At 37.2% G+C, this 576,716-nt stretch overlaps 1 protein-coding gene, 2 long non-coding RNA genes, 2 other non-coding genes and 1 pseudogene across 5 annotated transcripts; 2 read left to right on the top strand and 4 right to left on the bottom strand.

Annotated features, from left to right (window-relative positions):
* Positions 1-142,573: 142,573 nt before the first annotated feature.
* On the bottom strand, positions 142,574-554,970 carry TMTC2 (transmembrane O-mannosyltransferase targeting cadherins 2). Its single transcript, XM_078449640.2, has 12 exons — positions 553,901-554,970; positions 399,355-399,925; positions 361,170-361,998; positions 337,924-338,038; positions 295,922-296,007; positions 295,263-295,447; positions 294,117-294,195; positions 269,134-269,255; positions 230,003-230,084; positions 211,255-211,369; positions 198,137-198,200; positions 142,574-145,238 (listed from the first exon to the last, which is right to left on the bottom strand). Exons 1-12 carry the CDS (start codon positions 553,981-553,983, stop codon positions 145,059-145,061), a joined length of 2,511 nt encoding a protein of 836 aa, XP_078305766.2. The 5' UTR covers positions 553,984-554,970; the 3' UTR covers positions 142,574-145,058.
* LOC144616884 (transcription factor BTF3 pseudogene) lies at positions 155,917-157,066 on the bottom strand (annotated as a pseudogene).
* On the bottom strand, positions 239,503-239,605 carry LOC132660456 (U6 spliceosomal RNA). Its single transcript, XR_009601804.1, has one exon. It is a non-coding gene; the product is annotated as a U6 spliceosomal RNA (small nuclear RNA).
* On the bottom strand, positions 342,264-342,409 carry LOC132675494 (U12 minor spliceosomal RNA). Its single transcript, XR_009608784.3, has one exon. It is a non-coding gene; the product is annotated as a U12 minor spliceosomal RNA (small nuclear RNA).
* LOC132694012 (uncharacterized) lies at positions 526,450-529,811 on the top strand. The gene is made up of 3 exons (XR_009617114.3): positions 526,450-526,745; positions 528,216-528,404; positions 529,489-529,811. It is a non-coding gene; the product is annotated as an uncharacterized LOC132694012 (long non-coding RNA).
* Positions 554,284-555,803, top strand: LOC144616885 (uncharacterized). The gene is made up of 2 exons (XR_014137965.1): positions 554,284-554,366; positions 554,874-555,803. It is a non-coding gene; the product is annotated as an uncharacterized LOC144616885 (long non-coding RNA).
* The last annotated feature ends 20,913 nt before the right edge of the window (positions 555,804-576,716 follow it).

Here is a 576,716-nt window from a genome sequence, read left to right as displayed (position 1 = left end):
ATGGTTCATGGGTTTGAGCCTTGCATTGGGCTCTGTGTGGACAGCTCAGAGCCTGGAGGAGCCTACTTCGGATTCTGTGTCTCCCTCTCTCTTCCCTCCCCCACTTGCTCGCACTCTCTCTCTCTCAAAAGTAAATGAACATTAAAAAACAACAGATTATACTTTACCATCTCGTAAAATGTGCTTTTGCTCAGAGACCTCCCTTCCCTGGAGTGGTTTCTTGCTCTTCTCTTGCAGCATCTCTTGAGCTTTCCTCCATTTCCATGCTTCAGTCACTGTTATAATCTATGTTCTCAATGCTCTGTGTCTAGATTAAGACAACAACCTCCCAGATGATATTCTTGCTATTCTCCTCTCCCCTAGTTGTCTGCTGGAGCATGTTTGTAACAGTTTATGAGAGCAGTTTATTAAACTTTCAGGAGTTGTGCCACCTGTTTTTTAAAAAAGCAATTATTAAAAATCAAAATCAGTAAAACCTTGGATTGTGAGTAACTTGTTCTGTGAGTATTCTGCAAGACAAGTAAATATTATTTCTAAAAATTTTTAACTTGATAAACAAGCAATGCTTTGCAAAACAAGTAATATGTGATACCAAAGGTCACATGATCACAACTGTGCCAATGGTTCTTGAAGTTCACTTTGATATACAAGTGCTTTGGATTACAAGCACGTTTCTGGAATGAATTATGCTCAGAAACCAAGGTTTTACTGTAAATAAACTTACATAAACTTAAATTATTTTTTTTATATTTTTTATTTATTTATGGAGAGGGAGAGTAGGGGAGGGGCAGAAAGAGAGGGAAGAAGAGGATCCCAAGCAGGCTCTACACTGCCAGTGCAGAGCCCAACATGGGGCTAGAACTCGTAAACCATGAGACCATGACCTGAGCCAAAACCAAGAGTTAGATGCTCAACCAACTGAATCACCAAGCACCCCTACATAAATTATTTTTAAAATAAAGGTAATAAGTATCCATCCTCCTGCTTTGTTACCTTTTACTATTTCTTATGGTCTTGAGTTTATTTACAACTGTTGTTGTATCTATAAAGTGGAAATAAATATAATGAAAGACAAATGCATATCTCTAACAATTCTGCATTAAATAATGTCTGATTTCAACTATGATGGGACTATTTGCACAACAGAAACTGGAAAATGCTAGAAATCACCGCTTTGGTTTTTAGAGAGCAAGTTATTAAAGATGTGCCAACATGTCATTGCCATTGCACAGTAACACAACAGTCTCCTTTGCCTGGCCTCTTTCTTGGGGAAGAACCCATGATTGGATATGGGTGCTGAATCCATCAGGGTTCTCTAGAGAAACAGAACCAACAGTATATACATAGATATATATAAATATAAATATATAAATATATATACATATGCATATATATTTATAGAGAGAGAGAGAGATTTATCATAAGAATTGCCTCACATGATAATGGAATCAAGAAGTCTCAAGAAATAACATCTGTAAGAAAGAGAACCAAGAAAGCCAGTGATGCAACTCATTCTAGGTTGGAAGGCCTGAGAACAGGCAAGACAATGGTAAAAATCCCAATCCAAGTCCAAAGAGCACTGGTGTCCAAGGTCAGGAGAAGACGGACGTCCCAGCCTAAGCAAAGAAAGTGAATTCACCCTTCTATTTTCTGCTCTATTCAGGCCCTCAACAGATTGGATAAGGTCCATCTGCCTTAAGGAGGGCAATTTCTTTACTCAGTCTACTGATTCAAATGCTAATCTCTTTTGGAAATACCCTCACAGACACATCTAGAAATAATGTTTGGCCAGCTGGCTGGGTATCCCTTAGCTGAGGCAAGGTGACATATAAAATTAATCCTCACAGGTGCAGTTGGCCAATCAGAGAAGACCTGAAAGTCCAATACTGACAGAGAGAATATCTCTGGTCTATAACTGTGGTTGCAGGTAAGATACCAAAACAGAGACAAGAGGCAAGATGGAATAGAAGAAGGTTGTTAAGTCTGAGAACAAGATCCAGTCAAGACGGCCTGAAACAGCTAAGCTCAATAATTTGGAAGGTGAGTTTTCTTAGCTCAAGTGGTGACTCGATCTCATCTAAACTGTCATAGAGAAGATGAGAAAAGAGAAGATGTGTTTATTGGACAGAGGATATACCACTTAGAACATCCAGGCCTTATGACAGAAAAATCAGGAAGTCTGTGCAGTTAGCTGCAAAGCAAGTTAAAGACCTTCTTGGCTGCCTTATACTGCACAAATTTTTCTTGATGTTATGAAAATTCTCCAGGAATCTTCCCCCCCCCCCCCCCGCTCCTATAGTTAACTTTAAACAAAATCAAGAAGATAGCTTATAAGTTGTGACTACAATTTAAATTAGAGGAAATACTTTGTGGCTCTCTCTTGAAGTGTGATCAGTGATATGAATTGGAAAATTCCCATTCAATAGTATGCTTCCATCTCTTTGATGTTCACTGTATAATTTCTCTGTCTCAAATGCAAGATGGTTAGGACTTTCATCTTTCCTCTTTCCTCATTATTTGTGATTCATAGTTTTGAGTGGAAAGTATTTTTAGCAGAACTTTATAGAAGAACTTTCTATATTGAATCATAATTCTTTTTTTTTAATTTTTTTTAATGTTTATTTATTTTTGAGACAGAGAGAGACAGAGCATGAATGGGGGAGGGTCAGAGAGAGGGAGACACAGAATCCGAAACAGGCTCCAGGCTCTGAGCTATCAGCACAGAGCCCGACGCGGGGCTCGAACTCACGGACCGTGAGATCATGACCTGAGCCCAAGTCAGCCACCCAACCAACTGAGCCACCCAGGCGCCCCTTGAATCATAATTCTAGTCATTTGATAGTAATTTTATTATCCAAGAGAATTTCAATAATTCTGAATTGTTATTATATTTTGTACGTAATATCACACTAAATTTTTCTAAATAAAATTGCTTGCCTAAAAACTATGAAGACCAAGTTTGTAATTATTCTATAATACTTTGATAAATTGCATCATCAGGAAAGGTAACAGTTATATTAAATGTTTTACTAAAAAGTTTTCATAGTGTTATTATTAGCTACCGTACCTGTCCTTTATTCTTTATAATTTCTAAAGTCTAATGTAAGCTATAGTATTAATCATATATCAAAGTTTTAAACTCTGCATCTGTGTTTTTTCCAAATTTCAAGACTTATGCCCTAAAATCAATTCCTTCTTCCAACTGACTATTGCACAGAGAATGAATTCTCCATAAGTAAAGAGAATGCAGAAGTGGAAACAATTTGTAGCTAAACAGTTGGAGTTCATGAAACAAGAAAAAATTGTTTTCTAATTATTCAAATTTGTTATAGTGAACATGCGTCAAAAAAAGGGATTAAAATGCGAGCGCTAAAAATAATGAATTATGGTTATTTAGATAACTACATTTATGGTGATTAAAGGATTAGCACTAAACTGATGGCCTGGTAGCAACCAGAAAACAAGGTGGTAGCAGATCTCTTTCTGCATTTCTTCTAAAATCTCAGCACCATTTCTTATTTGTTTCAAGAGTTATAGAAGCCAACTTTTTATCTCCATCCACACCCACTTTAAATCCGTCTTTCACATTTTCTTTAATGAGAACTTGATCTTGATGTTAGTAAGTCTAACATCATAGGGTCAATTTCCACTGAAGTTTGTTTACATTTATGGCTAGAAGACCCCCAAGTTCGCTGGACCCAGCCATCAGGCCACAGGCATCTCAAAACTTACACAGACAACCCAGCAAGAGAGTGGAAGTGAATAAATCAACATCTACACACCTGTAATCTTAAAAAAAAAAAAGACACAAAAACATGTGATTTTTTGATAACAGTCCAGTAGCAACATAGAGTACTATGCAAATACAAAGTACAGCATAGCAAATGGGTAAAAATAACCTGGATGTGAAACCTTACATAGGCAACTTATACCTTTATGATTTTGAATAAGTGACTCAAACACACTGGTCTTGTTTTAAAATGGGCATACCTTCCAGGAACGGAAATTGTGTACTTTAACTTATACAACATGTAGAAATATTCACTTAAAAAATTTTTTTTCTTAATGTTCATTTTTCTTTTTGAGAGAGAGAAACAGTATGAGCAGGGGAGGGGCAGAGAGAGAGGGAGACACAGAATCCAAAGCAGGCTCCAGGCTCTGAGCTTTCGGCACAGAGCCCGATGCGGGGCTCAAACTCACAGACTGTGAGATCATGACCTGAGCTGAAGTCAGATGCTTAACCGACTGAGCCACCCAGGCATCCCAGAAATATCCGCTTTTACTAATTAATGTTAATTCACACAAACTCTATACATCTGTCTTATTTCATCCCACAGAAGTTCTCCACAAATGCTACCCTAACTGGAATAAGCCTTTGCCTTTACTTCAGGCATTTCACTAATAATTGCATATCCTCACTAGTCTATATTAAATTAGAAAATAGAAGACCTTTGTCAGACCTTTAAGGCAGGGATCACTTCCACCTAATGAAGGTGGTAAGGAATAGTGGAAAGAATACTGGACTAAATATTCTGAAGACAATGAATTTAGCTGACCTGGATAGTACTTCATTAGCTGATTGAATAATTCTTCCATTTCAGCAAATAATTTTCTGCATCCAATAGGGACCAGGGTGCTGGGGATACAATGAGGAGAAAGAAAGAAATATTCCTGGCTTTTCTCCCAGCTCAGAGTCGAATGAAAGTAACAGAAGGTTAAACAATTACATTATTTCTTATAAAGGTAAAATAAAACTTCCATGAGAAATGAGAAAAAAAAGCAATGACAGTCAAATGTGATATGATAAACTAAACAGGGGTCATGGTGGGAATGCATAGCAGGGACGCTCAAGAATGTCCAGGATGGGCTGCAAAGAAAACTCCACCCAGGAAGATTTTCTGCCATCCTCCCCCTAACTCACCACGTTCAGCTCCATAGGTCTTCTTCCCATCCCTTGATCACTCGGCCTTTCCTTTGTTAAAATATTCTTCTTCCAGTTCTTCGAGTAACTGGCTCCTGTTCATCACTCCGATCTCAGTTCATGTCTACTCTTCAGAGTTAACATTCTGAATTCACATCTTAAGCAGTCATGAACCCATCACCCTGTCTCATTGTCACCATCAGTGAATAAGGGACGGAAATGATCGTCACGTAGGATAGGTTTAACTAGATATCCTCCATTTCTGATAGTAGGACAGAAGCTCCAGGGAGGCAGAAGCCCCTGTTTAATTTCATCACTGTTGAATGATCAGCACTGAGTACACTGTGTGTGAATAATAACTATTTGTTTAACAGATGAATGAATCTGCCTTGATTATCTCACAGAATGTTTAGAGAATCCAATAAGCAGCAACAAGAGCAAAAGCCCTGACCTTTACATATTATTTTTTAGACTACGGAATAATTTTATATATATCATCGCATTTGAATCTCCTGTGGATTCTATGAAAGAAGGCTGGCATGACTGAGGAAGCAAAAGCTTATGGACGTCAAGTGACTTCCTCTGAGTCTCAAAGACGATATGCAAATAGTAGCAAAGCTAAAATGAAAATACAGATCTTCAGTGAACAACTTGACTTTTTCACTATGCCCCATGGGAATGTGAACATTTTGTATATGTTTGGCAATGGTAGACCTGTACAGTGAAGAATTCTAAATAGACCCCAAATTCGAAAGTCCCCATCCAGCTCTTAACTCAGTCTGACTGGCAAGTGATTCCTAGATGTTAATGAATTCACACACTTGGTTCCCTTCCCCCCATGCAACGTGATTACATTCTGACAGGAGTAACTTATTTACCACAGAAATGTTCTTTAAAGTGAATGAAGAGAAAAAGTAATTATTCATTAGCTATCAGTCTGCACAATTATGTATCTGCTTGTTACGTGTCAGATGCCTGGATGAGACTTGGCAGAGAAACACGGAATTGAATGGAGAACGGAAAGAGCAATGTTCTTTATAAATAACGTGTGAAGATAAGAGCTTACAGCAAGGCAAACTGATGAAAGAAGAATGCATATTTTTATGTGAAGAGAAGGTCTTCCTCTGAACTGGTCTTAATTACAAGTAGCATTTGGGATAAATTAATTAATATGCACTCTACCAATTCTTAGGGATACTCAATTTGTAGCCATTTGGAGATCTAAAAATATAATTCACCTTCATTTTCTGAAAAGTGATGCAAACTTGTGACTACTGAGCTTTTTTTCTACCTGAGTACAAATCTTCCTCCTGTGAAGATTAGCAACTGGGGAGGGGAAGAAGGAAGGGAGACTGGCAACTCCATCTTTTAATCCATTATTCACTCAGGACAGGGATAAACCCTTACATAGAGAATATAAAACCTCTTTTATGGGCAAAAAAAAAAAAAAAAGCCCTATCTAACTGAACTAGATTAGTGATACTAGGAAAAACATTTTCTCGGAATCACTGGAAGAAAATGTTCTTCCTGGAGTCAGTGAAAAGTCAGACAATTAGGGTGATCACAGCAGAAGCATGTGCAATAATATGTAACATAAATGGAAAGTGGTTAAATGTATATACCTGAATCCAAACTTGGAAATGTGCGTGTTTTTAATATTCTTCAAGACTGGCTTATAGCATTCTCATTATGCTTTATGAACATCTCAGGAGTTAACCAATATTTGTCTTACTAAATGTGAAATTATAATACAATATTTATTTATCTAATTCCGTTGATTATCAAAATATAGGAAGGGGGCAATTACTCAATAACCATTTAGAAACATTGTTTCCAGTGTGAAATAAACTTTATCAGTAAAATATGTTGGAATTGGTTCATAAGTATACAGTAATGCATAAAATATTTTTGATGTCACTATGTCTTCAAAATTATTTAAATACAGTATACTTTTAATAAAGTTTCAATGAGCCTTTATAGGAAACATACAATATCCCTGTTATTGTCCTTAGGGTACAAAGGATACAAAGATTAAAAACATGTTGAAGCTGTTCTCAAACACAAAGTTTAAGCATACCTACAATACACACAAAGTTGTACCCCACCCCAAAAATATAATCCTGGTGAAAAAAGTTTTACCTGGTGAATTTAAGAAAAAAAAATGCCATTTTATTTTTATTTTTGAGGGAAGGAGAGGGAAAGGAGAGAGAAAGAGAGACAGAGCAAGGGAGGGGCAGAGAGAGAGGGAGAGAGAATCTTAAGCAAACTCTACATTTGAGCCCGATGTCGGGGCTCAATCCCAAGACCATGAGATCATGACCTGAAATCAAGACTTGGATGCTTAACCGACTGAGCCACCCAGGTACTTCCAAAATATCTCATTTTAAAACAAATGTAATCTAATAATTCCAAAATTTCCTTGAGATATTTATTTTCTGGCTAAAGTTGCCCAGCATAATTATCTTCAACAATAAATATAATTTTCCTAAACATATGCTGATCTATCTAAAGGAAGCTACATAGGTAAGAACGCAGAGTAAAGCCAGTGTTTATATATCTGCAGGCATTTCAAATGTCTTCTCTAATATTGTATACTATTACCTCTGTTTCATATTTCTTCAGGTTTGGAGTAAATATATTTATTAAAATATAAGACTTTTCCAGAGGAAGAATATTAAACCATTATCATCTCTTAATAAACTAGGGTAGATTAGTTAAGCAAAGGAAGGGCACTTAAAGAACATTTTCCACTTTCTAATTCTATCACCATTTAGGTTCTTATCCAAATGTCTTAAGATTCTGATAAAGGATCAAAATTCCAAATTGCTTTTTAGAAATTTCCAAAGTGCTTTTTATAAAGGTTGATCTAAAATTTATCTCACCTTCCAAAGAATGAAGGTGACTAAATAATACTTAAAATTTACAAACACACACACACACTTACATCTACATTTTTATGTATGCATATACACATACATATATGTACATATATATACATGCATAACTGTACACACACACACCAAGCTTTTAAGAGAGAATAGGAAACCTGAAATCCTATACATGAGACAGATACTAAAGATCACTCTCTTGAAGTCATACAATTACCATGATTGAGACTGAATTTTGAGTGCACTTCCATATTTATTTCCTCATTCTTTTTTAAAATTTTTTTAATGTTTATTTATTTTTGAGGGACAGAGATACAGAGTGTGAGCCAGCAAAGGACAGAGAGAGGGGGAGACACAGAATCTGAAGCAGGCTCCAGGCTCTGAACTTACAGCACAGCGCCCAGCACAGGTCTCAAACTCATGAACCGTAGATCATGACCTGAGACAAAGTCGGATGCTTAACCAACTGAGCCACTCAGGTGCCCCTGTTTCCTCATTCTTAAAGGATACTGTGTATTATGTAATTCTCATTATCTTTAAAAAATTTAATGATATTGAATTCTAAAATAAATGTGTTTTATGAATCCTTATATGAGTAACATTTCATACCTAATAGACCATGTCTATTGACAAGTTTTATAGCATATTCAGGTATATTTCTTTATAGTGTTGTTTTATGTATCAATTCTCAATGAGACCTAAATATACAACATTAAATAGAGTTCAGGGAAGATATTACTTCAAGAAGATAAGCTAATTAACTTTTGGTTGATACATTTCAGGGTTTTGTTGTTGTTGCTGTTGTTGTTGTTGTTGTTATTGTTGTTGTTTTTAGTTTGCAAGGAATGTAGAATATACAGTCCCTAATACTAGATGTGGGAAAACTGGCAACTACTGTCCCATGAATCATCTACGTTCAGGATTTGTCTGGTCAGTATTTAAAATTGAAAAACTTCACGTATCAGTAGGGATTTAGAAATGCTCTTGAGATGGAAGATTCTATCCCATTAGGCCTATATACACCTGCATGACCACCATCAGCTGAGATGAGTAGAGACTGCATCATTTAGATATTACTTGGAGCTGTTTCTTTCACCTGTCATCTGGTCCCCTTCACTCATTTCAGTTACCTGCCTGGACCTCATTCTGAGAGGATAAAATGGCTCGCATTTCAGACTTTCTCTCTCAGACTAAAGTTATAGAAGAAAGAGTATGAACTCAATGGCTATACTGTGCTCAAGAAGCATTTCAGAATACACTGATAGCCCCAAACATACTAGTTTTATACATTTGTTTAACATTTTGGTTGGAGGTAAAGAAATGTTCTTAAATTCATGGAATCATCATAAACTATTATAAGACCTGTCTTTTACCATCTCTGAATGTGTTGTATACACACATAAAAACAAATCAAAACATGCTATGAAAATAAAATGGTAATTGCTTGTGAGTGGGCAGGGAAAAAAATTTCCTTCACAGTACTCTTAATTCATGAGATCATTCCTCGAGTATATTTCAGAAAAGTCCAATTTACTCATTTTTTAGAAAACAATGAATAAAAAATTCTGCTGATGGGATGTCAAAATTGGAATTTTCACACTTCTCAAAATTTAATGTATTTAACATAAATTTTTTTGTGTTGTGTTAAATGGAGCAAATATGTTTCCTTCCACCCTTGCTTGCTAATTTCTTAGAAGGTATATCTGCAAGATTCAAATTCCAATTTGATTGTTACAAAGCACAGTTTTAGAGATGGCACAGGAACTTTAAAGTGCTTGTAGTAATTTGGCTACTTTAAAATTACAACCGGGGCACCTGGGTGGCTCAGTCGGTTAAGCGTCCGACTTCAGCTCAGGTCATGATCTCACGGTTTGTGAGTTTGAGCCCTGCGTGGGGCTCTGTGCTGACAGCTCAGAGCCTGGGGCCTGCTTCGGATTCTGTGTCTCCTTCTCTCTCTCTGCCCCTCCCCTACTTGTGCTCTGTCTCTCTCTATCAAAAATAAATAAATGTAAAAAAAATAAAAAATAAATTTTTAAATTACAACAGCATTTCCGTAGAGTTAAAATCTCTCCTGGCTTCTTTAACTGCGCAGAAATTCCAAGAGGGAGCCATGCCACATTTCCCCTTACTTCTCAGAGTGTTAATACTTTTTGTTTAAAGGGTTTACACAGGATACTCTAATAAAAAAAAAAAGGAAAAAAAAAGAACTTTTGTGATTAGCTCAGAAAACGTCTTTAAAAAACACATTTCCAGAAAGTTTTCAGTCCTCCAGCAAACGTTGATACTGAAAACTTGGCAGATGTCTAATTATTATTGCAGTTTTTCAAATAGACTTTTTATGACTCACCAAGACTATGAAATCAGTTCCATTAAAAGACCTCTCCTATATTGTTATGTCAGAATATCCTGATTTATATGCTATCTTCTGAGACTCGTTGTGTTCAATCTGCCTTTGCTGCAAACATGGCAATACATCTTGTTCTCATAACTCGCTCCTGCTCCCCCTTTTATTCCTTCCTCCATCCACTCATCAGAGCCTCTGTGGCAATAAATATCCATTGTTCCCTTTAAGAGGTAGATAGAATAACCATATTTCCAGGAACTCCCAGAATAGCTAATGTCACCACAGTCCATTTGTAATAAATGGATACTTAGTTTTTTTGACATTGTAAGGCCAAGTGCAATGTGTGATGGACTTTATTCAAAGATTCAATTAAGGGGCGCCTGGGTGGCGCAGTCGGTTAAGCGTCCGACTTCAGCCAGGTCACGATCTCGCGGTCCGTGAGTTCGAGCCCCGCGTCAGGCTCTGGGCTGATGGCTCGGAGCCTGGAGCCTGTTTCCGATTCTGTGTCTCCCTCTCTCTCTGCCCCTCCCCCGTTCATGCTCTGTCTCTCTCTCTGTCCCAAAAATAAATAAAAAACGTTGAAAAAAAATTAAAAAAAAAAAAAAAGATTCAATTAAAATATCTAATGAAATTATCCATCTGCAATTCTCAGTTCAGCAATTACTCACTTCTCTCCTCAGCACTGTTCTCTGAAAGAATATGCATGCTTTTCAAAATAAAACTTAATGCCATTTAAATCCTCTCAAAATGCACAAAATAATTGTTAGGGTTACAAATGAATTGTAGAGCTGAGCTTGAATTTTCCTTCAAATATTTTATAATCAAATGGAAAAACTAAAAATTTCTGCATAAGGAAATTGAGAATCATAAATCCAGCTGCCTTGATAAAGTCATATACTATCTTATAAATATCAACAGAAAACTGCTAAATTATCCTAAAGTAGTATTGAATCAAAACCACCACATAGGATCAGATGGTCCTATCGGACTTACAAGAATCAGTGATCTTTTTTTTTTTTTTTAATTTTTTTTTTTAACGTTTATTTATTTTTGAGACAGAGAGAGACAAAGCATGAACGGGGGAGGGGCAGAGAGAGAGAGGGAGACACAGAATCGGAAGCAGGCTCCAGGCTCTGAGCCATCATCCCAGAGCCCGACGCGGGGCTCGAACTCACGGACCGCGAGATCGTGACCTGAGCCGAAGTCGGACGCTCAACCGACTGAGCCACCCAGGCGCCCCAAGAATCAGTGATCTTATCCCATATGGAATAATATAAAAGTGCTCAGAAGGAGCAGAGAAAGGTTTAGGACATTGAAAGCATTTTCTCAGGCCCTTTGTCCTGCATCAGATGTTTTATTTTGGCCCAGAAAAGGTGTGGTCTCTAAGTGAGTTTCTTGAGGTTCTTCACACAACGAGGGGTGTTTCACTTAGCTTTCAGTTATGAAACATCTTCATTTTATACCCCAAAGAACTACATGGCTTATACGGCATTCTCCAGGGATCCATGCCTTCTAAATTCTGGACTTGATTTCCCATAGGTAATTCTTTGCCCAGGGAAATCCTGCAGAAGGTATTTCAGATATAAAGTCCCTTCTTCCAAGCAAACATCATTGGTCGGTTTATCCAGAGAGGCAGCAGACCAAACAGACCACATTGCCTGACACCTTTTTGTTCCCTGGGGAAAGGAAGTGAATGGATAGCAGCCCAACTACCTTCCTGTTGTTCTTCCGGGGACCCGGCCACATATTGCAGAGACCCCAAGTATCCAAAATTAAATGACTCCTTAAACATTCCCATCTCAACCTTGGGAAGATTTAAAATCACAGACTTTAAAATCACAGGATCAGATAAATTATGATGGCACAAATGTAGAGTTTCAAATGTCTATAGTCCAGATCCACATATTATATTGCAAAGTATCGCTAAATTTATATGTGTGTGTGTGTGTGTATAGCAAGACATACACATATTTCCTATAATAAATTTTATTGTCCAAAGATGAAGTTGCTTTTATTATCTAGTTTTGTATTCAACAAGTGGATTTAAGTACAGATTGCCTGAAAGTGTATAAGCCTGTATACCTATCACAAAGAACCCAGATAAGTGTCTTGCCTTCATTAAGCTTATAATTTAAAATGGCATGACTATAAATAGTGTACATGGTGGGAAGGGAATTCTGACAGGGAAGGCCTGAATGCTATTGGAAACCCATACCAATAATGCCTAACCCAGATTTAGTACTTAAGGAAAAGTATCCCAGGGGGGTGCCTGGGTGGCTCAGTGGGTTAAGCGTTGGACTTCGGTTCAGGTCATGATCTCACAGTTGGTGGGTTCGGGGCCCACATCCAGCTCTGTGCTGACAGCTCAGAGCCTGGAGCCTGCTTCAGAAATCAGAAAGCATGTCTCCGTTTCTCTCTGCCCTTTCCCCACTCACATTTTGTCTCTGTCTCTCTCTCTCAAAAATAAATAAACATTAAAAAAAATTGTCTTAAAGTATCACAAGGAAAAACTGATCTACACAATTTATAAAAGAAAGTCGAAAAAGGGACACCTGAGTGGCTCAGTTGGTTGAGTATCTGACTCTTGATTTCTGCTCAGGTCATTATCTGATGGTTCGTGGGATCAAGCCCCAGGTCTGGCTTGGGCTGACAGCATGGAGCCTGCTTCAGATTCTCTCTTTCTCCTTCTCTGTCTGCCCCTCTCCCACTGTCACATGTGCACTCTCTCTCAAAATAAACTTAAAAAAATAAATAAAAAAGAAAGTCAAAGAATGTTGGAGAAATGTATGTTGAATATCAAGAAAACAATGGATGGAAAGCCCAGAGCTCATAGAAATATGATGTGTTCAAGAAATGGAAAGCACTTAATCTGCCACAAGGCAAGGCTAGAGAACTGAGCAAAGGCTTGATCGGGGTGTTTTGTAAATTCTGTTAATTTGAGCTTTAGTAAAAAACAATGGTTGCCACTGAAGAATGTTAAGCAGAAGCATGATACGATCAGGGATGCCTTTTGAGAGGATATGATCCAGGAAATGTGATGGGCAACATTAAAGGTTGAGAAACAAATGAGGATACTGTTGCAGGAATCCAGGTGAGAGATGGTAGTAGCTTGAGTCAGTCACAGCTATGGTGAAAAACTGACTGATTTAAAGATTCGTAAGAGACAACCACCCAGGACATGGAGATTGAATGGTTATGAGGGATGAAAAGGAGGAAAATCAAGAATAATACCGGAGTTTATGGTTGGGAATTGAGTAAAGGATTTGCTATTGGCTAAGGTAGAAAACACAAAGAGAATTGCAGAGAAAAATGAGTGTATCTGTTTTGCTGTGTGTTAAATTTTAGGAGTTGGACAGAATAACATGTGGTATCCTACAGGAAGTTGGATGAGTATATGAGTATATCTGATGCTAATGAGAAGTATCTGGTTGGAATTATTTATTTGGAAATCATTAGCATATAGTTGGGAATTAGAGTCATGAAGTTGGATGCAGTTTTCAGGGGAATTCCGAACGCCCCCTCTCCATCAAGAGAGAAGAAAATGGAAGATAAAATTGCATTTCAAGTGGGAGAAGAACATGTAAGGACACTGGGTGAGAGCAAAAAAAGAAAGAAGCAAACCAAGCTAGTGTGGTGTCATGGCAGTCTAGAGAATACACTGTTTCATGAAAGGCATACTCAACAGTAGTAAACGATGCCAAAAGAGACTAAGAACTATTCACTGCATTTTGTATAGCAGAGGTGGTAACTTTGACAATAGAAATATTAATGAAACTGTGGGACAGAAATCAGAAAGCATTAAAAGAGAAATGCTTTAGGAGGTTAACAAGCTAAGAAGGTAACTAGACAACTCTTGTGAAATTTGCATGCAACGAGAGAAATAAGGAGGTGATTGGAGGTAGACAGTAGGTCAAAGGATAATGTTATTTTGCTTTGTTTATTTACTTTTAGAAAAAGAGAGATAGTCATGTATATATATAGATTAATACAAAGGGAAGAGAAGCAGAGGGAGGAAAGGAAAAAGAGAGGGAGCAATCTATAGAACATGGTTCCTAGGACAAGTGGAAGGACTAGTCTCGGAAAGGAGTGAAAATCAGAAAAGTTAAGCATGTTTGTCATTTCAGTGGTGGAGAAGAGAAAATTGCAATTCTTACATCATCCTATTCTCATTAAAGTACGATATCTAGCTATCACCAAAATTGAAGGAGGAGATGGAGGGTCAGAGGTGTCAGGAAGATGGAGGTTTGAAATCATATTTTATAAAAATTAAGGAAAAGACTGCTGACTTGAGAAAAAAAAATAAACAAAAATGTTTGGAAACATTGTTAAGTAACCCATTGATGGGATTAAGGAGTTAAGGGATTATTAACTTCAAGAATGAGTCATTTCCTGTTGGAATATTCCTTCTTGGCACCATGAAAAGTTTCATTATCATATTTAAAAATCTTACATTGAAACAGACCATTCCAATCACTTATATAGCTCAGGATTTGTTATAAAGTAAATGGTGAGTTACAGTGTACCAGAACCATTCCTTAGAATTCTCCTGCCTCTACAGGATAAGTGGCCTCTCACCAGCTCAAAAGATCAGTCATAATCCTATTAGAAATATGGAGACAATTAGGGATGCGTGGGTGGCTCAGTTGGTTGAGTGTCCAACTCTTGGTTTTGGCTCAGGTCATGATCTCACAGTTCAAGAGCTTGAGCCCTGCATTGGGCTTTGCGCTAACCGCACAGAGCCTGCTTGAGATTCAGTGTCTCCTTCTCTCTGCCTCTCCCTTGCTTGTGCTCTCTCTCTCTCTCTCAAAATAAATAAATTATGGAGACAATTATTTACCTTCACAAATTCCTAATATTTACTATGATGCTCTCCACTTTGCTCTGTGCTTTTTATCTGTTTTTCACCCAAAAGCTTAGAAATATATAAACTCTTAATTATCAAATGGTTAGAGTTAAATACAGATCTTGACTTCAAAATGCCTGAGTTCAAACCCAAGTTCTGCCACTGAACAGTGGGTGATTTAAGCACCCACTGACCTCCTCAGTTGCTGACCTCCTCAGAACCTCATGCTTTCATTTGTCAAATGGGAAGAATAATCTCCCAGGGGAATGTGAGGATTTAATACATTGGAGGGTCTTAAATCGACACTTAATACATAGTAAGCTCTCAGTAAATGTAAATTATTATTATTATTTTGTTGTATCTGGGGGATAGGACAGGGGTTTATGTTACAGGCTGTGGCTGCTCTTCTCTGTAAACTCTTCTTCAGGGAATATATTTTAATTTGGGGTACAGTTAGATCCAGCCAAAGTTCCACATTGTAATATTAGAGTCTGTCCCACTAGTTTAAAAGGCTAAGGCTTTTCAAAAAATCTGGTTACTAAGAGAACCAAAAGGAAAAGTCCCGGAAAGTAGAGAGAGAAAAAATTAAATTGTTTTATTCCCATCCCATTTTTAAAATTAGATCCACTGCCTATCTTTTTCTGGAACCACTGTACTTGGGCCAGAGACTATTTTCAGGGCTGGGTTAAATAGCAAGCAGACCTTACTGCCTATAAAGCCTGGCAGACCTGGTAATGACTTACAGAAGGAGACCATGGTGCCTACTTGTCTGAATAATTTTAAGGACTTGGCAGATAATTCTTGAGGACTTTTTAATTGTAGCTCTCAGAAAGCTAGAAGACAGGGTAACGACCTTTGAAGCTCTCTTTCATTCTTGACTCTATGAGAGCAAATTCTTAGTTTACCTTGGTATGATATATTTTATATATAACGTGAATATGATTCATTCTAATTGGACAGAGCATTACTGCCAAGGATGGTCATCTTCTTTATAAGGAAGTGGCCCTGCTGTTGTTTAAATTAGCCTTTCATGCAACCACTAACTCAAGTCTAGTGATGATTCAAGCCAGAAACAGTCATTTTATTTATATGATGTCTTGCATAGAGGGCAGGCTAGTAAAAGAAAAACAAATCTGGAATGGACAATGAATTAAATCAAAGCTGCTTTGTACTTGGGATGTACCGCAGTAGAGTACATTAGAGTCTATCTACAGAGGTTTATAATGACTCTGCCAATATTAATTATTCACCATGCCGCTTACCTATTTTCAAGGAACCCAGGCTAATGCCAGTAAATGTAATTCTCAGAGTAATACCTTCCAGCTGAATGATACAGAGCACAGCTTTTGCTGTCACGTTACTAGCTGAAAAGAGCATTTTCAGGGCAATATTTCAGTGGGCAGAATAAGTTCAGACAGTTCAAAAGTTCATAATAAACATACTTCATAACTCCATCCGAAATGGTGAAGGAAGGCTTAGTTAGGTAAATACTTATGTCTGATTCCATTGGGATGGCCCAATATGCACAGTGGATTAAATATAGTTAGCCTCTGTCTACTTTAAGCTTTCTTCTCTTGCTTTATTCCTATAAATGATTTCACTGACTGAAACTGCATTTTATATCAGGTGTAAAATAGACTGACTTGTTGGTTGGGTTGGCAAAAACAGGTTGCCACTTACTGATGGGAAACCAAAAGCCTGTTTTCATGAATGAAGTCATAAGTGATTTTGTTTGATGGGAAGGAGTCAGTTTGAAAATACTATTAAAAAATACACTGGTTTTTTTGATGGATGTTAATAACAGCATGAGAAAAAGTCTCTTCCTCATAATGTTACATTGCTTTATTCTATCCTCAGGATCTGGCCTTTCAAAATGTGATACATTTGCCAAAGCAGTGGAAAGGACTTGTACCAAAGAGAAATGCCATGACAGTCTTGTCTTTGTTCATTCAGTGAAATACTGCATGCATTAACTATATGAATATGTCTTTGGATTTGGCATTTTTACAGTGGAAATAATAATAATAATGCTTTGTTTTCCTAAAGCCTTTTTCTTTACAACTAGCCATATTCAGGAGAGCTCTAAAATATAAGTGTAATGATTTTGTTTTTAAACATCTAAGCAAATGACTCTCTCCAGTTAACTTATTTTTGAAAACTTTATAACTCCTTGGCTCCTTAAAATATCTTGCCATTTCTCTGTACGGTTCGAGTGGCTGGATGAAAATGTAAATGAAATTCATATTACATTTCCTGCAGATGGACTCTCACTCATCCTAACTGTATTACCTAATCATCAGGGAGATTCGATTCTTTGAGTCAGATTTGATTAAAACTGTAGAGAAGTCACTCCCAACAAAAACGAAAAACCATTTCCATGTAAAATGTATCCTTGAGCTTACCATAGATATTAAACATGATATTCTGGCATTATTCTGGCATATGTTGGAAAGGCGTGTTAAAGTAAGACTGTATCTAAAAGTTAATGGTAGAGGATGGGGCGCCTGGGTGGCTTAGTTACTTAAGTGTCCAACTTCAGCTCAGGTCACAATCTCACAGTTCATGAGTTCAAGCCCCACATCAGGCTCTGTGCTAACAGCTGGGAGCCTGGAGCCTACTTCTGATTCTGTGTCTCCTTCTCTCTCTGCCTGCCTCTCTCCCCTGCTCACTCGCTCTCTCTCCCTCTCTCTTCCTCAAAAATAAACAAACACATTTTTTTAATAAAATAAAAGCCAATGGTAGAGGAAATAGGAGTTAATAAACTAAAAGGAACTCTTAAAGATAATTTAAAGTGCTTTTTTCATAAGATGGAAAAAATAAGCACTTTCAGGAGGAATATTAATGATATTTGAGTTTATTTCACAGAAAGAGATAATCTGATAATCATAACAAACTTTAAAAATACTACAATGAATCACTAAGGTCTATTATTAATTTTAAAATTTTGGAACAATGGAAATAATCACACCGTCAAAAGTTTTTTAGTATTAAAGTCTGTGCTGAATGTAGATGTAGGAAATGTAGTATGCATTGGAATCGTTTTCTATGATTTTTTAAGATCAGCTTGCCCATTTAATAAATGCTCCAATATGAAGTAAAAAGACCTACTTGATAATTGAATAGGCAATGGCAGCGATATGAGTACTCAACGCTGCAATTGTCCAGACTTTGATAGTCTAAAAATATGAACATTTTGAAAACTCATGTTTTTCAAGTGTATGCAAATGGCTAAAAAGTTATGTAGACTAGAATGAGGAATCAGTCCATATTGTAGGATTTGTGAAAATAATCACATGAGTTAAAATATTTGACTGTGACTAATTTGAAACCTCCTACACTGACACTCCAGGTCAAAGCTATGATCAGGCAAGTGTTTCCAAATTACCATTGTATTTGACCCCAAATGTATTTTCCTGATCTTCTTTCCTAAGCTAACACACTGTGACTTACCAAGGCTTAGAGACATGATGAATATACACAAGCAAGACTGATCCCTGAGAGCCAACCAGGAAACATTTATCTTCAAGATTCTTTAATATGGCCAAGATTAAAAACATTTGTGACACAGTTAAAACCCTGTCAGTCACAACCAGAGAGGTAGAAAGAGGAAGAGGGCACCTCGCCAGCAATCACAGGAAGATGCTGTAATGTTCCCTTTTCTTCCTGTTCTGTTCCTCTTTTCATCCCACCTGCCCCCATCCTCAGCTCCTGCCTCATTCAATACATAGAACCCTACTTGCTCTTGTACATGCAGGCATGGGTTAATGTAAATCGCTCAGACTAAAGACCCACAAAACAACATGCTTGAGTCCACTCTCCACAAGGATCAGAAGTTAGCAAGTTGTGTTGTTTTCAGGTAAAAAAACAAACAAACAAACAAACAAACAAAAAAAAACGCTTTTTTCATATGTGTTTTCATATGTGGACTTGTGATTCAAGTCCACTGGCAATGAGATATAGGCATTAAATGCTTTGCAAAAAAAGTTTTTTTTGAGATAACCAGTCAGGACAAATAAAAACTTAATACTTATTAAGTGCTTTATGTTATCTTTGAACATTGGTAGTGAAAGGGAAAAAAATGCATACCACTCCCAAACAATACCATATTGTCTTTAGTTTGCTAATAACTCAGGTATTGGCTCTAGCAGAGGAGGTGAATTAATGGAATTAACTGATAATTACATTAATATTTAATACTATTTAAATACTTAAATTTTCTTTAATTTATTTTAGAGAGAGAGATTGAGAGAGTGAATGGCAGAGAGGGAAAGAGAGAGGGAAGGAGGGAGGGAGAGGGAGAGAGGCAGAAAGAGAGAAAGAGAGAGAAAGAGAGAGAGACAGAGAGAGAGAGAGAGAGAGAGAGAGAGAGAGAGAGAGAATCTTAAGCAGGCTCCACACTCACTGAGGAGCCCAACTCAGGGCTCAATCCCATGGCACTAGGATCATGACCTGAACTGAAATCAAGAGTTGGATGCTCAACTGACTGAGCCACCCAGACACCCCAAATTTCTTTAGGCTATTTCCTGCATGTTATCCAGGTATTATGGATTATTAGCAAATAAATGTGTGCATCAATTAAAGGCATAGCACTATATTAAACACAACATAGAATACAGGGAAGTAGATCATACATTCCACACCTGCAAGTTTTCATCTTCTTAGGGAAACAAAATACGTCCATGGGGAAAGTAAAATAGTAATTATATATCAATAATGATGAATATAAACATTATTTCTTATCTTACCTGTATACAAATATGAAACATTAATACTATGTAGATACTATGATAGATGTTAACATTATACACAGAGGGAAAAAAACATTATACACATAGGAGATTTAAAATGTAAAATAAAAATGTGAGGACTTGTGTCATTTGTTCCAAACAAATTATAAAATTTAACAGGTAACTCAATTTTCTGAGAAGGGATGTACACATTTTCTGTCTCTTACTATTGTTCAAGTATTATAATGTTATTAATATACTACATATATGCATATTTATATCTGAAAAGGCCATTAGATGACTCAAAGTATTTCTGGGTTTGGGGGGTTTTTGTTTTGTTTTGTTTTTCACATCCAGCATGAAGCCCAGCCTGGGCTTGAACTCACGAACCTGAGTTCAAGACCTGATCTGAGATCAAGAGTAGGATGCTTAACTGACTAAGTCACCCAGGGCCCCGAAGGTATTTCTCTTAATGTAGTAATATTTACTTGAGGGGTTCCCAGTAAAAATTAGAAAAAAAAAAAAACAAGAGAGAGATCTTTCTTTAATTTTCCAGTTAATTCATTTACAGGTTTTTTCTTTTCCCCCCTCATCTACCAAATACACATAAAATTCTTAATTTTTTTTAATTGGAGCTACTTCTGGGCTTAAGCCTTAGAGTATACTATTGCTGATTTACTGATGCTCAGATCCAACACACAACCTCTGTTTTCTCCAACTACTTTTTCTCCAACTGATGTGTATAGAGCTCCTTTCCTGGAATCACATTTTTAACAATCCTGCCCGAATTCTGAGTGCCAAATTGCCTTTCCTTGAAGAATGTCTGAGGTCTGTATATGTAAGATAAGATAGTGGAAGATGACATAGTCTATGCAGTTTGTCTACAGAAATCTTCACCAAATGATCAATGACCACCTCTAATAGAAATATGGTTTCAATTCTCCCTTTGACAGATAGTCTAGCCTACACTCCCAAGAGATATGTTTTCCCTGTCAACCTTTTTTAAAAAAGTGTATGTGCTGGTATTTGGGGCCAATTTAACAACTGTATTACCCTGTTGGTGTTATTCCGAAGTACCACATCTGCTTTCATACAGTTTGTGTTTTTCCTATAAGTGATATATATAGTCTTATACTAGAAAGAATTTTCAACTCAGATTTCAATGTGGTCATTGCAAATCGGGAAGGAAAACATTAGAAGAATTCAGTGTGCCTTCTTTCACTCCTAAAAACTGCTATGTATCAACAGTCATGCAGATAATTTAGTGTAAGTTGGTTAATTGTTTCAAGAGAATATAATGGTCCTATCTTTAACTATGACAGAATTCAATAAAAAAGATTTAAGGTCATCTGTTATGCTGTCATAAATCACTCCTCTCCTACTGTCTCTCAGACCACAGCACTCAAGTATTCAATCTGACAATCAAACTAGCTAAACCAAGAATCAGGTCCTGCTTTAACAGGATTCCAGAAATGTTATTGCCCTAGGACAGAGGATTCTGGTTATGAAAAATCTTCAGGTTATTGTTGCTGTCTTTATGGCTATTTATCTTGCTTTATACCTCAGCACCTGCACGTCACTCGTATCTGTCTGGAATTGTGATTTCTCTTCCACTTCCCAGCTGTCTAGACTTAGAATCCTCTCCTTACTCTATTTCTTGATAGTCACTTCTCTCTTACCTGGGAAGAGTTCAAAACTGGAATTGTATTTTTAGAAATCAAAGTTAAGGATATGATTTGCACCATTCTCACTCATTATCAGATATAGCACAGTTTCATTGAGGGAAGGTATCTAATTTAAGGGAGCAACGAGGTGGCTTGCTATTAAGTTGTTTTTTTTTTTTTTCAGTTGTTTATTTGTTTCTGTGCATGTTAAGAGTAGATGACCAACAGGATGGATATAATAAATGTAATAAAATGGCTGAATTAACTATACTAGTGTTGACATGAAAAGAAAGATTATCATTCTTCATATAAGTGATATAATCAATTGCTGTTTATTCAATAGCAGTTAAATCTTCCATAATATTCCTACCTAATCATTCAACTTCTCTCAGATCATCTTCTTGTTCTCAATTGTTCATGCCTCAATGATTACAGAGATAGTAGTCAATATACTACACCAGTGGTTTCTCAAGTCTAGCTGTACAAGAGTCACCTGATAAGGTTTCTTAAAAATTGTCAAATGGTTAGAACCCACATCAAATCAGCTAAATCAGAATTTCTGTGGGAAAAATATAGCTACTGATACTTTTAAAAGTTCCCTGGGTTTGACAACTGGTACTCTACCCAATAGACAGCTCTTGCAGCATATAGGACATACCCTCAACGGAGTTGTCTCTCTGAAAACAGTTTTGAAAAAATGTCCATGGGACACCTGGGTGGCTCAGTGGGTTAAGTGTCCAACTCTTGATTTGGGCTCAGGTCATGAGCTCACAGTTGGTCAGATTGAGCCCTGGGTGAAGCTCTATACTGACAGTGTGGAACCTGCTTGGGATTTTCTCTTTCCCTCTCTCTATGCCCACCCACCCCCTGCGCTCCCTCTTGCTCACTCTTGCTCTCTCTCTCTCTCTCTCTCTCTCAAAATAGACATCACAAAAAGAAAATGTCAGTTATCACTGAGAAATAATCTGGATGAATTTGTTGAAGCATGAACTCTGGAGTCAAAAGAAATATGCATTCAATTTTGGGTCTCCTGCTTTCTAGATATGTAACCAAGAGCAAGTAACTTAATTTCTGAGAGTTAATTGTATAGAGGTGTTGGAAGAATTAAATGAGATAATGCAGGTAGACTCAGCAAAGCACCCATCAGAAGGCATCAGCCAGCAAATTAGAGATGGTGTAATGTCTATACTGTGAGGTAAGAAATAGATGTAGTAGAAGGAAGATCCCAGTGATGACTGTTGGGTGAATGGGAAGCTTAGTATGGATCACAAAGTATGTGGCAAAATTTTATATAAATAAGTTTAACTGTAGCTGTGTCTACATAGATTGATTGATCAATAGGCTAACAATAGTGGCAAGTTAAAGCACCTGCTAAATTGCTATTTTAACAGAATTTACCTCTCAATGTCAAGGCTTTCTATATTGACTATGAAGCATATTTTTCCATGATTTTAACCAAGATATTTAAATTTCACTCTTGTACAAGGATAGAATTTTGGCCAAATGTTATCGGAAGGGTGACCAGCCATCCCAGTTTCCCTGGGACTAAAAGGTTTCCTAAAACAGAGGACTTCCAGTGCTAAAACCACAATTATCCCAGGCAAACTGGGATTGTTGGTACTCTAGATGCTTATAATCACACTACTGTCTCCTTATTTTAATCCAGTTTTTTCTATATAAAGTACCCATTATCCAGATCAGCTCCATCCAGATCCTGGCTATGTATCCTACAGCTGAGCCACACATGTTTTCTTTTTTATTATTTTATTTTATTTTATTTTATTTTATTTTATTTTATTTTATTTTTTAATGTTTATTTTTGAGAAAGAGAGAGAGAGAGCACAAGCAGGGGTGAGGGGCAGAGAAAGAGGTAGACACAGAATCTGAAGCAGGCTCCAGGCTCTGGGCTGTCAGCACAGAGCCCACGGTGGGGCTGGAACTCACCAACTGCAAGATCATGACCTGAGCCAAAGTCGGACACTTAACTGACTGAGCTACCCAGGTGCCTCACATTTGTTTTCTGATTTCTTCAGCTGCATTTTTGAAACTTGTAAAGATTCTGCCCATGGTTCTTCCTTTTCTAAGTGAAGCTGAATTAATTTTTGTCACTTGCAACTAAGACTCTTATTAAGATAGCCAAATCAACAAGGAGAATTCTTAACACTATACTTATTATGCATTATCTAATCTTTTCCCTTTGACTGCAAGTATGTTTTATGAGGCAGTGATGTCAAAGGGGGTCTCTGCACATAGTAGGTGCTCTAAAAGCAGCTTTTTGGTGACTAAATCAATTTTCTCATTCAGGAAACTTGATACTCACCAGCCAGTGCAGGAACAGGTCTGTGAAACATCTTCGTCATGGCAGGAGGGAAAATCAGGAGCAGAGATGCTGGAAAACAGCCGGAGAAACTCATTATGTATTTAAAACCTAGCTTCTTTTAAAATAAGAACCAGAATTTGAAGACTTAGAAATGGCCATGGAAAAACTGAAAATGTAATGCCCCTGTAAGTAAAAAGTGGTGTATTTCCAGGTGTTAGAAAGATTACAGGAATGAATAATAACTGAGACAATCAAAGAAGCAAGCTTTTCAAGTTGTGGTTCTTTCATTAGTTAGAACACCCACTACCTATGCCATCTACCTCCCCAGAGTATTATCTAATCATAAATTCCTGCAGAAATACACTTAGCCATCATTTGTTATTTTTTACCATGGAAGATATTGCCTGCCCCTTAGCAGTGCTCTATCTTTTTCAGACTTATTTGTTCTCAGACTATTTGTTTTTTGCAATGTTATGGTTCAATGTCTAATCAAGGTTTGTGTTTGTCAGGTCACTTTTATTTTTAAGCTCAACCTTTCCAAAGAAGAATGTCAGGACATTTCCACTTTTAACTTCTTTCAAGGCTCACAAACTATTGGGAGTTTCTGGATTCTTTTCTCCTTTAGTGAGTTTATTTTTAATTTGCTCATATTGTTTCAATTAAAAATGCTTACACTTTTTTTTAAAAATTGGACAGTACATCTCTTAGTAGTTAGCCAGAAGAAATCAAGAAATCCATGATTCATTCCTTTCCCCAGTGAAGACTGTAAAACAGTGTAAACAGCAAATGTAGAGTTCAAAGATGCTACTATTGCCATGAGAGAAGAATGTTAGATTTTAAGGGACAAGGCAGCAGATATGAAAACTAAAAATATATTCTGTATTTTATTAATGAGACATCACAAAATTAATCCAATCCAACTGCTATAATACCCTAATAAATTATCATGCATTCATCCTGGTTTTAAAATAATCTGCAGAGCTACTATTTTACTCATTCAAAATTATTACTCTCCTCTCTTCCCTCATTATTTCCTTCCTTCCTTAACGATTTAAAGAGCCACTGGATAGCCCCGATCAAGGAAGGAGAAAGGCCTGACAGGGGTTGAGGTCAGGGAGGCTTCCAAGTGGGATAACAGGACACTGGGATTGGGAAATTGAACAAAGAAGCAAACAGAGATTTTCACAGAAAAAGAAAGAAGTTATATATAGGAAAAGGGGAAAACCTAGATAATATAGATACATATGCACTACCTCTGGACATTAAGAAGCTCTGGGAGCAGTGATACCCCACTAGCAATCAGCATATGCATCAGTGAGATTTACCAGGGCTCCTTGCATTAAAAGCTAGTTCCAGGACTAGGGCATGAACATTACAGAATAAGCCTAAAATGCGTTAATCCATAAATTAAGGAAATGCACAAAAAATGATGTAACCATGTTGGACATACACAGAAGTTTGCTTGAAGGGGGTCCCCAGTGGCCAAAATTGAGACAAGTTAGTGTCAGGAGACTTAATGATATATCCTATCGAATAAAATGAAATCTACACATATGCATTAAAACAATTAGCAAAGTGTTCCATATAGTAAAAACGACAACTTATAAACGTAGAAGAAATGATAGAATTTGAACATTACCATTTGTCAACTGCAATCATAGTAATTAATTCAGGCAAGAAACATCAACAAAACTAGCGAGTGAAAGTGGAATGAAGAATGGGAAATTTACGTTGTGTAAAGTATCCCCTCGCAGAATACACATTAATTATAAAAGAGAAAAGAACAGCTTTACAGTGAAGAAATCTGGAAGATATCATCGTATTTAAGTGATCAAACACTACCAATGAAGGGACAAAAACAACCCAAAGTGCCATTTGATGGAATACAGTGAAAAGGGCACAAAATTCCTACTATGACATTAATAGACTGAATCTAAAAAGGAAACACCAGACAATGCTAACTCCTCCAAAAGAGTTGACCTGTAATTTTAAATGACTTATGGTCATGAAGGTCAAAGAAAGGCTGAGGAAAATTCCAAATATAAGAGGACTAAAGAGACATGACAACCACATTTAACATATGAAACTAAAGACACTATTGTAACAGGTAGTGAAACTGCTTTATGAATAAACATTTTTGGGAGTTTTCTGTACTATTCTTAGAACTTTTCTCTAAGTTTAAAAAAATTTCCAAAAGAAGAGGCTCCAACTTCACATTTTGCACACAAGGAAGTCGCAAAGGGGAAATGCCTGCCCACGTCAAAAAGCCATATAGCATCTGCTTATGCACTGCAAATCCAAATTACCATTCCAGCATTTTTCCACTCTTCCCTCTGCCCTCAAATAGAAAAACTAAAATCAACTCATATGCTCAGGGGCTTTGTTTTCTACCCTGCTGGGTCCAAGTGCCTACACTTGTGGCAGGCTCCTATTTGGGGCTCAAAACTACACGTTGGATTAGGGAATTGCATCATACGGTACAGAAATACTGCATCAGGGAGTATTTTGTCTTTAAGCTATACTATTAATGCTTCAACTTTCATTTCAAAATTGGTATTTCTGATTATACTCAAACAATAAAGAGAAATGCTCTGCTGCTCTCAGTCCAGGCAACCTCTGAAAACTAAAAAAAAAAAAAAAAAAAAAAAAAAAAAAAAAAATTCCAGTGTTTTACAGGAAGCAGAAGTAGATCGTGTAAACAGCAAAATGGATTACTGAGTCTTCTCCATCCTCATTCCCACCTCTAAAGACTGTGCCAATCCATTCATGTACTCAATAAATGTCACTCTTTGCCCTTTACAATCCACAGTGACCTCCAAGAGTGAGTCTAGACAGGTTAGTTTTCTTATTTCTTCACGGAGAACAATATCTAACAATCATAGCAACTTATAAATGCTTTATGCTAACTCTTATATAACTGCAAAACCAAAACAAACTCATAAATTAAGCATTGAAAAGACTGCATAACCATTAAAATTCAGTTAATAACATCGTTTAGTGTCATAGATCATGTTATATTCCTGACACTATATCACCAATTTTGAATTTTAAAATAGAAAGGTGTATTTATGAGTTTAATTGGTTGCCTGTCAACTTGATTCTTTAATTTGGGGCAAGAGAGGCCATTTATCCAAAATACAAATGCTGCTTAATGAAAATTTTTCTGATGAGTATGATTGACGATGGTAATTTACTGCTTCATTCATTCATCTAACAAATATTTATTGAGTGTCAGTCACGGTTTTAGGTAATGAAACTATCGCAAAAAAAGTACATACAGAAACAGAATGTGATAAAGCAGCTGAATATGGTACTATTACAGGGTCTTTTTGGGTCCTCCATGCTTATAGCACTCACTTTTATCAAACTTACTGCAGAAGCCTTATTAACGCAGTGTTTCATTAAGTCAGTTGAGCTCCATTTGGGGGGGATTCTATTTTAAGCACAAAAATAAATCCTTGCTTATCATTATAGTCAAATTTGGACTTGGTGTATATATGACATAAAGTATGGATGTAGCGTATTCATACTTTAAGTTCAAGTATCTGACACAAAGCTTAACAGATTATTGAGAATACTTATTTTTTTATTCTTTTATTCATTTTTTTAAGACAGAGCACAAGTGGGAGGGAGAGAGAGGGAGACACAGAATCCAAAGCAGGTTCCAGGCTCCAAGCTGTCAGCACAGAGCCCAACACAGGCCCAAACTCAGGAACTGTGAAATCATGACCTGAGCCAAAGTCAGATGCTCAACCAACCAAGCCATCCAGGTGCCCCGCTAATATTTATTGAATTAAGTAATGAAGGAATGAACAAATAGATTCTGTGTCTCTCCAAGAACTCTAATTTCTTAATTAGACTAGTATATTTAACCAAACTGAAAAGCTGTCATCATATGGCTATTTTTGTTAACATTTGCACATATAAGTGAGGAATCACATTGCTATGTGGCTACTATTCTTGTGACTTTTGAGACATTTTTAAGGATACAGGAAATCTCAAAGTGTTACTAATTTACTTGGAATTAAAAGGGATTTGTCACTGGATGGGGCCACTAATTTTAAAAGATTCTTTCCATGATTTACCCAAGTTGACTTTTTTATTATTTCTCATTCCTTCCTTTTGATGCCAAAAACCACACACAACTATCAACCCAGAGGGAGCAGAGTGTCCAGAATTAAAGGAGTCATAAAATCTTAACAAAATTTAAATTAAAAAGGAGACAGGGGCACCTTGGTGGCTCAGTCAGTTAAACATCCAACCCTTGATTTCAGCTCAGGTCATGATCACACAGTTCATGGGTTCAAGCGCCACAATGACAGCTGGAGCCCGCTTGGGATTCTTTCTCTCCCTCTCTGCCCCTCCCTTGCTCACTCTCTCTCTCTCTCTCAAAATAAATAAACTTAAAAAAAGGAGACAATAACTGATGATATTTTAAAGCCTAAAATAAACGATTGCCTAGTTTAAAGAGAAACATTATTTCAAAAGTAGATTATGTGTTTCATATCAGGAAATCAATTATCCATGTATATTAGTCATAAGACAAGTAAAAGACTTTTTTCTATCCTGATAGTTCACTTCATTAAAAAGAGAACAGCTTCCAGAAGAGGTTATGGTTTTGAAAAATAAGAATGGTCTCACTTTAGGGCTCCATCTGATCTCAGACAGAGTAGAACCAATGAAGTGGGTACTTTCCAAAGAATACTAATCAGATTTGTATATAAACAGTGTTGCACTCCAATTTCTGGCAGTTTAGTGACCAAACATGTTACTGGAAGTACTATAAGTTCCTTGGAAGTGTCAGGGTGGGGGCAAGAGGGGATGGGTAGAGGAAGCTTCTCTTCCAGTGGGAATTATAAATGTCCAAGGTGAAGAGATAAAGTTGCACTTTATCTATTCCAATGTGTTTTTGTAAGTATCAACCCCCATAATTCCATCCTGTAAGGGCTCAATTTATGTAGACACTATATTTTGATGATCAAAGCACAGGATTTCTGCCTTCCTCCCTGATGTTGTTACAAGTGGTGAAGTTCGAGTAGGAGGGGAGTCACTTTTCATGGTTTGTTGTACTTAAAATGCCAATATAAACTCCAATGCAAATTTTAGAAATCAAAGTCATGTTATCTTTTCCATTTGTGATATCTACGTGTTAAACCAAGTAATGCTGTAAGTTAGCCTCTTGAGTCACTGAATACTGATTGTGTGTACTGTGTGTGTGTGTGTGTGTGTGTGTGTATGTAATACATTTAATAAAAATGATTTCTTTTCCTCACAGGATCATGGAACCAGACCAGCCCAAATCCGTCACAGGTGCAGAACTAAACCAACAATGGCGGATGGTTGTCTACTTGCTTCCTTTTCTTTTTATTGCTTATTCCCTCTTTAATTTGTACTTTTACAAATGTACTCCTTTTTATTCTTTTTTTTTTTCAGCTTTACTGAGGTAGAATTGACAAAATATTCTATTGGATTCCTACTACAAACATACCCAAGCAATTTCTAGAAGTAGCGAGATTTTACAAATTGTTTCTAAACTACTTTTTGAACAATATATTTACTTATTTCCACAAACACATTTATTAAGCTTCTATTTTGTGTCAGGTATATTCCTATGTGTTCTGCTTCCTCTCCCAAAAACCAGGAAATCAAACAAAATTTATTTTTATTTTCTCATTCCAAGAAACTTCATAACAAATTTTCATCCGATTATAAATTCTAATCAGAAAGTTATGTAAATGTATTATCATGGTTTAGGTCTTAACTACAAAGGAGTTATAGCTCTAATGAACACTTAAAATACTTTGGTAGCATATTGGTGATGTTTAAACTGAAGAACACAAAAATAAAATTATACCAATATTTCCCTTATCAGACTATCTTGTTATTTGACCCATGGCCAGATTATGTAGATATTGTATCTTTTACATATATATTTTTAAAACCCAATCTCTCATTTGCTTAAATTCAGGTTCTCACCTAGATAAGCACAATAGCTACCTAAATAGTTTTCTGACAGCAGCTTCACCATATTTCACACTGGTTCTGCCAGTGTCACTATCACTAAAAAAAAAAAAAAATAAAAAAAAATAAAAATGTTACTTTTATAAAGTGCAAACTCAATCATAACACAGAAGGAAGAAATGGTCATGAGCTAACAATTTTTGAAGCTGAGTAATATATAAATCAGAGTTCATTATAAAATAATCAGGACTTGCATATATGAAATTTTCCAAAAAAGTAATTCCAAAACATCCTTACCACTATGGGATGAGATGGTAACAATTTCATATTACAGACAATGTTTCTCAGATATATATTAATGTTAAAACCTTTTCAAAGAGTCAAACAGAAACAGGTATTTTGTATCCCCATTTAGATTTCTAATGGCATCCTGGTCATTCATATTAGTAAATAAAATTTCAACTTTTCCCTGGAGAAAAATTAATCACTGAAGGGAAAATAAGAATAGGGAAGAACAAGCAAAATCGTAAGTCAAAACAGAGTTTCCATTTTATCTCAGTCCATGTGAGCCTTGAAATGAATTATGTAACCTTTGGGAACAGTCTCCCATGCATCAAATTATAGTTATTATTTATTCCAAACACCATTGAAAATTCTTCCCCCAGTGGCATCATTATACAAGTGCAAGTTGTAGTTAAATAAAACAAAAGTGAAACACAATTTGGTAAAGCAATCTGAGCAAAATCTTGCAATTTGGCACATGTTCAGGAGATGACTAAAAGGTATTAGGAAGAATAAATCAAATTTCTGATAATTTTGCTCAACTAGCACCTACAAGCTCAACCTACAAGAATATATATATATATATATATATATATATATATATATATATATATATATATAAATTAATTTTGACAAACCTTCAATGATCTTTCATTAAGCTGGTTTTGATGACCTTAGAACCTCGTGAGTTTACTGAAGGTAATTAGTAATAATAACAGACTTTAATTTTTGTCTTGCCTTGCACCCAGTACCCCTTCTAGTAATAACATCTTAAATCTTCTTTAAGAAACAATCCCTCCTCAACTTTTAGTACATGAAGTTCAGGTGGGACCAATACTACCCTCTCCTTGATGGAGGTTTGGCCAATCAGGCCAATCAGTGAATTCCACCCCACTGGTTCCAGCAATCACTTCAAGACAACATCTATCCCAAGTCAGACTAAGATTTGTGTAGCAACTGCTGGGAAAAAGAATGTCTCTTTCCACTGAGGTTAATAAGCTCTAAGGATATGCATCTAAGGCTATCGGAAGCTACCCCCATGGAAAAGGTTTGGGAGATCGGAGTGTTGAGAAAGAGCTACATTGAGAATAAATCCAACACAGAGGGAAGCAAAGAGAAGAAGTTAATGATTATATGACTTCACTGAAGTGCCTGAATTTAGCTACTAGACATCCCCGGACTCTCCTATTCTATGGACCAGTGAGCTTCTGAGTTTGGTTTTTGTCCCTTGCTAACAGAGTCCTATCCAATAAATTGTTCCATGGCTTTCTATGTCTTCATTTTCTTATCTCCAAAATTGATATAATAGCAGTAATATTATTGCTGAGAGGAGTTGATGAATTAATACATTTAAGGCCTTATTACAGTACTTGCATATAGTAAGTGCTCAATAATATTACAAATCATCATTACAGTTGTTATTATTCTTCAAATGTTTAAATTTGATCCACAAAACAACAACTAAGCCACTATTTTGTGCCTTCTGTTTTCCCTTAAATCCTCCACCACTTTTACTCCTTTTCTCTCAAATGAAGGCCTGGCCTCATGTTTCACAAGAAAATAGAAGCAGTCAGAAGATAACTTTCTTACTGTCTTAGCACCAAACCTAAAATCTTACCTGCATTTGCATGCTAATATCTATTTTTTATTTTTATTACATTTTTTAATGTTTATTTATTTTTGAGAGAGTGGGGGAAGGGGGCCAGAGAGAGGAGGAGACAGTGGATCAGAAGCAGGCTCCAGGCTCTTAGCTGTCAGCACAGAGCCCAAAACGGGGCTCAAACCCACAAACCATGAATCAGATCATGACCTGAGCTGAAGTCGGACACTTAACTGACTCAGCCACCCAGGCGTCCCTGCATGCTTATATTTAGGCTTCTGTCCTTTATCAATGGATGAATAATCCCTGCTCCTATCCATCTAAGGCCAAACTCTCTGTTTATGCACTGCATTTAGATCCCTTCCTGCATATTCAAGGAATTTGCTCCTATAATTATCCTTCTCCCTCTTCTATCATCAGATTTTCTTTATACTAACATTCCCATCAGTATATAAACTCCAACAGACAGACATCCTGCACTACAGACAGCAACAGGGTTGGAACAACTTACACCAAAGAATGCTATTGATTCTGATGACCTGAGTTGAATCACCACCTGCACACCTTACTAGCTGTGTGATCTTAGTAAGTGTAATATCTCTGTCCTCAAATTTCCACTACAACAGAAATAACAATAGTGTCTCCAACTAGAGTTGTTATGAGTGTTAAATTAGATGTTTATCGAGCATGTAGGAAACTGTATGGCATATTGTACTGATAAATGTATTTATTAAAATAACAGTAATCATGTAATAAATCCTGCTGGCAGTACACTGGCTCCAGCTATTTCTCAACTTGTCTAAAGCACTGTGCTCTGCTTGCATTGTCCTCCCTTTCATATACAGCATGTGCTCTTGAACTCCCAGCCCTCAGGCTTTAGTGTTCACCACGTCACCAACACCATCCTTATCAAGGCCATCAACTCCTCCATGTTTCCAAAGCTAGTGGTGATTTCTGTCTTCATTATACTGTAACTATTAGCAACATTTGAATCAAATGATCTCTCCTTCTTTTTTGAAATATTTTCTTCAGTTAGCCCCTGATATATGCTCTCTTGCTTCTTGCTAACTCAGTGGTTATATCTTCTCAGACTTCTTAACTGGCTTTTCCTCTTTTTTTTTTTTTTTTTTTTTCTTTTTGATCTGTAAACTTTGTAGTACCCTAACAAAACAGACTTCTCTGTCTGCCCTCATTTTCTAGGTGTGCCCATCCACTCTTGTAGCTAAAATACCGTAATAGACTGATAACTTCCAAATACATATCTTCTTCACTGGTCATGCACTAAAATCCAGACTTGTAAATCCAACTTAAAATGGTGAAATTAATATGCTACAATTGACCTCTTAATTTTCTCTAAGCTCCCCACCCTGCTTTTTTTTTTTTTTTTTTTTTTACCATTTTTCTCTATTTTGGCAAAGAGAAGCAATCCCATGTTTCCAGTTTTTCAAGTCAAAAACTTGAAGTCAACCTTGACTGGATCATCCTATCACAACCCATATTCAACCCTCTCATAAATTTTGTTCATTCCATCTGCGAAGTATGTCCATAATATTTTTCTTGAGATTTCCACTGCCACTAATCTACCCCAAATCCCCATCATCTTTTGCCTGAATTATCACCACAGCTTCTTAATTCATCTAACTTTTTCCATCTGTTGAAGTTTGGGTTCTTCAGGAAGCAGACACAGAGATGGAGTTAGGAGTGCAAACAGTGTAGTGGGGCAAGGGTGGGGGAGAAGTAACACCTGTGAAAAGAAAAGCAAGGAAGCAGGACCGGGCAGAGACTGCTGGTGGACAGTGATGCCAACGTGACAGAGTCTGCCAGCCCACCAAAGGGCTCTGAAGAAAAGGTTACCCATTACAGGGGTCCCACACCAGGTAGAAATGGCTGTACGATCACCTTCCTCAGTGATTGGTTGAGGCCATTCTAAGAAAGTGAGGCAACCCATGATGAAGGTAATAATCAGACGTTGTCAGCCAACCACATTCTTCCTCACTGGACAGTGAGTCCCTTCTTGAAGGGGACCAGAGTGGCATAAATCTCCATCTTCCAGAACATCCTAGCTTCTTACCATCTGGTCTTGCTCCTCCATGATGTTACTTTCAGAGTGTTACTTTCAAAATGTGAGTAAGAGGGTCATCTGGGTGGCTCAGTCCATTGAGGGTCTGGCTCTTGATTTCAGCTCAGTCATGGTCTCACAGTTCCTGGGATTGAGCCCTATGTGGGCTCTGCACTGCCAGTGCTGAGCCTGCCTGGGATTCTCTCTCTCTTACTCTCTCTGCTCATCAACTGCTCATGGGCACTTGCTTGTTCTCTCTCTCTCTCTCTCTCTCTCTCTCTCTCTCTCAAATATTTAGAGAGATATAATATTTTAGAGAAAGAGAGAGCAGGGGAGGGGCAGTGAGAGAAGGAGAGAGAGAGAGAGACAGACAGACAGACAGACAGAATCCCAAGCAGGTTCCCCACTGTCAGCGCAGAGCCTGACCCCAGGCTTGAATTCATGAACTATAAGATCGTGATCCAAACCAAAATCAAGAGTCAGATGCTCAACCAACTGAGCCACCCAGGTGCCCCATATTTTTTAAAAGTTAAAAAAAAATAAAATATGAGTCAGAGTATGCCATTCCTCTGTTCAGAAGCCTCCAATAATCTCTCATGTCACTCAACATAAATTCCATAAAATACTAGAAAACTCTTTGCCACCTCTACCCTCATCCTCTGACTTCATTTAACCACTTCTCTTTCATTCACTCCAACTCAGCTCCCTCTCAGGGATATGCTCCACCAGGCCCTTTGCACCTGCTGCTTCTTCCTTCTCAAGCTTCTTTCCCAAGATATCTGCATTCCCTTCTGGTCTTTGCTTTAATGTTAACCTTATTTGTAATATTCTCCTTGACCTTTATATGTCATATGTATATGCCCATACACCTCCACCACCACTTTCTATCCCTAAACCTTATGTTAGTTTTCTACATTCTTATGCTTAATAGAGCATATATTTATTTTTACATGAGCTTCAGGAGAACAGGGACTCTTTTTATTCACTAATACGAATTTACTTCCATTCCTACAGTAGGCATATAATAGACAGTAAATAAATGTTTTGAATGAATTTTCTCCCACTTCCTCCCATACCTTCCAAAAGTCTAGTCTATAGAGCAACAAGAATGATAATTTAAATCAGGTTATTAGAGCTCAAAACCTTCTAATTTCTTCTTGCGTTTGAAATAAAGTCCTAAGTCCTTATGATGCATGATCTGGCCCGTGGCCACTAACATAATTCCCTTGTGCTTTCCCTTTTTCCTTTTCCATGCCAACCACATGAGGTTTTTGCTGCCTTTTGAGCACACCCAGCGTATTTGATACCCTTTCAGTGCCTTTGCCCTTCTTCTTCTCTCAGCTAGAATGCTCCTCCACAGTGGTATTCACATGCCGTCACCCAGGTCTTTGTTGTAACGCTCTATCTTGGGAAGGACCTGTCAGTCCAGCTACCTATAATAGCTATCTTGTGGTCCTCACAACATTTGTTACTACTTAACTTTATTCATACTTGTCACTACTTGATGCCTGCATTTATGTTTATTTGTGCCCTTCTTACTAAAATGTAAGGTACTTGAAGGGAGACTTTTTCTGGTATCGAATGATTTTTTAAAACGGAATGCATCAAACATTTTGTCTTATACACGTCCTCATAACAAACATATACTTGAAAAGTCAGTCCAGTTTTTTGGGTAAGAATTAAAAAAAACAAAACTAGTGTTTTGTGAAAATATAGCATCTAAAATGTTTGGATTTTTTTCTTTTGATAAAATTTCTCTCCACATTAAGAGTTATTAAAATAAGTATTTTATTCTCCCCCCAAAAATAAAGCAAAGAAAAATCAGCTCATAAATTCCACCTTTTTGAAACTTTGCTGTACCTTTTATATTAACCAAAGGAAGTTAATTCTAGATCTCTTGTGACAGAAATTAAATTAACAATCTTTCTTGTGACTCTAATTACCTAACACAATATAACACACTATTTAATTGCTAACGATTTTGAATTCATTTCAGATCTCCAAGACTTTAAAATATTAAAGGTATACGTGCATTCTTTACCCCTCAGATCTCCAGGTGGAAAGACTTTGCTGGAGTAAAATTCCTGGCCTTTATCCTTACACTTTACTTACTTTTCTGCATGGTGGAAAAATCACTCATTCATCTGCTTAGTGAGTTTGGAAAAAGGAGTCCAATGTGATCCTCCATATTTCCCTCATCTTTGTGAGGGGCAACTGTCTACAGAAAGCACATAATCTATGCCCCCCCCCCACCTTGTCCTAAATTTTACAGTCAGGTGCCCAGATGGGAGGTCAGTTGCTTTTTAATAATGCCTATGCCTTTGTAGGTAGGTTAAATTCACACATGAAGTAATAACAGGCATTCTTTGCTACAGGCAAAGCCATATTTTTCCAAATATGATTTCCAGAAGCAATTCTTATGTCTGTTTCTTAGGGGCTTTCAATACAAGCACAGAGAACGTTGTACTATGCCTTGACCTATGAAGATACTAACAACACCATCAATTTTTCCTTTCAATTTGGTAAATGGTATGGCAGTTTGATTTAAAAATATTTGCATGGATCCTTACATTGAACTACCAAGACTTTAAAATATTTAAGTAATTTTCATTTTCTAATCTACTTTTTCTTGCCAGAAAGTTCAAAAGTATTTAAATAAAGTAATAATGAATTTAGAAGATGAGCCAAAGATAGGATTTGGTATCGTAGAGGGTAGCCTCCTTAAATACTTGCTTTCTTTTGTTCTATTATGGGTTGATAGTCTCCATTCAGAAGAGAATAAAGAAAAGCCTTCCCTCCCCTGAAATTCCCAGCTCACCTTGGCTAACCTTGAAGTCACACATCGCTCATATCAAATCAGTGTGATGAATGACACTCAGCCCTGCTGACTCTTACTAGAATTTCAATTAATCATACCTGTTAAATTCCATGATTCTTAGTCCTTTCTTGTCCTGTCTCCTAGAAAATTTGAGATACCTCAATAATGCTTAAAAGCTGAATTTCTCATGGATATTTTCACAGTCATCTCAATAATCCTGCCTACTATTCTCAGAGTAGAAATGTGTCTGGAATTTACTGCCTATTGAAAGAAGAACCCATTCAATAAGCATTAATTGTATAATGAGTAATGTATAACAGGCCTGCAAAAAGGGCAGGGGGGGGAGTTAACTACAGTAAATGACCCTGGTAGCAGACTAATTTGTCAGTAAGAGCTCTAACCACAAACATCAAATTTCAAATGAAAACCTGTAAAAAGACATTGAATACAAAATGAAATAGGGGCACCTGGGTGGCTCAGTTGGTTAAGACTCTGACACTTGGTTTCAGCTCAGGTCATGATCTCATGCTTTGTGGGTTCGAGTCCCACATCAGACTCCAAATCAGATGGTGCAGGGCCTGTTTATGTGTGGTGAAAGTAGAGGATATACATAACGCCTATTTTATTGGTAGCTCTAATTGCAAAAAAATTACTGGAAATGTCCTAATAAAATAGTGTGCACAATGACATACATACTCTTCATCTATAGTAAATGTTCATCTACTTTATGAAAACTATCACAGTTTAATAAGTAACTTTTTTCACAGTTGAAAATGTCTCATCTTTGTGACTGCCCTATACACAAAATATGAATTTTAATTTTTAATGCCTGTTTAAATATTATGACCAGAATATATGGAAGTTTCTAATCATATGAATTACTATCTCATCAAAATAGAAAAATGTGTTGATTGTTTTATAGCCACAAGACAACTAGAAGAATTCATACATTTTATATCATCAGTAGGCTTGCTATCAAATAGTTTTTCTCTAATGAACATATCACAAAAGAGAAGCATAAAAGCTTATAGGATCTTATGTGAATATTTCCTTAATTTAATGTTATAGATGGTATTGACACACTGTATTATAAAATACATTCCCAAATGAGCCAGGTTATTAATAATCAAAGAAAAAAACAACTAATGACAAATTATTAAAGCAGAAATTGAACCCAGAAAGGCCCCATCCAACAGCGAAACAATCACCATAAGTTTATAAAAAGTAGCCACAAATGTTACCCACAATGGGCACCAGTCACTACTTGAGACCATTTCCTTTTCTGTTGGCAGAGGATAAAAATGAGGCTACAAATTAACAAAACATGTTTCTTTATTAAATTTAACTAATGGGACTTTAGGTTTCAGTTTCACCATATTGAGATATATATATTCTAAAATATTTATAAATTTATACAACATATCAATAAAAAAACGTATTTGTGAGAGGTAAGTAACTTCTGCCTTCTTGTCAAGGGCTATGAAGCATACAAAATTTTCCTTTATCGAGATAATTATAAATAACCTGCCAGTGTCACTTTCTACTCCTGGTACAGCTACTGTGAATTATAAGCAATAAACTACTCCATGCTCAGCTATTTACAAAAGGAGGACTTAAAATTTACATGTATTTTTACCTTTTCCCTAACCACCTCAGATATTAGCTCCTCCTGACCTCTCAAGGGTCCTGGAAAGTACATTAAGTGAATATTTTTATTCCGGTGTTAAAGGTTAGGAAACAAACCACCTTATCACTCTCTATATGGGGCCATTTAGTCAAGTGTTTGGGTAAGAAAAATAACACTTCACTGTACATCTAGATTCATTCTAAAAGCAAGGATTCCTATGATTTTGTATTCTGAATTTTTAAAAATATACTTTACCTTAAGGGTCTATAGTTACTTTTTAAAAATTCTAGTATTTTTCTATTTCTGGCCAGATTGACATATCTGGCTCAGATTGCTTCTTTTTATTCTGTGTACCTCCTAATATTTCAGACAGGCATCCCTAAACACCAGTATGTGTGTATATATATATATATATATATATATATATATATATACACACACACATATATATGTACATATATATGTATATACACATATATATATATATACACACATATATATACATATATATGTATATGTATACATGCATATATATACATATATGCATATATATATATATATGTCAGTTTAGGTTTTCTTTCAAAGAGTCACTGCAGCTTTGTAGCCAAGAGACTACTCTGTCCCTTCCTGCCCCTGACCCTTCTATCCCTTATATGTCATAATGCATACTATAATAAGATTTCTTATGTCTTACATTTCTTACTGCCAAGCTGCTTTTCTCCTTGAAAATCACATGCAACAACAAATTTCCACACCATTTCCCTATATATTTTATTTTCTCCCCAAAACACTCCTCCCAGGCCCACCTAAATGCAAACAATAATTCATTAGTTTTAAATTTCTTAACCCATACAGAGGCACAGGTTAATAGTAGAGGAGAAAGAGCACTGAGCAGAGAGCCAGGCCTCCTAGTCTGACCCCTAATTAGCTATGAGACACTTGGCAAGTCACTTAGTGTCTCAGTTTCAGAGGGGATTCCTCCAGATAAACACTAACAGTTCTAGCTCTAACATATTGTGATTGTTCAAAATGAAAAGTAATTGCTTATAGAATACAAGTGTTATTTACTTCTAATATGTAAAAATAAGAATAGACAGCATAGAGACCGTATTAGTAAAAAGTAGGGTGTCATTAACAAAAATATGATCCTCAGATTGAAAGTCTGTTTCTGCTACTCCATTTATCAATTACAAGTTGTCATCACCATTTTATCTAATCTAGAATATAAATCAAGACAAATATCCTAAGTAGTTCTAAACTGATGACCCTAACTGAAAATTTTTAACAAAGCAATATAGATCCTTATTTCCATTTGAAATAAACATCAGATGCCTACTATCTATCTACCTACCTATCTACCTATCATCTATCATTCTCTATATCCACATCATTAATAAATGAAAATTATGCCTTGATTGTTCTTTTACTATACAACAACAACAACAAACCTAGGCAGATATTTTACCCAAATTGGATTTTTGAGCTCTGAAATGTTCTCTGTTTAGCATATACAAAATTCTCTTGGGATGTCCATGTTAGACATCCCCAAAAGTAGACAGATCTTCAGGGCACTTAGGTATATCAAAGGCAGTACATATGAACTACCAATTGAAATAAACCTCTCACACATTCTAAGTCAGAGAAAACAAGATAGTTTCAATTTTGTGAATCAAGTCAAGATTACAAAGGCAGACATCTGAAATTGGGAATAATATGCTACCAAAATCTTTCTCATGTGGGAATTCCTGGTTGCTGCTCAAAAGTTATTAGCAAAAAGATTTTGTACAAACAGTTAATGCCGATTCCTGTAAATAATGGGGAGAAAGCTGGTAATCAAATGTTTACTAATTTCCCAGAAATTATATAGATTTCATGTCTAAACACACTGGTCCTGGTTTAATCTTCACCAATTTTTTTTTTTTTTTTTGCTTCTGGGTATAAAGTGAGACAAATTGTGTTATTGAGATAGAGAATAAAATGCAATGTGTAAATCCACTTATATTTTTATAGAAAATTTTACCAACCCTGAATTTCATCTCATACCAGAAACAAATGTGGAAATGGAGTAGATCAATCTGAAGTTTCTTTGGCGAAATAAGAATATAAGACACTAGAAATGAAAAACAATATAAACATGTCCCTTCAGGATATTTCATCATCTTGACAACACTGGTTGTGGGTTTAAAACCTGTTTAATGGTCTGAGCAAAAACTCAAATACACTCAGAAACTGGGTCAGTTACATTAGAGTTATCTCAAAAATATTCTGAGCAAGGACATAAAAAATCATTTTAATGTAAAACAATAACATCAAAAAATTATGACTATTAGTCAGAATCAGCTAGAGTAAGTTAGATAGATGACAAGCGACCCCAAATCTTCGTGAGTTATGACAACAAGGATTAATTTTCATTCAAGCTTTGTATTTGCCAAGGATTGTTAAGGCTCAGCTGCATGTTGACTTTTTCTGGGATACAGTTCTCTATCTGGAATATTGATGATCTTTGGCAGAGAGAAAAAACAACAACAATGTGGAAAACCACACACAGGCCCTTAAAGTTTCTGCCTGGAACTCAGACAGGTCATTTCCACCCATATTTCTCTGGCTGGAGAAAATCACATGACCACTCCTGTGTTCAGTAGGGCTGGGGTATCCTCCCGCAGGATTCGGACACCATCAATGGTGGGGGGAGGGATCCCTAGAGGAAGAAAAGTTGATCTACAGGCACCTCCTACTTAATGCCCATACACTGTTGTATTATGATGTTGTGTTGAGCTCTACACACGTAAACATATGTTTTCACTGGCCAAAATATATTGTACATCTTCTGAAGTTAACCACTACAAATCAAAAGCCTTTCTACAAGAAAAATGTGACATGCATCCACTGTGCCTATATTTTGTGAACAATATTCCAAACTACCCCAAAATTCCAAACATGTTTTCTCATTTAAACCATGCATAGCTTTTTTCTTTTGTTAAGCAATATCAGCTATACACCAAAGGTATATTTGTTTACTTGCTTGTTTTTAGAACTAGAAAAATACTCAATTTAACATAGCAGAATAAATTGAGCCAAAATGGCTAGGATATTCAGGAGGGAGAAAAAGAAAATAGAAGGATGAAATTAAGTAGCTTTACAGGACACTTAGTAAACTTAGTACACTTAGTAAACACTTAGTAAAAATAGGTTGGTATTGGCGTAGGAAGAGAACAAGAGAAAAAAAAATGAAGATATGCTTGCTCAGTCATACCCATAATTCTGGTTTATTTTCTCTCCAGAGAATTTTGCTTCCTGATGGGAACTTAGATAGAGTGATGCTGTTGAAAGATCATGCAGTTTATGGCAAAGAGCTAACCACACTTCCACACACACTAACCAAGGAAGAAAACGTGTTCCAATTAATATATCGTTAATAAAAAGAAATGCGAAAGAAAGAAAGAAAGAAAGAGAAAGAAAGAAAGAAAGAAAGAAAGAAAGAAAGAAAAAGAAAGAAAGAAAGAAAGAAAGATCAAACTTCCTTCCTGTACTACAGAAAACCTTGGAAATGAAAAATTCTCAAGTTTTGTGCCAGAAGTCCATTGTATCAAAAAAAAATACACTTAGGGGTACCTTGGTGGCTCAGTCAGTTGAGCGTTGGACTTCAGTTCAGGTCATGATTTAACGGTTTGTGAGTTCAAGCCCCACATCAGGCTCTGTGCTGACAGCTCGGAGCCTGGCGCCTGCTTGGATTCTGTGTCTCCCTCTCTCTCTGACCCTCCCCCGGTTGATGCTCTGTCTCTTTCTGTCTCAAAAATAAATAAACATTAAAAAAATTTTTTTTAAATACCCTTAGATATCTAGTTCTGTTTTTGTGACCAATTATTATTGGCTGTGACTGAGCCATTTTAAACATCTGAGGCTGGACAATCATGCCTGCTACCGAGAGTTGCTAACAATAAATGAGACAACATGTAAAAAAGCACTGAGAACAGTACCTGGCAAATATGAACGTTCAGTGTGTTGGTTTGCTTTGGGCATGGTGACTAACGTCCAAAGTAATCCTGATTTTCTAAAATTTGATGTTTCTTATAAATGAATTGGACTATATTGCTTTCAATTTCCTTAGTAAACCAAATCTCAACTCTGATACATCTGAATTTTCTTTGGCACATGAAGTTCATTAGTTTTATAGCAAACAGATTATGGTTGACAGTCTTATAACCCCCCAATTTTTGACTGAGAATATATTCTGCTGAACAAAAATAATAATGCCCCAAACTTGTTTATTCAGCAATATAACTTCAAGAAGCTTTAATAGCCTACCGACTTAAAGTATAAACCTGTTAGGTTTTACTTATGGAATCTGTTATCACAGCTTCTACTTATTACCCTCTCAAGAGTCTGGCAAAGCATTGTACTGTGTGATCATGATTCATCTTCCTTGGTGTGAACAGTTAGTGACAAGATAAAAAATACGAGCTTGAAAAAGAAGCTGAATTTTCAGGGAAAAGTTTAGCCTTGTTAAGCATGCAATTGGCATAATTTCAGATAAAGAACAGAACAGTTCGCTTCTTTGCATAAATAATTTAAGAATCAGCCGCTATGGTAGCAGCCACAGTGAATGTAAATTGCCCCATCTGCAGATTTAAAGTTCCCTGGCATCAATAATAGACTTTTCGACCATACAGATCACTTCCAGGCAACGCTTAGGAAATAAAGTTTCCAAATCAACTATCTCTTGCTTCTCTCAAAGAGTGGTTTTTATTTATTTTTTTTTAATTTTTTTTACGTTTATTCATTTTAGAGACAGAGAGACAGAACACGAATGGGGGAAGGTCAGAGAGAGAGGGAGACACAGAATCCCAAATAGGCTCCAGGCTCTGAGCTGTCTGCACAGAGCCCGATGTGGGGCTCGAACTCACGGACCGCAAGATCGTGACCTGAGCCGAAGTCGGTCGCCCAACCAACTGAGCCACCCAGGCGCCCCTCAAAGAGTGGTTTTTAAACACTTGGTCTAAATGTTCATATCACGAGATCATTTGTTATAGAAAAAGGTAGAGTGGCAGGCAGCAAATGTAAGGGGCCATTGAACGGCTAGTAAACATAAAATCAGATCTGTACAGTTTCAAAAAATCTGTGGCTTATTGGAATATTCCTTCTGGATTTCTGTTTGTTTGTTTTTATCTTTTCTTTTGGATATGAAAGAGTGAAAACTAGCTCTCTAGAAACCGTAAGCTTACAGGGATAGGACGACAAGGCAGGGTGAACACACTCTATGCGAAATTAGTCTATAAACTGGAGTAGTCACACATCTCAAGTGTAGGAGGGAATGGAATAATTTCCTTGAATTTATGAAGTGTTTTTTTCTTTATTCCTTTATGTCCCTGCCATCCTGATAGTAAACAAAGTTCTAAGGTGATAAATTTATTATGATTCACAAACATATGCACACGTGCACACACACGCACTTCTTGTATGATTGAAGGATAGTTCGACCAGAATCTTTACTTTACCCCACCACTGGCAGAGGAGCTCTCCAACATTTTGTGCACTACTGAACTGTACTACATTAAGCTTCTCTGGTCCCTACACGTTAAACAGTGGTATCACTCACCTCTCGGTAGTGACAAGCAAACAACAATCCTACACATGTACAAACAACCCCTCTCCCCAAGGAAGTAGAGCAAATATCACACATAGCAACCAACTCGTTTACTCTCAGACACTGCCTTGAGGAAGACAGTGTGTTGGGAACTTCTTAAATGGTGTTAGCTGTTGTGATAATAGCCACTTGGCTGAGCACTTTATGGACAAGCAGAAACAAGGATCTGTGGCACTCAAACAGGAAAAAGAGAGAGAGAGATTTATGCTTTCCTTGAGCTCACCTCTTCACTAATCCTCTGATTTCTTCTGACTTGAGAAGACGAACTGGGAGTTAGAGAGTTGGATCATTCTTTTCCTCTTCTTCCTAGATCTATTACCTCTCTAATGATTGCCTGAAGTTACCTCCTCTTTGATTTTTTTTTTATTACCAGGAGATAGTTCAGTCACACAAAAGTGTAAGGAAAATATAATGAATTCTCACATACCCACTACCCAGCTTCGAAAACGAAACATTACAGATAAAATGGAAGGCACTATGTCCTCTTCCTCAACACATGCCTCCTGCTTTAGAAGGTGGTAACCACTTGCTTCCCTTTGGTATTTGTCGTTCTCATGATTTATTTTCATTCTCACGTATTTTTAAAAACTTTTATTATGCCTGTGTGGATCTATAATCAATAGCCTCATAAAAATTGTATCACAATATATGTATCCTATTACAACTCCTTTTCCCACTCAACATTGTTTGAGAGAGAAATTTATTGATATATTTATCTCTAGCTATTTTATTTTCAATTACACTGTATTGTATTTTATGGATATGCCACAATAGATATACTCATCCTCCTGATGATGAAATAAATTATCTCTACTTATTTCTACTTAGTCTCTACATAAGCAGACTGTACTAGTGGGCCTTATCTCTCTCTCTCCCTCTCCTTCCCTATTCCACATATATATATATTGCATATTACAATGGCATTCTTAAGTATGTTTTTCCTGAGCACACACCAGGATATCTTGACGTTATATACGTAAAAATGGAAATGCTTGTTTGAAAAGTATATACATCTTTAGCTATGATAAATATTTCCAAATTGCTTGCCAATTGGTTTTTACCAATTTAGACACTTCCATAAATAAGGTAATAAGAATTTGTATCACTCTCTACCTACATAACCACTTCAGGCTTCTAAGTTTTTTTCCAACCTAATATGTGTGAAATGATATGTCAATTTCCTTTCATTTACAATTCCTGATTTTTAAGAGGTTGAGTATTTTTTTTAAATATGTACGACCCTTTTGCGTTTCCTCTTTGGTGAAGTTATTTGTGTCTTTAGCAGAGCCTATTAGGTGGCAGCGAATACCTGACTTCCCTGGCAACAGAGCTATTTGTAGATAGGCCTGTGGCTACCCAAAATAAAGATTTTATTTCCAAGTCTCAAGAGAAATTTAGTGTAGTCATGTGTCAGGTTCCTGGCCAAAGAGATGTAAGCGTAAATGTGGTATGTAATACCACACAGCAAATGCTCACAAAGTAAGGGAATATACCCATCTCTTCTTTTCCCTTCCCAGGGACTTAAATATGGATATGATCCCTGGAGCAGTACTCAACAGCTTGGACATAGGAAGTCACATGTGGAGGATGATAGAGCAACCCAGTAAAAGGACCATGGACTCCCAAACTGAATTATTTACTGATGACCTTAACTGATTATTGTGTCACTCCTTTATGTGAGGGAAAAATAATAATAATTTCTGTTTACTATTTTGAGACGTTCTGGCACTTGTAGCCAAAAGTAATCCTAACTGATAAAATAACCATTGTCTATTTTTCAGGTTGTTCTCAGGTTGTTTTCTTATTTGTTTGTAACAGTTTTTTTTTATGTTTTGCACACAAAACTTTGTTGCCTATTTGTGTATTACAAAAATCTTCTCCTTTGCCTTTTATTTTCATTTTACTTAGAATATCTTTTTATACAACAATCATTTTATTTTATTTTTTTTATATACAACAATCATTTTAATCAGTTAAATTCATCAGTCCCTTCAAGGTTTGATCATATTAAGAAACCCTCCCCTTTCTATTATCATAAAGATTTCCTCAATTACAAAAAAAGTCAGCTATCTTTTTTCCCTAATTCAGGCTTTTAATCTATCTAACTTTATCTTTGTTCTAGAATGAGAAATTGTTTTCTCATATAAACAAGCAATGGTTCCCACATCACTTCTTGAAATATCCTTTTTTTTTCTAACAAATTATTGCAATTTTTCCTGAGCTCAACAGTAGAGCCAATGGCAGAAATTGTATGGCCAAGACTCATAGAAAGTTGTGGTTTTCATATAGCTGAGCATGTCATGATTTAACCTTTATAAACTTCCACTCTTATCTTTCTATTCTAGAATTCTACATGATGATGCTTAGGGATAATTATTAAGGATATTTATGCCTAAAATCAGACATATCTGGGTTTAAATATAAATTCTGAAATTAGTTAATTCATGTTAAACATATTACATAATTCCATAACCCTCAATGCCCTTGTCCAAAATTTGAAGTAATAGCAATTTTATAGTATTTATAATGAGGACTAAATGAGCTAATACATGCAAAACACTTAGTAAATATTTCACAGAATAAGTGCTTAATAATTGGTAGCTGCCATTGTTTTTATGCATCCGGAGAAAAGTATGCAGGGATCTTTTATTTTTCATGAACATGGTTTCAGAGCCTTCCATCTATGCTGGCACACACCCCATTCCCTGTCTTTTTCATTGACCATAACAATTCCTGCTCTAGTATACATTTGAGGTTTTACAAAAAAGACAGAGGATGAAAAATTATATGAAGAAAAATCAGAGGAGAAAGACCCATAATAACAAATATTGCAGTACTAATCACAAGACAGTAGAAGCTACCTTAGAAGAACTTTATAGGCATTGTTCCGCCATTTGGTCTCTGTAAGCTAGTTGCCATTCTATCTAAAGTTAATACATTCCTCAAGACTACATAGAAAGAAAACAGAAGAGAGAGAGAGAGAGAGCTCTAAAACATAGGTCTGACAACAAAATCCTTGTTCTGATCCCTTGTACAATAGTTTAAGACAGGATAGAGGACTGGGAGCCATTCCTACTCTCTCAATAATGAAAGAACTCTATTAAAGAAAAGTACACTCCAGTCTTTATATTCCCTAATGCCCATTTCAACCACTGGCTTTGATTCAACTGCACCATCAGTTCAGTTAGAACAGTAGTCAACTCCAACACTGGACCCTACCAATTACTTTTTATTTAATTTACCAGATTTGTAGCAGACAAAGCTCGAGTGAAAGTAGTACAAAGGGTAGCAAACAGCATTGCGCTTTTGTATCTGGAATCTTCTCACTGTGCTGGAAACAAACAGCCTTACCTTAGTCACAAATGCACACATACGCAACACAAAATAAAATAAAAACAGCTGTGTGATAAATGGCAAGTCACTTAACCTCCCTGAATGTCTGTTTTCTCATAAGCAAAATGAGGATTTGGCAGAATTGTCTCTAAAGCTAGGATTCTGGAATACAAGAATAAAACAAAACAAAACATTTTCCAATGTCCTTGAAGGGAAACCCTGCCAGAGGAGATCGTGAAAAGCTGAAATACTAAAAGGCAATGTGTTTGTCATGCTTTTGGTGAGGTGCAATGAAACACTTTGATGAGTAATAATTACATATTTCATTTAAAGGGGTAAAAATAGGGGCACCTGGCTGGCTCAGTTGGTAGAGCATATAACTCTGGATCTTGGGGTTGTAAGTTCAAGCCCCACATGGGGTGTAGAAGTTACTTAAAAATAAAATCTTTTTTTAAACAAGTATTAAAAATATGGGTTCTTGTATCTTATTTCCTATAGACACTCTCTAAGTAGAGCTTCTCATTTCCTCAGCTCTCTTGGAGCCTGTGGTACTATATGCAAACAGAGGGGAATACACACTAATGTGAACTCCAAAGCTCTCTTCTTTTATTTTGTTTCAGGTCAACATAGTCCTCCACTGGCTGACTTTGTCATTTCAGGAATGAAAAATATAACATCCATTTATATACTCCTTAGAAAGTTTTTATTTTCTCTATATACCGCAAATTACAACGAGATTTCCCACAGGAAAAAAAAAAAAAAAAAAAGACCTTTCAGACCCCAGCAGTGGCTTCAGAGAATGAACACATGAAAAGATAGCTCTGTGCAGTGGTATCCTCTCCAAGGCCCGCAACATGATATATGGCAGGTCACCTTCTTCCTGGCATTTTAGAGTCCCTAGATGCCAATAAGGAGTTAATAATGCTTATCACTGATCCCCTTCAGACAAGGTTAGAAGGCTAACTAGAAAAGTTAATCTAGTGAGCTATCAAAAATATGCTCTGGAGATACAGAGCCTCATACTACTCTTAGAAATAAAATCACACAAAACTCAGCACATATTTCTGGCCACCCCATACTGTATCACATGTATGCCCCCTCCTAGTAGTGACATACAATGTCCATGCACAATTCTCATTGGACTCTCAAAGAGTTCATGCAGTACAGCTGGCTCAACTAGATCAGGAAAAAAAAAAAAAAAAAAAAAAAAGAAGAAGAGTTTGATCATCTATCTATTCTGATTTTTGTAGAGTTGTAAATTGCTGACCTGAACATCAAACCATATGGTATGAAAACTCACCACCTAAGCCGATTCCGGTTAGTGGTTTGAACAGAGTTCAATTAAACTGACATTCTGGCTCCTTGCATCTGTCCTTACCTCCTGAAGGAGACATACCTTCACCTCTGAACAGGTGAAGCCCACAGAAGGGAGGTCAGCCGACTGAAGGAACAGAGTACACTCTGTTATTAAAATTTACCTGGTGTATTAGTCAGGGATTTCCAGAGAAAGAGAACCAGGAGGATGTGTTTATATGTACACAGAGAGATTTATTTTAACGAATTTGTCTTACTTGATTGGTAAAGGCTTCAAGTACAAAATGTGCAAGGTGAGCCAGCAGGCTGGAGACCTGGTTGGGAGCCAGTGCTCTAGTTCAAGTTCTAAGGCTGTCAGTGGCAGAATTCCTTCTCACTCATGAGAGGTCAATCTTCTCTTCTATTAAGAGCATCATCTAGGGGAGCTTGGGTGGCTCAGTTGGTTAAGCGTCCAACTTCGACTCAGATCATGATCTTGTGGTTTGTGAGTTCAAGCCCTGCATAGGGCTCTCTGCTGACAGCTCAGAGCCTGGAGCCTACTTCAGATACCCCTCCCCTGCTCATGCTCTGTCTCTCGATAATAAATAAACGTTAAAAAAATGTTTTTAAAGACCATCATCTAAACAGACGAGGCCCACCCACATTATGGAAAGCAATCTGCTTTACTCAAAGTCCACTGATTTTGATGTTAATCTCATCTACAAAATACTTCACAAAACCATCCAGAATTGATATTTGGGCACTGTGGTTCAGCCAATCTTACACATGAAATTAATCATCACACCTTGTAATTTTGTATTTAGTCTTTTGTTTCATCTGTTACATTGAGGAAGCCAGGGGTGTAAGAGTGACTTTGCTGCCTTGGAGTGTTTAAGTACCCAGTTCTTGGTCCCCAACAAGTGCTCAATAAATGTTTATTACACTGAAATACACTGGGTCTTGACTTCATACATTTTAAGGCTACTGCACAGAAAAAAACCTTAGGATTCTTCTTTGTGCAGTTACTTAGTGAAAGGTAACCATCGCTTATGGCCTGAATTGTGTCTCCCCAAAATTCACATGTCAAAACCTAATATGACTGTATTTGGAGACGGGGCCTTAGAGAGGGAATGAAGTTTGAATGAGTTCCTAAAGGTACAGTTCTAATCTAATCTAATGGCTGTCCTCCTGCGAAGACAGATGGGAGACATCAATGATGCATGCACACAGAGAACAGGACACATAAGGACAAGTGAGAACGCAGCCCTCTGCAAACCAAAGATAAGAGCCTCTCAGGAGAAAACCTGCCAACACCTTCATCTTGAACTTGTAGCCTCCAGAACTGTGAGAAGATAAATTTTGGTTGTTGAAGCCACCCAGAATCTGATATTTGTTGTGGCAGCCCGAGCAGGCTAACACACCCTCTGATACACTGTGCCCTAGAAGTAGGGGCCTATACAAGTGTGGTGAACAAAGTACAGTTGGTTTCACCTGAATAGAGGTGATATGATGTGTGGACTGAACACAAACTGCTGCGAGGTCCCTGTGAGGAAACTAAATGTTTAAAAGAGGTGGACGCACACGATTAACTTCCTTCCCCAAACCTGCAGATACCAGGTAAGCTTTCATTTTCTCAGAGAAATAAATGGCACTAACCCCTTCCGAAAATGCTTTTATTTTTTAAATGTAAACACCTCAGGAGAGTTCCATAAATATCAGTCATTCACTCCACAGTCTAAATTTGTTTTATCTGCTTTCTCAACTGAAATCTAATGAGTAAGAGGAAGAAAAAAATCTGAATCAAAAGATTAGTGGGGTGATTCAGAGGATAATTTCATGTAATCAGAATTCAGAAACAAACTAGGGATTCTAGCCACTTCTTCCAAAATTTACCAAGGTTGGCCTTAGTATCTTTTGCATCTTAGAGACAGGCCAGAGTTAAAGGGCTTCAGAAAAACAGGTTGTTCTGACCCTTACATTTCTGCCTTTCGAAATAAAACCAATAAGAACCTCAATGCTACTGCAACTCCTTTAAGCATTGGGTTTTTTTTTCCTCATTATCCCTCTAGTGTATTGAACTTCTTGATGTCAGCCTCTTTGCTGCCCATAGTATTTTTTTTAATCCTTATTTCCTTTGAGAGAGAGAGCATGGAAGTTGAGGAGTGGGAAAGAGAGAGAGAGAGAGAGAGAGAGAGAGAGAGAGAAAGAGAGGGAGGGAGGGAGAATCCCAAGCAGGCGTTGTGCTACCAGAGCAGAGCCCAATGCGGGCCTCGATCCCACAAACCATGAGATCACAACCTGAGCCAAAATCAACAGACAGATGCTCAACTGACTGAGCCACCCAAGTGTCCACGTCCACAGTATTTTCATCAAAAATTTCTCTTGCACCCCAGCCCTCCTTAGCCACCTAAATCCTGCCATCTTTGAAGATCCAAATGATCAGAAATGTTGGAAAGACTTCCTTGATCAGTTCAACTGAAAATTCTCTTCCCTCTTTAAACTTTTGTCCTTTCCATTCATTTCACACCTAAAATATAAATATAACAGTCATTGCCTTTTCATATTTAGTCCTAATCCACCAATTAGATAATAACTTCTTTTACTCTTTCACATCAAGGAACATTTTGTACGTTTAACTGTAGACCACCTAAAGCATTGACTGAACCTGAAACACACACAGGTCTTCGAGATCTCTGCACTAATTGATCAGTGGGTGAGTGATTAAATAACACTCTATCCTTGCTCCCAAGAGGTTGTGTGTTCTCATAAATTTCATGCTCATAATGATGTTTGGTAGGTGAATATATACTATATGGCATGTCTGGTGTATGAAGAAACAAGGCACCGAAGAATTCTTAAAGGTTGTGAAACTGCCTTTACTTCTTTTGGCTTTTGACTTTATACACAAATTTCTGCCCCCCCAACAGGGACCTGTGTGAAAGGCTAATATTCCCTGGGAACAATCCAATCATTTATTTATAAAATATTTGTTATATTCATATTAGTGCTGTTAACTCTAAAAGATCATGGAGATATAATAGTGTGTGGGTTGGGGGAAGGGGGCAGTGACAAGGATTAGCAGTACAAAACATCTGCCTTCATGGAACTCGCAGTCAAGGGAGATGACAGCCATTAATGAAAAATCGTGCACATGAGGACAATAGCCTTTACCACCACCCATTGCCTTTTCCTCAATCTACTTTTCCATTCACATAATAGCGTCGTCATGGAAATTCTGCAGAGGGACTTGTAGTGATCTATAAGAGCACAAAGCATGGGATTTGGTCAGCATTGTAGGCAGCATCTAAAATGGCCCGTAGTGATGCCTACCTTTTGGTGTTCATGCCCTGATGTGTGAGCTGGATCTAAGGACTTGCATCTAATAAAGAGAAACATCAAAATTAAGTTTAAAAGACTGTGCCTTCTCTTTCTCTTGTGCTTTGTCTGGCTCATTTGCTTTCTTATTTCGGTGAAGCAAGCTGCCATGTTATGAGCAGCCCTGTGACAAGGAATGGAGGGCAGCCTCTGAGTAACAGCAACAGGTGCTCAGTGTGAAGGACTGAATCCCGCAGAAACCATGTGAGCTTTCTTAGAAGCAGATCCTAACCCCAGCTGAGCCTAGAGATGACTACAGACTTGACCCACACCTAGATCACAGCCTTGTGGTATCCTGGGAGCAGGAGGACCCAGCTGGGTTGCACCTCGATTTCTAACCACAGTAACTTGGAGATAATAAATATTTACAATAAAAATACATGTATTTTACCATAGATATTAATATACAGATTTCAGCAGATATGAACTTTCACAGGAAAGTAGTGCGTTGTGGTAAAGATGTGGAGTAAAGAATTCAGGATTCTAGTTCTAGCTCAGACAGGAAACAAGCATATGACCTTGGACGGACAAATAATTATTGCCCATTCATAGCCTGATCTGACTTTGCTCCTTCATAAACTGAAGGGAAGTATTAGTTAACACCTAACATTCCTCCTTGAGATAAAAGTCCCCACTCATATGAAAATTTAAAAGTCGTGCTGATTCATACTCGCAAAGCTGGTTGTGTATTCTGGTTCAGTATAATTTTCTTTTGATTTGGATTCTTTTGTCATGGGTGCTGGGCCAACTCTCTAACTCTATACACTCCAGCATAGCAGCTTTTGTGTGTCTTCTCATCTTCTTCTTTTTGCTTAGTTTCTATATTCACATTGAAATTTCAAACCAACAAATTTTGACAAAGAACCAGCATGCCTTACCACAATTACTTTCAAAAATAGTTCTAAAAATCCACTAATGTACTCTCTAAATCTTACGAACATGGTTTCTATATTCAAAGCATTCATTTTGTCTAAAAACAAAAAATTAGACCTTCAGTTGTATTGCCTCTTAATGAAACAGATAATAGAAACAAAGTGGGGGGATAGCATAATCTACTCACAACAGATGCTTTAACATATTTTTACAATCTTGGTTGGCAGATCTTTTTGTGTTATTTTAGATAAATGAAAACACAACTGAATTATTTTACTAAAATGTCTTATACCAATGGTTTTGAAAGAAGAAAAAGGTTATCTTCTATAGCTGAAGGTAATAATTTAGTTTGATTCAAAAATACCTTAAGAGAAAAATACCTAATCCTTCAGCACACACTCTGCTCCTTTCTATGTGAATGGTGCATATCTGTGTTTCTATTTTTTTTTCCACGCCAAGTACATCAGTTGCAGGATACATGGCGCATAGTTTAACCCTAAGATGTGAACTTATTTGTGAATCTTAGTATATTGTTAGGCTAAGAAATTTTGTATACCCGATTCCCCATTCAGTGTCTGTATACTACAATAGAAGGAACTCTGTGAGAACTCGTTCAGCTCCTTAACTGAGTAGAATGGGGCAAACCAAATATTGATGTTACTATTTCACCATGAAGAAATGAATGTGTCATCAAAATGCCTCCAAGTCTGGATATAAGCCCGGGTCTAAGCAGAAGTATTTGCTCTAAAGCTTCCCTTCCGCTGTGTACACACATCCTTCCCTCTTCAGACGCACAAAGTTTCTGCAGAACTGGTAAAACAGTTCAATATCAAATGTTGTTTTACAAATTTTTATTGAATTGCAATATACAGAAAACCATAAGAAAGCACTTTGGTTCCCAGTTGGTCCCCTTATCAAATCGTCATTAAATTCAGGAAAGAAGGAATGTTGAGAATATTTTACAATATTATACTATACATGTTTTCCTCGTGTTTTGTTTATTATATTAAATATAATGTCAATTTAATGATGGATGAAAATGGTAAAAGTGTAAAAGAACATGATTCTTTTACAAAGGAAGCGCGTAAAAATATAAAAGAACAATTTCGGAGAGAAGACATCTTTGGAATACTTTGTTAGCTTCATTAATTCTCACAAGAATAAGAATTTAAATGGTTTTACTATGCAACATGCTAAAAGTTATTCTTAAATCTGTTATAGAAATTTTAAGAGCATAAACACTCCATTAAATGGACTCAAACATGAAACACTTAGAGCAAACAATATGGGGCTAATCCCTCCCCCAAGCCAAGTAAAAAGTTGAATGGAAGGGCCATACCATCATAACAAGATGGTTGATGCCAGAAACAGATGATATAGTCCATTTGTACATCCTCTCAACCATACATTCATTTATTCACTTACTCAGCCTTTTCTTTATTGAGTAGTGAACTCGGTACCAGGGTCTCAACAGTGAGTAAACCTCATATTTGGTCATAATTAAACTCTAGTGAGAAATATAGTCAAGTAAACCACATCTGACACAGAAGTAATTATAGAGATATTGGAGATATTGGAGAATCTGATAATAATTACAGACTCCCTTTCAAGAAAATGCACATTCAAATTATTCCAAAATTTCGTATACAATTTCAGAGGTTTCCAGGACCCTCAAACATTCACCCACAGACCACTTAAATGTTACCACAGAGTAAGAACATCTGGTTTACAGAGACTAATTTGTATCTGTGGTGTCACTATAGGACAGTAGCACAAAAAGGTTTTCAGTGATATGTGAACATTTTCTGTAGGTATGGTATTCTGTGGATAAATGCCTTGCCATGGCCAGCTCCCTGTGGTGTTAGGGAAGTTTTAAAGGCTCATCATAGTTACCTTGAACTTCAGCAACGTTGACCCTGTGTGTTTATATAACCATCTGTTGACAAATAACTGGCCCAACAAGCAGAAAGATTATTTTTATTTACCTTATTTCTAAACCAAGTCTTCTACTAGAAGGATTAATTATAAATTAGGAAGAAAAGACAGTCAAATAAAATTGGCTATTAAAAAGGATCTTCTTGTGGTAGAAATAAATATTTCAAAGGTATTTCTGGATTCATTCAAAGCTAAACTGAGACCTTTTTTAAATCTCTATGTTTAAGCATATTTAAAGTTGTCGGGGTAGAGGCTATTAATTTAAAAAATATCCAAAGAACACTAAAATAACTTTTCAGTTATCAATTCAAACCTTCCATAAATTTAGTCAATAAAAAAGTATCTTTGCCTTTTTTCCCAAATTAATAAAAAGAATTCCAATTGAAATGCATTTAGGTATACATTTAGCCACTCTTGAAAATTAAGCTAAAGTTTCAGTCTAAAACATTAAGGAATAACTGATTTAAGCAAACATTTCTTTTGGAAGGCAAATGATTAAATGAAGTAGATTTATTTTATAGAATGAGAAATTGTGACCCAGCTTCACAGAAAAGGAACCTAAATCTATAGGAAAAATGATATAGTCCCATACACAAAGTAACCCAACTCTATCAAGCTTGCTGCTTCTACTAGCAAACACTTTTGTTTATATTTTATTCAAATTTGGTTCCATAGGCAAAGCCTTAAAGAAAAAAATAAATCAGGGTGCCTAGCTGGCTCCATTGGTTGAGTGTCTGACTCTTGATTTTGGCTTGGGTCATAATTCCAGGGTCATGAGATTGAACCCCATATCCGCATGAAAATGGAGCCTGCTTGAGATTCTCTCTCTCTTTCTCTCATTCTTTCCCTATTTCCCTCCCTCCCTCCATTCCTCTGCCTTTCTCCCCAGTTTGTGCACTCTCTCTCTCTCTCTCTCAAAATTTAAAAAAAAAAATCAAAACATTATTTCATTTTCACACTATTCATTCAACAATTTATCATTCATTTATCCACCCATCCAATCTAATAAGTATTTACTAAGTTACTTCCATACAGTGTTCAAGAAATGGTAAAGAGACCTGGCTGGAGCAGTGAACTAGGTAGTTGGTGCCAAGACATGAGAGATATAGGCAAAGCATATCCAAAAGGCCTTGTTGGTGTAGAGCAGAGTTCATATTTTCTTACAAACTCAAGGCTAACCTATTCAAATGGATTTTTTAACATGTATTTATTTATTTTGAGAGAGAGAGCGTGCATGTATGTTCACACGTGCAAGGGAGAGGGGCAGAGAGAAAGGGAGGGAGAGAATCCCAAGCACAGGGCTGGCAGCACAGAGCCCAACGTGGGGCTCAGTCCCACAAACTATGAGATCCTGACCTGAGCTGAAATCAAGAGTTGGACACTTAACCAACTGAGCCACTCAGGCACCCCTATTCAAGTCTTTTAAAGAAGGAAGTGATACAAAATGACATATTTTAAATAAATGTACTCTTTTAAATTTGAACCTCCTCTGATTTAGTAAAGCTGCTTTACAAGCTCTACCTACCAAAACATACCTTGAAATTTCCTTTCTCTGGGCTCACAAATTATTTCCATTTGGAAATTCTGATTTTTAACAATGAATCATTTAGTAATATGGAAGTTTAAGGACTGAATATGGCTTGGCTTTAAAAATAATTTAGGAAAAATTTATTTAGAGGTACACTGATATCAGAAGATTTTAAGAACAATCCGGACAGTTAGTTGCCATTACTAGGTGGCTGTGAAAATTCATTTTCCGTGGCTGACTTTAAGGGCCTGTTGAATTGTGGCTATCTCCTAGACTGGCTATAAAGTCATGCACCTTTATTATCTGTATACTGTCTTCCTCCCACTTCTTCTCTAAGGGTCATGGTATTATCTTTCTTTGCCCTGCTGTTCCTTCTTATCTCTTATTACTGAAATCAGCAAATGTTTCATGTAACCAAATTTATCAAGGAATTTCTTTGCACTAAACACTATGAAGGATATTGCAAGAGGTACAAAGAAAAGGAGAGTCTCAGGAAAGAAACAGGGAAAGGAAAAAAAAAATTACAAAATATAGTCTGGGCAAAGGAGTAAACAAGAAGAAATTAAATTAAGTAAAAACAATATTTACTGAGTAGCTACCACTGCCAGTAACTTTATAAGGCAGATGTGCATTTGATGAATACCAAGTATGTGTTACAGCTATTAGCAGCTAACATTACCATACGATTACTAAGCAGCAAGCAGTGTGTATAGTAACTCACGTAATCTTTCTAACAACTATGTAAGTCAAAGAGATGGGAAGTATCATTATCCCATATTGTAAAGGAGAAAACAGGGAACTGGCTCCAGAGGTTGAACACTTCACCTAGACTCTACTCACACTTCTACAAGAATAAAATTAACTTGCAGAACATGTTAAACAAAAACATGAATGTTACATTTTTTAGTAGATTCTGATGTGAGGTCAAGGGCCATGAATTTTTACAAACTCATAAACCACCATCACTACCACCACCATTGTCCATCACTAAACCATCACGCTAACCAAAATTCAATGATTCAGATTCTGATATTAATGACTCTTCAAACACATTTGAAAAACCCTGTGCTGTGATACTCTGTATCCTCCACCACTGTGTTAATTAAATTTCATATGCACATACTCATTTGGAGATACGTAAACATGCATATTCTAATTCTATAGTTCTAACTTGGGCCCTAAGAGCCAACATTTCTAACAAACTTAGAGGTGATACCAATGTGGCCAGTTCAAGAATCTTATTTTCAGTAGCCAGGACCTAGTACAGTACCAGAAAATTTAGGATTAAAATAGGAACTCTAACTCTTTCCCATAAAAAAAATTTATAGTCTCCATCAACATAATGAAAAGGCAACCTACTTTATGGAAGAAAATATTTGCATGTCATATTTCTGAAAATAGGTTAATATTTAAAATATATGAAGTATTCATGCAACTCAATAGTGAAAAAAAATCTGATTTAAAAATGAGCAGAGGACCTTTTTCCAAAGACATTTTTCCAAAGACATACAGATGGCCCACAGAAACATGAAAAGATGCTATTACTAATCATCAAAGAAATGCAAATCAAAACTACAGTGAGGTATCACTTCACACTTGTCAAATGGCTATTATCAAAAAGACAAGTAATACCAAGTGTTGGCAAGGATGTGGAAAAAACAGAACCCTTATGCACTATTGGTAGAAATGTAAATTTGTGCAGCTACTATGGAAAGCATTATGGTGTGGTTCCTCAAACAATCAGAAATAGAATACATGATCTAGTAATTCCACTTCTGGGTATTTATCTGAAGAAAAAGAAAACATTAACTCAAAAAGATACATACACTGAGATGTTCTAGGCAGTATTATTTACAATAGCTGAAATATGGAAACAATTTAAGTGTCCACCAATGGATGAATGGATAAAAATGATACAATGTATATATACAACGGAATATTATTCAGCCATAAAAAAGAATGAAATCTTGCCACTTGCATACCATGAATGGTTCTTGAGGGCATTATACTAAGTGAAATAAGTCAGACAAAGAAAGGCAAAAACTTTATGATCTCACTTTTATATGGAATAAAGTTTAAAAAAAAAAACTAAGCTCATGGATTAAAACAAACAAACAGATTGGTGGTTGCCAGGGAAGGGGCAGGGCTGGGTGAAATCGCTAAAGGAGGTCAAAAGTTAGACACTTCCAGTTATAAAATAAATAAGTCGTGGGATGTAACGTACATCAAGATGACTATAGTTAAATACAGTGTAATGCATATTTGAAACTTGCTGGAAGATTAAATCTTAAAAGTTATCACCACAGGAAAAAAAGTGGAAACTATGTAGGGTGATGGATGTTCACTAAACTTACTGTGGTGATCATTTTGCAATATATACAAATCATTATGTTATATACTTGAAACTAACAGTGTCATATGTCAATTATACCTCAATTAAAAAAAAATTATTGTCTAGAGAAGCAGGTGGAGATATAGCCATATGCTTTGGAAAAATGAGGCATACGAAGGCTTAAGTGAGAGAAAGTTTACTAGAAATAGATACTTTAGCTGAGATTTGAAGGAAACAATATTCAGTTGCATGCTCTTCAGGAATTTACTGCTAATATAAGACATGAGGCAAATACAGAAACTTCTAAAACAAGTAATTTAAGGTAAGTATTTCTATAATACAAATACTTTAGACCTTCAAGGAAAGGGAGATTACTTTTCATTCTCCCTATAAATATCCAATACATTTTTCAATGGTCTTATATCTGTTTACCAAGATGTCTTCCCCAGTGGACAGAATCCCTGAGGAGCAGAAAGCATTATATTCATAGTATCATTAATATCCATCCCTTCGACTCATATATAACACACATTTTATAAACGTATGTTGAATGATCACTGATCACTCCAAACTTTAAGGAGGAGGTAGGTTTGTAGTCTATGCAAATATTCCAAATATAAAGGTGCCTAAGGGACAATATTCCAAAATGGAGAAATAGTGTGAGAGGCCATTACCAATATCTCTCATTTTGAGCACTTGTCAATGTCACAGAATGAGACCAAACTCTTTGTGTTAAGGCACAATAACACAAATGTGTACCAAAGACAACAGCCCCAAACTTTGATGAAAGACCCTAAAAGATCATGCCCGCTGTTTATTTGTAGATGTTGTCACAGACAATAGTATTGTTACTCAGACTATTCAGAAGTCAATCCTTTTCTATCCAAGGCTTCAAATAAAAGTATAAGCCTTGGACTGACATTTTGTTGCAGTCTTTTGAGAGACCATAAAGAAGACCCAGCTAGGCATGATCAGGTTTCTGCCCCTTATAAAGTATGACATAATAATATGTCATATTAAATATGACATAATAAATATGTATTGTTCTAAGCCACTAAGTTTCAGACTAATTTGTTGCACAGCAATAGACAGCTCATACAAATGGTTAATGTGTGTAAAGCACATTTTCTTTCTCCTGAATCTCTCTCCATTTAATCTAATGTGACTGAGTTTCTATTACTTAAAAACAAAAGAGCCATAGCTGAGAAACAGAGAAAGGAGTTATTTCTGCCTAAGCAAACAAAAAGTTTTTTACAAAGAAGAGGATACTTGTGTTGGAATTTATAAACGGGTAGAATTTTACAAGGCCATGAAAACACAAGCACTGCAAACAGAAAAAAGAAAATGATCAAAAGCACACAAGTAGGAAGCTGTTCAACATTTTATTCTTTAAATTATTATTCAGGAGATGATATATGACCCACAGTGACAAGAATGAGGGAGAAGCATCAGGAGAATACACTGAAAGTTTCAGTTTAGAAATAGGATTTGAACAGCTTTGAGACAGGCTAAGGAAATTAAATATGTTTTTTTGATGACAATGAGAAACTGGGCTAACGATTTTGTAATACAAATGGAAAAAAGAGGAGAGATCGGGAAAAGACATTTCTAAAGTAAAATAAGGAGGGCTTGCTGTTGATTTAATGTATTGAGTTAGTAATGGGCTTGGAAGAATCAATGGTGACTAGCAGTCTCCTGTATGCTTGTGTTTTAAAAGTAAGCTGGGACACTTTGAGTTTGAAGTACCCCTTCAATATCCAGGATGCAGAGAGAGATATGTTTTTGCCATGCTAACATGTCAGAGATTAAGTGAAGATAATAAAGTGAGTGAAATTTCAAAGCCAAAAGAGACGAAGAATGATATGGAAACTTGACAGTCACCAACAACTAAAAATGATTCAAAATAGTGTGTTAAGGATGCTGAGAATAAACTACTATGAGAAACAGGAGTAGCAGTTACCTGGGGGAGGTCACCAGCATAAGTTATGTATGTGTCAAAAGTACAAATGTTGAGAAAAAAAAAAAGCATTAGACATTGTAACCAGGGCAGTATTCTTGACCACTGAGAGCAATTTCAAAATAAGGTAAATTCAGACTTCTGTACTGTGACAAATGTCTAAGAGACAGGGGTAGGCAGCAGTGAGAGTGAATTTAATCTTTTTTATGAGGTTCATGATAAATAAAATGAAAGGGAACCTGTAAACAAATAAATGTAGGGGAAGGGGATCTTTTTTCTTCTTTTAAATGTAGTTTATGTAATTTTTTCTTTTAAATTTAGTTTGAAGAGAAGGAATCAATCCAGAGAAATGGAAGATGTTGTAGAAAGAGAGAGTCAGTAATGGGACAAAGCCACAAATGAGATGGGAATGGATGAAAAGATCATTTTCTTACAGGGGAGTGATAGAAGTAATAATTGGTAAAGGCACAGATTTGTTTGGTGGAGCCTGGGAGAAAATCTGAGCGAGACCATTTTATTCCAAAAGATCAAAAGTCATCTTTTGACAGTGAAGGTCTAAGGATGGATTGAAGAACTTAAGAAAAATTATAATGGTTCCTGTAAGAAACAGCAAAAGGAACTGCATAGGGATAAAGTAGCCAAGCAAAAGTGTTTTTAAAATGGATTTTACCAGATTGATTTGCCAGGGTTAGAAGGCTTTGCAGACTTATGGTTTGAAATGAGATAGATTCAAAAGAGCAGATAATTCTGAAACATGAAAACATCAAAGAATCTTAAGAGCCATGTTTTCTTAGGTCCCAAACACCCTCAATTGCAAAGCCCCTCATTAGTTAAATGACAGCTTTAGGAATAAAAGAAATTATAATTGTGTCTGGTGAAATTACTTTATAATCAGATTCATCTAGGTTATAGAAATATGAAAATATATTTGAGGAAATGCATCATCTCTTTAAGAAGACAGGTCTTCTCTTTGAGTCTCTTTATATTCTCACCTTATCCTAATGCTGGGTAGTATCTTCCTAAATTGGTTTTGATACATAAGTTCTTTCTGATCCATAAGTTTTCATTCCAATGAGACAATGTCCTGGTAACTAACAATAAATAGAATGGAAAAGAGATGTCATTTCTCCTATTTTAGAGTGGCAAACAAATGTTTCTAAGGAAGGTTCAGTTTGAACTCTAGTCACTTGAGATTTGTGATCATGTACTTATGACATTAAAAGAAAGTTGATGTTTTTCACAACCCACAGGGAAAAGCTTGACTAAGCAATACTCTAAATGTAATTGCAAGGAAAGCATTTTACCTGAGTGGGCACAAACTATTTCAAAGTACATTAAGTGTAATAATGAATATAAAAACATTTATGCTCTAATTACAAATCCATGACATGTATTCTTAAGACTATTCATAAGGGGTCACTGTTGGGTAATAACTTTGATATCCTAAACTGAGATAGTAAAACAAAGACTTAAAAGTAATAAAACCATTTCCTTACAGTTTTCTGTGATTGAGTCTGCATTTTATTTCAGAGGCTCTTCCCCTGGACTACTGTGCATTAATAACAAGGTGAGTTCTGGGGCACCTAGGTGGCTCAGTCAGTTGAGCATCCAACTCTTGATTTCAGCTCAGGTCATGATCCCAGTGGGGACACAGCCCCACATCAGGCTCTTTGCTGAGTGTGGAGCCTGCTTAAGATTCTTGTTTTCTCCCTCTGTTCCTCTCCCCAGCTTGTGCACTCTCTCTCTCTCTCTCTCTCTAAAAAATAAAATAAAATAATAAAATAAAATAAAATAAAATAAAATAAAATAAAAGGTAAGTTCTTCCTGGACAGCTCAATGCTCTGAAAGATTTCTCCACATACATACACACATACATACATACATACATACATATGTACACACACACACACACACACACACACTCCACTGGCTGAGCCCCTATCCCATCTCTCTATCCTAGTATCCAACCCAAAGACTTTCATATCTGCCAATAATTCTAGTATAGTCTTGTGACCTATACCTAAATCCTGCCTCTCAGTCTTGCCTCATTTGTACTATCTGCCTCAATTTTCTTTTTCAGATTTGTCCCCTCAAAAATATTTTTTAGATCTCACTGGATGTCATAATCTGGGGTCCTCAAGTCAGTCCTGCGGATCTGTCCTACCTACAAAGGAGCTCAGACCAGGCCTCTAGGGCTCACTTAGACTGTGAGCTCCATGAGAATACACACAGTGGTTGATGTGTATGAAAAACTCAATTAATAAACAACTAATTAACAAATAAATCCTCTATGGGCCCAGCAACCAGGGTATCTGCTTGTCCAGGAAGGAAACTCAGACAAGTTCCCCCTTTTCTAGAAAGACTACCTTGTCCCCTGGTACAAATTCAACATTGATTTCTATATCTACAAAACCACACTGCAATTAGATTAGCATGATTTCTGGCCTGCTTAGCTTCTTGCAACTCCAAAACAGATTTAAGGTTTTTGATACCTCATAGTGATTAACAAAATAGCTGAATGCCACTTCCAAGGGACAAGGGCATCATAATCCCTTAAAGACTAGAGTAGTCGGTTAGTCCTTCCGCTTGCCTGACCTGAAAGGTAACTTTGTGGAATATAAACTCTGTCTGCTTTTAGATGTTCATGTCCTGAATCTCCAATTTAAGACCCAATTGAACCCTTTGAAGCTTCTCCAACACAAGTTTCCTGGAATTTTTCAAACAATTCAGTTTAATTTAAGTCAGAATTCTAGTGTCTTCAGTGAACTTTAAAAGAGAGAGAGAGAGAGAAGGAGGTCATATAATTTTAGTGCTCAGACACTGATGCGTGCTGTATTTCAAAGAAAACATCTCTTCTGATGAGCCTGACTAGAAACACCATGATAGTAATCTGTACCTGGAAATGTGGTTAGTGAAATGGAGTTCAACTCAATTTCTTCCCCAAAGAATGTCATCTCCATCTGGAGCCTAGAAATACAAGCTCTTCATGGAGAGTGTCTTTTTAAAGAGCACAACAATCAGGGTAAATGTCATCTTCATTAATCATCCTCTCATATAATAGACTCAACTGTAAAAATTGTATTAAGTCTAATTTCCTGAGGAGATGAGGGGAACTGTGGAGTTTAAGTAACAATCAGACCTAAATGTTAACTAAAGCAGAGCCCTTTCCTCCTGCACTTCAGACCGTGATAGCTTCTGCCATTCTTTTATTTCTCCAGTCTCCCCTCCCTCCACCACACCAAATGGAAGAACGAAAGCAAGGAGAAAACCGGTAATGGCCCTTAAATGAAAAAGCCATTTTTGAGAGAAAAGAGCAGCGTAAATATCCTCTGTTTTATCAAACAGGATTTACTTTTCAGTCTACAGAAGTACTATAAAGATCAATGTAAAAATAATCTATGACCAATTATAACTTGTTTATTCTCTTCTGATGTTAGCAAAAAAAGGAAATATTCTAGTACAAGTGCCTAAAGATATATAGAACTAGATAGAGCTCTTCAATCCATTGACAGGGTTTTCGTGGACAAAAGTACAAATTTTATTTAAGCTAATTCACAGTCCTCTTTAAATAGCAGCAGAACTGTTTATCCATATATTACTGGCTTTTAAGTTCAATGACTAGTTACCAATTGTCTACATAATGTAAAATCAATTGAAATATTAGTGTGGAACAGAAAAATAGATTGAAAACTGAATGAAACAAAGGTGCAATTTACTGCCAAAAACACCAAATACACATATACACACACCCAAGAATACCTACAACAAAAATTCTTATTATAGGGCAAGCAATAAAAATCTGTAAAAGACTCAATAAAATGAATACATACATAAAAGTATATTTTTGTTTTGCAACCTTTTTCTGTAAAAGACTAGATAGTAAATATTTGAGGTTTTGTGGGCAATATACTCTCTCACAACTAGTTAATTCTTCATTGTGGTGTGAAAGCAGCCATACACAGGCACCCAAAATTGTATGGCAAGGTTATAAAAATCTTTACTCATGAAAATAGGTAGCAAGCCACATTTAGCCTGAGGACCATGATTTGCGTATCCTTGATCTACACCCATGCATGGAATCATCAGTCAAGCTAAAATTTGAAGGAATAATTCAGTATACTATGGATAGGACTTATGAACACATACAATATATGTATTTCAACAATGAGGAACAGTTTCCTTTGACATAACTAAACAATAGAATCTGACTTCTACAACTGGAAGTAACCTTAAGAATATCCAAATTATCTAAACAATTAAGAATATGCAAATATCAACTCATTAATTTTACAGTTGAGGAAACTGAAGCCAAGAGCATTCAAATGGAAGGTACCATGTCACACATTTTAGAAGCTATGAATAAATTAATCATGTTTGGAGAAGTTCCTAAGCCAATGGATAATGCTTCTTTTTATAAGGTAACACAATTTTCTGACTAATGTTGCCAGAATATGACTTCATGATAACAGAATGAAATCCTGTCAGTTCAATAAGGTATTACATTGCCATTATAGATTAGAATGCTAAATTTGCAGTAGAAGATGTCTGAAAAATTTTAATTGAGTCAGGTAGTTAAGTTTCCCCTCTGTGGAAAATTTATGTTGGAACAAGACAGGGATGTCCACTCTCACCATTACTATTTATCATAGTACTGGAAGTCTTAGCCTCAGCAATCACACAGCAAAAAGAAATAAAAGGCATCCAAATCGGCAAGAAATAAATCAAATGTTCACTATTTGCAGATGACATGATACTCTATAAAGAAAACCTGAAAGATTCCGCCAAAAAATTGCCAAAAGAAATACATGAATTCAGCAAAGTCACAGGATATAAAAGCAATTACAGAAATCTGTTGCATTTCTATACACCAATGAAGAAGCAAGGAAAAAAAAAAATGAGGTTGAGCCCATTTACGACTGCACCAAAACCATTAAGATACCTAGGAATAAACCTAACCAAAGAGGTAAATGATCTATACTCTGAAAATTATAGGACATTTATGAAAGAAATTGAAGAGAACACAAAAAAATTGAAAAACACTCCATGGTCATGGACTGGAAGAACAAATATTGTTAAAATGTCTATACTACCCAAAACAATCTACACATTTAATGCGATACCTACCAAAATACCATCAGCATCTTTTATAGAGCAAGAATCAACAATCCTAAAATTTGTATGGAACCACAAAAGCCCCCAAATAGCCAAAGCAATCCTGAAAAAGAAAAGCAAAGCTCGAGGCCTCATCTTTCCAAAGATCAAGCTATATTACCAAGCTATAGTCATCAAGGCAGTATGGTACTGGCACAAACACAGACACATAGATCGATGGAACAAAATAGAAAACACAGAAATGGACCCACAATTGTATGGTCAACTAATCTTCGACAAAGCAGGAAAGAATATCCAATGGAAAATGGTCTTTTCAACAAGTGGTATTGGGAAAACTAAACAGCAACATGAACAAGAATGAAACTGGACCACTTTCTCACACCATATACAAAAATAATTTCAAAATGTATGAAAGACCTAAATGTGAGACAGGAACCATCAAAATCGTATGAGAGAACACTGGCAGTAACCTCTTTGACCTCAGCCAGAGAAACTTCTTACTTGACATGTCACCAGAGGCAAGGGAACCAAAAACAAAACTGAACTAATGGGACTTCATCAAGATAAAAATCTACTGCACAGCAAATGAAACAATCAACAAAACTAAAAGGCAGCTTATGGTAGGGGAGAAGATATTTACAAAGGACATATCTAATAAACTGTTAGTATCTGAAACCTATAAGGAACTTATCAAACTCTGCACCCAAAACCAAATAATCCAGTTAAGAAATGGGCAGAAAATATGAATAGACACTTTTCCAAAGAAGACATCCAGATGGCTAACAGACACATGAAAAAATCCTCAACATCACTCATCGTCAGGGAAATACAAATCAAAACCGTTATGAGATACCACCTCACACTTGTCAGAATGGCTAGAATTAACAACTTGGGAAACAACAGATGTTGGCAAGGATGCAGAGAAAGAAGAACCCTCTTACCCTGTTAATGAGAATGCAACGTGGAGCAGCCAATCTGCAAGACAATATGAAAATTCCTCAAAAAGTTAAAAATAGAACTACCCTACAATCCAGCAGTTGTACTATTAGATATTTATCCAAAGGACAGACTTGAAAGGGTACATGCACCCTGATACTCATAGCAGCACTATCAACAATAGCCAAATTATGGAAAGAGTCCAAGTGTCTGTCTACTGATGAATGGATAAAGAAGATGTGGTATATAAATGCAAAGGAATATTACTCAGCCATCAAAAATAATGAAATCTAGGGGTGCCTGGGTGGCTCAGTCTGTTAAGTGTCCGGCTTTGGCTCAGGTCATGATCTCACAGTTTGTGGCTTCGAGCCCCATGCCGGGCTCTGTGCTGACAGCTCGGATCCTGAAGCCTGCTCCAGATTCTGTGTCTTCCTCTCTCTCCCTCTCTGCCCTTCCCTCACTTGCACTCTGTGTCTCTCTTAAAAATAAACATTAACAAAAAATTTTTAAAAAAGAATGAAATCTTGCCATTGTATTATGCTAAGTGAAATAAGTCAATCAGAGAAAAACAAATACCATATAATTTCACTCATGTGGAATTTAGGAAACAAAATAGAAGAACACATGGGAAGGGTGAAAAAAGAGAGAGGGAAGTAAGCCATAAGAGACTTTTAATGATAGAGAACAAACTGAGGATGGGCTAAATGGGTGACGGGTATTAAGGGGGGTAATTGTTATGCTGAGCATTGGGTGTTATATGTAAGTAATGAATTACTAAGGTCTACTTCTGAAACCAATATTACAGTATGTGTTAACTAACTAGAATTTAAATAAAGTTTTGGAAGAAAAAAAAGAAAGTAGCTGCCTATGTATTCTTGGGTTGACAGCTCTGATACCAACATGTATCATCCAAAGTTTTTTTTTTTTTTTTTTAATTTTTAAGTTTATTTATTTTTGGGACAGAGAGAGACAGAGCATGAATGGGGGAGGGTCAGAGAGAGAAGGAGACACAGAATCGGAAACAGGCTCCAGGCTCTGAGCCATCAGCCCAGAGCCCGATGCGGGTCTCGAACTCACGGACCACGAGATCATGACCTGAGCCGAAGTCAGACGCTCAACCGACTGAGCCACCCAGGCGCCCCTCATCCAAAGTTTTAATACAAGTAGAATTAGTACAGGTTTCTAATAGTCACCAATATCAATAAAATACAAAGCTATTACCTATTAACTAACTTCCTATCTTTATTTCTTGGAGTCTTTCAAAATCTTATTTAATCAAAGGAAGAATTTTTTTATTAATTTGTGTTTGTTTGTTCAGAAAATATATATCGAACATCAACTATGTGCCAAACACATATGGTTTTCTGATATCTGCTACAAAACCCAGAAAACTACTTGGGGAGGAAAAACTGCTCTTGTTTCTACAAGAGCTAGGTATTTAGTCCCATGATGCTTTTTTTTCTGTTCTCCAAATTAATGGTTTCCTTCTTTTACCATTTAGCTATGCTTTTACTTAATGGGGACTTCAATTTACGAGTATCTTTAAAACATAGGTGGAAAACTCCACCTCCATGAAATGGTGAAACAAAATGCCTCATAGCGTGAGGACCCTCAGTCCTCAGAAATGTGATCCCCTGATACCCATGTTTCTGGCCTTCAAGCCTCTCATTTTCCTTATCCAATATACTTGCATCTCAGAATTAAGAATCCATAGATACTCATCCCTCAAGACTTCATAAACAAGAGTTCCACAGAGGATACTATGTGATGGCAGGGATGCAGATGCTATAAAGAAACAGAAATGGTGGTAATAAAATTAATATTAAGTGTCTCTCCCTCAGGCACTAGGGTGGTGTCTTTACATACAGTATTTCACGCAACCTGACATCTCGCGGATCCCTTAGAGTAGCTATGATTGTCCTATTTTACAAATGGGAAGTTGAGGTTCAGGGTGAGCTCAGAACTAGATTTAATACAATTCAGTTTGACTCTGAGTCCTCTGCCCCTGGTATTCCATAAGCATAAATAGACCAGGAGAGGTAGGGTAGTAGGGAAGCAAAGCAAAAGAAATACGTATATATATTGTTCCCCCAACCTGTGTCCAATGAGGGCAGGAGCCCAGTTACATTTGCTATCCATAGTACCTAGCTGGGGACATTGTAGCCACTTCCTAGACATTGTTAAATAGATGATACTCCACAAGCACATTCTTCTTTCCACATTTTAAGGGTGACTTTTATGTTTATCATAGACAAAAATCAACAATTAAAATGAATAGAAAGGTTTATATGTGTATGCAGGGTCATACATTTATCACAATAAGAAATGTTGAACATTACAAAAGTAGATCTAAGAAAATATGAGCCTGGGTATTTTTAAACAAATATTTATTTGCCTTGGCTTTGAAATTGTCAAAGAAGAAGGGGCACCAGGGTGGCTCAGTCGGTTAAGTGTCTGACTTCAGCTCAGGCCATGATCTTGCGGTTTGTGAGTTCGAGCCCCGCGTCGGGCTCTGTGCTAACAGCTCGGAGACTGGGACCTGCTTTGGATTCTGTGTCTCCTTCTCTCTGCCCCTCCCCACTTGTGCTCTGTCTCTCTCTATCAAAAATAAATAAATGTAAAAAATTTAAAAAAATTGAAATTGTCAGAGAAGGGTCTTGTATAAATATGCAAAGCAGCAAGGAGAATAAAGACGTTGCTAATTATCTCAGGAGGTTTTATTCTTGGTTAATATCACCAAAATTATGCACTGGTTGGATTTGTAATTTAGATTACCTTTCTGCTTTAGACAGGAACACATTTATTAGTAAAAGGGTACTCATGATTCTCATTCTCATCAAAACTGAACATTCCGTCACCGTGCCACAATGGGGCAAAAACTACATTTTAAAATATACCACTAAAGTTGGATTATATGTATGATCTCATCTCTAGCAGCAAACAGGCTAACAAAAGGTTAACAACAAGTAGAAGTAAAGGAAAGAAAATGACTTCCCTACCCAAATATTCAACTGAGCGGGAGGGTGGAGAATTAGAATATTCTTGATCCTCTGTGAAACAACAGGTGCACAGGCTAGCTTTTTGGCATTCTTCTTGCCTCTTTCTTTGTCTTCTTCATGGGAACTGTTACGGATTCTGTGCAATATATTAAAAAACAAAACAACAAAAACAAAAAGCTTGGAGTTTGGAGATAGGCAATTCTGCTCAATTCAGGCTTTACCACTTAATAGAATTTGACCTGTAGAAAGTCATTTCTCCAAAATGTGAGTTCTTCATCTCCGGATCGGAGCTAGTACTAGTCACAGGCAATGGCGGGGGTGGGGTGGGGCGGGGTGGGATCTGAAATCATGTTTTTAATAAATGTCAAGAATCGGCATAGAGTAGACCCTCCTAAATTGATGGAAGCTACTGCTATTTTTTGTGATTAGCAGTGATAATAGTGGAGGCAATCATAGTAATTAATAGTAGCATTAACAGTAAACCACTTAACCAGTAACATTAGAATGCACTGTCCCTTTACTATGTAAAAAGAGACTTCAGTGGAGCTAACCTAAAACCATGTTCTGGCTCTTCCTCATTCCTATATGTGAAAATGATGATGTCAGAGCCTTGAGTTCATTCTTCTCAGATAATACCGATTCCCTCCGTGTAGCTTACAACTAGTGACTTGATCACAGAATCTGAGATCACTTCTAGTTACTCTGCCCCAAGGGATATGTGGCTCAAACCAGTTCTACTAGTGACATATGGCCTGCTACATGTTCAAACCCACGTAGGGGCACACTCCCCAGCAATTCACTCTTCAGCTAACAGAACTATAGTGATGATGAGCAAAATTTCAAACTGAATTTTAATTCTTAGCTTCTCTTAACATGACTTAATCTTTAAATCTGCAGAAAATTGTGGCAAAATATAAAAATAGAACATTGGTGAACACTATTAAATCTCCCCAATCACTTTAATAACCACTAAAGTCTTGAAAACTGGGAAACGATATGTATACCGTACAATGGAGCCATGTGGGAGGAAAGGTTTTGCTTAGAATTCTACCCTCAAATTCAGAAAGTGATAGAAAGAAAATGGCCAATACACATTACTTGCAGAGGGCATTTTTAACCGTTGGACAGCACATCAGGCAATTTAAGGTTTGTTCCTAACAAGACTGAAAAGCTTGTAAACTCTTATCGGTCCTCTGCTTTTGCAAACCTGTGATGGGCAGTGCTTCCCACTGAATTAGAAGCAGTGTGAACTGATGAATCCATAGCCTCCTCCTTTTTTCTTTATAATTGCTTCTTTCTTTCTGAATTAAACAATCAGTTTGAAGGACCTCAAAGAGGCTTCCCCTCTACTTTTCAATTTGTGTGGTCTGACTTTGACTTTAAGTCATTTGATGCTCTGCAGAACACAGTCCTGATCAGAGACTACAAAAATGACAGCCTGGCTTTGCAATGCTTCTTAAGGCAGCATTTGCTTCCTGTGAAAGGTAAACTGTTCCATTTTACCATCTCCTCTATTCCTCCTTTTAGATGCATTATTTGGCTCTAGGCGTTATTCACTTCTTTGGCTGCTTGATCCCTTGAGGTGAGTGGCTCTCAAGTCAGGACCCCAGATCTTTTTTGTAACAAAACTGGAGTTAGTTTTGCTCCCTAGGGGATATTTGCAAAGCCTTTTTGATCATCGTGAGTAGGGGGTGCTACTGGCATCTAGTGGGGAAAACCCAGAGTGCTCCTTAACATCCCACAATGCTCAGGACAGCCCCCTGCAACAAATTGACCACAAATGTCATCCTACAATGTGCAGGACAGCCCCCTGCAACAAAGAATTGCCTGGCCACAAATGTCAACAGTGCCACTATTGAGAAACCACACAAGGAAGCGAGGAACATCTTAAGCTATTTTTAATAACATTTAGAAACTTAATGAAGTATGTACTTATCTAAGATCACAATGCACAGACTAACCAGAACTTAAATTATCTTTGTTTTCAGTTGAATTCTTAATAAATCGGTGTGGTGTCACTTCTTATTTGATGCTCATGAGAAATTCTGATTGGCAGTTTTATTATAATATTTATTTAATGAGAAATGTGTCATTATTAATAAATATAATTGAGCTAGCAATATTTTTTCAAAAATGGAAGGTCAGTGGAGGACTGGAGAAATGAAAGCCAAACTCACTGCTGATAAGGTTGATAACCAATGACACAGGCTTTAGTTAGTACAAAAGAATATTTAATCTTACATGAAAGATTAGCATTTTTCTGAAAAAGTTAATTTCTAAATTTCTTCCTTTCTTCTATCTTGAATTTCATGATAGTTTCACAAAGCAGCTTGTAACTTGTGGTTTGGTTATCTGTCTTCCTATTCACGTCTTACTGAACTTAGGGGTCTTTGTATGAGACTTTCAAACTTAAAAGCATTTTCCCGGGGCGCCTGGGTGGCTCAGTCGGTTAAGCGTCCAGCTTCGGCTCAGGTCACGATCTCATGGTCTGTGAGTTCGAGCCCCGCGTTGGGCTCTGTGCTGACAGCTCAGAGCCTGGAGCCTGCTTCGGATTCTGTGTCTCCCTCTCTCTCTCTGCTCCTCCCCCATTCATGCTCTGTCTCTCTCTGTCTCAAAAATAAATAAACATTAAAAAAAAAAAGGCATTTTCTCAGTTCTGAATAGGAAAATCATTTTCTTGACCCAACTGTTCTGCTCGCTTACATTTCTCTCCCTTTCACTACAGTTTTCAAGTGGAATGCCTTTTCACTTTCTTTTGATTAGCTCTTTCCTTCTTCCTTCTATGGTTTGATTTTGTTATTTCAGACCCACAGAAACCACTGGGACCTAGGTCAACAACAATCTTTCTCTGATTGTCCACGAGGTGTCTTCCATGTCCACTTGCCTTGATACATAAGGCAGGGAAAGAGCAGCGGGAATAGTAAGGACAGTTGGTGACCCATTTTTAATACTCACACTCACTAAGCATCATTACGCTATTTCTAGGTTAGCGTCTGTGTGTTACCCTTTCTTCCCTACAACCTATGTTCATCTTACTCCTGCTGAGACTTTATTAAGTCTCTTTACTTTGTGTGGATATTTTTGCAAATTCCTGAAATACATTTTTCTTTTGTCATCCTGTCCTCTGGACTATATAAGTGCCCTAGAAGAGCAGAGGGGCTACCTCAACCTGCAAAGAGGATGAAATTCTAGAGGCTTAATTCAGAAGGCCTGAAGTATCACTAGCCTCAGAATCAAAATAAAAGTATCCTTTTGAGTAGATGACAAAATCACATCACAGTCACCGTCAGTATGGTCATTCCTGAAATTTAAAGACCCCGGGTTATAAATTTTCATTAAATCATTTCATAAATTGACTGACTTCAATGTGCCAGGACCTAGCTTGTGGCTAATAAACAGGATCCTCTGTCAAGAGGCTCTCATTGTGTTACAGGAAACCTTTAGATAAGCAAATGATTGCTAATTCAACGTGGCATGTGGCTCACAGATAGAGAAATATATACAGCATAACAGAAGCATAAAGGAACAGAGACCAATTCCTCAGAAGTGGAGAAGGTTGAGAGGAAGGGAAACTGAAATTGGGTCTCAAAATCGTTAAAGTGGTAGTTTATCAAACAAAGGAAAGAGGCATTCATTCCATTTAAACTTTCTTATTTCAAACAAGAATACATTAAACCTGTAAAGCCCTTTTCTTGGCAAACAAAAGAGAAAAAGGCTAGGCTCATAACATCTTCTATTTAAATGTTTCTGTAACGCTATCCCATTCCCTCAATCTCTGTGTAAGATACAATTTACTCCCTAAGTAAAAACTACCAGTGTCTCTGATCTTTCTTCTGCTTTTTCCTTCTGCTCTTTATATTCTTCCCCCTTTCCCCAATTGCTTATTTTCTCGAGACCCTTTCTTGACTACTACTCTTCAATTATCCAGAGACATCTTTCTCCATTTCTAACCACATAACTGATAGTTCAGTAGCAAAATGCCTGATTGGGTACAACTTGATCTCCAGAGCCCTCTTGCCCGGTTGTCAGAAGAAATACATTCAGTTTGGAGAGGCCTATTCTTTAGGCATTAATTCCACTTGCCATTTTTCCTCTAGAAGGTTCTTAGAGAGGAACCAATTTTCCAGCTGGATATTTTCTCTCTGCCTCAACACGTGACTCAGGAAACACTCAGACAGAAGGAAGACACCAAAGTCATAGCTAAGGCAAATTTTCACCCAGAAAATAAGACTTCATGGGAACAGCTCAGCTTAGACTTTGCTTTTATTCTATAAATACATTCAAAAGTCACTTGATCTTCTTTTAAAAGCTTCTAGCTAATCCTTTTGCAGAGTCCCTCTGGTGCTTAAGCAAATGGTTAGCACTAATTGTTTTCCACCTTGGAAAAACAAAAACAAAAAACATTTGCTGTGGGAGAATTAACCAGATCCCCAAAGCAGCCACTTCCTTTCTTATCTTGGACTCCTACCATCTCTAATCCCCATAAGGTCCTGTCCCTGGAGCCCATACACACTGGATATTTTCAGTCTCCCTCCCCAAAATATCATCTGGTTTGGAAATACGTTTGTTAAATGTGTTTTAAAAATAATTATCCCTTACTTTAAATATCATGTGTAGGTGTACACTATGCATAAACACAAATTTAAGTTAAATTAAAATAGCATAATAGCTTATAAGGAAATTAAAAGCATAATCTACCTTAGCCGCACTCTCACTTTATAAAGTAACTAATGTTCAGAAGCTTGAAATAAATATTCAAAATCGTATAAGCTAATTTCAGAATTAGCTTGAGGTAATACCAAGAATTCCTCACTTTCTACTCCAGTGCCTCGTCCACATTACACACTTCACTCTTAACTTGTGGGGTAGGCAGAGTGGTTTTTATTATCATCATTTTGCAGATAGGACAAAAAGAAACAGGAAAGTTGGGAGCTTTGATTCATCTGTAGTGCAGATAAAAATTAAATGAGAAAAAGGTTTTAAAGTATGGTGCTCAGCTTAGAATAAAGTATCAGTAAATGTCATTTTGTTGTTGCCATTGTTGTAGTTGTGTTGGCTGTTATTAACATTCAAATGTTGTAACTATTATGAAAATATGAAATATTTGAAAATCCATTGGGATTGTGATCAAATTATTTCATCCAGCATCTTTTGACCAGGGATTTTTTAAATTTTTTAACATTTATTCATTTTTGCGAGACAGAGCATGAGCCAGGGAGGGGCAGAGAGAGAGGAAGACACAAAATCTGAAGCAGGCTCTAGGCTCTGAGCTCTCAGCACAGAACCCGTCATTGGACTCAAACCCATGAACCGTGAGATCATGACCTGAGCTAAAGTTGGCCCCTTAACCGACTGAGTCACCCACGCGCCCCTACACCAAGGATTTTTATCTTGGGGTCATGAGAATTAGAATTTTGGGAACATTTTTTAGGAGGTTTGCAAATGCCCAGAAATTTGTGGCAAAATTTGTGTGACTGTATGTTCAGAATTTTTTTGTTCTGGGGAGAGAAATAATTTTCATCAATTTTCAAGGTACACCCATGCTATAGAAAGTATTAGTACTTCATTCCTTTTTCTTGCCAAATTATATTATATGGATATAGCATATTTTGTTTATTCATCAGTTGATGAACATTTGGGTTGTACCTACTTTTTGGCTATCATAATATTAATATGAATATTTTCGTCTTGGTATTCTGCGAACATTTGTTTGCAGTGCTCTTTTAAATACCAAAAAGTAGAACTGCTGAGTCAAATGTCTTATGTTTACCTTTCTGAGGATTTGCCTACTTTCCAAAAGCACTACACTATTTTACATTTCCACCAGCAATGTATTAGAGCCCCAATTTGTCTACATCTTCACCAATACTTATTTCCTTTTACATATTTTTAAATTATAATCATTTCAGTGGGTATGAAATGATACTTCATTGTGGTTTTGATATGCATGTCCCTGATGACTAATGATGTAGAGCATTGTTTGATGTTCTTATTGGCCCTTTGCATATCTTCTTTGGGGAAAAAAATGTCTATTCAGATCTGTTGACCATTTGTTTTTTCTTTTGGTTAATAGTAAAAATTCTTCATATATTCTGCATACTAGACCCTTATCAGATATATGATTTGAAAACATTATCTCCAACTCTGTGGGTTGTCTTCTCACTTTCATGATGGAGTCCTTTGAGGCACAAAAGTTTTTAAATTTTACGAAGTCCATTTTTTCAATTGCTTCTACTTTAGCTGCCATACTTAAAAAACTTTACCCAATCCAGGTTATGAAGATTCACTATGTTTTTTTTCTAAAAGTTTTATAGTTTTAAGGCTTACATTTAAATCTTTGCTCTGAGTTTGTCTCCAGTGCAAGGTAGGAATCTATATTATAACATAGTTGAATACCTATGTATTCATTTACCTAAATTATATTTATATCATCACATTTAAGATCCTCCTTTCAAAGGCCTAGTACAATAGCTTTCAATTTTATATAAAGGAAAATGAAAAATATGTAGAACCCCAATTTCTTCAAGAATTATAATTGAATGTTAAAAAAAATCCTAAATGACAGTCACATATGACATGTACATAGTATAACTACACTGAGAGTCATGTCATTAACATTTCATCCAATTTGAACTTATCACCTTTCCAATCACATAATCTTGAACAGTTTACAGAGCAAAATGAAAATCACTCTAAAATAATCAAAATAAAGAAAACAATCCAAACTGGGTATTTTGTTAGCCATATTGTATAAAGTACATCACAAGTATCAATGAAACTTAAACTCTGAACAATTACAGATGATAGAATTGGGGTTTTGTTTTGTTTTTTTGCAAATAGTAATTAAATCCCCAACACACACTGAGTATTGTATGTAAGTCATGAATCACTGAATTCTACTCCTGAAATCAATATTGGAGTGTATGTTAGCTAACTCAAATTTAAATCAAAAAATTTTTAAATCCCCAATACAAGAAAAATAGTATCCCAGAATAAATCAAAGTAAGACACTCAAAGCATCAGCAAAATTTCAACAACTCCCAAAGAGAAGCCATGACTGAACCAAAAAAGAGATAATTATCTTAGTTGTATCTGGATATATATGTAGTTTGAATAATCTCTCTCTAGAATAGAAAAGTCTTGATTCTGGTTTTAAGATTATACAAACGAGATAAGCAAAGCAGCACCACAAAGACAGAATCTGTAAAGAGGAGTAAAGGCACCCATTCGTGTATGCAAAATGATTTATTAGGGTGATGGAAAAAATATTAAAATTTCTACTTATATTTTTAATTAAAAGAATGGTAAAAGTCAATATTTGCTGGTACTTAACTGTCAATATGATTTCACACTGATGATCTTGTTCAGTCTATGTCCAAAAACACAATTCAGATAGTTTTATGTCCTGAAGGATTGCTATCCCAAAGGAAGGGTGGAAGGTTTGACCCTACAGGGTTTGTCACAGTGGGTCTCACCCATTCATTTGCTTTCAACACAGAGGGTATCTCAATGGACAGATAACCAAGGAGGAGATTTATATATTACCCAGTTTTAACTAGACTAATTCTCATTAAATTGGCAAATAACTACAGAATATTTCTGTAAAAACTATGGGTTGACGATACGGGAAGGGGGTAAAACTGAATACAAAAATTGCAGAACAGATTCTTTCCCTATTCTCAAATACAAGCTCCATCAACCATATTGGAAGATCAACAATGGTAATCTTATCAGATTTGATAGTCAGTTGCTCAAAATCTTAAAATTATTTAGAAAGCTTTTGAAGTGTGAATTTTTATATGAGTTACAAGGAACATGTGTATAGAGAACAATTTTAATAATAAATGAAACAATAATTGTTTTCCAAATAAACTATGCTGAGAGAGCATACTAGAGAAAAAAAAATTGGAAATATTTGTGCGTGCAGTTACTAAAATTTATGCATATCAACATTTAAAAATAGAAGCGTATGTCTGTGCACTTTTATCCAAAGGAAAGTTTTTCAATAGTTACATTTGTCTGACATCTAGATTTTGTTTATAAGAATAAATTATTGAATCCCAGAGGAGATGGGAAGAAGATGAATTCCAGCTACAAATTTTTACATAATTGGTGAATGCAATTTAAAAGTTATTATCATGTTGTACTAGCTGTAGCCAGTGAAATTTTTTTTTACATTTTACATGTATTTTTTGCAGCTTTGTTGGGATATAATTGGCATATAACATTCTGTAAGTTTAAGGTGTACAGTGTGATATTTTGATACATGAATATATTGTGAAATGATTACCATAAGGTCAATTAATGCTTCATTTAACATCTCACATAATTACCATTGTGTATATGTGTGTGTGGTGAGAACATTTAAAATCTACTCTCTTAGCAACTTTTTTTCTTGACTGTTCATTTACTTTTGAGAGAGAGGGAGAGAGGGAGAGAGGGAGAGAGGGAGAAAGAGAGGGAGGGAGGGAGAAGGGGCAGAGAGAGAGAGGGAGACACAGAATTTGAAGCAGGCTCTAAGCTCCACACTGTCAGCACAGAGCCTGATGCAGGGCTCGGGCCGAACTCACGAACTGCGAGATCATGACCTGAGCCGAAGTCAGACACTTAACTGACGGGGCCACCCAGGTGTCCCCTCTCTTAGCAACTTTTAAGTGGATAATACAGTATTGTCAACTAATCATGCTGTGCATTAGATCTCCAGCACTTACTCACAACTGGAAGTTTATACCCTATATTCTTCCAGTAGGAAAGCCATTAAAACTAAGAGTCAAACTGAACTCTGAACCTGACTTTTAAGTCACTTTATCAAATTGTATTTAAACCAAGATTTTCAAAAATAACAAAGCATATTCAAATGTATATTCAAATTCAAAATCTTGGAAATTCTATTAATAATTATTTTTGGTGAAAGCAGAAAAGGATGTCAGTACGCTTCATAAAAATAACAAATTATTTGAGTATTATTACTCTATTATTCTTTTAAATTTCCATTATGAAAATTATACACAACACTTTAGTGATTTATTAACAGATAATTTTAGATATGCTGAGAGTATTCTCAAGTTGTTTACTTTTTAGGGTGTATCATCAAAAAAGTTTGGGAGTCCCTGCCTTAGAGAACATTGCATAACATAGGTTTACTACTTTCTGAATGTGCTCTATGGTGCACAATCATCTAATATAACGGAAATAGCCCAGCACTAAGTGACCCAGATTCTAGGCCAATTTTAAAAGCTGTAAAATCCCAGGCAAGTCAACTTACCTCTCTGGGACATTTTTGCCCATCTGTAAAATAAAATGTTTGGACTGACTGTTCTCTAATGACCCCTCCAGTCCTAAAATTCTGGTTCTAAGATGTACTTCCTGTGAGACTGTGTATTTACAGCTGCATAGTTTTTAACCATAATGAAGTAACTCTTCATAGAACGAGTGCCTTTAACAACAAAAGACAATCAGAAAAGCAAAAACTAATTTTGAGAAAATGAATGCAAATGTACATCAGATACCAGATCTCGAGTGAAAATCTGATTGATCATTTTACAAGCATGTTGTCTGCCAAATGCTAGGCACAGTGTTTTGCTTTTGGAGGGACCAGAGGAAGAATATAATGTTCCTGATGTCACAGAGCTCTCAATTACACGCTACATAATACTTGATAAATAAATAACGCCAACACTGGTTGAAAGCTCCTATCATTACTTCTCATTTTACATGTATTTGTTTATTAAATTTCTTTAGTAGAGTTACATCCTCAAATGCAAAGGGAAGGAAATAAAGCAACCTACTTAGATGACCAAAATGAAAATGCATTAGAGGATGTTCTTGCTTCTGGGTGAAATGTAAAACGAGTTTCCTGCATCATTTATCTAGACTCTGTTCCAAAATTTCTGTAACATATACATCATCTTCTAAATTATACCTCTGGTTACAAAGAACTAAGTGTGCAGTTCTTTTGGCTCTATAATGTTTGCAATCTTTCTATTGAGGGTGATCAAGAAGTGGACAGGACTATAAAGTGTCACTCAATAATACAATACATGTACCTAATTTACTATAGTTTGTATTTGTAAACATACTCTAAAGGAACATTCACCCTAAAATGTGCACACCTCCGAGACAGTCTTGGGAAAATAATCTTTTAGTCACATGATGAAATCATTCCCACCATGGAGACTGAGTCTGAAGCCAGTTCTACCCGGCAAAAGCAGATGTACATATAATTGAAAGATAGAGTTAACCTGATATACAATTGTTTAAAAAACAAAACAAAACAAAACACAACCCTGATTCACTGGAATTACTTTATTCACTCATTATTTTGAAAGATAATCTCCACTCTACACTGTGCACTGTTGTAAGCTTTAGGGATTTATTAGTTAACAAGACAAACTCTTATCCTTCAAGAGTTCCCATTCTAGAGAGAGAAGTAAAGTTTATAAATCAAACAAATCAATAATATAATTCTTCATAGTGATGAGTATTCTAAGGAAAAATATAGGAAAGTTTCAGGAGTTAGAATGGTTGTAATAGTACAGTAAGGCATTTTCAATAACATGATAAAGGTAGGAATCTGATGAGGTGTTTGGAAGTTTTAGTTATGAAAAAGATTGAAGAAGTTTGGAATTTCAGTTGTCTCACAGTTCCAGATGATACACAGATCTATGGTCTGACCATGTAATGAGTAGAACATAGCTTACACCTTTTGGAATGGAACAACAAATTCTAATGCAAAGGCACTAATCAGGCAGGCCAGCAACAGGGATATTGAACTTGGGAGAGGGATAAAGAGAAAGATTAAGAGAAGAAGCAAAATTCTTTTTTTTTTTTTTAATTTTTTTTTTCAACGTTTTTTATTTATTTTTTGGGGGACAGAGCATGAACGGGGGAGGGGCAGAGAGAGAGGGAGACACAGAATCGGAAACAGGCTCCAGGCTCCGAGCCATCAGCCCAGAGCCTGACGCGGGGCTCAAACTCACAGACTGCGAGATCGTGACCTGGCTGAAGTCGGAGGCTTAACCGACTGCGCCACGCAGGCGCCCCGCAAAATTCTTGATAAATATGAGTGGGTAATGACCTGAGAAGAGAGCCACAAAAAGTAGGAAAGCATAGTTCAACACTATTAGCCTGGAATAATGAATGGATTTTACTGAGAGAAGGAAGAATAATAATCTCATTAAAATCACTCAAAAAATACCTCAAGAATGCCTAATTGATCTAAAAATACAGTACATCTAAAAAAAAAAACTTGGGCCTATCAGAGAATGAGCAGTATTTAGTTTAACGGCTTCATGGACCAAGTGTCCTCAGTAGACAAAGGAAATTAAGTCAGGAGGAGAAAGTATGTCAGAAACATTCTATGAAGAAATAAAACATTCATGGGAGCAATCACAAAAGCTAAGCCAAAGGTTAGCAATGGAAGAGTGAATCTTGGGACAAAGGAAAGCACAGAACAAAATGAGGATTAAATTTTTTAAGGGAATAGGGTGGGGGTGCCTGGATGGCTCAGTTGGAAGAGCATGTGACTCTTGATCTTGGGGTCATGAGTTTGAGAACCACGTTGGGTGTAGAGATTGCTAAAAACTAAATGTACTTAAAAAACCAAAAGAGAGAATAGGGTAATCAATTCAAATCACCAGATACTAGTAAACACAGTTCTATAGTTATATGATATATAATATAAAACATATTAGGCATATATAATGCCATATATATATATGTAGTTGACCCTTGAATAACACAGGTTTGAACTACAAATTTCCTCTTATCCACAGTACAGTACTGTAAATTTACTTTCCCTTCCTTAGGATTTTCCTGATAACATTTTCTTTTCTCTAGCTACTTTATTGTAAGATTATAGTATATAATACATAAAACATACAAAATATGTGTTAACCCACTGATTTTGTTATCAATAAGTCTTCTGGTCAAACAGCAGGCTATTAGTAGTTAAGTTTTAGGGGAGTAAAAAAGTTATACTAAGATTTTCAACTGCCTGGGGGGTCAGTATCCTTAATCCCCACATTGTTTAAGGGTCAGTTGAATTTTTTTTTCCTTAGGATGTTTAAGAAGGCTTCATTTATTCATTCACTCATTATTTCAAAACTATTTTTGGAGCATCTACCTACCAGTCAAAAGCATAACCAGGAGCAGTCTGTCGAACACAAACACACAAAAACATTTGACAACCTCAGATTACAAAACAACTTTGCTAAAACAATGAAGTATGCATTCATGCCAAAAAAATGAAATCGTTTGAGTTACTTCCCTATTCCAGCTCAGCTCCCTTTATTGCTAGCTGATTGATTTAGTGGCTGAAAGGATTGAAGTGCCCGCATTTATTCACAGAAATATAACTATACAACTTTTACTAAATCCTTAAGATTAGAAGCTTATGCTTATGGTAATATCCCAGGATTGGTATGTGAACTTGTTTTGTTAACCAGTATATTAACTCTAAATCCATTTTTCCATTATTTTTCCTCTGTCATCTTTTAAAAGTTATGAGAGCCTTTTCTAAGTGTCTCAATGGTACAAAAATATAAATGATTGCCCCACAGTCCAGATTAGTCATCCAGTGGCAAAAGCTTTTTAATGTGACACCTTCTATTTCCTGAGTATTAAAAACAAGACAATGGACCCAAAGTGGAGTCACTTATGCTAAGCCCCATATCACCAAACCAGAATTAATTATAATGGTGAGCACTAGTTAAGTAATCTGCCTGGTAGACCCTGTCATCCTCTAAAGGAAAGTGACTTTGACAGAATCAATCTACTTGTTGCCTCCTTGGTCTGACTCCCTTCTGCCTATGAAAGTTTTTCATTTCATACAGCTCCTTGGAGCTCCTTTTTATCATTGAAAAAAGCCAATAAGATCTTTGAAATTTACTCAGTTGAATTTTGTTTTTTGAGATGAATAATTTATTAAGTCTATTATCAAGAAATTTCTATCAAAGTATTCACACTTAATATGTCTTAGTAGTACCAACTCTTCTCATCTCTAGTTTTTAAATTAAACCCACATAATGTGCTGAACCTCTAAAGGTGAAAACCCATTTGCACTCTTAATTGAGAGGAAAAGACAGATCCTTACCACCAAGCTACCTCCCTGAAAATGCTATCAAAATGATCAGGATAAAATCAGTCCTACACTAAGTAAAAAAAAAAAAGAAAAAGAAATGCAGACAACCAAACAATAGAAGAAATAAAATAAATTATTTGATCATTTCAGTCAAGCAACTCAGATTTTCAGCTAATTGATTCATGGGGTGGGGTTGGTGAGGAAGTTGACCTTTCCAGTCACTGTGACCAGAATGTCTTCAAGCACTTAAACTTGTGTTTTATGCTGAAATTGTCCATGCAATGGGGGCAATTGATACTACAACTACTCCACAAGGAAATTTCCAAAGGTCTATTTTTTACAGGGGAAAGAGCGACAGAAAGAGTGGTAGAGAGATCATTTACCACAAGAAATATTTGCCCTATAGTATACTCCAGGTAAATAGCTTCGGTTTAGGGTAACAAAAGATAATTTCCCTTCTCTCTCTCTTCTCATTCACTCAGTTTTCACTGAAAAACTTTATAAGCCACTTCTTTGACGAAACATCTAACAAATACATGAACTCTTCAAGCCCACACCATCTTGTAGGCTATACAGGCTTTGGGGTATTTAAGGAAATTTTACATCTTAAAAGAATTCACTGCTAATTAAACAAACATTTATGCTGCAATCAGGAACAAAGACAGCAGAATGGAAGAAAGACATTTCCTGAGCTTTCTCCCTCCTCACACAGCAGTTTCCACCACTCTGTTAGCAAATATATCATTCTTTTGTTAACTGCAGATAAATTCTTGGTCTCTTCCTTGCTTGTTTTTTTCACCCTTTTATTCTATCTAGAGGGTTTGGTTTGTTTTTCCTGACAGCATTTGAGATTTCTAAGCTACCACAGTGGTGCCAGCCCATACTGTGCACAGTAAGTGAAGAAGAAACAATCTGGCTGTTGTTTTAACACTTTGCAAATAGCAGCTTATTTCTCCTGCTTGATTTTTGCCCCTGGATGTCCGATAGAGAAATATTCAATCCACCAAATAAAAGACAGACTTCCCTTTAATCCTCCTCACATGTAAATTTGGCAATTTGAGAGGAATATTTAAAATTCAAAGGAAAGTTTTGTTTTTCTTAATCATGCATTGGGATTCTCTTACACAATAAGAAATCTGTTACCTTTCTCAAAATTTTTCACTAAATTCTAATCACTCCTTGGAATTTATGCCAACTGCAATAGCAAAGAACAAGTTCTTTTGTTTTCTGTTTAATTTTTTTTAATGCTCATTGTATTTTTGTGAGAGAGAGAGAGAGAGAGAGAAAATGAATGAGCAGGGACTGGGCAGAAAGAGAGGGAGAACCAGAATGTGAAGTAGGATCCAGGCTCTGAGCTGTCCACACAGAGCCCAACTCGAAGCTCAAACCTATGAACCCCAAGATCATGACCTGAGCTGAAGTCAGATGCTTAACCAACTGAGCCACACAGACAACCCCCTCTTTTTTTTTTCTTTTTCTTTTTCAAACGGGCCCAAATGATCAAAAGCCTTTGATCAAATTAATCTACACTGCTAAACTTCTTAGCAAACTGGGGGAGGATAGGAATACCATTTTCACTGTTTGAGTGCAACAAAAGTATCGGCAAGGGTATTTATGAAGCTTGCATTTATACACAAGAGTTTAGTAAGTGCTCAGTAAAATGCTTTTTCTGATGGAAACTACTGATTTTTCTTTAGCAGCAACTCTTACTGAGTATTCTAATTACTGATTTTCAATACTTGGTGTACAAATCAATCACCTGGTCTTATTAAAATAGAGATTTTTGCCCAAATCCTAGAAATTCTGTTTCAGTAATACGTGAGTGAAACTCTTGAACATTCATTTGGCCAGATGAGCTGAACAGAGGTGGCTCGGAAATTAGAATTGATAAACACTCTTGGCTACTCCTAATTGGCTTATAAGCTTACTCTGAGACACACAGTATTATGAAGGGGATTGTGTTCCCTTCCCCAGCCTACCCCCCCCCCCCCAAATTTTATGTTGAAGTCCTAACCCTCAGTGTCGTTGTGTTTTGAAAATGGGGCTTCTAAGGAAATAAGGTTAAATGAGGTCACATGGGTAGGGTCCTGCTACAATAGGGTTAATGTTTTTATAAGAAGAGACACCTTAAAGGGAGCTCTCTCTCCATGTACACACTGAAAAAAGGCCATGTTGGGATATAGCAAGAAAGCAGCCATCTGCAAGCCAGAAGGAATGTCCTCACCAAAAACCAACTCAGCTGGAAACTTAATGTTGGATTTCTTGCCTCCAGGACTGTGAGAAAATAAATTTGTTTTTTAATTTGTTGAACTTTGTGATGGTAGCCCAAACAGATTAATATACACAACTCTCATCAGAAGTTAGTTATTCTGGATCTCTGGAAACCCTCTTTGGCCTCCTTTTCATCACTTCTCTCCCTTTGACAAATTACCAACTTGGACCAGCCTTACTATTTTTTTTTTTATTTTTTTTTAATTTTTTTTTTAACGTTTATTTATTTTTGAGACAGAGAGAGACAGAGCACGAATGGGGGAGGGGCAGAGAGAGAGGGAGACACAGAATCTGAAGCAGGTTCCAGGCTCTGAGCCATCAGCCCAGAGCTCGACGCGGGGCTGGAACTCACGGACCGCGAGATGGTGACCTGAGCTGAAGTCGGAGGCTTAACCGACTGAGCCACCCAGGCGCCCCAGGACCAGCCTTACTATTTTTAATGAACTCATTAACCTAGCTGGCTCCCTGAACACTTTATTTCATCTTGGAATACATGGCACCCAGTATTTTAATACTTTTAATCAAATAACAACACAAAGCTACAGAAAGACACAGTGAAGGTGGTAGAAACTACTCAAATGAATCATTCACTCTCCTTGTAGTCTACTTTTCTTAAGACTCTCAAACTTGATTCATTTGGTATTGGGTTATTATAATATATCAAGCAGAGTTTCTTAACCTGGGATCGATGTATAAATTCTAAGAACCTCCAAATGTTTTTTGACAAAATTTTGGTCACAGAAAAATTTCTCTAGTAAAAGAATCTCAGTGGGATCCACTGATAATATTTGCCTTAAGATATAAAAATCTACCAGCTTGAATTATAGGATGTGTTTTTCCAAGTGCTTAACGTATAAATAAAAGTTTCTTTTGTCAACTTAACCTAGTAAAATAACCCTACAAAAAAAAAGAAAAGAAAAGAAAAGAAAAGAAAAGAAAAGAAAAGAAAAAAAGGCGTCTGTAAAATGTTTAGAAGCTTGGGTCTTAACATGGAAAAGAAAAAAAGTAGAGTAACTGTAATAGACTATTTCAAGTCCTACCACTTCCTTGGATCCTTCCTGACCTCTTCAATGCAAGCATTGTCATCCTGTTCTGAAATCCTCTGCCTTCCTGTCTGTGCTGCCCATTGGTGCTGATACTCTGTACCTAGCTATCTCCAATTTATCTTTGTTTCGCAGACATTCTTTTCCCTTTGTCATAACTATGACTTATGTGATGGAGAATGGAAACCAGGCTGAAATTGCGAATAAAATAAAAACAGCTTTTAAGAGAAAATCAGCACAATGGCCATAGAACAGGATTTCCTTTTTAACACAAATACTAATACATGTTATTTTTTAATTGGACTTACAAGTACTATTTATAAACTGCTGTGTCTTATCCAAGCAACTGTCACGGAAAGACATGAGTGAAATGAGGCAATGTATCTCTCAAATCTATAAGACAGGAAAATGATTCAAGAATGGTCCTATTTAAAAAGCAATAATTACCTTCTAGAACCAAACTGGCAACCATATTGGTGTACATGTCATGAATTTGACGATTTGAGGCTACAATAAGGTAAGCTTAAATTAACAAAGTTTGTAACATCAAATTTTCTTGGTAATTGGAAGAAAAGTGAAGTATTTAAAGGAGGCAATATAGAAAAATAGTTTTTAACAATTGGAAATATCAATTTGTTCATTTGAAGGGATAAAAGACAAGATTACAATAAAAGAGTGGCACAATTTTAGGTCTGCCTTACACGGTACTGTTTCTACTCTACAAAAGATGCCTACGGTGAAGTCTGTGAAATCAGTTCATGAAAACAGAACATTTTGGCTAAAGTACTTTCTCCAAATTGAGACTCTTTTAGAAATGTTATAACAAAAACACAAGAGACTATCAATCACTGAATTAATTACAACTAATTTAGACTTAAAATTCTAAATGGAACTCAATCTGATGTTGCCTCAAGGTTTGCAAAAATTGGCAAAAGTAATTTTAACCCATGTTTTTACAACAGAAAATCATTTGACACTATATGAGAATATATAGCCCTGGTTAATACCCATTGAGCTTAAGCAAAATCAACTATGTCATAGGAATCATTTTCCTGAGGAAAATACAAAACAATTTTTACAAGTAATTAAACATTGCATTTAGATTAGTCTGTGATCTACCACTATGACAACTCACAATGAACAATCTTGAATTGGACCATTTATCTGAATTTTTTTCTTAAAATTTTTTTAAGGTTTTTTTTTTTGTTTTTGTTTTTTTTTTGAGACAGACAGAGAGACAGACAGAGCTTGAGCAGGGGAGGGGCAGACAGAGACGGAGAAACAGAATCTGAAGCAGGCTCCAGGCTCTGTCAGCACTGAACTGGTAAATTGTGAGATCATGACCTGAGCCAAAGTAGGCCACTTGACCAAGTGAGCCACCCAGGAGCCCCCACTTATCTTAATTCTTAAGTCTTCAGGTTTTTTTTTTTTTTCCTAACAAGGGAGCTTTACTGAATTTTTTTTTAAATAATGAGATACTAATACTCTATATTTCAATATTTGATGTCCTTTATATTACCTCATTTTAAATTTTTTTTAAGTTTATTTGAGAGAGAGAGAGAGAGAGAGAGAGAGAGAGAGAGAGAGAGAGAAAAGGAGCGGGGGAGGGGCCGAGAGGAGAGACAGAATCCAAAGCAGGCTGTATGCCATCAGTTCAGAGCCCGATGTGGGGCCCGAACCCACAAACCATGAGATCATGACCTCAGCCAAGATCAAGTGTCAGACACATAACCCACTGAGACACCCAAGCACCTCCATATTACCTCATTTTAATTGGAATGTAAGTGATTATGAATTTATGTTGTGTTATGTAATCAGTTCTTCTTATCCTCAGACTGAACACCCCATAACTTCCTGAAGTAGATCTTAAAAAGAAAAAAAACCAAAAAAGTGATACCAGTCATGGTCTAATTGAAAGCTGGATAAAAGCAACCCTTGGAAACTTGATTCAAACAACTTGGTCTGGGAATAACTTGGCTTTCTCATATAAAATATAAAACTGAGCAAGCTCTAGGGAGCAGGAGCAGCTATCTGGTAGGCCTAACATTTCAGACTCTTTTGAAATGACCAAATCACCCAGTTTCTTCCTCAACATGAAGAAGCACAGTGTAGGGCTATCAATTAGGGTCAATAATCTCTCAAAAGCTGAAGTTGATTTCCATTTTCTGCAATATGTCAGATTAGTTGCCCTCAGAAATCTTGCTGGTACACAATACCTAAGAATAGCGTGCAAAATGTACATTTAAAAAAAAAAAAAAAACTTCTAAAAAATTCACGGATAAGCTGGCAGAAAAATAAGGGAAATTCTCAGAGGCCAGAAATGTCAACAAAGTACAAATCCAGCAAGCCCTGAAGTACTCACACTGGCATCCACAGTTTGATTTTAACTGACCCCAGCACTGATTTAGGGAAGCATTAAGAAAAAAAAAATTCTAAATCTCCTGAAAGTTAGGAAATCGGAATGGAGACCTCCACGTAACTCTGGACACCTGAAAGCCTTTCAACCTGAGTGGATGTGACTGAGAATGTATCATACGTTCATCGTAACGCTTCCTCTTTGTGGACACAGAGGAAGACTCTCCCAGCCTCTCCTGCAGTTTGTTTGGGTCTGTGTGACAGCAGTCTGGCCAGTAGGATGTGGTGGAAATAATGTACTCCATTTCCAGACCTGGCTCTCTAGAGGTAATGTGTTCCACATACTTAAGTTAAAAAATGTGGGAAGTCAGCCCACTCCACATCAGACTTGGCATGAGGAAAATAGCCATCATTTTCTTAAGTCACTGAAATTTGGGGGCTTACTTTTAAATACCTTTAGTCTAATAATTTTGATTATTACAATCATTGTACCAAGAGGGGAAAAAAAGAAACCTAAAAACATCTTGCTCCACAGAGAAAAATAATAGAAACACCTGCCCTCAATAGGTATGGTGGGGGAATACAATAATGCTGGAATTAATACCAATAGGTATGGTGGGGGAAGAAAAGTTCAAGCAAAAAATTAGAGCATCCCCAAATTGTTAGAGCTCCCAGGTACACTGCAGGTGAAACGCAAAATTTCCCCCTGGAAACAAAATTTAAATCTAAGATCACATTTTCTTAAAGATACAATTTTAGGATTATATTACAAATAAAAATATCAAACCACCGAAGGAAAAAAGCCACGTGCATGAGAGAGCAGAAGCAGTAAACTGAAGAAGCAGAAATACAAAAGCTACAAATACTAGAATTATCAGAGAGATTATAAATGTTTATATTAACAAAACATTGTAGAATTGTAATTAAGCATTACCATGATCTCTAAATTTCCCATGCAGATTTGGAAAGAACCAAATATAACTTCTAGAAATTAAAGTGTAACAACTGAATTTAGAAACTCCAGATTAGACACGAAGTAAATTCTGAAGAACAAATGAACTGAAGGAAATGAAATATTTAGAATGAAGCAAAGACATAAAACAAATATGGAAAATATAAAAGTTAAGAAATTTGTAAGCTGGATTCAGATGTTCCAAAGTATGCTTATGAAAGTTGGTAATTAGAAATAGAATCAAACAGAAATTCTTGAAATTTAAAACTCTTTGAATGGAATCGACAGGAGAACTAGTTACATATAACTAAACAGAGAACTAGTAAGATGGTGGGTAGATCAGAAGAAACTATCCCGAATAAAACTTGGGGAAAAAGCAGTGGCTTTTTACAAGAGAGTAAAAGATTTAGAAGATACAGTGAAACAATATAATAAACATTTAACTGGACATCTAGAAAGAGAGCTGAAGAAAAAGACATACAGAATGTTGTACACAATGACAGAGATTTCCAGAATTGATAAAAGACTCTTATTCTAGATTCCAGAAGCTGAATACATCCCAAACACAATAAAAATTAATAATAAGTCAAATAAACAAATAATCTACAATCAGACCCATCCAGAGAAACTTAAGAAATACCAAATACAAAAGCAAATATTAAAAATCCAACAGAACATTTAGAAAGGACTTACATTTAGACCAACAATATATTTCTCAGAAATGGAAGGCAAGAGAGGATTGGATTAAGTCTTCAAGGCAGAGAGAAAAAATAACTTGAAGTGTATACCCAATTAAACCATATTTCGGGAATTGGGATGAATTAAAGATACTTTTATGCAAACATTTAGTAAGAATATTACCACCAACAAATGCTCATTAAAGAAACCTCCAAGGAATGTACTTTAAGAAATCAATTTTAAAAAGCTAGGATGAAAAATGACTTGTGAGGACAGGAAATGGCAAACAACAAATCATTGAAAGTTTGACTTTACCAAACAATAATATTAACAACGTATAATTGATGGAATTAAAAGCCGATGACAAGGGAACTTCTAGAACAGAATAGGTCAGGACAGGAAAGTACTGTTGTTGCAAACTGGACAGAGCCAGATAAATTATAAATATATTTTTATAAAGCATCAGAGAACTTCAGAAGCAACACACTAAAACTCCAGCAAAAAAGAAAAACCCTTTTATGTGAGCAAGGATTTTTATCTTTCTTTCCCCTACGGGTACTTTCTGATTCTGGGTGCTTGCTGAAGAACTGGCTCGATCAGTCAGAGCCCCAGCTTTGGAAAAGAGAACCTACAAATACAGTGAGTGGGTCTGCGGGACTAACGTGACAAACTGGAAACCAGAGGGAAATGCACAACTCCTCTTCTTCACCGAGTATTTGTTACTCCTTGGTGCTTATACAGGAAGCTGGGAAGTTAAGCCAAAAGCTTCCAGAAGCCGAAGTGAAATCGCCAGAAAGTCTTGTAGAAGTGGCCTACCTCAAACATACTGTCTCGCCTTCAGGAAAGTTGCCGTATTTTAAAGCAAGTTGGAGACTGGAGAGCTGGGCTCAGATCTCTGAAACGCAGAGCTGAGTTTTCTGCAGTCTTCCAAATCTGACACATAGATCCACCGATACAGAATCAAACCCCATGCAGGGAGAAGGGAGGCACAGCAAACACGAGCAAGGGGCAAGCAGAAATGAACAGACTTTACTAAAACTGAAACCCAGCCCCAATCTTGATTGATGTCTGATTGGACTCAGGTGCTCCAACTTTCATTCTATTTACCAACAAAGGAAGATGATATCATCTAAAGCCTCTAGAATTATATACAATGTCCAACATGCATTATGAAATTTCTAGAAATGAAGGGATGAGGAAAAATGACCAACCCTCACAAAAAAAGCAGAGGGGAGATGACCCAGGTAGAAGTAACAAACAAGGACTTTCAAACACCTATGGTTAATATGTTTAAAACAATAGAGAAAAAGAGAGACCAAACAGGGCAAACAGTGGAGAGAGAATTAAAATCCGTAAAAGAAAATCAAATCAGCATTCTGTCAATAAAAAAGAAAGCATCTGAAATTAATAAATTAAAAGAGAAGCTGAACAGCAGACTGGGTCCAACTGACAACAGTGAGCCAGGCTAGGCTCTAGTTTTTTTTCTGTGAACTAGTAAATAGGTTTTTAAAAACTGAAGCAAAAAGAAAAACAGTGAGAAAGCACACCCATATAAAAATGAAAAAGATGGTAGGACATTGTCTTTGTTCAGGTATCCAGGCAAACAGATTTTGATGAAAAGATCTGCAGTCCGATTTGTTAGTGGGAGCTCTCAGAAAGTCACTGTCAGGGAGGGAAGCAGGACTGAGCAGTGGGAATAGAACTGACATGCTTGCAAGAGAGGACTTAGTCAATCCTGTAGGAGCCCTGGAGTTGGGACTGGCCTTCAGAGACGTCCCAAATTGAGGCAAAGGAGCTGGGCATTTTTACCTCCATGCTGACCTGTCATTGAATGCAGTTGCCTTTGGGAACAAACATAAACTTGGGCAAAGCAGCTCTCTCTGGCCGACAACCAAGCAAGAACTCAGCTGTGAGTTGTCAGCCGTCAACATTCCTAGCAGCTGGGGAAATAGGTGGGGCATCTGGGTTCACCACAGGCTGGTTCACCGCAGCCTCCACTAAAGCCCACACTTGGTGTGTTTGAATCCACCTGTTTTACATAAGTTCACTCATCTGGGAAAAAACTCCTCCAGGATTCTGGCCTCTTTTTCCATGTAACTTTACAAGGACAAAGTTCTGATGTTCATTGTCTCTCTCCTCTGCTTGTCATTCCAGATTCACCCTTGGCTAGCTCCTCTGCTGAGTTAAGGGGTGTATTGTGGTAGGGTGACACTGGAAGCAATTCTGAGCCTCTGGTCCCTGGTCTTTCCGTGGCCATGGCTGCTCCCTTTATCAACTTACCATAAAAATTGGGCAAAGAATTGTCAAAGGACACAGAACTGGATAATTTGGGTTCTAAACTCACTCTTCTCTATCTTTACTGTTTAACAGAATTTCTGTCTTCTCTTAGGAATAGAGTCAGTTACCCTTGCCAATATAGCGACTCTTTCTCTTGCCAGCTAGACTCTTAGAATGAGAATCACATCAGTGATCAGATGGCAACCATGGAATAAAACTCCACAAGAATCTGACTTTGTTCCCTGATGGAAGCATTCCTTCTCTGGGAACTAGGCTCTGCATACATTTACAGTCCCAGGTTCAGGAAATATCAAATCCCCAAGTGGATAACCAAGAGAGATGGTAAATGAAGCTACTCCTATTTCCAGTCATTGCCTCTGGTTCTTTGCATTCTAACTGAGACAGAACACGTTTTCATGTTTCTAATTAAGATATATGCTGTGTTCTAGAGGATGGTGCCCTTTCTTTGCAGGAAATCATCTCCAAGCAGGCACTTTGGCTGCATCTTTAAAAGCCTATTTCAGGGGTGCCTGGGTGGCTCAATCAGTTAAGCATCCGACTTCAGCTCAGGTCAGGATCTCACAGTTTGTGAGTTCCAGCCCTGCATCGGGCTCTGTGCTGACAGCTCAGGGCCTGGAGCCTGCTTCAGATTCTGTCTCCTTCTCTCTCTGCTCTTCCCCCACTCATGCTCTCTCTTTCCTTCAAAAAATAAATAAAAATTTAAAAAAAAAATGTTTAATTAAAAATTTTTTTTAAATCCATTTCATTGTTCTATCAGGGCAGCAGTTTCTGCATGGTGTGGTAGATGAGAGAACCAGCAGATCCCAAGTCATGTGCGTAGTGCTACAATCCTTTTGCTCTAAAGGGGCTGAACAGCAATTCGCATCTAACTGGAAAGGATATAAAAGATATCAGCCTAAAGTAAGTCTTCAAGGCACAAGGAATTAACAGTTCAGATGATGCTGCTGCATTGTCCCTGCTCCCTTAGTCCATAGTTACAATCTTATAAGATTTCCTTACAATCAATTGGCCATGGCAAAAATACAGAGGCCTAGTGTTCAGAAGGTACTACAAGATATTACAGTAATGGTTTATATTCATATAACAGAATACTATTCAACAATAAAAAATTAAAGAACAATAACTATACGCAAGAGACATCAGCAAGATGATGACATAGGTCATTTCTTATTTCACTTCCTCACATTAGAAGAAAAACTAACAAATATTCAAGAACAAGCAAATCCGCTGAGCAAATCCTAGAATGTGGGGATAAGGCTGAAGCGCCCCCCGCTGCACCACAGATACCAAGACAGACTCCATCCGATGTGAAAAAGATGTTGGCTGTATCACCCCTCTCTCAGGCCAGCACGGCACCACATGATGAAGAGGACTCCCCTGAGCCTTCAGCTACTCCAGGAAAAGAGAACCCAGTAGGGACCACCAGCACCCACATCCCCAGCACTGTGTTTCACTCTGGCTCTGTGCGTGTCACTACTTCCACCTTGCCGCATAGGATTGCAGGGGAATCTGCCAGGCTCCATCATTGGGAAACTGACTGTGATGGAGAACGGGGAGGGGGGGGAGGTTAGCAACAAACAGCACATGAAGTTCGGCAGAAATCCCAACCAGTGGTTTTACTCATCTGCAGAACCAAGTTAGTGGTGGCCTCTGACCAGGGAACTCCACAGAGCGAAGGCCTGCTTGATTCACATACTGTAACGAGGAGTTCTGCCATCCCAAGAGAGTGGTTTGCCCACGCCCAGGCAAGAAGCTGAGTCACTACCCCACCTACTGTGGGGAGTGCCTCCCAGACACATCTGACCAGAGGAGCTGGCAGGAATTCCTGGAAGCTATGTAGCCGAGCAATGCCCAAACCAAGAGATGGGTAGGCAGGGCTGATGGCCCCCAGAGCAGAGCCAGGAGGTTTTGCTGGCATGAAGGGTTCCCGTGCTACACACAGGCTGTGGATTAATTCATGGCCAAGGTTGTGGGTAGACCCTGACTCCTTCTAACTGGAGTCTGTTAGAGTTGCCTGGAGTCGTCACTCCCCTTCCCACCCAGGCAAGGGAGCTGAGACAGCTCCACCCATCCCCTGTGGGTCCCAGCCCCATCTGACCAGAAGGGCTGGCAAGAACATCTGGAAGCTGTGTGGCCCAGAGGAGCTGGAGCTGAGAGAAGGGCGGGAAGGGCCAATAGTTTGCAGAGCACAATCACTCGATCTGTTTGGCCAGAGAACTATTATGTTGTATGCCTTAAACTTATACAGTGTTGTATGTCAATTATGTCTCAATAAAACTGGGGGGAGGGGGGGGACCTATATGCATCAAATAGATTCACCTCCAAAAGTTAATTCAGTGAAATATTATATTACAGAAGACTGTATTTAGTGTTGGCTTCCTTTATAAAAAGATCTAAGAGCAGAAAACTAAAAATTAAAATATGTAGAGAAACATGATAGAAAAGCAAGGAATGATGAATATAAAATCCTGGACTATGGATACCTTTGCATATTTGGGATGGGGAGGGGAGTGGCTGGTAATTCCATCAGAGAAACATAGAGGGCTTCTAAGGAGCTGGTAATGTTATATTTCTTGAACTTGTGATGGGGATAGGAGCATTAATCTCATTACCATCCTTTTTCCTAGTGGCTCTCAATCTGGGCTGCACATTATGCTATCTAAAGAGCTTAAAAAGAAACAAAACATGATGCCCCAGCATCAATTTAATTATCTTCAGATGCTGGGCATCACTATTCGTAAGAGCTAGGTTTGAGAAACATTGCTTTGCAACCTTAACATACTCTTCTGTGCATATTTTATATTTCATAATTTTGTAAACAACCACAGAAACAGGAAATGAACCAATTCTCTACCAGACTTGCTCTGATGTATTGACCCATTTTGCTCAGTGCTTCACATCAGCCAGGTCATGTGTGAATTTATTGGCCTTTAGAGAGAAACCATATAAATGTTCTCATGAGGTAATGACTGTTCCCAGCCCAACTCAGTCAACTCTGTTTGCCCTTTCTCTTTACTTACCACCTCATCTACAGATGAATTCCACCCTGGCCTAGCAAACTTACTGCATCAGCAATATGGGCATTTTTCATTGTGCTGTTTATTCTCTGTTTGTATTTCTCTTTTCTCTCTTCTTGTTGCATTTCCCCTGTCTTTACTCCATCAGGCTCTATCACTTTGGCTTTCTTCTTTCTTTCTTTCCTGACAATGACATTGGGTGCTTTTCTTTCCACTACCTTTCCTTCATGGAAATGTCTAAAAATTCCCAATGAAGGTGACTATTTAGAAAGAAAAGAAGAATTAAAACTCATTATCTAAAGACCTTGTCTTCTCAATTGGTGAAAGAAAAAGAAAAGAAAAAAAAAAACCTTCATGAAATGGAGATATTAACTCTGAAAGCCTGACCATAGGTTTTTCTCTACTTTTATAAATTACTAAAAATTATACAGGAGTGGAATCAATAGTCAAGCTTTTAAATGTCATCTCTTCAGAGTAGTGCTTTAATATCCCATAGAAACAGCATGTCTTAAATATCCCTGAATTCAAATCAAAGATATTAAAATGTGTAGATATGAAAGTATGATCAGCCAGGATGAAACTCAAGGAACTGAGCCCAATCAAATCAATACTAGTTTTATTTTTATCATGTAAGCAAAGACTGAAAATTCAAGCAAATACTACTTTGGGGACATTTAAGACATAAAACATTTCAAGTTCCCATTACTGAATGTGAGATGCTTAAATGTTAATGGTATGCTGAGAATAATTGCAATTTTTCACCAGTACTTTAGAGAATTATACTGGGACATATCAAAGGTTTTTTCTATGCAAGATATTGCAAATTAAGTATTTTTCTAACACCTTTGAAGGGCCACTTTGTCACCATAAGTATTGAGTTAAAAACAGAAAATGGAATATTTTCTGAAATAGTTCTAATTTTTCAGATATTTTTATTTATTTCCAGACTGTAAGCATCTTTAAAAAATAGGAAATATAATAGGTTTATTCAAATATTTATGGCATTTTCCAAAATATTGTTTCAATATAATTGCTAATAGAAACAAAGTTTAGAGATCATAATTTTCCAAAAACAATAGAAGAAAAAGAAAAATATCAGTTACCAAGAAACTAACATTAGAACTATTATGTAAAAGTAGTTAACCTTAGAGGTAAAGACTAATTCATTTAACTATATTTCAAAAGATTCCTAGCTTCCAGATAGGAAACTTGAATAGGCTACAATAGTCCTTTCAGGAAAGAAACTAAAATTAGGCAATTAACCTTTTAATCCACTTAACATTCTAATTCCCTTCATTTCAAAGTTACACAGGCAGCACAAAGATAATTGTTGAAGTTTCAAAGAATGTGAGAGGAACTGTGATGGGGTCTGTGTACGTGTATGTGTGTGCATATATGTGTATAATATAGAGGAATTTTAGGGGTGCCTGGGTGACTCAGTCAGTTAAGTGCCCAACTCTTGGTTTCAGCTCAGTTCATGATCTCACGGTGGTGAGACTGATCCCCATGTTAGATTCCGTGCTAAGCACGAGCCTGCTTGGGATTCTCTCTCTTCCTCTCTTTATGCCCCTTCCCTCCTCAAAATAAATAGTAGACTTAAAAAAATATAGAGGAATTTGATAATAAAAAGTTAAAAAGGCAAAGACTATATGAGGAGATTTTAAAGCACTCTTTTTTTAAAGTTTATTTCTTTATTTTAATAAAGAGAGAAAGTGCAAGTCAGGGAGGGGAGAGAGAGAGAGGGAGAGAGAGAGAATCCCAAGCAGGCTCCATACTGTCAGTGCAGAGCCCATGCATGAACCACGAGATCATGACATGAGCCACACTGGACGCTTAACTGTCTGAGCCACCCAGGTGCCCCTAAGAACACTCTTCTATAAGACTATATTTTTTATGGTGGTCAAATTTGAGGTCGTTATTTTTGTACCCCAATAATTTAAAGTGGTGATATGCATTATATCCTGGATTTTTTTAAAAAAAAATATACATAACACATAGAAAAATAAAAATACTTAATATTTAGCAGAATCTAGTTAAGATATATGTTGAAAGATGACCTAGGGCAGAACTAAAGCACATAGTGTACTCTTGGAAGTGGATGTGAGAAGAAGGTGGATATATCAAATAGGGTCAACAAAGAAGTATCATGATCTTTACGCTTCTATCCAATTGAGGGTATTTGTATTTAGCTTAGGTAGACCTCACACAGGAAGTTTTTGAACTTAAAGACTTTTAAAATACCCAACTGCTCTCCTAATGCAGAGGCTAAGATTAGCTTAAACAACCGGAACATGGGTTATTTCACAGAAGATGACATCCCGAGGAAAGCAGACTCTGGATTGGTTGATTCAGGAACACAATTACATTATTCAAGGATCAGTTTGGGCTTTATTTTCCCTCAGTCTTTCCACACATCCATCCTTGGTGTTATCTTCGTGCTGGTGCTGCTGGTAGAAGAGCTGCACAGCTTCCAGGCTTTGGATCCAGATCCAGCAACATGCCTATGAAGGCACCTCTTCCAGTGGCTCTTTTAAGAATGAGACTATTTTCTTCCAAATCCCCCAGCACTTCTAACATTTCATAGGACAGAATGCTGTTTTTGGGACAATTCACTGACAAGGGGTAATTTAATACCATGTGGCTGAACCATCCATCTGGGATAGACAGATGTTGAAAAGATAACTCCAGCATTCACTATGTGATATTGCTCAGCACATATAACATTCATTATTCTATTTATTTAATATGTATTTCTTAGGTGTCCATTATGTATCAAAAGAGATACAATAGTAAACAATGCAGTCATTGGCTTAGATCTCATGTAACTAACAGTCTAGCTGGAAAGGTAGATGGTTTTAATTTTTTGGAAATAATTGAATAACTAAATATTATTTTTTAATTTTTTTAATTTTTTTTTTTGAGAGAAAGAAAATGAATGCAAGTGGGGGAGGGGCAAAAAGAGAGAGGGAGACAAAGAATCTGAAACAGGCTCCAGGCTCTGAGCTGTCAGGCAGGACAGAGCCTGACGTGGGGTTCAAACTCACAGACCACGAGATCATGACCTGAGCTGAAGTCAGATGCTTAACCAACTGAGCCATCCAGGTGCCCCTGAATAACTACATTAAAAAAAAAAAAAAAACAAACAAAAAAAACAGTGTTGTATGTCCAGTTCTCCCAGCACCATTTGCTAAAGAAACTGTCTTTTCTCCATTGGATACTGCTTTGTCAAAGATTAGTTAGCCATACATTTGTGAGTCCAATTCTGGGTTCTCTGTTCTGTTCCATTGGTCTATGTGTCTGTTTTTGTGCCAATACCATACTGTCTTGATGATTACAGCTTTATAGTAGAGACTAACGTCTGGGATTGTGATGCCTTCCGCTTTGGTTTTATTTTTCAACATACTTTGGCTGTTCAGGGTTTTTGTGGTTCCATACAAATTTTAAGACTTTTCTAGCTTTGAGAAGAATGCCAGTGCAATTTTGATAGGGATTGCATCGAATGTGTATATTTCTTTGGGTCATATTGACATTTTAACAATATTTATTCTCCAATCCATGAGCATGGAACGTTTTTCCATTTCTTTGTGTCTTCTTCAATTTCCTTCATAAGTTTTCTATAGTTTTCAGCATACAGATCTTTTTTCATCTTGGTTAGGTTTATTCCTAGGTATTTTACAGTTCTTGGTGCAGTTGTAAATGGGATCAATGTCTTGATTTCTCTTTCTGTTGCTTCATTATTGGTGTATAGAAATGTAACTGATTTCTGTACATTGATTTTATATCCTGCGACTTTGCTGAATTCATGGATGAGTTCTAGCAGCTTTTGGGTGGAGTCTTTCAGGTTCCATGTAGAGTATCCTATCATCTGTGAAAAGTGAAAGTTTGACTTCTCCTTTGCCAATTTTGATGCCTTTTATTTCATTTTGTTGTCTGATTGCAGTGCTTTCAACAATTGCCAAATTATGGAAACAGCCTAAATGTCCATCAACTGACAAGTGGATAAAGAAGATGTGGTGTATATATACAATGGAATACTACTTGGCAATGAGAAAGAAGGAAATCCTGCCATTTACAGCAACATGGATGGAACTGGAGGGTATTATGCTAAGTGAAACAAGTTAATCAGAGAAAGACATATCGTATATTTTCACTCATATGTGGAACTTGAGAAACTTAACAGAAGACCATGGGGGGAGGGAAGGAGAAAAAATAGTTACAAACAGAGAGGGAGGGAGACAAACCTTAAGAGACTTTTAAATACATAGAACAAACTGAGGGTTGGTGGGGGTGAGGGGGTGGAGGAGAGGGGAAAATGGGTGATGGGCATTGAGGAAAACACTTGTTGGGATGAGCACTGGGTGTTGTAGGTAAGTAATGAATCATGGGAATCTACCCCCAAAACTAAGAGCGCAATGTATACACTATGTTAGCCACTTGACAATAAATTATATTTAAAATAAATAAATAAATAAGAAAAAATAATATTATATCTAGCAAAATACGTGCCTACCATATGAAGAAAACTATAAAACTCTGATAAAAGAAATTTTTAAAAAAACCTAAAAACTGAAGAGTTACTCCATGTCCATGTATAAAAGAGTCATTATTGTCAAGATGTCAGTTCTTCTGATTTTGATCTACACATTCCATGTAATAGCAGTCAAAATCCCAGCAGGTTTTTCTGTAGATATGGACAAACTGATTCTAAAGTTTATATGGAGAAGTAAAAGACTAAGAATAGCCAACACAATATGTACAGAGCAGAAGAAAATATGTACAGAGCAGAACAGAGAAGAGACTGACACTGCATGACTTCAAGACTTACTATAAATCTATAGTAATCAATATAGTGTAGTTCTGTTGAAAGAATAGAGTAATGGGACAGAATAGAAATCCCAAAAATAGGTCCACAGATAGTCAACTCATCTTTGAAAAATGAGCAAAGGCAATACAATGGAGCCAAGATAGTGTCTTCAACAATGGTAGAACAATTGGACATATGCAAAAAAAGAAAAAAAAAAAGGAAGAAAGAAAGAAAAAAAAAAAGAAAAAAATAATTGAGACACAAACATTAATCCTTCACAATTAACTCCAAATGGATCATAGACCTAAACACAAAACATAAAACTTCTAAAAGATAATGTAGGAGAAACTTGTAAAAGGTAATGTAGGAGAAAATCTACATGACCTTATATATGGCTATGACTTTTAGAAAAAACACCAAAGGCATAATCCATGAAAAAAATAATTGCTAAACTAGACTTTATTAAAATTTAAAACTTCTACACTCCAAAAGACACTGTTAAGAGAATAAAAAAACATGCCACAGACAGGGGAAAAAATATTTGCAAAAGACGTATCTGATAAAGGTCTGTTATCCAAAATGTATGAAGAAATTCTTAAAATTCAACAATAAGGAAACCAACATTCTGTCTAAAAAATTGGCCAAAGACTTTAGTCTCACCAAAGAAGATATACAGATGGCAAATAAGCATTTGAAAGGGTGCTTCACATCATAAGTCATCAGGGAAATTCAAATTAAAACAACGAGATGCCACTGCACACCTATTAAAATGGCCAAAATCCAAAACATTGACAACACTAAAAACTGGTAAGGATGTGGAACAATAGGAAATGGAATGCAAAATGCCATTTTAGAAGACAGTTTGGCAATTTCTTACAAAACCAGACATCCTACCATATGATCCAGCAATCATGTTCCTTGGTATTTAGCCAAATGAATTGAAAACTATGTCCACACCAAAACTGGCACACAGATGTTTATAGCAGCTTTATTAATAATTGCTAATACTTGGAAGCAACCGAGATGTCCTTCAGTAGGTGAATAGATAAATAAACTGCAATGCATCTGGACAGTGGAATATTATTCACACTAAAAAGAAATGAGCTATCAAGCCATGAAAATACATGGAGAAGCTTTACATGCATAATTCTAAGTGAAAGACGCCAACCTTAAAAGGCTATATGCTATATGATTTCAACTATATGACATTCTGGAAAAGGTAAAACTATGGGCATAGTAAAAAAGATTAGTAGTTTAAGGGATTAGGGGGAAGAGAGGGATGAATAGTAAGAGCAGAGATTTTCAGGGCAGCAAAACTATTGTTTCTGTATAATACTGTGATGGATACACATCATTATAAGTTTATCAAAACATAAACTATGCACAACACCAAAAGCAAGCCCTAATGTAAACCATGAACTTTGGGTGATTATGATGTGTCAATACAACTTCATATATTGTTATAAATGTACCACTGTTGTTGGAGGTGTTGAAAGTTGGAGAGGCTGTGCATATGTTGGGGCAGGGAGTATACAGGACCTCTATACTCACCATTTAATTTTTCCGTGAACTTAAAACTGCTTTAAAAAATAAAGTCTATTAAAAATACTAATTAAGAAACCTAATTAAGTGCTGGGATAGGAATGTTGGATGTGGGGATGGGGGGACAGTCAGAGAAGTATTCCTTAAGGAAACAGCTTCAGACTGAGATATAAGGTGCTTAAGAATTGCCAGGCTAAGGGCGGTGGGTAACATGGGGTGACAGGGATACAGAGAACTCGTGTATCCCTGGTTTATGCTTATGTTGTCTATCTATATCCATCTTCTCTTTCTTCTCAAGTAGTAGGATGATTGTCTATATTCCAGGGTATTGATTCAGACACAACAACTTGGAGAGGAAGAAGTGAAGACATTTAAAGAAAATTGTCTAGCCCAAATATTTTTAGCTGGACATGTGCACCTAAAATAAAGATTACATTTCCCAGCTTTCTTTGCATCCAGGTATGGCTATCCATGTAAAACTGACACATGGTATGGATACAGAAATGCTATATGGTGCCTCTAGGAATATTAAGAGAGTACATGGACCCTTTGCCTCTTCTGCTTTGTCTTTTTTTCCATCCTGCCCCTAAATCAGAGATGCCACTTAGACAGTGAGGTTGAGGATACACATGGTGGAGCATCAAGGTGGAAGAATCATGGGTCTCGGCAAACATATCCCTAGAATCCTAAGCTTTTATGTAAAAGAGAAATAAACTCTCTTATTTAATCCGGTGTTATTGGGCTTTCCATCACACAGCAGACCTTAATTCCAACTAATTTAATAAGAAATGACTTAAGGAAGAGAAGAATATGGCATACAGCAGGAACTGAAAGGAGACTAATATAGCTGGTGTAAAATAGGCAGGAGACTGGAAAGAGTTTCAAGATGAGGTAGGTGTATCATGTATATAAAGCCCTGTAGACCATGTTTAAAAATATAGCTATGACTCTAGGAGCAATGTGAAGACATTGAAGAGTTTTAAGAACAGGAGGGAAAGGATAAAAAATCATGTTTGAAAATAATTTCTCTAGTGACCATGCTAAGAAAGGATTGCATGGGTGGTGGGATGTCATGAGCCTAGTTAGGAAGCCATTGATGTCGCCCATGAAAATGATTTGTTAGCTTAGACTCAGGAAGTAGGAATAGGGATATAGAGAAATAGGCTGACTTGATGGCTATTTAGAGGATAGAAAGAAAAGCAATGGAAATGGATCAGATATAGAGCACTGGGGAAAATGAAGAATCAGGCATGATGCCTGATTTCTGACTGCAGCTATAGAGAGATTACAGTATGCTAGGTTAGGGAATCCAGAAGGAAGAGTGGCTATGGGAGATGTCAGACACTGTTGAATATGTTGAATTTAACAATCTTTTTAAAGATTCAAGGGGAAATGCTAAGTAACTAATATCAAATTGAATACACTTACAAAGGAGATTCATAAAGGGAAAAATTAATGGGAGCTATAAACCTGGATGGAAGTCGTTGATTAGAGATAGCGAGTGAAGTCACGAAAGAAAACAGTGTGGACCTTAGTTTTTTTAGTCACGGTGACCTAAGAGTCTCCTCATTTCCTCAGTATAGCATAACAGGATGTTTATAAAAATATCACATTCTATATGTCATTTATAATTGTGGTATATTCCTATTCTTAGGTAAACCTTCTAGTGATATATTTCTAAATTTCATTTATTATTTCATTGACCTAAAGCTAAATCATTATCCACAAGAATTTCTGTTATAAATTTCTCTCTAGATATTTTATGAGGTAGACTTTACTTGGCTGCTGAAATCAAGTTTTTGGTGCCCAGGGTGGATAAAACCAGGCAAGCAACCTCCTTTCATAGAACTCTATGTTGCACTTTATAGAAAATATTTTAAAAGATGACAATTATTACTTGCTTCAAAAGTGTTTATAACTAACTCTTTACATAACAATATAATATTTTGACTGTATGAAATATAAATATATATATATATATATATATATAACAGATATTTATTATTTAAGCCCCTATGGTTTTGATTAAAGTAATGTTTAATGATCTTGAAGCATTTGGTGACATTAGAAGTGGTAAATTGGGAAAAGTCTAGGATTGGGAATCAAAAAATTCTGGGATTGAATCCTGGCTTTGTTACTTAATAATTCTAAAACCTTGAGCAATTTACTTAATTTCCCTGAACTAAGTTTCTTATTTTTTTAATATTTATTTATTTTGAGAAAGAGGGAGAGAAGGAGGGAGGGAGGGAGACAGCATGTGCCCGTGAGTGGGGGCAGGGCAGAAAGAGAGGGAGATAGAGAATCCTAAGTAGGCTCTGTGCTGTCAGCTGAGAGCCCGACACAGGGCTCTTTCCCATGAACCATGAGATCATGACCTGAGCCAAAATCAACAGTGGGAGACTTAACTGACTGACCCTTTCAGGCATTCTCTAAATTTCTTATTAATATTTATTCTTATAAATATTGTTACTTATTCAAAGGACTATTGTGACGTATAAATCCAGTATAGTGCATGGTACTTAATAGATGCTTAATAAAAGATGGCTACAATTTTCATTTATTTGTTTCTAAGATAATTTGAAGAGTAAATGTTATATTTTCCACAACATAGCCTAGTTACCCTTAATCTGTTCATGGTGAGTCTCTAAAGTCAGACTAGATTCCAATATCAGCTTAATTAATCACAGAATCTCAGAAGTGGAGGAAAACTTAAGTGTCTTGTGCAGAACTATCTCCTTCAAAATAAACTGTAAACAAATTTAATCTGAAAATAATGTTGTGTGTATTTGTCTAAATATGTAAAATGAATACAAAACAGCCTTAGATAAGCATCAATAAATAAGAAAAGGTCAAAAAAAGTCAAATAATTATTTCACATGAAACTTAAGTGTAGTTTCATGTGAAATATATATTTTTTGTTATTTTAAATGAAAAGCAGTGCACAAATGGTACCAGTATTTATGCTGAAATATTTTTTTTACATATGATAAATGTGGACAAATGTGGAATTTTATATGCAGGACCAATATCCAGTGAAACACATTTCAAAAATACTATAGGGTCCCACAACATTTTAAAACCTGAAACACATCATCTCTCACTGACAGGTAGAATGGGCTTGAATACATTTATTAAAACAAATGATTATATGAAATATTAATCTTACTCTACTTAATTAATATGCTAATAGATTAGCTCCTCACCTTTCCTCTTATACATAAGTTACCCTGAAACCTGCTCATCATTTTTCATTTCTCAAAAATACAAAGAGTATTAATTACTTGCAGCCAAGATGTAGTCTTTTCTTTTTAACTCTCATAATTAAAGTCGTACTCATAGTTCCACCTCTATATTTAAATAAAGTATATATTTAATTCAGACAGAGATAAACAGGAAGTAGATATTAAAATGAGGGATAAAAAGAATTTTGAAATTTAAAATTATAAAATGTAGCATGTTGATTTTTAGCCTTGAAGCTGTTCCTTGCCACAGAGGCTTGCTTTCTTTCTTTCTTTCTTTCTTCTTTATTTACTTATTTATTTAGAGAGAGAGAGATTGAGAGCCAGCAGGGGAGGAGCAGAGAAAGAGAGAGAGAGAATCCCAAGCAAGTTCTGTGCTGTCAGCACAGAGCCTGATGGAGGGCTCGATCTCACCAACCATGAGATTATGACCAGAGCCAAAATCAAGAGTCAGACACTCAACCAACTGAGCCATCCAGGCACCCCAAGAAACTCCTTCTTTAAAGCCACACCTGAATCAGATTTGATAGAACATGTTTGTTTCAAGGAACTTCTTTGAAAAATCCAACTTCAAAAAAAATTTTTTTTCAATACAATGAAATGATAATAGAAAAAAAATGGTTTCATTTTTTTTTGGCCAATGTAAGAGAGAAGAAAGGAAAATTGGTATTGCACATGCTTTGGTACATTTTCTATCTGAACTGTGATATGTTGACAATCATTAGAGGCAGTGCCTTTGACAAGTTAGGTTTAATGCCACTAAAATGTTCAAAGAGGATAGGAAGCAAAGAATACTGCATAATTCTTCTAGTTAGTAAATTGAAATTTAACTCTGGCTGCCTTTTATTGATTGCATGAGATAAGCTAGGGTATGAAATTATGGAGAAAGCCCAGTTCCTTACTTTATATCTAAAAATCAGGCATTGCAATCATGCTACAAATAAAAACATATTGTCTTCCATTTTTCTCTCGTATCAGAATTCAGTTACTAAAATCATGGGTTCATGAGAATCTGAGAAATTATTGCCCAGTTCAGAGGAACATAAACCACCTTTGCTTTATCCCTGAGAAGATTCTCATTTAATAGAAAATTAGTATGTGGCTACTTCAAATGACCACTTCACTGTGAATATTAAAATCCATTTGATTAATGGACATTGATCTTTATGCATATGAAAACCCAAACAGCTGAACCAGGGATATGAATATACAAAATATTTCAATGAAAATTCCACTGTTTTAAAGAAAAACTTGCTTTATATTTGAACAGGCATATTGCTATTTACTAATGGTATTAACAATTAAGTGGCAACAAGCTAGTTTTTAAAATTTTACACATACATATATGTATTTCACTTACTCTGATCACCTCTTCAAGAAAAATTGCCCCAAATTGGCCTTTATTTTATCCTATACTTTTAGAGCTAGAAAGAACATTAGACATCATCTAATTCAACTCTATCTTTTATAATCGATAAAATCGAAGGCAGAGAAAATTGCATATCTTGTCCAGCCTAGAATGCAGGATTCTCAAATATCAGTCCAATTATCCACATCTGCAATTTAGACTGATCTTTTTTCTTTTTTTCTTTTTTTAATCTTGCTATCACTATCATACTTAAGTTACTAGAGAAAGAGAAATACCGGCCAGTTGCTCATACTTACATAAAATCACCACAAGTTTGGGGTCCTGCCCTTGATTTTCAGATTTAAATAGTCAGGGCTTTTAGATCATTCAGGGGTCACCTCTCAGAGGGAGCTTCATTTTTCTCTTAAGCAGCTCCCCCTCAATAGCAAACCCCCGCAAATTACTGTACCCTTTTCCTCCTACTTGTTTTTTTTCAAAGCAATTAGTATGTAGCCTTTATTATTCAAAAGGCTATTCTGAGCATTTTTGTAACAGTCTGTCAGTCCACACATTCACAAGTTTCTCTGGTTAAGAATCTCTAATATAGGGGCGCCTGGGTGGCTTAGTTGGTTGAGCGTCGGACTCTTGGTTTCCACTCAGGTCATGATCTCACAGTCGTGAGATTGAGCCCTGTGTCAGGTTCTGCAGAATGATGCTTACTTGGAATTCTTTCTCCCTCTCTCTCTGTCCCTCCCCAACCTGCTCACGCACACTCTCTCTCTCAAAATAAATAAACTTAAAAAAATCTCTAATATAAAGTATCATAATTATTGTTCTGTAAAACGTTTGTTTAGGTTTTCTTATATGCTTTATCACTTTCTTTGTTCACCATTCCTTTCTGAAGGTCAATGTTCCTCCCGGTGTGTTCCTTAATCTTGAAATACATGCCATAGACATTCCACTACTAAAGATCTCTTATCAATAAAGATTCTACTCCTTGAAAACACCTACATTTCATCTTTTTTTTTTTCTTGAAAAAAATCACTGAGGGGCGCCTGGGTGGCTCAGTCGGTTGGGCGTCTGACTTCAGCTCAGGTCACGATCTCGCGGTCTGTGAGTTCGAGCCCCGCGTCAGGCTCTGGGCTGATGGCTCAGAGCCTGGAGCCTGCTTCCGATTCTGTGTCTCCTTCTCTCTCTGCCCCTCCCCCGTTCATGCTTTGTCTCTCTTTGTCTCAAAAATAAATAAATGTTAACAAAAAAAATTAAAAAAAAAGAAAAAAAATCACTGAGAATATAATTCGAGAATGACAGTTGTAACATTTTGATAATTTTCCCAGATGTCTCGGTTACATTATTGAGAAATTCTTCGTTGTTATTGAGAAATTGCCTGTCCATCTAATTGTAGTTCCCTTATAAGTAATCTCTCTTCCCCCTATTTTTGAGATCTGTTCTTTGTCTCTGGAATTTGACATTTGCACCATGTTGGTTCTAGATGTGGATTTCTTTTATTTATCCTACTAGATATTGAGGTAGGACAGTGCTTCTTGAACCTGGAAGCAGGTGTCTTTCATCATTTTTTATTTTTAAATTTCAGCCATTTATCTCTTTAATTACAGCTCCTCCCATGGCCTCTCTGATCATCTCCTAAAACTTCAATTCATTTTAGGGTGGAATGTCTCTCCATTAAATGTCTCTGTTGCATTTCTCTAATTTCTTCAGATCTATCTCCTGTTTACCACTTCAACATTATTAAATCATCCATTGCCTCTCTGATTTGAGAATGCTCTCACCTCCATACCCCATGTCACTGTTATATATACAAGACTCCAGACACACAATAGACTTACAATTAATGGTTCTCACTATTGGTGACATCTAGGCAATAACATTGCTGATGGGGATGTTACACAGGCCAGTTACAGGAACTATGATAAGTGCGGGGTTGGTTTCCACACAAAAGATTGATGTTCATTTGGTTCCTACCATGGTTTTCAGATCTTTAATTTGATTGAAAACTTGTGCACCTTACTACAACTGAAACATATTAATGGCCTAATGAATATTTGTTAAATAGCTGTATCGATGCTCTGTTGGTATCACACTGTAAATACCACCCGAGGACAGGTGAAGTGGATTGGGTTCTCTTCTATTATTAAGCACTCCTTCAATGAATAATAGTGTGCTGTCCAAGTAGCAGAATTTAGAGTGTTTAATCCTACACTGTTGGCACAATACTTTGGCTGTGTTCCAGTACTTGTGTTCTTCCAGCAAACTTAAAATCAATAATAGGAGGGTTAATTCTGGAATCTTCTCAGTACTGAAACTGAAACTGACTACACTGTAATGACAAAAGTCACCTTTGTGCATTTATTTACTTTTAGAAAACAATGCTTGAGAGTGTGTATTTTACATGTAGAGTGTCTGTAAGGTTTACAACTGTCTTTGCATATGAACAACAGTTTCTCGTAGAGCTGTTCAATTTTTTTCTTGTTTCCACAGAAAATTTGTGCCCCGGGATCATGATATTTTTATTTTTCCCCCTTCATGACACTGTTTAGAATACCAGGGATGTTTGCCATGATAAGAGGATTCCAACAAGGACTTGTCATAGGCAATTGCATGCAATTTGGTTAAGTATGAGGTTGTGGGTGTAGATTTTGTCCTTGACACAGCATCTCTGCTAAATTACTGGCAGTAGTTTGTGGCTGTTCTGGCTGTTCAGGAATATAAAGCCCTGAAATAGATTATACTCTTATTTTTGATGTCTGGAGAACCCACAGGACACAAAGTATACACTTTCTGAATTATTCTTTCCCTTTCAGACCCTTTTCTTGTCTCAAGCGATCTGTTATTTCCTTTCTCATCTCTTTGTTTCTTCTTATCTGTCTTAACTATACTTTCTCCTACACAAGGGAAGACGTTTTCCTCTATGTTTTTTTTTTGTTTGCAATTCCACAAAGAGCAAGTGCTCTAAGATAATATTTTCCAAGAATGACCTAAACTGATTTGAATCAGGTAATTTCATCTCTCTTGTCTTCTTTTATGTGAGGTTTCCATGGATAGTTTCCTCTGGAAATCTCATATATTTTCCTGACGTTATTCTTAACTCCTTTAGTATTAAGATGAATGTCTAATAATAATATAAATAATAATTACAATGTATCTTTTCCCCATTATTTTAACAGAAATTATCTGATTTAAGAAGAACATATGCATATATTTCTTTGAAATTTTAAATACATTGTGTATCTTCCTTTTCTTATTTTGTAACTGGCCTTCTAAAAATATTTGTGTAGCACTTTCCTAAATTCAGAATTAGTGTTCATAATACCTGCTAGACCAGTGCTTATCAAACTTTAATGTACATATGAATCACCTGGGGATCTTGTTAATATACACATTCTGATTCAGGAGGTCTGAGGAGGGCCTGAGATTCTGGATTTTTAACAAGCTCCCAGGGGGTGTCGATGTTATGAGCACGCACTGCTCTTTGAATGGCACAGTACAAGATAATAAGCTACAAAAAAGAAAAGACCTTGCCTACCTGGCTCACCCCTACATCTGTTTTGTCTACTATAGTGTCTATTACATGCATGATTTTCAAAAACAGTGATGAAGATAATAATGAACTCACTGAATCATGTACCCAGGACTGCGAGGGATTCACGGTAGGCACTATTGTTCCCATTTTACAGAAGCTTCAAAAAGTAAAGTGATCTGCCTATGAATACCCAGTAGCAGAAGCATGGTCTGATCTGATTGTTTAGATTCTTATTAATGAGGGATAGTAACTGCTCCATTCCCCATTCTCTGCTTACCTATTTTTCCTCTTGAAGACACCAGAGGTTTCCAGTGATTTTGATGTATGTCGCTCCACATTTGATTTCCACGAGTTGCAGATGACATTGTCTAGGAGGAATCAGTTATCTCTGAAGTGCTTCTATACCCACTCATGTATAACTGCTCTTGTAAAAGCCTGCCTGCATTTTCCCAGAGGCCAGTTGTACCTGTTGCTCTCTGAATGATAAAATTTGGAAATATCATTTAGGAAGGAGAAAGATTTAAGATTCTAATTTACAGCGTTCTTTTAGCATGACCATATTATTCTTCCTAAAAAAAAAATTCACAAAGCACAAAAATTCAAGAATGCAATCCCCTTGTTAAATTTGGAATTGCAAAGACAATGTAATCAGGAAAGAACATGAAGCTGTTCTGTCAAGATTATGATGTAGGGGCTGCTATTAAGCGCTTCTGAAGTGGTGGGAGTAAATCATTTTCAAATGTTAGAAGCCAATTAACTGTAATGAAATATAGTTGAATAACAATTAGTAATTCTATTTCAAAGTATGGTAATGGATAGAAAATAAACTTTCTAAAGAAGAACATTCGTCGTGCAATTCTTTAAAAAACCACTTTAATTGTCAGGTCCCTTTTGAGTCAAGGTGTTCTAAATCATACTTTAGCAGGAATTCTGACAGCTGGGGGAAAATCCACCTGCTGAGTTATTACCTTTTAATTACCCAAATAAAGAACAAAGTAGAAACCATGACAAACTTGAATAGAAAAAAAAAAAACGAATATAAAATTCATAAAGATATTACTCATGCATTGTAAGATCCACTTAACTCTCCCAGGTATATAAGAAGAGAACCACGTTTATTATTTACAATGCCCCTTACCCCTTTTCCATCACTTCCTAAGGAAAATAGATTTCAAGGAAACTCATCTGCTCTGCTGAGTAGAGTGGCAAGTTAAGATAATTTTGGAGAATGCAGGGGAGTTGGGAGTCAAGAAAAGACATAAGTCATTGCTAGATTGTTCCAAATGAGAAAAGGAAGCGCAGCCTCTGAGAGGAAGGGTGGGGCAGCCCGAAGATTGGAGTTGTGGAAACAGACGTGACAGCTGCCAAAGACAGAGAGTAGAGGTAATTAAGATGAATTTTAAGAAAGTTTGACAAGGTGATAGTCTTGTGAGCCCCATTTCCAGCCAGTCTGTGGTTTCTCATCCTGAGCACATTGACACTGGGGCCTAGATAGCTCTTTACTGTGGGACGTTCCAACGCATTTGATGAGTTTAGCAGCAGGTGTTAGCCACTAGAAATAGCATCCCTGCCCGCAAATTGTGACATTGCCAATTGTCTCCCTGAGGGCAAAACCAACCTCACTTGAGAACCTCAGATCTAATCGCAAAACTTTTGATAAAGGTCTACATTAGTTGTCTGTGCTTTTGAGTTAAGTAGGTATTATGTGTGTGGTGTTTTAATTTACATTGGTGTTCTTATTTGTTTGTTTCCTTGAATGTGCAGATTGGTCTCAGTGCAACCTAAAGCAAGAGCAGAGGTTTCCAAGTGAGTCCAGCTATGTTCAGATTAATCCTTGAGGGCTTCTGTCTGGAATATGTGCTCTAAATGCAGGTCCGCTGTAAATAGAGCGGCAAGTTGAATTATCAGCTTAGAACTGAGTCAAAATTACATCCCTGTAATGATTGAGAGGGGCAAGTCAGTGGACATTGAGCTGACAAGAGGTGTGATGACAGACCACATCAAATTTAGAATAAGATCACAGAAAACCCCCCTCAATCACTTTTTCATTTTTCACAGGTGAGAGAGTTAAGGTAGAGTTCAAGACTGGCCATTCCTATTGAAAATACGGATGCACACAGTGCTGGCAAATGTTACTCTAATGAAATAATCCAAGAGAATCTGTGTGTAAACCTAGATGAGAAACTGCATTTTTACCCAATCTCTCCACACATGATGTATCTTAATAAATTATGTTATTTCCCAGTAAAGGAAAAGTAAAAAAAAAAAAAAAAAAAAAAATCAAACATAAACAGATTTGTGCTGGTAAATGCTTTCTAAAGGCAAATGAACAAAACAAAAAGCACTGATTTGCATACATTTGCCGATTTCTGTGGTATAAATACTCCTACTATGGCCAGTTTCGACATTGATGTTTTCACTAGCATGATGTCACTAAAGGCCAGGCTGGGAATAGTTGATCACAAACGGCTCTCCTGAGTCAACAGGTGCAAGCTCCCACACACCACTGAGTATGAAGCAGAAATGTGTGAACTGGTTCAGAGCCTTGGTCTGTTTATCATTCAAAAAAAGATCCCTTGGAGCGAGAAACATCTGGAGGTCATGAGGTATATTATCAAGGAAGTTTTGAACTACCAGGCTCCTTGTTATCTCAAAATCTTTCCCTTTTGGTCTCATATCTATTTTGTAGAATGATTCAGCTACTTTTATCATTGAAATCTCTGATCTGGCTCAGACTAACGACAAAACTTAGGGTGTGGGGAAATACTTATTTTGGTGTATAACATTTATACTTAGCATGTTATACACCTAAAACACTTCAGAGTCATCATTATACTATAAATCTGAGTACTGTATCAGCACATCAAAACTCACAAGTATATGGGTAACAGAGATGACTTAGGAGTTTATAGGATTTGAGTACTATAATTATATGGGACCTGAATGCCCCCAAATCTCTATGTCTATAGAAGAAAATTGCACTTCATTTAAAAGAGCTTAAGATGGAGAGATGTGTGGTTTTTTATATTTATAAGCATATATAAACACTAGAAAGAGATTTGCTCTGAATATTTATACAGAATCAAAAGATTTTTGTATCAAGATTTGGAAGGTTATGTGGGGTGCAGTTTGAAGAATTGGAAATGACTAGAACAAGTCAGAATAAGTGAAGTATAAGCACATTGGCATGATTGACTGCAAAAAGCTTAGGATTCCCCAGAGCCTACATAGCTCTAACAGATTAGTGAAGCAGAACCAAAAAGAAGAGGGAGAAAATCAAAAGGTGTTTACACTGAGGGAAGAAGAAAATTATGCAAAGCACCAGAATAGTGGGCTGATGTAGGCCTGTTTTGACGACCGAAGGTTGACCTTTTGACCACTGAGGTCCCCAGCATCAGGGATCAGTTTCCAACCCAAGCCAAGGGCTCCTCAGAGCCATCTTGGGCTCTCAAATCTGCATTAAATGTGATAAAGTATGATGCAACCAGATCATCATGATCACCCAGGCACTGTCCACCTAGAACCAGACCACAAGGCTGACAGGAAAAAGTTCAAGAAGTAACCCAATATTGCTCAACCTTTGGGAGATGGAAGCTCTCCCAGATTTCATTGCCAGAAAGTAACTCTGAGAAATACCATCTGATCCCCATTGAAGATATAGCTGAAGCTAAGAGCCAATGTGGGCAGTTATTACACACGGTGCCATTGAAATTCTAATACTGATGGATTTGCCTGAATCCCAAGGTCAGTCTATGCCATATAATAAAATCTTTAGAGGTCTCAGTGTTAAGGTAGGGAGTAGTTCGGCCATTTGTCAGAATAAATAGTATACCCCAGCTGAAGGAGGTTTAAGAAGTTTCTTTCACTAAAAAAAAATGATGGAAAAAAATTTTATGTTACATACCTAAAATTAAAAATACATTTTATTGCAACTTAACACACACAGAATTGTAACAAAACTTTTACAAAACAAAACTCATTTAATTTCTGATCTATTCTATTTTGTGCAAAACACTCGCCTTACCCCCACATTGATCCCAGGATCCATTAATGGGCGAATACCTACATTTTTGAAACTGTATTATATAAAACCTCCTGTTTCATGGTCAATTGATCCTAAGGCTAAATATTTCTATGTGATAAAAGATTAGAGATACCCAAAGAGAAAGGAGCAAGAACAAATCAATGTAAATGAGGTATTGTAAAAAATACCTCAAAATTTGAAGAGATTTTCAGCTAATTCAAGCTGGGGTACAGTTCTAGCTATATGGTCATATCATCTACAGATAATAATAACTAAGTCTTTAAAGAAGTAATTAAGGTGAAATAAGGTCTAACCCAATATGACTGGTGTCCTTATAAGAAGAGATTAGAACACAGACATGTATACAGACAGCAAAGACCGTGTGAGGACACAGCGAAAAGGCAACCATCTGCAAGCCAAGGACAGAGGTCTCAGAAGAAGCCAACACCCTGATCTTGGACTTCCAGCATCTAGAACTGTGAGGAATTACATACCTATTATTTAAGTATATCCTTATGGCCAGAAAAATCTAGGCTTGAAAACTGGTCCCAGCAAAAACAAGGTTTGTAAAATTGGCCATGTTACTTAAGCTCTCTAATACCTTGAGTTTTAAAGGATCAATAATAATAATGCCTACTAAAAAGGAGTCATGAGAAAACATGCCTGAAATACTCACAGTAAATTTAGTTATTATTAAAAATTATTAAACTTTCTGAATGCTACAACACATCTCAAATGAATTAAAATATCTCTATCATAAGGTCCAATGAACTTACCCAGTAGAAAAAAACGCAGACAAAGATGCATACCACAAGATAGTGATCACAGTGTGTTATATATTAACATAGAGTAGAAATAATCCAGGTATTTAAAAATAGAGTCATAGTGGAGCGCCTGAGTGGCTCAGTCGTTGAGCGACGGACTTTGGCTCAGGTCATGATCTTGCGGTCCGTGAGTTCGAGCCCTGCGTCGGGCTCTGTGCTGACAGCTCAGAGCCTGGAGCCTGCTTCAGATTCTGTGTCTCCCTCTCTCTCTGCCCCTCCCCCTCTCATGCTCTGTCTCCCTCTGTGTCTGAAATAAGTAAACATTAAAAAAAAATGAAAAGTAGAGTCATAGTAAATTATAATTATAGATAGAATATTTTGTAGTTTTTAAAATGCACTGTAGAGAACGCCTGGTTGGCTCAGTCAGGTAAGCATCCGACTCTGGATTTTGGCTCAGGTCATGATCTCACCTTGCGTGAGCCTGAGCCCTGTGCTGAGCGTGGAGCCTGCTTGGAATTCTCTCACTCCCTTTCTCTCTCTCTCCCCTTCCCCCACCCCTCAAAATAAATAAACATTAAAAAAAGAAAAAGATAAATAAAAAGTACTGTAATATTTATTACACATTGAATGAAACAACAAAAGTTAATATTATAGTATGATCTTAACAAAATAGAACATACTTAGAGAAAAGACGAAAAGGATATAGAGTATGCCAAGATACGAGTTGTGGTTGCCTTTCTCTAAAAGTTAATGGATGGGATTTTTTTCTATTTTTTGTGTCTTCTCTACTCTTCAATATCTATACAGTGAGCATAAACTTCTGTAATTTTAAAATGTTTAAAAGATGTTTATGACTGTACTCTTTCTCTCCTTCTATATATGTAGATATAGAATGCATACAGATACAGATATATTTACCTATCTATCTAATCTCAGGTCTAAAAGGAAACTGAGAGGTGCAAACAAAATTCCCAGTGAAAGTATTGACATGGTTTCTATTTCAACATCTGAAAATATGAGCTCTCCAGAGACAAGCAATACATGTTTAATAATCTTGTTTAAATCCCATAGGAATCAGCTCAGTGAACATACTGAGTGCTTGTTAATAAGTGATTGAATATATGAATATAAGTATGACCATACAAATAAGCAAGTATTTGTGGTATAGATCTGATAAAGCACTATTGTAAAGGATTCTTCGAGCTTGCCTGAGACGGCACGTTAATGCAACAGGGCATGTTTAAAAAAAAAGGATAGATGGTGCAGGCATGATAGAAATTATGCGCTAATAGAAATGAAATTAAAATATTTTCTAAGGCTTTTGTGAGATTTACAAATTAGTTCAACACCGAATGTTGCACACAGATAATGAACTTCTTCAGATGTTGAGCTTCTAAATGGCTGTTTAAAACGGAAACTTATTGTTGAACTTTTCTGTCAGTGTCACATTACCCAGTGATAGCAAAATAAGTAAGTGAAGAAAAATAACATTTGAAATGAACTGCAATTTTTAAAGAGATTGGCACCATTCAGGATATGAATTTTCATATTAAAATGGTAATAGTGACCAACATGTGCTACATTCTTTTAGTTGATAAGCATGTCATTCCAAAGCACGCCCCCCCCTCTCTAAAATAAATATACAGAAAAGAAATAAATGGATCAGGGAAAAATGCATTAAAATCCTCTATAGGTCAGTTAGACTTTCTTTGTTCCATCACCACAGACTTAGTTCATACACTAACAAACATATGCCATTAGGCACAAGAAGAACTAGGTAAAAATATATGATAGGTCTGCACTGAATCATTCTTACCACTGGAAAACAATTTAGAGTTTGAAGCAACCAATGTTTTAAGTAGTAATGATAGATTAAAAGAGGAATTCAGAAGAAATATAAAAATTGTTTCCTCTTGTTTCTGATTCATATCTTACTGCTTAGGCTAGAGTCCTAGATCAATGTCTAAAAAAAATAATAATAATACTGATGTAACAAATATCAAAATTTTGATCCACAATTTCTTGATGAGATGGAGAAAAAGAATCCTTGTATGTTGCAAGTCCAAATGTAAATTAATGGCATTAAATCTCTGTGGCATTAACTATTCAACTTAAAATGGACATAGCTTTTGACATAGTAATGCTATTTCTAAATATTTTGGGTAAAGATATATGTGCATGTGTGAAATTATACACACACAGAAACATCCATGAATATTCAGTACAGCAGTGCTATAATCTGTCCCCACTAATGCAAGATACCCCTTACAAAAGAGACCTCAAAGAGCTCTCTTGTCCCTTCTGCTATGTGAGAACACAAGGATAATTCTACAACCCAGAAGAGGGCCCTCACCCAACCATGCTGACATCCTAATCTTGGACCTCCAGCCTCCTGAACTGTGAGAAATAAATTTCTGTCATTTATAAGCCGCCCCATCTGTGGCATTTTGTGATAGCCACCCAAGTGAACGAAAACAAGCAGTTTTATAATAAAAGATGGAAAACCACTCAATATCAATACAGGATTAGTTAATACAATATTGCAGCCTCCTTCCATAGGATCCTATGCAGTCATATAAAGAACAAGGAACTCTACATTATTAGAGGTATAACATATAGTGAAAAATTATGAAAGCCAAATCTCTAACTTGTATAAATATAATGAACATGTATACTCATCTGGATTCTGTAGAATACCTCTAAAGATATGCAAGAAACTGGTGATACCAGAAATCCCTGGAGAATTATGGAGCAGTGGGGAAGAGAGGTGAGACAGAAATTTCTTTTTCACTGTATATGCTTCTGTAATTTTGACTTCATAATATGTGCACTCAAATCTAAATAATCCTAAGAAGTTAGTGATTATTCTATTTTTATAATACAAAAAAAAAGAATTCTGATCTGTTTTGACAATTCCTATGGCATAGAGTATAAGCATTGCAAGACTGAAGAATAACTTGGAGACCTATTTCACTTCGGGTCAACAAAATTGTATCAGGCACCTAGTATGTGATAGACTCTTACATACCAAGATTGTTGGAGATGTGGTGTATCTTTATAGGAGAGCTATGAATATTCCAGGAAATGAGAATACCACAAGAGAGAGATAGCTCTATATTAACAGAGTCTAAGTAGTCCTCTGTATATCTACTATTGAAAGTATGCTATATTTTATTATTATAAAATGTGAGCTATCCATAGGCATATTTCTTAAGGCTTGTAATTTGCATCACCCACAAATTTTCATTAACACCAAATGGCTATATAAATGAAAAAAATTTATTATCTTGATATCTCCCCTTCTGTTTAATAATTATTTATAAATGTAAGATTTAGCATCATGATGTGATGCTAGATCTTATGTAAAAATAAATAAGATCACAATGTAATAGAAAAGACCAAAAATAAGTAAATTACTTCACACCAAAACTGATGGCAATTTACCAGCATATTAGTACTTAGGTTTTTATGAGTAAAAAGTTAATCAGAAGGAAGGTCATTGTTTATTTTTTTGAGTACAGGAATAAAAGTTGAATGGTATGAAAATTTGTTAGACAGTCATTAAGTGCATTACTAATTAAAACTCTTCCACAACTTGCTATATGTATAACTACTAAAATGGAATTGGACTTGGTACAATTAATAATTTCTCTTTTTATGGTTCTTCATAGATGCATGGTTTTAAAGAATGAAGAATGTAATAATAAACAAATTTCAAATTGTTATTTTAATCATGCCAATCTTTGCATAATTAGTAACAGCCTTAGAGACATTATTAATAAGAAATGTCAAGAAATACCTGTTGCTTTAATTTCCTCAATATTTTCAGGTTGCAAAATATAAAAATGTCATAATAACTGGGATGATTTTTTTGCAAGTGATATTTAATAATTTATGCAATAAGAACCATGATAGAAGCTAAGTAAATGAAACTAACAAATCTCTTGCTCTAACACAGATGCCATTCTAGTGGGTAAGTCAAACAATAAATAAGGGAATAAAAATACGGTCAAGTTCAAAGTTATGGTAACTGATCTGAAGGAAAAAGAGCAGGTGCTAATGAAATACACAAAGAGGTGAGGAAGTGCAATCTATTTAGAGAGTAAATCATCTCTGAGAAAACGATATCAGAATGGAAACCTGAAGAATAATAACTTGACCTAGGCTGAAGCTTTATGTTCAAGAGGGAAAGTGTCATGATGGTACTGGAGATGTAGGAACGGGCAGATCATGCCAGTACTTGGGTTTCACGTGAAATACAACAGGAAGTCAATAGAGGTTCCAGGAATACATGCACCATGATTGAATTCATATTGTAACACAATGCTGTAATTTCCATTTGGGGAATAGGTTGGAATGGGACAAAATTAGCCGTAGGGAGAGCAGCAAGGAGGTCCTTACAGGGGTCCAGGAAAGGTATGATGGTGGACCAGGGTGGTAGCCGTGGGAGTTGAAAGCTCTGAACATAATTTGATCAGTTTGCTGATGGATTAGATGCAAATAATGAAGAAGAGGAAGAAATCAGGCAAGACTCCTAGAGGTCTACTTGAGCATTTCTACTTTGAGCTTTCTACTTGAATGGTGCTGTTATTCCCCTCGCCCCCTCAAAAAATCAGAGGGATTGGTTTTGAGAGCAGAGTAGTCAATTGTGTGAAGTTTGAAGTGCTATAAGATAACCAAATGAAGATTTCACATAGTAAGTTGGATATACTAAGAAGAGAAGATTGAGACGTAAATATTATTGCAGGATCATCTGTACTTATTCCAATAATTGGCTGACATGTCTGTCTTCCCAGCTACAATGAGAACTGCCTGAGGACTGATAAATTCTTTGTTCATCATTGCTCCCCAAATTTCTGATACTCACTACTGAATAAAAATATGTATGAGTGAATGAATACTAAGACCTTAAACCCCAGGCTTGAGCATGCATGTTTTTAATTGTACCATATAAGAATTAATAACCTTAACAATATTAGGCTTTTTTTTAATGCTGCCAAACAGCTGTATCAACTCCTAAAATTGACATTAAGATCTGGAATATATTTTAAAAGTCACCTAATAAAACTCCTCTTTTCACAGGTCAGGAAACTGGGGCTCAGACAAAGACTTACTCAAGGTTATAGTTGTTAGTATCAGAGTTAAAACTAGAACTCAAGTTTTCTCACTCCACAACTGAAGATCATTCTATATCCTTCTGATCAAAATCCAGCAAAAATGGTTCAAGTATTCACAATGCATAGACATAACTTTCACAGAAGATCACAAACACCGTAAATTATAAACTTGCTTATGAAACAAATTCTCAAATGTGGAATACTAACACACCACTTTTTAATTTACTCGTTCAAAGGGCTTCATAAATTAAAGAGAAAAACACCCACATACACACTAAATGACTAAATGTTCTTTGGTTTCCAAGGAATTCTCTCACCAGGCCTTAGAGTAGAGACATTTATGATGGAAGATGAAGTCACTTTTCAAAAGAAAACATTGGTTCTTTTGAATATATGGAAAAGCAAATGTGTGACAATATGCGGCTGAGTCAATCAGACCACAGTAACCATAGTAGAATACTCTTCAGTGTTCTCAGACTTCTGAATACCTATTACATTTTCCCATATTAAAAATATGCCTAAATGACAACAATAAAAATGTGTACAACATAAACATTGCCACACTCTAGAGGCACATTGCAGGTCCCTTATTTCCAGCACAGAGTTGGTGAAACCTTTGTCATAGAGTGTATAATCGTTCCTAAAAAATGGAACTCTTTAGTCTCACATTGCCATTCATAGAGAGCTTTGAAATACTGAATTCTTTCTTCAGGGGCTTAAAAAACACAACAAATTTGGAAGCTCATGAATGCCTACAAAACACTTAGAGATAGCTAAGCTTTAGAATAGCGCCATCATATAGGGTTTTTCGATGATGCTGGAGATAGTTAAAAAAAAATAATGTAGGTTCCCAGAAGCTGACCAAAGCTTTATATGGACCATAAATTCAGCCATGTGTGGCACATCTGGAGGGGTAGTCTGTCTGTGGGAGGAAATGAGAAGACTCTTGTGAAAGAATTAATCCAAAGGGAATAGAGTGTAGATACACAGTGTGGTCCAAGGAGATTAGCACCACCATAAATTCAAAATCTCCAACCTCAACTTGGAACTAAACAGTGACAGAAATTCTATGTTGTTTCCCTACCCAGCCTTTATTCCAATTCTTCCCAACAACTATTGCACACTCTGCTCTCCTAAAACCTCTAAAACCCTCCCCTCTCCTTTTCTTCAGATGTTTTCACCTCCCACCTCAGAGAGATGTTAGACACAATCAAGAAATGAAAACTCTCAACTTCCCACTACCCAAATCAGTAAGCCTATTGACATCCACATACATCTCTCTTCCTCTCCCACTACTTCAGGAGAAATGCAATCCTTCTTCCAATTCATTTAGCAATTAATTCGACAAAAAAATCATTTTTGAATGATTTGGATTTCATCTTCTGAAGTTTGGGGGGAAATTCACCCACTGGTTATCTTCTTTGTCCATCTTCAGCCTCTCCCTTCTCACTGAATTCTTCACAGCAGCAATTTAACATGTTCAAATTTGCCTGATCTTAAAGAAACAAATATATAAAAACAAAACACTTATTCCTTTCTCCCTACCCCCTCCTAGGCCCCTAGCACCTACCTATTATCGTCCTTTCCTTCCCAAACTACTCAAGATGTCTGTACATCTTGTTTGTCTCCATTTCCACTCCTCCATTTAATTGTCAACACACCCTACATGGCTTTTGGCTCAAACATTCTTCTGAAAATGCTCACTTACATATATATGATGTATGTATGTATGCATTTGAAGTATAATTAACATTGAAAATGCTCAATTTTGGATTACCAATGATACCATAGCAAAATCCAACAGATAATTGTCATTCCTTCTCTTGCTCGAAATATTAACAGCATTCAAAACTGATAGCTACAACTTTTTTCTGGAAATAATTTGTTCCCTTGGCCTTCCTCACTCCATAGTCCCTCTTTATTTTCCCCCTATGTCTATGACCTCTCCTTCCCAGCTTCCATGGCAAGCATGACATCATACTGTCCACAGGGCTTAGTCCTAGGCCATACATTTTTCTCATCCCATGTACTCTATTTAATCAACTTCAGCTACTCTTACAAAATTAATTACCTCCCACGGTATATGCCGATGATTCACAAACCATCTTAATTTCCAAATTCCCAATAGACATTTAGACCTATTTTCATACATTCCTGACGTATCTGCTTGGAGAAAGCAACTGAAACTTATTTTTCAAAAAAACTGGTTATCATCTCCAGCCATTCCCAAAGCTGTCACCTCAGTCCTTGTCATCTGTATCAGTAAATAGAAGCACGAGTGACCAAATTATTTAAGCTAGGAACTTGAAAGTCACTCAGTTCCTTCCCATCCCTCACACTGTCATAGCCCAAAACCATATCCTAAAAATTCTACCTTTTAAGTAGCTCTAGATGGGGCACCTGAGTGGCTCAGTCAGTTGAGTGTCCAACTCTTGATTTCAGCTCAGATCATGATCCCAGGTTCGTGTAATCGAGCCCCGCAATGGGCTACATGCTAAGCATAGAGCCTGCTCAAGATTCTCTTTCTCTCCCTCTGCCCCTCTCCCCTGGTCACACACTCTTTCTCTAAAATAAAACCAAACAACAAATAAATACATAGCTCTAGAACTGGTCTACTTTTCTCCCTAATCACAGCTACAGTCATTGTTCAACTATCCTACTATAGTAGATTCCTTTTTTTCATTTTCCTTCAGCAACCCTCAGGTTGTTCTCTATAGTTAAGATGTAATATCTTCCTAACTAGTCTACCCTCTTGATTGCAGTCTCAAAACTATAACCAGACTGAACTTTTAAAATACAATTTCTACTATGTATCTCCCTGATTAGAAGTCTTTAATGGTTTTATATTTTTACTACATATACCTGTTTCCATAAATAATAGATACTATTTTATTTATGTTTTTAAATTTTTCATACATGAAATATATACTATATATTTTTCTGAAACTTGCCTTCTTAACGAAGCATCTCATTTTTTAATGTTATCCTCATCAATTCATAAGCTCTAAGACATTTTTTTCAACTGATGAATAGGATGCCATTGTGTGACTAAACCAGGGTTTCTTTATTCATCCCTCTACTGAGGGCTGCTATGTTAGTACCACTTTTATTTTTTTATTGTGGTGAACACTGCTGTGATTAAGTTTCTTGAAAATGCCTCTTGTGTTTTTGCATGAGAGTTTCTCTAAAACAGATAGCAAGAAGACAAATTGCAGGGTCATGGGGATTATATATCTTGAGTTTCACGAGATACCTCATCATTGCACAAGAATGATATACTCCAACTTTAGGATTGTGGTTATCTGGAAAGAAAGGGAGGGAAAGAGGAGAAAGGATATGGATTTGAGATTTTAGCTGAAATGAAACATTTTATTTCTAAAAAAACAAAGTGAAGTACATGCAAAATAACAGGCTCAGCAGTGACTAAGAGTCATCGAATGGATTGTTTTTACATTATTTTGGACCTTTAGAATATTTCATATTTTTAAATATTTTTAATAAGGCTTTTAATGGTTTCTCATTATCTGGGAACAATGTGCAAGCCTTTTACTGTGATTTACAAGACGCTTCTATCTGGTTTTCATTGGCCTTTCCAGTCTCACTGAAGAGAGTATACCACTCTCGTCTGACCTCCTCAGGTGGGTTTCACTCTCTGGGAGTGTAGGATCCTCACACACCTTCCTTCTATTTGAGGCACCATTATTTTTCCCCAATTTCTCCCACAGCCACTTATTTTATTCCTTCTCATCTCTCAGATCTTAGCCTAGATATTACTTCCTCAGGAATCCTTCCTTGACCTTCTGAGGTTAGTTTTCCCTCATTATACCTTCTCATGGCACTCTCTACTTCCCATTTTGAAACAACTCTTACATTTGTGATTATTTCTTCAACATCTACTTTTAAACAATAATTTACTGAGTCGCTTATTTATTTGTATCTATCATTCCCTGAGCCCCCTTAGGGCAAAAACGATGCCTGTCTTGTTCAAAACTCTATTTCCAGTGCCTAGTACAATGCCTAGCACGTAGATGTTCAATGAAGAGTCACCGGAGAATGAAAGGGTCAGAGAAACATTTGTAAGTAATGCTAGGTAGGGGGTGCTGGATCCTGCAGTCCAGCTCCCAACTCCTAATAGACCTTTGGAGATCTATGGCAAAAGGCATGAAAATTTAAAAAATAATAATAAAATTAGAGTCCCATTACCACAGATCTCTAAAAGACTGAGAGCATAGAGCAGCAAGGCCTTGTGACCCATGGAAGCACATGTGGTCTGAGATGATATTAAGTCAGCTTTATATATCTGGAGTCATAGTTGGTGTAGAATGGAACAGGGACAGGTCACACAATGGTCTAAGCCAGAAGCAGGGCCAACCAGATTTGGAATCAAACACTAGGCTTTTGAGGGGGCAGGAGACATCACCGGAACAATCAGAGAAGTGACCCCAAAGGCAGAATGCCATGTCTTAGTCAGGAGCTCTACGTTTACAAGCCCTTGTGAAAAGGTGTCAATTTATCACAGAGTGGGTAGGGCAGAGTCATAAAAATAAAGTACCATTACTCATATGGCTGCCCTATCATGCAAACACTTGAGTGTTTGGTCACTAGATCACAAAATGAAGACTTGATGAGTAAAATATTGTCACAATTCCATGTGAGGTGGCAAAGCTGGAAATCATAGGTACATGGTATTAGTTGCATCTAGAATGCAGACATGCAAGTTGTGTTTGATATACAAGTAAGGGCAGAGGCAAATAAGGGATCTTCCAATAAGGCAAAAAGAGATCAAGCTTTGTAAACAATCTATGACTTTCTGTAAAAACATCTGGGTTCAACTTTGTCTATACCTTAGCAGTAGCTACAAATGTTCTACATCTTAAGAAAATTACTTATTTATGCTATGTAAATGTGCAGAGCTGAATAAACATGTCTGGAAATATCTCTCCCCCCAAAATTTGATTTTGATAAAATGAGTTATTTTGTCCACATGATCCTAAGTCCCTGAATTGACTGAATTCCCAAATTTTGGCTAGTTGTTCTAGTTATTCTGTTAATTATTTCATTGCCAGAATATCCTTTTTGAATATAAACCTGGCATGGATCATTAAAACATAAGCAGTCTAAAGAGGCAGCTCTTTAAAACTATCATCTTTCTCACTTTTCTTGCTCTTATCCCAGTGTTGTTATGAAACATATTACTTTCCTTTCCTCCTCAGAAATTCCTTGGGGCCCGTATCCTAGACCCCATAATTCACTCCAAAGCTATGTTATTGTCGAGGCAGCGGTTATATTCCCAAGAGTTTCGATAAATAATTCATTGAATGTATTCATTTGCAGAAGATCCACTCAGCTATGAACCTGGTTCTTCTTCAAGACAGAGCAAATATTGCCTCAGAATTGAAGAGCTAGTTCAGCATAGGCCAACTACTGGGAAAGCTAAAGCAGAAAGACAATTTTTAGTATATAAACATTGAAGTAGATTGTAAATTCCTGTTTACCTGCAAATTTATTGCTGTCTGCCAGAGCAGCATCTGCAGCAACAGAGCAGGTTGGCAAAGGAAAAAATCCTCAGACCGGGGAGGGCATTAAAGTTTGTGGGCCCTCTAAGCAGTTACTGTCAGTGCCCCCGGGGAAGAAGCAAAACCTCAGATAACCGTTGCTTCTAGAGAGGAAAGGGAGATAGATGCAGGACCAGTATTTCATCTATTCCCTTCTCTCCGTCTGATGTGCATTCACTTTTTTTGCTGAAAGTCAAAGCAACAATCCCTACCACCTGTCATTTAAATAAGCAAAATGATATTCAATTTAACATTTGTCATGAGAGGAACACCACGTCTTTCAGAAAACACAATGGCCATTTGTGTGGCTGTGGTACACTTCCAGCTTTTTCACTGAGCGCTTGCTTACCTCTTCTTGACACTCCTGTTCATCATCTAAGCTATGGCATTTATGCTCCCTGGTTACCACAGAGATATATGCTACACCAGCAATGTGGTCTCCTGGGTCTGGAGACTTCTGCCTCAGAGTCACTGATGTAGCGTGGGAACCTTTAGAAAGACTAGGATTCCATTTGCCCAGGTTACAATGTCACTAGGACAGGCACTCGAGTGAAAATCTTGCCTCGTTGTTGATGCTAACACAGTGCCTGTCGAAAGTATCTAATCAATCATTCTTTTTCAGTATTCTGTCTTTTCTATTTTGAATATAAGCCACATGAGAGAGGGAACTATATCTTTCTTACTCACTATGTGTCTGGAATATGGTAATGATTTAAGAAGTATTTGTTGAATGAATAAGTGTTTTGTGGATGGATGGATGGATGGATGGATATTAGGTAGATACTTTCTCACAGATGTTAGGGTCTCACAAAGTTCAATATCATTTGAAATGAATGATCCCAATATGGCATTAAGGATATCAGTCCCAGAAAGAGGAAGAAAGTCTTGTTAAACTTCCCTTTGACTCCACTAGGTACAGTTGATGATATAAAAGGAAGGAAGAACATTTAGGAGCTCTGTGTTTATTAAACTCACTAGGACTCCTAATCTGAATATTGTTTTCATTATGTAATCTTAAAATTTTTAATTCTACCAAATTAATATGTAAGCATGTTGCTAGAGATGGAGAACCCTTAGAGTTTTACTGGCATCTTCCCTGCCAATCACATCTCTAAATACAATTACAATAATTAGTGCTTTTAATCAATTTCCAGACCTCTTTGTTCCATAGACCGTAAAGTGCAGTTAAGGAGTTTCATAAGTGAGACTCTTGCAAAGACTCAATATCTTTCACAGTGGTGGGTGTGTGCATAAGGAAAGAGAGGGAGGTCAGTCTTTTATCGGGCTTTCATATTCTGTCAGTGGGGCAGCAACATAATTAGAACTATGTCTTTGAAAATCTAAAGCATAAATTAGTTCTCTCTCAGATGCCTTAGTGCCGCTGCTGCATTAGCTTTGTTGGCATTTAGAGGGAAAAGAAATTCTAAGGCACTTTATTTTCTGTGAATCTGAGGCTACACATAAACACATTTTTTTTTCATTTTTTTGATGAGGAGTCCTGTCAATACTTAAAATGTGACCCTGTGCTATGAAAATAGGTTCCCTGATTGAAGAATGGACATAGGCAGCATTCCCAAGCAGGCGAGGCCAAAAAACTACTTTTCCTCCTCCTCCTCCCCTTCCTTCTCCTCCTCCTCCTCATTATTTTATTATTATTATTATTATTATTATTATGTCACCTTAGTAATACTATTGTAAGGCAACTGGTTCCATGGAAAATGTGTGTGTACCTGCACATATATACAAACACTGCCAGAAAACTGCAGAAACATTGAACATCCATTTAAGGACCAAAGAGGAGAACTGTCAGAGTAATTAATAATACATCTCTCAGGGTTACTGGTACTTGGCAGATTGGCTATTTTCATTTGTTGGGTCTTCCTAAAATTTGTCAGAAGTTATGACAGAGATTCATTCACCTGTACAGAGAGGGAGAAAATAGTTAAGAAACAAAATCTACATTACCACCTGGAAAAAGAAAAACTAGTAGTCTTTTGAAACATGGGAAAGGAAAGAATCTGGACAAGTGGTAGTTTGATGGAACTTGGTGGCTAATTCTCCTAAAAGGAAATAAAGAATTTAAGGAAATGTGAGGCGCACTTTGACCTTCACCACCCTTAGCGTTCCAGTACCCTGAAAAATCTGTTCTCCTAATTTTGATCTTCATCTTCGAGATTGCAACAGCCTCCCAGGACTTTGTTTTATGTATAAAGTTATTATCCTCTTTTGAATTGGGTCTGTTGTAAATGTTCATTATAATCACTGCTGCTTAATTTAGCAGATGGTTGGAACCGAACAATTCTTCTCAGAGGAATTAAATATGGTTATGTCATTTCCCAAGCTGATTTAAAAGAAGTAATCTGAGATCAAGTAATGTTTCATTTTCCGTATTAGTTCAGAATCATTGCCATAGATGTTTTCTTTTCTCCACGTCTATAATTTTGAATATCTGTGATGAACTCGGTTGGTCTTCCATCAGTTTTTAGCTCTTGATGTTTCTCAATAACGAAATAAAAATGAATCAATCATGTACCCAAATCTCATGTTTTACTACATGATTCATCAGGAGCCCCAAAAGGGATTTTCCTATTATATTTGCACAACAATGTTTCTCATCTCTTGTCAGCAAATACAAGGTGGGTAGAAATTATTTCTTACATCAAACTGTTGATACACATTAGTTCCAACTCCCATGAATACTTTGCACTGCTCTCAAGATATCAGTGATCAAATACAATTAGCATGAAAAAAGAGAAGCTTCATCGAAAAAAATTCTCAGAATCTCCTACCTACTCAAATGCCATCTATGTTTTTGTTCCATGGATATTCAATTGGCCAAGGACTGTTTTAGCAGGATCACACATTTTGAAAGATAAGAAACTAAAAAGGGAGCGATCGCTCATAGTTTCAGATCTGTATCTAAGTAACAGGGTCATTTCTTCCCACCCTGGGGCTCTTCCAAAAAAAGGTGGTTTTTCTGAACCAAGACTTCACTATTCATAAGGGCTTATTCTTATATGTAATTCAACCTTCTTGAACTTTCAATTTCTATGCTCTCCCAGCCTCCTACTGTTCCTGTTGATCTTTACTGTGGACACCGTAGGAAGCCAAGGGAGGGTAATACTTGAGGGTATGCATAGATGGTTGATTTAGTCAAGGGAGCTCATTACTATGCCATTATGTTTTGTATATAGAAGCTTTCTTCTGAGGAAGTAAAGGATCTTACTTTCAAACAGGAAGTAAGCTTTGCGATTCCCCAGTGAAACTGGCAAATTATATTAAAACAGACAGACATCTAGAGAGTTTTGGGATTGTAATAGAAAGTAGTTAGGAGACCTTGGTTTGTGTCTGTGAGTCTGCACTTGCTAGCACTTTCGATCTCTCTGCTTTAGTATCCTCCTCACAACCACAAATTATGATCATGAGAATTAATGGAATTGTGTGTGTGCAAAATATATATGTGTGTAAAGTGTATATGTACGGAAGTTCTCAATGAAGGATAAAAGTACTGCTTTCGGACAAGTGGCTTTTAACATTATTGTTGGCAGTAACCTCTCCCCTCTCTGCAGAGAACTTGAGAAGAAGGTGTGATAAGAGGCCATCTGCGGGCATCCTTGGGACTTGCCTAGACTGTTTTCACTACTGCTGCTCCCCACATTGGCACCCCACTGAAGAGATCAAGGAAGAGATGTAAACTCTTTGCTATGCCTGGTCAGCTAAACACCTTGTGTCCCAATCACAAGGAAGGCAAGTACTGCATCGGTTATAAATGGCAGCAAGCCTGGCTGTAATAGGTTTGCAGCTGGCTCCCCAAGAGAAACACACCCTCTCAGCCTGGCAGAGGAGAAACAGTATAAGTTTTAGAGTCAGACAAACTCATTTTCTACTCACAGTATATCTACTTATCTATTAGCAGTTTGAATCCTGGACAGTTTCTCAATCCTTGTAATTCTTGTAATCTTGGTTCCCTCCTGCTAAGTTAGAAAGAGTTGAACTACTTGGCAGAATGATGAAAGAGTCAAGCGAGAAAACAAAGGGAAGCCACTGACACAGTTTTAGTCACTTAGTAGGTCTTCAATAAATGGCGTACCTTGTCTCTATCCCATCCCCAATTCTTCTATTCTTTTGGCAGCATCTAAGACGCTTTCAGGGCCAATCACTACAGACCCTATCTCTCCGCACCAGTACCCCATCCAGCAAACCATCATATGCCCTAGAAAAAGTATTCTGTTTTTCTTCCTATAAACTTCAATGATGTTTATTGGAAGAGTTATCCTTTCATCATAATTTTTTGGGATATAAAGTAGCTTTCTAATTAATTCTTTATTAGAATTATTATCATGTTTTGCAAAGCAGAAAATGGGAGAAAGAGCTGGAGAGCTCTTACGTGCTTTCCTTTTACACTGTAGTAGTTTGGCTTAAGTTTTTGTCTCAAATTTAGTTTCATTTGAAAATAAGGCAAAGCTTTTCATCTGTAGCCCATTCTTTTACAAGGATTTACACTTTTACAGTCCGTTTTGCCGTAGGTTTGTAGTTATTTTACTTTAGTCCCCTAGTGGTTAAACCAAGAATGCAATCAGTTGTGTGATTCAGAGAGAAATTCTTCTAGCAAACACATAAGAGTCACAGTTCTTAACGTGTCACATGATAAATGAGTCCATTCAAAGAATCAGTATTTAGAACCATAGGAGACATTAAAGATGACTTACTTCGACAACTTGTTTTTAAACAGCTCCAATTATAGAACATTTTCAAATGTCATGGAGTGTTCTGTGAAACACATCACATATATGGTTGCAGTTCCACACTATCTCCATTTAACAGATTAAAAAACTGAGGATTTGAAAGGTTTAATTTTCCAAGGTCAAGTGACAGAGAAAGACTTAAGGATTGCTGATTCTTAACTTTGAGTCTTTTCACTTAACAATTTTGTGTCCTTTCATAAGAGAAAAAACTGAGACCAAGGTCTCCTAACTGGTTTGAAGAGGGTGCCAGAGCTGGAATGAGATGTCGGGGCTCCTGAAAACCCCGTCAGTCTTCATTTTGACTTTATTGCCCCTTAAACTCTTCTGAGAAGGGCTTCTGTTATATTTTTTTTCCTAAGGGTTCTCACTCAATATTGAGGAACTAAACAAAAAGATTGGTTTGCAATCTTTTTATTTTGTCTCAATTTTCCATTTGTATTCATGTTTTCTTTTTCATAATTCTCCATTTCAGTTTCCAGTGTATCATTTCCTTTCATTACATACAACCTTCTTAGACATAAATGCTATTGCACACTTAATGGACTACAGTATAGTGTAAAAATAACTTTTATATGCACTAAGAAACCAAAAAATTCATTTGACTCGCTTTATTGCGACATTCACTTTATTGCGACATTGGCTTTACTGTGGTGGTCTGGAACCAAACCCATAATATCTCCAAGCTATGCCTGTAACCCACAAGAAAAATTTTTCTTCCTATTATTGTCACCTTATGCTCTACTGGCCTGGGAGTTTTAGTTCCAGAGAAGGAATGCTTTCACTAGGGGATACAACAATGACTCCATTGAACTGGAAGTTAGGAACAGTGCCCATCCACTTTAAACTCCTCATGCCTCTGAATCAACAAGTAAAGACTGGCTCAAGTGACTGATACTGACCACCAAGGTGAAATTGGACTACTACTCCACAATGGAAGTGAGAAAGAGTATATCTGGAATAGAAGAGATTCCTCAGGGTATCTCTTAGTATTACCATGCCCTGTGATTAAGGTCAATGGAAAAGTATAACAACCCAATCCAGACAGGACTACTAATGATCCATACCCTTCAGGAATGGAGGTTTAGGTCACCCCACTAGGTAAAGAACCAAGACCAGCTGAGGTACTTAATAAAGGCCAAGGGAATGCAGAATGGGTAGTAGGGAAAGGTAGCTATAAATACCAGCTATGATCATGTGACTAGTTACAGAAACAAAGACTGTAATTGTCATGACTATTTACTCCTTATTTTGTTTTGAATATGTTTGTGTGTGTATGTGATATATATGTATACCTACAGACTAAGCAAATATTGCTTTCTTCCTTCTCTTATATGCTTATGTAACATAAGATGCATTGACTTCATATCCCAGAATATAAATATTGTTAATTTACATCATAGTACTTAAATTATGGGATATCAAGGAAAGGAATAGACATCACTCAAGGATTTTACCTTTCTTCTAGGGAAGAGGTTACTGTATTTGTGGTTATTTGCAGAATAGTTGTCATGTTCAGTGGAATTATGATTTGTATTTGGAGATTAAGTATAGTTTAAGGAGATGCATATCAGTGCCAAGTTAACAAAAGGTGGACTTATGATGATCAATTTTACACTTGATCTTAGCCAAAAGGCCGAAAAGCAATTGTGATGATCAATTTCATGTGTCAACTTGACTGGGTCACAGGTGCCCAGACATCTGGCGAAATATCATTCTGAATGTGTCTATGAGGGTGTTTCTGGATGAAATTAACATTTAAATTGGTAAACAGAGTATGCTCCCATGCAAGCAGGCTTCATCCAATCCATTGAAGGACTGAATAAAACAAAAGACTGAGTAAAGGAGAATTTTCTCTCTCTGCCTATCTTTGACCTGGGGCAAAGGTCAGTCTCACTTAGCCCACAATTTATATCATTGGCTTTCCTGGCTCTCCAGCAAATCTTGGGACTATTGGGACTTCTCAGGCTTCATAATTTTGTGAGCCAATTCCTTATAATAGCCCTATCTATCTATCTATCTATCATCTATCTTATCTATCATCTATGCCATTGGCTTTGGTTTTGGTTCTAGTCCTCTGGAGAGTCCTGACTGATCTACCTGCTTAATGTCTAATGACTATTTGTTACTATACAATCATTTGTGAGATAATTTAATTTATGGTCTGATTACATGGTCTTTGAGCATAGGGATAGTAATAATAGCTATGTAACTATTATTGTAATGTAATAATTATAAAACCATCCACAACAATAACAATAATCATATCCAAACTCTGTTTTACAGTTAAAATATTCCAGGCATTTCTTTAAGTACTTTACATGCATTAATTCATGCAATCCATACAATAACACTTTAAGTTAGAAAATATTATGATCCCAGTTTACTAATAAGGAAACTGAGGTACAGAGAAGTTAGTTAATATACTCAAAGTTATATAGTACATGCAATAGTCAGGACTTAAAACCTCGCATGCTGGATCTAGACCTCCACTGTACAAACTGTATCTTACCTCATTATGGTTTGGAATCCCATAATGGAGGACATTAGTTTTCTTCATACCATATTCCCTGCATGCAGTGTATCAGAGAAGCAGCTTGGAAATATGGTGTAAGAAAAGAAGTAGTATCCTGGAACTAGATCTACTGCAGATAAATTCCAGTTCTAACTCAAGCACATAACTATGTGATTTGGGTCAAGGTACTTAACATCTCTGTGTCTCAGGTTTTTCATCTGTGAAATGGGAATGACAACAGGATTTTTTTTTTTAATTTTTTAAAATGTTTATTTTTGAGACAGAGAGAGAGACAGAGTGCAAGTGGGGTAGGGCAGAGAGAGAGAGAAAGACAGAGAATCTGAAGCAGGCTCCAGTCTCCAAGCTGTCAGCAGAGAGCCCCATGTGGGGCTCAAGCTCACGGACCTCAAGGTCATGACCTGAGCTGAAGTCGGACATTCAGGTGCTCCCAAAACAGGATTATTGTCAGGATTAAATAAGCCAATAGTTGTAAAGTGCTTAGAATAGTATCTAGTATTTAGAAAGTACTCAATAAATGCTAGCTTTTGTGATGATGTTAGTTTTACTCATCACTTTATCCCCATCACCCAGAAAAGGGCACAAATTAGGCACTCAGTAAATATCTCCTAAATTAAAGAATTATTTGGGGCACCTGTGTGGCATCCAACTTCAGGTCAGGTCAGGTCATGATCTCGTAGTTTGTGAGTCTGAGCCCCATGTCGGGCTCTGTGCTGATGCCTCAGAGCCTGGAGCCTGCTTCAAATTTGGTCTCCCTCTCTGTCTGCCCCTCCCCCACTCACACTCTGTCTCTCTCTCTCTCTCTCTCTCAACAACGAATAAACATTAAATAATTTTTAAAAAAGGATTATTTGTTGTGTTCCACATTGTATTCTTTCATCTAACAACTGTGCTGCCTACTTTCCTTCTATTCATTTTTTCATCACCTGAGACACTCTGCTAGATGCTAGAATGACAGAGGTCAATGAGACATGGTGTTGTCCTTAAGAAGCCCAGAGCTGAGTACGTAAACTGACATAATACATATATATAAGTGGGGAAAGGCATTCTAACCTAAACAATCCAGGGAAACAAAAGGTAGAATGTGTAACTTAGGTGGAGGGGAGGTGGGTACAGGGAGAAGGGTGCCACTATCAACAGCTGTATAACGAACTTCTGCTGTCAACTGTAATGACAAAGGAAAATAGACTGTTCTCATAATCACGTTCCCAGGTATCAAGATAATGCCACTGGGGAGACTAGTTTGGTAGGATGAGCAACGTCAAGTGACTTTACCTGTGGAGAGATTGGATGGCTACTCACTTGGGCATTTTATAAAAATACCGGGAAGTGCTCTCCAGCTGCCACAAGTCTTCCTATGCAATCAAGACTGACGAGGTTCTACACCTAAGGAAAGAAAGAGAAGGGCATGTCGGTAAGAAAGGCATTTGCTTGCAGGTGACTGAATGCCCAATGAGGACTGCCTTACAGACAAGGGTAATTTTTCTTACATAATGGGAAGTCTGGTAGTAAAGCAGGTATTGGCCTTGATTCAGCTGCTTACAAACTTTATCGGGTACTCAGGGTCCTTTTCTTTTTTGCTAGGGTGCTAGCTTTTACTTTTATATTCATCACCCCATGGTTGCAAGATGGTTCCTCTCACATCCAGATTTCACTTTTATTTTCAAAACCTGAGGGGTGTTAAGATGCCAGCCTTTTATGAAGAGAGCAAAGACGTTCCAGAGTTTTCCCCAGCAGACCTCTGCTTGCATTTCATTGTCACATGGGCACTGCCAGCTGGATTGGAGCCTGGAAAAGCAAGAGACAGGACTATCACAATTGGCTTAGACCAAGGGTCGGCAAACTTTTTCTGTAACAGGCCAGATAGTAAATAGTTTAGGCTTTGCAGGCCATACGGTCTCTGTTGTAATCACTCAATTCTGCCGTTCTAGCATGAAAGCCGCCATAGATAATCCATAAATGATTGAGTGTTGCTCTATTCCAATAACACTTTATTTATGGACACTGAAATTTGATATAACTCTCACATATTATGAAACACTATTCTTCTTTTGATTTGTTTCAACCACTCAAAAATGTACAAACTAATCTCAGTTCCCAGGCCATATAAAAACAGATGGTAGGCCTGATTTGGCCCCCGAGCCCAGAGTTTGCCAATCCCTGGCTGGGACCAAGGACAACCCATCAACTGGATCTGGGCAAAAAGCTATGACAAAGTTCTAATAGTGGTGTTCTAATAGTTATCTCTAAAGAAGAAATGAACACGGGATAGGCAGCTAACAATGCTGCAACTAAGAGTAGGTTTTATTTTCTACATGCATAAGCTTTCGTATAAAGTATTTGGTATACGGCTATAATATTTTACTTCCTTTCTCTTTCTTCCACTTTAATCTACATTTTTTTTTTCTTATTCATAAAGAGCTTTTCTGTGCTCCATTAGAGTAGCTGGTATCCAGACCCTGGGTTTTTAAGTAATTAATATTAGAAAAGTCTTTTGGAGGGTTATCTTTCAATCAATATGGTGTGGATTACTCTCTGTTGCCACACTTTAAGGGTAAGCTGGAGAACTGTAAAATTATGAATTAGAAACTATGTTCAAGTTCCATAAGTGTTTCACAGTTTTCTTCCTGGGCTTCCAGTGGTGAAGGCAATGCAAATGGAACCCCAGCATTGAGAAAGCATATTCTGCTTTGGCTACATTTCATTATACATTCTCCACTTAGAGAGAGAGAAAGAGAGAGAGAGGGAGGGAGGGAGGGAGATTTGTAGCAAGCAAAAAACAGGCTTCCTCTTTATACATTGAATTACAAAGGCAATTTCCTTTATAGCCTACTTACAGGAATCCCTCTTAACATGTTGCCAACAGTATCACAACTTGTTTATTCAAAGGTTATGTGTGAATGAGAGCTTTTTGATATTAATCAAGTAATTTGCTAGCATTGCTGGGAAAAGGAAAATGTTAGCTTTATCCTGAAAAATGAAACAGTCCATTAATCAAGTTCACTCTACTGAAGACAATTATGGGGAGAGCAAGGGCACATAGACCCTTTAGATAAGAAATTCCTAACCTGATGAAACTTTTAATAGAGTTTGGCATAGACGTCTGCACAGAAAGTGACTAACTTTAACCGTCTTACAAATTATATATATCAGGTATTTATGAATTCTAAGTTTACTGTTTATTATTAATTGAAAAAGAATCTTACTGAGTGCGCCAAATTCAAAACCAAAACTTTGGCATACGGACTATTTTGTTGGTGTTCATTTATTATCTCCAGTTAAAGTTAAAAGGTGAAATAGAATACACATGTTCTTAAACATCTGTCTCATTTTTTGGTTCCCTCAGCAGCACGCGCTTTGTAGGTTCAAGACTGGGTTTCCATCAATCAAAATTAAATTCTGCAGTAGGAGGCATTTACAATTATTTGTATAAGTGTAGCTCAATGGGATAAGTTTGTAAGATAAGGGATATGAAAAATAACTCTGTTCTGAGGCAATATGGTGTATAATAAGGTGGGGGGACTTTTTTCTTTGTTCTAGCATGATGAATTGCAAAAGTCCCTTAGTCAAACACCAATAAAGAGTTAAGTTTTATAAGCCAGGCATTATCTGAATTAGTTAATAATATTAAAGCTACTTAGAGAAAAGAGAAAAACATTCTCTTTATTCAATATTTTATAATATTGTCTCTCATTTCCCCAATTCACTTGAGAACTTTTTGTTATTAAAATTTTAAATTTTTAAATTATGTGATGTTAGTCATCAGGGAAGTGCAAATAAATACCACAATGAGATGCCACTTCACATCCACTAGGATGGCTGTAATCAAAAAAGCAGAAAATATCAAGTGCCGGTGAGGATATAAACTGGAATTTGCATACATTACTGGTGGGAATGTAAAAGGCCATGAGAGAAAAGTACAAGCAGGGGGCTCAGAGTCTCAGAACAAGAGAGGTAGGTATTCACAAAACCTGGGGAGCAGCACCAAACACCCCATGGAAGATGGGATGGCTCATCAGGTTGAGCTCAACTGACAGGTGGATTGCAAGAACAAGCTTCCAGAGGCCCAAGATTGTAACAGAAAAAATTAATACCAAGTTCCCAGCACTGACAAACAAAGATAAGGTGGCTGGGAAAAAATGAAATTGTTGTGAGCCCACGTATTCTTATAATTGAATGACCTCTTCTTGTTCTCCAGTCCTTTCCCCATGTAGGGATATAGTTGTAATCCATCTCTAGTTTTGAGTGAAGGCACTTCATATGGAAACACTCCTTCATCCTATCTGATCCCCAAAGACTAAGAATAAGAAAGGGGAGCAGGACACCCTTAGTGTATTATGTCCATATCCATCAATGCCTGTCCAGGGTTTAAACCAAAGTCATAAGATTTGGAGAAAGACCAGTTTTCCTACTGAATGTGACCTTGGGCAAGTCATATGGCTTTCCTGAGCTTTTCTTCCTCATCTGGAGTTTGGATTGGAGGATAATTATGTTTCTCTTGCCTACTTTGTCAGATTGTTTTCAAAAGCTGAATATAAAAAATATGAGGCCTTTTGAAAACTCAAAAATGCTCTGCATACAGAAAATATAATTACAATGAAAATAAGACATTCAGAGTGAAAGGATGATGAAACTCTGTTCATTCAGATTTATAGCTATGAGAAAGGCCCCACTGCCCTGACATTTCAAGAAGCGAGTTGAATGGAGTCGCCACATTGAGACAAAATGTCATCTGGGGAGCAAAAGCCAAAGAAAGGCGATACAACTGGAGTGTTACTGTGGTCACCTTATTTTCATCAGTGCTCAGAATTGGAGTGTGTTGTTCTCTGTACAAAATCTACATTGTTTGATCATTTTAATAATATCACCAAGAGGAAGTACATTTAAAAATAAAATATCTAAAGATCAGTTTGGTAATTCTTTTGATAATTTGGTAATTACCCTGAAAATGGAGGGTAACAAATCTACATGTGTCATATCTTCTCTTTATCTGAGTGGCATTCCATTTGCAGAAGGACAGAAAGTGCCCTATATAAAAGAGTGATTTGATGAATCACAGCAGCTGCTTGATTGTGACAGGCATAGGAGAGTGTGAAAAGAGATTTGCTAAGGTGTTTATAACAGTATCTTAAGAAGTGCCTTCCTTCATCTCCTTTTGATTCCTGCTTGTCTGGATTTAAATCACTCACCCAAGGACAAAAGCTTTGCTCTCACTTTATTTCCTCTGTTAATCAAAACACCTCAAATTATGTCACGTTCCCCATAATGATTTCCTCTTTGGAGGATCAAATGTTTGGACTTAGGTTTAATTGCAGACTTCCCAGCTACCCAGTGAGTGTGTGTGTGTGTGTGTGTGTGTGCCCATGCACACACACGTGTATGACAGAAAGAAGGTGGACAAGGTTGAAAGAGAATCAAATAGATCAGCCAATAATCATAAAGACTTGTAGCAAATATATTTACTGCTGTTATATTGCAATAGAAAAATACATGCTATCCATACTTTACAATGATTCTCTGACCTATAAAGAGCTTTCAGGTAGCTAGTATGCTCCAAAAATCTTTAATGGCACATAGAATGACTCAGGTAAAATAGAGAGGAAAAAAAAAAAAAACTTTCCAATTTCTTCATGAACGATCCCATCTAATACGTCTATGTGTCCTGGAATCTTACACATTATACCTGCTGCAATAGGCAAATGAACTTTGAATCATTTGGACCTGATGCACCATGGTCAGGTCAGAAAAAATAACTGAGCACTGTCATCAGATGACAGGAATGGACCTTTGAAATGGGTTAATCTACCCTAATACTTCTGTGTACCACTTTTACTTAGACCAGCTGTGTTTGGTTAGGTATGCTTCATAAATTTATTCTGAAATGGAGTTAATGTCTTAAACGAGGGACCCAAACTGAATTTTAGTGATATAGGAGTTTCAGGCAGTAATATCTTCCATGTATGCAACCCATAAAGAATCCATGATCAAATCTTTCCTGGCAAGCTTTGTGTCTACCCTCCACTCCAAAGAAGAGATGTTTTTACAAACTCTGGATGGTTGGTATTGGGCCACGAAACATGTAACCTATAGTTCGTACTTCAACATGTTCCCTGCTACATTGGATCCATTGTGAATGTGTAAGTGTAGCTATGTCATTTGCCCCAAACCACAGCTTCCTCATTTGTCAAGTGCAGAGGTCAAGTCAAATCTAATGTTTTCTCTTGCTCTCTGATGTCACTACTAGCATTTCTACGAATATCACTTTATGACCACTTGAGAAATAGCAGCAGACTGACTCATCTTCAACATCATTCACAGAGCAAACTTCTGGAACAAATACAAGTCCAAACAACCATTAGTTCTAGAAACAGAAGTGACAACAAATTAACCAAAAATTTCCTTGACTTACTTTGTAGAAAGAGATAGGCTTTGCTGGTATATTCACATTCTATAAATATCATTGACAGGATAATTGGGAGAGTGATACCTGATGGGATATAATAAAACATAATATTGATGTACTTTTCCATCTCCTATAATACAAAATTATTCAATTAAATTTTAATAGAATGTAGTAACATCTCAATACTTGGTTGTGTAGGACAGATTTCTAAAGATATATTTTGAAACACCATAATTTCGGTGGAATTTCCCAAATTTTCACTATCACAAAGAATACAGGCAAAGGCACATTTACAAAAGAGTAGTCGATTGTAAAGGAAACATAAAATAGCCAAATAGTAAGCAAAACAACATATTTAAAATAAAAAGAATTAAAAAATGAAAACCTATTGAGATTATTAATTATCTCAATGTAATTTAATAAGTTGATGTCTGCAGAATTAAAAAATTAATTATTTTTGTTAGAGTCAATATGGCCATTGTTTGCTAAAAGAGATTATAACAAGGTCCTACATTAAAATTAAAGGTAGTCACTTGTTTCCTGTCTCCATGAATACATACTCATCCTTCTCCTTCCTTACCAATTCTGATTTTCTGGTCACAAATGGCCTTTTACATGATACAAGAGAAGGATCCAGATGAAAGAGGCATTTTAACACTTTGTCAATATTTTTGGTATTTTTGAAAACACATTGCTTGACTTCTCAATACATTTTCAACAACTTCATTATAGTATCTAGCTGCTCAGTGATATTACCAAGAGAAAGTTCTCAGAGGAGTTATTCATTTTGCGTCCTTTAGGATGGAAAAGGAAGACACATGATAGAAATTATTAGAAAAAGGGTCTCTAGAAGTCTTGAGCTATTACTTGGAACATGGAACTCTATTCTCTCCATCTGTCTGGAGAATGTTTGACAGCTTTGTCTTGAATGAGTGCAATTCCTGTCAAATCCAAAGGAGGTAGGAGAAAAATTAAATACATTTTAGATTGGAATAAATAGACAGTTCTAACCTAGACTTCAATTGGTTGAACATTTTTTCAGTGGTTATATTGTAAACCAATCTCTTATTTGTAACACTGTTTTCCCTATAACACAGTGGCTCAATTTTGGCAGATTACTGGGCAGCCCAAAAGGACACAGTCTCAAAAGTGTTCTAATCCAATCCTCCATTTCTATGACAGAAATTTAATTATTTCTAGCAGCAATTATTAGTCAATTCCCCATGTGTCTATCCATTCTCTTGCTCCTTTTAGGATCTCTAGACACTTTTCCTGAACACCATTTCAGATATATCAACTTCTTAGATCCCTATAGGTATTTAATAGTGACCCCATCAAGTCGTCTCACATATTTGTAACTGTTTATTCGACCTAACAATTTTCTTGCTAAACAAAAGCTCTTCTGTCCACTCTTTGGAAGCAGACAACACAATAATACCAGGGAGCAGTTATAAAAACTTGAGGAAATGTTTTGAAAACTTAGAAGAAAACTGTCACAGAAATTTCAAGTGAACGGAAATTTAAATCCCAGCAGTACATCAGGGGGAAAAATACATCTCAAAGCTCTACAGAACAACAACAGCAGAAGGTCAATATGTGGTGACGTGGCCAATGGAATGAAAGCCAACTCAAAGGCCTCTGTGATTACATCGTGCAGGAAGACCACCCAAAATGACATGGCAAGAAGGTTAAAGTCCTGGTCCACATGCATCTTTCTCTACTGCAAAGCTAAGCAGAGCAGAGTAGGTGCAATTGCATTGCTACTTCGACTTTTCTCTCCTCATAGTGCATGGCAGTTCCAATGCTTATGCCGTTTTCTAGCAACACCCATGAGTTGTGAATAGTAGGAAGCAAATTCTATAATATTGAAAATATTTAAATTAAGTGTAAACTCATATTCCAAAGGTACATATGAATGAATTGGAATTACTGTAATAATTAAACTATCCCCAGAAACCCAGTTTCCTCCCTTGTAATAGCAAACATAACGGAGACTGAGATGCATTTCCTTTCTTTGTACTAGAAATGATTACTATGTGAAAACACAGCCCTAAGGTGAGAACATCAAGTGAAAAGAGTTATTGAATTCCCAGTCTCAACTTTTTAGAAAGTGGACTTTCAAAAATATCTAGTTGATAAGGAGCAAATAATAGATGGAATTCTAATTTATAGTGTATTTTACGTTCTACTCAACAGTGTGCCAGGCTGAAGGAACTGTGCCAAAAAAGAAAGACATGGCCCCTGCCCTTACTGGTTTCAAAGCAGAGTGCTTTCAATCTAAGATAAAGCTGTACCTTGATTTAAAAAGAGACTGGGGGCACCTGGGTGGCTCAGTCAGTTAAGCGTCCAACTTTGGCTCAGGTCATGATCTCACAGCTCATGGGTTCGAGCCCCGTGTCGGGCTCTGTGCTGACAGCTTGGAGCCAGGAGCCTGCTCCAGATTCTGCCTCTCTCTCTGTTCCTCCCCTGCTCATGCTCTCTCTCCCTCTCTCAAAAATAAACATTAAAAAAAAAACAAAAACAGAATTATGCAATTACTGCATGTAGCAAGACCACTTAATAATTGAGATTTCAATAGCCTGTCATGTAACTACCACTAACTAGTTTGGGGAGCTTAGTTAAGCCACCTGGTGTGGGGGCACCTTATGTTCTTTAGGTTGGAAGTAAATAGGTCTAACTACATGTTCACTGAAATCCTCTCTGGCTCTCACAGTCTAAATGTTTACATTTTTTTTTTTTTTTCATGTGCTCCCTCTTTGTTTGTTTGGGTTTCTGTAGCAAAATACCAAAGACTAAAGCTTATAAGCAACAGAAACTTCTTTCTTCCAGAGGCTGGAAGTCTGATATTAAGGTGCCAGCTTGGTCACCTGAGGTCCCACTTCTGGGTTGCATGCTGCTCACTGTATTCCCATGGTGAAAGGGGCGAGAGACTTCTTTGGGGCTTCTTTTGTCAGGGTATGAATCCCACTCTTGAGGGATCTACCCTCATGAACTAGTCACTCGCCTGCTCCCCCCACCTCCTAATAACATAGTCTATGAACATACGAATTTTGGGGGGACATCAACATTTAGACCACAGGAATTGCCTTTAATCTTCATGATCATCTTAAGTGTGAGGGGTAGGGAATGTGATTTGTGGAAGATAGAATAGCTAGAAAATGCCAAAGGGGATGAGAAACCTCGTCTCCAGACTTGGGTTCACAGCCTGAGTGCTCACATGACACAAGGCATGTAAGCACAGGACACTACGGGGACAGGCTTGCTGCTTGCTAGCTTTGTGACCTGGACAAGTTAATTTCATACCTCTGAGCTCTGGCTTTTTTATGTAAAGCTGGAATACAACCTTGCACATCCATATGATGTTTAACATAAAGTAAAATCTTTGTAGCTTTTATCCCTAATAAAGGAATTAGGCAATATATAATTATGTTATTATATAATGAGAACTTTAACAAGACTATCAAATTTTCTGTCTAGAACCCAATGCTTTCTTATAACTGATACCTGAATGTGTCGTACTCCTGTCTCTCAACAAAATAGTGTGCTTTCCTCTAGGATCAGGACTCAAGTATCAGGTCTTCTAAATACGGCCATTTTAACCAAATGACCTATGAATGAGTCATGCTTGGGATATTTCCGTTTCTATAGCTCATCAATAAAACAAAAATTGTGCCATCTGTTTTTGGAAGGTGGCAAATCTGGTGTTATAGGGAACCCTTAATATTATCATAACGATTAAAAATTAATGATTATTATTGATTATACATTAGCCATGATATGTCTCTGTTTGACTTTCTATGTCTACTTTCTAAAACTTTTTTCAATTTCTGTTAAAATCCATGAGAATGTTAAGTGCTGTTGCTGTAGAAGATTTAAAAAAGGCTTATACAACATATTTGTTATCAATGCTTTATTGTTGAAAACAAAATTGAAATTCTCTGGCACATAAAACAATTATTTCTACAAAAGGAAAGCCTACAAATCTTGATAATTTATACAAATAACAGTTTCTCAAAAAATAAAACTTTAATTTAGTAAACTTGTCTTGTGCTCTATATTTTTAGCACTGTCTGCAATAATCCACCATAAATCCCTGAGCGGAGACATTTTTTGACCATGTTCTATAGCCCCCCGTCCCACCCTCCCCCCAAGTTGGTCAGTTACTAAGCCCAGCCCTGTAGTGAAAGGTGTCAGGGACATTTTGCTATTAAACATCCATGCATTTTATGACACAGGCCTAATTATTAATGCTACTTGGGGACTGGGTCAACTCGAAGTGCCTCTACTGTGCAATCAGCGAACCTATTAAGAACCAAGTGTCTGAAAGGAAGAATATTAACAACAAAAAGACATAAAATGTTAAGACTAGGAAGTCATCATAGGTCAATAACTATTTAAATAAATAAAACTGTTAGACATTGAGTTTATCTCTATATCCTTATATTAAATTCCTTATTTATTTACTTATTTTTTTTTGCAATTGCCAATGCGTTAAAAGATGAAAAATACACTTCAACCCACACGTTTGGTTTGACCACGGGTTTGCTGTTGTTAAACGTTAAATATCATTCTGAAGACACAGTGATCTAGTTATAATTTAACTTTTTGGCCCTTTGATGAAATGTTTACAAAATAATATACCTATTAGGAGGGCCTTCTTACTAATGCCATCAACAAACCTCTTTCACTACATCTGCCCTTTTTACAAAAACACTAATTCCATAGGAACACTACTTTAAATTCTTTATCCCGCTTTATTCAGATACAGAGTAAAACATATAAAATATGGAGAAAACAAAATACGATGTATTTGCACATCCAGCTTCCTTTTAGTGGGGCTGCTGCCCAATATATATACATGAAAGTTGAAGGAAAGGAGAAAAAAGCTAATTTTCAGTTGCAAAGAACTGACTTAATGAATCAAGTTTTGTTATTTTGCTATGGTAGAATAATAAATAAATAAATATGTAGGGTATTGTATAGCTACTTTCTCTATGAAGTTGATAGTGAACTGTTTTTTTTTTTTTGCAAAGTTAATTTTTAGTAGCAAAGTTTGCAAGTCAAAAAAATGTTCAATAAATGGTTTTCTCTACTTCATTTTTACTTGTGTAATGATCACTGAAGTGGTTACTAATAGGTAAAGGAATAAAATACCAGTTTGCTAGTGAAAAAAATAGTCTAACTGTGAAAAGCACAAGGCAGAAGACCTAAAAACACACAGGCTGATGCTATACTGTAGCTCATTTTTTATGTGTTTTGGGACGAGCAAAATATAAAAGAATAATTCCTTAAAAACTTATTAGCATTGCTGTCTAGGAACCTATCAGAAAGTGATTAGCATTTTATACCAATTCTTTCCAAAATATAACCTCACTGGCAACCATTATTATACACTCCTTTGTTCAGACTTGATTTTTTTAACCATTAACCACATCTGGGAAGCACATAGCAACTTCCCTTTTGTCTAATAGCTGCTGGCTAGTTATTGGAATTAGAACACTTTTAAGCTCTTTTAGATTTAATCCTTATATAAGCATGTGCATTAACCAGGTATAGCTACTTCAAAAGCCTAAGAATTAATACAGTGAATTCTCCTAGGCAGTCTGGGGGGAAATGCTGGTGACATTAAAAATAAAAATTGCCTGCCGGACATGTAAAAGATCTCCCCAACCTCTCCAGCAACACCAGTGTGAAACATGGTTACCTCAGCTCAGAACATTGAAAAGCAAATGCTGTCTAAAAGAAATGAAGACTGTGACATCCAAATAATAAAATGTTATGTGCCCTAGTCGGGAGACAACTATAGACTCTGACAGATCTTGACATACTTTAAAAAAAAATTTTTTTCCCCTAAGTTTCACAAATTGGTAAGCAGGCTGTCCCAAAGAGGGAAGACAGCAGCGTCAGGACAACCGGCCGGCACGCTGGGATTCACACGACACTTTAATCATTCCCTATTAACACTTGATCTTAATAGTTTAGCAGGGCTGAATGGACACTCTGACTTCCTCTCACAGTGTTTAAGGAACAGTATAATTTCTAAATTAGCTTTCAAAAATGAACAAAATTTGTAACTTAGATTCCCTGCCCACCTCCCACCCCAATGCCGTAAGATCCTGTTTTAAGTGCTCTGGTTTAATAATAGTTCTATGGGTAACAATTACATCCTTCAGGAGGTTTCCAATGTTCCCCTTTTTGGTGTTAACGGCTGTGCTAACAGCAGAGTGAATACTCTCAGACGTGGCAGTGACCCCAGTGGCCTCTGCCCCCATCTTGGAAGTCCATACTAGCTCTTGTCGTAGCACTGCTGGGAAGTTCTGTTCACTAACGAAGCCAGCTTTAAAATATGGAGGAGGAGGAGGAGGTACTGCTCTCCTGTGTCAGGTCTTGGATGTCTTTAAGCCTTGCTTTTCCATAATGTTCCACAGTTTGCGGAGATTGGACTGCGTGATGACATCATCTGGCTTGAGCTGCAGTGCCCGCAGGTAGTTGGCCTCGGCCTTTTGGAGACGGCCATTGAGATGGAGGATAGCCCCCAGGTTCATCAAAGCAGCCGGATACTGGAACCAGAGAGGGAGGGAAATGATTAAGAGGCTTGTTTCAAGCTTTCCTTCGTGGAAGACAAAAGTCTTCATCCACTTATGCAAATGATTCCCTTATGTCTGGAGGCATTTTATGGAAGCAATTTAGCAATTTATACAAATAGATCAAGATAACTAGGAATAACAACAACAAAAAGTTTTCAAACAGCTGGTTTACTCTGTGCTTTAAATAGTGCAGGCAGCTACGAAAATATTCTTCTTTAATGAGAAGGCATAGGTTACATATGAAAACCTCGTCGCCTAGTCAGACTGTACTTTTCTAAGGAAACAGTTAAAAGTCATACAATTTCAGATAGAATTGATCTTCTTTTTTCAACTCAATGTCAAGAAATAAAAAAATTAAGTTGGAAAAGTTGACAAATTTACGTCCACCCACTCTTTGTTTCCTCTCCTTAGCAATCTTCCAGGCCATTTATACAAACATTAAGTAAATAAGTAAAAAAATTGTACAATTTTACTGATGTTTTCAGGGTAAAAGCTCTGAAAAAAAACTTCAAATGTAACCACTAACGTCCTTTCCAAATCTAACCCAAGTAGTTTAATGAGACAAAGTTCTTATTTTTAAGTCAAATTTTTAAACTTCTCCTGGTGAATGTTTATTATAAACACAGCAAAGTAAAAACATACCAAAACAGATAAAACGTGGTGCAGAAAAATGCAACCTTTGTCAGAAAAGGTTTTTATTATTTGTTTAAAGGTAGTTGTGAGTCTCAAACACAAAATTTTTTATAGTATGTGATATTTGCAATATAAAGTTATCATATGAAAGGCAAAGTTAAAAAACAAAACAAACAAAACTATGTACCACTAGTTTCAGACAAGGGTCTCTATCCCCAAATTCTGAGATATTGGTTGACAACAACAAAAGTCCTTCCCAAAGGGGAAAAAATTTTTTTTTGCTTGCTATCTACAAATAAAGGCAGTACTGTTCTTGTCTTGTTGCTCGAACTTTCTGGCGAACATACAGCAGCTAATATTTTGGCAGTTACACAAATGCATATTTCAAATATCAGATAAAACTAAATGTGTTTATGCTAAGATTGTGTTTTCATTTTACGGATGGTGTCAACAGAGTAATTGTCCTGGCAACTCTGCGATGCAGTGTAAAATAATTCACAATAATTTTTACAATTTAGTATTTTCACAAAATGCATGCATTTTTTCAGCTGAATTCATGTGACTCCACTCTTTACTGTAAAAACAATTATTTCTGAACCAAAAAGAGTGCTAGGGGCAGGGCTGAATAGCTCAGAATAAACCAACTGGAAAGAGATGATCAGATTTGGACTTTAAGAGGTCTGGGTTTGAATTCTTGCTCAACCACTGACTGTGACCTTGGTGAGGTCCCCTAACATATCTGTGCCCAATTCTTTCATTTATGAAATACTAAAATAACATCAACATTTGTGCATGTTGTCAGAAAGATAAAATGAGACAATTAACAATGTGGTACAGTATGTGTATGTAGTAGACTTGCAAATGTCAAGTTCACTTTTCCTTCTTTTCATCTGCTTGAGGTATACAGCACATGCATGTTTTTAGAAAAACATTTTTATGTTTTTATACATACTTTACAATTTTTATTCCAATGGCCACACTATATGTCTGTGGATATACAGCAAAATTCTCTTAAGTCCTCAACTATAGGGCATTATTTTCAAACTTGTCTACATCCTCTTTTCTCTTCCAAAAATAATGTTGCAAATATAAGCTATTCCTGACCTTCAAAAACCTTTTGGTCAGGATGACGCCATACTTATCAAGAAAAATACAGATGGTCAATTTCTAATTTTAAACCCCAAGCCAAATAAACATAGCTCTAAATTACATGTGCAATGAAGGTCCACACTGGAAACCTAAAACACCACCTACTCTGTCTTCCTAACAGAACTTTGTTATCATTCCACCCATTATTATCTTGAGTCGTTCGATGCATGGATGCATTTCTCAATTCTATTCCCTCACGGAGCTTAGCACAACTATCAATAAACAGCTACTACAGTGACGGCAAAGTGTGTTCACAGCCTGAATTACTAGAGATGCTAAGTAGATAAAATGTTCAGACTTCCGCTATCCTGAGTGGGAAGAGAGGAAATGGAGACGGAGAATCACGGTTGGAGACCATTTCTGGCTAACCAGAAATAGAAGAGGCCCAGCGACAGGGGCTGAGAGAAACCAGATGGCTCAGTGGGATAGTCGTTATTTCTTGAATCACTTTATTATTAAAGTATCTGTGCCTAACTATAATCGCAACTCAAGGGGATTATTAAAAATACTCAAAAGTTACAGAGTCACAATGCCTGAGTGCCAGGCCAGCTCTGCCCCAGAGATGTGTGCACTCGGACAAGTTGACGGAACACTCGAGACTTCAATTTCTTATAGAAATGAATGATAACAACACTTGCTGCATAGAATTGCTGCTAAGGTTACATGAGAATACAACATTATTGTCTTTTTCCTCTTCTTTTCTGTCTCCCTATCATCTCAGAAACAGAAAGCAGAATCTCAGCTTTCTGTTTGAGTGTGCCTTTCTATTGAGTGTGCCTGAGTAACTACTGAATCCAAACCCTGTGGATTTGTGACCTGGCTCTACCTTTACTAGCTTTATAGACTTTCTTAGGTTAAACCAGAAGAGACAGAGGTGAAGACAGGTGGTGAAGTAAACCAAGCCACATAAATAGGCTTTACTATTGCTACTGAACTGCAGCCCAGATTCTTCTGTCCTCAGAGTACTTCAAGTCACTTCTTTCTTTAAAAAGAAAAGTTAATATTAATCTAAAATAACACAATTAGGAAGTGACATCTGTCATCAAAATGAGTTCTGAATGCTAGTTATCATAGTGTTTTTGGAATAACTTTAATTTTGCTTTTCTAAAAAAAAATTTTTAATGTTTACTTATTTTTGAGAGAGAGAGAGAGAGAGAGAGAGAGAGAGAGAGCTGGAGAAGGGACAGATAGAAGGAGACACAGAATCTGTAGCAGGCTCCAGGCTCTGAGCTGTGAGCACAGAGCCTGATGTGGGGCTTGAACCCACAAGCAGGGAAATCATGACCTGAGCCAAAGTCGGACACTTCACTGACTGAGCCACCCAGGTGCCACATGGAATAACTTTAATTTTACATTAGCATGTTACTAGCATGTTTACATTAGCATGTTACCCTAGCATGTTACTCATTAAGCAGAAATAATCAAAAATTGACATTATGGGGTTAAAATGGGATAACAGATCCAACAGAAGTTCACATATACTCTTTATTTGTGTTTTTTTTTTTTTAATGTTTATTTGTTTTTTAGAGAGAGAGAGAGACAGAGAGTGAGCAATGGAGGGGCAGAGAGAGAGGGAGACACAGAATCTGAAGCAGGCTCCAGGTTCTGAGCTGTCAGCATAGAGTCCGACGCGGGCTTGAACCCACGAACCATGAGATCATGACCTGAGCCGAAGTTGGACACACCCTACTGAGCCACCCAGGTGCCCAACTCTATAAACAGTAAAAATCCAAGTAAACTAAAAATGTATATGTTTAAGAACATACTATTTTTAGGCAGCTATAGATTTCTGTGTTTAGATGTAACATATTTTTCTGAATATGTCTATCTCACCAGAGTAAAAAAGAGTTTTTATTTTACAAACCTACAAACTTACATCATTATGCAATGCTTTTAAAACATCACTATAGCCTCTTACTTGAGTTGAGTGGAGACTGAGGAAATTCGCATGTATGCTCAAAAGTGACCTAATCAACAAGTACTTAGGTACAAGCCTTAGGTAACTGCTTAAAAGTGTCAACAGTTACTTTGACATAAACAATTTCATGTGTTTGATAAAAATTTAAGAATAAAACGCGCTATAGACCACTTTCTGTTACATGGTTGTTTTCTCTCTTCAAAGACAAGCCTTCACAGTGCGACTGGGGGTAGCTGACTGGATGCCCAAGGGACTGAGTGCCTATGGGTCTTCTAGCCTTGCCTCTAGTCCAGGAAGTAGCATCAACATCACCTGGGAGCTTGGTAGAAAAGCAGAATTTCAGGTACCAACCAGCGAATCAGAATCTGAATTTTAACGAGATCCCCAGGTGTTTTGCACTCTCATTACAATTTGAGAAGCAGTGTTCTAGAGGTCATTTCCTGATCTTAGATCATATTATTTTACATCTTTTGAGACGAAGTTTCCTAGAGGAGGATGAAGTCCCATACAGAACAAAGAATGTCAGATCAAATGTCTGTCCTCTCATAAAGTGAATTCTTTTGGCCAGGCAATTATTTACAGTAGGAAATGTGCAAATGAAACTTTATTATAAACAGAAGCCATAAATGACCAAATATTATTAGACAGGAGAGGAAAAACCTTTTCATAGCCAAACAGAAGCATGTAGAGGTTTTTAAACAAAATTAAGGACTACCTAGCTATATAACTGAAATCAAAGAAGCTCAGGTGACTGGCTGTCTGATGATACACTGGTGTCCTTGCTCTCTGCCAGCTGTGACTCATGGTTTGGGGAACAGAAACCCAACCACAACTGCTGGTGTCGTCCCTCATGCACATCTTCTTTGATTAAAGACAGCTGATGAAGTTTTCAGCACGTTAACAAAGGCAGTAGCTTGCAACCCAGTAAAATGGGGCTTATGGCTCTGTACAACAAATGACAGACTAGAAAGGAGAACCAGACCTTTCTTGTTTCCTCGAAGAGGACAGACGCTTTACATCAAAGGGGCTAATTGGTTGCCATGCTGAGGCAACAAGTGACATCTTTTTTCAAGTCTCCAGGGAATTACGACTTTATTGTTACTTGACTGTGGCCTTTGGTTATTTCTCCAACACTGGAGGAAGTAAGCAAACTCAAATAATAGGGTGGGGTGGGGTAGAGCAAAGGCAAGATTGCACGGGTCTGATTCTAGACTAACACCTCTGAGGCTCCCAAAGAACTCAGCTGAGCTCACAGGGTATCCTCAGCACACAGGATTAGAAGACAAAGTCATTTTCCTGGTCTTTGCCTATTATGCAGTCTTGGAAAGAGAAAGATATCTACAGAGGAAGAATAGTAAAGCCGTATGAGGATCCAGCATTGGACATTCATGTTTCTATTGAGAACAGGACTAAAATCTAGAACTTTGAACAGAAAATTTGGGTAGAGCCTAGAAAAAGGAAAAGGGTTTGGTTGAAATGGTCTGCTTAGGTGGGAGCTGGAAATCCACACAGTAATTGGGCTTTCTTATCCCATTATTCCCTGTGACCACTTCCTTTTTTGTGAAGGTAAATCAATAGGCAAGAGAAGTTTTGAAAAAGATGAAGACAGAAATATCTGAACTTCTAATTTTACAAATTAATTTTACAAATTTTACAAATTACAAACTTCTAAATTTACAAATTTACAAATTTTACAAATTTTTCCAAAACTTCTAATTTTACAAATATGTTTATTTCCATCCAAAGAATTGCTCAATGTATCCATATAGCTGTATATTTACTGTTGTATGAACTAAAAAACTTTTGAGGAAGAATTTCTGAGGTTAGCCTTATCCAATTATTATTTACTACACTACAATTTGGGGGGATGTTTTCAAGATAACCACATTTAACTTCTCTTCTGAATGTAATTTGCAAACTTAAATGAGTTTACCCAGCCTGAAGTTTTTAAATGGATTCTCACTCTCTTTCAAGTAGTTACAGAATAACTTAACGAAGGCTGCACACTGCCATTCAACTGTATTCAGTTGAAATTGCTTACCCAATTGAATTTAGTGGAGCAGTAACTGCACCATGATGCCTAAAAAATAATGGTTTGGACTTTAAAAAAAACATATTTGTGAAAAAGAGTATTTATGCATAAACTTAAAGGATCTCTATTTATTGTGCCTTGTACATGGCAGATATTCAATAAATAATTACTGAATTAAAGATTATCTGTCAGGATTATGGAAAAAAGTGTACCATGAACCCAGACAAAGTTTGATACCACATCCCCCCCTCTATTCCAACGTTACCCCTCTTCCTTTGTCTTCTTGGCATGCTTCATGGTCAATGCCAAGCTAGAGATCTGAATAAATTATCCTTGATTCCTTGCCTTCCTCCATACACACACATCTACTTGCATCTAGTTGTTAAGTGTTGACAACTTTACCCAATAATCTCCCTTAAATTTGCCTTCTAATTATACTCTGTCCTTTCTCTCTATTTGGTTTAAGCCCTAATCACCCTTTCTTGGATTATTTAAATAAAACTACTTTGAGAAAGAAGAATACGTGAATGGGTAGCTGAATAGATTAACAGGTGATAGATTAAAAGAATGAATGAATGAATATGTGAGGAAAGCCACATGCAGGGTTTTTACTCTAAATATTATAGGTATACAAACAAAACTTTGAGAGGACACAATAGAACTATGTACTTGCCTAACAAGTGAAAATTTATAAAGACAACTGAAACCCCCAAATATCTCACTGTCCTATTCCTGAACTCACCCCCCATTCTCTCAAGAAAACCACTATTCTGAAGTTGGTATTCACCATTCCAATGTCTATTTTCACTTTTATTTTTTGTGTACCCATAATAAATGTATAATCTTATATGTTTATAAGTTTTGATTTTAAAACCACCCATCATGAGATGTCATCCTGCCAAGCACGCACATGAAACTTAGATTTTTTGCTCAACATTTTGTTTTGCAGACTTATCCATGTTGATGGATACAAAGTTTAGTTCTTTTATATCAATTCCATTGAATGAAAACCCATTCTCTTAAGGATGAACTCTGCTTTAGAGGACGGTTGTCATCCATATTCTTGTGAATATCTCTACACATATTTATTGGGAGAGTTTTGAGGATTGGAATTGTTGGAGCAGATGATCTGCAAGTTTGCTAGACATTGTCAAATTTTTCTTCAGTGTGGTTGTATCAAATGCATTAGCCTCAACATGTAACAGGGGCCCCTTTATTCCATATTCTTAATGACAACTGACATTGTCTGACTTTCAGTTTTTGCAAATTGAAAGTTGTAAGACAATAGTTTATTCTGTGTTTGATTTCTTTTTCCTGATTACTACAGAGGCCAATACCATTTTCATAAATTTATTAGCTTTCTCCTTTTTCTTTTTAGTGATCCACCTGTTCCTTAACATTTAGACAGAATCAGTTTTGTAAGGGCTGCCACCCACATGGTGGTGTATGAATGGGAATTCCACAGAGCTCCTACTACCTCAAAACAGCTCCTAAATAGGACTGTCTGGCCTAGTGTTTTCCTGGTCAGAGTCACTTTCCTAAGACGAACAACCAGATGAGCACTGTTTCCAAGATGGACAATCTGTTATGCACAAAATGGCAAGTCTTTTATATAGGTGCACCTTCAACGTGGGTGAGAGGATGGCACAAATCGGGGCAGTAGAGAAGGGCACCAGGTCCACAAAAGTGTCGCACAGCAATGACGGGAATCTTGGACAACTGGATGTGGGAGAGGCTGGCAGCTCCTATTTAGCCCCACACAGAACTGATCTTTCTTTATGGCCTGCTTCTCTTCTTTATCTGCTTTCTGGCTCCCTTCTTAGCTATTCGACTTAGAGAAAACAAGAGAAATTAAAGTGAACAATATGTGTCATATTCTCCCTCTCTTTGTTACCCTCCATTTCTATTGGCACTGTCTGGCGTGGCATCTCATCCATTCCTAAATACTGTCCACCTCTTGTTCTCCCACCTTTGATTCCTGCTCACCCCTATCTATCTCCCACTTGGCCATCTGTCTTTTTTAAAATATAAATGGGGTTTTGAAGGGTCAACCTACAGAACCTACAGGTGCCTACAGAAAAGAATCCAGACTCTTCAGCCTGGTGCTAAAACACAGATTACGACATGGCACCCCAAATAAGCCCTCAATATACATTCTGCATGAGCCATGTGAAACTTCTATTTCTGCCATGTGCAATTTTGAGCATTTATTTTTTTTTTATCAGACTGCTTCTCTGACAAAGCCCTTCTTCCATTTTCTTTTCAACAAACTTCTGCTCATTTTACAAAGGGAGTTTAACAATCCCTTAATCATAGCTTGCTGCTGTATGTTCCCATAGTACTGTCTACATACATTAATTGCAACACTTACCACAATGAATTATATCTACTTGTTATAAGCATCTGCCTTTGCTGGAGAGTGAGACCGACAGTGAATTTATTTTAACTGTCTTTATAGTGCTAGTGCCAGGCTCTGGCATATGAAAGAAATTCTCAATGAATCCTTGCTGAAAGAAGAAAAAAATATATGATTTAGCAGAAAGAGCTGACCTAGAAGAGGTAAATTCTAACTTGATCTCAATGTAACTTAATAAACACTGAGTAGGCACCCATTATAAGTCAAGGTTGCTGTCAGATACTCTAGATAAGTGGTGAACAAGAACAGTATTTTTTTTGGTCTGTATGGGGTTTTAGCCAACTTTAATTGCACATTTGGCATTTCTCACAAACCACTAAAAGGTATACATTCATTATTTCATTGATGTCCCTCAGACTTATGAGGTCAGTGTAACTCTTATTCATGCACTATTCTAAGCATTGCTCTAAACACTAATAGGAGACACTTCACCAAGGGATTCACTGCCTTCAGGGTGTTTATAGTCCAGCGTGTGAATACAAATCTTTCTGCTACAGAGAAGAATCAGACATGTCTGTAAGGGTGAGCTATAGAGGAGAGGGGAGATTACTTCCTTAAGGCTATTAGGCTATTTATTACACAAGATGAATTGTCAGGTTGCTTCAAGACTTTAATTCTTCCAAAGGGAGAATGGCATACAAACTTTTGAAATTGGTGTCACATCAAAATCAACTTGTTACTTTTTAAAAGTATTTTTTGGCAAGCTGAGAGTAGAGCCAACATTGGAGAGAGCCCTAACATAGAAGAGTCTGAATTTCAATTAGTTTGGAGAATAAGATGTCACTAGTGATATCTGTGCTGTTGAACCTTTGAGACCAACTCAAAATGGATAAAAAAAATTATACTAAAAAATTAAATATTGATACAATAAACTAAAATATCTGTTGCAAAGGTCTATGATAAAACAGAAATCCACATGCAATGCGATGGTCTCAGTTTAGAAATGATAGTTCTTTGTAGTCATATTTTGACTATAGTTGTATTTTGAATAAAGTATCTCTGCTAAAATGATTTACCAAGTGTACATACGACGAGGAAAAACAACATAGGGAATCTAGCAATGGCAAGGCACAGCCTGACAGACAATAGAAATGATTTACAGTGATTCTCCATTTCAACACGCTATTTGTGTTTTTGAAACAGCTTTGAATAAAACAAAAGAGGTATAGGTGACAAGCAAGACACAACGCTGTGTTAAGGGAGTAGTTTCAATTTCTCGGTGACACATTTTATCCTGTGTGCTCAGTCCTTCTCTCCTACATCTGTCCCATCCCAGCGGGTGTTGCAAGAATGTTCATTTAACTTTTATGAGGGTGTGACTGACACAATGTGGAGTGCTATTCATTTCGATGGCAATCAAAATGCCAAAATCTGTGGTTAGGGGGATAGCAAACAGTGATCGTAACAGAGTCCTTTCAAAGGTGGTAGTTATTTCTAACAGATTTTAAAGTGCACATACTAAATTAAGAATATGAACTCAGAAATTATTGCGCACTAAAGAAGATCCTATTTCAAAGACAGGTTTTCTTGATACCCTTAATTTCATCACAGCATCTCTCATAGGATCCGAATGGAAAACCTAGATCTCCGGCCACCGCAGTTTCACTCAGAGCTGTTATAAAATGCAATCAATGCGCTGTTTTTCTTGATCTGCGATAAGCACATAGCTCATTATTTGAAGTAAAACTACAAATAAAAGTTCTACATAAGTGAGAAAATATAGGACTTAAAGTGCATGCAAGATTAGAAGAATAAAAATAAGTAGAACTTACTGAAGAATAAGTAGAACATTAAAACACTAAAGTAATGAAATTTAGGAAAGAATCTGCACACAGGCAAAATCATCTCTATCTCTAAAACACCAAGAGCTGTCTTCCCTTACTAATGTAGACAGCTGACACAAAACCTACAGCATTTTCTTTTACTTTTCCTTGAACCAAATTCCTTGTCTGTTTCTAGTCCAAATGTACCCTAAGCAACATAATTCACTCTACACTTTATTCATTTCTGTTTGGTAAGAAGGGGAGGGAAGAACACGCTCATGCTTTCTCCATCATAATTGTGTTGCACAGAAGGATTTCCAGCTGTATGGATTTCCATCCACATGTGTATGTGTGTATGTGTGTATGTGTAGTGTGAAGCGTGAGTTCGAATATATCTAATAAAGTGATGTTTTATTATATATCTAATATTACATATCAGGTATTTTATATCCAATAAAGTGTATTTCAGAGTATGCTGGAAGTTGAGATTTGAGTTGATAACATTTTAGAACTTAATTGTCATGGGAGACAGAAGGAGAGAGAGATTTTTTTTCTTTTTAATATATTTTTTTTCTTTTTGAGGGGCTGGCCCTTTTTGTTCTGTAAAATGATCATCTGAGTTTTTGTTTTTGATTTTTTAAATTATTAATTAATTTAACTTAATTAATTTATTTATTTATTTATTTATTTTTTACTAGGTAATGATCTTCACTAACCTTGTTTCAAACTTTATTCCTGGGCTTCTTCAGCTTAATCAGCTGCAAAGAATGAATTGTGTATAAGCAAAAACTGAAAAGAGCTGCACTGTCCAAGGGGCTTGGGCTTAAAACTATTAAGAGATTTAGATTTTATCAGATCTATGAACAAATTAAAAAGCAGTCTGAATATAAAATAGCAGTTCCCAGTAACTTCTTCAAGTTTTATCCTCTTCAGAAGTTGACCCAATTCAGTTTGCTTCATTCTTAGAAGTTTCATCAAAATTCTCCACAAGGTCTGGAACTTCATCCTCCTCCTCCTCTCTGGTAGTGAGTGGTGCTTTTCTGTCCACAGATTGGGCAGAAATTCACAAGGTTTTCCTAAACTACTCAGACAGGCTGCACCAAGTTGGTTTAAGATACTGGGTAGCATTTCGGTCAGCTGGCTGCCTTGTCTCAGTGAAAGCGTTCACTGCCAGGGATACCTGGACTTGAGGTTTGTTAAAGTGCATCACTGTTCCTTGGTTTATGAACATACTCACTTCTTCAATACCAGAGATACTGTTTACTCTTAACTTCTCTAAAGAGAACCTAAGCCTTTTATCTTCTGCGGTAGCTGTGCTATGGACCACCTTCTTTGGGCGAGCAGTTCCTTTCCCACCAAAGCACACTTGTGCTTGCAGTTTGATGAATTTCTCCTGGTTCATGATAGTTTCTTTCATCTTGTTGGGGTGGAAATGGGACCCCATGGGGGACTAGGGCTGGCACTCAGGGGGTCCCGTGTGGACCAGCTAAGATTAGGTGGCACACATGTGGGGCTTGTCTGAATTTTTAAAAACACAATGCTGCAAGGGGCACCTGGGTGGCTCAGTCGGTTAGGCATCAGACCCTGTGCTGGCAGTGCGGAGCCTGCTTGGGATTCTCTCTCTCTGTCCCTCCCCAGCTTGTGATGTCTCTGTCTCTCTCAAAATAAATAAATAAACTTAAAAAAAAAAAAAAAACAAAACACAGTGTAGCAAGAGCTACCGATATACTATGTTGACAGAATCAAAGTTTCAACTGAAGTAAAGATTTGACAGGTGCCAGGAAAATTTTTTTAATCTGTGTATATATCACTTCTCCAACTGACCTCTATGTTTGCCAATAAATAGGGTGTGATCGGAGGGAGGTCAACTGAGAGATTCTAGTTTGCATACTGGTGAAATGACAGACTTGTTCTTGAATAGGACTTATTGAAAATAATCCTTTTAAAAAAAACCATGGAAATGAGCATGTCACAGACCTCAAAACAGTGGATTAAATGAAATTTAGGTTAGGCATACACACTCTAAGGACGGGTAAGACATTTATTTTTTCCTCTCACGAAACAGATGGAGTGAAGAAGCATGATTCATTCAAGGGTGACACTATCATTTGGATCAATCACATTTCAACATGATATTAGAAGGCAGCAATTGTCCACCCGCAGAACGAACATGAAGAAACGTGTTTCATAATGAGAATTCACCACAGGCTTCATGCACACCGCAAGTGGGAAGTTTTGCTAACACTCTGAGTTAGGATGACCCGATCAAACATAACAAGAAGGAGCAAGCAATTCCTCCAGAAACTAGAAATCTTTCCAGGAACTAAAAATAAAATGTAAACATGGTGCCTGGTGCATAACATTCTATTTGCACTTTTATAGGATGAAGGCTTTGTTGATACACGCTTGGAAAAGTAATGATGCAAGGTCTTCACCCATCATTTCAGAAAACATTCCATCAGGACCCACCAATCACGGGGAAGCCATGCTGTACTCCAAGCCAATACACTTGCCAAAGTGTCACACCTGCTGAAAATGTAAAAATAAACACGGCTTGTGTGTATCTAAACTTATAGCAAATCAAGGGAGGTTTAATGGCAGAACCGCTGCTGCTCACACAGTATAAGCTCACATATTACCCTCAGGATCTCTACATTCAATTGCACACTTTGCCTTTATTTTTGAGATGTTCATACCTGAGATTGCCACATCCAGATAGCATCCATCATCTAATGTAAAGCCTGAACAGTTAGCATATTTCCATACTTTTAAGAAGGTTTTAAAGACTGGCTTGATGACATTTTTCTGCACAATAGCTTCCAAAATTGTATAGGATAGAGATTTTGTATTGGCTTTACCTACTCTACCAATGTTATTACCTCTTCTCCGAGTAACTTCATTTTTGAAAATGCTACACCCTTACTTTCTTACCTCCCTTCTTTGGTCTATCCAGTTAATATAAAACAAGCAAGCAAGCAGATAACAAGCAATCAATAAGGCAATAACACAGACCCAGAGTCCAAATAGTTGGCCTGAGGCAGATACATTGGATACTTATTCACTCATATGCCACAAATAACAACCCAAATGCGACTTAAAAAGGAAGAGGGGATAAAACAGATTATTTTAAACCCAATGATTAATACTCAGACACCAACTCTGATTTCTTTTAGACTCATCTTCAATAATGAGTTAGGGAACCATAATGATTATGTGATATATATCGAATATGTTTATAAAGTCACACAGTAGTACATTTTTACCTCCCCAAAAAACAATTATTGGCAATGCAACAACCTTGAATAGTGATCTGATACTTAGCTACAGAAAAACTTGACTACATATCACCTCTACCTGTGATTCACATTGAACAAGTAAAACAAAAAGGTCTTTGGTAGAAGGCACATCTTTTTAATTCTTTTGTGTAAGAAACCAGAAGCGAGATCTTTTTCTGCTATTACACATTAGTTATTCTTAAAACAAATTATCTTATTAATACTTGACTAATTAAATTGTAGGCCATTTATCTCATAAATGTTTAATGTCCATTACATATAATAATTAAATCCCATTTTAGTATCTTGAAATGGCTTAGAGAAATACAGCTATGCTCTAATGCCTATAATTTAACACTATTATTTACTTCAGTCAACGACAGAATTTCAAGAACTTTGTTCACTTCTTTGGTTCATCCAAAACAAAGTAGGAATGAAATGGTAACTATGAAGTCAATATTCTTAGAATATTAAGTCCACGATGCTATGAAGCATGATCACTTATAGTGGCCATGGAAAAAGCAGCCTCCAGCTGAGAAGCAGGAGGCCATGTGGTTAATCTTGTAGGTCTATTTATCTACAAAACCTGGAGAACAATGAGAGACCAAGAAGCAAGGCCATCCCAAGAAAAGGGGAACTGATGTAGACAGGTATCTCTTAACTAAAGAAATGAGGTTTAGGGAAGATGAAAAAAAATATTTATAACAATGAAATAATAATGAAGAATTTAATAAGAAACTCAAGGATGGAGCCTTTTGCAGTCTGTGAATGGTTAAAATGATATCTCTCTATAATCTTCAAAACTATAATTTCTAAAATAAAATTAAGTTATTCAATTATCTCATCCATTATAGCCAATTTTATTTCTTTGAAAATATAACTTTTTCATTCATTTTATGCATTCATTCAACGTATAATTTTTGAGCACCTATACTGGGAATTCAGCAGTACACAGAACAAGTTAAAAATCCGGGGCTTCATGGTGCTTATATCTTATTTGTAAGACATAGATAATAAACACGAAAATATGAACAAAATATATATTATACTGTGATGCATGAAAAGATAAAAACTACAGCAAAGAAACCATTTAAGGAATGTATGTGAGGAGGGTGGCCAATAAACCACAGCCTGGGAATCATATCCAGCCCAGAGTTAGACCATTTAAAAATGTAGATTTTTAGATGGTTGAAGATACTCAAAAGGAAAGAAATACATCATAGCACATGAAAATTACATAAAATTCAAATGCCAATGTCCATAAATAAAGTTTTATTGGAAAATAGTCACACTTAATCAGGTATATTTTGTCTATGGCCGCCTTCATGCTGCAACAGCATAACTCAATAGTTGTGACAGAGACTTTAGGGCTGCAAAACCTAAAATATTTACTGCCTGGTCCGCTACAACAAAAGTATGCTGAACCCTCACATACGACATTAAATAAGAGGATTTGTAAAGGTCTTAAAATAGCATCTGAGTGAAGAACTGGAGGTGAGGGAGCAAACTGCACAAGGAATGACACGATCTGACATGTTTTGAATGTTGTTTTGAAAGCAGACCAATGAAGGAGGAGTCAACTGCTGTATTACAGATTAGCAGTGATGTTGATGTCTTTGACAAGGATAGTGGCAATGGAGTTGGCTTATGCAACTAGGAAAATGAAGTGATTTGCTGCAATGGGAAAGAAGGTGGAGGAAAAGGTGTGGGAAGAAAATCAGGAGTTCAATTCTGAACTAGTAGCTTGAAGGGTCTGTGTAAGTGCAAATACTAAGTAAATACCAGGTAGATTAGTCTAGAGTTCAAAGAAGAGATCTCAGCTGGAGATTTAAATTTGGGAGTCATCGGTATATCAATGCCATTTAAAGTCATGAGTGAGAATGTGATCTCAGAGAGAGTGAAGATACAGAGAAAAGCGGGTCAAGAAAAAGGAAAAATTTCAAGGTCAAGAGATTGGATGGATGGGAAGGAACAGGCCAGGGGGATGAAGGTTAAGAGGAACCAGAGCTAAGAATCCTGGAAACCGAGGGAAGAAAGTGTTTCCAGGAGGAATGAGTAATCATCTGTGTCAAATGCTACTGATAGGACAAGTAAAATTAGAACTGAGAACAAATGGATTTAATGTTGTTGAGTGTTGTTCTTGTAACTTTGACAAGGGCAGTCTTGGTGACATCATTGGAGAAAAAGCCTGTTTGGAGTAGTTCCAAATGAAAATAGAAAGTTATGCCATAAAGAGAAGGAGGAAAATGGAATGGTAGCTAGAGGCATAAACAGGCTTGAAAGGTTTTTTGTTTTCCAATGTGGGGAGAAATAACATGTTTAAATGTTGATGGAATATTTTGGTAGAAAGGAAAAATCTGTTAATATAAGAAAGACAGTGAAAAAGAGGGAGGAAGGAAGGACTGTAGGACTAATGTCCTTAAATAGTTAAGAAAACAAGCATCTAGGGAAGAAATGAAGAAACTTGTTTGAGCAAGAAGTATAGACAATTTATAATAATTGGGAAAAGGGTGTCCTTTAAAGGCACAGATGCTAATAGATGGTTAGATGTGGTGATGGAAGCTTATGAAAGTTCTGATTACTTCTATATTCTCAATGAAAAAGGATACACGGTTGTCTAGTTGAGTGTGATGATGGGGAAAGAGATGCTGGAAATTTTCTATAAGTGAGTTAAGTATGGTTATCTAGAAAAATATCAGAGAGAATGGACTAGAAAATGATAGTATGACTGCCACCTGGCACTGAGGGCTAACTTGAGGCTAGTGATCCTGAACTTTAAAACAAGTTGTGTTTTGCTCTAGCTATGTTTAGCTTCAAGATACAGACATGGAACAGGCAGAGATGGATGTAGCCAGGTGTTGATAAGACAAAACTAAGCAAAGGAGTCAAGATTATGTGCAATGGAGTGATTATCAATGACTGGTCTTGGAACTTATTTAAATAAGGAGGGATATGAGGTATAATGTGGGCAAGGACACTGAAACACTGGTGATTTCTATGGACTGTAGGTCCCGGGTGTAGCTGAAGAATTTGGTGGTGTTGGTGCCAGAGATGGAGGTGGTAGTCAGGTAGTGAGATGGTTGAATGAAATCATGAAATCTAAACTTCGAGATTCAATGTGGTGATTCAAGTAGTGATTATCTCATGTGGGGAGAGACAAGGGGATGGGATAGGGAAGAAGCACAGAGGTAGATGGAAGTTATTGGCAATGGTTAGTTTTAGAGTTCTATATTGGGTTTACAAGCATACATCTCATTGTTCATTATTATGCATTTTCACTTACATAATATGTTAACATAATCTATGTGTTTAGATATTATACTTGACATTTAAAAAATATATTATAACATCAAGACTCCGCTGGGCTTCCCCATTGGCATGAGTCAAAAAAAGTCCCACACACCCTACGAAAAAGTTCCCTTCTGCCATATATCTTTGGCTGAAATCAAGCGGGGACAGGTGAATAAGATGCCACATCATCCTATGCTCCAACATTAAACACACAAAAATCATCACTGTCATTAGCTTACACCATGTTTATTTAGATTTATATTCATGTTTGCTGTTTTATTTGCTTATCACTCTTTCTTGCATCTGAACTTCTCCTTTTGGAATTTCCATTCTTCCTAAAGTAGATGCTTCAGAGGTTTCTTTAGTAAAAGATTACTGATGGTAATATTTTTCAATTTTTGATTACATAATGTGTCTTTATTTCACCACCATTGTTGAAAAATATTCCTAGCTGCTGAGAGTATTACAGAAATTTTCTTTTAACATCTTAAAGAGATTATTTCATTATCTTGTGTCTTTCAGGGTTATGTTAATTTTATGTGCTCTTGGTCAAATTAGCATTCCTTCAAAGGTACATTTTCTTTTTGGCTCAGGTTACCATCCTGCCTCTGGTTTCCTATAATATACCATGATGAGTCTATGTATAGACTTCGATTTATTTATTCAATTTGGGGTATATTATGCTGTGTATCTTCTAATCAACCAAGGAAATTTGGTATATTCACTATTCTGTTCTCAATGTCTGGGGCTCTGAATAGATATTAGATATTCTCACTGTATACTCTCCAGTTTCTTAACTTCCTTTTCAAATTCCTTATTTTCCTTTTCTATGTGGCGTCCTAGGTAATTTGCTCCCATGTTCCTTCAATTTCACTAATATTCTCAGTTGTGACTAATCTGATATTTAATCTAACCCTTGAGCTTTGAATTCAAGCATTCAAGACCACTCTAGTGTCTATTTCTTATATATTTCATACAAAACTAATCTATATTCTGTTCCTGATATTTCAATACCTGTAGCTTTTAGAGGTCTCAGTATTTGCTTTCTGCTGACTCTCACTCATGGTGGTTAGTTCCCTGGGGTCCTAGTGATTTTTGAGTTTTCTTCAATTCATTAATTGTTTGATCTTAGTCTGGGGAATCCAGAAGTCCTGAATTGGGGATGCTCTTCTCCAGAGAGGATTTGCATCTACAAATAGCCACAGAATTTTACCAACCTAAAACCACCACATTCACCCTTGAGGGTTCTGACTTATTTACAAGCTCTATTTCACCACATCAGTGCAGGCACAAGATTCATTAGCTAGAAGGCAGGGTCGTTATTGAACTCCATGCTCAGGATAACCCTGCATCTACAGGTGACTCACTACTCAGACTCCCAAAGTCCAGTTCAAAGTTTCCCTTTCTCTTTTTTCTTTTCTTTCCTTTTCTTTTCTTCTTTCTTTCTTTCTTTCTTTCTTTCTCTCTTTCTTTTCCTCACCACTATTCCCTCCTTGGAAGAGTGGTTCTTATCTTGCTCTTGAAAGCCCAATACCACTTCATGTGGAAAAATACTATTCCATGCTCTGCCTGAGGAGAGAATTTCTGTGGTCTTCTGTGCTGATAAGAAGTAGAAGTCTTTATAATTATAAAAGTCATTGAAATTTTGACAGTTTTAAGAGTTGGCTTCAAAATTCGAGAGCATATTAATGAAGAGTTGGTCAATAACAATTATGTAGCCTCCATCTGGTATATAACTCCATTCTAAATAATAGGAGAAGGAAAGTGGATCTTGCTCTTAGGATGTTTTCAAATTCAAGGGAAGGGAGGAAGTGGCAAATTCAGATAAACAACACAAGTAAAAGCATACAGAGAGCTACACTTTGACATCCTCCTGGAATGTTACCACTTTGGGCAGGACTCTACTTTGTTTAGCTTACAATTGAGAACCACTACACAATGCACAGTTTATCAAAAGTATGTAGTGCTTTAAAAGAAAAAAAAAAGTATGTAGTGCTTTTCCTATAAAGAACATATCATCATGGGAATAAAAGGCACAACATAGGGAATATAGCCAATGGTATTGTAATAGCATTTTATGGTGACAGATGGTCGCTACACTTGTGGTAAACACAGCATAGTATATAGAGAAGTTTAATTTCTATGTTTTACACCTGAACTAATGTGTCAATGATACTGAAATAAAAACATTTTTTTAAAAAGAACACTTATCACATGCATGACCACTTTGTGTTTTGACACAATCCCTTTCTTATATTTCAAGGAAATTTCAGTTTGATATTATGTTGTCAGCAGAGCAATTCTACATCTTGCCAAGATAAAATCTAATTTCACTTCGACAAAATGAGAACGAATTTGCTTTCCTTCATCTATTCTATCATTAAGCAACAAATTAGAGGGGCAAGCATTGCTTCTGCACAGAACACATATATTTGTTCCTTTCTTTACTTACAGAAAGAGTAAAAAAAATGGCCTACTTCCATGCTGCCAGGACTGAGGTTCACAGGATGGATAAGGGATGCTTGCCCTACTTTTCTTGTTGTCTACCTCAATCAAACTTTTTCTCATGTGGGCACAAATGCACCTACAGGCATCACACTCTAAGGACCTGCAAGTGGCAAAGGTCTACCCAGCTGCAAGGAGCAAATGTCAGTATACATGCTAGTCACTTAGGAATCGCTGTCAACTGCAGGAATATGGAATTATCCTTACAATATTAACTGGTTACCTGCTTTCTATATGTAACCTCCCAAGGGAAATCAGCATTAGCTGATGGTTAACTTGAACATGGCAAATCATTTTCATTCTCAATGCAATTATTTGTTAAATATGTATTATGTACAAAGCCTCTACATCTTCTTTAGTCTTAGTGTCTTAATGGGTCAGAGTCTATCATCATCATCATCATCATCATCATCATCATCTCTCATTATTTATACCACAGGTACTTTACATTTGTTTGCTACTTTCAAATTGTTCAAAGTACATTGTTTACACAGTTTCATTTGATCCTTGCCATTGACCAGAGAAATGTGGATCTTGAAGGATAAAGTAAGTCGTTCAAGGTAACACAGCAAGTATTCAGTACTGCTGGGCCCAAACCCCAATTCTCTCCACTTCATTTTCCCTTCCCTTTCCACTCTACTATTCCAATTTATTATGATGGTGATTGTTTTCATTTTGGTAAACATGGGTAGTAGTTCATAATATTTGTCATAAGCACTTGGGTTGACCTGGTTGACAATATCTTATAACTATAGTTTAAAGGCATAAGGGTAACTGAAAGATGAAAAGAATGACAGATACAGGTATTGACAGATACAGAAAATCTATTTGCACCAACATGAATTTTGTATGCTTTTTCTGAAACACACTAAAAAGTATATGGGTCATAAAATTATTCTCTTTTTCTTAAAAAAAAATTGTTTTTAAGGTTTTTGTTTTGTTTTGTTTTATTTTTTTGTTTGGGTTTTTTGAGGGAGAGAGAGAGAGGGAGGGGCAGAGAGAGAGGGAAACACAATATCTGAAGCAGGTTCCAGGCTCCGAGCTGTCAGCACAGAGCCCAACGTGGGGCTCAAACTCATGAACCATGAGATCATGACCTGAGCCAAAGTCTGACATGTAACCAACTGAGGCACCCAGGTGCCCCAGGTCATAAAATTATTCTTGAGTTAGCTTTTGTTTTTTGCTTCATGTGCTCTGAGAATAAAAGTAAATATCTACTTGAAGAAACATAAAATTTATATCTTTACAATTGGCCCATTGCTCACAAACAGTAGGGTTAAAACTATACTGCTTAGGCATTAAAAAACAAAACAAAACAAAAACAAAAACAAAAACACTGCTGTCCAAGATTACTTAATCACACCAAATATTCTATTGAAGTTTTATCTTTGAATGTAAAATAATGTCACTAGCAATCATGCTAAATCCCTGTTATTTTAATGGGCTTGATTTATAAATTTGCTTTTCATTTATCAAGTCCTGTTGATTTCATAGTCCTATTGACTATCAAGTCAGTGAATATTGATTAAAATGTGATCAATATTATTTTTATTTATTTATTTTTAAAAATGTTTATTTTGAGAGAAAGAGAGAGAGAGAGAGAGTGAGAGCGAGAGAGAGCAGGGGAGGGGTGGAGAGGGAGGGAGAGAGAATCCTAAACAGGCTCCATGCTCAGTGTTGAGCCCAATATGGGGCTTGATCCCATAATCACAAGATCATGACCTGAGCCGATATCAAGAGTCAGATGCTCAAGTGACTGAGCCACCCAGGTGCCCTGATCAATATTATTTTTAGATAGCCACTAAAGTATGAGGGAAACTAAGATTATTAAGTCTGAACAACAATGCTGCTAAAGCAATCCAATAACAAAATAATTGGCTAATCAATTAGAAGCATCTTGAGTGTGCTGGTAGTGACATGCTTACTTTCTGGGAGAAGGTTCCAGAGGTTTCATAAGAGCTACTTCAGGGTTTATTAGGTGTTCGAAATGAAAAGATTATCTTAATTGCAGCCCATTCTTGCTAGCATTTGTTAGTTAAAAAGAATCATTTTCTAAATACGTATAATATAGAATAGCTCCCACATAAGTTATCTAGTTTAGGAAACATTACAATAGGGTTTTTCTCCAAGCTGTTTTATCTACATAATTACATTCTGTTCAAACAGATCATTCTTGCTGACAATAACAGAAAGACCTTAGATTATAAAGGTGTTGATAAATTTATTTCCAAATGAAATGTTTTAGGACAAAGGTATCAAAAACCAAATATATAGTCGGCAAGTGGGAACAGTTCTGGATTAGCAGTGGGAAGACCTGGTCTTTAATCCCTACTTTTGCATTTGCTGCCTGTAGGATTTTGGAAAAATCAGCCAACATTGCCAAGTCAGTTTCCTACATGAAAACCAAAACCAAAACCAAAACCAAAACCAAAACCAAACAAAACACAAACCCCAGGGCAAACAGCTGTCATTTTCCTTACTGGGTATTATGAGGAATAATACAGTAGGTATACAAACCATCTGTAAATTTGTAAAACTCTACAGAAATGTTAGCTATTCTTTTGCAGCATGTTACCCAAAGATGTAAGATTCCAGTGGTAATGTGCAAGCTTTGAGAGGGTACTTCTTCAGCAGAAAAAAAATAAATCCAGGACAAAAAATACATTATTTATAAAGGTAAGGTAAGCTAAAACTGTAAGAAAGTCAATGGTATTTTTTTCTTTTAATTTTGGAATATAAGTTCTATTTTGAATTCTTCAGTTGAAAAAGAACAGTATTAGGCTTTGGAGAATCTCTTAATCTGGCTTACTCTCAAGAGGCATCTGAGGAAACATAAATATCTGTGCATTCAGCATATATACAAATATATTTCTTTCTCCTTCCTAATGCTGGAGGAATTTGGACTCTAGGAAAATGTAAAATATATTAATAGTAGCACAAGGAAATTCCAAACAGCGTATGTATAAATGTTGGCTCTAAATCACAAGTATACACTTAAAATCCAAAGTGAGTAGACTGCATGGATATTGTACACAGTAAGAATTTCATTATAGAAAAAAATTAAATTGCACTCATTTATTTGCCTATGGGGTTGTTTCTATTTAGTTTGGAAAATTTCATTACTGTTATAAATCTTTACCATAAATGCCAGAAAATAACACCTACTGTGTAAGAAAAGAGAATGAAATTAAGCTTTTAATCAAGAAATTAGGAGCTCCCTGGGAAATAGTTGGGAGAGGAGAGTATGTCATATTTCATTCTTTTGCACAGTAAAAAAGTCTGAAAAAAAATATTGGACCCTTATAAAAGGATATTGGCATGAGAATCTGGTGATTATGAAGAAAAATCACTATCTCTCAGCAACAGAAATGGATCCCTCTCTCTTTCAGTATAGCATATTCATTAAAAATGTCATTTAAAAGATATGACATCCTCTAATTTACTCTAAATTCACTAAAAAGATATGACATACTCTAACAAGTTTTCTCAGTGGGCATTTAGGTTGTTTCTACTTTCCTTGCTATTCGAGAAAATATTACAACACACACACACACACACACACATATATATACACACACACACACACACACACACACACACACACACACACACATTTGATATAGATTTTCAAAGATTAATTCATGGGGCCAGGGAGAAGAACAGGGCAGGATGTATTGGTTGAAGATGAATTTCAAAGGAACAAAGGCTAAAGTACATGTAATTTCAGAGTACATTGAGTTCCTGGATGGTGAGTAGTGCTGGAGGTTGGGAGGTAGTAACAGCCAGTGCCTGTAGTACCGTGGTTTTATGCACGGAGACAGGGGATGGGGTATCCTTGCTAAGAGCTCATCTTTTACATATTTGGTTCCTACTAAAACTTTTGTTAGAAAAGTGGTTTTGTTGATAGAAAAAAAATTGTAGGAAAAGATTACCAGCAATGAGAAGTCAAGGCGTATTTATTGAAAGCACTGCATTTAGAAAGATGCAGTTCTTGAGGCAGGTCTGAAAAGTGGATTTGAGGGACTTGAGATCTGAGGCAGAGAAAGTAGTTAGAAACCTGTTAAATTTTTTCAGGCAAAAAATTATGGAACCTAAAATAAGGGAGTGAAAAGAGAGATGAAGAAGAACTATGATAGCAAGCCATTTTTGGTCATTATCTCGCAGGATATAGTGATCTGTTGGTTGAGGGTGAAGAAAAGGAAAGGTGAAGGTAAAACTGAAATTATTAGCTTGGCCAACTTGAGTGGAGGGTAAATATGATAATTAATGTAAGAATCCATGAGGAAGTGATGTTCTGGGATGGATGGATGGATGGTTGGATGGATGGATGGAGTCAGTTATTCTGAATGTTCCATTCTTTTCCATCTCTACCTAGGACTAAACCATCATCCTCTACAGCATGGACTACTTCAAAGGCCAATTAAATCTGTGCTTCCAGCTTGTCCCTATAATTTATCCTCCACACAGTAGTCCCAGACAGCTTTGTAAAATTTAAATACAATTATTTTGTTCTCACACTTAAGTCACCCAAGAGGTTTCCTTCTGTACTTAAAATAGAATTCAAAGTCATCTGTGTCTATCACTATTTATCTGTCCAACCTCAGCTCTTGCCCTTTCTTCTCACTCACATGGTCCCTCCACTTTGGTCTTCCTTCTGCTCCAACCTCATTTCCAACCTGCTTTCAGGCCTTTACACAAGCGGCTTCTCCCTACGTTTTTACATGGCTGGCTCCTTGCTATCTCAGTCCCAATTTCTATCTCATTTTTTAGAGAAACTAAAAAGTGATTATCCAATCTAAAACATGTGTCTTATTTTCTTACAGCTTCTGCTTTATTTTCCTTATAGTGAGCATCATTCAATAATATTTCATATTTTTAAAAATGTTTAATGTTTATTTATTTTTGAAAGAGAGAGAGAGAGAGAGAGAGAGAGAGAGAGAGAGAGAATACCAGTGGGGGAAGGGCAAAGAGAGAGGGGTACAGAGGATCTGAAGCAGGCTCTGAACTGACAGCAGTGAGCCTGAAACAGGGACTTGAACTCATGAACCATGAGATCATGATCTGAGCTGAACTCGGATGCTCCAGTATTTTATATTTTTAAATCCTTTCACTACCAGGAAAAAGAAATCCTTTTTGTAAATAGAGGAGACTTTATTTACCTTGTTTACTGCTAGTTCTTAATACCTACAGCAGTGCTGATAATGAACAGATACTCAGTAAATAGTTGGTAAATGAAAGAATGCATGCTGTGCCTGAATTGCCCCACAGTACACAGTACAACCATGTACAACCATGTACAGATGGGTAGAAAGTAGTTTCGAGCTGTGGGGAAACATAAAGTCGAGGGAAACAGAGGAATAAGGTACAGTTGTACTACAATTGATATCTTATAGGCTCGGCTACCATTCGTGTTTGCATGTGGTGAGTGTGTGTGTGTGTGTGTGTGTGTGTGCGTGTGTGCGTGTGTGCGCGCGTGTGTGTTTGAGAAAGACAATTTTCCCATAATAGTTAGTTATAAATAACTTCATTATATCTTTCCAGGACACATAAGCAAACTGAAACTCATCTGTCCCTAATTTCTCTTTAGACGATGAGTAGCTTGAATGAAACTAGTTAGGTATGTGACTTTGGGCACATATATATTTATTCAGTAACTATTTCTTAAGTGCTCACCATGGACAGACACCATGCTGATGTAATGGTTCAATGTTGAACAAAACAATCATAAACTCTGTCCTCATGGAGCCTACACTTTGTGAGGGAAACGAACAATCAATCACACAAGTGAATAAGTTATCAAGTACAATAAGCACTATAAATACAAAGAAAAGTGTAGGGAGCAAATGTGCTTCAGAGCAAATGAGATCAGAGGGATGAGAGAAATTAACAGATCTTCATCAGTGGGACCTTCATTCAGAAGCAGAAATTCGAAGATGTGAGTTGGGACTAAGCATGGCATGTTCAAGACCTTGACAGAAAACCAGGCTGATGAGTGCTCAGAGAGCAAAGGAAAAAGAAACGTCAGTTGTGACAGCAAACATCCCTCGAAACCAGATTGTGCAGGTCCTCAGGGCTTCTTAAGGACTTTAGTCAATGAAGGAGTCACTACATGGGGTCTTTCGCTGGTAGCCTGTTATCTCTCACACCGGAAAGACCATTGTACTTTGGTGTATGCCAACGAGGAGCTTCCTAACAAACTGTTTCTCTAAAAAATATAAACTGCAAACCCTTTCAGAATATGTAAAATGCATATTTGAAAAATCTGGGAAGTACGTATAAAGTGAATTGAATAAAAGCAACTGGTATCTGTATGGGTTCAAAGGGGTACATCTGTGACATTTGCAAGGTTTTTATCTCACTCACACACGTGCCCATGATGTCAAATTTTTATAACAGTAAGAAGTCATTAGTTCTAACTTCAGATCTAGAGGCAGTCTTCCTCATCTGAGTTTAAAATTCCATTTCTAATATCTAAGGAGAAAGAGCTTGTTAAGCAAATTAATATTGTGAAGTGGGTTTCCTGGAGGCATATTTAACCTACTTGCAAGGCCAACTACTTTATAATGCATGACTTACATGCAAATGGGAAGCTACTAAATATAAATTAGTTTGTTCATTACAATGGTTTAGTAAGGCTTACAAACACATTATCATCGGTTAAGTCACTATGATAAAGTTTTAAAGCTACAACTCTATTAAAAATCATTCATTCCTTATTTCTTTCACTCATTCACTTACTGAATAAACTGGTTCCTTGGGGAGTCATTCCCAGCTCAGGACACAGCAATTTCATCCTTCTGAAAGTTGTTCAGGCCAAAAAACATGGTGTCTTCTTGACTTCTGTCTCTAACACCCTACATCAAATCCATCAGCCAATACTGTAGGCTTTAGCTTAAACACACATGTATACACGGACATACAAAGACACACACACACACACACACACATACATACACAATCATCCCACCTGTTGGAGAATTTCTTGTAGTCATACTTGTAAACTTATCTTCTAACTGACACTAATATGTCAAGTTTGGGAATCACAAAAAGTGATATCTTCCCAAGGACTCTGCGTTTAAAACATCTATCCTATGTGTTCTTTCTGCATTAGAAGATATATTCTATGTGTTCTCCCTCGGTTTTTCAATGACTTCCAAATCTGGATCTCCAGTCCTGAGTCTCCCGTAAGATTATATTTAGTTGCCTATAGGAATCCAGGACAGCCAATAGTCAACTTAAATGCATTATCTTGCATATCAGATACGCTCGTCCTTCATTATTCCCTATTTATTTATTTATTTATTATTTTTTTAATATTTATTTGAGAGAGAGAGAGAGAAACAGAGTGAGAGCAGGGGAGGGGCAGAGAGAGAGGGAGACACAGAATCCGAAGCAGGTTCCAGACTCTGAGCTGTCAGCCCCAATGCAGGGCTCAAACTCACAAACCGTGAGATTGTGACCTGAGCCGAAGTCAGACACTTAACTGATTGAGCCACCTAGGTGCCCCTACTATTTATTTATTTATTTGTTTGTTTGTTTAGTATTTATTATTTTTTATTGAGATACAATTGACACGTAACATTATCTTAGTTTTAGGTGTACAAAATAATGATTCGATATTGTATATATGATGAAATGATCACCACAATAAGTCTAGTTAATGTCCATCAGCACACAGGATTAATTGCAGTTGTATCAGAACTCAGAGATGGTGGTGAGCTATGGGTATCAGTGAGCAATAATGTGGAGCTTGCCAGGAACATGCGGGGACCAGGGTCTCCTCAGTCCCCTAAGGATGAGAAGAAAGGGTGTGTGCTGTGGGGTAGTCTTATCAGAGCCACTCAGACCTCTGGGGTTCTCTTGATGCCCTTTGCTAAACAGAAAAGCCCTTGTTAATGAAACAGGCCCTGTGTGCCTATAGTTCTCACTTGTGGTGCTTTATATACCAACTCATTTATTGGAGCAGAGGCTCACAACAAATGCTCTTCTTTTAAGTTATTTTTGCTTTTAATATTTGTTCATTCATTCATTCATCCATCCATTCATTCATTCACTCATTCATTTTCATGGGAGATGGGCATTGAGGAGGGCGCCTACTGGGATGAGCACTGGGTATTGTATGTAAGGGATGTAGTCCCAAAGCCAAGACTACACTGTATACACATATGTTAGCTAACTTGACAATAAATTATTAAAAAAAATAAGAAGAAGAAGAAATAAAAAACAAGACTCCTTATTTAAACAAGTGCTGGAATCTACTTGGTCACCCAACCTACAAGCACCTCCCTCTTCCTTATTCTCATGGCCCTGTTAAGGAATCATCAAATGCTGCCCATTTGATCTCCTACATATTCCTCAAATATGCCTCTTCTCCCTCCCCTGCTTACAACTGCCCTAGTTTTAAGGAACTTATTAAATTTCTCCTCATTTCCTAGACCTTAATTTACCTCCTCCTTTGTTCAAGGAGGAGCAAGAGGAGCAGGAGAGGAGTTTCCTCTGCAGAGATTTAGTGGGTAAAAGCTTAGCGTAAACCCATCGATCACAATCCCTTGCTACTTTTCTAGACTCTCACAGAAACAAACCCAACAATAAGCTGACAACTTATTTAATACACCGAAAAAGTTTGAAGCAAGAGTTATAAAAATATTTTAGTGCCTTTTCTTCCCTGTTTTATATGATACATTTGGGAATTCACTGGAGGTACTGTTTCATTCACTGAACTTGGCAGTTTCAACTCTCCGGCACAAAGGAAATGGAAATGTCTGGAGATGTCTGAAGGGTTGTGTTTTACTTTCTCTTTCCCTTTTCTTCTTTCATGGTTGAGTTCTGCCACAGTAGAAAATATAAAAATATAATACATAAAATACTACTTACAGACTTGATGACAATAAATTTAGCTGTGCATTTTCTATTTACAAGGATTATCTTCTGTAATGTTTTATTACTCATGATCTTGTGCTATTTCACATTTCTAAGGTAAAATAGACTTCAATAGATGGCCGTGTACACACACACACAGTGAATTAGCACTAGTTACTTACATGCCTCCCAGGAGACAATGTGGGGATCCCCGAAGCTTCAATACTGAACACATCACATCTTTAAAGTGTTGCCACATTACCACCATTAAATTTCAAGTCAGTTTTCAAATATCCATTTGCAAAATCATAGAGGAAGAATACCTTATGCTTTTACTTAACTTTGCCCCTTGTTTATTTTTTGAGACCACGGAATCCCAATTTTTTCTTGTCTCTTTACAGTTGTAGTAAATACAATGTGATGCTAGTTCAGAGATGCCTAATAAGGGACCCATGATAAAAAGGTTCATTTTTTAATATCAAGAACATGGATTTTTTTTTACTTAATTGAACTAAGCAAAATAACCTATTATAAATAGAAACTTGTAAGACAGAATGGAAAGGTAAGAGTAAACAATGAAAATAATGTAAGTAATATGGTGAAGACTGCTGATTGTTCCCCTACTACAATCTGGTTTTTCCTTCTTTCTGGGTACGTAGTTGCCAGCTACATGCAGTATTTCTCACTGTTGCTTGCGGCTAGGTTTGGTCATGTAATTAAGTTCTCACCAACGAAATGTGAGTGGAAAGGATGTGTGTAACTTGCATAAAAGGGTGTCCTTACCCTGAACGTACTTTCTTTTGCTCTCCGTACATTAGGACAGGGGTGTGTGCAGTCAGAAGTGACCATGGGAAAGCGGCTAATGCTCCAAGGAATGGTAGATGAACAGAACGGAAGATGGAGGGCCTTAGACGTGATTTGAGGTCGGGAACAGGTAGGCCTGACTTTTGTGTGGGAGAAATTCTACAAAAATATACCTTCTGGGAGAAGGCAGGGTTATCTCTATAGCATAATGGCAACCATAAAGACAGAGGTTAGAGATGCACTGAGAGAAGAAGCATGGCTCTTGAAGGAACACAAATGTATTTTTCCAAAGAAGGTTCATGATTTCCATTTTTCCTTCCTATCCAAACCAATACATACATGTTAATACTTTTTCTCTCTTACTTGTCCTTTCTTATTTATTTTCTTATTGTCTCTTATTTATTAATCCTTTCATCCCCCTTCCTCCATGTGTATAAATCGGTGGTGTTAAAATATAGTGACAAATCTACACCATGTATTTTCATTAATCGCATTTCCAGATGATATAAACAGGGTGTGTTCTTAATAGTTGTGCAACATCTCTATATGAACTCTACCCTAAAACCTTAAAAAAGTAGATTCCACATGAAGTAAAAATCTAAACTGAAAATTAAAAAAACAAAACAAAATCTTAGTGTGAGAGAGGTCCTCTTAAGCAAGACAGGAAACTCACATGTCATGGTGGAAAACATAGACATCTTGATAAGAAAACTGAGTAAAGAAAAAGGGCAAAAGATGTATAATTGAAAGTTTCATATAAATCTCATAAAGGATTAATTTATAAATATTTAAGATATGTTATCATAGTAGTAGTCAGAAGGATGCGATTTGAAATAACAGTAATTTTTATTTTTCAGGTTGATGATAATATAAAAGGTGGATATTATTCATATCTGGCAATTGTACTGGTGGGAATGTGGATGATAATAACTTTTAATCAAATACTTTTTTAATTTATTTAAAAAAATGTTTTTAATGTTTACTTATTTTTGAGAAAGAGACAGAGCATGAATGGGGGAGGGTCACAGACAGAGGGAGACACAGAAGCTGAAACAGGCTCCAGGCTCTGAGCTGTAGGCACACAGCCCGACGCGGGGCTCGAACTCACAGACTGTGAGATCATGACCTGAGCCGAAGCTGGAGACTCAACCGACTTAGCCACCCAGGCGCCCCAAATAATAAAATACTTTTTAAAAAAGTAGCACTGCACCACTGTTTATAACAGCAGTTAGGAAGAAAAAAAAGAAATATGTAATGTTCATCAACAGGATAAAATTTGACAAAATGATGGTAATACCATGGAGAAATTTGTCTCTTCTGTAAAATGACCTTTGGTCATATTCTAGTACCTTTTAATAAGTTTACTTACAAGCCAAAGAACAGTACCCTGTGCATAGGGTAGTTAAGGAAGGCAATTTGAGGCAAAGCATGATAGGAGAAGAGCAGTGAAGGGAGGTGCTGGGCTTTACATCAGGGAGGGTTTGGACAGAAAAAGGCTTACTATGGTGCCTAAGAAACCACCCAGACACTTCTGTGAACACATGACCATTCTTTGGGCGGAAACCCTGAAATTATGTGAAAGGTTAAGTTCAGTCATATATTAAAGAAAATGTAAGTTTAGTTGGTGATTGTGGTATGTTGAAGTCTAGGGTTAAATCCAAAATGACTGAATGTTTTTGCTGATCTAACAAGCATTTTCATGGAGTCTCAGAATACAAAAGGAAGTCTTGGAGTGCTGGGTGTAAAAGGAATCTGACAAGTGTGCCCTTCATTCAGGAAAGTAATATGATCAGATTTACATGTTAGAAATGTCACTCTGTCAGAATCTAGGAAATGGGTCTAAGAAGGAAGCAGACAACTCATGCAATGGTAGAATCATACTGAGGATGTGTGATCCTCACACATGAGGGCAGTGTTGGCAGAGATAGAGAAAGGGGAGGCAGATTTGAGAAATGAAAGATGGAAATGCCTAGCAAAATGGCAGACTTGGGGCTGCTTTGTCTCTTGCTTCAGAGCCTGGGTAGATGATGGAACCACTCATAAACTCTGGGAAGTCAGAAGAGCAAGTTGATCTTAAAGAACCATCTTAGTGAAACAGGTTAACTTTTTTCAGACATTTGTGATGTGTCAGCTGTATGACTCTTAGTTCATTACAATGGAAACAAAACCTTCGGTATTAAATTACAGCAAATGAGTTTTCTAAAAGGCATGAATATGACACTCTTTCGCAAGATATGTTAGAATAAAGCACTTTAGTGATTATATTTCATTTGATTTCTCCAACTGTCATTGGTTTTTTTTCTTTTCTCCTTCACTCAGCACATGGATTTAAATAATTTCTTCAAGACACAGACTAAATCTAGGAAAGTATATCTATATCTAACCTTCCCCTTCTAATGCTTCTGAAAATTAGTTATTTTTTTTTAATGTTTATTTTTGAGAGAGAGAGAGAGACAGAGAGAGAGGATGAGCAGGGGAGGGGCAGAGAGAGAAAGAATCCCAAGTAGGCTCTACACTGTCAACATAGAGCTCGATGCAGGGCTTGATCCCATGAACTGAACCGCAAGATCATGACCTGAGCTGAAATCAAGAGTCAGAGACTCAACCAACTGAGTTACCCAAGCACCCCTGAAAATTAAGATATCTTAAGGCCACACTTAAAACACCTAAACCATGGTAAAAATCTTATAGTATAGTAGGACTGTGCATAGACTTTTAAACCAAATTATTAAGTATTTGGTGTGAAAAAGAAGCCATAAAAATGCTAAATATGCCTTTAATCTCCATGTCTTCTATCACAACTCAGGAGCCCATGCTGACTATAATCCTAGTGTATATGCATTGAATTCTAGAAAACGTAGGGGGTAGAAAGAATATGAAAAGAAGCACAAGACATAACTCTGTCCTTTTTTTTTTTACACTATCAAGTCAACTCCTTGTTTTGCTTTTATCAAGTGAAAATACATGGCTGAAAACCCCAAGAGTTAGTACTGCCTACTGAAAGGTCATGATTTATAAGAGGTCAGAATTTAGAATTTCGAGGAGCTTCTTGGGCTTACCACCATGTGATACTTCAAAGTGATTTTTGGGATGAGACTAAAGATTTTAAGGATTTAAAATTTAAAAGGTTTTATGGCTTATGTTTTTGTTCTTATACTTCCCACAGAGGCATCATGCTGGCTAAAGAACAGGCGATTACAACTTGTTTGATTTTGTTTCAGAGTGCTTATTGTACCTAAGTGATTACTTAGTTTGGGTAAAAGCACAAAAATATATCTGCTGTATTGTGAATTAGTTGTCTTCTGAAACACCACAGCTAATAGTAATAGTACCATAAAGCTAATAAAAGCAATAATTATAGTGACATTCATTGAGCGCTTACTATGTATCATTCAATTTTTAAAATTAATTTTCATACAAACTCTATGCAATAGATATAGTGAGAAAAATCAAGTTAATTTGTGAAGGTTATACAACATTTAAATGGCTGAACCAGAATAAAAGCAAGAGTTTCATTAAGTTTTACAATATAGGCATACCTCAAAGATATTGTGGGTTCGGTTCCAGACCAGTGCAATAAAGTGAGTATCACAGTAAAATGAGTCAAATGAATTGTTTGGTTTCCCAGTGCATGTAAAGTTCTGTTTATACTATACTGCAGTCTATTAAGTGTGCAATAGCATTACGTCTAAAAACAACACACACACACACACACACACACACACACACACACAATAATGTATATAGCTTAATTAAAAAATACTTTATTGCTAAAAAATGCCTGAGCTTTCAGGAATCATAATCTTTTTGCTGACTGATGAGGGTGGTGGTTGCCAAAGGCTGTAACGACTGGCAATTTCTTAAAAGAAGGCAACAATGAAGTTTGCCGTATCAATTGACTCTTTAACAAATGATTTCTCCATAGTGTGTGATGCTGTTTGATAGCATTTTACCCACAGTGCAACTTCTTGGAATATTTGAGTCAGTCCTCTCACACTGTGCCACTGTTTTATTTATTAAGTTTATTTAATATCCTAAATCTTTGTTTCCATTTCAACAATCTCTACAGCATCTTCTTCAGGAATAGATTCCATCTCAAGAAACTACTTTCTTTGTTCATCTAAGAAGCAACTCCTCATCTATTCAAGTTTTATCATGAGATTGCAGCAATTCAGTTAGGTCTTCAGGCTCCCCTTCTAATTCTAGTTCTCTTGCTTTATGTCCAACACATCTACAGTTACTTCCGCTATGAGTCTCGAACCTCTCAAAGTCATCTAGGAGGGTTGCAATCAATTTTTTCCAAACTTCTATTAATGTTGACATTTTGACCTCTTCCCATGAATCACAATGTTCTGAATGGTATTTAGAATTGCGAATCCTCTCCAGAAAGTTTTTAATGTACTACCCAGATCCATCAGAGGAATCACTTCCATTTCAGATGAAGGCAACTATATAGCCTTATGAAATGTGTTTCCTAAATAAGACTTGAAGGTTGAAATTACTCCTTGATCTGTAGGCTATGGAATGGATGTTGTGTTAGGAGGCATGAAAACAGCATTAATCTCATTGCATATCTCCATCAGAGCTTTTGGGTGACCAAGTGCATTATCAATAAGCAGTAATATTTTAAAATAATTTTTTTTTTCCAAAGCAGATCAACAGTGGGTCTAAAATATTCAATAAACCATGCTGCAAACAGATGTGCTGTCATTCAGGCTTGGTCCATTTATACAGCACAGGCAAAGTAGATTTAGTAGAATTCTTTTTAAACTTTAATGTTTATTTATTTATTTTCAGAGACAGAGAGAGTGAGAGTAAGCAAGGGAGAGGCAGAGAGACAGGAGAGAGAATCCCAAGCAGGCTCTGCACTGTCAGCACAGAGCCTGACCTGGGGCTCGAACTCAGGAAGTGTGCGATTATGACCTGAGCCAAAATCAAGAGTTGAGTGCTCAAATGATTGAGTTACCCAGGCACCCCAGATTTAGCACAATTCTTAATGGCCTCAGGATTTGCATAATGGTCAAACATTGGTTAATACTGAAAGTCATCAACTGCATTAGCCCTTGATGAGAGAGTCAGCCTGTCCTTTGAAGCTTTAACCAGGTATTGCCTTCTCCTCTCCACTTATGAAAGCTCTACATGGCATGGATGTTTCATCTACACAGCAAGTTTGTTACTTAGTGCAGTCACCTTCATCAACTATCTTAGCTAGATTTTCTGAAAAACTTGTTGCAACTTCTACATCAGCGCTTGCTATTTCACCTTACAATTTTGTGACCAGAAGATGGCTTCTTTCCTCAAACCTCAGAAGCTAACCTCTGCCAACATCAAACTTTTCTTCTGTAGCTTCTTCACCTCTCTCAGCCTTCATAGAATTGAAGAGAGTTAGGGTCTTACCCTGGCTTTGGCCTAAGGGAATGTTGTGGCTAGTTTGATATTCTCTCCAGACCACTAGAACTTTCTCCATATCAACAATAAAGCTGCTTTACTTTCTTATCATTTGTGTTCACTGGAGTAGCACCTTTAACATTTTTCAACGACTTTTCCTCTGCATTTACAACTTGGCTAACTCACCAAGAAACCTAGCTTTCAGCCTATCTCAGAGGCTTTCAACAAGCTTCCCAGTATACATAATAGAAATATATATATAATGAGACACATACCACACCACACACACCCTAAACTTAATTTTCGCTTTTGATTTAAAGGGAGAGATGTAGGACTCTTCCTTTCACCTGAACATTAAAGACCACTGTGGGGTTATGCATTAGCCCAATTTCAATATTGTTGTATCTCAGGAAATAGACTTAAGGAGAGGGAAAGACATGGAAGAATGGTCAGTGGAGCAGTCAGAACACATACATTTATTGATTAAATTCACCATCTGATATGGACAGAGTTCGTGGAGTCCCAAAATAGCTTCAATAGTAAAATCAAAGATCACTGACACAGATCACCATTAAAAAAAGTGATAAAGAAAAAGTCTGAAATATTGTGACAATCTCCAAAATGTGACAGAGACATGAACTGAGCAAATGCTGTGGGAAAAATGGCACCAATAGACTTGGTAGATGCAGTGTTGACACAGACTTTCCATGTGTAAAAACCGGTGGAGTGCAAGTAAGTCAAGGGCAATACAATGAGTATGCTTGTATAGTGAAAGCACAAATGAGCAGATGTTTCAGAAGAGTACAAGTTAGGAAGTATACATAAGGAAGCAATCCAAAGCCTGATTATTATCACTTGGATTTTTAAAAATTGAGATGATAATGCTGATGACAGCTAACCTGTATTGTACACATTATGTTTCAGGCACCATTTTAAAGGCTTAAAATTCAATAACTCATTGGATTCTCAAAATGATTTTATGATTTAAGTACTATTAGTGCCCTATGCTACAGAAAAGGAAATTGAAAGAGAGGTTAAACTACAAACCCAAGATTGCATAGTAAGTGGCTTAGATGCAACTGGCTGATGGAACCAAAGCCAATCCAGAACAGAATGGCTTTTAAACTAGTAGGTCCACAATCTTTTTTTTTTTTTAAGTTTATTTATTTTTGAGAGAGAGAGAGAGAGAGAGAGAGAGCGAGCGAGCATGAACGGGGGGTAGGGGTGGGGAGCAGAAAGAGAGGGAAATACAGAATTGAAGTAGGCTTCAAGCTCTGAGCTGTCAGCACAGAGCCTGAAGCAGGGCTCAAACTCACCAACTGAACTGTGAGATCATGACCTGAGCAGAAGTCAGATGCTTAACCTACTGAGCCAACCCAGGTGCCCAAAGTGGTCCACAATCTTACTACACATTAGAATCACCTGGGGAACTTTAAAAACTAGGATGACAAGCTCTATCTTTGACGGATTAAAATCAGAGTATCTGGTAAGACCCAGGTCTCAGTTTTTACAAAAGTCCTCTTGGTGATTCTAATGCAGCTAGGGCTGAGAGACGCTATATTACACAAAGGCAGGACTAGCATTTTTATTTTCAACAAATAACATTTGGGCTCAAGGTCAATGACAGGAGGTAGACTTAAAAACACACACACAATAGTAAATAAAAGAACTATACCACTATTGCCTTTGCTGTGTTAGAAAATTTATTAGCATTGATTGTAAGCAAGAGAATTATAGATAACTTAAAACAAAGAGTCCCAGAGTGGATGTAGAATCTTGGGTTTATTTAATGAATGTCAAAGCCAACTTTCTTATCAGTTTTAATTGGATAGTAAATTCACACTATTGTTTCCAGGAACAGTTCAGGAATACCATGTTAAGGGAGGCCTTGCAGTATCTTTTGTTAATTGAACTCAAACAGATGGTTAATTTCTAAAATGTTAATTTCTTTCTGTGGGTTCTATATTTTCCTGCCACTGTATCTTTTTTCTTTAAGTTCTTAATTTTAACTCCAGTACAGTTAACGTATAGTGTCATATAAGTTTCAGGTGTACAATATAGTGATTCAACAATTCTATACCATGCCACGTTATTTTTGATAGACATAGAAATATTTTCAAGGCATACATACAAAACATTCTTCTCAATTCAAGTAAATACACACCGCTATTTTCCCACTGTTTTATGAATAGGATTTCAAACAAATGAAGTTCCAAAGAGAAGTCTAGGATGTCAAATTGTTTGTAGCGTGATGGAAACTGACCATAACTAAAACGCTATGCTCTTTCAGTGGCAAGTAAAAAGGCTATGAGAAAATGATTAGGCAGATAAAGCCTAATGCTTGGCAAACCTTACCTGTTGGGGGAAATGAGGTCAAATACTAACTCCATTAAGGCATTTTCTCAAAGGCATAGTTTTAAAAAATGTAATCATATTCCTGATCCCCATCCCCTTATTTTAGTTTTCTTCAGTCAGTGGAACTCATGGGGGAACAAATAGCAAATGTAAATTGTGGAGGGGGCTAAGACTGAGTGCTCTTCTCTAGGGATGGGGTGTTAATTCCATGACTCCGTTAAAATAAAAACATTATAACCAAACCCCACATAGGAGGTGCAGGCAACACTCTGGTTCTTGCTTCCTGACCCAACAGACTCCCCACCAGGCTGGCCATCCTAAAGAGTCTGGGAAAAGATACCCTTCCTGGAAAGCATGCATACTAGTTTAGATAATTTGTTATTTTCATCTTTCAAATTATTTCTTGACCACGGTCAGGTTTTTTAAGGTACAGGCTACCTCTCTTTTAGAGACTATGGGTTTTCTCTCTTCTTATGGTTGACACAAAATCATTGATTCACAGGGCTGTGGCTGGTCATATTAGGGCTCTGGCACACTTTCCCTTTCAATATGGGCACCTCCCCTGTTGTTTCTGCTATTTTCTTTTTCACTGGTGCTTTTGTCCTATTGTGGCTACAAACATCGAAACAGTCACCCACAGACAACAGCACAGGGAACTAAATTATAAAATGAAGGTTCCCGCCCCCCCCCTCCATAAAATTGACTAATGGGGAGGAAAACTTTTTAGCTCATTATTCATCTCTTATTTTTTTTTTCATGTACTCTTATGTTCTGCACTGCAATCTTTCTGTCATTTTTTAACAAGAAGTCTTTTATAGGGTAAATTACCTGCTGGGAGGGAGATATGCCCTTTTAGGGGTAAATGTTTTGAAAACCATGGTCAAGATTTCATCAAATTATAAATCATCTTCTACCTTATTATTTTGTTTGTGTTTTTCAGAGTAATAGGAGGCCTGTGAAGTATGCATGCCATCAGGCCAAGCAAAGAAATTTAAGAGTTATGCTGTTCTTCTACATAATAAATAACAAATGTATTTTATTTAGAAATACAGAGCTCTGTAGCAGCTATCCCAAAGGTTTATATATGTTTATTCTATCAGGTTTATTGTCACTTCCACCATGGGCTGAGTCTTACAATCTGAATGTATGAACACTTAATAAGAGACCTTAATAAGATACCTGAGTGATTATGAATTTCATGAGAGTATGAGTTCATTTTAATATTAGAGCTCCCAGTTCACTGTGATCACTGTCCCCTGATTCTCCAGTAGAGGCTGTGAGAACCAAGAGATGCAGGGGAATGCATGTCAGGGACAGGGACAGAAGATTTCAAGGTTCCACATTCATTGACAGTTAAAAATCAACATCATCCTTGAAAACCTCTTAAGAATCACTACAATGGCTCTTAAGCTACCATACAGCCTCTCAATGTGCTCTTGGCAGTCAGTCTTGTTGTGTTTTGGTTTTATTTCCAGCATTGTAAAATTTCACTGTGTTTTGTGCTGAGTAGCCCATGCTGTGGTTGTCTTACATTTAGAGGCCAAGTTTTATTGGGGGAGAGGAGGATGCACACAACATATTTAAAACACCAGAACCACACTCAGTGCCGCAAGACGTCTACAGTATGAAAGGACAGGAAGCCAGCACAGGCTGAGAGGACTAAAGCCTCGTGTGAATTCCTTCACGATACTGACTGAACAGTGACTGTGTTCCAGGCACCACTCTATGTACTGGGGAAAGCACAGTACAGAGAATAAAATCCCTGCCATCGCAGAGCTCATGTTCTAGGGAGTGGAGACAGATAATGCAAATATAGAAGGAAATATATACACTACAAATGATGATAAGCGCCAAGGGAAAATAAAAAAGTACAGCAAGATAAAAGAGGCAGGGCACATTTGGGGTGCAGAAGTGTTTCATATTGGGCAGGAAGGGAAGGCTCACTGATATAAGGTACTATCCGAGCAAGTTTTAGAGTTGGTGCCTGAATAAGCCATGCTACTATCTGGAGGAAAAAAATGACAGCTGGAGGAAAAAGTAAGTATAAATGTCCTGAGGAAGGAGGATGCTTGAGCCTGAGATGGGCAACGCCAATCTGCTCTTTGTCTACATAGCCTGGCAAGTGGAACTGACTGCTTTATTTAAAATTATTCTATGTAAAGAATACATAGATTCCTGTAATGTACATAATTTCCTATGGACAAGGCAGCATTCTAAGTGCTTTATATGTATTGTTAAATTCCAAAAATAAATCCCTGAGGTGGTTATTATTACCTCCATTTACAGAGTGAGTATACGAGGTTAGGGATGTAAGCTAGGTCCTAGATCCTAGATCCCAGGGCCAGAGGCAGTGAAGCCTGATTTAGTATGCATATCATTTGATTCCAGAGACCAAACGACTAAAGCTATATTGCCTACTAGGGCATGTGAATAAGACATGATTCCACTAGGCGTTCCCTGCCATAGACTACTCTTCGGAAACCAGTGAGGTCATTAAGGAATACTATTTATAGCAACACTTAGTAAACAGACAAATCCCATGTGCTATACATGTCTTTATACATACAGGAAGGCAAAAACCAAAGTTTCTTTGTGAAATACCATGCGGAGAATATACAACTTTCTTTCTTTCTTTTTCTTTCTTTCTTTCTTTCTTTCTTTCTTTCTTTCTTTCCTTTCTTTTTCTTTCTTTCTTTCTTTTTTTTTTTTTTATGCTGCCTTATCACGGGCAGACTACAGTTGGTGTCTAAACATTTAGTAAATTTTGGTGCTCTTAATACACATGAAATATATATCATTATTAAGATTTATACTTTTGAAATACAATACATAAAGGCTAAACCATAGCTATTACTAACAACATATTAAAATTCTGAAAACTGATACATGTTTCATTATACCAAGGATCAAGGATCAGTTAGCATTATGCACCATTATGTTTTCAAAACTTTTAGTTCAATATAGGCCTTCAAAACTTGCAATAACAAATTGTCCTTTGATTGTCAAACTTCAGTGATGGTATGTATCATAGTGTTTTGTTAGTATCCCTGCTTTCACCAAGTGACCCTGACTTGTTCTGCGGCGACTGATGGCACCCATCCTCCTGAGCTTTGCTTAGTCCTAGCGTTTTCCAGTATGCACATGTGGTGCTAAAGCATGACATGTTTGAAGAGGCAATAAATTTCCATTAAAGCAGAGTTGAAAATTCAAACGAAGTTTTAAAAAGAATGAGTCATGGGTGTCTGGGTGGCTCAGTAGGTTAAGCGTCCGACTCTCGATTTGGGCTCAGCTGATGATCTCAGTTTGTGAGATCCAGCCCTGTGTCAGGCTCTGTGCTGACAGCATGGAGCCTGCTTGGGATTCTCTCTCCCTGTCTCTAAGCCCCTCCCCTGCACATGCTCTCTCTCTCTTTCTCTCTCAAAATAAATAAATAAACAGTAAGAAAAAAAGAATTGAGTCATAAAATATCTTCATGCTGCACTTCCTACTACGCAAACATCTTCACCATATCCAGCAACTTCAGTTTAGATATATGAGAGAAATACTAAAATTAGTTAAATTAACATTAAGGATGAAAAGATCGATTCTGAATTACTTAATAAAAGTTTTTTGCTGTAATAGTCTATTAATACAACTTTATCAGACAGCTTACAAACCTACAATTGATTTAACATATTTCTAGGTATGTTATTTTTTTTTCTTTTCAAGGACTATTTAAAAAAATATATATATTGCTTTATTGATGTGTAGGGAAATTTTAGATTCCTATGCATTTAAACATTTTGTACTGTATTCAAACATCCTGTACTAGACATGAAATCACAATAAAACCTTAATATATAAACTTTTTCTCAAATATATCTACAGATCATAATAAACATATAGTAGTAGAAATAAAATCAAATCTGATATGATGCACCTCTGTTATTCTACTACCACTCTCATTTCAAAATCAAATTCAGTAATAGCAAAACTTCCCAAGAAACTGCCAGGTAAGTAAGAACCTATTATCCAAAGTGTCTGGCCTTCCAAATATGAAAGCAACATTTCATGAAATCATTCTGCTTGCTTCAGTTTTTCTCAGGGCTTATTAAGAAAAGGAAGTAAATTTTCTTTACGAGAAAATGAGCAGCATATTTACTGTGATTGTATGAGTCAAGGCAGTCAAGGGCAAAGTGATCAATACATTTCAAGCAATACAAAATAGGAATTTGTTTGCTATGTTTCTTGAAGTCCCTAAATGGGCTCTGAACACACAACATGACAAGGTGATTGAGTCCATGTGTTTGTAGGTACTGTTGTATAATCTGTAGAAGATGCAAACTTTCAAGCCTCATAACCTAGATAAACCTCTCATGAAAAAATTAAGGAACAATAAAATGCTAAGCCTACATCTGTTATTATCTCTGAGAGGGCAGGGATCACAACATCTTTGTTTCTCATTATACTCCTGGAGACTATTTTAGAAACTGACTTATAACAGGCACTCTGCTTCTCTACATTTAAAATCTCTACCATGTCACTTCTCCAGTGATTCTCCAACTGGGATCTATAGAGACTGTGAAGTGTGGTGGATATAAGCATATGTTCAAGGGTCTGTGAATTAACCTTAAGAATTTGCCAATTTTGCCAAACAGCATTTCTCCTCAAAATGATTAACATACAAATATTCTAGACAATTTGAATCACCACCTTTTAAATAAGAACTGTCCTCTGATTTCAGTGTCTAGGATTTTATTTGTGATCATTATTGAATTTTTGGTAGGCAATCTTATACAAGAAGCAGAAAGTTAAGAACACAGATTCTGAAGCCAGACTGTCTGGCTTTGTATTCTGGCTCTATGACTAGCCGTGACATACTGGACAAGTTATCCTGCCTTGGTATCCCCATCTGTAAAAATGCAGTAGAACTTAACTTTGAATGTTGTAAGGCTTATATTTCCTATTTTTGAAAAAGACAATTTTCTGGTGTCCAATATTATCATGTTTATTCTTCTACAAGTTATAAAGACAAACTTTCCACTAATTCATAATAGATGTACACTTGGAAATATGGACCTATAAAAGCTGTTTATCAACTTTTAAACTTATCAATATTATTATTCCCCTTAGGTGAATGCTATTTTTTTTTTTTACATTATTAGGTGTGAATTAAAAAAGTTCTTAATTTCCAAACACAGAGAGGCAGTTTATACACATTCAAATGTAAATAATAGGTTTAAAGCAATGATAGGATAGTATAGTGCTTAGGGTATAATTCATCATCTGCTGTCCACAAAAGTTCCCTAGAAACAAGAAATATTGGGAACTACTGTGTCAATCAGCATACCATAAAATAAAATGATAGTGTCATATTATTTAATGAAGAGAAAACTCAGCGTACACACGTCTACAGTAAAGATTTCCAAGACTGACTAAAGTGCTTAATTCTCCTTGGGTAGCAAAATAATTCCATCCTCAAGACCTGTGGAATCTATTGCTCTCAATACAAGCCTAATAATGTTATATTATGCTGAGTGAAATAAGTCAGTCAGAGAAGGACAGATATCGTATGTTTTCACTCATATGTGGATCTTAAGAAACTTAACAGAACACCATGGGAGACGGGAAGAGAAAAAAAATAGTTACAAACAGAGAGAGAGGGAGGCAAACCATAAGAGACTCTTAATAAATACAGAGAACAAACTGAGGGTTGATGGGGGGTAGGGGAGAGGGGAAAATGGGTGATGTGCATTGAGGAGGGCACTTGTTGCGATGAGCACTGGGTGTTGTATGTAAGCAATGAACCACGGGAATCTACCCCAAAAACCAAGAGCACACTTTACACACTGTATGTTAGCCAATTTGACAATCAATTCTATTTAAAAACATGAGATATTAAAGTGGCGACAAGTAACTAATTATAGGTGAGAAGTTATAAATTATTTAAGTATATTTTAGAGAGAGAGAGAGAGAGAGAGAGAGTGAGTACACATGTGTGCATGTGAGCGGGGGAGGGGCAGGGAGAGAGGGGGAGAGAGAGAATCTCTAGCAGGCTCCATGCTGACAGGGAGATCATGACCTGAGCCAAAATCAAGAATCTGATGATTAACTGACTGAGCCACCCAGGTGCCCCAAGAAGTTATAAATTCTTAATATAAATCTCTTTTTCCATCAGAAAATTAAATTAAAATAGATGTCCATGTATTTAGAATTTAAGTAGAGTGACCTACAGAAATGTATGTTAAAAATCCTATGGCCTTTTATTAGTTTCATACTGTTATTTTTCCAAGTAGTTTTTTTTTTAATGTCTGGTATCATTTTAATAATGCAACTAATCATGGATGAAGATGTATCAATGCATATTATGGATTTGGTTACTACTGCAGGTCTGATTTGCTATAGTTTGATGGCATAGTTGTGGTTACAAGTGAAAGCACAGCCAGTGCTGATATCTTGCTATCAGGTAGCTGAATCTTGTTAAGAAAAAGAGAAAAAAAATCATTGGTTTATGGAATTATAGTGGAAAATGCACTATATATATTTAAGAGAAATAATTTGTCTCACAGGAAACTAAGTTATAATATATGTTGAGGATTCTCAGGTGTTTTAGTGGGTTTGTTAGTATTCTTATATAAACAACCAATGAAAATTATACATGGAATCAAGAAATAACCTAGCACAAGAATAGATTCCATAGAGAAGATTCAGCTGTCTCTTTTTCTAATGTTTATTTTGAGAGAGAGAGGGAGAACGAGCGAGCATGAGCAGAAAAGGGGCCGAGGGTGAGAGGGAGAAAGAGAATCCCAAGAAGGCTCCTCTCTCAGTGCAGAGCCCAAAGTGGGCTCGATCTCATGACTGCGAGATCATGACCTGAGCTGAAATCAAGAGCCAGATGCTTAACCTACCCAGGCACCCCTCAGCTTTCTCTTTTTTGATCAAATACTTAAGTAGATAAGGATACACTGCTTTAATTGAGCAATAAGAAAAAAAAAAGAACAGTAGTAGTAATAATGTTTCACATCCATTCTAGAACTTGTTGACATCTGTCATACCACACTTTCAAAAACACGGTTGATTATTTCTGCCTGTAATTTAAGCACTGAATTTGTTTTTTTTTTAGTTATGAATTATTAGAAGTAGCTCATATGTATTATTTGGTAAATCATTCTAACAAATATTTTCAAAATTGCTTCTCTTTAAAATTCAGCATTCCTAAACTGAGCAAGTTACTTTTCAGATGAAACCAATTTAATCACTGAGTGACCATTTCAAACTCCTTCTTGTCATGAGATCTCTAATGACATCACATTTGCCCTCTTTAACTTGCCCTTTACTCTTCAAAGAGAAAATGTGCATACGTTGCAAAGTTGCATTTCTGGGTGTTATTTCAGTGGAGATCATTTAAGAAAGTGAAAACAAAAGTGGAGATGAAAACCAGACAGGAACAATGAGAGTTGGTCAAATACAAATTCCTATTCTCTACAATTTTAATTTTTGATGTAACCACAATGCAGGTTCAGGATAGCTTCTAAAACTCTTAAGTATCACAGTAACCATTTGTTGGCACTTGATATTCAAGGAAATACAGTTGATTATAAGACAAAGACTGAAAAACTGCGTAGCATACACATTTTCCCTCCTCTTAAAGATGTCAATCTTTTCAGCTCTATTCCGGCACTTCTTAGCAAAGATTATGTTACAGCAAGATGTTTAAATAAATTCTACTCAAGTGACAAAGAGAAAATCTTGATTCTGATATTATCCAATGATAGGAAATTTAGCATTTATACAGCTCGGTCTGGGAGAATAATGTTATCCACAATGAAAACATCTCTCCTTGACCAAAACAGACAGGCTCTTCTGAGCCCTCTTTTTGACTAGGCCTCATCCTTGGGCCTTGTCTGAGTCTTGCCTAGCCCAGCAATAGCACAAGTCCTCCTAAATTCATGTAGTGAGAATCTTCCCACCCTTGATACCTGATCAAGTTCTTTATCACCCATGTTTGTTGGCTATAAATCCTGTGTCTTTAGTGTATTTGAGGTGGAACGTGATCTCTCCCTGCCCTCATTGTGATAGTCTTGGCACGAATCAAAGAGTCCTAGTCTTGTTTACCTTTTTAAAAAGTATCAGTAATTTTTTTTCTTGAACAAGGACACAGGACTTTTAGGAGAAATCAATCTACCAATTCACTAATTTTTCAGGATCTGCCCAACTTTTACTTAACTTTAAAGTAAAGTATAATATAATTTTACCTGCAGATATGTAAGACAGGGTTCCGACAGATATCAAGGAGTTAGGAGTAGGGGGAAAATAAGGAAACAAACAAACAAAAAAAAGAGGTGAAATGTTACAGGAACATTATTAGAGGGAGGTAATAAAGATTCATACACATATCTTTTGGTTAATGTTTCAGTTTATATTTAGAAAAACTTAGCCCCATAGGACCAGCCAAGGATCAGAAACATAAATGCCTAAAAGGATAATACAAATGGGGGAAACGAGCTGTTGAAATAACCAAAGGGGATATGAAGAATGTGGTGAGTGGGGTGGGGGAAGGGCACAACCTTCTGATGGTGGTACCTCCTAGCCCACCTAGCTGATACTCCCAGGTAGGAATATGGGCCAGTGTGGTTAGATTAGCTGAGTTTTCTCCCAAAACCCCAGGAATCCAGTTACTCTGGAGGAGAAGGAACTAAATTCAATTTTAGTGTGTGGTCCCACAATTCAAATAATTATAGTTATAAATCCATGCAAAGGAGACCCCCACAAAGAAATGTGAGTAAAAATAAACATGCTTGGAATCAGAGAACATAATTAAGTGGAATTTCCCAAAGGTTTTGATGTTCCTCAACCTAAAGTACTCAGCTGATTTTCTTCATAGCCAAGAGCCACTTAAGTTCCTGCCCATGCCTCACACTTCCCCCCTAGCCCGTCCTTTTCTGGTTGTGATTCTGAAACACACACATAGTGCATATACGCACATTCAAAAAGTAATGACTGTGATGAATAACAATGCCCAAGTATGGAAAACCTGTAAATACATCTTCCGTTAGCCCAACTACGTGACCCAGGTGAAAACTACCCCATACCAACAGTTAATAAACAAGTGGATTGTAACCAACCATCTTTGTCTTCTAAGCATGAAGATTTATATAAGATAATAAACAGAAAAAAAATAGCAACAACTTCAGAAATAGATTTCTTTCTGGTTTATCTAATATACTCAAAATAGAAGTATAAAAAACAAACTACAATGTAAGCAGAGAGAGGTAAATGCACCAAAAACTAGACTTTGTAACTTGTGAAGTGAAAAGAGCTGCACTGTCTAAATAATTTGGGAAGAAGATCTGCAGTGGAAAGGAGTCTGAAGACAGATATGGGCGAGACAAGACTAAAACTGATCCTGGTGTAACTGAAGCTATCAGGGAAGGTGAGCATCTATCTTGCTGAAATTAGACAAGATTTAGATATCTTTTTTCTCCCAATGTGTGCATAAATATACATATCAATGTGATGAAGCCTGTTTATGAACTGAAGCAGAGTAAGTGTTTGTTGACTTAATTGCGTACCTGTGAATAAACAACAGTCTCATTTCGGTGATATCTCTGGGCCCATTTAATAAAACCAGGTAAAATGTGGGGGGAAACTAATGGCAATTTCTCTCTTGATTGAAACCAGTTTATTTTGGATTTGTTAACTTACCTCATTCCATTTTCTAACTATAAATATAGAGATGCAGTTGAAGCTGAAATAACTAGTGAGAGTGGGAAATATATGTGCAATATAAAAACACATTTTACTCATGAAGTCAATCTGGTGATTCTGGGATCCACATATTATTAATGTCTGGAAGTCAAGAGACACATGGTATATAATTTTACCACATCACAGAAGCTTGTGGAAACTTTTGGAAGAGGCCATATGGTTCTTCCTCCATTTACAAGCAGAAATGTGGTTTAACTGCTTCACAAATTATTATTAAAACCCCCACCCCTTTTCCCCCCAACAAAATGACAATCTCAGTACTTTCCTCCCCCCAAAATCCCTTATATGGTCAAATCTGAATCTGTCCTGTTTAACTTAATTTCATGGTCTTTTGTTCTAATTAGGGTGGAAGAATATCTTTTCCATCAATAAACAACTGTAACTCAAAATGTTTTCTATCTCTTCCATCAGTACAGTCCAAACAATTAATTCTTCACCTGCCCCCCCCAATCCCAGCCTTAGTGGTTATTTTTACTGAATAGCCATCTCCTCTTACCCTCCCCTCCTGCCCCACCACGTTTACCATAAAAAGGGTAGTCCAAATTGAAAGTAATACATTGTAGAATATGTTGGCCATCTTATAACACAACTGCAACTCTCTTATGTAGGAAGCTCATTTATTTGAGTTTCATATTTCTCATTTTATCTCTTGACATATAATCATTGCTAAAGAGCCCAAATGGATAACATTGGCTTTGATTTTATAATAATGCTTTGAAATAATTTATGTTCTAGATGCCTAGGAAAAGTATAATGTACGTATGTAATTTTCTACTGGATAATCTGATCCTTGGAACAGATTCCCCTTTAATTCATATATAATAACTGCACATGATAGAACATTTATAAAATATTATACATGTTAGATAAAGAATGAATACAACATCTAGCATAAAAGTTGGAGAGGTTGAATCAAAATGAGAAGTAATCTCCCAGTTATTTGAGAACTTTATTTAAAATTATCACAAAATAAGTGGCTTAATGACATATCTTACAAAACTATTATTCTGTTGGCATTTATCACATATAGATATGTCAGACCTATATCAATTACTACCTACTGTGCATCTCAGCACACCAGCCATCCACAGGTCTTTGACCTCAAATTCTCTTTCCACAGGATCAGCAGACAAGCAAATAACTGATATAAGTAATTTACCACCTAAGCTTATGCTTCCTCTTTTTCTAATTTTTTCCCCCTTTTATATCTTCAGTCTACTTTCTGTTCTTTAGTCCCTGGGGAGAAAATGATCTTTGAGGATCTTTGGTATTTCCTTTTCTCTATCCTGTACTTGGACACATTTTTAATCTCTAATATTTAAACACACACACATCTCAACACCTGCCTTTAATATTTAATAAATATATACTTGACAATTTTTGGTATTTCCCTGTCTCTTTGATTTACCTGCAAACTTACAGAATAATTTTACACTCTCTGTTTCCAATTCTCCATTTCCTTAACACATTACAAACTTCTGCCCACATCACCGTCACAAAACTGTACCAGGTGGCCAATGGCATCTTATTCTCTGATTATCAGTGGACATTCTTAGTCTCTGTTTTCCTTTACCTTTAGCAGCACTGAAAATTGCTCATTAATACTGATTTCTATGTTCTGTCACTGTCTCATGTCTTCCTTATCCTGCATTCCAAATGTAGACATTCCCAGGGATTTGAAATTGTCTCTCTTCTCTACCTTTGTACAGCTTTCCCTCAGTGATCTTAACTACTGCTGTGGCACTATCTCCTTTCTGCAAACAACTCCCACATCTCTAATCCTAACTGGGGCCTTTCCTCCAACTGCCTACTTGATAGGAATGTCCCATGGACAAATATAATATCCTACTTCTTACTCAGAATCTGCTGGGTCCAAACTTAACCTTTTTGTCTTGAAATAAACATACTCCTCCAACTGCCGCAGTTCTGTTCAGGGTATTTCTTTTTCCTTCTTCCAAGTTACCTATATTCGAAATTTTGGAACACTCACTGGGCCAACTAATTTTCCTACTCACATCCCATCAAATAATCTACTTATTTCCCCTGCATATTCTTTTCCATTCCACTATGTTTCTGTACTTTTGGATTATACCTTCTGCTTAAACTATTACAATGACTTTTTTTTATTGGTTTGCCCAAGGTGGCATCTTTCAACTCTACTTTTCCAAATGCAACCCACATTCTTCATTACATCATATAAATGGCCATCCTAACTTATCACTTTCATTATGTCATCCTGTTCAACATACTTCTGGAATACAAACTCCTAATTCTTGGTATGGCATTCAATGCCTTTCATCTGGTTTTATTTTCATTTCCAGTTCTATCTTCCCCTATTCTTCCTCTCTGCCCCCAACCCTGGCCAATATATAAACTATATCTGCTTACTATTCCTTGTGCTTCATTCATTTTCTCAGCTCCATGTCCTTATTCCTGTATATGTCCCTACCTGCCAGAATTCTCTTTTCTCCTCCTCCTTCTAAAATCTTTGCCTATAAACATCCTATCATTTCATGATTATCTAAGTTTCCTACTCGGACTCAGTGCCTTCCAGGGTTCAGCTGAAAGTGATTTCTCTCTCCTGAATACTTTTCTAGCACTACCTTACAGCATTCACAAAGTACGTATTATGCAGCATTATTTACTGCCCTGAATTGTGGGGATATGAATCTAAGTATTCTCTCCTCCATTGCCTCCTCACATGAGATAGTACATTTCTCCAGGTCAGGGTTAATTTTTCATAACTGAAATCCCACTGCACTTGGCATAGAGTCTTTCACAAATCTGGCACTTGATAAAAATAAATAAATTAAATTAATTCAGATGGCAAACAATTACATCCAGAAAAATGAAAGATTTTTAGACAGGATCATTAACAGTTACCTCTTTCTAGCTTCTAGAGTTTGCTAAAAGCCAAGTACAAGTAGGTGACTTTGTATTATGCAAATTCCCCATTCTTCACATTAGAAAAAAAATTAAAAATCCATAAGTTAATGCAGAATTTGGCTTAATTCCCACAGGAGGAACAAAACTATTTCATTTAAATGTTCCCTCTAGTCCTCAAGAGTCAGCATTTTTTAATGTGCATAAGTGAGAGAAGATAAAGAGTGTTGTCTTTTTAAAGTAACCTCGACAGAGAGATCAGTTTTATTTACACAAATGAAAAACTAAGAGTGGAAAAACTTAAAATGGCAATTTTGGTAAAGAGTTTTCCCATTATAAAAATGCTTTAATGTAGTATGACATTTAAGACTAGAGTATTCCCTCCTACCTCCCCCAAAAATCAAATAAATAGAATTAAAAAATTTAATGGTCCCATTTTGGTAATAAAATGTAACTGTATACTTCAGTAAATGACAATATACTGAATACCCCTGTAAAGAGACAATATCATAATCTAACCCTTAAAATTATGTGTGCCCACTAATTTAGACTTTCATTAGTTTAGCATTTGTTCACTGGAATTCTTTGTACATAAAATATCCCAAGAAGTCAGTTGACAGTTTTAAAGCAAATTGCATGAAAAAACATATGGCTTTTGTAGAATAGAAAGGAATAAAGAAATTCATCGTGGGACATACTGAAAAAATGGAATAGTGTTTTATTAAGAGAGAAATACATGCCACAAATAACAATATTGTTAATATGGTGATAGTAAGTGGCAGGACACAAGGTTGCAGCCACATATTTTACTGTGTACAATCATGATCTGACATGAGCATTGCCAACGGTCCCCCACATACAGCTACTGATTGTTATAGTTGGATGTTCTAACAACAGAAGAAAATGCCCTTTGAAAAATAAGATTAGATTACTGTGTAGACAAGAAAAATAGAAAAGACAGTGAAACTACTTAGAGAGAAGGGGAATGGAGGTCTGTTTACTGTGTCCTCTTCCAAGCAGGGAACTGAAATTTATTAAGTTAAAGCACAGAAATAACATAGAATGTTTTCAGGACAAAGAGAATAACAGCTATGATCAAGATAAATGTTCGATGGATGCTTTAATTTGGATCAGATGCTAACCACTAATAAATCACTATATGGACTATTGTTTTAAATAGGTCTCCTTGGTTCAGAACACAAACATATATTACTGCCAATGTCTTTATTTTTTAATCAGTCTTGCCATGGTGGCAACTTACTTACCTAGATTACATACAGAAAACCAAAACACAATTCATAAAACAGATTAGGGAAAGACCACATCTGTTGACCCACAACTGTAACATCATTTACTTATTGTTAAATTTGAACTTCCTACTCTATCCGAATCCATAAAATACTTAATTTATTGCTACCAGATAAAGGAAGTAGAATTTGAATAAATGCATTTTTTTCCGAGGCATGTTTATGAAGAAACTTTTTGGGGTTTCAGAAAAAAATGGCTTTACGTTGGGAGATTAAATATTGATTTTATGATTTGGCTGGCCATTTAAAATAAACAAGCTCATGAGTCTGGCTTAAATCTGGAATGCCTCAGCATCTTTTTCATTTTTTTAGGTCAGGTCAAATAGCTCAGATAGCTCTTTTCTCATTAATCCATTATAATGTGCTGAAGAAGACCATCTGATCAACTACTTAGCAAAAATAAAAGTGATACTCAAGTGACTGATACTCAGTGAGTAAAAGTTGAACTTAACATCACCATTTTTATGTATATTGTGGGCCTTATATTAACCACTGTGAAGAGAACAAAAAAAAAGGTAAGAAAAAAAAAACACCCTTGATTCTCATCTTCAGTTGAAGTTATAATAATTAAAGATTTCATATTCAACCCTTAGAAATGCTATACAGGGGCACCTGGGTGACTCAGTTGGCTAAGCAGCCGACTTCGGCTCAGTCATGATTTCAAGGTTCCAGGAGTTTGAGCCCTGCGGAGCGCTCTGTGCTGACAGCTCAGAGCCTGGAGCCACCTTTGGATTCTGTGTCTCCCTCTCTTTCTCTGCCCCTTCTATGCTCACACTCTATGTCTCAAAAATAAATACACAATAAAAAAATTAAAAAAAAAATAATGCTATAAAAAGAGGCCCATCTCAGGCATTCACAAAGCTATGCCCCCTGCCTATCTCTCCCTGTACCTCCAAACTCCCCTTTTCTTGCTCCGTTTTTTCCTAAAGCACTTAATCACTGTCTGATGCCATATATACTTTACTTGTTTTTCTGCTTCATCTCCTCAGACTAAATTGTAAGCTCCTAACAGACAGGAACTCAGGTCAGTTTTATGCATTGCTGTGTATTCAGTGCCTGGAATAGTGCTTGGCACTAACAGGTACTCAGTAAATATTTACCAAATACATAAATGAGGGAATCATTTTTTTTTTTCGTTTCCTAGACTTTTGGTTTGCATTTCCTAAGATATAACTGCATTTTTTCCAGCAAGCATTCTCTTAGGCACAGAGAGGCCTGGGTTATCATGGGATCCCACTCTCCAGTTATGATACTGAGTGAGCTACTAATTTCTCCAAGATTCAGCAGAACGGGGACCACAGAAGTACCTGTGGGTTGTTGTGAGAAATCAGTGAAGTACTTAACATGATGCCTGACACATAATCAGTGTTTAATAAATTTCAGCTATTATTGTTCTTACCATTACAACTATTGAATTATTTTCTTCTGTTGCAAACAGTTCACTGATTCTTGAAGTACCTCATAATTAATGAAACTGGGGGCACGGACATTGAGGGCTAAGATTGCATGTGGTTATATCTGCTTAAAAAAAAAAAGCTACTCCCCCTGTGGGTAGCGTTCAGGGAACATTAATCCTCCTCTTTTGTGCTCCCACAGGACTGTATATACCTCTGCTTAGGAATTGCCACACTGTGTTTCAACTAGTTGATTATGTTCCGTCTTCTCTGCTACATTATGTAGTCTTTTAGGGAATGAAATCAAATCTCTGTATCCTATCACAAAGCAGGCACTCTATAGTCGTTTGCCCAACGGATGAGTTACTGTATAAAAATGAGACTTATCCCATTATTTGTAGTCACATCACACATGCATTTTCATTACTGTTTCAAAATTAATTTCTCAATAGACAGTCTAGATCTGGAGACTAAGGGGAGAAGGTTTAATGTTGGAGGGTGATGCAGAGCAGGGTGTATGAGAATAAAAGCAACACGCCGGAGGTCAGTGATGTGCGGCGAATAAAAAAAGGCTTAGAAGACAGATATAAAACCAGTGATTTTCTCATAGATGGTTACTCTATTTCAATAGTAATGATCTAATTTATATCCATCCCACTTTATGGAAGTGTGACTACTCAGGGAAAAATTCTAATAAAAACATACTTGATAAAGTTGACAAGCACAGTTATTAGAAATGAGGACCGTGGAATAGGAAATAGGCATGACTCAAGGTTTGAGTGTATGTAAAGATCAAAAAAAGCTTCTGATGTTAGGAAGTCCTTAGGTATTAAACGCCACAGCAAAAATACTTTCAAGGAACTAATTTTAAAGCCAATCAGATGCCAAGTATTTAATAACACTAAGACGTGTATTCAAATGATAAAACTGTATGGTGGTTTATACAAGATAGAAAACAGCAATTTGTACCTCTGCAAAAAGAAAGAGGCTTGAGACCCGCAGATTTGATTGTTGAATTAGCCATTTAGTGGGTATTCGGAATAAGGGACCAGAGAGGAAAAAGCCCAGCATCAGGAGACTTCTTTATCTAAAGCTATCACATGCTGTGAATCTATCCCTTTGAGTAACGTTTCTCATTAGCGAAGTACTTACATTAGGTCTCAGTCTGGCCGCCAGATCATAGTACTTCTCGGCTGCTTCGTTGAGGCTAGCCTGCCTGTTAAAGATTAAAAAAAAAAAAAAAATCAAACTATATCATTTATTTTAAAATTGCAGAGAGGTGAACAGAATCATTACCTTTTTAAAATATTAACTTTTTACAATATTACAATCATACCAATATTAATTTTTTAAAATATTACAATCATACCAATCAAACCTTAAGTTGCTTTAGCAAAAAAAATTGCTTTAGCAATTCAATACATTAAATTGAATGTAGGCAATGTACTTATTGTGTTTAAGGCATTATAAATAGTATTTCAACATAATGTACTCAGTAGGCATTATTAGTTTAAATTTACATATTAGGGATTAGAAGTGTTATTCTTCTTTTCTAATCTAACACAGATAATGTTATAGGGTTGGGAGTCTCCATTTTCAACATGATATCCCAGAAAAATCTTAAGTTTTTAAAATAAAATGTCTGTATCTATCCAGAAATACATTTTGTTTCCAGTTTAGGAGGGGAACCATCCATTGTGTGTAGCCTACAGGAGAAAAAAAAAAAAAAAAGTTCAGATTCTTCCTCTGCTGCCTCTCTGTACCAGGGTGGGCACATGACATAGTCTCAGCTAACTGCATGTTCTTGCTTGGGACTTTCATTTCTGAATGAGAGAAGATGAAAGAATGGCTAGAATTCACTGACAATCGTGGAAGCAATAAGCTATCTCTTGGTCAGACCCCCTCTGTAAACAGTCGCTGTCGCATGTCCTACTTCTTCACATTTCTGGGGCTACCTTGTCTCCTGCTGATTCAAGCTATGTTCTCCAGCCTATAGAGAGTTCTGTAGTTCCCACATCCTTCAAATAGCCAGTTCATCCTGACTAACACTGAATACCAGGAGTGGTGCGGTTGCCTTATACAATAAGATACACTGAATGTTACTGATAAGTTTATGCATTGTCTATTCTTGCAATTCAAAACAGACCCCTAGACTCAGCCAACGGGTTATGAGGAGAAATCAAGTGTCAGAGTCCTGAGGAAGCTCGGCCAATTAGCCATCAACGTAGCATGTTTTTCAATCATGCAACGGTGCTTCAGAAAACCTTCAAAGATGGTAAGTAATAAGAGCTACAAGCTCTTGCTGGTATGTGGTAATCCAGTGACTGTATTTGAAGAGTATAGAGATGCTATAGACAAATGTCAAATTCATCGTCAGATGATGCATATAGCACACCTACAATGTAAACAGTAGTAATCAATGGCTTGGGGTCTGAAGTAAAACTAGAGTAGTCTCTTTTGAAATTGTTCAAAAGCTTCTGACGGAGTACGATGGAATATTACTCAGCTATAAAAAAACAATGAGATCTTGCCATTTGCAATAACATGGATGGACTTAGAGGGTATAATGCCAAATGAAATAAGTCAGAGAGAGAAATATAAATACCATATGATTTCACTCATACATGGAATTTAGAAACAAAGAAAAAAGGCAAAACAACCCCTCACAGACCATTTTTTAAAAATGTTTATTTATTTACGTTGAGAGAGAGAGAGAGAGAGAGAGAGAGAAAGAGTACGAGCAGGGGGAGGGGCAGAGAGAGAAGGAGAGACAGAATCCCAAGCATATTCCACACTGTCAGCGGAGAACTGGATATGGAGCTCAAACTCACGAAACATGAGATCATGACCTGAGCCGAAACCAAGAGAGGGGGACACTTAAACAACTGAGCCACCCAGGCCCCCACCACCACAGACTCAAATACAGAGAACAACAAACTGGTGGTTGCCAGAGGGAAGCTGGGTGGGGGATGGGTGAAATAGATAAGGGGATTAAGAGCACACTTACCCTGAAGGACACTGAGTAATATATAGAAATGTTTAATCATTGTATCCTACACTTGAAGGTAATTAACACTGTATGTTAATTATACTGAATACAAAATAAAGAAATACCCAGACTGGTGGGACTGGGGGTGGGGAAGCTTTTGGGGTGAGAAGATGGCAAAGAGGTCAGGAATAAAGAGCAGAAACAAAAATTAATGCTCTCAATTAGAAAATCACATTCAGATTTTAAAAGAGAAGGCTCAATTAGCCTATAAAATTGAATTTGCACTTTGGTCAAGTGCAAATAAAAACTATAAAGACATACCCCATGCAACCATATAAATTATATGAATAACTGAAGATAACATCTCTCTGGAGACCAGGACATATTTTTCTAATTTTTAAAGGAAAAATAATTAGAAACATTGCTATTTTTAATGGGGTTACAGAGAAAGTAAAAACCCTTGACCTAAGGCTCTACTGGACTCATGACAGTTACAATGTGCTGTTGCAATTTATATTCTCATAAATGTTGAAGTTCAATTTCAATATGTCAAGAAATGTACTTTAGTCTGGTATGAAACAGTAAAAATTTCCTTGCTAGGGTATTTAATGAAGGTTCGCTCCACCAAATTATAGAATCACTTTGGTTCAAATTCATTTGGAAATCTGAACCAGAATTCATTAGGTCATGCCCTGGAAGGGTTTTCTCCAGAGGAAAATAAAAGGCAGGGAGGTAGGAAATTAGTGTAACTTAATACTACAAAGAAGTAAGTTCCTTTGAAGCAAAATCGACCAATACATGTCTAACATGGGAAGTACAGCAACCATTAATATTCATCTTTATGGACATTTAAATTCATCAGGTAGATAAGGAGAAACTGAGGAATTCACTATACAATGTGCCTTTAAAATAACAATGAACACAACTGGAAAAAAAAGGTTTTTTCCCCAAAAGTAGTTGTTAGTTTTTAAAGTCTTCATTGTCTTTAGTAGTTTAATTCCCAAAGGAAATATCTAGTTTAGGAGTCTTAATTTCTTAAGCTATAAGTAAAATTGATGATATTCTAACGAAATAGAAAAAAAATAGAATTTATTAGATTTGTCACATAACTGTGAAAATTAATTTTCACTCTAGGACTGTAGGGGAAAGAGTATGCCAATTCTACCCACCGTGTGTTCACTTATATTCTTGTTTTATTCTCTAGACGAGAGACAAAACTCATGAGGAACTGTCCAGTGTCCACTCTACAGTATATGTTGTATTTCTTACTCACCTCTGCAAGAAACATCATGGGACTGCTTAATAAATCTTAATCGCAAAAATTACTGAATCATTATTCAACATTTGAAACTGAGGAAATTAGCAATCTTCTGCTAGTTGCTCAGGGGATTCTTGAATTGTAAAGAACCTCAACCTCTGAAATGTTAGGACTAACTGCAGAACCCAGGTTGCCAGGACTGCTAGGATAGAACTATTTAAAGAAGCTGATGAATAACTTTTCCTGAATACCTATACCCTTTCTTTCTTCACTGTTTTGTCTCTAGGACAGAAAATTTCTAAATCCTCTATGCATCACTTATAAAATACCAGGAATTGATTATTCCAAGTTCCAACACCACCATGAAGTAACTGCTATTACAATCCCCATTTTACACGTGTAAAATGAAGCTTAGAGAAGCCGATAACTTCCCCAAAGTTATATGGCTGGTAAGTGACTGATCTGGGAGTCATAGATTCTATAGCTAAGTATGTGAACACGGGATCATGCTGATATCTTTGTATACACTGATATGTAGCAGAATGATATGTGATATATTGTTCTGTGGCAGGTGACTACAAAATTTTCTACACCAAATACGAAGAAAGGAAGAAGATATGCTTTTTTGATTATACTGTTTAAAAGACATGATTTAAGTGTAAGAGATGAGATTTGAAAAGGGGAGAATACGGAGGACATTTGCAATTATAGGTTTACTTCCTTCCATCTCTATCTTCCATACTGATAGAAGTGAACTTCACCAGACCAAATGGAGCACATGATAGTTGTAAGAACAGAATGAAATGCACTGTTCTGTTTTGCTTCATATACCTCAAGAAAGGGGAAGAGGAGGAACACAGGGGAAAGGCGAAGAAAGGGGGAATGAGGAAAAGTGAGAACTGTGTTGGATATTCACTTCCCTACCCCCACAATCTCCCATTTTTAGAGAAGGGTCACAACTACATATGGAGGGCAATCAGAAGTTCCCCACGTGTCCAAGTAGAAGACTCAGAAGGTAGGTAAAGAGGAAAAGCAGTGGCTCTCCCAAGAAATCTCCCAGGCCAGATGTACACATCCTTGAGTTTTTAACCACAACAGACTTTATAAAGCCAGAAATGAGATGAGGAGTAATAAAAATCATTCATACCAGGAAGCTACACTGGGTCCAAGTGGGTGACTACCCCCATCTAACATGACACTCCTAAGAATTAACATTAACATAAGAAAAGTGATGTCCCTTATCATCTATGCCAATAATAGATTTATCAGCTGGAGATTCAGATGAGGCTCCTATCTCATTGCCAACTCCTGACAATCATATATGTAGAGCCCTTCCCCTCTTCGATATTATCTGTGGTCCCTCAGGGCCAGGAAAGGTAAGGAAGTAAAAAAAAAAAAAAAAAAAAACAAGCCTAGATGGTATTTGTAAACTGGACTATGAAGTAAACCTTGAATTCCCAAAAACTCACTGGATTGGGCTATCTTTTAAAATTTATTTTTTTGCCATCTGTGAAAAGGTGGGTTCAGAGTGAACACAAAAAGTAATGAAAGTCAGAAACAAATGTCATTATTTGATTACTAAAGAATTCCATTTTGTACATGGGACTATGAAACCTGTATCTGTTAAACAATATAGAAATATATTTCATGTATCTGACTCCCCTCCCTAGTATTATAATAGAAAAGTATCTTTTGGAACACAGGTTTATGGCCCAATATTATTATTTTTATTATTTTTAATTTTTTTTATTTTAGAGAGAGCGAGCGAGCATGTAAGCCGGACAGAGGGGCTGCAGTAGGGGTGGGGAGAGAGAGAGGAAGAGAGAAAAAGAAACTTAAGCATGTTCCACGTTCAGCACAGAGCCGTACGCGGGACTCGATCCCATGACCCTGAGATCATGACCTGAGCCGAAATCAAGTCAGATGCTCAAATGACTGAGCCACCCAGGTGCCCCTATGGCCCAATATTCTTAAAAGAAAAGATATATAAAAAAAATTTGGGAGTCAATTACGTTATGAAATAACAATATACTCTGTGAAATGTTTAAAAGGAATCTGATTAAGAGAATCATTTATAACTGCCTACATTTGTATGTATTCTGTGAGAATTATAAAATTAAAGGTTGCTAAATTCAAAATTACTTCCTTTAAATTATAAAAAAAACTTTAATAACATTTAGAAGACTATGATTATTAGTAGCTGTGCACTGTCAATTTTAAATTAAAAATTACTTAACATGGATAATAACCACTGTTTGACTCATACAAAAGATAATATTTTATTAAAGTCTTGGTGATTATTCTCAAGGATAATTTGAGGAGGAATCATCTCTTCCATCTTCTTTTCTTATCTTTATTTTTATTTATTTATTTATTTATTTTTAATTAAAAAAATTTTTTTTTAACGTTTATTTATTTTTGAGACAGAGAGAGACAGAGCATGAATGGGGGAGGGTCAGAAAGAGGGAGACACAGAATCTGAAACAGGCTCCAGGCTCTGAGCGGTCAAGCACAGAGCCCGACACGGGGCTCGAACTCACGGACCGTGAGATCATGGCCTGAGCCGAAGTCGAACACTTAACCGACTGAGCCACCCAGGCGCCCCTATTTTTATTTATTTTTTGAGAGAGAGAGAAAGCCAGGGAGGGGCAGAGGGTGAGAGAGAGAGAGAGAGAGAGAGAAGAGAGAGAGAGAAATCCCAAGCAAGCTTCACACTGTCAGCACAGAGTCCGATGGCAGGCTCAAAACCACAAACCATGAGATCATGACCTGAGCCAAAACCAAGAGTCGGGCCCTTAACTGACTAAGCTACCCAGGCCCCTCACTCTTTCTCCTTCTAAACTAGAGAACTGTTTGTTCTCACATCATCAAAGTAAAATGAAACAGTAGCTGAGTTTTCCTGGGTTCTTGCCAACAGATAAACTGAAGTGTGACTTAAGTTACTCAAAGCAGCACTAAATTTTAATTGTAATTGATAAGTTGTATAATAGGAATAGAAGTAGAACTGAAGTAAACAAAGACATAAAAGTGTGTGGAAAATCTTAAAAGGGCAAAACCAGAGCCACACATATATACAAACAATGAAGCAGAAAAGATCCTTCTAATAGAACTCCTGGAAGATATTGCTTATAACCATCAAATCACCTTAAATGAAAAGTTCTCTGTCAAGACATCAAAAATAGGCTACATGATCTGTTGACATCCATCTTGGTTCTAAACATAAAAGATGGTGAGGTAAAGCTGACATGTAGCAATAATCAAGGAAAAGGCAAGGCTGATGGTGTAATTTCACAAAAGATTCCTGAATTAGAAACTTCTTGATGCCCCTTGAGAGTCTGAGTTTATTCTTTCATGACCTCAGATCTTTCAGGGCTGCGAAGGACAGGTTAAGCCTATGTCTGAAAACATTATATAACAAAATGTACTGGAGATATTAAAAGGGAGGAAATGTTTATTGGCAATGTCAGTTATAATATGCATATATAGTAAATAACTACTTATGTTCAATTCATAAAGCTTGGGTGGGGAGAAGGAGTTGGGAGGGGTGGAAAGAAGACAGGCAAGATAGAACTTGCTTGCAGGGGTCATCTGAGAACCAATATCGTTAAGTATCACCTAGGACTTGTTAGAAGTGTAAAACCTCAGGCACCATCCAAACATACTAAATCAGAACGTGCATTTTAACAAGATCCCCAGGTGATTCACATGCACATTCATGTTGGAGAGGCACTCGGTTGGAAGATGCAACCTTCAACCTCATCTGCCACTGCCCTTTGCTTTAAAGACCTTACAACCCATTACAACCTAGTTGAAATAAACCCCCTCTGGACCAAAAGTTGGCAGTAAAGTACAATTTATAATTGAAGAATCCAATGACTTTTCAAGGGCTCTTTGGTAATTTTGGAAGTATTAAAGACGAAAGGCCTAAGAGAGCTTTGAAAAAAATATATCTCCAATGTGTGTGTGTGTGTGTGTGTGTGTGTGTGTGTGTACACATTTCCAATCCACTTTGAGAAACAATTTGATTTGGTTCCTTTCTTTCTTAAGAATTTCACTTTAAGGGTGCCTAGATGGTTCAGTCAGTTGAGTGGCTGGCTCTTGATTTCAGCTCAGGTCCTGATAGCACAGTTGGTGGGATTGAGCCCCGTGTCTAGCACTGTGCTGATAGCATAGAGCCTTCCTGAGATTCTCTCTCTCCCCCGCTCTGCCCTTGCCCTGATCATACTCTCTTTCTCTCTCAAGATAAATTAATAAACATTTTTTTTCAATTTTATGTCACTTCTAGTAGAATTTATAAAGAAATTAGTATACTTAAAGTCTCTAATTTTAACATATTTAATTATATAAGATTGTGTCCAGTACAGAAATTTAAAGACAACAATTCTTTTTCAAACACGCCTTCTGCTCGTTAGAAATCAGGGAAGCAATGGGAACCAGCTAGTACAGTGCAGGCCCTTACTACCTTAGGGAGCAGCGACAACCTGGCCCTTAGTCCTGGAAAAAAGAGAAGTTCACACTTCGTGCAGCTTTAAGTGTGTCCTTTGTCAGACACTGTACCAGTCTAAAAAGTTAGTATCTCTTTGAGAGTACAAAGGTGGAGTTCTCCCTCCTATGACTATAACTCTACTTTTCTAAAATTTATCATAAAGAGATAATTTAATAATATTGGAAGGGTCTTACTGTTTAGGACTTGCACATTCGATAACCTGTTACTCTATAAATCCTTTCTCCAACAATAAATTCAAGAATCGCAGCCTCTACATAGTCACCCAGTCATAAAGACATGAGGGAGCTAACCTGACACAGTAAAAACAGTTATACTTGGCCAGAATACACTAAATTTAAATCCCAGCTTTACTTTACCAACTGTGGGAGATATGGGCTCTTTTAAAGCCTCAGTATCTTCGTAAGTCAAATGGGAATATTGTTGTCTACTTCACATATGTGCAATTATAACTAAGAGAGTGACAGATATAAAACACAAAATACAGCACCAGGCAGACAGAACATACTTAAATAAATGCTACCTTTGTTCTTCCCTTACCCTGTTAAGTGGATGAAAAAACAAAAAAATTCCACCAGAGTCCATGAATGCTGTGAATCAGGTAAAGTTTGTTTTTAGTGCCTCTGGACTTCCTCCCAGTATCTCCCAAGTATCTTTGTGCCATCTCTAGCTTTTAGTTCTAGGAGAACACTGAGTAAATTCATTCATACAAAATGCTCCTAATAGAATAACTGATTCAATACTTTCTTCTTACAACTCTCTAGATATAACTCTACTGAGTTCTAGCATTTTAAATTCCTCTGATTATTTTCCTTTGATGATAACCAATCTCCTTTTTAATAACGCTCTCATCTGGAAGCATCCAGTACTTTTCCCATTTTATTTGAAGTACTAAAAATGTCAACACATATGGTTAATATTCATTATGTGAGGCCACTCGACATCTGTGATCACCCTCCCTATAAATGTATTTGGTAATCAGCCACGATGTGGACCCCACCTTCCCAAGAAGGCAGAAGCCAACTGCCTCGTCTTCCAACTCTCTAGTAGCCAAGAGTCCAACCCATGACTCAGGTTTCACCAATCAGATGCAGCTGCAAGAGAAACAAGGTCAGCAATAAGCCTAACGGGGTGGCGGCTGCACCCAGGAGGACCATCTAATGAACGTGGGGCTTGCTCTGCTTGGTTCCTTGTGGGTGATGGTGGTGGAGTTTGGGACTGCAAAAGTTGCTGAGTCCCAGAGAAAGCTAGTTGGTTGGGCATTACTTCTGACTGTGTAGAGTGATCTCAAGCCCAAGAGAGAGCCTGTGGGCTACAGAATACTCTCCTAATAAATTCTGCTTCTGCTTAAACTGGCAAGAGAGAATTCTTCAGTATGCAACTAAAAAGTGTGACCCAGACATGAAGACAAGCTTAGGAGGAGGTCTATTTTCGGCAGTTTTGCTTTCAATACGATGACAGAGGCCTTCATCCTAGCTTGGAAATTTTCTGTTTGTTGATAATGCCTAATGTGTTCTATGCTCGCCTTCAGAAATTTTCTATTTATGTTAACATTTATATATACAAAACCAAATAAAACTGCATATATGTATAAATGCTAAACATGACCACACACACACACATATATGGCATATAACTATACATCATCTTTATATATACACAAATAAGACTATGTATCACATCTATATACATGCCACATATACACTATATATGGTATATATACATACCTGTACCCTACATATAATTATACTAACATATGTGTAATTATGAGTATGTATATAATGTTCTCAATCCACCCTCCAATCTTTTATCCTTTCAGTCACCATTTTGATGCCTTTAGTACTTATGATTTAAGTTCTGAAAAGATACCTGTAACTTCTATTTAAATTATCAGTCTATCAGATGCTGGGGTGGCTCAGTTGGCTAAGCATCTGACTCCTGATCTCAGATCAGGTCATGATCTTACAATTAGTGAGTTCAAGCCCTGCATCAGGCTCTTTGCTGTTATGCAGTATGTAGTATGCAGCCTGCTTGGGATTCTCTCTCTCTCTGCCTCTCTCTCTTGCTCCTCCCCTCCTCACATTCCTGTGCACTCTCATTCTCTCATTCTCTCTCAAAAATAAAAAAAACACTTAGAATATAATAATAAAATAAATTATCAGTCTGACAATTATCCATTACCTCCACTGCAGTTATAACCTCAGAGATCCTATTAACCTCTCAGTAATCTTTTCTAATGTCACACTGTTCCTCTTTCAAACCACCTATTTCATTTTCAAAGATATTTTCTGTGTCAGTTAGGCTAGGTTAGGTGACACTGTGGTAATATAAACACACCTTAAATCTCAGTGAAGTAAGACAACAAAGTTTATTTCTCACTCACTCATTCAGTGCACGTGAGTAGGGAGGTCTGTCCGCCTCTGGTCATTTCAGGATCAATTTCCACAATTTCCAAGTCAGAAAAGCAAAGGGCCTGGACTCTTACAGCTTTGGCTCAAAAGTGACATATTCATATCCACACACATTCAACAACCCAAATAAGATCCATAAAGGTCTTCAACTTGGAAGAAGCAGAAAAGTATAATCCTTTTACGTTTATTGAAGGTGGAAGGCCTACACATTTGGTAAACAGCATTAATTCTTTCATACCACATAATGTTCTTGTGAATCACCTAAATAGCAGGAATTTATAGATAGCCTAAGTGGCTCTTGGGTTTAATGTAAATCTCACTGCTTTCATGAGGGCTCTTTACTTGGATACATCTGATTTGTCATTCTTATCTGAACTGATAATTTGAAATCCTATATTTCAAACTTTCTATGTGCTAATTCTACACAGACAGATCACTATCCACTACTGAGAGTTGAAATGGGTCTGTTTGAAATTTCTCAAATTTCAAGCCTCTGGAAGGTCCCAATAAGATGAAGATTTGTCCCTTGATGGTTAGCTCCAGGACGTTCCCTCTCCCAATCTAGTCTCATCCAGGTGGAATAGCTTTTTTTTTTTTTTTTTTTTTTTTTTTTGGATTTGTGATAAGCCATTTTTCCTCATTAATAGACTCTTTGGGCAATTTCACTGGAATTAGCCAAGGAAAGGTAAGTTAAATTAATGTGTTCAAACCATTCCTTGAACTACAACATTTCCTAAATTGCTGATTTTGGATAGGACGGTAGCCATTAATCCAGTCAACCAAGACAAACCAGGGAGACATCAGCTCTTTCCCTCATACCCTGCCTTATACTCTTTTCCTTCACCAAACCCTGCCAATTTTGTCTCCTAAGTACCTAGCAAAACAACAGAGCTCTGAGGCGAGAATTAATACCAAACTCAATATACAATAATTTGGCATTACCAGAGGAACTGTCACATGTAACATTAAATAAGCAAGATCTTGATAGCTAAGGATTTTGATCATGCTGCTCAAGGCAAAACCAGTAGCCTTTCTTACTCCTTTCAGCAAAGTCCTAAGTGCTCTTGATTAATAAGGGAAAAGGCTGCTATTCAGTTTGCACAGTAAGTACTCAAGAAATAGTTGAATTTGATAAAGGGGAAAAACAGAAAAATGGAGTAAAAACATTCATGGGGACTGCCAACAATTTGGGTAGGCTATAGCCAGGTTGCTGTGTCCATAATTGCAATCAATATTAGGAAGGTGTTGACTGCAACTTAATGAGAAATGCAGACTGCAGAAAGCTAGAAGGAAGGTTCTAAAAAATAAATCCTAAAGATTTCTACATCACCAAGGTATAACAAAAATTTTCCACTGGTTTCTGGCACTATGGTAACTAAGGAAAAGTTATGAGTGATATATTTAACAAGGACGTTATTTTTGTAATGTTCTTATAATGGGTTTCAATTGGTAGACTTTGAATTTCAGGTACTGACTTAATATGTAGCAAAATGCCTTACTGATGAAAGTATCTATTATGATTAAGATGAATTAGCCCGTAGAAAGTTGTGCATATCCATCCTTGCAAATGGTTTATTGTGACTAAAAGCATGGTGTTTTATTCATGAAGAACAAGTTCCTTCCCTATAACAGACCTAAGCTTGTCATGCAAATGGAAGTGTCCTTTAAAAATTATCCTTGCATTGAAGGTTCTTGCAGATTGGCTATAGCTTATTTTATAAATATACCAATAGTTGATTGAATACTGGTTTCTCTTTGTAGATACCAGCTTTAGGAATGCTAAATGTTAAATGTGGAGTGAGTACATTCAACTGAGACCTCACAGTACACTCTTTACTCTCAGACTTTGAATTTATTTAAAACTTATAAAAAGCTAAGTAGGAAGCCAAGTGGTTCTCAAAGGACAATGCAAGGGATACTTGAGGTATTGGAAATAGTCTGTACTTTGACTATGATGATGGATACACAAACCTGTACACGTGTGATAAAAAAAGGCACAGAAATAAACACACACACACACACACACACACACACACACACACACACACACACAGGGATACAAGTATAACTAGAGAAACTCAGTAAGATCAGTGGAGTGTATCAATGTCAATTTCCTGCATTTGATATTATACTATCATTTTATGATATTACCATTGGGGAAACTGGATAAATGGTACAGGGGATCTCTATATTATTTCTTACAACTGTATATAAATCTATAATGATCTCAAAATAAAAACTAAGCAAAACTACTTTTCTTGAAATTCCATGTTTTAAAGCCATCCAAATGTGAAGGAATTCCTTTGGTATTTTTCTTCCCTTTTAAGAGAGTAATCTACATGATTATAAACCTATCCTTAGAACCAAGCACAGAGCCCATAGTGTGAATGTCAGCTAATGAAGCATTTAGATAGAGATTTAATTAAGTGAAATTCAGGTAAGATTGTGGGAGAAGGGTTATTCATATTGCTAATAGAACAAATACAGCTTTTTAAAAAAAACTGCTTTTAAAAAAACTTTTAAAAACTCAAATCATTTGAGTTTCTTAAAAACATACTCCTTTAACCTAAAACACCACTTATGGATGCATTAAACATTCTTTTTATATTCACAACAAAAATTGTTGATCTGCCTTTTAATTGCTTTGCTAATATTATAATTATCCTTTATGATATCTTTCTGAAAATAGAAGTATTAAAAGGTCTACAAAGATATATTGTTTCAGGGCCATTTTGAGACTTTGATAAGCCTTAGGTATATTTGTATTTGACAATCCTCTCCACCACCAAACATAATAAAATAAATTCACATGCCACATTCATGGGAATGGGAAGGGAGTGTGAAGGGAATCACAAGGGAACGTGAATTTCCCTTTTCATGGGAAAAGGGGTCTCAATATTTTTCAGAGTTCTGAATGCTTATATGCCCTACATATACTGTGCACATGGACTTTAATGAATACAATACACCTGACTGATTTTAGCACGGTAAAAAGCACAATTCACTTCAAGAATGTGGAATAAGGCGGTATGACAGGTGAATCAGTATACCTAATTGCCTTCCCAAAGCTACAAAGTTGGTCTTCTAAGGTATAGTAGCAAAACAAACCTGAGCATGTGGGCAGCACTGAAGACCACATCGAACTCTGTGCTGTCCAATTCAGCTGCTTTTTTTGCCATCTCAGCTGCTTCTATGAGGCGAGCTTCTTCCAGAAGAAACTGACCTGTAAAGTATAAAAGCAAGTGAGCTTCAACTTGGAAAATACAAATCTAATCCTGTGAAGCCATTAAAGCTGCTATGGAGGAAAATATAAAAATAGCGGTAAGCATGATTTGAAGCTAAGGTTTATGTATGCTGTACATCTATATCTCTTCACTTGGTTATATTTTATATGCCTTTCCCTTCATTGCAGGACATCCCAATGCACCTGTCTGGTACATTAATAGAGTTGGGTCTTTTCTTGTCCTTAAAAAAAAAAATCCTGTATAGACTATCGAACCAAGAAATAAAATGAATACATTTAAAGATATATTACAAAAAAGAATTAAATTTATTTTAATTATTAGTCCTTTAAAACAGCTACTGTCTCTTATGCATATGTGCAAACAAGGCTATCTATATTGAGATATATTCATTTCTTATATTCAAGCAGCACTACAATTATTGAAGGAACATACAAAAGTCCATTTAGCATTTACTCACTCTTAATTAGATTGATTACTAAACATGGAACAAATATTAACAAGTTCACATTTTTGAGATTACTTTCAGGTTTGCTTTGCAAGGTTAGAATTATTGCAGATAGAGCCATACTATTCTTTGAAACTATACCTCAAGAATTGATATAGGGTACTATCCCAGAAACATATTCTAAGGACAAAAAAAAAAAAAAAAAAGAAGAATTGGGTCCAATTTTAAGGATGTAAATAGGCAAGCAGAGAGAATAGGCTGACTTTTTGATTTTTTGCTTTATAGCTGGAGATATATTAACAGCACAAGTAATGAAGTTTGGCCCTATCTGACAAAGTTTGGCCCTTTCAAAAGAAAACCAAAGCAATGCGTAACAGTCTTCTAACCAAAAGGACTGGTCCTAAGATACAAGAGGACATTTTCTGTTTTAAGAATTTATAATAAGCTACAGATACTGCTTGTATTTAAGCATTTCTAAACTTAAATTGGTAAGAAATGGTAAGTAAAGATAAACCTATGGTTTCAAGCCTACTTATTAAAATGCAGTGACAAAGTCTTAAGACCAGAACTTAGACATCTCTCAGGTATTTCTACTAAAAGTTGTACATTACTCTCTTAGTTTGTCACCTAATACTATGCCTTTCTCATGCCTCAAAATAAACATAATTGTTAGGTCAGAAGATTATTAAGGACACAGATTTATAAATGCATTTGACCCTTGAATACACAGGTTTGAACTACATGGGTCCACTTATATGTAGTTGTGTTTTTGCTTTGTTTTCTGACAAATACAGTACACTACTAGAAATGTATTTTCCCTTCCTTATGATTTCAACTTTTTTTCTCTAGCTTACTCTATTCTAAAAATACAGTATATAATATACATGACATACAAAATAGGTATTAACAGTCTGTGTTATCAGTAAGGTTTCTAGTCAACAGTAGGCTATTAGTAGTTAAGTTTTGGGGGAGTCAAGAGTTATACACAGATTTGCAACTGTGCAGTGATCAGTGCCCCTAACCCCCATGCTGTTCAAGGGCCAACTGCAGTTACATTTATAAATAGAAGAACACATTACTTATGAAATTCGGGTGTATACTAACTATAAATGTGTTGATATGAGGTTCAACTGAAAGTATATGCTGTTTAAAAACAGCAAAATAAGAAGAAGATACTCTATGGCATCCTGAAAAATTAATATCTCATCATTTATGTCTTAGTAGAGGATACCAGGCTAAACCCATTCTTCAGTTACTCTTATTATAGGTGTGTATTTTTTTCCTTTTTCCTTTTTAATGTTTTTTTTAAAATATTTATTTATTTGAGAGAGAGAGAGAGAGACAGACACAGAGACAAAGACAGAGAGAAAGAGAAACATGAGTGGGAAGGAGCAGAGAGAGAGGGACAGAGAGAAAATCCCAAGCAGGCTCCTTGCTGTCAGCACAGAGCCTGACACAGGCCCGATCCTACACACCCTGAGATCACAACCTGAGCAAGATCAAGAGTCAGATGCTTAACCAACTGAGCCACCCAGGCACCCCTTATTATAGGCTTTTCAAATTAACACATAATATTAATTGCCACCTGCCTTCAAAAAATAATGTTTATCCAAGTAAATGTATTAACAAATATGTTAATTACTATGTGATATTTAAACAAAGGATAATGTAGGGATTTATTAATTGTTCTTTTCCCTTTCCAGACAGCTATTAACTCTGAAATGTATTCTGTATTAATAGTTAGGAAAATACAACAATTAACTGAATAATGAAGGTTATTTAGTAAAATTCATTACTCCAGACTATAGAGGGTAAAGAAGATAAGATACACTAGCTCTGGTCCGAAAAGAAAAAAACTATATAAAGGAAACCAAAGAGAAAAAGAGAGAAAAGAGGGGCAAGATACCTACACTATCCACACAGAAACAGAGGACAATGGCAAGAAGCTTATGTGATGCAGATAATGATACTGGTGGTTTAAGAGGTCAGTTTATATGCAAAGCCCCAAGGGCAAAGCCTTTCAAGCTCTGTCAGTGCCAAACACATCTATCTCTATTTATTTTTTTTTCTTTCTTTCTTTCTTTCTTTCTTTCTTTCTTTCTTTCTTTTTTTCACAGTTTTATTTTTTTATTTTTATTTTTTAATATGAAATTTATTGTCAAATTGGTTTTCATACAACACCCAGTGCTCATCCCAACAGGTGCCCTCCTCAATACCCATCACCCACCCTCCCCTCCCTCCTACCCCCCATCAACCCTCAGTTTGTTCTCAGTTTTATGTGGATCCTGAGAAACTGAACAGAAGACCATGGGGGAGGGGAAGGAAAAAAAAAAGTTCGAGAGGGAGGGAGCCAAACATATCTTTAATGTTCAACAACAACAAAAAAGGATAACAACATTAACTAGCTGTATAAAATTAAACACACAATTTTTATCATAATTTTAAAACATTTCTGGGACGCCTGGGTGGCTCAGTCGGTTGAGAGACCGACTTCGGCTCAGGTCACGATCTCATGGTTTGTGAGTTCGAGCCCCGCGTCGGGCTCTGTGCTGACAGCTCAGAGCCTGGAGCCTGCTTCTGATTCTGTGTCTCCCTCTCTCTCTGCCCCTCCCTCACTCATGCTCTGTCTCTCCCTGTCTCAGAAATAAATAAACATTAAAAAAAAAAATTAAAAAAAAACCCAAAACATTTCTTTTCCTTTATGTCAGCTTTGCCATGCAAAATGCAATTTACACACTTTGCAAGGTCCCCAAACCACATGAAACGTGTAATTTTTACTAAACAGTAACAGAAAAAAATCCCCATATGATCATTTTTAACAGCAGAATTCATTCATCATATTAACATTCAGAAAAACAATACCGCAGCATATTAGATATTTGCATAATTCCCCCCTTTCTGTTCTCGACGGACCATATATCTCAATATTCCAGCATTAGTGTTCTGCTATGATAAAGGCATAAAATATTATGCAGTGTGGACCATTTGGTGTCTGTTTTTAAACTGAACTTGAAAATGAGAATCGAGGTTGAAAGTGAATAATTATTCTGTTATCTTATACAATGATTGTTTGTTTGTTTGAAATATAGCCCAAAATTGATGGGGAAAAGAGCAATAAGCATTTTAAATACAGAGAACCAACATAAATAGGGAAATAAAGACACACTAGGTTTCTTCTTCTTCTTTTTTAAAATGTTAAAGTTTATTTATTTAATTTTGAGAGAAAGAGTGTGTGAACAGGGATGGGCAGAAAGAGACTCGATCCCACGAACCATGAGATCAAGCTGAAATCAAGAGTCAGCCACTTAGCTGACTGAGCCACCCAGGTGCCCCTAGCTTTCTTTTTAATAACTATCCAAAAAGCCTATACTGATAAGTCATTGGGGGAATAATGAGGAACAAAATTTGCTCTTACTCCTTCTGGAAGACTTTGCCTCAACTCACTCTTCCAGCAGCTTTATATATTATTGTTCCCACCAGACACTTGCCAACACCTGTTGTCTCTTGGGTTGTTGATTTTAGCCATTCTAAGGTGTGAGGTGGTATCCCATTGAAGTTTTGATTTTCATTTCCATGATAATAAGTGATGTTGAGCATCTTTTCGTTTGTTTCTTGGACATCTGGATATCTTCCTTGGAGAAATGTCTATTCATGTCTTCTGCCCATTTTTAATTGGACTATTTGGTTTTTGGCCTTTGAGTTGTATCAATTTTTTATATATTTTGGACACTAACCCTTTATTGAATATGTCATTTGCAAATATCTTCTCATGTTCAGTAGGTTGCCTTTTAGTTTTGTTGACTGTTTCCTTTGCTGTGCATAAGTTTTTTATTTTGATGTAGTTCCAATAGCTTATTTTTGCTTTTATTTCCCTTGCCTCAGGAGACATATCTAGAAAAACACTGTCTTTTCTAGAGTGTTCTCTGAATCACTGATGTCAGAGAAATTACTGCCCATGGGCTTTTCTAGGATTTTGATGGTTTCAGGTCTTTTACTTGAAGGTCTTAGATCTTTTACCACTTTGAGTTTATTTTTGTGTATGGTGAACGAAAGTGGTCCAGTTTCATTCTTTTGCATGTAGCCGTCCAGTTTTCCCAATGCCATTTGTTGAAGAGACTTTTCCCCATTGTATATTCATTCCTCTAACAAATTCATTCCACAAGGGAGTAATAAATATGACTTTAATTTTTTACTAGTACCTATTGATGCTGCTATTCCACTGTCCATAGTTTGAGAACCAGTGTCTGATAGGAACAACAAAATAAACATTTTGCACCATAATCTAGATGCTCTGTCTGGATTAGTCACCAGTTAGATTGAGGTTTTTTTGGTCGATCAACTACATGTATTCTTCCCTATATTACAAAAAATAATGGCCAGGTTACACATACACGTGTAGATAGAAAGATACATCTATATCAATAAGATATATGCAGTAAATACAAGTTTACAAACTCTTTCAAACTCTTAAAATAAGGAGATTTAAGAATTTTATCCTTCATATGTAGAATAGTTATGAGAAATCACTTCTCTTTCACATATAGTAAACAAACACATCCTTTGTGTTTGATAATTGAGCTGAATTTCAAATACACTATGAAAATCTTAAGTAAAATATATTTTGTTCTTATGTATGTATTGTACTACCATGCTTTATCATTATTTCTTTGGTTTATAATTTGTCTTACCCAAGTTAATTATCATCATCATATTTAATTGTCTTCAATCAAAGGAATAACAAAGGCAAAAACAAGATGAGAAATTACAATGAAAGAAAGTAATCTGAGTAGGGAAATACAGAAAAGGATATTTAAAGAGAAAGCATTCTCTAGAGGTCCAGATACAAAAAGTTGAAGTCTCCCCAGAGGCTAAAAAAGGCAGAGGGAAAAAGCAGTTGACAGTTCTAGATTCAAGTGCTTCTGCATTACAGTTATACCATTTCCTTTCTGGATAATTCTCTAACTGACCCCTTTAAACAACTTGGTAGATTTTTATCAATGTTTCAATAAGACAAACTGGTGAAGATCAAGCCTTCATTAATTCCTGGCTTTAGAAAACTGCCTGAAAGGTAGAAATCCACAATATAAGTTGGCCTTAAGCCTAAGGCTCAAATACTGCTTTGTAAAAATTCTGCAAATAAACTCCCTAGATTAGTTGGGATTGGCATTTTTTACTAAAATATATGAAAAAGTCACTCTTCTGATCAATGTAACTAAATTAAAGAGCTAAAACAATCTGTAATAGGTGTCATGCTAATATAATTCTCTTTGGGAAAAATCATTCGTATGTAGCTTCAAAAAATGTTCAAAGGCAAATGAAAATCTTATTTATAAAATAACACCGTGAACTTAACATTCTCATTAAATAGTTCCCCTTGGCAGAGGACATCAGTTATCTAAATAGATCCAGAATTGTCTGACTTCTACCACTACCACCTTGTCTCAAGCCATCATGTCACTCTGGATTGCAGCAATTACCTCCTGACCAGTCTCCATACTGCTGCCCTTGACCCTAAAGGGTACACAGCAGTCAGAATGATCCTATTAAAACGGGAGTCAAAGACCATCATTCTACAGGTGACTTAGGGAAACGTAATGTCCCTTATCTTGGACTACACTGCCTGATATAGTCAGGAGGGAGTTCCTCCACCCATTCTCTGACCTCATCTCCTTTGTCTCCTTCTACTCTCCCTCTTGGTCACTTATTCAACGTACACTGGCCTCTTGCTGTTTGTCTAACACATTGGAGAAACAAAGACTCCTGCTTCAGAGTCTTTATTTGCCATTCCCTCCACCTAGAGAGCTCTTTCTCCAGATATCAGAGTGACTAACTCTCTTACTTCCTGGCACACTGTGGGGATTTAATAAATACACATTCAATAACAGGAATGAATTACCTATGTCCCTATGTGGCTACTTTTTGTCATCTGCAAGTGTAAGCTACAGTCCGGCCAGCATAGGTCACCAGGCACTTGTCTATTCATATCCTCTCACCTTAAGAGTGATTTTAGGCAGGGCTGCACTAAATGGCCATACATGCTGTGTACTGCAAAATTTCCAAGGATGCTATTCACAGTGAGGTCTCTATGAATATAAGCAACATGGCAGCCCTGGTTTTAGATCTCCGAATTTCTCTTAGAAAATGGCAAATAACCCAGACATCAATTATACCTTCAAAGATATACTAATTCCACAACAGTTCAAACTAATGCAGTTTGACTAAAATCTATTATACCCCATTGTACTTTGGAATAAATTCAGTAGTCTGGGAAAAGAAGAAGAAACAATGGGTTAATGTATCCAATCCAAGAAACATATATTGTGCCTAATACACATAAGGTATGGTGATACTGGCAGTGGAGAAGAGGGAAGATAAATGCAAATTTATCCTTGAAACAGTTCCAATTTAGTAGAGGAAAGAGGAGATTATGGAGATATTTTAAGTGCAAAAGAGATGTAAATTTGAGGAGATGTAAGGTATCACAAGCTAAGTGCATTGTATCTGGATGGTGTAAACACTTGGTTTTTGTTCAACTTATAATCAAAGTTGAATATACACAAAGGGGACAAGTAAGGGTATCACTTGGAATTTTCACAAAGTGGCTATGGTCATATAATTATTAGCCAGATCATGAAAAAGAACATTACCAATATCCAGAAGCATCTAATCTTTTTTTTTTTAATTTTTTTTTTTAACGTTTATTTATTTTTGAGACAGAGAGAGACAGAGCATGAACGGGGGGAGGGTCACAGAGAGAAGGAGACACAGAATCTGAAACAGGCTCCAGGCTCTGAGCTGTCAGCACAGAGCCCGACGCGGGGCTCGAACCCACAGACCGTTAGATCATGACCTGAGCCGAAGTCGGACGCTTAACCAACTGAGCCACCCAGGTGCCCCTAGAAGCATCTAATCTTTTTTTTTTAAGATTCAGCAGATTGAAGCAGGGGAAAACCCTGGAAGATGGTAGATATATTTGGGCTGATTTTGTTGATATCTTATGGCAACAAGCCAGGCAGGTAAAGTGGAACTGTAGCAAGCCCGAAATGTTTCTATTCAGGAAGGTGAGTAACAAACACCTGATAAGATAGCGTAGGGAGTAATGCGATGCTCAGGAGTTAGACTGGCTGTCCAAAGAAGATGCTGCTAACGAGAGGTTTTAATGTATGCTAATTAGACTTGGAAGGATTAAAAATATGGAGGGGAACCTTCCCTTTTGCTTCTCTGAAGGAAGGGTTGCTGAGTGTCTCTTTCTGAGCATCCCTTGCATTTCAGGTATGCTCTTACTTTTTTTTTTTTTTTTAAGTAATCTCTATGCCCAATGTGAGGCTTGAACTCATGACCCCGAGATCAAGAGAGTCACATGCTCTATCAACTAAGCCAGCCAAGTGTCCCTGCTCTTAATCTTTAAAACCAGTCTCTCTCCCCTTCCCTTCTATTAGTTTTGTTGCTTTGTGTTTTTGCGCTCTTGGAAGCCTGATTTAATAACAGCTCTGGTTTATTGAGACAAACCCAACGTGATAAATGTGTGGTGGTTACTGGCCGAGAAAACAGGTGGACCAGCTGAGTGAGGAAAGGGATACCCAGGAGATCAATCTGGAGTGGTCACTTTGAGGTTGGGAGGTCCCCTATTTGTCCCTGTATGAACACGAGACCAAAAATTTGCCCTGAATTGGACAGGTGGCAAGGAAGGTGTCTGGTGCAAAGGAGATTAGAGGAACAGCAGGCCAAGGCTCTGTGCTCAAGTAGAAAGGAGGTCAGGAAGGCTCAGGATGCTTTATTACATTTATTTCTCCCCTGCCTCTTTCCAGAAGGGTTATGAAATGCCAGAGAAATATTGAGGAAGTTATGAAGACTGTCAGATAAAGAGTGAGAAGTAGAAGGAGGCGAGGAAGAGAAGAAGGGAGACTGGGGAGAAAGTAAAAAGATGTCAGAGAAAGAAGGAGTGGGAGGGAGGGAGAAACCTCACAACCCACTATAAGTGTAAAGAATATATATATATTTAATATAAACCAATGCACTGTATGAAGGAAAACAAGCTCACACTGGGCTTTAAACAATCTGAGGAATTTTACCACCTAAAGACGAAGGGAAAGATATAACTAGATGAAGAGTGTGACCTAATCAAAGTATACAGGTGAGTAGTGTCATTTGCTAGACAAGGGAGTTGTAAGGAAAGAAATGCGGTAGACATAAGGTCTCAAACACAGGGGAAGTCAGTAAGGAAGGGAGTGTGCCTCTGAGACTAACTTACGATGGCAATGAGAATGGAGAGGGGTGGCTCCCAGAGCCAAATGCTTATACCCTTTTCCTAGGAAGAGCTCTGAGTCTCCTCATTGCCCTCCAACACCATCTCAATGGACTCTTCTGAGGGGTTCCTTCACAGACGTGTCACTGAGGCACAGAAGAGTTAATGGCAGGGTAGCAAACTTCGGGAACAACTGTCTTCAATTAAGTGAAAGGCAGAACATAAACAAGAATCTCAAAGTGCATTCCATCACCAAATCCAAATAGCTAAGGCTGGAAAACCAGTATCTCTCTTTTTCCTTCTCTGCCTTCCTTGCTCGTTCTCTCACTCTGTTCCCAATTACTTGTTACCTATAATACTCATTCTTCTTGCAAGCAATTATGTCTTTTCTGTTCTTTCTGTCTTCATGTTGATGGATACAGAGTCCTCTTTTTCTTCGTATCTAGATTTTTATTGTCCCCTTTACCTCTGATCTCTGTCTCTTTTTTATATACCTTATCCAAATTTTTTTCTATAGGATTCATTCATTCTCCAAGGTATCGGTATGGGTCCTATTCCATTTTAAAATAATAAATGGTCATTGTGACAACTGAGCACATATGACAGGCTAGTTATTTTACAGAATTGTCAACAAATCCTCACAAGCTGAGGCAGTAGCAATCATCTCTAGATTAAGAAATTGAGGAACAGAGAAGCTAGCAAAAGGTAGACCATGTTGAAGGAGCAATTAACAGAGGGGCTGGGAGAGCCACATTCCAAAATCCATTATGCTCCCCTATCCCTAATCTAAAGCTTAACTCAGTTCTTACCACCTTGCTTTTGTGGCTTCTTGAGTCCCATACAAAGACAGATTCAAAATAATATGCATATATAAATTGTTGCTGTGGTCTGAGTGTTTGTACCTTTACTCTCTCCACCCACAAGTTGATATGTTGAAATCCTGGAGCCTTCATGAATGGGACTAGTCTCTTCATAAAAGAGACCCCGGAGAGTTACCTTGCCCCTTCCATCATGTGAGGGCACAGTGAGAAGGCTGTCACTGAGGAAGTAGGCCTCCCCAGACACTGAATCTGCATACACCATGATCTTGGACTTGCAGCCTCCAGAACTGTGAGAAACAAATTTCTCTTGTTCATAAACCACCCAATTTATGTTGTGCTGTTACAGCAGCTCCAATGAACAGAGGCAGAACTTAACTGTACCTTTTTCTTAACAAAGCATCACCTAGTTACAATTTAAAGCAAAGTGGACTCTATTGCCATGCAAAAAATGGAAGCAGAGATGAGAAAAGGAAAGAGCAAAACTAACTAAAGGCCAATCCGTCCTTCGGCAGTCATCCTTTTACTGCAAAAATACTGACTGACCATCTTTGTTATGTGAGGTACTGCAGCCAGTACGGGAACCTCTGGAGCAAGGCCACTCGGGTTACTTTCATGATTCTTTGATTTTCAGCCACAGTTTCCTCACTTCACAAACAGGAATATCCTTGCTGTGTTATCAGGAAGAGTAAATGAGATCATGTCAGTACCACTGTGTGGGGTGACATCTGGTGCCCTGCCTCCTATCTTTCCTTTTCTTTCCTCTTTACATGAGCTCTTTTCTCTCTCTGTACCTTTCAGGCTCTGTCCCTACCTTGATGACTTCAAGCTGCCCTTCCTTCCTACAGCCTTGAAGTACATGATTATGAGAGCTCCATGCCTGTGTTTCTCCCCCAAGCAGTGCTCCAAAATCTCAGCATTTTGGGTCTTTGTCACCACTGAGGACTCACCAGGCTCACATTTAGTGCATACAGTTGAAAGCGCAAGGCAAACCATAAACATATCCTAGGCTTTAGAGTGAAAGGAGGTTCAAATCCTTGCTCTGCCAACCAGCTAGGCAAAGGGCCTTTAAATGCTGCCACATATACTCCTGATACCTTAAATCCCACAGATGTAAAATAGAGAGGATATGATTTCTGCACAGTGTTAGATTGCTGAAACAACAAAAGGTACATAAAAACACCCAGCATTGGTGCAAAGACATAACTGTTGAACACTGAGCTTCAATAATAGCACTAGCATTAATGAGCACAGATGTGCCCAGCATGACACCAAATACTTTTCTTCGTAGAAATTCTCAAAACCCTGGTGTCAGGTCATACCATATTACTTGAATTGATTTAATCGTTTTAATACTGTGAAACGTCTTAATCCTCATATGTTTTATAACAATAGTATTCTTTTTGTTTTTAGAGTTAATAAGGAAATGTGGTGGGTGCAATGGTCCAAATGTTTGTGCCCTCCCCAAATCCATATTTTGAAAACCTAACACCCAAGGGGATGGGAAAAAAAAAGGGGGGGCGGGAGTGAGACCCAACTTTCAGTGTATTTGATATATATTTCATGTATCAATAAACCTACCAATAGAGCATCTGTGGATGGAAAATATCCCTGTTCATGTCCTCTGTTGACATAGACAGTGTAGTCAGGGTCCCTTGGTTCAAATGCTGCCTCTACTATTAACTGGCACTGAAGTCTTGGGTAATTTATCTTACAGCTTCATGACTTCACTTTCCTCTTCTGTAAAATGGAGACAGTCAAGCAATCTCCCCACCTGGCTTTTGTGGGGATTAAATGAGAATTCCACAAGAATTTCTCAGGACACAAAAGCCCTAAGTAAATGCTTGTGTTATTATTATATTTGATGAATTCATCACAGAAATGTGGTACTTAGTAGAGATTTCAGGCAAGATGCCTTTCTCTTTTTATTCCTATCTCATTTAATTTTTACATCTGAAATTCTACATGTTGAGTTCTGTCAAATAAGTTTTGGAAAATTATTTGTTTACTATAATAATTTTCCTGCTATCTTTTCTACCAACTACCTGAATAATAGTTTAAGACACTTGTTCTTTCACATTTTATCAAGTATATATATCCCTTCATAATAAATGTACTCATTAAAGAAAATATAAATAGAAAATATTAAGCCTGCAAAAAGAAAAAATGGCTGCAAGAGTCCAAAATGCTAAAACATCTACTATTAAAATTGCTTCTTTGGTTTTGTTTGCTTTGCTTTTCCAATGATGTGGTTATTTTTCAAAATTTAATCACTCTTCATTTACAGTAACATAGGCAGTTGTCTGTGTTATATATTCTTTATAAGTTTAACTTACGATATTAAATATTTCATCAAATGGGAATAGCAATAACTTATTTAATCATTTCCCTTTTTCGGGCATTTAGATGCCTTCCTATTTTTGCCTCTAATAAATAGCAATGGTATGGCCCAATTACTACCTTTTGTTAATAAACACAGAAAAAATATTTTCTTAACATATATTATCAAGAGAATTATTGAGAATAAATGCTAGAGTAACAAGGGAATTTATTGCTATTTGAATTTGAATTTCTTTATTTCTAAGGAAATTCTATGTTTACCTATCTTTTAAAATCTGTTATATTTCCTCTTTGGGGAATTATTTGTTCATATCCCTTGGTCTTTATATTCTGTTTCCCTTGTAGTTTTATAGTTTCTCATGTTTTAAGTAGACAGATGTTTTAGCTTATGCTTTTATGGAAATTATTTCTTATCACTTACCTGCTTGTCCTTTTACTGTATTTCTTTTTACATTAATCCTTTAATTTTTCCTTTATTCTTTGCTTATTAGCTTAGAGAATCCCTTCCCTGTTTTTCCCATTTTAGTCATGGTTAGTTTTAATTTCAAAAGGCTTTCAAAAATACGTCACATAAAATACACACCAGGTATGAAGATTAAATAATATTAACCTATTAGACACATTGCAGTAATAACAAATTTAAAATAAAAATTCAGAGGTAAGAAACGAAGTAGTTTGGAATGACATTTAGAAACATCATATTCTAATTATATACCTGTGAACTGTCTGTGCTGTCCTTGGAGCAATAAAGAGACACAAATACTGATATTTTAACAAAATATTTTGGTCTTAAGCATTAAACATAACTGTTATCTCAATGTAATTTTGCAAAGACTCACCAAAAATGTATTTTCATTTTAAATCACGTTAACACCATTATTTCGTTCATTATTTAATTTTTAAAACTACTCTTGGAGTTTCTGAAGTGATTAAAAGTAAAATGTTACAACACATTCAACCTCAGCTAACTGCCACCTACTGACTAGCTTTAATTATGATAATAAAAAGTAACTACACACCTCTTACCAATTCAACTTATCACATATTTTCAACTTCCTCTCTTATAGTGTTCACTGATGAAATATCAAATATAATTTTTTAACAATTTCCACAAGGATCTACTTTTTAAAATGCAATTTAAGGGCATATAAAGTATCCTAGAGACAAACAGACTAGAATTTTAATTGTAGAAAGTTCTGGACTTTTCAAGTTCTTCTCCCACTATGTATGTTGAAAATTTAGGATCCAGAGAGTCACTTGGAAATTCTGAACTTCCATTATTTCAATCAAATGGCATTGAGATCTATTCCTAACTCATAGGAGTTAAGACAAAATAAAAAAAAAAATCTGAATAAATGTAATAAGACATTTTCAGGATTCTAAAATTGATAGTAGAGCCAAATAATAACCTAGATAATTATAGTTTTAAAAATTCTACACTTCTCTTTGGGTTCAAGAGGAAGAATAACAAAATGACTGTTCCTCCACATTAGAAGTGATTTCACAGTTGTCTGGACCAGTCCTTTTCCATTCCCATTGCTTGAATTCTCTCTAACATTCTTAAAAATCTACAGTTGAAAAATCTTCAATGGGCACTCATTTCCTAACCTGGCAGCTCTCCTAAGTTGGATGTTCTTCCTTCTATGGAACCAGAATGTATCTTCGCAGAGTTTCTAGCTATGGTCCAAGTTCTGTCCTTGACCTATTCTCCAGACATACGCTGTGCCTTCTGCCTCAAATATTTTCTCTGCTTTATTATTCTCCAAAGTATCCACTTGTTTCTCCATTTTTTTTTTTTTCTGGTGAACTACTATTCATTCAAATATAGCTTATGTGTCAGCTCATCAGGCACAGTTCTCCTGCACCCCAACCTCCCAAATCGAGGCCCCTTCATTATACTATATCTCCTTTATAAAACCAACTGTAATTATAATTAAATGATTATTTTTACAACGTGTGCCTCCCTCATCGGTTTGCAAGTTCCCTGTTGTCTCCTTACATCTAACTTAGTAAATACTAAGTTGGATTAAGAGGTTCAGGACTCATCACTACATAGCTCAACTCTTGGAATGAACACCTTCACCCAGAGAGAGTAACCGAAATGAAGAAAATGAGGGGAAAGGTGTACGGTCAAGAGGTTGCTGAGAAAAGAAGAAACCATCCAAGGTCAACATAAAAGAGTACTTCTAATAGCATTTATCATACTCTGCTTCCTTTTCACTTTTTATGCTTTTGTCCTTAATATTTAATGAATTTCCATCTACCCAGATGTATACATAGTAGGTATCTCATAATAAATGCATTTTGATTTAATTTGTTTCAATCTACATAAAATTTACTACTAAGCACATAAAGAAAAATTACAATATATCTTTTTGACAAAATGGCTTTTTTAGTAATTTGTAAAAAAAAGACAGAGACAGAGACAGAGACCTCTTGTCTTAACTTTTATTTTTTTGGCAGAAACTTTCCAATGGAGCCATAGGGAAATCCATGGAGAATTCCATGAATTACAGGCCCACATGAGATAGTAAGCCACCAAATCCTCATCTTTGACATTTATAAACTACCTTCCATAAAGCCTTCAGATGATTTGTTTCACATGGACATGGGGTACACTGTAAGTTTGATGACATTATGAATGTAACATTATACTATTACTGACACCATAGTTTGAAACATATTTTCTATACATTCCTTAAAAGTTTTGATGAAAGATTAGTGAGAAATTGAGTATATATTAGCAACAACATGAAATCCTAGCACTGAAACACATTTTGAAAGCCCACATCAACTCTTTCACACTTTACAGATAAGGAATCTTCATCCCAGAGACTACAGGGACCAGAGAGCTCTACATTTTTTTTAAACTTATTTTTATTTATTTGGAGAGCACGTGTGCACATGCACAGGCATTCACATACACGCCCACGAGTAGGGGGAGGAGCAGACAGAGAGGCAGAGAGAGAATCACAAGCAGGCTCCACGCTGTCAGCACAGAGCCCATCACAGGGCTCGATCTCATGGTTTGAGAGATCATAACCTGAGCTGAAATCAAAAGTCAAATGCTTAACCGACTGAATGACTCAGGTGCCCCTCAGAGGGCCCTACATTTGACAAACTTACTGAACCAGTTTTACAAACCTGTCTAGCTTTCTTTGTGGCAAGCCAACCTGAAGCAGAAAAGGCAGTCTGCAATGCAATCCCTTCCCCAAAACACAAAACTAGTGGATTAAAAATGCAAATAACTGAGAATACTTTTAAACATTGCCTTCTAATGGCCATTGCAGCCAATATAAATTCCTGTACTTCACTCTGTCTAGTCCCAACTGCACAGTATTTTCAAAGTCACTTGTATCATTAACAAGCAAATCACAAGCACATAATCACCCAGGAGAATGAATCTCCAATAGAACAAAATTCACCCATGCTGGCATTTTCATGGGCATTTGCAAAAGCATTTTATAAAAAGACACAAAATAACATGTATATTTCATTTAAACATTTATTTTTAAGCTGAGAAAGTATTATTCATTCAATCTGTGGGTATAAATATCCTAAGAATATCCATAACCAGTAAGTTGACGGAGAAATCATAGTATGTACGTTCTCAGTACAGGAAGTAATAAAAATGCTAATGGAACAAACTTTCAGTCCGTTTTGGAATCCATATCCAATTAAAATGGAGACTACCTCTAACTGAGCTCAACTGACATTTATTACACATTACTGTGAGTAGGGCAATATGCTAGATATTGATGGTGCAAAAATGGAAAACAGGGACTCTCCATTCTCAATTATCTTGGAATTTTCTAAAGAAGGTAAGTGTATAATTTCAATATAAATATTAACATTCCCACAACTACTGCCAAGTCCAAACTATCTTCTTTGCCTAAAACATAGCAATAGAGTTCCCCTCCACCTTCCCCTAATCCTGTCTTCTCCTCAGGGTCCCTTCTTTTTCCCTAGGAAGAAAATGCAAACTCCTTAGCTTGCCTCTGGAGCTTGCAAACTCCAGAGCTAAGCCTTGTCCTCCCACCTTCCCATCTGGTTTAATATAATCCAGTCACATTAGCCTTCCTTCTCTACTGTGAACACAAGCTTGCTCTTGCCTACGACTTTGAACTTTGTTACTTGTCTGAAATGCTGTTACCTGGCTCTTCAAAGAGCTGGTTCACACTTATAGATTTCAAATATCACCTCTTCACAAATGTTTTACTTGCCTGCTTGCTTTCAAGAAGCACCCCACTTCCCACCACATCACCTTCTAAAAATGACATCACCCTATTTATTTCCTACATAGCCCTACTCACTTTCTGAAAAAGAAACAGTACCTTCTACCATTAGACACATCTTATACGCATTAAAATTAATATAAATCCTTCCCTAAACATTTTAAGCTAAGTTATGATTTATATGAATTTGGCACTCTAAAATTGCATACAATGATATACTAATCAAAAATATCGACCTACTTACCCACCCGCACATCTGGTTATATGTCTCCCAATGTTGTGAAAGAAATGGAGCATACATAAGAGAAGAAAAGGCACTGGTGGTTATCAAGGGACCCAAAAGTTAGTTTACTTCAACTAACTTAGGCAAGCCAATGCCATTTCTCTAGGCTTCAGTCAACTTATTTGTACAACAGATTATATTAAACAGATTATATTAAACCATTGAAAACAACTTTCCAGTTTTAAAATTCAGTCATTTGAAGTAGATTTCCCTCAAATGAAATGTACATTTTTTTATAACATGAGCACAGTGAGACAGGCGTATCAAGTACTCCGTATGGGCTTTCTGTCCATTTGTAGATTATTTTGCCTTAACTACCACTTTTTGATGCTTCAGCCTGAGTCCTTTTTATTTCCCATTCCAGCGTGGGGAAGAGTACTGAAACGATTTCATCAAATTATATTGAATTATGCAGTCACTCCTCCCATAGAAAATACATGTACTTCTAACAATGTATGTGTGCTAAAATTTTTTAAATAATCCAGGAGTGCTAAGAAGAATCAGTTTTAATACATATATTTACAGATGTGTGTTATCATCACGGTCTTTTATGTAACCTAGACAATAAGGAATTTGTTGCATTTTCTGTTAAAACTAAATCCAAAATCTTCTCATGGGAGAACTACTCCCTACCACCAACACTGAAAACAAAACAAAAAAAAAAATTCAGGAGGATGTAATATAAAAACAATAATAAATTAAAAAGAGAAATAGGTAAAGACAGACAAGTCAGAATAATAAAGGGGCAAACTCTTAAAATGAACACAACAGTGATTTTTTTCCCCTTGCAATTCAAATGAAGCCAATATGAAATGTAAAGGAATTGATTGTGAAATATCTAAAGCATGTAACAAAATTATAGAAATAAGATCAGAAGGTTAAGTAGAATTAGTTTGAGGTAAAGGAAATGCAGAAAGCAAGATAGGGGAAAAAATTCTACTTCAAAAGTTGCAATAAGAAGAGATTCTTTAGCATTCAGGGAAAATAATCATGGACCTACTTTAATGCACAGTAGGGGTACCCAAAATAGTATGCATGAGAAAGTCTAATTTAAAATACTTCATATGAGAAATCCTGTAAAAATAAAATATATTCTGCAGCAAACTTAAATTAGTTGACTGCCAACTTAACATGGCAATAACACTGCATCGTGAAACAAAATCAGGAGTGGTTATGCAATAACCCATGTGGAATTACATGCTGTGTTATGCTGGTAAGATAAAGCATCACGACCCTAAGTTTATAAACATATATACAAAATGTAAATAAGCAAATGGACTTGTGGTTGGTTAAGTGTATCCTCCATTCTATTATTTCCATTTCTCTACACTCAGAGCCTGTCACTGATTTATTTTTACTATTTATAAAATGGAAGAAAGAATTAACTTTAAGAAGAAGGATATTAGGTTTTTTTTCCTCAAGATTTAATCACCACCCATCTTTTCAGCTTACTACTTGATAATAACACATCAAAGCCAAGAGTGGTTAAAAAATCATTTTTTCCCCCAAATGATCAGCAAAAGTGAATGTCTTTCGGTTCCTTGAAAGCCATTCCAACTACAAATCTGGTAGAAATAAGTACATCTTACCCAACACCAAACCAGCTATATACTTCACCTCACTTAACACATGACTCACTCCTAATGATAGAGTGGAGTGTGACAGAGTTGTTATATAAGTCCATTCTGTACTGATTAAGGCAAAGACTGAACTGCATGAGAAAGACATCTTTTATACCATTTATGGTTTATCCTTGACCCAAATCTCAGGTATCTAGAGGCTGGGGTACATTTATATTTTCCAGAAAGCAAGAAAGCAATATTTTGTGGTCAAAATTTAAACCTCTGAAACTTCAAAATGATATACTCAAGGAAGAATATATTATCATTCACAAATATAAGAGAGCTAATATTCTGGTTATATACCATGCATCAGGCAAGGAGCAAGATGCTTTCCTGATGAGACCTTATTTACCCTTCACACTGGACTTGAAAGAAACAACTGTGAAAATGCCTCTCCCCATTGAAGTCCTACGAAAATTATTAATGGAAAATATAATGCATAGCCCTCTATAACATGCCTGCTTTGAATGAAAAACTAGGACTACACCATGAGGCTCAATCTGTAACAATGAAGTCTATGCCCTCTCAAAATGTTCTTTGCCAGCAAATCCTAAATCTCATATCAACATTAACGGTAAATGGGGAGGGGGGGAGGACATGGAAAAAAACTATCAACCACTCACCATAATGCATGTAACAGTTTCCTTTGGTGGGATCCAGCTCAATAGCCTTCAAGAAGAACTTTTCAGCCTCACTCTTACGACCCTTGAAAAACAGAGAAAATGGATGATTCAGCAGTAGATCATGAAGGGTTCTTTACCTCCTGGGCCCAAATGAAGTAAGTAGACTGATGTCTACTTGGTAATCATCACACACACAAAAAAAGTGTTTTGTTTTTAGCTAAACAAGGATGATAAGGAGAATATGCCAAGAGAGAAGACTGAAGTCAGAATCCTGGGAAACACCAAGATGAGAAGAAAAGACAGTGAGAGAGTTGATCAAAGAAATCAGAGAAGAGGCCAGGAAGGCAAGACAAAAAAGTGAAAAAATGGTTTCATGAAAACCAAAAGGATGAGATAATTTTAAGGAATGGTGGAAAACATCATTTTCATTTTCTATTTTATTTTCTTTCGATTTGTTTCCTCTTCAGTTCTTCTTCCTTGTAAAGAATCTTGGGCATTTTAGCTTTTGAGATGATTTTATCCTAATGGCTTACTTTACATATAAAGAAATTAGGTCACAGTTTGTTGCCTCTCAAGCAACTACTGCTTATCTTTGCTGATGTCATTCAGCACTAAAATACTCCTACACCAGGATTTAATCTAAGGGCAACTCTTCTTCCTAGCTATAGTTTTAATTTTAGTAAACATTACCATCATGCCTAGAAGAAAATAAGCAAAAAAACAGGGGGGAAGGCTTATAAGCAATCAACCAACTTTTCATGAAACAATATCCATCCCAGCAGATCCTAAACTATATATTCTTTACCTTCTTATAGCCTCTGAACCAAAATTGCCTACAGAGTAATACAAAGGGGTGGCTCGAGGTAGGAGAAGAGCCCCGAAAAAAACTTTCCTGGACCAAGTCTGTTTTGTCCTGCAAGGTTGGAATGAAGATCCATGCTGACTGAGAATGGCAACAAGCACTGAGAGTAAAGAGAAATGATCTTATCTCCCTGTTCCTTCTAACTTATACACACACTATCTACCACATGAACTTCAGATAATGTTGTTTTCTTTCTTCAGATATATTTTTTAAACCACTATTAGAGAGATACGTCATCTGAAGGTAAAGGTATGTAATTAATCTAATACCCTCCATTCCATTCAACTTTGCTCATTCACCCATTTAAAAAAAAATTGTTCATTTCACTCACTTAAAAAATTCACTGTCGTGGGGCACCTGGGTGGCTCAGTCGGTTGAGCGACCGACTTCGGTTCAGGTCACGATCGCATGGTTTGTGAGTTTGAGCCCCGCCTCAGGCTCTGTGCTGACAGCTTGGAGCCTGCTTTGGATTCTGTGTCTCCGTCTCCCTCTCTCTCTGCCCCTCCCCCACTCATGCTCTGTCTCTCTCTGTCTCAGAAATAAATATATATTAAAATTTTTTTTTTTTTTAAATCACTGTCGCTACATCCTTTATTCACCCATTGCCCTAGCCAGGAGGATGCAGCCTACATACAGCTTCTGCTATAGACAACAGACATCTGACATCTCCATTGCTACTCCAGTCATAACTTCTCTTTAACTCACAACTCTCACCAAATATCTAATAATTGAAAAGTTTATTCCCTGCAATATTTCTCACGACATTTTAACTTCAAAGGAAAAAAAGGAAAGTATAGGCAAAATGCTCCCCACACACAGCATACTTCCACGAAGTAAGTAAGACTTGGCAAGAATCTTACAAAGCTAGGATTCCTTAAAATAATTACATAACTCTAGTGAATCAGGCAGTATAATGTATTAGTTCAGATCATAGATTCTAGGCAGGGAGAACAGCTCCCCCATGTGTGTAGCCATGTGACCCTGAGTAAATTATTTCATCTCTTAGCTGTAATGTTCTCTATTATACGAAGATAGGTGGAGCACAGGGAATTTTTAGGGCCATGAAGCTATTCTGTAAGATACAGTAATAGTGGATACATGTCATTATATATTTGTCAAAACCCACAGAATACATAACATGAAGAGTGAACCCGAATGTAAGCTGTGACTTTAATGATAATGCACCAGTATTTGCTCGTCAATAGTAACAAATGTACAACACTAATGCAACTTGAAAATTGTAGGGTGGTAGGAGGGTAAGGGAGTATATGGGAACTCTGCATGTTTGGCTCAATTTTTTTTTTATGTTTATTTAGTTATTTTGAGAGAGAGAGAGAAGAGGGGAGTGGCAGAGACAGAGAGAGAGAGAGAGAGAGAGAGAGAGAGAGAGAGAGAAGAGGAGAGAGACAGAGAATCCCAAGCAGGCTCAATCCCACGGACAGCAAGATCATGATGAGCTGATATGAAGAGCCAGACGCTTAACTGACTGAGCCACCCAGGGAACCCTCGAATTTTTTTTTTTATCAACTTAAAACTGCTCTAAAAATAAAGTATACTGTTTTAAAAAAGAAGATAACAGTCAAATCTGTTTCATATGATTAGTGAGTTATCTGAGACGATATATATAAAGTTGTTATTATAGTACTTAGGTATAAGTTTGTAATAAATGTTAACTATTTTTTAAATATACATATATACATGAACATATAGTATGCAATACATAGCAGAGTTCTGAATGTCAAAGAATATGTTTATTATATACACAGTCTCAGAAACACAAGGTCAGCCTTTAAATCATTAGAAAATGATGTACTAAGAATTTGAAAAAGATAATAAAAGACACAAAATAAAAACTATCATCAGTAAAGGGTCTGTACAAATGTTATATGCAAAGATACAAAGGATCTGTGAACTTTCTTCCACTTAAGTTTTTCAGGATAGAGAAGAAACTGGCTCATTTATCAATGTCACAGTCAATGGGGTTATAAAATCCTTGTGTGTAGTCCATTGGCAAAAAAATAGTAAGTAGCGTTAAAAACATGCATCAGATCTCAAAGGACAATGGTCTCTAGTTGCTCAGTGGACCAAGTTATTAAAGGCAATGAGTCCCAACATCTCCTAGATGCAAAATAAACACACTGAAGGCCAGAACATTCTTTCTAGGGGGAGTACCAAACCATCATGCAAAAACCTATCTTTCTGCTTTGATCACTATTTATTTAGTCAAGTGCCAAATAATGAGGAAGAAAGTTAAATCCTCATGAGAGTGTATAAAATCAAGAGTCAACCAAATGCAAAAGTCAGCCATACACATACATTACTAGGTCTTGGGAAGAAATCATGGTGCCTTGGAGGGAATATTATGTCGAATCCAATTTATTTCTTTCAACTATTATTGTTTTGGAAGGGTGGCAGTTAAGAAAGTGGGTAAGAAGAAAAAGTTATTTCTCAGCAGGTTTTTCTTGGTGCTTTTAGATTTTGTCAGCATTTTCTATAAGCAAGCATTGTGGAGTAGCCACTGGTTGTACAAACTCCTCACATCAAGCACCATTACTCATTTTGTATATTGGCCAATGTTTGAACACGTGTGGTGGTTCTGAAAACCAAGTAAAAGGGACTGTGGTCAGCTGTGACAAATAAGGGAAATGTGAGTTGAGAGGCTCAGTTTCTACCACCATCTCTGTGACTTGTTTATGTGCTTGTTCCTTTGTTTTTGTTGGTTAAAAATGATTTATGGAAGGCCTACTGTTTGCTTTGCACAGTTCTAAGTAACGGGGGTATAACTGTGAACAACAGAGTGCTTGGCCTCAAGTCTTAGTTTCAAGAGGCACACACTGAATACATAACCCCATCAGCAGGCGGATTAGTCACAGAGCACTGTGGGCAAACAATTTCTCCAATTCTCATTGAAAGCTGGCCCAGAGACAACAAGCCTGGGTTTGAATCTTGCTGGTTCTACTTATTTAACTGTGTGACTTTGAGTATCTTTTGTAACATCTCTTCTTCCTCATTTGGGAAAGTAAATGTAATACCAATCAATTTTGGAGGGTTGCTAAAAAAAAAAATCATAGGTCATATGGAAATAACTAGCTTCAGATCTGACATATAAAGCTCTGACATTCTTTGATTTTTCTTCCTTCTATCGTTTCAAAAGAATTCTTCCTTCCAGTTTCACTGCCATTATCTTGTTCCTAATTACCAAAATTCAAAAATGCTTTTCAGAATTTCACATCATGATAGAAACTAAATTTCACAATTTTTCTATAAAATGCTTCTCATTCCTAACACTCTCCCTACCTCAAATAAAAGCCCCTCTCACCTCACATCTACCATGATACAGATTTCAGATGTCTTGACTCAATGAGCTTCATTTCACCAGATTAATATTCCTTAAATTAAACTGTCTTTGCTCAAAAATACTTTATTTTATTTAATTTTAGAGAGACACAGCAAGAGTGTGGGTGAGGGGCAGAGAGATAGAGAGAACCTTAATAAGCAGGCTCCACGGTCAGCACAAAGCCCAACACTGGGCTTGATCCCATGGTCCTGGGATTATGACCTGAGCTGAAATCACAAGTTGGATGCTCAACCGATTGAGCCACCCAGGAGCTCCTGCTCAAAAATATGTTAATAGCTCCTACTTTCCATTCATTCTATTTAATAATCAGTTTAATGTCCGAAATCTTCCATAATGTAGCTCAAGTCTTCCTAGATAAATTCTTATACCTTATCAGGCCAATTTCCTCACGTCTTCCCTCAATTATTTCTTCCAGTCTATAATGTTGCTTATTTTTTTGCTTGCTCATATGCATTTTATGCTTCAAGACTTGACTGAAGCCTCACTTTTCTATAAAGCTTTCTGTGATGGCTCCAATGGCCAGTAATTTGCTCTTCTTTTAATTATGATGATATGATTATTTTTAAAAGAGTTATTACTACTGTGCTAGTTATACAACTTAAACCCTGGGATACTGGACCAAGTCCTATCATATATAAAGTGGCTGGAAAGTGGACATTTAATTTTTGCAAAATTGTAATTCTAGGTAAGTATTTAGAGTTTGGACATGACCACTCAGTCATACATACAAGTCAGTTAAAACAGCAAAAACCCAGTATATTGAAAAAAAAGAGCAACTGACAATGCAGAAGATTAGGAAGTCAAGGACATAAAGCAGAGCTAACAGAATTCTTGGTAAATATTCTTTCTTATTTTAACATCAGCACTTGGAATAGTCCTAGATTAGGTTAGGCACTTTGGAGTTAGTGCCGGTGCTGAGAAGTAACCAGTTGGACCTTGAGCAGCACGAAGGCTATGGGACCAGGAGAGCGCAAGCAGGATAAAAAGAGAGAACATTTTCCTGGACAAGGGCTGCACCTATATCCCGGAATTAGGGCTTTGGACTGTCAGTATACTTACATTATATTTACATTAGCATATTATTTGTAACATTATACTGAGTATTAACAACATACACACAGATAATATTATCTAAACTCATGGAAAAATCATTCTCAGTCAGGACTAGGCCTTGTCAAGTCCTCTTCTGACTGGCAGCAATAAAATGTATACATGTTAGATAAATATTTAGTAAAGTTTATATAGCCTTTGTGGGATTATATATAGTATGGCATTCATTTTCACCTTATTTTGTTTTCTAATTAAACTGGATGCTACCACCACTGTTTAGAAGCAGGTGCCCACCCAAGAGGATGTACAAGGCAAGCGGCACCTCTTCTGATGGCTGATTAATACTTTTCCCAACTACAAAACATACAAATATGAAAATACATAAATATTTTTATATACATACATACCCTACCCCGAACATTCTTAACTCCCACTTAGAGCATGCAGGAATACTAGTATAAGAGAGAATTATACTATCATGGCTTTAGCTTGAATTATTTTAGTTTAAAAGGAAACCATGCCACAAATTTTGTATATATATTTTTAGTAATAAATTAGCCATTATATCAATATCAACCGCTCCCCATAAAGTGTGTCCTGATCCCTAGCTCAGAACTATTTTACTGAATGATACCAGAAAACATCAAGACTGGGCATTATTGCATTGCATTATAAATATAAATATATATTTAATGTAAAATATATTTAATATATAAAATAGTTTTATAAAATATATTATTTTATATTTAATAAAAAATATATTTAAATATATATAGAAATATATTTATATATGAATATAATCAGTGTTATTAACCTTGTTCTATGAACAAATTATTCCCATAAGACTTCACTTGTCCTTCAATAGTCATCCAAATATATGATAAATATAATAACCAGTCAATAAATTAACAGGCTTTCACTATTGTCGTTATGTAACTTAACAGCTTATAGTTACTCCTTAGTTATTTAGTTCACATGTTCACACATTGTCACTAAAGTACAGAGTTGTGCACAAACCAGTAATTTTTCCATTTCACATCTGGAAACTTAACATGAACTATTGTCTATGAAACCATAAAAACAGTCCCTTAGAACAAGCCCAATTTCAACCAAATATTTATATTGTAACCAGGGACTATCTGTGTCTTCAGTGTTCATAAGAATACCAGTTGGAATAACACAAAAAACAAACCAGACAATTTTCCTCTAGTGTCCCTGTTTCTTCTTGAAAGGCTGCTGTAAGTTCAGTATGGAAGCTTCCTGCAGTTGTGTATCTAGCAGCCATTTCCATACATTTTAGTGTTTACTCTTTGAAGATGTTTGATAATTGTGAATGCTGGTCATTTTTCACAACCAATGAAATTCACATCTTCATTTCACATTCAATTGTCAACCTATATGGACAATACCTAAGAAAGGGAAGTAGCTAAAACAGGCCCAAAAGCTTGTGTAGCTTGGTAAACGTGTTGTTTAAACATGGATGGTGGTTTGATGCGTGCAAAAAGTAACTAAAAAGATACTCTTGAAGGGTTAATTTGTGAAGACCGTCATTTACAAATGGAAAGAGAATTATTTGATGTTCTATTTTAACACCACAGTGTTTATATATGAAGTGTCTTTAGGAAATAAGTGTTTCCTCCTCAAAATACAAAAAAAATCATTTAATAATGACTAGCACTTCAACTAACTTTTACAAATGAAGATGATTTATATCAAACCATTTAATTCTCATATCCCTCCAGGTCATTATATATTATCAACCAGAGCTAACTCTAGTTAGAAGCAAAGTAACAGGACAGGGGACATGGTAACTTTCATGAGGAAATATTTCATCTCCATACTACTATAATATTTCCCCCATCAAAATATCAGACACCTAAAATTTGACCATGACATTTTTTTTAGGGATGGAATAATATTTCTTCTAAAAAGCTTTAAAATACAATAGAATAAGACAGAAAAATGAATGTGGCTGAGTAGCTTACTGATACTACTTTATGTTTTCCCTCCCTAAATTGTCCTCCAAGTCCCCCTTTCTTTAAATTCCAGGCCTTTAGTGACCTCTTTTCCTAAACATCCCAAAGCAGAAGTTGCGTGAATACACTTGGAATATTTTGTATAAGGCCTAAGCTCATTGAAAAATTATGTCAAATGACACTGAGGGAAGCTAGCAGTGACAGGGAGTGCCCCACAATGTTCAGGGGTAGCATATGGAGTGCATGTCAAGAACTCCACAGGGAAGGATGATCTGTGGTTTGCCTAGGCAAGGCTGGATCCCAGAACAAAAACTCCCAAACTGAGCAAACTTCCCTGAAACCAAATCCCAAGTTCTACTGCTGAGCTATCAGACTTCAAGTTAAAGGTATCAACTTAGGCCAACTCGAACAGGGCAGTCTCTTTCCCAGCTTTTTTGAACAGCATTGAGCCTCTCAGATTTACATGAACCTTTGGAAGGGGAAGAGGCCACAGGAACTAGCTGAAATTAAATGGCTGACCAAGTGGGATGAAAGACTGTAATGGACTGAATTTCATTCAAGTAAGATAAAGAAGTGGGTTGTCCACATACAGCTGAGTCTCTAGACTGAAAGTCATATATATTATAGGAATAATAGGCACAAATAAGCAGTTTGCAAATACCAAAAAATAATGGCTAAAATCCCTATAAAAACATGGTCAGCTTACTCAATATTCAATTTACCTAAAAATACAAATTAATGCACTGAGATGTCATTATTCATCTATCAATGAAGTTTCCACAAAATAACAGAATTCAATACTGCTGTGGATTCATAAAAAACAGGTACTCATTTAACACAGAAAAAATTATAAAAATGTGGTAATACCTTCCTTGGGAGCGATATGTAGCAAAAGCTTTTAAATCATAGATACACTTTGGCCAAACAATTCTTTTTTTTTTTTTTTTAATGTTTATTTATTTTGAGAGAGAGAGCAAGAGAGGGGATGAATGCACATGAGTTGGGGAGGGCAGAGAGAATGAGAGGGAGGGAGAGAATCCCAATCAGGCTCCATGCTGTCAGCCCAGCGCCCAAGGCGGGACTTGATCCCACAAACTGAGAAGGTCATGATGTGAACTGAAATCGAGTCAGACACTCAACAGACTGAGCCACCCGGCACCTTTGGCCAAACAATTCTATTTCTAGGCATTGGTTCTAAGAAAATATAAATGCCAAGAAGCAGCTATTCATTTTCATTGCAGTACAGTTTATACAAACTCAATGTCCATCAGCATGGACTTGGTTAAGCAAAGGTCAATGAAATACTATGTAACTATTAAAATAATTTTGCAAAAACTTATGTAAACTATAATAGATCTCCATGACCCATTGCTAAATGAAATAAGCAGGTTGGAAATTGTACTTTATGTCTTAATTACATTTTTTTAAAAGTAGTCTTCATGCCCAGTGCAGAGCCCAATGCGGGGCTTGAACTCATGACCCTGAGATCACGACTTGAGCTGAGATCAAGAGTTGGATGCTTAACTGACTAAGCTACCCAGGCACCCCATCCCTTGGTATTTCAAGACTGAGGGGGAGAGAAGTACATATCTAGAGCAGACTGTTAAAAGGTAGTGCTGTGTTCCTGTCCAACTCAATTGTCTTGAGAACACAGTAGAAATAAGCCTACTAAAAAAGGGTAAGAGATTCAGAGATGTGACATATCACTTCATAGAACTGCCATGAAACAGGTTCTGTTCCAGGTGTTGGTAATCAAGACAAAGTTTCTGCCCTTCTGCAGTTCATATTCTAGTGACGGAATGGATAGTTTTACACATCCGGAGGTGACACTGTCAGTTACTCTTAAGTACTTTGGTGAAAATTAATACAAACTAAGGGAAGAGAACAATATACAAATGGGAGAAAGGTAGAATGATATTTGATAACTTGTTCCAGAAAGACCTTTGTGACATTTGAGAGGTGACCTAAGTAAAGGAATAAGCGAACCATGCAAAGATCTAGGATGTTTAGAGAGTTAGGACTTAAAAAGAAAACCAATATGGCAGTAATGGGGTAATTTCCACCAAGAATCACAGGAAGTGAGTGTGAGAGGCACAAAGGACCAGATTGTGTAGGGCCTAGGAGTCATTTGGAATTAATTTTTCTTTTTTGGTAGTGAAAATCACAGCTTCAATACTGGATACCACATGTTGCTTCGATTCATATCATTTCCTTGGTGTTAACCAGCAAGAGTCGATCTGACTCTGAGAACTTCAAAAAATATGGAACCTTTGCGAATTTGTGTGTAATCCTTACACAGAGTCCATGCTATTCCTTTCTGTATCAGTTCAATTTTAGTGTATGTGATGCTAAAACAAGTGCCAGAATTTCTTTTGATTAGGAAGGAAAACCATGGACGAATTTACATAAAGATACAATGTGATCCAACTTACCTTTTTACAAAATCACTTTACATTTTGGGTGGAAAAGTGTAGGAGGCACAGAAGAGAAAACTGGGAGACTTCTTAGATGGTTAATACTCCGTGAAAAAGATTAGGGTCGGTTAAGAGTCAGACTTTGGCGCAGGTCATATCTCTCAGTTCACGAGTCTGAGCTCACTTTGGGCTGTCTGTGGTCAACACAGAATCCACTTCAGATCCCCTGTCTCCCTCACTCTCTGCCCCTCCCCCACTCGCATGTGAGCATGTGCTCTCTCTCTCTCAAAAATAAATAAACATTAAAAAAAAAAAAGACTAGGGTGAAAGTAGTGGAAGTGATAAGATGTGGTTAGCTCTGGAATCCGTAGAAGATAGATTGGGCATGGGTATAACCTAAAAACAGAAGTCAAAGATTATTCCACATGTGTGACTTCTGGCACCTAAGTGACTGCATGTTGACTTATTCACATGGGAAAGGGTAGGTGTTGTTAGGAAAGTGAATGCACCGTGGAGTAATCAAGTTCTACTAGATTGAGGTGTTAGGGCAAGAGTATGGAGAACTAATTTAGGTAAGACTGGGCAGATAGGAGGCCACAGACCAAGCATTGGCAAGGAGGGGAAAAAAAACACAACACACCAGATATCTGGTACCCTGCATGATAAATAAAGGAAGAAAACCTGCAAGAATGCCAAGAAGGGAGGGAGGGAGGAAGGGAGGGAGGGAGGGAGGGAGGGAAGAAGGAGGAAGAAAAGAAAAAAGACAAAAATGAAAAATAACTTTTAGATTTCAATGCTTTCAATAAAAGAAAAAGTATATATTTTAAAATAACTTTAACTTGCTTTTCATAGATATTTAAAATAATTTAAAAAATTTAAACTATTTGTTGACAGCATTGACATTATGAGTAAAAAGTTAGATTTTAAGGTTCAAATACAAACAGCTGATTTCTGAAATATTATATAACTGAAGGTGTTTAGCTTACTCAGATTTCCTGTTACAAGTTTTCATTTCCTTTCTACATCTGTTCACTTGCATATTTTCCCTTCAAGCTTAAAGAGGTCATCCACACACACTGTAGTAACATTTCAGTGTGAGATAATTAATTTGATAGGATACAGCCACATCTTAAACTCCATCTGGGCAAATTCCTTAGTCTGTTACACTGCCTTGTTATACTAAGCTCAATGTCAAGTTAAAACCCACATATTACCATAATTTGTTCTCCATCTATAATATTGGTTGATGAAAATAATATTCAGATATTTTATTAAAATGTATGATGAAGTTGTGGTGAAGTAAAAATTTTGTTTGAATCAAATTTATAACTACATTACAGATAAATATATCCAAACTATTTACTTTATTTAAAAAAATTTTTAATGTCTATTTATTTTTGAAGGAGAGAGTGACAGAGCATGAGCGGGGCAGAGCAGAGAGAGAGGGAGACACAGGATCCAAAGTAGGCTCCAGGCTCCAAGCTGTCAGCACAGAGCCTGACATGGGGCTCGAACCCACGAACTGGCAGATCATGATCCGAGCCGAAGTTGGATGCGCAACAGACTGAGCCACCCATGCACTCCCAATTTACTTTAAAATGATGTGAACCATTTTAAATATTAAAACTGGCTATTTTTAGACTTTAGAGTAATGTGTGTAGGTTACCTTTAAATCACAAAAATAGAAAAAATGTGTTTAAAATTTTTTTTAGAAAGTATTTCTTTTTAAATTTTTTTGTAAATTTTTTTTATGGTTTATTTATTTTTGAGAGACAGAGAGAGACAGAGTGTGAGCGGGGCAGGGGCAGAGAGAGAGAGAAAGACACAGAATCTGAAGGGGCTCCAGGCTCTGAGCTGTCAGCACAGAGCCCGACGCGGGGCTGGAACTGACAAGCTGTGACATTGTGACCTAAGCCAAAGTCGGACGCTTAACCGACTGAGCCACCCAGTCTCCCCCAAAATTTTTGTTAATGTTTATTCATTTTTGAGAGAGACAAACAGAGAGAGAGAGAGCACAAGCAGGGGAGGGGCGAGAGAGAGAGAGGGAGACACAGAATCTGAAGCAGGTTCCAGGCTCTGAGCTGTCAGCACAGAGCCCAGTGCAGGGCTTGAACCCCCAAACAATGGGAGCATGACCTGAGTTGAAGTCGGGTGCTTAAGCAACTGAGCCACTCAGGCACTTCCAAAAATATCTGTTTTCAATTAAAATAATGAACTTTTAGCAATTCCTTAAATTTATTCATTGATTTTCTTAATTCAACAAATATGTATTGGGTACCTATCATGTACCTATCACTGTGTTAACAATTGTGATGAAAATAGTGAAAAAACATAACCTTTGCCCTTGTGAATCTTCCAAAACAACAGTTGTTATAAGCACGACGAAAAACAAGGGGTGTGGAATATCATTGAGAACAGGTGATTTGACCTAGCCAAATACTCAGAAAAGGTGTTCAAAGGAACATTGCTCCTTTATTGCTCTTTGCTCTAAAAATGTGAAAGAGGTATATGATTAACTAGCTGAAGGGGAGAAAAAGTAGAGACACAGCAAAGGTAAAATCTCTGAGGCAGGAATGCAAAACCACTGTGCAGAGCCTGGATGAGGGAGACAAGGATAAAAGGCGGGTCATGTGAAAAGTAGAGCACACCTGACTGGATAGGTTCCAAGAAGCAATGTGTCATTATCTGTTTTGTAAATATCACTCTGAGGGCAGCATGATTACTGGGTTGGAATTGGAACAGAAGGTATGGAGGCAGATTAGTCCAGGCTTTTAAAAAAGAGTGATGGGGTTGCTAATGGAGATAAAGATTATTGGACTGACATGAGGGATATTTAGATAGTACAGACAAAATTACATGATGAATAGGAGAGAGAGGGAGATGGAGGCAATAACAAGATGACCTCTAGGATCCTGATTGTGAAATCAAAACAAAAACAAAACAAAAAAACCAAAAAACAAAATAACAATAACTTGTAAATAATGGAAGAACATTAGGATAAGGAAATAAGATTAGTTTTGAATGCAGTTGGTTAATAAGGCTGAACCTAAAGGGCTGACTGAAGGTAAGGTAAAACAGTAATTCAAGAAAATAGAAATAGTCAATTATGTCAAATGCTGAAAAATCATCCGCTGGATTTAGTGACACAGAGATTACTGGTAACCTCAGTAAGGTGTGTTTCTGTGAAACAATAGGTCTTGAAGCCAGAAGGAATTGGGGGAAGTGTGAGGGGTGGGGGTAAGGAAGTGGATACCACAATTATAGACAACTCCGTCAATGTCTGGCTGTGAAGGAGAGGGGAAGGGACAATGTCAGCAGAAGGGGAGGAGACAGGCTGAGTGCTCTGAAAAAGAGCATAGAAATCAAACCATAAGTTACAATGAGGCATACAAATTAAGGCCTAAGTTTTTTTCCCTTGGTTTCAAAGTGAAAATCAGAAGGGAAAATAACCCCAATTAATTTTTAGATGTCTTAGATAACTTTCCCATTATGGTCTTGGTCAAATTAAATCTGTCCAGAATTCTTTAAACTGAATCTTTTCCTTCAGGTGCTCTAACAATGATCGATTCCTACTTTTGTTGTGACACTCAACTTAAATATTCTAATTATCATCTCTTCTACTTGTAAACCACTTTAGGAGAATCGTTTGATCAACATTTAGCAAAGGGCCAGATACATAGTAGGTGGTCATAAATGCGTAAAAATGTTAAATGTCTTGGAAAAGCAAACCATAAAAACATTTTCTTTTGAGAGCGAGAGAAAGAGAGAGAGAGAGAAGGGCAGAGAGAGAAAGAGAATTCTAATGTGAGGCTTGGGCTCACCCAATGCAGAACCCGAACTCCTGAACTGTGAGACCATGACCTGAGCCAAAGTTGGATGCTTAACCAACTGATCCACCCAGGTGCCCCTAAAAACACATTTCTCAAATGCATACTCTCATTGAGATTGTTGCTTTAGTCACACAAAGGCGCAGACTCCAAATCTGATCATATGGTGAGGCATGAGTGTGATACCCAAAACGTCACCCCTACTGTCATTATTGTCAACACCTCTATTATACCAGAGGGGGGAAATCACAATTTTTATTAGCATTCTGTGGTCCATAAGATGGCACCAAAAGTTCATAAAAAAATGGTTTCCAGCAGGAAACTACTAGGATGGATAAAGTGGTCAATGTGATTTGATCTCCATGTAGGGAATTCGTGCAACTGGAAAGCCCCTGAATGTTAGCTATTCTCAACCAGTCCAACCAGTCAGCTGCGCTGTTTGTGCAGTGAGTGCTTCTTGTTTGTCATGACCAGTTTCATGAGTTGGCCGGATCACTCCATCCCAAACTATTGAGCAACAGCATGAGAAGCAGCTCTGCGGATGGTCTCCCCCCACCCCCCCAGCAGGCCTTGGCTCACACAGCTGAGTAGACACACTTGCTGCAGAAGCTTAAATCCCATGGGGATGGTTAGGAACGCTGCGCTGTGAGAGTGGAAAGGCAGGAGCCTCAACAACAGCTGCTTTGCAGCTGGGTCACAAAGGAGAGCAAGAAATCCCTCGACACCATAAAAGGTAGTGGATGATGGGAAGGCAATCTCTGTGCCTCCATTTGTCACTGGCAGGGTGCCACTGGCTCTCAAATCCACATGCTCTCACAAGAGGATAAAGCCAGATGTAAATAACTCCCTAATTTTATACTTTTTTTTTTTTGTATAAAGCTTCAGCAGTAGAAGATATAGAGAGTTATTTAATTTATTTAGAGGCAAAATTCCTGGATGATTTAAGTGGGGTGCTGACCAAAACAGGTTCATTTCCTTCTGTTGTCAGTCAGTCAAAGCACCTGGGTTAACAGAGCTCTATTGGTTACAGTTCCCCACTTAAAAAATGAAATTTGACACAGGAATGTAATCATTGGTTAAAAATTCAGATTAAAGGACAGTTAAAATTTTTTTTTTAGTTTATTCATTTTGAGAGAGAGCACAGGGAAGGGGCAGAGAGAGGAAGGGAGGGAAGGAGGGTGGGAGGGGGAGGGTGGGAGGGGGAGGAGGAGGGGGGGAAGGGGGAGGGGGACAGGAAGAAGAAGAGGGAGAGGGAGAGAGAGAAGCCCAAGCAGGATCTGTGCTGTCATGAACCGTGAGATCATGACCTGAGCCAAAACCAAGAGCTGGACGCTTAACCAACTGAGCCACCCAGGTGCCCCAAGAACCACCAAATTCTTAATTCAAGCCATCCTCTTTTGCTTCCACCACTTTTCAATCTATGACAGGGAAGAGGTATTATAGACCGTTCTCCCCCAGAGCCAGTGAGCTGACACTGAGATTGTTGATAGCAGCTGAGACCTTAAATCAACTGTAGTTTATTTTATGCACTAAATCAATGAAAATCAATGGAGTTGGGATAAACGATCCATTTATCTTCGTCTGAGAGTACTTTCAAGGTAAAGATGCCTCTCAAAGGTAGAATATACTAGAAAGATTCCTACACCATCCAGGCCACATGTATATTGGAAGTGTATGCTGTATGAGTAAAGAACTCTGGTTTGCCTGAAACTACCCTGTCTATGCCCACTGTTCCAGAATAAAAATAAAAGCACCCCCCTTCCTGGTTTGGAGAAATATTCTGTAGTTAACCTCATTCTTGGTTACCTCTCACAAGTGTTCACCTAAATTAGAAGAGTCAAACTATGGCTTTTCTAGCACTGCCATGACCCACCAGATGAAACTTCCAGGCTCCATTAGCAGCATCAGTGAGGTCTCACTGTGACCTCAGCTTTCCATCCCTCAACGCACTCCTAACAAAGAGGGCATTAATAAAGATATCCTTCCACAGCACAAGACCATGGGCTATTTGTCAAGCATAATTAAGTTTCCATTCATCTCTGCTTCCCAAAACACATTTTTCAAGTAGTCAGTTGTCTCAGCACATAACAATTCTACTCTTAGAGGTTATACAATAAGAACAGAAACATTACAGAGCGGCTCACTATGTGCCAGGCACCATGCCAAGCACTTTCTGTGTATTGCCAAACTACATCTGAGATACTATTATTATCTGTTTTATAAAATAAGAAACTGAGGCACAGAGAGGTTAAGTACCTTGCCCAAGGTGCAAATGCTACATTTGTCAGGGCTGGGGTTCAAACAGAGACAATATGGCTGCAAAGTTTGTGTCATTATATTATAATCTTGGTCCCGAAGTTTACTACCAAGAATCATGATGCTGCTTAAAGATGAGCTCTACAGAGTAGCCGTCCACCCATCCATCCCTTCCTCATCACGTATTTACAGAGTGCCTACCATATCCCTGGCATTGTGCCAGGCACTGGAAACGTGAAGATAAATGATCACTCCTGCTTTTAGAAACTGAGTAATACCGTGGTGACTCTGGAAGCAGGTCCTCATCAATTGCAAGATAATACTTAAAAGGGCTCTTGTTAGACATATGCTCGGTACATAAGGAGAAAACAGAAACCAAGACATCTATTCTGCCCGCGTGAGTCAGGGGAGGTCTCAGAAAGGAGGTGGCATACTTCAGCTGGCTCACAGATGGAGGGAAGGCTGGCCAGGCACCAAGACAACTATCTGCTCAGTCCAAGTGTTGGTGGCTTAAAAGTTCTCTTTACAAGATCCAAATTAAGAAAATTATTTAGAAAGTCAGCCTAATGGACAATTTTATCCTTACTCTACCATCAAAGGACCTGAAACTTACAAAGGTTAAGTTGACATCAACCAACTCAGAACACATCTGTATGGTAAAATAAAGTTATTCAACAACAAAACTTAGCAAATATCTACTTTCTGGCAGCCTAACGATTCTTGACCAACTCCTGAGTAATAATTTTCTGTGACTTACAAAAAATGACATCACGAAAACAGCATCATTTAGTAAGCAACACTCATTCACTTGAACTTCTAGAGTGTGAAGTAGCCAGAGGTAGTACATATAAGATTACAGGAATCTTTAAGCTAGGTGGAAAGGGGAAAATACACGTGCGCGCGCACACACACACACATACACACGCAGCAAATGGTCAGAGGCTGGCACATTACCAGCAGAACGAGTTTGTATGTATAAATGCGCATGACAAGCATATCGCCGAACTGGCTCATTCCCAAGTCCTAGCAGTCCAGTGTGCTGACACATACACACATGGGTTTTGGCATTATTACAAAATAAAATTCTCTTTCTCTCTTACAGTCAAAGAAAATGTGTAAAATCACAAGAAAATATGGGCCTCTAATAGGAAAACTTGACTACAGAGGTGACACGGAGATGGAAAACAGAACACATGAATTTCTTTGCCTCTGGATAGACAATTTAATAGTAGTTTGGCTCGAGGCTCAATTATCACTGTCAACATCTCAGACCCTCTTGACTTGGGTAGGAAAAATGTGTGATGAAGGCCGCACAGAGCTCATTAAGCATCAACCTCCTGAATTGTCTTCATCACATTCTGAAGGTTAACATTTGAGTTGGCAAGTTTATCTGGAGACCCAAGAGGGACTGATTTGACACACCCCATCCTAAGGGCATTTTTGACAAAGCAACGCAAAGGTATACACGAGGGCAGTGTATTCAGCTTGACACCATTCCTTGTACAACTGCCACACACACAGAGGTGGCTTTGGAAGAAACACACTGACCTACTCAAATGTTCAAAATGGAATACATGTGCACTTTGGGGGTATGAGTGCCTTGTCACGAAAACACAAACATGGTACTTTGAAGAGTTGGGGAAAAATATAAGCTATTTTTATTTTAAAATAAGCATAGATGTGTTATATAATAGGTGCCTGGCTGGCTCAGTTGGTAGAGCATGTGACTTCTGATCTTGGGGTAATGAGTTCAAGCCCCACACTGGGCATGGAGCTTACTTAAAAAGAGAGAGAGAGTGGGGCACCTGGGTGGCTCAGTCGGTTGAGCGGCCGACTTCGGCTCAGGTCATGATCTCGCAGTCCGTGAGTTTGAGCCCCGCGTCGGGCTCTGTGCTGACAGCTCGGAGCCTGCAGCCTGTTTCAGATTCCATGTCTCCCTCTCTCTGACCCTCCCCCGTTCATGCTCTCTCTCTGTCTCAAAAATAAATAAACGTTAAAAAAATTAAAAAAAAAGAGAGAGAGAGAGAGAGAGAGAGAAGCTCTGGCATAGAAAGAAGGATACAGGATACAGGCTTGGAAATCACATAGATCTGAGTGTGAACACCTCAAGAGTAATCCCTGAGTAACTGGGGAGTAACTGGGCTATTTGGATAAGTTGTTTAAAGTGTCCAGAAATTCAGTACCTCGCAGGATTAACAATGATACCTCCTGATAAGGTCTATAACTGAGACAGATCACGCAAAGTTCTTACAACAGTGCATGGTACATAGTAAGTGATCAACACATGTTAGCTATTATGATGTTTGTGTAATACAAACAGCAGTAGCTACTGTTCAATATATTAAAAGGATTAAGTGAACTAAAATCTATTTTAAAAAGCATAGCACAGCAACACATCATAAGCACGCAAAGAAAAACTTGGTTCTCTTCTTAACTAGAACTTTTTTTGGTTCAAAGGTAAGTCATGGAAGTAGATGATTCTTTTCCAAGTATTTTAAATAGTATTCTGGTAACACACCCACATGAAGAACTCTATGATTCAAAATACTGTTATCAACCAAATTGTTCCTTGTTCTGAAATGTCTTAGAATGTCATAGGCAAAATTTACCTTTTGAGTTCAGAGAATTTGAAGAAAAGACAAAACAGGGAGAATACCAAAGCTCAAAACTGAAGTAAAAATAACTTATGACCACTTTTGATAAAACTGGGAAACCCATATAAATACTGGTGACAGTTTAAGACTACATTTCCCCTCATCCAGAAATAAGTATTTTCCAGAAGGTCCACTTTCTCTTTGAAATCCTGGCATGACTTGCCAAGCTCAGGTTGGTATTTGGCATGGTTCAATCTGCTACCAATGTTAGAATAATAATAAGATATTAGGAGAATTATAATTGAATCTTATGATTTCAATATTCAGATACCTGGTATCTGATGGAAGCAAAATTTTAGTTGATCAAAATACAATTCTATTCATACCTGTCCTATTATTTCACACTACTTTTTCAAAGTAAATGGCTATAGATTTCCATGTTAATATTTCATTTTTTTTATGTTTATTTATTTTTGAGACAGAGCATGAGCAGAGGAGAGGCAGAGAGAGGGAGAACAGAATCCAAAGCAGGCTCCAGGCTCTGAGCTGTCAGCACAGAACCCGACATGGGGCTCAAACCTATGAACTGTGAGATCATGATCTGAGCCCAAGTCAGACGCTCAACTGACTGAGCCACCCAGGCACCCCAATATTTCTTTGTTTTTAAAAACAATCAATGAGGGGAACCTGGGTGGCTCAGTCGGTTGAGTGTCCGACTTCGGCTCAGGTCATGATCTTGCAGTTTGTGAGTTCAAGTCCCGCGTTGGGCTCTGTGCTGACAGCTCGGAGCCTGGAGCCTGCTTTGGATTCTGTGTCTCCCTCTCATTCTGCCACTCCCCTGTTCATTCTCTCTCTCTCTCTCTCTCTCTCTCTCTCTCTCTCTCTCTCAAAAATAAATAAACATTAAAAAAAAATTTTAAACAAGCAATGAAATAAGACGTCCTGGATAGGCAATGGATAGGAAAGTAATAGGAAGTACAGAAAATACCCATAGAAGACATTATTTTCAGCAGATAGCTTTGGTCCTGAAGGATAAGCAAGGAATAGAGTAGAAAAGGTAGTTCGGGTTGTTGTTAGACTAACGAGATTAATGATCAAACGAAGTTAGAGGAGCAGGAAAACTATAAACTATGTGCCTATACAAGGGGCACTTACAATAAATCACATTATCTTTAATGTTTTATATGACAGGACATATTTTTTTTTCGGGGATAGTGACTATTTTCAATGTTGGTGGCTTATAAGAATAATACAAATCCATTCATTTTACAGATATTTGGATACCTACAATAACATTTTTAAAAATTCCTCGTGAGGCACCTAGGTGGCTTAGCTGGTTGAACTTCTAAGTTCAGGTCAGGTCACGATCTATTGCATGGTTCATGAGTTCAAGTCCTACATTGGGCTTTGCGCTGACAGTGTGGAGCCTGCTTCAGATTCTCTGTCAGCTTCTCTCTTTGCCCCTCCCCTGCTCACTTTCTCTCTCTCTCTCCTCTCTCTCTCTCAAAAATAAGCAAACATTAAAAAAAAGTTTTAAGCCCTTAGAGTTCTAAATAAAGATTAACTTTTAAAAGTTTTTAAATGTTTAATTATTTTTGAGAGAGAGCACGTGTGCACATGAGAAGATGAGGGGCAGAGAGAGAGGGAGGGGGAGGTTTTACACCGCAAACAGCAGAGAGCCTGACACTCGAACTCTCAAACCATGAGATCATGACCTGAGCCAAAGTTGGATGCTCACCTAGGAGCCCCCTAAATAAAGATTTCTCAAATGTCTTTTAATACAGTAGTTATTTTAATATTTCTTCCAAATTTAGTGAGATTATGTTAATTGGAAGTTATTACTTTCTAAGATCACAAATGAACTTCATGAGGCGCCTGGGTGGCTCAGTCGGTTAAGCCTCGGACTTCAGCTCAGGTCATGATCTCCCAGTTTGTGAGTTCGAGCCTCATGTCGGGCTCTGTGCTGACAGCTCAGAGCCTGGAGCCTGCTTCGGATTCTGTGTCTCCCCCTCACTCTGCCCCTCCTCAGCACTTGTTCTGTCTCTCTCAGTAATAAACATTAAAAAAATTTTTTTTAAATAAATGAACAAACTGAGGGTTACTGGAGGGGTTGTAGGAGGGGGGATGGGCTAAATGGATAAGGAGCACTAAGGGATCTACCCCTGAAATCACTGTTGCACTACATACTAACTAATTTGGATGTATATTTAAAAAAAAAAAATTAAATTAAAAAAAAGAGGAAAAAAAATCAACTTCAGCAAAACTATAACAAAAGCATAAAAAGAAAAGCTTGCTTCTCCTATAATCGCCATTAGTGTAAATTCAATTTAATCACTTTCAGTAGGGAATTGTTCATATTGCTCACCATCCTATCAAACTGATATGTCAAGCTGATTCTTCAAGTAAAATATATAAATATTATGATAATTTCTATAAAAGATAATACTATTCTTGGCTGCCATACATTGTACTTAAAAAAAAAAAAAAGAACAGAGGATTATCTGTATTCTGTTACACCTGTCAGAAGAACACATATTCATTATCATCACTACACTGTTCACGAAATTCTACAAGTTCCCTCTGAAATGAGTGATATATAAGCACTTAGCTGAGATTAGATTTTAAGGCTATCAGAGCAAAATATGTATCCAGAAGATCACATTCCATTATGTTATCAAATGGAACAAAAAGAATTTATTAAATTTTGCATTTTTTCATTCCCATCTTTCAATAATGATCAAGATTTCTATATTCATAGGAATACTGTAGTGTTTTCACTGAGACAAAAGGAAGAAAAATTATTTTATATGACAAAAGATTGTTTTCCATCTATTTGACCCTTTAAATTCACTCTTTAATCCCTTTTTCATGTTGAGGATCTTTGACATTTTTAAGCAACAGAATGAAACAAAAAATATAAATTCTCATACTTTTTACTTACTTTAACCTACTTCAACCATCAAGTTTTTCCTTTATAATTACTTATATAAACCACACTGTTGCCATTTATCCTTTCAAATTTTTATTCTTCCTTCTTTTGCCTTTTCTTCCACCATGCAACAGTGAAAAAACTTATTTATTCAACAGTTATTGCTGTACAAAATCCTCCCTTAGCATCTTAAAAAATAAGAAAGACTGAGCTGATGCCCTAATGTAGCTGTCATTCTAGTGGGGAAGACAGACAAGAAAGTAGTTAACAAGAATAGAAGGTGATGGACCTACTATAATGGGAGCACAGCTAACAGAAGAATTGAGTTGATAGGAAAGGGTCGTAATGTGCAGTCAGTGCTTTGCCCTGACAGAACGTGTGTGTGAACCCTGTTTCAGAGTCATTTTATGTACATTCATTCAATAAGTATTTATTGAATAACCATATGTTAAACACCCAGCCAGTAGAGTAATAAAGAGACAGAGTCCCTACTTTGACTGCCTAAAAAACAAACAAACAAAACAAATAATAGTAATATATCAGTATTTATTAGATATTCATGTACTCATGCAATAAAAACTCTGGAAGAGAAGCACTAAGGCTGTCTGGAAGATTCTATTTTATGAAAGGCAGTGTTAAAGGCGAGACTGGATGGATGGGTAGGACTTTGCCAACTGGAGACAGGAAAAAGATATCCCAGGCTACAGCAGCAGTGTATTTGGGAAAGACAAAGAATGAACATATGTAACACACTTAAGGAGTTATCAGAAGTTTAATATTGTAGGGGTAATGGCTGATGAGGCCGAACAAGAAAGGCAGCAGCCAAATAATAAACAATGTTCTATGTCACACAAAGACATAAAGATTTTACTGAATAAGAGTCATTCTATTGTTCTTTCTGCTAATGGTTACCATTTACTGAGTCCTTATAATATGCATGAGAGTCAGTGTTCTAAATGCTTTTATATATTCATATAGACTCATTTAACTTCTTTTTTTTAAATTTTTTTTGTTTATTTATTTTTGACAGACAGAGAGAGACAGAGCATGAGCTGGGGAGGGGCAGAGAGAGAGGGAGACACAGAATCTGAAGTAGGGTCCAGGCTCTGAGCTGTCAGCACAGAGCCCAACGCGGGGCTCAAACTCACAAACCGCGAGATCGTGGCCTGAGCTGAAGTCGGACGCTTAACTGACTGAGCCACCCAGGTGCCCCATAGACTCATTTAACTTCTGACCAACCTCTCAACAAGGAAATCTTTTTGCTTTCATTATACATATAGGTAGAATGAGATACCAAGAAGTTAAATAACTTGACCAAGATCACAGAACTAGTAAGTGGTAGAATACTCCAGGTGATCCAGAGTCAGTATTCATAGAAGTGCATCCGCTCTAATGTGATGGAGTGGTAACGGAGAAGAGAGGCAAGCTTCATCTTCAAACAAATTTTTCTAAATATCTGTTTCTATAATTTTGAAATATTAAGAAAATATCTACTGAGTATTTGCTACATACAATATACCATAGGAAAACAAAAATATATAACACATCCCATAACAACCTGTGATTCCCAATATACTCACACATAGATATAGATATGGACTCAGAATGAGATAAAGAAACAGAACAGAAACAGAGAGAGTCTTAGCTGAGATCTGCTTATCAGACACAGAAGCCCCTGGAACCATAAACTGGTAGGCACACTTAATTTTGAAGACTTACTGGAGGCTGAGTGTGAACTAGCTTGCAAGTGAGAGATTCCCAAAGGTCACAGTCCTTGATGGGCTCCCAACCTTTCATGGTCTTTAACTCCAGGAACCCGATGCGGTTTGCATACTGAAGAACCAAAAAAGATCCTCTCCTGTGAGGGCAGGGGAAGGAGAGTAATCCTTGTGAAATACACCCAGAGCCTTCTCATTAACAAAAGCCTTCCTGTCCAGAGTGAGAGATTTTACCAGAGCCTTTTCCAAGAGCTGTGGAGGAAGGGCACTCTTCTTATTCATATTCTTCCCCACTTTTCGTTTCATGGAAAATGGTGAAAGGGGAGTAGACACATAAGCAGAGAAACTTGTGAAGGTCATGGGACAGAGACATGGGCCAAATGAAAGACTGAGATTTAATTGAATGATTACATAACACCGCCCCCGCATCTTACCTTACCACCATCACAAAAGGGCTCTAGTACAATAATACTGGATTATGTGTGAAATGCTGCAAGGCACAGAGTCTGTCATAGAAATGGTACTAAAGATAGCCTAACACCAATAGAAAAGATAAAAAAAGCAAGGACCTGAGAAAAATTTAAAGCCTCCAATTCCAACAGCTAAGAAAATACTAAACTATGCTGAACTACTAGCTAGATTAACATAAATCCTCACATTAGAGGCCTATTAATTTGAATTCCCATTACAAATTCAACATGTCTGGCATTCAACAACAACAACAACAAAAAAATGACAAGGCATGCCAAAAGGAAAGAAAAACACAGTCCAAAAAGACAAAGCAAGTGTCAGAACCAGACTCAGATGTTAGAATATGAAACAGATGGAATTGTCAGAAAGGGAACTTAAAATAACTATGATTAATATGTTAACAACTCTAATGGAAAAAGTAGACAACATGCAAGAACCGACGCATAACGTAAGCAAAGAGAAAGAAATTCTAAGAAAGAATTAAAAGGAGATGCTAGAAATCATAACAGAAATGGAGAATACATTTGAGATCAGTCAGCACAGCCAAGGAAAGAATCAATTAGTTCGAGGATAGGTCAACATAAACCTCTGAAACTGAAATGCATCACCGCATGAAAATGGATGAAAAGTATACAAGGACTGTGGGAAAACTTCGAAATATGTAACATATGAGTAACAGCAATATCAAAAGGGGAAGAAAGAGAACAGAGCTGAAGAAATATTTAAAATAATAATGATGGAGAACTTTCCAAAATTAATGACAGACACCAAACCACAGATTCAGAAAACTCAGAGAATACTGAGCAAGATGAATTCCAAAATTAATAAGTGTTGGTACATTATATCTAAACTGTGGAAAACTGAAGACAAAGAGAAAATCTTGAAAGAAGTCAGGGAAGAAAACACACACATAAACACTTTACATATGGAGAAACTAAATTAAGAATTACATTGGCCTTCTCATCAGAAACCATCAAGTAAGAATAGAGTTAAATATTCAAAATGTTGAGAGAAAAAGAAACCACAAACCTAGAATTTTATATTCCGTAAAATTATCCTTATAAAGTGAAGTAGAAATACCTTCTAGGCAAAACCCAAAGGAATTCACATGCTCATCTAAACTGATATAGGAAAAGCATTTCATAAAATTCAATACCCTTTCATGATAAAAATACTCAAAAAACTAGTAAGAAAAAAATACATCAAGATAATGGTCATATGTGAAACATTCATAGCTAACATCACCCTCAACAGTGAAAAACAGAGCTTTTCCTCTAAGATCAGGGAAAAGACAAGGATGCCCACTCTGACCATTTTTATTCAACACAGTAGTTGAATTGGAAGCCTTTGCCAGAACAATTAGGTAAGAAAAATTAAAAACAAAGCAACATCAACAAAAACAAAAAACAAAAACAGGGATCCAAAATGGAAAGAAAAAGGTAAACTATCTGTGTTAGCAAATTACATGATTTTATATGCAGGAAACACTAGACTCCAACAAAAACTGTGAGAACTAACACATTCAGGTAAGTTGCAGGATACAAAATTAACATGCAAAAATCAGGTGTCTTTTATTTTTTTAATTTTTTTTTATTGCTTTTTCATTTTATTTTGAGAGAGAGAGAGAGCATGTGTGAGCACAAGCAGGGGAAGGTCAGAGGGAGAGGGAGCAGGAGAATCTTAAGCAGGCTCCATGCTCGGCACAGAGCCCAAGGTAAGGCTGGATCTCTGACTGAGCGACCCTGGTGCCCCCCCAGGTGTCTTTTTATATGCTAATGATAAATAACCCCAAAATAAAACTAAGAACACAATCCCATTTACAACAGCATCTAAAAGAACACTTAGGAATAAACTTCACCTAGGAAGGAAAAGCCTTGGACACTAAACACTACAAAATATTGGTGAAATTAATTAAAGAAAACAGAAATAAAGGAAAGCCATTTTGTGTCCATGGCTTAGAACACTTAATACTGTTGATCTTATTAAAATGTCCATACTACCTAACACAATCTTCAGATTCAATGCAACCCCAATCAAAACCCAAATGGCATTTTTTTGGGGGGGAGGGGGGCAGGGAGAAAAAAAAAAAACTTCCTAAAATTTATTTGAAATCTCAAAGATCCCCAAATAGGCAACACAATCTTGACATAGACAAACAAAGCTACAGACCTCAGACTTCCTGATTTTAAAATATATTAAAAAGCTACAATAATAAAAACTGTGGGCATGGGCATAAAGATAGGCCTATAGACAGTGGAACAAAAGTGAGAGCCCAGAAATAAACCTGATGTATATGGCCAAAGCTATGCAATTGAAGAAAGGATATTCTCTTCAACAAATGGTGGGGGTGGGGGGAACTGGATATCCATGTGCAAAACAAAGAATTTAGATTCGTACCTTCCACCATATACAAAAATTAACTCAAAATGGATTAAAAACCTAAACATAAGACTTGAAACTATAAAATTTGTAGAATAAAACTTAAGAGAAAAGCTTTATGATAGTGGATTTGGCAATAATTTCTTGGATATGACACCAAAAGAACAGGCAACAAAAGTAAAAATAGACAAACGGGACCATATCAAATTTAAACAACTTCTGTGTGGCTAAAGAAAAAATTAACAAAATGAAAAGGCATCTTATGAAATGGGAGAAAATATCTGCAAACCATATATCTGATAAGGGGATAATATCAAGAATATATAAATAACTCCTCCAAGTCATCAACACCAACAGCCAAAAACAATCTGATTAAAAATGGGCAAAGGACTTGGATAGACTTTGCTCTAAGGAAGGAAAACAAATATCCAACAAGCATATAAAAAGACGCCCAACATCACTAATCATTACAGAAATGCCAATCATAACCTCAGTAAGATGTTACTTCACACCTATTAGGTTGGCCACTATAGAAAAAAAGCAAAACAAAACAAAACAGAAAATAACAAGTGTTAATGAGAATGTAGAGAAGCTGGAAGCCTTGTATACTCTTAGTGGGAATGCAAAATGGTACATACAGCTGCTATGGAAAACAGTTACAGAGGTTCCTCAAAAATAGAATTATCACATGATCCAGCAATCTCACTTGTGGCTTTATATCCAAAAACATTGAAAATAGGATCTTTTTTTTAATGTTTGTTTATTTTTGAGAGAAAGAGAGCAAGCAGTAGAGGGGCAGAAAGAGGGGGACAGAGGATCCAAAGCAGGCTCTGTGCTGATAGCAGTGAGCCCAATGTGAGGCTTGAACTCAGGAACCAGGAGATCATGACCTGAACTGAAGCTGGACACTCAACCAATAGAGCCAATCAGGTGCCCCAGAAACAGGATCTTCAAGTGCTATGTCCACACCCATGTTCATTGCAGCATTACTCGCAGCAGCTACGTGGCGGAAGTAACCTGAGTGACTACTGGAAGATGAATAGAAACCACAGAAAACATGGTATATACACACAATGCAACAGTATCCAGCCTTAAAAAGGAAGGAAATCCTGTCATATGCTACAAAATGGTTGACCGTTGGGGACAATTATGTTTGTGTTTTTTAAAAATTTTTTTTTAACGTTTAATGTTTATGATGGTAATTTTATGTTATGTGTTTTTTTTTAAGATTTTTTTTTCTTGTTTGTTTGTTTATTTATTCATTTAGTGTAAGGGGGAGCATGAGCAGAGGAGGGGCAGAGAGAGGGGGACAGAGGATCTGAAGCAGGCTCTGTGCGGACAGGAGGAAGCCTGATGCAAGGCTCAAACTCACGAACCATAAGATCATAACCGGAGCCAAAGTTGGACACTCAACCAACTGAGCCACTCAGGAGTCCCTGTTATGGGGATTTTTAAACCACAAAAACAATCAAAAAACACACGGTGGAAAAAAAGTAGAGAAGGAAGAAAAAAGAAGCCTCTGACAACAAATAAAAAACTGTAACAAACATGGCTAACATTAATTCAAATATATCAATAATCACTCAAAGTGTGAATGGTCTAGATATACCAATTAAAAAATAGAGACTGAAAGTAAATAATAATAATAATAATAATAATAATAATAATAAAAAGAGCCCAACTATACATTGTCTATAAAAAACCCACTTTAAATATAAAGACTGATAAGTAAAGCAAAGGGACAAATAAAGAAAAAACATACTAACACTAATCAAATAAAGTTCGAATATTACTTTCAGACAAAGAAGACCTCAGAACAAGGAAAATTATTACACGTAAAGAGGGGCCTAATTAGGAGGTCAGGGGATACCAGGATGGAATACAGAATGTGACAGAAGAATCATAATATATGAAAAATACATGAAATAAGCTCATTGAATAGGGTGAGGAACCAAAGTGCTAATCTATGTTAAGTTTGGAAATTATTTAAGTGTATAAAACAGAAGGCAAAAGAAATTATACATAAGAACAGTCCTCTAGGTGTTAAAGCTTTTTCCCATGGCAGTACAGGTGAACAATCCTAAAACAACTATACATGAATAGCAGAGTATGAACAATTAAGAAAATGTATGGTGCATGGTGGAAGCCAGATTTCTCTTTGTTGGAATGTGAAGTTACACATATCTATAATACATATTCTATATATAACTGTATCTGTATTAAAATAAATGCAAGTCCATACTTATGCCTTCACCTCTAATCATAACTCTAGTCTCCTCCTCTTCTTTATTTGTAACTTCCTATTCCAACAAAGAGAAACCTTTGTTCCACCCCTGAGAGAGCCCACATGTAACAGCACCGCAGTAGCAAGCAATAAGTACACCTAAGAATCTAGTTCATGGTTTCTAAACCATTCTCCAATAAAGAGAACGCTCCTTCCAAGGGCTCCTTGGAAAAATGTCTGACTCTCAGACTTCAACAGTAAATATAGAAGATGAACCTGGAGCATGTTTTAGTGACAGAAAATAAGAAAGTTCCCAAAGGTAAAGAGACACACACACCCATACCCACACAATGATGGAGGTATGTCAAGGGGATATATCAGCCTATGAAAGAGCTCCCATTGGTCAAAGCTGGGCAACAGAACTAATCTGAGCAACAAAATAAAGCAATATTGTGTTATAATCCAATGCATAAACTAAATATTTCTGAGTCCACTCTAATATACATAAAATTTTGAATGGATAATTGAGGAGAGGAGACAAATCTCCCATGCAGAAGAATTCCAAATAATTTATGCAGAGATTCTGTCCTCAAGGACAGGGAGCATAGCTCCCCTCTCCTTAAATACAGATCACACACAGTGACTTCCTTTCAAAGACTACAATATTGAAAGAGAAGGGGGAAATATCTTGACACTGGAGCGATATGATAAAAATACCTCAAGCCAGCTTATCAAAGTTAATATAAACAGTGATAAGTCTTTCTGATAATACATAAATAACCTTGACTCGATATGATGAGAAGGACACTTTATCTCTGTGGTCTTCCTCCTCAAAACCAGTAACTCCAGTCTAATAACAAAACATCTGCCAAAGACCCACTGAGGAACATTCTACAAAATGTATGACCATTACTCCTCAAAAACAAGTTAAGACTGAGAAACTTGGTCAGATGGAGCTAAGGAGACAAGGCAACGAAATGAAATGTGGGATCTTGGAATAGCAAAAGAACAGCAAAGAAAAAGTGAACATACCTGAAAAAAATATAAACTTTATTTAATAATCACATATGAATACTGGCTCATTAATCGTGATAAATGTATCATACTAATACACAACGTTAACAGAGAAAGTTGGTTCAAGCGCATACTGGAACTCTCTGTACTAACCTCACAATAATTCTGTAATCTAAAACTATTCTAAAAGTGTTTACTCAAAAATTAATTTCTTAAAAATCTATGTAAAAGCTACAAAATTTTAGCCTTTGGTTTATTTGACTTGAAAATACATAGGTATTTGTTAAAACATTCTCTTTTCCTATATGCTCTGAACAGTTTGTAACAACAGCAAATTCATAAGATAAAAATCTTTTAAAAGACTTGTTATGATTCAAACTGCTAAATAAGAGGATGAGAATATTCCAGGCAAAGAAAAAACTCAAGCAAATTCGTAACTATTGCTTCTGATGGACTACTCTTTAGAGGATATAAGTATAAGCTTTTAGTACAGGTATTACAGGAAAAGACCTTAAAAACTGCCATGATCAATTGCTATTTCTATTTCAGAAATAAAAACAATTAAAAGTAATTTATATCTAGTTGCAAATTAATAAAGTGAATTTCCTCTTTCAAAATAATAGCTGAAATTTAGTGAGCATAAAAACAAAGTTACTTTGTTCTACCTGTATTCTGGAGAGGCCATACACATCCTCATCACATTATAACATTATCAACTGTAGTTCAACTTATTATGGATTTAAATTAATTTAGACAAAGGGCTATTTTTAGAGTAGTCCCAGCCCCAGTATGAATAAACTTTTACTTCCAAAATGCTGACCTTGGTGGCACCTCCATCCTGATTTCTGGAACTTTCTCACTACCTATTGCTGTTTCATCTCAAGACATAAACTAGAACAAACTATGTACTATATAATGTCTTCAGGTTCTATTTCCCAGGGATAAATTTTCCGGGCAGACCATTATATCTGACAACTACACTACCTATTTCTCCATTACCTGACATCATAATACATATAATGCACGGTCCGTGCCCATCTTAAATCCACTGCCACATGGTTAATATCCAACTTACCAAAGGGTCCTATTTATGCATGAATCCTGCATGTTGAGGTCTTCCACCTATAGTATCATTATTACAATGAACATGAATTACAGTGAGCCCTCAAGAATGTACCTTATCTTGTCCCTTTTGACCAAGAGCCTCAATTATACCTCAGAAATGAGAGTGCTGCAATGTTAAGCCTTTGGAAAGAATTATGCTTTCCACTAAGAGAAGAAATAAATTCCTAGGTAGGTAAATCTCAGGTGTTCTGGCTCCAACTCAATGTTCTACCAGGAAAAGGGCAGCAGTCTACTATACTCACACTGTCCTCCCTTTCAGTTGGCCATGCAGTGTTTCCTTGTTCACAACCTAAAACATGAAACTATATACCATGTATGGCATGCCATACATCATATATACCCTATTCAAATTAAAATGTTAAACTTCACTACCACTGTTTCCCTTTTACTTTACATAGATACCTAAATCCATTTCACAATTACCCCTGTTAAAACTCTTTTTTTTTTTAACAATATACAGAGAGATTACCTTTTCACTTCAGAGCTGCATTACAAGAAAACCTAAAAACTGAGTGGAGGTTTGTTTTAAGAATAATTTTTTGTGCATTTGGAAGTTAGACATTTATGCACTTGAGGCACTGTAATATGCAAGTTTTATCATAACAAACAAAGGCTCAAGAGCAATTTAAATAGAACAGCCTTCAGAAAAACCTAGGGGTGGTATAATCCAATAGAGTTTGGACACTGATCTTGATTTAGCCTCTGTGAATGTCAGCTTCCTCATTCTACATAGTGGGTATCCAGATATGGGATTGCATGAGGAAGTATTGGAATAGCATATACAAAATGTCTAGTTCATTGCATGATAACGAGTATCAATAAATATCAATAATTGCAGGACACATTCCTTGAGTGTAATATGGGTAAATATAAGGGAAAATGACAAAAACGATACAGATTTGTGAACATGTTCCTAGTGAGGCTGGCTTGAACCTATTTAGGAGGCTGCAAAAATGAAAACTTTCACATTTGAGAACAGATGTGGCCTCCTTTATATGTGTGTATGTGTGTGAATATATACATCCATATCCAGATGCCATAGAGAGAAGAAAAAGGCAATCTCCTTTTATAAAAGTATTGATTCCACTACTTAGGAGAAAAGACACTTGCTTTTGAAAAATATATGTTGTGTGGACCACCTTTCCTAAAGGTAAATATAGGCTTACACCAAGATATGTTTTTTAACAAGGAAAGATACTCAAATTTTCTATTAGAAAAAGAAATCAAGTGATGAAAATGTAAAACATAAAACAGAAAGAGTTTAACTCACATTAAAATGTTTTCATGCCTTATTACATAAGGGAAGAGAGCGTCAAAGAATAACAAGTTGATAGTCATTAAATAGAATATGTGTAGTATAATACATCAATGGGGCTCATTTAAAAAATTAAAGAACTGTAAAATGGAAGAATACTACCTACCAAGTTATGTGGAATCCCATTCCTATAATAAAAATGAAGGAGTAAGCGAGTAAGATTAAGGTACCTACCTCACTGTCCCTTCTGAAACAAAAGCCATGACAAAAGCCATAAGCATGGTAGCCCATAGCTAAAGTACCTGTCAGTGGCATTATTATGAATTTCTTGAGAATTCATTGAAAGAATTCTCACTGAGACCTTCCTGAGGTGAAGGAAGTGCCCTGCTGGCCGCTGTATCCCCAATGTTTACTATAGAGCATGAAATGAAGTTCAGCCTCAGAAAATGAGTGTTAAATGCAGGTTTTTATAAAGGATTTTTTTAGACTCCTGCAAGAAAGCCAAGCTATATTTAAGGGAAATACCACTTCCACATCTCCATCACTCCAATAATGTGGCATACCAGAGTACCGGGGGATTATGAGGTCTATGCCTGCTGGGTTATTGAAATTGCACTAGATGATAACTATAGACCAAACACAGAAACCAAATCAACAAAATCACAACGAAATGTAAGTTGGTTTAAAAGCAATATAACCTTACTTACCCCTAAATAAAAAGCTGTGTTTTTTTTTTCAAACATAGCAGCATGTATATGTAAATATAAAGCAGCTGGACTTATTTCATGTGACCTATAATGCCTGAGGACTTGACCATTTTAATTTTTAAGATTCCTAAGACAATGTGGCCAATGAAAATCTAACAATGACTTCTACTAACTGACATACAAGAGCAAAATAAAAGCCTAGAATGTTTGGAGATGTCCTGGATTCCTGTGTTAGTCACAATAAGTAATTATAAGATTGATTGTAGATAACAAAATGTGTATCTTGAAGTGAGTGGGTGGTTTCTAAAAAAACAACCAGATTCATTATGCTTCAGAGTAAAAATAATACAATACCTGTATTATTTCCAGAATTCTAAAGCACGTTTCAGTGAAGTAACTTCATATAAAATACTTAGCTGAACCCTGTACTGAATTAAACTTTCTTCTACATTTCATTCAATATCTCGGATGCATGGTACATGTGATATCATGCCTTCTCTTTTCATAGGATAAATTTTGCAACTTGAACATACCCATAATAATCATTCGGTCAGAGTTACAGGGAATTTTTGTCCCCCTCTCCCTCCGGTCTAAACATGGCCGTGCAGTGGCCGTTAATGAAGCACCTGAATGCTAGTTAATATACAAAATGGGAAGAACTTTGCAAAGAGGACCAAATGAAAAAAAATAATCTTGGGTCTAAACAGCAATAATTATTACAAAAGACCCAGGGAAACATACAGCACTGTACTTCTACACAGACTGCATCGACACCACCTTAGCCTGGGGTTGGAACTTTACAATGGAACCTCAAGTACTTTCACAACTGGAGTTTTATGTAGCCCAATTAACTCTGGCTAGACACAGAAGTCTGGCTCAGGGCTTCCATGCAGTAGCCAAAATAAAGGTTTTCTGTATCAAGAATTACTGTCAGTCTCCCATATCCTTCCTTCTCTCTTACTTACCCAAACCTGGAAAATAAGCTAACAGCCAAGGAACTTTTACTACAATTTAAGTCAATATTAATTTTACTGGCTCACAAAAACCGCAAAATATTTGCCTTAAATAAATTGAACAGGACAAAAAGAGAGGAAGACCAAAGAAACATTAAAGTGAGGATGTGCACACAAATAGAGAACACACAGCTTTAGAAACAACTATAAAATCATCTGAAATACCCAAATAATGGAAATGTTATTCCTTCCTTTCCTCTCTTAATGCATGCCCAATTTTAAATTCATGGCATTAGCCCTAGGTAACAAAGTTCAAACAAGGAATAAATCAAAATTTTAAAGAGAGATCGTGTTTAGTATTTTAATTGGACATGACTTTGGTATGAAAGTTCCATATATTTTAAAGAGAATGTCACCCGGGCCCAACTATATTTAAACACAGAGGGTACCAGTGACCCTAAGGCAGAACTATTCCATAGGGTATGCTGGAAAATTTGTATTCTGGTTTTCACGTAGGACCTAAAAGTGCCAATAGCCAAAAACAGAAGTCTTAAGTTCATGACTTATGATGCCTAGTAATAAAAATATATTTAAGGTGATGTCTAAGAATAAGTTATAAAAAGTGGGAGAGATAAAGTACTGACTGACTTTTAGAATATCCAATCAGGTATAACAAGCTAAATTAAACAAAACTTTCACTTTTAAAATTATTTAATACAAAGTGAAAATTAATGATGTTTAATTCAGAAAACCTTAAGGTTGTACCCAATTCTACTATTTAGTAGCTAAGTTTTTCTTGAAGATGTTGCTTAATTCTCTGAAGCTCGGTTATCTCATTTATAAAAAGAAGATAATAATCATTATAAAGCTTCACAAAATAACACGCCAATCACAGGCACTCAAGAGATATACACCTCTCTTGCGCCCACCTCCCCTTCTGGGCTCTTGAAAGATTACATTGTGTCCACCATATAATCGTGCTATTGCTCATTCATTTATTCAGTACATATCATTGGAGTCATAGTGATGCCTATCATGGAGTAGTAAGTTTCGATACGTTTGCTGACTAAATGAAGGGATTAATGAGGAAACAAGGATCAGAGCAGGAAAGCAGAAATATTAAAAAGTCATGCACCCAGGGGTGCCTGGGTGGCCCAGTGGATTGAGCATCCGACTTTGTCTCAGGTCATGATCTCACGGCTCATGAGTTTGAGCCCCGCGTCGGGCTCTGTGCTGACAGCTCAGAGCCTGGAGCTTGCTTAGCATTCTGTATCTCCCTCTCTCTCTCTGCTCCTCTCCCACTCACTTTGTCTCTCTCTCTCTCAAATCTAAATAAAAACATTAAAAAAAAAAAGTCATGCACCCAGCCCTTAAATAACTTAAAAACTGAAATGTACAGGGATAGTTACCAAGATATGAAGAGATCAAAAAGGTGAGTGAAAACTTAGTTCCTCCTCCATGTTTGTAAGGTCAAAAGACCAAGATTTATGTCTGCTCTTTAATCTGGGAGATGTTACTGTAAGAGATACTGAAACCAGTGCTATGAAAATACGAAGAAAGAAAAAAATTAACTGCTTGAAAGACTCAGGAAAGACTTCATATAAGAAGTAATATTTAAGTGGAGAGGCAGAGACAAAGGACATTTTTCAGGGGAACAAAAAAGGACTTGATCTATGGAATTTGTCAAAGCATTCTGGGAAACTCAAAATCACTTTGAACTTTCCTAAATACCACAAATACTACAAATTCTTAAACGTTTGTATGAAAAAACATACTGGTGGTAATAAAACCACCGTAAATAATTTTTTTTCTGATTTCTCTTATAAAAATATAAATCTTATATAAAATCTCACTGTATGGTCTAAGTCTGATTTAGCTGTATGTCATTTTTACATATTTTGCTTGTGGTCAGTTTTGACCAAACAGTAAAAACACCACCCACCTTATTTTTTTCTCTTCTCTTGAGACTGATAGCCAATTCCATTTTATAATATCTTATATTTAAAGCATTCAGAAGTCAAAATGTGTGGCATTTTCCACTTTGCCAACTCCATGTTAAGTCAATGGCATATAACCAGGCTAAAAAAACCTAAATTAGACAAAGACCATCCATTGGGATAAGAAATTTGCCAAATCTCATAATTCAAAAAGAAGCTGTTAAAGATGGTTGTGGGATTTTTGGCACTGTGATTTTAAGCCTTTCCATAATAAGGCTTGTATTTCATCTAATCAGCTAGTCGGAAACTATAAAAATTTTGTTGGTGGGGGGAATTAAAATTTGGATTGTAATACACAAGTCTTTCCTTCCCTTCCATATGTTTCAGTAAATTAAAACTTCTAAATCTTGTTTTTATAAAAAAAATGCCTTCTAAAAAATAAAGCAGCCTGTAAAATCATATTTTTGGTACAGGAAACTTAAAATATACTCATGCTTGAAAAGAAGAAGAAAAAAAGAACACATGGTTTCTATATCCAAAGCAGTGTTACGGTCTAGGTATATTCAGAATTAAGTACATTTGAGCTTTCATCTTTTTTCTCTTTACTAAATGACTTTTTTAAAAAATCGGGCATCTTAAACTTTTTAGGTATTTTTTGAAGGTAATCCTTTATCAATTTAATTAAAGATGTTTCCATCTGAATTCCATAAGAACATCTCAAAGACAGTAGTTGTGGCAAGAGGTATACATGATCTGTTCTCATGAGGAACTGTGTGAATTACCACCCTTAAGAATAGGAAATAAAAAGGTTTTTACAAGGTTAAAAAAAAATTACCAAATGATTAAACTCGACATGTTATGATCCTGTAAACATCAGAAATAGCAAATTATACTCTCCAACTCTGAGGTATGTTCTCCTTTTCCTTTCTCTGTCCTTTCTCCATTGGGCCTTACTATTTCTTTCATAATTTCTTCTTCCACGTTTTTTTTATTTCTTCATCTTTGTTTGTATATGAAAAGATTTCCTTATCTTTATTCTCCATTCCTTCCTTCCTTCTTTGCTTCCTTTTCTTCTCCCTCCTTCCCTCCCTCCCTCCCTTCCTTCCTTCCTTCCTTCTTTTTGCAATCTCTACGCCCATGTGGGGTTCGAACTTATGACCCCGAAATCAATTCCCATGTTCTACTGACTGAGCCAGCCAGGTGCCTGTAGTCTCCTATCCTTTAAATGAAAGTTGTTTGTCCTCATATCTTTAATTTCTAAAAGTTCTTGTTGTTTTATTTTTTTCTTCATTATTTATGTTTTTATAGCATCTTGCTTTTATAAAATGCTATGTTACTATCTCTTTCTAAGGATTTTTTAAAAAAATTTTCTTCTGTTTCCTCCATTTTCCTTCTCCTAATAATTTGCTTCAGTTCCAATCGCTTACATTCAAGGTTTCCTAAATATGAGTGATAGTTTTTGGTTGCCCACTGTTATTCAAAAGTTACTTAATAAAAGCTGAATGGAGTTCCTTAGGCATCAGTGTGCTTCACAGACCGAGAAGATTTACTTTTGTGTATCTGGTTTGGGAGCTAGTCATTTATGGGTGACCTCCAAATGTAGGTATGTGGATTTCTGTTCCCTACAGTGTGCCACTTTCTCCAGGTAAGAATTCTACAATTTCTCAGGGGTGGGACAGGTGTGTGTGTGTGTGTGTGTGTGTGTGTGTGTGTGCATGTGCACACGTGTATGCGTTGCGGTGCTGGACAAGTATTAACTCTGTGTTGCTGGTATTCTGCATGTGGTTGGGGAGGGGTACTAACAATCTGCGTACTTCAATGGAAGATACTGAGTCAATCTTTTCAGTCCTCTGCATTTCACCTTCGACTGTGCAAGCTATTCCTGCTTCATGAACCTGTCTTACTCAGTTGCTCCACTATAAACCTTCTTTTCCTTGCCTTGGAAGTGACTGCCTGGATGCTGGCATTGCGCACTGGGGGAGAGACCTGATGGTTTTAGACACAGTTTAGAACTGATTACCCCATTTAATAAAGGCTCCTTAACACTCTCTTCTATGCCAGCCCCCTCCAAGTCTTGAGTCTCTCTGGGTTTCTTTTTGAGTATGTAAGATTTCTTTTCATTGTTACCCCATCCCAAAGCCTCTTCAGATGTTGGACTCTGTTCTCTTTCTTTCTGTCTCTCTCTTTCTTCCTTTCTTTCCTTCCAATTTTTTTTATATTTATTTATTTTTGAGAGAGACAGAGTGTGAGCAGGGGAAGGGCAGAGAGAGAGAGAGACACAGAATCTGAAACAGGCTCCAGGCTTGGGCTGTCAGCACAGAGCCCGACATAGGGTTCAAACTCACAAACGGTGAGATCGTGACCTGAGTTGAAGTTGGATGCCTAACTCACTGAGACACCCAGCCGCCCCTGGTGGATTCTGTTCTGACAAATCAGTTGTAATACCTCTTTCCACTTTCTGACTTCCAAAAATCATCTTAAATTTCATCTCCCCATTTTGATTGTTCCTGTGAGGTTATTCCTTCTCAATATTTTATTCAGTATTATAAATATTTAGTATAATATTTAGGATTATTATTCTTTGTTTACCCACATGATCACATTTCTTTGTTCACATTCTTTTTGCAACGTAATCAGCAACTCCTTCTAGATTTAATTGTGTTCTTTTGAAGGACATCTTCAGTAATTTCTTCAGCAAGAGTTTCTAGTGGCCTGGTTTTAATTTAATTTCTTGGCCTAGGAATTTCATGACCATGCAAGTAAAGCAAATTCAAAACTCAAAGCCAGACAAAAGGAGGGCGGTAGTAAAAATTCATTCCTTCTCCATCCAAATCCCATGCTGAGATAGACAAACCTTCATGCTGCCTTCTTATAGCAGTATGCAAATTTACTCCAGATTATCCTTTCACAGAGGGTATGAATTTTCCTGCTTCATTTAGGTATCTAATCCCTGGCCATTCACTGGTCCAAAGCTTTGTCTCTTACTCCAGCAAGAATGAAAACAAACAAAAAGCCCTTTCCCTCCAGTTGCCACAACTCCCTCACTTCTCACCCTTAGGAAATTGTCTCACTACTTTTTGAACTCAGCTACGCATTGAGAGTTATCTGCTTTATTAAGGACACCTAGATATATTTTAGTGGGGTATTTTCTGGTACTTAGTCTGCCTGTATCATTTAAGTGTTTAGTCTACCATCTTCTGTAGAAAATAAAATATTATTACTTTTAAATAATTATAAGCTACCTTTCTATGAATTCACTTAGAAATTACTTTCCTGACCATCTGTCCTACGCTTTTCTAGGAGTCATTTATTTTTATTAATATTGAAGAGAGATTAGGTGATATAACTAAAACAACACAGACAATAGGTTGGGATAGGGATCAAAGGTTGGTCCGACTGCCTATTCTTCACTGGATAAGCTCAGAACATTTACTTATCTTGAACAATCCTCTACAGTGTAAAGTAAGACGTCAACATTACTTTGAAACACATGAAATTATGATTTTTATAAATCACAATAGTAGAACTCCAGCCATTTCTTATGCTTCAAACTAACACCACTTTCATGAGAATGTGGCCTCCGAGACTGCTTGTCACATAGTGGGTGGCCAAATGATGGCTCCACTTCTCTTCTGGAATGATTTCCAGTCAGTAGAAATTCCAGGTGACACTAATTCACACACATGCAAAGCATTACATAATGCTAGCTAGTTGGAAAGAATCAGACTGAGTTCTACAGTGTAGCCAATGGGGGGCTAACAGTGGTTTGTAGAACATAATCTTCATACGAATATTGTTATTATGAGAAATCCATTATGTAATCCATATATGGGATTCACCATCTATATTTTTCCATTAAGTTACATCAAAGATCACGACACACCACATTTTAGCTATGGCAAACTCTACAGCCAAGCAAATACATTTGTCTATAGGTTCTATACAGAGTTCTAGCTCAGTGTTACCATCACTACCTCCTAACAGTATGAGTCAATCAGCTAAGAACCAATACCTTAAACTCTACCTCAGTCTGCATGGAGAAAACCAGCTTCTAAAGGGTGAGGAAGGAAGATGTTACTTACTGTTAGAGCCAGCAGTTTCCCATAGGTCAGATGAGCAGGGATGTGGTCAGTCTTGGATCTCAATGATTCCATATACCAATGCTCTGCTTCAGGGAGTTTGCTTAATCGCATGTATGCTTCACCTGGGAAGAAAGTCATAAAGATCAACCTGAGGACACAGCTTTCCAACAATGCAATAGTAGCACATCATCGTATTTATACTCTATGAAACTTCAGATGCTGTGTGGCAAGTACATTCACCCATTATCTCATTGGATTCCCCCAAAGTCACCATAATTTCCATTTCACATATATGAAAACTTGTATATGGAGAAATTAAGTGAAACGGTTAAATTCAAAACTTTAGTAACTAATAAAGCTTTGATTTTTTAACCTAATAACCTCGAACCCATAAGCATACACCCTTTGTCTTTTTCTTTTTCTTAAAGATAAGTTTGTTCTTTCTTATGTACAGTCAATTGTTCTGTTTTATTCACATTCATTTATTCCTTTAGAAATTCAAGCATTTATAGAATAACTACTAAGTAGAGAGAATTATGAGGACTTGGACAAAGAAGTTTAAGGTCCTTCCAAGATTTACAACATTGTTGAGAAAATAAGATCAGTAGAAGGAGTCAAAAACATTTTGGATTAAGTAGTGGTGCTAGATTTTTTTCACAAATTATTTGCATTTTATATTTTAATAAATAAATAAAATTTATGAGTATCACTTGCAAAATTCCGTGAATATATGATAATTATTTAGCACACCCAGTACCATGTATAGAACTAGTATGAAGAGTTTCAGCCATCAGTTATTACTTTCAAGTTAAGCAAATTTTACCTGCCAAAGAGCATTTCACTAACAGCCAATCAAGAGAATGAAAACAAAAAACAAAAACCCCCAAAACTGGAAGTAAAACCAAACGTATATCAGTTCCTTACTTATTACCATCCCCCTCCTTTATTTGCTTACAGTATGGAAGAATTTTTACCTGATGGGAATATTATATTTTAAGCTGATCTGTATATTTAAGTATTATAGTTTTAATCAGCACTGCAAATATAGAAGCTATTCAATTTCTAAGACCAGGTAATAGACTGGTAACTGGAATTATTTTTCAGGCAGACCATTGGAGCTTAACTAATCAGAACTACGATAGCTTTTTCTATTTCAAGGCATAATCAGAGGCTTTTCCTTCCACACTGGCTATACCTCTTTGCTTCAAAGGAAGAACTAGCTTCCTTTTACTTTAATCATATTCCCTTTATATTAGCCCAGTGCTGTCAATACAAATATGTTTGAAGAATTGAATTAAGTCTCCTCACCTTTTGAGTTCCCTTTGCTCAGCTGGTTAGTAAAAAAATACTAGTGACAAATACGTAATATGAACAAAAATGTATACACCACTCACACACGTCTATGTGTTTCTGGTTCTCAGAATAGTTCTTAAACTATACTGTCATAAAAATGATAGTGGAAAATTTTTTCTTTTAATCTAAAACTTAAAATGTGTTTGCATTTAAGAAGAATTTAGTTAGATTAAATAGAATGCTCAGGGGGAATGCAAGAAATACTGAAGCAAAGACCAAAGACTGAAATTAAATAAACAAAATGCTCACCGTTATTAGCAGGAGGATTAGGCATAATTTTTTTAATTTCACATTTCTATAATATTGTATTGTTATAATATCTCTATAAACATGAAACATTGTCAGACAGATTTATTTTTCTTTTTGTCATGTTGAGCTAACAAATGTTTCCCAGGAAAGCAAACAGTAAGTTTTTCTAGGGCAAGTGAACCATTTCTTCATACTAAAATGATACTAGATATGATTTATGTAACAGAAAGAATGTGACGATATCTAAATATTGATAAGTTTAAAGCAATTAATGACAAATTATATCCAAATATCTATATCTAAAGTGGATTCCAAAGACAGTAGAAAACATACACTAACTTCAGAGTTGGAAGAAAAAGATGGGCAAGAATTACAGATTCTGTTTGGAAACAACCTGAACTTCTTTGGGTCTTCAAGGCCTCATAGGTCAGCTTTCAGAAACTGAACCATCATTGCCTTTAATATAACTTCTACTTTTCATTTATATAAAAAAAAATTAACTACTGGGGCATCTGGGTGGCTCAGTCAGTTAAACGTCCAACTCTTGGTATAGTCTCAGGTCATGGTCTTGCAGTATCGTGAGTTTGAGCCCTGCGTCAGGCTCCAGGCTGACAGTGCAAGCCTGCTCGGGATTCTGTCTCTCTCCCTCTCTCTCTGCCCCTCCCCCACTCGTGCTGTCTCTCTCAAAATAAATAAAATTAAAAAAATAAAAAAGTAACTAAAATAAAAAATTCAGCTAATTTGTAGAATAGTAAACAGTGGGTTTTATGTTCAAAATAAAAAGAATGTGAGAGAACCCCAATTCCATAGCAATTTTGAGATGGAGCTCTGTATTGCATTTAAGTTGTCTGCAAATCATTGCACAAAGTGTTCTATTTTTTCAAGTCATAAATCTATTACTAAAAGTTATTTTGCAATGAAATATTAACTTGCTAAATAATTAGTGGCTGGCCCATTTTCTTCAATAATAACTCACAAGTAATTTAATAATTTGAAAACCTTGTGAGATGGAGAAATATAAAAGGGCTACAAGAAATATAATGTAATAATGCATCTTGGCAAGTATATGAAAAATGTAAATGACCAGCCTACTTAGGTACTACTCATTACCACTCAGAAAAACTTCATGCAACCTTTCACTGTATCTCAATAATAACACTGGCAACCATTTGTATTGAATATTTATTATGAATTAGAGTAGCAAGCCATAGAGGGCACATGTTTGACTTATGTACACTTACTCCTCTTATTCCATATCGTTGGGCATGTAGAATGTTTTCTCCCTTAGCCCCCACGATGAGCCTTCACAGATTACCCTCCTTCAACTGCTACCAACTAACTGTTCAGGTTAGGTTTGCAAGATGAAACAGAAGATTTTCCATCTCTTTATTAGTTGCTTTATATATGCATCTCATTTTTTTATTAAGGAATATCTTTACCTAGATTTCACAGATGAGAATACTGAGAAGCAGAGCAGTAAATAAAACACACAAAACCATAAATGAGGAAAGTGGTAAGGCCGCATTTCAAACCCAGGACAACTTGACCTCAAAGCACACCGCTTTGACCTACTGGTAGTGAATAATCACAAACTTTTCAACTCTCCAGCTCAGGTGAAAATTATACTCTTTCTCACTCCTGGAAAATTGTTTTCTAGCTTTCTGATACATTGGCCATCAAGATCATTTCACTTTGCCTGGGGCTATCTACCGAATTAAGGGAATAAGGAAGAACAATAATAATCTATAGTTGACCTTTAAAAATGCTTCTGCTGCATATGTTATTCAGCCCTTACGAGGGGAATATGTATCACACAAGATGCACTTCAGTACTATGGTTAATCTTAACACAAAAACAGCCTATAAAAATGGTAATAAAATCAAGACGTAAAACCTAAAATGCAAGAAAATGATAATGGATGAATTTAAATGTGTTTAAAAAGTGACTCAGTAAAGATGCAGGCAACAAACAATATACAGGCAAGTACTGGATATACCCCTGGCACTGACAACGTAGGAACTTCACATTTCTCATGCCTAATTCATACTAGGAATTAGCATACTCATTTTATGGATGAGGAGGAAGGCTCAGGAATGGAAAGTGACTTGCACAAGTACAGTTAATAATCCTATTCTAAAGTTCGAATGGCTGTAAAGCTCATGCTTTTCTCTACTGCATCGAAATGCCTACCATATAAAGTTTATTATTTATCAAATACTTCCTAATGTCTTAAATATATTATCTTTATACTTGTACATTACGCCTACATTGTAATTAACATCAGTCTCATTGTACAAATGAAGAGACTGTGGCTCACTGAGATTAAGCATCTTGTTCAGTGTTTAAAACCGAGCAAATCCCAGATTCAGGATTCAAATTAGAGTTCTCTCTGGCTCTTTCACCATACATTCTGTTCAAATACTATAAAAAAGTAGTTAGAGAGGGGATAAAATAACGGCAAAAAAAGTGCCAACAGTGGATTCAGTTTTGGGGGAGAATGAGATATATGTAATCCTTTAAGCTTCATTAAAATATTAAAATCATAAAAATTCCATGAAGGAAATGGCTACAAGACAAGAAAATTTTACATTCAATGAGGAAGGAAATGAAATACTTGTTCAGGAATAGGGTGGAGAGGGGAGGGTTAAGTTAAGCCATCTTCTCTGGTACTGTAATTCTTCTTAACTTACAATAATAGAAAAAAATGTTTATAGCACCCAGGAGGAAAGAAGCAATGATGACTGTGTTTCCTTCTCATCTTGCAAAAAAAAAAAAAATGAATAAATAAAATAGAGCCACTTTCATAAGAATGAGAAGATTTGCTGTGATGATGTAGTGGTCAGGTTCATCACCCAGATTTATTTCCGATTCACTCACAGACAAAAGGGATTTGGATGTCTCCAGGCTGGCTTCAAGCAGATATAAACCAGTTTCAGATGTAGAACAAATAGTGTCACTCTTCCTCCCTAAAAAGCCCTGAGTCTAAATAACGCAGGCAAAGGCTAACTCCTTAAAGGAAAGAATGCCGGATTATTGATGATGTAATAGCCCAGATCTCACTGATTCTCATGTTTCAAGTTACTGGACAGCTCTGGCTTGCAGATAAAGAATAGAGTACGTAATGGGACATACTACCCATACTTGCTAGAGTTACCTTTTGTTTCTCCTGCCCTTGCTCGACAGTATATAGCTATGTGAAGATTCATAGCTTCCTTACGTTTTCTTTCCATTTTACTGAGATATAATTAACATATAACCCTGTGTAAGTTTAAGGTGTACAGCATAATGACTTGATTACATATACTGTGAAATGATGGCCACAACGAGTTCAGTTAACATTCATCATCTGACATAGATACATAAATTTTATAAAGAAAAACAATGTTTTATTTTTTTCCCTGTGATAAGAACTTTTAGGATCTGCTTGCTTAGCAACTTTCAAATATGCCATACAGATGCATTAACTGTAGTCATCACGTTGTACATCATATTCCCAGAATTTATGTATCTCATCCTGAAAGTCCGCACCTTTTGACTGCCTTCATCCAATTCTCCCATCTCTGAATTCCCTATTTTAAAAGCTAAAACAAAACAAAACAAAAAACCAACAACTTTGTGACCAGCTTTACCAAAAGTGATCACCCCTTACCCAACTTTTATAATAATTGAATAATTATCAAATGTTTCCTTTTTTTATTCTCGAATACTTTCATACCAATTTAAGTTAAGCAACAGGATAATATGATGACGGTAAACATAAAGGTTAATGAGATATTCTTCATTTTTACCTTCATGGAACTTATAGTCAAGTGACAAATATATTTATGAGTATTTTCCGAAGTTTGATATTTAGATGCACATGACACAAAACTTTTTAATACTTATCCTTTATTTAATCTGTGTTTAAAAATGTAATTTCATATGGGCTCCTGGGTGGCTCAGTAGGTTAAGCATCTGACTCTTGATTTCACCTCAGGTCATGATCTCACAGTTTGTGGGTTCAAGCCCCACACTGGTCTCTGTGTTGACAGCACGGAGTCTGTGTGGGATTCTCTGTTTCCCTCTCTCTCTTTACCCCTGCCCTGCTCGCCCTGTTTCTCTCTCTCAAAATAGATAAACATTAAAACAAAGTGTCATTTCATAGATACCATGGTTTAGAAGGTAGAAAAATACCAAATAAATAATAATACAGACAGTGGCTGTGAGCAAAATCACAACAGAGGAATACAAATGAAGTGTGGAGCACACAGAATTATGCAAACCCAGCTATCATTTGAGGAAAAGTTTTAGAGTTGTTTGTAAAACAAAAACTGCTCCACCATCACACGGGGGAGAAAATCTAGTTTTGTAAAAGGCTCACAGCTTTAAAGAATGGGAACACTCCTATCGGCCGTACGGTCTTTCTAGCAGGCTTCCTGCTGCCAATCCAGTGAAATCATGTCATTGACAATACTCCGAATTTTGGAATACTTTGCCTGAAGACCAGGCATTTAATTCCACACTAATTTCCAAGCTTTCCAAGTTTGAGGACTTGGCTGGTCACCGAGGTGATCATTCCATTTTAGGAAATTATTATTCTCCATGTAAGACATTAGATTTTTGGGGGTGTTTTTGATACTTAATGTTAGGTGTTGGTCACTTTTCTTTCAAGGGGCATTTTACCAATTTTCACATTTATTATGATGATTTCCTTTTTATGTTCTTTAATTATTGCCTTGAGGAATAATTTTGCCACATAATTTTAAAATAAAATAAATGCATTTTAATTAATTAACTGATTAGTTTGGTTGTTTCATTTACCTGTTGAACTTACTTACATTTATGATGTAGCACTGAATTATGACAAGTTATATATATACCAAAACAGTAGCTAGATAGCTGTGTTTCTAATTATTACTTTGCCATTATATAGTTGCATGGTTGTGGACAAGTAAGTTTTTTGACAGGGCCTTAGATTTATCACCTACAAAATGAGGGGCTAAAAATAAATAATTCCATAATTTCCAAAATGATACAGATAATCATTTGTGGATTCACCAATGTCTAGTATTTTATACACAGTCATTTCATAAACCTGTGACAATATCCTAGTTATATAGGAACTACCATATTCATGGATTTTCTAGATGATCTATTTAAGACTAACTACATCAAGATCAAATCTGATTATTCCTTTTTAAAATGTTTAACATTTATATATTATCTAATGATAAACAGTATTCTGCTTATTATAAAGTCTTAAAGATCATAATTTTATTAGATCAAGTAAATTCCATCACTCATGGATAGTGGTAAAATTTTGCTGTTTTTCCATAATTTATTTTAAATAATGAAAACAGGGGCACCTGAGTGGCTCAGACCATGATCTCATGACTCAAAACCTCATGGGTTCGAGCCCTTCATCGGTCTCTATGCTGACAGCTCAGAGCCTGGAGCCTGCTTCAGATTCTGTGTCTCCCTCTCTCTCTGTCCCTCCCCTGCTTGTGCTCTGACTCTGTCTCTGTCTCAAAAATAAATAAACATTAAAAAAAAAGTTAAAAATAAATATATACTGAAAATAAATCAGTTATATAATAAGTAAATTTTCTTGTTACTTTTAAGTATTTGAGTTCCTTCTAGTGTTTTACTATATTAAGCAAAAATACTATTTTTTCTAAAACTAAATTTTCTCATTTAAGATCAATATTCAGCTTTCTGTTTATTCAAATTTCTTTCCCAACTTTTTATGCAGGCACTGCACCTACTTCAGCAATTATCATCTTGTTTTGTAATTATCTTATTTATTTTCATATATCTGTTAATTAGACTACATACATAGCAGTGGAATTCCTGAACTGAAAGGCATTAGCAAATTTAATGTTGAGGATACGGAGAACCAAATTAGCCTACCAAAATACTGTACCAATTTCACTTCCACAAGTACTATATAAGGAGAGTAACTTTTCTAAGCCCTCATCAAACCCAGATTCGAATACATTTTTTAAATGTACATTTGAAAAAAAATGCTATTATTTCAATTTTCCTACTTTAATTCTTAATGAAAATTCATATATTCCTACAAAATTTTTTCACAAATTTTTAACCGTGAATATTTTTTAGTTGCAGGTCATTGCTTGATGGTTTTAAGCCATTTTTCAATTAAGATATTTATCTTTCCTTTATAATATGCAAAAGATGGTCAAACTGTTTTTTCTTGTCAGACTACTTTAACTTTTATATATGCAAATTAAGTTGACTTTTCCTTTGTAGCTTTGTCACTGTCTTTTTTTTTTTTTTTTTTTTTTTTTTAATATATGAAATTTACTGTCAAATTGGTTTCCATACAACACCCAGTGCTCATCCCAAAAGGTGCCCTCCTCAATACCCATCACCCACCCTGCCCTCCCTCCCACCCCCCATCAACCCTCAGTTTGTTCTCAGTTTTTAACAGTCTCTTATGCTTTGGCTCTCTCCCACTCTAACCTCTTTTTTTTTTTTTTTCCTTCCCCTCCCCCATGGGTTTCTGTTACGTTTCTCAGGATCCACATAAGAGTGAAACCATATGGTATCTGTCTTTCTCTGTATGGCTTATTTCACTTAGCATCACACTCTCCAGTTCCATCCATGTTGCTACAAAAGGCCATATTTCATTTTTTCTCATTGCCACGTAGTATTCCATTGTGTATATAAACCACAATTTCTTTATCCATTCATCAGTTGATGGACATTTAGGCTCTTTCCATAATTTGGCTATTGTTGAGAGTGCCGCTATAAACATTGGGGTACAGGTGCCCCTATGCATCAGTACTCCTGTATCCCTTGGATAAATTCCTAGCAGTGCTATTGCTGGGTCATAGGGTAGGTCTATTTTTAATTTTCTGAGGAACCTCCACACTGCTTTCCAGAGCGGCTGCACCAATTTGCATTCCCACCAACAGTGCAAGAGGGTTCCTGTTTCTCCACATCCTCTCCAGCATCTATAGTCTCCTGATTTCTTCATTTTGGCCACTCTGACTGGCGTGAGGTGGTATCTGAGTGTGGTTTTGATTTGTATTTCCCTGATAAGGAGCGACGTTGAACATCTTTTCATGTGCCTGTTGGCCATCCGGATGTCTTCTTTAGAGAAGTGTCTATTCATGTTTTCTGCCCATTTCTTCACTGGGTTATTTGTTTTTCGGGTGTGGAGTTTGATGAGCTCTTTATAGATTCTGGATACTAGCCCTTTGTCCGATGTGTCATTTGCAAATATCTTTTCCCATTCCGTTGGTTGCCTTTTAGTTTTGTTGGTTGTTTCCTTTGCTGTGCAGAAGCTTTTTATCTTCATAAGGTCCCAGTAATTCACTTTTGCTTTTAATTCCCTTGCCTTTGGGGATGTGCCGAGTAAGAGATTGCTGCGGCTGAGGTCAGAGAGGTCTTTTCCTGCTTTCTCCTCTAAGGTTTTGATGGTTTCCTGTCTCACATTCAGGTCCTTTATCCATTTTGAGTTTATTTTTGTGAATGGTGTGAGAAAGTGGTCTAGTTTCAACCTTCTGCATGTTGCTGTCCAGTTCTCCCAGCACCATTTGTTAAAGAGACTGTCTTTTTTCCATTGGATGTTCTTTCCTGCTTTGTCAAAGATGAGTTGGCCATACGTTTGTGGGTCTAGTTCTGGGGTTTCTATTCTATTCCATTGGTCTATGTGTCTGTTTTTATGCCAATACCATGCTGTCTTGATGATGACAGCTTTGTAGTAGAGGCTAAAGTCTGGGATTGTGATGCCTCCTGCTTTGGTCTTCTTCTTCAAAATTACTTTGGCTATTCGGGGCCTTTTGTGGTTCCATATGAATTTTAGGATTGCTTGTTCTAGTTTCGAGAAGAATGCTGGTGCAATTTTGATTGGGATTGCATTGAATGTGTAGATAGCTTTGGGTAGTATTGACATTTTGACAATATTTATTCTTCCAATCCATGAGCAGGGAATGTCTTTCCATTTCTTTATATCTTCTTCAATTACCTGCATAAGCTTTCTATAGTTTTCAGCATACAGATCTTTTACATCTTTGGTTAGATTTATTCCTAGGTATTTTATGCTTCTTGGTGCAATTGTGAATGGGATCAGTTTCTTCATTTGTCTTTCTGTTGCTTCATTGTTAGTGTATAAGAATGCAACTGATTTCTGCACATTGATTTTGTATCCTGCAACTTTGCTGAATTCATGTATCAGTTCTAGCAGACTTTTGGTGGAGTCTATCGGATTTTCCATGTATAATATCATGTCATCTGCAAAAAGCGAAAGCTTGACTTCATCTTTGCCAATTTTGATGCCTTTGATTTCCTTTTGTTGTCTGATTGCTGAGGCTAGAACTTCCAGCACTATGTTAAACAGCAGCGGTGACAGTGGGCATCCCTGTCGTGTTCCTGATCTCAGGGAAAAAGCTCTCAGTTTTTCCCCGTTGAGGATGATGTTAGCTGTGGGCTTTTCATAAATGGCCTTTATGATCTTTAAGTATGTTCCTTCTATCCCGACTTTCTCAAGGGTTTTTATTAAGAAAGGGTGCTGGATTTTGTCAAAGGCCTTTTCTGCATCGATTGACAGGATCATATGGTTCTTCTCTTTTTTTTTGTTAATGTGATGTATCACGTTGATCGATTTGCGAATGTTGAACCAGCCCTGCATCCCAGGAATGAATCCCACTTGATCATGGTGAATAATTCTTTTTATATGCTGTTGAATTCGATTAGCTAGTATCTTATTAAGAATTTTTGCATCCATATTCATCAGGGATATTGGCCTGTAGTTCTCTTTTTTTACTGGGTCTCTGTCTGGTTTAGGAATCAAAGTAATACTGGCTTCATAGAATGAGTCTGGAAGTTTTCCTTCCCTTTCTATTTCTTGGAATAGCTTGAGAAGGATAGGTATTATCTCTGCTTTAAACGTCTGGTAGAACTCCCCTGGGAAGCCATCTGGTCCTGGACTCTTATTTGTTGGGAGATTTTTGATAACCGATTCAATTTCTTCGCTGGTTATGGGTCTGTTCAAGCTTTCTATTTCCTCCTGATTGAGTTTTGGAAGAGTGTGGGTGTTTAGAAATTTGTCCATTTCTTCCAGGTTGTCCAATTTGCTGGCATATAATTTTTCATAGTATTCCCTGATAATTGTTTGTATCTCTGAGGGATTGGTTGTAATCATTCCATTTTCATTCATGATTTTATCTATTTGGGTCATCTCCCTTTTCTTTTTGAGAAGCCTGGCTAGAGGTTTGTCAATTTTGTTTATTTTTTCAAAAAACCAACTCTTGGTTTCGTTGATCTGCTCTACAGTTTTTTTTAGATTCTATATTGTTTATTTCTGCTCTGATCTTTATTATTTCTCTTCTTCTGCTGGGTTTAGGCTGCCTTTGCTGTTCTGCTTCTATTTCCTTTAGGTGTGCTGTTAGATTTTGTATTTGGGATTTTTCTTGTTTCTTGAGATAGGCCTGGATTGCAATGTATTTTCCTCTCAGGACTGCCTTCGCTGCATCCCAAAGCGTTTGGATTGTTGTATTTTCATTTTCGTTTGTTTCCATATATGTTTTAATTTCTTCTCTAATTGCCTGGTTGACCCACTCATTCGTTAGTAGGGTGTTCTTTAACCTCCATGCTTTTGGAGGTTTTCCAGACTTTTTCCTGTGGTTGATTTCAAGCTTCATAGCATTGTGGTCTGAAAGTATGCATGGTATAATTTCAATTCTTGTAAACTTATGAAGGGCTGTTTTGTGACCCAGTATATGATCTATCTTGGAGAATGTTCCATGTGCACTCGAGAAGAAAGTATATTCTGTTGCTTTGGGATGCAGAGTTCTAAATATATCTGTCAAGTCCATCTGATCCAATGTATCATTCAGGGCCCTTGTTTCTTTATTGACTGTGTGTCTAGATGATCTATCCATTTCTGTAAGTGGGGTGTTAAAGTCCCCTGCAATGACCACATTCTTATCAATAAGGTTGCTTATGTTTATGAGTAATTGTTTTATATATCTGGGGGCTCAGGTATTTGGCGCATAGACATTTATAATAGTTAGCTCTTCCTGGTGGATAGACCCTGTGATTATTATATAATGCCCTTCTTCATCTCTTGTTACAGCCTTTAATTTAAAGTCTAGTTTGTCTGATATAAGTATGGCTACTCCAGCTTTCTTTTGGCTTCCAGGAGCATGATAAATAGTTCTCCATCCCCTCACTCTCAATCTAAAGGTGTCCTCAGATCTGAAATGTGTCTCTTGTAGACAGCAAATAGATGGGTCTTGTTTTTTTATCCATTCTGATACCCTATGTCTTTTAGTTGGCGCATTTAATCCCTTTACATTCAGTGTTATTATAGAAAGATATGGGTTTAGAGTCATTGTGATGTCTGTATGTTTTATGCTTGTAGTGATGTCTCTGGTACTTTGTCTCACAGGATCCCCCTTAGGATCTCTTGTAGGGCTGGTTTCGTGGTGACAAATTCCTTCAGTTTTTGTTTGTTTGGGAAGACCTTTATCTCTCCTTCTATTCTAAATGACAGACTTGCTGGATAAAGGATTCTCGGCTGCATATTTTTTCTGTTTAGCACACTGTAGATATCGTGCCAAGCCTTTCTGGCCTGCCAAGTTTCAAAGGAGAGATCAGTCACGAGTCTTATAGGTCTCCCTTTATATGTGAGGGCACGTTTATCCCTTGCTGCTTTCAGAATTTTCTCTTTATCCTTGTATTTTGCCAGTTTCACTATGATATGTCGTGCAGAAGATCGATTCAAGTTACGTCTGAAGGGAGTTCTCTGTGCCTCTTGGATTTCAATGCCTTTTTCCTTCCCCAGTTCAGGGAAGTTCTCAGCTATAATTTGTTCAAGTACCCCTTCAGCACCCTTCCCTCTCTCTTCCTCCTCTGGGATACCAATTATGCGTATATTATTTTTTTTTAGTGTATCACTTAGTTCTCTAATTTTCCCCTCATACTCCTGGATTTTTTTATCTCTCTTTCTTTCAGCTTCCTCTTTCTCCATAACTTTATCTTCTAGTTCACCTATTCTCTCCTCTGCCTCTTCAAGCCGAGCCATCGTGGATTCCATTTTGTTTTGCAATTCGTTTAAAGCGTTTTTCAACTCCTCGTGACTGTTCCTTAGTCCCTCGATCTTTGTGGCAAGAGATTCTCTGCTGTCCTGTATACTGTTTTCAAGCCCAGCGATTAATTTTATGACTATTATTCTAAATTCACTTTCTGTTATATTATTTAAATCCTTTTTGATCAGTTCATTAGCTGTTGTTATTTCCTGGAGATTCTTCTGAGGGGAATTCTTACGTTTGGTCATTTTGGAGAGTCCCTGGCGTGGTGAGGACCTGCAGTGCACTTCCCCTGTGCTGTGGTGTATAACTGGAGTTAGTGGGCGGGGCCGCAGTCCGACCCGATGTCTGCCCCCAGCCCACTGCTGGGGCCACAGTCAGACTGGTGTGTGCCTTCTCTTCCCCTCTCCTAGGGGCGGGATTCACTGTGGGGTGGCGTGTCCCGTCTGGGCTACTTGCACACTGCCAGGCTTGTGTTGCTGGGGATCTGGCGTATTAGCTGGGGTGGGTAGGCAAGGTGCACGGGGGCTGGAGGGGCAGGCTTAGCTCGCTTCTCCTTAGGTGATCCACTTCAGGAGGAGCCCTGTGGCAGCGGGAGGGAGTCAGATCCGCTGCCGGAGGTTTGGCTCCGTAGAAGCACAGAGTTGGGTGTTTGCGCGGAGCGAGCAAGTTCCCTGGCAGGAACTGGTTCCCTTTGGGATTTTGGCTGGGGGATGGGCGGGGGAGATGGCGCTGGCGTGCGCCTTTGTTCCCCGCCAAGCTGAGCTCTGCCGTCCGGGGGCTCAGCAGCTCTCCCTCCCTTTGTCCTCCAGCCTTCCCGCTTTCTGAGCAGAGCTGTTCACTTATGACCTCCCAGACGCTAAGTCGCGCTTGCTGTCGGAACACAGTCCGTCCGGCCCCTCCGCTTTTGCCAGCCAGACTCGGGGGCTCTGCTTGGCCGGCGAGCCGCCCCTCCGCCCCGGCTCCCTCCCGCCAGTCCGTGGAGCGCGCACCGCCTCGCCGCCCTTCCTACCCTCTTCCGTGGGCCTCTAGTCTGCGCTTGACTCCGGAGACTCCCTTCTGCTAATCCTCTGGCGGTTTTCTGGGTTCTTTAGGCAGGTGTAGGTGGAATCTAAGTGATCGGCAGGACGCGCTGTGAGCCCCGCGTCCTCCTACGCCGCCATCTTCCGGACCATCCTTTAATTTTTTTTTTAACATTTATTTATTTTTGAGACAGAGAGAGACAGAGCATGAACGGGGGAGGGGCAGAGAGAGAGGGAGACACAGAATCGGAAGCAGGCTCCAGGTTCTGAGCCATCAGCCCAGAGCCCGACGCGGGGCTCGAACTCACGGACCGTGAGATCCTGACCTGAGCTGAAGTCGGCCGCTTAACTGACTGAGCCACCCAGGCGCCCCTGTCACTGTCTTTTATGCATACAAAAATTCCTTATCATAGGAACATACATTCTCTTCTAATTATATAGTTTCATCATTAAAATGAGCTACTTATTCCATATGAAATACATCTACTAGATGATGTGAGACACGTCTAATTTTATTTTTTCCAAACATCATTTAATCAATTTTTCCTGATTTACCTTTTATAAGAACTCCCTTTCCTCACCAATATTTAATTTCACATTTATTATCTGCATAAAGACATTACAAATTCTGATGTATGTATAGGCTCTTTCCATTCAGTCCTACTGATCTGTTTTTCAGTTCTTATACCAAAACAACACTGCTCTAACTACTGTAGGCCTTTCTAATATTTAATATTTGAGTACGGCATGTCTCACCCATTATTTTTCTCTAAACCTTCTTGGCTCTATTTTCCAGATAAATTTGAAAGTCATTTTGTCAATTTTTTTATAAGATTCTTTCTGCATGTTTATTGCTATTGAAATATAATTTATGATTCAATTTAACAGGGAAATTTTTAGAAAACTGAGTTCCCCTATTCAAGATTAGTACTCAGTTCTCCATGTACTCAAGCCCCTTTCCTCTTTTTTATGTACTTATCTCACCAATACAATACTCCTGATCTCAAAATGGACTGTGAGATGTGTGGAGCCAGGCACAAAACCCTGTATTTTTCTGTCCTCTAACCCAAGTTCAGAAGCCTCTAGCTCCGAAGAGTCTTGATACATATCTGATAACTATTTGATCACAGTACGTATCAACATAGATTTAGATGTTCTATTTTTACCACGTATGTCACTGAAATTTTCAAGTAATTTATTTTTCTAGAATCTACGTTCTGACACAACCATATGATATCAGGAGCCTATTACATCAAGAGTTTAATTTAACTTGCTGTGATTTTAATTCTCTCTTTTTACTTCACTCTGTTGGCATTAACATAGAAACCTTAGGGGGTCTGGCTTTTTACATTTATTTATATCCTAAACTTGCTGTATCTGTAGGCTGTGAATCTCTTATATTTCCATCCTAATCTTTTCCTCAGCCCAATCTGATCCTTGTAAAATAACACAGTCTAGTTGACCTAGATACATTAGTTCTGATTGGAAATGCTCAGTAGCTACTATACAGAGCAGGAAAAGATAAAGAAAAAAAAGTAAAATGATTACAGAAATTAGAAGCTATTTTGTATCTCACAACAGACTTTTTAACAATTCTTGCTGTTAAAAAGTTTCCTTGGTGTGGAGGGTTTAGAAGTAAAATGAAATACAAGTCTTAAATTAAGGAGGGTTATGAAAATGTTCAATATGTTAATATTTCACCAAGTCCTATAGCATCAAACTTAAGAAGAAACCTGTAAGCCTGAAAGGGCAGTTTTAAAACAAAAGGAAGAAATGCAGGGGAAAAAAACCTGAATATGTATCTCATTAAGTAAAAAACTAATCATCAAGAAAGAGTTTAAACCTCAGAGCAAATTCAAAAGGCTCCTAATTTCTAGTGTAAGGTTATATACAGGAAACATCTGATATGCCATCAAAATTTAACTTGGAAAAAAGCCAGGAACCTGTGTCAATATTTCTCTACATGCAACTAGTATCCTGGAGTTGTTCAGGCTAATCAATTCCTTTTATGTTTTCAAGGAAATAAATCACTAAAAATAATTAATCAGTAAATATTGGAGCCAGCCCTTTTAAATGCTCAGAATTTTCCAAAAAAACAGAAATTGAGACTGTGTGTATGTTCACGTGTATGTGGGACGAGGTGATGATTCTCTCCCCCAACGTATACTGTCCTCAAGAGAATTACAATGAAGTAAGTAAAATGGCTTAATATAACTGAAATAATTAGGGAACACTAGAAATATGCAAAGAAGTACTAAATTGGGTTTTAAAAACCAAACTTGACACCAGAGAAAAGAAAAAAGAATAAATGTTATACTAACCTGTAAAGAATTAATGAAAATAATAGTATTCGAAGAAATAAGACTTGAATATTGCAGGAAGATGTCAGAAAGTATAATGAAAGAATTTTCAGTTTTATACATATATTCTTGGGGATATATTTAATATGTATTCCTGGATCATGTAATATGTTTCTATAACATGTAATGAATAATTTAATTTATACTATAATTCTTATATGACTATTACTTGCTAAAACAGACCAGGTATTAAAAAATTAATCCTGTTTTTAATGAATACTTGAAAATAAGATTCTTCAACAGTTCAAACATTCCATGCCCATAATTAACATTTTGGCAAAAATGACTTGCATTCTGGAAGAAAACTTTGCATGTTCTTTTTTAATCCCTTATTCAGTTTGAGTATTACAATAGCTTCTATCAGTGTAGATAAAATTAAAACCAAAAAACCGCTCATTTTGGAAGTTAAATGAGATTTTTATGTAGAAAACTCTTTCCCTACTTATTAGGAAAAACAGGTACAAATACATACACAGCAAAGTATATACAATTAGTAATGTATTCTTTTATTTGTTTTTTTAATTTTATTTATTTTGGAGAGAGAGTAACAGAGCATGTGTTGGCGGGGGGTGGGGTGAAGGGCAGAGGGAGGGGGAGAGAGAGAGACAGAGAGAGAGAGAATCCCTAGCAGACCCCAACGCTGACCCTGGCTCGATCCCATGACCCTGGGATCAGGACCTGAATGAGACAAAACCAAGAGTCAGATGCTCAACCAACTGAGCCACTTGGGCACCCTGTTTATTTCTTTCTTAAGTAATCTCTACACCCAATGTGGGGCTCAAATTCATGACCCTGACATGCGGTCATGAACTCTTATGACTGAGCCAGTCAAGCACCCCAAGTAATGTGTTTAATTTTTACCTTTATCTATATTACTGAACTATTCTAAATGTATGCAATGTATAGTTTCCTTGACATTGATTTTTGAAGTTTTATCCATTAGAACAATATTTTCTTCTTACTCATGATTATATTCATTTCATCTCAATGTTACCAAAATTGACATCTGTTAAGAAGGCAAATTTTGAAATCTTGTTAATTTCGCAGTATCACATAACATTACCTCAATTTTTTCAAGAATAATCCAATCCATATTTACTACTGAGTAAAAGATTCACTTCCTGAATATTGCCCAATAAAAGGGTAAAACATGATTTTTTTCAAGCAGAAAGAGTGAAAGTCTGGAAATCAGCGAACAAGGATATAATTAGGTATTAATTTGAGTATATTCATTTCCTTATAACTCAATTCAAAAATAAACTTTTTGTACTTCAATCTTTTCCTTTACCACTAAACTGGCAAAAGTATGAATTAATGTAACAGGTGGGCTCATGTGGTTTTAATAGCAATGAAATATAATCAACTGTCTCATATCATATTTCCAGGAAAGCAAGTGACATCTAGACCAAGCATGATTCTTAGCAACCCTACTATTGGCATGAAAGTATTCAAACTCCCCATAGGGACCATATATCTTCTGGTCCAGGGTTTAATTGAAACTTTAAACAAAATATATTACCTATTTAATGCAGCTGAACTAGATGCTGGCCTCTGTAGTGTATAGACTAACGCCTGGCAAATGAATGTCTGTAACTATAGTACATAAAGTGGAATTTGTACCAAGAGTGAATGGTAAAAAAGAAGAAATTAAAGCACTGCAGTTTTGTAATGTAAAATGAACCTGGAGGAAAAAAAATTTATAGATTTTCTACATCAATTTATATATTTACTCTTTTTGATATACAGCCAAAATTTCTTGATTTCCCTATCTTGTTGGCTCCATATCTTACAAAGTGAACTTTGAAAATCTCTCAAATTTACATTTCACTTTTCCGGATTGGTAGACTATACACCTAACATGGTCTCCTGGTCTTGTCCATTTTGAAAAAAAATCAAAATACAATAAATAATTTATCTTAAAAATTAGAACTCAATAATCTTTTTGGAGGTACACAGATCAGTGGTTAATCCAATTATATGGTCATACCCATATTTGTAGGGCTGACTCACTAATTTTCAAGAGTGCAGGGGAAGCAATCATTGGAAAATCACCAGAACTCAAAACAGAGGAAGCAGATGGTATAAAAAGCTTAACACTACCAGAGTGTTAATGCTTCCACACTTGAAGGATGTGAAGTTCAAATCTCACACAGTTGAAAACCATCCCTTTCACAGTCGGCATGCTAAATGCCTTGAGCAATCCACTTAAGAACAGCCAGTCATAGAAGAAAACGTTAAGCATGTGAACGATCATGTCAAAAATGTATTCTGAATATCTTGATTCTAAATGTATTCTAAAAGAAGGTGAGGTGTACACACACACACGCTAGAAAAATCCAGCAAAAATAAATGATTCAGCCAAAAAGACCCCAGCCATACAGAAGGCTGAAAGAAAAACAGACTACTTAGAGCCATTTTACTAACTGATTTCAGCATATAATGTACATTACTTCAAGAAGAGTTAGGATAAATTTACAAGAAAGAATTTTTGCATTTTGTTTTCAGGAGGTGTAATTGACATCTTGTGTGTCAGTTTTTACCTAAATAAGAGTAAGGAATCTAAAGACCACTGGTAGCCATTTATGACACTTGACTCTTTTATTCCACAAGCTTCTTTTTTTTTTTAAGTTTATTTATTTATTTTGAGAGAGAGAGAGAGAGTGAGTGAGAGAGAGCATGAGCAGAGGAAGGGCAGAGAGAAAGGAAGAGAGAGAGAGAATCCCAGACAGGCTCTGCACTGTCAGCACAGAGCCCGATGTGGGGCTAGAACCCACAAACTGTGATATCGTGACCTGAGCTGAAACCATGAGTGAGTGAGACACTTAACTGAGCCACCCAGGCAGCCCCACAAGTCTTTCTTAAAAATACAATTCCAAAATTAGGACAAGTTTTTTACTCCAAAAATTACTCTAATAAATTCATTGTGTTTCCTATTCATTGTTTCTTTCTCCATTCTCTCTGACTAGCTCAATGAATTTGAGGAAATCTCTCATAATTAAAGAGCTGAGGTTTTAAAAACAAAACTGAAACTTAAATGAAAAGATTCTTGGGGCGCCTGGGTGCCTTAGTCAGTTGAGCATCCAACTTCAGCTCAGGTCCTGATCTCACCATCCACAGGTTCAAGCCCCATGTCAGGCCCTGTGCTGACAGCTCAGAGCCTGGAGCCTGCTTCAGATTCTGTGTCTCCCTCTCTCTCTGCCCCTCCCCACTCGCATTCTGACTCTTTCTCTCTCTCTCAAAGATAAATGTTAAAAAAATATAAGTAAATAAAAAATCAAACAACAACAATAAAACCCTATGGGGCACCTGGGTGGCTCAGTTGGTTAGGCAGCTGACTCTTGATTTTGGCTCAGGTCATGATCTCAGGTACCTAGGATCAAGCCTCACTTTGGGCTCTCTGCTGAGGGCTTGGAGCCTGCTTGGGATTCTCTCTCTCCCTATCTCTGCCCTTCCAGCACTTGTGTCCACACATTCTCTCTCTCTAAAAATAAATAAACCTAAAAAAAAAAACAACCTAGAAATAATCAGGAATAAGAGAATCAAGATGGTAAGAACAAAATAAAGGCAAATAAGGCAATAAACAGCAACGGATCATTATCATGCAATTCCCCCTGGAAGAAAAATACAATCTCTGCCTCACATAAAAGGCATGTTACCCATTGTAAACACATATTTTTTTAAAGAACAGGAAAATACGAATATGTATGCAAATTGTGACAACTACTGTCACATTAGAAATAAAAAAGAGATTTTTCCTGTTTGGTTGGTTTGATTTCTTTGGTCCAGACAACACAGCACAGCTGACACAGTTATAGACAAAATATTTTTGAGGCTAGAGTAATACAATTTTCCATCTTATTTATAGACATTTACATATTAAGGAAAAGTACTGAAGAGCTCCAGGCTAACTATGAAATCACCTAGAAAGTTCCATGACAGCAGGAATCACAGGGGCTATTTTCATTTCATACTACCACCACCACCTTTGTACCCCCTACCCAGCACTTGTGACTTAAAAAAATTTTTTTTTTTTTTTGGCACACAGAGGTTATTCGAAACACAGTGATTATACACTGCAATAACAAGGAAGTAACTCTAGATTCCCTCTTACTCCAGGCAACACATTATGCCCTTTTGTTCTCAAGATATATTACCAACATGAAATGGCTGAAATTGCTTAAATAATTAACCCAACAATTACTTTGCATGGAGAAAGCCGAGTGATTTTATTTTAAATAGTAAATAGGCTTAAAATGACCTTTGGGATTAGAAGGGCTCAAACTGATAAAAGTAATTGAAAGTTACAGCCTAATATAGTTTTCCATAATCTCTTAGGAATATTCAAAAGCCACCCTTCAGGATACATAATAAAGGAAACAAACAATGATAGAGGAAAAAGGGAAAAATTGAAGGTGGTTAAAAATTATCCTACATTAAAGTTTTTTAATATCCTGCACATTTCATTTTTGCAGGTGTTTTATAACTTTTAGTAAAATAAAGAAGTTTTTAATATATCTTTGGACAAGGAATGAGATACACACATCTATATCTACATTTATATCTACAGATATTTTGCTGGTTTTTAAATAGGTAAATAAAAGCTATCTTGACATAATGTAGAACGTACCAGTTCCAGTAACAGACAAAGGCTACATAGACAAAGGATTTGAATCTAAATCAGGAAACTATCTTTCTGGTTCTAACACAAACTGTAATCCTGAAAAGACCAACTCAACTTTTTGGGTATTAATTTCTACTTTGCAAAATAAAAGAGATTATATATTAGGAGGGATTTTTAAGATAGGCATCTTCCATCTCTAACATTCTATGATCCTAAAATACAACTATATTTGGGGAGAAATTGAGATTCAGTAAAGGCCTACAATAGATGTCAGAATAAAGAAAAATTGTGACTAAGTCTAGGGGGGAAATGTGATATGACAGGAAAGGAAGAAGAAAATCTAACCTAAATATGACAATTTTAATTTAGAGGGTGTACTCTATTAACAGAATTAAGTTAATTGGGCAGTAACTTAGTATGCTGTTTCTCTTTTGGTTAACACAGTTAATGATAAAAGAAGGATTCTGAGTGTGGTTGCCTTCAAGAGGAAAAACAGAAATTGTAGACAGAACAGAACTAAATAGGATAAAATCTTATTATCTATAAGAAAAATCCTACTACAATGAATTAAAACAAAAGAACTGACAGAATACAACCAAAGACTATTGGAGCTTACAGTCCCTCAGAGAGGACAGTGATTACAATAGAAGGTAATATTATGAAACATTTGCTAGGCTAGGCATTTGGTCCAATAGGCTTTACCTTCATGATCTCAGTCAATCCTCAAACTGATGCTACTATTACAGACATCCTATTGATGGGAAAACAAGATTCAAGTAAGTATTTTGCTCAAAGTCACTTAGTAAGTGTCAAAGCCATAGTTTGAGTGGGGGTTATGTGACTTCATACTATGAATACTATACATATGACTATAGTCATACTTCCTCTCAAGAGGAAATTGAAGGCCACAGAAATAGAATCATACAACTGGCCAGGATCAGTTTTAACAGTTATTTTGTGATACGGTCTCTTTATATTTCATATATTCAAACACCTTGCTAATTACAAAAGCCAGCTAGGTGAAAGTTTACTTATTTATCAACTAATATTTAGTATCCATTTTATATCATTGGATGTTGGCTATTCACATAATTTTGGATAGCTTGTTACTCAACAGTTTGTTATTCAATCATCTTGGTCCTATGAAATTCAAGAGAATAATGAAAGTATATTTTAAATAGTTTTTTTTTTAAGTTACCTTATGAACTGTTGCAAAAAATAAATTAACAGTCAGGATAAAACACAGAACAAATTAAGTGGAGAAGCAAATTAATCTAACTTATTTTCTTTTAATACACAAGAGGGAAAAATATTCTCACTTAGTTTTCAGGATAAGTAAACTATTGGCATGTAGCATACAGAATAGAAATTTCTCATAAAATGTTCAAAGCAAGGGGAAAATGAAAAGAATTAGAGTTTTGTTGTTTTGAAAATCAACTGCAATGGATTGAGTTATTAAACTAAAAATAACATACAAATATAGTTGTATTTGTTTTTACATACTCCTTTATTTTAACCTCCAAATAAATGACAAAATAAGATGGAAAAAAAGATAATGTTTGTATGTATAAACACAAGTGCTTGGGGGTAGTGGTTGTGAGAGTGTCAATGAATGAGCCCTGAGAAAAAATGAATACTTACAGGCTAAATGTGGCCAGACATTATAATCCATCACTGATCCCTAAAGGGCACTAATAATATGTAAATGTGTGAATTAGAAAACACATTCAAGGCTGTTGATAAACTTGATAGGATAATCAGCACATGCTGACAGACTAATGAAACTGATGAACTGATAGGGCAGCTTATCTCCTGGGCCATTTTTTCTCTTGTCAAATGGAGGCTAATCAAAATGTATTAGGAGTTAAAGCAAATACTCGGAGGATTTCACCCATTTGATTAGGAGGTGAACTCACCCTGAGAAAATTATAGTTTCGTGAACAATTGAAACTACAAAACCCGCTCAGCTGAAAGACCCTCACCTAAAATTACACAGAAGGCAGCCACCATAATTATGGAAGAAATATGGAATGTTAAATCATATTGGGATTCTCCCATCACAAAGCCTTCTCAGAGTTTGAGCAAAATGACCTCTTTCTATAATGAAAAATAAGACAAAGGACCAAGCAGTAACCCCAGGGACACACTTATCGTTTGCTGCCTGTGTGTGCTCAGCATCTGTGTAACCATATGAGAGACAGATCCCAAGGTAGCAGCTGACTTTTCAATCAAATTTATTTGCATAAAATAATTGAATGAATTTTCTGAAATCACTATAGTGAATACCACACTTCCTATTAGCAATAAAGATGCCATATGCAGTCTGTTGCCAAGGAGCTGAGTCCTTTCCTCATTTAAAGAAAGACATCATATGTGAAAATTCAGGAAAAATGGGAACAAGGGTTCCTGAGCATTAGTGTTAAAAATAAAATCATAAACTAAGGGGGGCCTGGGTGGCTCAGTCAGTGAAGCGTCTCACTCTTGGTTTCGGCTCAGGTCATGATCTTGCAGTTCGCAAGTTAGAGCCCCACATCAGGCTCTGTGCAGACAGTGTGGAGCCTGCTTGGAATTCTCTCTCTCTCCCTCTCTCTCTGACCCTCCCCCGCTCTCTCTCTCTCTCTTTCCCACTCTTTGCCTCTCCTCTCTCAAAATGAATAAACATTAAAAATTTTTTTTAAATAAAAAATAAAATCATGAACTAAAACCACCGTGCCTTCTTGAGAAAGCTAGAGAAAACAATCCTTTTAATATTGATTTTGACATGAATAACCATCCAGCATTAATACAGAAAAGTTAATTCAACTGACAAATCTATACATACTAAGGCACACCCTTTATGGGCACATATACAGGTTAGATACATGTGCTAGGTAGACAGATTGGTGATAACATGCTGGGTAGTAAAAGGCACTGTTCTAATGTACTAAATGTACCCAAAGTACATTTAATGAAGCTAGATTTTTAGCTTTCAGTAATTATACCAAAGAGAAAAAGAAACCACAACTAAAAATATCCCAGTGTCCTTTTTCACCTAATCATGAAATCTCTCCACTGCTGCACAGGCCAACTTGGGGTGGGATCTCCAGAGACATGGGATGAAAACATTGACCCCCTCCAAATTACTATTTTTCTATTTACTGACCTGTGCCTCATTCTATCTCTAAACTATTTCTAATTTTTTTTTTCTCATTTAGAAATTAGAAGAAGTGAGTGTCTTTGCTAGCTATATATTTTCTAGTTTGGGAAGGTTTGGGATTTGTTGTGTGCGCTCAAGCCATACAGCCAGTATCAAATTTCTCAAATCAAGGACTACAGAAGCATAAAATAATCCTAAAGATTATGTAAGTCTCATTTATTTTATATGCCTAGAAATATTAAACAATTTAACCAAGTTTAATGAGAAAGGAAAATCTGAGTTTATGATTTGTGCTTTGGAGAAAAATATGCAATTTAAAGAAAAAAGTAACCTTTTTTCTTCCCTCCTTTATCTGGAAATAGCAAAGTTAATCGGCAGAGTATCTTAAACTGTAGGGATTTTTTTTCTAAGAAGCACATACTGAATACGTAGTTTTCAGTTGTGTCTACTATCAAATAGGTATGGTAACCATTTAAGGAAGTCACAGATCAATCACAGACGATAGCTAGATTATTTTATTAGAAATTCTAGTGCTTGACCTCTTGCACTTTACCCTAAAATAATACTCTGAAAAAAACCTATTTTGATCCAAAACCTTATCAGTGAAAACTATAAAGTTGGTTCAGTTATTCTCATTTTTTATAAGCATTAAAACCATTACTCTCTCTTCCATTCCATGTTTATTTGTAGGAATTTTCTGATTAAGAAAGTAACATGATCAAAAATTATCATGAATTTGATAAGTCATTAAAATATAAATCTTTATTCACCGTTTCAATCTCTAGAGTCTAACTAACACTCACATCCAATGGGTTTGTGAGTCTCTTGCAACAACTATGGTATCTGGCCAATTTGTTAAGAATCACTATGTTAATGTATTTATTTGCTCTTGTTAGAATAAGTGTGCTTTGTCGGGATGTCTGGCTGGCTCAGTCAATAAGAGCATGCGACTCTTGATCTCTAGGTCATGAGTTCGAGCCCCACATTGGGGGTAGACTTTACTTAAAAAAAAAAGAAAAAAGAAAAAAGAAGAAGAAGAAGAAGGGTGTTTTGTGAAAATTTGAATGTATCACACGGCTGTGAATAAGTTTTTTGTGTGTAAGGAGTAATAATCTAATTTACTAGACTTCTGTTTAATAGAAGCACAAATTTTAATTTCTCCACAGGTCTCTGAAATATCAGTTACAATATTAACATTTTACTTACCCATCATGTTGTACAAGCTCTGTGGGGCAAACTGCCTTGGCATTTTCTGAATTGCTTCCTTGTATACACTAAGGGCATCCTAATTTAGGAAACAAAAAAGAGACAAAGTACAGTGATATGCACTACAAATAAAATAATAACATCCTTCCAAAATCAAAACCTTCCACTGCTATTTAGAGGAAAATGATTGAGCTGTCTTTTGGTAGCATAACTACCTTCATTCCATGAATGAAAATATTCAACTGAGTTAGTAGAGATAGGCCATATAAAAATGTAATTTAATGAGAAGTCAATGTTATCAATGCTCTTTCATCTTAAGGTAGGTTCTCCAGTTCACGTAGATTATTCAGTTAAAAAATAGTAAAATTCACATTTGGAAATTACCCATAATCATCTAAAATCTATAGTTACTTCAAGTCAAGCAACCAGGTAGGATCTAAACAAAATAGTGACTAACAAATCTTCTGGCTACTGAGATCCACTGGGTTTATAAAATGCATTTATTTAAAAAGTTGTATCTTCATACTTATACTGCAGTCTTAATACATGGTATAAGAGTATGGATTTGAGAGAGCGAAAGGGAAGGAGGAGTGATAGTAAATGTGAGAGAAGAAACCCAGACAGGCATGCTTCATGGAAAATTAAGGGTACACACACCTCCCAGCTTCCTGTACAATGTCCTGTCTCCATTGCTTTTCCTCTCATCCCAATTAAAAATATAAAATTAATTTTCATCTTAGTCCTATTATAAAAAGAAATAAGTGGGTAGGATTAACATCAAATCCCTTCCTTAATACTCAGAGCACAAGCAATGTATTTTTTTTTTAACATCAAACAGTGGAGATAACAATAACAATGTGTCTTGGAGCATAAAATCAAAGAGAAGACAGGCAAATAAGCTTAAGAAACTATGTTATTTCTCTTTCTAGAGGAGTCACAATTGCTCCGAGAAATTCACAGTAAAGAAATCTTAAGTGTTGTGTAGCAGACATTCTTTTCCAACTGAATTCCACAATGCTTTTAATAAAAACTCATATTAACTTCTTAAATGATCATAGTGTCCCTGCAATGAGATCTTATGGTAGAAAACATGGAGACTAGATCAAGCACAAGGGGGAAGGAAAAAGGCAGAGGTTTTGGCCTGACCTCATAATGTCCCTGTTCATGATAGAGTTTTCCCAGGTTGTACAGACAGCTGGTAACTGAGCTCTTATGTGCATGAGGGTCCTTTAGATTTTCATCAGGGATCTCGGAGCACTTTAGGAACGTGCGTCGGGCTTCTTCTGTCTTTCCTTGGTTCATTAGAATAATACCGGTGTTTAAATATGCAGCTGAGGGAAAAAAAAAGGGAAATACAAACGTGAGAAGATGATGCACTGTGACTACAATAAAGTTATCTTTACTGCCACCCAGTTTCTATGGATTATTTCTGATTTTATAAGAAAACCAAGATAAATACTTAGGGAACAAACATATACGTAAAAATAATGCAATAATGAGTGCAGGTGTCAGTGAAGAAACTATGAATAGTCATTGCCCTCATAGAGCTCAAAATATTTTGAGCTTAAACACGGAGGACTAAAAGTTGTATTCATCTTAATACATTAAAAATGATAAATGGATCTCAAACATGATTCAATTGAGAGAGATCTATTTGTGAGAGAGGCTTATAATCCAACTGGTAAATATTCAGAAATGGAAATAGCATGTTTTTTTTCTCTCTGAGGCTGTAACTCATCAAGATAATTTTCATGGATAAAGAAGGAAAGAAAGATGTGTTTTAGAACAACTTGAATGTTACTTACAAGCCAGCGTAGGCCTGCTTCCGATCGCCAATTTGTAATAATGCAATGCTTCCGCAAACCTGCTGTTCTCCTGTAGAAGTAACCCTCTGCAGGAGGAAAATAGAAATTTGGAGGACTGCATTACTATAGATAAAACCACAAATTTGTATTTTATATTTCAAAAATAAAAATGGTTAGAGGGGCTATACAAATGCTGACCTGGTAGTACAAAAATAAATTCTAAGTAGAAGGAAATGATTCCTCAGGAGAGAAAATACTGGAGAGGTATCAGCTACATTTATGTTGCATTAGAAAGTATTAAGAAGTATTTTCAAAAAGCCCTTTACTCGCAGTGAACTTTTCCCTTTCCAGCAGTTTTCCTCTCCCATTGGAATGACCCACCACCTGGATTTCTTCTTGGAGCATGCACAATTTTTCATCACTTCAGAAAGGAAACTTGTCTAAGGCAACACACACACACACACACACACACACACACACACAAGAACATGAGATGCCTCTCTGACTAGCCATATTACTGGGGAAATATTGGTCCGTGACTGCCTGAGAAACAAAAGGTAATATGGGTCAACAGGAAAAAGAGAGAATTTAATCAGATACTATACAGGAACAGAGAAAAAGACTGAAGGTTACCCACATTGTTATTTCCTTATTTTCTGGATTTGGTTAAATAAGTCTGAATTTCAGAACACTGGGAAAATTTCACTTCGCTGTTGTGAGACACGACATGCTTTTGTCTACAGACCCCTAAACCCCATGGGTCTCCTGCGGAAGCTTCTAAGGCAGTGGCCACATGGATTATATGTCATTCCAGACTCCATCCTCATGACCTAAATGAGAATCAATTATAATCATATCTATAAAAATACAGTGTCAGGGGGTGTCTGGGTGGCTCAGTCGGTTGAGTGTCTGACATCAGCTCAGGTCATGATCTCGTGGTTCATGGGTTCAAGCCCCGCGTCGGGCTCTGTGCTGACAGCTCAGAGCCTGGAGCCTGTATCGGATTCTGTGTCTCCCTCTCCCTCTGCTCCTTCTCCACTTGGGATCTCTCTCTCTCTCTCTCTCTCTTTTTCACTCTCTCTTTCTGTCAAAATGAATAAACAGTTTTAAAAAATTAAAATACAATGTCACGGAATTGGACTAAGTACAAAAAGCTCTCTCAGAAGCTTCTTGGCCTATGCCTTATTCTCTTGTAATCAGCGAGTATCTTACAGGCATTCGGCACCTTTATCGGGCCCGAGTACTGCTGTTATCAACCACAAACTGCAGAGACCTCTTGCAGCTGCTAAGGCCTTTGCAAAATGCGAAGGCTACCGATAAAAACACATCATTTTGTAGAATATTTTTAAAATGTTCAGCTTACTATGTAATGGGAATCACTGAAAAAATATCTGAAGAAGATCATTTCAAACTTAAAGTCTGCTCACTTGTATCATTAGCAAAGATTAACCTTACTATTTCTAATATTTGTTTAAAAGTCATCTGAATAGATCAAACCATTCCAAAGCACATTAACATCACATACATAGATACATAAATGCACATTTCTTTTATTTCTTTTTTATTTTTTTTATTTTTGAGAGAGACAGAGACAGAATGCAAGTGGGTTAGGGGCAGAGAGAGAGGAAGACACAGAATCCAAAGCAGGCTCCAGGCTCTGAGCTGTCAGCACAGAGCCCGATGCAGGGCTCAAACTCACGAGCTGTGAGATCATGACGTGAGCGGAAGTTGGACGCTCAACCGACTGAGCCACGCAGGTGCCCCCATAAATGCACATTTCTATAAAAAGGTTTGAAAATCAGGAGACTATAGATGCTGGAGAGAATGTGGAGAAACGGGAACCCTCTTGCACTGCTGGTGGGAATGCAAACTGGTGCAGCTACTCTGGAAAACAGTGTGGAGGTTCCTCAAAAAATTAAAAATAGAACTACCCTAGGACCCAGCAATAGCACTGCTAGGAATTTACCCAGGGAATACAGGAGTGCTGATGCACAGGGGCACATGTACCCCAATGTTTATAGCAGCACTTTTAACAACAGCCAAATTATGGAAAGAGCCTAAGTGCCCATCAACTGATGAATGGTTAAAGAAGATGTGGTTTATATATACAATGGAATACTACTTGGCAACAATAAAGAATGAAATCGGGCCATGTGCAGCAATGTGGATGGAAATGGAGGGTATTATGCTAAGTGAAATAACTCAGAGACAGATACCATATGTTTTCACTCATATGTCGACCTTGAGAAACTTAACAGAAGACTTCATAGGAGAGGGGAAGGGGGGGATAAAAGTTATAAACAGTGAGGGAGGGAGACTCTTAAATACAGAGAACAAACTGAGGGTTGATAGGGGGGTGGGGGAAAGGAGAAAGTGGGTGATGGGCACTGAGGAGGGCACTTGTTGGGATGAGCACTGGGTGTTGTATGGAAGCCAATGTGACAATAAAGTATATTAAAAATAAAAATAAATAAAAAGGTTTGAGCAACTATTAATTTTTTAATGTTTATTTTTGAGACAGAGGGAGAAAGAGTGTGTGAGCAGGGGAGGGACAGAGAGACAGGGAGACAGAATCCGAAGCAGGCTCCAGGCTCTGAGCTGCCAGCACAAAGCCCTACACGGGGCTTGAACCCACCAACCATAAGATCATGACCTGAGCTGAAGTCAACGCTCAACCGACTTGAGCCACCAGGGGTCACTGAGCAACAATTAATTTGATCAGGAAATTGATATGCTTTGCAGTTGAGTATACTTTTCAGTTGCTAGAAAAAAAGTTTCCTGAAGTATCCAAGAGTTTGAGACAATGTTCAAATGCTTTTATTTATTTATTTTTATTTATTTTTTTTTTTTTTTGAGAGAGAGAGAGAGTGCAAGTACAAGTCGGGGAGGGGCAGAGGGAGAAGGAGGGAGAGAATCTTAAGCAGGCTCCAAGCTCAATGCTGAGCAGGACGAGGGGCTTGATCTCATAACAGTGAGATCATGACCTGAGTCTAAATCGACAGTCAGACACTTAACCAACTGAGCCACCCAGGCACCCCTGTTCAACGGTCTTTAAAAGTAGGTATATACCTAAAACTAATATAACATGGTACATCAACTACACTTCAATTAAAATAAATAATAATTTTAACAAAGGGATGAAATACTCTTTGTAAAGACCTGATTCTCTTTAAAATAAATAAATAAATAAATAAAAAGGATGAAACTGTTAAAGAGAAAGAACATTCACATACTTTTCAAAAAGGAATAATTTTCTTTCTAACTATAATTTTATTGACAAAATGCTGGATTTCCAGTTAATTAAGCTCATATACATAATCTCATTTCAGAAACTTATCTACAACCTTAATTACCTTTATCACTTTCCTTTGAGACTCAGATAACAAGGTCCTACACCTCTGACACAAGGCTGATGGCACCAGAGGATAAATGACTTTCAGGTATTCAATTCTATTTTTTCTACCTTCGTTAGGAATCAAAATGCTTCCAAGAGCCCCTCTTTATCTAAAATCTTCAATATTTTGGTCCACTACAGTTTCCTTTGCTTTAAAATTACAAAAAAAAAAAAAAAAAAAAAAAAAAAGATTATGTGTCTCTTAGCAGAGAGGAAGAAAAACTCCTACAACCTTTATTCATTCCTGCATCCTCCTCTACCTTTTATTGCTCTCCTCCTCCTCCTCCTTTCAGAATGGTCTATAGTGTAAATGTCGAATGACTCAAATCCCATTTAACCCTAAATCCAGTTTAGGTTCTAATTATCAACCCCCAATCCCCTCCAAATAGTGTGCTTATATGAATTGCCCACACAACTGTAGTATTTGTGACTGTGAAACTCCTCTTCCTTCCTGAAACTATTTCCCCCGTTTCCTGGAGACCAGGCTCCCCTAGTTCTCTTGACCTGGTACCATCCTACAGAGAATAAAGAAAAGTGTCTCTTGAAGAACATTCCTACATTACTTTGAATGACTGGTACTTTAAAAGACTTTGTCTTTCTTCTCTTTTCTTCATAAATACTGTCTCCACATGACATCATGCTTACGTGTAGCTCACGTATATACTGACTGTTCTCAATTCTGAAGTAGTGATTGGTCTCCTGACATCCAGATTTATTTTTGACAGCTTACTGAACTACATCAATCTAGGTGCTCGCTGGAATTTCAAAATCAACACATCCAAAACTTGAGAACAGCATCTCCTGCTCAACAATCATAAAAAGATGGGGCGCCTGGGTGGCTCAGTTGGTTAAGCGTCGACTTCAGCTCAGGTCATGATCTCACAATTCATGAGTTAGAGCCCTACGTCTGGTTCTGTGTCGATAGCTCAGAGCCTGGAGCCTGCTTTGGATTCTGTGTCTCCCTCTCTCTCTCTGCCCCTTTCCCATTCACACTCTGTCTCTCTGTCTCTGTCTCTGTCTCTCTCTCTCAAAAATAAATACACGTTAAGAAAAAGAATAACTAAAAAGATAAACACATGAAATAAATAAAAGAAGAAAAATATCTCCTTGGCAATCAGCACTGGCATTCACTACATTTACAAAATCAGAAACCGGGTTATCATTCTTGACTTTTTACTCATACTCACAATTCCATGTTTTATAAAGTCTCCAAAACCCACAAACTCTTATTTTCTAACTCTTTACTCTGTCTCTCAAGGTTTATCTTCATGGCTCTGTTAAAGCCCTCTGTATCTTCACTGTCACCTAAATAACTACAACAGCCCATTAATTAGTCTCCACATAATTACATTTCTGAAGGGCGAATATGCTGTTAGGCCAGACAGAATTAACATGAGGGGACGAGGCACAATGTGCCTAAAGGCCATAAACCTTGCAATCTGATGAATTCAGCCTCCCCAACACTGATGTATTAAATTCCAATCATTTCCCAATTCAAAAAACGTACAGAGGAGAAAATGACACATATCATGATCACTACACCTAGACAACCCTGTCCAGCCTGCTCTATTCTTTGGAGGAACATAGTCCCATGGGGTGCTACAGCAGGCAAATGTCCAGGAATACGTATAATGAATCTGTGAAGTATCATTCCCTACTTTATCTGAATAAAGGTAGCAGAGGAGTGAGTCCAATGGCGTGAGATGGCTATTGTGACTGATTTCTCGTGGCTAAAGATTTTAACTAAGAATCAACTATGCCATAGTGTACATGCTGTAAATGTGAACAAGACAGAGATCCACTCGCCTGTGGATGAATAATCTACTGAGGGAGATAAATAAAATAAATGGTGTGGGAAACTACTCTGCTAGTGCATGGAGGACCAACACTGGTCCAGCTCAGGAGTGGACAGGTGAAGGTTCAGAGTCAAAGGGACACTGGCAGAGGTGTGTAATAGGCAGCACTTAGCCAACAGTAAAAACATGTTATGAGCTCCATGTTGCACAGGAAGAAAAGAGGTTCAGAAAATTTACCAACTAACTCTATGTTTTATGATTAAGAAGAGGGAAAGCCAGGATCTGGAACACAGTTTCTCTGATAATAAATCCCACGTTCTTTCTAGAAGAAAAGAAGAGGAAAGTGAAAAATATTTCAATTCGAAGTGCCTGCATACTAGCTTATGTCGCCTTTTGCCCGAGCACCCTCCAGATTTGGTAAAACACTAACTTGCATCAATGCTCTGAAAAGGAATCTGACAGTTTGGGCAGGTCAGGATGAATTTGGGTTAGTTGTAGCACTGTAACAACCAAGCTTCTATTACTGCTGTTTTCCACAATTACCAAACCTGTTTTTTATTTACTGAAGAGATGACAGAGGAATAGAAACGCTTCACATAGTAATAATTATGGTAATAATAATAACTAAACTTATTTGACACTTACGGTGTGTCAAGCACTTGACAAAATTCACATTTACTTTCAACAATAATCTTACGAGGTAAGCTATTATTACTAGCCCCATTTTACAGAACATGAACTTCAGACAAGAAAAAGTTAAGCAACACACACCAAAGGTCACACAACTACTAAGAAGGATGCTATAGGTGAAGCCCAGCAATCTGATAATAAAGAAGGATCTGTATTGTCATAAAACATTTATACCAAAGGCTTTTCCAGAATTGTTTAAAATTGATGACGTGGTTTGTTTACACACTGATGTCAACAAAATATTCTGGATGCCCTGTATATTAAAAATAAAAACACATTTTAATATACCACCAAGCCAGAATCTAGTGAGAAATAAATTTATTCATATTACATGAAGGTGCTTTACAATCAAGGAAATAGTTCATGCTATACATTAATGTAAAGTTAAAGTCTTTTGAGAAAGAAATTGAAAAAAAAGTTACTGATCTCTGAATGATAAGTGGTTGGGTCACTTTTACATATGTATGGGTGTAGGTGGATATGTTATTTTCTTTTTTTAATTTTAAAAAATTTATTGTTTATTTATTTTTGAGAGACAGAGCTAGAGTAGGGGAGGGGCAGAGAGAGAGAGACACAGAATCTGAAGCAGGCTCCAGACTCTGAGTTATCAGCACAGAGCCCAACGCAGGGCTTAAACCCATGATCCGTGAGATCATGTCTTGGGCTGAAGTTGAGGCTTAACCGACGGAGCCCACCCCCCCCCCCCCAGGAACCGCTATAGTATTTTCTAATAGAAGAAAATATTTTACTTCTCATATTTCTCCCCCAGTGATTTCTCTTTCAGAAAAACAATGAAATTAAGCACTGAGGGAAGAAGAATACAAACTGGGGAAACAGAGAAAATAAATACTGTTTTAGTCAAAGAAAGAAAACACATCTGGATCTATAAAGTAATGTTCACTCTAACAATTAAATTTTAGAAAAACACTTTATTTAACAAAAACAAACAAACAAAAACCCACAAAACAACAAAATGACCTTAAATCTTATTGGCTATTCTTTAAAACAATTTTTTTAATGTTTGTTTATTTTTGAGAGAGAGAGAGAGAGAGAGAGAGAGAGAGAGAGAGACAGTGTGAGTGGGGACGGGGGGTGCAGAGAGAGACACACACACGCGCAGAATCCAAAGCAGGCTCCAGGCTCTGAGCTGTCAGCACAAAGCCCAACGCGGGGCTCAAACCCATGGACTGTGAAATCATGACCTGAGCTAAAGTCGGACGCTTAACCAACTGAGCCACCCAGGCGCCCCTCGGCTATTTTTAATCTTGTTTTGACCATATGGTTTAAGAATTACCACTGAGCATGTAAAATATTCTTTCCCCTGTGAAAGTTTTGTCTAGCTTTATGTCAATCTCCCTAACAACCCTGTCTTTGTCTAAAATCCCATTTTTAAAGAATCACAATAATCTAGACACTTGATAAATGAAAACCAATCAGACCCATGATAACAGTGGATTGGACAGAGTTAAATGCAAACATTAAATGTAAATAGGCATACAAATCCCTAGCTGACTCCAAACATTGACAGAGACAGAAGGGGAACATTTATTTAGCACAGTGTTTTTCAACCAGGGATGACTTTTGTCATATCCCCCCATCTGGCCTGTCCCCCAGGGAACACCGGGCAATAGACATTTATACCGTCATGTCTGGGTTGATTCTACTGGCATCTAGTGGGTAGAGGCCAGGGATGCCACTAAATATGTAAACATGTTAACACAAGACAGCCCCCCAAATCAAAGAATTATCTGGCCCCAAATACAAATAATGCTGAAGTTAAGATATCACATTTTGCATTTCATATGTACTAACTGCAACACATTTCTTCAGAATATTTTCTGAAGAAGACTTTATTAGGCCTCCATGTCCCCTCATTCACATACATGAACTACGCAAAGAATATGGAAAATAAGAAATCAAACTATGGGGATTACATTATTTTTCAATAAAAATCTATCATTTCTACTTTTTTCATTAAAAAAAGGAATTGGAAATGGGATTTTCTAAAAATTAAAAAGAAAAAGCATGCCTGTCCTACCTCTAGCAGTACATCTAAGCAAATAGTCAGTGGCTCTTTGTAATAAGATTGCCCTCTATACATAACTATAGAAACATACAGATCTTCAAGCAAAGCTTTCTTTTGCCTCAGGTTCTAACAGAGGTCTTTCAAAATAGTTGAAATAGTTGGTATTTTTTTTAAGTTTATTTATTTTTGAGAGAGAGAGAGAGAGAGAGAAAGTGTGAGTGAGAGAGGGGCAGAGAGGAAGGGAGTACACAGAATCAAAGCAGACTCCAGACTCCAGCCTCTGAGCTGTCAGCACAAAGCCCAACGTGGGGCTTGAACCCAGGAACAGCGAGATCATGACCCGAGCCTAAATTGGATACTTAACAGACTGAGCCACCCAGGTGCCCCCAAAGTTGGTATTAATAAAGCCCATCAGCAGAAAAACATATACTTTTGAAGAATATATGGGACAGCGAGTAAGCTGATGTTTACACACAAGAATGTGGGTGAAACAGGATGCAGTTTACACAGAGTCATGCACTAAGACAACTTAAAATTAAGATTATATTATGAGGAATATTTCACAGTCAATAGTTTGGCTATTCCCTGGGTAAACAGACTTAGCAATCAGAATAAATCGGATAACTTACTGTTCACAGGCAATGGCTCACAAAATAATTGTAATCCCTACAGCCCAAGTACAGTAGTCCTCCCTTATCCGCGAGTCTGCTTTCCATAGTATCAGTCATCCATGGTCATCTGTGGTTGAAAGACAATCTTCCTTCTGATGAATCATCAGACGGTCCATAGCAGCCTAACACTACCTCACAATGCCTATATCGTTCGCCTCATTTCATCAGGTAGCTATTTCATCATCTCACGTCATCACAAGGAGAGTGAGGAGGGTACCGTAAGATATTTCGAGAGAAAAAGAGAGACCACATTCACATAACTTTTGTTACAGTATCTTGTTATAATTATTGTATTGTATTATTGTTGTTGTTAATTTCTTACTGTGCCTAACTTATAAATTAAACTTTACATAGGGATGTATATATCAGAAAAAATACAGAAATAAGAAATAGGGTCTGGTACTACCCATAGCTTCAGGCATCCCACTGGGGGTCTCGGAACATATCCCTCACAGATAAGTCCCCCATTGGGGCTATTACAATAATAAAATATGTTCATTTTAAATTGAGATATTTATCTGAATTTCATTGCATTCGAGTGTCTTTTAACACATGGCACTTTGAAACTAGGATGCTTTTCTTTAGATAAAATATTATAAAGTTTAGATGTTCAATTTTATTCTGAGGTATTCATACATTGGAAATTTCCCAAATGAAATTAATTAGCACTGGTTTGGAGACATATTTAAACTTTGCATACATCCAAATTTCCTAATAAAATTGACTAATTTAACTAATGACTGTAATAATGACATTTCATATAATTTAACTGTGAAATGGCATTACAGTTGAACTTGTTCTTTTTTTTTTTTTTTTTTCAAGATTTATGCTTAGTTTTAGGCTATGTTTATAATAGGACACTTGGAAAAATAAATCTTTCTAATATCAAACAGAAGTGACAATAGCATGTCACACTCATACACACAAATGCTTCTGAATCTTGCTTGATAAAATAGGTACCAGGCAAAAATTTCAAGTGACTATACCAGCAATAAATGGAATCTATTATTATAAGAGCTACTGACAACTTGCTCAGATGTAATGACAAAAGTGGGGCAGGCAAGCTTTCTCTTTTTTAATGTTTAGGAAATTCCATTGCACTTTTGTCTTTAAGAAAATAATCAAGAGAAATGACAGACTGCAAAAACAAACCTGGTAAATAAAATGAGTAATTACTACTTGAATCAATGGCAGTAATTCCAAGGGTTAGACTGACACAGAGCTTGGAAATTAGGTATCTAATAGGTACGAACCACTGAACATATAAAAAGAACCATGATCAACCAGAAAGCCAGGCTTGGTCATGTGAGTAGGTGCTGTTCAATCTGATGAAAGCACAGCAGTCTGTGTACCTCTTAGGAAAGGTCCCTGGAAAAAGAGAAACCATGTTCTTCCTTATCTTTCCTCTGTCCTGCTGACTGTAAGGTACAAGTCCTCTTCTGAAAACTGTTAGAAAAAACTTAAAGGAGCCCAGGAAACAGCCCTTCATGAAACTCTTCTATGACCTCTTGGGGCTACACATCTCTGGACTTCTTTTTGTAAGATAGCAAATACAATTTTAACTCATTGAAGCTCATGTTATTTTGGGTTTCTTACTATTTGCAAACCAATCTCTTCCCAACTGATAAAATGCCACATGCATCATTTTGTTTTCTATTTGTTTTGTTTTACTTGTTTTTAAACCATGTAAAACCATAAAATATGTAATATCAAGTATGGCTCTGGTAGAGTATTTTAAGGAAAACTTCTAATTATATTTGAATGAATACAAAAAATGAGTTGTCTGGTTTTTAGTGATAACCAGACTAGGCAATTGCCAAGTATAAAAATAGCAATTTATATTTAATTAAAGTTATATAACTTAAGAGAGTAATGGGTGCATGAAATTGGAACTCTTAAATTAAGCTCCTAGACATCAGAGTGGTCAGAGTTATCACTCTTCACTCAAAAAGAGTAATGACATTAGTAACATTTTTTTTAATAAAAGCATTTTAATTAATCTTCTCAATCCCCAAATAACTAGAAAGAAGGAAACTCACAGGAATTATCAAGTGAAATGAAATAGGTAGGATTTTCATCTCATAAAAAAAAAAAAAAAAAAAAAAAAAGATTCAGTGAGATATAACTGATTGAATTTGAGCTCCAAAGGAGATACCATAAAGTTATATTTTCTGGCCTCACACTGCACGTCAATAGCTTTCAGGTCGCCGTAGGATAATAAACCTTGTATCTGAGGACCAAACATATTAATTCTCTCTACTCTTATCTTTTTTTCTCAAATCATATACTCAACTCTCTCTTTCTCCCATTCTATTTTAATTAAACTATTTCAATTTAAGAAGTAAAAATGGCATTTTTACAAAGATGACTTTGGGTATAAAAGCACTAATAAGGAAGTGGATATAAATTGTTCACATTTTTACCTAAAACACATAAACTCAACTTGTGAAAACAATATATAATATGTATGCTACAAAAAGCATCACTTAATTGGATATTTATTTTAAACTATTGCTAAGTTATTATACATGATTATTATATACCATTATGTACTATGGGCAAAACAGAAAAGAGGTCCCTTCTTGAAAAGGTTAAATTCCACTGGAAAGGGTAATGTGCAAGTTGTTTCCTGACTCTGTACTTAAAATGCATGAAAAAGAATGGAAACAGAGATGGAGAAAAAGACACCAGCCATGTGACATGAATTAGACAGATGTGCACACCTGATTCTATTACATAGCTCCCCAAGCTAAATCCTATTTCATCGGATGTCACTTCCAAGTGTCACATAACTGCCAACTAGATTTCAGAAAATACAGTTAAGCTTCCTCTCTGGCATCTTTCTTTTGACACAGACCTGTTTATTTGTTCTAAATTGAATTTTGTTTAACTTTGACAAATAAAGTACCATGCTGACATCTTTTTTCATAAAGAAGATTTTTTTTCCATTCTAACCTGTCAAATGTGGAACAGTAGGCATCCAATCAAATTAATTTTGTTGCTGTTATGTATCAAATGCATTACCAAAAACCTTATCAATAAATATTAGCAGAGAAATGAAGAAGTTGTAGCTTTTTTTTCCTTTTTTCCTTTTAAAATTAGTTTTTGCTTAGGGTCTAAAGAAGGAGAAACATATGTTCACTATGTCTTAAAAATATGTGAGGTCTCAATTAAATGGAGCATTCATTAAAAAGGTACTTCTCCTGAGCAAGAACTGAGACGATGGCATCTTAACAAGTTTTTATGTCCTATGAAAGCCCATTTGTATCTGTGACAGGTCCTGAAAAAGATGCCCCATGATTATTACCTTTCATAATTCTTTCAATGAGCCCATAGAGACATAGTCCCCATTTTACAAAGAGGAGCCCCCAAATCAGAATGGGTACTCAACTTAAAAAAAATCCATGTAGCTAATTTATTGTTGGATCTGGGATTCACATAACTATTAATATATGCCTACTTTGCTTTATAACTGTCTTCTGAATATGTAATTAAGGCTATATTTTCCTCTACATGTCATAAAATAATAATAGGTATGAATATACATCCCTAGTTAAAAAACAGTGTTTAATAGGAATCAAGAAAGAGAATTCATACTGGATGGTTTTATGATAATGTTTTACATATTATTTCTTTTCATCCTTAAAATTAGTAATATAAGATATTACTCTTTTCACTTTAGACCTGTGAAAACATCAGGTTAAATAACTTACCCAAGATAACACAACTAGAAAGGTTCAGAATAAGACTCAAATTCAGAGCTGCTCGGCTTCAAATCCCATTACCCCACATTGGTCCTTGGGAAGAAGTGCCTGTTCTCAGTATAAGCATTAATAATTACCATCTGCTGGCTCATATATCCCGTGCTTCTTCACTGTCTGTATCAACATATTTCTTTCCCCTCTTTCTGTGTTTATATATGTCCATACCAATGGAAAAATATTTTTAATTTTCTTCAAGTGTGGATAAACTAAAGCCTCCTATGCCTATCAGCCTTACCAAGAACAAATATGCTTGTATGATAGCTAATTTCATGTGTCAGCTTCATTGGATCATAGGGTGCCCAGATATCTGGTTAAATGCTATTTCTGAGTACATCTGTGAGAATGTTTCCAGAAGAGATCAACATTTTATTCACAGACTGTATAAAAAAACAGATTACCTTTCCCAGTGTGGGCGGGCATCATCTGATCTGTTAAGGCCTGAACAGAACAAAAAAAGAAAATGGGAAGATTTGTCTCTCTGCCTGAACTGGGGCATTGACCTTCTGCCTTCAGACCTCCTGGTTCTCAAGCCTTCAAATTCAGACTGGTATTTACAAAGGCTCTCAAGGCTCTGAACTACACCACTGTCTCCTTGGATCTCCAGCATGCAAAGAGATAATCCTGGGACTTCTAACCTTCATGATTGCATGAGCCAGCACCTTATAATAAACTTGTTTATTACATACATATACTATTGGTTTTGTTTCTCTGGAGATCCCTGCCTAATACAACTTATAAAGAGGTTTCCTTTAGTTATTCTTATGCTGAGGATCCACTCCTCTTCGTAGACATGTTCATCAGTAAATACAGGTATACCCCCACAGAGGCATAGCCATGAACAGTTAGAAGTAAAATCAATTAACAGCTAACAAATTCTTTAGCTTTAATTATTATATAATTGTATCAAGTTTCCAGGCATTTTATTTATTCCTTGCTGCAGTACAAGGGGATGCCATAACCCAATTTTGCTGATGAGGAATAAGGATCATGCAATTTGACTAAGGCAACCATGGGACCAATAAATGGGAAATTTGAATCTAAGTCTGCTTAATGCCAAAGTTCATGCTAGTAACTATTTCATGATCCTGACTGCATGGTGCAAAGGTGACACAGAGTTAAATTTTTTAAAATGGAAACTTTTCCTTTTCCCACTCCATTCGTACTATTCTATATATTCTATCTATATATTCTGGGATCACAGTCAAGTATCTTTCAAAGATTCTCTCATCCTCCCAGAGAATTTTGTGATTTAAAACAAACAAAATTAAGAACTAAAAAGCACCTAACACAAATTAAAGCACTAACTAGCAATGATTTAACTTTAAACCTATGTACAGGTTTGCTATTTATTCTTTACTATTTACAGGAGCTATACAACATGGATGATTAATTATTATGTAATTTCTTAAAAAAGAAAAATTTATCAGTTGGATGGTATGCAATTACTGTTGGGGGAACCTGTAAGCTGGGTTATGGGCATAGGCCGTACTCCGTAAAAGTCAAAGTATGTAGACTGTTGATCCGTTCATTCATGCATTCATTGAAAATGTATCCCATAGGGCCATTATAGAGATTTAATGACTGGTAGAAAAGAGATAATTTAAAAAGCAGTAACAAAATTGTCTGTAGGGTACTATGATATTGTGTGATATGCTATGGAAGTCCACAGCAAGAAAACTTAATTGAAACTAGTTTGTTCAGGCAGTGGAGGAAAGAAAAATGAACAATTGTGAATTCCACAGGCATCACCACACTCAAAAAAATATCAGCAAATAAAAAAAAAAAAAAAAAAAAAGAAAGAAAGAAAGCAAGCAAGCTTCAGTGCCTGATTCCTTCTATAGATATGGTTATAATTTGGGTTAGAGATGTTCCCATGGGCACACAGTGATTTAGCACAATGTACTCACTTTAAACATAAATGTTCAACAAAGTGGGTGTTTTCTTTGTCCCTTAACAGCAGTGCTCTAACAAAAGTCTGCTGTTGAAGCAATAAATTATGAAAGGGGAAAAGGTATCATGTATCTCACAGACCAGCAGGAATAGGTGTTAGGTCATACAAGCAATTTCTAACTTAAGAACAAGCAAGATGAGTTCCAAAAATAAAAGTCTGAGTTTATTTTTTATTTTTTTTGCTCAGAATAGATTTTGCAACATAAAAACAACTCACAAGCTTATCCTGCAGTACTCAAAAAGTTTGAAAGAAAGCACCAGGTATAACAATGTTCCTAAAACTGCCTTTGCAGGTTTACTTTTGGTGCCAAAAAGGGATATCCTTTCCCCCCAATCAGGGGTCAAAGAGAAGAAAGATCTCTTCATGGCAGTACCCATCATTTCAGACCCCAGTGTGGGAGCAGGAGGCACGCTGGTGTCTAAGGCTGGACACGGAAAAAGAAATGGCAGGGAGCCAGACAACAATGGAATGATGGAAGATTGGGACTAAAGTGCTAAATGAAGAGAAAATTGGTGAATACTTTCAGCAGCACTTGCTTCTCCTTTCTTGTCTTTTCTATTCACTCTACTCTTCTACCCTCATGCTTTATAAAGATAATGGCGCTGGCCCAGAGAAATTTCTCATCTCTGAATGCTTCCCATTACATTTTTTTAAGACCAGTAGCTAGAAATTGGCCAAACTGCATTTGTTTTTCCTTGCTATCAGTGCTTACTGCTTTTGATTACAGTTGCATTATCTTTTCTAAACCCAAATTTTTGGAGACTGGAGTATACATTTTGCACCCCAGATTTGTACCCACCCCTGAATCTGGTCTTTGAAGATTTAGAGAAGTTTTTTAAAGATTTTCACTTCAAACAGGCAAATTTACAGAAAACACACACACATGCACATGCACACACAGACACACACACTCATTAAAACATCAAAAGGATATTCATAAAATATAAATGGTGTTAAAAGTTAGTCTACCTTCAGAATTCAAGACAATTCAGACTATTCTCCTAACCTGTAATTTCTATTCTCTAAGAAAGTACCTGCCTGATATTTTCTGAGTAAGATGTGATTATACTGACCAGGCTGGAATTGGTTTTCCTTTTCTAGATGACTGAGGAGCATTTTCTCACACTGTTCTCATAGTCAGAACAGTAAGATGAGATCACTCCTTCCTCTTGCCTTTCAGCCACCCCCAATCTAGTCATCTCCAACATTAAGAGTCCTTAGGGACAAAGTCAATTTGGGGGCAGTATAATTAAAAGCAATAGAAGAGTAAAGCAAAAAGGGCATCCTTAGGTGCTTTTTGATTCTGCAGAGGTAAGCAGGGACAAAGGAAGAAAGAAAAAGTGGGAAGGAAAGTTTTTTAAATAATCCATGATGCACCTATTCAAAAGAAAACCATAGACCCAAATGTTGTTTAGACCAGATTCCCAAACTGGAGCTTGATACCTTTTAATTGCAGTTTCAGCCTTCCCCAGAAATGCAGTCAATCAGAAATTTTTTAATCAGCACCAATGAGTCAGCCACACAGGCCTTCTCCATCCCCCAAAGAAAGATGAGGTAATCTATATGATAAGATCCCTTTCTTTTTTCCCCCAAAGGAAAACCACCTGGCCTAAAACAATCTTTTTCTTTTGCTAATAACCTTCTTGCCCCATCCTCCTTCTGTGAAGCCTCCCTTTCAGGTAGCTCCACAGAACACTCCTCTATTGGCTAGATGAGATGCTGTCCCTAATTTATCAATCTTTTAATAAAGCCAATAAGATTTTTCTTTAATTTACTTAGTTGAGAGACGCCTGGGTGGCTCAGTCGGTTGGGCGTCCGACTTCAGCTCAGATCATGATCTCACAGCTCGTGAGTTCGAGCCCATGTCAGGCTCTGTGCTGACAGCTCAGAGCCTGGAGCCTGCTTCGGATTCTCTCTCTCTCTCTCTCTCTCTCTCTCTCTTTCTCTCTGCCCCTCTCCTACTCGCTCTGTCTCTCTCTCAAAAGTAAATAAGAACATTAAAAATTTTTTTCAATAAAAAAATAAATTTTCTCAGTTGAGTTTTTTGTTATTTAATGCACCCTGCACATATGAAGTCTAAGGAAAATGTGCATAAATCATGGGCACATTGTATAAACGTACATTCAGCAAATATTTATTGTGCTTGTACTGTGAGCTAAGCACTATGCTAGGCACTTAGGATGTGTACAAAAATAATGCTTTCGTGGCTTTACATGTTAGCAATACACAAAATAAATTCTAAATTTTATTTATTTTCATCTCACTCTATGTAATTAAACAGGAAATTATATAGTTCACTACAAGGTCATAAATCTAATGTTAAAATAAAAAGGAATGAAGGAAAGGGGAACTAGTGTGAGTGGTAGACAGACTACAGTTTACATAGGCTCAGCGAGGAGGCCTCCTGCAAGTCTTTGAAACAAATAATTGAAAGAAGTGAGTGACAGGAGATAAAATTTGGCCATACAAATAATATTATTTATACGAATAACATAAGAGAAAAATAAACAGCAGATGACAAGATACTAATTTTTAAAGTTCATTAACATCTTAATATCCAGATGGCCTCAAACTTCAATTATACTTTAAGCAACTTCTGTATCATATAAGCAAAACCACAGTTAGGTATTGTGTAAGAGAAAAAATAAATTAAATAGAAGATAATATTACTATGTTTCCTAGTGTGTCTAGGAAATAACTCCGAAGTCATAGTAATTGGAAATCTGCAGAGGACTGACTGGAACTACACACATAACAAATTTACATCTGTTCATTTTTCTTCAGGAACGGGGGAAAAAGATACTTTTTTTTTTTCATAATGCAAAACCTCACTCTGAGAAAACAAATTAATTTACCTGAAATTCTGCTGCGTATCAGCCTCCACTTTTCACATGAGCATAATTTTAGGACAAACAAGACATGCAAAAAAAAAAAAATCTTCTGGCCATTTAAACAACTTTCAATCAGTTTTAAAGTTAAACCAAACAAAAGGCATTCAAACAGGATGTGATTATGAACTTCTTTATAAACCTATTTTATGGACTAATACATGTCCTCAAATTTACCTACAGAACCCTGGATGAAAATGATTATAAAATTAAAGGCCATTTTAATGAGATTTCAGAAAAATGCCTTTCATCATTTTTCCAACATGGAAAATAGTTTAACTCTCTCTACACAATTACTCTTGAATATAGATTTCTACATGGAAAAGCATGACCCACACAATGCCATTTTAAAATTACACTTGTAATAGAAAACCTGTAATACAAATGGGCATAGGAATGATTCAATCTCCTTCTTTTTCTTGCCAGACTCCAATTTCTTAAAGGATTCTGATTTCCCCCAATTTTACTTTGGATTACGGTGGGGAGGGCAAGGCTTAACAGTTTGTTCCCACAGGCAATCCTAGACACCAATACTACAATGTGTAGTTTCCATTGCTATAAAAGAAATGAGTGTGAAATAGTAAGTGGTTTGAATAAATCTATTCAAAAGCATGCGTTGAGTACCAAGGAGGTGTTGGGACTTCACTCTGCGCTAGAAACAACGACATAAATGATTTACACCCCCAGCAACCAAGGGGCTTCTCTCATGAAGTATGGTTCTTTGGCCATTGTGTCCCTGCAATTCATAGGATAAAATTATTCTCTGGGATATCCTGTAGCTTCACGATGACAAAATGCACTACTACATTAAGAGAAGTGAATAATATATCCAAGTTTCTAGACCCATGATAGATGTCACTATATTTTCCCCCCTGTGGGGACATAAAAACCCCATACAAATACTTAACTTCTTAATAGTACATGCTCTTTGGCCCTTTTCTACCTTCTTGCTGTACTGTTCATCAGCATCAATGACATCAAACAACCCCAGTCTTCCTTCCTTCATCTTCAACACAGTTTATGGTTCCTCTTTCTCTACCAAGCTCTTCAAATACTGGTATTCCCCAAGATTTCATCCACAGTCTTTCTTTTCGTTTATCATTATACATATCACACACACACAAGTTAAAGTTTCAACTTACATACTTACATAATTACAACTCTAAAACCTACGGGCTCTAACTCAGAATTCTCTCATGAGATGTAAAATCACATTCTAGCTCCTAGGGGATGCCTGATAGTCATCTGAAACTTACTTAGTCACAGCTGAATGATTTTCACCCCAAACATCTTAATAATTTCTCTTCCTAGTATGACTCTTCTTTTCTTGTCTTGTCTTTATGATTTTTTTTCTTTTTGTCCAGGCTGAGTGAGGTCTCTCTCTGTCTTCTCATAATAATATCAGCTTATCTCTCAGAAAAGATGCTACTTTATTACTTATTTTTAAATCCAAACTATAAGCTCCTTGACAGCAGAAACTACACACTCTGTCAGCTTATCCTCACCATTTAATACAACGTCTGTCACTCTGAGGTCACTCAATATTTATCAAATCAATTAATGAATCCTTATTTCCAATACATGAATTTGCAAATGTGCTCATGTATAAATGTGCAGGTAAATGTCAATGACACTTATTATGGCACTTTCCAGGAAGGAGGAACTTCAGCTAGAGTTTCATAGCATAGGCTATCTTAGACTAATGTCTAAGAATTAGTACATGAATTCATCTAATATTCCTCAGCCGAATGCTTTTATAAATTGAATGTTTCCAACCTGTGGATAGATATGCTCACCAAACTAATTTATGAATCCCATACAAATTTAACTGCACTCTGAGCCTTCTAGTATCTGTAACAATATGGTGGAGGAAATCCCATGAAAACACTAGCACACAGGAACTTTTCTCATCCTTTTTGTGAGTTTTGGTTAGATAAGTAGGGCTCACTGGGACTGCACCAGGCACTTGAACAGATGATCCAGTTTCTTCCTCAGACCACTTAGCAAAATTTACTGAGTACTACTGAATGCTGTAATATGAGTTTTCAGGTTATATACAATTTATAACTTTAACTAATAATCACATATGATGCTTTACCATAAAACCTACAAACAAAATGTTTCATCTTTTTTTTTCTTTTTTTCATTGACTTGATGTGTTTTAATTATAGCTATGCCATAAAATCATTCCTGACTTCCTCTTTTACTATCCTGCAGATGTTTAGGTCTTTATATAGTAATTCTCTTGTCTTAATCTATCCTGGCTTCTGATAAGACAGATGTAGCCAAAGTCCTTCATTACAGTATATCATGACCAAAACTCAAGAATGGATAGTTTAATGCTAAAATATTGTCAAGAATTTGCATACAAAAATGCATACAGGGTTGGTGAAATCACTGAGCATGGTCAATTTGCCCTTGTACCAAATAATCACTAATTTTCACTTTCAAAAATATTCCAATAAAGGCTACGATTATATTCCTAGATGATCTATTTGTCTTGCAGAAATGGCTAATATTACAGTAAGCCCACATATTAGGACTGAAATTACTAAAAGACAAATTTAAATACTGCATTCCTATTAACAACAACCAGTTTGTAAAGGTGCTTATATCTCAGATATGATTTTATTTTATTTTATTATTTTTTTTAAGACAGAGAGAGAGCAGATGTGTGGGGAGAGGGAGAGAGTGAAGATCTTAAGCAGGCTGCATGCCCATCATGGACCCTGACTCAGGACTCGATCTCACAACACTGAGATCATGACCCGAGCTGAAATCAAGAATCCAACGCTTAAGTGACAGAGCCACCCAGTGGCCCCTCTCAAGTAAAATTTTAAAATGACTCTTAATATTTTCAGCACCATGAAACATCACTGCATTTTAAACAAATCAGAATGTAAGTACACACTTGATTATTTGCTTTTTTTTTTCTAATTAGCAAATGAAAATATCAGGATTTCTTTTGTTGAAATAGCAGAATTTGCTGGTTATTCAGTTAAGTAAGATAGTATCATATTTTCTCTTACTGATTTTGAAAAATAGTTTATTTTCAACATGTCTGTAATAAAGAAAATATTTTCAGAGTTTTGTGGGAGAAAAGGAAAGAAAACTCAAATCTTGACATTAGACGATATATTCCAGATCTCTATGCCACATGAGTATGTACATATACTGTATACAGTAACAATGGTCTCTGTGAGGGAGTTTTACTACTCTTATGTTTTTTGGACAGTGACTCTTTTCACAGAAATAGATATATAGATACATAGATAAATATAAATTTTAAAAGTTGTGGAATACATCAATATGAAGAGTCAGATAAGTGATAGGGGCACTAGTAAAACTAGCTGGGAAAGTGGATCAGCTAGGTACAATGAGCATGACACAGGAGTGTTGTCCAACAAAACTGAACTTAGCTGATTTATTTTCATTCAGCAGTATATTCATTAATCAACTTGCTTATTACTGTATGCATTCATTCATTGGCTTATTAACTAACATATCAATAGTTTAACTCATTTATTACCTTCTTAATGCAATGTATACATAATTTAAAGCCCATATGCCTGTCATTATACTTGGTATCAGGGATAGAATGGTATCTAAGTAACCCCTGACCCTTAAAGAAATTACACTGTAATTACGGGTAACACATCACAAATGTAAATAAGATCCACACTAAAAAAAGCCATGTATTAGTTGCTATGGTGAGATTTGGGAAGGGTACTTATTTTCCAACTCTGAAAATCCAAAAGGTATCAAGAAATTTTCCCAGGTAGTGTCACTTATGCTGAGACAGAAATAATATATAGTTTATCAGCCAGGTAAAAAGAATGGAAAGTAGGAGGTAAAGAAGTCAGAAGGGGAGAAACGGTGAAAAATGCTATATGGAAAAAGAAATAGTATGCAAGAAGCCTCTTAGCAAAACAAACAAACAAACAAACAAACAAACAAAAAACCATATATATATCTCAATTGATATATATATCAATCAATCACATATTTGGGAAAATCCAAGAAAGAACCTTCAACTAAAAATAAGATATATGATTACGCTAAAATAAGAAAAACTTGGAATCAGGCATATTTAGAAAAAAATAAAATGTAAATAATCAGAACAATCAATTTAAAATGTAATGAAGGGGAAAAATTTAATTCACATTAACAAAAATAAGTTTTAATAATATTAAGGAATATATATTATAAATATGTATATATATATATAGAAATATAAATTGGGAAGGCAGAAGTAAAACTTTTATTATTTGCAGATGACATGATACTATATATAGAAAATCATAAAGACTCCACCAAGAAACTATTAGATCTGATAAATGAATCCAATAAAGTTGTAGGATACACAATTAATATACATATATCTGTTGTATTTCTATACAACAATGAGTAGCAGAATACCATTTATAATTGCACTCAAAAGGTAAGATATCTAGAAATAAACATAACAAAGTAGGTGAAAGATCTGTACTCCAAAAACTAGAAAACATTAATGAAAGAAAGCAAAGGTGACACCAACAAATGGAAAGATATTCCATGTTCATGGGTTGGAAGAATCAATACTGTTAAAAATGTCCATACAACCCAAAGCAACTTACACATTTAATGCAATTGCTATCAAAATGCCAACAACATTTTTCATAGAACTAGAACAGATAATCCTAAAATTTGTATGGAGCCACAAAAGACCCTGGATCAATATTGAAAAAGAAGAAGCTGGAGGTATCATGACCCCAGATTTCAAGATATATTAAAAGTTATAGTAATCAAACCAGTATGGTACTAGACAAAAATGGACGCACAGCTCACGGGAACAGAATGGAGTCCAGAAGTAAATCCACACTGCCATGAAGGCCAATCAATCTACAACAAAGAAGTCAAGACTATCTAACGGGAAAAAGTCTCTTCCACAAATGATGTTGGGAAAACTGGACAGCTACATGCGGAAGAATGAAACTGGAGCACTTTCTAATGCCATACACAAAAATAAACTCAAAATGGATTAAGGACCTAAATATGAGACCTGAAACCATAAAAGGCCTAGAAGAAAACACAGGCAGTAATTTCTTTTGACATCAACTGGAGAAACATTTTTCTAGCTACGTCTCCTATGGCAAGGGAAACATAAGTATTTTAAACTATTGAGACCATACCAAAATAAAAAGCTTTTGCACAGAAAAGGAAACCATGAACAAAACAAAAAGGTAACTGACTTAATGGGAGAAGATACTTACAAATGAAATATCTGATATGGGGCTAATGTCCAAAAGAGATAAAGAACTTATACAACTCAACAACAAAAATCCACAAATATTCCAAATAAAAAACAGGGAGAGGATCTGAATAGACACTGTTCCAAAGACATGCAAATGGCCAACAGACACATGAGAAGATGGTCAACATCACTCAAAACCACAATGAGATATTCCCTTACACCTGTCAGATGTATAAAAATCAACAACACAAGAAATAACAAGTGTTGGTGAGCATATGGAGAAAAAGGGGTCCTTGTATACTGTTGATGGGAATGCAAATTGGAGCAGCCACTGTGGGAAACAGTATGGACATTTCTCAAAAAATTAAACATAGAATTACCATATGATGCAGTAATTCCACTATTGGGTATTTACCCAAAGAAAATGAAAACACTAATTCAAAAAGATATATGCACCCTTATGTTTACTGAGGCATTATAGCCAAGATATGGGTTCAACCCAAGTGCCACTAACAGATGAACAGATAAAGAAGATGTAGTACATAGATACAATGGAATATGACTCAGCCATAAAAAAGAATGAAATCTTGCCATTTGCAACAACATGGATGGACCTGTTAAATAAAATAATTCAGGGAAACACAAATCCCATATGATTTCACTAATGCATGGAATTCAAGAACAAAACAAAGGAACAAACAAGTTGTTTTTTAAAAAAAGGAGACAAAAACAAACAAACAAAAAAGAATTAAAAAAACCAAAAGGCCCTTAAATACAGACAAGGAACAGATTGTTGCCAGAGAGGAGGTGGGTATGGTAAAATAAAGGAGCAAAATAAAGTATAGAATGGGTGAAATGAAGGAGATTAAGAGTACACTTATCTCAATCAGACAATACAAAGAAATAAAAGGCATCCAAATCAGCCAGGAGGAGGTCAAACTTTCACTCTGCACAGATGACATGATACTCTATATGGAAAACCAAAAGATTCCACCAAAACACTGCTAGAATTGATTCATGAATTCAGCAAAGTTGCAGGATATAAAATCAACGCACAGAAATCAATTGCATTCCTATACACCAACAATGAAGCAACAGAAAGAGAAATCAAAGAATCGATCCCATTTACAATTGCACAAAAAACCATAAAATACCTACGAATAAATCTAACCAAAGAGGTGAAAAATCTATACACTGAAAACTATAGAAAGCTTATGAAAGAAATTGAAGAAGACACAAAAAAATGGAAAAAGATTCCATGCTCCTGGATAGGAAGAACAAATATTGTTAAAATGTCAATACTACCCAAAGCAATCAACATATTCAGAACAATCCCTATCAAAATAACACCAGCATTCTTCACAGAGCTAGAACAAATAATCCTAAAATTTGTATGCAACCAGAAAATACCCCGAATAGCCAAAGCGATCTTGAAAAAGAAAACCAAAGCAGGAAGCATCACAATCCCAGACTTCAAGCTATACTGCAAAATTGTAATCATCAAGACAGTATGGTACTGGCACAAGAACAGACACTCAGATCAATGGAACAGAATAGAGAACTCAGAAATGGACCCACAAACGTATGGCCAACTAATCTTTGACAAAGCAGAAAAGAATATCCAATGGAATAAAGACAGTCTCTTCAGCAAGTGGTGCTGGGAAAACTGAACAGTGATATGCAGAAGAATGAACCTGGACCACTTTCTTACACCATACACAAAAATAAACTCAAAATGGATGAATGGCCTCAATGTAAGACAGGAAGCCATCAAAATCCTCAAGGAGAAAGCAGGCAAAAACCTCTTTGATCTTGTCTGCAGCAACTTCTTACTCAACACATCTCCAGCGGCAAGGGAAACAAAAGCCAAAATAAACTACTGGGACCTCATCAAAATAAAAAGCTTCTGCACAGTGAAGGAAGCAATCAGCAAAACTAAAAGGCAACTGACAGAATGGGAGAAGATATTTGCAAATGACATATCAGATAAAGTGTTTGTACCCAAAATCTATAAAGAACTTATCAAACTCAACACCTGAAAAACAAATAATCCAGTGAAGAAATGGGCAAAAGACATGAATATACACTTCCCCAAAGAAGACATCCAGATTGCCAACTGGCACATGAAAAAATGCTCAACATCACTCATAATCTGGGAAATACAAATCAAAACCATAATGAGATACTATCTTACACCTGTCAGAATGGCTAACATTAACAACTCAGGCAACAAATGTTGGCGAGGATGCGGAGAAAGAGGATCTCTTTTGCATTGTTGGTGGCAATGCAAGCTGGTGCGGCCACTCTGGAAGACAGTATGGAGGTTCCTCAAAAAACTAAAAATAGAACTACTCTACGACCCAGCAATTGCACTACTAGGCATTTATCCAAGGGATACAGGTGTGCTGTTTCGAAGGGACACATGCACCCCCTTGTTTATAGCAGCAATATCAACCATAGCCAAAGTATGGAAAGAGCCCAAATGTCCATCGATGGATGAATGGATAAAGAAGATGTGGTGGAAGATGGCGGCATAGGAGGACGCGGGGCTCACAGCGCGTCCTGCCGATCACTTAGATTCCACCTACACCTGCCTAAAGAACCCAGAAAACCGCCAGAGGATTAGCAGAAGGGAGTCTCCGGAGTCAAGCGCAGACTAGAGGCCCACGGAAGAGGGTAGGAAGGGCGGCGAGGCGGTGCGCGCTCCACGGACTGGCGGGAGGGAGCCGGGGCGGAGGGGCGGCTCGCCGGCCAAGCAGAGCCCCCGAGTCTGGCTGGCAAAAGCGGAGGGGCCAGACAGACTGTGTTCCGACAGCAAGCGCGACTTAGCGTCTGGGAGGTCAGAAGTGAACAGCTCTGCTCCGAAAGCGGGAAGGCTGGAGGACAAAGGGAGGGAGAGCTGCTGAGCCCCCGGACGGCAGAGCTCAGCTTGGCGGGGAACAAAGGCGCACGCCAGCGCCATCTCCCCCGCCCATCCCCCAGCCAAAATCCCAAAGGGAACCAGTTCCTGCCAGGGAACTTGCTCGCTCCGCGCAAACACCCAACTCTGTGCTTCTACGGAGCCAAACCTCCGGCAGCGGATCTGACTCCCTCCCGCTGCCACAGGGCTCCTCCTGAAGTGGATCACCTAAGGAGAAGCGAGCTAAGCCTGCCCCTCCAGCCCCCGTGCACCTTGCCTACCCACCCCAGCTAATACGCCAGATCCCCAGCAACACAAGCCTGGCAGTGTGCAAGTAGCCCAGACGGGACACGCCACCCCACAGTGAATCCCGCCCCTAGGAGAGGGGAAGAGAAGGCACACACCAGTCTGACTGTGGCCCCAGCAGTGGGCTGGGGGCAGACATCGGGTCGGACTGCGGCCCCGCCCACTAACTCCAGTTATACACCACAGCACAGGGGAAGTGCACTGCAGGTCCTCACCACGCCAGGGACTCTCCAAAATGACCAAACGTAAGAATTCCCCTCAGAAGAATCTCCAGGAAATAACAACAGCTAATGAACTGATCAAAAAGGATTTAAATAATATAACAGAAAGTGAATTTAGAATAATAGTCATAAAATTAATCGCTGGGCTTGAAAACAGTATACAGGACAGCAGAGAATCTCTTGCCACAAAGATCGAGGGACTAAGGAACAGTCACGAGGAGTTGAAAAACGCTTTAAACGAATTGCAAAACAAAATGGAATCCACGATGGCTCGGCTTGAAGAGGCAGAGGAGAGAATAGGTGAACTAGAAGATAAAGTTATGGAGAAAGAGGAAGCTGAAAGAAAGAGAGATAAAAAAATCCAGGAGTATGAGGGGAAAATTAGAGAACTAAGTGATACACTAAAAAAAAATAATATACGCATAATTGGTATCCCAGAGGAGGAAGAGAGAGGGAAGGGTGCTGAAGGGGTACTTGAACAAATTATAGCTGAGAACTTCCCTGAACTGGGGAAGGAAAAAGGCATTGAAATCCAAGAGGCACAGAGAACTCCCTTCAGACGTAACTTGAATCGATCTTCTGCACGACATATCATAGTGAAACTGGCAAAATACAAGGATAAAGAGAAAATTCTCAAAGCAGCAAGGGATAAACGTGCCCTCACATATAAAGGGAGACCTATAAGACTCGTGACTGATCTCTCCTTTGAAACTTGGCAGGCCAGAAAGGCTTGGCACGATATCTACAGTGTGCTAAACAGAAAAAATATGCAGCCGAGAATCCTTTATCCAGCAAGTCTGTCATTTAGAATAGAAGGAGAGATAAAGGTCTTCCCAAACAAACAAAAACTGAAGGAATTTGTCACCACGAAACCAGCCCTACAAGAGATCCTAAGGGGGATCCTGTGAGACAAAGTACCAGAGACATCACTACAAGCATAAAACATACAGACATCACAATGACTCTAAACCCGTATCTTTCTATAATAACACTGAATGTAAAGGGATTAAATGCGCCAACTAAAAGACATAGGGTATCAGAATGGATAAAAAAACAAGACCCATCTATTTGCTGTCTACAAGAGACTCATTTTAGATCTGAGGACACCTTTAGATTGAGAGTGAGGGGATGGAGAACTATCTATCATGCTCCTGGAAGCCAAAAGAAAGCTGGAGTAGCCATACTTATATCAGACAAACTAGACTTTAAATTAAAGGCTGTAACAAGAGATGAAGAAGGGCATTATATAATAATCACAGGGTCTATCCACCAGGAAGAGCTAACTATTATAAATGTCTATGCGCCAAATACCCGAGCCCCCAGATATATAAAACAATTACTCATAAACATAAGCAACCTTATTGATAAGAATGTGGTCATTGCAGGGGACTTTAACACCCCACTTACAGAAATGGATAGATCATCTAGACACACAGTCAATAAAGAAACAAGGGCCCTGAATGATACATTGGATCAGATGGACTTGACAGATATATTTAGAACTCTGCATCCCAAAGCAACAGAATATACTTTCTTCTCGAGTGCACATGGAACATTCTCCAAGATAGATCATATACTGGGTCACAAAACAGCCCTTCATAAGTTTACAAGAATTGAAATTATACCATGCATACTTTCAGACCACAATGCTATGAAGCTTGAAATCAACCACAGGAAAAAGTCTGGAAAACCTCCAAAAGCATGGAGGTTAAAGAACACCCTACTAACGAATGAGTGGGTCAACCAGGCAATTAGAGAAGAAATTAAAACATATATGGAAACAAACGAAAATGAAAATACAACAATCCAAACGCTCTGGGATGCAGCGAAGGCAGTCCTGAGAGGAAAATACATTGCAATCCAGGCCTATCTCAAGAAACAAGAAAAATCCCAAATACAAAATCTAACAGCACACCTAAAGGAAATAGAAGCAGAACAGCAAAGGCAGCCTAAACCCAGCAGAAGAAGAGAAATAATAAAGATCAGAGCAGAAATAAACAATATAGAATCTAAAAAAACTGTAGAGCAGATCAACGAAACCAAGAGTTGGTTTTTTGAAAAAATAAACAAAATTGACAAACCTCTAGCCAGGCTTCTCAAAAAGAAAAGGGAGAGGACCCAAATAGATAAAATCATGAATGAAAATGGAATGATTACAACCAATCCCTCAGAGATACAAACAATTATCAGGGAATACTATGAAAAATTATATGCCAGCAAATTGGACAACCTGGAAGAAATGGACAAATTTCTAAACACCCACACTCTTCCAAAACTCAATCAGGAGGAAATAGAAAGCTTGAACAGACCCATAACCAGCGAAGAAATTGAATCGGTTATCAAAAATCTCCCAACAAATAAGAGTCCAGGACCAGATGGCTTCCCAGGGGAGTTCTACCAGATATTTAAAGCAGAGATAATACCTATCCTTCTCAAGCTAGTCCAAGAAATAGAAAGGGAAGGAAAACTTCCAGACTCATTCTATGAAGCCAGTATTACTTTGATTCCTAAACCAGACAGAGACCCAGTAAAAAAAGAGAACTACAGGCCAATATCCCTGATGAATATGGATGCAAAAATTCTTAATAAGATACTAGCAAATCGAATTCAACAGCATATAAAAAGAATTATTCACCATGATCAAGTGGGATTCATTCCTGGGATGCAGGGCTGGTTCAACATTCGCAAATCGATCAACGTGATACATCACATTAACAAAAAAAAAGAGAAGAACCATATGATCCTGTCAATCGATGCAGAAAAGGCCTTTGACAAAATCCAGCACCCTTTCTTAATAAAAACCCTTGAGAAAGTCGGGATAGAAGGAACATACTTAAAGATCATAAAGGCCATTTATGAAAAGCCCACAGCTAACATCATCCTCAACGGGGAAAAACTGAGAGCTTTTTCCCTGAGATCAGGAACACGACAGGGATGCCCACTGTCACCGCTGTTGTTTAATATAGTGCTGGAAGTTCTAGCATCAGCAATCAGACAACAAAAGGAAATCAAAGGCATCAAAATTGGCAAAGATGAAGTCAAGCTTTCGCTTTTTGCAGATGACATGATATTATACATGGAAAATCCGATAGACTCCACCAAAAGTCTGCTAGAACTGATACATGAATTCAGCAAAGTTGCAGGATACAAAATCAATGTGCAGAAATCAGTTGCATTCTTATACACTAACAATGAAGCAACAGAAAGACAAATGAAGAAACTGATCCCATTCACAATTGCACCAAGAAGCATAAAATACCTAGGAATAAATCTAACCAAAGATGTAAAAGATCTGTATGCTGAAAACTATAGAAAGCTTATGCAGGTAATTGAAGAAGATATAAAGAAATGGAAAGACATTCCCTGCTCATGGATTGGAAGAATAAATATTGTCAAAATGTCAATACTACCCAAAGCTATCTACACATTCAATGCAATCCCAATCAAAATTGCACCAGCATTCTTCTCGAAACTAGAACAAGCAATCCTAAAATTCATATGGAACCACAAAAGGCCCCGAATAGCCAAAGTAATTTTGAAGAAGAAGACCAAAGCAGGAGGCATCACAATCCCAGACTTTAGCCTCTACTACAAAGCTGTCATCATCAAGACAGCATGGTATTGGCATAAAAACAGACACATAGACCAATGGAATAGAATAGAAACCCCAGAACTAGACCCACAAACGTATGGCCAACTCATCTTTGACAAAGCAGGAAAGAACATCCAATGGAAAAAAGACAGTCTCTTTAACAAATGGTGCTGGGAGAACTGGACAGCAACATGCAGAAGGTTGAAACTAGACCACTTTCTCACACCATTCACAAAAATAAACTCAAAATGGATAAAGGACCTGAATGTGAGACAGGAAACCATCAAAACCTTAGAGGAGAAAGCAGGAAAAGACCTCTCTGACCTCAGCCGTAGCAATCTCTTACTCGGCACATCCCCAAAGGCAAGGGAATTAAAAGCAAAAGTGAATTACTGGGACCTTATGAAGATAAAAAGCTTCTGCACAGCAAAGGAAACAACCAACAAAACTAAAAGGCAACCAACGGAATGGGAAAAGATATTTGCAAATGACACATCGGACAAAGGGCTAGTATCCAGAATCTATAAAGAGCTCATCAAACTCCACACCCGAAAAACAAATAACCCAGTGAAGAAATGGGCAGAAAACATGAATAGACACTTCTCTAAAGAAGACATCCGGATGGCCAACAGGCACATGAAAAGATGTTCAACGTCGCTCCTTATCAGGGAAATACAAATCAAAACCACACTCAGATACCACCTCACGCCAGTCAGAGTGGCCAAAATGAACAAATCAGGAGACTATAGATGCTGGAGAGGATGTGGAGAAACAGGAACCCTCTTGCACTGTTGGTGGGAATGCAAATTGGTGCAGCCGCTCTGGAAAGCAGTGTGGAGGTTCCTCAGAAAATTAAAAATAGACCTACCCTATGACCCAGCAATAGCACTGCTAGGAATTTATCCAAGGGATACAGGAGTACTGATGCATAGGGGCACCTGTACCCCAATGTTTATAGCGGCACTCTCAACAATAGCCAAATTATGGAAAGAGCCTAAATGTCCATCAACTGATGAATGGATAAAGAAATTGTGGTTTATATACACAATGGAATACTACGTGGCAATGAGAAAAAATGAAATATGGCCTTTTGTAGCAACATGGATGGAACTGGAGAGTGTGATGCTAAGTGAAATAAGCCATACAGAGAAAGACAGATACCATATGGTTTCACTCTTATGTGGATCCTGAGAAACATAACAGAAACCCATGGGGGAGGGGAAGGAAAAAAAAAAAAAAAAAAAAAAAAGAGGTTAGAGTGGGAGAGAGCCAAAGCATTAGAGACTGTTAAAAACTGAGAACAAACTGAGGGTTGATGGGGCGTGGGAGGGAGGGCAGGGTGGGAGGGAGGGCAGGGTGGGTGATGGGTATTGAGGAGGGCACCTTTTGGGATGAGCACTGGGTGTTGTATGGAAACCAATTTGACAGTAAATTTCATATATTAAAAAATAAAAAATAAAAAAAAAAATAAAATAAAAAAATAAAATAAAAAAAAAATAAAAAAAAATTAAAAAAAATAAAAAATAAAAAAAAAAAAAAAAAAAAAAGATGTGGTATATATACACAATGGAGTATTACTCGGCAATCAAAAAGAATGAAATCTTGCCATCTGCAACTACGGGAATGGAACTGGAGGGTATTATGCTAAGTGAAATTAGTCAGTCAGAGATAGACAAATATCATATGACTTCACTCATATGAGGACTTTAAGAGACAAAACAGATGAATATAAGGGAAGGGAAACAAAAATAATATAATAACAGGGAGGGGGACAAAACAGAAGAGACTCATAAATATGGAGAACAAACTGAGGGTTACTGGAGGAGGTGTGGGAGGGGGGATGGGCTAAATGGGTAAGGAGCACTAAGGAATCTACTCCTGAAATCATTGTTGCACTATAGGCTAACTAATTTGGATATAAATTTTAAAAAATAAAAAAATAAAAAGTAAAATATAAAACAAAACAAAACAAAAAGAGTACACTTGATTTGAGGGGCACTGATAAATATTTAATTGATTAATTAATGTTGAATTAATTAATGTTAATTGATTAACAGAATTGTTGAATCATTATATTGTACTCCTGAAACTAATATAACACTGTATGTTAACTATACTTGAATAATAAAAAAAAAAGAAGTAAACACATTTGCAGTATTAAGAAAAAAATTAAGAAAAAATAAACTTCAAATAACGGAGACCAATGTGAAAAAAAATATAAAATGTTAATAAAGGGAAAATTTTAAATTGTAATAAGTGTAGCAACATATGCATCTGGAAGGGAAACTTTAAAGTGTGACAATATTAGTCCTCCTCACTTTGATATATAGTCAGTGCATAACCAGTCAAAGCCCAACTGGACTCACTTTATTTACTTATTATTTATTTATTCATTTATTTACTTAAGAGAGAGAGAGAGTGCACACAGAGGAGGGACCAAAGGAGAGAGAATTCCAAGGAGACTCCCTGAGCTAGATGCGGGGCTAGATCTTATGACCCTGAGACCATGATCTGAGCTCAAGAGTCAGATGCTCAACCAACTGAGCTACACAACCACCCCGCTACTCGACTTCTAATGCAGTTTAACAAGGCTATGATCACATCCACATTAAACAAAAAATACACAAGAATAATCAAGAAGTGTTAGAATATGAAAAACAAGAATGGGACATCTGCCTCTTAAAATATGAAATTTAGTATAAGTTATAGCAAATAAAAGTTTGTTTTTGCTGTGGGTTGCCACAAGACCCAAATAAAGTCCACAACAATGATTCTAGGTTGTCACAGGAATTTAGTTTACGTGAAAACTCCTAAGTTATTAGGGTGATATTAATATTCATTAGAAAAAAAATATGCCTTAATACAAAAATAGTATGTCCTGGGTAGACGAAGGACCCCCCCCCCAAAAAAAAAAAACCCCACAAAAATAATTCTAAATATATTTTAAAAATATACGATTTTTGAATATTAGCCTGTGAATGGTCTTCATAGAGACATATGTATACATGTACATATGCATGTGTATATATGCAAATGTGTATAAATTCACGTTATGTACAATAAACACTATAAGAAAAGTTAAAAGACAAGTAAAAACTAGGAGAAAATAATTTGCAAAACTGATTTTTGTGTATATGCATATAAGTGCATGGGGGCATGTTATTTTAAACCCCACAAAACAAGAAAAAAATGTCACTTATAAAACCAGGCAAGAAATATGAACAATTAGCTCCTAGTAAAATTACAAAGAACCAATAAAAAAAATTGTTTACCTCCATCTGTTAATTAGAGAGATGAAGAATGAAGCAGCATAGTTTCTAAACCATCCTATTGGATATGCCAGTAAAAACTATGCAGTGTAAACCAAAATGGAGAGGGTCGTGCACATTTTGACACATCTGCACACACACAAATTTGAAAATCAGTGGTGACACATATATGCAGGAGAAAAGTATTAAAATATGTATGCATAAAGAGACTGTTAAAAACTGAGAACAAACTGAGGGTTGATGGGGGGTGGGAGGGAGGGCAGGGTGGGTGATGGGTATTGAGGAGGGCACCTTTTGGGATGAGCACTGGGTGTTGTATGGAAACCAATTTGACAGTAAATTTCATATATTAAAAAAAAAAAAAAAGATATATAAAAAAAAATATGTATGCATAACTGCATGTATAAATGCACGTACACATACTTGTGAAAATCTGAGGAGATATATCGTAGGGTAGGCAAAAGGGGGTTAAGAAATGCGATAATTAGGGGCGCCTGGGTGGCTCAGTCGGTTAGGCTTCCAACTCTTGTTTTTGACTCAGGTCATGGTCTCACAGTTCGTGAGTTCGGGCCCTGCATCCGGCTGCATGCTGGCAGTGGGGAGTCTGCTTGGGATTCTCTCTCTATACTTTCTCTCTGCCCCTCCCCCACTCACGTGCTCTTTCTCCATCTCTCAAAAATAAATAAATAAACTTAAAAAAAAAAAGAAATGCAATAATTAGAAACTTTTATGTTTTACTCTATTTTCTTCAGTACTATTTCAGTGTTTTACAACAAGATTATATTTGTGTATTGATTGGTGAAAATTATCAATTAAAACAAAGTATGTAATAAGTGGTAGGCCTTGCTTTTGCCATGAGAACAAGTAGGTACTGGTAGTCTGTCCCACCTCATTGCAGGAATCAGTCAAGAGCCAAATGAATTGTGTATCCAGAGTCCTAGTGTCCTCAAACCAATGGAATTTTACCAAAAATCTCTCAATTACATTTACTTCACACATGACAAGCACCTCCAGGCACTCCTAATTGATAGTGTCTCCTGAATTCTCTATTTTAGGAGACCAGCCTGCTTACCTAGTATCCCCGGGACACCTCCCTCCATCCTTAACACACACACACACCCACACACATCCATGGAACTTGGCAGGAAACCCTGTCCTGAACTCTAGCCATTTGGCCAAAGCTTCCTTTCCCCTTATTTCCACCAGTCTTCATTCCCTGGGCTTCTCATACCTTGTTGGGCCATGGAGCTTAAGAATGGCTTAGCTCCATGTCAGATAGTCACATCACTTCTATTTTATAATCTCTGATTCTTCTTACCTCTCAAGGGTCCTCAAAACCTGCCCCTAAATGAACAAATGAACATCTCACTAGAAGCAGACCTGTGACAACTCTGTACCCACATTTCCCTCACTGCTATAGCCTCTTAAATTACTTCCTCCTAAAGGTTCTTTACAGTGTGAGATACATAAACCCACTTAAATTCTATGCAAAGATTTGGCTTCATCAAGAAGCCTTTTACTTGATCTGCTCCTCCATGAAAAACTACTGTCTGGTCTCTCTCAAACTGAAGCTTTCAATAGGCAGTTGTTATTCGTTGAATTATGTCTCTCCCCCCCAAAAAAAAAAATGTATGTTGAAGTCCTAATCTCCAACACTTCAGAATATGACCTTATTTAGAGACAGGGACACTGCAGATGTAACTTGTTAATTTAACAGGTTTGGGCCCCCAATCCAATATGACTGGTAACCTTACTAGAGAGTGCACAGGGAGAAGGTCATGTGATGACAAACACAGACTAGAGTTCTGCAGATGCAAGCCAAGAAACTCCCAAGCATGCCAGCAAGCCATAAGAGAGAAGTAAGGAAGGACTCCCCTACAGGTTTCAGGGGGAAATCGTCCTGTGAATACCTTGATTTCAGACTGCTAGCCTCCAGAACTGTGATAAAATCAATTTCTATTGTTTTTAGCTACCCAGTTTGTGGTGCTTTGTTATAGCAGCCCTAAGAAACTAATACACAATGGGACACCTGGGTGGCTCAGTCGGTTGAGCGTCTGACTTTGGCTCAGGTCATGATATCCCGGTTTGTGAGTTTGAGCCCCATGTCGGGCTCTGTGCTGACAGCTCAGAGCCTGGAGCCTGCTTCAGATTCTGTGTCTCCCTCCCTCTTTCTCTGTGCCTCCTGCACTCATGCTCTGTCTCTGTCTCTGTCTGTCTGTCTGTCTCTCTCTTTCAATAATATAATAAATAAATGTTTAAAAATTTGTTTTAAATAAAAAAAGAAACTAATACAGAAACCAATTGAATGTAAATGTGTTTGCTTCTGAAACTGCAAGAAAATGCAACTCCAGACATCTAATTCAAGAAGGTTCCTTGTAACCTGGAATCATTTCATGATAATGATTAAAAAACACTTATACAATTCCAAGAATGTGATTATCTAATACCCATTACTAATCTTATCACATATTGATAAACAGGATCTTCCTTGCTCTGATATTGATTTCATAATTCATTTATAAAGTCAACAAGTACAATTAGAACTGTGTAAGAAGAGATACAATGATCAATAAGAAATTGCCACTGTTTCAAGAAACTGAATGTAAATGGAAATGACTGCTGTACTTTAATATTAAATATGGTGTTGCTATTAACTTTAGACCAATATTCTTTATATAATAGAAGTATGTCTTTATTCCTAGTTTATTATAAGTCTGACTATTTATAAGTCTGTTTATTATTTATGAAACAAATGTTGACCAAAAACCTTCCTGGAATTTCTAGAAATGATCATAATTTTTTCCTCTTCTGAATTTTTAAATTGAAAGAGTATAATAATTGAATTGTAATATGGAACATGCCATTATAAATCTTAGAATAAACCCCACCTGATAGCGATGTTTTAATCTTTAATATGCTACTACATTCACTCTATTAATTTTAGGGTATGTCTACATTTATATCCATAAGTATAACTGGTAGTCCTGTTATTTTGTTGTTTGTTTGCTTTTGTTGTGTGTGGGTTTGTTTTTTGTTTTTTGGGGGGTTTTGATGTTTGCTGTTGTTATTATTTTCATTATTCTCCTTTGTTTTTCGGTGTTAAATATAGTCAGACCTTTTGCCATCAGTTTATATAGCTTCACAAAAATAAATGAGAAGTGTAACTGGTACAAGAAATAACTTCATTGATTGAAGATTTGATAGTACACATTTGTCAAATGCCTTAACTTTGTTCCTTTGGAGAAAACTCTTTCATATGGCTTTTAAAATTTTTTAAGGTTTTTGATTCCAATTGCCTACTTCTTGGGTTAATATTGATCATTTATATTTTTGCAAAAAAGCATTCATGTCACTAATATTTTCATATATATATAACTAATGTTTTGTTATTTTAAGCTTCCATACATCTGGTTGTAGCCTCTTTCTCATTCTCTTTTATATACTTGAGGTTTTCTATTTGGTCATATACTATGCTTGCCCAAAACTGTTGATCTTTTAAAGAACATTCTCTTACACTTACTCATTACTTCCCAATGTTTCACCATAGTCTACTTCATTAACATTTTCTTTTTATTTCCTTAAATTATTTTATTGCTCCTCTCCTGGCTTCTCATATTAGATGATTACTTAGGTTCTTACAACATAGAATAAAACTGACAACTAGCTTATGGTGGCAAAATCTATTATCCACAGAAATGATCCCCTCTGTTATGTAAGATAATCAAGAATTGATTAAACCACATTAAATTTATTATCTGCACCCTGAAATTTAATACCTAATGAAATATTCAATGTTCTATTGAATTACTTGTTTAAATATCATTTGGAACAGACTGCTAGGGCAAATCTATAACAACAATGAAAGAACAATGAGTATTTTTCAGGATAGAAATCAATTTTATTTCAGAGACAGTGAGTAGTGCTGCTAGAAGGTTGAAAGTCGACTATATATTTATAAAATTTGACAGTATAAATCATTGAGCAATGGTCTATCTGCTTTATCCCTGAAATTTATTATACATGAAAAGAGAAACCAACATCATAATACAGATCTGTTACACTGGTCTTAAAATTACTTGTGTGAAGTAATGGATTTTAATAAATACAGCAATATGAATAAAAGGCTGAATATAAGGCTATGCTTTCAATGCACCACATCTGTCACTCTTAAGAGTAGAATGGGGGTCTGGTGAAACGGGTGAAGGGGGTCAAAAGGTACAAACTTCTGCTTATAAAATATATTTGTCATGGGGATCCATTGTACAGCATGGTCACTATAGCTAATAACGATGTGTTACATATTTGAAAGTTGCGAAGAGAAATTTTCTAAGTAGAAGCTCTCATCACAAGAAAAAAAAAGTGTAACTATGTTTAGTGACAGCTAACTAGTCTTATTTGCTAAGTAGAAGCTCTCATCACAAGACAAAAAAAAAAAAATTGTGAACATGTTTAGTGACAGCTAACTAGTCTTATTTGCTAAGTAGAAGCTCTCATCACAAGACAAAAAAAAAAATTGTGAACATGTTTAGTGACAGCTAACCAGTCTTATTTGCTAAGTAGAAGCTCTCATCACAAGACAAAAAAAAAAAAAAAAAAAATTGTGAACATGTTTAGTGACAGCTAACTAGTCTTATTGTGGTGATTGGCTCAATACATACACATATTGAATCATGAGGTACACCTGAAACTAATGTTATATTTCAATTACATCTCAATTTTTTAAAGTAGAATTATGTACTGTTTCAAATTTCACATTATATGCTTATTATCTGTAAGCATGGATTGAAGTGATATCAAAACCTTATAATTAATGGATTTAGGCAATTTAAAACAATTTCTGCAGTACTTTCTTCTTGAAAGCAACTTTTAGCTCAGTTGTGCGAACTCATGATCCTTCTAACAAAATTCTACAGTAAAAGTTCAGTAAACTTAGTAACTGTCATTAAAAAGTAATAATAACTGATACTCTCTATTAGATATAATTACAGTTGTGTAGGGGTGCCTGGGTGGCTGTCGGTTAGGCGTCCGACTTCAGCTCAGGTCATGATCCTATGATTTGTGGGTTCGAGCCCCGCGTTGGGTTCTGTGCTGACAGCTCAGAGCCTGGAGCCTGCTTTGGATTCTGTGTCTCCCTGAATCTCTGCCCCTCCCCTGCTTGCGCTCTGTCTCTGTCTCTCTGTCTCTCTCTCTCTTAAACATTAAAAAGAATTTTTTTTAAAACGTAATTACAAGTATTTTATTTATATATGTAAAAGTAGTTAGAATTAAGTTTTTTCTTCTAGGTTTAAAAGAAATATACTGAGGTTATTTTTTTTTCCCCACATCCTTGGTTTATCTCTGCCAGCTTGAGAAGAAATACTATGACTGCATGGGTATAGAGTCAGAACATCTTAAGTTCAAATACTGGCTTTTCTTTTATTTGTGTAACCAACACAAATTACCTGAGTTTCATTTTCTTCATTTTGTAGGCCTCATTTGAAAGCAAGCTATTATAACATATGTAAAGAACTAAGAGTGCTTGGCACATAGAAGTAATTCAGGTAATTATTAACAGAGAAAAAAATTAAAATTATTCCATAATTTTATAAATAGGCAACTGAACTTCATACATGCACCTCTCAGATATAACTTGATATTAATGCTACAGAAAAACATCCTCAAAGTTTTAAAATCTTTTAATGCAATGTTCCCTAAACTTCAGATATAACCACCTATCATTTGTATTATTACTTACTTGATGTTTTTCCAAATCATCTTTTCTTCCTTCTATCCCCACCTAGAACATTTAGATGAGCTAGTTATATCTTTAAACTATAAACAGAAAAATAAAATTATAGGGATTAAAGATTATCTCTGACCTCCTAGAATCATCTTGTATCTGTCCAGTGGTGGTGGACCTCACTTTGGTAATCAGTGTTCTGAAGTTACATAATAATGTATGTCTAGAGATCATTTTCCTAATAAAAATTCCTAACACCATGCAGTTTTTTCAGTAGTTTCCAAAGCAGGTAGATTTATAAACATTGAAGATGTTAAAAAGAAAGAAAGAAAGAAAGAAAGAAAGAAAGAAAGAAAGAAAGAAAGAAGAAAAGAAAAAAAAAGAAAAGAAAAAAATAAATAAATCTAGGTTACTGATTAAAAGTTAAGTACAGGACCTAACAGGAGCTTACATCATTCCCAAAAGCTTCTAAAATTAATTAATAAAAATGGGCATTTCATGCCAACGATATACTAGGTCCATTATTTCAGGCTTTGGTCATAAACATCTTTAAGAGATATAACTGTAACTGAGGATATGAAATGTACTAATAACTGCTACTACCACGAAGGAGGGATATTAGGTTACGTTAACTGATAAAACTGAGCAAAGCACATTTCTTTTCTTTCAAAACTGAAACAGAACAAGAAGAAATTTCTGTATATCAGAGAAAATTACGGAATAAAAACAGCATATATACCTTAAAAGAAAAACTGTATTGTCAAATAGTCTCTAAATGGTCCATGAGAAAACTTGGCTTTTTTCAAAACTATGTAAATAAACAGAAAAAACAAAACCAAAAATAAAAGTTAGCTCATAAGGACATATAATACCAGACACATGTATAATATTACAGGTGGTAAGATATTTACCTTGGTGCATTTTATTAATGATTGATCAAAAATCAATGGGTAGCTCAGTCAGTTAAGTGTCCTACTCGTGGTTTTGGCTCAGGTCATGATCTCACGATTTGTGAGATTAAGCCCCACATCAGGCTCTGAGCTGACATTGTGGAGCCTGATTGGGATTCTCTCTTTCCCTCTCTCTCTGCCCCTCCCCCACTTGCACTCTCTCTCAAAATAAATTTAAAAGTTTTTTAAATAAAAAAATAAAAATAAATCAATGAAGAATTCACTTCTTTTGAAATATAGTTATTTAGTATCAGAATTCTATCAAACACATGGACTTTATAATCCAATATTTTATAATGATTGGTAACATTTCTTATGGAATTTAAGCCTCCCCATTTGACCTAACAGTTAAGTGTAGTTTAAAAAACCTGTCATATTAATAAAAAATATTTTGGAACTATATATGGCATTTATGCTACATCTCACTTATAAATAAGGGGGGAAAAAAACGTTTTGTTAATAACCACTTTTCCAGCAAGGATTTTTCATTTGGATTTGGGAGGTCTATCCATTCTGTAACAGTTCAAATATACAGCCACAGAGGAAGTTACAAGATGCAGGTTTTAAGTTACATGTAAAGGGTATTTGTCTAATTGAATAAATTTCTCTTCTCAGCAAAGAGTAAGCCTAGATAGATACACTTCCTTCTTCTTTCAAGACATGCCAGATACCGCCAGGAGGTAGGTAACCTGAAACTACTGGCTGTAGGTTCTTTAAGAAAAAGAAAGACAAGCTCAGTGAAGAGGTTCTGGTTGTTCAGTTTACTCTGTCCTCTGAAAATCTGTGGGGAATGGGCACGAGAAGAAAACCAGTCCCTTATTACAAGACAAGGGGTCCCTGTGACAAAGTTACTTTCAGATGAAAAAAAAAAAAAAAAAAAAAAAAAAAACAAAACCCAAAAAACATTGGTATACATGTATTAAACTGATAAGGTTCTTTTTTCATGCAATAAAAATACTGCTAATCACTAATAAAGTAATATCACATAATTTAGATGAGGTGGACATGGGGAAAGCCTTTGTAGGCGTATCTAGGTATACTCATTCAAGTAAAAAAAAAAAGATGGAAATACGTATTTCATGAAAAATTACAGTAATATACAGGGTGAAGCAAGAAACAGTAGAAAGCAAGTATCAGGGAGAGTACAAACTGGAGAGGGTGTGCCCCATCTAAATGCATTCCAGGTAAAAACAGAAAATTGAACACTATTCACGTCAACACAAAACACATGCTAACCTAATTTAGACCATAGGCCAGGAGGCTGAGATCCTGGTGTTAAAGTCTGGGAGTTTGAATACAAGGTAAATGTAGGAACAGGAAGTTAAACCGAGCTCACCTTGTCTACTTTTTCTTAAAAATCTAGATTTTTTTTTGTTTATTTTTATTCATTTTCTATTTTTTCTGTCTGTTCACTTAGATTTAGCCAGTACAAAAGATTTAGATATAACCAGAATACAAACACATATTAAAAATTAAGTTGCCAAGTTAGTTTGATACTATCAGTATTACTTCATCCATTGAAGATAAGCAGTAGACATCTTACTATGTCTGGTCCCTTCCTACAGGGACTTGGTCCTCCTCCCAACCATTCTAACCATGGAGGCCCTGCCAAAAGAGGTGTGCTACTGCCCCTGCCACTCTGCCCCATGGTTCACTCAAGAGAGGACACACGACCCCAGAAGGGTCACTCAAAGATCTCTACCAGGATTAACAGAGACACCAAGGCAACCCCTCCTGAGATTGAAAAGGGTCATGACATTATGTCTATAAAGGTGTACAAGTTGTCTTTGCAACTGACAGAGCCCCACAGGGAGAGGCATGAACCCAAAGGAAACTGGATACAGAAAATGGAGACAAATTTCTGAAAGGTAAAGCACCTGGATCTAATTGTGCCTACGTTTAATCAACTCCAGAAATTTTCAATTATAGGAATTAATAAATTCTCTTTTGTGTTTAAGCAAATTTAGACCAAGTTTCTATTACTTGCAAACACAAACGTGTCATAAATGTAAGAGACAAAGAAGATATTTGGGTTTTGCATATATCCATTAATATCTTACTGCATCCTCTTTCCAGGGAAAAACAGCAAATTTTTCCCCAAGGGATTTTTCTAACCTGACATAGACAGATACTCTGACTTAATTACCAGTACCTTTGCAGGGGGAGGGCTGTTAAACCACATTTTCTTATTTGACAACTCCCCAGATTTACTACACGTTCTATACATACTTTGACACAAACAATTCTTTGATAATAATGAAAATATTGATTATATGAAGTATCACACATAGCAACCTTATTTCCTGATCCCAACTAAGTGTTAATGGAACAAACTTCAAACAAACAAAACTGAAAGCATTTAAACCAATTTTTAGGTTATATATGAAGTACCACAGTACTTCAAGAAAATTCAACCATACTACATCAATAGACATGAATATTTGGGCCAATGCATAGGCCCAAAACAAAGAAATCACAAATACTAAGCACCTACTAGTCTCACAGGCATGATTAATGAAAAGACTGTTTCAGAAAAACAGCTATCATCATTTCCATTTCCAGCAGTTAAATCAATAGTCTCTCACCACAGGTTTCAAAGATGAAGCAAACCAGAGAAAGTAATGCATACTCACAAATTATAAAGCATGTCAGCCATGTTGCTACGGTAGTACAAAGCATTTCTATAGGCGCTTTCAGCTTCAGAAATTTTGCTCTGACTCTTCAGAACATTTCCAAGGTTACCCCATGCTGCCAAGAAGAGAAAGAAGTATTCAGGCTGAGCGTCAATCCAATTATACATGACATAATATCAGGGCGTCAGGAAGTACCACAGGGAGAGAAAACCTCCATAAAGCATTCTTAAGAAGGAAAAATTTATTTCCTTTATAATCCAACATTTCATCAAACCAGGAGATTAAATACAATCGAAGTCTTAAAAAAATTAAAGTAATTATTATGTCTCAAAGCTGATATACATATGCAGTTCATCATAAGGCCAAGAACAATGTTATCTTAAGATCATCTACAAAGACTTCAGGCTCTTTCAAATTTCAGTAGGGGTCTGCATGGCCTGAAATTATTGTAAACTTACTGAACCAGAACTGTAAGAAATCATCTTAAAATAAATAAAGATTTCCATTCAAATACGATAAAACTGAAAAATGACATAAGAGAACAGCATATAAAGCAAGATAACTAAGATCAAAGCTATAAAGAGGCTTAATCATCAGAAACATGACACTTTTTAAAACAGTTAAACATATATGGTTTATTCAGATATAATGTTCTTTTATATGCTCCTTGTTAATAAATTTATTTGTAGGAAAGCCAGTGTCTCAGTATTTTCACACATAATACTTTTTTTTTTAATTTTTTTTTTTTAACGTTTATTTATTTTTGAGACAGAGAGAGACAGAACATGAACGGGGGAGGGTCAGAGAGAGGGAGACACAGAATCTGAAACAGGCTCCAGGCTCTGAGCCGTCAGCACAGAGCCCGACGCGGGGCTCGAACTCACGGACCACGAGATCATGACCTGAGCCGAAGTCGGCCGCCCAACCGACTGAGCCACCCAGGCGCCCCTCACACATAATACTTTTAAAAAAAATCTGTGTTTTGGGATGCCTGGGTGGTTCAGTTGGTTAAGCGTCTGACTTCTGGTTCCGGCTCAGGTCATGATCTCACAGTTTTGTGAGTATGAGCCCCGCATCAGGCTCTGTGCTGGCAGCACGGAGCCCTGCTTGGGATTTTGTTCTCTCTCTCTCTGCCTCTGTCCTGCTCATGCTGTCTCGGTCTCAAAATAAAGAAGTACACTTTAAAAAAATAAAAAATAAAAAAATATGTGTTTTCTGTATGCTTTTTCTTTTTCACCCCAAGTAATCATGATGTTTCAACATTCAAAAGACCAAACCTACACTATTAACAACTGTCCGTACAGTCTGCAGACTTAGGACTCAAGACTGGATGCTTCTGCTGCCTTTCTTCTTTACCGAAAGGAGAGGCGGTATTGAGTCCTAAAACCAGAGTCCTTCCCAGGCAGAGGGCAGGGATGAGAAGGCTTTTGTGTATCGAGAATATACTTATTTGGATAATTACTGACTTTATCTGAAGAATGAAAGGGGTTTGGCAGTATCAATTTTTAATGAATAAAAAAGTGTAGAATCTTTTAGTAATGAAGTTGCCTGTGTGCCCTGCTAATTTAACACTGTGCCTTAATTTACTCGTCTGTAAAACAGTTAAAATAATTAGTATTTCATGGGTCTTGTGATAAGGATTAAAGGTGTTAAGACACGTGGCAAACACAACAAATATTTGCTATTATCATTAATATTATTGTGATCGGTGCTCTTTTGCAATTTACCATGTCAAGCATTGCTTATAGAAACAATGTCAAATATAATGCATTATATGCCATTATGTTATCTACAGAGAATAATAATCTTCTATATTTGGAAAGTCATATAACTCCTTTTTCCTCTGATGGAAAACAGAGGGAAAGCACAGCACTTACAATTACTCATCACTTAATAATGTCACATACCACACCACACCCTTGAAATGGATCATCTCACTGAGCTCTCAACACCGACCTATACATAAATACCCCATCTACTCTGTGAGTGAGGAAACAGACTCAGAGACACTAAAGAACTTGCAAATTTAAAACAAAAGCATTAGAGCAGGAATTCCAATCCAAGAGTGGTGGCTTCCAAACTTTTTCCACCATTCACCTAAGATTTTCATACCACATTTCATCTTTCACTGCAAACCAACTTTCACACACTACAAATCAGACCTTGGCATTATGAATCCATGAAAAATTGAATCCCTAAGCTGAAAGATAAAACTTAGTTTTAAAATATTGTCGAATTAGTTTATAATAGTGACAGTTTATAATATTGAATTAGTTTATAAGTTTATAATATTGTCAAATTACTTTATAATATCCAATAATATAATATTGGAATAAAATTCCAATACTAAGTTCAGTAACAGGAAATATAAAGTAGCAGGAAAAGCATATAGTAAAGTAAGTTATAATTATCTTCAAACTTAATAGGTATAATGTCACATGTATTTTATATCCAGTCCTGCTTCTCCCACCATCACCATTACCAAATTAATAAAGTATGGATCTATGGAAACTTCTAATAGCCAGGTTGTTTTCAACCCACTTCACTTCTCTCAAAGTTCTGCTTTGATTGTGGCATTAGTGAATGAAAGTATATTTACATTGCAATCACTCCACAGAAATGCCTCCAAGTATTAATTTAAGCATCAGGAAAGCACCATCATAATACTATCTCATCCAACCCATACTCTTGGAACACAGATGCTGAACAAAAAACCAATAGCAAAGAACTGATTTGAATATTTTAAGGCATTTTTTTTCAGGAACTTACATCTCAATTAAATAATAAACTAACAAGTGTTTCTCTTTTTAATAGTCAACAGACATAGAGTTATGCTCAGAATATGTTTACTGAGTTGGTCATTTATTCATTTATGTACGTATCTAATAATTAAACAAATATTTGCTAGCACCCAGTCGGTGCCTGGAACTTTATTAGGGGCTGGGTGCACAGACCCATACATACATACAAGTTCTCACCCACGTGGAGTTTATGTTTGAAGTGGCTTATGTGAAGAAGCTTATGTGAAGAGGAGTGGGGAAGGAGGACCACACCAGAGAATAAATGGGTTAACTTCAGATAATGCTAAGTGCTACAAACAAAATAAAACAAAGCTAGGTAGACTGAATGAGGCCAATTTATACAGATATCTTAGGCACGGGGAAATGTATGTGATATCTAAGGACTAAAAGATAAGGAGCTCAGCCTTACAAAGATTGGTGATGCCAGATAAGGGGAATAGTAAAAGCAAAGGATCCAGGGTGGCTTCCACTGGGACAGGCAGCAAAAGAGATGGTTATTTCAAAGTGAGAATACAACTCAGAATTAAAAACCAACAGCAAGGTTATTTGTGGCAAAGCCACAATGTAATACCATGTTTCTTGTTCTTTGTCCAGATGGAAGCCTCTCACATCTTTATGATTCAGTCATTGCCCTAGGTGACTGGGACAAGAAAAAGAAAATTCCCAAATTAAGCATATACTTGTATTTATTTTTTTTTAAATTTTTTTTAACGTTTATTTATTTTTGAGACAGAGAGAGACAGAGCATGAACAGGGGAGGGGCAGAGAGAGAGGGAGACACAGAATCTGAAACAGGCTCCAGGCTCTGAGCTGTCAGCACAGAGCCCAATGCGGGGCTCGAACTCACGGACCGTGAGATCATGACCTGAGCCGAAGTCGGACGCTTAACCGACCAAGCCACCCAGGCACCTCAAGCATATACTTTTAAAACAATTTTACCTACTTATGGAACAAAGAGGAATGAAGGAAAAAAGTGGGGGAGGGGGAGGGTAGACTTTGATGTCCTGAACTCATCAGACTCTCACCACCAGGCTGTTTTTTTCTATTATATATTACACATTCTTACAGAATACCAACTTGAGACAAGATTACTTTCAATCCATGATGAGACAAAGCAAGATTACTTCATAATTTTACTAAACAGAAAAAAGAAAAAGGCCAGTGTACAACCCAAGAAACACCAAAAACATCCCTCTCTCTTCCTAAATGAATGGCCTCTTTATCCAGTCACAGAATTGATTCAGCATCCAATCTAGAGAACACCCTGCTTCTTTAGACGCTCTCCCAAATCACCCAACCAATATTCAAATTCTATGACACAACCTCAGGATGCCCATGATGTGGTGTTCCCTCAGTGCAAGTAGTAATTAAGCCAAATTCCTCACTACCACTGTGTTCCTGATGGTCTTAGGCTGAAAGGCATCACACTCAAATATGAAAACAATTTCTTTTCAAAATCCGCCCCCCCCCCTTTTTTTTTTTCCCTCAAGCTCATTTATTACCTGCATACCAGTCTCCTCTTTCAGTGTTAAAGAAGAATGGGCAGATCACCACTACCTGGCTTCCTGCAAAGTGGGCAGGTCACCTTAGGGCAAACTACCAGCTCAAATATTTGTCTCAAATTAGCAGTGAGCATTCGGGTGTCCCCCAAATCATTATTTTCCTTACTCATAAGTTTAAGGCATCAAAATCCCTTTTTTCTTAAATAACCGTTCTTCAGTACTGTGTTTACCAAAATACATTTTAGGTTTTGGGTGTTTGTTTGTTTGTTTTTTGGTGTAAAAACTGCTGTCACTATTTCCACACATTCAAATTTAAATATGATTAATTATTGCATCACTGCTACAAAAACTCAATGCTGGGGCGCCTGGGCGGCTCAGTCGGTTGAGTGTCCAATTTCGGCTTAGGTCATGATCTCATGGTTTGTGAGTTTGAGTCCTGCATTGGCTTCTGTGCTGACAGCTGGGAGCCTGGAGCCTGCTTCGGATTCCGTGTCTCCCTATCTCTCTCTGCCCCTCCCCTGCTCACACTCCATCTCTGTCTGTCAAAAACAAATAAACGTTAAAAAAAAATTAAAGAAAAAAACCCTCAATGCTAACATAAAGATCACTTCTAAATATATAAAACTATCTTATAGAATATGACCTAAAATTTAAAAATTCCACTGGGGTCAACTAAATAGTAATTCTTTTCATAAAAGTGATCATTTATCGTATTTCAATAAAAATTTTTAAAAAATCAATGAATTAAAAAAAACATTTAAAATTTAGCTATCACAGATATGGTTTAGAAGAAAACACATTGAAGTGAACTATAAAAAGTATATTTTAGGAGGGCTAACGTCATGATTTCACAGCTATATAATTATCCTAAAGACTTAATCAGAGTAGTCATGGTTTTTTTCTTGTTGTTGTTGTTTTTTTTATTTAAATTTGATCATATCAACCAAGTCAACTTCTTTTTTATATCAGATCAATTTTTAAATGTAGCTAGTCTGAGTAATTGAAACTACCCAAACTATCCAAACTTGAAAAATATGGAGAAATATTCTAAGGCTCATGGGTAGGACAATTTAACATGATTAATATAACAATTAACATTAATTTTCCCAAAATTAATCTATAAATTCTAAGTAACTTCAATCAATATTTTTGCATTGTTTATTAGTATACTCAGAAAATGTATTCTAACCACAATCTAGGAGAAATATAAAACTTGAGTTTTATACCATATTTATCATATGCAAAGGTAAATTCCAGATAGCTTTAAAAGTTAAATATGAAAAGATAAAGCTAACAAGGATATGTAAGAGAATATCTTGTGGGAGGAAAAGAGATTTCTTAGAAAGACCTTCAAATATAACTCAAAAGGTTTAAAAAATGATGAATTTGAGTATCTCAAAATTAAAGACTTCTAATTATTGAGGGATAACAGGGGCAAAGTTAAACATGCATTAATACATTAGGATAAGATATTTCAAACATTTAAATAAAAAGAAGAAAAAACTAACAAAGCAACCAGAAAAAGATAAATCCAACAGAGAGGGGAAAAAAATGGGCAAAGGAAATGAACATAAATTAAAATAAAATAAGTAAGTTAAAGCATTTTAACTAATATCCAAATTCCTTAGCAATCCAGAGAAACATAAATGAGAACAATGAGATTTGAGACTGGCAATATTTAGAAAACCGGATAAAACCAAGTACTAGTGGGATTGTGGGGGAAGGCCCAGTGTACTATCTGGTGGCAGTGTAAGCCTGAGACAGCCATCCTGTTGGGCCATTTGACAGAACTCAGTCAAATCAACAAGATTCACCAAATCCAGGATAAGCCCTAACCAGCAATCCCATGGCCAAAGAAATGTTCATCGAAGAGAACAGATAAAAGGGTGTTTAATGCAAGCCTCTTAGTGTGTGGAAAGCAATCAACATGTCCATCATGGGAGTACCACGTGGGAAATAAACTTCATGTATTACTATGCACAGATGAGAACCAACAAACGCCATATAAACACTGACACATGAATGGACCTTAAAAAGCCAACAAGGAATCAAAATATCAGGTGCATTCTGTGTCACAACACTAGCTATAAATGTTAAAAATTCATTTCACCCAAAATATCACTACACATTTTGCAAAGGCATACTACAAATCTAAGGATGAAAATCAAGTACATTAGAGCAGTTGTCTATGGTGCAAAGGGAAAATGAAGTTAGTTAGAGTTAATGGGAATAAACACATGAATAAAAGAGAGGAAACCTGAAGGGATTATCCTGGTCATGATCAAACTGGCCATGAACCTAGGAATATAATTAATCTAACTGTCTACAACTGGGTTAGGTGGAGAGGGGACACAGGGGAAATGGAGGGGAGGGAAGGAAAGGAAGGAAGAGAGAGAAGAAAAATTAAGGTCCCACATTCTTTTAAAATAGAGACAGGGTTATCCTAGATCCTACTTAAGGAATAAAGAGTTTTAACATTCACAAACTTTTTCTTGTACTAAGACAATCAGAAACAGATGTCTGGGATTATCTTCAAATTTTCACTTGGTAATTACACTTTGGCCCAACAGAACTAAAAGATCTTACATTTTCATTAATATTTAATGTCACTTACATTTTTTTTTACATTTTTAGGCCTATATATTTTAGTGATGCACTCATTTCATAAATGTACTTTTTTTAAAAGTACAGTTTTATTGAAATAAAATCTCTGAAATTCATCCAAGAAATTATGATGAAGCCTAAAAAAATATCTCATTGCTTTTAAAGTCCATATTTTAATAGGGTACACACATGAAATCTAATTCACACTTTAAACTCTGAAGATAATATAATAAAGCTCTTCTTTGAAGCTCAAAAAATGTTAATTAGTTATTTCTAAAATCTCTATGTAGTTTTTAAAAGTTCTTCCCAATAGCATCTCAAAATATTCAGAGTATTCATCTTATTTTGTTATTTTACAAAATGAGTGTTATAGGAAACTGCTTTCATTTGAGAGAACTGCTGTCTCATCTCATGGCCTTACCCTGTAGTACTCTCAGCCTATGCAGAGGAAAAAGTGGAGGGAAGAGGAGGGAGAGAAGAAATTTTAAAATAGATTATGATAATAAAGATAATAAGAGTACTTCCATTATTTAAAGCTTACTATATGCTTTGACAGTGTCCAGAACTTAACCCAATAAAAACCTCTGAGGTATATTACTACACCCATTTCATTGATGAGAAAACAGGAGTTTAACTCTCTAAGTAGCAAAAAGTTATTGACAAGGCAGATCCAGATGTTTCCATGCATCAGAATCTACTTAAGAGATAAAGCTCTCTCACACTGTCAATATTGAGTTTGAATATAAAGTAGAATAACCTATTATAATACTCAATATTTTTACATATTTAATTGAGGGACTGGAGTATAATATGAAAACAAAATAAATTATTCAAATGAGTCATCAGCCCTCAGAACCACTAGGAGCAAAAAAAATCCTCCAGGAACAACAAAATAAAGCTATCTTGTACCCATGTTTCATAATGTATTTTTCATACCACAGAAAAATTAATGCCAAACAATATATTAAGTGTTTTACATTTCTTTGGGAATATAATTTTAAATGTCACATTTTCCAGTTAACTTATTGGCAATAGAACATACTCTGTAAACAAAAGGTTGTTGCTCAAAGATGCTGGGGACTCAGGTACATTTATCAAGATCTTGTAAGTGCCCTGAAGATGCCTTGCACAGAACAGACATTTAAAAAGCATTGTTTAACAAGCACATGATTTATTCCCCAGGACTAAGCATACAGGATGATTACATGAAGGGAAAGCAAACAGCTACTTCTCGGTATAAGAGAATCAGCTTTAGAAAATCTGATCTATGAAGTTATCTTATATTTGAAAAGAAAACAAAATTTTTCTGTTGAAATATCAGGAAGTGAAGTAGTTAGAATAACTCTTAACATCTCAAGGGCCCTTCACATTGATATTCAACTGCATCTAAAGGGTATCCACTTACGAAGAAACTTGACCTTAATTCACAATGAAAGCTCCTCTTGTACTTAGTCCACAATCTGCCACAGTTTATTTTATGTTCCTTGAAAGGCAGAAGAACAATTAAATATTCCCATCTTGCTAAAGTTGTTCTAAAGAGAAAATCAAATGTGAGCTCCCTCTAGAAATGCTAAGTGATCTACAGCAATAAATACCTCCAATTTTTTTTTTTTTTCAAAACCCTCATTCAAATACATGGTATCTCTAAGTTCACAGACTAACTTCAAACTTACACTATTGCAATTTCCTATCTCTTGACAGATTTCACAAAATCCATGGAGGAAGATTTGAGCAATTTTTTCAAGGATATTTTCACTTTATACTAAAAGTCTGAAGACATGTACACTTACTTATCATAAAGGTTAAAATAATTTTCTTATGACTTTGGCATACAGCACTCTTCAAAAAATTAGCTAAGATGAACGACTCCCTTAATATTATGATTTAAATTTAAGTTACTTACCATTCAGGTCTACAGAAGCAATCATGCCTGAGAGTGATCATATCAGCATTTTCATTTCACTGGTGCAATGATCAGGGTCACCAAAATCATTAAGGACACTCACTTTGGACTTCTGCCCTCAGCTCTAACTTATTTTTACCTTATAACTTTAATATAGGTCTTTAGACTCTATCTCAAAACTTGAGTTCTATGTAAAGATCTGGCAGAATTGAAACATTTAACTACAAAAAATAAGGTAATAAATCCTCAATTTTGTTTCCTCCAATATGAGTTACCTGTTTGAAATCAGAATGCTACCACCAAAAAGGGTTAAAAAATTGAAATCTTGCCAGTTATCAAAGCTGGACCAGGTGCAAAATAAAATAAGTACAGTAGTGTCTAATGTGTCTGGTAAGAATTATGTCCATTCAGATGACAGGCCTAAATGTTGTGTATATATTAACTCTTAATCCATATAATAAAGAAGATTATCATCAGTTAATACTAGATGAGGAAACTGAGTCTCAGGGAAGTCAAGTGACCTGTATAAACTAATAAAGGTAAAAGTTATGTCTGTCTCATTCCAAAGCCCTTGCTTATAATCACTATGGAACACAAGACTTTAGGTAGATTCCCCAAAATGAGATTACCAAAGATATAACTTAAGTATCATTTTAAGTTATAAAGGTTAATTATGTTAAACTTTCTCACTTTAAAGAGGGGGAAAGAAAACTGCCAAAGGAGAATTAAAAAGAGCCACGTAACTGCATGGAACTTGCAATAAATGCAATATATATATACATATTATATATATATATTAAACTACACTCCTTCCATTAGTAAAGACCATAAGGGAGTCAACATTTGTAGCCTGGGCTTTTTACTAATTATTGATAGTCACTCCAGGGAAATAAAAGTCCTTATAAGACAATAAGAACTTATTTTTCCTATAGTAACGAAACCTTGAATTATTACAAGAAAGAACATATTAAGTGGGTAAAAGAAAAGAAACTGTCTAGTTAAGATGTAAAGTGAAAAAGCAGACATAATGTAAAGACTATGATTCATAGGATACCAGAATTCATACCATATACTTTTATGTAATTCTAATTATAGCAATTTTATAATATGCAATTATTTCCTCTTAGTTCTGTATCTTTAGTTACTTCGGATGAACCTGAAACTAAATTTATTCCTATAAAGAAAAAAACAAGTATTAAAAGTGACATGGTAAAATTTAGTAGCCCAATAACATGTTAACACTGTCCTGAAAACATTGTTAGTCACTATAATATCTATGTGCATAGTACAATATACACATATAAAATTCAGAGCAGGTTTTTGCGTTTCAACACATTTAGAGTTGTTCCTTAGCATCTTAGCATCTGTCATCTCTACCACATTCCTGACACTGACATGATGGGCCACCCCCATATCTATAGCCCAGTGTCTGTTACCAGTTCCACTCGTGATCTGCGCTGCTGCGTCTCCCCTGTGCCTGCCTTTATTCATGCACTTCTCTCATCTGTGGTCAGAAGTTTTCCCATGGTCTCTCCATTAAAACAAAACAAAAAGGGGCACCTGGGTGGCCTAGTCGGTTAAGCATCCGACTTCAGCTCAGGTCACGATCTCGCGGTCCGTGAGTTCGAGCCCCGCATCGGGCTCTGGGCTGATGGCTCAGAGCCTGGAGCCTGCTTCCGATTCTGTGTCTCCCTCTCTCTCTGCCCCTCCCCCGTTCATGCTCTGTCTCTCTCTGTCTCAAAAATAAATAAACGTTAAAAAAAAAATTTAAAAAACAAAAAATCTGCTCTATATCCCTTTCTAATGGCAACGTGCTGTCTGCAAAGTTTCAGAATAACTAACCCACAGTACTATAATAATATCATAGTAAATACAACTGCATTTAGAAGTGTAATGAATTTGGAAGCACCTAAACCTTGAGTTTCTCTTCAGATCTTAAAAACAGACCCTTTTGAGCCTGTCACACTGTTAAAAGTAGACAACAAAAACACTTGGTGAATATATAAGCCCGCACACCACATACAGTGACCCTGTTTACATAACAGACTACTGATACAGTGCAGGCTTTTTAGAAATTCCTCAAATCTGACTGATCTCTCATGAAGTCAGACTGAGACTGTGAAGTTGTTCAATGGGCACCTTTAGATTGATTATAAGGAGTGGCTGAGTTGCTTCTGATTTTGTATCAGAAAGAGAAATGTCCCAAAGAATCCCTTGCTTCTATCATGAGTGCCATTGTCTGAGTCTGGCTCAGGTCTGAAAGATGAAAAATGCTTAGGAAAGCCAAGAGTTTTTAAACAACTATATCAAGAATCCTAAACAACTCCAGGGGGGAGAAAGAGAATCCTTTTATTTATTTACAAGGGGATCTTTTGTTCTCCTTTTTTAAAATTTTTTTAAATGTTCATTTATTTTTGAGAGAGAGAAAGAACAGTAGCGGGGGTGGGGCAAAGAGACAAGGAGACACAGACTCCAGAGTAGGTTCCATCCAGGCTCGGAGCTGTCAGCACAGAGCCCAAGGTGGGCTCGAATCCAAGAACCTTAAGATCATGACCTGAGCTGAAGTCAGCTGTTTAACCAACTGAGCCACAAATGCATCCCTCCTTTGTTCTCTTAAAATCGAATCTCATAATCTGCTTTATCTCATAGTGAATCCTGTCATCATTGAATGATGATGCCATCAAATGGCCCAGGTTAGTTTCCTACTAATGGTCACTAAAAGAATTTTGATGTGGAAATGTAAAACAAAATACCCCAAACCAAAGTTTTAGTAGAGTCCTGTTACCAATTAGATCTGGGTATACTCAAGTAAATTACTCGAATCTTCCATTTCTTATTAGCAATAGTAAAAGCTGTAATTCAGCAAGCTTGAATTGTGGGCCACACCCTGGCCTGGATATGCTAAACACATCCTGTGTGGTACTGCACACTCACTATACAGATCAGCAACTTGAGTTTCAGAGGGGTTGTGATAACACTATAAGAATAATGAAAACAGCTATTAAGAGCCTGGGTTAAGATTAGGTCCCACACCTACCTTACTGCAAAATCGGCACTTTTTGCCATGCTATTTCTCCTTAAGCACTCTGCCTCTCAATTTTTCATCTGTGAAACAGGTGTAAAGATGCTTGCCCAAGTTAAACTCCAGCATGACTGAGATGATGAAATAAGATAAGAGATATATTTTCTGAAAAGTACATTATTATGGAAAAGGAATGGTATTTCATTATCATCTATTAGAAACATAACCAATTAGATATACACTTTTTTATAGGACGTCTCCTATATTCAGGATCTCTGAGTGTGCCATTGAGAACTATATTGCCAAGTAAATCCAGGCCAACAAAAACAAAACTCAAAGTTTTGAAAATCGTCAAGTTCATATGTTATCCAAAAAAATCTGCTTCTAAATAAAAACATAGTACATCTCAAATATAGTGTATCAGGACACTATTTCATACTTTACATTAGCCTCTCTATATTAATTTTTGACAGTCACTTTTATCAACTCAGAAGCTAGTACTGAACATTGCAAAAGTAGAGTTAATACTAGGGAAAAGGGGCTTTAAAAATATAATTAGTAAAAATACAAATTTCAATAACCCATGTGAGTAAAAAATATTTATGCATGCTAATAAGAAAAAAAGAACAATTATCTATTGAATATGAAATTTCTAAAAACACTAATTACCTTTGCTATATGCACAAATCTTGGGCAACTATCATTTTAAAGTATTTTCCCGTACTTTCAGCTGACTATAACAACAGAATAGAGGGAGGTTAATTGTCTTTGCCTTTTTTTCTGTACAGTTCATGAGATAAAGGTTCTTTAAAAAGGCTACACAGCAAATACTTCAGGCATTTTTGTATCACTTGAAAAACATGATATTGAAACGAAGAATGCTATTTCTTGTTTAACAGACTTAAATGTACAATCCAGAACACTGTACTTCCAAACAGTGAAAGCAATCTATTACACACAAGGGTAAAATAAATAGGAAGAATCCGAAGGGTCGATGCACTAAATGACATTATCACATCAAGTGAGGTATATAAGAAAGAGAAGGGCTGGTTTAGTCTCCGGAAGTTCTAATCTTAACTAGCTGGCATCACAGCAGGGGATTCTCAGAGGCTATTACAGGACCTTTTGCAACAAACACATCCACTGGGCACATATGAGTGATTAATGAACATTACGACCTATATGAGATGATTAGATTATGTGGTTTGGGGGACATAAATCTGTATTATTTTATCCATGAGTCTTAAAGTAATATTGACATGCAAACTAATTACATGCCAAGTTGATTAAAACCCATAGAAAAGCTATATTTTTTAAAATTTTTAAATATTTTTTTAAGTTTATTTTGAGAGGAGAGAGAAAGCATGCACGTACACAAGTGGGGGAGGAGCAGTGAGAAGGAGAGACAGAATCCCAAGCAGGCTCTGCAGCATGTGGGGCTCGAACTCATGAACTGTGAGAGCATGACCTGAGCTGAGATCAAGAGGCGGACACTTAACCAATTGAGACACGAGTGCCCAGAGAAGCTGTATTTTCCTATCAAATAATCAGAACTGAGGTTAGGATACACTTTTTAAAATCCAACCTTTTAGGTTAAAACCTTAAAAGTAAGTATCTACTCTAGGTTCAATTTGGGAATGAGAACCAGTAGCCACAACCAAAGCATGATAGGCCTCAGAGCAAAGCACCACATAACCTCTTACTTCTAGAATCACATCCTAGAGCAAAGAGGCATGGCACAGGAAGGACTTTAGGGATGGTATCGCCTGCCCTCAAAAATGATCTAAAAATCATTATCCTAATGTGGAACAACAAAAGATACTTTAAAATCCCGTATCACTGCTTCCAAATAATAGAGTTTCAAAAGCAAAAGTAGTCTCAAATATATCATTTATTTTTTTTAATTTTTTAATGTTTATTTATATTTGAAAGAGAGAGAGAGAGCAAACAAGCACACAAGTGGTAGAGCTGCAGAGAAAGAGGGAGACACAGAATCCGAGCTGTCAGCACAGAGCCCAACGCGGGGCTCGGACCCACAAACTGTGAGATCATGACCTGAGCCGAAGTCGGAAGCTTAACCAACTGAGCCACCCAAGCGCCCCTCAAATATATCATTTAGACTGAAGATAAGAAAAATACAGAATACAAAGATTTGTACAATGTCATTAATTAATATGCTCATATTTTCATTACATAAGCCCAGAAACTCACTTCTACTTTAAAACTGTTTCAACACTCATACAAATACAGACAACACTATTCAATCTTAACCACTAGGGTGAACATGACTTGAAGCCAGCCTTGGAAAATATTCAGATTATTAAAAACAGAGTTAAGTAGAGAAATGAGGTACTGTATATCAGTATTGCACACCACCAAAGTGTATTTGTAAGACTCAGAGAGTAAGCCAACTGATGAAGTAAAAACAGATAATCTATCAACGTATCAGACCTTCTGGTCTTTGCTGGTCGCCTCATGATATATAATTGAAGAAATTTACTCCCTTTCCCCAAGAGAAGAGAAGAAAGAAGAAAAATGATTTCTCGCATTTATTTTAGAAGCTCCCAGTTGCAATACACAGAGCCCCAAACATTATAAAACTGTGAGCTTCCTCTCCCATCCAGAAGAACTGCACTCACAGAAACAGTGCATTGACATCTCAGTAATCCCTGTTTTTGTCAAAATGTGACTCTCAGCTGTTTTACTAAATATCTCATCCAGTTCCTTCTCTCTAAATTTAAAATCCCTAGAAAGTTTCCTAATTAACATGTATGTCTACACCCCTTCCAAAAAAGATATTAATGTTGATATTTTAATATAATATCCTGCGGCGTTTTACATAAAAGAATTGAATTATGCTGTTTAAGATGACTGAATGAATGTTCAGAGTGGCAGCTAGTATTATTGGGAATTAGAATCCTAAACTCCTAAACGTATGACACAATAAAGCCTCTAATATAGCTCTGCCTTCCAGATGGTCTTCTTTTTTTTTTAATTTCTCTCTACTATTTAATCAAATTGGATTATGGTTTCTTACTTGGAAAACAATATTATTATCTATTAAATCAAAACTTTTAATATGTTTTATCCTTATTTAATTTTTAGTACGCTAGTTAATATGTATATTCCTGCTAGATCCCCCTGGCTGGTAATATTCATATTCCAAAATAACATACAAGTTTAATACTAATATGCAAAGCTAAAAAGAGGAGATTTTTAATTTAATACCTGAATGTAAAAATAGGGCTCACACTTTGTCTTGGCCATCTTCCCAACAGAATGATATATAAACATTCTCCTACAACTAACCCTTTTTCAAAAATTATCATAAGAGTTGGAACATCTCAGATTTTTCCATAATCCCGTGAGACTTAACTGAAATCTTTTAAATCCATGATCACCAGTGATGGGTGGATAGGGGTATATGCGTAATAAAGGCTAAACTAAAAAACATGTTCTGTTTGCTTTCTTAAAAACCTGCAGTATCTGCGACATTATCTGTAACTTCTTATTACAGCAGGAAACAAATATATTTTACCCCTCTGTGATTTATAACAGTTAAATACCTCTAATTTCATTTTGTATTAGATAGTGCTCTGATATACTTGTCAGCTTACTTTAGTAGCTTGGTTCTCTTTTGTTAAAAGAGAATTTAAAATTTCAAAAATACTAGTTTAAGACTAAACAAATGACTCTATGCTCAAAAATAACTTGTAATACAGCTAACCATTTCTTAATAGATGCCAGATTTGAAATCCTTTCTCAGCCTCCCCATCCTGGCAGCAGGTGGAACGCAATGTCCAGACATCCCCTCCTTGTACAGAATGCATAAAAATGCTAGATCAAAAAATAAAAATATTTGTTAAGGAACGTATTAGTTGGTAGGAAAGTTAAGGGGAATCCCTAGGTCTAGAAACTGCTTGCAAGCAGGAATCCATAAGGGTAAACAGCTCTGAGGATGTCATTCACTCTGCATATGTGACGTTATGATGAACGAGGCCTTGGGCTTTAATCAGCTTTAAGTGAGAGTTCAGATTGCAGAAACCACATAAACTCAAGCCCCTGAAAGCAAACAGCCTAAAGAGATGAACTAGACAAAATCAAACAAATGAGCAAAAAAAAAAAAAAAAAACAGACCTCAGAGGAGAAGGCAAATGCATTCTCTGTCAAAAATATCTGGACAAACAGAAAAAAAAGAATAAAAAAATTCCCTGGGAATTCCTATACATAAATCCACCTTCACAAAGTTTGGGGCAACACATCTGTTGTTCAAATCCTCTCAAAGTAAAAATATGTTTTAAACTAATCTTGCAACAGAGATTTCCAAAAAGATAGTGTGAGAACATTATGTATAGCTTTGTGCAAATAAATTTGAAACTAGTTAAACTGAACAAGATCCAGGAAGAAAAAAAAAAAATCCTGAAATCGATCCAAAAGTCAATCTTAAATGTTTTCAAAATCATGGAAGAAATGAAGAAAGCAGAATAAATTATGTCCACCTGTAAACAAAACCTCAGGCTCAGCCAGGTTTGCAGGCACATTCTGCCAATTATAAAGAAAAAGGTAACTCTAGTTTTACTCAAAATCTTTCAGCAAACACAAAAGAAGTAATACTCCCAAACTGATTCTGAAAGATTAATTGATTCTAAAACCAGAATATGATAGCACAAGATCCGAATTGCCAATCTCATTCAGGAACATGGGTAAAAAACAAATTTAGAAGAATATAAAAATGATAACACATTATAATTCCTGGGTTTACTCCACGAATGCAAAGTACATTCATTAGAAAATCTATTAATATAAATCATCAAATTAACAGATTGAGTGGGGGGAAATCTGTGACATTATCAATATTAATTCCTAAAAACAAATCTTAAACTAGAAATAAGAAGAAAACTCTACAGATAAAAGCATCTACAGAAAAACCTGCAAAATGCCCGTAATTAATGGTGAAATACTAAAAATATCCTTTTTTCAAGAAGAATGAGACAAAAAATTTGCTGTCGTCACTTCTGTTTAACATTGTAATGGAGGTTCTAGCATAAAATAAAAGAAATTAATCAAAAGAAACAAAACTGAAAAAAGACGAATGGGGGAAGGTCTTCAAAGATACTGGTCTAATGTGTTCTTAACTGTGAAATGGCTACTTGTTTTGGTAGTATTCTTTAAACAGTATGTATACACATTTCTCATCTTTTCAGATATACTTAGGAAAAGCAAAAATGTTTGCATTTTAAGTATTAATCACAAAAACTAGTATGGAAATCAGAATAATTTAACTTCATATTTGTTTTAATAATATGCTAGTTTGAATTCCTTTGAAATATAGCCACTGGTAAAATGTATTCAATCTAAGGCAATGTTAATTATAGGTTTTAGAGTTTTCAAAAGCCCATAAAGATTCTAAAAGTTTTGTTATGGATAATTTTAAAGACAGGGTAAGTAGTGTGTCACCTGCTTCATATTGTGGTCCAGTATTTTTTTTCCCCCATACAACTGTACTTGGGGTCATGAGAGCTGGAACTAAAGAAAAGATTTATATGTCACTTCCGTTCTTAGAGGCAAGGAAACCTGATGCTTTGGAACGTCTGTAGCTACCCCATCCCAACTAAAAAGCAACCACTGATTCCTTCAAAACTCAAATGTTTTAAACTGGGCTTATTTTTTAACAACTTAACATATTTATTTTTTTAAAATACTTTGGTTGAGCTAATGAGACATTTTCATTTTATTCTTGCCACTCCCATTATTTTATATTTTAATTTTCTACTCAAGAGAGAAGAGATGGATTGAGGTGAAGCCACATAGAATTTCTCTACTCTGTGGAAGCCTGAATTTAACTTTGTAGTATTTTTCTCGCAATCAGCCTTTCCTGGTGCTTTTTGCTAGCTCCCTCCTATCACATCTCTCTGTTAAAAGTGAAAATCTGTATTTTACAGCTTTTTAACCCAGGCCAGCTGGTCTTAAGTAAAATGCTACACTCATTGCCCTTCCTGACTTTACTGCTAAATTTTATTTTTTATAAAAATTTAAACCCCTTTTAAAATATTTTCATCTTACTTCAGAAATAACAAAATAAATTACCTAAGAAATATGGGAACATTTACTATACAATTTCAGGGTTAGCTGTGTAAATGCTAGCAGTTCACCACAATTAAAGAAGACACTCAATGAGAGGTAAACAAAAACTCAGACCATAAAATCTACAATGAATTAGTCAAGTTTCACATGACTTGAAGGTTTAGATTTCACTTAAATTATGAGTTGTTTCCTACGTAAAATGCTATTCCCTCAACACACTTGCTGCTTGAAATCAGAAACTACATGGGGTTGAAACAGCACTATCAGTTTTACATAATTCCAGGAAGAAAGAAAAATTGTCAAACTCCGTATGGCTGCAACAACTATTTTCTATCCTTTTCAATATCAAAATGGGCAGTGTTTGTCATGTGCATAAAGAGGAACTGAGTATAGAACCCTTGGGTAATCACCTTTAGAGTTTTAAATATGTGTGTCATTAAATATACATCACTTATATCATTTCACACATTTACATTAGAAACAGACATTAAAACAAACTTTAGCTTTTGGACAAGTTTTCCTTGGATTAACCCTGTTTAATTGCTCCTATTTTTCAAGAAATTATTTTCAAACAATTAAAAATCATAGTCATGTTGTTTAAAGCAAATTGATAGTTAATAAACTCTCCTAAGGAAATTACTTGATTTTTCTAATCTATAACTTAAAAAAATTTAAATGCCTTTGGGATACCAGATATGCCACCTATCTGCTATCATTCTTTGTTAAGTTTATGTGTTCACTGATCTGTTTCTGTATAATAACTTTGCTAGTTTGTGCTTATGACCTTAATGAATAAAGAAGTGGAGAAGTAGTTGGTTTTAAGGAAGATGGTGATGAGCTTGAGGTACTGGCAAAACATCCAAGTGGAAAAGTTCCACGTGGATAAGAGGTCATGAGGAAAATAATTTAGAAATTCAATTACATATTTACCAACCCCCTACTATATATACCAGGAAGTGTTCTAGAATCTATACAAAAAGGAAAATAAAGGCAATCTTTGGACAGAACCTTGAGAATGAATCAATTTAGGAAAGAGGCCATCCTATAGAAGAAAGAGGTGTGGAAAATGAGAGAAAGAAAATGAAAATTGGGTAGTGCCTTCAAAAAAGCCACAGTAGCAGATCGATGGTACCCAATTCTCCAGAGAGCCAAACATATGGGGATTTAGAGAAAGCCAGAGGCCACGAAGAAGTGTGGTCATACATGTAACCACTTTTAATGAATTAAAAAATGTTTTTTTTCAAGCAGATACTAATCAATATGGTTTCCAAAATATGTTGTTTTAAACACACACACACACGCCCGCATACAAACACTTTCAAATATTATGTGTGTTGCTCCTTAAAGCAGTCATCAGAGAAAATTTCCTCTTTCCTAAGCACAAAAATGCAAAGAGTCATTGTGAAATCAGCAAACTACAGTAATCAACTATGTCTAGTATTTTCCTGACACTATCAACCACATAATGAGACAGGACTTGTGGTTTACATAGTCCAAATCAGCTATCATTTCTCCACTATCCAGATTTAAACCATAAATTAGCAGCACAGTCACTACGACAGGCTTCACCCATCATCATTTGCATCCAATCAGTTAATGACTGGCAGCTGTCTACAGGACCCATTACTGAAGGCAACAGCTTTAATGTATAATGCTTCATGAGGCTTCAAATCATATTCTGTTAAAGCACATGGTAGACTGAAGTGCTCTAAAATTTGCAAAAGCTTTCAAAGGAGGGGGAAAAAATAACTCAATGAAATAACTGTAATCTCTGACAACCTTAAAAAGGACTGGCTTTAAAGGGTTTCTAATCTTTTGCTAGACTCAAATAACAGGAGACTAAAAAAAAAAAAATACCTAAAGGAAGATCACTACCAGTCTCATAATTCCTAAGGAAGTAATCATAGCCAGCATTATTATTAGCATGTTATAAATAGAAAAAAATAAAGAACCTAGTTTTGCCTTGTATCAAAATGGAAGCATATGGCACGGAAGGGACTCATGGAATCCCAAACTACCTCCATTTCCAATTCTATCCCTCTTATTATGAAGTATATCTCAGTTCCTTATCTATCAACAGCATAATATTTAACACTTTCATCTTCTTCAATGCATATAGATCGTATCTCTAAAACTGATTATAAATTCTTCAGGGAGAAAGACTATGACTTTAACATTTATTATTCAATATATTCATTACAGAATGCCTTCTCTTCTCTAACAGGCAAGAAAACAGAAGCAGGGAGGTCAAGTGAGAGGCTTTTAGTAGTAATCCCATGAAAGATGATGGTGGCTTGGGCCATAGTGGTAGTAGTAGAGGTGATAAAAAGTAGCCAAGTTCTGGACATATTTTTAAAGACAGAGCCAAGAGGAGTTGCTGATGAAGTGGATGTCAGTGTTAAAGAAAAAGAAGAGGTATGGATGACTCTAAAATAGTGGTCAGAGTTGCTGGGAAAATGGAGTTACCATCAACTGAGATGGTCAAAGCTGTAAGTAAAACAGGGGTACAGGTGATGGTGATGGGGTTGCAGGGCGGGAAGAGGGGAGGGGTACAGGGTTCAGGAATTCAATTTTTTTTTTTTTTAATTTTTTTTCAATGTTTTTTATTTATTTTTGGGACAGAGAGAGACAGAGCATGAACGGGGGAGGGGCAGAGAGAGAGGGAGACACAGAATCGGAAACAGGCTCCAGGCTCCAAGCCATCAGTCCAGAGCCTGACGCGGGGCTCGAACTCATGGACCGCGAGATCGTGACCTGGCTGAAGTCGGACGCTTAACCGACTGCGCCACCCAGGCGCCCCTCAATTTTTTTTTTTGAGAGAGAGAGAGCAAGTGGGGGAAAGGGGCAGAGGTAGAGAGAGAATCTTAAGCAGGCTTCACGCCCAGCACAAAGCCAGACACAGGGCTCAATCTCACCATGGTGAGATCATGACCTGAGCTGAAATCAAGAGTCAGATGCTTAACCCACTAAGCCACCCAGGCACTCCCCAGGAATTCAATTTTTGAGGTTTCAAAGGACTCATAATACTAGTCAGTGATATATTCACTTAACTAATAATATTGAGAGCACCTAAATATTACTTTAGCACTTCTCAAGTTCTAGGAAGGAGACAGGAAAATATATTGGAGGAAATGCTTCATAATTGTTTTACTGAGTGAATGGATGAAGAATCAAGCATTTTAACCATGTCACCAAAATAACTTAATCAAAATTGGAATTATAACTGTTAAAAGTATATTAGCCAAATATATCTAGAAATGTATCTCCTAGGAAAACCTAGGAGTTTACAAAATGCTTTTCCACCTATGCTGGGACAGGGACAGCATACTCTAGCATCTGAATATCTGCTCCTCCCTCCCCCTCCCCACCCCCCACACACTTCTTCAAGAGTAATGAAATTTGGCTGGATACTTGGCTTCTCAGGAATAAGATAACATTTTCCAGCCTTCCTTGCAGCTAGGTGTGGCCAATAGTCAGTGAGCACACATGGTGTGTGCAATTTCGTGATACACTCTTAAAGAGAATGGGTACACCCACCACTTGCACTTTTTTCTCTCTTCCTGTTAGCTGAAGTGCTGATGTGATAATGAGCCATCTTGGACCATGTGGACAGGGTGACACTACTGAGATGGCAAGGGAACAAAAGAGAAGGAGCCCGAATCCTGAAAACCCATGGCGCCATCTTATCAGCTCTGGGCTGCATATACTTAGATTGTTACATGAAAGAATAAAGCTTCTATCTTAGTTAAGCCACTGTTATCTTGGCTCCTTGTTACAGTAGGTTAACCTGAAACTTAACCAATGAATTTAATAAATCTGCAGAACGACCCTGTGATGAAATTAACACGCTGGCTTTTTTGTTTTTCATTCCTTACAATGTATCTGGTTTTAAACAGCAGGAAAATAAACTGGCAACATAGCCTTGCTTTATATACTTTCATCTACCAGTGAAGAAAAACCAGCTGAAAAGCATTCTGTGAGAACTGATTGCAACATTTTTTACAGCAAGAATTGGGTTTATGCATTCACTAAACTGTGCAGCATTCACTACCTACAAAAGCCACATGGTAAAGATTTGTTTCCACACAACTGAGGAATTCTCTGCTATGCACCAGCTCAATTTTAATGTTTCTACTCCCATTAAAATCCCTGCAATCTATTAAGTATTGCGAGTACCAACAATTACCTCCTTGGCTTAAAGAAATGAGTAGCTGCTAGCTGAACCCTTAATTGGCAATCAGATAAGGATAACAGAGTTGCTTCTGGGGTATCTAGATCTTTGCATATATATCCCAAGACCCATCAGTATGTCACTCCATACATTTAGAACAGTTTTACACTTTTTGTATTTGAATACTGGTTCAGAACTGTGTTAGGAAAAGTAGGAAAAGTCCAGTTCAAATGCTATTCAGCTACCATAATGTAAAAGATAAATAACTTTAAAAATGGTTTATGAAGAACAGAACTAGTTAGCACTATTTACCATGATATATTTCTGCACTTAGAGGTGCACTTGTTTTCATTTAACTGCTCTCTGGCTTCTATCATTATTTCATTGCCTAAACCAGAGAAATCACTGTAACAGCTTTGACTACTCATTTATGCTTTGAGGGAGACTTTCTATTCTGGCTAAAGAGTCTGTGATTTGCTAAAATAGTTTTCTAAACCAAAAACAATAATGAAATATATGATCAATCTTATTGTATAGTGAAGTTTATTTCCCTAAGTGACTTAAGAACTCTTAACTAAGAATGTGCTAGCTGCCTGGCAACATCCAGGTTATTTAGCCTCTCGGCAAAGCTAAGGGTGACTCACACTTGTATGCGCGCACACTGACACCTAGAGACACGATTCCAAGATTCAGAGGTAGCCTTACCTCCAAATCTTTTAAAGATGTCGATGCAAGTCGTATGCCGTTTCCTCAGGCAATGTTTGGAAAACAGGAAAGCTAACATATACTCAAGAGGGACAGCCTGACTTTCATTACATGATGAAAGAGATGATGTCTATTTAAGTATTTAAAATACAGAAACCAAGCATTTTTCTCAATTCTTACGACAGTCAATGCTTTTACACACGCATTCTAATTCCTCTGGACAAATGCAGTCCAGAACGTAAGAAAATACCTGCCTATTCCAAATACGGAATTCTGGATACGTCTTTAATTGCCTGCACTGCTCATCTCTTCAAAAAATGAAATGAAAGAGAGATAGAGGTATTGTGTAAAAGGACCTTTTCCTCCTTAATACTGTGTTTTTAGGCAAGAAGCAAGGACATAAAAAGGCACAGTGAGTAAACTGTCCAGGCAAAAGTATAAAATAAAATATTACCTTTAGCTGGGTTTACTTTTATCCCTGACCTATACAGCATTTCCTCATTCTGCCAGTCTCCATTCCTGATTGCAGTCTTGAGTCCATAGAAAACAATTAATGTAGCTGTAGCATAAAAAATCAAGCTCTTGAGAAACCGCTTTTGGACTTTGACATAAAGGGCTCTGGCACCCACTGTAACAAGGAGGCAGAAGCCCATACTAGGAATATACAATACTCGCTCTGCAATTACAAAGCCCACATAGAAAAACAGGTTCGTGGCAGGAACAAATGGTATTATTAACAAAGATAAAGAAAGAACAACAATGTTCTCGGTAGAAGGAAGTTGTGTTCTCTGTGATACATTATTTTTAATGCCATTTTCTACTTTGGATGCAAAGCTGGGCTTAATCTCTGAGTTCCGGTACTCCACATCTGAATGGCAGCTATGTCCATTTGCATTCTGCTTGCCATTTGTTACAAATTTCCCATTGCATTCTCTTTCCACGCCTGGGCTCTTCAAGCCATAGTAGGCAAGGAGGAGGAGTCCGACATAGAAGGCCACAGTGTGTAGGTTTCTCCAATCACAAATTGTTTTCAGCAGAGGCACAGCATCCATTGACCAATCAAAACTGAGTGTATCTGGGCATAGCAACAGCCAAAGGTTCTTGGTTGGCAAGTAGAAGAAAGTGAGCGTCCGAGCCAAAAGGCTATCCGAATCAGCAGCTGGGTTGTCAGAGTTGGAAAAGCTTGGTGGCTTGTTTCCCATCCAGTATAATCGGGCACCCAAAAGCGAAGTCCCCCAGAAAGTTAACAAACTAATGCTGAGGAAAAGAGACAAGTTCTTCCCCTGAAACCAAAAGAGAAGGGGAAAAAATTAAGACCATCGGCAATACAGCATGGGAACACAACATTTAGAGACAAAAAGACATTCTGAAGTGGACAGTTCAAACCACATTAGGTCTTAAATACATGACTTTATTTCCATCTCCTTTTAAACAAGTTTAGGGAGAAATTTAACCTGAAAAACAATGGACTCTGGAAGCCTACTTTGTACGTGACTTTTGATGAGCATTTTTTATTTTTTCTTCTTGTTCTAAAATACCAATAACCAAAACTTCACTTTCTTGACCTCTATAAAATGGATTGAATGTATTTCCCTCTCAGAACTGTGTCGGGTTAAACTGAGACCACAGTGTAAAAGTACTTAGTACTGTGCATGGGATACAGAAGACATCTGATAACGATCTTCTTTCACCTTGGGGTTTAGATTCTAGGGAAAACCAAGAGCAGGCATGCCCCAAAATATGGAGTATGACAAGATTCTGCTTGGCTCAAGGGAATAACAGCATTTAGCTCTGTCTATGCCAGTCATCATTTCACTGTCTTGAATTTTCTTGCAGAATTTATAAACCAGGCTTTCATCTGCTACCCCATGCTGTCACTGACATCAGTGACATCAAACATTTAATAACACTCTTCATGAATCCCAAATTTCCCACACCGATGACAACTTTCTAAAAATAAAATGACTTCAATAATGTACTTCCTTATTTCAAGAGAAAGACGGAAAATTACAAGAAGAAGACCAAAGGGCATTCTTGCTAATGAGAATTTTCTGGCAAAGTCTTTCAACCTGAGTGAGAATGTAGTGACCTCAAACAATCTAAGTCCTGAAGAGGCAATGGAAAGGGGGAGGGATGGATAGTATATCCCAATTTTAATGATTCCTTGGTAATGCAGTATCTTACTGCTCACATTGAGACTGTATATAATTATACATTAATGACAACCAGAATGGTGCTTGGAGACTTAAAGATATGACAAATATTTAGTTTAAAAAACAACCCACAGGGGCCCCTAGGTGGCTCAGTCGGTTAAGCATCTTATCTTCAACTCAGGTCATGAGTTTGAGCTCTGTGTCAGGGTCTGTGCTGACAGCTCAGAGCCTGGAGCCTGCTTAGGATTCTGTCTCCCTCTTTCTCTGCCCGTCCCCACTCACTCTCTCTCTCTTTCTCTCAAAAATAAATACACATTAAAAAAATGTTTAAACAACCCACAAAAGGCAACAACAGCACAAATATAAATGGGACTACATCAAACCAAAACACACACACACACACACACACACACACACACACACACACAAACAACAACAACAACAACAACAAAAAGAAAAAAACCAAAAAACCACTTCTGTAGAGCAAAGGAAACCATCAATACAATAAAAAGGCAATCTAAATATTTTCAAATCATGTCTGATAAGGGGTTAATATTCAAAACATATAACTCATACAACTCAAAAGAAAAAAAAAATAATCTGATTAAAAGTTGACATAGGATCGAAATGGACATTTTTCCAGGGAAGACAAAGAGATAGTCAACAGATACATGAAAAGGTACTTAACATTCACTGATCACCAGGGAAATTTAAACCAAAACTACAGTGTGATATCACCTCACACCTATTAGAATGGCTATTCTCAAAATGACAAGAAATAGTTAAGTGTTGGCAAGGATGTAGAGAAAGAAAAAAAAAACACTTTTGCAGAGCTGGTAGGAATGTAAATTAGTGCGGCAACTATGGAAAACGGTATGGAGGTTCCTCAAAAATTGAAAATAGAACTACCATATGATCCAGAAATTCCACTTCAGGTATTTTTACAAAGAAAACAACATCACTATCTTAAAAAAAAAAAAATCTGTTCCCCTACGTTTATTGCAGCATTATTTATAAGAGCCAAGACATGGAAACAACATAGGTGTCAATAGACAGATGAAAAATAACAAGCATGCTATATATATTCGATGGAGTATTATTTGCCCACAAAAAAAGAAGGAGGGGAGCCTGGGTGTTTAGTTGTTGAGTGTCTGACTCTTGATTTCAACTCAGGTCATGATCTCTCCATTCATGTGATCGAGCCCTGCATCAGGCTGAGAGCAGTGAACCTGTTTGGGATTCTCTCTCTCTCCCTCTCTCTGCCCCTCCCCAGGTCACGCTCACTCACTTGCTCTCTCTCTTTCTCCCAAAATAAATAAATAAGATTAAAAAGAAGAAGAAGAAGAAGAAGAAGAAGAAGAAGAAGAAGAAGAAGAAGAAGAAGAAAGAGGAGGAAATCTTGCCATTTGCAACAACCTGGATGGATACTGAGGACATTATGCTAAGTGAAATATGTCAGCTGGAGAAAGACAAACACTTAACCTTAAAAAACAAAAACCCCAAAGTCACAGAGAAAGAAAACAGATTGGTGGTTGCCAGAGACAGGGATGAAAGGCTTGTCAAAATGGATGAAGGGGTGAAGGTGGTCAAAGGTACAAACTTCTAGTTATAAGATAAATAAGTTCTGGAGATGTCATGTACATCATGGTGTCTACAGTTAACAAAACTGTATTGCATATTTGAAAGGTGCTAAGAGAGCAGATCTTAAAAGTTGTTATCACAAGAAAAAAATGTGTGTGTGGTAACAGATATTAACTTACTGTGGTGATCATGTGCATTATATACATACACCAAATCATATGTTGTACATCTAAAACTGATACAATGTTAAACATCAATTATACCTCCATTTTAAAAAGTCCACAAAGAGCAATATATCTTACGCATGTACAACCTCTATTAAAACAGTCTCTGCGTATTATATGCAACTGCCATTGGATTCTCTTCCTCAGACTCTTTCTCGTTCATCCCACCTTCAATTGCTGGAAGCCACAGAACTGGTCATGGACCATCCGCTCCATCTCTATTGTTAACCTAATGATCTTAGCAAAAGTTCCGTAATTTTAAAAAATATTAATATATGCTAATGATTCCACCTTAACCTTCCTTCATCTCCAGAGTCATTTATTCAATTGCCTGTTCGGCACATTCACGTAGGTACTTCAAATTCAAAATGCCCAACATAGAACTTTGTACCTTCCCAACACTAAATAGTTCCTCCTCCAATCACCACCACAGAAGGTGGTAAAACTATGTAACCAGTTTCTTCTTTCCAGCCTTTCTCCTTCCCTCCACATTCGATCCATTACCAAGTAGTCTGTCACTTCAGAATACATGCCAAATATGTCCATTTCTCACCATCCCTTCTGTCATCATTTGATTCTCAAATGCCCTCTCTTGAATTAGCACGATAGTCTCTTTGTAACTGGTGACCCAGCACTTTTTAACATAGATTACATGGTTCCCAACTTTTAAAATCATGAAAGGATCTTCCTCTAAGACCTTGGAAATTATCACTTCCAAAAAAAGTTTCTAATTCATAGAGTTGTGTGTGCGTGTGTGTGTGTGTGTGTGTGTGTGTGTGTGTGTGAGAGAGAGAGAGAGAGAGAGACAGAGAGAGAGACAGAGACAGAGAATGAGAGAGAGACAGATGTATTACTTTTAAGTGTGAAAATTATTTTGAAAACTATTTTAAATATTTAAAGAAGGGGTACTTCTAGGTATAAAAGAAATGAGGAGGTTAGAAGTTAAAAATTCAAAATAAGGAAAATGAGAAACAGCAAACAGTTGGAAATTATGAGAATTTTAAGAGATGGTATTGTTAAATATCAGATCACAGTAATGATAAATTCACAGAATTAACTGCCTCAGTGTTTTAAAACATCTGTGGCAAACTTCAGTTCAAAAGTATTTGGGGTGCCTGGGTGGCTCAGTCAGTTAAGCATCTGACTCTTGATTTCGGCTCAAGTCATGACCTCACAGTTCGTGAATTCCTGCCCCACACTGCACTATGAGAGCACAGTGCCTGCTTGGGATTCTCTCTCTCTCTCTCTCTCTCTCTCTCTCTCTCTCTCTCTCCCTGTTCATGCATGCTCACTCGCTCTTGCTTTCTCTCTCTCTCTCAAAATAAAAAAAAAAACTTAAAAAACAGTATTTCATATAATGATTTATGGAATTTTTAATGGTAAGGGCAGTAATATGTTCAGTCATCACCAATATTTCACTTTCAGGTCATTCTGGAAAAATAAAAAGGTTCAGACTCATTACCATCTAAAAATAACTTTCACAAACCCAGAAAAAGTCTCTTCTTATTGAGCTACAATTAGGAATTAAGACAGACAATTAGCCTCAGCATTTTGTTGTTGTTATTGTTATTCTTGGCTTAGTTTATCAAATCGATTCAACTCAGTTATTTGTAAGATAAGGTATGAGAGTTCTTATGAATTGCCACCACAGACTTGAAAGTTAAAACTACTAAAAATCCACACTCCGAAGATGAGAAGTCTAAGTCCAGGAAAGGGAACATGATCTGAGTATAATCTTTGATGGTGGCATTGGGAAGTGACTGCAGTTTAATAGTGAAAACATAATGAATTCTTGAGCATACCATTAAGACTGCTGGCTGGGGCAGGCACTATCCTACTGCACACTGGACACATACCCATGAGAAGACAGACATAGACCCTAAGCTTATAGAGTTTACAAGTTCTATTCTGTCTAGAAAAACACTTGAGGAGGAGAAGAATCACAGTGCCTTAAAAGAAAGCTTTCAAATCTAAAGAACCATCAATATTAATTGTGAACTTCTAAAAATGCCGATGCCCTTGTCTGACTAATAACTCCATAGGAAATCCTAATGCAGCCAAAGTTGAGAATTGTTACCTATTTGTATAAGTCTAATTCTTAGCACTGACACTGAAAATACTGTGGGATTCTGGCTTTCATTTCACAAAGTTTTAAGGCATATTTTTCTCATTCTAAGTGAATAAATCATAATGAAACATAAATAATACTTTCTCCCAGGCTCTGGGACAAATTGGATTCTTAGTATAATAAATGAGTATCATGAAGGTCAGGTTACAAAGGAATTGAGATCTCTGTAATAAGTATAATTCAGAGCTGAAATATTCGAGTCTTGTTGCAATATACAGAAGACAAAAAATTTTTTTTTGCCCCGGGGGGTGGGGGTTGGGGGGGAATAGGCTCCTAAATGTGAATCACAAAAGGCAAATAATACAACAGAAAAAAAAAAAAAGATTAAAAAATACAGACAGGAAATTCAGAGAAAATACAATTATTATAATAAACAATTATAACTCATTTCCAATAAAAATGAAAAATAAAGTAAAAAGACCATATTTCAAAGAATCTAAGTGAAAAAAAATATTGGAAAAAAAAGAATTGGCTATAAAAGTATAAAAGTCACTAAAATTGGGCGCCTGGGTGGCGCAGTCGGTTAAGCGTCCGACTTCAGCCAGGTCACGATCTCGCGGTCCGTGAGTTCGAGCCCCGCGTCAGGCTCTGGGCTGATGGCTCGGAGCCTGGAGCCTGTTTCCGATTCTGTGTCTCCCTCTCTCTCTGCCCCTCCCCCGTTCATGCTCTGTCTCTCTCTGTCCCAAAAATAAATAAAAAACGTTTAAAAAAAAAAAGTCACTAAAATTGTGTTGAAACAAGAATCATTACAAATTGGGAAAATATAAATTAGTTTGGTAAGAAATTTGGAAGTATTAAGATAATTAATAATTTTTGTAATCTATTATTTGGTAACCTAATTTTTTTAATGTTTATTTTTTATTTTTGAGAGAGAGAGAGAGAGAGAGAGAGAGAGAGAGAGAGTGGGAGCAGGGCAGGGGTCGGGAGAGAGGGAGACACAGAATCTGAAGCAGGCTCCAGGCTCTGAGCTGTCAGCACAGAGCCCAACGCTGGTCTCAAACTCCTGAGCCATGAGATCATGACCTGAGCCAAAGTTGGAAACTTAACTGACTGAGCCGTTTGGGCACTACTATTTGGTAACCTAGATTTAGTTACTCTCTAACAAAACCTCTTAGATCTAAATACAAAGGTTTCTAATGCAGCATTGATTATAAAAGCAAAAATAAGGAAATAGCTAAAAATTTCGAAAGTATGGAAATACATCATGGGATATCAATATGGCTCTATAAAGCAACTAAAAGGAATAGACCAAGGGCGCCTGGGTGGCTCAGTTGGTTAAGCATCCACCTCTTGAGTTAGGCTCAGGTCATGATCTCGTGGTTTGCTGGATCATACCCTGCACTGGGCTCCGCACTGGGTGCAGAGCCTGATTAATATTTTCTTTCTCTCCCGCTTGCACATGTGCACGCATGTTCTCTCTCTCTCTCTCTCTCTCTCTCTCTCTCTCTCTCTCTAAACGAATAAACTACACATATCAACAACATATAGTATATAGATACATATATTTACATATGTATGCATATATACCAACATGAAAAATACTGTAGAGCAATTAAGTAAATGAACCAAATCATTAGATAGTAACATGACTCATGAAAACTCAGGTTGCAAAAAATGTATATTATAAAATTATATAGGCCATTCAGGAAAAAATCTCGTATTTTTCATAAATGCATACAATATATATGTAGAGTCTTCCCCCGCCCCCCTCACGCATAGAAAGAATTGCACCAAACATGAGATGATGAAATCTCTAGGGCAGGGCATGGAAGGAAGATGGATGGATGGATGAAAAGACAAAGATGGCTTCAAATTTGTGAGTAGTTGCCATTTATTCACGGCCCCCCAAAAAATGTAGCAGAAAAAAAAAGTTTTGACAATCTGATATATCTAAACTGACATTTCTTGGGTTAAAACAAGTTTTTGAAACAAAAATACAAACAAATAATATTAACAAATCTAAACTCTGGTTATGGACACATAAGTGTCTATGTGTTAGTTCATATACTTTGCATGTTGAGTATTTACTGTAGCAATTATTTTATAATAAGTTTCTCAACCTTAAAAAATACTTTTCTATATCCTAATTCAGTCTATCTACAATTATTTTGTAATCCTTACCTTAATTTTGATAGAACATTTCTTAATTACCCAAGAAAATTAGATAAAAATACAATGAATCCAAATGGAGATAGAAAATTATAAAACTATTACCTAAAAATGTTCTTTTAGGTCTAGGATATAACAATTGGCACATCTCTGAATCCCCAGAGATCAATACAGAGCCTAACATTTGTAGGCATTCAAATAAATGACTCTTAAAAACACTGACCCTCAAACCAAAAGTCGGTTTTTTGTCATTATCTCACACATTTTAAATCCTGTTATGGTAAATCCTCTCTCCCAATCCCCCACACAAAGAATTAAATGAAATAATAATGCACAACTCCAAAGCCAACTCGGTTGTCATCATACAGAGAAACCTGGCCTTGCACCTTCATATCACAACTTTTCTGCTTGACTCCATACCTCTCCATGGAAAATACACATAAAAGCAATGACATGTTCTGGAGAGCCATGTTCCTGAGTACAACTTCATGCCAAAAGTAGAATTAGAAATGGGAAAATGATTACATCCCTAAGAAGAATCGTTATCAGATACATTCTATGTCAATTACTGAATGGACAGGATTCCTTCATGTCTTACTTTTATTTTTTAAATGTTTGCTTATTTTTGAGAGAGACAGAGAGAGAGAGAGCGGGAGAGGGGCAGACAGAGAGAGAGAGAGAGAGAGAGAGAGAGAGAATCCCAAACAGGCTCTATGCTCTCAGTACACAACCCGATGCTGGGCTCAAATTCATGAGTTGTGAGATCATGACCTGAGCCCAAACCGAGAGTGGGAGGGACGCTTAACCATGTGAGCCACCCTTCATGTTTTAAATCACTATTCATTTATAAAATTAAGTAAGTCAGCTTTGTAAAAGTTCAAATTTTTTTAAGTTAACCTCTTAAAAAGTTCTTTAACATTAAAAGGGAAATCAGCATAAGTCTCCATTTTATTAAAAAAATAGATATATATTTCTAATTTCAAAATTTTAGAGGGATTTTTCTGAACTGTCAGATATAGAAAATTGTAGAATGAAAATCAAATAAGGATATCAAGTTCATGGTTGACATTTTTATCTCTAGTCTTCGGAAACACTAATAGAATAAAAGCTATAATGAGCAAATAATGTGAAACTTATCATAAAACATCAAAATCTTTCTCACACATCACCTGAAATATGAAGGCAAAGCTGATCAGAAGAACCTGTCATATTAACTAGTGGTGATGCCTTTATACAAGCTCTGTAGTGCGTTATTTTCTTCTATGAGAGTCTTTGCCTAAAGAAATAGCACAAGAGAAGAGCAAAAATCAACTAGAACAGCTCCCCTCTCTACTATTCAAGGAAAACTGCCGTTCACAGTGGCAGCTTCAATATTGCCTTCTGATCTCAGATTCTGTGGGACATAAAGGAAACTGAAAAGGAATATTTTATACTCAATGAAAGAAAAATGTAAACATTCTGCCTTAGAGTATTAAAACCATCATGAGACTCATTTTTGGCAAACTAATGAAAATAAATTACTTAAGCATAAGGCTCATTTAATTCCAAATTAAGCCCTTGGCAATGATAGTAGAGTTGTAATAATAAAGCAGATAAAAATCAGTATCTGAAAGTTATAAGAATAACTGAGAGAAAAAGCTATCCAGACATAACAAAAATTTAGCATCCTTTACTTTGTATCCACTATTCATCATTGAAGTCATAAACTTTCCTTATATCAATAATATAGGATTTCTCCTAGCTGCCCTCCTTCTAAAATAGTTCTCATTGGAGACTCACCCCAAAACATGAATATAAAAGCATACTTTTCTGAAAATATGACAAGAAGGGATGCATGGTTAAAGGTATAATTAGAAATTGTTTCTAGAACATATTCATATGATTTATCAAATTTCTGCCATCACCAAGTTGTCAGGGTATGTGTTTCCCCTAAAAGAAAAAAAACGGGCTTCCTTATTAAAAGTTACCCTATATACAAGACTGAAACTTTTTTTTTCCTGTACCAACTAACAGACGAAATAAAAGAATTTTAATGGTTAGCATTTTAAAAGATATGACGAGTTTCAACAGATGGGTATATCCAGTCTTTGTGGAGAAAGAATTTGAAGATTAAGGGCATAAAAAAATATGTTAGTGAGATATTCAGCACTTTAGATTATAAGGAGTTCTTTTGTTTATTCAATCTAACTTTATACTAGAGCATAATACCATCAAAAAGTATTTAGTTGTACCTATCCAGATAAACATATGGTAGCTTAATATATCAGTTACAGATTGAAATCCACTGATGAAAACTTAGACATCTTTTAGACCAAATTATAATTTACCAAACAAGATTGTCATCAGGGAGACTATGCTTATATAAAAATCTAAAGAGTATCAAAGCATATTTCATGTAATTTGATTTAATGAATGACAAGATACTTATCCATAATTCAAGACCAAATATCATTGGGTTGATTTTGTAGTAAAAGGTCACCAAAGAAAATAGGGTTTTTTTAATTTTAATTATAATCACAAGTATTAGCCTATTTTAAATTCCTCATAATCTTTATTCCTCCATATGACACTAACATTGGTTAAAAATGGGCATTTTAGAATATTTTTAAAATGTAACATGAAGAGAAGAAACCTAAGATGACCATCTATTCTTTCACTTAAACATAAATATCCATGAATCCATACTGATAAGTAAAAGATAAATAGATAGATAGATAGATAGATAGATAGATAGATAGATAAAGGAGAGTAAGACAAATCTCCCTTGCAGATGAATGTCAAATAATATTACACACACACACACACACACACACACACACACACACAAACACACACACAGTCCACAGTCCACATCCAAGGAGAGAGAGCATAATCCTCACCCCCTAAATACAGGTTGTGCATAGTGCCTTCTTCTAAAGAGAAAGGAGGGAATCGGGAGAGAATAACTTTGCAGTGGATAAACCTGAAAAACACTATCTCTGCCAGGTGATTAAGGTCAACCTTAATAGTGCTAAGTCATGTTGACAGCATGTACCCTTAATCCCTCGATGATATGTGATGAAAATGTCACTTTACTGGTGTTCTTCCTGTCTAAATCCATAAACCCAGTTGAATCATGAGAAAACCATCAGGCAAATTCCAGTGGAGAACGTTATACAAAATATCTGACTAGGAATCCTCAAAACTGTCAAGGTTATCAAAAACAAAGTCTGAGAAAAATCACAACCAGGAGAAGCCTAGGACTCATGACAAATAAATGTAATGTGCTATCCTAGATGGCATTCTGGAACAGAAAAAGGACATTAGGTAAAAATGAAGGAAATCTAAGTATGAACATTAGTTGATAATAATGTATCAGCACTGGTTAATTAATTGTAACATATATATTATACTTGCGTGTGATATCAGTAAATAGGTGGAACTGAGTGTGACCTACATGGGGACTTTGTTCTATCCAATTTTTCTGTAACCCTAAAACTGTTCTAAACAACAAAGACTATTTAAAGAATGGTTGTAACTAGAATAAAACCCTTTAGCAACCAAATGAAATTAGATGGGCTTTGATAGATCAATATCTAAAAGCTGTGAATGAAGAAATATCAATTGAAAATGAACATCAGGGGTGCACCCCAGTGGCTCGGTGGGTTAAGCGTCCGATTTTGACTCAGGGCATGATCTCCTGGTTTGTGAGTTCGAGCCCCATGTTGGGCTCTGTGCCGACAGCTCAGAGCCTGGAGCCTGCTTCAGACTCTGTGTCTCCCTCTCTCTTTCACCCTCCCCTACTCACACTCTGTCTCTGTCCTCTCTCTCTCAAAAATATTAAAAAAAAAAAAAAAAAACAGCAAAAAGTAAAAAAAAAAAAAAATGAACATTAAGTGCATATTAACATTTTAACTGCTTTCAAAGTCGATCTAATAAGACGGAACAACAGAAGGAACTAGAACTCAGGTTAAATGAGCACAATAACTTATACGTATTGTATGAGAGATAATATTAATTTCAAATCCTGTTTGGTTTTTGTCGGACACTCTACATTAATTGTAGTATACTATAAATACCCAAATGAGAAACAAACATCAAGGGAAGGATGTTTCTAAGCCCATTACTATGGTGTGTTTGTTGGCATGGTGACCCATTCTTCCTCATTAAGCTAACATGGGGAAATCAAGCAGTTAGCAATTTCTTGCATACCCATGGCAGGCTCCTTCTAGAGCTAACTATTAGGAACTGAAGTACCCAAAGAGTTCAATTACTGGAACTGTAAGGGGTGTGCCACAGCCCCTAACCCATTACACTAAAAGCAAGCCCCTGAATGCCAGCCTTCAGAGTAATCTTGTTTAGCTTAAAATAAGAGGTTTAACACTTCCCACCAGGCAGTGCACTATGGTCAAATCGGGTTAGCCACGAAACAATCCAGGCATTATGAAGAAAATATGTGAAGAAAATATCCTTTTGTCACCTAAGAAACAAAAAATACTTGAAACAAAAGAAGACACCTCTTTTTGACTATCAAACCACTTTTGGTTTTTATTAGATTCCTTTCCTTGCGCTTTAAGAATACACCTAACGGGGGGAATCAAAATAAAAGAGCGCAACATTAATTGAATTTGGGAAAGGAACTCCTTTCTATCCATCTTTCCTCAAGTGGGCAACTGCATTGCAAATGCATTTCCTGCGCCAATGGATTAAACTGTAACATTCTTTTAACTCTGTGTGGCTTTAGTGCGACAAACCAGCCATTATGAGATGTGTTCCAGTCTCATTAATGAGTTAAGCATGTGAGCCCAGCATTTTGGAAACCTAAAGAGACAAATTATAATGAGACTTCACTCAGTGGGAAGGCCTAGACATAGCCTTCTTCTCTCAAAGATATCATAATAGCCAGCTATTTAATGAGTGTGGGACTTTCCTATGAAGATACAATAGACACCAATAAAAAAAGGAAGACTTCACGCAGACAAATAAAACTTAATATATACATCGTATGGGTAGGTATCTGTTAATAAACATCATTTCAATGCTTATTATTTTGAAATGGAAATATGCTCTCCCTCTATAATTATTTGTGTCTTCTGCTAAATATAGAGCAAATTCAATGTCAAAGTAGACACATGATTATTTTCTTTTACTCACAGATAAAAATGTAGCCCTTTATCTAAACATTTTTCATGTCGATTTTGTCCTTATTCTCAAAACGCCACACTGATTTATAAAATAACTTGTTTTATTGGGAAACTGAGGCAGAGTAATTGGTGTTTTGAAAGAAAATTGTTCACTTGAGAAAACATCCATCAATTTTGTAATTCTGTAACTGAATTTTGTAATTCAATATCTGGTAATTACAACTATTCAGAAATTCCCAGACAACACTGTGGCATGCATTCAGGCATTATAATTATTAGTCATTCAGAGCAGAATCAAACAGAACTGGAATCCTCACAAGATCAGCTGAGTAGCAAATTCTGGGTTTACTAAGCAAGCAAAGGGGTCATTACCTATTCTCCCCCCTTACTTCTCCTAAAAGATAAAAGTGTAAATAAACAACCATGCCAAATTTTCATGTACATCAGAGCAGTAAAGGGAGTTACAGTTATTAGAATCTGTTACAGAAAAAAATAACTCCACATCCAAATCTTTGTTGAGTGGACTATTTGGTTAATTCCCTTTAATATAGGAAGAGATGTAAAAAGCAGCAAACTGGAGCTAATAGCAGTAACCTAGAGCCAGTGATTTGAAATTCCTTTAATGTTTGTTTGTTTGTTTATTTTTACAGAGAGAGAGAGAGAGAGAGAGCCCACCCCCCCCCACACACACACACACTGGGGGTAAGGGCAGAGAGAGGGAGAGAGAGAGAGAGCCCCCACACACACTGGAGGTAGGGGCAGAGAGAGGGAGAGGGAGAGGGAGAGGGAGAGGGAGAGGGAGAGGGAGAGGGAGAGGGAGAGGGAGAGGGAGAGGGAGAGGGACAGGGACAGGGAGAGGGACAGGGAGAGGGAGAGAGAGAGAGAGAGAGAGAGAGAGAGAGAGAGAGAATCCCAAGCATGCTCTGCACTGACAGTGCTCAATCTCAGGAACCCAGGGCTCAATCTCAGGAACCATGAGATCATGAGCTGAGCTGAAATCAAAATCAGTTTAACTGACTGAGCCACCCAGGTGAGCCTGAAAATACTTTAAAAACAAAAATTGAGTCTAGACAAGAGCGACATGGGAAACAAAAAGTGTAATTTTAGTTTTCATGAAAAGAAGAGCCATCTTTCACACTATACATCTTATTACTCTGAAAGTGAATTTCTTTTTTAAAAATAAAATAGTAACATAGATGGCAATATTTATTATAAATGGGACAATTTTTCTAAGAGCATCAATTAATATTTGTATCACCAAATAAGCATTTTTAAATGCATACCTTTATTAGCTGGAATTAATCATCAAGAACAACCTTTAAATTATACCTACTTTAGGAATAATAAACTAGTTGCATGTTTCATGTTATGCAGACAGAGAAATGATTGATATAGCTGCCAAGTGGCCATAAGCCAGATGTTTGGGAACAAACAAAAATACTAAAGTTTTTCGGTTCAGAACTGTTCTGATAGCCTCTCCAAGAATCTCTTCCTGCCAGAAGCAACTTGGCAAAAGCAATTTTTGGAACCTACTGGAGGTGGCTACCAACCTAAACAGATGAAATCGTTGTGTAAATGTAACCTACCACATTTTTTTCTTTTCCTCTTTTATTATGAGTTTTGAAATTAAATTATATACTAACTTTTTAAAGATACATATGGGAATGGAGGTATTCAATAAGGTCATAGGCAACTTCACAAGAAGACTCTGAAACAAGAAGGAATTTGAAAATTGTGAAATCCACAGCAGTATTTGTCCTCCACTTGAATTAAGACTTCAATACAACCCCAAAGTTTGATCTTGCTTCAAATTGGTTAGAAAAAGAATTCTGCATTTATTAAATCCCTATTTGGAGGGCCATTAAAACTCTCCCCATTAATCTTCCATTTTAAGCACATCCACCCTTTGTAGTTATCATTAAAGTACTGGTTTTCAAATCATTTCAGACCGGGTTAAAATCTGGTATTTTTTTTTTTCATTAAGATGTGTATCTTTGATTTTTAGCATTAACACACACACACACACACACACACACACACACACACACACAGAGTTTTAAATACGATTTACTGCAAAAATCTCTCATGATTCTTCAAAACATATCTGGATAATTCTTTCAGCCCGACATAGCTCCAATTAGCACTAATCATTGCCATGCCCTAATTATTTAAAATTAAATAAATTGAACTTACACATGCAAACATTTTGCAAATCACCCTGCATCCCCTTCTCTTTTCAAGTTGACTCATAAGATTAGACAACTTGTTTTAATAGATTATTATCATTGGATTAGGTCCAAAAAGGCATTCGTCTAATGGGAATTCTGTCTGCTTTAACAGTTGTGATTTAGTGGATACTCTCTGACTAAACTGTCAATCATTTTCTTTGACTGGCTCCTGGCCCTGACATCCCTGCTGGGAGACAAGCAAGAAGTTTTTTCCAGGTACATGACTGGCATTCAGTAAGCTTGGACTAAGCAAAGGGGAAGTGGAGAGGATTGGTTAACATACCTGACTAGAAGGCTCTGGTTTCTTGCTCCTGACTTACTGCACCCTTGTTCAAATGCACTGGTAATCCTTGTCCCCTCGTGTTGTACCCTGTTCCCCACCTCAATTTAGCAGTGTCCACCAGCAACACTCACAGTGCAGAAAACTCATGCAGCCCATACCGTGGGCAAGTCAAACATTAATCAAACCAAAAGATGAAATAGCTCAACACTGCAATATACATTTCAATAACAATAACAATTATAGGATGTGTTAGTCTTCATTTAGCCTCTGTAGCTCAGATATTGCCTTTTAAGTAACACCAGGAAATTGCATTCTTGAGAAGGTTCCATAATAACTCTTAAACTAAACTCCAGAAATTTTACAGTGCGAATCATATTTCGTTATAAATCTACTTTTTTCTATTCTGCACTATATCTCCAATCAACACACATGTCTTGCTGCTTCAACAATCTAAACAAGTGCAGGTCACCCGAATGATACGCTAAAGTGAGAACAAATTAAGGTCCATTGTCTTTTTCCATGAGAGACCAGATATTACAAGGAAAAAGAGAATCGTGTATAATCGCCTAATGAATTCCAACACCTGTTAAGTCATTTTATACCTCCCAGATGGGGTCCTGGCATCTAGTGAGGACAGCAGTGCCTAGAAAACATTTTATTCTGTCATTATATTCAACTATGGGGGAAGTCATGTAATAGCAGTAGTAACACTAATTAGGAATGTTTATTAAACATTTTACAGAATGTGTGTGTGTGTGTGTGTGTGTGTGTGTGTGTGTGTTCTCAAGTAATTCTTTCTAAAACCCTATGATGTTTGCAAACTTTGTGAATTAGAATTTTATAAAAGGACAGTGAGACAGAGAGATGTGAAGAATGTTGCTCAGAATCTCACAGCTAATGAGCAGGACTAGGACTCAAAGCTACCTTTTTGATTCTCAGTCCAAGGTTCCATTCCCCTAACTCCCCCAAAATCACATAAGTACCCACTTTGTAACCACCACCTGTAGTTCTTCACCAACCAGCTTCCTCAACTTGATCTCACCCTCTCCAACCTTAAGGTGGCATCTGCCATGAAAGACCATGAACTTCTACAAGAAAAGCTCACAAAGCCACAGATGAGTAAGTGCTAAAGAGATTTAGATCAGAAATTTCTATTTGTAAAATCCAAGAACTTTGGAGAGCATCTCCTCAACGTTTATTCTGCAATGAGGAAACCGATGTCCTTAAAGCTTCAACATAGTCCCTCAAAACACAGAGCTATTTTGTGGCATTCAGAAACACAAATTTCATCTTCCTCCGTGCTCATGGAATAGTATCTTACCCTTTTGTTTGTCCTTTTAATCACTACTCTTCATCAAATATCTACAATAATTCTCAATAACTGACAATGTAAAACAAGAATTAGATTCAATATCCTCGGCCTAGTATTCAAAGCTGTCCAAAATCTGGCCCATCTTTACTATCTACATTTCAAAATCCCCTAGTGATACTGATACCTTTATTGCTTGAAACCTCAAAATCCCCTCAGCGGTATTGGTCTCATTATGATTCTAGATATAAACCAAATTCACATCCATCAACCAAATGTTCTTCCTCACCTCCAGCTTAAATTCCAGTCCTTCCACACGTCTTCTCTGATTCCTCCAGGCTACGCCAATACCTGCCTTCTCAAAGTTGTCCAATCTTATACCATATGAAAGAAATCATATGTTGTAAAGGTCAAGTCTGAAGTTGTTAAGGCCCAAAGTGACCCTAAGCATTAATAATCTTAATAATGATCACACTCTTCAGAAATGAGTTTCACTGCTCTCCTACACAAACACAAGCTCCTAGATGGCAGGAATTTATTTTGATCATGAAGTATATTATCCACAGCAACTGTACCAGCACCTGCCACAGAACAGGCACTCAGTACTAGATGGGGAAATGAGTACATGAATGACTGAGTAGATGACTGAATGAGCAAAGGAACAAAGAACCAAGACAGTAGTCCAGAAGGAAGCTGGAGAGCAGTATATGAGGGCAGTTCTAGATAGATATACCAGAATCTGGATACAATGATCAACAGTCCAATCTGATCTCTCTAGTCCATGTACCTACATAAGACAATACACAGAGAGGGTTCCTTTTCCTGGGACTTTTTGAAGTCTACATGGCTAGGTGATACCAGAAGCTCAGTTCTTTGACATACAGATTTGTGCTGGTGTCCATAATTTCTTCAACAGTTTTCTTTTTTTTTCTTGGTGGGCACTTCACTGATTTGGGAGTTAAAACAATGGTAAAGCATTTAAAGCCCCTATGGCAAAAAAAAACAAAAAAAACCTGTTCTATACTGGAAAAAAGTTTCATGTGTGTTTTAAATACACCTGCAGTAAAGGGACGCCTGGGTGTCTCATGGGGAAGTGTCTGACTCTATTTCATCTCAGATCATGATTTTGCATTTCATGAGTTCAAGCCCCAAATCGGGCTCTGCACTGACAGCACAGAGCCTGCTTGAAATTCTCTCTCTACCTCTCTCTCTGCTCCTTCCCCACTCATGCATGCGTGCACTCTCTCTCTCAATAAACAAACAGATAAATAAATAAACTAAATATACCTGCACTATGAAGCCCAGTCAAGTTCCTAATCCTTAGGGCTATTTTTAACTAATAAAAAATAGGAGAAGAATACAGTGTCTTAAGGAAGAGAAGAAAAGGATGAAGACACAAAGAGGAGGAAGGAAGAAAAGGAATCAGGAAGACAACACCTGTAATGATTAGACTTGCAAGTTCTCCGTAACAAGAGGACAGTAATCAAATTATGTAATACCTCTGGGCATTCTCAACCCTTACCGAAGAGCCTTAAAATACTTCCTGAGGTGTTTAAGAGGTCATATGAGGCATTGGAAAGATTTCTAAACAATACACCACTAGACAAATGTAAGAGATGAGGATATGAGAGATAGGATATACTTGAACCTACAATGTCAGTTCCTTCAAAAGGATGCTATTGTGGGATCTGAGAAACTTGTACATAATTGCATACTTCCAGTGAATGGAGAATGTGGTCCCAGAGAGGAAGCTATCTTTATCTCATTCCTAAATAACCCAGTTAAAAATACAGCCACTTCCTAGTTTAGTGTTGCAGTAAAGAAAAAAAACATAATGATTGATAAATATACAAATGAATTAATATCCTTGCGATATTTCAAAATAGTATCTGAGTATTCACATTTACTCTAATTCCTCTAATGGACTCTTCTAGAAAAAATATCTAAACAGATGATCTTTATGGTTTTGGGGGGGGGGTGTTTGTTTGTTTGTTTGTTTTGTTTTTTTTAGAGGAAGAGCACATACACAGTTACATGTGCCAGCGGGGGAGGGGCAGAGAGAGGGAGAGAGAGAATCTTAAGCAGGCTCCATACTGAGCACAGAGTCCAAAGCAGGAACGTGGGGCTCGATCTCACAACTGTGAGATCATGATCCAAGCCAAAATCAAGAGTCTGAGGCTTAACTGAGCTACCCAGGTGCCCCTATGGTACATTTTTTTTTTTTTTAATTTTTTTTCAACGTTTTTTATTTATTTTTGGGACAGACAGAGACAGAGCATGAACGGGGGAGGGGCAGAGAGAGAGGGAGACACAGAATCGGAAACAGGCTCCAGGCTCCGAGCCATCAGCCCAGAGCCTGACGCGGGGCTCGAACTCACAGACCGCGAGATCGTGACCTGGCTGAAGTCGGACGCTTAACCGACTGCACCATACATATTTTAAAATTAGCCCACTTGCAGAGAAAACTGCCATCTTAAAATAGGTAAAAAAATAAATGGCTCACACTAATTGAGCAATTACTATGTGCTAGGCACTCAGAGATTTCCATGTATTCACATTCATTTAATCTTCAAAAATCCTAGATTTGAGATGTATGGAGTTAAGTTTAAAGAGGTAATATCAGGATTCCCAGGCCATGTTGCTACTAAAGCAGCAGGCATATTTCCTCATGCAATCAGCTGCCTAATTAAGAAAGGAAAGAAAATACTACGAATGACCATAAAAAAAGAATGAAATAACTTTGAAAAGGGCCAAATGAAAGTCACACTGAAAAGGAATAATTAAACAATACTTAAATTAAACAATGTTACAGAATATATTTTTTAAAAAATTCGAGATTTGAGATTTTGGCTTGATGAGTTTAAGGGAAAATGGAAAATATATGCAAAATCCACACTGACTTGCAGATTTTTTATCTTGGCTTTTATAATTCTGAACCAATAATTCTAATGATTATTCTGTGACTACCTGAACTGCTCCTCATTCAGAGAAAGCAAAACAGCTGATTTTAAAGAGCTACAACATAGTAAATAGTATAACATTGTCAAACTTTCTGCTCCTACCCAACTGAACTATGCCACAACCACCAATGCACTGATCACGAAGATATAAAAAAAAAAAAAAAAAAAAAAAAAAAAAAAAAAATCACTGCCAAAGCCAACACTACCTCATTATCTACTTATCTACTCAGGAGGTAAACACAGTAAGAAACATACCATCATTGTGTCCAGGACCCATAAGGGAAAAAAAAAAGAAAAAAAGAAAAAGAAACATACCATCATTCCAGCACCAACAACCGTGGCCAAAACAAATTTAATTAATTAATTAATTAATTAATACTATAGAATAATAATTCTATAGTATTATTTACTTTTCAACTTGTTTCCAGTGACAGCCCTTCTTCATGATAAAAGTGCTCAGCTTTTTATGGAGAGCAATCAACAGGTACCTTTACTAGATTTAAGTCACTTGCAAAAAAAAAAAAAAAAAAATCAAGGAAGATGAGGACAAAGCAAATTTCAAGTACCCTTATATCACAAGCTAAATTTCAACTGAAGATATATTTTGACAGCTGCTGTGAACTTCTAGAGCTGGTTATTCTTGGAAACCACCTTCTGCTTACTTGGGCTTCCTTTAGGGGGAATTGTTACCAAAGTTTACTTTGTATGATTATTTTGAATGAATTCGGTGTCCTGAGAATAGTCATGGTGTTAAATTTGAACTTGAATTTACTTTCAAAATTCTAGAGTAAATGATATCTGAGTAACACAAAGCAAGATTGGAGATATCTGCTTGATGAGTTCACTAATACTCTGATAAAATATAAAGCAGGGAAATACAGTAAAAATCTTGTACTCTTAGGGTCACCTCAGGAAACTGTACAACTCTAGGCTTCCTCAACTGTAAAAAAAGAAAGGTTACTATCCTCTTGAGAGAAGTATTAAAGATCTAGGTAAAAATAAAAATGAATATAAAAGGCTTTGTAAAATGAATGCAAGTTGTATGAAATTTAATGATTCATACTAATATAAATATATTGTCCTAATCTCTTTGGAGATCCTATATGACTTAACGTACATGAGTTTATCAACTAAGTTACCAGACAGATTCAGCAAACTACAGCCTGTAGGCCAAATCTGGTGCCTGGCTGATTTTAGATAAAGTTTTATTAGAACACAGCTACACCCATTTGTTTGCAGTAGGCCAGCAGAGCTGAATAGTTGTCACGGAGTCCCTATGGCCCTCAAAAGCAGAAAAAAATTAACTATCTTGCCTTTTACACTCATTGTTTGCCAATCTTTGAGATTGGGCATAAAGTATGATGAGTTCTCAGTTCCGATCACTATTTGATACTTTATAATATATTTCTGTAGTTTTTCTTTTTTTTTGTAAATTTCCCTATAGAGACTGGCAAATTCATTGTGGTATTTAAGGAAAACATGCTGTTTTTCTTGCATAGAAAATAGGATCAGAGTCCATTTTTAATTTATGCATAAAATGATAGCACAGCTAATATAAAATGATATAAAGAAATAATTATGTAGACCAGAGCAAGGAATTAAGAATTAGACAGTATGATTTACTGCTGAGATAAATCCATTTCAGAAATTCAAGTGTTAACTGTATTTAAGTTTACAAGATAATGAAAAAGATCAATTCATACCCTTGTGATATAAGGGAGATACGGAGGTATTTTAACACAGACAGATTCCTCTGAAAAGTGAAATACAACACACAGCCCACTCAGTTTGCAGTAAATACCTGGCCTTCAAAAAAAAACATTATTATAAGTACTTTGGGATCTAATCTTTTGTTCCTGGGAATAAATGAAGAACTTAGTATTTGCACAATTAATCCATCTTTCCAGTCAGATTATTTCAAAGACAAGGCTAAAATTTAAAAAAAAAAAAAAAAAAATAGCACTAAAATTATTTTTTTTAATTATGATCAAACATAGTACAATGTAATTTGGTTCTTGAAGCATCCCCAAGAACTCCCATATTAGGAAAATAACCGCTGGAAAGGCTAAATGACTTGTCCACAATTACACAACTAGCTAGTGGCAGAAACGGCGTGAGAACCCAGGCCTCCTGATTAGAACTGCAGGATTTATGTCATTATGCCATATGGCCATACTTTTCACAGCGTGCTCCCTTTATCTCTGGAATCACAACTTCTCTCAAATGTCTAACATTTTTCAGAGCCTTTCGTGTAATTAACTTAGAAAAAGGCTACCAGCTGGATGCAAAGGTGTAGGTTCAAACAACCTTTATATAAATCTGATGTAAATCAGCAAATGTCTTAATGGCGTATTAAATTTTTATAGAATCGTTCTCCCATAATTAAGTTTATGTTATTGCTCTTTTAAAATTGCTCAGAAGCAAATTTGCCTCTAGGAAGCAAGCTGGGACATATTTTAGGATGGCCATTACTTTAAAGGGGAAAAAAAAAAAAAAAAAAAACTCTCAATTCACTTCCATCTTTAAATATGTTCAGTTTGTCTAAAAATATGTTTTCTTTTCTCTCCTTCCTTTTTTTTCCCCAAAAAAGTAAGGAAATGGAAATTGGGTTTATTCTAGATTTTACCAGCACCTTTACACTTTGATAAAACTCCTGGTCAAAGCTAAAAACAAGTCAATTATATGGTTTTAAAAACAACGGCTGCATGTGTCAGACATGGGTAACCACATTGAGAGGCAAATACATGGGAAAGAATAAGAAGTATCCAGGTTCCTGTTTACACCATAAACCACTATTCCTCATTCGAGAATCAAATATTGCATGCACCAAATACACAGCCCACAAGCACTCAAATATTGACGTCAGATTCTTACTCCAAAAGACTGCATTTATGCAGGGATCCATGATTTATCATAGTTTAAAAAAAAAATCAAAACAAGGATCCAAGTATTCTGACATCAGATTCTTACTCCGGAAAATTGCATTTATGTAGGGGTCCATGATTTATCATAGTTTAAAAAAACAAAATAAGGATCCAAGCATTCTGACCCAAACATAACCCCAAAGAAGATACCTTGATTACCCAAACTTATTACCAATTTGTTAAGCAGCAAATAAGACAGGCAAACAATATTAAACACACAGCAAAAACACTCAAGGGTCTCAGTAAGACCTTAACCAGGTTTATTGATATACATGGATTCATGTCATAACTTCTTTCTAAAGATCTTGTTAAACTTAAAAAGTAAAAACATCTACATCTTTAAAAAAGCAAAACAAAATAAAACTAAACAAAACAGTAACTACAGGTCCAAAGCCCCTTATCCTTAATTTCAAAATACGTAATTCAGATTAGGATGAGAATTGCAAAAGCTCGGTGAACACACTCAAAAACAATAAACTATAGACTTTAAGTGGCTCAATTTTATGATATGTGAACTATATCTCAGTAAAAATGTTAAAAAGAAATAAAAGCCCCTGATTTAAACTGACAGGAGGCTAGCTGTAGTCTTTATCTCTTCCATTTATTGTAAATATTCACATATTTCCCTTCAGAAATACTAAATGTTTCTGACTTCAAAATGCCACCTCGGTACATAATACAGAATTTACACACCCTATCACTTTTGAATAATTAAAACAAATCTGAATTACATAGGGCCTCAAGCATTTTAGGCACTGAATCAGGGAACTTGTAGCCTATATGTGTATATATATCGATATATATCGATATATATAGATATAGCCTAGAGAGAGAGACAGAGAGAGAGAGAGAGAGAGAGAGAGAGAGAGAGAGAGAGAGGAAAGCTCAAATTCTGAAAAAAGTTTTTACGATGCACATCAAAGGAGACATGACATCCTGTGCAGTTTAGGACCCACTAAGACACATGGGAACCGGTGGCATCACATTGTTAGCTAATCTAAGCTGTTTTATATTTTTAATGAAATGCAGGAAAAAGTGTTTTTATCTGAATTATAAAGCAACCTCTGTGGCACAGACTCATCTTTTCCCTTATAAAGCCGTTAGAAATGTACTGCCTGTCGAGGACACATAAATAAGTTAGTATGGTTGATTAGCAATGATACAATATGAAATTCAGAGCCAAACCAAATATTTCAATGTGAACTGGCTCCAAATAATTCTTTTTTTTGCATGGTTCTGAGAAACACCATGCATTTCAGAGCAGGGGGCAGAAGCTGACAGGAGTTTCAGATGCAAATCCAACCTCAAAGGATATACAGGTACAATGTACCTCCTTTAAATCTGCTCAATGTAGGGCAGGTCCATGGCAGACAGGATATGCCCTTGCAGGCCAATGTGATTTTGAGGATCAAGTTCCAAATACCAAGATCACAATGTCAAGATCTCTGGGAAAAGGGATGCCAAAGGAAAAAAAAAAAAAAAAAAAAAAGGATCCAGTCCTCAGTCTCAAGGAGGTTCTAAACCAATTACACACACAATCATTACTACTTATCTAATACCATAAATAATTAGGCCACTCGTTAGTTGAGGAAACTCTATTGAGAGACAATGACCTGCACTGGAAAGGATCTGGATTCAGAATTAGCATTACCTTTGAAACCCTGTCTCACTGCACGCTGATCAATTCAGGGGAGTTCACTCCACCTCTTGTAAAAAGTACACAGAGTGACCTCACAGGGTAACTGCAGCTGTAAATTAGAGACTGTAAATTCCAAAAGAATAGGAATTTCGTCTGTTTTCTTCCTTACTTTATCCTTAACATCTAGAATAGTGCTCATACCTAGATGGCACTTAGTACCTATTTATCAAAAAAATGGAAAAAAATGAAAAAATTAAAAAGCATCTAGCAAATTTCTTGTCACACGACAGGCATGAGGGGGGGATATAAGGAAGTTGACTCTGAACCTAAATGAAATGCACAACCATGAAATGATTTTAAATTATTTTTTAAAAATATAAAACAAGGGGGCGCCTGGGTGGCTCAGTCGGTTAAGCGGCCGACTTCGGCTCAGGTCACGGTCTCGCGGTCCGTGGGTTCGAGCCCCGCGTCAGGCTCTATGCTGACAGCTCAGAGCCTGGAGCCTGTTTCAGATTCTGTGTCCCCCTCTCTCTGACCCTCCCCCGTTCATGCTCTGTCTCTCTCTGTCTCAAAAATAAATAAACGTTAAAAAAAAAAAATTAAAAAAATATATATAAAACAAAACAAAATCCTGGATAAACCGAGCTATTTAGATGTCACTACTTCTCTGCCACTCTCTCAGACTCTTCCTCAACAAGGCTGAATTAGTTTGTCAGACACATGTGCTTCTCTGGCACTTTCTAGGGAATTCTATTAGCACTTAGTGCAGAGTGATGTAATTATTGTATACATGTTTTGTACTTCCTAGGGGCTGGGATAATATATTATCCATCTATGTATTTTTTAGCAACCATAAAACTAACTGTTGCATATGGACGAGCAGATAATTTGTATTTAAAGCCATTGTAAGTAAGTAGCATCCGTCCCAAGGCCAAGTAATGTAAGAATGGCTATTTCCTTCATAACTCTATCTGGGGAGGGGGCGGGGCATGCCTGGGTGGCTCAGTCCCTTAAGCATCTGACTCTCCATTTTGGCTCAGGTCTTGATGTCTCAGTTGGTGAGATCGAGCGCCATATGGGGCTCTGCACTGACAGTGTGAAGCCTGCTTGGGATTTCTCTCTCTTCATCGCTCTCTACCCCTCCCCCCACTCTTTCTTTCAAAATAAATATATAAATATTTTTAAAAATACTATTTGGATCTTCCACTTTAGCTAAACTTGTATAAAAACAGTATTATGGGAAGACCATGCACCTTGGAGTCAGATACTTGGAATGAGACCCCTTCACTCTATGCTATCTGTGAATCCTTGGGCAAAATTACTTCACCTCCATAAACCTCAGTTTCCTTAACTGTAAATGAGATTAATAATACCCACTCACATAGAGTGAACAAAATAATGTACAGAAGACACTCTACCAAGCACACAGTAAGGCATGATAAATGGTTGTTATCATTATTACTGCCAGCTCTGTGTATATGCAAATGAAAGCTAATGGATTCAAATGAGTGATTTCTCTTCCTCTTTGAACAATATGGAAGTCGGCACAGCCCTGGAGAAGATTATACTGCAGAATGCAGGAGAATCAAAGACTACAAATTATCCTGTCCCAAAACCAGAAACTTTAGGCTGCTGCTTTGACAACTTAAATTCAGTCCTTTTCTCACTCAGCCAGCCCATTTTTCAATTGGCACCTCTACATTTTCTCCATTCTTGCTATTTCATCTCTGAAATACGTTCATTTTGGAGTTATCCTCATTTTTGACATTAAGGTTGTCACTGATTCAAATATTAACCCAACAGTGAGACACTAAACTCACATTGTAGTCAAAAGAAACTCTGAACATCTTTAAGATACTACTGGTGGCATTTTTTTTTTAATGTTTATTTGTTTATTGGGGGGGGGGGGGGGGCAGGGGGAAGGCACATAGAGGAGCAGGGGAGGCGCAGAGGGAGAGGTAAAGAGAATCCCAAGCAGGCTCTGCACTAACAGTGCAGAGCCCCAGGCAGGGCTCTATCTCACAAACCCTGAGATCATGACCTGAACAGAAATCAAAGACTCAGTCCAAGGCTTAAACCAACTGAGCCATGCAGGCACCCCTGGTGGCATTTACCCAGCTGATGGGTCAACTGCTAATGCCAAAAATTCCCCCTGCTTCTGAGTTAGTGCATGGTGCCTTGGTGAGCGGGAAGCAGGTAGCGACAAAGAGCTGCCCCAATATTTTTTTTAATGCTCTTCTAGACCAATCTCAGGCTCCACATCATCAAGAGAAAATCCTTCCACTGAAGAGTAACCTACTTCAAACAATAATACACTGTTAGTAAAGGCAATTAACCAAATTAGGAAGAAAAACACACTGTGGTTTTAGTGTCTTTGTGTTAAGTTTCTGGTAGCTACAAAAGTAAATATTCCGTTTGAATGCAGACTTAAATCAAGCTAGACTAGGAAGACAACGTGCAAAAACTTAAGCACTTAACTGAATGAGGTGGGGGGGGGGGTGGACAGGAAAAGGAGGGGCCTGGGAGGATGGAAACAAAAACAAAACAACTCATTTTCAAAAAGTATTCTAGAATTAGTAACATTGCAAAGAGAACCCTGGGTAAAATAAGAAGGATTGAATCTTAATGATGAACTTGAGGGATGGGTACACAGGTCCATTAACACCAGGCAGTCTTAACTGACAAATAGAAAATTAATTCCACAGTAACAGGTTTCTACAAACTGAAGTCAGGGAGGGAAAGTGACAGAGCAGTAGACCTGGGGGAGGAGGCTCTGCTCTCAACCAAGCCTGTGCCTAATTTCTGCAGACCTCACATTTGTGGAGAGAGAAGGGGCAGCATGTAGATACATAGTTTCTAATACCTCTCTCTAGCCACAAAATATTTTTGACCTTTCATGATACTGTATGGAGGTATATCAATGTACATGAGCGGGTCCCAAACCTAGCTGTATCATCAAAATCAGAGGGAGAGCTTTTAAAAGGTAGTTTCTCTCCTGCTGCCTCTCCACCAGCTCCCTGTCAATGCCTCAAAAACAAAATGTAAGCAGACGGAAAGATTCTTATTCAGTAGCTTCCAGTCTTGGGCTGCAATCTCTGGTTTAAAAGTCTCCCCGTGAGACGCTGATGATCATCCCAGTTTGGACTATTCGAAGGAAACACATGATGAAATGAATCCTAAAATCTTGAAGCAGTCACCAACCCCCACCTACCGCCTGTATCATCTGAAGATTAGATCAGACTTTTAAAGTACTGGATTTTCTAAAATCAAAACCAATTTTACCTATTACAGACTTGTCTCAACAAGCCACCGTTACCAGGATTTAGGCTGCTGTAAAAATAATTTGGTCTGAATATTATTAAGGCATCCAAAATATTTCATAAAAATTTTGGCAGCCAGATGCAGTATTCCTTTAAAAATAAAACTTTTCGCTCTCTATTATCTCCCTAGGAGGTGGGGAAATAAACCGCTGAGCATCACCACCACCAATAAAAAGCAGCCTCAATGTTTCCCTGAAAAGGTTTCTCATAACAGATTCTGGAATCAGCTGTAACAATATTGCCTGCCAGGTTTGGGAAAGAATAGGGGAAAGAAAGAGATTAACATTCACCTTTAGGTGATAACAATGCTTCCCCTTTCTTCAAAGAATGAGACTTGAATGCTGCAAGCTATTGCAGCTACTGAACTAATCCTCCTTACTCTAAACCTGGCTAAAGGGGATATACAGGCAACAGGGTGCTGGGGAGAACAGGAGGGGACTCCATTTTCAGATGTATAAGCAACAGCACCATCCTGAGCCAGAAGGGGAAAAAATCAGGCTATAAAATTTCTAGTTGATGCTTTGATATAAACAGTGACGAAAAATTAAGGAATGACTTAAATATATTTGTTTTCAATAGATTAAACAAAAAGAGAAATGATCAAATTGTGTGGTTCAGAAGAATTATCCTTGAAAAAGGTTTGTTTGTTTGTTTTCTCAATATTCTTTACATTGTCAGCACCGGTGAACAGGATAGCAAAAACTCCATTTTTTTCTGATTGACGCTTCACCCTGCATCCCCGTGAGAAAAGCAACAACTACGCTGAGTGCTCTACAAAATGACAGGTAAAAAGTTCGTTACTACTGAAATGTGGAAACACTGTGAAACGCTGATGACCATGATATTTCTACAGGAAAGGAACTTGGCGGAAGAGTGTACATTGACGATATTCATACCTAACAACCCTGCAAGGCAAATATTATATTCCTATTTTACAGACCACATAACTGATGTGCAAGCCGGTCAGTAATTTATCCAAGGTCACAGCAATTTGCATCTAATTCTAGATGCTCCAATCCTATGGCTTTTCCACAATAGCCTTACTAGCACCTGTGCAAGAGGAGAGCAGCCAAACGCCCAATGGTTATTCGAAGTAAACAGCAGTGGTTTTTATACTATTAGATATATTTAACTTTTCATCACATGTCACAAGATCTTAAGAAGAAAGAAGCTACATTCCGTGGAACACCGAAACTGGCAAATTTTTGCCCAACTTCAAGTTAGAAGAAAGATTAATTCTATGCAATTTGGAGTTTTCCATTTCATAGAAGTTATGGAAATACACTCAAATCATTCATGTATCACTTTGGTATAATCTGACTCTAGTATATAAGCATGTCTTTATGCAATTTATTCTAATAGGACACATAACACAACACACACATAAACCCTTTTAAAGGGGAGGGGACAGAGTTTTAACACATTGAAAACTAAGAGTTTAAGATGCACAAAATGCACAAAATTAAAATATTAAGATTTTTTTCTTTTTTTCAGTTTTTAAATACGTAAACTATTTTTAAATACAACTGATATTGCATATAATCAAGAACTCTATTAAATGTACTTGGTACTTAGTTACGTTAAGCAATATTTTAATGGAAATTCTAAATATATTTTCCATTTCTTCTCTTACTAAAAACCAAGTCATTTACTTGTTTTTAAATGTCCTTCATTTTTCTCATGTTGTCCCTGCTGTTTGCTTTGAATCTTACATGAATTATTAGCAAAATGACAACCACATACCAGGTACAGGCACTGTAGATTCTCTTACCATATCAAAGAAATCTTTGCAGTTTATTTCATCTCCTGAAATTAAATGAGTAAACATGTGGAGAGAGAAAGAAAGTGTCCTTTGGAACTGAAACACTGACTTCACTAATCAAGGCCATAATTACTGAGGAAACATGTATTAAATTCTGAATTCATGCTATTTCACTTGATGCAAGAGTTATAATCAGACCAACAGAGCATGCAGGAGCCATCTGGGTGCCGCAGAGTTGTAAAGACAAAAGGGAGCAAGGGCACATTGACCTTCCTAGCACCAAATCATTGCACACTTTGGCTGCCTCTCTTCCCCTTTTGGTTTCTTACCATTCTTTTTGAAAAAAGGAACACTGTGGTCAGTAGGTAAGAACCTGGTGTGAACATTAAAACATGCCACACCATGCAACCTTACTGCACTATCACATTTCATAACTATTTTAACTATCAATAAATTTGATTTAATACTCAGTTTTATCCACCCCACCTCCTACCTGATCATGCCTTTTCAGGAATCTCTAATGCACTCCTGGAATGTGCCTTTCTATAGCTTAAATTTCACTTGAGAGGTCAACACTAAATTAGCATTTCCACCGTTCCCAGCATTTAAGACAGGCAATGACAATGATCTGAAATTTGTGCAAACCACATTGGGTATTTTTTTCTTTTTTCTGTGAAACTGAAGGTACCCAGTTGAATATGAGTAACCAGATAATCATGAGATCCCCCTCAGTCGATCTGATTCCTCTGAGACAGCAGGTTATCGAAAATTGAGCCGAGTGATGTAATACGTATCCCAGACAGTATTATGAGAACAGCAGAGATGATTTCAATGAGACTCATTATTTATTCATCACAAGGTCCAATTTGCGTGTCATTTTCACTGATGGTATACGGAGTTAACTGGTTGAAATTCAGTGCTGATAGAATATTTTATTCTGTATTGTAAAAAGGACCATTTTGAAAAATGGTTCTGTCTTCCTGTAAGGAGTGCAAAACAAAGAGGGATTTTGTACTTGTGGCCACTCACTGTAACATTTGAACATCGTTCAGCAATGCTGGAAGAACGGACACAGGAGAAAGCCCTGAAGGACTCCCTGTTTTTCTCATTAGGAGTATATAATAATATGCTAGATACTATAGAGTAAAAAGTAAAATAATCTAACTTCGAAAAATAACTGCCTTTTTTTTTTTTTTTTTGATGCTAAAGAATGAGATGGCAGGAAACACACTCACTGAATGAGATAAACCTCCTGAATCTGTCTCATCATCAAAGGGATCCTCTCTCAGGTCTGTCCCCAAGTAAGGACACAGAAGAAAGCCTCCCAAGTGGCGAAATGGCGCTAGCCTGGACATTCCCAAGCTTCTCCCATGGACCAGTCGAAGAACAAGCACATTTAAAAATTATGCATTGTCTCCCAACATTGCTAGGGCCACAACATATCTTAAAAGGTCCCTACATCATTATACATACTAGCTGTCTCAATCTACCTTTCCTCATTCATTTTCCTGTTTCATTTCATGCACTGTATCTGCCAAAACCACTGCCCAGTGGTCCCCCGGAACTTCCCAGGAGTTTCCCTCTGTGCAGTGCTCAGGCTCCACCTTCCACTCTCCCTCACCTCTCCAATTATAAATGTCTATATCTGAACCACCATTCGGGGCCCTGCTCAAATGTCTCTGCTCCTGAAAATGCTTCCTGATCCCCTCCGCAGAAAGTACACCCCCTTCCTCGAAGCTGTCCTGCACTCCCAGTGCCTCCCTTACAGCCTCCCCACTTTCCAGCTTGAATTTCAGTTCTACATTTGCATGTGCTATTCACAACTTTCTAGCCTACTCTAAAATGTCCTTAGGGGTAGAATTTTGTGCACTCATCTTTGAATCCCCAGAACCCCTAATACAGCGTCCTGCACAAAGGTGAATCTTAAAAAAAAAAAAAAAAAGATAATCTGCAAATAGATCACCCTTCCAGGTATTAACACTCTAACACAAGCATTACATGAACTGGCAAGGGTAGTCAGCTTCCAAATTTCAATTACTCAACTTGCACTTAAACTGTAACCAGAATACAGAATCATCTTAAATCAGCTGAGCAATGAAGGCAACCCGCAGAAATAAAATACCTTATTAATATTAATCTTTGACTTTCCGAGTTGTAAAATATTTTTGAACCTCACCTTTATTTGTGGTATTATCTGGTTAGCACTGCTGGCATCTATTCAAAGTTTCAAAGTTCTATAGGTCATGAATATTAAATGCTACAACAAGTTTACTGGGATGAAATCCAAATTCATTTGTAAGTACATGACAAATAGTCAGCCCTCCAGTTTCAATAATGCTAGGAAATACTGTGATCAGAATCGGAGTGTCTTGCTATATCTGGATTCTCACAAAGTCAAGTGTAAGGCAAATGAAGGGAAAGAAAATCGTAAGAAAGTGGGAACACTACTTGAAGTAGAATGGCACAGATGTGGACTGAAAAAATCAGAAACAGCAAATATATATTTCATTCAACGCAATCGATATGAGAGTCACATCTTGAGTAAAACCACAACCTAGTCTAGAAAGCAAAGGGACAAAGCTGTAAACGATAACATGTTGGGCCAATGCCATCCCCAGCAGCTAATCAAATAAAAAAGCACATGTGGATTCAATGTGCAAATACCTGTAGGCTATGCGCCTCTCTTTCCATGCTCTTCTATACCGGGGGAGTCACACAAAATAGATGTACAGAAGCACCACATTTAAGATCCTCAGTGTTCCAATCGTGACAAACCCCAAACCTTCAACAGAACGTAAGTAAGCCCCTGCCCTCAGGAAACATTCTCAAGGTAAACCCTGTAAATAGTTTGAAAACAGATGATTATTTGTTACTTTGTGTCTGATCACTGCATCTTGATGTAGAACCAAGCTTACCTAACATCCAAGATAAACTTTTTCACCATAGGCAACCTCCACCATTCACATCCTGCTCAGCATTAAAATGAAAAAGTTATTTCTAGACAGAGATGCCTCGTTTTCCAAAAGCAGCACGGCCTCCCCATTTCCTCTCTCATAATGTAGTCTCATCATTTTATTTACATGAAATAGAGCTACAAAATTTAATTTTAAGAAAAGGAAGTTGTCCAGATAGGGTACATCTTGGAAGCAACTATAGCAAAGCAAAGATAGTCATCTTTACAGAAATTCTTAAAAGAGCAAACTAAAAGGGCTATTTTTCCAAATCAATTTGGGCTATTATTAGAATTGTTACACTGGTTTTCAGATTTCCTTTTTTTAATTTTTTTTTCCACCTGTAACTGAATAAGTGATTATGAGGCTAATAAAGGGAAAAAAGATGTTTCCACATTAAAACAGTTAACAGATGTTAAATAAGCACAGAAAATGGCCACTAGGCAAGCAATGACTGATGTTTGGTAAGTAAGAAAAATGTTGCTTTTGCTGATTTTATTACCCATGTACCTCCTGGGGTCATGGGAGACTTGTAAAAAATTTTGTGGGCAGATAAAAGTGAAACATTTATTTGCGAGGCTAGTTTAAGTGTGTTTCAAGGGCCACCTCCCCCACTTTTACTTTTTGACCACATAAAACTAAAGTAAGTGAAAGTCATCTAAGAAAGGCTAAAATAATCATTTGATGAGAAGTCAAGAAAACTTACTTTTCAACATTTTTCTGACATGCATTTCTTCCAATTGTACCTTCTGGACCCCACTAACCAGGAATGAAATCCTCATTTGTATAAAGGGAAGAGGATTGGATTTCACTTTAACATTTCAGGCACAGATTTTTTAAAGGCCAACTGAAACAAGTGTGAATTCAATAATTTACTGAGTACCTACTATGTGTCAGATGGTGCACCAGATGCCAAGGACAATGGGGGAAACACCATAAATAGAATGCTGAAGCTAAGAAGAAGATCATTTAAAAAAACTTAAGATGTTTATGAACACACATTTTGTTCAAACACACTTCTGAAGATTTTATATTTGGTGTCTTCTTACAAATCTTGTTAACTATTAAAAACAAACACAAGGGGCGCCTGGGTGGCTCAGTCGGCGTCCAACTTCGGCTCAGAGCGTGGTCTCACAGTTCATGAGTTCCAGCCCCAGGTCGGACTCTGTGCTGACAGCTCAGAGCCTGGAGCCTGCTTCGGATTCTGTGTCTCCCTCTCTGCCCCTCCCCCACTCCCACTCTGTCTCTGTCTCTCAAAAAATAAGTAAACATTAAAAACAAAAACAAAAAACAAATCTTAACTATTGACAACCGTATGATTATATTATTTCATGTCATATTCAACCACATTAGTTCATTAGTCATATTCTCTCAATAAGCACTTATTATATAAGTTAAATGTGTTTATGTTTTAGCACACTCAGGATAGTGCCTAGCACACATAGATTATGTATTTATTAAATGCTAAATAAAGTATCTACAATATGCCAGGTCCTTACTATTTTTCACATACTTCAAAAAAAGAAAACTTTCATATTTCCTTTGCAGAACTGCAAACGTCTTTTATACAATATAGATATGTGCATCATCTGCATGAGCCTTAGAAGCCAAAAACTGGCAGCCAAGAATTCTGGCCAAATTCAGTCATCCAAAAGATTTTTTTGGGCCCAAACAGGGTTTATCTGTTTTTAAACTAGTAATTGATTTTAAATAATAAGAAATGTCATAGAAAAATCCAGAAGTCTGTCTTCTTAGAAAAATCTCAAACTTGGGGCACCTGGGTAGCTCAGTCAGTTAAGTGTTCCACTCTTGGTTTCCACTCAGGTCATGATCTCACAGCCATGAGATCCAGCCCCGCGTCAAACTCCACACTGGGTGAGGAGCCTGCTTAAGATTCTCTCCCATTCCCTCTGCCCCCTCCCCAGCTCACCTGCATGCACTGTCTCTCATTTTCTCCCTCTCTCTCTCTCTCTTTCTCTCTCTCTCTCTCTCTCACTCGCTTGAAAAGCAAAGGGAAAAATCTCAAACTCTACCCAACCCAAACCTGTATTTTCTTATTGTAATACTGGATGAAGAGGGGTCCTAGAGGTGGGCAGAATCTTGCTCCCACCAGTCCCTTCTGCCTGGCCCTGGTGCACATTTAAAAGACCCAAAATCTTTTAAAAGGTGCAGAACTGAAACCAACACTGTGAAGAAAGAAGTTGAGTGTGACCGTTATGAGAAAAACATTACTGATGAAACTATCAAAACAGAGAGCCTTGCCCCTCTGGTCCTAATAATTTCCAGCTTTAAGAGGTCCACCATTTTGGGTTTTGAGTACTTGGCTGGTTCACTGGTTTGCATAACAGAGTTAAACATTTGTGCACTGGAGCTTTCTGTTTATATAAAAGTTATGTTTTAATAGGGCAGGGAAGTTTATTTCATCTGGCAAACCATGATGTGGAGTTAATTGGCAAGATATTTAAGATGATTTATTCTTTTAAGGTTGAAAAGGACCTTCTAAAGTCTTTTAATTCACTTCCTTCAGAGTCTCTTCTAACTCACCCCAGGCATAGAAATCTATATATTATGAAGACAGAATATGGAATTTTCTATAACTTCCATATGTAATCTATGCCAGTGTTTACAAGCCCCATAGTCATAAAATTCTAAATGAAAGTTTCTGCCTAAATATTCATGCTTCAGCCTTAGTTGATTCCTAAATCATATGCTTTCAAAACCACTGTATGTTTAAAGACTAGTAGAAGTTCATCTTTTGGCCTTCTCTTCCTTAAAATAAAGAATTACAATTTCCACTGATACTTCTTCTTTCTCTTCAACTAGTATCAGCAGGTGCCTTCCAAACATTGGGCACTCAGCTCACACTGAACACCCCACAATTACACTCTTCACAACATCTCTAAGACAGAACATGAACCGTCTCCATTTCCAGATAAAAAAACAGGTCATTGAACTAGCCTAAGGTTACTTAGCCAGTGTGAGTGAATATTTGATTCCATTTTATTTTCTTCTCTTCCAGGTAAGTCATCTGACTTTGTTTACATTTGTTCATTCATCTTCACATCTTCACAATATAGTAAAATGATCGCTAAACACACGCAAATATGTATCCTAGTTCCAGTGATTCTACCACTTTCTAGGTGACCTTCACACCTCTGGTGTTCTATACCTTTGCTGGAAATAAAGGGACTGGCATAGAAGGTCTCAATGGTCCCTTGCAAATCTATACAATCTGTTACTGAAATGTTCTCATTAAGCCCATTGGCCCAAAATGTGAGAATGAAAGAAAAAGCAGAGTGGAGATAGCGACTCTCAGATTGTTTTGCTGCTTCAACTACTTCCCTTGCCCACAAGCAATGGCTGCCAGACAGTCTAGGCAACTTTCCATTTGGAAACTTCTCAGGACACCGAATCTTCAAAGTATTAAGTCCTTTCCCATGACATGGGGGGTGGGGAGAGGGGTGTTTCACACTCTCTGCTGCTAGGAGTTCCTTTGCTAGCGACATTTCTTATTTTCTTAAGCAGGATGCTCAGGGCAATTTAACTTCAGATAGGGGTGCCTGGTTGGCTCAGTCAGTTAAGAGTCCGACTCTTCACTTCGGCTCAGGTCATGATCTCACAGTGGTACGAACCAAGGTTTGTAGTTCAAGCCCCACATCCAGCTCTTGCTGACAGTGCAGAGCCTGCTTGGGATTCTCTCTTTCCCTCTCTCTCTGCCTTTCCCCAGTTTGCTACCTCTCTTGCTCAAAATAAATAAATAAACTTAATTTTTTTTTTTTTTAATTTAACTTCCGGGGTCCCTGGGGGTGGCTCAGTCGATTAAGCATCTGACTTCGGCTCAGGTCATGATCTCACAGTTTCTGGGTTCAAGCCCTGTGTCGGGCTCTGTGCTGACAGTTCAGAGCCTGGAGCCTGCTTCAGATTCTGCATCCCTCTCACTCTCTGCTCCTCCCCCACTCATGCTCTGTCTCTTTCAAAAATAAACATTATTTTTTTTTAAATAAACTTAAGATAAAGAATAATTTCTTATTATAGGTATGTCCCAAATAATTGTATGGGACACAATTATAATAAGGGTCTCTATCAGCAACTCTGTCCTTGAAAATATGCTTAGAAAACTGAAAATGTCTTAGAACTTTAAAAGGTCCTAAAATCAAGTCCTGAACTGGTATATCAAAATCATTTCGTATTCCAGGAGATGGTAAAATGGAAATTTTGTAAAATGTCCAACCACAATGTTTCACAGGCTATCGATGCAAAGTCCTCAAATAGTCTCCACAGGACAAAGACCATGATTTATATGTATTCTATCTGTCTTTCCAATAAAACAAGAAAGCTTGTTTTGTTGTTGATGTGGTTTTAAAACAAAAGAAAAAAAGAATTCTCTCCCTAAATCTCCCAGAAATAATAATTAAAATTGATTTGAAATTAAGAATTTGACTTTCAAACTATTGTTTTTAGGTGTCAAACTCAACCTAACCAGAGTTTTCTTTTAAAGTTTCAACATATAATCGAAATCACAAAAGAACTTCATTAAGCACTTGATACTTGAGTTCTAACTGAAAAGGTTATGCTTCCCCACAGAGCACAGAGAGCAGCAGTAACTACTCTGCCTACTAAGTGAAGAAAAAAAAAAGTCATTAAAAAATAAATAAATGTTTCTATTTCCCTTAATTTTTCCTTCACTTCAATTTCTTCCCAATTTGATTTTAAGTAACATCGAGAATTGACAGGGTGAGGGGGAAGAACTGCCAAAATGAGAAAAGTTGACTGCTTTCTCAAGGTAAGTATCCAAAATCACAGCTCCTCACTTAAGTGTCCAAAAGGAAGGGGGAACTGGCCTAGAACAGGACCAAGATTTGCCGGCACTGGCCAAGTGCATCTTTTATAACTAAAAGGCACAACAAGGGTAAGTTCAGTATGAATGAGATAATGGGGAGATGGGAAAGAGGCAGTTTCTCAAGGTAGCTTTGTCTGTCCAATGCCTTCCCCTAACACACTAGCCAAAAACTGGTCCTCTTAGGTGGAAGAGATCTGAAAGTGCTTCTGTGACCTTTAAACCACAGTGCATTTGAAAGCACTGAGGGAATACAGAAGAGCAAATATTAAGCCCTGAGGCAAAGGCCTTAATTGGCCTCAGGGCAAAATTTATAATAACCTCTTTCTGTTTTGACTCTTCTATTCTTATTCAGTACAACAAGGAAAAGGTGAAGATGATTCATTGTTTAAGAATTTGAGTTCCCAGTGCACTGGAGAGAAGGGCTGTTTTCCAAAGTCAGATCAGGAAAAGTACTATTAACAAATGGCAGAGGATTTCCCCTCTACAGAGTTTAGCATCTGGCTCTATTATCAGCTCTGATACTTTTATAAATACACATTATAAGCAATTTACTGGATTACAGAGAATTGGGGCCGAAATAAAAAATGAATAAAAATAAATACTAAAGGTGCATAATCTTTACAAGGCAAAACTGTCCAGCTACCAGAACCCTTTGAAATCATGAAAATCAGAAACCCAAGACATAAAACAATCAAGGAATGAAACCCATGTTAGTAGGGAAAGGTCAAAAAGGACACTTCCACTTACTGAAGATCAAAACACAGCTTATTTTAAATTCTCTTTGAAGAGGGACAAATTTGCTTTTTTTTTTTTTTTTTTAATTTTTTTATTTTTGGGACAGAGAGAGACAGAGCATGAACGGGGGAGGGGCAGAGAGAGAGGGAGACACAGAATCGGAAACAGGCTCCAGGCTCCGAGCCATCAGCCCAGAGCCCGACGCGGGGCTCGAACTCACGGACCGCGAGATCGTGAACCTGGCTGAAGTCGGACGCTTAACCGACTGCGCCACCCAGGCGCCCCTCAAATTTGCTTTTTAAATGGGGGAAAAGGACCAGGCAAGGAGGCTGCTCAGTAACCCAATGCTCCAGCGCCCACAATCACTTACTTTGTAAATGGTAGGTAAGATCTGTTTTATTTTCAGCCTGTGAAAGACAAAGACATCATAAACTGCCGACACAGCCAGCACGGTCACTCCTTGTTCCTTCCACAGCATGCTGCATCCTGCGCACAGTCCTGTCCCCAGGAACCAGCCCCAAGTCCTGGCCGAGGAGCCTCTTGTAGAACAGTGTTTGATGTAGCACAGCAAGGAGAGGAGGAAGAAGAGACTGGCCCCGACATCGGCCCGTCCCACGATTCCTGCCACGGCCTCCGTGTGGATGGGGTGAGAGGCAAACATCAAGCCAGCCATGAAGGTCCAGTATCCGTCCCCAAGGAGTATCTTCGAGAAGCTCGTGAAGACACCAGTGACTGCTGCATGCAGCAGGACATTGACGAGGTGATAGCTCCAGGGATTCAGCCCTCCGATGGCATGGTTCAGGCGAAAAGAAAGAGTGCAGAGTGGCCGGTAGGATTTGTGGCTGCCACTGTGGGTTAGAAGAGTCCCCCAAAAATCATTGTAGAAAATGTGTGTCCAGGGAGTTTCTGGGAGAAGGTCTTGATTAGTCTTGATAGCACGGCTAAAAAAACAAAATGTTTACAGAAAGTCAAATATAAAATTTCGGAAAAGAAGAAAATACACTTGACTCTTGTCCTACATGGGGTCGGGGTGCCGACCCTCATGCAGTTGAAAATCCAAGCATAACTTCTGACTCCCCTAAAATTTAATAGTCTACTGTTGACCAGAAGTCTAACCAATAACATGAACAGTTGATTAACACCTATTCTGTATACGTATTATATAGTGCAGTCTTACAATAAGGTAAGCTAGAGAAAACATTATTAAAAAAAATCATAAGAGAAAGTGCATTTACAGTACTGTATTTGTTGAGAAAATCTATGTATAAGTGGACCCATGCAATTCAAACCTATGTTGTTCAAGTGTCAACTGTATATGACATTGCTAAGACACTGCCTTCTGGGAAGCTGTTATCCTGTGTATGATGGGATTCCAGGTATGCAGGATTAATGCAAATGAGCCTTACAGAAGCCTTTACATATAGATTGAATTCAGATCCCCCCCTTAATGCTTACTGACACTACAATTAGGACTGTATGTCTCTTTCTCAAAAGTTTTCTTGTTTGTTCAAATGCAAGTATGTTTGAAGAATAAATGCAGTTTCTATAGGTGGTTTAAGACTTACTACAGCAGTTGTCAAACAACGGCCTTAAAAAATCATGGAATGTATGGGCTAAAGATGCAGATTACGGGTGCAGGTTGATGTGAGGTCTGAGAATCTGCATCTTCTACAAAGCGCAGTGCAGGTGTTACTAGTGATCCTCGTGCAGGTGATCCTGGTGCAGAGATCTGCTGAGAGCAAGGATGAACTCCCTACTAGAAATGAAATATACCTTAGACAGAATATCTGTGCCCAGAGCACTGCTTCTCATGCACACACACAAATCACTGGGGGATCTTGCTAACAGGCAGGTCCTGAGTCAGTAGGTCTGGGGAGGAGCCGGAGATGCCACAGTTTTAACAAGCTCCTGGGTGATGCTGATGCTACTGGTCCTTGGGCCACACTTTGAGTAGCCAAGGGAGAGCCGGAGAGGCTAGGAAGAATGTCTCTTCCCTCATCCAAATGTCTCCCTTTTCTCCTTCATTCTAGAAAGCTTCAGCCTTTCTCCCTCTGAGTTTTCACAGGACTTGCAATCATCCATACCAAGTGCTTTGTGTCCTGCTTCTGAGAACTAGCAGTTACAGGCCTGCATGCCTGGTATCTGCAAACAGACTTTAAGGAAGGATAACCTAGTAATTCGCTGAGGACTTGCTATCCGCCAAGCACTGTAACAGTCTCCTTGGCTGTATCTTGTTTAATCCTTAGAGTAAATGATGAGGTACAGATTATCTACATCTCTCAAGTGAACAAATTATGGTTAAGAATGATCAATCGATAATAGTAGCAAAGTCACACAGCTGGAATCAGCAGGGTAGAGTTTCATGGCTCGCGCTCTTTCCACTCTGTTGCAGTTCCCAAAATGTGATGATCTACCTACCACTGCAAGTATTTTAGAAGATACACAGGCAAACCTGGTAAAAAATTTGAATGGATATATTTATTTTAATGTGTACTTGAAAGGAAATTTAATTATCAAATCGAAGCTGGATTTCACAGATGTTTGCTCAGAATGAAGCTGTTAAAAATGAAAGACTCAACGTAAAGACAAATATTAAGGAACCCACAGTACTGGTATATGCAGACAAGGTACAAATGTTGGCCTGTAAATGGTTCAGTTTGAAGGATCCCTGCTCTATGCCATTATATCTTCCAGAGATCAAGGTGGCATCTTGAATGTCTGTACCCCTAGTCCATCTCCATACTTACAGAACACAATAGAGGCACGTGAGTTAGAAGGACAGAGAGAGGTCAAGACATTATTAGAGGCCTCCATTATTAGAAGCCTCTTGCCTGGTGTGATGTCAGGGCTTTTGAAGGCTGTGGGCATTTGTACAGCTGAAGAATATGTGATAGAAAGCCACCTGATGACTTTAACCTCTAGCCCCCATCGGTTCAGCTTTTCACTGTGAGGCAGGCATGATCAAAGGAATCTCCACACGAATATTACCAAAACGAGGTTGGAAAAGCCCTGGACTGAGGGGAAACATGCTCCGTAATTTACCTGAGCATCTTCAAAAACAGGAAAACGCAACAGATCCAACAGATTAAGAAACCCATCCAAGGTGACACAGCCAGAGGAAATAACAGTTAGTACTCCAGTTGGGGTCAAATGATGGGGCAATGCTCATTTTCAACTGCTTCTTTAACTTGTTTCCCAATTAGCCTCTCTGAGCTTTAGTTTCTGTAACAATAATAGTTTCACCTTGAAAACAGCTAACACTCGCAACTGTGTATTTATCTTCTATATAGAGAAGCAAAGAACACTGCTTTGCCAGTACGAGTGTTCTGGAGACCTAGCGCCAATGACATCTGGGCTCTGTGAGCTGTTGTTGCTACTATTCTATAAAGACTGGGGTACGGTGTTCAAAAACTCCCTTACTAAAGTCAGCTTGACTGACAGTCTCTGAAATTAGATGCAAATGGGGGTTAGAATTAAAACCTATCAACAGTAGTCATGATTATCTTGTTTGAGCCAAACACCATGCTAGTCCTTCTACATATATTATTTATTCATGAGAACTCGTTGGACTTTTCTAGATGCTCAATAAAAGGCTGAAGGTCTATTAAAATCATGTCTTAAAAAATATTCAGTGTGGCACAGATTGTTGTTCTCCAATGTCTGTTCTCCCCTTTTCCCATACTCATAGATCTTTTAGTTTTTAGCTGGGTAGATAGTCATCTGAAAAAATTATTTCATTTCCTATCTTCCCTTGCTGTTAAATACGATCATGTGACTATTTTTTGGCCAGTGCAACATAAGCAGAATGCTACACGCTACTTCTGGAAAGTGTCCTTAAAAGCAAAAAGCTTAGCATTATACCCTCCCTCCCCCACTCTTTGCTCTAGCTGAAGCACAGATGTAATAGCTAGACTTCCAGCAGTCATCTTGGGCCATAGGGAATCCTTAGGAATAGAAGTCATGCTCCACAGAGCACAGCAATAAGACTGAAGAAAACTGAGTCCCTATTATGGTAGACCATACCAGCTTTAAGCTAACTACCCCACCATTTTGTGAGTATGAGAAATAAATCGCTATCTTGCTTAAGCTGTGATATCTTGGGTGTTAGGTAGTAGCAGCTGAACCTCGCCATCAGTGAAATCCTTTGTTAACAGAAGACCTACTATATCACAGGGGTTTGATTTTCCATATTTATTTTTATTTTTACAAGTCTCCGTGTATTGACTGTGTATTAAACGAATTTCCATATAAATTGGCTTTTAAAATATTAGAAACAGATGTTACTCTGGATCCATTAAATTAAAACACCCTGCTATGACATTCATCAAGAGTCTAACCCAGAAGTAACTGCTTAAGACTTGATGGGTTATAATTAAAATTTAAAAGAAATATGAAAAACTGCCAAACTGCCAAACAGCGTTGTCAGAGCTGATTTCAAACAATTCAGAATGAAAAGCCAACTGGCCTCTACTAAACATTAACCTAGATATTGATGTGAATTTATGTAATATCAATGCAGAAACACTCTTGCCATTGAAGTCAGGGCAGTAGAAAGCTCGATGGCAAAGCATTCTGGGAGAAGGCTTTGCTAATGCAGTGAGGAAAGCTGGAAAGCACGTTTTGTTCAGGACCATACTTCATCCTTTCACGGCGGATCCATATAGGATGGAGAATCAGGTTCTTCAAACCAGGTTTTCTACATGCTATTAGTTCAGCTCCATAACCAACTGAACAAAGACTTTCTTGGGGGGTGGGGGTGGGGTAGGTGGGGGAAGCATGTATTCTTTAAAAAAGCTATACAAAGTTGCCAGAATTTCTTATATTTATAGCAATAAATCTAGTCATCTGTGGAAGCCGACAAGATATACTGTATATCTAACTCTCACAAAACAAGGGTTTCAAGACAAAAAACAAAATTCACAAATCTCATAGTTTTGCCATAAGAGGAAACTTTGCTGAGACACAGCCCTAAATTTATATCGCAGAAAAAAATATAGGGGACAGTTTTAATGGAACAAAATTGAAAGAGCAAAGGAACACTTTACCCATGTGCAAAACATGTTATACTAAGGGAGACTTTAGTATGATAAAATTCTCTGATGGGTGTTATCTGCTTAGGCAGGTTTTTAGTTAGCCAATGAATATTATGGCAAAAGACATGAAATAAGACTAAATTGTCCCGGGCTTTAGTATATAAGTCATGTCACACATGCAAGTCAGTGATAAGGGATGTATTACGCATCCCTCACATCATATTAAGAAAAATATGAACCAAAAGGGCTTTAATAGAATCTAAATAATCTGCCAGCAAAATGAGAAGTAAAGGTAATCATTCAACACGAAGCATAATAGATTTTCACCCATTTGCATTTTCTTACAAGAGTCCAAAATGGAAATGGCAAAACTACTTCTGCTCTTTCTCAACTAATGAAAAACCTTAACTCAAAACAAAATTTCAGACTGATACAATTTCTTAGGTTACTGCTATGAATTGGTGTTGAAAATTCAGAAAGACACTAAGGAATTAGGAAATTTTCCACTCCGGGAAAGGTGAAGAACATCGGAGCAGCAGATGTGAAAAAGAAACAGTTGCAGGCAGAATTCTCCAGAGAACACATGACTGAGAGACTGTCTTTTGAAGCAAAAACATCCAGTCCCTCAAGTCTTCAAGGAGGTCTTAACCTGTTCCAGTTTTGTTCATTTGTGGCTCTTTGTTTTTGCTGCCTTATGATTTTTCCTTTAGGAAATGTTGACAAAGGCCAACACTATTGTAAAACTGATGAATGGTGTGACACTGCCATCCTAACTGTCCTTGTGTGTGTTTCTCTCACTGCTATTTTTTCTGTCCGTTGACCTTTTCAGTCACAAACACCCACATAAATGACCATGAGTCCATCAGAGCAGAAATGATGCTTCCATTCTTCGAATATCAAACGGCAGCCTCTTCCAAAAGTGTTTTCAATTGTTCTACTGAAAGGTAAGTAGAGGACAAACTTTTAATTAAAAAAGAAAAAAAAATTCAAATGATGGGTTGAAATTGGCTCTAGAAGAGAGAGAAGGAAAAGAATGACCTTTGTTAACCTGCCCTACTTCAGTGCTACCCAAGGATGCCTGTCCATGCCCTGGAAGGACAGTGAACTGCAGAAGTTAAAAAAAATTGACTCCAGAGCCAATGAAACTAGGGTCCAGGGTGCCTCAGTTTTCTCATCTGTAAAATAAGGATACTAAATATACATGTCTTACAGGGTCATTGTGAGGAGTAAATCCGTAAGCAGAAAGTACATTGTTACATGTAATATAATGTGTATATATAACATCATATATGTTATATGTTAGCTGCTATCATTATTAGTATTAGTATTACCATCAACACCAAGCACGTGCTGCTAGCCTTCATTATGTTTATAGCCTTCAAAATCTCCGGATCATGGTCATGAGTATCTATCTCACTTAAAATTCCTCTAAGCTTTAATGACACTCCCAAGATAATACACATCTATGAAGTCTTACCTTTGGTCTTTAACACATTAGTCTCCTGAGTTTCCGCCTCCCTTTTAGGCTACCTCTTTCTAACTCTCCTTGACTAGCATCTCCTTCGCATTTTTCTCCCAAATATGGATGCTTCTTTCCTGGTTCTGTTCCCTGACCTTTCTCTCTACACTTTCCACCTCTATTGTCAATCGTCTCCAACATCTCCAACTCAAGAGTTGCCTTCTCCAGCTGTGTCTCCAGTCTGGGTGCTGTTCATGAGCCACCACTTCCAACTGCCCACTTGATCTCCACACCTGAATGGAAGGAAGAGTGATGACATCCTGGTTCCTTTACTACCACCGCGAGTACTACCTTTGGCCAGTTAGTCTCTCAAAAGCTCAGTGTCCTTACCTACGGTTGTCAGATAATAGCACTTCCCACAAACTGTTATGTTGAAGATCAAACGAAGCAATGTTAACTTCAAATGTTTGAAAATTACAGAGCCTGTGTAATGGATACTTGCTGTGGTTTGGGGCCCCTTCTAGTTAACAGTGTCCTATTTTGCTTTTCTTTTGAGAATAACCCACATTGACTTTTAGTCCATATGGATAGGGTGAGGCTGCCCTTACCTCCTGATGAAAGGTCATCGATGATTTGGCCAACTAATGTACTACAGTCCCCCATCCTCATTCCTGGCCACAACAACTGATTTAGCAGCCAGCCAGTTCAATCAGAGTCAAATACAACCCCAAGAGTCTACTGTGAAAGAACATCTTCTTTGAGAATGAGATGAAATACTGGGCTGCTAGAGAATTCCCTGAAAACAGAGTCTGCCTAGGAATGAAGCCAACACCAGAGAGCCCAGATCTAGGAGACAAAGAGACCATTCCTACTGCAGCTGGATCCCATCATGCCTGAAGCTAATAACACTGTTAAATAAACCAGTAAATGCTCCTTATTCATGAGTCACTTTGAATGGTCATTTGGACATCTACAACCAAGAGGGTGCTAAACAAAACAGGATGTTGGACTTACCGATACTGTTAGTTGCCCTTTTAGCATCTTAACTTGGTGAGACCAAATCCCAGTACTTTTCCCCACCATCTACCTCCTTTTTCATACAAGTCCCTCATTAAGTACCATCATTCCTCCAACACTGTTATCAAGGTTGTGCATGAGGGCTCCTTCTCTCTTTGCTCCTACATCCATTTTTAAATTGGTTAAGAATATTTTAACACTGTTCAGAACCTCAGAGAAAATCCAACATGCAAGTCTCCGTTGAATCTACCTTTAACTTCTCTGTTCTAGTCTCATTCGGGCTTTCATTACGTCCTGCCTGTACAGCTTAACATGCTTACTAAAACTGCCTGTTCATGTTTCTTTCCTTCATTAGGCTGTTAAGTCCCCTCATGGAAGGAATCAGGCCCTATGTTTTCTCCCAGTGCCCAACGCATATTCGGCTCATAATAAATATTTGTTAAACTGAACTCAATAGTTATCCCTGACTGCTTTCTTTCCCGCTCTGATCCACTATACACATGCTGTGGAGAGAGAAAAACTTCCTGATATATAAGTCTAACACCACTACTCTACTCCACAAAAATCCCTCATCATGCCCTATTTCTTACCATAATAAACATCCTTCACAGCCCAGCATTCATAGGCATCCCCATTATGCCTTCTAGGCCAATCTCCCATTACTTCTCCATACGCATTTCAATGTCATCCTAACTTCCCAGCCTCTAGGCCTTTGCTCAAGTCATTCCTTTCCTTCCTCTGCCAGGGCTGCTGTTCAGTTACATACGTCCAAGTATGCTACAATCCCCCATGCTCATTTGTGGTGCCACAGTCTCCCCCAACATCGTTCACAGCTATTGTTACAAATATGCTTAATTTTGACATTGAGTACTAACACATTCCCATTAATAACTCTGACTTCTTAATACAATTAACAGGGTTCCTAAATGGGATGATATGTGGAAGATATTTCAGAAGGAGCAGGAGGAAATCAACGTGTTGAAAATGGGGCACAAGTAATTCTGATATTCCCTTTTCCATCCCCAACTGAAAATCACTGCCCCCCCAAAAAAAGGAATTTTGTCATAAGAAAATTATTTACTAAAAAGAGAGAGAGAGAGAGAATTATTTGCTCACCCATATATATATTCGTTTATTCAGTGATAGACTAGACACTTACATAAAGGGCACTGCAGATAGAATGGTGAGCAAAATAGATCCATCAACTTTGAGAAACAGCCTAGTAGAAGAGGCAAGTAAGTGTACAGACAATTTCACTGTACTACGAAAAACACTACTTTACCATGAAATCCCTACCGCTATAGGAGAACAAAACAGACTCCCAACAGTGTTAGAAGATCCAAAGCTTCCTAGAGAAAAGCATGGAAGGAGTTACATGAAGGAGTAAGGGAGCTGCAAAGACATTGCCAGGCTGATGGTCAATATTCTCACAGACCATGAGTCGGGTCAGAAAGCGGTGAGCTTGGGAGCTGAGAAAAGACAATAGGTTAGTTTGCTAGGGTGAAGTTTGAGGAATAGAGCAACAGGAAGCACTGGCATTACTCTGCCTTGTACTAATGTCCTTCATGAATGGAGGGGAATTGAGCTGGATATCACTCTCCCAACGGTCTTCAGGTTTGATTTGGCTATTGTCTTGCCAGAACCTCCCAATGCACTGTTATTCCCCCAATGCACTGTCAACTTTTAAGAAGTAAAAAGGCATCTAATTTATCCTTTGGAGCCTAGCACATAGTAGGCATTCGATATATTTCTGATGAAGTCTAACTAGAAATGACTGGTACCAATAAACTGCACTCACCTTCTGGAAAAGTGCTTTTAAAACTTCTTCATTGTTTCAAGTATATAGGAAATTATCAATTTCATCTAAAAGTAGTTCACTCACTCTGGGCACTAACCTCTGCTCATTCAATGATAATTAACTGTGAAAAACCATCAGGTTAATTGGCTTACCCAAATGTCTTTGGCATTCATTTGCCACTTAACCTATAATCCCTTCATTAGAGTCCTTTAGGGATAAGCCATTATATTTAGAAAGCTCCAGTTAATATGCAAATACTTGGCTAACAGGATGGGGGAATGAGAAATACTATAACAGCTGCAGTCCGTCTTAGTTTGGGGATAGCAATGTATTTCAGATTCCTTGAGAAATTTAAGGTAGGCAAGTAAATTTCAGTGGTGGGTGCTGGACTGGTAAGAGCATACTTAGGTCTCTAGGTCCCAGCAGAAATAGAAGGCACTAAGCTCTAGAACGAATTTATCATTTCACATGTAACACATTATTAAAGTGGCTATCTTGGTGTCCACCCCATCCCCCTGCCGCCGCCCCACTAGGATTGTAAACCCTTCAGTGGAAGAGATGGTGATGTGCTAAACAACCGGCACTTCAATTTTTTTTCTTTTCTTTTTTTTTTTTTTTAATTGCCACCCTGTAGACATTGAATGAAAAGAGGCTGCTGGAATAATAAACGGCTGTTGTCAGACATCCAGGGGACAGGGCCACCAGTAATTGCTTGCTTTGTGCAAAGGAAGTCTAAGAATGCTCAGCCTTGTTACTAAAGGAACATTCTTCGTGGACCCCTCTTCCATCCCTTTAGGAGTTTTTCCTATGAGCAATAAAGGAGTTTTACGAACTTCATCTAACACAGCAACACTCCCCAGCCCTTCCCACCATGGTCTCCGCAGCAAAAAAAAAAAAAAAAAAGAAAAAGAAAAAAAGAAAAGAAAAGAAAAGAAAAGAAAAGAAAAGAAAAGAAAAGAAAAAGAAGTTTCTAATTAAAAGCAGTCCTGGCTGCAGGTAACCTAAGCCCAGAGCTGCTAGAGATTCAGTCTCCTAGAGCGTCCTCAGATGAGGCAGCTTCTTCCTCACCCAAGTCTAGAGTTTGCCCAGACACCTGCCTTCTCTTACTGGGAGAAAATGCAGAGAAGGAACCTTGGTTAAATATTTTCCAAGTATCTATAGTTCCTCAAATAAATCAATGCTGTCATTTTCAGAATTTCTATAGGAAATGGCCAAGAAAAACCTTCGCCCCTGAAAGCTAATTAATAATTCATTGAAAGGAAAAATGCTCATTTCTTTTTCAAAAAATGTTTGTTTTGAGAGTGGGAGATAGAGAGACAGACAGAGAGACAGAGGATGCGAGCATGATCAGGGGAGCGGCAGAGAGAGGGAGAGAGAGAATCCCAAGCAGGTTCTGCCTTCAGTGTGGAGCTGGACCCGGGCCTGACCTCACAACGGTGAGATCATGACCTGAGCAGATATCAAGAGGTGGACACTTAATCAACTGAGCCACCCAGACACCCCAGAAACATGTTCATTTCAAAATCAAATAGATGCCTAAAGATGTTTTCTAAAGTATTTATATGAAAAGCACTTTGCGAGATTAGAGCCAAAACTAACAGCCTGAAATTACCAGGAACACCACACTCCAAGCATTTAATTTCACTGATTAAAAGAATCCTCTACTTTAATATTAGCTTAACACCTTAAAATAGTTTCAGTGCCTTGCAATTTGCATGACGAAAATATTAATATTTTTCTATACAATGATTTGTTCACTGTGTCCATATCATGCCATCCTGACATAATAAAATATTATAGTCACAACTCCCCTCCTTCACACTGTACTAAATTGAATCAGAGCCTCAACTTAAAAGCTTAATGAAAATATCCTTATTTCTATTTTTCCAGACTTGAAATTAGTACCAGAAGGGGTACTATGAAGCTGTTTTGTTCCAAAAAGTTAATTCAAGTATATGAACCACTTTAGTATACTACATTATATCATTTATGAATTTTGGTTTCATATGTTTTCATAAATCCATAGGTCTATAAAAAGATGATTAATTTTTTTTTCCTTTTTAATATATCATACTGCTTCCTTACAATGGGGTCTTGAGCATCAGTGATGTTTTAAAGGATGTCTGGTTCCTTATAATTTTTTTATTTACAAAAAATTACAAATGTTTCACTATTTCTTAAGAGAAGAAATAAATGTCAGATTATAACTTTTTTAATGAAGTTCAAAGCATCGGAAAATGAATGGTCTCTATTGGGTCCCAGATTCCAAAAACAAATACAAATATAACCATGAAGATGTCAAGAACATCTTTTTTTGTGCATGGCCTTATTCTCTGTGCTTTCACAGAATAAAAGAAGATGTAATCTTTGTGTTTAAGGATTAGATTATCCAAATGCACTCTAAATAGGTAGGAATGGCAAACTGAGAATACACCTCTTCAATTAAAACACGTGCCTTTGTATGTAAAAATTACAAATTTCAGAACCCATACTAAAGGGCATGGTAGTTATCCCAACTACTCAAGTATTACCTTGGGTAAAAAAAATCACATCCTTAAGGAGAAGCTATAACCTTCATTTAGGTAAACAGGAAAAGTGAAAAGTTCACTGCCTATGAACCCACCAAGAGCTCTCAGCCTGAGTACTGACAGGCCATGGAAGTTGGGGGCGGGGGGGGGGGGGGGGGGGGAGTTTAAACCAAGAAACTAATAGACTCTAGGAAAACAGGCACTGGGGGAGGAAAGACATTTCGTGCTGCAATGTCCAGATGCTTGGCCTATCTGTTATCCTAACCCCTGTCTTCTCTGAATTAAGTCTTAACCACGTCACCTTCCTTTATCCATGCTTCTCCTGTAGCCAAAGACAATAGCCAAAAAAAAAAACTTCTTTTAGCAAAATGTTTGCAATGATCCTTTGTCTTTCCTACCTAAAAATTTCCACATGTTGCCACTGTATCCTTCACAGGTGTTCATGGAATAATACCACCTTGCATTTGAATCATGCTTTTACACTTCACAAAATGTGCTCAGGTTCATGATGATCTTGAATCCTTGTCACCACCCTGGAAGTAAATGGATGTGGGCAGATATGGATGTGAGAAGTTAAGAGTCTTGCCTGGGGCAATGGCATAAGTAAAGATCAGAGCCGCCCACAAGGGAATCCAAATCTCAATTCCTCATCCACTGCTCTCCCCGCGTTATGGGGTAAATTGTGCTTCCTGCCCCCCTCCCACCAAAAAATTCGTATGTTGAATCCCTAGCCACAGTACTTCAGAATGTGAGTATGTTTGGAGATAAAGCCTTTAAAAGGGTAATTAAGTTAAAATGAGCCCATTATGGTGGGTCCTAATGCAATCTAACTGGTGCCCTTATCAGAAAAGGACATTTAAAAAGACATTAGAAATGCACATGGGGGGTGGGGGAGACCATATGAGACCACAGCAAAAAAGGTGGCCATCTGCAAGCCAAGAAAAAGCCTCAAGAGAAACCAAACCTGCCTACACCTTGATCTCAGACTTTTCCCTCCTAGAACCAAGAGAAAATAAGTTTCCGTTGTTTAAGCCATCTTGTCTGTGGGATTTTGTTCCAGCAGCCCTTACAGAAGAAAACAACCAACTATATCATAGAGACCGTTGTATATAATTACATACACTATCCTGTTTATCCTGCAGAGTTTCAGAGAAACTAGATTCCACACAAAAGTCTTATTTCTCCAACACTATGCCTGGTGCTGTGTTTTTGATGACAGGGGTTGAACTGCTTTGTGAGTATAAATAGGACTTTAAGAGGTATCTCATTCTTAGTTCTGCCAGGATTTGTCTATGCTCTCTACCGCGGGGGGGCATTTCTTGATCATGCCAATGGGGCATTAACGTTAACTAAACACACATAATAAAATACTACCGCCATTTCATATTTACCCTGAGATTGACAAAGCTTACAAAGCACACATACGCTAACCCATCTTACCCTCACAATCCTGCTAGAAAGGAGGAAACTGAAGCTGGACGGGTTAAGTTAGTTAAAGAACACACACTTAATACCAGGCAGAGAAAGACCTTGAACACTGTTCTCCAAACTATTCCATTTAACCTTCAAAGCAGCTCTGTTCCTCCACATGTACAATAAATCTCCAACGAGAAGTGTTTCTAAGACGATTTGAAAGTAAAATCCTAGTCTATTATTGCATTTTGTCTGGAATCCATATATCTGCCCTCAAGACTCAATAAAGCTATAAAAAATGCTTTTGTACCATATTCTTTTAATTTCTGCATTTCAAAAAGAAAGTCTTCTTTTAACACTAAGGAGTCTTGGAAAACGTGAGTCAAAGGAAGGTGTTAGTTGTCTTCCAGTGACGGGTGAAAAAGGCAGCTTTATGAAAGCCAAAAACTAACCTATAATTTCATATTACAAAATATAATAGAAAACATATTCTGGCAGAGATTTTGCAGCCTGCACCCCTTTTCAGCTATAAAGTAGTTACGCACACACATACATCTGAGAAAGATCAGACTTTGAACATATTGCAGCAACATACACACACAACATGGGAAGTTTCACCAAGGTTGCCTGTGATGACAGGATACACAGACATCCTTACAATAAAATCAGCCTCACAGCTAAATCGGAGAGTCTTTTTGGACACAAGAATATATGATCCCTGATGAAAAACAGATAGGCAAGGAGGAAAACACTCTAATTTAAAACTAACACAGATGAGCCTACACAAAGTACCCAAACATTTGGTCCACAAACCTCTAGCAACTCTCTAATTTGTCATGGAAGGCATGAGATATTTCATCCAAGAATGAGAAGAGAAGGAGATATTAGCTCCACCATTAAAATTTATTGACATTCAATATACAGTGCTCTCTAACATAGATGTCATTCATCGACCAAACTTTAATAATCAAGAAATAAATTAAGGAAGTTTTCTGGAAGCCCTGACACTTTTTTGCTCTGTAGCTCTTTAAGTAAATTACATGGTAGGCACTTAAAATACACTTGCTGCATGTTAAATGAAAGCTATCAGATCTTTCAGGTCTCGTGTTATGAACACATGTTATGAAGCACCAGCATGTCTCTTTAAGAATCTTAAGTACGGTATATTTTATCCTTTTGCCAATGCCCAAATTGTCAGATGTGAAAGAGCTGGATATTAGGAACATCTTCTTTAGCACTCCATTATCTATGACTGCTAACTCAGCTAGCCTCCATTAAGTCCGAAACCCCAAAACCAGACCACAGGATCATTTTTATTCCACTGTGACCATCACTGCCTTCACTAAACATAATTTCTGACACACTGGCTGCTTCCAATAAAACAATTTTTTTTCAACATGCAAGTAACCAGGCTAATAAATGCACAAGGCGGAAATGAACAAGCAGACCGAGGTATAAAATTGGAAGATGGGGGTTGCCTGGGTGGCTCAGTCAATTGAGCATCTGACTCTTGATTTCAGTTCAGGTCATGATCCCAAGGTCGTGGGATCAAGCCCCGCGAGTGCTCTCTCGCTCTGCCTCTGTCCCTCTCCCCTACTCACACACTCTCTCTCTCTCTCTCAAAAAAAAAAAAAAAAAAATTAAACAGTAAATAAAGACATGAACTATTAAAAAAAAGAATGGAAGACAGTATTCAATCAAAGGAATCTAAGCACAAGGGATCTAATTTTTCACTTCAAACTATAAAACTTTTTTAAAAATCTGCATTCATCTTTTATCTGAGGCAACTCATAAAATCCATGGTATGTGTTGAACACACACACACACACACACACACACACACCAGAGTTAGCCTAATCTTGACTCAAATTCTTCTGCTTAAACTTAATGGCTGAGTAATTCAATTTTCTCATCTATAACCTACTGATTCTGGTAAAGATAAAAGAAAATAAAAATTAAGATAAGGAGGTTAATTCCTGACATATAGTAGGTGCTTAACAAAGGACTGTTACTATAATAAATCACCTCCCTTGCCTTTCTGGACTTAATAAAAGAGCAACTTTGTTTTCCTAAGATGTTGGTCAGTATCTAGCACTCAGTTACTGGTACTGTTTATCTTTTCTCTTAGCATATTCTCCAGGCCTTTCTTCCTTTCCCCTCTACCGCCCCAATATGAAATTTTGCCTGTATGAATGATCAGTTAACCCCATTAGCCTATCTAAAAACACAAGAAAGATGTTCGTAGCAGTCTAATTCATCAGGGAGGATGGATAACAGCAAAGTTAAGTGACAGGATCAACAAGCGTAACAGAAAGAAGAAACAGTCACAGGGCTTATGTCATAGTGCACAGCCTAATTAGAATATTCTGGGAAGGAGCCTCACTGGAAGAATAACAGTTGCATACCACCGAAGAAGCTGGGCTTGGTATTTCTTTTGGACTGAAGATCACCAGTTCTAACAAAACAATTGTAATGTGATCTGCAAACTATTCTTTTGTAAGCTACCCCTATTTTTTCTTGCACAAAGTAGGAAAAGAATTACTGCCTCCATTTCCAATCACACACAAACTCCTTGCTTTCCAAGACAGCAACTTCTAAAAAGCGGGACAATATGTATTAAACTTCTTGTATCTTTGCCAATAAGAAAAAAGTGAACGTAATACTTGAAAATGTTCTCTTTATAGGTCTTCATATAAGCCAATCCTATGCGGGTGGGCAGTGAACAGGCTATAATTTATGACAGCCTGGAATACAATCTTGAGGAGTTTATACTCTATAATCTAGAAGATCAGAAATGTGATTCACCTCATGAAAAAGAGCAAGGGCAGTCTCTATCATGGTCACTCCACTCAGAGTAGATGGATTTTCACACTGAAAAACGAACATTAAAAGTTGCCTTGGTGAGGATAACAGAATAGGCATCCCAAATGCTCTATTGGTCCTGTCTTCTAATGGTTTCTTTTTTGAGGGCATCCTGGAGAGAAGTTCAATCTTTCTAATGGGAATATAACTGTACTGCAACTCTCCAAGGGCATTTAGCACTTTAAAAAGGAACTCCAAGCTCTGCTGTCTTTAAAAGGCAGTGGGTCATTGGGAAAAGTCATTTCTCAAAGCTCCAGCGAACTGGCACTCTGCTTTTAGCCAGCCACAGAGATAAAGTGTGAAGTCTCAGTAACAGAACTGCCTTTCTTTAATTTTTAATGCTTGTCCATTTCAGTGCTCCCAAGAGGAATCAAAGACTTACTCATGGCATCTTAAATGGGTTGGACTTTGTGTATTCATATGTTTTGATAAAGTAGGTAGGAAAACCACCCATCAACTATTCATTTTAGATGAACATTTGATAAAGGTTAGAAGAAATACAACATAAAAGCATCTTCCTATCCATCCCAAAAGGAAAAAAAAAAAAATAGTAATAACCTCATCATTGTCACCCATCAGAATTTAAGTGCAAATAAGCCTCCTAGAGGGGAAGGCACGTGTTTTTTATTTCCCATTCTGAAAGCACACACAGGTACAAGCATGTTCAAATGGCAGTGAATTCATCTGGAATGTGAAAGACCATGGGGTTCACACATATAAAGATCAACAGTTGTTTTAGAAATTAACTACACCACATCTTAAACTTCTACATAAGTTCTAAACTGATCCAGGTGTTATCATCAGGGTAGAAACAGATGCAGTGTTAGCACATTAAACTGTGAATCCAGCTCGAACACTGCTTAATGGGCTCCACATGCTGAAAATGATCATCATGGTAGGAAGTGCACTCAACCAAAAGCTTAACTTTCAAACAAAACAAGAGTTTCATTATCTACACTATGCTCACAAACAACTACTCTGGGACTAACACTGTTTGCACACTGATTATGGTGCATTAGTTATTTTGAGGGAGGGAAAGGATAGTAGGAGAGTAACACAACAAAGAACAACAAAGCTACAGTTGTCACGAGGTGATGACATCATGACACCAATGCTGTCACCACCATAAAGTCAGCACTGGTTGCACCAGCCTATTTTATCTCGTGATTCCATCTGGATTCCCAGAGTGGTGAAAGGAAGTGAGAAGAACGATGGAGAAGTTTATATAATAACCATGATTACTTAATGTATGTACAGAACTTTCTAGTTTTCAAAATATTTTTATAGGCACCATGCAATGTCACAAATGCTTTTCCTATCTTTTTAGTGAAGACAATAAAGACTGTCATCCAGATCATATAGTGAGTAAGAAGAAAAATTAGAAAAAAACAGATCTTTGGACTGGTGTTCCAATGCTAATTCTACACCACACTGCTCCCAGCCCTGTTATCTCTATACTGCAGAGGCCCTTTGCCCCCTCCCACTTATAATTTGGGAAGGGGTTGACTTGGGTTATTCCAGAATAAGAATAAAAGAGCATAACTGTTTTGGTCAATTCCCTCTGGCCACACCATTTCGTTTGCAACTAACAGCACTGACTAAATAGTCTAAATGATGCTAAATTAGTACAACATACTGGAAAGCTGTCTGGAGCGGAAGGGATTTCACCAAGGAGTGTTCTGCATTTATTGAGTTTTCTATTGACCAAAAGCCTTACAGTCTCTAAACAACAACGTCAAAAACAGACAATTAGAATAATGCCAATTTTTTTACAGTTGTTCCACTTCCAGAATTCAACTCGATTAAAACTGAATTTTCTTAACCCTACTGAGAAGTCACCATTGTTATTTCTTCAGTCATTTAATTTTTAAACCCAGCCTTATTTCCTGAGCTTCAGTTTTAGTACATATTTTGCATCAAGCAGACCTCAGTAGATGGTTAATCCAGAGGCAAGTCAAGTTCCACTATAACTCATATTAAGAATAAAGCTGTGGGGCGACTAGGTGGCTCAGTCAGTTGAGCATCCAACTCTTAATTTCAGCTCAGGTCCTGATCTCATGGTTCATGGGATAAGGGGGCACCTGGGTAGCTCAGTTGGTTAAGCATCTGACTTCCACACAGGTCATTATCTCACGGTTCAGAGTTTGAGCTCCATATCAGGCTCTCTGCTGTCAGTAGAGTCCACTTCGGATCTTCTTTCCCTTTCTTTTTTCTGAGCCCTGAGTCAGGCTCTGTGTTGACAGTGGGGGGCGCCTAATTGGGATTCTCTCTCCCCCCCACTCTCTCTGCCCCTCTCCTCTCTGTCTCTCAAAATAAAATAAACTTTAAAAAAAATATATAAAGCTGCTGTTATGACAAGCAGACCACATATTTCCAAATCACATCTCAAGGGGAAGACTTCAAGAATAAGTGTTAGATAGGACACCTGGGTGGCTCAGCCGGTTAAGCATCCAGCTTCAGCTCAGGTCATGATCTCATGGTTCAGAGATTGAGCCCCATATCAGGCTCTCTGCTGTCAGTACAGAGCCTGGAGCCTGCTTTGGATTCTGTGTCTCCCTCTCTCTCTGCCCCTCTCCTACTCATGCTTTGTCTCTCTCCCTCTCTCTCTCTCTCTCTCTCTCTCAAAAATCTTTAATCACACCAGCAAAGTTCCTGATGCTATGAAAAGTAGTATATTCACCAGGTGCTGAGGATTAGGGGGTGACTATCTTTGGGCCTCTTTGCCCACTGCAGTGTTGCACTTAGCTAGGCTTCACCAAGTGTATTAATAAGGTTATCACAATCATTTCCTCACTAAAGTATACAAGGTGCTTCATGTCCATAGGCATGTAGAAGCAAGTGCTAACAGTTTATATGTGCCTACAAATGAATAAAAATTACCATCATGTCTTATTTTCTACTAAATTACCAAAGGAAAACATGACACAAAAGACTGGAGCAGCACATAGATAAGACAAAATAAAATGAAGAATAACTTCATGAGAAGAACAAAGAAGATCCCGAAGCTTTTCCTGACTTGAAGGAGAGAGACAATTTTCATAGCAGATATCCTCCGTGCAGCTTTCATCACTCAAAACTTCCTCTAAAATCCCTCCGGGGCCTCAAATACATCTGAAGAACTAGAAAACTTGTAATTAAGGTAAGTGGTCAGTTCCGTGGCTATGGATTTTATACATATTATGCTATACCCAGGGGTGATATTCAAAATATTAATAACTGATACAGAATGGGTACTGGCCACATTACTGGAGCAAGGTTTTATAGGACCTACGCTACCTTCAGCATTAAACTTTAAGAAGCTGGACGTTGGGGAGCTCCAGGTGATCTCAGGTAAGGGCACAGGATGGTCAAGGAAGAAGAAAGCCCCAGGAGAGGAAAAGGCAATAGCTATTTACCAACTGCAATGGTCATACCAGCGAGAAACTGGTAAAATATTAGTGTCCCCACACAACTAGCACAGGTGGCCAATAACTGTGCAGTGGGTATACATCACATTCCCAATCAGGGAAATAAAGTTAGATTGCAAAGAATGCCTAATTTGGGGGGTGGGGGAGAAGTGCTGATGCCATTCTAAGCAGGGAAGAACGTTTTCATTAGCAGAGCACAATATCCAAATAGATCTTGACAGAATGGAATGACCAACTGAAGTAAACAAAGTTAAGTTTAATAGGGATAAGGATTAGATCCTAAGACCGAAAATTAGGTCCAACGCCAGAGGCTGCAGGATGGGAAGATGTGAATCAGCAACATATGCATGGAAAAATACTTGGGGAGATTTTAGAAAAAAGTAAGACTCAATGAGTCAGTATGATATAGCCACCAAAAAAAAAAAAAAATCAAGTGGAAACATGTAACATTAGACTGCAATACAAACAAGCATAATACATAATTAAAAACCTACAGTGTTTACCATAAGGATATAATACACTTGAAACATTTTCTCAATGTTATTGTGTGTTATATACTATCACTATTACTATACATACAAGTAATAAAAATGCTGATGACACATATCTATTGGTTCATATGATAAACTCTGTAATAGAAAAATTCTATGCACGATTCCACTTCATTTAAATTAATACCCTCTCTTCAGAATGATTATCTAAAGTCACCCAACTATAGGAAACCCTTTGGGAAGATATCTTAAAACCAGAAAGCATTCAAAGCAGAAACCAACATGGCATGGGGATCTTGGAGCCATGTCACTTTGTGGACTACTGAAGAAAAAGAGGTTTATTTAGCCAGTAAAAAGTGATTTAGGAGAAAAAGAATAACACATTTCCTCAAATTGTTGAAACTGCATCATAAGAAAGAAGGATTAGACTTGTTCTATACTTATCATGAAGACAGACTGAGATCATGGGATTAGTAACAGCTGGATGATGAGCTATTATACAGAAGAACTTTAACTGTTACATGTATCTAATGATGGAAAATGTCACCTCAGGGGTTAGTGGTTCTCCATCACTGGAAGTCCAAAAATAGGATAGATCGTCATGATAAAATAGTAGATAAAAGGGATGCCTGGGTGGCTCAATCGGTTGAGGGTCTGACTCTTGGTTTTGGCTGTCGTGGTCTTGCGGTTTGTAAGTTCCAGCCCCACAAAGCTTGGAGCCTGACCAGTGCTGAGCTGGCTTGGGATTCTCTCTCTCCCTTTCTCTGTGCCCTCCCCCTGCTTGCACACTCTCACACTGTCAGTCTCGCTCTCTCACTCTCTCTCTCTCAAAATATATATATGTATTAGATGAAGTCTACACTAGGTAAATTTCAAGGGCATTCCAAATCTTGGGATTCAATGATTCTGTATCTCTGTGGGATACCACTGCTAAAACAGATACTAAGAACCCAGTGTTTCCCACACACTAGTCATTCATACAAAACTTCCATAAGTTTTGCCACACACGTTCTCACTGTACTAATTACTTAATATCTACCTTTAAAATGCCTCAATTTTGGAGGCGCCTAGATGGCTCAGATGGGTTAAGCATCCGACTTTGGCTCAGGTCATGATCTCACGGTTCATGGGGGTTCATGGGTTTGATCTCCATGTCAGGCTCCGTGCTGATGGCTCAGAGCCTGGAGCCTGCTTCGGATTCTGTGTCTCCCTCTCTCTCTGCCCCTCCCCTGGTTGTGCACACGCATGCTCTCTCTCTCTCTCTCTCTCAAAAATAAATATACATTTAAAATTATATATATATATATATTTTTAAATGCCTCAATCTTGTTTTCCTTCTTACATTTTGCCTTGTTTTTAATAATATGACCCATGGACTATCTGACATGCTAATTACCTTTTTTTAATAATAACCCTTAAAATAAATATTAAAATGTTTATGTGTATACCCTTTAAGATAAGTAGCACACATACCACACTTTAAATACCCTGTTTTAACTTTTCAGTTACAAAAGTAAGTATACAGATTTTTTTAATTAGATATTTTTCCTCAAATATCTAAGCTTTGAAAATCACCTTTAAGAAACCTGGTGGGTAATTATTCTATTTTGGCACAGTTCCAGTATTGCTGCTGTGTTTGTTTTGTTTGAAAGAGGACAGTAGAACAACATTCTGCAGGCCTCCTACTTACTTGGCTATATTTGCCTCACGTTTTGGAAACCAATTATTCATATAATGGGTAACAGCCTTAAGTGTCAAGATAGAGCCCTGGTTAAAATTAACGTTTCTTAAAGTTGAGCTCAAAAATCTTGAATACATTATTGAATTTGTCAATAGTCCAATTAGCTAACAGATTAACAGCTGTATATTTGGCATATTTGTTTGGGATCTCCATTTTCCTTACAGATTTATTTGGCAATAAACCATACACTTTGAGAGTAAAACAACTGAATGAGTAAAGAAGCGTTTGGAGGAAAAAGAAATAGATGTGTCTCTTGCTTTTCTCCCACAACTTCCTCAAGAAAGAATCTCAACCAAGAGCAGAGACTTCTCAGAGCCCAAACTACTGAAATTCTAAAACACAGAAGATCTTAGCTGACTTTTAGTTGACACTGCTTTGCAGCCTCACTAGTAATTCTGAAAACATCAGCCATAAACTGAAACAAGGCTCTTAACGCATGATCGAGCTTCACAGAGGACTTTAGCACCTACTTTAGTTGATAAATGTTTGTCCAGCTGTTTTTATTGGTTTATTATGCCATGGTGAAACAAAATATTTTCCATTTGCTACCTTAAAAACATAAACAAATTTGTCATTGAAAAACACTCTAGAAAATATGGCAACATTATGTGTTCTACTCCATAAAGTTTATTGGCATGTCGAAATGAAGACAAAAATGCACAAGGAGGAGAAAATCCTCCACTAAGAGAAAGCAGCCAGGTCTAGCTATAATTCGGCAGAATTTGTACTCAACTGAAGCCATCTTGGATAGTCCTTGGATAGTACTAAATCTCTTGGAGGGTGTCTTGACCACAGCCCAAGCTTTACATTCAATTTCCATGGTGGGTGGGAGCAGCAAGGAACTGGGACTGCTAATCTGGAACTAAAACATTTGCTTTTCTTGGGAAAAGACTGATCTATTACATCTTCTGTCCTCTGTCCCTCATTCCTCCTTTTAAAGAAATTGTCTCATTTCTTTGGCTGATAAATTAAGTTAAAGCTATAATCCAGAGAATTTTAAAACTTTCTGCTTGGATTCAAAAGCTGCTTTGAATTAGTAGCTGCCACTGGCACGCTATTTATTTGTAGTGAAGACTTAGGCCTTTCAGTAGATTCCGGGTGGAGGTGGGGCGGGGGGCTAAGCCTTATAATTCATCAGAGTTTAATAAAATTTCACCAATGCTTTTGCAAAAGAAATTTTGCTGGGATTATAGAAGATACACCCCAGGTATTAATGTGGGACACATTATCACCCAGGACAAAATATAGAGAGGTACTTTAATACCTCTTACCAAGATAACAATTACAATACAAATAACTGATCAGTCCACAGTAGTATATTATTTATTCAGCCTGAAAATTTGTAGTACACGTTCCACTTATAAAAGAGTTGCACACATAATTAAAAACAGCAACTGCTTCTCAAATAAAATGTACATCAAGTTTGGTCATGGTAAGGAAGGGGGAATGATGAAGCAAGGTTAGCAAGAAATTAATTCTCCTACATAACCACTTGCTTGCCAAGTTATATTTTCATTTTTTTTTTTCTTTTAAACTACACAGTCAAATGAATTCGGCTAGATGGCCTGTGTAAGAAAATAAAGACCCCTAGTATGTTTAGTTCCAGGAAAAGGAGTGGTTATTAGCCTGGTTATCCAGCCTGAAAACCTCACCCAGACAATTCAAAATGATAACGGTTGGCTACTTCACAGATACAATTTTCTATACAATCCATTTCCAATCAATTACAAAGGCAACATAGAGCTGTATCAATTTTAGTCAAGCGCTGGCATAATAATAGTGATGCAAGAGGACTTCTCTATAGGTTTCAAAAACTTTTTTTTTTAATATTTATTTGTGTGTGTGTGTGTGTGTGTGTGTGTGTGTGTGTGTGAGAGAGAGAGAGAGAGAGAAGGGGGGGGGAGAGAGACAGAGACAGAGAGAGAGAAAGAGCGAGGGCAAGAAGGAGTGGGGTGGAGAGAGAGAGAGGGAGACACAGAATCTGAAGCAGGCTCCAGGTCTGAGCTATCAGCACAGAGCCCGATGTGGGGCTCAAACCCACAAACCATGAGATCATGACCTGAGCTGAAGTCAGACACTTAACTGACTGAGCCACACAGGCGTCCCTCAAAAACTTAACGCATCTTTCAGCCTCACCAAAAGTCCTTAAGAGAATCCTTCAGGAGATTCACAGTACTGATTACACAATTTGAATGTACCGAGAATGAACACCAGAGCAGAAATCAAGGGCTTGGAATTCCTGTGTCAGCACTGCCACACCTGTGTGGGTATCTGCTTCCTCATCTGGGAAAAATTAAGAGATTGAGACCCATGATCTGCAGCTCCCTTTTGGTTTATTAAAAACAACAGTAATAAATAAAAAACAAATGAAAATGTGGAAACTTCTACACTTCACATTTCAGTAAAAGTGCATCATCAATAAAGAGTTTGGCCTGAAGGCAAAGATCACTCAGAAAGTCAAACCTCACAGAATAATTGTGACAATCCCATTCCCCTTTACTGAAAATACATCTTTCCAACAACCATTTATTAACCACCTACAGTCCGCCAGGCACCATACTATGACAGGACTTAGTCCAGGCTCTGGTTAATGAGACTCTTCTGTGAAATATTTTCTCATTACAAGAGGGAAGAACTCCTCATCCCTTCTGGATCCCACTTCAGCGGCTTCCTATGAGAACGTGAAGCACAGAGATACAGCCACCTCACAAAGACGGAAGAAACTGCTGACAAACGGGGCTGGACAGACCACAAGTTCCTAGCGTCATGCTTAAGTCACCAAACCAATCCTCAGACCGCCTTCCTCCAGAAATTTTATTAAATCAAATTTATCAAATCAACTAAATATAAACATATTATAGTTTAAGCCACTTCTGCTCAGCTGTTACTTGCCACCAAAATCGAAGCAAATGACCAAAACCTTATTTACCTGATATCTCACACATATCACTCGCCATCCAGAACGAATATTCAATTTTTGTATGATTTATTTCAACTATGTTTTTCCTTCAGAAACAAAAGCTATAATATTAAAGTTAAACCTATCCCTAATTCTATCCCTTACTTTTCCTTTCAGAAGTTACTACCATCTTGAAGTTAGTATGATTCTTCACCCTGTGTTCTTATATTTGTACTATTTAAATATTTTTCCATGTAAAATATATACTATCAATCTGTGTATATTTAAAACTTACTGAAATACAATATAAGCTAAGTCTCATTCTGCAATTTACATTTTCATCTAACAGGTGACTGAGACTGGTCCATATTTATACAACTTTTTTCTTGCAACTACCACAGAGTATTACAGTATTCCACCACTCAGGGATATACTGATAGACATTTAGATTATTTCCAATTTCTTTTTTGACATGTATTTTTTTAACACATAAAATAAAAGCCACTGCTTAGTGTTTAAATTACACACTAGGGGTGTCTGGGTGGATCAGAAGATTAAGCTTCGCACTCTTGACTTTGGCTCAGGTCATGATCTCACGGTTCGTGAGTTTGACCCCTTGCCTCAGGCTCTGTGTTGACAGTGTGGAACCTGCTTGGGATTCTGTCTCCCTGTATCTCTGCCCTTCTCTGACTTGCTCTCTCTCTCTCTCTCTCTCTCTCTCAAAATAAACTTAAAAAAATAAAAAATAAATAAAATAAAGTATGCACTAAATAATAAATAATTACAATTGAGGACACATAGTACATTTGGGGGACCATTAGGGCATAGTAAGAAAGCACAGCAAGAAAAAATGGCTTCCAGGACGCACTGTTCTTTAGGAAAGAATCGTTACCCAATGTTCTACTAATCTCATCTCTGGCTACTTGTAAATCAGTGTATCACCAACAAGCTGTTCTGAACACTAAAGGGCAAGATATAATGTGCATCAGTGGGGCACTACCCAGCTAGTTCACCTACACCACGGAAACACTTACATCGGCCAAGGGAAGAGTAGATCAATAAACACTTTAAGGCCACTGTGCTGAGCAGAGACGCAAAGGTATAATTATAAAAACATAATAGAATTCAATTTGAGACAATGCAGTTTCATTTGTGAAAATGCTGTTTCAAACCTTTCAATTTTGCACTCAACGTTTAGAAACCAAACTGATCAGCGCATGTGCAAACTTCATTTGTAACTCCATTCCTGAAAGTGCATCCCATTGCTCGTGGGACAAAAAAGAAAACCTTTAATACTTTCTACAGAGTTCAGGCTTAGATGACACTGCTTACCTTCTCAGCGACATCTGAGGCCGGTTCTCATTTAATATCAAACCTTCAGCCACGTCTGATTTTTATCCTTTCTTTTATGGAGCTCTTAATGTCTTCAGTATCTTTGTAAAGACCTTCTAAAGCTTTCTCTCCCGTCTCGACCTCATCCCCGTCTACCTTGCTAACTCCCTCTCATCCCTCAAAGTTCAGCCTCAAAGCTGACTTTAGAAACCTTCCAACATTTCTGCGTAATGAAGCCTCCTTGTTTTACCCTTATAAAACTCACCCCCATGATAATTATTTGCTTAATGATTGTCTCCTCCACTAGATTACAAGGACTGAGGGGCAGGGATCATGTTTTGTTTTTCTACCACTATATTCCTATATCCTGGAAGAGGGCCTGAAACACATTTGGTGCTCAAATAACTTCTCAAAACCAATAAACATGCTGCAAAGCAAACTGTCGTAGGTTTTCACACACAGTACTCTCCATAAATGCTGGCTGAATAAACAACTCTCAAGTAACACCAAACACCAAATAGGAGACAGTTTTAAATCCAAATGGAGGATTGGCACCTCTATAGAGTACACATACGGCAGAACACATTTTGGTCTTTCCTTCCTCAGAAACATGAACATAACTTTATGACTGTCATCATGAAATAAAATGACTCTTACAAATACTATCGTTCACAGACCTGACTGCTTTATAATTATTCTGTCCTGATATGTGCTTAGTCTGTTCCATTGACATTTACTTTTACTCTATTTTCAAATGACATCAGTTGAATTAAAATAAAGAATAAAGGTTAATGGTAACCACATTATAAAAGATCAACCATTTAATATTTATAAATTACACTGTTCAAGTTGGCAAATCAGAAGAACACTGAGATTTAAAATCTTTTCTCATATTTCCTGTCCTTAAAGTACCAGAAAGCATAGATCATGCATCGCTCTCTCTTATATACTTAATATTTCTTTACTTATTTATTTAACAAAGACTTTTATAGCCCTTAGCATGTGCCAGGCACTGTTCTAAGAACTTTATAAATATGAACTCTTGTAATCCTCCTAAAGTTGAAGAGGTTAAACCAAAAAAGCAAAAATAACTATATGTAAACAGTATTAAGTTGTCTATCTACACCTTTTTTTCAAGTAAAATCATCAATTAGGGGTGACATTTGTCAAAATTAGCTGATGGCATGTTTATTACACTAATTTCTGTCATCAAACTAGAATTGTGTTCATGCCTTTTAAAGTCAATGATCTCTTTACTTGTAAAATATTTTAAAAAGTACTCACAAAAAACAAAAACTTGGATGGTGTAAATTCTCTTTTAAATGAAAACAAAAAGCCACTCTAAAAACCAAAATCATACAAACAAAATCTTAGCAGATAATCCCTGATTTGCTACTCACAAGCTGAGTAGCTTTTCTCATCTATAAAGGAGGGATTAGGACCACAGATTTTGATTCTCCTTCAAACTCTAGCATTCCATGTTTCCACAATATTGCCATGAAAGGAATTCAATCAGGAGCAAATAGATTTGGTTCTCACTGTGGATTTATGTGAGTACCCAGAAAGCTTTCTGAATCAATTATGTCTCTGGTTCCTCAAAACAAAACAACAAAAACTAAAGAGGGTTGATAAAACCATAGCACAGTCAGGAAATTAAAATTACTTAAAGCCTAGTGCCTAAAGTGGACACGACTGAATCCACATAGGAAAAAACATCACTGTCAAAATAATACAACTTTTGGTCCACACTTTGTCGATGTGTTCACAACGTTATAATTTGGTTCTGCTACAGTATCTAATTACTTTTACCATTTTTTTAAGTTTTCCTGAAGATTACTAAGAACACTACTGCTTTTCAATAAATGATAATACTTCTGCAGGTAGTTGAATCACTATATTAGATAGTACGTAACTTCTTAAATTTTTGCCCCTATAAATAAGAACTTTATGAAATTCTTTCAGTCTCTTATTCTATCTTAATGCCTAGTTTTTTTGTCTTAAGTTGAAATGCATATCACTGCACTGTGTGTTAGCCAATTTAACAGTTATTTGGACACTATGATAGGGTCTAAGGATTTTATGGGTGCTAATAGTGAACCCCAAATGAATTACAAACATTAGGAAGCCAGAAATCCTTGATGATGTTTCCTTTTTCCTCTAAACTACCTAGCAAAGTCTATCACTCATAGTAAAAGCTTAAATATTTGATATTTTACAAAGAATATTTCTCCCTAGAGTTTATCAAGGCCCTACAAAATTGGAAGAATTTCAGATGTTCATCCCTGCACTATACTGAGCACAGACATGGTTACTAGTTGGCCCTGCCCCATAACAAGCTTCTTTGCCCTCTCATAAAACTCTAGATCTCTGATCTGTTCTTCCATAATACAATAGGATAAAATTTAACCTGGGTTATTCAAACTACATCCTATGTTCAAAATTCACAGCAGTTGCAGAGATTCTTCTCTCTTGTACTTATTTATTTTTTTTAATGTTTCTTTATTTTTGAGATAGAGAGAGACAGAGCATGAACGGGGGAGGGTCATAGAGAGGGAGACACAGAATCTGAAGCAGGCTCCAGGCTCTGAGCTGTCAGCACAGAGCCCGACGCAGGGCTCGAACTCACGGAGTGTGAGATCATGACCTGAGCCGAAGTCGGACGCTTAACCGACTGAGCCACCCATGCGCCCCGAGATACTTCTCTCTTGTATTTAAAGCTAGAATCATTTGATGCAAAGAACAACATACATTGAATGAGACTTCTCCCAGCTTGATCCCGTACTAATTGAGTAAACTTGGGCTATATCTTTAATATCTTTGAGCCTCCTTTTCCTCAACTGCTTGTCAGGGGGTAGGTATTTAACTCATGTGACTCACTTTCCTCCTGTTCTCCTCCTTATCTGAGAGAGAAAAGAAGTAAGTATTGCATTTTTAAAGGTTTTAACTCTTCACCAAACAAAACCAGCTTACTATAGTTATGAATTAAGATACCATGGTTAGCTAAATTTCAATGTTTTTGATGTTTTACATTTTACTGCTAATCTACCTTTTCATCATGTATTTATATTAAGCAGATTATAATTTCACTGCATAATAAAAGTACAGAGTGCTGGATTCATGTCATAATGTCAGCAATTCAGAATTACTTTATGCAAATTACTTAACATTATTACACTCCAATCTTTGGCATTCGAAAAACAAGGGAATTAGATCTAGCCCCTTAAAATCTTGAGCTCTAAAATAGATACATAAAATTTAAGACGAAATATGTCAATCATGTAAGCAAGTTTACAGAGAAAGGGAAATGAAATTGCAGACACTAATACTTCACAAATGTGGACAGAGCTCCAAGCATTAGGCTTGAAAGCATCACACAGATTTGGTCACCAAAAAGATATTCCAACCCCCAGTAGGCAAGAGTGCATGTTCTGTGGCCACGTCAGAATTTCAAATAGCTCATCAGGAAGGCCACGTACATTCAACCAGAGGAAAAAAATCAGTACATCCAGTAATTAAAAAATACTCTCTACTACCACCAAAGATGTGCAGTGATTTGAAGCAAATGTTGCTGCATAATTACATATGAACATAATTGAGGCTCTCCATCTCTGCAAGTCCTTTTATGTGAGTAAATGATTCGAAATGGAATGCAAAATTAAAAATATCTTTTTTAAGCAGACCATTAAAATTATACTTTAAACTCTAAAACTTAGCAGGGAACAAGAAAAATCTTCAGAGGCGTGGAGTAAAATGATGAAAAGGTAGCACAAAGCAAAACGCCAGAAGATTACATATTTAGTGCAGCCATTATTGAGGTAACATTAGCATGGTATTCTAAGGTTTTAATGCATGAAAACAGAATGCACGTCCCTGTGCTCAAACATATGCTTCTCTTATACTTATTATTATTGTAATCTACACAGGATGAACACGGGATATACAGTACTTTCATCAAAGCCCAAACCACAATGAATTATGTGCTCATTTACCAATTTCCTTCACTCAATGACAAGATATTGAAGTAGAATATAGAATTGACTAATGAATTTATTTAAAAATTCGTTTTTAAAAGTGAAGTTTGTAGATCAACTTGATATGTGTAAATTTATCCAAATCCAGGATCATCTGCCATTTGTCCTCAATTTACCAAAGCCAGCACTCTGAAGTAAGTGCTGTTCGAGCTGTGGTAAAAGTTTCAATTAGTCATTAATTATTTATGTGGACTTTCTCACTTATTGATATGAAGAAACTTAGCCACTCTCCACCAACCTGGAGTTTTTTGTTTTGTTTTGCGTTTTCCTATTACAGAAGGAACAAATTGTGAAGACATATTAAGGAAAAGTCACAAAAATATAAAAGCTGGGGCATCTGGGTGGCTCAGTCGGTTAAGCGTCCAACTCTTGATTTCGGGTCAGGTCATGATCTCAAGTTGCTGAGATAGAGCCCCTCACCCAGCTCTGTACTGACAGCATGGACCCTGCTGGGGATTCTCTCTCTCTCCTTGCCACTTCCCCACTCATACATGCACAGGCTCATGCTCTCTCTCTTTCTCAAAATAAGTAAATAAACTTTAAAATACATATATAATACCTTATATAAACAGCATAAGCAAAGTTTCTCCTCATAGGAAAATTTCCATTCCTTAAAGTTAAATCTTCTACACAGTATCCCATTTAATCATTTGAGTAATTATGTGTATGTAACATAACTAGAAGAGAAGTGATTAAGGAAGGAACTTTTTCATAAAATGCATTAAAGCAGAGAAGAAAGCAGAAGTGACAACAGAAACTACTGGCGAAGAACTGGAAACATTTTTTCAATTGAGAAATTGAAGTTACTTTAAAAACATCAGCACCGTTCACCTCATGTCTCTTGGTTCAACCCCGACTGGCTCTCTACTCTTCTGGCTGACTGAATCTGGGAGCCCTGTGTGCCCTTCCCATCAGGGTCAGCAGGAAAATAAGAAATAAGGACATCCCTCCTCACATCTCCAACTCTTTTTGACCCATTACAAATACCTTCTGTTTCCAGTACTATTAAGAGCTCAAAAAACTTTCAAATAAACTCACTTGAGATTGTCGACGTTCAATCAATTTAAGAAAGTCCTCTTAGTTCCCTACCTCTTCTGTCAAAGGAGAAGCTAAATCATAATAAACATATACAGTGGTTTCTAAACTACTTATGTCTATTTTTAATAGATTATTTCCTGAAAATCTCATCCATAATGACCTTCCCCCTTATTTAACTAGAAAGCTTAACATTCGAATGCAAATTTCAATAATCATAAATCACAGAATCATGGCACTCATTTCTTTCTTTAAAGTTTTATTTATTTAAGTAATATCTACACCCAACATGGGGCTCACACTTATGACACCGAGATCCAGAGTTGCACGCTCTTTCGAGGCTTCCATTTCTAACATCCTAGTGAACGACAACTTTCCGGGCCATTTAATTTTACTAAACTTCTACAGACATAAAATTCCTACTATTTTAATCCATTCTCTATCTTTTCCTTACATAAAATATTGGCATCACTCCTCTCTGCACACACTGATACATGTTATATATATTAATTTTTATCCAAACATCTAACTAGCATTTTATTTCTCTTCATTCAACACATCTGTATTGAATGCCTGCTCTGTGCTACACACTTTGATAAGTGAATTCTAGAACTATCCTGACCCAAATCATTATAATTAATAGTGTTCACTTTTATTAATATATCGAGGTCACACGGTGACCCAATCTGGTCACCAAACTTTATCAGGCAAGGAGGGCTCTGGGTTCTGCTAATAGACTCTGCCTGTTGCATAAATTATTATGTAGTCTCTCTTTAAAGATCCAGTCCCTTCAATATAAATTATAAGATTTAGATACAATATCTGTTGTCTAAGAGACTGAATAACAACTAGCACCAGGATTTAATATTTACACATTACTCTTCTTCTATTTTTGTAAGGGGAGGTAGGGGGAAGAGAGAAATACTGGAAAGGATTAAAGGAAAGTATAAGAAGAGATTCAGGGGGCGCCTGGGTGGCGCAGTCGGTTAAGCGTCCGACTTCAGCCAGGTCACGATCTCACGGTCCGTGAGTTCGAGCCCCGCGTCGGGCTCTGGGCTGATGGCTCAGAGCCTGGAGCCTGTTTCCGATTCTGTGTCTCCCTCTCTCTCTGTCCCTCCCCCGTTCATGCTCTGTCTCTCTCTGTCCCAAAAATAAAATAAACGTTGAAAAAAAAAAAAAAAAAAAAAAAAAAAAAAAAAGAAGAGATTCAGGACTAGAACACAGATCAAGATAAGAAATATCTACCTTGTCTTTCAGCACCAGAGATAGAACTAGAGAACGTAAGAGCAAAAAAAGAGGGGCGCCTGGGTGGCTCAGTTGGTTAAGCGTCTGACTCTTGATTTCTGCTGAGATATGATCTCAGGGTTTGGAAGATCTAGCCCTGCATCTAGCTCTGTGCTGACCATACAGAGCCTACTAGGGATTCTCTCCCTTCCTCTCTCTCTGCCCCTCCCCCATGTGTGTGCATGCACACACTTTCTCTCTCTCTCTCTCTCTCTCTCTCACATGCATGTGCTCCCTCTCTCTCTCAATAAATAAACTTTAAAAAAAAAAAGCAAAAAATTTTAAAAAAGGAAAATCTACTTAGCTCCTTCCAGAAACAGGAATACTTGGGGTTTCCCTGTAGAAATAAAGAATGAGAGTCAATATGAAACTACCAAAAGGTCCAAATCCTAAAACAATTGTATGTTCCCCAACTGTAGACTTTTACCTATCTTTCTCTAAGCCAAGGAAAATATCTACGCTAATAATTGTCCACTCATACTTAGAAATACTAACAAGCTAAATACGCTTATTTTTTATTCCATAGCAAATTGGATTTAACAAATCAGGAAATGTGGAAAGCCTGTTACAGTACTCATGAAAAGCAAAAGTAACACCTGGCAGCATAATTATGAAGGAAAAAATATTAAAGATATTTTCTTAAAGTACAAAAATAAAACCGTAAGCCTGTGGCCATTTTGTGTGGGAAAAAACATTTCCTATATGTATGATGAGTTCCTGAATGTGTCTACATGTTACAGAAAAAAAAAAAAATTAATAATCATAATGATAGTACTGAGTCATGTAAAAAGATGAATGTTCAGGAAAGCAAATATGAAATACATTTTAGAAAGATTTTCCACCAACTTTTAAGGGAAATGTTTCAGAATATAAAATGCTAATATAAGAATTAATTTACAGAACATGTCATTTTCCAGAAACAATGATAGAAGAGGTATTACCACAGGTTAATTTCAGTTCCATAAAAGAACACTAAAGTTAAAAGTCTTCAGAACACTCTAGTTTCCTTCTAGCATCATTTCAAAGAAGGATTTTAAGATGCCCCCTCCACCCTCCTTCTCGTCTTTTTTTAGCATTTTCTCCCACACCTGGATCCAGACTGTGGATCTGTCCCAGGCTATGTAAGGATTATGAGGATAATTTACTTGGTCATGGCCAGACCACCACATAGAAAATGGAAAACACCACCTACTGCAATGTACTCAGCTGTACTAAGGACAAAATAACTCTACCACAGTAGGATAGTCACAAGCATTTTTATAAAACTCTAAAACTGTTTCAGAAAAATACACCCATGTTTGATAATATTGTCAAATTCTCCATTTGCTACTGGGAATTTGGAAGAGATGCTCACAGGAAATCAATTTACCACAAAATCACCCAGAAACATTTTACTTGGTATCATAAGCTAACAACATTAATGGCTTCTAATCCAGGGGATAGCCTATATACCCAGGGTATAACCAAGGAACACATCTGAGTTTTAGTTTGGTACTTCTGAAACCTCCCCTGATATCATAAACCCTCCCCCATCCCCCCAAAAAGGGGGAGAAAAAATAGGCTATATAAGCATACTTTTTAAAATAGAACTTGTTTTTAAAGCAGTTTCAGGTTCATAGCAAAACTGAGCAGTTCCCACTGCCCCCCTACAAACTCCCCCACCATCGATATCCCACACCAGAGACACACTTGTTAAGATCAATAAACCTACACCGACACATCATTATTACCCACATCCATGCTTTACATTAGAGTTCACTCTTAGTGGTGTACATTCTATGTTGTTGACAAATGTAAAATGACATGTATCTACCATTATGCTATACAGAATAGTTTCAATGCCCTAAAAATTCCTTGTGTCCTGCCTACTCACCCCATCCTCTTCCCTAACCCCTGGCAACCACTAAGCTTTTTATTGTCTCTATAGTTTTGCCTTTTCCAGAATGTCATATTGTTGGAATCATACAGTGTGGAGCCTTTCCAGATTGGTTTCTTTCAGTGAGTAATATGCATTGGAGATTCCCTCATGTCCTTTTATGGCTTGACAGCTCATTTCGGGTTTTGTGTTTTTTGGGTTTTGTTTTTTTTTTTTTTTTGTCTAAACTCTACCCCCAACATAGGGCTTGAACTCACAACCCAAGATCAAGAGTTGCATGTTCTACCAACTGTGCCAGAGAGGCTCCCCAACAGCTCATTTCCTTTTAGTTCTGAATAATAACCCATTGTATTAAAAGCACTTTTGATGAAAATTATAAAGCAGTTTGTAAGAGGTATAAGGCAGAAGCTACATCTATTTTTTAACAAACTCCCAGGTTCCTATCACATAGCAGGTATCCAATAAGTGACTTGTTGAATGAATATATTATTGAATAAATCAACATGCAAATGAAGTTACTTAATCCTTCTAAGCTTAATTCCCCTCACTTGTAAAATGAGGCTTACTTCTCCCTCTTTTTAAAAGAGAGCTGTTATCATCACTATTACTATGAATTTATTTAATTAAAACAATATTTTCAAGTTGAGGCTATGAATCCTTTAGTTCCAAGAAAATAAAAATGGTAAGGAAGGAAGAGAGCAGGGCCAGAACTAGAGTGAGGCACAAAATTTAAGGAGACAGTCACTCTTCCATTTACTGTGTCAATATTCAAAACATTTCCAAGAGACAAAAAAAAAAAACAAAAAAATAGGAAAAAATACATTTAGCATACTTGAATATAAAAACCTAGACTCCAAGTCTATAAATCAATTGTACCAGTAAAGGATGAGAGAACTGTGGCTTAATAGCAGACAAAATGAGTGTTTTAATTATTCATAAGTCCATTAAGAATCAATATTATAAGTTGCATGCAAGAATAATTAATACAAACATAAGGTAAGTTAATAAACATATACAGTTTCCTTAGAAAGCAATATGAGGTCATCAGCAGTGTCTAGTTCAGAATACCCCACTTCAAAAGGAACCATGATAAACTGGAGAATATCCACAAGAATACCAGAAGAATGAAGGATCTAGGAACCATGTTATCTAAATGGTTAGAAAATAAGAGATGTCAAGTCTGACAAAAGAGCCATTAATGTTGAAAGTGATAAGAAAATTAACTTTTAATTAAAATAAAAAATTTCCAATCATTAGAGTTATTTAGGAATGGAAAAAAATGTGTCCTAATCACTAGTCTTTTTTTTTTTAAACTTTTTTTTTAAGATTTTATTTTTTAACAACATGGGCCTTGAACTCATGACCCCGAGATCAAGAGTCGCACACTCCACTGACTGAGCTAGCTAGGCGCCCTACTAAAGCAGCAGTCTTCCTTGAAAAGAAAGCATTACACCAGTAGCTGGATGGTCATTTCTAAGCAATATTGTAAATGCTGTAATTTAAGCATTTTCCTCACATCTAGGATGAAATATAAATAATCCTAAAAACTAAGTGAAACGCTGTAGAGTGCCCATTATACTAATTCTTAGGAATTATTTAGAAAAGGTTAGATCTTAACTTTATGCCTACTGTGAATTTATCTTTACACAGCACGATTAAAAATAATAAAAATACATGATAGTGGTAAGAAAGTTTACCCACTGCAACTATTTTAGATTGGAGATGAAGTTTATAGATGCATATTTAATCACCAATAATGCAGTTTGTTTATTTTCATATTAATTAGCTTGTAGTTCATGAGGTTCAAACAGATCTCTTTTCAGGAAAAGCCCCATTCCATCCTAAAATTCTAATAGGCTGAATATGAGAGACTAAATAAATGATGGCTGAACATGCTAGAACACTATTTAACATCACAGAGTATTTGTTAAACGACTCTTAGCAGGCACGGTCGTACTAAGTATTACAGAGATTCACAGAGCCCTAAAAATGCTGACAATCAAAGCAAGGGATGTCATTCTCTGCATATATTTACACAAGAAATAAACACAAATACTTCACCTACAACCATGCTCACTGTTACCAATGACCTAGAGAACCTCACAATTAACTTTTCTATTGGATCATGGTCTATAGCACGAGGCCATGCACATGGGAAGAGTTAGGCAAAATTTTGTTATGTTTGTTTGAAAAGATGGAAGCATTAAAGTTAAGCCATCCATCATTTTTTTTAGACCTCCCATAAGTAAGAAACAATTTTTATTCTGCAAAGACTTACTATGGAAAACTTATATTGAGAGAAAAGACCACAACAGGAACAAGGACAAAAGAAATTACTTTTTTATAATATACATCATCTGGAAGTATTTGAAATTGTATTTTTCTCATTGATTAACTTAAAATATAAAACTAAAACATGGCAAGTCAGCAGTTCTATGGCAATACTAGCATAAAGTAAAAAATAAAACATAGGTCCGAGAAGTCCAGAAATTAAGCTCCATGTCTAAGAAATGCTAAACTATTTCCATGAAGAAAAGGGGAGATACAAACATTGAATGATAAGACACAGGAAAAATAGGCGATTTGACTCCCTCCTTAATATCATCACTCCAGCTCCCTTCTTCCTCTAAGGTGTAAATATAAGTAAATCATGTTGCTGGACACAATACAGAAAATGCTACCAAAGACACAGAAGATAGAAATAAGAGCCTGAAATGTTCCATTATCACAAAGGTCAACCTACACATTGAAGAATAACTAGCATGTGCCACCAAGCTTGAGCTTACAAGTGAATAAAAGAAGCTGGAACTTGAATTACTCCATAATGTGGCTTTCCCTACTCCCAAATGAACTGAATTGATTGGATGACCCTGATAACTGTTATCTTTTAAAACTCCGGATCAGTTGCCTTTTGCCTCTCTGCAGGTTCTCACCGGCAGGCTCAAACTTGGTGGCACACATCAGTGGTTCTCGAATGTGCCGGCTGACCTTTGGGATAATGGAAAATTGTAGACTCTAATTTCTATCTTGTCTATGGGCAGACAACAAAAGGCAGCTGATCCAGAGTTTTAGAAGACAACAGTTATCAGGGTCAGCTAATCAACTTGGGTTCTTACGGAAGTAGGGAAGTCCATACTATGGAGTCACTGATATGTCAATTTCCTCTTTTATGGCCTCCTGTGCTTACTCTCATTGAGGAGTGAAACAAAGTATAATGACTAAGGACACAAATGATCTGATGAACAACAGTGAAGAATTTGATGCAAACAAGTCACCGGTAGTAAACACTGACACACAGAAAGTGATTCTTTTTTCCTTTGTCAAAGGCAATAGATTTTTACAGCACAAATGGCCTTTTTTCATTCCACTTACAAAGACTCATATTCAAGAATTATTACATGATACGGGCCAAATAGCATTATACAGAACTACTGAACCATAGGCTCAATTCCTAAAAGAATATTATATAACAGTAAAATAAACACAAGAGTGGTTTTAGGAAAAGTAGAAAATGTCTTAGCTACCAGGTAAATGTACAAAATAGAGTTTTATAGAAGGAAAATTCTTGGCTCTTCTGACTTTTATTCCCATGTTCATATACACTGTGCCACCTCTGCTTCAACAATTCAACCTGAACTATTTCTAGAGTATGGACTGGAATAAGCAGAAGAAAAATTTTATTTGCCTAAGCAAACCTTATCCAATCTTTCTTCTCAGAAAAGATTCCAGTTAGAATCTTCTCTAATTTTTCCAATCTCTACTAAACATTTCTAGTCACTGGAAGTTTACTAACTTACGAACCTGCCCTAGTGAGAAACAACTATAGTCAAAAAGTCTGCTCATCTCTTGAAATAAATTTCTGGGCCCAAGAGTGAGCTGTTCCTACCTAGGATACCACATTAGCAAGCTAAAATTTAGATAACCCATGTGTTCCTGTAAATGTCCCAACATGAGTAGAAGCTCCATCTCTCAAGGTAGCCAATTCCCAAGGCTAAACCAATTTGGACCTTCTGACCCCAAACAAGGTTGACTAGGTGGCCCCAGCCAATCATAGATTTCCTATTTTTCTCCTCCTTTGTTCTTTATTGTGAATCTTATGAAAGCTACCTGCCATCAGCTTTATTTTGTAGTTCTAACTATCCCAGTTCATGAAGGATGAAAGTTTGGTTGTATCACCTCAATTGTCTTCTTTAATCCTTTTTTAACAAACCTTAAATCAGCCTAATGTTATTTGAAGTAAAAAAAAAAAAAACAGATTTTTGGTGGTCCTTTGAGGTAATAGAGCTATTCTCGATACATGCACCGGAAGATAATGGAAGTCTATTTTATTGGCCATGCTTTCTATCTTATCACATACTCACACTAGGTTTCAGAGACCACAACCTTTTAAAATCGTCGCCAAAGTACCATCTATTCATGAGTTTTTTGGAAATTTTTTGGCAATCCCTTAAAAACTCTGCGGCCCTCAAGAAATTAACGAATATTAAAGTAGCCCCTGATTCTAGGGTGATGGTAATAGAGAACAAGGCACTGCATATGTGCCTTTCAACTTTAAATGAAGTCTTTACAAGTGAAGCTTAACTTCACTAAAAGGAAATTAGCTACTGCTGTTTGGTCATTTTGAAATGATTTAGGTTTTCCTAATGTCCTGAGGTTCATACATTTTATAGCAAGTAAAATGTTCTCTAAATGGAAATTTCAGTGCTCACTTCTAAAGTGAAGAATTAGAAAAAGAATAGCTAACACATTCAACTCAACAAAAAATTTTAAGTGAGCAAACTTCCTTTTATATAAATTTTGTACATTCAGTTGTGGAAATGCAAAGATGAGGAGTCTGCTTATAAAGGGGAGAGGTGTGAAGCTAACATAGGTCTATTAGAATCCTCCAGAAGTAGAGGGAGAAATAGACTTTTTCCAATAAACCACACTCACTAAACCTCAGCCCATGCACCTGTAAAGAATCATCCTATATAATGGGAATTAATGAAGCCCAGTACTCTCTCCTGGGAATGGGCAGCATTATCTTTCAGATGAATTCAACATGTCAAACTGAAGCATACTGGGCTCCTTAAATTTACTGGGTCACACCTTCACTGTGCAGTTAATTCAATATCTTTAGCCTACAACCTTTCACTTCTGCTTCTTCCTAGGACAGAGTAAGCAAAAATATATTTATCTTCAGCAGAACAGTTGCCAACATCAATAAAACTTAAGGAGAGATTTCCCATAATGGATTGACTGTTATGATCCCTTTAAAATTCAAGGATAATAGAGAATTCAATTCCTGACCCTAACTGTCAGAGGAGCCACACTTTCCCTTCAAAAGTTAAATATGAGGTCAGATTGTGCCCCAAGAGAATTCTTGTTTCTTTAAAATCTGTAAAATTAAAAGGATAGCATTCCAAAAAAAAAAAAAAAAGGGATTTTGGAGCGCTTGGGTGGCTCAGTAGGTTAAGCGTCCGACTTCAGCTCAGGTCATGATCTCACAGTCCATGGGTTCCAGCCCCACGTCAGGCTCTGTGCTGACAGCTCAGAGCCTGGAGCCCGCTTCGGATTCTGTGTCTCCCTCTCTCTCTGCCCCTCCTCTGCTCATGCTCTGTCTCTGTCTCAAAAATAAATAAAAACATTAAAAAAAAAATTTTTTAAAGGATGATTTTAAATATTTTCAAATGTAATAATCTTACCACTAAACAGTACAAAGCTGATTGGTTGCCAGAGGCATGGAAGGCCATTGGTTTCTTAATACTCTAAAGACCACACAGGAAGCCCCAAAGAAATGATTATCAAATAATATAAATCAAGCTACATTTTGCAACACAGGTAGACTGCAATACTTTACAGAAACCTCAATGAAATCAGAAGATGCAGCCTACCTGGTGATGAAGCATGCGTAGGATGGTGGGCCACAAGATGCCAACCGGGTAAGAAACACTTAAGAACATGCAATCAGAAGAGACAGAACTTGCAGACTACAAAAGGAAAGAGTTCAAAGAGAGAACCATGAAGAATTCAAGCCAAGTGATGAAAGAAATGAAAATAAGGCAAGGATTTGGCTGTTAAATTTAAAGGAAAATCTGAAACTTTGGCCAAGATAGTGGAATTAGCATCTGGTCTTAGTAATGAAGTGTTTGAGGTTGACCCACTCATGGAATGTAGCATAAAAAAATCAGGAAATGCATGAACAAAGAGCTTAAGTTGAAATTATACACAAAGTCTTTATGAAAACAGCCAAGCTGATATCTGTCACAGACTATTTTCAGAAAATCCCTTCAGTCATCTCCAAGCCTAGAAGTACCACTTGCAATGTGCCCTATTGCCCTCATGCACCATGTTTTACACCTACCCCTTTACATCTAACAGTGGTTCCCATCTACCACTCTTACCTTTTCTTCCATATCACTGATTCTCAAACTGCCTGTGAGATAATTCCATCTGGATTTCACAGCAATACTTCAAATTCAACATTTTTTAAAGGTCAACTACTCCTCATTTTCCTAAAAAAAAAAAAAACCTCAACCAGATCTGACTGTTTCCGTTAGCAGCATCTTCATTTTCATTTATTACTTCCTGCTTCTTCCAATAGTCATTTGGTTTCAAACTCAAAACAATTGAAGCAATGTCCTGTCTTTTTCATACCTGTTCTTTACATTCCCTCCACTGATAACTGGTAAGTCTGGCTCTCATTACCTCTTAGTTTGATTACTTATTCAAGCCCTGAATTTGTTCCCAGTCTGATCATCTATATGCGTCCTTTGTAATCCTTCCTGAATGCTACAAGATCATATTTTTAAGGCATGATATGACTACGGAACACCCTCGCTCAAAAACTATTCATGATTTCTTCTTACCAACACAACACACTTATGTGGGCATGATACATAGGGTACTCAACAATCTGTGTCTAGTTCCTTTTCCTCTTACATTTCAGCATGCCTATATGTATCTCATGGTATAGCTAAACTGAACAAATGCGATTCCTCTTTAATGCTTTGTACTCTTCCACCCTCGTGCCCACCCCCTATCTAGTGATAGTTTCTCTGCTAGAAACATCTCCCTCAAAATCCCATTTCTTCAAAGAAGTCTTTGCCATTCATGCTGAAAAGCAAAGTCTTTCCCTTACTTAAACTTCTACCTTGTTCCTATCTTCGCAGAATGGTTAAAACAACAGACTTTGCACACCATCATCTGGACTGTAATGCGAGCTCTGCCAACCACCAGCTGACCATCAACAAGTTACTTTATCTCTACGAGCTGTAGTTTCTTCATCTGTACAATGGGAATAATAATAGCACCTACACCTTAAGGACTGTTGTTAGAGCTAGATATAGCAGCACCTGATAATCGTTGGCTATAGCCATCATCATCATCTTCTTTATTATCATTCCCCTCTAATGGCATAATCAGGGTCACAAGACACCGGAGGAAATACATTTTGGTACTACATCTTGACCATTATGATCTATCGGCACCCGCTAGAATACCCGGCATATAGGAGCTCAATAAATATTTGTTAAAATTACACATAAATGAATGAATCTATACCAACAAAATCAATAAAGCAGACTTAAAACTTGAAGTCTGAAAATTATGGTAAAACAATGACTGCATATAGAAAAGACAACAGAAGGAAATACAGCTTAAAAGAGGAGGAAGGATGGGGGAAAAAATTGACCAAGCCCAGTAGTGTAAACTGGCTGCCAGAAAAGCTTATGAAACTGCAGAAATACAGTTGATAGGTCAAGGGAGGTAGTGGTTTCATGGTAGTGTTCAGTATAGGGCTAGATATTAAATGTGACACTGATTAAATGGAATACGTCAAGAGAAAGGTGACCAGAATAGTTAGGGACTTAGAAATAAAGCCACATAAACTTCTGAACAAAGGAAATGGGATGTTCAAACTAAAAGAAAAAAAGCTAAAGAGTAGATAGAACCATTGGCTTAAAACATTTGAAAGGCTGTCACTGGGCAAAGAGATTAGCGGACTTCTGTGTTGTTTCACAAGGCTTAATAAGGGAAAGTATAAGGAAAAGAGTATTTTGACTCAATATAACAGAGCAACTACTAAAGATGCCCAGGAATATATTAGGCTGCTGTTACACAGTAGTGAGTTCTCAATAAACATAAACAGTCAAGCAGAAACTACATAGATACTAAGAAATTTTTAAACATACATATTGTCTTAAGTACTAAGTAGCTGAGTTCCCACACATTGAAAGGAAGAGATGGTTGTAATCATTATTAAAGTGAATAGGGAATATATGAATGTACTGGTCTGATAGGGTTGTTAAAAACCGAGTTTCCACAGAATGATAACAACTAGGTCTACGGTATGATTACAATCAAGCAAATTATATATACTACTTAAATCGAATAATCAAAAATGAAAACTGATATTCTAGGGACAGAGGTTACAAGTGATTTCACTGTTTCTTAAACCAGTCTTTAATCATAAAAAAAATCACGCTTTATATCAGTCAAATTTCTTATATGAAAAAAACCAAATTTCGATATTTTTCTAGTGGCTTATAAAATATTTATAAAATTTATAAATAATATTATAAAAAATTATAATATATAAAATATATATAATATATAAAATATATTATATAAAAATTTATAAAATCTATAAAATTTATAAAATAAAATATTTCTAGTGGCTTATAAAATATTTATAAAATTTATAAATAATATTACAAAAATTATAATATATAATATATATAATATATAAAATATATATGATATAAAAAATTTACAAAATTTATAAAATAAAATATTTATAAAAGGAAAAACCTAATTTCGATATTTTTCTAGTGGCTTATAAAATATAAAATATTTATAAAAGAAATATTTATAAAATATTTATAAAAGAAGAATGAAAGAAAGAAAGAGAGAAAGGAGAGGGAGACAGACCAAGCCAGTCAAGGGTTTATAATTTAATGTGGCCAATGATGTCAATAAGCCTAGGGACAACCTTTTATCACATGTAAAAGGCTGCCTCCAAAATTCTATCTTAACTGCCTTTGACACAGCTGTCCCATATGATACAGAAAACAACCAATAGATCAAGTTAATAAAACACCACTTGATTTTAGTTCTATCCACATTTCAAATCGATTTCATGTCATTTCAAATACGCCTTTCATTCAAAAGAGTTAGTTAAGTCTATTTCCATTAAATGGACAAGTTGTACTACATGCAGATTTCCAGTTGCTCCATTACTTTAAAGTAATTCCTTACCTCCTATGGGATTTGTTTTTAATTCCCAAGGAACATAAGGATTCATGAATCAATTTTCTCCATACAATCACAATTATAGAGAGATGTGGTTGAAATAAAACTCAAGGGCAGCTAGTCTAAGATAACTAACTGATCTTACTTTCAGTAAGAGGTAGAAGCTACTGAAGAAGAAAAAAATAAGGCACTAACGTTCTGCTAGAATTGCAAATATGTTAAAATATCTTAGAAAGCAGAGCATGGTATAGAAAACTTCAAATAAGCCTCAAAAGTGCACTAATTTTACCTATAGCAAGAATCTAATATTAAATAATATTTTTAATATTATAAATGGTTCCATTCAGAAAGATGTATATAAGCTCTTACCACTATGATTTGAAGAATTATATTTTGGGCTTCTAAAAAAATTTGCAAATATATGACATTTCATATCTGTCCTTTGTTTAAAAATAATAATTTAAACAATTTCCTTTAATTTTTTTAATGTTTATTTTTGAGAGACAGAGAGAAGCAGATACAGAATCTGAAGCAGGCTCCAGGCTCGAGCTGTCAGCACAGAGCCCGATGTGGAGTTCGAACTCACGAACCATGAGATCATGACCTGAAGCTGAAGTTGGATGCTTAACCGACTGAGCCACCCAGGTGCCCCTAAACAATTTCTCTTAAAATATTCCATAAAACATACACATTTACACTGAATTTTTTGGCAAAACACTGATTATAATCTGTGCAGAATATTAGTTTAAGTAACATAAAATGATAACCAACCAAATTAATACCATTCTTGTGAAATATAAGAGAATGCAAAGCCTCGTTAATTTATTACAGTGTAATCTCTACAAGAGTACGTTTTTCTGCACCCCCATGTCTAGAAAAACCTAGCACATGGTGCTCAATAAATATTTACTGCATAAAATAAATAAAAAATAGTTGATTTCTGTTTCATAAAAACCTTGTTGAGAAATATAAAACTTTCCATGCTTGAAAGAGGATCTTATAGACTCAATTTGAGATTCAATATTTTGTGTATATAGTATTTGTGTTGTTTTCTAAATAGTTATTTTATTAGCGTAAGTTATAATTAATTTCTATGTTGTTTAAAATTAAAACAGCTTTAAATATGGAACTTTATAAACATGACACCCTTGCCTTTGATATGAAAGACAAATTGAAATCTCATCCACTATGCTTTAAAGAAAATCATAATCTTCTTTTTTCTTTACTTTTTTTTAATGTTTATTTGTTTTTGAGAGAGAGACAGAGCATGAGCGAGGGAGGGGCAGAGAGAGAGGGAGACACAGAATCAGAAGCAGGCTCCCGGCTCTGAGCTGTCAGCACAGAGCCTGATGCAGGGCTCGAACTCACAAACTGTGAGATCGTGACCTGAGCCGAAGTCAGACACTTAACCGACTAAGCCACCCAGGCGCCCCAGAAAAATCATAATCTTCTAATATTTGACAGCAAGCAGCCTAAGCTTCCTTTGACCACAGCAGAGGGGAAAACACCCAGTTTTACTATGCTTTTAAAGGAAGTAATACGTAAGAACAACTGATTATACTTAGTCTTCTCTCTCATTAGGCTGAGTGGCATTTGCTCTTCCTATCCAAAACAAAACTAAGTATCATTACAAAGGAACAAAACATTGCCAGTTTCTTCAGAAAAAGGCTCTGTATATAAATTCTCAGAGTTTCAGCTCTTCCAAAATGAACAGAGATTAAGGAGACATACATGGCAAGGACTGGCTTAATTTAGAGAATATTCAAATTATACAAACACCTACCCCAGGTATTTCTATCTAATACAAAAGATGGCTGCAGCAAACACTGTGCATTCCTAGCATGGTCGTCTTATGTCTCTTCTCAGTGGAAATTTGAAAGAGAGGATTATTTCTTACATGTTAGTCATCCCTGACATGAATCCCCAACTTACCTTTACACTCCAGTCCCAAAACCACTAAGCTCCAGGCAACTGTCAAGGACTGATTACACACACAGAATCTAATCCTGCCTTCAACCCTTATCTATACCTAGAGACTTCAGGTTCAAAACAAAGAAAAAAATGCAAATAATTATTTGTGAAAATGTATAGAAGCAAAAAAACTTGCCCCCTCCTCCTTGGCGCTGCCTGTGGAGGTGGCAGCCATCCTCCACTTGGCATCACAGCCACCCTCAGACCTCTGGTGAAGCCCAAGATCATTAAAAAGAGGACTAAGAAGTTCATCGGGCACCAGGTGGACGACAAGTCACGATTAAGTGCAACTGGCAGAAACCCAGAGGCACTGACAATAGGGTATGCACACGATTCAAGCACCAGCTCTTGATGCCCAACGTTGGTTACGGGAGCAACATGAAAACAAAGCACGTACTGCCCAGTGGCTCCCGGAAGTCCCTAATCCACAATGTCAGGGAGTCTGAAGTGCTGCGAACGTGCAACAAATCTCACTGTACAGAGATTGCTCATGATGTCTCCTCCAAGAACCTCAACATATTGTGGTAAGGGCAGCCCACGTGGCCATCAGAGTCACTAATCCCAACGTCAAGCTGTACAGTGAAGAAAATGAATAGACAGCCTATGTGCACGTCTTATTTGTGTTAGTAAAACCATAAAACTACAAGCAATAAAAATAAAAACAATAAAACTCTTTTAAAAGTAATCTATTTCTGGGGCCCCTCGGTGGCTCAGCCAGTTAAGTCTCTGACTTCGGCTCAGGTCATGATCTCACAGTTTGTGAGTTCAGGCCCCACATCGGGCTCTGTGCTGACAGCTTGGAGCCTAGAGCCTGCTTCAGATTCTGTGTCTCCCACTCTCTCTCTCTCTGTCTCTGTCTCTCTCTTTCTCTCTCAAAAATAAGCACTAAAAACAAAAAAATTAAAAATAAAAAACAATAATAACCTATTTCTAGCCACTTCTATATCTTACATTTTTGTACTATTTCTGTGCTTTTCATCATGTGGAACTATCTCAAAATGTCCATTTCCTCCTCAGAGATCTCAACCCCTTAAATGACTTGCAATGCAACATTCTCTTTAAGCAATGATGCCTTCTGTGCAGTCAAGGAATTTTATTGCAGTTATTTCCCACCTCCTTGTAATGTTTGCCATGTAATGTACTATGACTCTCTTCCCAACCAGGTTACAATGATATGAAAAGCAAGATCTGAGGCTTTCTGTTTATCTTATAAAGTACCCAGCATGATACTCAGTACACTCTCAAGAAGCAATTTATTGAGCTGGATTTGGAATTTTCTTCCTTATGCCAATGTATACTACTGGTGACTAGCTGTAATATATATTATTTCATACAATAGATGCTTTCACCTACTATCTAAATACTAGTATATTTATAAATAATTAATTTCTGAGTCTTATTATCTTCTCTCAGGGTATAAAGTCGATTGAGAGCTCTTTCTTTTTCCATTAGAAAAAAATCAGTGCATAATGGATTAAAGAGTGTAAGAAATCTTGAAAGTGGTAGCTAACACCAAGAAGAGAGGTGATGTAGCAGTTTAAGTGTAACTTGATATACTAATGGGCAAAACTTTCAGCTCATACAGATCTACACTTTTAAAAAAAAAGCTGATTAGGGAAAACCCATACACTAAAATGTCAACAGGAGAGAAAAAATACATGTTAGAAAATAAACTGAAAACTCACTAACTCCAAACCAGCCTTAGTAAAAAGGCTTATTATAATATCTAAACAAAATAGACAAGAAAAGATTACGTAAATTATAATTTTGAACTGAATTTCAGATGTAGCAAGAAGCAGTGAGGAAGAACACCGGATGGGAAAGTGTAACATCTACTACAAGTTTTGCCTCCACTACAGAGGGTCTCCTCTAGAGCAGTATACAGAGCGTGATCAGTAAATGTCTGAACAAGTAAATGGACAAGTGAAAGAAGAGTGCATAATGCTTGATTATTAATTTATTGTCAACACAAGTCATTTTATTGTGATTAACATGATCTTATATATAAAAATAAAATTATATTGGCAACTACTTTTCAGGCAAGCACTATAATAAAATCAGGGAAATTTTTTTTTCATGTTTATTTTTGAGAGAGGAGAGAGAGAGAGAGAGAGAAAGTGGGGAAGGAGCAGAGAGAGAGGGAGACACAGAATCCAAAGCAGGCTCTAGGCTCCGAGCTGTCAGCACAGAGCCCAATGCGGGGCTCAAACTCACAAACCGCGAGATCGTGACCTGAGCCGAAGTTGGACACTTAACCAACTGAGACACCCAGGCGCCCCTGGGAAATTCTTTTTTGAAAGGATACGAGTACACTAATTATATCTTCGGCCACTTCTTCTGAAACATTTCAAAAACAGTTCATGTCGCTTTTTAGGTCACTTAATTTCTGTGGTGTTGAATTTTAAGGACATTTTAGCTCAATTTCTATTAATAGTTTGTATTGCTTTTTAATCCCCAGAGAAAGAGCCATAAACCATTTTTTAAAGATTGATTCTAGAGATGCCAGCTTCTACATCCAATTAAAATTTATCCAAGTCTCAAATGAGACTTGAAATTTCTTAAAGCCCATTATAAGAAAGGGCTAATAACTTTCAGATAGTTACAAATATAACTTGGATAATTCTGTTTTTTATCATCCATGTTTATTTTAAATAGTTTTATTTTACTCCCTCATATAGCCACTTACATGCTGACAATTGCTTTCTAGCCCAAGTCTCAACATAAATGTATTTGTTACGATGACTCTACCGCTTGTTATACCAATATTCTGTTATTGATCTAATTATGCTGTCCCAGAATAAATTAATCTGGATATTTTGTATTTGGTAGTTATTTCAGTGAAGTTATATCAACGAAGGTGGATTTGGCCTCATACAATGCTCATCCATCCATGTACCTGCATTCAATTTGGCCACACATTCAGAGGCCATGTATAATTTATCTAATATCCCAAAACAGGCTTATGGAATATTATTTACATCAGCTACAGAAACATGCCTTGCCTCAAAGATTACCATTCTGGAACACCTAAGTCTACATTTAATGCATTATGTCTCAGATGAAACCTATACTTCCCTATCAACTGTATCTCATATAGTACTCACATATGATATGAAAAGGAAATTATATTTTCCCAGCAGTCAACACTGAAGGAAACCATTCATCCTTCTTTTTGCTCCATTATGAACAATACAATCTAGAAGCTTGTTCCCAATACTCTGGTTTAAGCTTCTCTGCCCCTCCATTCTTCTGTCAAAGAGTTAATGGTCTGGAAACTAACACTTAAATGCACTGGGTAAACTACCTAATTAAAGGAACCCTAGGTGAATCCTTTCATAAAGAGAAAAATCATTTGGCTATGAATACAATCACCTCCTTATTTGTCTACTTCATAGGTTTACAAATCATATATGGAGTGAGGCAGCACATTTCTATCCTAGAATATTTCTGAATATTTCTGTTAATTATTGAGAATCTGAGGATCTACATCCCCTTCCTGTTTGCCAAGCTCTCAATCAATCATACAAACTAAATTCCTGTTAGGAACTGAACAAGGTTCTGTGCTAGGTGTCATAAACTTATGGGTAGATTTTCTAAGAGTGGACAAGACATGTACACAATCCATATATTTAAGAATGGTGTATGTATATCCACATTCTGTATTCTTCTCCCCCTGGGAAATAAAAGAAATAGAAATCCCAAACACCAAGGATAAAATAAATAGAAATGCCAAATACTATCATTTGAATATTTATTTGGCCCTTGTAGGAAAGTTGAGGAGAAATTTAACTTTGGCTGCCATGGAAAATCATCATAACTCCTAACTCCTTGACTTAAATAATTTTAAGTGTTACTGTATTTGTGTGACTAATTGAGTCCTTTCTTCTTTCCTTTAAAAAAGCAGAAATAGTAGAGGAAACAATCTTTTGAAACCTTTATCATTTGTGAAGTGCTTAGGTTGCTGTTATCTGACAATCTTTAATTCAACTGCACAAAATTAAGGACTCCCTTTCAATTTCTCTAGATTTTACACCTCCCTCTACATGCCCACACCCCCTGCTCCAGACTTTGTTCATACACTATAATGGCTGAATTGTAATTTCTCTGTTTACTTCTGTCTCCCCTACTACACTGCATATACTTCAAGGATAAGAACCGTATCATTCATCTCTACAGTCCCCAAAGCAGCACAATATAGACCCTCAGTAAAGCGTTGGTGAGTTACTTTTTTTTTTTTTTTAATCTCATGTAGCATCACTGGTGGCAGCAATGAAAGACCAGAGCTTTAAAAAAAAAAAGTGGAAAAGCAAATATGCAAAAGGGCAACTTGCTGTGTTTACACAGGGTCCCTGTCAAGTTACAGATCTCGTTAACCAGTTCTGTATGGTTAACCTGTTCTATATCTATGGTTAACCTGTCCTATATCTATGGCTCTGAAGAATGCCAATTTCCAGTGTCTTCAAATGCAGGATATCTCATAAAAATGGAGCTCCAATCAAGGCACCTGGGTGGCTCAGTTGGTTAAGTGCCCGACTTCGGCTCAGGTCATGTGAGTTCAAGCCACAGGGGCGCTCTGTGCTGAGGGCTCAGAGCCTGGAGCCTGCTTCAGATTCTGTGTTTCCCTCTCTCTCTGCCCCTCCCTGCTCATGCTCTGTCTCTCTCTCTCTCTCCCCAAAATAAATAAACATTAAAAAAAATTAAAATATGGAGTTTCACTTAAAGAAATTTCTGGAAAACAGAATAACTTACTCCTTCCACAAATTAAAACTACAACTTAAACTTGATATTATTTGATCAATAGGCATCTAATGAGACCTTACTCTGTAAATAGCCCTTTTATACTCAGGTAGGGATAAGGCTGGGCAAAAGAGGAATTTAAGTAAATATTTAATTAAGCAGCTATTATGTCACAAGCATAGCTTGCTCTTTATTATTAAAACCAAAGTTTAATTATCACTGCTTCATAAAGTTTCCAGGGGCAAAAAAGTAACATTACTTAATTATAAAATTCAAGATTTGTCTTTCAGAAACTTCAGTTCCAAGCAACAAAAATAATCTACGAAGATGTTTCAAACAAAGAAATTTTTTAAAATTTCAAGAAAAAAGGTCGTTATAAGTAGCAGTTCTCACTTTTTAACATTTACAGACTCCTTAGCTCCATATACTTTGATCTGGAACCCCTGGCTCTTGGTCAAAGTGCTTTCTGAAAGGTGGCCAACCTCCTTAATCTCACAAGAACATTTAAGATGGTCAACTAATGCACCCTTTATTTATTTATTTATTTATTTATTTATTTATTTATTTAGAAAGAGAGAAAGAGAGCACACATGCACATACGAAGGGAGGGAGGGGGGCAGAGGGAGAGAGAGAATCTTAAGCAAGTTCCATGCTCAACCTGACTTGGGCTCAATCTCATGGCCCTAGGATCATGACCTGAGCCAAAATCATGAGTCAGACACTCAATGTACTGAGCCACCCAGGCACCCCTGCATTCTTAAAATTCTCCCCTGTATCATTCTCTGTGACACTGCACTCCTCTTTTCTGCTCTAAGCTTATTTTCTCTTCTCTTCTGTTTTCATTTCATCTTCTACATCAGAAAGCTTTTAACTCTACGGTTTCTTCAGAATACCATCTACCCCATGAAACTCAACTGTCTTGTCTTGTCAAAATGAGTCCAATATCTACAATAGTAAGTCTCTCATATTTCCACTTGCCTTGTTAGTTATACCCAACTGAATGTCATGATCTCATACTACCCACTCATATTCAACATATCTAAATTTTAACATCTTCTTCCTGCATTCCTTACATTTACTAATGGTACCCAGTTTTCCCAGAAACTCTGGATCACACCACTGGGGCCATCTTTGATTCCCTCTCATATCTAACCTGCATTAAATCTCATTGATAACACTTTTACAATATTTCACACCCCTTGTCATTCTCTCCACGTTCCAGCCTTCATTAACGACCTTCAGGCCCTCACATCTATAAACCAGGAATACTAGAGGAGCTCCTTCAAGGCTCTCCCCATCACCATACCATCTTCTCAAGGTATTCTACACTGTCAGACCAGCCTCCAGCAGACCAGCACCTGCTCGAAGTGGTTGCTCCCTATTTCCTTACCACGGGATCTATACCCCTTAGCTCTCCAATTCTAACCTTCTACAACCCATTCTCATTCTGCTCTTCCAAAATTATCCCTAAGCTCTATTCATCAGACCAGCACTTCACCTTTGTGTATGTCATGACTTTTACTCAGAATTTTCTTCCTCTTCATCCCGTTTTCTTTGTCAGAATCAGTTTCATCCCTCAAGGAAGAAAACTAAAAAAGTTTCCTTGAGTTCTCCAGTTGGGAATCAGTTCTTTTCATTCAAATGACTTCTGTCTACTTGTCTTATGTCCTTCATTACATTGGAAGCTTTCCTTATCTCTGCCCCATGCATACGCCTCATACATAGAAGAGTCTTAAAAATGACGGTCAAATATTTTAGAAGTTGTTAAAACCCCTGCCCCCCCTTTAAAAAGTTTAAAAATAAACACAGTCGATAAAAAAAAAATACATAAAAGTTACAAAAATACAGCCTGGTACCCTGAACTTCCATTAACACTCCTTCTAAGCATGCCAACGTGTGTTTCTGATTTAACCCCCTCTTTGTTGTTTAAAAATGATCTACAACCAACGGGGACAGCTCTAAGCCACACACAAACAATTTCCATATTTCCAAGTAAAGGCTAACGGGAAAAATGTGCCTGTAGAAGATTGGACTCTGCCAGTTAAAAATCAGCAAGGACAAACCCTGGTTTCTCCCTATGCCTGCAAAAAGCATGGACATGACATTTTTATTATTTCATCAGTGAGAAGAAATCATACATTTCCAAGTTCATGGTGTGAGAACACTAAAACTACTAGAATTTTGGTGGCAGGGTGGTTATTTACTAGCATTTACTACTTAGGAACTTAAGTAAATTCTGTTTATACTTTTTTCCTCCTTTTCCTCCAATAATCTGCTCTCATGACAAAAATGTGAGCCCTGCTCTGAAAAAAACAATGAATGAAACTTAAAAGAGAAGAAAGAGGCTTGATGCCCAGCTGGGTGCCAAGCGCTGAGATCAAGTATCCTGGTACCCAGACACAAAAGCTGAAAGGAGTAGAAACCCTGACAGGGTCAGGGACCACAGCAGACACAGGCGAGAAGCACTGCCAGGTAAGGAACCAGCTGTCTCCCCAAGCTCTGGGAAGTGCCTGCTTCCCAATGTCCGCAGGAGCGGCAGCCTTTTTGGTGGTTTTCTTATTCCCCTTCAGCTAGTGTGCTGGTACGACGGGTTAGGCAAAGAACTTCAGGGTTTTCGGGGTATTATCTCATTTAAGCTGCAAGCAATCCTGTATGAGAAAGGTATTAATTTCACCTTCAGTTACAGATTTAGAAATTGAGGCTAAAGAGATTAAGCAGTTTACCCAATATCACACAACTGGTAGAGCCAGGGTTTGAAACCAGGTTATATATATATTTTTTTAATGTTTATTTGTTTATTTTGAGAGAAAGAGAGAAAGAGCACACAAGCAGGGGAGGGGTGAGAGAGACAGAGAGAGAATCCCAAGCAGGCTCCGCACTGCCAGCACAGAGCACAATGCAGGGCTCAAACGCATGAACCATGAGATTGTGATCTAAGCCAAAATCAAGAGTCAGATGCTTAATTGACTAAGCCACCCAGGTGCCCCTTGAAACCAGGTTAAATTCTTAACCCCTCTGCTTTATGCTGACAAACATATAATGATTTCTGTTTACTTGCTTTATCATCACTATTATTTTCTTACTTATTTCTATTTGTGTCTCACAAAAGGCCAGGACATTGGACTTCACCTGGGATTCTGTGTGCAGACATGTGACTGTTCAAAAGGTATTCTAGGGGGTGCCTGGGTGGCTTAGTCAGTTGAGAGACAGACTCCTGATTTCGGCCCAGGTCATGACCTCATGGTTCATGGGACCGAGCCCCATGTCGGGCTCCACACTGACAGAACAGAGCCTGTTTGGAATTCTCTCTCTCCCTCTCTCTCCACCCCTTCCCTTGCTCGTGTGCACATGCGTTCTCTCCCTCTCTCTCAAAATAAACTTAAAAAAAAAAAAGGTATTCCACTTATTTCCTCATAAAAGCAAGAAAGTAAGACATTTGAGCACAATGAGCTATTCTGAGTATTAACCACAGCAATGGCGCTGATCACAATTGGTAGATTCATCAATGAGGTCGAATAGTTAGGTGTATGCCTATGGGCCCAAGACGCTTAACAATACTGCAAGCCTAACAGCTGGCATGCATGGTGGTTAAAACTCACCATGATGCTTCTTGATATCCATCATTGGCACAATGCCCCAGCAAGCAGCTCTCAGGGGTTTAGCAGCAAAACCCTTGTTCAGGTAAAACTGTGTTCTCTCATAAAAGATATGTAGTATCCTTTTTTTTTTTTAATTTTTTTACATTTATTTATTTATTTTTGAGAGACAGAGACAGAGCACAAATGGGGGTTGGGCAGAGAGAGAAGGAGACACAGAATCTGAAGCAGGCTCCAGCCTCTGAGCTGTCAGCACAGAGCCTGATGCGGGGCTTGAACTCATGGACCGCAAGATCATGACCTGAGCCAAGTCGGACGCTCAACTGACTAAGCCACCCAGGCACCCAAGATATGTAGTATCCTAATCCCCAGTACTCTCGAATGTGCCCTTGTTTGAAGACAGGATCCTTACAGAGATCATCAAGTTCAAATGAGGTCACTATGGTAGGCCTTGATCCAATGTGACTGGTGTCCTTATAAAAAGGGGAAAATTGGACACCGTCACACACAGAAAAAGAATGCCATGGGAAAATGAAGGCGGAGATCAGGGTGATGTTTCTAAAGCCAAGTAATGCCACAGACTGCTGCCCAAACACCAGAAGCCAGGGGAGAGTGATGAACACATCTTTTCCCCTCGGCATTCAGAAGAAATCAACTCTGCTGATACCTTGACTTCAGCCATCTACCTCCAGAACGGGAAGCAATACATTTCTGCTTTTCATACCACTAAGCTGCTGGTACTTGTTATGGCAGCCCTAGCAAATTAATACACCTCTTTCCAAAAACTTAAAAGACATGTGGCCACAGCAGCAAGTATTTCTATTCTACCATATCCTACCTCTGCACTTATTCCCTAGAAAATGCTTCTTAGTATATAAAGCTCACTTCTCATCTCTGGGAAATAGCAGGGCACAGCCTTTCTTGCTGCAATAGGGAGTCTGGGAGTAAAAAACCTAAGTGATTCCCAATCAAAGAAGGCATTTGTACCACCAGTCTGTAATCATCTGACCTCTGGTTTGTAGGATGGAGTGCATTTTCCATCACAGAGTATATGTTTCATCAGTGTTATTGAAAGTGTAATAATTCTAGGTAAGTTTTAAAGCTGTAGATAGCTACTACAGATAATTCTTTGGTAGTAATTCACCCATGAAAATAGTTTATAAACTAGAATATCAGCTGTAGTGATACACAGGCAGGCAGAAGGGAATGACTTTACCTTACCTTGTAAAAGGGAGGAATGATATTTTTGGTCAGAGTTACAAATATAACATGGGCTTTTCTGAATGCATCAAGTACGACAACTGCCCTTGAAAGCAATTTTTTTTTCCTGCAAATATTGTCATGGCTTGGATTTGTTTCAAATGCATATTTTCTTTACCTCTGGCTATTCCTTAGCCATAATTTCTCTAAGTAGCAAGCTTTTACAATTTTTATAATAAAAATGAGATCAGTTATATTAAAAAGAACTACTTTTAAAAAAACTGCTCTACTGACAAAAATTTAGAGACATCCATGGTACCTAGGAATTATAAGCTTCACAGCATTTTTACACAAATCACATGATCCAATCTTCTCACATGAGCCTAAAATGACTTAATATTTCCTGGTTTTACCTAAAACCCTTCAAAAACATGCCATGAATATATGAATAAGCCAGCAACCATTGTCAGATAATTCAAAGGCTGATGAACTACAGTCTATTATCTTAGGAACTGATTTACTATACAATTCATAGAATGCAGAAAATAGAGGCACTGAACTATGTTTTTACATATGCTTTTGACATGACTTCTGTTTTGCTTTTTTTTTTTTTATCTGCCTAGACCTCATTTCATACAGCAACCAATATATGACACTTGAAGAAAATAGTTAGTGCTTCCTAAGAGACCATAAATCAGGATACCATGGGGTCATTGCTATGAGAAACTCAACCAATCTATTCACTTTAACAAGAAGGCTTATTCTTCTGAAGTACATAAGAGTGACTCTCTGATTTATTAAACCATAGAAGTGTAAGGATTGCCTTCATGAATTAAAAAAACTGAAAGAGATAATAGCCCTCCCACCCTTTTATTGAAATTATAATTAGCAATACATAACCTTACAGCAGCACCTAGGCCATGTAAAAAATAATAGTTCATCAAATTATTTCCAATGATATAAAAAAGCCAAAATCATTTGCAGAACATCTACAGTGTTATAAGAATGGCAATCAGTGTTGCTAAAAACAAGGCAGGGAAAGTAATGAACTCTATAAAGTATGAACAGTATAGTATAAACAGCAGAAGTTCAAAAGACGACTAAAAACTACTATTTCGGGTACTCCAGTGACATAAATCATAGCATGAACCACCCAACATTTAGCCTTGTGTTACACAGACATGACCTCAAAAATATTTATTATTACAGCTGTTATTTTGAGCTGCTCATATCTACTCGTATGATAACTGAAATAGCATTTCACAAAAGCATGAGGCAGAAACCTCCATATCCCCATTTTATAGGCGAGAAACTGAGGCTTCAAGGAGCTAAATAACTTGCTCAAGGTCATAACTGGTGGCTGCTAAGGTGCAGACCCCGCACTTACATCCCAGACTCCCAAGGTGACCTGCTCTTGGTCTTTAGACCGCGCGGCTTCTTCACAGAACTGGCCTGGGAAGAAAGGTAGCCAGCCAGAAGTTTCAACCAAGGTTCAGCCAAGAACCTTGAAGACCTTCTTACAACCTCAGAAGAGGCCCTTGAAGGAAATGCTGAAATTGATACTGGTGGCCCATCTAGGTTGGGCATGACTTGGGCACCCCTGATGCAGCCCCAACATCATTTTGGTGGAGGAATCATCCTGAGGTCAGCCACAGAACCCCTACCACGGGGCAGAAGACCACAAGAGTAGGATTCATTCCACGTCTTCGAGCTGTTTTCTATTTCTGGGTAACAAAATATTTGACAATCAAATAAAATGCATATTCTTGGCTGTTGCAAGTATTTGGCTACATTAATGGTATATATGGGGAGGAGGGACTGACAGGAAAAGGTAAGAGACGAAATAAATTCAATATACATCTATAGAGCTACATTTGTTAAGCACTCACTAAATGCTAAATATTGTGCAAAGTGCTTTCAAATACACTAATAAAGGAGAAGTAAAGGGAACTTTACTCACCAGTGATTTCTTTGTGCCAGGGACTGTTACGGACAGTTAACAAATAAGAACACTGAAGTTCTCAGAGGTCAATCACATTTGTCAAGGTTGCATGGCTACTAAGAAGCACAGGATCTAAACCCAGTCCTATTTGGTTTCATTACACCACTAGGCCATACTATAGAAACACAGTGACTTTTCAGAACTTCCAGAAAGAGTTCTGGAAGACTATGAGATTTCAAATATACCATGTACTGTCCCATCCCCTTGGCTCTAACTCATGAAATGGGCATATTTTTCAACCAATGCTGCATTATTCAGTAATCTGCATCAACATGGTCCTTTAAAGAAAGAAGAATGAAAGCTAAATCATGTGGTTAATGTATACTCAAAATTAAACACAAATAGAAGATTCATCACCTTTCCTCACAAAATCAAGTTTACCTTATCAATTAAATGTATACTACTCTTCTAAAAGTCTTTGCCACCTACTTTTTTAAAGTCTACTCTCCAGTGGTTGCAAGGTTGCAAACATAACTTCTTAAGATATTATTTTTTTGGATACATAAGATCATGCCTAACTTTAGAAAAACACATTAAATTTAACATATCTCCCACGTAGTACTTTATTAAATATGTTATGCAAAATGTGTGTGTACACACAAATGTATTTTTTCCCCTTAAACTCACCACCCTAACGAAGCTATTCTTAGACCAACTAAAATTAAACTGCTGGAGTAGGCTGAAGTTATTTTTATCAATTCTTTTCACCAAAAGATAAAGGAGGCTGTTGAGTAAGTTAAAATACATGTAAAGGACCAGAAATAATTAGTCATTACATGTGCATTATATGTTAGGGTAAAGCCTACTAGCTTTCCTATAAATTTTTTCTCTAGTAAAACCAGAAGCCAAAGGGTTCAATTTAGCACCAGAGCCTTCAGCTGTTGTCAGTCTATTATAAAACTTATGTTTTACAGCAAATAAAATCATTCTTCAGCCTTGTTTCAAGATACCTTAGTAACGGGCTCTATTCCCCACCCCCGCCCCACCCCCATAGCTCTCAATGCCTTCACTGAAATTCAGGGCTGAGAGAATGTGGACAGTCACCTTGGCTACAAACACAGTCTCCTCCCAACAAAACTTCCCTTCCACTCTCACTAAAATCAAGCAACTCAAAAGGAGGCTCTCATCCGCCTCATAGACACACATGTATCTTCTATGTGGTTAGCACTATTTTAAGTTTCTGGTGTTCAGAACACATCCCGTATTCTAACACACCTTATTACCTCTGAAAGGCCAAAATGGTTGATAATACATAAACCTAAATCTACAACGTAAGAAGAGGAAACAGGGTAAATTATTTAATCATGCTTCCAACTATAAACCTGTGAAAACCAGTATTTATTTATTTTTTTAATGTTTATTTGTTTTTGAGAGACAGAGCATGAGCAGGGGAGGGGCAGAGAGGGAGACACAGAATCTGAAGCAGGCTCCAGGCTCCAGCTGTCAGCACAGAGCCCGACACGGGGCTCGAACCCACAAACTGTGAGATCATGACAGAAGCCGAAGTTGGCCGGGCCACCCAGGTGCCCTGAAAACCACTATTTATTTAAGGCAACCCAATCTCTACCCCTCAGACACAAATACTAGGCTAATACAGCATCAGGATATCAAAGATGTCACTGAGAGTTTTCTACAGTATATGGAATGTATGGAAGAAATTACCAAATACAATTTTCTCAGTTTCCTCTGGTTCAAGAACATCCTTTCTTAGGATCCTAAGCTCCTTTTCTGTATCTCCTAAAAGGTTTCTATCAGTATCGCTGCTACCTTCCCTGTCTTGAATGCTTTCTACAAGGTAGAGACTGTTACCAGTAGCCTTGTGTAGGACTATTCACAAGGATCCTGTGATTACGGTCTCTTTGGCAGATGGAGAAATTGAAACTTGGAGTAGGTAAGTAATATGCCTGAAGTCCAACAATCCATAACCAAGGCAAGTCTCTCCAGCTTCCCACTCTAATCTCTTAACAAAGATACTTTTGAGAGGTGGTTAAATTTACTTTATCAGATTGGAATACCATATAATACAGTAATTGGATTACCATTTTCCTGTCTTGATAATAAAGCCTTTATAAAAGGAAGGAGTACCAGTGATTTCTTTCGACCTAAGACACCTCTTTCATACCTAAGTACGAAAGTACCACCTCTTTTGACCTAAGACAAAATAAAACTGTAAGATACTTCTCCTTGAAATCTTAAAAGCAGAATTCACAAGAGGTACAGCCCCCCACCTGTTTGTGGTATCAACATTCTCTAGGTGAGTGTGGCAGGGTTTGCCCTGTTCTCTGAAATAAAAGTCACTAACAATATACGCAATTTATTTCCTCTGACACAAGCCCTTTCTGTGTGTGAGTGGGTGGATGGGGTGGAAGAGGGGAAATGTGCATCATTTATACCTCTCAAAGACAAAAGAGGGACCAAAGCTCAATGACAGGCAGGAAAAAGAGCGAGGACAAAGGCTAAAGGGAGGAGTCAGAAAGAAGGGGCGCGCCCCAGGAGTCGGCACTAGCTGAACAAATTGCAGTCCTGTGCCCTGTCCCCCACGCGGACTGAGGGCCGCGAGTCGCCCCAGGACCAAGTCACATGTGCCCTCTTCTCACGCATCAACAGACCCTGCGCAAATAACTGAATAGCTGCAAGCAAGTGACTATGGCACCCTGGAGCCATCAAATTGTAAAGACGGTTTTCTATCAGAAAGCTGAAAATCAAATACGTGAAGTTTACATTGTGGGTATAAAGCAGCTGATGCTGAAAAACTTCCCTAGAGATCAAGGAAGCATAAAAGTTAAGTCATTTTCCCAAGTCCCATATACAGTAGATAAGCCTATTAAGAACATTGTAAGCTATGCTAATTGGTTCAAGGGTTATATATCTTTTGTTCGTTCCAACTGAGCCTTCGCACGCTGCAGTGAATTGGGGAGAAAGACAGTGTAATAAATCTATCTGAAACAAAAAGCATTAGAGTTTGAAAGATGCTAATGAGCGCCAGGGTTCCAACTTGAAAAACTCCCATTCCCACCCCCACACCATATTACTAACTCCTAAGTCATTTCTAAACTGGCACAGGAAAAAGACGTGTAGAAATTCCTCAAATCCTCAGGCTGTTAATTCCTTATGAGAGTTAATACTTCAAAAGTGAAATCCAGTGTCATTTGAGGTGGTAACACTAATTTAGTCATTTAGAATGAAAGCATGTTCTTCTGCATGTAAAATATTAAGGATACATTGGACTCATATCAGGTCACTGGAAAATGAAAGCAACATTAATTAGATAATGCTTTTTAGAAGTTATTAGTTTCAAAGTAAATTTGGAAAATTTAGAACTGAAGATGTGTTTAAATGTTACCCCCCCCCCAAAAAAAAGGACTATGTTTTATTTTGGGATAAAGATTAAATAAACAAAAACTACACAAAATGCAAAGTCTTTGACAAGGGTTAAATATCATTTTGAGAGTTTAAAAACTAAGATCTGGAAGGTGAAAGAGAGGGGGCCTAAAAAAGAAAGTAATACTGTTCCATCATTGCATTACAACAGTTAAGTTTGTATAAATAGCTAGATAACGAAGAAACGGTAAAAACTATTCAGAATAATTAACCATATTGCTGTTATGTAATTAAACACTGAAATGGCTGCATGTGTGTATCCATTCTGTTAGAGGAGCTCTGCTAATGTAAAGATAACAATACAGACATTTAGGAAATCACATAAGAATTAGAATGACTGTATAACATATATTAACCATGTTTTGAAGTCTGATTTAGCTACTCAGCACATTTCAATTTATCATAATTAAAATGCAAATTGTATACATACTACATGATAAGCACTCTGTATATTGAGAAAATCAAAGATGCATACGGTAATATTCATCTCCTGACCTATCATGTGAAAAGAACATGTAAAGGTAACACTGAGGACAGAAGGGGGAGAGGGAGAGACTGTTTAACAGGTATAGGGTCTTCTCTGGGGGTGTTGAAATGTTCGGGAACCAGATAGAGGTGGTGACTGCTCAACATTGTGAAAGGGACTGAAAGCCACTAATTGAATAGTTTCAAATGGTTGATTTTATGTAGTGTGAATTTTGCCTCAACAAAATTATACTGAACCTCCCTGAGAGAATCTATGATAGGTGCTTTACACAGAACATCTCATTCAGTCTTAAAATTGTGCTAAGATATTATTATCACTAGTTTTAGATCAGAAAAACTAAGCTAAGAGTGGACACACATCTAGTAAATGACAGCAGACAGATTTTAAATCAAGCCTGTTCATATTCGTTCCACTACATTTTGCATCTGAGGGAATTCACCAAGCATGGGGATTGGGGGAGGGAAAGAACATTCTTGATAACTCAGAATAGCTCAGCAAAGTACAGGACATGGAAGTAGATGTCATGTGGTGAAAATGACAAGAAGTCTAGAACAGTGACAGTTGGGGTAGGTAGGTGATGAAGACAAAGCTTGGAGCAGGAGCTACTGAGGCATGAGCCTGTCAAAGGCCCTATGTGCCTGGTAAGGAGGATGGACTTTATCCCACGGCTGACACAGTAGTTCTCAAACTGTAGGGTGTATGAGAATCACTGGAAGGCTTCATAAAACAAGATTTCTGATTCACTTGGACTAGGGTGGGGGTCTGAGAATCTGCATTTCTAACAAGTCCCTAAGGCTGGCGATGTTGCTGGTCCAGTGACTATAATTTAAGAACCTCTGGCCTATAGAATAATCACAGGTTTTTAATTAGGAGAGCAATTTGATTTTATAAATATATGTGCAACATTTTATGTAAGATTACTGGCAGAGAACAGACAAGAGTTACTGAAACAAAGAAAAAAAATAATGAAAACATCAATTGGGATAACCATGAAAGTGGTCACAAGTAAAGATGCTCCAGAGATATGGCTATATTAGCAAAGAATAAAACATCCTAGCAACATGGAAAGTTCAAAAGCTCAAGAACTAGAATTACATAACATGGGAACAGACTTCTTATTGAAATGGTCAATTCATGTATAAAGAACAAAGATGTGACATGCTTTCTAGCCTAACTTACAAAGCAAATGATTAAATTAAGGCAGGCACCTACACTCAGGTATAAGAATCAGATATGCTACTTACACTCAGGTATAAGAATCAGATATGCTACTAACGCAAGTGGGAGCTATGCTCCTTACCATAAGAAAAGTGGTGAAAAGCTTTTCTTCCTGATAAACACCAACTTCCGAAGGTAAGGATTTAGTAACTTCATGCAGGATAACTTCCAGGACTATGGCCTCTGTCCATAGCAGAGGCAAAAGTCTCCTAGTGAAAGGGCTTTCTCATTAGAAAAATCTAATCATGTGTTAGCTCTGTCACTGAAGGATGCTAATCTGGGAAAGAAGACTACCATATTACTGAAGGTTAAAATATATGAGTAAGTTTCCTTCCATCTCCGGGACAGAAGCATAACATACTCAAGATGACTTGTTTATTGGCTAAATTTACAGTCTTCAGAGAGAAGCATCTGGTCCCAAAAGACAGAAACCCAGAGATGATACCAATCTCACCCACGTCATTGGACTGGTATGGATGGGTTCATTCGACTGGCTCTCCTGAACAGGGGTTAAGTGGCACGATAGTACCCTAGCAATCACTATATTTTGTTCAAAATATATTACAAAAGAAAGGCAAAGGCAAAGAAGGAAGGAAAAGAGGGGATCTTTTAAACACATTAAATGTAGTCCAGAGATTTCTCTCTCACCAGCAAAGTCAGCATCCCCTTCTTCTAAAGGGAATTCATAAGAGAAAAAAAAAAAAAAAGGAGGGGGTGGGGAGGGTATCAAATGGCATTTCCAAACCAAACCAAAACAAACTACTGATAGTAGAGAAATTTCACAACTTGAGTCTCTCGGACAGGAACAGTATACTGCCGCCAGAGAGAAAATCAACTCCTATTGGCCCAACCGATCCCTTCACAATTGTGACAAAGCCCTGGGCTCAGCAGCAGAAAGCATGGGACTCTGGACCTGACATCATGGCCTTGGGAAGTTTACTCATCTTGTCCAAGCGGTTTCTTCCTCCATAAAATGTAGGATAATATTAATAATACTTGCCTTACCTGCTTCACAAGTTAAATGTGAAAAGCAAATACAATAGAATGTAGAGAGCAAATTGAAAGCATAAGGTATCCCAAACTCTTATTCTTTGTATTCCTATCATGTTCTTAGAATAGACTCAAGGTTACATTCAAAGAATAGAAGATGAATCAAATGCCCATTAGTCAGGATTCTTTTTGTAGTATTAACAGCACAAATTTCTTTAGATCCCCTGGCATCATTTGTCACTGTTGTTTTTCCAGAGGTCATCAAGAACGTGAGTTGTTTGCATATCCCAATAAAGAGTCTGGCTCAGTCAATATCACTACATAATTTTATTTTTTTTTAAATTTTTTTTTTAACGTTTTTTATTTATTTTTGAGACAGAGAGAGACAGAGCATGAACAGGGGAGGGTCGGAGAGAGGGAGACACAGAATCTGAAACAGGCTCCAGGCTCTGAGCTGTCAGCACAGAGCCTGACGCGGGGCTTGAACTCACGGACCGCGAGATCGTGACCTGAGCCGAAGTCGGCCGCTTAACCGACTGAGCCACCCAGGCGCCCCCACTACATAATTTTAAATCAAGCATGGCATTGTATTTCAAGTCAACATGGTTCATTCTAGATGGAAAGACAAAGTTTGTTTAGTGAACCTGTATGTTGCTCATGTTGCTAATGCCATTATTCATCATAGTTATATTTATTAACAGAGTCCTTGGGGCACCTGAGTGGCTCAGTTGGTTAAGCATCCAACTTCGGCTCAAGTCATGATCTCGCAGTTCATGAGTTCAAGCCCCACATAGGGCTGGCTCCATGCTGACAGCTCAGAGCCTAGAGCCTGCTTTGGATTCTGTGTCTCCCTCTCTCTCTATGCATCACCCCTGCTCACACACACACTCTCTCTCTCTCAAAATAAATAAACATTAAAAAATACATGTATTTACAGAGTCTTTGTGCCTGTTTATTACTTATTTTAAATGTAGCTTGACCATGAAAGTGTACTCAAACCTACTCCTTCTCCCTCTTTATTGACAACTTCTAGAATTCAGGATACACACAAGTATAGCTCACAGGTGGCAGTTATTTTTCCCTGACACTGTTTTGGATGATCCCGATTGCTCAGCAAAGCCCCACTTCCTACCTCTGCCACTCACAGGATCTGAACACCCATTTTACTTTGTTTAGTCCAGGTTTCAGTGGCTGGTTTCAAAAAGACAAAAGGAATGAACCTGGAGACTCTTAGAAGCCATCTGGCAAAAGGAAACTCTTTACTACCTGGGAGGAACATTCCTTAGTGAGTTAGGAACATCTGGTGAGAGAAATACAGACCAGGCTTTCCTGTAAAAGTCCGTTCAGAACTCCTGGTTTGGAAAGTGAAAGGGAAGAACTGCAGGGGTTTGGAACTTCAGAGCACTAGGAAAAGGACACACAGAATAGGCCAAAAACCCAAGAGCAGTTAAGTGCTTATGGTGAGTGCGACAAGATGTTAGGGACATAATTATAACATGATTTCCCAGGGACATTAAAGTGCCAGCTGGAAAAGATGGGGACATTAGTTCTTGAACATGAAAAGGGGTCTGGCAGAGCAAGAATGCAAAGAAAAATAAGTCAGTAACTTTTTTTTTTTTTTTTTTTTTTTACTCATCACACTAGGAAGATAGCAACTAAACAAATTATAAAATGGTAACTAAACAAATTATAAAATGGTGAAGACACATATGTAAAACACAAAGGACCATGTAAGAAGGGGGATAAGTGGGGGGAGGGGGAGGGCCACAAAAGGGAGAGGGGACAGATTTACAATCCCAGCACTGACAACCTCCCACCCAAACAACCCTGCTACATACATTACTACTGTTCCTAGCCTACCAAATGTTGCTTAAAAAAAAAAAAAAAAAAAAAAAAAAAGGCAGGAGCTCCTGTGTGGCTCAGTCGGTTAAGCATCCAACTCTTGATTTTGGCTCAGGTCACGATCTCACCATTCATGAGATCTAGCCCCACGTCGGGCTCTGCACTGGCAACGTGGAGCCTGCTTGGGATTCTCTCCCTCCCTCTCTCTCTGTCCCTTCTCCACTTGTACTCACTCACTCTCTCAAAAATAAAACTTAAAAAAAAAAAAAAATCAAGTAACCATGATAACTGAGTCCTTGACAAATATGTATCACCCAACCTCAATTTTGCCAGTAGTTACTGGTAGCTTCAATGATGTAAGAATTCTGAATATTTCCATTTAATTTGTGGGAAACTACTTATTTCCCTTATTCCAAATATCTATATAAAGGGTCAGAAAAAATACAGTCATGTCACTTTTTCACTTGAATACTATTGCTATAATAAACTCTCCCCAAAATAAAAAGCACTTTACCCAAAATGCATGTTTCCAAAGTGTTATATAAGAATAGATTTTTTTTAAATCAAGTTATATTTAAAATATAGAAACAGATCTGACTTTTATAAGTTTACTTTATGGAAACCCATGACAGAATTTTTGTAAGGAAATCATTGAAATGCTATTGGGACACTGGAAAATCTATTCTTATCTCACACCAAAATGCCATTCTGGAAAGCATACATTACTTTCTTACAATGGGACATACATTATCAGGATGGAGTGAGGAAAGAAAACTTTAGCCCACTGAGGGTCTAAGGACATTTAATTTCTGTTATCTGTTTTTAATCACCGAAGAGAATTATATAAACACAAATCTGTGTTGATACGATAAAATGAATTAGGTCAAAGATAATTGTAAGGAATAAAGATTTTAAGAAGCAAATCTAGCAAGCAATAGTCTGGGAAGATTTAGCAAATACTAACACTACAGGGAAAAGCATAAATTCATTTACATGTAGATGGGTTCTGTATTATTTGAACCCTTTAAGAGTAAGAATCTAAAACATCATTATAAACAATTCCTTAATAGTATCTCCTTTCCAATTCAGCAAGTTAAAATACAAACAAGCTAATACATGTAAAATGAAAATTTACTTCAGAAAATAAGTTCCAATGACATTTCATCAATAATATCCCTTTGCCATGTCATTTTACTCACCCCATGTAAAACACACAGAAAGAAAATGATAAAGTGCTCTGTCTAAATGATAGTGAAAATATAAATATGCAAAAGACTTTTACTAGTTTTCAATTGGTACGATAATTAAAATGTACAAGCCCACTGCCCAACTAAAACAACATTTGTTAGAAAGAAAGCCTGATGAAGCTCACTGAGCAATGGAAAGAGTGTTGGGGCTCAATGCAAACCACATTGTTATACAGGCTTCCACAGCATGAGAAAGATAACATAAATTGAGCACTTTTCATTTTCTCTAGTTTGTAATAAAACAAGAATTCATTTTTAAATGCTATATACACCAAGCAACTACAGCATAACTGAAGAGTAAAAATGCTTATAGAAAGAAAAAAATCTACAAGAGCCCTTGGAATTGGGGTTGTTTTTACTCTGAGGTACTCACTAAGCCCGAGGAAAACTTCTCAGAGCTCTTCAGGACCTCAGACACTTTACGCAAAGATGCCAGGCCAAGTCACTGCTGGTGACAAAGGGGAGAAGTGTAGGAAGTAATATTCTAAATCAAAAAACTCCCAATACATGAGTGCTTGCAAAGTCAACATTTCAAGGTTAACTCATCAGCACTATTTCAAAATAATGTCAGACGCTCATTTCCCCCCACCCCACATGCAACCAGAGATCTATTTCCCTATCAGAAATACCAACTGGCAAAAAAAAATTCTCACAGTACAAAATGGAAGAAAGTAATTCAGTGCCATTGATCTCTGCATCAACATGAGTTAAATTACTTCAATGAAAGGAATAAAATAATCCACACTGAAAAGATATATGTGCCCCTATGTATACTGCAGCATTGTTTGCAAAAGCCAAGATATGGAAGCAGCACAAGTATCCTGTCCATCAATAGATAAATGGATAAAAAAAGATGTGTGTATGTGTGTGTATAATATACATTGTACATCTTATATACATCTTAAATACATATGTATATATATACATATTAGATGAGCCGATCACTGCCTCATTACTGCTTCTTAAAGTTAAAAAACAAAACAAAACAAAACAAAACAAAAACTTCACCAAACAGAACATAGAGAAATCAGAAAAAGAAAAAAATATCAGCAAAACAGCCATCAGGTTATTGGGTAGCTTAAGTTTCTGTATTGTTCTACAGGCAAAAAGAAAAAAGAAAAAAAATTAAGTAATCACTTAAAAATACTAATCACTGCAGTGACCAAAACTTGGGAAGAAATCTAAAAATCCAAAAGGATGTAATATAAAAAGCCTCACTCAGAATTTTAATATGTACTTAAACTGACAGAAACGCCTACAAACTGCCTTCTACTTATCAGATGTTTAACTGGTATCTGCAGAAATGAACCAAATCCTCCAACGGTCAGGGGTCAGTGCTGAGTCCTACTGTCGAGAATCATGAAGACCACACCATCCTAAAGTAAGAAAGACAAGCTTCAGGCCTGCCCAATCAGGTTCAATGGTGAGAGACTGCCATTTTTTTCTTCAAGGTCACTATTGACTTTAGGGCACATGATGAATTGGGTAAGAAGTCATTCCTTGAGTTGCTCCTCTTTCTTGTGAAGTCTGTTTAAATTACGTAGTCCAACAATAAGTGCATAGACAGAGATACAGGTATACGTGTATACACACAAACACGCATATACATACATATATATCACAAGAAGTGTATCTGTTATAAAAACTTAAATTCTGAATCTGAGAACTTCCCTCTAACTGAAGAGAGTGAAGAAGATAGGGGAGAAAGAGATAGTGAGAGGGAACAATCCCACCGACAATTCTGTCCATCAAAAAAATAACTAATAAGTTTTCTGCAGTTCTAATTTATTGACAAGATTAATAATTGGTTTTCAAAATTCCATGTAGGAAATGATATTGATAAAGACAAACTCAATAGATTTTCTTTCCATGTAGGAAATGATATTGATAAAGACAAACTCCATAGATTTGATTAGTAATGGGATTAATAAAATATAAGTAGTAACATTTCAAAATATTAAAATGATTCCTTCAATTCACAGTATTTTTCAATAGTATGGGGAAATTCAATTTTGTGGGAGGAGGGAACTCACAGCCAAATGGTCTTTTTCGGCAAAATGTATTTTTCTGCCTGAAAACAAAGAGCTCTACAGCCAATGACTTGGTAAACCAAATAATATTCACAAAGAAAAGAAAAAGTTAAATTTTCATATGCCAGTACAGGAAGAATATATTCTGGTTTGGTTTCGTTGGGTTTTTTTTTTTTTTTAATTAAAATTAAAATAGCTGATACCAAGAAAAAAACTTAGAGGGCTCAACATTATGCACAGTATAAGGAAATTCCTTTTCCAGTAGCATTTCCCAATTCTGATAAAAATCAAAGCAAAATGGAGTCTTTCCTCTGTCTTTCCCATCTAATGTTTGAGTGCTCCCCAAATTCCACAGTGGCTTCAAGCCCTAAGGAGAGCCTGCAAAGTCAAACTGAGTCATTTCCCAGTGCCCTGGATTTTAATGAATCCTACATCATTGTATCTTTAAGAGAAGCAAAACCACAAGGAAAGTATGGCAAATCCCTTCCTTTCCGTGCCAGGTAAAAGCCTTCAATCATTCACTTCTAGCATTCCCAAATGGAAACTGGGGGGAGAAAAAAAGGCAGAAATTATAATCTATGCTACACACACACACACACACACACACACACACACACACACACAGAAGAGAAATCAATGCTGCTCAGAAAGCTTTAGGGCAGAATTCTATAATAAAGCTGATGTTCTCCACTAAGGAAATTAATATGCTGTTAACTCCAGCTGAATACATGCCAGGAAAATTAAAAACCAAAAACCAAAAAATGAAGCATGGAATTATCCTGACAAAATGCTAACTCCACATTGCCTAACCATTTCTGGACTTCCAGATGGAAGTGAAAAGGAAGTCAGGCTTCATCTATAGCTAGAGGGAGAAAAGAAGTGAGGTGGCCTTAAATTGGGTGAAAAAGATAGAGGCTAGGGGGTTTCAATGCCTACAAATTCAGCCTGGTCCTGCCAGTAAAGCAGGAAACCATGGCCCAGGATCAAATTGTCACCCTCTATTAATTTCTGATAGAGTAGGAGAAAACACCAATTTTGTCACCATACAAATATAGCTATTATATCAGATCTAACACTCACGTCCACCAAGGCCATATATTGAACAATACATCTTATGTCAATGTCATGTAGCATTTCTACTTTCTAAATACACAGATCTTCGGACAACACAGTCCATCTTCTCCAGGATACAATCTCCCAGCCAATGCCTTTAAGGGGGTTTTTCACACTCTATTGGAGGAGAGTTGATATAAAAAAAAAAAAAAAAAATCAACCACGGTATGGAAGAAATATACTGAATCTTCCATCTTGGTTCCCAGTTTTACAGGCTTGTAATATACAAAATGTATTACCACAGTATTATATGTGTATAATTATACATGCATAAATATTTTAATATGTTTTTAAAATATTTATATAGTGAAGGGCACCTGGGTGGCTCCGTTGGGTAAGTGTCCGGCTTTGGCTCAGGTCATGATCTCGTGGTTCCTGGGCTCAAGCCCCGCATCAGACTCTGTGCTGATGGCTCAGAACCAGGAGCCTGCTTTGGATTCTGTGTCTCCCTCTCTCTCTTCCCCTCCCCAACTCGTGCTCTGTCTGTCTGCCTCTCTCAAACATAAACATTTAAAAAAATTTTTTTAAATGTATTTATATAGTATATATGTGTTCTCAAATTTTTTTGGAATGATTAGAGTTAATTGGAAAAAAAGGCGGGTGGGGGGGAATCTGGCCAAAAGAATGGTTATGTGGTGGTGAAAATCTGAGGGACAGGGGCTCACTACCAAACTGTCATTTCATGAAGAGTATATTGTACTACCCCCACATATAGAGAGGCCTACTCTACATAGTTATGTCTGCTAAGGGTAATTAATGGCAAATGTGGCTGTACTCAGAATTTTCACATCTTTGCGCATCCCACTCCACAACTTGCAGAGTCCTGTTACAAACATCTCATCTTGACCTACCACAACCCTACTATAGAGCAGGCAGAATGTGGTACAATCTCAATGTTTTAACAGTTGAGGAGACCAAGAACTGGAAAGAACCATCTGAAGTTGACTGCTGCTTGAGTCCTCCTCTCCAGCCTGTTCCCTCAACCCCTTTGCTTCACTGGCTGCAGAGGCGTGTATCCTTGAGACAAAAATCACCCCCTTGAGGATCCTTTAGGTGTTGGGAAACCAGTACAATATAAATATAATCTTCATGAAATGACAATTTGGTAGTGAGCCCCTGTCCCTCAGATTTTCACCACCACATAACTACTCTTTTGGCCAGATTAAAAACCTAGATGAAATCATAAGTGTCAGTTCCCCACTGACAAGAATGAAATTTACTAGATAAAAAAAAAAAAAAATCACTGACATACTATGGAAAAACACACAAGCAGAATTCTACAGGTGAAACACAGGTTCTACTCCCTTGGCTACAAATATCCTACTGTCAAATCGATGCCAAGGAAAGAGAAGGTCTGCCTCCTTCCATTGTCCCCTTGTTTGTGTCTGAGAAGGAAACAAAGCTGAGGAACAAGAGGCAAGGGAGGATCTCTAAGTTGGCCTTAGAACCACTCAGAGTGTCTGTCTGTTTCTCTAACACACACACATACACACACACACACACACACACACACACACACACACACAACTTACTCATACACCTTTTTATAGAAAGAGCTACAAAAAAATTACTTAAAAATTACCTGACCAACAAGAAAAAAAGGCTTATCTTTTTTAAATGACCTGCATTACTTGCTTTTTATCACCTATTAATTTTCTCCAAATCCAGGAAGTTACTCAAATCCATTTAGCATCTAAGCTCATTTGCCTTTAATTGAAACATTTCTAATCAAAAATTCTAATGTACCCTATTTTCATTGTAAAAGAAACTGCATAAACAAGTTTATGAAGCCAAGTAGCCTATCAACATGAGATTGAGATTTATTATGCCCATGAAAGACCAAATGAAAGCATTTCCCCCCAATAAACTCCACATACCCTTTCTGTGCAAAAAGGAACACTCAATAATTTTTGTTAACTTCAATGCAATAAATATGTCACATTATCAAAATTAGGAATAAAGAGGCTACTCAGAAGTAATGTAAAGGTATTGTATATCACACAAGCCTTGAATCCCAATGCTTTAAACAGCTATCACACTGCACTTAGTTTAAGGGCAGAGAGTATAAATGTCCACAGGACACAGATTTCTTGCCATTGTCCTTTTTTCAGGGACAGTGTGGTTCAGTGACTATACCAAACACTGATCTCAGAGCTGCTGTCTCAAAATGGGGATTTGTAACCAGCTCTCCAAAGTGATCATCAGGGTGAGGTCTTTGACTTAACACTGGCTTCCATTAACTTCCATAGATGAGAGTGCCAGAAAGCACTATTGGTCAAAGAGTCTATCTGCATTAGCTAAACACCAGGAAGGCAGAGCTCTCAGCTGAAATGCAGATACAATGTCTATCAGATAAGACCTGTAATAAATTCTGGAACTTTTATTTACCAAAGTCAAACACGCATCATGCATGAGGTTCACAAATTGGTTTCTTTTGGTTCAAGCAGTGTCATCAAATAGATAATCATACTGTAAATAATTCCTAAACTTGGGGTCATTGAACCTGCCCTCTGTTTTTCAGCCCTCCAAAATACCTTTATCCAATGTTCGCAGTGAGAAGGGAGGCAGAGAACATCTATTTTGGGGGACCCTGGAGTTAGGGATTAGAGCAGCCCTTAAGGAGTGTTTGGCCTGTCATTAAGAAGCATTGAGGCCAAAAATTCAGTTCTCCACTATTTGTTTATGTTAACGATGTGGTCGCTACATATTTCTAAAGAAACAGAAATGTTAAGAGGCTTTTCTCTGGAGCTGGGGAGGGAGGCGAGGGTCTTCAATACTACTAGTTCAGTTTAAGACCACCAGTGTGGTCTTTGGAGAGGGCCCTGCTTTCTAAAGCACACAGTTGTAAACAGCAACTGGTTGAAGCCCTAATTAGCATTAAACAGGCCTCAGGAATGAACACCAAAATGAAAAGGGTCACTAAACTAAAGAAGAGGTCATGCTATCCCAGTCCTACAGGACAATGCCCAAGGTACCCATGCAAATTAGGGAAGCGGCCCAGGCATGTAGGGGATGAGCAGCAGCATGAAAACCTCCAAACCTCTTTTCAGTTTCCTCTCCCTAAAAGAATAAAAGAAAACGGGGAACAAGAAAGAAAGAAAATGAAAGAAAAGAAAACCAAATGGCCCACTTCTACAGTGCAGCATGATCCATAATTAGTAATCACTTCTGTCCTAGAGACACAACGAATAAAAGGCAGCTAAGAACATCACAATGGCAACCAGGAAGAATTAGAGAATACAATTAGCATCTGTGTTAAGATGGGCAGTGGTTTTCTCCCACAACATCCCAGTATTTCCACCACAAAGAGAAAAATCTGTACAACCAAGTGCCAACTTGTTGATTTTTTTTCCGTTGAAAAAAATAATAAAGAGCAAACTGGACACACATACTCTATTCAAATGTGACAAAGAACCCCTTTCTTAAAATGTACTATAGGACTGTTGGTTTTTCCATTCTCCTAGCAATGAAAACCCTTCTTTTTTCAAATTACTGCAAGATAACTGCAGAAATTTGATTTGGAAAAGTTGGAGAGATATATTTTCAGCATTTTGAATGTTAACCCTATTAACGTGATCTGATCATCAACCATCATCCCCTGCCCAGTTCTGATTTGGTTTTGTTTTTGTTTTAAATCCCACTTTTGTTCAGATTCAACTCGAGAAAAGTTTCAGCTACTCTGAATGAGAATGGACTTTAAATCAGCAATCAAGTTATTTAAGGTCAGAAAATATTTATAATTGCAAAGGCAAAACTTTTCCAGGATAACTCAAAAGGGAACAGAAGTTCAGAAAACTCAAAATAAAATCTCACATTCATTATCGTAGCTCCATTTTCTAAAACAGAAAATTGTCTTTGTAACAAAAACAGATCAGAAACATAACCCTATTAAGAAACTTACTTCCACTAGACTGTGACTTAAACACAAGGGTTTGCAGCCAGAAAGTCCATTAATTCTACTTAAAAAACAAAAAAGAAAAAGAAGAAATACACTGATATGTTGAGAAATCAATAAGAAAGGAAGTTAGAACATTTTTATTTATATACATAAATATATTTTGTGTCCCATGCATTTTTAACATTAACCTCTGCAAATACCAATACATTTTTACCACAAAACTGAAAGTGTTAATTCAATTTCTCATGGGGCCAACAATATTATTTTTCCTGTTTATGTTTCTAAGAGACTTTTTAAAAGTGCCTTTCCTTATTATTTTGGTCATTCCATTTTTGATGGTTAATTTGTGTATGCTAGCCTTCTTAAGTTGTTTTATGTGATGCTACTGAGGCTTTTTACATATACGTATCACAAGGATCTATACAATACACAGAATTTATAACATGTATTCAATAATACCTATATAATATAAACATTCCAAAAGGAGGTGGTGATTGCTGTCAAAAATCAGCACTGAGTCCAATATTTTACAGAAAATTATCTCAAATCCACCTAACTCCATATTTCTCACAAAAGGGAAAAAAGGAATAAATTATTACTCTTTGAAGCTGGAGAAAACTTTTCTTCTTAGACATTAAAATGGCCAGTTAAACCCATTTGATTAATGAAAGTGAGCTAAATGTTCTCATTCACTCTAAGATTATGCCAGGCAGACAAGGAAGTAACAGTTTTGGCATTAAATACTTTAGGTAAAGGTTTAAAAAGCAAATATTGGCAAAAAGCTTATATTGTGTTTTGCTCAATTCATTAACAACAATCTTAACAATGGGTGTGGATGTGCTAAAAGGCAAACAGAAAAGATGAAGAACAGATAATCAATAAAAATAATTTTTCCCATAATGCAATATTTACAAATAAATGACACACAGAGGAACTTACAAAACATCCATCTTTATTTTTTTTAATATTTATTTATTTATTTGAGAGAGAGAGAGTGAGAGAGAGAGAGTGTGGGGAGGAGGGGCAGAGAGTGAGAGAGAGAAAGAATCCCAAGTAGGATCCGTGCTGTCAGTGCATAGCCAAAGGCAGGGCTCGAACTCAGAACCTGAGGTGACCTGAGGTGAAATTAAGAATCAGAAGCTTAACCAACTAAGCCACCCAGGCACCCCAAAAACATCCATCTTTAAAGGAACAACCCTGACTCCACTGAGACTCCATTAATGCTACAGAACTATGACATGTAACATCACGAGAATGTGGCTATTTTATTTAACTGCTATGCTAAATGAAATTGCTAAAAGATCCAGCTATTGAAAAAATAACAAAAGGATCCATCTATTATCTATTATCACATCTTTACTATTCTTTTTTTAAGTCTTTACTATTCCTGATCCCAGTTCAATATATATCTACTAGTATATACTTTCTGAATACCAAGACATTAATCATATGCTTATCCTGATAGGTTTTATAATGTTTAATTGCGCCTTGAATATCAAGTTTCTAAATTATAATAAATGTAAGTTAAAACTGAAAGGCTTATCACACAAACCATTCTCATTTGCTATCTTCAATGAGAGACCAGAGTAGAATAATCTATTTAATAGATCCTAATTGATACTTAATACCCCTGGCCTAAATCCTTCTATATCTCCCTGTGGGCATGGTTACTATAAAACCCATCAGAATTTGACCTTTGTCAATCTTTCCCCCCAGGGATCCTATCACTACCAACACCATCTCCTGCACTGGGACCATTTCAAACTTTCTTATACTTTCTACTCTGCCATGATGTTAAGATTCTTTGCTTTTGTTCATGTTACACTCTCTGTCTGGAACGTCCTTCTCTGCCACATTGTTTTGCCCAGAATGCTACTCAGCCTTGGAAGTGTCAGGCTGTGGGAGAATTCTTAATTGACTGACAACCACAATAAAAGGAACTCTCCATTTTAGCACTTAGCAAGCCTTATTTCAAACCTCTTCAGAAGGGTGAAGCTGATGAAGAGAGAAAATTCTGAACAGACCTGCAATGCTCGATATTTAATAATGTGCCCATCACACTCTGTAGGCATGGCTGGGTAATAATGAAATATTCTAAGATACTGTCTCTGCTCTTAAGCTATGGAGAACGTTGTGAGGAAGTAAGACTATTGTATGTAAAATAATTAGTAGACATTAATACAATTTGACCAAATACAAGAGACTGGAATAATCATGAAGATTTACATAGTATTTTACAACTTATATTTTCTTTTCTCCCCTCCCCCGGTTTTTTAATTTATTTTTAAATATGGTGAAAAAAAAAACACGTAAAATTTACCATCTTCACCATTTGTAAGTATACAGTTCAAGTAGTATGAAGTTTATTCACATTACTGTGCAATAAATCTCTAGAACTTTTTTATCTTGCAAGACTGAAACTCCACTCATTTAACAATTCTCCATCTCCCCTCCCCCCAGCTCCTGATAACTACCATTCTACTTTCTGTTTCTATGAACTTGACCACTTTAGATACCTTCTATAAGTGGAATCATGCAGTATTTGTCTCTTTGTGTCTGGCTTATTTCTCTTTAGCATAATGTCCTCAAGGTTATTCCATGTTGTAGCATGTAACAGAATTTCCTTCCTTTTTAAAACTAAGTAATATTTATCAAATGTATTCCTTACATCTGGGTGAAAAAGTGATTTATACTAGCATCAACTTACTGAAAACAGAGTCACAAGGTTACATACTCTTCCTAATGATGGATCTGGGACATGAGTCTAGGACACTAATGTAACTCATCATCACTTTCTCCTCCATGGTGCAACCCCCACAGACAAGCAGGCAGAGGAAAGGAGCCTTGACGCGCACTTTGAAGAATGCGAAGGATTTGAACTGGCAGAAGGAGAGAAAACAGCCAAGTCATGATGAAAAACCATGGAAACAGTATTTGGGAGCCTTTTAAGAGATGGATCCGCAAGAGCAAAAAAGTCAGCTGGGGAGTGGGAAACAGACCTGGTATGTAAAGAGATGCAAAACCCAGCAAGGCATTTGGAAGGAGATAGTATATAAAAGTTTGCCACTGGCAGTTTGTGAGCAAGGCAACATCAGATTTAAAGAATTTTAAAAAGACATTTTTAAATAATACTCTCCAGAACATTTACTGGGAAAACCTCACCACAATTCAAAGTAAGTTTAACAGTTTGTAGCAGTTGGAGAAACATATGAGAGAACATGCTGAATCCTCTGTAAAGATTATTACAATACAAAACATAAAGTCATCCTCTAAAGATTTCTTTTAGAAAACCCATGGTATAGGGGCGCCTGGGTGGCTCAGTCGGTTAAGCATCCGACTTCGGCTCAGGTCACGATCTCGCGGTCCATGAGTTCGAGCCCCGCGTCGGGCTCTGTGCTGACTGCTCAGAGCCTGGAGCCTGTTTCAGATTCTGTGTCTCCCTCTCTCTCTGACCCTCTCCCGTTCGTGCTCTGTCTCTCTCTGTCTCAAAAATAAACAAACGTTAAAAAAAAAATTTAAAAAAAAAAAAAAAAAGAAAACCCATGGTATAGAAAGCGGAGGTCATTCTTAGTGTACTTCGTTTTGATTGATTCATTTGTTTCACTGCTTTGCTATCAATAAAACTATTTTAAAGAGAAATAACTTATTTAACTTATTTAACTTATCAAAGAGAAATAACTTATTACCAACTAGGTTCTATACTGATTGCTATAAGTAGGAGAACCGTAAACGTCCCTTTTGCCAGGAGAACATGAGTTCACATGTGTTGCTCTGGTGTAGTTATTACTCAGGTTCTCTTTTATCCTCAAAAAGATTCCGGCTTGGACAATGAGAGGTGAAAATGTCATTCTAGCTACGGCATATGACGACTACCAGGATCCAAGCTGTGACCAGAGACTTCATGGTCAAGGGGCACCGTTTACACTGAAATCTATGAAAATATGGCACCGCCTGGACTTACGTAACACAGAACAGGGGACCGCTGAGATCAACTGGGTTGGCTGGCGCCTACCTTCAGTGCAGACTTTTTCAAGTTTGTTTAACATGGCACACATTTGTCCAGTAGAGTTTAGTGTCCAAACTAAGTCCCTTCCCATCAGGAAATGAAAAGAAATAAAATATGCAGGTGACCCCAAAGCCAACACACACCCAGAGTGGAAACAAGGTGCTGTGCTGACGCTCCCTGAGGGCCAGTGACAGAAACATATCACCTGGTCATCCCTAGGAACCATGAGGAAGACCCACATTGGTCCCTTTCATCTCTTGGCTCCATCCTATGTTATGTTTAGCATAAGCATGTTTGAGAAACAAAAAAAATCTAAACCTAAAAGAGACACTCTTGGAAATGCTAACATGAATAAGCCAAGGCATTCTTAATATATATTAGCTAATACTGGCATTTGTGTATATATCACTGGAAACTCAGTAAAAGTTAGTTCAATTCAATGGGATACTCTCATATACATACTTGATTTTCTTGGAAAAATAAGAAATTGGGTTTTTTGAACACACTCGGACAACCCATCTCCAGTTTTTTTTCCTAAATTATATTTCCTCTCAAAAGGAAAGAACACAATCCTCTCAAAGAATGAACATTTGCCAAGCCCTCAATTACAGGCTAAAGAAACTAAAAGATTATAAATATGTCAGAGAAAAATCAAACCAAGCATAAAAGGGCTGAATTTTGTCTCCATCCGCTAGATGCAACTTGGTACATTTACATTCCCTACCACAGTGCTATTGAAAAAGGAAGAAATATGAGCATCATTATATATCACAGGCTTTTATTGCTACTAGAGATGAAGGCTGGCCTCAAGCAGAACATTTTTATTCTCCAGGAAAAATATTTTTCTTTTTGAGATTGCAAAAAATTTCAGTGACCATTATTAGTCATCGAGAACTCCGTGAACTTCACGAGGCCTAAAATCAGCTATAATTACTTTAAACATCCTCTTGTAACATTCCTGTTATACACACCCCTCACATGGTATATTCTCATAGGACTTCATGACTCCTGGGGATGGTCAATCCCGTTTCTATCATTTCATGCAGGCCCTAGAAAATAGGCAGCCCCTGCTTTAATTTTTTCCTTGCCAATAAGATTTTTAATTAGCAGCAATTTAACTCTAAAATAACACACCGTTTATTTGGTGTCTGTCTTACCAATGGCAAGGCTCACAATTTGTTTGAATGCTAAATGCATGTCAAATAGTTGGTTCATGGCAGAAGCAACATCTCATTCCCTGATAGACTTGCCCCTTATTCCTTTAGAGCAGAACACTAGGTCTGGGCTGAGGATGGGAACACTCCACGACTGTTTCTCAGCCTCCCTGGCAGCTAGCTGTGGCCATGTAACCAAATTCCAGACAATGGGATGCGGTGGAAGTGACAAGAACAACTTCCAGGTCCTGCCCTTGAAGGAAAGTGGGTGCCATCCCCTTCCACCTCCCCAGTACTGCCCAAATGAAGACTCAATATTGGAAGCCGTGGCAGCCATCTAACACCTGAGATGAAAGGCCACCTTAAGACGGATTGAAGGAGCCCTATCAGCTCTAGATGGGAATTTTTACTTGAGAGAAAAATGTACTTCCCTCCCACTGAAGCCACTGTTATTCAGGGTTTTTTTCTTCTCGTTTCTTCATTGTTCTTCATCTCTTAGATAAAATAATAGAGAAAAAAGGTAAAGATGTCCTGGGTGAAAGAGGTATTCCTCCTAACCATCGGCAGGGCAATATCAATTCTAAAAAACCATCCAAACAACGAAGGATTACTCTTTTCATTCTGACACACAAAAAATCTTACCTACAATTCTCATCTCTGAAACTGCCAAGAAAAAAAAATAACATCTGCTTTAAGAAAATGGAAAAAAATAAAAGGCCTCAAGAGGCCACTTTAGGGCTCAAGCATTAATATCCTGGCTAAAGAAATATCCCTCTTCATTTTGCTGTGGATAAATTACCTGCTAGACAAATTTTCTTTAGTCCTCGGTACATAAACCACTACCTAGGAAACTCCAACAGTCCGAACAATATTAATTATTTATCACAAATCAACAGATACTTTATCACAAACTGCAATACAATCAAAAGAACATTAGGTTGAGCAGTAACAAATCACTGCCAAGCTTTTGACTGTATATAATTTGAAACAAGACTCTAAAACTGCCAAAAAGACATAGAAGCTGGTAGTCTCTGGTGACAACCAATATAACTAACTGAGGAGTAACTGTGAGGAGAAGTGGGAGAAAGTTTAGAAGTACCAAAACAACATATAACATTTTCACTTGGGCTCCATTTTCCCATCAAAAAACCAACATGGCACATAAGTTATGTGAAGAAAAACGATCAGCTACATACATCAAAATACCAAACCACATTTGCAAACAAACCAAAAAAAAAAAAAAAATTCTTTCAAACCTCTGTCAATAAAAAAATATGAGGACATTTTTCTAAGCAATTAGCAATTAACCTTTCTTTTATACATACGAAAGAGATATCTCTGCCTGCCCCAACATTGCTTCCAAGTTTATGTCAAGAGCTGAATAATTTCACAGATCATAACAGAAACAAGGACCCAGGACAGAATTAGAATAGTTGTAAAATTTCATAATTTCTTGGGGAGGAATTAGCATTATTTGGCTTAGCTTTTGACTCTAAGGGGAAAAGAATTAAATTTATTTGGGTGTGGGGGAGACAGGGAATGTTCTGTTAACTATTTACTGTTCACCGTAACAGAAGTCAAAATTGTTCTACTTCCTGTAATTGATGCAAACTACTTCCCATGTCTACCATCAGTAGACAGAACTGTCAGTAGAACTTTCTGCAATGAAGGAAATGTTCTGCACTTGATAGCCATTAGTCAAGAGTTCAAGAGTTTACTGAGCTCTACAAATGTGACTAGTGCAAGTGTAAACTGAATTCCTTAATTTATTTTATTTTCATTAATTTTAATTGTCATGTGCAGCAAATGGCTACCATGTTGGATAACAAGGGTCTAGGGTGTGCTCCACTTCAACCACCTTTTGAGTTTCCAGTCAAATGCTATCACCTCTATGAAACACTTCTACATCCTACAATCTGGAAGGTTTGACCTCTTCCCTCTAGTATACCACCACAATTTAAACACACAGCACCTGGGTGGCTCAGTTGGTTAAGCGTCCGACTTCGGCTCAGGTCATGATTTCATGGTCCATGAGTTTGAGCCCCACGCTGGGCTCTGTGCTGACAGCTCAGAGCTTGGATCTGCTTTGGATTCTGTGTCTTCCTCTCTCTCTGCCCCTCCCCTGCTCACACACTCTCTCTCTCTCTCTCTCAAAAACATTTTTAAAAAATTAAATATACACAGAGAAGTTACATGGAATTGGGTCAGCACATAAGACAAAAACATAACTGAATCAAAATAACTCTTAAGAATTCCTTATAAAGAAGACCATAATCCCTAAATTAAGTCTCCCAAGTTAGAAGCAAATTCCTGTTTGTTCAGTCAACCAATAGTAGTAGTAGATTGGCACTTAAGGTCCATGATGTAAGAAATATTCACATCTAGATATCCAGTAGACAGCAGCAGAGGGAGAGAGGCACAATGTAAATGCAACCAACAGTGGGAACAGAAGATTCGCTGGCCCCATGTAACACTTATTCCGGTGCAAACATGAATGTGGTACAAGCAGAACAAATGTTATAGCCCCTTTCTCTTCCCTTAGCCACTGCTCCAGTCTTTCTGGCTAACCTACTTTCCTTCTTTAACTACCTATTTCACTTCTGACCTCCCTATCTCTTTGCAACTATCGTAGATATTTCAACTCATGTACATTAAGTGTAGGTACAATGGAATTCCATTAAAATAGCACTTACCAGTTTCTATTGTTCATTAGTTATTTATACATAACCTCTCTGTCCTACTCAATTATTTATTTTTGCCTTACCCATATGTCAATATAATTTGTATTGTTGTCAAATGCAAAAAGCACTGAATTTAAGTGACACCATTATTTGTTCTTATTTATAATAAAATTAAGGGCTGGTTTGGAAGCAAAGGTACCAAACTCAAAAGTCTTCAATGGCCAAGCAGTAAATAAATAAACAAACAAATAAACAGATGTAGGTAGGCGTCCTATCTGATGTGTGACAAACATTGCCCAGTTCCTGCTGGTGATGACACATAATGATGTGAGGCCAGTGTCATCAGCTCCTTCAAGTTTTCAAGGGAAGTCAGAAACTTTGGTGTTTATTTGCAGTTCAATTTATAAATGTTTAACTTACTCAATTAAAAAAAAATGATACTGACTGTATCAAACAAATGGTTCCGGCAGGCCATGGATTTCTGATCTCTGCCCTAAGGATAAAATGCTCTAGGCAAATTCACTTTCTGGCATTCAACAACTCTTTACTGTGCACTCAGCTAGGAATATTTTGGTGAACAAGACATCTAAGTTACTTGCTCTGGGACAATTATGCTTTGATAGGCAGGCAGATAATAAACAAGAAAACAAATTAATAAGGTAATTTTAGATAATCATAAAGGTTATATCTAAAGTAGAACACAGTAATTAGAGAGTGATGGGCTCATTCAGAGTAAGTACTTTGGGCAAATGAGTCTCCCCCTTGGCTTTTCTTATATAAATGAAAGATAAAATTACCTCAAGGGAAAGCTCAGCTAGGCTATTTTAGAGGTCAGTGGTTGTGTTTATTTACCTTGATCTGAGGATTAACACATCCCTTTTGTAGGCTAGACTCTGGAAGTATACCACTGAACCCTCAAACAGATGGAAAATCCTGCTGAACTAAAACAGAGCATTCAGTTCTTCTAACATTCTGTAATAGAGCAAAATGTATCTGAAAATCTGAAACCCTAAATCTTTCAGATACCCTTATAAACAATGAGCCAAGAGCTACTAGAAGCAAATCAATTCATCAAATGCATATGTTTAAGGAATTTAATTGCCTAATCATTTACTACAGTAATATTATATTAGATGGGATAAATTTCACAGACTGGAAGGTTTATTATTTCCTAGGCAAACTCAAGTAAAAGTCACAATTTGACTTGCAGTTATGCATTTTATTAAGAGTATAATAATAAATTACTCAAAAACACTTAAAATCTAATGGGATTCACATCCACACGCAAAATTAAACTCTAGCAGTAGAATTTTATACTTAGAGTAACATATAGTTTTCAATAAAAAGTCAGAATATAGTCATCCTGGTTCTTCAGATTTTGATACAACTATATTAAAAGAAGACAAAACTCGGCCATGAAAATAAGTGTTCTTACATCCCTTCTCACATTTATGCTCCAGAAAACATCTAGAGACGATGATGGCTTGAACACATGCAGATTCTAGATCGTAATAATTGTTCGGTAGCTGCACTTACCCCTACATCTCACACTGCTGTTCAAGTAACACTGCCAGACTCTAACACCCCTCAACTGGTCCTGAGAAAAAAGGAGAGACCTACTGAATGGTGAGCTGGGGACTGGGCTGGACATGGTGTCTCAGTCCCTTCTTGGCACTCTTTGGGACATACCTGCCTGCGAAACTGTGTGTTTTCATATACTCTCTACGCCACACAACAGCTAGGCGCTCTCTGTCCTTGGAAAAGAAGGTCTCTGATGGCCCATTCTGCCTGTGGCTGGGTGAGGAAGATCTGTCTGGAAAAAAGTATCAGCACTACCAACTGTCACACTCTATGCCACATTCAAAACAGCTTTATTGGTAATTCAGCAGTATGATCTCCATTTGATTCCTTACTCTCTCAACTGGTTCAGATGCTAGACAAAAAACTACATATAGGCTTTCAGAATCTCAACTCTCATGACCAATAAACGTACAACTGTAGAAAATCCTGCATCAACGCTATAAACTAAGGAAGCATCCCTCTCAAGATGCCAGAAATGTTGAGGAATTTATCCTGGATATGTTGCATATGGAACGTAATTAAAAAGACATTAAGGGCCTTAAGGACCAGCCACACCACCAGAAAACTACCCAGTGTTGTGGGAAGTAAACAAAGCACGTTTGGCAGAATTCCACTAACACATCTTAATTTGCAAAGTTAGGAGCTGGAAGTGTGGACAGACCATGGGATACTGTGCACACACTATTTAGCTTAACTCAGAGCAGCTGTGTTAGAAGGCCGAGTAGTCACAAAGCTATTACAACATGCAAAAAACAAGTGTGCTGGGGTCTTTTCCTTCTGTAGAATGCTCAAGTACCAGAAAGGGGGTGGACACAGCCAGAGTGCAAACCTGGCTCCAGGATCAAAGCAAAAACACAGAAACTAAGTGTGAATTCTGTCCTTACAGATTCATTAAATGGCAGAAGGGAAGGCAGTAGACACAAAATTTGTCTAACAGAGTTTGTAGAACTCCAGCTTCCTCTCCATCTAACTTCTAGAACCTTCCACCTACAGTGTTGATTTCATCAACCAGCTCTCCAGCACAAGTTCTGAGAGAAGAGGCCTCAAGGTAATCCTGCAAGCCTGCAAGATAAATGCCAGTTCTAAACAGACCTCTCTGTTTGCAAAGATGACTTAGCAAAGGGGGCACCTGGGTGGCTCAGCTGGTTGAGCGCTCGACTTCGTTTCAGGTCATGATCTCAAGGCTTGTGAATTCAAGCCCCACATGGGGATCTCTGCTGTCAGTGTGGAGCCCACTTCAGATCCTCTGTCTCCCTCTCTCTTTGCCCCTCCCCTGCTCTCATACACTCTTTCAAAAATAAACAAACATTCGGGGCACCTGTATGGCTCAGTTGGTTAAGCGTCCGACTTCAACTCAGGTCATGATCTCACAGCTCATGAGTTCAAGCCCCGCACTGGGCTCTGTGTGCTGACAGCTCAGAGCCTAGAGCCTGGAGCCTGCTTCAGATTCTGTGTCTCCCTCTCTGCCCCTGCCCCCATCACACACTCCCTCTCTCTCTCTCAAAAATAAATATTAATTTTTTTAAAAATAAACATTAAAAAATGACGTAGAAAAAATAAATAAATGCAGGCGCGTGCACACACACACACACACACAAACTTTAAAACATAAAAAATATGAAGAAAACTTATTTTGTTAATGATTTCAGGAAACAAATACTTAACCTCACCTTTGTGTTCTTAATACAACTTGAGAAAACATGGCCTCTATGAAATAAGAGATCTGACAGAACAGCATGAGATTCTGTAAAGAGCAGGGAAGGACTCGCTGAGGAAGGAGCAGGATTTAAAGGTAGCTGCGTTTCTTTCAGAAAACAGCTGACTAAAGCTGAAAATTCAATAGCAGAGTTTAAATCCTCAGAAGACAAAATAAACAGCAGAATCAATCAGCAGGAAACAAACTTCTTCCATCCCAAGGAAAAGGGAAAAAAAAAAAAATCAGATGAAGAAGGAAAAGCATGGTATGAAGTAGAAAGGAACAGAAAGTCCTTAAAAAGGACTGAAAAAATGACAAGGAAGAAAATACCAAACATTTGTGGGGAAGAAACTTCCACAGGCTGATGAAAAGCTGAAGGAACAAGGTAACACTCAGTACCAGGCAAAGTAATGAAAACTGACCAAAGTCAAAGATGATAGCCTAGATCATCTTTGAAGTGTAAGAATTTTTTAAAAATTCTAAAAGCATCAAGGCAGAAAAATGTAAAAACTACAAAGGAGAAAAATATCAGACTGGCTTGAAACTTTCCCAGAAGCCAAGGATGCAATATTGCAACACAAGAATAACATAGTCTCACACATTGTTCATTTGTGCCTGAAAACAGAGACCAGTGACAGATAGGAAAGGGACCTTCTGTACTTGTATCTAAAGTACAGAAGGCAGCATTCAGACACATACAGAGCCAACATAAAGATTAAAAAAACAGCTATTGTAAATGCTGCCATAAAAGATAATGCAAAGAACAGAAGTAATTTCTAAAGAATATAAACATATAAAAACCTACAAACAATAGTAATATGCCAAAAAGAAATAGGGGAAGAAAAATGGTAAAAGGAAGTAAAACTGAGTAAATATTGTCAGTTTTAAAAGAAGATATCAGTGTATCTTTTCTTATATTAATAAATTAAGGAATAGGAAAATATGTTTATGCTCTATAAAAACTTAAGTCAGATATTATTGGAACCCAAAAGGTGTATTCCTTTGAAATCACTTAAAAACAAATTGATCAGGGGCACCTGGGTGGCACAGTTGGTTAAGCATCCAACTCTTGACTTGGTCTCAGGTCATGATCTCACATTTTGTGGGTTTGAGCACTGCATTAGGCTCTGCACTCTCTCTCTCCCTTTCTCTGACCCTCCTCCCCCACTCTCAAAAATACATACATACATACATAAAACTTAAAAAAAAATCCACCAATAGCATCAAACTTGAGAGAAAAAGATATAAGTGATATTTCAGTCAACACAGTATGTGTGACTTAAACTCTAATATTTTTTTAATGTTTATTTATATTTCTTTTGAGAAGGAGAGAGAGAGAGCACAAGCAGGGGAGGAGCAGAGAAAGAGGGTGAGAGAATCCCAAGCAGGCTCCACACTCAGCGCAGAGCCTGATGAGGGGCTCAATCTCATGACTATGAGATCATGACCTTAGCTGAAATCAAAAACCCAATGCTTAACCAAAACTGAGCCACCCAGGTGCTCCCTCTAATATTTAAAGATGGTGTCTTACAATGAAAAGATAAGATACAAGTAAAGATACATATACACTTGCGCACACACAGAGATAGAATATAGTGAGGGGTATAGTATAAGGGAGAAAGGAAGGAGGAAGGGAGACACACATTTATACAATCTAATCCATGAACAAAGGCAAGGACTATGAAAAGAATGTCTCTATATGACATTTGAGCATTACTAAAATCTGTGAAATAGGTGTTACCCCTACACTGTACATGAAAAATTGCAAATTAGGGAGGTTTTATGTAACAAAAAATAAGGTACTAAATATGTATATGTAATAAAAGAAATGTAGAAACATAACAGGGTAGGAAATATTGTTCTCATTCTTTTTCCATTTAAATGGACAAAAGAAATGGATATTTAGAGAATTTGAATATTACAACTGATACGGTTGCTTTAATGAATATATATTAAGTTCTACACTCCATAAAAGATACACCTTTCATTGTTAAAGAGTACTTCGAGAATGAATCCTTCAGCATACTTTTACAACTTCAACATATTTTTAAAAGGAAGCCTTTCTTTTATCACAGCAAACTGAAACAATAAATTTTAAATGTATACATAAAAAATCTGCAAGTTAAATATTAACTCATCAAACAATAAAAATAAGTTGAAGCAGAAATAGAGAACATTAGAGAATCACGGTAAAATTTAAAGCTATACTTTGTTGCATAGTAAGGAGAGGCAAATTTATAATAAAATGCTTCCATTTCTAAGCACTATAAAGTAGGAAAACTTAGGTAAACATTTAACTACAGAAGTTAGAAATATAAGAAAAAAAATGAAGATATAAAGATCAAGTCAGAAATTGATTATAAGACATAAAAAACATTGTAGAACTAATTAACACATCCAAGTGTTACGAAATAAAAGTATATGAATAATAGAACCCTCTGGTTCAGTAGTTCTCAAAATTTACTACACTTACAGATTACTTGGGGAAATTATTAAAAACATATTGACTCAACTTCAGGGAAAGATGTCCAGGGCTGTCCTCTTTAAACCAGCACCCCAGTGGTTCTGTATGTCTGTGGCCTGAGGACAACACTTTGAAAATCTGAAAAAATGTTTTATACCAAGCTCAAGTCTATTAAAGACAGACAGGCAGACAGATAAAAGAACTCAGTAAGAAAAAGGGGACACAAAAACATGACACAGATTTTTGAAGTTATAAGAAAACACTATTCACCACTTTATCCTAAAAAATTTTAAACACTCAGAGATACAAATTACTTTCCAGGGAAAAAAAAAAAAAAAAAGAAAGAGAGAAAGAAAAAAAAGTATTGATTAAATAAGAAAAATAAAACTGAACCAATCAATAGCCACAACACAACAAAAAGCTGTCAATGAAATACCTTCTAAGGAGAGCCAGGACAATATGGTCACACAGATAAAGTCATACAAACTCAAGGGACAGATACTCGTGTTATATAAAATGTTTCAGAGAACATAAAACCTTCCCAAATGATTCTATGATGCTAGCATAATCATGACAAATACAGCTTAAAAAAACAAAAACCACAGCCCAATCATGAAATAAGTACAAAAATAAACTACTTGCAAATGGACTCTAGCACTATATTAATATATCACCCTGTACTTATGTTGGTTTTATTCTCAGGTGTAATATTTATTTAGTTACAGGAAAATTATTAGTGTAATTCTTTCCATCAATACATGAGGGCAAAAAACAAATGAGTAACTAGATTTTTTTTTAAACGGAGGCTGTCCGTTAAAGACAGCAGAGTGAAAACATGTATTTACCTCTGCTTTTTCACAAAACCCCAGTGAAACATCAGTGAAAATATTTTTTTTCAAGGGGTGTAAACAATCAAGGGCACTTTTCTGAAAGCCCACACTTTGCCCAACTACTCATAGCATCTTTTTCACAGTATTTAATTTGAGCATTCAAAAAATATGGACTAAAATTTAGTCTGTGTCAGTATGTCAGGTATTCTAAACTTCTCTTCTTCCCCCAGAAAGATTATTAGCTCCCTAAAATAGCTTCCCTGTCATTGTACTCACCATCTCATCACCCTGGCCAGATTATTTGGGGTCAAAAAGTATTTGTCAAAAAAAATGAAAAGAAGACAACAAAAGAATCTATTTATTAAAAGAGAGCACCCAAAAAAAAGGAATGGATTCTCAACAAGATCTTTAATTGAAAATACAAATATCCAAGAACTCAAGGGGTGCCTGGGTGGCTCAGTTGGTTACATATCCAACTCTTGATTTCAGCTTAGTTTGTGAGAGCCCCAAGTCGGGTTCTGTGATGACAGCATGGAGCCTGCCTGGGATTCTCTCTCTCCTTCTCTCTCTGTGCCTCCCACCACTCCCCCTCTCAAAATAAATAAACTAAAAAAAAAAAAAAAAAAAAAAAAACAAACTCAATGTGCATCCACATTGCTCAGCTCTCACTGTACAAGGATGCTTTGGGGTGAGACTTACTTAGCATGCATACTGGCACTGTAAGCCAAGCTAAGCCAGCTTCAGGTCCTGGCCCAGGCTCTGCTAGCCTAGAACTCTGTTACAGCTTTAGAGTTCAAAGCCTCTTGCTGCTTTGGATCATAAAGTCTTAGAAGTTTCTCTGTGTTTGGGCTTTCAGTGCTGATACTGAAAAAATGTTCCAGGCTTCTCCCTATTTCCAACATCACAAGGCTGAGTATGCTTCCAATTTTAGCTGGCTACCTCCTTCTGCCTTTGGGCTGTATGCTATCCACTGTAGGCTTCCTGGAACATCCTAACAAACGTATACCCTTATCTATGACTACACTCTCCCACTCCTGGGAAGAATCCCAATGAACCGAGTTACTGTCTCTCTCCCAATTTCCTGTTTTCCATCAACTAAATGCCCCAAAGAAAGAAGATGATGTTGATTCAGTGCCTCCCCCTGTGAGGATTCTTCTCTAAGCCCAGAAGAATGGACAAACATCTGCCCAGTGACTGATCACTAGTTTTATTGTTTCAACTTAGTTCCTGTACTTCACTTCCTCCTTCTTAGAGGAGCCACAATTAACAGGGAATGAGTTTTGCGGCTATCTCCCCTTCCACGGTTGCATTTTTTTAACCTACTTCTTAAAAAGATAATTATCCTAAAACTAGTCTTATGAAAATGTCAAACATGGCAAAGAGCTCTCGAATATTCAGATAATGTCCACTATATCACCAGGTCCGTTTCCTTCACCAATCATTCCATTTGCATTGCTGGCAATCCTCTTCTTCCAGTTTCCCAGTCTAGCAATCCTGGACTCCTTACTGATTCCCTTTTCTTCACCCATACATTCAGTCTCTCAAGTCTTATCAAAGGAAATAATGCCTTGATGAACAGAGCAGAGGACAAGAGGTTAAGTGACCAGAGCACTCCTGTCAGGAAGAGAAGTTGGAGGTAAGGCTAGCGATATGTATGGGGTAAAGATAAGGATGCTTTAGGACAAGACACTTTAACAGCTCTTGCAGAACTACATAAGCATTTGGGAGAATGAGGAAGAGTGAGGTAAACAAGAGAGAAAAGATATCCAGCAGTGAGGCAGCAGGCTGGTACCTGAGTAGAGACAAAAACAAGCAATCAATAAATACTCCCCAGAACAATAATAACTGAAGGGATTTTTAAGGCTGAGATTTCTAAGGGTCCGTTTTACATTGTTGCTGTATTGTGCTGCAAACCTCTGGCTTACATCAAACCTCCATTAATATCTGGGTACACAGCACTAACATCAGTGGGGCTCTGGTAAATAAAGAGGCCACTTTAGCCAAGCAGGGTCCCAGGGAGTGGAAGAGAGATATCACAAGCACATCCACTGTGTAACAGAGATTCATCCAGAACTTGGCAAAAGCAGAAATTAGAACTGGCAGTGCCTAGGGAAATGTGAGTTTTCTATGAATCCCTAAAGACAGTAAGGTCACAGAGAATTCCGCCATGTGGGACAGGAATTCAAGCTAATACTTATTGGAATCTCTGAGGCCACAGCCTGGAATGCATGTGTCTCCCTGTTGAGCCATCTCCATTTCAAGCAACACTATACTCATCCCAATCCTCATCACTCTGCAATTTTTCCTACTTGATCAAGCTCATGCCTCATTTTAACCACAAACCATTAACCATTACTGAGCAACATGACATGCTGGGCAGAAAGGTAAGCACATTGTATCAGTACCTCCTTTCTTTAACATGTAGTACGATGACAATATACTCCATTCTGTAAAACATTTAGTACAACGAAATATGTTCCATTCTGTAAGAGGTATGAAAATGGAGACTCAGAGAAGTTAGCAAACCTGATTAAGATCACACTGCTGCTGAATGGAAAAGATAAACACTGAACTCATCTGCTTCAGACAAAACCCATGTCCCTCACTGATCACTCTACTGCATCCTCAAGCCAAGAGATCCCGTTCTATAGGCGAATGCTTAGCATCTAACTCCCAGTTTGCCACTGAAGGCTCCCCAAAGAAACCTTAGCCAAAGTATGAGCTAACACTCAGAAAGAACAGGTTTACTAGATGACTTAATATTCTCCTAAAGCTAAGAAAATATAGTCATCAAGTGAAAATCTAAGAATATGTACACATTTGGTTTTGTCTTGTTTGGTTTTTTTTGTTTGTTTGTGTTTTTTTGGGGGGGAGGGTTGTTGTTGTTGCTGCTGTTGTTCCTGTTTTAAACTGGTTGATTTAGAAAGGTATGACCAAATAACTGTATCAGAAATCTTACTAAGATAATGCCACCAATATCTTGTAGAGATTCAACTAAATGGGAGCTCCTCAGAAATGCTGACTACATATTTTAAAATAAGAATTAGGAAACAACCCAGTTATTTTCTTCAAATAAATTAGTTACTTCCCAAATTTACTTGGTTATTTGTCTTTCCTAATCCTGAGACCTGACTTTGTACAAAGTAATAAATAGTATGACTTAAATAATGGAGAAATTAAAACGAGGAAAGGAAAAAAAGTACAGAAAAATAATCCAGTGGCATCACTATTCACCACATAGTTATTCTAGATATACTTCTCTAAAACTTATGTTATTGAAGTACCCAAAATCTGTTAAGATAATTTTTTTTTGCATTTAGCTTAGAAGAATTCCAAAGGTTTAAAGAGACTCTCATTTATCCAAATCACTTTATACATCAACTCCCAGGTGTCTAACCTCCAGGCATTAATTCATCCAAGCATTAATCTGAGATGATATTTACAAATTATTAACAGTTTACAAACTAGCCTTTAGGCTGTCATCTCTAAAAGGGCATGGCTTCTATTTGTTACCAGAACTTAGAAAAATTGCCCATTACTTTTTTTTTTTTTAACTTTTTTACATTTCCAGGCTTTCACAAAGCAAGGTTTTCAAATTATTGACAAAGTTTAACATACATCAATCAAGTACTAGAATTTCATCAGTACTTGAGCTAGAATTTGGTGCTGACACAGTAATCACATCAGACAGCTACCCACACAGGATCAAGACCTCAATGTTACAGTTTATCCTCTTCACATAAAAGTGCTTTTATATCATTCTTGGGAATTTTTCCATAAAGAGCAAAAGAAGTATTCGAAATTTACAATTAGAATCTTATCTCTCTTTAATGATAAATTTTGGTCAAGCCATTTGAAGGAGGAAAAGTTACTTTAAATTCTTAGAACAGCTCTTGGTCATTTTATGTAACAAAATAAAAAGTTGAGGTATTCAGCAGGGTTCAAGGCATTCTTTTTATTTTTTTTAAAGTTTATTTTTGAGACAGAAACATAGAGTGGGGAGGGGCGGGGGGGGGGGGGGGGGGGAGACAAGGAATCCCAAGCAGGCTCTGATCACCACTAGAGCTGGACACCGGGCTCAAATTCACGAACCACGAGATCATGACCTGAGCCAAAACGAAGAGTCAGGCATTTAACCAACTGAGCTACCCAGGTGTCCCCAAGGCATTCTTTTTAAAAGGCTGTTTTAATATACACCAGGGCATGAGACATATTCTCTTGATATAAATGTTTAAAAGATATGATCTGGATTTGTCTATTAAAGCAGGATTCTTCCAAACAGCAGTGATGGTAACAATAAAAGTGGACATTCAGCTTATACTGTACTTTATACTTGCAAAGAAGGTTCCCATTTTCTATTTCACTCAATTGACATACCGCCATGGAAGCAAAGTTAACACCATCAATCCTATTTTACCAGTGATGAAACTGATATTCAGAGGTTAAGACCAGACAAGATTCAAGAGGCAGAGCACTAATTGTATAGATCTCCATATTTGACACCCAATCCAGGACTTTTCCCTTTTGGCCACGCTGCCTCCTCGAGTGATGTCTGATATAGTGATTTTCAAGTTCATGTTAAATGTTTAAGAAATGGGATGCTCTACTGGACATACACTTACACCAAATAATACTAAAGTAAGCCAAATTACTTTCTGATATCTGATACAGGGCTTTCATATTGTTCAAACCTATTCTTACTCTAAGGGATAACAAGCTTTGAGTTTAAGTTGCTGTTTGAACGGAAAATAATTATTCTGTGTCTTTTCTTTCAGATTGGTAAATTTACTTTCATGCATCTGACCTTCTATACTATACTTAAAAAACTGTGTCATAGACAATTTTATAAAATTTATAATTCTAAGCTATCATTCTAGATCTAGGGTCTATGCCTAGGAAGGAAACTATGTAAATAGCTTTATAAGTTAATGCCAAACTCTTTTTCAAAGTTTTATACCGAGTTCCACTCACACTCTCAATATGTAAGAATTTCCATGGATCTATATTAAATCTTGGAAATGTCAGTAGTGTTGTAGAATAGTATACGGCAGTATAAATAATAAGATAAGCTACATATTACAAGAAGAAACTTTTAAATATTATATTGAGTTTTTGTAAAGTAAAGAACAAAAATCTTTATGCAGGTCAATAAAGTTCAAAACCAGATAAATGTAAATAGATAAATACATGGTGAAACTACTTTAAAAAAAACAGTGGAAAAATAAACACAAAATTCTAGATGTTTTTTTCCCAGTGAAAGCAGAAATACAGGATTTAAGAGCACTTACATAATTATATTTTACAAATATTCTTTTGTAGGTAGAAAATAATGTAAAATGTGTATTTTAAAGTGATAATGGCATCATACAAGCCAGCACATTACGGTAATATCTTTAAAAAAAAACAACCCATGTCTGTCAAAATGTCAAAAATTTTGATCTTTCTAAGAGTCTCACCTAATCGTTTGATATTTCAATCATACTCTTTTGAAGGGCCTCTCTTGTCATTATCATGGTGATAATTGCCTGATCCAATGCAATTTGTCTACAGGTTTATGTGTTAACTCAGATCTTACTGAGCCACTTGCACTCACTCCGTGGAATCTTGCATCCTTTGCGAGATGTCCAATTTGACTGTTTTTTTGCACTGCATTTGTATGTGATTTGGAGATGTGTTCCAGAAGACAGCCAAAGACTTATCTAACTGATGCCAAAGGGTAGAGATGCCGGTAGGACTGAGCAGAGAGGGATACATGAATAAGGACTGATTGGACAAATCAGTAATAAATATTCTCTTGTGTTTGAGAGCAACCTCATAACTGCATGAATTGTGATAATAAGCACTGTACAAGTTGGATTCCTAAAATAGGTACATTTCCTAACCTACACAGAGCCTCAGATTGCTTTTCAATGAACTGACCGATGAGAACATTAATTTGCAGCTGGCCACTGGAGGCTGCAACACAGAAGGTAAGGCCATTTGTATGAACAACTTGGTAAACATTCAAGTTCATTTAATCAAATGTTAATATTTTAAAGAGACTTTATTCATGAGCAAATTGCAAGAGAAAGCAATTACACAAATGAAGCAATATTTATTTCCACTTAGAACCAAATGAACACAGCACATCATGACAAATAATAAAGGAATACTTCACCAATCATGTCCCAAAGATCACTTGTCTTGTGGCACAGGCTCTTCTTCGCTTCCTAATAGAGTCCCAGTGGATTACGTAAACAGCAAGTTCTTCAACTATGCTGAAAATAGGATTCACTCATTTTCAACTTTACAGGAACATTAAACACAGTTAAGACTACATACATAAACCATGCCCACATTGAGAGTATTCAGGGGTTGTCATGTATTTCTTAAATTTTATCTCTGGAAATCAGGCTTTTGTTTTAGGAAAAGAAGCTGGACTACAAAAGATGAGAAGTTGAAAGTCCTTTTAAAATAGTATTTTTATAATCACCACTAGTGCACTGATTCAAATTTTCTTCACAGAAAGAAAAAGGCCCTCGAGGCAAAGGGCTCAGTTAGAGCCATTTGGGTGAATGCTCCTGTAGCTGTGTGATATTTGGATTGGTAGTTGCCCATCTGTGTATACAACCAGCAGGGCCCTCACTCAGTTCCACTATGTGGTAGATTCCTTTAAAAAAAAAAAAAAAAAAAAGAAAAGAAAAGAAAAAAAGGTAAATGTTGCTGAGCCAAAGTAAAATGCTGTCAAAATCCACAAATGCCTCCACATTCAACAGAGCTGGTGATTATTGCTAAATAATTCCCCAAAGCCAAATCTCTCCAGGTTCTCTATCTGCTTACTTTGTTTATATCCTATCACTGTTCAGGATACTATGCTGACGCTAATTATTCAAAGGCAGGAAGGAGGTCTGTATATTCCTTTGTCCCATGCTGTGACCAAATCTGGAAGCAGTAATACCTGCCAAAGCCACGAAGCCACATCAGTGAGGTGAAATCCTCATGCAGCTTTACTGGCAGGATGATTACTCCCAAGCACACCCAACCTTCTCTTTTATAAAGAAAATGCATGCTTTCTTCTCAACTCTCTGACACTGACTCTAATAACCTGGCCATTCTGCTAATCAAGGACTTATCTGTCCTTGGAAGTGTTTCATATACCTCAGAGTCCTGACGTTCCTGCTCAGGAAAACTGTAAACCATTATATATGGGAGCGGTACTAGGGGGCTAGAGTTACTGAAGCATCTAACCTAAGACATGAGAAAAACAAAACACGCCCAAAGAAAATATAAGGAAGTAACAGTCTTTGACTAGATCATTCTATAGATAATGTCACCATACATTGAAAGAACAGATAGTTCTAATCTTATACAAATTCTTTCACAGAATTAAAAAATAAAAAAAACAGGAAATGCTCTCAACTAATTTCTTTAAAAAATTTCAGCACTATTGGGGTATAATTAACCAGAAAATTCTAAGATATTTAAAGTGTATGTCGCATGCTCCCGCAACTCATTTTATGAGCTACTGTAACCTTGACTCCCAAACTAGACAAGGACTGCCTAACGTCGCTTATGAGCATAAAAGTAAAAGTCTGTCTTTCTGCTCTATTTTACCATTTTACATTTAGTATGTACATTTTTATTGGGTAAAAAAAAACATGCTCTATTTTTTAAGAAAAATTAAACTGACAAGAAAATCAATGGTACACACACAAAAGTTAGCTTTGAGGATGAAGGTGTTTCCAATATTAAAGTATTAACAGTATGTCAATCAGGTCTGTTAAAGTTACAAGTGACAGAAACCAACTCAAACCGCATTACACAAAAAAGGAGAATTCATTGCCTCATATAAATGATGATGTATTCAAACTAGGCTCTCAGGATTCTATATTTCCAGTTCAAGCTTGGCTTTGGTCTCAGGAATGAGGAGAGCTCCCACCAACATCAGGCCATCTTGCTTACTACTAGCCAAGAAATTCCGGTGAAGGGATAGTGAGGGGGGGGGAGGTTAGTCTCCTTTTCCAATAATTCCAACAAAATATTGAATAATTGGTCTCATTTGACCAGTATCAGTTACTTGACCTCTACTGAGTGGCAGAATATGGGTCCCTTGCCCATTACAGCAGCCCCTTTTGAACTACACAGTCTGAGAATACAGGAGAAAAGGTTTCTCAAATGAAATTCCAGATACTATATGGAGAAGCAAAGGGGAGATGATACTGGAGAAGCACAACCAACAAGACACCTACAACAATCAACTACTGCTCAATACCTTAAAAGAACAAAGGGAAAACATACACACTGAGCAGTTCAGCTCACCTGCCCAGTGCCTTCTCTGTAATAAGGTTCCCAGCAATCAGAAGTTAAATGCCATTTGCCTACAACACTGATGAATCTGAAGAATTTTTCACTCAAAGGGATGGCCAAGTTGGAATGTTGACAGGCACTCCAAATACAATAGTATGTATACCAATGAACTCTGTGGGCTCCATTTCAATGTTTTTAAATTTTTTTTTAATGTTTATTTATTTTTGAGAGAGAGAGACAGAGCACAAGCAGGGGAGGGGCAGAGAGAGAAGGAGACACAGAATCCTAAGCAGGCTCCAGGCTCCGAGCTGTCAGCACAGAGCCCAACGCGGGGCTCGAACCCACAAGCCTTGAGATCATGACCTGAGCTGAAGTCAGATGCTTAACTGACTGAGCCACCCAGTGGCCCCTGTGGGCTCCATTTCAAGGAAGCTTTCACTTGTGAAAGCTGCTCACAGAATAGTACTTGGTAAATAATTATGGCTTGCATGACACCTTTGTTAGGAATCTTTCTGTAGCTCATTTAACCTATCCTCAAACATTCCTCTTCACAAAGACATGAGTGCAGTTGACCTGGATTTTTATATCAAATTTATATCAGAAAACCCAATTTCCAGGCCATGTAAATTCAGGAGTGCTTTGCCACATTTCAAAATGAAACATTATTGCATGAACTGACTCTGCTGCAGTACTTTTTAAAAACATGATCTAGGGGTGCCTAGGTGGCTCAGCTAGTTAAGTGTCCAACTCTTGATCTCGACTCAGGTCATGATTTCACAGTTCGTGGGTTCGAGCCCCTCGCTGGGCTCTGCACTGATTGCACAGAGCCTGCTTGGCATTCTGTCTCCCTCTATCTCTGACCTTCCCCGAACTTGTGCTCGCTCACCCTCTCTCTCTCTCAAGATAAACAAACTTTTACAAAAGTATAATCTAAGCATTTAACTTACAAAGTTTTGTTCGACCAATAAATTAGCAGAGCCTGTCTATTATTTTAGCTAAGAGCAATCTACTTCTTACAGCCTAACATCCCGAGTTCTTTTGTTGTTTTCTTAACTCAGTGAATTAAACTACTGAGTGAGAAAAATCAAAATGGAATATTTGTTTGTAGAAGCCACTAATAACAGAGTGCATTTAAAAGTGTAATTACTCTTGATTATTATTCACTATGAAATGCCTTAACTTCTCCATCTTCTCTCAACTCATTTCTCATAAACAAAAGGCAGAATAATGGAAGTATGAGCAAATGTCATTCCCTTGGGGTACCTTCTAGAAAAAGAGGTGGACTCCCAGGCATAAATCTCAATCTCCTGATTCTGGTGACATCTCCATTTGTCCCTTGATAGATGTAACTAGGATCCCAGAACATTCCAATACATGGCAAAATATGACCTACTAAGACTCTGGAGAATTTGCTCAATGATGGCTCTAACTCCATCAAGCTTTTCCAATTAACACAGTACCATTTATTTTTACCTGTATTTTCCTAACAGGGCCAACCACTTTCATCACCATAAGACATGGGCTGACATTTGAAATCAATTAACTTTTGCATCAAAAAACTAGAAATGCATTTTAGAAGATCTTTGAAAATTTAAGCAGCTTTACACATTAATCAATTGGGTCTCCCAGAGAATTTATTATGCCTTTGGCTATTTCACAAAAGAGACCTAAATTTCAGAAGTTATGTGTAAAGTTTTCATACCTTCTCTGAAAGGAACGAGCTTTTGAAGTTTTCTTTTTTAGGAATTCTTCTCAATTTGGCAAATAGAAATGAATAACTGTTTTCCTAGTCAGGTTTCTCCAGTCAAAATTATTAAACCACATAATTAATATATAAAACACTGGCCAATTTGAAAAAGTCATTGTAAACCCTTATTATCATAACATTGTATTTATTTTAAACTTCAGTCCTCCACACAGTAAAGCCACAAATGAGAAATCATTGAAAGGATGTTTACATGTGGTCAAACTTTTTGTTTTTACAAAACTTCCTTCATAAAATTAAAAAAAAAAAAAAAAGCTATTTTGTTTTCAGCGAGCAAACTGGCATGACAATATCAAAACTGAAGCAACAAATGATTTCCTCCCTGTACATTTGTTGTTGTTGTTGTTTTTAAATAAACTTTACACAGTTAATCTATGAAGAGTTATTTGGCTCCTGAGTATAGGAGGGCAAGAGCGACGAGTAGACCAGATAAGCAGCAGATAGGACCAATTCTATATCCGGTATCTGCCTGAATGCTTCTTTACTGGAAAAGAAAAGCCACAAGGTCAACAGGTGTATGCTTCTATTTTGTTGGCTTAAGAGAACAGTGTTCATTCAAAAAGATGATGAAAAGACCCAAAGAGAGAAACTCTCAGTGAAGCAGCCCTCAAGGACAGCAGGAACAATTGATCTAGGTGACTGGAGCCTGGTGCCTAATGACAGCAAGACAGTGACACCCGATGTGGGAGATTTCAGATCCAGTTACTCCCCACCACAGCATAGCCATGAGTTGGAATAAAGAGGAGACAGAGAAGATGTGTCTCAATATATTGTTAGTACTACCCCCGAAAGTCTTAGATTATTATGCGTAAAGTTCATTGCTACTATTTAAAGCAAAATCCTATTGTAGCATTTAATTTTCTTTAAAGTTCTACATTCTGGATGTTGTCTAATGTCTACTAAGGTATATGTTGGTATTATGTAGTCATATAATCCCAATTCAAAATTTGTGGGATGTAGTGGTTAGCCTTTATGAATTCTTTAAACCACTATACCCAAAGAATGCCTAGCTGCTCCCAATTTTATGCTCTTCAGAATATAAACAGCTTGCATATTAGTAACTCAGGATAATACCAGTTATGAGATTCCTGTAACCAACTGGAGGTAAATAAAAAGAAACAAACAAACAAAAAACTGCCAATAAATGAATGGATAACTTATGGGGGAGTGTATTTAGTTAATACCAACTTGTAAAATGTTTAACTTTACCAAAACTACAGACTTCAATTTAAAATGGAATGCCCTTTTTCTCCTATAAAAATTACAGTAACTTTGAAAACTAATAGCCAATAACATTGGTTGGAACAAAGCACATGTTCAAAATGTTCTGGATATAATGGAAATTGGTGCAATCATTTTTGAAATAACTTGAAATTCTGTTCACCCCTTTTAACACAAAACTTTCACTAGAAACGCCCTAAATATGTAAGTATCAAAAACACAGTTCAGACTCCATACAACATACATGTTCATAATTCCAGATACTTTTTATAAAAGGGAAAGAGAAAAGCATTACAAAATATTGACAGTACGAGCTTAGTGTCAATACATTTTGGAAATCCATATTTTAATTATGTATTATAGTTTATAAAATAGTAAACACTGGCAAATGTGCTAAATATTACACTTTCAACTTTTTCTGCTTTAAAAGAACTAAAAATATGATGGAATGTGTCACAGAATTTTATATATTCATATGTATTCATATATACTCATATGAATATATTCATATATACTCATATGAATATATTCATATATATTTGTGTACATTCATATTTTCCCATAAACAAGCAATACTCACATTATGCATGATTTCTTCAAGACTAGCCACTCTAACCTATAGCTTTTCCACTAAGAGGTGATTTACAATAGTTTCAAAATAACTTTTTGAACAGTTTCCAAAATAACTTTATACCTATTATTTCAGAAACCTACAAGTATATATCATTCAGCCTCTAAATTCAACATTACTACAGAAATTGATAACAACAACAAAAAAATAACTCTCACAGCTTACAGGTAGAAATTACAGGCTGTGGCTAGCAGACATATGAAAAGATGCTCAACATCACTCATCATCAGGGGAATGCAAATCAAAACTACAATGAGACATCACCTCACACCTGTCAGAATGGTTAAAATTAACACAGGAAATATCAGATGTTGGTGAGGATGCAGAGAAAGGGGAATCCTCTTACAATGTTGGTGGGAATGCAAACTGGTACAGCTATTCTGGAAAAAATATGAAGGTTCCTCAAAAAGTTAAAAATAGAACTCCCCAATGACCCAGCAATTGCACTACTAGGTATTTATCCAAAGGATACAAAAATACTGATCCAAAGGGGTCCAGGCACCCCGATGTTTATAGCAGCATTATCAACTATAGCCAAACTATGGTGAGAGCCTGTATGTCCATCAACTGATGAATGGATAAAGACCATGTGGCATGTATACACACACACACACACACACACAATTGAATATCACACAGCCATCAAAAAGAATGAAATCTTGCCATTTGCAATGATGTGGATGGAGCTAGAGTGTATTATGCTAAGTGAAATAAGCCAGAGAAAGGCAAATACCATATGATTTCACTCATATGTGGAATTTAAGAAACAAAACAAATGAACACTGGGAGGCAGAGACAGACAAACCAGAAAACAGACTCTTACTATAGAGAACAAACTGAGGGTTGCTGGAGGGGAGGTGGGCAGGGGGGTGGATTAAATGGATGATGGGAACTAAGAAGGGCACTTGTGATGAGCACTGTGTGTTGTATTTAAATGATAAATCACTAAATTCTACACCTGAAACTAATATTACACTGTATCTTAACTAACTAGAATTTAAATAAAAACTTTAAATGAATGAAAGAAAGAAAGAAAGAAAGAAAGAAAGAAAGAGAATTAAAGGCTCTTATGTCACACTTGCGTTGGTGAAAATTCCAACTTCACCACTTGACCTTGAGCAAATTTAACTTCTTTTTGTTTAACAGTCTCATCATCAGAAAACTTGGAATTTGTTCATTCATTATCAACTATTTACTAAGCACCTACCAAGTGCTATAATAGCTGCTGTCTTAGGATTTCATCCAGAAGAAGAAAATAAATAAAGTCACTGATCTCATAGAGATTACATGTTGGTAGAGTAATACCTCAGGAGGCCCTGGTGAGGAACTAGAAAAAAAATATTTATGAAGCACTTTCTGAGGTGTTGGAAACAAGAATCCACTCAAAGACACAGGATTGATAATAGTTATTGTTATTATCTCACAGGACTGATGATGGACACCTATGATTATCTCACAGGATTGTTGTATGAAATAAATGAGCTAAATCTTACAAAGCACTTAGCCTTAGGTTAAAAAAATCTCTATATATCAGCTATTATTACAAGATAATTAATATTATGACTATTTCTGATGCAATCCCTATTCACTGGTAGTGGTAGGTGGGGAGAATGGAGGGAAGAATGCCAAGAAAGTTTAACTCCTTTAGGAAATGGTAAACCCAATGCTGTTTCGGGTCACCACTCAAAAATGAGGAAAAGATATCAAAGCCCATCTCAACCATGCATGATGGTTTCCAGCGTTAGCCCACCTGACTGGTCAGCATTATAGGAGGTACCGAACATCAGTCAGTCTTTGTTTATAACATGGTTTTCACTTTTAGAGCTCAATGATATAAAACTTAGGAAGCACTTCATAATTTGAACTAAATACAATTGAAGGGAAGGGAAAAAACTAAGTGCACATTGTGCTATCACACAAATATCTGAATTGGCTTATTATAGTTTTGTTTGTGAGAACTATTCATTCCCCTGTCCATCTTTAAAAACTGCTTTAAATAAAGTTTCGATGTGTTAACACAATCTTAACCTTCTTTCCTGAGGCACTAGACTGGCTTCTGCTTATATCTGCTCCAAGAGGCACAGCAAGTCCGGCTGAATGAGATCAAGAGAAATGGAGCCCACCTGGGACCAAAAGGAATGGAGATACTGGGTTCTTTGTGCTGAGGCTGGGACTCAAATTCAGGAGTTCAGCTGCTGTGCAAAGAAACCATCAAGTCTACAAGGTGGAGTTGTATCCACATTTTTAGTCTCATGTCTGAGAAGCCAAGCAGGTAGACTGTCCTAAGCTTAAAAAAAAAAAAAAAAAAAAAAAAAAAAAAAAGTTGCTTGTCTGTCTCTTACTAGAATGTAAGTCAAGAAGGACAAGGATTTTGTTTTCTCACTATGTGAACACGAATGAATGATAGTTTCTAAAGTTGAAGCCAAGTCCAAGATGAAAGAGTCCGACCAGTCTTAATTATTCCCAACACTAGAAGAAATGACAATTATGTGATATGATGGAGGTATAAGCTAATGCTACAGTGACAATCATACTGCAACATAAATACATCAAATCAATATGTCATATACCTTAAACTTACACATTGTTGTAAGTCATCTATCTCTCTATTAAAAAAAAGAAGAAGAAGAGTTTGGCACACTCAAGAAAAACAAAAGTGATTCCATGGTAACGCGAGACCTCTGGGCAGGAAAAGAAGATACGAAAATAGAGAACCTCTCACTTCACCTCCTCCGCAGCCAACACACTCCAGGCCAACACTACAGAGGCTCTACACAGAATTACTATGAAATAAGCTAAGAGTGGAATTCACTGGGTAATCCTATTTCTTGGGTACAAATAAAACAAGAAGCTACCCTTATTCATCACATCAGTTAACTACCACTAAAAAAAACATTTAAAAAAAAAAAGTATGCTTAAGAACTATGCCATGTTTATATGTTAAAAAAAAATTTGCAATCCCTATCAAAATAATACCAGCATTCTTCACAGAGCCAAAGCAATCTTAAAATTTGTATGGAACCAGAAAAGACCCTAAAGAGCCAAAGCAATCCTGAAAAAGAAAACCAAAGCCAGAGGCATCACAATTCTGGACTTCAGTCTCTACTACAAAGCTGTAATCATCAAGTCAGTATGGTACCGGCACAACAACAGACACACAGATCAATGGAACAGAATAGAGAACCTAGTAATGGACCCACAAACGAATGGCCAACTAATCTTTGACAAAGCAGGAAAGAATATCCAATGGAAAAAAGACAGTCTCTTCAGCAAACGGTGTTGGGGAAACTGGAGAGCGACATGCAGAAGAATGAACCTGGACCACTTTCTTAACCATACACAAAAATAAACACAAAATGGATAAAAGACCTAAACATAAGACAGGAAGCCATCAAAACAGTAGAGGAGAAAGCAGGCAACAACCTCTTTGACCTTGGCCACAGCAACTTCTTACTCAACATGTCTCTGGAGGCAAGGAAACAAAAACAACAATGAACTATTGGGACCGCATCAAGATAAAAAAGTCTGCACAGTGAAGGAAACAATCAAAAAAACTAAAAGGCAATCAACCAAATGGGAGAAGATACTTGCAAATGACATATCAGACAAAGGGTTAGTATCCAAAATCTATAAAGAACTTATCAAACTCAACACCCAAAATATAAATAATCCAGTGAAAAATGGGCAAAAGACTTGAATAGACACTTTTCCAAAGAAGACATCCAGATGGCTAATAGACACATGAAAAAATGCTCAACATCTCTCATCATCAGGGAAATCAAAGCCACAACAAGATACTACCTCACACCTGTCAGAATGGGTAAAATTAACAACTCAAGCAACAACAGATGTTGGTGAGGATGTGGAGAAAGAGGATCTCTTTTGCACTGCTGGTGAGAATGCAAACTGGTGCAGCCACTCTGGAAAACAGTATGGAGATTCTTCAAAAAATTAAAAACAGAACTACCCTGACCCAGCAATTGCACTACTAGGTATTTATCCAAGGGATACAGGTATGCTGTTTCAAAGGGGCACATGCACCCCAATGTTTATAGTAGCACTATCAACAACACACACACACACACACACACACACACACACACACACACACACACACACACAACGGAATATTACTCGCCAATCAAAAAGAATGAAATCTTGCCATTTGCAACTACATGGATGGAACTAGAGTGTATTATGCTAAGTGAAATTAGCCAATTAGAGAAAGACAAATATCATATGACTTCACTCATCTGTGGAAGTTAAGATATAAAACAGATGAACATAAGGGAAGGGAAGCAAAAATAATATAAAAACAGGGAGGGGGACAAAATATAAGAGACTCTTAAAGCAAACTGAGGGTTGCTGGAGGGGTCACAGGTTGGGGGATAGGCTAAATGGGCAATGGGCATTAAGGAGGACACTTGTTGGGATGAGCACTGGGTGTTATATGTAGGGGATGAATCACTGGATTCTACTCCTGAAATCGTTATTGCACTATATGCTAACTAACTTGGATATAAATTAAAAATAAAATAAAATACTAAAATAATAATAAAATAATAAAATAAAATAAAGTGGGTCAAATAGCTGCTATCACTACGGATGCTCAAAAGAAAATTCCAGAGGTCTAAAGTTAAAAAAAAAAAAAAAAAGCCATTTTAATAATACTCCAAATAACAGTAGAATCACTGACAGAACTCAGCCATGGATCAACTCTGAATGGACTAACACTCCACTGAGCGTGCCATGGTTTTATACTGGCAACAAAACGGTCATGGCAACGTATACCACACTGCACTCCATGCTTTGGAATCTTTAGATAAAAAATCATAATGCTTTCTTGAAATTACTTTTCTTTTCTATTCCTTTCTTCCCTGATATTTGGCGTTATCACAGAGAAACTGCCATTTTTTGGCTTTATACTTTGTTTCCTATTTAAAGCTAGAATTCCTTATGCACCACAGTGAGATACATGTAAACAACACTGAAACCTGAATCAGGGTACAAGCTCTTATCCCAGCTCTGTCTTCCAACACCTAGTTCCAAAACCTTGGATAAAAATATTAACCCTTCTGGACTTCTATTTTGTCAGTATACAATTAGGACATAAATAGTGATCTAAAATTCTGTTAATGTCATCCTGACCCCTTCTGGGGGAAAGAAAGGAGGTCCTTAAATTGGTATTAATGAACCGTCTCTAACCTCTCTTAGCATAGAGTGACCACCCTATCTGTATTTGTGTATTAGTTTTCTATTGTTACAAAATAAATTACCACAAATGTACAGACCTGCAACAAGACAACGTTTAGCTCACAGTTCTGTAGGTCAGAAGTTCAGCATGAATCTGGTAGGTTCTCTGCTTAGAGTCTGACACAAAACCAAAATCAAGGTGATGGCTGCACTGCCCTCTTAACCTAGAGGTTCTAGGCAAGAATCCACTTCCGGGCTCATTCAGGTTGCTGGAATAATCCTATTTTCTTACTGTAAAATTGATGTCACCATGTTCTTGCTGGCTGTCAGCAAGGAGCTGCTTACAGTTTCTAGAACCTTCCACGATCCTTCTCACGTAGTCCCTTCCATCTTCAAACCAGCAATGGTCAGGTGCGGAGAGTCCCTGCCAGGCTTTGAAGCTCTCTAATTTCCTTTTCTGCCACTGTCAAAGAAAATTCTCTGCTTTTAAAGGGCTCAACTTTTAGGATCTGGCCCATCTGGATAATCTCCGTATCTTAAGGTCAACTGATTTGGGACTTCAATTACACCTACAAAATCCCTTCACTATAATACCTTCATTCATGTTTGATTGAATAGCCAGGAGATGAAAACCCAGGGAAGCCATCTTTAGAAGTCTGCCTATGACACGTGGTGTCTGTTCACATGCGCGTGTGTCTCTCTCCCCTTCGGAAAGCTAGAAGCCATAGTCATTTTTCTATCTCCATTACACACCTAAGTGCTGAAAAATTATGTGTCCCCTAATATCTGCTCAATTCAACAAAACACTACCCATTAGACAAAAACACATACAGCACCAAATGCTATCAATTAAGTCCTAGAACTCAAGATGAGATAGAAATGCAATGCACCTACCTCAAAGCATTTATTAAACAGACGGATAAAATCTTGATAATGTTAGTTGTCTCCACACAAAAATGTCAGAGCCAAATCAACAGCTGAATAATTGAGCAAGTGAGGAAAAAGAACTTTAAAAATGCACATATGGTTCTTAGTTATTTCAAAACCCTCACGTCCCATACCTTTTTCTAACAGCTACAAAAGCTTTCTTTATCACTGGAAGAAACTTCTAATACAAATGAAAAACCCTTATTTAAGAATCCTTATATATATTCCATAATGCTTTCGGGAGCACAGTAAGACAGGCAAACAATGCTCTCTCTACAGCCAGGGCCAATAAGTATTACAATTTAGGATCAGCACCTTGAATAGTGCCGACAAGCAAACAGACTGCCCATGTAAAGAGCAGGACAAAAGAAACCAATCATTCTGCCACAGTTCCTAATTCAGAAGGCTGCAGCATTTTGCAGTTACTTCTTGAATTTAAAAGGGAGAAGGGAGGCTTAAAAAATGTCTACTATATTCCTAGATGCTCTGAATAAGCCACAGAGTTAATATCAATTCAAATAATTTATTCTTCAGCAGCTATTTGCCTGTTCTGCATCTTCATAAAAACAAAATGGTATTTTTTTTTCCGAAGCATAAATAATCCCATTCTTTTGCAGGCTGATGTGACATCTGCATAAAGATAATTAATTCCATCTTCCGCTATTATCTATTTGTCCGTTACCAAAAGGGTAAGTGGTGTTTTCTCTAGGCTCTTGTGTGCTAATGTACAATGCTTAGTGGTAATAAGCATTTTAAGCTACTGAAGAGCAGCTTCAAAAGAACATGAAATTAACTAAACATACATCACAACATTGTGCTATTTACAACAGGCTCCCATGGATAATGAAACTTCACTTAGGACACTATTTTTGTTCAGTCAACACATTTCAAATACTATTAAAGGGATCGCTACCTGTAAAGGACCTCAGCTGATCTAATTTAACTTTATCTTGTAACACGGGGGAGTTACAGCATTCTTTGTGACAGTTGTCTTTTCAGCTACTACAAAAGGTTTTCCAGGACAACTGTTATCTGTCTATCTCCAGAACAGCCAGATAAGATTTAATCATCACGTGCTGCACACCATGAACTGCTTTAATTTGGGGTTGCCTGAACTCTGCTTGAAGAATGAAAAAATTAAAGGGCATACACATGAACAGAAGGCAAAATAAATCCCTGTTGTGGCTTTCAAGATGCTCACTGGTGACTTTTTTTTTTTTCTTCCAGCAATAAAACGAGATTTATAGTCTGAGTATTTCTTCAATCCAAACCTGAAACCATACTATCTTTTTGTATACAGTCTTTTACAACAAAAAAAGCCAATGAGTAGCAGGATCTACTTCAAATAAGTATAAACTTCCCCCTTCAGAAAAGTTAAATTATTAGTGTCATTAGCCTGAAGCATGATTTTTTGCTGATATACAGTAGAGGGCACTTTCAGAGTTGAGTCTCAGGTGGGTAAATAGCCATTTGAACTGCTGCTTACTATTAGTGTGGGGTACTGTCAGTGTCCGCCCCGACCTTCCTCTGCCTCCTGTTCCCAGCCACTTGCAGAGAGGGGTCACCATGTGGCACTTTTCTATGCAAGGAGATGTAAGTAGGTTTTCCGTTGGGAGTTCTGCAAAATTTTATGTTGCTTCTATAAATAAAAACTATTTTAAAGCCTTGGCAGATGTGCCCTTCCTATGCTTTGCCTCCCCTACTCTCTCTGCCCGGAACATGGATGAACCAGACACTTACAAGAGTAGCAGCCACTAGGCAAGAATGAAGTGACATGCGTGAAGGTCCAGGCCAGTATGTCAAAGATGGAGGAGGAAAAAGAAAGGCCCTAGTCTGTGATGTTGTGCAGCAACAGACTCCTAGCCTGCGAACTTCTTGTTATTTGAAAAAAAGAAACTCTCATTTGTTTAAAGTCTCCAGAGACAGGTTTCCTGTTATTTGCAAACAAAAACACTTCAAACCGAGATAGTACTTGACTCTTACTCTCTTTGATGAGAGTTCAAATTTCAGAAGCTTTCCAAAATAGTCACTAGTATTTCTTTCAAAGACACAAACAATAAATACTTTTGAGAGGTATTGGATGGACATTCAATAACTAAAAGGTTATGGAAGTCCAATGCACATAATTTAATAGTTATTATTAGTCAACAGTAGTCAAAGTTTTATATTTTGTAATAACTGGTTACCAAGCACTTGGCACATGATTATTTACTTATAAAAACAGGTCAAAAAAGACAACAAAACTTTCTCTCCAAGAGCATAGTCTCCAGTGGAAGAAGCTAAGGAAATGATTTTAAAAACCAGAAAAATAATGGGAAACAATGAGAAAAAATACAAAATCCATACATGAAGTAGGTAAGTTATAATGCATTATGACTACAGCTTCATGTTTTGTAAGGTGTTATGAGAATTGTATTATCTATTGGTGTAAAGGATGTTAAAAGAAAGGGCAGATTCATGGGAAATAAAGCTATCATAAAGGCACCTATAAAACAAATAAGACTTGCAATGGATCCTAAAGGATAGGTAGGGCTTAAACAGGCAAGGTGGAGGGAAAGGGTACTCAACAAAAAATTGTAGCATAAAAGCCAAATTTGAGAACCAAGATCAAAAGTGAATGTAAAACGTTTAGGAAAGTGACACCACCCTGGCTAAAAGGGAAGGCTTGTGCTGAGAAACTAAGAAAAGGAATAATAATAAAAACTACCATTCATTGAATGCCTGATAGTCCTTGCCTGGCATGGTACTCTTTTATTATCCTAGCGATAATTGTATGAAGCAGGTATTATTATCCTTATTTTACCAACAGGTAAGCCAAAGCCCAGAAGATAAATCATCTGCCAAAAATCACATGGCTACTATTGTAGCTACAAGAGAAATTTCATAATAAAGACAGCAAATAGGGGTAGATACAGTCAAAATTGTTATAGAAAGGTAACTGTCTACATATGAAGCAATCACGATGCACCAGAGTAGGTGAATACTAGAGGCAAGGAGATCGGATGGTCTGGGTATCAATGATGAAGGGATGGTAATGAAAATAAATTGGATAAAGGGAATGAAGAATGTAGAGGATATAGTAGAAAGTTGTCTTCTGTAGAAGACAGCCATTTCTAAATTCCTACTTCTTTTCATTTGCATCCTACCCAGCTACCTTTGTTCCAATCTACCATACAGCAGTAGCATGTAATGTAAATATTGTACGTGTCACAAAATTTTTCAAAGACCTTCTGATTAGATCCTCCTGTCTCATTTAGGCTTAGCCATGAAGCTGAAGACATGAAGAAAGATGATACAACATAGAAGTTTCCAAAAAGAAATAAATGAAAGCATGGTTCTGTCTATCTTGCAGGATTTTTATCATAAGGATGCAGAAGACAGAAGGGCTCATGAAAGTCAAGTACAGTGGTCCTACATTCAGTGGGGAAGGCATATGCTTTAGAAGGATCCCCTCCCAAAATGTGGAGTAATAACAACCATCTTTGGCCATACTACATTCATGATGGCCTCCATAAGGTACGCAGTGAACCCACAATTTTATGTGACCCAGGAGTGGAAATATAAACGCTAAGAAATACAAACAAATTGAAAGAAGAGTACTGGGATCAAAAAAAAAAAAAAAAAAGGGATTAGTCCAGGTTCTCCTCATTAGAAAGACAGAACTCCTTGCATCTCAGTAATCACTCATCCTGATCACATTAACAGAGCCATTAGGAACTGATGAGAATTCATAGGGCTCTATGCAGACCGAAGGACCCCAACTCCGCCTCTACCCAATGTCCCACTTTCAACCCCATCCACTCGCATGACCACTTGAAGGAGAGAGGATAGGAAGAAAAACCACAGATCCTCCCTCATTTTACCTAAAGATACGATCTAATTGTGTTGGACTGTTTCTTCTCCTTGACTTTGTAGTGGTCCCTTTCCTACTATCCAGGAAGCAAGGAAATCCTGATCAGTTAACAGAGTAATAAAAAAGCTCCCATTTTCTCTGTACATCTGGGCCAAGATTAAGTAATTTAGCCAAGCATTGAAATTCAAAAACAGCAATGCTACCCCTAGGAAAGCCCTCTTGAGACAGAATACAAATAAACAACTTTTACATTTGAAAAGTATGTGTAAGTGGATATTAAAATAAGAGTTTTAGTTCAGGCCTCAGATGATAAATATCAGATAAACAGGGAGGTGTAAACTAAAATGCAAATTCTGAAGTAGGCACCCTTGCTGATTTAATGGGTACAAAAGTATCAGGTAACAGACAGGAGAATAGGAATGAGTGCTACCTCTTTCATTTCAATAGAAAGAAACCTCAAGGGCACCTTGAAAGCTTATTTTATTGTCCCATAGTTGGAAGCCACAATTTACTGGTGTCCCCAGCCTAAGAAATATCAGCCTGCTGCAACACAAAAGAATGCTGTATCTGGGAAGCACTGGCTGGTTCCCCTTTCTAAGAGGAGGTCAAAGATGGGCAAAGACATGGATTATAGCCGTGGGTCTGGCAGAAGGAAGAGCCAGCTTGGAGCCCTTCTGAACCATTTCTAACAAGGCTCTCAGGTAGGGTCACCAACAGAGAAAGACAATGACTCAGATCACCAAAAAACAAGGGCTGATGGGAAAACGTCAGCCACAGGGAAAAACAAAACAGTCCAGGGGAGCTTTGGTCAGAGGGTCCCAGCAGGGGAGGCTCTGATGGATTCAGACACACCCGTAAGAAAATGAGTTAGCTCTGGATATCTGCTGGATCCAGAGTGTGCAAAGCCAGTGTGAATACATAACCTAAAGTTAGAACTTTCCTGTGGACACTTTATACTGTTCTTATAGCACAGAAGAGTCTATGACAGCAGCCAGTAAATGGAGAAAATTAGCAAGGAATAAAGTAGTAGCCAGTAGAAGTATGCTCCAAGAAGCAGGAGTTTCTGCCTTGTCATTTGCTATATTCCACAAAGCCTAGAACTATGCCTGCTACATAGTAGGTGTTCAATGAATGAAATGAATGAAAAGCCCATCACATCTACCCTTCCAGAATGCAGATTCCCTTCTACAATGTCTACCAGAGACAAAGATTTATTTCCCAAAAAAGATGATAATTGCAATTTAAAGGAATTATAAGGCTTTCTAGTACCACAAAAGTCAAAGGACTTGCTAGAATTTTCATTAATAACAGGGAATAAACTTTACCCTCTGAATATTTTAAATGGATAGCAGGAAGCATGATTCAAGTTTGCATTATGATTTCATCCTATGAGCTGTACATGTTCAATGTGCTAATTACCCAGAATATGGTTTACAAAGCAATTCACCATCCATGTTCCATTTTATCTTTCTAACCATCAAAAGTATGTTTCATAGTTGGAGGAACCAGGGCTCACTAAATAGTAAACAGCAATCCTGGCTGTAGGATACAGGTTTTGTAAAGCCAACTGTAGTACTCTTTCCAATACTGTTTTCCTTTAAGGTTTTCGAAGTCAGTCTTCCTGGATTCCTATCTAGCATCTTGTATCCACATAAAGATGGATAACCCTGGATTCTTGCCTTAATTATATCCCACCTATTCCTAACAGATGGAATAATTATATCCATTATTCAATTCATTCAGCCTACCTAGCTTCCTGACCAATGATTACATTTGTCTCATTAGATCTTAACATAGGATTAAGTTCAGCAAAAATAAGTAGAAATTCCAAAATAACAGTAGCATAAACAAGATGGGATTTCATTCCATCTACATAAATACAGAGTCCAGTGCCAGAAATACAGGTCCCTGACATTAGGACCCAGACAGACTCCTATCTTCTTGCTCTGCTATATTCAACTCATGGTATCTGCTTTGGGGCCATCTTGATCCCCCCATCACACCTATATTCCAGCCAGCAGGAAGAGAAAAGAAAATGATGCCTATCGAGTTACACACATCTCTTCTACTTACATCCGAAACTAAATCATATGGCCACATCTACCCACCAAGAGGCTAGGGAATCTGAGCTCTTATAAGGCAGAAATATGTCTTATTCAAATTCTAGTGTTCAACGCATATATATATCTGGCACTGTTTAACACACTGGCCACTCTGATTCTTATAATCACTGCCTTAATCATTCACAGGACAAGCATTTATCAAACACCATTCTATGTACCATTTTTAATTAAGAAGCAGACTTACTAAGGATCATTTTACTAATTTTTTTCATCACTGATCAAAACAGCTACCACCAACATTAAAATAATTAACAATAATAACTGGTTCTTCTTTCCCATAATAGCCTCAGAGTGTTTAAATATTTGGTGGTAAATGATCTGGAATTCTCACTTCATATGAATGAACACATTTTCAACTGTTATGTTTTCCTACTAGGTCAACAGACAATTTATCCCAAGTGACTCAGAGGAAAACGTTCCCTGTTCTTAAAACTTATCTTACAGCATTAAAACTTGAAAAACACTATAAAACTAAAACAAACATAAGAGCCAACTTGTTGTTTCTGTCTATTTAAGAAGAAAAACAAGTAACTATTAACAATTCTGTGCATTCATTTGGAACGCAAACGTCTGTCCCTCAGTAAGTGATTACAAAATTTAAAAGGCAACAGATCAGTCTTCTTATTCAAAATCAAAAGAAATATTTTCCTAAACTAAATGAAAGGTAGGAAGAGAATTCTGATAAAGTAGTTAAACCATAAGATAAAAATAAATTCCCCTAAGGCATGTGGTTTTATGAATAATGAAGCCATTTTCATTTGTTTACTAGATATAATATAGGTTTGTCCCTTGGGATGCTATTTTAACAGAACATAGTAATTTCTGCCATTTGTCCTTTTCAAACTTGCAAAATGAAGAGAAAGAAAAATTACCTAATTATACTAGATCAAACGATTTATACTACTTTGTTTAAACTGGAACTATTAGAAATTTCTAAGAAAAGCAAAAATAAAAATACCACAGTAACCTGATGACTCCTAGAAAATTACTACTGGCAAAGTTGAGAAAGAATTTAAAGCTTGCTTTGCACACCAATGGGCCTTCTTCCTTTCTCCCAACATATATTTATTATTCTACATCATTGCCTAAGACGCTTTCTGTTGAATGTGATCCTCACAAAAACATCAGGGAATTATCTCCTGTTGGGCTCTGGTAGTTAGGCATTAGAAAGGTAAAATATTCCTTTAAAAAGCATACAAAATAGCTCAATAGGTTGTTCCTGGCTTGCTATCGGCAAGCTTGAGCATCACAGATTTAAAGCAACGTCAAATTTCTTTACAGTCAAAGCTGTAGTTGAAAATTTCCATGTTTATCATCTTTCACTTCCGACTATTTATCCATTTATATTTCCTGAACCATTTGCAATATGTATACAAACAAAACTAAGAAACAAGCCTATTATGTTGCTTACAGTGGCATCTACTTCCTGCTCCCTTCCTGGGGTAGAGAGAGCTGCCTGCCATTTTAAATAAATATATTAATAATGTAGCTATTTTTAAAAGTTCCCTACAGAGTGGTTGCTTTAAAGCGGTAAACAGAACCCTCTAGTTCCACAATGTGGATGTTTTGGGTGTAGGTTCAAATTCATTTCTAAACAGAGCTGCACATAACAATTTTAATTATTAACATTACTCTCCTACTAGTGACATGTGATATTCAAAAAAAAAAAAAAAAAAAAAGCATGTGTTAAGACTGTTCAGTTGCAAAAATATAGAAAGAAATTTGGCTCAATTGTATTATATTGACTGCTATTTAAATTTATCATGACATCAGTGTGATTTAAGTTTCTCAAAAGGATGGAGATTAAACAACACCATAATTTTACAATTCTAGTCAAAATTTTATTAAGGAAACCACTCACGGCATTAGTCACTTAATGCTTATAACCATTCAGAACAATTTTTAAATGGAAGTATCAGATTTCCCTCAGATTAATTAATATGACCTCCCCTGATGGACATTTTATTTTATGGTCATAAATTCCAACTGCTTTTGGGTTGCTCACATTTTACAGGATTTAAGAATGTCTGAAATCATGGGTGTATGAGTGTGTAAATGTGGGGCATTTGTTCATTTGTAAGCTAAAAGGGAGATTAATAAATTTTTCTAGCATGTCATAAGAGCTGTATAACTGCAACCTTCATTAAAGTCAAAGACTTCATTTGAGCCTGTATTAGTCAGAAGCAATGTTTTCCTTTTCCAACTATCTATTCTTAGGTAAAGTCTATTGTTTGGAATACATTCAAAATAACAAGCGGCATCTTGGTTCGTACTTCTCAGAAATGTTAAAATGTTAGCAATAATACAGCAATCACAGGACTAAATAACCACCATGGGAATAATGCCCAGACCATAGAAAATATTAGCCTTTTCTGACAAGGCTGTAGAAGGAAAATACAATAGAGCACAGATTTGCAATAAAAAAGTCATTCTGATATTATGTGTCAGTTGCCCTAACCACTTACATTACTGGAAAGCACCCATAATAAAACTCAAGAGCTAAAAAGAACGATTATAAAGCCACTGAAATTAGAGAGGAATTAAACAAAAAAGTCAAAACTGACAGATCCGTTATTATGGGAACACTCTAATGGGGCTTTATTGATACTCAAAGATGTTTAAAGCAACTCCAAAATAAAAAAAGAATTCTGTACTTCCCACATAGTACATATTTAAAAAAAAATAAGTTAATCACCTTGACAATTGTTGGTCATTCTTTTAATACATGAAGAAATGGAAGAACTACTGAGAACAATGACAGGATGATAACCTAAAATAATATTTACATGTAGTCAAACACCATCTTCAAAGTGAAGTGTGACTTTGACTAAATTTTTTGTACCATCTATGTAACTTCTATGCTCTATTGCCGATTTCCAAGGTCCCAAAAGGGAAAAGAAAAACCTTCTACCAAGTGAACAAGGCCAGGGCTAGGGTATGGTGACAAAGGCTTTCATCTTGAGTGCAAAATTTAAAACTCAGCATCAAGATAGAGAAATTAACACACTATTTTTAAAAATCCAAGTTAAAACAAAATAATATTTAAATAAAGATAGCATCAGTATCACTGACTTCCTTTTGCCTTAGACCACAGTATGGCTCAGCACAAGGAGTATTATTTATTTTGATATTTGGTTCATTATGGATTTTTTGCATTAATTTTATTTTTAAAATATTGCCTAGCATGTAATTTATCTTACTACTGAGTTTTTGGCACTAACCTTCTCCACCTCCTAATATTTTGTGCTCAAGGCAAGTATCTCCCTCACTTACCCTAGTCTCAGCGCTCCTATTTAGGATTCCATAAATGCCTGTTGATTAAGGGACAGAATGTGTAAATTAACCTTTGTCAATACTTCCTCACCACCTGCAACAAATCTCAGACTCTTTCCAATATACCCTCTTGATAGCTCCATGGATGAGCACCTCTCTTTGTCAGGTATTTAATTATATTATCTCTAATTCTCTCAAAAACCCTTCAAAGTAAATATAGGTCTCCCAATTTGTGACTGAGGAAAATGAGTCTCTGAGAGTGCAGTGACTTGCTCCTAACACAGGCCCCCAGTAAATATTGGTTGGATAATAATGACAAAGCCAGTAAGTGGAGACTTGGACTTTAACCCAACTGTATGTCCCTCCAGCTCAGTTATCACCAACTCCAAGAAGCCATTTTTAAACCTTTCTTCATTTTCCAGTAACAACTCTGGTGAGCAAGATTCTAAGATGATGCTCATGATCTCCGCCCCTGGAGAATCCTGTGATTATGGCAAAAGGGTGTAGACCTGATCACATGAGCCCTTCAGAAGCAAGAAGTTTTCTCTGGCTGATGATAGAAGGGATGTCAGAAAGATTCAAAGTACCAGAGGACTTGACACACCACTACTGGCTTTAAAGATGGAGGGAGCCTCATTTGAAGGAATGTGGGTGACCTCTAGGAACAGAGAGTGACCGCCAGCTGACAGCAAGAAAATGAGAGCCTCTGACCTACAACCACAAGGAACTGGATTCGGCTGACAGCCTGAATGTGCTTGGAAACACATCTCTCCCCAAGCCTTCAGGTAAAAGCCTAGCTGATACCTGGACTTAACCCTTGTTAGATCCCAAGCAGAGAACACAACCAAGCCTGCTCAGACTTATGGTAACTGTTTACATGGCAACAGAAAACTTATATATCAACCACTGCATAACATCATAATATCACAAAGCACAATTATCTGTTCAGCTGAGCTCCTTCTTATCAAAAGACTAGGGATTTACCCACACACCTTGGTGTGACTTGCCCAAGGCCAGACTCATTCTACGCACTCAGCTGACATTGAAGAACTGAATGAGTGCACACGCTAGTTCTTTAATAAAATTGTAAGACAGTGACAGCAATGACGAGGAGGAAGCAACCTGCATCTGACCTGGGCCTCAGTGAATATTCGTGGGCTAAAATTTGCCATTTTATATCCTGGTATGCAACTGAAGGAACACACAGTTTTAAAGACCAGTTCCATGACTATGTAAACTTGAGATATTTCCTTGGATATATGCTCAGCCTCACTGTATAATCTACAAAGAACTACACAAGTTTACACACAGAATGCCTTTGGCATTCTCCACAAAGAAGACAGACAAAATCTCCTTTGTGTCACCATGTTTCTTACTTCTCTGGACTCCAACTGCCCTGTCTTCCAGCTTCTTCTTTGCTATTGGCATAACAGTCAAAATCATAATCTCTTAGAAAACTTCCCTCAAAACAACTTCTACCTTCTAAGAGGGGTATACTCAAAGTCATGTCATTTACCAGAAGAAAAAATATCAAGTAAGACTAATCACTTAGATTGACTGCCTGTAAATACTTCCTAGAAAGGTATATTAACCCCCCTCACGCACGCACGCACTCACACACACACACACACACACACACACACACACACAAACACACAAGAAGAAAACTGAAAGCACTGAACAAGCTGCTAACCGTGGACTTCATAACCCTAACTCTGCACAAGGAGGGAGCTGGCATGCACACGGTGTGTTTATTCATCTGTGAATCCCATTAATCAGAATTTTATTACCTAGTAACACAGTAGGTACTCAATACATGTCTACTGAACTGAAATAGCACTAAAATCTGTGATGACTTTTGGTATCCTTAAACCTACATGCTACCCTCACCTCACAGCAAGGAATTCCTTACAATTCAACAGACTTAAATGATCTTATCCCATATCCATCCTTTCTTAATTGCATCATTTCCATTATTCAACTTGCTTTAACTGTATAAATATAAGCAAAATGAACAGGGAAAGTATTTTGAAGAAAATAAAGAGATTCTTTCTAAAAATGATGAAAATTTAAAAATTCTTAAAAGTTTTCTTCTATATTAATCGATGCCTTTAATTGCTTTAATTATGTGAATACAGCCCACTGACATCTCACAGTGATGCTGATATTAGTATCCATGCTTTGGAACTCCTTCCAAAAGGGTCCTGTTAGGGCAATTAACCCTGTTCAGATGGCACCCAAGAGGAAACTACGTTTTATCAGTTTCTAAGCTCCAGCGAACAGTGTTTTGCGTAGGCCCTGGAATATTCCAAATTAGAACTATAAAATTAGTTAATTGTGTGACCTACAGAAATACAGCTAACCCATGCTTCCACACAGCTGGAAATCTGAATTAGTCCTCATCTGTCTGTGTGTAACTACTGTGTTCAATTGTTCATTGAGCCTTAAAAGATCATGAGAACCAAAGTGCAGGGAGGATAGCTGTTCTTCCAGAAAACAGTAGCCTGGGGTGGGGGGGGGGAGAAGCCCCATTGAGACATTTACTCTGACAAGAATCTGTGTAAAAATTGATAGTAAAGCCTGATACAGAATTTTAAATTTCCAGAACCAGTATGATACAGCCAGAGTCAATTTGAAATTGCTTTTGGTAAAGAAGGCTGAACATTTTTTTTTTTTTTAATACCTATAGGACTAATTCTGAAGTTTAACACCAGCAAGACACTTGAACCATTCCTAGGTTCCAACAACATCAGCCGAAATCACGACCAGATAAATCCTCATCATTCTCCCACCCAAACCTTTTCCAAGCAGTTATGAAAATGAGGAGGGGAAGAAGAGGAGGCAAGGAACAAGGAGAAAAAGGGGCAGCCCTCATGACTTACAAATTAGGTAAACTTCCTATTAATCAAGAATTGGCTCTATGTCGTTTCTGCATATATTAGCGTGATCCAAGAACTAAAGCAGAGCCATTTCGTCATTTATTACATAAACCACTCCTTACAAAATAGGACCTCGCCAGCTACACACTTCCTTGGTTTACGAGTTCCTGATTACACAGCAATCTCACTGCAGTGCGCACACACATAACTAAACTGTTTATGTAAGACATTACTTGCACTAAATCCTACATGTTATTCTTCTTGACTTTGCCCAAAAAAAGGGCCTGTTATTTATACGAAAGCCTAAAACTTCAACAAATTGATAAGTAAACAAATTAATGTACATATGAAGTATTTAAATGCAGGCCTCTGATGCCTGGAGTTTAGTTAAGAGCAAACTGCTATAAATTTCTAGCCAAAAATTCCCACTGTTCTAAAATTTGTATATGGCCTACTAAATACTTCTCATAAATTATGTCCTGACAGCATGTTATTTCTACTTACTGAAAATATTACTGTACTCACTAACGTATAATTTTCTTTCTTTAAAAGATGAGAAAAAACCCTGAACTCCTACATGCCAAGTCTTACCACCACACGGCTAGACACTCTGGAGCCCCATGTTGGCAACCTACGAAGTAACATTTGCTCAGTTCAGCGATAAGCTTGTTAGGTTACCCAACGCAATCTTCTGTGCTACATATTACACAGCAAATTTAAGTGGTGACAACTATCAAGGAGCGTGCTTTGCAAACTCTGAAACAATGCACATTTGTAAAGGTAGCAGCCAATATTAAATAGATTTTTTCATTTGCTGAATATATAAACACCGATAAATCTGGCACTTGATTCTAAATTCGCCAACTGTAATTACAAACACATGTGCACATTACATAGCTACAGATGCACTTAAAATAATTACCTTATTGAAGATGTCTGCTTCTCCACAAGCTACTAGAAAAAGCCGCTAGCTACTCTGAATGCAACAGTTTTCCATGTGCCAACACATTAATCAGAATAACTTATATAGTTGAAAAGACAAAATAGTTATCTCTATGCCTCACTTCTTCGTTTAACCTCCCTAGAAAATGTGAGCCACAATTTCCAAGTAGATCTCACTTTGCAAAGTGTGCCTGTTAGACTTTTAAAAGAGAAGCTGCCTGCAGTAATGCAAAGGGGACTGATGTACAGGCAGCTTTCTTTTCAGGATGGCTCTATTAAATTTATCTTCTCATTCCTCTGCCTCTGATTCTGAGATGACTTAACCACCTCACTCTTCAACTAGCACCTTCACTGAAGAATATTCATGTGCTACACAACTGTACAAAACAATGGGCTAAGGGTGTTCATTTCTGTGCACATGGGTTAAAGAGAACGGTCAATAGTAGCAAGCATCTCCCAGAGACCTGAAAATCTGTCTCCCCTAAAATCAGCGCTGCTCAAAGCGGACAGAGCGTTGCCGGCTGCATACCCATCACCAATTCTTTTTGAAGGGCACCTAAGTGACGAGTGGCCTTAGGGCCACCCTCTTATTATTCCAGCGCACAGATACTTACAGCAGAAGTAAAGCTCGAAGAGATGAAAGTGGCCGTTTTGGGGAAACGCAGCTCTAAAACAGGGAGTGAATGAAGGAGGGTCTGTTTTTTATTAAAAGCCTCGTAGTACTTTTGACTTTTCAAATTAGAAGGATTATTTTAATCAAAACAAACTTTTCCTAAAAATTAAGAAAGTTAAATAATCTCAAGCCAGTTTTAAGTAATAAAGTTCCTACTGTATAATAAGCTCTGGGGGTACACAAAAGACAAAACCGAATAGGACTTCATCTCTTTAGCAATGCTTGCGCAACCAGAAGGCCAGCAGAGAACCAGGCACTCCAGTGAGGTAAGTGATGCCGAGGGCCACGGGAACACAGGAGGGCCCGCCATTGCCAGCTACTCCAATGTGTTGTTGCAAATGCTAGAGACCATCGGGGACCGGTGGAGGAACAGGCAATGAGGTGACGAAGACCAGAGCAGATCCTTAATCACGGCTCTCAGAGCTCTATCTCAAGAGTGTTAAAAGGAGACACCACAACACAGACATCAAAGTGCTTAACAGCTACAAGTTGTTCAGCTGCTCAGTATTCTGCCATTTCATTTTCTTCCTTTCTTTCTCTCCTTTCTACTTTGGTGCTTTTTGGGTTTTGTTTGTTTGTTTGGTTGGTTTGATTTGTTGGCTATCCTGACACCGTGGAGTTGCATTAGGGAGTGATTTCTTGCCCTCCTTCTCAGGTTTCTGGGTGAAGCCTGAATTAAAAACACATGTATTTTTTTAAAGATTTGTTTATTCTGAGAGTGAGAGAGACGTGGGGTGGAGGGGCAGAGAGAGAGGGAGAGAGAAAGAATCCCAAGAAGGCTCTGCACTATCAACACAGAGCCCGATGTGGGGCTTGAACCCACGAACTGTGAGATCACGACCTGAGCCGAAACCACGAGTCAGACACTTAATGAACTGAGCCACCCAGGTGCCCCAAAAATACATGTTTTTTTTTTTTCTAACAGGCGCCTGGGTAGCTCAGTCAGTTAAGTGTCCAACTTCAACTCTGGTCATGATCTCGTGGTTTGTGGGTTTGAACCCCACATCGGGCTCTGTGCTGACAGCTCAGAGCATGAAGCTTGCTTCAAATTCTGTGTCTCCTGGGGCGCCTGGGTGGCGCAGTCGGTTAAGCGTCCGACTTCAGCCAGGTCACGATCTCGCGGTCTGTGAGTTCGAGCCCCGCATCAGGCTCTGGGCTGATGGCTCGGAGCCTGGAGCCTGTTTCCGATTCTGTGTCTCCCTCTCTCTCTGCCCCTCCCCCGTTCATGCTCTGTCTCTCTCTGTCCCAAAAATAAATTAAAAAAACGTTGAGGGGCGCCTGGGTGGCGCAGTCGGTTAAGCGTCCGACTTCAGCCAGGTCACGATCTCACGGTCCGTGAGTTCGAGCCCCGCGTCAGGCTCTGGGCTGATGGCTCAGAGCCTGGAGCCTGTTTCCGATTCTGTGTCTCCCTCTCTCTCTGTCCCTTCCCCGTTCATGCTCTGTCTCTCTCTGTCGCAAAAATAAATAAACGTTGAAAAAAAAAAAAAAAAAAAAAAAAAAAAAAACGTTGAAAAAAAAATTAAAAAAAAAAAAAACAAATTCTGTGTCTCCCTTTCTCTCTATCCCTCCCCCACTCATGCTCCATCTCTGTCTCTCAAAAATAAATAAACATTAAAAAATTTTAAAAAATAAAAAATGCATTTTTTTTTAAGTTGTGGATCCCCTGTCTTGGGAATAAGATGCCAGGCATCTCTGGAGGAGACTCTGTCACACCAATATAAGAGAATAACATAGAAAATCTGAAGACCCAAAGAGTTGGATGCAAAGGCTTCGAATAAATAGTGTAGTTTAGTCTCAGCAGAAGAAACAAATCAATACATACATTGAAAAGGATTAGAAGAAAATAGAACAAAGGGTTAAGACTGATTATATGCTTGAGGTGCTAGAATTACAATTTAATTCCTCTATTTTATTTTCTATTTTCTATAATGAAAAATAAAATAAATGTCACAAAGTGTTGTGAGGAAAGCCAACACAAAAGATCAGAATTAGAAGAGACACAAAGAAAACAGACTTTCGTTATTTAACAGGTCACTCAATTGCACATCAGGAAAGGAAAGAGGCTTCCCAAGGATACACAGCATTTCAGCAGTATGGGATAACTGACTGAGCCCAAACTCTGCCTTTTTCACTTTTTAACTATGTGACCTGGGCAAATTGCATAGTATCCGGGAGCTTTACTTTCTCTATCTGTAAAATACAGGTAACAACAGAACTTTCCTATCAGGGTCACTGGGAAATGAGGAGCATTGTATATAAAGAGCCTAGGTCTATACCTGGCACTTAGGAAACACTCAAGGAATATTGTTCGTTTGTTTGTTTGTTTGTTTTTGCTAGGTAAAAAACCACAAGTGTCACTACCATCCCATTACCATGTGGTACGCATGCTTCCTGCACATCTTCAGTCATCTAGGGTCTCCCCTATGCTTTTCATCTCAATCTGTGTGCACTTTTAACAACTGGGAACCACTTCCAGTCAACAACAGCAGAGACATCCAGAACAATTTTTCTTGACATGTTATCTAAATAAGAATCTTGTGAACTACTTGTCCCAAAATCCATAAATCATAATTTCCATTTTCTAATGCTACTTGTTCAAAAGAAAGTTAATATCCAGTACAAATAAATTCACACTTAATGGAGACACCTCCAGGTATTACAAAGATGACAGAAAATTAAAAAGTGGAAAAGTGGTGAAAAGAAAACTTATTTTGATTATACAGATTAGCAAGATCTTTTGAAAAAATATTCTCCCCTAACCCCACTTCCAAATCTGGATGCCTTCCAAAAATATTCTCTACTGATGACTTAAAAAACAACAACAATAACAACCAACTCTTTATTAACACATTTTTTGAACAAGGAGAGGCCTCTTGCTCTACATCTAGTTTGTAACTCCCCTTCCTGCTCTCCTCCTACTGGAAAGGAACACTCTGAGATTCTGGATAATTAATAGTAAGAGGTCTCAAAAATGTGAGGTGATCATCTCACAACTGCCTTTATCTTCCCTAACTTCCTGATGCTCTATGGTTTGCATGTATCATCTCCTGGACACTAGTAGCCCAGAGGTGTTTATTGTCTGAACATGAATATTGTCAAAGGTCATGAAGTTACTGAATATTTTTCCCAGGGAAGTACAACTAGATGCTACTATCTATGAGAAACACAATATGAGATAACAACATCACACAATAATGGCCATATGTTCTTAGAGAGTCATACCAATCTATCGCTAAAAGATTTATGACGGAATATACCCTTGACAACTGATTAGCAGTCTCCTTCCAAGTTTCCATACAACATTTTTATGTCCTTCAAGTCTAACAAGTAGCATATTGTTATGTGACTCCTATTTAAGCCTGACAGGTGAGAGGCTCTGACTAAACAGCCAATCTCCCTTCGGTCCTCCTAAGGTAATGATAGGTTCTTAAAGGACATCAGGGTACTTTCTAAGACTCCAAAATTAATAAAGGATTATTTCTGAATTTCCAGTCTACCTTGCACAGTCTCAATGCCCTACACTCAAACCTGAGTTATGTCAGGAGGAAACTGGACAATATTTTTTTTATATTATCACTCACTCTCATAACAAATTATAATAATAGTAAACTCTTATAACAAATCCAAAGGTCTTTGTATCATTTGACTGATAAGGAAGCTGGAACTCAGAGAAATTAAGTGACTTATCCAGGGCCTCTAAGATGTAAGTGACAACACTCAAGTGGTTACTTAGAGAAAGCCTACACTCTGCCTTTCAATGCACAGAGCAGACTAGATGTGTTTTCAGATATCCTAGGATGCTCTGTAATATACTCTAACCTGTACGTTGGTTTGGTAATGCCGCAAAGGCCATATGGATCCCATCTCTCAAAACACCTTGCACAACCACAGCTCACAAAAAGCAGCAAACTACAGTGGGAATTTTTTTCCCAAGTTTTTATTTAAATTCTACTTAGTTAACATAGAGTGCAATATTGGTTTCAGGATGCAGTGGGAATTTCTAAATAGAAACAAATGGAAATTTCCACTCTTCCAGCCTTCCTCTGCCAAGGAGAACTCCTGCCTCTGAGCAACTTACCTGCACCAGTTAGTCTCAGCCTCAAACCCTCTCCTGCACCAAATTATAAGGCCTGAGGTCTAATAATTATTAGTTATAAATTTCTCTTTAATTCTTTGACTATGTTCTTCCTTCACATCAGATAATGAACCACGAAATCCTAATTCATTCATTCAAAACATATTTGATGAGTGCCTACCATGCGTCAGAGTCTACAACAGGTACCACAAAGACACGATGAATAGACACCTGCCATGAAAACTCTACAGTCTTACAGATCAATCGGATGGAGCATGTTAAATTCAGACAATTACAACCTGCAGCAGAAAGTGAGGACTGCTTGTCAAAATCCACTTTGCTTCTTAAGATGGATTTTATTGACAGTCGATGAAATTGGGGGGGAAAGAACAAGAATTTTTTAATGCCACTGAAGCTAATTTTTCTTTAAAACTACTTTCCGCAGCTTAGTAAATCACATATTCTTGAGGTGGCAACATCATATGAGGCTTCACATTAGTATTTAAATCATTCTTCCACAAACAATTTTAGGGGGAAAGAAAAGCATGTAAGAAGTAGTATGTTTCCATGTGAGAATACTACTTAAATCCAAGTCCTTTGATTTTTCTTTTTTAAGTCAAACGCTGATGCATAATTCATTAGGAGAGTCTTTATAATGGCAGGAGTGGGAGAGCTGGTGAACATTTTGCAAAATATACAAAGAAAAAAACCTTAGAGTTCTTCCAGAAGCAATCCAGCAAAAGTGAAACAGCCACACAGTGCAGGAGAAAAAGTGCTGATGATGTCAGTAGACCCAGATTCAAATCCTCACTCTATCAATAACCAGAAGACAGATTTGGATAGGTCATTACCATCTTAAGATCTCAATTTCTTCAGCTCTAAAGTGAGGATACTACTGTTGCCCTATTTATACCACATAGTTCTTGTGAGAAGCCAACACGATACTGAATGGAAAAGCACTCTGAAAAAAAATAGTACATCTTTATACAAATGGCCACACATATCATTACAGAAATCTTAGAAATTTTGTCCGGGCAAGGCATTAACTTTTCTATAAATGTTTAAATAGCTTGAATATTTTAATCTCTATTTCTGTCTTCTCTCACCAAAATTAACTTGGAATTTTTTTCAAAGCATGTGCTAAATCGGTCAGTTATCCTCTTACTCCACTATTTTTAGAAATTATCTCACAGTCAAATGTTGGATGCAGAGGGTCTTTTTTATAGACAATAGGTTCATTGCATAATTGCAGATCTAGTCCCTATCCAGCAGGAAGCTAACTAAAGATGACTACTTGTTGTTGTTGTTGTTGTTGTTGTTGTTGTTGTTGAGTTTAATATTGAAAGTGACCAAAGTAGAATTTATTTCAGCAAAGAAAAAACAAAATGAAAACATAATTGAAGTTATTACAAGAAAAAGCAAATACAAAACCTTTTTACTTTCCCTGCTCCTTTGTCAAAATGCCCATGTTTTCTGGTCCATAAGGAACTGGAAAGTGTGACTTTGTCCTCTAACCAGATGGATTACACTAGTGAACCCACCCAGCAGCTGCTGTTCAGAGAGATCATGGGGAGCAAGAAAGTAAAATGCTCTTCTGAAGAGTAAGTTTTATTTACCAGAAATTAAGGAGGGAGGAGGGATTGTAGCTATTTACTGAAAGGTACACAGATTAAACCCAATGACTTATGTGTCCTTTCAAATTAACTCCATTTAGAAAACCTCTCATTAAATGTAATCTAATTTAAATGCATATCGGAACCACTTATATTTGTTACTCCTCTCTTGATGAGCAATTAGTTCTACTCTTGTTTTCCTTTCCTGATCTGATAGCTAAAATATAGCAGAAGTAAGAAACATTTATTAAATCTTCTTTTGCTGAGCTTTCTAGATGCACATTCATCATTCAACACCCGCCGCCCCCCCCCCCCAACCCTGGCCACTGGGAGTTGGACAAGACAAATCAGACAGAAGTTAGAGCTTTTTGGTTTATTCAAGAGTCACAATAAAATAACAAGGAGACATACAAAAGATGTTCGACAGTACTAGCCGTCAAGAAAATGTAAATCAAAACCACAATGAGATACCATATCACACATACCATTTCTTGTCATACTAGGAGGACAATGAAAAGGATAGTAACAAGTGTTGAGGTGTGGAGAAAATGGGAAACTCCTAGATTGCTACTGGGAATGTAAATGGGTGCAGCCACTTTGTAAAACAGTCTGGCAGTCCCTCAACTGTTTAAACATAGCGTTACCACAAAACCAGCGAGTCCACTTTTAGGAATATACCCAAAAAACTAAAAGTAGGGACTCAAACAGAAACTTGTATAGGAGTGTTCATAGCAGCGCTATTCACAATAGCCAAAAGATAGAAACCCAAATATCCATCGACTGATGAATGCCTAAATAAAATGTGGCATATTCATACAAGGGAATATTTGGCAATAAGAAGGAATGAAGTCCCAATGCATGCTATGACATATGATGAACCTTGAAAACATTTTGCTAAGTGAAAGAAGCCAGTCATAAAACATTACATATAATTCCATTTACATGCATGTGGATATGTCCCGAACTGGCAAACATATACATAAAAAGAAAGATCACTGGTTGCATCACACAGAAGGGAATGAGTATATAGGGAATGATAGCAAAAGAATATGGAGTTCCTTTTTGAAGTTATTAAAATGTTCTAAGCATTGTGATGACAGTTGTACAGATCTGTGAATACATTAAAAACCTACTACTGTGTATAGATACTCAAAGGAAGTCAAATCAGGATCTCAAAGAGATCTCTGCACTCCCATGTTTATTGCAGTATGATTCAGAATAACTAAGTGCCTTTGACAGACAAATGGATAAAGAAGATACACAGTGGAGTATTATTCCGCCATGAGAAAGCAGGAAATCCTGCTTTTTGTGAAGATGCGGATGGACCCTGAAGATATTATTCTAAGTGGAATAAGCCAGACAGAGAAAGACAAATACTGTATGATCTCACTTATTTGTGGGACCTAAAATAAGAAGAAAATCAGATGACAGAAAGAGAAAGTGAAATGGCAGCGACCGGGGGATAGGGAAGGAAATGGGGAGATGTTGGTCAAAGGGCACAGAGCTGCAGTTATGCAGGACAAATAAGTCGAGATTAAATATACAGGCATGATGACTGTGCTTAATAATACTGTACTGAACACTGGAAACATGCTAAAAGTATATTTCGAGTGCGCTCACAAAAAAGTGTTAACTCTGTAAGGAGAGGATATGTTAATTAGCTTGACTACAGTAATCATTTCACTTTATATGTACAGCTGGCCCTTGAGCAACATGGGTTTGAACTGTGCAGATCCACTTATATGCAGATTTTTTAAAAACAGTACAGTATTGTAAATGGGTTTTCTCTAATGATTCCAAATAACACTTTTTCTTTAGCTTACTTTATTATAAGAATACAGTGTGTGATACATATAACATAAAATATATGTGCTAATAGACTGTTTATCAGTAAGGTTTCTTCTGATCAATAGCAGGCTATCAGTAGCTAAGTTTTGGGGGAGTCAAAAGTTATACTTGGATTTTTGATTGTGCAGGGAATTGACCCTCCAACTCCTGGGTTGTTCAAAGGTCAACTGTATATCAAATCATGTTGTACAACTTAAATATATATAATCTTTATTAAAAATATATAAACATGGAAAAAAGCTGTACACTGTACAAGCTTAAATGGGTGAATTGTATGATAGAGATGAATTGTATATCTCAGTAAAACTATTACAAAAAAAAAAAAGAAAGAAAGAAAAAAAAGTGGGGAGCAAGAAGGGCAGAAAAGATGAAATTTTAGACATCAAGTAAATCAACCACTGTATTTTAAAATTGGAATCACTTTAAAATGTTACTAAAAACATCATTTCAACAAACAACGAATATAGCAATAAAAACTACCATTTAGCTAGCCTGTACTATTTACCATGAACTTTGCACACTGAATCTCAAACTCCCCTGGCATTCAGATATTGTCCATTTCCATTGTGCAGTTAAACAAGAGTCAAGTCATAACTTGCTTGTGGTCATACAGAAAACCAATGGAACCAGAACACGTACCCAAGCTTACGTGAAGTCTAAGCTATGCTCTTTCCCCTACATTATGACATCGTGATAAAGAGACAGAATCACATTTTCTCTACCAGGCACATGCCCAACGGCAATTACCACATGAGCAATTTGGGTATACAGTAGGAAAAAGCACTCACCCAATGTCGTGGCACCTGTATTGCATGAGGTTTTCACTCATTCTTTAAACAGAGATTCCCTGAAAGTCTACAATCCGCAAAGTAAAGAGATGGCTGTTGACATTTTTTCAGTGAGTATTTTGTTCATTTTAAGTCTTTGCTTATTTACCTTGTTATTATATTTTGTAATTCAGACTTACTTATAATATAATCAACAAAAGCCATAGAAGTGTAGTAATTGCTATATACTAGCACTCAATATCCTGAATATATATGCTACAATGGAAAGGTGCTGTTTCATATTTGTAATCAACAGAATTAAACTCTCACAATGGACAAAAAGTATAGTGTTTGCCAAGTCTAAATCCTAGATCTATAAGCTTAATCTGCTCATTGGAATCCACAACTTCAATTTGGATATTAATAAATTGCTTAATAAACTCCAAAACTCCCAATTTCCATTTTCCTATGAAAGGTTAAATCTCTATAAACATTAAGTACAATGTAGCAACCATACTGGTGACTGGGTGTACCTCTTCAGAAATACTCACTAAACCACATGAAATTGCTGATCTCTGACCACTCTTGACCAAAACAGCACTGTTATATGGTTCATCCTACACCTAAGAAGAACACGTTTTCTGAATTTGAGCTTAATATTCAGATTATTAGCCAAACTGTGATCTTCACAGCATTCCAAAATCTCCAACACCTGAGGCCAGGGACCAGTGTTCTAATCTGGACACTGTCACTTAGTAGATTTCAGATATGCTCTGAGCCTCTAACAGCTCCCTTTCTGAAAGGAAATTAAACTCCTGCCTAGATTTACAGGTTGGTTGTTAGAGTGTACCAGTATAATTCAGGTTTCACAGATTTAAAGCATCGCCAAATGTAGGAAATATTAGTTTATATCTTGCTTTGCAACCTCCACAATATGAGAGAGCAGAAAGAACTTTTTTGTTTTTTAATTGGATGAGATGAAGTTTGAAATCTAACTCCACAGTATACAGTCTGCGTCCTTGGGGACACTGCCTAACTGTGTTTCTTAAGTTGTCTCATCTATAAAACTGGTAATGAGGGGGCAGTCACTCTTTTGCTCCTGCTAATTGGTTCCATGCAGGAATATGAGCCTGCTGTTGTCAAATTCTTTTTAATTTGTTTTAAATTAAGAAAGCTGCAAATATGAATCTAGGAATAAAGTGTCCTAATTTTCAGGTTGTTGGCTACTAACTACCTGTTTTCTGTTTTATTCTGTTTTCCTTTGCTTTGTATTTTTTTGCAACACAATTCGGGATAAATAAAAACCTGATTTACAGCTTCAAACCTAGCGAAATGCCTGACACATTGACAGTACTAAACAATTTACTGAATGAATGCCCTCTGAATAATTAATAGAGGTCCCCTGAAGATTTCAAAGTATTTTGTGTAGCTCATTTCTTACTTTGCATGTTCGAATTGTTTCCAATTTTTTAAAGAGCTGATTTTTATTTGTTCAATTTAGGTGCCTAAATAATAAGACTCTTAAAGCACACAATATAAAAATGATCCTTTGTTACTCTTGCAAGTAAAAACAGCAAACAGATAATAAATTTGTCTTGCAGGCAGGTTCACAATGTGGTGAAGAATTCCATCACTAACAGCTTGAAGGACCTCAACTTCCAGGCTGGAAGTGATACACTTCTCCCTCATGAACACAAACAGCCCAGCCGTCTAAATCTCCCGCTCGTCTTCCTCTTCAGATTTGTGAGACTTTAAATGTGAAGATATTTATTTCTGTTCTGGAGGGCCAGGTAAATACTATCTCCTCTCTACATATATCTCCTTCCCTCTGCCACCCTGCCCCAACAAATCGTGTAAAAAGCAATGCTTGTATGTGAGAAGCAGAAAAGGCATATGGGCATTTCAATCACAAAGTTTTAGTTTTATGTGTCAACCTTATCGTTTTCTATTTAATAAACCATTCAGCATATGGTACCATAGTGCACAGCCTTAAAGACATTCTACTTAGATTTGGTGATAAATCCAGGTACCTACCACACATCTGCCCCCACATTTAACTGACACTCACAGAAACAATTTACAAATATTCCAATGCATCCAAATATGAATGTGCCACTAATACTTGACAAGTGTCCACTAATTCTGATAATAGCATCATTATCATTTCTAATCTGCCACCAGCAATCAGTGCCATTCTTTGATGACACAAATAAGAACAGAGGATTAGAAATAAAGGCTTGCTCCTCAGAACACAGTATGAAAACTCAAACATCAAGTTGACATTTTGCCCAAACATGTACCAGATTTGCCAAAGATTTACCAGAAAAGTCTTTGTTGCATTCAAAATTGGATTTACTTGACCAAAAGAAAAAAAAAATGATTTAGACACCAAGGTTTGTAAAACAGAGCAGAAGAAGCAAAACACCATTATCTCTCTTCTTTTACATTTTATATAACATTGGATGATTTGAGATACTACTTCATAATGAAAAAAATAAAAGTAAATGATGATAATGTGACAGAACTAAGAGGTGAAGAGAGGAGGAAGGACTTGGGTTCTGTTGCCATTATCTGCTTCTAAAGGTATCATAGCAAATATGGATACAAGGAATCCTTTTCATGGCCTATAACAAAATGGGAACTTTCTAAACAAGGTTGTACCCGACCTATATTCAGATCCCATGAACCAAAACGTAAAACCAAGGCAATACGCAGAGGAACAATCCTATACAGAACCTCCCTTGTGTCTATGAGGGAAGACTCAGAGCCCCACTGAGTTATTTATAATATCTAATTTTAGAATGCCAGTGACAGGAGAATGTTTTAATTATCTTCTTTTTGTTGTTGTTGCTTAATTCCTCATCCCTAACACAGTTTCTGAATGCAGAAGGAAGAGAAGGAGCAAACGAGAGCAGACAGCAGGCAGAAGACAGCTTAGTCATCTTGCCCTGTATCCCAAAGGAGCTTCGAACCAGCAAGGTGCAAGCAGGAACAGAAAAATACTTCACGGACAGTAGTAATCAAGCAAAAACTGAAAGATTGGCATAAAAAAACAAATACTTTTTTTTTTAAGTTACAGGCACAATTTTCAGGGTGCCAGGAAGCACTTGAACATGCCTTGGTATCTTTAAAAGCATTTTTCTATTATAGCCCAAGTGAAAACAACAGCTAAAATAAAACATTTATAATGATCCCAACCCCAAACACTATTTTTTACAACTTTATCGAGTTTCATATCATAAAATTCACCCGTTTCAAGTGCACAATTCAATGATTCTTAGTAAATTTACTGAGTGGTACAACTATCACCATAATCAGGGTTAGAGTATTTTCATGACCCTAATAAGATCTCTAACGTGTATTTACATCCACCCCCATTCCCACTCTCAGGAAACCACTATTCTCCTTTCTCTTTTCTCTACCAATCTGCCTTTTCTGGGCATTTCATATAAACGGAATTACAGGATACTCCACCACTTTCTAAATATGTAACGTTAGTGAAGTCACTGAACTTTGCTATGACTCATTTTTCTCACAATAATCATACCTACACCTCACAGAGCTATTCTAAGGAATAAATGAGATCATCTATGTGAAGTGCTTAGAACCCTGGCTGGCACACACTGAGTGCACAATACACTAATTGTAAAGTAGGTAAGACCCTACCCCTGTTTTCTGGAAACTCCTCCACAGTTGCTATGCCAGTGGACCCTCAAATTCAACATGTCCCAAACCAAACTCTATAGCCTTCCCTTCAATACTGCTTTCCTCCTATGTCCCTTCACACAGGAAATACTAAAAGTATCCACAATCCTCAGAAATTTCAACAAATTCCTAAACTTTCTCACCCATTGTCTCTCCAATCTTCATGTTCTAGAATCTTCTTTACTCCCTCAAATTTGCTTCCTTCTCCTAATCCCCTCAGCTTTAGTTACAACTCTCAATGTTTCCCCTTATTTGGTGCGAAAGCTTCCTACCTGTTCTGCCTTCAACTGGCTCTTCTGGTCTATCCATCCTATTTCCATCAGAGGGTTCGCTCTTAAAATCCAAGCCTGATCATTTCTCTCCTTCAAGGGCTCCCCACTAGCTTTCAGCTTAGCTCCTTAGCTTGTCACCCAGGGCCCATCACAAACTCCTTTCTCCTTGCTTCTGTAAGTTCCATCTCTGGCAGGTCTCCAGAATACATCCTTGAGACTGGTCATTCTGAACAACCTGTAGTTTTCTGAATGTGTGAGCCAGTCTTCGGGCTTCCGGCAAGCGAGTCAATCCACAGCATCTCCACGACTGCCATTCCCCTTTCCCAAATTGTAGCTTGAGTATCACTCTATTTAGCAGATTACCTGAGCCACCTAGCAGACTTTAGAGGTGCCTCTGCTATGCAGAGCCATATGAGATAATATGCAAAAAAGAAGCTCTCAAAGTGCCATCAACTCTGTGAGGCTCAATGAGATGCCTCCTCTTGAGCCCATGTTCAGCATCACCTGAACTGGGGACGGAAGAGAGGGGAGAGTGGAAATGGCAGAGAGGAAGGAGTGACAGGATCCGAAAGGACTGGAAGGGAAGAGAAAAAATGGAAGAAGATAAAGGCTGCTCTCTGAGGACAAAGCATGAAAAATAAAGAGGAAGAAAGGGTAGGACCCACATCTTGCAGGAAAGGCTTTTCCTTTTTGGGCACGAGCCTTTAATAAAAATGTGAACCCTTTCTTTTACTTCTACCTGTGATGATAATCATACAATTTTTTCTTTCTATTCTTCTGTCTCTGAAACACTACCACTCACAGTGATTCTAGCTCTAATGTGGAGGAAAAATTTACACACTTCCATCTGCTGGAGACAACATTTCATTTCCTTTCTAAAGCATTCTCCACATTTACTGTCAATCAACCAAGAGTTACTTTTCAGGTTTTCCATCTGTTTTCATTTTTTTCTTTTCTTTCATCAGAATCCATGGAAAACGAGACTTATTTCAGTATGCCATAAATATCAAGGATATTTGGGTGAAAGAATCAGAGTTAAAAGAGGCATTAGAGATTATCCAAATCGGCAGTTTCCAACATTTTCTCCACAGACCGCTTTAAGTGTATCCACTGTTCTCAACCCAAGCCTAGCTTTCCAAAAGTTGCTATGCCTAACTTTGTCTTTTCACAATGTATTTTCCCATTTTATTAATCAAAAGTCAAAGCTAATAATCAGATTTTCTGAACATAAACTACCCAGTCCTACCCTTGAGGTTATAAAATTATTGATCAAAATTCAAGACAAAACAAACAAAAATCTCAACATTTTGTTAGCTTTTATGATCCTGTACTGGAAAAGAATAAGCTCCAGGGTTTTGTTTTGTTTTTTAATTTTTTTTTTAATCTTTATGTATTTTTGAGAGAGTGAGAGAGAGACAGAGTGAGAGCAGGGGAGGAACAGAGAGAGAGGGAGACACAGAATCCGAAGCAGGCTCCAGGCTCTGAGCTGTCAGCACAGAGCTCGATGCGGGGCTCGAACCCACGAACCGTGAGATCATGACCTGAGCCAAAGTCGGACACTTAACCAACTAAGTCACCCAGGCACCCCATTAATAGAAGTCAATGATGGACTCTCACTATGAACTTCCATATCTCTTCCTAGGCTTCCAGCTACTCACCCCAGCCAAACTCCTCCAGTTTAGAGAGGTAAAAGTCCAAAAAATATTATACCTCTACACTCCCAATGACCTTTATTTTTTGCCTTCTTTCTTCGTAGCATCTTAATAAATGCCTTCTTGTCCTACCAGGGGCTCTCATCCTGATGCACAGAAAGAATTTAAGGAGCCCAGGAACTTAGATGGGGAAAAAAAAGTACAGCTTAGTTTTCTAGTCCTCAAGAAATTTAGGATTACCTTTAATTATGAATAAAGGCAGCAAACCATGCAGTGACACCATGCAGAATCACAGACACTTTTCTATCACAGTGCAGTTGTTGCAAATTTCTCACAAAAAAAAAAAAAAATCATTTACACTCATCATTACTTTGATATTATGGCAGCTAATGGATTGGCCACTTGATTGTTATTAAATCGATTAATAAAGAAGAATGTATATTACTACAATTAGCTGGGGTTTTAGCATTTTGATAATTATATCTCAACTTTTTTGGCTTCTATGTTCTGTTTTTGCATTCAAGACAATTTGGGGGGAAGAAGCCCATCGGTTTTCCCAGATGGCCAAAGGGATCGATGGCCCAAAGAAAGCTGCTTTAAAAGCAAAATTGCCTCAGATTCATCTCTTGTCTATGCTGCAATGACCAAGATGGGGAAATACAAGTAAATACTTGCTGAAGTAAAGGTGCAAGCTCACACAGTTCCCAGGAAAAACACAGGATTCAAACGCAGATCTCCTCAACTCTCGTCTATTCTGGTACTTTAATGGACTGGGGTCAGGAGCCTGAGCTCCAGAGACACACTTGTGTGGGTTCAAATCCAATTCATCATTTAATGTCTCAATGACCTTAGGCAAGTTACTTAACCTTACAGAGCCCATGTCCTCATTCAAAGTAAGTGCTTTACCGGGTTGAGAGGATTAGCTGAAAATAAATACACAAAGAACTCACTGTATTTTGCACATAATTATTAAAAGGACACAACAATCTACTGCATGCCTAATTATTATTTTTGTGGAGTTTTTCACGATACTATTTGTATTTTCATACAGCTTTACCATTTTCTAAAACTCCTCAGAACTGACTTTATTCTCAAATGAACTCGTGGCCCAGGAAGATCTGAGCTGGGAGCCAGAGCAGCCTCTCCCTGGTTCTTCCTTCCATCTTCAGAGTACTGCATCAGAAACCTCACTAATAAGTCCATCTCTGAACCTCACCACATTAAGTCATACCACTTCCTCCTGTGTCACAGACTAGGAGTCTGGGGTTCTCTCTTGTCCAGCAAGGGAGCAGATGCAGAATTCAGTATGAGAGAGGCTAATGTCCAAGAAGAGACAAGAGCCCCAAACAGGGGTTTTGTCTCTGTATTTATTGAGCTCATAAGATATTACCCACACGGTAAACATGAAGAAAACAAGGTCCTACACACGTGAACATGGAGAAAACAGACAGTAATCATTAACGTGTACGTGTAAGAAGGGCCTGGAGTGCAAATGGAGTTTGTGATCAAAGTACAATAGTATATTGGCATCAGATGGAAAGTACTCATGATCCTATTACAGTATCTCAGTGTGGTGGCAGCTTTTCACCCTAAGCTTTTTTCTAACCCATTTATGTAAGCAGAACCTATGTCTCCGCACTCCTGCCCTCATTATCTGCTAAGCCAAGCATCGTCATCCTGAGCAGCCAGATGCTTTGTTTTTTTTTTTCAATCTACCATCATCCATGCTGAGGACACATGTAAAACTGTGCAGTCACAGTTTTGAGTTCCACCATCCTAACAACCCGACATTTCCTCCATGAATCCTTTTCCAGTCTCTCTAGAGATAATCTAATTCTTCTTACAGACCCCCGCTGGGTATTCTCATACCTCAGCAAAGTGTTCATTCATGTAGGAAACCAAAATATATGATGACTGACCAGGTTTTTGAGGTCCTGGAGACCAGAGAACATATGATTCATCATTTGCATGCCATTCCACTCACATAGTGCCTGGCATATTAGAGCAAACAATGCATATGAAGCTGAAGTGGATTTCATGCTTATAACAACACTATGAGATCAGGAATTACAGTCTTGTTCAGAGGTGAGCAAACCCTGGTTCAGACGAGTCACTGATAGGCCCATTATAATACAGCCAGAGTGAAAACTTAAAGAATATTCTCAAGGGCATCCATTAGTCAATGATCCATCCTACTTGATTTCCCCTGGAGAAATAAAATATATGCCTTCTAAATGTTCCTGTTTTTAAATTCATTACTCATTTATCACATTCGTAATAATCATAAATTATTCAGATTGAGATTTAGGTCCACAACAGGTAACCTGGAAGTGACTTGAGATGGAAATACTGAGCTGCCTGGAAGAGACAGAAGCATCCTTGCAGAAGCAAGAACCCAGGTCTCAGCTCGTTTATAGCAATCACCCTGGACTAAGCAAAAAAGATAAACTATGACAGCCAGACCTAAGAGAGCAACTAGAGGGAGACTGTCATGTACTTTGAACCACTGTAGAAGAAAACAGGGCATCCATGTTGGAAGCCATGTTTTCCTAGGTGACAGTTCAAAGTGATCAATGTGATTAGAACAGAGCCAATAAGATGTGTAGATTCAGACCTGAACCCCTGCCAGAGGCGAACTGTGTCTCGATTGATCACACAGCACCAAGCAAAACCTTTAAACCTAAAATGTGAATTGGAATGGAAACTTCAATATAAACACTGATTTTATGGCTATGATTTCAGCAGTATACATTTTCCTATTACACCCATAAACTATTTCACTGATATCAAAATACCTCCAAGCCTTACATAACGTAAGTGCTGCCTGGACACGTTCACATATCTCCATATCTTTGGCTCACAGCAACATCAGCAATTCACAACTTGCATATCGAAAGAACTACAGAATTACAACAGGCCCAGAAGTGCCGCCAACAAATTTACTGCCTCTGTGTTATTTGTAAATTGATTGTTTCTTCTTTGGCTTCTGGCAAGCAGAGAACTGCATGTAAATGCATATAGATTATATACCTACTCATAAAATTTAACATTAGGATTGAACTTTCCCCAAACTCAGAATATCATGATACCTTTTAAACAAGTATTATAATATATGTTTGATTTACTGTGTCTCCTCTAGCTCATTTTTTGTAAATTGATTACATTACCTCCGGGTCAAAACCTTTCTACCTAAACGTCTGCTTTTACAATGTTTACCACCTGGTTTATGAATTAAGAATTTTTAATGGGCTCTTATTGGAAATCAAAATAAGATGTGCTTTTTTGGCATTGTTTTTAAGTAGAACAGATAGTTGTTGGTTAAAACGTATTCCAGTTATTTATCAGGCCTTATAACTTCATCTCATATGCATATATAATTAGTTGTTTTTCAAATTCATTATTAAAAATAATACCAAAGGCAGAATTTTCCATTCAATAAAGATGAATTTGAGGTACAAATTTTGAAAAGCCAGGGACTACTATTTTGTAAAACTCACATTTAACCCTGTAAGTTAACCCCGTAAGTTAACAATACTCCTGAAAAGCAGAAGAAATCAGCCACAATCCTGTAGTAGGCAATCCTGGTCCTGACACCAATTTTTCTATCAGAGGACAACCATATCCAAACTGAAACCATCCTACAAATGGGGACTCTCAAAGAGTGCGGAAGATGGCAATCCAGTTCAAAGCAAAAAAACATACGGCCTTTTTCTTTGCCAATAAGGGGAAAAAAAAAAAACAAAAAAAAAACAAAAAAAAACCCTCCTATCACGGCACTGCATTCTTGAACACATTTTATCAAGGGTGCCTCCTGGGGAGCCCAAAGAAGAAAAAAGCATCAAGACGAGGCTGTCGACAACCAAGCAATGATGCAGAGTCACTTTGCAGGTGTCAAAACCTCAATCACAGAAAATCAGGACCAGTGGGCAGACCACATGGGAAAATGGATACCAGAAGAATACCAAACAGCTGCTCGGCAATGAGCTAAAAGCAAGGCAGATACCCAGGGGGAGGTCAAGCAAAAACACTTGGAGAGCACATTGAAGCAGAGACTGAAACAATGTAACAAAGCAGCAGACAGCTGGGCAACAACTGCTTGCAAACACAGGCTTGGGGCTACAGATGCAGGGGGGCCAGGTTTCCAAACAGCTACACAAGCATCCCAGAGGCCTCCACTCGGGAGAGGAAGCAGCAGGCACTTCCTGCAGGCCAAACATGACTGCCAGGGCCGCGTGGCGGGGGCACACAGCACCCGCACACAAAGACCCACTGTTGCAAGAAACCCACACGCTCGGGATCAGGGCACTAGTTAAGACAAAGACGGGAACAATCGTAGAGATGTGGGGTCCATGCCACGGTTCTCCAACACTCGCCTGAAAGCGCTTACCCTAGTGTCATCTGTGGAGAAGTTGGCAAAATTTTACATCTCTGAGTCTGACCTTGAGCTGTAACTCCCAACAATTCTTAGGGCTAGGTTTCCCGACTAATGTCAGGGAACCCTTGAGCGTGCCCAGCTGTGCTCTCGGGGATCAGGAAGACTGCTAGAAGAGTTTTAAATGTGTGTTTCTCTTTAGATTGGGCGTTGGTAAACTTTTTCAGTTTAGGGCCAGATAGTAAATACTTTACGCTTTGCAAGCCCAAGGTCTCTGTCACAGCTACTCAACTCTGCCACTGTAAAGAGAAAGCAGCCACAGATAATACCTACACAAGTGGGTATAGCTATTTATAAAAACATGCTATATGGTGGATTTGGCCCACAGGCCTTGGTGCCCACTCCTGATGTAGGTGGTGATCCAAATCCAATCTGCACACGTAGAGCCACATGAATGCTCTACCCCATGAGTGACCATCTCATGCCTATGTAAGCCACGTGACTTCTGAGATCGCATTTAGCATCCAGTTGGCACAAAAGAGTGCCACTCAAAGGGCAGTAAGGATAGAATGGAAGTGGACATCCCAGGTTCAGTGGACGTCTGTGGTCTCCCCCTGCCCCCAGAATACCTTGCCCTTCCTTCTAATGGAGCCCCTTTTCCTGTGGTAAACCTATTACATGCAGTGTGGGATGGGAAAACCAGCTTTCTCTGTACTCTTATGTCAGACCAGAGGTTCAGGCAGGTGCCTACACCTGGCAAAAGCACCCCAATTGGCTAGTAACTGTGTTTCCTGGATGAGCCTGTAATCTAAGTCAGGATAAGTAAGGTCCTCCCTGGAGCATTTCCGGGAGAGCTAAGGAAGGAACTTTAGGCTGCCACTGGCCACGATAACCATGATGGCCAGACCATGAGATAAAAAAATCAAGTCTTCATAACTTCAACAGGCCTCAGGTTCAGACAAGCAAAGGGATCCACCTTCCCTGAATCGGACATTTTGTCACTTATAACCAAAAGTCCTTATTACCGAAATACATAATACGCCAACAAAAACAAAGGCCCAGTGACAATGTGTTAGCAACAGTTCAAAGCCACAATACAGGCTTGCCAAACTCCAAAACCTCCACACCCGTAACATGTTGTGAGCAGAGATGTTCTGATATCTCATGTCTCCTCTTATGCACAGAGGAAAGTAGGCTAATCTTTCCACCTCCCTTCACCCCGAGCTGATGTACCTGGGTTTCCTTTTCTTCCCACTTGCACAGGAAAGAAATTCTCTCACCCTCCCTCCACATTCTGCTACTCACACCAAGGGAGGCCAATTTCTCTTCACCTTTCCATTTCTAATACACTCACATTTCTTGTTCACCTCTGTCCCCAGCTTATTTTAACACTCAGCATCACTGGGAACAGAAATCCTCTAATATAACCCTAAATAGCTTGTATGATCCTATAAATGGACACTATTCCGGTCTCTCTGCTTTGGATCTCACCTACTTCTGACAAGTCTCAAAATGCTATCATGGAACTCAAGGCCCGAGTGTTCCAGCTCGTGGCTCTCTCACCAATTCATTTTCCATTCCTCTCTCTCCCTACCCTCTCCTCTGGCTTTATGCCCTCTCTTTGGATACTGTGCCTTTCTCTTCCTGTACATTTTTTTTCCCCAGATAGTCCTCCCCCTCTATCATCTTTATCAAGCTAATTTTATTGGTTCTTCCTCAGACAGTTCTGACACGTTACTCCCTCGCAGCCTGGGTCAAGTACTTCTCTTGTGTGCTCACTTAGAAGCGTAAGCATGCCTCTATTTGAGAGAAACTACTTATTTGGTCTGTCCACCAAACTCTAAGCAAGGGCCAGATAGTAAATACTTTACGCTTTGCAATCCTGGAGATTACGGATTACATCTTCTTCTTGGTAGGTGCCCCAAGATTTAACAGGGTTCCTGACACAGCTAGGCATTTACAAACACTAGCTAAAGGAATAGGGCGGTGACATATGCTGAAAGGATCCCACAAGGATGCTTTCTTGGGAGACAATACATTTCTACATAAGAATGACTAAACACTTTGAAATCAAAGGCCAATGCCTATTTGAGCTGATTTCCTGAATTGAAAATAAACCACACTCAAATCTCTCTCCCAAATTTTGAATACAATTATCATAATTTTACACTATAATTTGCAGAAATCAGAGTACTTAAATGGTAAACATACCCTTACCGTTCTTTTCTTTCCCTCACTTCTAGTAACAAGAGCCATTTCTGGCCTCTGAGATAAGTGCTCATGAGCGAATATATAACAAAACAATTTACAAAGGCATCACTAAACATCCTTAAGTCTTTTGGCTGTTATGGTACAAAGACAATTATCTCCTTATCATTTTTTGTTGCTTTCTTCATTTCCATTCCTCACCCTCTTTTTCTGATATCAACACTGATACAGATGTTAGTTTGTGAAGAGCGCCAAGAGTTAGCAACCAATATGATTTTCTGGGGGGAAAACAATCCTTAAAATATAAATAATTTTCAAAAGCAAAATACAAATAATTTTCTTTAAGTGAACAAAAAAACCAGTAATATTTCACAAAAGAAATCATTCATCAACTTCCATTTACTCAAGAGTTTAGGAGAGAATCCCATTCCAGTTTTCAATAGAATTATAGCTGCAGTGTTACTCTGACCTATTTCTACCAATTTCAGTCTATTCTGGTAAACTCTTCCTGAACACACAAAATAGCTTGCAGACATACACAAAAGATTTTCTTCAAATGGAGTAGGTAAGCTGCATGCAAAGCATTTACTCGATTTTTATATAGACTTCCAAAGATGCTTCAAGAGAAAACATTCGGGCTAAGTTCTGGTTTGTGTTTAAGTTTATATTCAAGTTTGGAATAAATAATGTTTCTTGTCAAACCTTATGATGTACCAGAAATCTTTGAACTTCATTTTCAACCAGTTTTCATAAACAATGATGACACAAAAAGAAATAAAAGTAAAAATTTAAACTTAAGATGATGCTTAGTATTAAAAACCATTTTAACCTTTAAATATCATCCATGGTCCACCTTAAATCTACACAGTTTGCGGTATATAAGTAAACTGTCCAATTTAACAGTAAGTCTACTAATTCCTTCAGGCTTCCATTTGAAAAATAAATCTAATTCCCTCCCTCCCCACATAATAAATTCTCAGAATTCAAATTCCAAATACACAAAGATGAGGTATTTACAAAGATTTCTCATTTATAACAATAGCATTTTAAAACCATAAACAAGCTTCTATTTTACAACACACACCAAAAATTCAGCATGCGATCAAAATATACCATATAATCTTTAGAAAACACCATGGGGTTACTTCCACAAACAGTTAAATTGGAGGATTTCCATTCCTAACAACTTGTCTTGATTCCACCTCAAGAAACTGACAATCATGTGCCACTCTGGTTCCAATTCACAAAGATCAGAATCAAAACCACCCATCTTTCTTGTCTCTGTTTTCCCCCAACAAACAAAGTTCACCCACACTTCCCCATAATGACGCCGCCCCTATACCATAAAGGAAAGCACTGTATCATAAGCAAGAAAAGGACAAAACCCTCTGCAAGTCACTTTGTCAGTTCCACCAAAGTCCATTCATAGGGATGTCATACTTCAAAACAGGATAATATCCTCCCTTATAATAGGTACCCACACCTTCCCATCCAACCCTCACCCTGCAGAAATCCAAATGCTAGTCCTTTGTTTAGTCCTAAAAATCAGCAGCTGAGGCATGTTTAATAAGGTCTTGAATTATTGGTTTCTTGTACTAATTTTAAATTAATTCCAGAGAGTTGAGGGCTACTCTGCAAAAACCATTTGTTATTTTCCTTTAATAAATTAAAACAGTATGACTGATTCTTTTTAACCCATCAGTAACAGAATCTGGTTTATTAAAATACTAAGTGAATTTTCACCTGAATATTCTAAAAATGTTCCAAGGAACAGATGTGCACCAGAGAAAACTAGGCTGCCATCCAACAAGAACCAAAAGTGTTCTCCTTTTTAGGAGCTTGCCACTTGCTGTTAGAATTTAGTTATCAATAGGAACAGAGTAAACATTCCAACTGCGAATAAGGTAACACATAGGAAATAATGATGATTATGGCTGAGGTAAAAACATCTCTGGTTGATACGGTCTGTTTATTAATGTGCCTGATTTTTCACTCTATATGTGACAATAAGGCCAACGTTTTACTTAACATATTATTAATTACCCCAAAATGGCCAATTTCAAGCATATTTCTTGGGCAAATGAACCCAAATCCATAACCCTAGAATTGTGACCTGTTTTAAGCTGGAAGGGAACCTGGGGAATCATTACCGCCAAACCTTGACTTTAAAAAGAAAGCTGTGCTACCAATATGGTAAACCTTCAATATATTTAGCTTATCTCGTGATTTGGGGCAGGGAAGAGGGGGGCAATCTTTTTCTAGGCAAAAAAAAAAAAAAAAAAAAAAAAAAAAAAGGAAAGCAAGAAATATTAGAGTTATAAGATTATGTGTTCTCTTTATATAGGGATTCGCTAGAAAAATGTTAAGCAAATGTGAAGAAAGATCTATTTTAATCAGGAGAGAGGTCAATATTCTTAAATGCAGAACCACCTGTAAATAAATTAATGCACGTTATAGGTCCTGGGAAGAGAGTAAGTTCATGAGAGAAAGCATAACAAGCTTCCCAGAAAAGGTTTCAAAAAATAATAAGCTTTTATGTCCAGTTTTGCTCACTATAAAACAAAAGATATATAAGTATTTCCGGGATTCGGGCTAACTCTTAATTCAACATAACCTTTCACAATGAAACCGAAAACAATTGTGTATTTTCATTAAGCTTTTTCATTGTCTAAGATGCATATTATAGAGTGGGACAGTTCTTATAAGATGCTAAAAAAATCATAATTTTGCATATACTCCTATGCACAGTATCATCAAATTTAAAGAAGAGTATCAATTACAAAGAAGATGGAAGAAATCCTAGTTCTGTTCTTCATATGCACTTTTAATTGAGTATACACTACAAACATTGTATTGGCAAAATTTACATGTGTGCATGCATGCATATAAAAGGGTTAAGTTTCAGCATCATTTTTCCAAACGTATAACTCGAGATGAAAATTACATTCCAAAATTCATAGTTAATATAATATATAGTTCACTGAACCCCTTCAGTTATCCTACATCTATCTGAAATTCTAAGTGAAAAATTACTAAAACAAGTTTAAATGTTTAATATTTGCTTTCGCAAGAAATGCCCCTAAATGCTCTACAATATTTCCTGATGTTATTATATAGTGATTTTCAACTACCAGCAATCAATAGTTAATGAATAATTTCTCAAGAGAAATATTTAAGTATCCTAGACAGACCAGACACTGTGCCAGGCACTAATTATGTAGCTTATTTCATTAAATTCTCCCCACAACTCTATCAAGGAGGTATTACCACTCTAATTTTATAGAACAGGGAGCAGAGGCTAAAAGAGTTTAAGTAACAATCAAAATTATACCATTAACAAGTAATAGTTCTGGGATTAAATCCCTAGATTATCTGACTTTGAAGTTTTTATAGTCTTATTGCCACCCCGTTGTTTGGAAAGGTTTAAAGAAGGAAATATTTTCTAATTAGTTATAAAAATGAATCACCGGGTTTAGATATTAGGTGCTACTCTCCAGTACATATACTAAACATACTCATTGCAAAGTCTCAATACATTACTGACTCACACAAACATTTGAACGCAGGAAAACTTTGGCTCATCTGACATACAGCTTTCCTAATCACCGAGCCTCCAGAACTGATCTGAATCTGCATGTATTCCCAAAAGAAAAAGGGCTGTCATTGAAGAGGGAAACCATGAGTACCCAGTAATAATACATCCTGCCAAGCAGAACCAAAGTACCAAAGATTATTTACACCCGATGCACTGTAATTGGTCCTTTTACTCTGCAGAAGGAAAAAAAGTGCTCAGATTGGCCAGAATGTCTATTCAAAATAAGCCTTCGTGCACGGAGACCAGAAGCATGGGGAAAGCAACAGAAAAGAAATACAGCAGAGCAAAAAACCGCTTCTGCCGTCAGACTAAGGACTGCTAACCAACAGAGGGTGGACAGAGATGAGAAGCAGAGATAGGGTGTGGGGGGCGCAACAGCTGCGGCAGCAGGAGCTCAACCACTGACTGGAAGTGGAAAAGTTAGCAACAGCTTGGAATGGGACACAGCTCTGTTCTCAGACGCTAATGTGCAGTGATAACTGAGAGTCACCTTCAGGTCCAACACCCTCTACATCAAAGGGTATATACCCATGCAGCTTTTTAAAACACACACAGAATATTTGTCATACTATTTCACTTCATCCTCACTCTGTGGTCAGCAGTTATTATTATTTCCACTTCCTGATCCATTATAAGACAAAGTTTTAGAGAGCAAAGTAGCTCAATGCAGTAGTAATTGCAAGACTTAAATGCCAGCCTTTGATCTTGGCTCAATGTTCATTCATGATACTGCCTCTAGTGCACAGTATTTAAAAAAAAAAAAAAAAAAAAAAGGAATAATCATTACCGATTTTAGAATGAGTTCTTTAAAAAGATGTCTATTAGGGAGCACCTGGGTGGCTCAGTCAGTTAAGCGTCTGACTTTTGGTTTCGGCCCAGGTCATGATCTCACGGTTTCATGAGTTCGAGCCCTGCATCAGGCTCCAAGCTGACAGTGCAGAGCCTTCTTGGGATTCTTTGTCTCCCTTCTCTTTCTCCCTCTCTGCTACCCACGCTATCTCCTTCTTGGGATTCTTTGTCTCCCTTCTCTTTCTCCCTCTCTGCTACCCACGCTATCTCTGTCTCTCTCAAAATCAATAAATAAGCTTAAAAAAAAAAAAAGATGTCTATTAGTAGGAAGTTAAAACTTCAGATATATAGGGCATTCATCTATTCAGAAAGCCCCCAAAATGCCCAAAGGCTAAGGCATAAGGTGCCAGGTTAAAAAAATGGGTTCAAGTATTTCTAATCCTGTGTAGGTACCTTCACATGACCACATCATCCAGTACCCTAAATATCATTAATATATAAAAATCTTTCCTACTCTCAGCTACCTAAACACCTATTTTGTGGTGCCTGTCTAAAGTCTGTGAAGTCTTCACGTAACGCAAGTCAAGTTTCCTTACAAGGAATTGTTCAAAAGAGGCACAAACCAAAAACGGCACTGACTACAGAGACTCAGTGTAAGCATCAGTATTTTTCAAGTCCAAGCCTAAGGCAATTGCAGATCAGTTTGTCAAAATCAGAATCCAACATCTGTCTACACACTAATGTTACAAAGGAGATGATATTGTAATACAAGATGGTGACAGATATTTCAGTAGAGATCATCTCCTAGAATTTCAACAGGCTCTCCACCTTTTCAAAATCTACACAATACCTCAAATCCATCTGATCAATTTAAAGATGTCATGATTGAACAAATGTGAAAACAAAACATAAAGATGAAATAAAATGGCCAGACTGCTACACAGAGAACAGGCACCTTATCCTCAATCTTATTCAATTCAGGAATTTAGGCAATCTTTCCAAATGTCTGTGAAACAGACTGAGCTGATGTAATACATTTAAATGAAATAGAGCCTTATTACTCAAGGTGCAGTCCATGAACCAGCATCATCTGTTGCACCTGTGAGAGACAGACATGTACTCTGAGCCCCACTCCAGCCAGAACCTGCATTTTTGAAATATATTTTTCCTTCCTTTTTTCCTTCAAGTTTTTATTTTGATTCCAGTATAGTTTAACAGTGTTATAGCGGTTTCAGGTGTACAATATAGTGATGCAACACTTCCATACATCAACCGGTGTTCATCATGACACATGCCCTCCTCAATCTCTGGCACCTGTTTCACCCATGCCCCCACCTCCCTCCTCTCTGGTAACCATCAGTTTGTTCTCTATAGTTAAGAGTTTATTTCTTGATTTGTCTCACAACCTACATTTTAACACCCCAGGTGATTTGCAGGTAGAAGGGAGTTTAGGAAGCACTGATTTAAAAAAATATATATATACACCTGGATGGAAAGAGACTCAGGGGGTGCCTGGGTGGCTCAGTCAGCTGAGTGCCCAACTCCTGATTTCAGCTCAGGTCAGGCACTGAGCATGGAGCCTGTCTGGGATTCTCTCTCTTAAAAAAAAAAAAAAAAAAAAAAAAAAAAAGAGAGAGAGAGAGAGAGACCCAACAAGAGGCCCAGGCCCAGTTCAAAAATGTATCTTTAGGAGAAGCACGGAGGGATCCCTCTGATTTGAAGAAATCAGAGATTTAAACTGCATTTTAAAAGAGTTCCTAAAAGGCAATCATCCATGTCAAAGGATGAAGGCAGGGAGCAAATGATGAGAGAGGACAAGGTCGAAAGCCCCCTTGTCTGCCACAGGCATCTCAATCTTATCAGGCATGAGTTCCAAAGGAGCTACTAGCTACTCTCTCATAGAAATGGCTTGATGACATACAGGAGGTTTCAAACAGTGAAATTTCAGTTTCTGTTCAACGCGAAACAAATGCCCAAAACACCACTGCTTTTAAAAGAAAAAATACAGACTCTTAAATATAAAGGCGAAGGAAGCAACCCTAGAGATGCTTTCTAATGGGATATTTTAAATGAAAGACTAGATATTTGTGGCAAAGTATATTCGGTAATTTCAGGCTACACACCGGTGTCTTTCATAGATTTTCTTCAAATCTTAAATTCATTTTCTTTGGTTAAATCAGTACATAACCCTGTGGGAATGGGTTAAAGTATAAAACCTTATTTCTTTAATATAAATTCAGTGACACAATTCAGCACCATTTTTTTTTTTCAATAGAATAACCTTCCTATTTTAAATGAGGTTTACCAAATGAATTCAGGTATACCGGTTTTTCACATCAGCTATAAATAATTGCCTCCCTCTAAAGGGCCTATTTCTGCAAATAAAAATGTCTTTTTGCCTGATTAAACTTCTTCATCATCTGAGAACTTTTCTTCTGCAAATTTGTAGTTGGAAAATTTGTCATTAGAAGCCTGCTTTGTCAAAATGAGCTCTTCTCAATTGCTTTCAGAGAGCAGTCCTATAGTTAATTATTTGGAGGAGGAGGGGAACATCCTCTTCTAAAAGAAGTACACTTGACAAAATATTTGGACCCAAGTATTCTACCTTAAGACTTAAGACATCTTTTATAATCCAAGGCAGTAGGCTCAGTATGTGCAATACCTTTTAAAACCTAAAGATAAGAAGGCAGAAGTAGCCAAAAGACAGTTTATAAAACAATGAGAAAGGTCCCCAGATGAGTATTTCAGCTGCCAGCATTACCTCAAGAACCACTTCCCTTAAATGGCTTTGTAATGACAAGCATCTTCCCCCAAACTAAAAGTGGTCGAGCCTGTCAATGTAATCTGTAAAGCCACCACCTCTGTTATCCCCTGTTGCAGACACAATCTGCAGAGATAGCGCTTCAACATGCACCGACATTATAATGAATTAAACTACTGACTTTCATGATTAATCCAAGGGATGCCACTAACAGAAAAGAAAGCAGGGTAGATCTGCCTTCATTGTGGAACAAATTGAAAATTAACAAAAACAAGATGTTTACTTTTCCCAAAGTGTTTTCACTTATCTGCCTCTCTCCGAGACTAGTTTTATAATCTAGGGTTTATAATAGAAATTTAATAATAATATGCTTTGTAACAATGTTCTAAACATAGACATAGAACCCGACCAAGAGATTAAAGCAAAAACAAACAAGGCTATGGTCTGTATCCTTTCAGTCTCTTAATAGAATACTTACAAGCAATTCAAAAAAGAAAACAAAATTTCATAAGACACAGCTGTAAAAAATTTTACTAGACTTACTCATCTTTAAAAAAAACTTATTTTATAAAATGCAAACTTGTGAACTGCATTTAAAATTAATAACCAAAGAATTCCAAGAATGCAGGGTTATATGGATTGCCATTCTTCCCACTGGATTTTTAAACAATGCTGAAACATGCCTGTTTGAAATACTTCAGTATCATCATTTAACACTGTTCAAAATGTCAAGAGCCATATTGCGCCCCAGTGGCCACTCTTCAGCAAATAACACATCCTTTGAAGTTAAAATACTCCTAAATGATGCCAAGGGAGAATTTCTAGGAGACTACAGTCAAAACTTTCTACTTCTGAAGAAATCAATAATCTGGAATCACAATTAGGAATAAAGCATGTTTGTTATCAAAACTTGGAAGTTTTTCAGTTTCAAATGTCAGTAAATTCCTTTTACCCTATGGCAATAATTTTTATACACTGTTTGCTAATGAAATCATAATCACAAGCCTGTAGTGAACTTGCTGGGTTTTGTTTTTTTTTTTTAAACATGATGTCTCAGTGAAATAATGACACATTTATTATAATAAATGCCACAGAAATGAAGCGCAATCATCAAAGGCAAAGGGATAGGACAGAACCATTTCATTTTTCCCAACACCTAACACACAGCTGCTATTGGAAGGGCAGTAATGTACGTTTCATTTGACAAATCATGTAATTTAGTCAATCTCCTGAACTACAACTACATGCTGGGCCACGCCTCATATCCTGCCTCACTCTGATATCACAAGATGCCCCAGCAAAGAAAACAAGAAACAAAAGCTTACATCAAATTATCATAAGCTCAATAGCATCTCCTCTGCCAAATACTAAGGTACTCTTAAAACAGATACTGCAGCACTGCCCTCAAGCAATGTGGTATGTGCATACCTTTATAATCAATAAATGTACATATAATTTCATTTAATTCCACAATAAAATGGAATCTAAAGGTGAACTTTTAGAATAAATAAGTGTACATATAATTTCATTTAATTCCACAATAAAATGAAATCTAAAGGTGAATTTAGAATTTTCAATTCTAATCTCTTTTCCATATTAATTTTTTAGACCTGAGCCAATAAAAACCTCTCTGCTCATCTCATCTTTAAAATAATCATTCTGGTCATTCAAATTAACTGCATCTTATGAAATGCCCTTAAGGAAAACAAACTACTCTAAAAACACGATAGCAACTTTTAATGTAGCATCTTGAAAACCAATCACTTCAGTGTTCCTGCCTTTTTCAAAATTTTTTCTGAGCAGTTAGGCTTACTCAGTTCTTTCCCATTTACCTGTAAGAAAAAAAAAAAAAAGGTCATGGTTGAACCCAAAATTGTAATCCCAAAGAGTTTCTAAAAGACTGAAACAAACATTTATACATTTTGCTCCAAGAAACCTTGAGTACCAGAGAAACTGACAAATATGATTGAAAAGTTAAACTGTCAGAGAGGAGGAAAGGAGATCAATAGAAATTTGATAGTGCTGCATCTTGATGGAATTATCTGCCTAGAAACTACAGCCAAAAAAAAAAAAAAATCTTTGAGGCAAAAGTCTTCAATCCCCATGACCAGTCGAGGCAAATCTAGTTAACTCAAAGTATTCAACCACTGTTTCCCTCCATGGAAAACAACTGATCCAGACAAACAGGAAAAACACATTTGGGGAGAGGTATTCTAAAGCTTCTACGTGTATGAATACAGTGCCAGTGAGCACCAGACCAACAACAAGGCCAGTTCAAACCACCTACCATGGACCCTCAGCACAGCTATTCTGGGAAAGAAGCCAACAGAGTCCCAATAAAAGTTTTAAAATACGAGTATCAATCAAAATAAACATGACTAAATGCAAGTGAATCTGCTGAAGTACAATCTATCAGCATTTTTATAAGTTTATCATCAGACTCCCAGATTCAAAGAGTTTACAATACCAGCTATAGTACAGTAGGAAAGGACAGACCGGTAACGATGTTTGCTGACGAGGGTGAACAGCCGATGTTTGTATTATGTATCATATATATGAGAAGCCTATGTGTAGGAGTATTCATAGTTAGTGAATTGCTGAACACAGTCATTTATACCTCAAAAGTACATACAAATAAAATCTTCAAAGAAACCATCTAGCATTGTGCACAGTTACACCTGCAATTATTCAAAGTATGATGCCTTCACGAAAAACAGGACGTACACAGTTCCTGGTCATATGTCTCTCCTCTTTTTTTCAACCAGGCTCTAAATGAGAACAGCTATTCACAGAAGAGGGGTGTTTACATTCAACAACCCATTTGTCCTTTCCATCAAAGCTGCCACACATGTCACTTTGTGAAGCCATTAAAGTAGGTACCCAAAGCTACATGATATTTAGCTTATAAGAAAATAATCAAAAAACTTAAAAGGTATATGTTATTGTATTAAAAGCATGGTAAGTGAGAATGATAAAGTTATTAGGTTTGTCAGCCACACATTTTTCAGGGTGACAAGGGTAAACTATGCCCTTTCCTAACATTATGAAGGTGCCTGTTTTAGAAGATATGCTCCCTTTGCCTATGATAAACAGCTGGAACATCATGGGCATTTTTAAAGAAGTGCTTTTAGCATGCAGAAGAGCAACAGAGAGATTGGGAAGACAAATTGTGTTCCTAACTCAAGTTGGAATCCAAAAGGTTCTAGTTGTTTCAGAATTATAGCATCAGAGAATTAAGGGTTCCCCTAGGGGCACATTAGTACTAAAAAACTAAATGCAGATGACAAAAAAATGTAAAACAATAATATATAATAATATAGCCCCCCACGTCACACACACACACACACACACACACACACACACACACACACAATAATATTGTTATTATAATATATAGAGAGAGAAACACAACTAAGAGACACATGGCTGGCAAGCAGCAATTCTCCGTATCGCCTTTATACATGGCCATTCAGTGCTTGTCTTTGGGTCATTTGCTAGGATAAACCGCATGTGACAGGCTCATCGGAAGTAAGGCAAAGTAGTCCGTACTGGCTTCACCTAATTTTAATTTACTATTAAGAGATGTATTTGTTCAAACTGCAAAATGAACCTGTCCTGCATACATTTGATTAAACTTATCTAGAAAATAAAATACATTAAAATAGTTCATAAACTATAAACTGTATCCACTTGCATTTTTTTCAGTATATCATAAACTCAGGAGAGAAAATCAGAGTACAGTAACAACCCTGTACACCCTGACTTCTTCCAATAAAAACCTGAGTAGTCAACTTTGATACAAAGCAAACTCCTTCCTTATATATTTTCATTATATAGTAATTCTTCCTAAACATGCTTTCACTAAATACCAAGCAGGACTTGGTTGAACATACTAGAATCCTAAGGTAACAACCCCAGACTGTTCTCCTGCAAGCCTATTAGAATGTTTTAGAGGGAAGTTAAAAGAGTGACTGATCATTTCATAAGGGATTCTTATCATACCAGGTCAAAACCCAAATGGACAATAACTTTAAAGGGGCCAAGCAGAAGGAATAGTTGAATACCCTTAGAAAAAAAAAAAAGATTTTAAAAAAAAGTTGTAATATCTTAATTCCTCCATTCCTTCATTTTAAATGCTGTTAATCAAAATCTTTATGACTTTAGATTAACTCATGTTTCTATAAAAACAGATTTATATTCAGATCCGAACGAATACTAAACCAGGAAAGTGCTATTAAGAGTTGTGGTAGTTTTGACTCAAAAGTTGAAATTTCGGTTGTGGAGCTGTTCTTCCAAGTTTCACATGATTGTTGCACAATGGAATAGCTAAGAAACCTAATGGTCACGTTGACGATCAAGGTTGGTTTTAACAAACTGCAAAATGGACAACAAGGAAAAGAAATTTCAGAGTACCACAAACCCATTTCCCACTTCCAAATACTCAAATTATCTTTTTTTTAAGTAATGTATGATTTTATTCACACAAGAATAAAAATACGTATTAGGTGCATTATCTTCTTGTTTACGTGTTACACATGATAAAGGGCTAGCTATGAATTAGATGATACGTGCAACATGAAATCTGACCGCAAAACAACAGTTCTGGCATACTTCTGTTGCTTTGAAGGACACAGACTCCTCTCTGAGTGTTATCTCTGTGCAAAACCTAAGATAGGATTTTTAAAGAGGACATAGTGAAAATGATGCAATGTTATCCTCAACAGACATATAAGAGGGCACAGAATTGGCGGTCAGCAAGTTTTTTTCCAGTGACCTAAACACCAAATTTCCCCAGAAAATGAGAGAGCCCTTCAAGAAGTCATCATTCATCATGACTTCAAATTTGGCCAAGACTGCACATTTATAATTCCAATTGTACTCTAACCACAATTTAAGATTCAATACAATCATGGCTAGACTGAACGCAAGGGGATGGAGTGGGGGGGGGGGGGGGGGGCGGGGGGGGCGGTGAAGCTGAAACTATATATGCTTTTTCATCAGATATGATGAACTCTATTCTTCCCAGCCATATTCTTAAGTTTAGCATTAAAACAGTTGTAAAATATTAAGTTTTACCATAGGGAAATCGATTTTGCTATGAAAAAGTTTCAGATTACCACTTAATCTCAACCAAGTTACATCAAACAGTGAAAGTAATTACATATATAGTTTACAAAGTAAACTTGATCACCATATTTAAAGGAAATGATAACTTTGAGAAGTACCACAGCAATAATGTTTAAGCTGAAGCAATATAAAGCCCTCCTCTAGCAAATGCCAGATTCTTCAGCTAAAATGCAGAGTCTTGATTTAGTTAAGCAAGTCAAGCGTAAGAGCCATCTCCCTTCTCGCAAGCTCCCAGCACTGGCCTCTCCTTCCAGAACTGTATTTCACAAAGTTCCTGGGGGGTAGTGGAATGCACACATGCAGTTTACACAATTTTTTAAACTTGAGTCTCTGTAGTCTGAAACGCAGTACTAGAAGTAAACACATTATCATCATCCTACAGTTTCCACTTGACTCCTTAGCTCTCCCCCAGTTCCACATGGAGCTGTGAGTTAGAGAAAGTAGATACAAATTATATCCAAAAAGCCACAATTTACAGAGCACTCTGGCACTGAATCACCTGCACATGCCATGCAGACATCCAGTAAGTTCCACACTCCTATTAACAAGTGTATCAGAATTTCTAGGATACATGAAAACCAAGTTTGATTCTGTTAAGACTTCATGCTCTTTTAAGAGCATAGGACTGTATATGCAGTTCTGCTACTAAGAAAACTGGACTCAAAATACACCTCCAAATCATAGCAAAGTATAATTTATATTTACAGGCTCTCAACATCATATCAGTATATAATGTCTATCTATGTATCATATATTGAGCAAGCTATCAATTAGATGATATGGACAACTCATCACATTATGTTCATCTACGTAGCTAAGTCAGGAATTTTGACATTGCACCCAACCTACAGTATGTAAAGAACTTACGACGATTGCCCACCATCAAAGCACAACTAATTTATCATCTCCTTCACACTATTCTCCCCAAGTTACAAAGTCCTAATGCTCCCGACCGATGATTAAAGAACACAAAATAAGCATTAAATCTATAGAAAAATGTATGTGCAAGTTTAGTGTAGTTCAAGCCTTCATCTTTACAGGATATGTTCTTCTGACATGTATTTTTTACAAAACTGGACAGCAATAAAGGACAGCATACACTGAGAATGCTTGATTTATCACAGCGTTCTACAATACTTAGCATATTACAGTTAAGTTGCTTTTTTTCCAAGCTCTTTATTCTTGGCTTAAATGATTACTTTCCAAACTGTCCCCAACAGAAACAGGAACTGCTCAGATTCATCCCTGAGCTCGTTTTAGTGAAAAGTCACCCATCTTTGGAAGCAAAAGTTTTTTCTTCCAATACCCTAGAAATAGCAGGTGCACGGTAACAAAAAAACTGGAAGGAACAGAAGCAGCTCACCCCCAGTCTTACACAAAGAATATTTATTTCTCAGAGGATGTAGCATAATTGCTAAAACATATACATTGCTTAAAAGTTGAGGAAAAGTTTATGTCTAACAGTGGCTTCCTTATCAACCAGTCTGATAGAAACTACATAAAATGCATTAAGAAGAGTTTGCTTGATTTTGTAGCAGACATGTGGCTGTAAATCAAGATTCACAGATTTCAAGCATACATCCATGAACATGCTTTACCCCGCAGAGTGGGCACACCAGAGATGGCTAATTACCACCCAGAAAAGATTCTGCCTTCACGATCAGCCACTCTGCCTAACTTCACTCTCTGCCTTGCCCTGACCCTGGGGATCCATTCACTTTCCATAGCCCAGAGAGGCTGCTGAAAAGCTGTCAAAGTAAATCTGTGCTCACTTTTTGGATGGTTTAATTTCAATGGAGCATGAAACACCCCAGGACGGTTAATAAGTTTAGCCAGGCGTGCTGTTCTCCCTAATATATTTTAATTATGCATCTGTTTTAATTGTAATCAGATTAAGTCACCGGAAAGGCACAAATTGGAATTTTCCCTAATGGCTATCGGAGCTTTTCACCAGTTTCTAAACACTAACAACGTTTAAAAAATAGGTAGAGACACCAGCACAACTGTGACATTTTCCAGAAATCGATGCAGTTTCTTTGACAACACAGTTCAGGTCTCATTAGCCACCCAAACTAGCCCAAATGCAGAAGACAATTTCAGTCTCTAGGGGCGTCTTCTTCCTCAATTAGCACAAAAGAATCGCTAACGTCTAATGTAAAACTCCCAAACAGAAATGAAAGCGCAGGCTTTTATAAAAGTGCTACTCCATCGATTGGTGAGGGAGGAGGGGGGAGTCGGAGTGTCCATCAGCAGCATTATCTTGGCTCAAAGTAAAGTACCGTACACGTCAAATGGGAAAGTTGGAACAGAGGACGATTCTCTCCTTCCACTATTTTGGTAACTGTCAAAGGTGTGTGTGTTTCCCCCCCCCCCCTCGGGAAATAAAAGTGTCCCATCAATAAAAGGAAACGTCACAGGGAAGACCTATTCAGAGGAGGGGAGCGGTTTCCTTCCAGCCCAGACCTAAAGTCGCTCAATGTGCACCAAGAAATACCTAAGACTTTTTTTTTTTCCATTTAATACCTTGATTAAACAGTTTCCCAAATTGCTGTGATTTCCGCTAGGATACTTAAGCGTTCGCCAACAGCCAAGAACCAAGAGAAAGAACCTGCCGCAAACTAGGAACCCAAACTCCTTCAGCCCGCCCAGCGCGCTCGCGTCCCGGTGTTTGCTCTGGGTGTTGTTTACGCTTCTCCTAAACCTTCAGGTGCTGGACCAGTTCCTGTAAGACGCGCTTCAAGCCTTAAAGTGCGGGAAGCTTCTGAGCCACCGCGGAGTCCCCACGGAGCCCGTCGACCCCCTTACCTGTCATCATAGCAGAAATCCGCACTCAAGGTGTTGAGATACAAGGCGAGCCCCAGAGCGCTGCTCACCAACTCTGCAATCATCTCTCCACCGCCTTCCCTCCGGCTCGGCTCCCAGCGCGAGGGCAGCAGCGGCAACAAAAAACAGAAGCATCAATCCCCACCTTCCGCCGCCTTCTCCTCCCAGCTTCACTTTTTCCTAGCTCCCCACCCTCCTGTCCCTCCCTTCCTCCCTCGGGTCCTTGCAATCCGCCGCTCTCCTCCTCCTCCTCTTTCCTCCTCCTCGCGCCCGTCTCCGCAGCCCCTGCGTTCTCTTCGGGTGCGGGCTCACACCACGCTCCCCATGCCCGGCGCCCGCGAGCTGCTGGCGGCTTTCGGGTTCCGCGCCCCCCGGCGGATGTACAGGGCTGGTCCTTCGCACGGCTCGCGGCCCCCACCCTAACCCATGGCAGTTCGGGGCGCCCTAGGTGAGGAGTGGGACTCGGAGGAGGTGGAAGAATGCGGGATGGGGACAGAGGGACCGGACCCAGCCGGACTCTGAGACCAGCTGGAGGAAGAGAGAGAAAGAGGGGCGGGTGGGAGGGACGAGGCGAACCGCCTCCCCTCGCCGCCTCCCGGGCGCACGGCTCCGGTGCTGCTCCGGCTGACTCCGGCTGCCACAGCGGCTGCCGCTCATTCACTCTTTATTAGCTCCCTCCCAGCCTCAGCCCCTTCTCCGGTGAAGTGAGGAGCGGTGGCTGGAGACTCCAGAAGCTCCCGCGTGGGGTTCTCGGCGCGCCCCCCCCTGCGCCTGCGTGGCCAACCCTCCATCCCGGCTTTGCCCGGCCCCTTTCTCCACCCAGATCCTCCCCTAAGGCTCCTCCCACACCACCCCCTGGCTGGAGGCTCCTCCCACCTCCCCACGGCCCGGGGCTCCTCCCACCCACCTCCCGCCCTCCTCTTGTTTCCTTCACCTTCGATTTCACTCCGGAAAGCCCCCGGGACCCAAGGGCGACTGCTGGAAGACAGCCCAGAGGGGTAGCTGGAGTGCGCCCTGGGAGTAGGAGCTGTTAGAGAATCGACACCGAGGAGGACCCGGTCGCTCGCGCCGCTGCTGCCTGGCAGTGCCTGGCACCGACTGGATCTCAGCCCCAGCGCTGACTGTGCCAAGCGCTGCCAGGCGTAAGTCCGGTCAGCTGGAGGGACTTCTGGGGACCGAGAGAGGAAGAACAGGTTTGGCGAGGGCTGCAGCTCGGTGGCCACAAACATTCACGCGACCTCTCATACACGCTCACAGCGAGTGAGTCGAAATGGGAGGGGGTGTTGGAGAGCTTGGGGGGCATCTTAGGAGGGAGAGATTTCAGCTCCGAGCCTACCGTCGTCCCGAATGTCAGTAGAAAGACGCATGGGAAGGAGAATGTTCCCGCAGTCAGGTTAAAAAGAAAGGACCCCCGGAGAGGAAAGAAACACATACGCACACACCGCAGCTGCGGGGGCCTTTCGTGGTTTCAGGGGGGACTTTCAGGCTGACTCTGGAAATACAGAGAAGAGACGCCTCTGCAGCCCGGTACACCGCTATCCTCAAAACCTAGGAAGGCGGGAAGCTAATGCCCTTTCTTTTCCGCCCGGATGCAGGACTGGATGGAAGGCGTCCAACCTGATAAATTATGGTGTAGAAGAATGGCCTGTGTAGACGAGCTCTGGGTACTAAAGTTGCAAGACCAAAGAGGACGGTGGGCTGCCTGCCACACCTCCTCCTGGCTTGGCCCCTCTCTGGCTGGGCGATGGGCTCCCGTGGACCAAGATGAACACTACTGCAGCGCCCCCTGCTGCATGATAACCACAGTGCTTGGAAAACAGACCCGGAGAGGGCTGACTGACCCCGCCCCCCTCCCCTCCGCCCTCCAAGGGAAGCGCCTAAGTAGCAAGCTTTCCAGGACTCAAATCCAGGGCAACAAATGTAATCCTCTGGATGTCTGGCCGTGGCCTGAGAAGTAAATACTGTGGTTTGGGTGTCAGCAAAACAAAACTCCGTCTTTTCCTGATTTCACAAAAAAATCTATGTAGACACGGATGAAATGGTGAACATTTATTATATTTATTTTGCCATGCAAGATGGACCCATTTTTGTTCCCTGAGACAAACATATGTAAAACATACAAAAAAGGGAGTTGTATCTTTAAAGGCGGACACTGATCTTTTAACTTTTTTTTTTAACTCTGTAACCTCTGCTCACTGTTGCAAAGTTTAAAAAATCCTGTTAATTGACCCATCAAGTTCCTCTATATCTGTATCCCTCCACTGTATTTACATGTTGATATTAGATCCTAGCACACTGGATGAAGAGCACCCAGGAACTGAAGTCCTCACTGTGCTATTATTACATGAGAAACCTTTGGCCAGTCCCTCAACCTCTTTGTGCCCCTTTTGTCTCACCTATACAGCAGTGATGAAAATAATATCTGTGGGTACTATTATTATGAAGATTGAAGTCATTAAGGTGTGAAACACCTAAGTGCAATAGAAGGGTTAATAATAATAATTATAATTATTATTATCTCCAACTTTCTCCATTCCTTTTAGTTGTTCACTAAAACGTAGATACTTCCAAAATGTAGATCATGGCATCCACATGGCCCCAACCCTATTTCTAACTCCCTTATTTTCTGCATGGACTTAAGCAGTACCCTTATTTCTACTTCTGCAGTTCCCCCTTCCCCACAGTCTTACTTCAGGCATTAGAAGATTCTTTTGAAAACTTACAATGTCTCTACTTTAAAATGCTTAATGACTTCCTGATACACATTGAATAAAACTCTTGATTTTTACCACTGCCAGCTAGGCACTCCTTTGGCCCTGATCCCTTCCCTCCCCTCACATTGTGCTCAAGTGTTCCAGCCACATGGGCATCCTTCTCCTCTGACACCACTCTCTCCTCTTTCTGCCTGGGATGCCTTCTCAGACCTTCCCTAGCTCCTTCTCAGCATGCCAATCTTAGTTCAAATGTTATCCATCCACCTGAGAGAATTCCCCCACCCACCCTATACTGTAGCCTCACTCCCAGCCATCTTTGTCCCATTTTCACCCGAATGATTTTCTTGATAGCATGCGTTGTATCTGGAATGCCCACTAGAATGGCAGCAGCTCCAAGAGGGCGAGGATCTTAACAGCCCGGTTTTCCACATAACACCCAGAGCCTGTAACATCTGGACAAGCAGAAGAAGCTAAAACAAAACAACACAAAATGTTGACAACAAATGAACAAATAAGTGTGCTTAGCAGAAACAATATAGCAACTGGAAATTCACAAATGTTCATCATGAGAGAATAAGGTAAGCTGAATTGTTGTCCATGGTAGAGACAGTGAAGAATTAACAAAGGAGAGAGGGAGGAAGTAGGTTAAAAATTCTGAAGAAAGCATCAGTTCTTCAGGAAAGCCTGTGGTAAGTCACACACAAACAGCTCTCTTCAATAATTAAGAGGACTCCGAGGCATGAAAGTAATAAGGAGGTTTGGGTCCAGCGTGCAAAAAGCTTGTAAGCATTTCCAGAGCTGTCTCCACTTCAAGGCTCCAATAGTTCTAAATAAATATTTTCTATACTCCTCCTCCACCTCCTTCTTTTCTCCTCTCCCTACTCCCAACTCCTGAGGATTGGGAGCCTGGGAGATGGTGAGAAATCACATTTTGCTGTCCCTGATGAATGGAAGGCTGAAAAAACAGCTGTGCTGATTTTAACAAATTTTCCTATTTTAATTTAATGTAGGTCTCAACATTCTTCCAATGCATTAAACATTGGTTGCATTCAGACTACTCTCCAAGGACTGAGAAGCAGGCACTTTCTGCGTTTCCTACCTTCCTTGGACACCAGTTGGGGGGTTGGGGGGGTTGGATGCAGGGAGGGCGTTATCGTCTCAAAGATGTCATCACTATCCTTGGAGATCATTTCAAATCTAGAGACATTGCTTTTCAGTGTATTAAGGTATACCTACCCATTGTAGATTGCTGCCTCGGTAATGAATATATATATAGATATACTTATTCTATTTAAAGCTACTGTTGCTCTCCACAGATGAAGGAAATTAGGCTGGTTGGCTTGACTTTTCTACCTTAGACACAAGACTGGCCAAAAAAGTGCTAAGCCCTTATTTTCCCAAAGTAGGTTCCACACATCTGCTACCTCACCACTTCCTCAATGAATTCTTTTTTATAGTCGCCCCGACCTACCCTGCATTCGTTCTGCATTCCCAGGCCTTTGTTGTATAATTCATACCTTTGTGGTGCCAGGTCCTGGGGGTAAAGATTTCCTTATTTGCCTAAGACATTTTTGGTTTATTGTGCAATACCGTCTTCCCTTTGGGTGTTGCATAAATATTAACTAAAAATCCACATCTGGACTTGGTCTTCATTTCTATTTGTCCTAATATAACTTCTCTTTGAACAATTCATTTGGAGAGTGTGCCAAGGGTGAAATGTGGCACATAAATTCTCCTGCTGCACAGAATGCCTTTTAAAGTGCCCACAGATTTGGTTATTTATGAACAGAAGATTTGCACCTCTTCCTTGCTCTCTCAATTCTAAAATTGTACCAGGCCAAAGTAATTACAATCTCCCATATGTTTTGTGGAAAAGGTATCCAAGAATCTCCTGCTAAAATCTTAACAGATTGACTAGGAAGCAGAAAAACACTAGCCCAGCAGGTGAAACTGCCTGTTTAGGGAGGTCAGACCAGAGCTCTCTGCTGGGGGACTCATAAGCTCTGGGCTTTACTCAGGAAATAACCCTGCAGGAGAAAAACAGCAGAGCGTGGATGAAATGTGGGTCAGGGAGCTGAAAGAGGCACACTAGCTGCTTGGTTAACTAATGACAGTAAATGCATTGGCTACACATGTTACATTTAGATGTTCCCAGCACACCATAAAATCCCGCCCTGCAGACACTGCAATATGTAACATCGCTTTGTCCCAAAACTTGTGATCCATTAGGAATATAATTAGGACAATATAGCCACAGAAACAGATCCTGTCACCTCTGTCACAAACCTGGGGCTGTTAAGAACCAGCTGCTACTAAAATAATGATCACTTTAAAAATCTCACAGTCTCCCAGCTTGCAATTCAGAGGATGTCGGGGTAGGGGAGGAGAGGAGGAGGAGGAGGAGTGTAGAAGTAACATGTTAATAACCAGATATGGGTAATTGCAGAGATGTGAAGGCTAATGATAGAATTCAAACTCAATCAAGAAAAGCAAGGACAACCTCCTTCACAGAATCTCTCCAAATGCATTCACATGCACTGATATAAACAGTGATCAAAAATATTCCTACAGCTTGTAAGATTGCACAGACTCTTAGGTCACAGTTTTGATAAGCCTCAGATTCCGTAAAATAAAAGATAAGGAGGAGAGAGAAGATGAGATTTGATGAGGACATTAAGTAAACCAGTTATTCATGAATGTTGCCCTAGGATTCAGCCCAACGTGACCCCTTTAAGCCAGCATTGTCCAACAAACATTTCTGCAAAGGTAGTTGAAGAGCCGCACTGTCCAATGTAGTCGCCGTCAGCTAATGTGGCTACTAAGCACTTAAAATATAGCGAGTGTGACTGAGGAACTGAATTTTAATTTTAACTTAAATTAGGACATTGGCTAGTGGCTACTCTATTGGACAGCACAGCTTAAGCTCTCAGGGCCTCGCAGCTGACCCCCCGTCTCTGTGCCTTACAAGAAGATACTTATCAAAGCCATTGTCTCCTCTTGCCACCAGTAACAGCTTTAGTTCTGAACCTTTTGCATTGGACTGCTCCACACCCACATGTGGCTTGTCTCCTTTATAAAATAGCCACTAGCTGGGGCCACTGAGTGGCTCAGGCTGTTAGGCAACCAGCTTCAGCTCAGGTCGTGATCTCAAGGCACATGGGTTCGAGCCCCACATCTGGCTCTCTGCTGACGGCTCAGAACCTGGAGCCTGCTTCGGGTTCTGTGTCTCCCTCTCTCTCTGCCTTTCCCCTGCTTGCTCTCTCTCTCCAAAATAAATAAACATTAAAAAAATTAAAAAAAAAAAAAAAAGAACTTAGACATTTAAAAAAAAAAAAACCAGCCACCAGCCATTGAACACCTTTTAGGAATTAGGCATTTCACTGAGCATGTTATGTTTATGACCTCATTTAATCCTCACAAGTGCCCTGGGAGATAGGTACCATTACTATCACTCTTTTACAGGTAAGGATGCAGAGGCGTGGAGAGGTTCAGTAAATTGTTCATAGTCTTCCACTTCTGGTGGTGGAGCTGACATTTGAATTTATGTCTTTTAACTCTAGAAGTCTATGCTTTAAGCACTACTCAGTCCAATCTTGTTGTTCCTTCTCCCATTCAAAACACCACATCCCCTTTGGGATCTGCTTCAGGAGAAGGAACTCCTGGCTACTTCCAGGATGTTTTGATTAAATTCATATTCTTCCTCCTCTCCTCTCACTCAGATGATTAAGGATAAAATACGTATCTTCCTTTGTCAACTACTTTTACCTGATTTTTTCCCCCCAAATCTCGTATCAAAACCTGCAAAGACTCCAGAGATTACATATTAGAAACCCTCCTCTATAAAATACACACACACCCCACATACATTTTTTAAAATAGATGTATTCAAATCCTGTATAGGCATTTTTCCTAACATAATCCACATCACATATTACAAAAATAGCGAGGATAAGTAACGTAACTCAAACTCCAACAAAGTAATGAAAGTATTAATCCAATTTACAATTTGGAAAACCAAATAAAGCATTTATAATTGATTTAATATAATTATGTTAAAAACCCCACTACAAATTTGTACCTCATATAGCGTATTTAATCCATTTATTATTGCTATGAAATGACTAGAAAGTATATTTAGAGTTGGTCTATTAATCTAATGATAAATGACAGGAAGTCACTGTATTTAAAACTTTTGCAATAGATTTAATTAAGTTGTCCATTTAAATGAATACATATCTTATAATTTGTAATACTATTATTTAATAATTACAAATGAATGATACATTTACAGCTTTGCATGTAGATTTCCACCACCCTATACTTTTTTTCCCCAATGCTCTTTCTTTCATCTTTTTTGTCCTTTTGGGTCTCTTGTATTTTTGCATATTTTATTCCTATGAAAACATTTAAATCTTATTTATTTATTTATCTTTAATTTACTTTTTAATTTACATCCAAGTTAGTTAACATATAGTGCAAGAAGGATTTTGGTAGAATCCGGTGATTCATCCCCTACATATAACACCCAGTGCTCATCCCAGCAAGTGTCCTCCTTAATGCCTCTTGCCCATTTAACCTGTCTCCCCACCCAACAACCCACCAGCAACCCTCAGTTTGTTCTCTATATTTAAGAGTCTCTTGTGTTTTGTCCTCCTCCCTTTTTTATATTGTTGTTGCTTCCAGCATTTAAATCTTAATGCACAAAACAACAAAGCCACCCTCATGCATATGAAAATCTGCCCTGACAGAGACCAGCTATTAAGAAAACAGGTTGTCTGCAATGGTAGATTTGAAGCTAAGACATTTATTTTCTTAGCAGTCAGTTGGAAAGTCAGTCCCTAATTGAAGTGGATAAATGAAGACATTAGATTCATGAATTCCAAGCTGAATTTTTTGAGAGAGAGAGAGAGAGAGAAAACACCCCCACGCCAGTGGGGAAGAGACAAAGGGAGAGGGAGAGAGAATCCTAGGCAGGGTCCATGTCCAGCACAGGGTGGGGGGTGGGGCTAGATCTCAGGACTGTGAGATCATGACCTCAGCTGAAATCAAGAGTTGGCGGCGTAACCCACTGGGCCGCCCACACCTAGGCACCCCTCCAAGCTGATTTTTGGCAATTGTCACCTATAATTTATATTGCAAACATGTGATACAGGCAAGCACTGATCTGCTTTCTGTCACTATAGATGAGTTTGCATTTTCTAAAATTTTATATAAATGGAAATTACACTCTACTTTTTTCTGATGAGGGGGGCTTCTTTCACCCAGCATAATTATTTTGAGATTCTTCAGTGTTTCTGTGTATATTAATAGTTCATTTATTTTTATCTCTGAGTAATATTCTATTTGTATGGCTGTACTACAATTTCTTTATCCATGTATCTGTTGATGAGAATTTGAATTCTTTCCAGCTTTTGGCTAGTGCAAACAAAGCTGCTATGAACATTCATGAGAAGTCATTGCATGGATATGTGCTTTCATATCCCTTGGGTAAATACCTAGGAGTGGATGGCTGAATCATTCAGTCCCATAGTGTTTGCTATTTTAAGAAACTGCCAAACTGTTTTCCACAGTGGTTATACCATTTTACATTCCTGCAATCAGCTTATGACAGTTCCACTTACCCCACATTCTTGCCAACACTTGTAGAGTCAGTCTTTTTAATTTTAGACATGCTACCAGGTGTGAAGGAATAATATATTTTACTTTTGTCATTCCCCTAACACTAACGATGTTGAGCATCTTTCCATATGCTTATTTTCAACCCATACATGTTTGGTGACAAGTCTGTTCAAATCATTTGCCCCATGTCTTTGTTGACAAAAGACAACTGCTTAAAGCAAATTTATAGCTCTCAGTTCTACAATCAGAAATCCAGCATGGGGGTGACTGGGTGGCTCAATCAGTTAAGCATTTCACTCTTGGTTTCAGTTCGGGTCATGATGTCACAGTCCATGGGATCGAGTTGAGCCCCGAGTTGAGCTCTCACTGACATCACAGAACCTGCTTGGGATTCTCTCTCCCTCACTCCCTGCCCCTCCCCACTCACACTCCATGTGTATGCGCGCGCACACACACACACACACACACACTCCCTCCCTCTCTCTCTCTCTCTCTCAATAAATAGATAAACTTTAAAAAGTCCTCCTAAAATTAAAAAAGGGATGCATGAATGGCTCAGTCAGCTAAGGGCCCAACTCGACTTCTGCTCAGGTCATGATCTGGCAGTTTGTGAGTTTGAGCCCCTTATCGGGCTCTGTGCTGACAATGTGGAGCATGCTTGGTATTCTCTGTCCCTCTCTCTATCTCCCCCCCGACTCGTGCTCTCTCCCCCACTCTCTCTGTCTCTGTCTCTCTGTCTCTCAAAAATAAATAAACTTAAAAAAAAAAAAGTCCATCATGGCTCATCTGGGTTCTCAGCTCAAGGTCTCACTTGATGCAAATGAAAGGCTTAGAGCAGTTAGGCTCTTATGTGGAGGCTCTGGAGAAGAATCCACTTCCAAACACATTCAAGTGTTGGCAGAACTCAGTTCTTTGTGGGTATAGGACTGAGGTCCCCATTTGTTCTCCTGAGATTTTACAGGCTGCCTGCCTTCCTTCTCACAAGTTCTCTTTCCATTCGCAAATTAGCAACAGTGCTTCAAGTCCTTTCCATGCTTCAAATCTATTTTTTGTCCATTTAAAAAGTTGCATCCTTTGGGGCACCTAGGTGGCTCAGTCAGTTGAGCGTCGGACTTTGACTTAGGTCATGATCTCCCAGTTCGTTGGAGCCCGTATTAGGCTCTGTGCTGACAATGCATAGCCTGCTTGGTATTCTCTGTCTCCTCTCTCTCTGCCTCTCCCCAAATCATGCTTCTCTCTCTCTCTCTCTCTCAAAACTAAACTTTTTGAAAAATTAAAAAAAAAAAAAAAAAAAGTCCAGCATTGCTCCTCTGGGCAGCTCAAGGTCTCACTTGATGGGAATGAAGGAAATGACAGCACGTAACGTACTTCTGTGCCCCTTTCTCTCTGCCCCTCCCCCACTCATTCTCTCTCTCTCTCTCTCTCTCTCTCTCTCTCTCTCGCTCTCGCTCTCTCTCTCTCTTTCTGTCAAAAGACATCTTAAAAAATTGCATTCTTTGTCTTATCAAATTTTGAGAGTTCTTTATTTGAAATGCAAGTCTTTTGTTAGATACATAATTTGCAAACATTTTTTCTCAGCCTTTGGCTTGTCTTTTCAGTCCCTTAATGGTGTCTTTCAAAGAGCAGATCTTCTTAATTTTGAGTAAGTCCAATTGATCTTTACTTTTTTTTTTTTTTAATTTTTTTTTAACGTTTATTTATTTGTGAGACAGAGAGAGACAGAGCATGAACAGGGGAGGGGCAGAGAGAGAGGGAGACACAGAATCGGAAATAGGCTCCAGGCTCTGAGCTGTCAGCACAAAGCCCGACGCGGGGCTCGAACTCACGGACTGTGAGATCATGACCTGAGCCGAAGTCGGACGCTTAACCGACTGAGCCATCCAGGCGCCCCCAATTGATCTTTACTTTTAATCATGTTTTTGATGTTGTATCTAAAACATGTTTGCTTAATCCAAGGTTACAAAGAGTTTCTCCTACTTTTCTCTACATATGTTACAGTTTGGGGATTTTAGAGTTAGATATATAACCCATGAGGATTTAGTTTTTGTTTTTGGGATAAAATATTGCTTAAAGTTCTCCCTCTCTCCTTTTTTTTTGTCTTTGGATATTTAATTGTTCCACCATGATTTGCTAAAAAAGTTTATTTTCTCTGCTGAATTGCCTTTGCATCTTTATCAACTGACATATATACATAGATCTATTTCTGGACATATATTCTGTCCATCAATCCTTTTGTCTATTTTTATGACAACATGAAACTGTCTTGATACTGAAGCTTTATAAGTCTTAAAGTCGAGTATTGTAATTTTTACAAATTGGTTCTTCTTTTTCAACGTTGTTCCCTACCTCTATTTAATTACATTTTTTTCCACTTGCTATTATAAGCCCCTATCATTTGGCTCTTGTTTTCTTTCACCTCTTCTTGATATATCTATTTCTTATATATCTAAGATATATATATATCTTAGATATATAGGATATATTTCTAAGATATATCTATTTCTTAGGTAGATTTATATGTGATTTAATGTATGTGATTTAATATGTGATTATGTGTGTGTGGGCATTTAGATCCAAAAAATGTGTCTGTTCTTTGAGTGAGTTCTCTGTATGAGAAGTAGAGTGAACATTTATGGCCTAAGATATTAGTTAGTAACATGGGTAGGATAGGATTAATGTATGCAGGTGTCATCCCTTCTAAGCAAAACCCTTAAAATATCTGTTCAACATGTATTTCTCTTTAGGTTCAAAATGAGAAAATTATAGGCGTTGAAAGTAACACAACACTTCAACTTAGCTGGAATTATTACCCAAATCTGTACTGTCACATGGACAGCGCTAATCATTAACATTCACAAAAGATAAGTGATTTTAATGAATACAGTTACAAGTTCCTTTCCGATATTTTCAATTTCTCTTCTCTCCCCCCCAATCCCCACTCCGTTTCATGCATTCATGCCAGTAAAACATTTCTCATTCTTCTGTGGTTCCTGTTCTATGATAAGTTTTAGTTTTGTGATGTTTCAGGACATGACAGCATCTTTGAAAATATCTTACAGTGTTTAAACTTTAGTTGTAAATCACCGGCTCTCAGCAAACAGCATATATCATGTGCTGTAGTCAGTTTTAACATTTCAGCTGACAGCAAGTACAGACTTCAATCTCGGGGTTAGTGGCCTGGTCGGTTACTGCACCGTGACACCTCCTTACAGAAATATGCCACAAAAATACCCAGTGGGGATAGGTGGATTCTGACCCAAAGTGACTTTTGAGTTGCAATTCAAGGGATCAATCATCTTTACATTTATGAAAGGAGCCAAATATGAACTATATTTCCAATTTAGTTCAGTTATGATTTCAGAATCCCAGTGAATAAGAATGCGGGGCAACTGCTTGGCTGACCCATCCTTTAACTTGGCTCTGGGTACAGGTGGCAGTCAGTCCTTTGCCCAAGTAATTCTACTAAAAGCCATGCATGATAGCTGCCCACATGTGTGCCTGTACCTTGTTTGAACACAATGTTTTTGCTAATCCCCTCTCCATCCCCCTTACTGTCTCTCTTACCCACACCCAAATAAGTAGGGTTTCTGATGTACAGACAGGCGGGAAAAAAGGTGTTTATATTTGTTGAGCACTTGCTATGTACCAACTGGTACTATGCCAGGTATGTTGAATACACTATGTAATTTAATGTTCATAATAGTCTGGCCAAATGAATATTATTACTATCTTTTCACCAATGACAAAACTAAGGGTCAACAATATTAAGTAACTTGTGCTGGATAGCACAACAAGTAACTGATGACCCAGGATTCTATACCATTTCTGTCTTGTTCCAAAAGCCTCTTATGTTAAATCTTATACAGTGTCCATCTCATTAATGATATTGAGAACTTACTTCAGAATCAAGTGACTTTTTTAGATTCTCTCCTTCTTTAAGCCCTTTGTAAAATGAGGAAGGAACAGCTTTTGGGAGGATTTCAAAGTCATTTTTGTTTGTTTTTTGGGTTTTTTTTTTTTGTTTTTTTTTGGGGGGGGGGTTTGCTCTGGTGAGATTTTTGTGAGATAATGGAATCAAAAGAGATAGACTCATGGGTCATACAAACAAAATCATGTTTAGGTTCTGTATACACAAAAATGGAGGCAAAGTCCAGAAGGCTACTGAATTTTGGCAGGATACAAAGAATTCAGAATATAAAAGATAGAAACACTAATAGTGAATTCCTGCAGAGAACACCAATAAGCTACAATTCAGGCGGGGAATGGACTAATTCCCACTGTTGGAAATTTTATGCCCCAATCCAGTATTGAGAGCCAAGCAAGGGGATGCCACCCTGCACAGATGGACATCAAGGAATACCTTTTAAAACAACTTTGTAGACAGAGAAAAATTAGCCTTTTACCTTGAGGTCAGATGTAGAGATAAAAGAATACAATGTATACACAAAGATATACAAATGACATTTCCTATCTCTTCATGTATTCAAAATACCTTTTAAAAATCATGTTTTATAACAGAGACACCAGATAGCAACGAAGTAAAAATTGGCTATCCAACCCTGGAAAGCCGTTCAGAGGTTCTGGAAACAATTATTCAATAAAAACAACTCAAGAATTCCTTAATAATATGTATGGATACTTTCTGAAGAATTCTAGAACTATATAATATTAAATAAAGGATTATTCATTAAAAGTAATGCTGGGAGTGATTGCCAGGTGCTGGGGGAAGAGTAGGTAGGGAGTTCCTGTTCAGTGAGTACAGAGTTTCAGTCCTACAAGGTGAAAATGTTCTAGAGATTGGCTGTAAAAGAATGTGCATAGAGTTAACAATACTCTGCTGTATACTTAAAAATTGTTAAGAGGGTGATTTCATATTATGTGTTTTTTACCATAATTTTTTTAAAAAGTGATTCTGGGAAATCAACTTTAAGTGATAATTAATATTTGCAGAATACCCTTTCTTATGCCATTTCAGGCTTTCTAGTATCACTCAAATTAAGAATTATTATTCATTTATATGTCTTTTTAAAGTTACCTTACTACCTATATTTTTGAAACACACACTACAGTGTATCTCTACCATACAGACACTTCAGTAAGCTATCGGTGAAATAATCTCAGCAAAATAGGAGCATGTATTTAGAGGAAGATTGATCTGCCGGCTATTTCTCTAACGGATATAAGCAGGAAATTAATATGAAACAATAGTTAAAATCAAAACGTTTGCCTGAATATTAACAAAATAGATTTTGCACCAAAGCATTTTCTTAGGGGAAGTCATTTCCCCGTTCAGATCAGTCAGTGGAGCTAAAATATTAAAGACAGTACCTTTTTAGGAAAAGAGTCAACAAAAATGATTTCCACTTCCTGATTGCCACTTATTATTAACTTGTAGTGTCTCGAAATCTAAGTGGCTGCTTGGCTCCTTGATTATGCCTCTCCTGTATCATATAAAGGCAAAGTCTCTGGAATGTAAAATCCAGTAAGAACAGGCAAGCAGTACCCCATCCTTGCCAGTCCCTTGAAACTCAAGTTCCCAATCCAAAACTTTTTTCTTTGAAATTTCATACCACGTCAGTATTCCTAACAGCATTGAAAACCATCTTTAGAAAGCAAAAGTTATCTAGAATTGATTTTTGGGACTGGAAAGAATATACCTTATCTTCCTAAGATCTTGTATTCAGAAATTTGCATTTTCATGGACAGAGCTGATCCATGAATCAGCTTTGTCTCTTAATAGAGATTTGTTTTTACACTTGATACTAAAATGCAGTACACAATTTCAGCCATTCAGCACTGTCACAAAAACTATTTTAAGATAAGTGCAGTCTCAGGGCCCCAGGTTGACTCATAGGGAATACCAGTATCAAGAGTCTTAAGATGTAATAAAGATTTTCCAAAATTTATTTTATATATAAGCCCACTGAACATAAGTTAATGAAAACTTGCATAATGTTTTAATACAAAATTTACCATGAATATCAGGTCAAACGTCATCATAGTTAAAGTTAAATTAAACCTCACAAATATACTGGACCTATATATTAAAACCTTAATAAATAATTTCCCCAACAATCCCATAAAAGCACTTTAAAAATATGCCATACCATGGCACTATTTTAAAATCACTTATGGACGCCTATGTGGCTCAGTTGGTTAAGTGTCTGTCTTCCGCTCAGGTCGTGATCTCACAGTTCATGAGTTCGAGCCCCGTGTCAGGCTCTGTGCGGACAGCTCAGACCCTAGAGCTTACTTTGGATTCTGTGTCTCCCTCTCTCTGCCCCTCCCCTGCTCGTGCTCTCTCTCTCTCTCTCTCTCTCTCAAAAACAAACATTAAAAAATTATTAAAAAATAAATACATAAAATTATTCAGCCTTTGTCTTCTTCTTGGCTCCATTCAACTATAATCACAAATACCCTTTTCACTGAGATTCAACTTCAACCCAAACAGAAACTATTCTCACCATGGCAGAAAATACATCTGCACCATCAGCAAATAGAAGGGACCTGGGATCCACATGCTTTCTGTTTCTCTCCCACCATTTGCCTACTGAATCAATGTTTCTCCCTCACCCCTGTTGTGTTGGCTGAATTTAAGTCTATATCCAGACATCTGCTTTGGTTTTCTCCCATCATTTCAAAACCCATCTGGATACAGAGCTTTTCCCTGCACCCAAGCCCACTTGGCTGGGACCCTTACATCCTGCCTAGTTTTGACAGGTTTGTCAATGGAGCCTGAGCTCTGTTACCTGGGCCCTCCTGCTACTCAAGAAGGTTCTGCTATATATCACTTGAAACCTACAGTTCCATCCGTCTCTTGACTTCTAGTATAGCCCGATACCTGTGGACTCCTTTGGCTGTGTTCCCATCAAACAGATCGAATCTCCTCAGACAGCCATACCTACTGGAATCAAGACCAAGTCTTTGGACTCTGTAGGTTGGACTACAGCAGAGTCCCCTCATGATATAGCCCAATAGCTAGGGTAGATTTTTGTTCCTCGGTAAACACTTTCACCACCTTCAAGCTTGTGCTACTTAGGTCCCAGTGCACCTTGCCTGTTTATATGTTCCCATTCGTGATTCTATCAATACTCACAAATTTAGTGTGTATTCTCAACTGATGCACATGGCAGCTGAAGAATATTGTGGAATATTAAACAATTTATTTCTTTTAAATTTGTATTTGTAGATCTGGTATTAAAACGTGATGCTGATTCTTTACATTGGCAACTATGTGGACCTTGAATGTTAGGAAATTATTTAATAAGATTTATTTAAATAATTTTTATTTAAAGTGTGTTTATTTACAAATTATAATTTGTATTTTTCCTTATAATGAAAATTTTGGAACAATTATAATTTAGTTTGAAAACAAAATAAATTGTGTTCATGATTTTTACATAAATTCATATTTTTGATGAAAATATATTCAAATTTTGTACTTTGGATATAATTACATACTTAATTATTTAAATCATTGATGTTATCAAAAAACTATACAAAAATCTTGATTTTGAAAACATAATCAAGGAGCTTACTGAGATGAATGTAAGAAAATAAATTTTATAGTGGTGCCTGGATGGCTCAGTCAGTTAAGCATCCGACTCCGGCTCAGGTCATGATCTCATGGCTTGTGAGTTTGAGCCCTACGTCGGGCTCTGTGCTGACAGCTCAGAGCCTAGAGCCTGCTTCTGATTCTGTCTCCCTATCTCTCTGCTCCTCCTCTGTTCACACTCTGTCTCTCCCTCTCTCTCAAAAATAAATATTAAAAAAAAAATTTTAATAAATTTTATAGAAAACATATAATAATGTATGTACTATGATTTTTTATGACTTATCAAGACATTGGGGTGTGGCATCTGGGTGGCTCAGTTGGTTAAGTATCCGACTTTAGCTCAGGTCATGATCTCCCAGTTTGTGAGTTTGAGCCATGCATCGGGCTCTGTGCTGACAGCTCGGAGCCTGGAGCCTGCTTCGGATTCTGTGTCTCCCTCTGTCTCTGCCCCTCCCTCACTCGTATTCTGACTGCCTCTCAAAAATAAATAAATAAATATATATATATATATATATATATAAAAAGACATTGGGGTGCCTGGGCGGCTCAGTCAGTTAAGCATCCAACTCCTGATTTCGGCTCAGGTCATGATCTCATGGTTTGTGAGTTCGAGCCCTGCATCAGGCTCTGTGCTGACAGTGCAGAGCCTGCTGGGATTTTCTCTCTTCCTCTCTCTCTGCCCTTCCCTCACTCATGCTCTTTCTCTCTCTCTCTTTTAAAATAATTAAACATTAAAAAAAAGGACATCACTAGCCCATCAACTGAACACCCAACATGTGCAATAGTAACTAAATTCATTCAGCTTTGATCTTTTGCCAAATTAAATTTTATGAAAAAACCTAGCTATACACATATTTTCTGATTTTGTTATTATGCAAGTATATTTGTCAGAATAGAAGGAAAGAACTGTTTGCGTGATTTAAAAAGTAGATGGTATGTAGGTTTCCATTTATGCTCTTGCCTTGTGCTCTGAGAATGTTAGGGATAGGCCGAAGAGCTAACGTGTACTTAAACAGAGCAATAGAACACTGACCCTAATTTTTCTTTATTTTAGTTGTTGTTTGTTTGTGTCAGGGGAGGTAAAAGTGGGATTCTACTTTCTGGACTAGTGTTTATGTGAGCCTCTGAATATTGATGTTAGAGGTATTTTCAACTGCTTTCTAAACAATATCACAGGAATACTCATTTGTTTTGCTTGATTTTTCTGTAGAATACAGTATTTCGTAGGAAAAGATGATTTCTCTTCATGGGTAGGTTTCCTACCCTTGAAGCAAAGAAACGCTGTGACTTGTCAGGATGTGATGCAGGTGGAGGGGTTATGTGTGTGTCATAATCTGTGTATCCTCATTTCTTGGCAGCTTTGTTGTCCAGTAGAGAAAAAACTGAAGGAACAGCTGAAATCTGTTTCTTATCATCATATTTTCCAGAGAATGGAGCAAGTCCTCTTGTCATCTGTTGGCTCAGTATTCATTCATGCCGTTTGTTCTGTAAGATTTCCCTTGAGATAAAAACGTTGAAAGACAGCTTCATTCCTTTCGAGCTCCAGTCTTTTGCATAACACCTGCCCCATAAACGCACATCACTCCAGTAGGATTGTAAGTTGTCCAATTCTCAAGTGATCTGGTTTAAAATTTAAATTTGTAAGATAAAAATGCCTTATTTCGTCCTGTCACCATATCACCCAACTATTATACCCTTCCTGTTATCTACCTTTCCCTGCATATTCTGTATAAATCTGGCATTATAAACTACAAAAATGGGCATATGCAAAACATACATTTTCAGAAGATGGTGTTCATATATCATACAGGGCACTTTTGAACAATCCTGCCCCAAGGCAAGTCATTATAGGAGAGGCCAAAGACAGGGAGAGAAGGACTTCGGTGGAGCAGATGGTATGACTGGGTGCAGGGATACGTCCCTTTTTCTAAGAGGAAGTGTTAGCTCCAATATTCTGGCCACATTCCCAGTTGGTCAAGGGTATGCTGCCTCCCTAAATTAGGCAGCTTCAATTACATTCACTGTTCTAACGCACTTCCTGTCAGGAACGGTTGTTTGGACGTGCCAGTTAAAACAGCTGTTGCATCTGATGTGTGAGAAGCTGTGATCAGGAGAGCAAAGAGGTTTTCCTAGACATTGCCTATGTAGAAGTCAGAGTTACCAAACAAGCAAACAAACACACACACAAAGAAATCACATTATTTGAAGTTGTCCCAACGGCCCCTCATTTATTTTAATATATTCCTACAGCCTACCAAACTTGTTCATTAATTTTCAAAAGACTGGAGCACCTGGCTGCCTCAGTCAGTGGAGCATGTGACTTGATCTCAGGGTTGTAAATTCGAGCCCATGTTGGGTATAGAGATTACTTTAACCTTTAAAAAAATTTTGTTTTTAATGTTTATTATTTTTGAGAGACAGAGAGACAGAGAGCAAGCAGGGAAGGGGCAGAGAGAGAGGGAGACACAGAATCGGAAGCAGGCTCCAGGCTCTGAACTGTCAGCACAGAGCCCGATGCGGGGCTCGAACTCACAGACCACAAGATCATGACCTGAGCTGTAGTCGGCTGCCCAACAGACTGAGCCACCCAGGCACCCCTTGAGATTACTTAAACTCTTGAAAAGGAAAGGGAAAGGAAAGGAAAGGAAAGGAAAGGAAAGGAAAGGAAAGGAAAGAGAAAAGAAAAGAAAAGAAAAGAAAAGAAAAGAAAAAAAGAAAAAAAAGAAAAGAAAAAAAGAAAAAAAAGGAAAAGAAAACCTAGTTATACTTAATTGTACTAAAGACTGATTGCTTAAGTCAGTTGTGTTGTGTAAATAAAAACAGCACCTCCACAGTCATCCAGTGGACTCTTTGTCAGTATGATGCTTTTACTGAATACATGGCTCCTGCTCTTAGGAACACACAAAAACTTGCTCCCAAATAGGCATTTTGATTATGAAACAGTCTTTACTTTTTTCCTTTACATAACAGGATGAGGAATGCCTGGGTGGCTCAGTCAGTTAAGCGTCCAACTCTTCATTTCAGCTCAGGTCATGATACCAGGGTAATGAGATGAAGCCTGGGCATCAGGCTCTGTGCTGACAGAGTGGAGTCTGCTTGGGATTCTCTCTCTTTCTCCCCGACTCTCTCTCTCTCTCTCAAAATAAATAAAAGAAAATATAAAATAAAATAAAATAAAATAAAATAAAATAAAATAAAATAAAATAAAATAAAATAAAAAATAAAAAAATCTAAAAGTGGAAACAATAAATAACAAGATGATCTATTTATTTGTCCCATTTCTAGGCAGAGAAGAAACAAGAATTTTCTTCTCCCCACTGTTAAGCTAAGCATATTGTTTGCCTTCTCTTTTACTTCCACATTGAGCACAAAGATTTTTAAAAATTCAAACAGCCTGGAAATGTCCAAAGAGACTGAAAAAAAAAAAAAAAGAATTTTACTCCTCTTGTTATGGTTAAAGGCAAATTCTTGAAATAGTGCTGGCACCCAGTTGTTGCATAGTAAGTATTTGCTGGGCTGAATTATTGCACCTTTTTCCCCTGCATTTATCTCTGCAAGAGACCATTTAAAATAAAATATCAGTTTGAACACTGATTTTTTTATTAAGAAATTTGATTTATGATAAAGCCCAGCTTAATAGCATATTATGTTGAATTGTTAACTCTATTAGAAAGTGATGAGTACCAACACCAGAGAAAAACATGCTACAGTTACTTATTATACACAGTGTTGCTATTTTTATATATTTTTTCAGTTCCTAAAATGGAACCATAAACCAGAGGGCAACACATTTTTTTTTTCTCTACTACCAGATGCATATAATGGAAGTATTGCTCACAAAGAGGACATTTGTTATTTCATATGTGATCCTCAAGAAACAGATGGAGAGTAATTATGTGGTTCTTGTCCTGCTGACTCTTTTAAAGCAAATAAATGTTACTCTTTATTTTCTAAGTTTTGATTCTTAAACAATGATCACTTAGAATGAGTAAGGTGCACCTGCAGAAAGGTATGATTATCATCAATATAAAATGATGTTGAGAGATTAAACCCATTTGGCTCTGTTCCACAAATCTTGGTGGAAATAGTTAGACCACGGCTTAGTGTATAGTGAAGTATCTGAGATATCCAAAAGTTTTTGTATAAAGTGGAATTCTTTAGATGATTCAGTCTCCCATGTGTTTAGGGAAGTTTTGTTGAGTTCTCTATATTTATGAGATGCTGGGAGTATAAAGAGAAGGAAGATGTAGCAGAGATCCTATCATTCAGGAGGAACACATAAAAGAGGTGGCTCTCATTACCCCTCAGGTATTTCGCCACGGATGGCACAGCTTTAGCCAAGCTTCTAAGAACAAAGGCACGATAGGTGACTATGGCACAGAAGTTACGGTGAGTCTCTTCCGGAGGGTTAACAAAGTTAATAGAAATTCATGACTTTTGCCCTTTGACATTTAACCTCTTGGTCCTCTTACTCTTTAGTCATATTTTGGCCTTCTCTCCCCTCCGTCTTCCCCTATGCAGACTTCTTTCCTATTCTAATAGTTTATTACACTGAGCATAAATCTTTCTTCCCCCTCATCTCTCTCTCACACTGTTTTAGTGGATTTGAATCTTAGTCCCCCAAATAAGGTGAATAGGGAACATCACATTGTTTAATTAATTTAAGCAAGATACCTAACTGGAGTTTTATCTTCCTGTGTTGTTTGGAGATGCAGACTCAGTCGTTTTGTGAGCAACCACTCCCTTTCCTGAGGCTTTCCTGAGAATCCCGTGGTTTATGTGGTTGACTAAAATGGAAAAGGACTCCTCTGTGCTCAGCCTATCACGGTTGCTGCAGATAATTCTCATTACCTAACCCCAAATGAGTACGTGAAAGGCAGCAACCTTTCTGTCATGCTTGGGACTCCAAGAGTGTCATTGGTTCCAAAATCTCAGAGCCAAGTGTTCAGTTTTCTAGGGTCTGCCAAGCATTTTTTTTTTTTTTTTTAAGATCTTGTCACTTTCTTCAGGCACTGCAAGCGAGTGGGTTGAACAAGACTGAGAATCCCCACTAATCCCATGAACTTTTAATCTCATATTTTAGTCTATGAGTTAGACCATAAGAAGTAGTCGTCTTCAGAAAGGTGAACTATGCTCCTCTTAGGGCAAGGGAGCCCAAAGGCCCTGGATAACTTCTTAGATCTAGGGAGGGGATAGGAAATTATAAAAAAACAACATGTGAGACAATATTTCATAATGATTTTGTTTCTCTCTAAGAACGTACCCCTCTGCTTCTTCTGGTTTCTTTTTCTTTCTTTTAACACAAGAATTGAATGCTTGCTAGGGGCCAGCCTCACAGAAATGCTGAGAGGTCAATATTATTAATCCCATGTGAGAGTTGAAGAAACTGAAGGGGAGAAAAGATAAATGCAATACCAGAGCTACAGTTTGTGCTGCTTGCCAGTTTCAAGGGGAATGTTGTGTAAATGGAGGGAAATGTCCACTGAGGGACTAGAACTCCTGCAGTGTCACCCAAGGGTCTACAAAGTGGGCGATCTTTACAAAGTTGCTCAGCCTCTTAGATCCCTTGTTTCTTACCCAGAAATTGAGCTACTTGATACTTGGATATTAAATGAAATGATGGACAATCAACCAGATGGCAACACGGTGCAGATATAAGATACTTAGAGCATTCTACGACATTATGGCTCCAAAAGGTCCACATCCAAGGTGATCAGTGGTTGTGGTGATTAGTTAGCCCATAAGATGTTGAGATATCCAGGAAATCAGTAAAGGAGAATCTTTATATAGAATAGGAATCTGATGCTAAGTGGGGAAGAGACTAGGTTGACACAGAAGGAAGTAATAGGCTCCCTTGGAAGATCAAAATTGAGGGTATTTCTTAGCAAAGTGAGCAGAGCATTAAAAATCATATTCAGGGGCTCCTGGGTGGCTCAGTCGGTTAAACATCCGACTTTAGCTCAGGTCATGATCTCACGGTTCGTGAGTTCAAGCCCCATGTCGGGCTCTGTGCTGACAGCGCGGAGCCTGGAGCCTGCTTTGGATTCTGCATTGCCCTCTCTCTACCCCTCTCCTGCTTGTGTTCTGTCTCTTTCTCAAAAATAAATGAACATTAAAAATTTTTTAAAAAAATATTTAGTGATCCCCAGCTACTAAAGACGCAAGAGACAGTCTCTAAGCATGGCTGAATGTCAATTAATAAATAAACAGAGACCAAGTGAAGAGGCATCTATGAAGAACCTATGTTCATTAAATTCAAATTTGGACATCTAAGCATCTTGACAGAGCAAGTTATAGACTACAAATGAGAATAGAATGGAAGTGTATGCTATGGCTAAAGACAAAACAAAACACAAACAAAAAATTAAGGCCCAAAATTAAGGAAATAACTTGAAAACCTATAACATTTTCTTTTTTTTTTCAATTTTTTATCATTTCTTGTGCTCGCTTCAGCAGCACATATATTAAATTTTTTATCATTTCTAGCATGCTCCAGGCACAGTGCCAGTACACTTGAAGGTAAGTGTTAGATGATCATTAATGTGCCTCTAGTTCTTTTGCATTCAGTCCATTGAGAAATTATAGACAGAAGTCAAAAACAGACTAAACTATTAGTTTAGTTAGAGGTTTTATTGGTTTTTTTTTTTTTTTTTTTTTTTTTTTTAATTTTTTTTTTTCAACGTTTTTATTTTTTTATTTTTGGGACAGAGAGAGACAGAGCATGAACGGGGGAGGGACAGAGAGAGAGGGAGACACAGAATCGGAAACAGGCTCCAGGCTCCGAGCCATCAGCCCAGAGCCCGACGCGGGGCTCGAACTCACGGACCGTGAGATCGTGACCTGGCTGAAGTCGGACGCTTAACCGACTGCGCCACCCAGGCGCCCCGGTTTTTTTAGTAGTAATAAGAAT

The sequence above is a fragment of the Panthera onca genome, chromosome B4 (genome assembly GCF_046562875.1).
Source record: "Panthera onca isolate mPanOnc1 chromosome B4, mPanOnc1 haplotype 2, whole genome shotgun sequence".
Lineage (NCBI taxonomy): Eukaryota > Metazoa > Chordata > Mammalia > Carnivora > Felidae > Panthera > Panthera onca.
Note: the sequence above shows the minus strand (reverse complement) of the source record. Positions and strands in the feature narration are given on the sequence as shown.

Coding starts and splice junctions, on each gene's coding strand:
- TMTC2 (XM_078449640.2), bottom strand. CDS start 553,983: ATGATTGCAGAGTTGGTGAGCAGCGCTCTGGGGCTCGCCTTGTATCTC. Junction 295,448..295,921: donor AAGCAGGCCTACGCTGGCTT/GTAAGTAACATT, acceptor TTTTTCCCTCAG/CTGCATATTTAAACACCGGT. Junction 294,196..295,262: donor ATGAACAGGGACATTATGAG/GTCAGGCCAAAA, acceptor TTCCTAAATTAG/GATGCCCTTAGTGTATACAA.